This window comes from Mastigoproctus giganteus, chromosome 7 (assembly GCF_048544385.1).
Source record: "Mastigoproctus giganteus isolate SK-2022 chromosome 7, ASM4854438v1, whole genome shotgun sequence".
NCBI classification, from domain to species: Eukaryota; Metazoa; Arthropoda; class Arachnida; order Uropygi; family Thelyphonidae; genus Mastigoproctus; species Mastigoproctus giganteus.
In genome coordinates this window covers 215293987-215870702 of record NC_143581.1, presented here as the reverse complement: position 1 = coordinate 215870702, position 576716 = coordinate 215293987, and the positions used below count along the sequence as shown (strand labels likewise).

At 37.4% G+C, this 576716-nt stretch overlaps 4 protein-coding genes across 8 annotated transcripts; 2 read left to right on the top strand and 2 right to left on the bottom strand.

The window, feature by feature from the left end:
* Positions 1-29679: 29679 nt before the first annotated feature.
* On the bottom strand, positions 29680-97963 carry LOC150083676 (tRNA (guanine(9)-N(1))-methyltransferase Trmt10A). Of its 3 annotated transcripts, XM_090377433.1 has the most exons (9): positions 97901-97963; positions 95567-95737; positions 82957-83122; positions 64533-64604; positions 61048-61119; positions 53468-53614; positions 46001-46106; positions 42326-42441; positions 29680-29784 (listed from the first exon to the last, which is right to left on the bottom strand). In XM_090377433.1, the coding sequence occupies exons 2-9, from the start codon at positions 95725-95727 to the stop codon at positions 29776-29778; spliced, it is 849 nt and encodes a 282-aa protein (XP_090233559.1). In that variant the 5' UTR covers positions 95728-95737; positions 97901-97963; the 3' UTR covers positions 29680-29775. The 3 variants fall into 3 exon arrangements, 2 of the variants coding, with proteins under 2 accessions (XP_090233559.1, XP_090233560.1); XR_016547185.1 differs by lacking the exon at positions 46001-46106; XM_090377434.1 differs by lacking the exons at positions 42326-42441; positions 46001-46106 and having other exon boundaries at positions 29681-29784.
* A 77-nt stretch (positions 97964-98040) lies between these two features.
* LOC150083675 (hypoxia-inducible factor 1-alpha inhibitor-like) lies at positions 98041-188664 on the top strand. Its single transcript, XM_090377432.1, has 7 exons — positions 98041-98183; positions 122426-122673; positions 124732-124880; positions 144019-144164; positions 147275-147445; positions 168965-169072; positions 188021-188664. The coding sequence occupies exons 1-7, from the start codon at positions 98055-98057 to the stop codon at positions 188063-188065; spliced, it is 996 nt and encodes a 331-aa protein (XP_090233558.1). The 5' UTR covers positions 98041-98054; the 3' UTR covers positions 188066-188664.
* A 26741-nt stretch (positions 188665-215405) lies between these two features.
* On the bottom strand, positions 215406-219908 carry rempA (intraflagellar transport protein rempA). The gene is made up of 2 exons (XM_090378563.1): positions 217832-219908; positions 215406-217786 (listed from the first exon to the last, which is right to left on the bottom strand). Exons 1-2 carry the CDS (start codon positions 219906-219908, stop codon positions 215406-215408), a joined length of 4458 nt encoding a protein of 1485 aa, XP_090234689.1.
* Positions 219909-234460: 14552 nt separating this feature from the next.
* Positions 234461-576160, top strand: LOC150083673 (serine/threonine-protein phosphatase 2B catalytic subunit 2-like). Of its 3 annotated transcripts, none has more exons than XM_090378116.1 (13): positions 234461-234629; positions 325079-325282; positions 341246-341370; positions 354370-354481; positions 365173-365318; positions 404372-404511; positions 423551-423628; positions 434712-434806; positions 456656-456781; positions 484074-484151; positions 529243-529327; positions 555538-555635; positions 574569-576160. In XM_090378116.1, the coding sequence occupies exons 1-13, from the start codon at positions 234581-234583 to the stop codon at positions 574760-574762; spliced, it is 1530 nt and encodes a 509-aa protein (XP_090234242.1). In that variant the 5' UTR covers positions 234461-234580; the 3' UTR covers positions 574763-576160. The 3 variants fall into 3 exon arrangements, with proteins under 3 accessions (XP_090234242.1, XP_090234241.1, XP_090234240.1); XM_090378115.1 differs by having other exon boundaries at positions 484074-484169; positions 529252-529327; XM_090378114.1 differs by having other exon boundaries at positions 484074-484169.
* The last annotated feature ends 556 nt before the right edge of the window (positions 576161-576716 follow it).

The following is a 576716-nucleotide window of genomic DNA, read 5'->3' as shown; positions in this document are numbered from 1 at the left end:
ACCACGACTTTAGACAACTGAATCCTCCATATTTACTCTGATTACCTTTATTGTCGCTTCTGGAAAGTGGGTCCATTTTGCGGGTAGATACATACTTAGCGAGATTGTGGTTTCTCAGTTTAGACAAACTGTTGTCATTAACAGAAAGAATTTGTAACCATCTAGACCTATTAGTTTTACGACCCATGCAATCTTGTTGGCTTCTGTTATTTGTCCAGAATATAACACGCACCATTCCCATTAACTTAGTGACACGACAATTCTTCCTATCAGTTTGATGATGGCTGTTTCGAATTAATCTTTCTAGTGAGTCTTGAGTATCGAAAATCCAAGCGTACTGCCTGAAACAGTTCGAACAGACGCTATTGACCTTTTTTCTTTCAGAAATACTCCTATCATACCATTTTATTTAAAAAGTCATCTAGAGTCAATGGAGCCATCATGAAATCGAGCGACTAGTGATTTTATCAATAAAAATATTTACAACAGATAAGAGTTGTGATATTTATACTAATTACCATAAAATTATGGTCACTTTCTCTAATTATTTATTAAATATTTATTACTTCATATTTTAAATGTTTATATGAACAGAACTATAAATATAGGGACACTTTATATTGTATGTCCGTGTTAGAGTGGAAACAATTTTCGGTTTTGATGGTTCTGCATTAGTAATTGGAATTGACTTAGGAAAAAAATTTAAGTTAAAATTTTTCTAATGCGAATAAGTGGAAATGCAGTGTTGTGTGAATTCCTGGTGCTTCCTGAAGCCAAGATGAAGTGTTTTATATTCTGTTATTTGAAATTTATTTCCTTTGCTCTCCTGTATTATGTAATAAATGGACTCAGGTTTCTAAGTTTGGGGTGTTCAAATTAAGTGGAGTATGTAAATAGAACACTTTTATTAACGAATACCAATTAAGATTAATACCGATCTTTCATTGTCCGTAGGATATCGTCCAAGATTACAAAGAAGATATATTTTTCCATATGTCACTATTTCCAGTTGCGTGTGTTTCGAGGGATCGGCTTGGCTGTTTGCTGGATGAAAAACCCGAGTTTCCGGGAAGAAAAACCATGCAACTTGCCTGACACCGACCCAGTCTTGTTTGAAAACAGCCGAAGAAAGATTTTTCTCTTCAGTCCGGAAATAAAACAGATGCACTTGAAAAATCGAACTGGCCACAAAGGTTTACAGTGACATTATTTTAAAGATGGACATCGGTTCCTTCTTTTCTTCAGGGAAGAAGCGAATTATCATGCTGAGTAGAGCCAGTAACTGTAAGATTCTTCCTAATGCTTCGTTCATTTAACAGCTGCATGTTGAACATACGATGACGAGAACCAGATCGTGTGTTTCGATTCTTTCGATCCAAATGGTTCGTAAATCCTACAATCGATAATCACAAGAATCCTAAGGGGAAGAAAAAAATCCTGATTATTCAACCGAATCTCTGGACGAGACTACCCTTATGGAAGGACACCCGCACGAACAGAAGGGTGCACCGTGTACCTCCCCTCCTAACGGGCAAAACAACTGCCGCACTGGTGCCCCCCGCCTCATCACAAAGATTCAGTTGCACAGTCTTAACAGAGCCCGCCCTCCGTCCCTTTTCTTAAAGTTAGCAAATACTTCACCACATATTCACCTCTGAAACACCCTTCCCGATGAGCTTCCTCCATGATGGGTCCGTCGATTTCAACTACGCATGACCTTGTGTATTTTATTATTTTTATTAAAACTAAAAGCGGCACCCAGAACATAAGTTCAAATCCGCCTAACAACTCTCAACTGAGTATCTTACATCTTTCATAAAATAAATAAAACAACATTGTAAAAACATAAAATATATAAATTAATTTTAAAAAAAACGCATAAAATTTACACTAGCAACTCATCCATAACATCAAAAACAGACTTAAACTCTAAGTATTGTCCAGGTCTTCTTCTTGGTGAAACAAATCTTATTGTCCAATTTTATCTTCAGATTTGATTAATTTGGGGCAGAACTGGGTTCGCCCCCCAGAATAAGCCTCTTCCTTCGAGCATAAACTTCTTTTGCAAACTCCTGGAGTGCTGCAAGATTACTTGCTGTTTGGATTAGCTGATCCACTGCAGTTGAGGAGAATCCCTGGATGTTATCCCTCAGCTTTTCTCTGGATTCATTATACATAGCACAGTCGAAGAGTATGTGGAACCAGTTCTCCTTTGCTCCACAGAAACAAAGCTCTGACTCTGAAAGTCTAAATTGAAACAATTTCTCATTGAAGGCACCATTGTCCTGTGACTAGATAGGTTTCCATCGTGAGAGTAAACCATTTCGTAACGGCTTTTTCCATTGCAAAGGTAACATCCGGTATGAAGTTTTTCGTGACTAGTCTTGTTGGTTCTGTCCCATCGCGTCTGTCCTATATGAACTAGCTCATTATAGCAGCGCTGCTTCTCTCTTTTCACGTCCGTGTCTAAACTAAATTAAGTCGGATGCCTAGCATTGCTGCAGGAATCCTCCTCCATATTCTGTAGCATAGTCCCCTATAAACTACAAAGAGGTCCAGTGGAAGAACCCCTGCAATGACTTGTGTTGCTGCTGTGGAGACAGTTCTGCAGATCCGATGGGTGGCTAGGAGAAGTCCCCGTTGGACAGAGTTCAGCGTCTCTTTAATATTACACTTAATTTCCCGGTGAAACCACGCCCCTGCAGCGAACGTGACTATGGGGAGGAACACCGCCTTGTAGTAAAGGAGTATTGTGGGCTTGGAGAGCCCCCAGTTACTCCTGACTATTGAGGCTGAGAGTTTCTTACTTTTATGTTGAGATTCTGAAGGTGAGGGAGGAAAGTAAGTCTATGGTCAATGATGACCCCCTAGGACTCCGGTTTGGGTCAAAAGAGGTAATTGAATGCCTTGGATTTTAACTTGGGGAGGCCTTCGAAGGTCGAGTTTGGCTCCAGGAATCATTATATTGGTTTTGATTCGGAGCTTATTGGTGTGAGTCCAGTCGGCAAGGTCGTCAAGAACGTGGTTTTCAGTGGTCTCAAGGGCTCGCCGAGAGTGGCCCGAGAAGATGATGGTGAGATCGTCTGCGAATGCAATGATCTTGGTACTGTCGAAGCTGCGGCGAAGCCAGTCCTGAAGAACCAGGTTCCAGATTAGGGGGCCCAATACGGAGTCCTGTGGGCATCCTCTGTAAATTGGTCGTGTTAGTTGCCTATGTCTTGCCTGTACTGTAACGGTTCTGTCGGTGAAGTAGTTCCTGATTAACCAGTAGAGTTGTGGTGGGAAATCAGCAGAGCGCTCTCCCACCATACCCGGTCAAAGTCTCCCTCAAAGTCTATAAAGACAGCCAGTTTGTACTTGGCCTTGGAGGTTGCCAGATGCAGTATTATTGCTGAGCCAGATGCAGTATTATTTCTGACTCTCAGAAACCAATATTGCAAAGGAGAGATCAGTCCTTTGTCTTGAAATATGCTTACAATTTTTATCGGTATGAGTCGTTCCAGAATTTTACCAAGGTTGGGTAAGAGAGCAATGGGGCGGAGTGTCCGAGGTTCTGTTGGTGGTTTGTTAGGCTTCGGAATGAGTCGGAGAAGTGCAACCTTCAAGGGCTCAGGGAAGAGAGATTCTCTAAGGCAGCGGTTAAAAAGGAGAAGAAGGTGCTCTGGTTTCAGTTCGAATACCCTTTGTATGAATTCATACTCAATAATATCAATGCCAGGGCATTTATTCAGGTTGATTCTGTTCATTGCTGTCTCCAGTTCTTGAAATGTAAAAGGTTCATCGGGTGAGGTTGATGTGTAGGGTGAATTTTTCAGGCTGGTCTTCCATTGGATCGTCTGTGGGGAAAAGTTCATCAATTATGGCACTGATCGAATCGTGCCAGGTTATGGTTTTCCTGTTCGCGAATCTGTACCGAGCCAAAGACATCTGGGGTGTATGTCTTCCCCCTGGATATTTTATAATGGAGTCCCCATGGGTTAGAATTTCCTGAGTCCTTGACGAAGTCCATCCAGGTTTGTCTTTTCCTGTTGGCAACCGCTTTGGTAAAGGTGTTCTTTTTAGCGAGGTAGATGGCATGCAGTTGTTCAACGTCTTGGGGTGGCCAATTTCTGTGACGCTGGTACTCCTTACGCGCTCTGTGTGTGTGTGTGTGTGTGTGTGTGTGTGTGTGTGTGTGTGTGTGTGTGTGTGTGTGTGTGTGTGTGTGTGTGTGTGTGTGTGTGTGTGTGTGTGTGTGTGTGTGTGTGTGTGTGTGTGTGTGTGCCTCTTTCCTTAGTACAATTAACAAGTACAGGTCACGGTTGAAAAAAAGCCGTGAAATAGGGTTGAATTTGAAAGTGTCTGCAATTCTGCCCAGACACGATAGGAGGGAGTATATGATGAGAGCCTTGTCGATCAATTCGGCCCTGGAAAGATTGTGCAAGGCTCAAGGGGTAGAATTTTTTTCAGCCTGGACTGTACTTGTTAACAGGAGAGATTGCTTCTACAGGGATGGGATACACTTAAATAGAAAGGGTGCAAGAATATTTGCTGATGCTATCGAGGCAAATAGGTGGGTCGGAAAACTGCTAGCTTGGGGGGAGACAAAGACGAATAGATTAACAGTAGCCACTGGCAGAGGTGAAAGAGATTCTTGCACTGCTTCTATTGGAATGAGAAGAAGCCTGAAAAACAAGATTCAGGATATTTCAGAGACTGCTGGGAGTCATTGCGGTACAAGTAAACACATGGGTTGTGTTAGGGTAGCTAAGAATAGAAATAGGTGCATGTATACATGCGTGTACACCAATGCTAGGAGTTTAGTAAATAAATTTGATGAATTTGAGGTATTGCTCAAAACATCAAAGGCAGATATTGTTGGGATATCAGAGACTTGGTGTCACACAGATATAAGGAATGCAGAACTGGAATTTGGGGAGTACAACGTCTACAGAAAGGATAGACTGGATAGGAAGGGAGGAGGGGTTATGCTATTAGTTAAGAAATACATAAAATCCAAGGAAGTGAAGCCAGTGGACATCGCTGGACAGTGCAGTGTCGAGTCAGTTTGGTGTGACATAAGCATTGGGAGATCAAAATTGAGAGTAGGAGTGTGCTATAGGCCTAATGACTCTGATGAGTATAATGACGAGGTGGTTACTCGGCTAATATCGTGGATCTGGTTTTCGTTAAGGAGCCGATTGAAAACATCCTCAACTCCATCTTCAAGGAGCAGGTTTACCCGCAGTCACAAACACAATGTAGGCTTTGTAAAGAAAACGATGACTACGCCACTGACAACCAGGAACAGCCATTCACTCAGGAAGAGCTTCAGAGCGCTGCTGCGCAGATAAAACCTAGGAAATGCCCGGGCAAGGATATGCTTGAACCGGAAATCATTAAGCGTGTTGTGGATTTAACACCAGGACTCTTACTTCGACTTTATAACTGTTGTCTGAAACAGGGGTACTTCCCCAAGGACTGGAAAATTGCCAATACTAAATTAATCCTAAAAAATCCTAACAGAAACCCAACTCTTCCGACTTCCTATCGGCCCATTGCTTTGCTGTCGGTCTTGAGCAAGCTCTATGAAAGACTTTTATACAAGCGGATTCAACAGTACTACTTCACAGCAAACCTCGAGGCAGCAAACCAATATGGCTTCAGGCCGGGACTGTCAACGATCGAAGCCATCAGGAACCTTATAAATACTGCCAATGCATGCCAAAGTAAATACTTTCTGGTGATCGCTGTGAATTTTGCTAGGGCGTTCGACTCTCTCTGGTGGCCAAGCGTCCTTGGTAGACTCCGCAAAGCGCATGTGCCCATAAACCTTTACAATACTATCAAAGCATACCTGTCCCAAAGAAGAATTGAAGTCGTAGCGCCCTTCCAAAGAATAACAAGAAATATCCATAGAGGATGCCCGCAGGGGTCCGTTCTTGGGCCCCTGCTTTGGAATATAGTCTTCGACGACTTCCTTGACACCAACTTGGGGCAAGTAAGGTGTGAAGCCTTCGCAGATGACCTTGCACTGATGGTGGCGGCAGACTCCAGGGCCCAACTGGAGATACAGGCAAACCATGCCCTAGAGATCCTACAACAATGGGCAGAAGAAAACTTCCTACAAATTGAACCGACAAAAACAACGTCGATCCTTCTCAAAGGATCACTAAATATCAGAAGACCTCCGCAAATTAAAATAAAAGGAAAAACGATAAAGCTTACCACCCAAATGAAATATTTAGGTGTCATCCTTGACAACAATCTCTCCTTCCAACCTCATCTCAAACAACTAAGAATAAAAATTAGAAACTACTCTGCACTGGTTGCTCGTGTTACAAGGCGTGACTGGGGCCTGAAAAAGCGAACATTCTCTCTCTACTATAAGGCTACATTTATACCAGCAATCTCATATGCTGCTCCAATCTGGTTCCACAAGACAGCCATGGCCGTAAATAAAAGAATTCTTGATTCAATCCGGAGATCAATCCTTCTAACAATAACCCGCGCATGCAGGACTGTCAGTACGCATGCGCTCCAGGTGCTGGCGGGGGTTCTCCCACTGGACCTGGAGATTGTCAGGTGTGGCCTGTCATACTACCTATATAAAGGGATGCCCGTCACATTCATGGGGTACACCATCGAACCTACAAATGACAGAAAAACAGAAAATACCCGATTATTGGGGCATCTAAAACAAGAATGGCAAACCCGCTGGACAAACAGCACCAAAGGAGAAGTGACAAGGAAATTTCTTCCGGACATACACAAAGTGTACCCTAAATCACCGCCTTGGCTCCACCCAGGACCTGCACTCCACTTACCTCCTGACGGGTCACGGACCTTTCAATGAAAAACTTGCAGCCTTTCGGCTCGTGGAGGACCCACATTGTTCATGTGGGGAACGCGAGAGCTGGCAACATTTGATTCACCAATGCCCACTGTACGACGACCTACGTGGAATCCTAATCACCACACTAACTTACTTACCTCAGGACCGGGAACACCATTTCCTGGACAGCTTCGATGAATATAGTGCGCTCTCCAAATTTGCACAAGACTTATTTGCAAGAAGGAGAACACAAATTACAATCAATAATGCACGCCGTTAGCCCAGGGCTCCCTGCACATGAGCATCCAAACTGAACCAGACTATGGCCGTTATGGTGGGACATCACTCTCTCTCTCTCTCTCTCCTAGGATTGAACATCCATCGCAAATGATAGACGATCCGACACCATACATGTAGACTCCTACTAGACAATGATCTCTCTCTCTCTCTGGACGGGACTCTTTCTCCCATGTGCGACGCAATGACTGGACCACATGACCACAGCAACTCTGCTGCAGCACGTCGCCTGGCGTTCTGAACTGGGCACATTTTTCCAGTTCACTTTTAAAACCCTATCCCTAGGAGGGAAGGGGAAGAGATGGGCCTCTGTCTCATCCCCTCCCCTGCCCCCCTTTTCTCCCTGGTGGGGGCTTGCTCCACTGACACTCCTGGGATCGCCTTCTCTTTCGTTCCCATACTTCTACCTGTTCCCCCCAATCTTCAGTCTTCCCCCACTCTACCTTTACCGACCGCGACACTGCAAGCTGCTAAACTTCAATGTGAAAAATTAACCTAACCTTCATTTAAAACCTATCTCGGCCTTACCTAAACCTCTAGTCAACCCCTTTTTTTTTTTTTTACATAGGCCCTAGACACTGAAATCTCAGGAAATTAGGTGGCAGGGCCTGCCAGAGTAAATAATTGTAATATTGGTGTATCTGGTCTGCCTCCACGGGGCCAAGTGTGGGCAACGTTGGGCCTCAGTAGGGGTCCAGCGGCTAAATGACCAGATGAACAACGGTACACGACGGTACACATGTACAAAATCCATACACTTTTAAATCTCTGGCCTCAGTGTTCTGTTTCACATGACAATGTATACAGCGCGGAGATGGGGGAAAACCCCTGGTGCCGTTTGACACGAATACACTTTACACTTTACACTTTACTTTAATACCATAAAATGAGTTTCATCTAAAGGAGCCTATGTGGTCAAAGATAAGGCGAGAGTTTCAATTTCAAGAGAGGGGAATATAATAGAATGAGATACTTCTTGGGATCGATTAATTGGAGAGACTACTGTATGGTGTCGGAAACAAACATGTTGTAGGAAATGTTCAAGGGATTTATGCACGAGCCACAAACGTGTTAATAGAAGTAGTCAAATTCCATAAACGTAAGATATCAGACTGGAAGGCAGGTGAGGTTAAGAGTGTAATTGAGCAAAAGGAACAAGCATAAGAGAGTTATAGACAATTACGTTATTCCAATTTGTACGAACATTATAATAGAATATGCCACTGATGGTGTAAAACGGGATCTGATTACGAGAAAGCGCTAGCAAAGGGACCCAAAAACGGGAACAAGATTAACTTCCCAATTAGACATTTCGATGTCTAATCGGGAAGTTAATTTTGATTGAATTTCGATGATTTGGAAGTGGATTTCTCTTGCAAATCCACTTGATTATGATATCCAAAAAAATCCATATATTTTTAGATATCATTATCAAGTGCTTAGCTTATAGTGGCTTTTGTGCTCGTGACATACTTTATTCCTTAGATAAATAGATCGGTGTGACACATTCCCGCCGGCATGCCATTCATTTTGCGAGTATCTTCTTGTCCTGGTGACAGATTGGCACGAATCTGCTCTGTTAATGTACACCGACTGTTGTCTTGTTAGCTGATCGATCGTGTCTCTGAAAATAAAAGATAAAGATAGCCGAATAAGAGCTCTTTGAGCTTTTTGCATGAGCAAGCGTACGAAATTTTTATTAACACAGAATATATTTAATAATGAAAGACTATTCGACCATCTTTAATTAAAGAAAAATCCACTGAGAATGGCATTTTCTGTCATAACTGTGGATAGGGAGAATATTTCCAGTGAAGCATAAGTTTACAACGAAGTCCTAATCTAACGCACACTGGGATTCCTTCTAATCAGGGGATTTGATTTTTAGTTTGGAAGAGAGTGGGTTATACCAGAGATGACAAATTAAGGGACAGATAGTGTATAGAAACCCACCCCAGTCCCGTACTCACCAAACCCAGGATACCAAAGTTTCTGCTTTTTAAGCATTGTAAGTTTTTTTAAATTTGTGATGCATATATATATCAGCTGTGACATAATTGTTTCCAGGAATTGTTTCCTTTGGGACCGGTCCCTAATTTCAACTCTTACTTTAAAGGTAAGAGTTGGAATTAAACTGTTGAGGCAGAAAGCAGCTTTCCTTATTGTCAAAATTCTGAGATTGGTACTGATGCTTCTACTGAACAGTATGGCACGATGTATGCGTGGAGAACAATGTGCAGAAGCAGCAGAGACAGTATGGCATTAACAGTGATGGTTGCATACAGGGTGGCGCAATGCTGTGTTATTCATTTTGTAGGAACGGAGAGATTCTTTCCAGCAGAAAATGGAAGAGAGAGACTATTGCGTCACTAGTTAAAGGACAGATCACGACCACGCACAACTCGACACACTAATGAGGTTGTCCAGAAACTGCTTCAGGAAGTGAATGCGCTTCGTCCGTATAGGCTCGCCTTGCGATTGTCTCGTTTTTCGAAAACTGAAAAATGAGCGGCCAGAGTCGATCCTCACTGACAGCGAAATGAAAGAAGCAGTCATATAATGAAACAGCAACAACGAACAAAAAACCTTTATCAGCATTGCATTAAAAAAAAAAAAAAAACTGCTAAGTAAATAAATGCACCAGGCATAATACATTATGAATTTGGGGATTTACTATAGAACATCCCCCATTCTTTGTTCATAATAACAATTTACTATTATGAACAAAGAATGGGGTATATTTCACCGAATTTTCTATAGTAAATTCCCAAATTCATAATGTATTATGCCTCGTGCATTTATTTACTTAGTAAACATTACTGTGTATACCCTTTGGCGTCTCTCATATTGTGGAGTTATACTTCATAACTGGGTTGGCATGATTGCAACACCAGTGTAAGTGCCCACTCACCAATGTAAGACCAACAAGCCTTGAAGCAGTCACCAGGGAGAGCCTGATGCTGCCCGGAGTTTCCAGGAATAGGTAACAACAGTCTTCTCTACTGGGGAAGCGTTGCCTATTCGATGAGTGGTGTGAGTTGAAGGAGTTACTGTCCCTTTCATTCTTCTACACCGTTTCTTTTCTTTTTCCACTCCTATAACTTTCCATCGACTTTTTGCTTTTCTTGGTCTAATAGGGAAAAGTGGATAATAGAGTTATTATCCCACACACATACAAACAAGCCTTGAAACGGTACTGTCTGGGTCGACCATTCATTGCAATTTGCTATTATGAACAAAGAATGGGGTGTATTTCACCGAATTTCTATAATAAAAAAATATAAAATTCCGGTGTACAGATGAAATACATGTTTATAACTGATGAAACCGCATGTTTATAACTTTATTTAAAGGGTTGGGGTGTAAAATGCATTTCATCTTTAAATGAATGATTTTATATTTTTATTGAGTGCTGTGTGTTTATGGTTGTTATGTGCCAGCTGGTGCCCAATGTGGTTACAGTTTACTGTTTCCGCAAAGGATGCAAAAACTAGATTTGCAGCCTTGAAGATTTAACAAATAAAATCGAATGTCACTGGTGACTGTTTGGCGGGTTCTCCATCACCGGATGTAAAACGTTCCAGCCATAAAAGTGGAGCTGGAACCACATAAAAATGAGCAGTGAGGGAAAACGGAAAAGTTAACAGTGTATCAAATAGGAGAATTGTTTCGTATATTACACCTATAACACACTTCACCATCTTGCTTATGTTTAGAACATTCTTAGCATTTTTGGTAGTGCAGGCCCTTGAAGGCTGCAGTATTAAAAATACCTGGATTACTACAATCACTCAGGTGTTGCTGTGAAACGTTTCTAAACAAAATAAATTTATAGACCTGTAACGTCAAAGGTTGTAGCTTGGAGAGAAGGAAATGCAATTAATCCATCACTTCGTAACTAGAAAGAACTCGCGTTCGCTATAGAGCAAGCTTGCATTTTTTTTTTTTTTTTTTTTGTTATTATTTTGCTGCTCCGCCTCTTACTGTAGAAACGGAAGGTCAGACCTTTTGTAATTGGAAAAGATAAATCAATTTCGGGTTCTCTGTACACAGTATTATGAAATGATTAATGAAGTTGGGAAAATGAAGGTATTACATTCTAGATGTCAGTTAAGAACGTTCGGGAACAGAGTTATATAAAATAAAAGGGAGTAAGGAAAATAATAAAAAGAAGTACATCAAGACACACTAATTCAGACTGTATTTTATTTTGTTTGCAGAAAGGATTTTTTTTTCTAGACAATAATAATGACAGAAACATTTTTCGGAATGGTTTCACAATTACCAGGCCCCGTCATAGAGTTCAGAGGGTCGGGAATATTCGGCTCTCCTTTTTGGAACTGAGGGTCCCTTTTTATTTGGATTTGGACCATTTTCAATGGGGTGCCCGGCTGTGGTGTACCCACTACTCCTCCCTGTAAAAGAAGCGAAATCATTCAGATAAAAATGTGAAAGGAATGAAAACGTTATCGCATTTACTGTTAGTTTATCTGCAAATTCCCCCAAGAGAATTTTATCAAGTACCGTTTCTTACCACCCAATACAACAACTCTTATACAACCTAATTTTAGATGAGGCTGGAACCACATAAAAACGAGCAGCGAGCAAAAACGAAAATTAGTGGTGAAAAACAAGCAGATGAAAAAAAGAGAGGTAAAACGAAAAAAGCAGTGAGAGAATACTAAAAAGAAACCAAAAAAAAAAAAAAAGCAGGTGACAAAAGAAGAGTAAAACGGAAAGAAGCAGTGAGAAAAAACGGAAAACGGAATATTTCAGATTTCTTTAAAGAAGACAATACAAGGAAGGGCTACCTATGTCTGATTACAAAAGCTATTAACTGCATTTATAGTTAATAGCTTTTAACATGTTAATTACTGTTTAAAATTTCATATTATTCGTGTTCTGTTTGAACTCTTTGTTTTGAACATGAACAATTTTCATAAAATTGTATCTTTTCTTTTTGTCATATTCGTGTGTTGCTGGATTGCGAATAAATTCGCTTGTTTTTATGCAAATATTCTATTATTTGGATTTTGGAGATGAAATTTAAAATTTCATTATAATTTAAAAATACGTCTTTTTTTTTTTTTTTTCAGTTGGTAAATAACAAATGAAACTGGCATTTAAAAACGCATTATTTTCGGCTGATAAATTACAAATGAAACGGACATTTTAAAAAAAGGCATCCTTTTTAGGCCGATAAATTAATGATGAAAATGACATTTAAAAAGGCATGCTTTTTAGGCTGATAAATTACAGATGAAAATGACATTTAAAAAGGCATCCTTTTTCGGCTGATAATTTACAGATGAAACTGCCTTTTAAAAGGTATCCTTCTTCGGCCGATAAATTACAGATGAAACTGCCTTTTAAAAGGCATCATTTCTGGGCTGCTAAGTTAAGAATGCAATTTTTTTTGGCTCACTGTCTTATTTCCTTTCTGGACTTCACTAATATCTTAAGATTTATCCACTGTAATTTTTAATATTCACAGTTTTGCGATAGGTGGCTTGTATCGATGTATCAATATGCGATTATCTAATTGGTAGTAAGATGGCAGGTGTCACTTATACGTTTCTTTTTTGAAATGCGCATTCCTTTTTTTTCCAAGTTAAGCCGCGACACGTTCATCAATATTCAGATAAGAGAATAAGAGCAGAACTGTTTCTACATCCAGCTAGCGACAAGACGACACGCGGGAGCCACAGCTGGTGCGCACTTCTAATGTACAGAGGAGATTATGGAAGCATCAGAGAGGCGTATAATACTTCAAAGTAGCTGCAAACGGTAGGCACTGAAGATTGCATCCTTATCTTCCCTTTAGCAGCATTGAGAAAACTGCTACAGTGGAAGGCGATTTCTCATAAGGAATATGTAGAAGTTCGATAACTTTGCAAAATTTGCTACATGTCTGCGGATTATTATTACTTATCGGAAAACGTCTACACTCCCGCATTATTAATAATCAAAAATACACTGCAGACAATTGCGAAACAGTTGATTTTAGTGTGTTGTGTACCTAACGGATGGCGATACTGTGATGCAATAATCGCATGTCATCAGATGATGTATTGCACAGCGCTAGATGGCACAGTTCCTCTTGACTTTGAAATCATAGGAAGTTGTTGAGCCATTAAGCTATGTAGTTGAGTGTAGTATTGGCATTCCTGTTAGTAAATGATGCAAGGAAGCATCAGCCAAAAAAACTACCCACCACATCCATCTGTCCATTTCTCTAATTATTTGTCTAATTCTCTTAAATTTATTCAAACTATCCATTTCCACAGGACCAGGTGAAAATATGTTCCAATAGTCGCTCTCTGGCTGAAATCAGATTTTCACATCTCTCTCCTGCAACCATCCTTTTCAATTTAAATTTATGTTCCCTTATCAGCATTGTCCCACAAAAAGTAATTAACCATGCCATCAGCATCTGTTTTCGCAATTTTGTAAAGCCTTAAACACCTCAATCACGGCTCCTCGCAGGTCCTTAGTCTCCAGACGCTGAAATTTGCAGACTAAAGTCTTTCCTGGTAGGAGCACGCTTTGATTCTCTTATTCCCCTCACTAATCTCTTTGCTCTTCCCTGAACCCCTTCCAACAGATCAACATCCTTCCTGTTCTTGCGTTTCGAACAGTGCGTAGATGCACTGTCCTCAACACATCGATTCAGAAAAGACCCAGGTTCAAATTCTGTCAATGACGCAAGGAACTTTTATTGTTTTTTTTTTTTTTTTTTTTCAAACTGTGGCCGAGTTAATCAGTCTCAGGCGAAGGTTGCGTGGTTTTTCATCCAGCGAACAGTCATGCAAATACTTGACGATTTACAGACATAATACGTATATATATTTATATATATATATAATTTCTTTACTAACCAACTAACTCTTCTAACCGTTTGGCTTTCTAGCGACACTGCTCCTGCCTCCCGGTGGCGGGGTGGAAACCTGGGAGGTTAGTTCCTTTTTTCCCCGGGGGGAAAAAGGAGCTAACCATGGATGACCATGATTATCATGCACTTGAGTAGCCTAAGTACTCATTTGGTACTGTTAGCGAAGCTGACCATGAAATTGACTACGACAGTGCAAAGTCAAAAAAGGCTTCATTCTGGCATAAGGATATGCAACAACAACAGGAATGCTCATCATTCATTATCTTTCTCAACCAGACAAATCTATGAGCACTTTCTCTCTCTCTCTCTCTCTCTCTCTCTCTCTCTCTCTCTCTCTCTCTCTCTCTCTATTTCTTATACAAAAGTGCTTAGAAAATGTGGCGAGATCTCCCAAAATTGTGAGAAGACTAAGATCTGGCGACCTATTGGTTGAAACAGCGAGTCGGAAACATTTTAAGACCCTACTGAAACTAACAACGTTTGGAGGACTGCTTGTGAAGGTCATCCCACATGCAACATTGAATACATTCAAGGGGATAATCGCAGAGAGGGACCTGATAAATGTAACAGAAGATGAACTGGTCCAGGAATTGAAAAACCGAAAAGTCATACAAGCCAAACGCATTGTAATCAGGAAAGATAGAGATTTTTCTCCCCCACGCGACTCATTCTAGCATTCGGTACCCCTATCTTACCATCCAGTGTCAAAGCCGGCTATCTTAACTGCCGAGTACAACCTTATATTCAGAATTCTATAAGTTGCTACAAGTGCCAAAAATTTGGTCACTCGCAAATGGCTTGTTGAGGAGATATAGTCTACCCAAACTGTGGGTAAAAAGATTACTCAAACAGACTGCGATGCTGAAACACCACACTGTTCAAACTGCAAAGGTAAACATTCAGCCTACTCCAAATCCTGTGAACTCTGGAAAACAAGAAAAGAAAAAAAAATTCAGAAATATAGGATAGAACGAAAAGTTATTTACCGAGAGGAAAAGAAGCAAATTATGCTGAATGCACCCAAAAGCACATTTGCAGCAGCAATGCAAAAATATCAATCAATGGCAACACAAACTGAAGTCTCAGTTTCTCTCAACTATATCCATTGCAGGTTGGGCTCGATCTGTGCTCTCATCAACGAAACAGACTCCTAAGTAACAAAAGGTAGACAGAGCCAACAATACTCCAGTCACAGTTCCGCCAACTTCAACACATTGACATTCTGATGTTACAAAATTAAAAACTGATTCCGCTCCAACTAGAAAGACAAACAGTATTACTTTATAAAACATAGATATCGATAACAATGCCGACCCAGATGAACTTGGCCTAGATCTTCACGCAGAATATAACATGGACACTGGACGCCCAATCTTTCCAAGAAGAGAGAAGATGAAGCTTGATTGCTATAAACAGTCTGGGAATAAAAAATAGTCAGAATCACCCTCAAGTACGAAAATCAAATAATGCACCATATCGTACACTGGAACTGTAGAGGACTTCGCAGTAATATTGATGATATCCATGAGTTAATCAGTTCTTATCATCCTCTTAGCATCTGCTTACAAGAGACAAAATTAACACCGCATGTATCTCTCAGTTAAAAATTATGCTCTGTTTAGGCAAGACAACTGTTACAAATAATGCTCATGGAGGGGTAGCCATACTCCTTGCCTCACCAGACGCATTCCTTCACAAACCTCCATCGAAGCTGTTGCTACACGTATAGTGATTAGTATTACTTTCATACTTGTTTCTCTCTACCTACTGCTCAGTCACCTCTATACCATTCATGAACTTGATGATCTTATTCTACAGTTGCCAACACCTTTTTGTTTATTGAGTGACTTCAATGGACACCATCTATTGGGACTGACTATTATTATATTTAGGCCACCCGAATAATTAAATTCATCTGTCGTGCTGTGTCTTATGTCTGTTAATTGCGTGTGTTCTATGGTTGATTTGTCTGTTTTCTGGCCGAAAAACCCCAGTTTTCTCGGGGGGGGGGGGAAACCTTGTTATCTACCCATGAGACCGACTAACTCAGCCACGGAGTGAAAAAAGCCTGTTAAAGTTCTTCTCGTCATCGACGGGATTCGAACCCGGTGTGGGGAGGACGGTGACGATACCACTGTGCTACACGCGCAGACACCATCTATTGTGGAGTTCTCCCAATTCAGATGGATGAGGACAACTCATTGAAATGCTCACTGGTAGACAAAATCTAACTATACTAAATATTGGCTCGCCAACTTACATCCATTCCTCTACAGCAGTGGTTCCCACCGGTGTGCCGCGATCCTTTTCAAATGTGCCACGAGATTAGAAAAAATTCCATTGAGTTCAATGGCAATAACTATTTCCGTGTGCCGTTAATAATTGTATTTTAACTTAAAGTGTGACTTGAGTGACAAAAGATTGGGAACCACTGCAGTAGATCTCTTTGACCCTCTTCCCTAATATCGAGTGGACGGCTCTTGACGATCCGCTCAACAGTGATCGCTTCCCAATAATACGTAAAATTCAACAACGTTCGATAATCTCAAAAAACCACATAAAATGGAAAATTTCCAAAAAAGATTGGGAATGTACACCTCCGATATATCTTTTGATGATCAGATCATTGATAGCTGTCCTATCGACACCGTTACCGATCACATTACAAAACAAATACTGACAGCTGCATCTACTGCGATTCCACAATCACCATATGCTGGAGGATATACAGTCTCTATGGAACCTAACTAAAGGATACACGCGATATACAGACATTATCAGCTAACAGACGCGATATACAGACATTATCAGCAAAGAGCCTTAGTTGCTTTGGCACAAAATCCAACAGTATATTCTAAAAAATAGTTTTGAGAGAGACGGCGAAACCTGTGATTGGTAAATACCAAAATTCGGGACGGAAAAATATTTCAGTTTATTATGACGTTACAAATCACTGTGAAGCATTATTTAATGAAGATTTCATTAAATAATGAAATTAAATAGAGGAACTTTATTGGGCTTTTTTCACTTCGTAGCTGAGTTAGTCGGTCTTAGGCGTAGATAGCAAGGTTTTCCCCTCCAGAAACTGGGGTTTTCCATCCAGCAAAACAGACAAATCGACCATAGAACACACGCAATTAACAGACATAAGACACACACAGCTTGGCAGATGAATTTAATTATTCGGGTGGCCTAAAAAGAACAGTAATAATAGTTGTAGCATTAATAAGAATCTCAGAGTTAATGACTCCTACCCAGTATAATGGTTTGCTTCCTCTTTTATATGAAGAAAATAAAAAATTGATGTTCAGCTTTATAACGTTATTATCATTGTTAATTTCTATGGTCTACTGGAGTTGTCTAGCGCATCTTGTTTGAAAGTGGCTCTGTTTATTTCCTGACTAACGAGAAAAATCATTCTCGGGCAGTTTTTAAGCAAAACTGAAGTCGATGTCAGGCAGAATTTCATGGTTTTTTCTCCAGGAAACTCAGGTTTTTCATCCAGCGAACAGCAAGCCGTTATCAGAACACACAACTAGAAACAGTAACACACTGAAAAATATCTTTGTATTCCTGACGATAACTTACGCACAATGAAATCATAATTAGTTGTTGTCACGTATCTAACCTGTTACTGTTTAATAAAGGAAATTCCAACTGCTTATACTGAGTCTGAGTTAATAAAAATACCCATTTTCTACGCAACACGGAGAGAAAATTAAATAAATTTATAAATTGGGGAATATATTGGGGAATATAAATTGGGGACTATCGTTTCGCTCTTAGATAGTTATACAATAGTTAGTGTTCTGGGTAATACATGTAATTTGTTCATTGTTACAATGTTCATTTGAGTAGATAGGCTTGAATTGTCCATCGACTCATTCTTCTGTGTAACTGCATCATTCCGAAACCGTTCTCTTACAATCAGCTTCACGGGGTAAACGGGCCATAATATAGCATTAGGTAGCATCATTTGCGAGCATAGAAATCGTCTTTCACAGCGTTGTAGTTCTGATCCATGAGACCATCACCAGAATGTTCGTGCACTGATGGTTGATGGTTTCGTAAGTTATAAATTGCAGTTTTCTACCTTTCATATATTTCAATATTTTATGAAAATTTTCATGACATATACTGCTCTATTAATATTTAAATATTTAAATTTTGATTTCAGAGTATTGGGCTTAGCGTATGTGTGCTCAATCTGCCAATTCTTAGAGAAGATCAATATATTGTTTTCTCCAGTATTAGTTGAGTTTGAGCGGACTGAAAGTTTTATGTAAAAAATTATAATGGACTTGTTTTTCTTCTACGCGGTCTAGAAAGATCTTCCCAACCTTCTGCAACTCTGACGTTGTTCAGCATCTTTTTTTTTTTTTTTTTTTTTCTCTCATACATTCCTTGATAATTTCTCATAATGAGTTGGTTATCACCTGGAGAAAGATAAAGACTCCTTGGAGACCAATTAATCAATGTTGGTGGATTCGTCAAGTCTTTACCTATCCATTTATACAGAAAAACTTCATTTAGGAATATTGGAACAGAGATTGCTTGGTGGGGAAGTGCCCCGTTCCGCCCACGGACATGTAATCTTTCAAGCAGCAGAATGAGCCCATCTCCTTACAGGGACGGATTCTACGCAGGGATCCGTCCCTGTAATTAGGACACGGACATTTACCCCATTCCAGCCACATTTATCCCCTCCTCCCTGTCGGATACATCAAAACATGATCAGTGCTTCGAGTTCATGTAACTACTAAATACTGTGACGTTTTCGTATTCTCTGTTTTGTAAAACTCCTCCGATCCTATGTGACTTTGGAATAGTGACAGAAAATTTATTTATTCATAAAATGAAACGATGGGACATTATGGAAGCTTTTTAAAAACTTCGTGAAACTGGGCTCATTCTCCACTTATCATCTTCACCATATCCGTCTGTCTGTCCACATGTAACAACTTGATTCCCAATGTACACGTATTCACAGAATTTTATGTTTGGCTTGTCGAGCCATTCTAAATTTCATCAAAATCGGACAGCTGGAAATGCGACAATTACTTATTTCATACTCGTATTGTATAGTCGAATTCCAGTTATCGGAAATTTTTTTTAAAAATTTTATTTTATTATTATTAATTTTTTTGTTATCAATTTGTAAAATATACAATTTAAGCTTATAAATAAGCTTAGTTATTTATTATTACTATTTGTTTATTATGTTAAGGTATGGAATCTACGCATTGTTTAGCATATCTAGAAAAGAATGAAATAAACTTTTCTTTCATCGCCCTGTGCTGTTATGCAAGTTAATCACAGTCCCCAACCTTTACGTCATACGGGGAAAGTCTCGTTGCTCTCCTGTGCACCCTTTCTAACAGATCTACATCCTTCCTAAAATGAGGCCTCCAGATCTGTATGTAGTACTCAAGATTCCCTTGTACCTAACCATTGCCTTGTACAAAAGGAAAACATCCCTGGTCCCTGCTAGTAAAGTTCCTGTATATTGTTGACAAAATCCCCATGCATTACTCAGCGAACTTCGTAACTGACTGCACAATTACTCCTAAGTCTTTTTCATTTTCCATTCCCCTCGGTACAGTATTACACAGTTGGTACATTAATCTTGGAACACTGTCATCAATGTCGAACTTCACATTCCATTTCTCAGCCCATCTGACTAATTGTTTTCGATCTTATTGCAGTAGCTTACTCTGATTACTGTTATTAACCACCCTGTCAACCTTTGTATCATCTGCGAACTTAGACATTAAGCCTGATATACCTTCATCAGTATCATTAATTAATACAGAAAATAGCACTGAACCCTAGGGATTCCACTAATAACATTAGTCCATGAAGAGCAGTGTTCATTAATCACCATTATCTGTCTGCTTCAACTCGACCATCCTTTTATCCAGAGCAGCAACTTGCCCTTAATGCCACAGTGCTCCAATTTGAACCGAAGTCTATTTTGTGCAACAGTATCAAAAACTTTCCTAGAATCCAAGTAGATGATATCAAAATTATTTTTTTTTACATCCAATTCCTTTGTTACTGCATCATAATATCCGATCAGATTGGTTAGACAAGATCGCCCATTAACAAATCCATGATGTGACTGCAGCATAACTGCATTCCTGTCTAAATGGTCCTACATTACTTCTTTAACCAGATTCTCCATTATTTTCCCCGGGAACGGAAGTTAAGCTAACAGATCTCTAATTACTCAACTTAATATCTCTAATTAAGCAACCAGAGCAGAATCATCAACAGTTAAACTGGTCGATATCAAGTGAGCCAATATGATTCGACTCCTTCATTTTACTGTTAATGTAAATAAAGAAGTTAGTGCTGCTTTTCTTGGCATTCTTTGTGAGAGACCTCCCGTAATCAGCCTTAGCTTGTCTAACTTCCTTTGTGACTTAAGTACAGACTAATTTATATCTATCATAGGCCTGGTAATTTATATGCAGTCCATGCAATGTTTTCTCTGCCACAAGTCTCATCAGTTCATCTGACGTCCATTTAGGTCTGTGAGGAATGGTATTTGCTGGTATGAAAAGCATAGTAGCTTCTTTTATTACTTCCATGAATACTTCCCATTTAGAATTTGCTGTTGGTAACATCATCAGTTGATCCCACTGCACACAATTTAAAAACTGTCTGAGACCTCTGTAGTTACTCTTACGAAAACAAAAGCCTTTCCCTTGACCCTTGACAATAGTTAAGTCTTTAATTAAATTCCATAATAATACACTTTGAACGCTGCCACCTAGTGGGTCTTTTACCTGCAGATTCTTGATGCATGAAAAATCACTGCTGATAACCAGCTCAAGAGTATTGCTTCCTCTTGTTGCCCCTCTGACATGTCGCTATAGAAAACAGTCATCCAATAGGTGGTAGATGACTGTCATCAACCGGTAAAATACCATCACTTTGCTTATTGGAAGCTTGAAGTAGTGGAACCCATGTTTAGTCTCCAGAGCTAAGTTCCGGTCAACACTTCCCCATCTCTTCCTTAATGCAGTATGACTGATGACTTTTGAGGTTATGATGAACATCATGGTGAGATCTAATCTTCCTTACATTTCGAGGGTACAGCTCGAAAACGGTATTCGCAGGCCGCCTGCTAGTTAGTACACCGGACCGAACCTATTGGTAACTCTTTACCAATAGGTTCGGTCCGGAAGGAGGCTTCTGGATCAGTTAGTGTATAATCTTGCTACCTCTACTCTGCCAGATAGTGACTGGAGAGAGTCCGAGTAGTTTTGTATGCGGGAGGCATTGTCGAGGCCACGTTATGTCAAGGATCTGGGTATATTCTTACCATGTGTATGCCATATCCAAAAATTTCATTACTTCATACATCATGTCCCCCCCCCCTTCCTTACTATTGAATACACCATGAATTGTCAAAATAACAGAGTAAGCTTATCTTCGAAAAGATCTAAACCTCCTAGTTCATTTCACATACGTGGTCTCAATTCTAATCTCAACGATGGCCATTTCCACTTGCAGTCTGCCAAACCCCATGTACTTTTTATGACAGAATCTAGTTATCAGTTGATTCAACTACTGCTCATCTCAGTTGCCCAAATTATTCGCTGTATGATTCCTTTCGACTCAAAGGTGATACTTGTGCATATGTCCGTTCCGATATTCCCTGTCAGAGTCTTGGTAAATTGGAATCTCCTCTTTTCGATCTTCTCTGGCTTAAAATCTCTCTACCTCATTGTGTCAAATTCATCTCTTGTCTCTACTGTTCTTCCAACTCCACTAATCACTTGGAGCTCTTTGACTTTGTCTCTTTGCAACTTGACTTTCTCCAGTCCAACTTTCCTAACAGAGGTAATTTTCCATGATGATTTTAATGTTCACAACTCCAGCTGGCTTCAGTTTTCTAGTCACACCGACCCAACTAATCGAGATGCTGACTTTTGCAATTTATAATGACCTTGTACAGATTGTTCATTTACCTACAAGAATACTGGACAATCCCAACCATACAGCCAACACGCTTGATCTTTTTCTCACAAACAACCCTTCTAAGTACACGGTCGAGGTGAGTGGTCCTTTAGGTACCTCAGATCATAACTTGGAGATTATCTCTTCTCCAATGGAGCCTTTATCTGATGGCTATTTCCAACCTCGTATTGTTTGGCATTACAAGAATGCAAAATGGGATGACATGCGAGATTTCTTTTCTTCTTTTCCTTGGTCGGATTACTGTTTCAAAACTTCTGATGTCACCGTTTGCTCAGATTGTGTCAGTGAAATTATTCTTGTAGGAATGGAATCCTTTATTCCACACTCCACTTTAAAATCTCGTCCTTTATCGAAACCTTGGTTTTCCTATTAATGTGCTAAGGCTGTTCAAGAGAAGAACGCTGCATATCGTAATTGGCTTGTTTCCAATTCTTCAGTTTCATTTTCTGCCTACACCAAAGCTCGCAACAATTTTAAAGCAGTCATTAATCAGTCCAAACTAGATTTTGAGCAGGTTAAGAGTAGAAAACTTGCTTCTTGCCCTAATGGTAGCCGCGAATTCTGGTCTCTTGCCAAAGCTATTGGCCGCAACTTTTGTCCATCTCTGCTCCCACCTCTGTCAAACCCAGATGGTTCTGTTGTCACTTCAACCAAGGATAAAGCGGACTTGCTAGCATCCCGTTTTTCTTCCAACTCCTGTATTAATGATGTTGTTAAAACACCTCCCACCATTCCCAACATGTTCCATTCAATGCCTCCTGTGGTCTTCCGTCAAAAGGATGTCAGAAGGATTTTGACGAATCTCGATGCTAAGAAAGCTCCAGGCCCTGATGGTGATGGTATTTCTCCACTTGTTCTCAAAGCCTGTGCTCCTAAACTTACTCCTATTCTTTGCCGCCTTTTTTCACTCTTATTTCAAATGTGTTTTTCCTTCTGCTTGGAAATTTGCTCATATACAGCCAGTTCCTAAAAAGGGTGACAAGTCTCTCCCATCCAATTATCGTCCCATTGCAATTGCTTCAACTCTTTCTAAAGTAATGGAGAAATCAATTAACCGCTAACTCTTAAACTACCTAGAAACCTTCCGTCTGAACTACGATCGCCAGTATGGATTTCGTCAGTGTCGATCCATTGGTGATCGACACTGACGGTCACCAGTGGCATATGTTACCCATATATGGACAAATTCAATGAAAAGGTTTGGTGAAACACAAGCAGTTGTTCATGACATCTCAAATTTGACATCTTAAATTTGATCGTGTTTGGCATAAAGGTCTTCTAAACAAGTTTCCATCTTATGGTTTGCCAATTGTTTTTGTAATTGATTATCCAGTTTTCTCTCTGATCGCTCACTGAGGGTGATGGTAGATGGCTCTCTGTCTTCTAACTTCTCCACTAATGCTGGTGTCCCCCAAGGTTCAGTTCTTTTCCTCTTGTATATTAATGACCTTCTTCCATTGACTGTAAATCCTATCCATAGTTTTGCCGATGATAGCACATTGCATTCCACTTTCCATTTTGAGAAATATTGCCCTGCTCAGTCAGCTTCAACTTCTCGAATATCCGCTAGCAGTTCCTTAAATGCCGATCTCCAGTGGGGCAAAGATAACTTAGTTGATTTCAATCCTTCGGTATCCTTCTAAAACTCAATATATCTCGCAAAAAGGATTCTTCTGTTCCTATGCTTATCTTTGGTGACACTCCGATTTCTAGGCAAAATGATATATCTCTTTTGGGGTTACCCTAACTTCCAATCTCTCTCTTGGCACAAGCACATTATGAATATTGTTTCCTCTGCATCTAAAAAACTTGGTTTTCTCTTTCGCTCTCGGCGTTACTTTTCACTCTGTGCAAATCGCAAATCCGCCCTACCATGGAATATTGTTCCCACATCTGGGGCGGTGCCCCCAAAACCCCTCTCAGCCTTCTAGATTCAATTCAGATGAGGGCAGTTAGGTTAATTAATGATTCCTCTCTAACAGTCTCTCGACTCTCTGTCTCATAGACGCACTGTTTCTGCTGCATGCCTTTTCTACAGATACTTCCATGGGCACTGTTCTTCAGAATTGGCTTCTATAATTCCCACTCTCTCTTTCAAAACAGTCCGAACACGTGCTGCCACCAGTCAACATCCATTTACTGTCCAACTTCAAACTCACAGAACCAACTTTTCATCTTCCTCGTTTATTCATTCAACTGCCGTTTTCTGGAACAACCTTCCTTCACACGTATTTCCTGAAAATTAGTCTACAGAAGTTCAAGTCTAATGTCAACAAATATCTTCTTTCGTCTTCTCAACCTCCAACCCAAGCACTGTACTATAGGTTCTAATACCTCTCGTGTTTGGGGTTTAAATAAAAAAAAAAAAAAAAAAAACTCACAAAAATCTTATTACTGTGTGAGAGACCAACCCACAAATTCCAGTCAATATCTGGAAAGTTAAAATCCTCCATTATAAGATATTCTGATTTACTGACCCGCTTTATTTCTGTGTTGAATTTTGTTGTACTCATAACAGTTATTAGGCCTATAACACACTCCTACGCTCATTTTTGTTTTCCTAGTGCTTATTGTCAAACCAAACTGACCCAACATTGCACTGGTCATCCATGTCGATTGGTTGCACTGCGTTAGATTTAATAAGCTTCCTAACTAAGAGCATGACCTTCCGTCCTTTTTGTACACATTGTACTGTACTTTCATATTCAAATTCTGCATCTCTTATGTCTGAGTGACTCCGTGTCGTCGATATTTCCACAATATCTGCATTTGATGCAGTAATCAGTACTTCAATTTCATAAAATTTATATACTGTGCACCTAGCATAGTATACATGCAACTGTTGTTAGCCTTAGTTACCTTAACACAGCCCATGTATTTGCTTGTTTCTTGATGACCCACAGTAGGGCTTGAAATCCCCGACACTTTGCTTTTCATGGGCTGTGTCGACCGATGTTGGGCCAATCACAATAGACTTGTGATGCCACAAAAGGGATCCTTTTAACCATGTTGGCTGTTGTCCAGATACCGACACCTGCACATCTTGCCCCCACAATCATCCCACTTTCGAAGTCGGAAATCGAGGCCAACCCATTCTTCCTGGCAGACACTGAAAAACCGGTCGCCAGCCTGGCAACCCAAAGGTCGCGGGTTCGAATACCGCCTCGGGCTTGGATCAGAGTAGTGTAAAAACTTTGGGAGGTGCAAAATGATGCGCAACAACTAAAAAAAAAAAAAAAAAAAAAAAAAAAAAAAAGGAGCAGACTGAAGTACGAGTAGATAAAGATCATGCAAAATCCCATGAGCTTTTAATAGCGTCAATTAGGAGAATTTAGTATCCTGTATTGATGCATGCGCTGTAAAAGAAATAATTAATTTCACATTATCGATGAAGACAAGCGCGATTTAAAATCCGATTCTTTTGTTTTTGTTGTTTTTAAAATATTAAAAAAAAAAAAAAAAACTGTTCAGTACTTTTTCCGGCTCTTTTTGTTGGGTTAAGTGGCATCCAATCAAGTAATGCTTTTGTAACTATTGCAAGTAGCTGTGTTACTAATTTTTAATACGAATTGTCATCAATGATTCTTTTGGCCAATGTACGAAATTACACCAGTGTCATAGAATGGCTGGTGTTCATGGCATGGTGCAATGTCATGCTGAAATAAATAAATAAATAAATAAATAATAAAAAAAAAGGTCCTTCCCATACTGCTGCACTGGTGTACATGGGAAGAGTAGTGCTTGGAAAGTTCCTTGAAGTAGTGAGGTGCCCAAAATATGAACTATTTGAAGTCTTAGTTTTGATTAAAAAAAAAAAAGTAACGTACTATGTTCCAGTTCATTTAAAAGCGACTTAACAGTTCCTTTTTTAACTGAATTTGATTTCCATTTTGTAGTTTCGTTATTTTGTGTGGAATTAGTTCATATGAACTCATTCCTTCTTCCAAGGACCTTCAAATCTCCAGATAGCAACAGCTTTCAATCCTGGAAATTAAAAAAAAAAAAGAAAAAAGAGAAATAAAAAAAAAAAAGATATCGCTTTTCCGCACAAATAAATTATGGACCGCCCTGTAGTTTAAATGTTTATGCTAGAGTGCATAAACAGAAGCTTTATTAGTTATTTAAAACAAAATCGTAAAATTTTTATGATAAAATCTGACGTTAATATTTAGACAGAAAAGCATTTGAATTAACAGCTAACTTGACAGTCCACGCAGGAAAGTAAATTAACCTTTATAGTCACGTTTATTGTTTTCTGTTTGACCCACAAGTCTAAGCTTGTAACGATATTGCCTGTAAACTGTTATGAGAGTACTTTACTATTGTAAACCAGACGAAATTACCACTATTTCTTTGGTGGTAATTTAAACCATCAGCTAAGAGTATCTCAATTTAATAGCCTTCTTTTGTTATGCCCGAGAACCCATTCTAATATAAAAATCCAATTTACGGACACCAAAAAAATACTAGTATTTTATCATAAGGCATGTAATTAAATTTTTGACAAATACACTACCCTCCAAAAAGTATCCGGATCTCCACAATGACGCCACTGCTTCCACTTCAATAGCATATTGGTCCCCTTTGGCTGCCATGACTTGGGTTCGCACAATAACTAAAAAACATGCAGCTGGTATAGTCCTCTATTTCTCCTGCAGAATGGTAACCAGTTGAGCTACCAATGAGGGATGTGTTGCTCTGTCCTACACAGAGCGTTCCATGGGATATCCTGTTCAAATAAATTTGTGACTGAATGAAAGAAATGTCACATCGTTGAGAGCACGGCATCATATTCCATGAACGTTTAGTTTTATATTATTTAATTGTACTGTAATGTGTTAACTCATCTAAAAGCTGTCAATGTAAGATGAATGAGCCCTCTCCCCAAACAAAATTTCTTTGTGGGCCACTGTATGGAATTGTCCAAAATTTTAAGGTAGGCATCAGTGTTCCCGATTCCCTGCACTGTCACCAACTGTCTCAGACGATACCACGAGAAACAGCTGCGCCATAACCTAGCCTCATTTGAACATCATTCTTGGCACAGTGCACGACAGCAGCAGCAGTTGTTTTCCAGGCATCCTGTATGCTTATACCTGCCTATACTGTGGCGACTACAGTGGTCTCAGACAGTTTTTAAATTCTGTACAGTGGGATCAACTGATGATGTCACCAACAGCAAATTCTAAGTGAGAAGCATTCAAGAAACTAATCATGGAAGCTACTAGGCTTTTCATACCGATTAAGAAATATTGTTCAAGGTTTAGGCCTAAATGGATGTCAGATGAACTAATGAGACTCGTGGCAGAGAAGAAAAATGCATGGGATGCATATAAATTATCAGGTGACACAGAAACCTATGGCAGATATAAGCTACTCTGTAATCAAGTCATAAAGGAGGTTAGGCAAGCGAAGGCAGATTCACATCTGGTGAGTATGGGCTTGGTAAACCCAGGGTCCTGAGCTGGATATCATCATTCTTCTCTTTCTTGGTGATGCCTTTCTACTTCTACTTCTCTCTCTCTCTCTCTCTCTCTCTCTCTCTCAGGGTAACTTGGGAATTTTTTTTTTTGGCTAGTGCAGCATAAGCCTCAGACTTCTCAGACTTCCTTGCACCATATGGCTAATAATAATAATAATAATAATAATAATTACGAGAAATATTTGGCAAAAGATGCTAAGAAAAACAGCAAGGACTTCTTTACTTGTATAAATTCTATAATGAAGGAGATGAATCAGAATGATCCACTTGATATTAAGATTTTTAGCCCAGGTTTTAATCTACAGGGTGTCTCAAAAATATTGGTACAAACGTTTAGGGGAGGTAGGTAACATCTAAAGGAATGTGAATCGCATAGGAACCTATAACCGGAAATGTCACCGTAAGTCGGTACACGGCGCTGTTCATCAGTTCGCAATAGGGAAAATTTCTGGTTTACTCATTCAAGCAGTAGTCGCCGCATGAAGAGCATGCATCGATATACGAACTGTGAACTGGCAGACATGCACCTAGTGTATGGATTAGCAGAGGGCAATGGACGAGCTGCTCAACGAATTTATGGAGAATGCTTCCCAGACAGACATGTACCAGACCACCGTTTGTTTGCGCGTGTGCATCAAAATTTGTGTGATTATGGGTATGGGTCATTTAGAGGTAACAGGAGTAGTGCGGGCAGACCACGTTCGCGCCAACTCCCGCCATGGAAGAAAGTGTGTAGAATGTCATCCAGAATAATCCTACTACCAGCACACGTGCCGTTGCCTCTGCCTTAGAAGTGTCTCGTTGCAGTGTACAGCGTGTCTGGCACGACGATTCGTTACACCCCTTTCATCTCCAAAGGGTTCAGTTACTGCTCCCCCAAGATCATCCTGCACGTGTGGCTTTTGCGCAGTGGTTTCTCCAAGAAAGTGTTCAAGACTTGAATTTTCCAGCCTATGTTTTGTTCACGGATGAGGCTTATTTCACTCAGGAAGGCTTATTCAATCAGCACAATGCTCATGTGTGGGCTCATGACAACCCACATGGTGTATGCCCCCATGCGGCACATCGCTTCACAATAAATGTGTGGGCAGGTATGGTCAGTGACTGATTAGTCGGCCTATACCTCTTACCATCCCGAATGAACTCCGCTAAATATCGGATCTTTCTTGAACAAGTTCTACAAGGGTTACTTGACGATGTTCCAGCAAATGTGAGATGCAACATTTGGTTTCAACATGATGGGGGCCTGCCCATTATGGAAGGTGTGTTCATGACCATTTGAACAGGCGTTTTGGGCGTCAATGGATTGGCCGTGGTGGACCCTTGCCTGGCCCCCACACTCACCTGATTTATTGAGCCTTGATTTCTTTCTGTGGGGGCCCTCAAATCTATCGTGTATGAATCGCCTGTGGAGACGGAAATGGATCTCGTGGCGAGACTCATCCGCGCTGCTGCTACTGTCAAAGAAACTCCAGGTGTGTTCGACCGTGTCCGCCAATCCATGCTGCATCGGTGTCACGCATGCATCGCGTCTCATGGTGGAACCTTCGAGCATCTGTTGTAACATCATGAAATGCATCCATCTCGTACTCCATTGTTAATATTATGTCAAGTAAATGTTTGCCACTAATTACTGTCTTGTGTCATTTCTGTTTCTTGTGCCTCTGCTACTACTTTCCTGTGACGTTTCCGGTTATTGGTTCCTATGCGATTCACATTCCTTTAGATGTTACCTACCTCCCCTAAACGTTTGTACCAATATTTTTGAGACACCCTGTATAAGTGTTCATCATAACTGTAGAAAATTTATAACCCTCTCGATAATTTGATATTTTCAGGACTAAAATTCTGGTGGAGCTTTCACAATGCACCTTTTTTCATTTAATAAGTTATATATTTAAAAATATAAAATTACAACAATGGATATTTATATCTAACGAAAAAATAAAAATCTGTACATATAAAACAAATGCTTAATTATTTATTTATCACAGGTTTTTTTTTTTTAGTTATCTTCTTGTACATTTTCAGTGATTATATCTTCACTGTGGCTACTGTCCACAGTTTGTTCAACGTTCTCGATATCATTTGATTCTTCAAGTTCTACACTACACTGCTGCAACCTATCAACTTCATTAACTTCTTTTTTTTCTGTATTTGGAGTCTGTAACACACAATTTTCTGCATCCTGTGTAACTTTAATGTCCTTTTGATTTCCTATTGGCACAGCTCCTTTCCTTTGTGGAAGATTACACATAAAACTTTGCTCCCAAGTGAGACCTTCTGTTTTCCTCAATAGTATCAAGAAAACTGTAAGAAAAAGAAAATGCAGATGCCACTATTCAATGCTATTTATATTAAAAATGATACAGAAAGTGTACAAAATTTATACAATGCTAGAAGAATAAAAATTAGCAACCACAACTGTTACTATATAAAAGTATACCACACGGTCACTATTAAATAATACTTGTACTTCTTTAATAACAACACACTTGAATTGTGCTGGTTTACAATAAGCATCATGACAGTTTAGAATAAGTATCAAGACAGTTGTAGTTATGGGGTATCAGTATATCACATTTGTAAATTATCTGTCTGCAAGACTATTATAAATTATAAAAAAATAAATTATCTTTTAATAAAAAACAATATACACTCAGTGAATTGTGACCACCCCATCTGTAATAGATTATGCCAATAACTTGCAGTAGGACAGGAGCAGCAGCAGTGCATAGCACACGCTTCTTGAGTAGACCGGAGTTCAAGCCCATCTGGGCTTGAACCCCGGGAATGCAAGAACAATATCACCAATTACGGAGGATGCAGAAAAGTCAGGGAATGACCACTGCATATCCCCAGAGCAATATGGCCTTAGTTGCTAATGCTTCTAAAAACCAAATAACAAACAAACAAACAAAGCTTGCAGTATAAAATTCCAAACAGCTTTGTATGGTAGAGCAGTGCTAATTTGCATCTGGTCATGTAAGTCAAAGTGATAAAGTAGCAATTATGGTATGTAGCAAAGATAACACAGAGTTTCAAGAGGGCATTGATTATGGGAGCTCATGCATCAGGTGCTTCCATGTCGGAAATGGCAAGTCTTCTGGTCATGTAAGTCAAAGTGATAAAGTAGCAATTATGGTATATAGTAAAGATATCAGTTTCAAGAGGGCATGATTGTGGGAAGCACCTGACGCATGAGGTGCATCAGGTGCTTCCATATTGGAAATGGCAAGTCTTCCTGGTTGCTAATAACTCACTGTGGTTAAGGTGTATGAAGAATGGTATCAATTGGGCCAAACCACTTCCACCTGACAGAACTGTAAAGGATAGCACAAGGTGGATGTTCGTGGTGAGAAAAGGGTGCAGTGCATTATACAGGCTAAATGGCAGGTCATTGTGCAGCAGGTGACATCACAATACAATATGGGGAATGCAAGAACAATATCCCAGATGACGAGGCACCACGCACTCAGACACATGGGTTCCTCAGCAGATGACCCAAGAGACACCCTCTCCTCACCACTGTTCATCTACAGCAAATGCTGTGGTGCCTGACTGATGCCTTTTTGTGCCAACATGCTGACTGGTGCCTTTTTGTGTATGGCATTAGCAACATGAATTCATGGCCCCATTGTGCATGGTGTCCACTATCCAGGTAGTTGGCAATGATTGCTTAATATGGGGCATATTTTGCTGGCAAGAACTAGGACCCCTGGTGCATATGGTATGGACCAACATTTGAACTGGTGAGGTGCCTACCGGCAGCTTTTCACAGACAGAAATAGGATCTTCCAAGATGATAATGCACCATGTCATGGAGCCTGCACTGCGCACAAGTGGTTTGAGGATCACAGCAAGGATATCACCCATCTTGATTGGCTTCCAAATTCGCCTGACCTCAATCCATTTGAACACCTGTGAGATATTCTGGAATGGGAAATGAGGCATGTGGACATGCAATTGTCATCTATTCCAACACCATGGAAAGCCTTGCAAGCATGGCTTTCCATGGTGCTGAAGACATTGCTGTGGATGTCTTCAGACATCTGGTGGAGTCAATGCCTAGGCGAATAGTGGCTGCTAAATGTGCAAACAGTGGCCCAATACGGTAATAGGTGGTCACAATTCAGTGATCACTGAGTGTAATATATAATATAATACAATATTTTAATACAATTATAAAAGATAGTTGTGTGTGTTCTTCAGGTTGTCAATTTTTCAGGATGAAAAGGCTGAGTTTTCCATTCAGAATCACTCCTTGCCCATGTCTGACTCACTTGGTGGGAAAAGGAGTCCATCAGATTTTCTTCTGTTCCAGTGGGAATCAAACTAAGACTTTTCCTCTGTAGCACGGAAAAACAGCAGTTATAATATTTTGCCAGTTGCATGAGCTAAAAACAAGAGATACATAACTGAAAAAGAAACTGCAAAGGACAAATTATGCTTTTCATTTTGAGCAGGTGATCCTAAAGCAATGTCTTCCAATCTCTTTTCAGTTCCAGACTACTTTTATATTTGAAGTACACATATTGAAGGCCACAGATAACAAAAAATATTAAACTATCATGCAAATTTATTAACTATTTTTTAAATGTAATGATATGTACTAATACTTAATTCGTATATGTTAGGTTGTTTGTTATAGATATAACTGGGTCTCCCATCACTAAGGGGATTGTCATTTAGCAAAAAAAAAACTCCAACAACACATCAGTTCATACAAAATGTGACATTTGTAAATCCTAAACTGGCTCCTGGATTAAGAACTTATTTGATCTGGACCATCCCACTTAGTTAAGGGTATCTTTGGATTCCTTAAAGACAAGTGTATATACTCTGTTGTTCAGATATAGTTATCTTAGTGCTCTAAATCTGAAGTTGTCTTCATTATTTGGTTTTTAGGAGCATTAGCAACTAAGGCCATATTGCTCCGGGATATGCGGTGGTCATTCCCTAACCTTTCCGCATCTTCCATATTTAGTGGTGACGGGCTCGAACCCTGGTTTAATCAAGAAGCATGGCTACGCACTACTCCTACCCACCTGGCTACGGAAGCGCCTCTTCAATATATATGGGCCAATATTAATCCTATGGAAAACTGCTGCAGAATCTTATATGGTAGAGCAGTGCTACCATATAAGAAACCTAAAAACAAGTGTCTACTCTATTGCTCAGATTAGCCATCTTAGTACCACTGCTTAAATATAGCCATCTTATTACTTAAAATCTGAAGTCACCTTTGAGATAGATTTACGGCCCAATGTTAGTCCAACGGGAAACTTATGATGCAAAGATTTGCAGCTTCTTGACCATCCCTAGAGTAGCTGAAGCCATCTTTGGATTTGTCACAGACAAGCATGTCTGCTGTGCAAGTTTGGGGGGGGGGGGGTTGACAAACGATTGCTAAGATATAGCTGCCTTTTTGTCTCAAACTCAAAGTAGCCATCAAGATTTACAGCCCTATGTAAATAGGGCTGTAAATGAAAACCTATGGGAAAAAAATCTCATAGAAAACCTATGATGTGAAGTATGATTACTTTACTTGCCATAATGGCTTTATACTTTTATTTGTGGTGTCTTACTAATAATACTTAACTTAATATCTTAGGTGAGTTCAAGATCCAGAAATTCAACATCCTTAATACTGAACCAGTCTTCAAGATGTTCAACCCATGATATTCTATGGAGAATTCTTCTCTTTGGAGGAAACAGCTATGATACATAAGGGAGAGCAGAACCCAGATATTCAACATTTTTAATACTGAACCAGTCTTCAAGATTATCATATTCTTCCCATGACATTCTATGGGGAACTTCACTCTTTGGAGAAAACAGCTATGATACATATTTTGGTTAAAGTATTTTAAAATGGTAATGTTTCCATTATCTTTACCTAGCATGGATGACTATATAACCACTGCTTTTCAAGGATACTTTATGATTAAACTTTTACTCACTTCCAGACAAAACATTTTGAAAAGTTCAAAGGAAAACTACAGGAAGCCATTTAAATGAAGCGATATAGAAAAAAAAAATAATAATAAAATATATATACTTGGCATTCCTCAAGTATGACAAGTCAATTGCTTTCCTCTGTGACATGATCTTCTTGGAAATCTTACTGATTTACACTACTGGAGAGACCACAGGCTGGCACAGATTGATATATATGGCACAGACTGATAAAGAATGTTAAACTAACATACACGAATATAGACAGTATACCATGGCCAGAGTTGTATACATACTACTAGCAATTTCTATGTGGGTATTTCCTGCCTCCTCCTGCAGAGGCAGTTCGGGGAAACTTGTTGTTGTTATTTGGTTTTTAGGAGCATTAGCAACTAAGGCCATATTGCTCCGGGGATATGCGGTGGTCATTCCCTGACCTCTCCGCATCCTCCGTATTTTTGTGGTCACGGGCTCGAACCCTGGTCTAATCAAGAAGCGTGTGCTATGCACTGCTGCTCCTGCCCACCTGGCTATGGAGGCGCCGCAGGTCGGGGATGTCTCTGTCTTTCTTATCCTCATCTATTAGTTCTTCCCCCATCCAACTCTTTAACTATAAATCCTTCTCCTTTCTTATTGAGAGGAGCATTTTCTGATGTGGGATTCCCCCAGCTTCTTCCAACAAGTAGGCATTTGTTTGGAGATCACTGACAAAGATTTTGCTTTGGCACCATGTCAGAAATAGTAGACCTGATCCACCTTCTCGTGGTTAGAGACAGGTACTGGGGCTGGCTTTCTTTGGTTGCTACCCCTGGTAGCAGAGAGCCGGTATACAACATAACCTACGTTACACTTACAGTACCTACACAAAGTACACTGCTGTCTTTTGCTAGTTGTAACATCAGTTGCACTGCAGATGTAAGGGCACAACACACCCATAGCATGAAAACACACAAGTCCCTGTCCAAGGAGGCACATGCTCACATCCATCAAAAGAAGAGTGCCATTTCCAGAATAAATAAAATATAAAAAATAATAAATTAAATTTAAAAACAATAATTTTTTATTATTATTTTTCATTGTATTTTAAGTTTTATTTATTGAGGAGGTGATATTCCTCCTTCAATGGGTAGAATGTGCATCTCCTTTGGGCAGAGTTGTGGGTTTGTAATGCTGGGGTTGCATACTTTTTTTTTTTACTTTTATAATTTTGTTTTATTTTGAATATTAAGGTATCTTGCTATTTGGGTGGTAGAATTGATAGTATAATCCCAATAGCAGCATGAATTTTTTGCATTAGCTTGGTGGTAATTAGTATTCATTTTTATACAATATTCCAGCCTTTCAAGCTGTGATAATCAAGTTCCAGAACTTGATTATCACATTTTGTATATATAATACAAAAATATAGTTTGTCTTTTTTTTTGGTAGTTGTTGGCGCATAGGCTTCTGTGGCCATAGTGCACCTCCTAAGGTTTTTGCAGTACTTTGATCCAAGCCCGAGGCGGGAATTGAACCCGCGACCTTTGGGTTGCCAGGCAGGCACGTTACCAACCCGGTCGGCGATATAAGTTTGTCATATTCTTTTATTTGAAGACTGAATTAATGTGGATGAACATATAACTTTTATATTTTTGTAAATGACTATGTCAGCAAAAGCAAAATATCTCTAAAATTTTGTTGGTAAAATGAAAAGACATTCAACCATTTCCAAGGACCTGTGCTGAACTTTCCAGGTCAATGAATTCTTCTTGAAAATCATAATTATCATATTTGGTGCTTCACTGATGAACTAGAAACTAAAAAAGCAGAATACTGAACTTTCCAAACACTGGCAAGAGAATTAAAAACAGTAATAAAATCTGAGCTTATAAAAATTTACATGACACGCAGATAAATCCATATTATACACAGATAGATAAATCCATATTATAAGAGCTTAAAATTATCTATTAAATATTGTAGATATACCATAGATAGCTCTTAAATGAAACTACGGTAGTAGCGTAAAGGCATCATTTCAGCTGTATCTCATATTGTGATCATCCTCCACGAGTTGCCATGTATTGCACTACCGATTTAAGTTCCGTTTCATTTTAATAGTTTCATTTAAGAACTATCTATGGTATATCTACACCAATATTGAATAGATAATTTTAAGCTCTTATAATATTATGCCTCGTTGCATTTGGATTTATCTACAGTATTATCACGTACACCTTTTGGCATCTCTCATATTGTGGAATTAACTTCACAACTGGGTTGTTATGATTGCAATACCAGGTTACCTGACCACCTACTGATGAAAGGCCAACAAGCTGTGAAACAGTGCAGTCTGTGTAGTGGTGCCCACCGGAAATAAGTAACAATAATCTTCTTTATTAGTGAAGCGTTACTTATTCAAGATGGTGCAATACATGGTAACTCATTGTGTGAGATGAGCACAATATGAGATACAGTTTAAACGATGCCTTTACACTATTACCATAGTTTTGTTTACGAGCTATCTATGGTGTATCTACACCAATATTTAATATGACACACAGGTGTATAAAATACCAGAACGAAGTTATTTAAAAGGACTTACCAATTAAATTATTGTGACTGCACAATTTTTTCAGTTTCATTTAGTCATAGAATTTAACTATCAAAGGGAAATACAGTCTATAATGCTCTCCAATCTTTTGACTATTGTATCACTGCTAACATGTAATATACAGGGTGTTTCAAAAGTGATGGTCAATAATTTAAAGGTGAACTGTACAGACTACAATATGCAAAAATAGCCTAGTAAACATGGGCCCTTAAGTGAATGTGAATCGTTTTCAAGATATTGCACATTTCTAGTTGGGGTCCACCACTGACAGACAAGGTGAACTGTACAGAGTTGGAATCTACCACTGACTTGTTTGTTTAGGTTATGCTCATTCTCTCCCTTTCCCCTCTTTCAATGCTCTGAGATGCAGCAGGCATACTAGTACTTGACAAAGGATAGTCAACATGGAAAGAGGTTACAGCAACAAAGCGTATGCGGACATGCACTTCATGTGTGGTAAAGCCAACGGCAGTGCACTTGAGGCTACACATTTGTACCAAGAAGCATTTCCCTAAGGTCACTTGATTACAATGCCTCCTAGAATGTTACCGACAGGTTTAGTCTGGTGGACTATCTAGAAGCTGTCCTGCAAAAACTGTTTTAAAGTTGTACCCTCATAACATAAAGAACGATGGACCTCACCATGATGCTCATCATAACCATAGTATGCATAGTTCATATTACATGGTAGAAGAGACTGGATACCACTGGGAGGAGGGAAGAGAGTAGCTGGAGCTTTTCTCAGGGCGGCAATGGTCATTTTGGATATTTCAACATTAAGTAAAGTGATAGTAGTTCACTGGATAATAAGAATCATTTATTATCTGGTATTCACCTGTGCAATCTGGACACCTCACCTTGATTTATGTTAGTTTGCACCTGGGTGATCACCTCTAATATACTAGGCATTTACAGTACATTTGGGCTTTGGACAATTCGATATACCTAGAGTTACTAACAATTTCACCAGAATGAAGAATTGAAAAGAGAAGCTGGTGGCTGCATAACAACCGGACCTCGATAAAAAATTTGTCACACTCAAAACTCAAAAAGAGTCACTGGAATATCAGCTCTATTACTGTTTTGACTCCTAATTAGTAGCCTTGATTTCACTGCTAGAAGAACATTCAGTTGACAATGTATTCAAAACTTTTTTTCTTTACACAAAATTGTATTAGTAGCATGTAACTTATGACTTTTTGATGTTTTGTGGTAAATTTACGCATTATATATTTGTACATCCTCATATGTCATATGAAAGATGACTGCCTAATGGTGTTTTTTGTATTTGTGTTGGTTTTTATTGGAATATATGGAATTTATATACAGTTGGTTCCGGTTATTTGGGACACATTGGGACTAGTGCATTTTGGCCCGATTAAGCGGCTGCCCCAATTATGCGAAGTTTCACATAAATAGTTAAAAATACAGCTTTACGATTGATTTTCTGTGCAATCAAATCACATTACGATGGACTCATCATAGTAAAGTACTGTTCGCTATACGATATGTAGTAAGCGCCAGTCATTGTGATCACGTTTGTGAATTAAAGTTTAATTCTATTAAACAGCGATTCAAATTAGGTGAAAATAGGAGGAATATTATACACAGGCTATAAAAGTAAATATATACTGTATTAAGTACAAATTTATACTTTATTACGTTACCAATTAAAAAATTAAATGATACGTGAAAATCAGAAAAGCCCAATAAACAGGGATCTGCTAATCGTTTTTATTGTTTTATGGTTGTGACCTCCAGAAATCCGACCAAACCACATGGTATGGTTGGAGACAATCGTAGGGTAATCCTGAGTGCTGCGGTCTCCTGCGGGGCAGGAGACCGCAGCACTCAGGATTACCCTACGATTAAACGGCACGTTGTCCCAATTAAGCAAAGTAAACCTTGGCTATTTTCTCGATTGGACTCTGTTCTTTAAGATTAGTCTCAAATAAACGGCTGCCTCGATTAACCGGTGGCCCAAATAACCGGAATTCACTGTATTATACAGATACATATAACACAACTACTTGTAGTTTACTGTCACAAGCAAATCTTATTATTTTTTTTTTTGTTCTCTTTCTATGTTCTACTGTCTTTTTTAAAATAAAAGAACTTTTCATAGCAGGTAACATGAGAAAGTTGTAAAGATACAAATGGTGAAGACTTTGGAACACCTCAGAAAACAATCTTGACATTATTTACAGTAAGTTTTTCATATTGCATTGTTGTCAGTATGACCATGAAAATATTTAAATGTACTGAAATATTTTCCCTGTTACTCATTTCTGTAATCGTATTAGTTACACTTATGTTGGATCAATATGACTTGTATGCATATTTAGTGCAAAATATCAGAAAAAAATTGCACAGCTAATAAAAAAAAAGATTCTTGCATAAAATTAAGACTTTTATTTTATTTTGCGCATTTCAGTTTTAACTTGGAGTGCAGAAAAATGCCAACACAGCACACAAGCAAGTTTCAGTGTTTACCTGTTTACATTCTAAAGCATATTAGTTCATTAGTTCAGAAATTTAATAAAATAAGCATTCTAAAATATTTCTGACAAATGGCAATGGCTGAGACAAACTTAATATGCATACAATAATACTTCAAAAAATAGAAAACCTGAAGCAGATGATTGTAAGGAAGACTTACTTGAAAGGGGCCAAGAAAAACCAAAAGACAGGCAAGAATGCATTTTTGATTGTCCTTCAATGATTATATCATAAAGAGTTAGTAATCTTAACGACTATGTGACTTATAAAAATGGATCTGTGCTCTTAACATGGTAGCTTTTACAAAAAAGTACATCTCCATCAAAATATGTTATTAGTTTTAAACCTGGGTCAACAAACTACATCCTAGTTTTGCTATAAAAATAATAAACTGAAACTAGATTTTATAGTTTCAATAGCTACATCCTTCTGAAACTAGAAAATTCATTTTCGATTTATTTTTTTACAGCAAAAATAATAAATTAATTACGGCAAAAGATGACTTCAACAATATCAAACTAGCCAATACACGAGATCTGTAGGAGTGATAGGTTGCAGCTTTACCAATAGTATACAATCAGATGATAAAAATGTACTAGTAAACAAACAGCTAGTTCCTAGGACCAACTACCCTTTCAGGAAATATATGCCAAGTCCTCACAAAATGTAGGCTAAAAATATGAAGTTTGTAACTCTCAAAATGTGTTTGCTTAAAGTGTGCAAGTATAAAATGGAAAATTAGAAAGGGTAAACAAAAAAAAAAAAAAAAAAAGGAAAAGCCAGAAATACATTTTTAAAAATCTAGGTTTGAGAGATCTTATAGTCATTGAAGGGGCATGACCTAACTTGTGATAATTTTTTTATCTCCTATAATTTTGGTTAAATGCCAGGAACAGTTAGGAAAAACTAAGTCTGAATTGCCATGAAGTTTTAAAATAACAGAAAAGAAGTTATCTTTGCAATTCTATTTTACCAATAATACCATTTTCATTTCAAATGTTCCCAATCTTGTGGATTAACTCGAGACTTGAGGGAATCTTCAAAACTTTTAAGCGGGGAAGTTTTTATCAGCATGGCCTGCACTTGTAGGCAGAAGGAATTTTATTTTGTAGAGATGGTATTTATTTGAACAAAGGTGGTGCAAGGATTTTTGTCAGTATCAAATGAGGATACCTTAAGAGTTCAGGGAAACTGCTTGTTAGGGGGGAAGAAGGGTAATATAGATCTGCGTTTATCTGATGATATGGGTCAAAGTAATGCTTGCATTCATCTCAGGAATTCTGGTTTGTTGCCATAATAGCTGATGTTGGCAAGATGTTCTGAAAGTATCAACGTTTCAAATGAGCGGGATATAAAAGATAGGGAAACAAGCCTAAACTTCAAGGGGTGTGTTAGGGTAATAAACTATAGAAGAATACCTAGTCTTAACTGTGTCTACAGTAATGTTACAAGTGTTGTCATGAATCTTAACTCCTGGTTAGGAAAACTAATGCTGACATAATAGGGTTAACAGAAATGTGGTGCCACCTGGAAATTGGGGAAGTCGAGTTACCACTATGGTATGTATAATGTATTTAGGAAAGGTAGGGAAGACAAGAAGGATGGCAGTGTAATGCAACTTATCAAAAGCAACCTGAGCTCTTTTTTTGCTGAGTCTGAAATTACATCTGCCAGTACAGAATCTGTGTAGGGTGAGTTAGTTGGAAGCAAAGATATAATGAGAGTGGGAGTAAACCAAAGACCAAAAAACTGTAAAGAATATGATGAGCCTTTACATGCAAATGGCATGGGCAGCCAATTGCAAATGTTTTATTATGGGTGACTTCAGTATGCCCCAGATTTATTGGAATAAGTGGGAGGGAAACTCACCTTGGGCAAAATTTTTCTAAATGACAGGTAACCCTCATATATCCCGGTAGTTAGGTTCCTATAAAATGTCGTGTTGTGCAAAACCGTGTTGTACGGGGAAAAAAAAAAGGGGGGGGGGGTTATGTTCCAAAAGCTAACAAAAATACGCTATTTCGTTAAAAAATGTTAAAAAACTAACAAAAGTACACCATTCTAGATTTTTTGTATCTTCTGCTCTCTTTAAAAAAATCAGTAATTTGGGTTTGTTTGCTTTTGTTTGATAAATCTTTGTGAATTTCATTGTATGGAACTAAGCATTTTTGAAGCCCCCTTTTGAACTTTGGGCTCCTTTCATTGAAGAATCTGCATTTAAAAAATAAGGTTCTAATTGCTCAGCTAACTTTATGCCTTCCTGTATGCTTTTTAGTGTAAAATTTGGAAGTTTAGAATTTTCATTTGTGCTATCACCCTCTCAATTGATTTGGTTTTACCTCTGATGCCATTTCCACCAAATCTGCTTCACCAGCCTCTTTTTCTACCAGTAATTCTTGAATGTCTTCAGTAATCATATCTTTTTTTTAATTTTTTTAGGAGCATAGGCGACCTTATTCTAAGGCCATGTTATTCTGTGTATCTCGTCTATAAATTGTGTGTGTCCTGAGGTCAATTTTCTGTTTTGCTGGACGCAAGTTTTCGGGAGAAAAAACCATGCTACCCTCGCCTGAGCCCAACCAACTCAGCCATGTTGTGAAAAAGACCCATGAAAATTTATCCCCGTCATTGACGGGATTCAAACTCAGGTCTTTTCCACTCAGTTTGGGGAGGAGGGCGATTCTATCAACTGTGCTACCACAAGTAGTCATATCATCAAAACTTTCTCCTCCTACCAACGTAGCAAGTTCTGCTATTGCACCAATTCTGTTTTCTGCTGGCTCGACCATATTTCCTGAATGAATTGACTCTGGCCATACATTTTTCCATACTCATTTAATGTTGATGGTTTTACTTCTTTCAGCGTTAAAGCTATGATTCTGATACAGTTCACAATTGAGAAATGTTTCCATGCCTCCATTACTTCAATAGATTCGGAATCAATTTTTTCCAAAATCCATTGTAACGATTTTCTGATGTAATGAGTTTTAAAGGTGGATCTAATGCCTGAATGAAAGAAGTTGTATTAACCTAGTGCAACTGTACAACTAGAACATAACCTCAACATTTGGATGACTTAAATCTTTTGGATGGCCTGGTGTGCTATCCAATAGTAATAAAACTTTGAAATCTAGATTTTTCCACAAGTTCAGTAGCAGAGAACCTAACACGGGGATTTCCAAACAAAATAAAATACAGGAATTTCTCAATAATTGTTTTTGACGAGTGAGTCAACAGCGAGATTCAAAAAGAGTGAAAATGTTGAAAAATTGCATCCAACATAATAGCAGGGCTTCCCCTGCACAAAAATTCCCTGTTATGTGAGGTTTACCAAAATTCTCTAACCATGTTAGAGCGAAACCTTGTTATATAAGTACCATGTTGTGCTAGGATTGCTGCAATTTTATCAATCGTGTAAGAGCGAAACCGTGTAGAAGTACCGTGTTATACTGGGGTTGCATGTATATGATTATTATTTGTACCAGCATGTCAGAGATAATACTAGGAGTGAGAGTATTCTTGCCCTCCTTTCATTACTCATGAATCAAATGACATCACAGAGCTTAAAATACAAAAACCATTGGCAGATAGTGATCACACAGTCATCAGTTGGAAAATGAAGAAAGATGTTGCAATAGTTAAAGGTACAGGCATGCTTTTAATTTCAGAAGAGGGGACTTTGACAGTTTAAGGCACTATATGGCATCTATTAATTAGGTGGATTGTAGAGTGAGAGCAAATACACTTGAATTATGGAATACCTTAAAGCAAAAATCACAAAAGCCATGAACGGATACATACCATTAAGAAAATACTGCAGAATTCACTCCTTCTGGAAAGACTTTGGTCAGTACCTCCCTGGATGACCTGCTGATGGGTTCTACACGACATCATAGAGGTAATTCCTCCTTTTCTTTCTGATTGATATATAACATAGAACATATTGAGCCATCGCAGCTCTGATATCTATTAATTAAATAGATTTAGTAAGAATGAGAATCAGTGCTCTCCCAAACCTTTCTAGAACATCAAGGGGGGGGGGGGATGTAGTTGGGAGAGAAATTGCAGGGATGGATGTCTGGAAACCGAGTCTCTTGCCCACATGGCTCAAAAGTGTTATAGGACACATGGCATTTGTATCCAACGCCATGATGCTGTGGTTAGCAGTGTAGAGAATTCTTTATAAGTCAGATTGTTGTTGTTGTTATTTTATTTTTAGGAGCATTAGCAACTAAGGTCATATTGCTCCGGGGATATGCGGTGGTCATTCCCTGACCTCTTCGCATCCTCTGTATTTGGTGGTCACGGGCTTGAACCCCCGGTCTAATCAAGAAGTGTGTGCTATGCACTGCTGCTCCTGCCCACCTGGCTACGGAGGCGCCTTTATAAGTCAGAAAGGATGGGTAGTTCTAAAGGAGCCACGTTATAACACCCAAGAAGGGTGTCCAAAAACTGAACCTTCTTTTTATTAGGGTTAGCTCCCTGTTCCTTCTGGATGTGCAGATTGTTGAATCATCAGGTTATGACTTAGAAGCCTATTACCTGTTTTAAACTACTATTACTATTATGATAGTAATAGTAGTTTAAAACAGTTGATTGAAAAGTAATTTGGAATTAAACTGATTGTGTCCTCTATAACTGTCATAGAGGGGTGTGATGCCGAACATCTGAAGCCCTTTTAAGATCTCTAGGGCTGATCGCATCAGATCTGAGGGACATATCAGTCCTGGCCCTCCGGGGGATGTACAGCTGCTGGAGGGTTCATCAGTGAATGATGACTGTGCAATTTTACATTGAGAAAAAGCACATGCAATTAATGTTTTGTAGTTCAATAGCAAAAGTACACCATGTTTGGATGCAAAAAATAATTTTGATATCATATACTTGGCTTTCAGGAAAGCTTTTGATACTGTTGCACATGAAAGACTGCTGTACAAATTAGAGAAGTGTGGCATTAAGGGAAAGTTGCTGCTATGGATAAAGGGATGGTTGAGTGGGAGAGGACAGAGAGTGGTAATCAATAGACACTGCTCTTTGTGGACTAATGTTATTAGTAAAGTCCTCCACAGTTCGGTGTTTAGCCCATTGTTGTTTTCTGTATTTATGAATGATATTGATACGAAGGGTGCCAGAGTTGTTAATGACAGTAATGACAGCATGCTACTATTGCAACAGGATCTAGAAAAGTTGGGCAGATGGGCTGAGAAACTTACCAACTATGTGGTACTACACTCAAGGTAGTGGAGAATGAAAAGGGCCTTCGGGTAATTGTGCAGTCAGATATGAAGTTTTCTGATCAACTCATGGGGTCTTGTCAATGATATACATGAATTTTGCATGCAGGGATAAGGAGGTGATTATCCCCTTGTATAAGGCAATGGTCAGGCCACATCTTGAGTCTGGAGGCTTCATTTTAGGAAGGATGTAGAGCTACTAGAACAAGTACAGAGAAGGGTAACGAGATTAGGAACAACAGGTTGCTCTTACTAAGAATGACTTAAGTTCTGCAAATTGCAATGTCTGGAGACCAGGCACCTGCGAGGTGATCTGATTGAGATGTATAAGGTCTTGAATGGTTTGAGAAAGCTGAATGGTGATGGGATTCTTCCTCTTTTTCAGATTGTACACCTGAGGGGGCATAAATTCAAGTTGAGGAAAGACAGTTGTAGAATAGATGTGTGGAGGTTTGCCTTTAGCCAGCGGATGGTTGATTGCTGGAACAAACTTCCATCAGTCGTGGAAGTTGATAGCTTAAATAAATTCAAGGAAGAACTGGACAAACCTTTGGAGTGAATGGATGGATGAAATGGGAAAGATTTTTTCCCCCCTTTTTGGCTGATGCTATTAAAGCATGCTTTCTTGTATCATATGCCTCTACTATATGTGAGTGATTCATTGTGGAGAAAAGTGGTCAGCTGAATAAAATAAGCCAATCACAAGTGGAGGTAGATTGTGCCTTGTATGTCCACCCAAATGTGGTATCTCGACTGTGGAGAGAGGGAGGGAGAGAGAGAGAGAGAGAGAGAGAGAGAGAGAGAGAGAGAGAGAGAGAGAGAGAGAGAGAGAGAGAGATGTATATTGAAGAGCAGTACAAGGTTGTTGACCAAGAATTTTAACACCAACCTAACCATAAAAATGACATAGGGAGATTATAGTAAATTCTCTTCTGTACCTCTAGCCATCTTAGGACAAATTATCTCCAGCTGAAACATATCCTATAAACTTCATAGGATAGGGTCTGTATTCAAGGTGACCGGTGATTTGTGTCATTTTCATCACAGAGACCTTATTACAACTGGTGTCTTGAATGCATCAATTGAACTCAAGAAAAATGGTCCAGATTCAGTCTATAGTATATGATTCTCATCTGGAGAATGGTACCATAGACTGAATAGCACCGTGGAGAGAAAGGGTGGACCCAAAACAAACTAAGAAACATCAGCGAAAGGGCCATGGAAGACATGGTCTGGGTAGGCATAATGTATAATGCATGTATAGAGCTCTATATCAAGGGAAAACTGTGACTATTGAGGAGTACAGGAATGAAATCCTTGAACCCTAAGTGAGATTTTTAGGCAGGTACTTGCAGTTCTTTCTTATGAATAATTATGCTTTTCCCTCTTAGAGTGCCACTGGTGGAAGAGTGCAGAATAATGATATAAAGTGAACAGAGTGGCCACTAAGTTCTCCAGATGTAAATCCTACTGAACATGTACAGGATGCCCTAGGAAGACAAATTTCAAGTTATCATCCCTTCACCATCATATAAAGAGCTACATGAGTTATGACCTGTTCCCCTGAACTATGGAAATTGCAGTATATGGGAAATATCCATATAGATTCCAGCATTTTTATAATGTGTTTAATGCCTAACTTTTTATTATATTTTAAAATATTATAAAAGTTACAAATTAAAATTTAACTAATGAGGCATATTCGGTTCTAACTGAAGCAGAACAAAAATTCAAAGATTAATGTAAAATACCAATCAGCCCAGCTGCTACTACATTGAAGAACTTTAATAATAATCAAGTTGACACAGCAGCATTAAATTTTTATTATCTCAAGGAATTATGTAATCTCAGTATGAGTAATAAAAAAATATATACTAATTGAGAGAAATATTGCTGTTTTCACTGCAATATTTAAACATCATTCTTATAGTGGTTTCAGTAGTTAAGCAAAATGCATGGGTGACTTTATTTTCAAAATTATGAAATAACATATCTTGAATATTTTAGAAGCACCTCCTTATAGGTTTACAATCTTATTGGTTATAGTGCACCCGCATGTAAAAAATTTTAAAAAAATTAAAGTTATGATTCATTTAACTTCCATACTATTGAGGGTTTAATATATATATTTTGATTTGTAATTTACACACAAAAAACAGCAATGATCACATTTAATGGAATAAAGCTGAAGAATTGTAAAGGGATATTCAAGATGTAATTTACTGTTACAGGTTTTTAATACCTTGATCAATAGTGAGAACCTTCCTAGTTTTCATTACTAAGAAATTATCAATAGGCAACTTCGCATGAGCAATTCCCTTCTGTTCAGCCAACTTGTAGCAGATACCCTTTTAAAAAAAGTAAAATAAAAGCAAACTTCAATTAAGAGCTGAACTTTCTAGATTGAGTTTGAAAAATAAATTATAGTTTTTGACCATTATTAATCTTTTCATTCAATTTTACAAAATGAAACCATTACAAAAGATTTATAAAGATATGCATTTATTATTTATGATATAAAGGTACAAAAAAAATTCTAGCCATGATGCTGTAAAGACGGGAAAAAAAAAAAAATCAAACCAATTTTGGTTTTGATTTGATTTGGTTTGGTAGTTGTTGGCGCATCGGCTTCTGTGGCCATATTGCACCTCCCAAGGTTTTTGCAGTACTTTGATCCAAGCCCGAGGCGGGAATCGAACCCACGACCTTTGGGTTGCCGAGCAGGTACTTTACCCACTCGGCTAGCCCGGTCGGCATCCAATTTTGGAATGAAGCCAATAACAATATTAGAATGCAGAGGAACCCCCACACTTACCTTGCATATCTATTATTATATTAACTGCAGAGCCTAGGGCTGCTTTCAAACATTGACCAAGATATTAAGTAAAATGAGGAAAATGCTGAATAGACATAGTAGGTAAATTAACTTGATAGTTGTGGCACCACCAATTGTTATATAACAGTGGAGCTTCGTTTAACAAATTCCACATATTCCTTATTTCTGAAAAAAAAAAAAGTTTGGCTGCTTTTTTTTTATTTTGCTTGTTTTATACAAATGTTAGACCTTTTACTAATGTACTGTAATGCTTACAAAATGTAATTTTTTTAATGAAAAATTAAAAAGTTTTAAAATGTGTTTTTTAAACTTGTTATTTTCAATGAAACAAAACTAATTCTTCTGAAAAGGAAAAAAAAAAAAAAAAAAATTATAAGTATAAAACAAACCATTTTCCATTTGTAACCTCTTAAAACTGTTTAGTTCATTAAAATTCAGTGTTATTCAAGCACATGTATTAATGATTTATCGAAAAATACATAAATAAAGAAAAATAATAATAATAATTGAAGGCAAAGAAACCATTTCAATAATAATTAAACATAAAATGAAGAGTACCTAACTTCTGCAGCAGTGGCAATGATTTGATGAAAAACATCACGGAGCAGAAGAGAAAAAAATAATAAAATAGATAGCGGTGTCTGATCTAACAGAACAGGCACCTTCTCATATAATTCAGAATAAACAATAATGAATTGCTTTGAAAATAACTTTCTTAACTATACACAACTGTGTGTATAGTTAGGAAAGCAGCTACAGCAAAAACCCAAGGGGTCTGTAAGACCAGACACCACTACCAGGTGAAATATATTGGTCTATTTCTTTTCTCTCTGATATAATCAGTCCAAAAGATGAAAATGACATGAAGGAGCACACAAACAGAGATAGTACTAATGCACATATATATATATAGAGCTCCACAATGATAGAAATGACAAGAATGGTGGGCTAAGGTAAAGAAAGCCAACACGAAAACCATGGGAAACTTTAACCAGTCAAAAGCATTTCCCGGTACCGCAGCTTCTCCCTGCATTCTCGGTAAACAGATGGTACATGTTATCAGTAGTGGCAGTAGAAGTCAATAACAATATATTGATTAGTTTTTTTTTATTATTAAAAGCAGATTATTGGAGTTCACAAGTGGGCTGAAATTTACTTATGGGTACACCCTCCAGACTGCCTCGGTCTTAGGGTATTTATCCCCACATTCTGCTGTTTTAACCTGATATGAAAATTGCTCCTACAGATGGTGTGTGTTATTGGTAGTTGCAGTAGAAGTCGTTTTCCTATCGGGTTAAAACAGCGGGAAGAGGGGGGATAAAGACCCTAAGACAGGCAGTCTGGAGGGTGTACCTGTAAGTAAATTTCAGCCACGAAGGCATTACACTCATGGACTCCAATAATCTCCTTTTAATAATGAGAAACAACTAATCAATACATCGTTATCGACTTCTACTGCCATTATTGATAACACGCGCCATCTATTTACCCAGAATACAGGGAGAAGCTGCGGTACCGGGAAACTTGTTTGATGGCTAAAAGTCTCCCATGGGTCTCATATTGACTTTCTTTACCTTTGCCGAATTGTGTAGTTATTGTCTGATTAAAAGGCCAGCACTTTAAAAAATATATATATTCTTGGTAAGTACAACAACAATGTAATCAAGTAAACTCTTATTCAGGAAATAATATATTACAGAAGCAAATTGTAGAGATGAAATATTTGCAACAATTTATTATTCTTAAACTGCATAGTCCAGATGTAAAAACTTTTTAAGCTTTAAAGCTACTAAAATGGTACAGAGAAAGTTCTGACATAGTCATATTATTTTACAAGATATTGACAACATGAAGAATAAAGCTTAAAAATATATTTAAGGATAAATTTATTCAAAATACCAGATCTTGAAAATATGCAAAACAGGCAGGAAATATTTAACGTGTAAAACTTCTCTAAAATTCTTATTATTATAAAGGATTCTCATAAGATTTACCATGTGGTGATGTGAACAAACAACCAAGTGAGTGAGTACAAAGATCTTAGAACTAGCAATCAAAGTACAGGTCAGAATATTAAAATTAACATTCTTCATTTTGTTGTAGAATAAAGAATACTAACTATGTTTCTCCCGGAACACAACACCAATAATAGTACTGAATTTGGCAGCTGTGATAGCTTTCCTGTCATTCAACAGGAAAGCTATCACAGACAGTGAAAATAAAGAGAATCTCCCTTTTCATAATGCTGAAAAATGATTTGCATATGTATTGCCAAGCTGCACTTCACACTGAATTTTTTAATTGCAGATTACCATTTCTTGGGCTGGAATTATCTGGTTTGGATGACTAAACACTACTTCAAATACAGCTGTAAGATTCATGCTCCCTTGATATTAATATACCACCATCTTAGTAATGGTGGAAATAATGATTAGAATCTGCAGCCCTCATGCAGGTGCACCTGCATAAAGATTACAGCTATTCAAGCAATTCCTGTTGTCTTTTTCCTCAGTCTGTCTCTATCTTTGCCTGCTCTTTCTACTATTTGCCATTCCAAAAACCACTGTCTGCTAGCTGGTACATTTTCCTTTTACTGTGCACTGGTATTAATTGCCTTGCAGTATCTGCAATGTTGCAACTTAATTTATGCTACTTTTGTTAACTTAACCACATAGTTCAAAGTATTGGGACCACAGTCAAGGCTCTCAGCAACTAAGTTCACTTTTATATTTTCTATTTCATCTTTTCTTAATGAATTGCAGTATTTCTGTATGTGCTTTTCAAGTTTTAATAAAGAATTAAAAATTTTAAAACATGATATGGGTTTTATTAATTAGTTTTGTTCAATTTACTATACTTTTTTGTAATTTGAAATGTAAAATTAGTGCTTATGACACCATTATTTAAAAGCATCACTGGGAAACAAGAACGCATACTGTTTATTGTATTAAGTATAATATTATTGAAGTATCAAGTAAAGGAAAAAGGTGACTTTATTAAACACACTGCAACAAAGAAGTAGGAATGCAGGGTGAGCAGCAAAAGTAACAAGTGGCCAAAACGATGAAATAATTTTTTGTTGAGATCTCAGAATATAAAAGATCTCAGAAAGAAGAAAAAAATGAGAAATCATTCAAACTGTTCAAGACTAAAAATCCCCCAAATTCAAAAATTTGGCACATTTGACACAAATTTTCTAAAAATTTTTTTTTCCTGGGGAGAACCTTTCCTGGGGGATTTCCCTACCACTTTGTAAGTTTATATTTTACAAAAAAAAAAAAAAAAAAAAAGCCTTGTTATCACTTTTATAAAATTCCAAACAGATGTATACCAATGATACAAAAATGTATAGATGTATACAAAAAAAAAACATTTCTTGCAATCAACACTTCGGTTTATCATTATTAGCCACATAGTACAAGGAAGCCCGAGGCTTATGCTGCACCAGTCAAAAAAAAAAAAAAAAATTTCTGACTTACCCTGAGAGAGAGAGAGAGAGAGAGAGAGAGAGAGAGAGAGAGAGGGGGGGGGGGGGGGAGAGGGAGAGAGAAGTAGAAGGGAATCACCAAGAAGAGAAGAGAAGAATGATGATATCCAGCTCAGGACCCTGGGTGTGCCAAGCCCATACTCACCAAATGTGAGCCCCTGGGGTTGAATAATATTATCACTTTTTGTCTTATTGCAGTTTACACATATGCAGTGGAAGTGATTACAGATCAACCCGATTTGTTCTTTAACTCCAACATTTGCATGTTCAATTACTGCCGTTGCTTCGTATAATTCTTAGTGTCATTATTCTGTGAAAAAAAAAATATTGTATCTATACTCCTACCAATGTGACTTGTATCTATACTCAATAAAGCATTAACCTTTTTTCAATATCTTCTTTATTTTTTTTGTATAGATTTCCAAAACAATTATGAGTTTCATTTTTATTTATGACTTTCTCAAAGGAATATTGTTATTTGGTTTTTAGGAGCATTAGCAACTAAGGCCATATTGCTCGGGGGATATGCGGTGGTCATTCCCTGACCTTTCCGCATCCTCCTCAAAGGAATAGTGGACAGTCAAATTAAAGTATTTTATATTGCTTGATTTTCATGTTTTCTTTCTGTCCACTATCACTCTGCATTCAATAAACAATGCTGAATAGCTGCAATCCTGTTTCTTTGTTTATTGTTATCAATTAAGCTGTGTCTAATTACAATAGGCAGCATCCACTGTATTAATACTACTAGTTACTTCCATTTTTCAGGTTTCAAATCTGGCATATGTCATAGTGCATAAAATTTGAAATTACATATCCTCTCTCCACAGTGTAGAGACTCTTGAGAGAATATCAGGTTTCATATTCCCAGGTTTACTATACAAAAACAATAATAAATCTTACTGAAACAACTTTTTTTTTTTTGGTAGTTGTTGCCGCATCGGCTTCTGTGGCCATTGTGCACCTCCCAAGGTTTTTTGCAGTACTTTGATCCAAGCCCGAGGCGGGATTTGAACCCGCGACCTTTGGGTTGCCAGGCAGGCACTTTACCCACCCGGCTAGCCTGGGTGGCACTGAAACAACTAGGATAAGACTGTAGATCAACATTTCTCAAACTGTATTCCATGAAAAATCGTAATTAGTAATTAAAGAAATAAAATAAAATAAATTTTGCATATTTGTAGTATACACCACTTTTGTATCATTATAATTTTTAACATTTTTTCCTCCCCGATTATTAATATACTGGCATAGACTAATAATCAAATAGACAGCGGAACACTTCATTTTGGCAAGCTTTTGCATAAAGAAGTATGCATAGAGGTAATGACATCTACAAAAAAGTAGCGCTGTAGTGGTCTAATATGCAATTCATATGCAATTTAGCCTAGAGTACACGGGTTGAAGGAGAGGGGGGAAACATGCCGATATATAATAACTAAACTCACTTCCTTGTATAAATTTTTTTGATAATTATCAGTATTTTGAAATACTAATTATTATTAAAATAAATGACCAATGATTTATGGTTGAAAAAAGGAACTTTAAAATGAGAAGCAAGTACTTCTAGTAGTGCAACTGTAGTCGATGAAAATGAACACAATATTGTCACACTTCAAAGTGAGGATGAACAATCGCATTCTTTTGTTCCCAAAAATCCAAAGTGAAAAAACAGGAAGCAACTAATAAAAGACCAAAATGAACGTATGATGACAGTTATTTGAATTTTGGCTTTACATGTGTTGGAAATGAAGATGCTCCTGATGCATTGTGCATCGTATGTAGTAAAATATTAGCAAACAGTTCTTTGGCTCCAGCTAAACTTGTTTCCCAAGTGTTCGTAAATATACTGTGAGATGAAAAGTGTTCCATGACTAAAAAAGTTTGGAAAACATTGCTGTAGATGTTTTATAAACTAGTGGGAGAAGAAAAACAAGTAACCTGAAACTATAAACAAACACAGTGTAAGCACTTAAATGGTCAGGCCAAACCTTATAGTTACAAAGATGGTGGTGGGTGACATCAATGGTTCTTGCATGCAGTTTTTGTAAGAAAACCTAAAGAAAATCACAATGGAAACTACTGCAGCACAAGTTTGCTTATATTTAGAAAGCAAGAAAAAACTTCAACTTTTTAATCATTGATTAACAGTTAAAGTGGGAATATTCTTTCTGAGGGTTGCATGTCAGGTTACTCGACACCAGTAGTGGCTTTAAAAGGCGATATAAGCAAGCAAGCTTCAATTTTTAAACAGGAGTACTATATACATTATAAAAGGCATGGCACTTTGCATGATTTACCGTGAGGCCAGAAGATAAGCAAGAGTGTTATGATGAGAGTTTTCAGTATATGCATTTCTTTTAAGCTTAACAGACAATCGAATTTAGTGGACAGGCTTTGTCCCCATATAGTTTGTTAAATCAAGATTTCACTGTATATAGATGCTATTAGTTACTTTCAAGTCTATAAAACCATTAACTGCACAAAATTTTTAAATTATACATTTGCACATATTTTTGCTTGTATATTATATATAAATATTAAAACATAAACGTCTAAATAGACGTTTATGTTTTAATAATCCATTCCTGTGTTCCAGCATAAATATGCTGGAACACAGGAATGGATTATTTTAGCTAAAAAACCAAACAGCTAAAGTCAAAAATAATTGCAGCCACCCTAAGGAGAAAATTAGTACGGAATTTGTATACAAATATAGACAAAACATGCACATGTGTGTGTGTGTGTGTGTGTGTGTGTGTGTGTGTGTGTGTGTGTGTGTGTGTGTGTGTGTGTATATACATATTTTTTGGAGTGACACCTTTAGAGGTGCAGCATGTCCACCAAGAAAAAAAGTTACAAGAATGCTAATACTGGTGTTTCATGGATATTTTTGCACAATTACTCTGCAAAAATCATAAAATTTCACTACAAAAACTACTCTGGCAAAACTTTCTATGTTTAGAAACATAGAGAAATTTACAGTTCATTAACCAACAATTTTTATGGAAAGATAAGATTCTTCTGGAATTACTTGGTTAAAATTTCAAATAAATGGATGAAGTTACAACTCACCAGATTTATGAAACCAAGAATCTTAAACTAGAAATGGATAACTGGAAATAATACAGAAACCATGGTGGAGATACATAACTATTTAACAATTAAAAAGAAAATTCAAACATTAAACATATCCCATTTCTTTATTTCAGGAGTTAGGGGTACTTGGAATAAAAAAGGCTAAATGAATGACTTAAAATATTGAGAAATGCTGAATCAGAATATCAAAAAAATTTGATAGTCTCAATGGAAAGTACTGTAAATTATAGTGATATGCTATTTGGCTTTCAACTGGTGGATTCTGGTATACACTTTAGAAACTTTACCTTATGTCTATTATGATCTACCAGGCCTCCAATGATATAAACCTTGCTTTCATCCAATGTTTCTAATACATTAGGGGACTCACTTGTCAAATAAATAATACTCTCATGGTTAAATACCTCTGCATATGATGATTCCTTGAGATAGACCTAATAATAGAAAAACAGCCCTTCAACAAATGCTCAGATTTTTAAAGTACATAATACTTCTATTTATAAACTAACTAAATAATATCGGTGGAAATACACCACAGACAACTCAGATATGCCATAGACAACTCTTTGAGTTGTCTATGAGCAAATTTTTAAAAAATCATAAAAATGAAAACTTTGTACATAAATACTTTTAATTATTAATTGTTTTTATTTTGAACTGTTTGCACAATGCTAGAGTAAAATTATTACCAAAAATCAAATCTAAATAAAAAAAAATTGTAAATCGAAATCAAAAAATTATTTTTTGATGTGGTAATTTCTCTATATCAGTGTTGCATAAGCTTTTTCAGCCACAGATCCCTTTAGATTCAATTAAAATATCACTTCGTTTTATTGTTCTCAGTAGAACACTGACCAACAAAAATATTTCTAACCCGCCTCCAAAATTTGCCCTTCAAAATAAAATAAATATATGTCTGTATGAAGTCTGCTTAATACATAATCACTCATTAGCATTAGTGGAGGCATATGATGCAAGAAAGCAAGCTTATACAGCATCAGCCAAAAAAAAAAAAAAAAACACCCTTCCCATTTCACCGATCCATTCATTTCAAATGTTTGTCTAGTTCTGCCTTGAATTTATTTAAGAAATCAACCCTCCACAGCAACAGATGGATTTTGTTCCAGCAATCGACTACCTGCTGGCTAAAGTCTTGTTGTTGTTATTTGGTTTTTAGGAGCATTAGCAACTATGCGGTGGTCATTCCCTGACCTTTCCACATCCTCCGTATTTGGTGCTGGCTAAAGGCAAAGTTCCACACATCTATTGCACAACTGTATTTCCTCAGTTTGAATCTATGCCCCCTAAGGTTTGTAATCTGAGCAAGAGGAAGAATCCCATCAGCATTGAGCCTGCTCAATCCATTCAAGGCCTTATACACCTCAATCAGATTGCCTCGCAGGTGCTTAGTCTCCAGAAGCTGCAATTTGCAGAACTTAAGCCTTTTTTCATAAGAGCACCCCTTTGTTCCCTTCACCAGTCTTGTTGCCCTTCTCTGTACTCATTCTAGCAACTATACGTCCTTCCTAAAATGAGGCTTCCAGACCTGTATGCAGTACTCAAGGTTTGGCCTGACCATTTCCTTATAAAAGGGAAATCACTTCCTTATCTCTGCTTGCAAAATTCCTGTATATTCTTGACAAGACACAATGACCTACTCTGGCAGCCTGTCTGCACTGTCAGAAAACTTCATATCTGACTGCACAATTACCCCCAGGTCTCTTTCATTCTCCACTGCCCTGATTATAGTAGTAGTGGCATGTGATGCAAGGAAACAAGTGCATGAGCTTATGCAGCATCAGCCAAAGGGAAAAAAAAAAAAAAAAAAAAAAAAATCACACCATTCCCTCCAAATGCCTGTCCAGTTCCTCCTTAAATTTATTTAACTTATCAACTTCCACAACGACAGATGGAAGTTTGTTCCAGCAATTAACCACCCGCTGGCTAAAGGCAAATTTCCGCATATCTATTCTACATCTGTCCTTTCTTAATTTGAATTTATGGCCCCCTTAGGTTCGTAATCTGAACAAGTGGAAGGATCCCATCAGAATTCAGTGTGCTCAACCCATTCAAGGCCTTATACAACTCAATCAGATCACTGCGCAGGTGCCTAGTCTCCAGCCACTGCAATTTGCAGAACTTAAGCCTCTCTTGGTAAGAGGATCCATTCATTCATTCCCCTCACCAATCTTGTTGCCCTCCTCTGTACACACTCAAGCAAATTTACATCCTTCCTAAAATGAGGCCTCCACACCTGTATGCAGTACTCAATACTTGGCCTGACCATTGCCTTATACAGAGGGAAAATCACCTCCTTTTCCTTGATAGAAAAATCCCTATATATCATTGACAAAACCCCATGACCTGCCCTGGCAGCCTGTCTGCATTGCTCAGAAAACTTAATATCTGACTGCATAATTACTCCCAGGTCTTTTTCATTTTCTACCACCTTAAGTGTAGTACCACACAGTTGGTAAGTTTCTCTGGGGTTACTTCTACCCATATGCAGTACTTTGCATTTGTCAATGTTAAACTTTCAGTTGCCACTTCTCAGCCCATCTACCTAACTTTTCTAGATCCTGTTGCAGTAGCACACTGCCATTACTGTCATTAACAACCCTGCCAACCTTTGTATCATCTGCAAACTTCGACACTAAGCCTGATATATCTTCATCAATATCATTGATAAATATACAAAACAACAGAGGACCCAACACCGAACCCTGTGGGACTCCACTAATAACATTAGTCAACGAAGAGCAGCACCCATTAATTACCACCCTCTGTCTTCTCCCACTCAACCATCCTTTTATCCATTGTAGCAACTTACCCTTAACACCATTCTGCTCCAATTTGTACAATAGTCTTCCATGCGCAACAGTGTCAAAAGCTTTCCTGAAATCCAAATATATGATATAAAAATTATTTTTTGAATCCAGTTCCTTTGTAACCACATCATAATATCCTATCAAATTTGTCAGACAAGACTTTCCCTTAACAAACCCATGCTGTGTCTGAATTACTGCTGCAGTCTTGTCTAGATGATCCTGCAATGCATCTTTAACCAGTGACTCCATTATTTTACCCGGAACAGAAGTTAAACTAACTTGTCTGTAATTACTCGTGTCACCCTTCGATCCCCCCCTTTGTGAATTGGGAATACATTTGCACATCTCCAGTCTGTGGGGACCTTCCCTGAGTCCAAGGATGCTCTCATAATTATGGCTAAGGGTTTGCTTAGTTGCTTTGCCGCCTCCTTTAATATAACTGGATAGATCCCATCCACTCCAAGTGCCTTTCTTATGTTTAACTTCAACAATTTCTCCTCCACTTTGCTCTCAGTTATTACAAAATCATTTAGCTCCCTGCTAGAGTTTGATAACCTTCTGCCATTTTCAAACCTTAATAACTCCTCATGTGTGAATGTAGATGCAAAATACTCATTCAGTTTGTTTGCTATCTGAGCAGGATCATCAACAGTCGAACCATTGATATTAAGTGGACCAATAAGATTCATCCCCTTCCTTTTAGAGTTTATATAAGTAAAGAAATCCTTTTTGTTTTTCTTAGCATCTTTTGCCAAGGATTTCTCATAATCTGCCTTCGCCTGCCTAACCTCCTTTGTGACCTGATTACAGACTAGCTTATATCTGCTATAGGCTTCTGACTCGCTTGATAATTTATATGCATTCCATGTATTTTTCTTCTCTGTCACGATTCTCATTAGTTCATTTGATAACCATTTAGCCCTAAACTTTGAACAATATTTCTTAATAGGTATGAAACTTTTTGTAGCATCCTCGATTAATTCCTTGAATGCTTCCCACTTAAAATTTACTGTTGGTAACATCGTCAGTTGATCCCACTGTTTGTTGTTTGTTTGTTATTTGGTTTATAGGAGCATTAGCAACCAAGGCCATATTGCTCCGGGAATATGCGGTGGTCATTTCCTGACCTTTCCGCATCCTCCGTATTTGGTGGTGACGGGCTCGAACCCCGGTCTAATCAAGAAGCATGTACTACGCACTGCTGCTCCTTCCCACCTGGCTACGGAGGTGCCTGATCCCACTGTACAGAATTTAAAAACTGTCTGAGACCACTGTACTCACCTTTACAGAAGCAAAAACCCTTTCCTTTACCCCTGATGGTAATTATATCTTTAAGTAAATCCCACATCAGTACACTGTGATCACTGCTACCTAGTGGTTCCTTTATCTGCAAATTCTTAATACACGAATGATCACTGCTGATAGCCAGATCAAGGGTATTACTCTCTCAGGTTGCCTCTGGAACATGCTGCTACAGAAAACAATCATCCAATAAATCCACAAAAGTCTTACTAGTGTGTGAGTGACCAACCTACAAGTTCCAGACAATATCTGGGAAGTTAAAATCCCCCATTATAAGGCATTCTGATTTACAAGCCCAATCTATTTCTCTGTACAATTGTTCATTGTATTCATTCGAGTCATTAAGCCTATAACACACTCCTACTCTTATTTTTGCTTTCACAGTGCTTATGTCACACCAAACTGACTCAACAGTGCACTGTTCATCTATATCAACTGGATGCACTTCTTTTGATTTTATGTTTTTCTTAATTAACAGCATAACACCGCCTCCTTTCCTATCCTGTCTATCCTTTCTGTACACATTGTACTCCCCAAATTCCAGTTCTGCATTCCTTATATCTGTGTGACACCACGTCTCTGCTATCCCAACAATATATTGCCTTTGATGTCTTGACCAACACTTCAAATTCATTAAATTTATTTACTATACTTCTAGCATTGGTATACATGCAAGCATACATGCACCTATTTCTATTCCTAGTTACCCTGACACATCCCATATACCCACCTGTTTCACCATGACTGCCATCAGTCCCTGGAACCCCCAACACCCCTTGCTCCACGCCATTCCTTATTCTAATAGAAGTAGTGCAAGAATCACTTTCACCTCTGCCTGCAGCTACTTTTAACCTTTTAGTCTGTGAATCCCCCCCAAGCAAGCAGTTTTCCGACCCACCAAACACTGGCTCGATAGCATCAACAAATATTCTTGCACCCTTTCTATTTAAGTGTATCCCTGTAGAAGCAGTCTCTCCTGTTAACAAGCACAGACCATGCTGAAAAAATTTCTACCCCTTGAGCCTTGCACATTCCCTACAGGGCCGAATTGATTGACAAGGCTCTCATCATGTATTCCCTCCTATCGTGTCTGGGCAGAATTGCAGACACTTTCAAATTTAACCCTAACTCGCAACTTTTTTGCAATATTGACCTCTACTTGTTAAGTAAATCTGTAGATCTCCTACTCTTAATGTCATTGGTGCCAATGTGTATAACAATATCACCCTTTGTGCCCTTAAAAGATGATATATGCTTTACAACATCATCAACGTTTGCCCCTGGCACACATACCCTGGTCCTGTTCCATCCATCCTTTTTACACAATATATTCTCCATCTCCCTGACAATAGAGTCACCAACAATAACTAGTTCCTTTGAGACAAGCCATTCTGCCTTGGAGATTGCCGCTGTGTTGCTTGATGCCCAGGAGTGAGCTCTGATGTTGAATTGGGCAGCTGAGAGCTTGATGCGCCCCTCATATTAATTTCTTCAAGGGCATCTACCCTACACTTCAAGCTCTCATAGATGCCCAGTAGAACACTGAGTTGATGCCTAATTTCTAGAGACTCTCTGCACCTGGCACACACACACAAAGACATCCTGCTTGGCTAGATCATGTTCTGTTCCAGAGAGTTCGGCAAACATTTCACAATTTGCACATTTTTTAGGCAGTGATGCACTGGAGAATTGCACCCCTCAGTTCTCCCCAGAGTCACAGCACTCCTGCCACTTTGTGCCCGTTGCTTTGCTGCTCTTTAATAAGATCAATAAATTTAATTAATTAATTGTCAATTAATAAATTAACACCACATAGGTGGTACATTTCTCTGGGGGTTACTGCTACCCATATGCAGTACTTTGCATTTGTCAATGTTAAACTTCAGTTGCCACTTCTCAGCCCATCTACCTAACTTTTCCAGATCCTGTTGCAGCGGCATACTGTCATTACTGTTATTAACAACCCTGCCAACCTTTGTATCATCTGCAAACTTTGACATTAAAGCTTGATATACCTTCATCAATATCATTGATAAATATACAAAACAACAATGGACCCAACACCGAACCCTGAGGGACACCACTAATAACATTAGTCACACTAGAGCAATACCCATTGATTACCACTCTCTGTCTTCTCCCACTCAACCATCCTTTTATCCATTGTAGCAACTTGCCCTTAATGCATTCTGCTCCAATTTGTACAGTAGTCTTCCAAGTGCAGCAGTATCTAAAGTAACCTGAAATCCAAGTATTTGATATCAAAATTATTTTTTGCATCCAGTTCCTTTGTGACCACATCATAGTATCCAATCAAATTGGTCAGACAAGACTTCCCCTTGACAAACTCATGCTGTGTCTGAATTATTACTACTGCCTTGTCTAGATGAGCCTGCAATGCTTCTTTAACCATTGACTCCATTATTTTCCCTGGAACAGAAGTCAAATTAACAGGTCTGTAATTACTTGTGTCACCCTTTGATCCCCCTTTGTGAATTGGAGATACATTGCACATTTCCAGTCTGTGGGGACTTCCACCCCCCCCCCAAGTCCAAGAATGCTCTCATAATTATGGCTAAGGGTTTGCTTACTTCCTTTGCTGCCTCCTTTAATATAACTGGATAGATACCATCTACCCCAGGTGCCTTTCTTATGTTTAACTTCAACAATTTCTCCTCCACTTTTTTCTCAGTTATTATTTCATGCCTTAGCATCTAAAAATGCTAGCAAAAAAAGTCTCGGCAACTTATCTTTCTTAATTAATGTGACAGCTGAGCTTGAATCTATTTTTGTTATGTAACTCATTTGTTGTGCAATAAAGAAGCAGAAAGACCTTCTTGCAAACTCTCATGAACTTGTCTGTGGATCCCTTTGGGTGTAAAACTCTACTATCAGTTGAAAACACAATTAGAGATGGCAACATACTAGAAGATTATAAGACATTTATATTTTAATAGATGCATTATTTGAAATGACTTTGAAAATTGTAAATAAATTTACTTACTCCACTATAGCCTGCCCCAGTATAAAAATTGTAAATTTATGTACATATATCAGGAAGGATTAAGGGTTTTTAATATTACTTGATGTGTGGATGAAATATATAATGAAATAATTTATAATGAAATCTGTATATGAATATTTCTGTTTTTTTTTTTTTTAATGCTAATGGTTCAAAAAGAATATAAAGAAGTTCTTGTAAATTATCAAAACACTGGCCAAAAAATCAGGAGTGAATTCTGTTGAGCCTTGTATTATTTTAATAAAATTATCACATTTAATATGATGGGACAGGATATTTAAAATGCATAGTATTTTAAATTAAGAAAAGAAAATGGGAAGAAACTTTTTACTATGTGAAATATCACAATATTTGGTTTATTGAATCTGTAAGAATAGGCACTTCACATCCATTGTAACCTAGATTATTGGTGGCTTTCCAAACCTCTTGTGAGATTCACATCTTCAGGCCAAACATGGAGTGATCTGTGAAAGCAGTATGACCAACTTCCAACCAAATCAAATTTACAAATGTTGCAAATGAAATTAAATGTTGTTAAAATAAGCAAGAATAACATACAGACAAATAATAACCCCCCCGACAATGAGTGCCTAAGTACATTCTGACTTTTTACGGTCATAAGCTGAATGGTTCCATTTTAATGTAATTTAAATGGTATCTAATCTGATACACTATAAACTAAGAAAACTAATGATCTGTATTTCTAAGTACTTACATCCCAGTTTAGGCAACATGTGGTAGAAGCCATTCTTTCTTGTATTGGTTTTGTAAAACTTGTAATATGCATCTAATCGAATAAAAATCAATAAATTAAATTATCACAATAATAAATTTATTAATTTCTTAAAATTGAATTATTTTGTAAATCTTAAGAAGAAACTCAAAAGAATCTTAAAAAAAGGGGGGGGGGAGTTATATTAAAGTGCAAAAAATGTTGTATTAAAACTTTTTTTTTTATAGTGGTCCTAAGCATGAAAAGTTAATAGAATCTAAGAGATGAGGATTAAGAAGCCAGAATAAACATAGTGATCTTGAGCTTGTAATTCTATAGGTTATAATTGTCACAAAATGTGTACTAAAGAAAGTTGCTCCAGAGAACAGAATAGAGGGATTAAATGAAAAACAGTTGGCATAGTGAGTGTGGAGATGAGCCATTAATGGACACTAGTTAGTTGACACATGTAGTCAGACTGGTTTGGAAGAAAGAGGAATTAGTGGTTCCAACCACTAATTCCTCTTTCTTAGGGTTACTAAGAGCATAGTAAATAAATCTGAATTTATTTACAATTTTCAAAGTCATTTCAAATAATGCATCTATAAATATATGAATAAATCAGGATATCAGAAACATGGTGCCACTCAGAAATAGGGGAGGCAGAACTTGAATATGGGGAGTCCAATGTGTACAGAAAGGACAGACAGGATTTAGGTGGGAGAGGGTATTGATTGTTTGTTGTGGTCTCCAAACCACAGATCACAACAGAGAACTTAAATCTGAAGATTTCCACTGGTACAAATGCAGTAATTTCTCCCTCACACATACTGGGTAGTTTATGTGTCCTCGCCCAGTGGACCACCAACTACCCAGTTTCTAAGGTCCACAAGCTTCATAGAAAAACAAAGTTGAAAGAGTCATGACATCAAACAATCCAATTAAGATTCAGAATCCAAAAGCACACCAGCAGGTCCTTGTGCAACAGCAACAAAAGCAGAATGACAGAAACCTCCAAGAAAAAACCAGAAGTGAGAGCAATTCTCCAAGAAATAGCTATTTCCCCTAAATCTCAGTCAACTAGATTTCAGAATTCCACAAAAGAACATGACAATAGCAAACAATCAGATGCAATACCACACACACAGGAGCTCTTTATAGACACTAGAACCACCACACAAATCCAGCCAATCAGAAGACAGAACCAAAAAAATAAAAATAAATAATAATAATAATAATAATGATTAGGATTTAAGATAAAACACCATTTCTTTGTCAATCATGGTCCAGTTAGCCATGTATGAAGTATGAGTATATCAGTTTGCCAAAATAAGTTATTTATATTTTACAACAATTTAGTTTTGTTTATTTTAGGCTACTGAGGAAGAGGCGCAAACTGGAGCCCAGACCATCTACACTCTAAATTGAACTTATAATTAATACAAATTTCTAAATGATTTTTCTAAATTTCCAAATATTATTTTATATCCTAATACTATGCAAAAATTTGCTTTCAACTAGAGAATAATTGATTGTTGGAATAAACTTCAATCTGCATTGTGGAAGTGGTTAGTTTTAATAAATTTAAGGAAGGATTAGAGGGGAATGGAGAGATGAGATGGGTAGTTTTTTTTTTCTCTTATCTTTTGGCTGATACCATATAAGTTTGCTTCCTTGCATCAATTTCCACTACTAATACCAATAATAATACTAATAGGGGGTATTTTAAATCGACCTTTATTTCATCTTTTTGAATGAAAATTGTCAACTTTTTTTTTTCAAATGGTGAGAGTAAAACCATCCAGATAATTCTCAAACAGTTCTCTGAGGTGGAGGCAAGGTTAGCTAAATATCAATCCAATGTGGAAAGTTACAAAAAATAAGTAATGACAACCAGTTCAAGACCATCCTTAGGGTCGTTTCACCAGAGGCTATCCAGTTGTCATTACTGATAAGTGCTAAGCATTCAGATTACACTGCACATCAATAAGATTCTTGCAAGATTTCAAGAGGAGAATTAAAAAAGGGAATCTTTGGGGAAAACAATATGCAGTTTGCATCCCTTTAAAACCAAAGTTCTGATTACAAGAAATATTGTTTTTTCTATGTATTAGTATATTTGGGACTTCACAAAACGCACTACTGATTTATAGTCTTAGAAAACTGCTTATTGAAAACAGAGAAATTTGGAGCTAACAGACACATTTAAGAAAACACATTAACAAAAATACAGAAAGGATTTCAACACGGGAAATAGCCAAAAATCTATTTATGTTTTTTATATTTACATATCAAACACAAAGTTACAAATTGCAATAGCTAACATGCTATTTCTTTGCATATGAACTTAAAATGAACACTGGCAAGATTTTACAGATGGTAGTGTTCATTTTCAACCTGCACATGTATTTTCTCAAGCTTCTCTCTAATGTAACAGCATAATAAGAAAAAACCCTTTTTTTTTTAATTGTTTACATATTTGAAATTTTATTTTTTAATTTAAATTTTAAACCCATATTCCATCATCTGCATTACATACATACATAGGAATACCTTTCCACCCAGCATATTAGAGAAGAAAAAAAGAAACATATATGAACTGGAGCCAACAACACTAAACCTGGAATGTGGAGTCATATGCCCTTTACATATTAATCAAAATTTTACCACAAATGAATTCTTGAGAAAACTTCATTTGAGAATGAATAGGAAAGACTAAAAGTTGAATAACACAAATTAAAAATCTTTAAAAAGACTTGGAGGGGGGGAATAAACAATTAATATAACAAATAAAACACAATCCACCATGTGGGACTATTTAGTTTATTGGACGTCAAAGAATGGGATTAATTGCTGATTTATACCAACATCTCAACATACACTCACAATTAGTTAAAATAATTAACTCTTAGATAATGTTTCCAATCCACTTTGAAATTCTATCATCAGGCCAACAGTTGGAGGGACCAGTAAGTCTTTACCCAATTACAGTCATAAATCTCTTCAGCAATTGGCCTAATAACAAAATTCCAAAGGTGATTCAGAAATATCACCTAAGAGCTAATTAGTTTAACCAAATGAGTGTACTTTCTGTTGGTAAACTTTGTAGTTAACCCTTTTGATCCTATGTGATACATAATATTTCATTTTTTTATTAATTTTTAAACATTTCCACATAATGTTGTTCCTGTAAAATTTAAAGACATCCTTTTTATAAATATTTTTTTCATGTAAATATGATATTTTATAATGATGTGGCTTTTATATATCAAACAGTATACTGATTAATTCTTATAAATTCTTCAAAAGATAACAATGCAGAATATAACTCAATGCAAAAGTATAAGTATTGTTTGTATTTGCAATTTTTTTTTTTTTAATATGTGCATACAGTTAGAAAGAATTTCAACCAATATACAACTAGATCTTTGTCAAATAAATATTAGAGTTAAAATTTTCTACAAAATAAAAGCTTTAAATTAACTTACTTGAATTGGAGCTTTTGCCCTGCGATTTAGAGAATAACATCGATGTAGCTGTTTTATAGCTTTAGAGAACTCCTGTAAATATAAAAAACAAAGAGATTCTTTTATATATATGTAGAAGTAAAGAAATCTTAATAAAACCTTTCACTAATTATGTCACATTATAACAAATACCAGTAGTGGCCCATGACTGTATTTTTTTTTTTTTTTAATAAAATGAAGCTGGTATTAGTTAGTTATTTGGTTTTTAGGAGCATTAGCAACTAAGGCCATATTGCTCCGGGATATGTGGTGGTCATTTCCTGGCCTTTCCGCATCCTCCATATTTGGTGGTGACAGGCTCGAACCCCGGTCTAATCAAGAAGTGTGTGCTACGCACTGCTGCTCCTTCCCACCTGGCTACGGAGGTGCCTGAAGCTGGTATATAATTATAAATTATTTTAATTACTTGGTACTTTAATCTGCTATAAAGCAATATTATTTACATCTACAGAAAATTAAACATGCTAATATGATCCACGCAGTAATGTAATTTTGTGATTTCACACCATTTTATGTAGAATCTAAACTGATGAACAGTCAAACTTGGTTACAGCAACCTTGAAAGTAACAAAACCTCAGTTATAGCAACTGCAGGAATAACAAAAAAATATATAGTGTCATATTTAAACCAGTTAATAAATTTTTGCCATTTTATCTTGTATACAATGTCATTTCAAAATTGTATACCTATGCTGTAACATCTAATTTTCCAATGAACTGGCCAACAATATACAGGGTGTCTCAAAAATACATGGCATAACTTCAGGGATGAGTTCCTCATATGTAGACAATAAAAATATTTTATATCAACATAGTTCCGGAAATGCTTGGTTTCCGAGTTTTGAAGGTCTGTCTATGACACAACTATTCACATCACCTTATAATAATTGTTCAAAATGTCTACCTTCTGCCTGAATACAGGCCTCACTTCGATGTCTCATGGAATCGCGAAGACGATGCCAAATTCCTGACATGTTTTGTATTGTCTCACAACCTGCCACAATTCGATTGCGGAGAGTTTCCACATCAGCTACCGGAGTCGAACACACCAATGACTTTAAATGACCCCACAAGAAGAAATCTAGTGGGTTTAAATCAGTGAACATGGAGGCCAGGCAGTTGGTCCACCTCTACCTATCCACCGACCAGGAAACCTTCAATTCAGATAATTGAAGATTAGGTGGCTGAAATGTGCAGAAATGCCATCATGCATGAAGTGTGCTTGTTGACAAATGATCAGTGGCGTGTCGTCCAAGAAATCAGGCATGTTGTTTTCTAGAAAGTTTCTGTACGCCTGCCCTGTGAGTTTGTTTGGAAGTACATGGGGCCCAAATAACTTATCACCAAAAATGCTAGCCCAGATGTTGAGGTTGAACTGCTGTTGGTAATGTGATGGAAGAATTGCATGTGGGTTTTCCTCGGCCCATACATGCTGATTGTGAAAATTTTGGGTTCCGTCTCGTGTGAACTGTGCTTCATTTATGAATATCACTAAGGCAGGAAAGTGAGGAGTTGTACCACACTGCTGCAAGAACCACTGGTAGAACATTACCCGCTCAGGGTAATCTGCTGGCGACAAGGCCTGTACCCGTTACAGATGGTAAGGATATAGTTGGTGTTGTCGCAACACTCTCCAAATGGTCGGATGTTGAACAGCCAGTTGCATTGCTATTCTGCATGTGCTGATTCCAGGAGTGGCATGCACAACATCCAAAATCTCCTCCTCTACTTCAGAAGTCGTAGATCTTGGTCTTCCTCTGTCGGCAGCATGAGGTGTAAAGGTCCCATGTTCACAAAGGCGGCAATGGATACCTTCAAACGTTTTCCTGTCTGGACATCTTCGTTCTGGGAACCTTTCGTGGTACAAGCGATGAGCCTCCAGACCATTGCTGTCCGCCAAACCGTACATAAAGTGCATATCCGCTTGCTCCTGATTTGAGTACATGGTCAGAATGGAAAACCACCAGATTCTGTCAGTACCTAGTGATGAAGGAAATCACCTGCGGGAGATAAGACATTCCAGTTAATAACTCGGGAACCAAGAATTTCCGGAGCTATGTTGATAAAAAATATTTTTATTGTCTACATATGAGGAACTCATTCCTGAAGTTATGTCATGTATTTTTGAGACACCCTTTATACACTGAGCGATCACTGAATTATGACCACCTACCTAATACTTTGTAGGTCCTCCTTTTGCCTTCAATACAGCAGCTATCTGATGTGGCATTGATTCAACAAGATGTCGGAAGCATTCGGGAGGTAGGGCCAACCAAGCTGTGTGTAATGCGGCTAGCAATGCAGGTATGGAGGTGATTGGTGCATCCAGACACCTGATATGCCTTTCCATAGTGTCCCACATGTGCCCTATGGGATTGATATTGGTGGAGTTCGGAGGCCAATTGATATGCTGGAAGTCAGAACTATGTTCCTCAAACCATTCCTACACATCAAGTGCCTGATGGCTCGGCGCATTGTCATCTTGGAAGACACTATCGTTATTCAGACAAAAGTGTAACATAGCGGAGTGTACACAGTCAACAAGCAGTTGACAATAGCGGAGACCAGTGATACGTTGTTCCACATGCACCAGGGGTCCAAGTTCCTGCCAGTGAAACATGACCCATACCATACAACTGCCTCCACCGGCCTGCACTTTTGATACTATGCATGATGGATCAAGAGCCTCATGTTGTTGAAGCCAAATCCGTACACCACCATCCACAGTGTGGAGTAAATAACATGACTCATCCGACCAGCACACCTTCTTCCAGTCTTCTAATGTCCAACTTGCATGCTCTTTGCACCAGGAGAGTCTTTTACGCCGATGAACTGGGGTTAGAAGAGGATGCTGTAGGGGTCATCTGTTGGTATAGCCCATACGTGTGAGTGTGCAACTCATGGTCGTGCCAGATTTTGCTCCGGGTTGACCCATGTTGTATTGGATAGTCAACTCTTCAACAGTGCTGCGCCTGTACAAGTCGTCGAACCCGGCGCTCACCTCTAACATCAGCCTTTTGCCGACCTTTGCAGTTTTGCCGTTGGGTCATAGTTTGACCATTTTGACGCCAGTACTGGTACACTTGAACTACAGCAGCTCTTGAACACCCTACCAGTTCAGCCGTTTGGGAAATCGAGGCACCAGCTTGTCAAGCTCCCACAATCTGTCCTTCATCAAAGTCTGATAAATCCTTCCTTTTACCCATCACGCTCGGAATTTTACTATCTACTGAACTAGTGACACCTTATCTATGCTACGCAGGTTGACTAACTGCACACTCTCGTACCTCATATGGTCAACGGGTCACATTCAGTTTTCATAGGGGTGGTCATAATTGAGTGATCATTCAGTGTATTTTAGAATGTGTAAAACATATATTCAATGTCTGCTAGTGCTGTATTTTGAATATTAACCTACTGTATAGGACGTTTCAGATATGTTTTTTCCCTCCCCTAAAAATGAAAGGTGTTAGTATTGCACAAAGTTAAGATCGTGCAGATATTTTACAGAGCAAAGCTGAGATCATGCAGTAAATGATGCAGTACTGCTTGTGATAATATAGGTAACTCACTGCTTCTTATCTGGTAAGATAATCGTCACATAAAAAAGAGTATTGCTGATTTTGTGTTTGTTTGTTATTTGGTTTTTAGGAGCATTAGCAACTAAGGCCATATTGCTCCGGGGATATGCGGTGGTCATTCCCTGACCTTTCTGGATCCTCCGTATTTGGTGGTCACAGGCTCGAACCACGGTCTAATCAAGAAGCATGTGCTACGCACTGCTGCTCCTGCCCACCTGACTAAGGAGGCACCCTGATTTTGTGAAATCATATATTACTTTGTTAGACTATCAATGATACCAATTCATATTAGCAGATTCCATAGCAGTGTTAACAATTCACCTTTGCTCTTGAGTTCATTCCTCACTCTGATATGTTGGTTATTGAGAAACCAGACTACTGCAATTAATTCATGATTCGCAAGCTTTCTTCTTTGGTTAGATCTCTAATAATTTGCCATAAACATCCACTGTAATTTTTTTAACTGATTACATAACTGCTTCTCCAGCATGTTTTTCTTCGGTAAGAACAGGATGCCATTAAACTGTAACTCCTCTTCCATACTAAAAATAACCTCAGTGACAGAAATACAGAGCCCCAGTATTAACGAATATTGCAATCCCCCCCCCTCAATTAAACTACAAAGGGCACTAGGAAAGTTTTGCAATACAGCTTTGTTTATTTAATTTTTTCAAAGTAATTTCCTCTACATTCAATACACCTCTCCATCCTCCGAAACCAATCTTTAAACCAGTTCTGCCAAGTTTCACTAGGGAGTAAAGCACACTCGTTGTCCCAAGCCCGTAGAAGGTCCTCATCACTGGAAAACCGCCTCCTTTTTAGCTTCATTTTCACTTGCGGGAACAGTGCAAAGTCGCAGGGAGCAAGGTCTGGACTGTAGGGAGGGTGCTCGAGAAGTTTCAGTCCTGTCGTGGTCAAATATTCGGTGCAGGCTTTGGCCTGGTGAGCTGCAGCATTATCGTGATGGAGGTACAAGGTGTCCATTCTTGACTTTGGCCGCAGGTTCTTCATAGATCCAATGACTTTAGGCAGGCATTGTTCAGTATACCACTTAGCTGTGACTGTCTTCTGCGTGTCCAAAACGACACGTTCCACAATTCCACTCGATTTGAAAAATACAGCTATCATTTTCTTCTTTACAGATCGGGATTTTCTGACAATTACGGGTGTGTCGTCATCATCAAAGACCCAAACTTTGTTTTGAGCCTTGGTCGGCAGATCGTAATAATACAGCCAAGTCTCGTCACCTGTCACGATGTTGTTCGCATACCGAGATTGTCCCTTATCAAACTTTTTTAACATCTCCCAGCACCAAGTCACACGTCGTGTCATCTGCTCTTCAGTCAGTTGATGCGGCACCCAGAGAGAACAAAGTTTCTTCACGTGCAAATGATCTTGCAGAATCGAACGAATTGCTGGTGCATTTAGGCCCAAAGTATCCTCTATCTGTTGGTAGGTCACTCGCATGTTTTCGTCAAGCATTTTCCTCACAGCAGTAACGTTTTCCTCCGTAACTGACGTTTGTGGCCTTCCCGGCCTCTCAGAATCCTCCAGAGTGAAATTTCCCCTTTGGAATTCTCTATACCACCCGAATATCGTTGTACGATGTGGACAATCATCATCTAGTGCAAGAGTCATTTCTTCTAAGCACTGGTCTATGGTTAAACCACGCACGAAATTATACCACAAAACTGTCCTTATCTCATTTCGTGACCACGATGCCATCGCAAGCATTTTACACTCTCACTACTAATGAATAACTGAGCCCATCGACTTGGCGCGGCGGCTACTATGCACGTATGAACATATCTCAACATGCAACAACAAGCAGCTTCCTGTGATTCATTGTTGCGTCATATTGCAAAACTTTCCTAGTACCATTTGTACAATTGAATTTAACTGTAGGCAGTTAGTCAGCCTGCAAACTGAGAATGGAGATCTTTTTTCAGTGGCATTTCCATTGTTTATGTGCAGAAGTCCAAGCATATAGCATCAGACAGAGCCATATAGTTCAGATAGACTGCAAGAATGTTTGCCACCCAGTAGCTCGGTAAATGCTTTGCTAGATATGTTGCATTTTGTTGTGCCTTTGCATGGACAAGACAAGTAGAGAGTTATGTAATTATAGCATCTTTATGAAGCCAGTTTTAAATTTAAAAACAATGCCTATAATAAAAATGCAAATTAAAAAATAAGTTTAATGCAAATTACAATCAACACTTTCTTATAACATGAGCTGTCTATGATAAATACTGTGTTCGTGTGTACAGTAAAATTATTAGAATAAAGTTACATATAGGTGTGAGAAAATCATTATTAGATACAAGTGAATGCTACACTGCAAATGCTTACCATCAATATATCAACAATAGTACATTATCAACTGAGTTGATTATAAATAAACTCAGATGAAGATTCAAATGTTATGAAAATATTGTAATTAAAAAGGGCCTATTCTAATAGCAAAAATAGTCCCCTCCCCAACTTAAATGTTTAAAATGTGTGATTGTCATTAATTAACTTGTACAATTAGTCATGATTAATGAGTGAATAAAAAAAATCCTTATTTAAAAATTTTTTTTTTCTATTCTACAACATGCTCATAGCCCATACATGTTCATACAACATGCTCATTAAGTAAAAATTTTGAGTTTTATTGCTTCAAAAGATGTCTGCTTTCCAAGAAGGCAGCCTACATTTAAATTAGGATTTAACATGACTAATGACATTAATAAAATTGTAAAGAACCAAATTAAAATATACAGATTCATTAGTCAGTTCCAAAATGAAAGATGTAAAGAAATAAACTTGTTCTGCATTAGTTAGTAAAAAGTAATAATAAATAAACACATTATTTTCAAAGTCAGAAAATGTCCATCCAAATCTGACTTGAATATTACCACCTTGGAAGGTAGTTTATTCCAGTTTTCTACAATACTCTGCCCAATGGTAAAATTCATGAGATCCAGTCTTATGCTATTCCTTAACATAAAATGAATATATTTATCCCAAAGATTCCATATTTGTGTTGCCTGATCCTTGTGTCACCTATCAAGTAAGCAGATGCTACCCTTATTCATTTTATTGATTCCTTACATAGGTATACTACATGACCAAATATTTGAATGCCCCTTCACAAATACTGTATACTGTGCAAGAAGTCCTTTTTGTACTCATATTGGCTCCAACATACCAATATAACTCTTATAGGTTTGTACAATGGTACGTAAGAAGGCATTATGGGTTATGCTTAGCCTTTCAAAGTGGAATGATGGTTGAATGCTACATTAGTAACACCTTTCTGTAATTGAAATTGATTCCTCTGATTCCCCCCACCCATAAAATCCACTGTTGGCAAATGTTACAAGAGATGGTTGGTCGATTGGTTTTTTATGATGCAAAAACAACAGGGTTATATTGTGCCATGACAGACCAAAGATGGAAGACTAGGAGATGACTCAATGGGGGGGGAAGGGATCTGGATGGCTTCACAAACGTACTGAACATATTTGACTATGCAAAAAAGATGGTAGGTCATGCATGTTGTTACCTATAGGTGTGAGAAAATCATGATGGGTATGATGTTAGAGGAACACATCATGGAGAAGTTCTAAGAGGCTACAAGAACATCTGTGGGAGATGTATAACACCGGATTTGATGATAAGGTAGTTTTGCATAGATATTTTAAGGAGGGTGAGATAGTATTTCTCCCCCATTGTATAAAAGTTGGGAACTGTGATTCACTTATTTAACAATATTAGTTAAGTAAATGAATCACAGTTGTCTCACTTTTATACAAGAACATATGGGAGGAAATACTACTCTCCCCAAACTGTGCTGCTGAAATATTTATTTTAACAGAGTATGGGGGGGTTGCCAATATGCCCCCCCCCCCTATGTAAAAATCAAAAAATGATTCAATGTTCAAAGCTGCCATTTCAATATCCCTTCCAATTTCTTTACAGCAAGATACAGGAGGGATGGCAAGTTCCACTATATTATGTATAATGTATTTAGGGAAGACAGAAGGAGTGGAGGGGGGGGGCATGCTCCTTATCAAAAGCTTGTGGGCCTATATGAGAGCTTGAAGGACAGGGTGGATGCCCTCGAAGAAACTAAATTGAGGGGCCCATCAAGCTCTCAGCTGCCCACATCAATGCCAGAGCTTGCACTTGGGCATCGCGTGACACAGAGACAACCCCCAAGGCAGAATGCGCTGGTCCCGAAGGAACTAGTAGTTGTTGGTGACTCTATTGTCAGGGAAACGGGGAACATGCTTTGTAAAAAAGATAGGTGGAACAGGACCAGGGTATGTCTGCCAGGGGCAAAGGTTGATGACGTTGTAGAGCGAATATCATCTTTTAAGGGCACAAAAGGTGATATAGTTGTACACGTTGGCACTAATAATATTAAGAGCAGGAGACCGGCAGAATTACTTAACAAGTACAGGTCACTGTTGAACAAAAGCCAAGAATTAGGGTTGAATTTGAAAGTGTCTGCAATTCTGCCCAGACACGATAGGAGGGAGTATATGATGAGAGCCTTGTCGATCAATTCGGCCCTGGAAAGATTGTGCAAGGCTCAAGGGGTAGAATTTTTTTCAGCCTGGACTGTACTTGTTAACAGGAGAGATTGCTTCTACAGGGATGGGATACACTTAAATAGAAAGGGTGCAAGAATATTTGCTGATGCTATCGAGGCAGTGTTAGGTGGGTCGGAAAACTGCTAGCTTGGGGGGAGACAAAGACCAATAGATTGACAGTAGCCACTGGCAGAGGTGAAAGAGATTCTTGCACTGCTTCTATTAGAATGAGCAGAAGCCTGAAAAACAAGATGCATGGTATTTCAGAGACTGCTGGGAGCCATTGCGGTACAAGTAACCACATGGGTTGTGTTAGGGTAGCTAAGAATAGAAACAGGTGCAGGTATACTTGCGTGTACACCAATGCTAGGAGTTTAGTAAATAAATTTGATGAATTTGAGGTATTGCTCAAAACATCAAAGGCAGATATTGTTGGGATATCAGAGACGTGGTGTCACACAGATATAAGGGATGCAGAACTGCAATTCGAGGAGTACAACATCTACAGAAAGGATAGACAGGATAGGAAGGGGGGAGGGGTTATGCTATTAGTTAAGAAACACATAAAAACCAAGGAAGTGAAGCCAGTCGACATCGCTGGACAGTGCAGTGTTGAGTCAGTTTGGTGTGACATAAGCATTGGGAGATCAAAATTGAGAGTAGGAGTGTGCTATAGGCCTAATGACTCTGATGAGTATAATAAGGAACTGTAAGGGAAATAGAGTGGGCCAGTAAATCAGAGAGTCTTATAATGGGAGATTTTAATTTCCCAGATATAGACTGGAATTTGGGGGCTGGTTACTCACACACTAGCAGGGCTTTTGTGGATTTATTGGATGATTGTTTTCTACATCAGCATGTTCGGGAGGCAACTAGAGGGAGTAATACTCTTGATTTTATTATCAGCAGTGATTCTTCATGCATTAAGAATCTGCAGATAAATGAACCACTAGGTGGCAGTGATCACAGTGTGCTGAAGTGGGATTTACTCAAAGAGGTAACTACCATTAGGGGTAAAGGGAAGGGTTATTGCTTCCGTAAAGGCGACTACGATGGACTGAGACAGTATTTAAATTCTATACAGTGGGACCAACTGATGATGTTACCAACAGCAAATTCAAAATGGGAAGCATTCAAAGAACGTATCTTGGAAGCTACTAGGCTTTACATACCAACTAAGAAATATTGTTCAAGGTTTAGGCCAAAATGGATGTCAGATGAACTAATGAGGCATATGGCAGAGAAGAAAAATGCATGGGATACTTACAAATTAACACATGACACAGAAGCCTATGATAGATACAAGTTGATATGCAACCAAGTTACAAAGGAGGTCAGGCAGACGAAGGCAGATTACGAGAAATCCTTGGCAAGGGATGCAAAGAAAAACAGCAAAGAGTTCTTTACTTATGTAAACTCTAGAAGGAAGGGGATGAATCAGATTGGTCCACTTGATATTGATGGGTCAACTGTTGATGATCCTGCTCAGGTAGCTAACAAACTAAATGAATATTTTGCATCAACATTCACACATGAGGAGTTATTCAGGAAGGGGAATGCCAGAGGTGTATTCAACTCTAGCAGTAAGCTACAGAATCTTGAAATAACTGGGAGTAAAGTGGAGGAGAAACTGTTGAAGATAAACACAAGAAAGGCACCCGGGATGGATGGGATCTATCCAGTTATATTAAAGGAGGCAGCAAAGGAAGTAAGCAAACCCTTAGCCATAATTATGAGAGCTTCCTTGGACTCAGGGGAGGTATCCATAGACTGGAAATGTGCAAATGTGACCCCAATTCACAAAGGAGGATCAAAGGCTGACACAAGTAATTATAGACCTGTGAGCTTAACTTCTGTTCCAGGAAAATTAATGGAGGCACTGGTTAAGCACTGCAGGATCATTTAGACAAGACTTCAGTTATAGCTCAGACAAAGCATGGTTTTGTTAAGGGATGGTCTTGCCTGACCAATTTGATTGGATACTATGATGTAGTCACAAAAGAATTGGATGCAGGGAATAACTTTGATATTATATACTTGGATCTTAGAAAGGCTTTTGATACTGTTGCACATGGAAGACTGCTACACAAATTGGAGCAGTGTGACATTGGAGGCAAATTGCTGCTATGGATAAAGGGGTGGTTGAGGGGGAGAAGACAGAGAGTGGTAGTCAATGGACACTGCTCATCGTGGACTAATGTTATTAGTGGAGTCCCTCAGGGCTCAGTGTTGGATCCATTATTGTTTTCTGTATTTATAAATGATATTGATGATGGTATATCAAGCTTAATGTCCAAGTTTGCAGATGATACAAAGGTTGGCAGGGTTGTCAAGGACACTACTGACACTATGCTGCTGCAACAGGATCTGGAAAGGTTGAGCAGATGGGCTGAGAGGTGGCAAATGAAGTTTAACATTGACAAATGTAAAGTACTACACATGGGAAACAGCAACCCCAGAGCAACGTATCAACTCTGTGGTACTACACTGACAGTGGTAGAGAATGAAAGGGACTTGGGGGTGGTTGTGCAGGCAGATATGAAGTTCTCTGAGCAGTGCAGACGGGCTGCAAGAGTAGCTCATGGAGTATTGTCAATGATATACAGGAATTTTTCCAGCAGGGATAAGGAGGTGATTATTCCATTGTATAAGGCAATGGTCAGGCCACACCTAGAGTACTGTATACAGGTCTGGAGGCCTCATTTCAAGAAGGATGTAGAGCTGCTGGAACGAGTACAGAGAAGGGCAACGAGATTAGTGAATGGAACAAAGGGGTGCTCTTACGAAGAAAGGCTTAAGTTTTGCAAATTACAGTGTCTGGAGACTAGGCACCAGCGAGGTGATCTGATAGAGGTGTATAAAGCCTTGAATGGTTTAAGCATGCTCAATGCTGATGGGATTCTTCCTCTAGCTCAGAAAAATCACCTGAGAGGGCATAAATTCAAATTGAGGAAAGACAGATAGGATAGACGTGCGGAAATTTGCCTTTAGCCAGCGGGTGGTTGGTTGGTGGAACAGACTGCCATCCCTTGTGGTGGAGGTTGATAGCCTAAATAAGTTTAAGGCTCAGCTGGACAGGTATTTTGAACGAACAGAGGGGTGAAGTGGAAGTGGGTTTTTTTTTTTTTTTTTTTTTTTGGCTGATGCTGCATAAGCTTGCTTTCTTGCATCAAATGCCTCTACTAATGCTAATGCTAATGCTAAAGCAGCCTGAGTGCAAAAGGGGCTTTTGTTGAATCTTACGTCTGCCAGCACAGAATCTGTGTAGTGTAAGTTAATTGGAATCAAAGGTATAAGATTGTGAAGAGTATGATGAAAGTCTCTACATGCAGATGGAATGGGCAAGCAAGTGCAAATGTCTTATTATGGGTAATTTTAATCTGCTCCAAATTGATTGGAATACGTGGGAGGGAAACTCACAATGGGGAAATTTTTTTTTAACTAAACTAGATTATTATTTATGCCAGAAAATTTGAGAAAGTACTGAGGGTGAGAATATCTTGAACATCATTACACACGAATCAGATGACATCACAGAGCTTAACATACAAGAACCATTGGCAGATAGTGATCATGCAGTTGTCAATTGGAAGATGAAGAAAGATGTTGCAATAGATAATAGGTACAAGCATGGGTTATAATTTCAGAAGAGAGGACTTTGACAGTTTAAGGCACTATAAGGCATCTATTAATTGGTTGGATTGCAGTGAGGGTGAATACACTTGAATTATGGAATACCTTTCAAGCAAAAACACAGAATCCATAAATGCATTCATGTGTATGAGCTTATGCAGCATCAGCCAAAAAAAAAAAAAAAAAAAAAATCACACCATTCTCTCCAAATGCCTGTCCAGTTCCTTCTTAAATTTATTCAACCTATCAACTTCCACAACGACAGATGGAAGTTTGTTCCAGCAATTAACCACCTGCTCATCTTTTGCATTCAGCACATCTATTCTACATCTGTCCTTTCTTAATTTGAATTTATGCCCCCTTTAGGTTCATAATCTGAACAAGTGAAAGGATCCCATCAGAATTCAGCGTGCTCAACCCATTCAAGGCCTTATACAACTCAATCAGATCACTGTGCAGGTGCCTAGTCTCCAGCCACTGCAATTTGCAGAACTTATGCCTCTCTTGGTAAGAGGATCCCTTCATTCCCCTCACCAATCTTGTTGCCCTTCTCTGTACATGCTCAAGCAAATCTACCTCCTTCCTAAAATGAGGCCTCCAGACCTGTACACAGTACTCAAGGTGTGGCCTGACCATTGCCTTATACAGAGGGATAATCACCTCCTTTTCCCTGCTAGCAAAATTCCTATATATCATTGACAAAACCCCATGACCTGCCCTGGCAGCCTGTCTGCATTGCTCAGAAAACTTCATATCTGCCTGCACAATTACGCCCAGGTCTTTTCAATTTTCTACCACCTTAAGTGTAGTACCACACAATTGGTACGTTTCTCTGGGGTTACTTCTACCCATATGCAGTACTTTGCATTTGTCAAGGTTAAACTTCAGTTGCCACTTCTTAGCCCATCTGCCCAAATTATCTAGATCCTGTTGCAGTAGCACACTGCCATTACTGTCATTAACAACCCTGCCAACCTTTGTATCATCTGCAAACTTCGACATTAAGCCTGACATACCTTCATCAATATCATTGATAAATATACAAAACAACAGTGGACCCAACACCAAACCCTGTGGGACTCCACTAATAACATTAGTCCACGAAGAGCAGCACCCATTGATTACCACCTTCTGTCTTCTCCCACTTAACCATCCTTTTATCCATTGTAGCAACTTACCCTTAATACCATTCTGCTCCAATTTGTACAATAGTTTTTCATGCACAACAGTGTCAAAAGCTTTCCTGAAATCCAAATAGATGATATCAAAATTATTTTTTGAATCCAGTTCCTTTGTAACCACATCATAATATCCTATCAAATTTGTCAGACAAGACTTTCCCTTAATAAACCCATGCTGTGTCTGAATTATTGCTGCAATCTTGTCTAGATGATCCTGCAATGCATCTTTAACCAGTGACTCCATTATTTTACCAGGAACAGAAGTTAAACTAACTGGTCTCTAATTACTCGTGTCACCCTTCGATCCCCCTTTGTGAATTGTGGATACATTTGCACATCTCCAGTCCAAGGATGCTCTCATAATTATGGCCAAGGATGCTCTCATAATTATGGCCAAGGGTTTGCTTAGTTGCTTTGCCGCCTCCTTTAATATAACTGGATAGATCCCATCCACCCCAGATGCTTTTCTTATGTTTAACTTCAACAATTTCTCCTCCATTTTGCTCTCAGTTATTACAGGTTTGGTTCGTTTGGATTTTTTTGGTGCATTAGCAACTACGGCTATAATGCGCCAAGACTAGGTAATATTTAAAAAATTTTAAATTCTCAGTGACCTAATTAGTAAGGCCACCATGTCCAGATATATAATAACAAAGATATAAAAAATAAATCAATAAAGAAGTAACAATAGCATAAATTAAATACAATTAAAAACTTTTATTAATTTAAAATAGCTAAAAACAGCAGACACGTTGTCATTGTCGGATAAAATCTGACTGAGTGTATATGGCTCAGTCAGATGATCAGTTATTACAAAATCATTAAGTATCCTGCTACAATTTGATAACCTTCTGCCATTGCCAAACCTTAATAACTCCTTGTGTGTGAATGGAGATGCAAAATATTCATTCAGTTTGTTTGCTATCTGGGCAGGATCTTCAACAGTCGATCCATCCATATCAAGTGGACCAATCAGATTCATCCCCTTCCTTTTAGAGTTTATATAAGTAAAGAAATCCTTGCTGTTTGTCTTAGCATCTTTTGCCAAGCATTTCTCGTAATCTGCCTTTGCCTGCCTAACCTCCTTTGTGACCTGATTACAGACTAGCTTATATCTGCCATAGAGCAGAAAAAGATAGCATGGGACAGTTACAGAGTGATGAAAAGTACTGAAGCCAACAACTAGGCAATGATAGTACATAGATAAGGTTAGAGAGGCTAGGGCTGTGTATGAGAAAGCACTGGCTAAGAGAGCAAAGAATGCGGATAAAAAATTTTTGATATATGTGAACACAATGAAGAAGAAGAAAGCTAATCAGATCAGACGCTTGTGCACTGGGTGTGGGAAAGTCTTAGATAAACCAGCTGACATTGCAGATGAACCGAATAGGTACTTTGCATCAGTCTTTACCAACAAAAGACCCACCCTTCGTGCTGAAAAGAGGCTGTGCGAGTGAGGGCTGAGCCATATGAAATTAGTGATTTCGTAATTACAGATGACTGTTTGTTAGAAAAATTTTTAGCATAAAGGCATGTAAGGCTTCCGGATTTGATAGTATATACCTGGTAGTTTTGAGGAAAACAGCCAGAGAGTGTATTGAACCAATGAGGTAAATTGTGAGGGCATCTTTGGACTTGGGGGAAATTACTTCAGATTGGAGAAGTGTCAACACACTGCCAATACAGAAAGGCAGTTCTATGAGTGAAGTTTGTAACTACAGACTGGATAGTCTGACTTTAGTGGTAGGGAAAATCATAGAGGCAATGATTAAAAATGCAATATTTAGATAGATATGGCATTCTGAGGATCCACAACATGGTTTTGTTAAGGGAAAATCATGTTTAACTAACTTAGTAGGCTATTTTGACACAGTCACTCATGAGCTGGATGCAAGGAACAATTTCAACATTATTTGTTTGGCTTTTAGCAAAGCGTTTGACTCGGTCCTTCACGAGAGGTTACTATATAAGCTGGAATAGCTTGTGATTACTGAAAAGATTCTAATATTGCTGGGTAGCTGCAGGGCAGAAGGCATACAGCTGTGATTAATGGATATTCTTCAGATTGGTGTAGGGAGTTGGGTCCCCAAGGATCGGTACTTGGACAGCTGTTTCTCATTTTCATATGTGCCATCGACAATGGGATAGAAGGCTTGATATCAAAATTTGCAGATGATGTAAAGATTGATAGAGTCATTAATGTCAGTGCAAAGCAGCATTCCTTCAGAATAACTTGAACAGGCTTCAAGAACGGTCAGAAAAGGGGCAGCTATGTTTTAATGCAGATAAATGCCAGGTATGCAACTTGGGGAATAGCAATCCCAAAATAAATTATACACATGGTGGGATTGAATTAAAACAGATCTGGGAGTTATAATACAGGCAGATATGAAGTTTTCTGAACAGTGTAAACAATCAGCCAAGAAAGCCCATGGTGTCCTATCAATGATTAATCAAACATTATCCTGTAGAGAGAGAGGGAGGCCATAATCCCACTGTTTAAGGCACCTGTAAGACATTTGGAATTGTTCCACAGGGTACTTTCTGTTTTAACGTGTGTGTGCTTGCCAAAACGTTCTCTATGAATCACTCGGCTTCTGACAAGGCTGCACGTTAATATGTGTTTCCAGAAGACCTGGGTTTCAAATGATAATCTAGTAGTTGGATTAGGACAAAAAAATCTTGCACCCTCAAGCCCACTCAGACTTAATTAAGAGTAAGCCCGCAGCATCAAGATCGCGTTGTGATTAACTCAAAGGTTCTCCTTAAGCCCGTATAACTCCAACTCAAAATCTACTCAATAATTATATAAATTATGTGTATCAGAGAATGGTCACAAGGCTAAATGATCAACATAACAAGATTTATTAAACATATAAGTCATATACATAGGTATAATTGAACTGGTCAAAGCTTAGATTAACTGGTATGTGATTGTTAGGTAAATTAACTGAATGCAAGCATTAGCTTGCTGATAGCAGTATTACAGTTTTGTAATGTTCTTCATGTGGCTTTTCCACTAATTCTCTAACATGAATTCACAATCGCTGATGACAGTTATGTCATACAATTGTTTAATTATTTGAATAAGAATACCTCTGTCAACATAACATTTACAATTAGTATTAAAACACTTAATTGGACAATTCGTGCTTACTGTTAACTTCTAACTATAAAAAATAGATATACATTTGTCAGAATGACTTTAATGAGAAGGGAGGTCAGTGTGTGTGAATTAAAGGCAATGGGAAAATATATTTAACCTCGAGTGATTGGGTTATGTTGTTTAAAGAAAAACTCACTTACCGACAAATCGTAGTTTGTCCCCAGCACTTCTTAGTCCTTCTCTTCTATCCATTTGTACGACTCTGGGCTAACTTCTTTAACTTTCTCTCTCTGCTGACTAAATCTTCCGCTTCGCTTCTCGAATCCGCTCCTAACCTTTTCAACCTTGCAACTCCAAAACCTACCGTAAGACTGTCCAAAAAGCCCCTTTTCTTTCCCCTTTTTCATATATATACCTCTAGTTTCCCTACCTTAATTTGCCCTGACCTGTTCTGACATCACAGGTCAAAAATGCTGGGCAAAGAACTTCATTTGGGGACTGTCAACTTTGGGAATTGGCACCACTAAAAATGAAATATTGTGAGAGGAAAGGAAATCCCATGTTTGTGTAAGGCAGTTTCTTTTGTTTTAAAATCACGGACATTGAACATAAATCGATATGCTTTTATGAACGGAATTTTAGCATGACAGTCCTTGTGTTTATTAGATTTGATTTCGTAAGGGATTATGTCTCATGTTCTGATTTCTCACGCTCTTCTGTCAAAGTCGCAATCTGCTCCTTTCGTTCCTGAGCAATTAAGCATATGCGGACTGGACTGCCCATTGCTGTCGGGGTGAGGGATGACTGATGTCATTTGATTGCTCTGAACACTAAACGCGGTGTATTGTTTCCACCACAACTTCCTCCTAGGGAGGCGACTGACTGCCGTTACGAAACCGAAAGTTAAACGATGTTCATTCCGTCAGATTAATTGTATAGACGATGTAAAAAGTATAGGACGCTTTGAAGTATAAATGCTTCTTAACAACAGGTGAAAGGGATAAAAAATGATAGCATTTTTTAACACTTTAACAGAATACTGTGTTCAAGTATGGAGACCTTTTCTAAAAGTCTTTGAGCTTCTTGAAAGGGTCCAAAGATAGATAACTCGCATGATGAGATTAGTAAAAGGATACCGTGAGGGATTAGTAAAATGGATGAAGGTAAAAATTCCAGAACTATCTGCCATAACTTCAAATTACAGGGGTTGAGGTTTTCATTAGACTGTAGGAAGTTTTCTTTTAGCTAGTAAGTCATTGATTGCTGGAACAAGTTGCCCACACTAGTAGTTGAGACTGATAGTTCAAATAAATTTGAAGATAAACTGGATAGAACAGTTACATATATGAGGAGGGAAGCATACAATTTGTATTTTCTTATCTACTTTGTGGGTTGTTTTTTTCTTTGCTGCCAGTGCAGCAAAGGCCTATGACTTCCTTGCATTATATGGCAAATATTATTACTTACATAACAGTATCACAGAGTGATGAAAAAAAAGTTTATCTCATATTTTGCCAGGTATTCTATGCAATACCTGGATTCTACACTATGCCAGCAGCACACACTATTTTTTTCCCATGCTTTATCAAAGATCTGATTGAAATGTTGACTGCAGGGTAGGCAGTTTCCTCTGTGGCAGCCTAGTGACATGATACATTGTCATTTGCCCCTCAGTTAGAGAGGACTGAGTTTGATTCCTGTTGACAGCTAAAGGATTTCTAGTTCAGACTATTTCTCAGTCCTTTTCAATTGAGGCTATAGTAGCCAATCTCAGGCAGAAAGAATACAGTTTTTCCTGTGAGTTATGTTGTGTAACATTTATATCAGTCTGTGAAAACACAATTCTACAGATAACAATACATAATGGATGTGAGCAGAAAGCTCTGATGCCATTAAAATAATATTTTAAATTTGCAGGGTAGATATTTCATGTGATAATTCTTAATTTTTCTCAAAACATTTCTAAGAGTGGTGGGATACCACAATTGTCCCCATGTAATCAGTCAAACACCTTTAATTTGTCAAAAAATAACAGACTTAGAAATGTTTTATGATACTGGCTGTGTGCAGTATCATCAATAACTGAGAATAAATTTTGCAACTGTCTAGTATCAGTCAGCTGATAAAAAAGAAGTATGGGATTTAAATATCTTTTTTAAATTTTAATACCAGCTTTGATTAAGACTGGTGAAAAATTAAACAGTGAAAGGGATTCCATAAAAGATTTTTATTAAGAAGTCACCTTTTTATTATTAATCACTGTTTTGTAACTAACTGGAAAAAAAATTATCAAACACTTACAGTATCTGTCATCAGGTGATCAAATGACATGTCTACAGCAACTCTCACTTTACACTGGGAATCCTTCATTTTACAACTTTTTAATTGTTTTCTGCTAGGACCTAAATCTCTTCCTTGTTGACGAGCCTCTTCAATCTTTCTTTTGCGTTTTTCTTTTTCTCTGGCTCTGAAAATGAACTGTTTATATATCAGCAAATATAAAGTAATAAAATCGAAGAATATAAATATAAAATGTAGAAGAAATATCTAACTTGATATCATAAAGAAGGTCATCCATATAATGATTTGCTATTATATACAGTTTTCTCAAAAATATTTGGACATTAGCAATGTTGAAGAAAATGGATTTTTATTCAAGAAATTAATAACATGAACTACCTTCAGCTTGAATGACAGTACTGACCCACTGTAGAATACTTATGATCAATTCACAACAGCAGCCAATTCAAATTTGTTGCCATTCTCCTTTAGTGAAGTTTTCATCACAACATTCCAAGTGGTCTTGCCCAAATCTGACACATCTTATCCAAAATATGGTATTCAGAACAGGACTCTCAGACGGCCAGGCCACTCATGGAATTTAGTTTTTCTCAAACCAGGTGCACATAAACCTGGCTTTATGGGTGCTGGAATACAAAAGGCCCAGTTTCACAGAAATGGCAGTGTAGATACCACTAAGTTTCCCAAAATGTCAATACAGTTGAACTCAGTTAACACGACACTGGAAATAATGACAGCTCAGCTATGACATCACAATTACTTGGTTAAGAAACATCTCCATACGAACTGTGCCACTTTACCTTGGTTAAAACATCATTTCATATCTCAGCTATAACATCATTTTGAAAATGCATACCTCGACCATAACATCAGATTTTCTAGCAAACTGACTAGCAAGATGTATTTACCATATAAATTGATATAAGTTTTGAATCTTGAATAGTAGTATATTAACAGTAAAATTTGCAATAAGAACCACTGTGTTTTTAATTCAGTTATATCACAGAGAACACATTTGGAATAATGTGTTCAAGTATGGAGATCCCCCATCTGAAAAAAGATATTACGCTTCTTGAAAGGGTCCAAAGATGGGCAACTCGAATGGTTAGATCAGCAGGATGACGATCTTACGAGGAAAGACTCCAATTATGTGGGCTACAGAGCTTGGCAACCAGGCACCTCAGAGGTGACCTGATTGAGGTTTATAAGGCTCTGATAGAGATTAGTAAAATAAATGAAGGTGGAATTCTTACTGTTAGAAAGTATTCCAGAACTAGGTGTCATAAATTCAAATTACAGGTGTTGGGGTTTAGATTAGATTATAAGAAATTTTCTTTTAGACAGCAAGTCGTTGATTGCTGGAATGAGTTGCCCTTGCAGGTAGTTGAGGCTGACAGTCTGAATAAATTCAAAGGTGAACTGGATAGTTACCTGTTCAAGGAGGGAAGCATATAATTTGTATTTTCTTATCTACTTGGGGTTTTTTTGCCAATGCAGCAAGTCTGTGGTTTCCTTGCACTATATTATTATCACTATTTCAGTTTTTTCTTTCAAAAGTTTAAATTCTGATATTTTATTATGCTACACAGTAAACTGTGAAGAAAATGGTAAGTGCATGCAGCTCCCTTGTGCAGAAGGTCCCAAAACTTGAAGGAATAGGTAACAATGCTCTTACTGATGTTATGTTTGCATTGAAGTCTGTTTATATAACCATTTGAAATTCAGAAACTTTCCAAATTATAGTTTCGCTTGATCGTTATTATTAACAGGACAATTAAAATTAATATTGCCATCAAGAAGGAGACAAATTCCAAAAATTTAGGATAATCAAGTAAAGTTTTTTCATTCATATATTTGCAAGTGATATTTATAAATGGAAATGTGAACTGGTATGTTAATGCATTCAACGTCAAACCATCCTTGTTAGGGCATTAGCCATATTAAATTACATTAATCTAGAGGTTCCCAAATGTTATATCTTGCACATCCGCATTAAAATATTTCATAAATTTCATGCCCCCTTTCCAAAACAAATGCAAATAAACAGGTCCAACATAAAATTTAGCTATGACTATATATACTTTTATAAATTAAAACTTTAAAAATAATAAGTTAGGAGAAAGAAGGAAAGATAAACAGAAAGGAAAAGATAAAGAATAAGATGACCACGAACATAAGTGGCTGCATGATATCCAACAACAATTAGCATAATTAGCATTAACATTAGTAGAGGCATATGATGCAAGAAAGCAAGATTATACAGAATCAGCCAGAAAAAAAAAAAAAAAAACTTCCACTTCACCCCTCCGTTCATTCGAAATACCTGTCCAGCTGAGCCTTAAATTTATTTAGGCTATCAACTTCCACAACAAGGGATGGAAGTCTGTTCCACCAACCAACCACCCGCTGGCTAAAGGCAAATTTCCGGACATCTATCCTACATCTGTCTTTCCTCAATTTGAATTTATGCCCTCTCAGGTGATTATTCTGAGCAACAGGCGGAATCCCATCAGCATTGAGCATGCTCAAACCATTCAACGCTTTATACACCACTATCAGATCATCTTGCCGGTGCCTAGTCTACAGATACTGTAATTTGCAAAACTTAAGCCTTTCTTTGTAAGAGCAATCCATTGTTCCATTCACTAACCTTGTTGCCCTTCTCTGTACTCGTTCCAGCAGCTCTACATCCTTCTTGAAATGAGGCCTGCAGACCTGTATAGAGTACTCAAGGTGTGGCCTGACCACATCTTGAGTATTGGAGGTGATTATTCCCTTATACAAGGGAATAATCACCTCCTTATCCCTGCTAGAAACGTTCCTGTATATCATTGATAAGACACCATGAGCTATACTCTTGCAGCCCGTCTGCACTGCTCAGAGAAATTCATATCTGCCTGCACAATTACCCCCAGGTCCTTTTCATTCTCTACCACTGTCAATGTAGTACCACAGAGTTGATATGTTGCTCTGGGGTTGCTGTTTCCCATATGTAGTACTTTACATTTGTCAATGTTAAACTTCATTTGCCACCTCTCAGCCCATCTGCTCAAGATGATCTTTCATCTTGAGCTCATCTTTCCAGATCCTGATGCAGCAGCATAGCGTTAGTAGTGTCCTTAACAACCCTGCCAACCTTTGTATCGTCTGCACACTTGGACATTAAGCTTGATATACCATCATCAATATCATTTATAAATACAGAAAACAATAATGGACCCAACACTAGAAAAAAGTGGAGTCCCCTGAAGGACTCCACTAATAACATTAGTCCACGATGAGCAGTGTCCGTTGATTACCACTCTCTGTCTTCTCCCCCTCAACCACCCCTTTATCCATAGCAGCAATTTGCCTCCAATGCCACTGCTCCAATTTGTAGCAGTCTTCCATGTGCAACAGTATCAAAAGCCTTTCTAAGATCCAAGTATATAATATCAAAGTTATTCCCTGGATCCAGTTCTTTTGTGACTGCATCATAGTATCCAATCAAATTGTTCAGGCAAGACTTCCCCTTAACAAAACCATGCTGTGTCCGAGCTATAACTGAAGTCTTGTCTAGATGATCCTGCAGTGTTTCTTTAACCAGTGCCTCCATTAATTTTCCAGGAACAAAAGTTAAACTCACAGGTCTATAATTACTTGTGTCAGACTTTGATCCTCCTTTGTGAATTGGGGTCACATTTTCACATCCCCAGTCTGTGGGTACCTCCCCTGAGTCCAAGGAAGCTCTCATAATTATGGCTAAGCAAGCAAAGCAAACCCCCTTTGGGAGTAAGCAAACCCCCTTTGCTGCCTCCTTTAATATAACTGGATAGATCCCATCCACCCCAGGTGCCTTTCTTGTGTTTATCTTCAACAATTTCTCCTCCACTTTACTCTTAGTTATTACAAGATTATCTAGCCTCAAGCGTTTAGGGCATAAGCCTCAAGCTATGAAGGAGTCTAGACTATGTATAAATATAGTGCAAATGCATCAGGAATACATAGCTGTATCTGAATAAATCAGATTATTAATAAAACGGCATCGTTTTAAGTTATATCTCATATTGTAAATACCTTCACAACGAGTTGCCATGATATTGCACTACTTCGAATAAGTAACGCTTCACCTAAGGAGAAGACTAATGTTACTTATTCTCAGATGGATACCACCACCCAGACGGCACCGTTTCAGGGCTATTTGGCCCTTCTTCGGTGGGTGGGTAGGTACCCGAGTGATGCAATGATGGCAAAACAGTTATGAAGTATAACTCCACAATATGAGAGATGCCTGATGGTGTATCATGTGTTTAGACTCAAGCGTTTAGGGCATAAGTTTTATTAATAATCTGATTTATTCAGATACAGCTATGTATTCCTGATGCATTTGCACTATATTTATACATAGTCTAGACTCCTTCATAGCTTGAGGCTTATGCCCTAAACGCTTGAGTCTAAACACATGATACACCATCAGGCATCTCTCATATTGTGGAGTTATACTTCATAACTGTTTTGCCATCATTGCATCACTCGGGTACCTACCCACCCACCGAAGAAGGGCCAAATAGCCCTGAAACGGTGCCGTCTGGGTGGTGGTATCCATCTGAGAATAAGTAACATTAGTCTTCTCCTTAGGTGAAGCGTTACTTATTCGAAGTAGTGGCATCGTTAAAACGGCATCGTTTTAAGTTATATCTCATATTGTAAATACCTTCACAACGAGTTGCCATGATATTGCACTACTTCAAATAAGTAACGCTTCACCTAAGGAGAAGACTAATGTTACTTATTCTCAGATGGATACCACCACCCAGACGGCACCGTTTCAGGGCTATTTGGCCCTTCTTCGGTGGGTGGGTGGTGCAATATCATGGCAACTCGTTGTGAAGGTATTTATAATATGAGATATAACTTGAAACGATGCCGTTTTATTAATAATCTGATTTATTCAGATACAGCTATGTATTCCTGATGCATTTGCACTATATTTATACATAGTCTAGACTCCTTCATAGCTTGAGGCTTATGCCCTAAACGCTTGAGTCTAAATACATGATACACCATCAGGCATCTCTCATATTGTGGAGTTATACTTCATAACTGTTTTGCCATCATTGCATCACTCGGGTACCTACCCACCCACCGAAGAAGGGCCAAATAGCCCTGAAACGGTGCCGTCTGGGTGGTGGTATCCATCTGAGAATAAGTAACATTAGTCTTCTCCTTAGGTGAAGCGTTACTTATTCGAAGTAGTGCAATATCATGGCAACTCGTTGTGAAGGTATTTACAATATGAGATATAACTTAAAACGATGCCGTTTTATTAATAATCTGATTTATTCAGATACAGCTATGTATTCCTGATGCATTTGCACAAGATTATCTAGCTTACTGCCAGAGTTGAATACACCTCTGGCATTCCCCTCGCTGAATAACTCATGTGTGAATGTCGATGCAAAATATTCATTTAGTTTGTTAGCCACCTGAGCAGGATCATCAACAGTTGAATCATCAATATCCAGTGGACAAATCTGATTCATCCCCTTCCTTCTAGAGTTTACAGAAGTAAAGAACTCTTTGCTGTTTTTCTTTACATCACCTTGCCAAAGATTTCTCATAATCTGCCTTCGCCTGCCTAACCTCCTTTGTAACTTGGTTACAGATCAACTTATATCTATCAGAGGCTTCTGTGTCACGTGTTAATTTATATGTATCCCAAGCATGTTTCTTCTCTGCCATATGTCTCATTAGTTCATCTGACATCCATTTAAGCCTAAACCCTGAACAATATTTCTTAGTTGGTATGTAAAGCCTTGTAGCTTCCAAGATAAGTTCTTTGAATGCTTCCCATTTTGAATTTGCTCTTGGTAACATCATCAGTTGGTCCCACTGTATAGAATTTAAATACTGACTCAGACCATGGTAGTCGCCTTTACGTAAGCAAAAACCCTTCCCTTTACCCCTGATGGTAGTTACCTCTTTGAGTAAATCCCACTTCAGCACACTGGTGATCACTGCCACCTAGTGGTTCCTTTATCTGCAGATTTTTAATGCATGAAGAATCGCTACTGATAATCAGATAAAGAGTATTACTCCCTCTTGTTGCCTCCCGAACATGCTGATGTAGAAAACAATCATCCAATAAATCCACAAAAGCCTTGCTAGTGTGTGAGTGACCAACCCACAAATTCCAGTCAATATCTGGGAAATTAAAATCCCCCATTATAAGACTCTCTGATTTACTGGCCCACTCTATTTATCTGTACAGTTTCTTATTATACTCATCAGAGTCATTAGGCCTATAGCACACTCCTACTCTCAATTTTGATCTCCCAATGCTTATGCCACACCAAACTGACTCGACGCTGCACTGTCCAGCGATGTAAACTGGCTTCACTTCCTTGGATTTTATGTGTTTCTTAACTAATAGCATAACCCCTACTCCCTTCCTATTCTGTCTATCCTTTCTGTACACATTGTACTCCCCAAATTCCAGTTCTGCATTCCTTATATCTGTGTGACACCACGTCTCTGATATCACAACAATATCCACTTTTGATGCATTGAGCAATACTTCAAATTCATGAAATTTATTTACCAAACTCCTAGCATTGGTGTACACGCAAGTATACATGCAACTGTTCTTTTTCTTAGCTACCCTAACACAACCCACGTGTTTACTTGTACCGCAATGACTCCCAGCAGTCTCTGAAATATCCTGCATCTTGTTTTCCAGGCTTCTGCTCATTCCAATAGAAGCAGTGCAAGAATCACTTTCACCTCTGCCAGTGGCTACTGTTAATCTATTAGTCCTTGTATCAACCCCCCCAAGCTAGCAGTTTTCCGACCCGCCTAACACTGCCTCGGTAGCATCAGCAAATATTCTTGCACCCTTTCTATTTAAGTGTAGAACCCATCCCTGTAGAAGCAGTCCCTTCTGTTAACAAGTACAGTCCAGGTTGAAAAAAATTCTACCCCTTGAGCCTTGCACAATTTTTCCAGGGCCGAATTGATCAACAAGGCTCTCATCATATAATCCCTATATACTCCCTCCTATCGTGTCTGGGCAGAATTGCAGACACTTTCAAATTCAACCCTAATTCACGGCTTTTTTTTCAACAGTGACCTGTACTTGTTAAGTAATTCTGCTGGTCTCCTACTCTTAATATCATTAGTGCCAACGTGTACAACTGTATCACCTTTTGTGCCCTTAAAAGATGATATCCGCTCTACGTCATCAACCTTTGTCCCTGGCAGACATACCCTGGTCCTGTTCCACCTATCCTTTTTATAAAGCATGTTCCCCGTTTCCCTGACAATACAGTCACCAACAACTACTAGTTCCGGTGGGACTGGCACATTCTGCCTTGGGAGTTGCTGCTGTGTTGTGTGATGACCAAGTGCAAGCTCTGGCGTTGATGTGGTCAGCTGAGAGCTTGATGGGCCCCTCACTTTAAATCCTTCGAGGGCATCCACCCTGTCCTTCAAGCTCTCATATAGACCCATAACAACGCTGAGTTGTTGCCTGATTTCGTTACACTCCTTGCATCATGCACACACAAAGACATCCCCCATGGCAATATCATGTTCCGTACCCGATTGCTGCACAAACATCATGCAAGCAGTGCATTTTAAAAGGCTGTGATTCAGAGGGCAACTACCCCCTCAGTTCTCCTCTGAGCCACAGCACTCCCATTAGCTTGAGCCTTTTGCTTTGCTGCTCTGGTCTGAGTCATGATTTCGATTTAATTTCAATAAAATTTCAATTTCAGTACAAAATTATAACCCTAAACTTGTATCCCAACACAGTTATAATGCTATATATATTTTTCAGTATCAAATATTATCTACGAATTCTGTTTATATAACTTCTGTATCAAGTTATGTATTAATTAATTAAGTTTCGTTTGTAATCTAAGTTGTTATATGTATTTAGTTAAAAGTACAATTAAATTGACAATGAAGTTTAACAAAATTAGTAGATTTTGCTGATTAATTGACAATATTATATACTATATGATAATAACGCTATCTAGTTCGAGATATAACGTTGTATCGTATAACAACGGCGCAAATTACGAACGGTAAATCTACGGACACTTAAGTATTAATTAACTTCCAAATCTCGCTGTCTCAATTCAGAATAAACTAACGATCCTGACTAGGTCTATAAGCTACTTATAGAAAATAATTTGATGTATCAATTGGAGAATAAAGCGGCTAAATATGGCTAAAAAACTTCTCGTTCAGCACAGTGCAACTCGTAACACGTGGATATGATACTCTTACCAATACTTATGCAATTACAAGGCTGAGTAAGGAATAAATACACCAGATTAATCAGAAAGACACAAAATAATGCTATACTACTAAATTTAAATCAAAGGTTTTAGAAAAACAATAATTTCAAATCAATAAATAAGAAAATCCACTTAGCGGCTTTGAACATGTCTGGCTCCCACTAGCCTCGTCAGAAGACTAATGTATTGAAGCAATATAAAAAGAATCGAAAAATGAGCAAAGAAACAAATAATGAAGACAGAAGTGGAAATGGAAGATACATTATAGGTATACGTGTTGAAAAAAAATTTTTCAACACATATTTTTATTCCTTGTTTTGTTTATCTTATATCTATTTTTCTTTTGTGGTTGGTTTATTGTGTCATTTTAGTGATATTTCACATTTTTTGGCCTCGGTGTTATCAAGTGGGCACCAGTCTAAATTTATTATTTATTGGCTTATAAGTTTGGCTATATCTGCCCTACACTTAATATTTTTTTTTTTAATTTTCTGATACATATTCCTACAATGTATCTTTCTTATTTATTTGTTTCTTTGCTCATTTTCTTCTTTTTTTATATATTGCTTTTATAAAAAATTAATACATTTCAATACATTTAATCTCAAATACTGAAATAAAATATGCTTCAAACTTCGATTAGTGGAATGGTTTGTCCATATTTCATTAAAAAAATGCTTCATAAAAACAACACATCCACGCCTTAAAAAAAATCCAAGTATCCCACACATTAGCAAACTGCATTAATCCAAAAATGGGCTACCACAATTTAATATGGCTAATGTCCTACAGGATGGTTCAAAAAGTCAGGCTGGGGTTCCTCTTCAATCAACCCTTCCCTTTTGGCATTTTTTGCATGGGGTGAAAATAATCCTCATTGACAATTATATGTGGATATCATATGACCAGCAATGGGCTACATTTGATGTACATGCAATTTGCAGAAAACTTGGTTTGCATTTAGCAGTGAGGCTTTTGCAAACTTATAAACATTAATGCTTTATACCATTCATATAACATGGAGTGAATTATTTCAAGGAATTAGGAAGTTTGTAAAAGTTTAAAAACTATGTAATAGCTTTTGAATATTAATTATTTTCCTATTTTGACTTTATAGCCAAACATCAAAATTAAAATCCATAAAAAAAAAAAATTTTAAAATGGAATGATTTAAATAATTTGGAAAAAGCAAAAAAAAAAAATTTATAAAAATGAATGAAAAAAAATTTTAAAAACTCATCATTACTTATTTTTTTGTCTTGAAGTGGTAACCTCCACATTTATATACATATAATTGTTTGATTCAGTTTCATCAGCATCTGATTTCATATTCGTGATAATATCTTCCACTTTGTTATTTGGTTTTTAGGAGCATTAGCAACTAAGGCCGTACTGCTCCAGGGATATGCGGTGGTCATTCCACTGACCTTTCCGCATTCTCCGTATTTGGTGGTTACGGGCTTGAACCTCGGTCTAATCAAGAAGCGTGTGCACGCACTGCTGCTCCTGCCCACCTGGCTATGGAGGTGCCTTCCACTTTGTCTTGCATAAGCACACATCATCTTGAACCTTGATGAAAGGATAAATTGGCGAAGATAAAGAAAGCCTGCATGAGAAGCATGCAAAAGTTCGATGAAATTTACTGGTAAAAGTACTTTGCCATAACGGCATTTGTATTGTTGCTCGCTTGGTAAACAGACAGTGGGTGTTATCGGTCAGGAGTAGAAATTTAATCCCGTGGTAGATTGAAACCCACCTGAAGTGGAGGGGGGTGACCTGACCTGTTTTCTTTAGAATCACTGGTGGACTAGTGGATAAATTGTTTATTAATAAAAAAAAAAGGCAAAGGAAGCCCACACGAGAAGCACAGCAATTTTCGAAAAAGTTTACCGGTGAAATTACATTATGAACATTTTTTACAATGCCAGAACTTCCAATATGACTCTGTTCATAATTCAATTAGTGATTCTAAAGAAAAAAAGGTCAGGTTACCCCCCTCCCCCAACCCCACACACACTTCGGGAGGGTTTCAAGCTCCCGTGGGGTTCAACTTCTACCCCAGACCGATAACACCCACCGTCTGTTTACCGAGCGAGCACAATATAAATGCCGTTACGGCAAAGTACTTTTACCAGTAAATTTCATCGAACTTTTGCGTGCTTCTCATACAGGCTTTCTTTACCTTAGCCTATAAATTTTTTAAACTACTGTAAATATAAAAATGGCTAAAATTACATGTAAACAGAGTTGATAGATGTTCTTGTTTGGTTTTTTTTTAGGAGCATTAGCAACTAAGACCATATTGCTCCGGGATATGCGATGGTCATTCCCTGACCTTTCCGCACCCTCCGTATTTGGTGGTGACGGGCTCGAACCCCGGTCTAATCAAGAATCATGTGCTACGCACTGCTGCTCCTTCGCACCTGGCTACGGAGGCGCCAAGTTGATAGATGCCAGCATGTCTCTGTACAGTTTCAACAACTTGTTGAGAGTTTATTGAAAGAACCTTCAAAATGATGCCATCAGCATTTAGTTTACTCAATTCAATTCATTTAAAACTTAAATACTTCAATGAGATTCCCTTGCAGGTACCTAGTTTCCAAGTGTTGCAATTTGCAGGACTGAAATCGTTCTGTAGGAGTACCTTTTGTGTCCCAAAGTAATCTTATTGCTCTTCTCTGCACCCATTCCGACAGATCTGCATCCTTCCTAAAATGAGACTTCCAGACCGTATGCATTATTAAAGATTGTGGCCTAACCATTGCCTTATACAACAGGATAAGCACTTCCTTGTCTCTGCTGGCAAAATTCCTGCACATCAAGTCCAGAATGCCATGAGCTATCGCTAGCAATCCACCTGTAACAGCTTAGAGTACTTCATATCAGACTGTATAATTGCCCCTGGGCCTTTTTAATTCTCTGCTAATTTGAGTGTGGTGCCACACAACTGGTATGTTATGCTGGGATTACTGCACCAAATCCAGTACCTTATATTTATCAATGTTAAACCTCAATTTCCAATATTCAGCCCATCTAATTAATTTATTCAGGTCTTGTAGGAAAAGCCTACCCTGATTTTTGTTATCAACCTTTGTAGGAGCAAGGTTGATAGATAACAAAAGAAATATTTATTATAAAAGAAATCTTGCTGTTACTGACAAGTTGTAAAAATATGAACTTTGCTATAAAATTAAAATACAGTAAACCCTCAATTTAATGGACCCCGATATAACAGATTTCGGATTTAACGGACCGGACAAATAATAATACAGTGATGTACATATTAATCTCGACCATATTATTTTTTTAGGTTATACAAAAATTCAGTGTTATTATTAATTTTTAATTAATAATAATTACATATTTCCATTATTGTATTGTTAATTACCTACTTTTATTTTTATAATCAAATTCGGGAAATTGTTTTTCATTCTTTCTGAAAACATATTCAAATAGCTGTTTTCCCAGATTACAGATAAGAGCAGGCAGTGACTTGCAAACTGAACGTGACTCGGGACACTAAACTGCAGGTCTACCGACTCGCTTTGTTTCGGTCTCAGTCTGCCTCAAGCTATTGTGCGGTCAGGTTGTATACAGACTGTTTCTGCGATTTCTGAATTGACTTTATTTATTAAATAATTTTGCAATCCTTACATTTTAAAATGGCATCAAGTGATAGAGGAGTTAAAAGAATGTATGAACTTAAATGTGGCACAGAAATTAGAGCTAATTGAGAAATTAGAACAAGGCATCTCAGTAGCACGTGTTTGTGAAATTTACAGCATTAAAAAAACAAACTGTTTCTGATATCCGTAAATGAAAGGCCAAATTGCAACATAATTTTATATTGTTCAGTACTGTTTATTGTATTAAAGCTTTTTTTTTTTACATTAAGAACAATAAAAAATGCTCCCCCAGGTTACATTCGATTTAACGGACTTTCATCATTAACGGACACCCCTTCTACCCTATTTGTCCGTTAAATCGAGGGTTTACTGTATACAAATAAAATATATGAATAGTTAATACAGAAAAAATAAAATATGGATTAAAAATGATAAAACAAAAGAGAATAGACTATAAGCGATAAAATAATACAACACACTAGTAGCTTTCTGATTGTACTGTTATAATGTTGTGGTGCTATAATTTCATTCAACCCTACAACAGGATAGATCAATATTTTACTATTTACCTAGTCCAAGGCTAATATGTTGTAATAGCTATAGGATCCTTAGAATAACTTGCACTTCAGAACGTTATGAAGTACCCTACAGTTATTATAAAATATCAACCATTGCAAAACAAAACTGTACTAAATCCCTTACCGTCTGGCCTTTTTGTCTTGCTCCCATTTCAGTCTTTTGTTGAGCTTTTTTAGTTGACGTTTAGAAAGACATTTTGAATTATCAGTCATTAATGAGCCCAATGATAAATCAGCAACAGTACTGCTACTCTTTTCTTTAGTTACACCATCTTCAGATAACATCTTGTGCTACCTACTGAGACATAAATCAAAAATAAGTTTCTACAAGACATAGTAAGAAAAATAACACGCAATAGATTTACATTTTATAATAAAACAATGTATCATCCTCAAAAACATGTTTCTTCTTTCTTTAAAATGAGATATAGTAATTAGGATCATAACTAGTCAAAAACATTAAATTATTTTAAATGTTTTTAAACTTCTATAGTTTAACTCACTTCCAGCATATGATGAGGCATTCCCTCAAAGTTTGTATATTACACAGCAAACTGAATAATTATTTTTGCAACTAGTCAAGAAGAGGCAATTATCTTTCGTTAAGGAAATAAGTTATTAAGCCTGCACTCATTAGTGCTGAATACTATAATATTCATTGCAAAATATTCTGGGGCTCCCTGGGTTAGATAAGAACTTTGCTTGCTCTAAATGGAAAGAAATATTTTTGAATTATTTTGATGATAGAAACATTTTTTTACCTGGTGTGCTGATTAGTCAACCAAAGCAATAGAGAGTTCTTCACAATAAAAAAAAAAAAGGAGAAACTTCAGAAAATCTACCTAATGGACAACTCAAAAACCATCTTATGAAATGTGCAATCATTATGGCATTATCACAAAACAATCAAACTTAACTAACTGCTGCATAAAATACTTGCCATAAAAAGGTTTTATCTTTGGATAATAACTTAGTATTAGTATTAATAATGGCAAATGACGCAAGAAGGCAAGCTTATACAGCAGCAGCCAAAAAAAAAAAAAAAAAATCACATTTCACCTATCCATCTCCTCCAATAATGTCTAACTTCTGTCTTGAATTAGATTCTAGTTACTACAGGAAATGCCATAAAATATACGAGAATAATTTGTGATCCTTTAGGAAATTAAAGGTTGAAGTACTTAATTTCTCACTATTCTTTAGCTGGATTTGCTTTGTTGCCCTAGGCACTTGCAAGGTCATCTAAATCACCAAACAAAATGAAATTTTCACAAAACACAAGCTGTAGACTATCACAAACTTATGTTTGATGCATTATTATTTAGTTGCTACTGCATCAAAAAGCATCACACCAAACCAGTGATAAAATATGGGCACGTCAAAAAAAAAATCAAAATAAAATTGATGCAGCAGAAATGAAATGGCTAGGATTTATACAGATTAAAAAAATAAAATGGGGGAAATCAGGAAATTAACATGAAGACAATTAAGGTCATGATGCACTAGTACATTACATCTGTAAAATACACATATCCTAAGTTCATCTGGTTGCAATCAAAAGTATAGTGGAATTACCAAAATTTCAACAGAATACTTTCCCAATGAAAGATGAAATGATTTTTACTGAAAATTGCATAATATTCTAAACAGTTCATTGTAACAATGTTAATAGAAGCGGGTAAACATTAATTCAATTATGAATTCCAAATAACCTTTTACATATGACACATTAGTTTAACAGTTTTGCAGGTGGTACCGTGGAATCACATACACAATTACCAATGCACAAACAATATTGCTACCTCATTTGTTGCTAGAACTTTTCACAATACACTAATAAATAAGGTCTCAGAACTTAATAAGCCCTCATATGTAGGAATTGGAAAATTAAGCAGATAGTACTAATAGTTAACAAATGGCTTTATTTGAAAGTATGGATGGGCTGAGGCACAAGCGAGGTGGATGAATTCCACAGGCTGATTAAAGGGAAAGGCAGTGAATTTTATTTTTTTTTTAACCATGATTTCTACTTTTTTATGAGTCTGGAGCGATAACAGGTCTTCCCAAAACAGTAAAATTGCCTCAGATCGCTACTAGTCAAGAGGAAATCATTGGTAAGAAAAGCCATTGATTTTATTATCACCCCTTTATTATCATAAAACTTTATCATAACGACATACAAGAAGTGTTGTATTAATTAAGTTTTTTCCCTTCTTTTTCCCACATGTATCCATGAACATTGGTATAATACATGTTTTGTTTCACAAACACAAGAGAAAAATTTAACTGTATATCTTAAGGTGCATTTTAGTATGCATATCTTAATACATACTAAAATGCTTAGAAGTATTAAAATTCAGATTTGCACAGAAAGGAACGGAAAAAAAATAAATAAATGGATGGATGTAAAAAAAATAATAATAAATAAATGGATGGGAAAAAAATTCTAGCCTTTCACCTCATTGATAAGAACGTGCACTAACTTGTATGACTACTGGAACTAAAATCCAGTAACACAAACGGATGCAGCGCCATCTTCAATGAATCGAGACTTTTCCTTTACTTTATTATTTAAATATCCGTGGTCTACGTGAAGGAGTGAATAGAGAATCATGGCTGAGGAGTTGTCCGAAGTAAATTGCTGTGATAAATCAATGTTTCGACATTATAATTTTCCATTAACACCTATTCCTCGCTTAAGCCATTTAGATCCACAAGCTGATAGACTAATAGCAAGCATGGTAAGAAATTAAATATTTTAATAATATGAATTGCTGAAAAAATGTTTTAAGCATTTGGTATTGTTTAATTACATATGACCTCAAGTTCATTAAAAAATTTTGTGATCCCTATCGTTGCAATAAATTAAAAATTTAAAATAAGTAATCAAATTGGTTATATTTTTACGCGGGATCTAGACTTATTTAGGCGTCTATATCCCGCGTCACGGATATTTTAATTCTGTTTTAACATACAAGCAATTTTGATCTGGCATATGAGTGAATCTATTGCTAATTAAATATAATTCTCAAAAAATTTCAATCTATCGAATTAAAATTAGCTACACGCATATTATAGCACTCAAGTATGTATATGGGATGAGACTACGGTTTTTAATCATATAAAACAATGAAAACTGCTGCAGTGGCATGTACCTTATATATCGGTTGTTATCATCGTCTATCAATATCGTGAAAAATCGAATGGTGCTATCCGAATACTAAGCAACCTTGGTATGACAAAGAAACCCCAACTGTTTTAATTGTTATAACAAAAGGTATAGGGCAAACCCAGTCTATTCACCATGAGCCCCGAGGTGCAACACAGTCGTGATTTACATTGTGTACAGGTTTTTCAGATAACATGTATGATAATCTTCCCAAAAATTTTATTATCATAATATCAGAAAACATAATAAAGTTTATTATTATTTTGATTATGATTAACTATTGCCAACTTATGCAGAAATATCTTTAATGCCACAAATTCTTAATTGCCTTCAACTTAACAAATATAGTATTTTATGTGTCTCACATTGTTCATTTAAAACTGCACATCATCATGTAAAGTTATGACAAGCTTTATAAGCCTTCTTTGTTTATAGTTCACTTTTAGGCATGGAAATAATAAAGATAAAATTCCTTTTAAGTTAGGTCACATTTTATGTCAGTTAACTAATGCAATTTTTTTTTGAGTTTTTAATTATTGTTTTAATTATTATTTTAATCTATTATTGACACCATCAGAGAAAAGTGTCTAACATGGTACGGACATGTAAAACGGATGCAAGAAAACAGATATCCAAAGGCTATCCTGGAATGGATACCTCCTGGAAGAAGGAGAAGCGGAAGACCTAGGAGGACATGGATGGATGGAGTACGGGAGTGCATGACAGCCCGAGGCTTAACCGACCAAGACACCTTGAACCGCACTTTATGGCGGGAAAAAATTCCTAACAAGAAATAACTTGTAGGCTGAGGAAACCCATTGTAAATGGAAACACTTCCTCTTGAAGAGGAAGAGAGTTTTTAATTATTATTGCAATTCACAAATTGCCAGAACTGAATGACAGTGTAGTGTTTCATCACTTGTAATTAATTTGGAGAGATATTGATTTTAAATCCCATTTAAAACTGCAGGAGTCCTTAATAGCCCCTTGAATCCTACTTAATAGTGTTCCATCAACACAGAAACATACTGAGCAGGATATTTCCTGCAGAGAGCATGGTTGATGACTGATTGCTGCAGTCAAAAAATCAATGTGCCAGTAAAAGACATTTTGAAGTTCAGTAGCACTTATAATTATTGAGGTGGGAGGGACAAAAAATTAACGTGATATCATTGTTTATTGAGGATTAGACTAAAAAGCCTTTTAACACCTCTACTGTAAGAACTTAAAAAAAAACAAAAAAACTCCAGTATCAAACTGGTTGGGCTCACTCCAGAACTTATTTCATTTTGGATTATACAGTTCATTAGTGTAGTAAAGTAAAGCAAATTGATATATAATCTGATATCATCACATCACATTAGTTTACATTACAGAGAGCATACATTTGTATCCTTATGATGTGAAAGATATGTCTAGAGAAGAGAATTTACCATTATTCAGCACAACTGGAATGAATTTATCTTGATAAAATATACAGACATGTATATTTCAACTGAAGCAACCAAGCTTGCTATTACAATTTATGGGGGCCTGAGACAATCTGAAATCAGGCCTCCACTTTTGTGACTACTATAGTTCAGCATTAGTAAAGGCACATGCAAGGAAGTAAGCTTATATAGCATCAGCCAAAAAAAAAATATATATCCTAATTTCACCCATCCACTCGCTCCAAATGTTTGTCTAGTTCTGTCTTGAATCTATTTAAGCTATCAACTTCTACAACAACAGGTGGAAGCTTGTTACAGCAATCAATCACGTGCTGGCTAAAGGCAAACTTCCTCACATCTATCCTACAACTGTCTTTCCTCAATTTGAATTTATGCCCCCCCCCCCAGACGATTAATCTGGGAAAGAGGAAGAATCCCATCAGCATCAAGCATGCTCAAACCATTCAAGGCTTTATACACCTCAATCAGATCACCTCGCAGGTGCCTAGTCTGTAATTTGTAAAACTTAAGCTCTTTCTTCGTAAGAGCAACTGTTTGTTCCATTCACTAATCTTGTTGCCCTTCTCTGCACTCTCTCCAGCAGCTCTACATCCTTCCTAAAATGAGGCCTCCAGACCTAAAAAATGTAGTTTGTCAAACCCAGTTGACTCCTGCAGTATGATAGTAAAAGTCTCATCCACGTATCTTTTCCATTTACGTATGGGAAATTCCAAACCGTCAAAGATCCTGACTTCCAATTCTTCCATGGGTAAATTAGCCAAAATAGCGCTAATGGGGGAACCCATCATATAGAAGGGGAAGGAAGATCAAATACTTAATGTGCTTAACAGCTTCTACTTTCATTCAATTTACCTCGGAGGTGGAGGCAGAGGGATCCCTCTTGTTTCTTGATGTGTTGGTGATCAGAGAAGGTTGTAGGCTTAAGACTAATGTTTTTAGGAAACCCATGTGCCGGGGACAATATACCCATCATAGCTCGGCACAAGAACAGTGTAGTTAAGGCCCTAATAGATAGGGTTGGGTCCCACTGCAGTACCCCCCCCCCCCCGAGGATAAAGAGACAGAAATTATTAGTCACAGCAGACCTCAAGAAATGTGGCTATCCCCAGAGGATTTTGGATAAATTCATTAGAGGGGTAGAGTCCACGTGTAGTGACTGTGATCACTACGTGTGGACTCTACGCCCGCCCCTGTGATCACTGCATACATTCCTTACTATCCGGGCCTTACTTAACGTATTGCACGTACAGTCCGTGTGTACCAGATATGCTGTGTGCAACTTCCAGGACGGAGGTTGCACACAGTGTTATCACAAGTTAAAGACCCCATATCATCAAAGGAAGTTAGCAGTGGGGTGGTATATGAAATTAAGTGCCCGGATTGTGGGGTTTGTTATGTTGGTGAGACGGTGCGACGACTTAAAGAACGTTTGGGTGAGCACATGAGTGCTATAAGAACAGCAAATTATGCGAAGTCTGCTGTGGCGGAGCATTTTTGGGAAAAGCAGCACCAGATCTCCCCTGAAGCTGCGGTCATCACTGACCGGGCCCATGGGTTCTGGGACCGTAAATGGCTTGAGAGCCTGTGCATCGGGGCGGCTAGCAGTAACACCATCAACAGGGATAGGGGTGTCCGTGTGCATCCCCTCCTTGAAGCAGTCGTTCCTGAACGTGACGACCAGTTTTTATTGGCACACTCCTGAGCCATTTCTGGTTCCAGTACACAGGTGGAAAATTCCAACCATATTCCTGTGGAACCATGTGACGAGTGCCATGGGCCTGCTATTTAGGATGTTGTCGTACAACAGAAGCACACTGTTGAGAAAGAAGTCTGTCATCTCCGAAAGCTACAGTTTTTAGCGCTTTTATCACTATTATATTTTAATATTATTTTAACTTCCATTTTAGTCATATTTTACCGTCATTTATTGTAAATACATCTGTTTTTACCAGTTTTATTTATTGCATGTATTTTAGTTTCCAGTAAAAATTACAATTGCTGGTTGGTGTGAAGTATAATTTTTCAACATGAATTTTCCCAACCTTGTAGGCCTGTTTGGAGACAACATTTTAGAAAGGCAATATTCTTGGTCTAGTTATCAGCTGTGATTATAATTGTTTCAGACATTTTTTAATCTGTTTGTATTGGTATTAGCTGATGTTAAGAAATGTAAATTGGATCCTTGAGGCTGTGAGGTGCCTCCGTAGCCAGGTGGGCAGGAGCATCAGTGCGTAGTACATGCTTCTTGATTAGACTGGGGTTCGAGCCCGTGAGCCACCAAATACGGAGGATGCGGAAAGATCAGGGAATGACCACCGCATATCCCTAGAGCAATATGGCCTTAGTTGCTAATGCTCCTAAATAATAACAACAACAACCTTGAGGCTGTGACAGACATTCTCTCAGGTATGCCAAGCTAGGCTTACTACCCGGGAGCCTAAAACGCTGATGGAACCGATATTCTGGTGTCACTCAAGTCAGGTGGACCTAATTTTGGCAAAGTCTGGTCAGTTTGTGACAGCCAAATCCTCTGTTTGCACAGTGGTTGGACTGTTAGTAACCTTGAGTATAATCCCCATGTGTAAGTTGTGAAATATGGCACTTAGCATATTGGAGATAACTACCCAGGAGCAAACTGTAAGTAGGGGGTCGAGGTGTTGTGCCCATACCACACTTGTTACCAGGCTATACTAGGTGGTAGATGACTCTCAACAACCGGTGCAATACCACCACTTTGCTTATATATATATATACACCACAATTTTGGCTTGAAGTGGAGGAACCCTTTTTTAGTCTCCAGAGAAAAACTCTGGTAACAATGTCCATTTCCACTTATAAAGTATGCCAAATCCTATGTACTTTTTCAGACAAAATCCCAGTTATTAATTCAACCACTGCTCATCTCAGTTCTCCAAATTATTCCCTGTATGATTCCTTTTCTTTCAAAGGCACTGCTTGTGCATATGCCAGCTCTGATATTCCCTGTCAGAAACTTAGTAATTTGGAATCTCCTCTTTTTTATCTTCTCTGGCTTAAAATATCTACCACATTCTATCAAATTCCTCTGTTGCCTCTGTTGTTCACCCAACTCCACTAATCACTTGGAACTCTTTGACTTCCTCTCTTTGAAACTTGACTTTTACCAGTCCAAATTTCCTAACAATGATTTAATTTTGCTTGGTGATTTTAATGTTCACAACTCAACTGGTCGAGATGCTGAAGCTTTTGCAATTACTAATTACCTTGCACAGATTGTTCACTTACCTGCCAGAATACTAAACAGTTCTAACCACACAGCCAGCACACTTGATCTTTTTCTCACAAACAACCCTTCTAAGTGCAGTTTCCAGTTGAGTGGTCATCTAGGCAACTCAAATCACAACTTGGTGATGGTCTCTTCTCCAATAGAGCCTTACTCTTGTGGCCATTCTCAACATCATGTTGTTTGCCAGTACAAGAATGCAAAATAGGATGATCTGCAAGATTTCTTTTCCTTGGTTTGATTACTGTTTCAAATCTTCTGATGTCAATATTTGTTCAGATCATGTCAATGAAATTATTGTTGTAGGGATGAAATCCTTTATTCCACACTCCACCTTAAAATTCCATCCTTTATCTAAACCTTATTTTTCCAATAAATATTTGTCAAATTTGATATTTTTAATATCAACATAAAACATATTGAGCATTACAGCTCTGATTCATCTTTTCCAATAAATGTACTAAGGCTGTTCAAGATAAGAATGTTGCATATCACAATTGGCTTCTATCCAAATCTCCAAGTTCCTTTTCTGCTAACACCAAAGCGGGAAACAATTGTAAAGCAGTTATTAATCAGTCGAAGCTAGGTTTCAAACATGCTAAGAGTAGAAAACTTGCTTCTTGTACAAACGTTAGTCAAGTATTCTGGTCTCTTGCCAAAGCTATTGGTCGCAACTTTTTTCCATTTCTGTTCCCGCCTCTGTCAAAACCAGATGGTTCTATTTCTACTTCAGCCAAAGATAAAGCTGACCTGCTAACATCCTAATTTTCTCCCAACTCGTGCATTGATGATCTTGGTAAACCACCTCCTACCATTCCCAGTACACTCCATTCGATGCCTCCTCTGGTCTATCGTCAAAATAATGTCAGAAGGACTTTGAACAGTATTGGTGCTAAGAAAACTCATCCTGGTGATATTTCTCCACTTTTTTCTCAAAGCCTATGCTCCTGAACTTACTCCTGTTCATTGTTTCCTGTCCAAAGGTGTTTTCCCTTCTGCTTGGAAATTTGTTCATATCCAGCCAGTTCCTAAAAAGGGTCACAAATCCCTCCCATCCAATTATCATCTCATTGCACTTAATTCTACTCTTTCTAAAGTAATGGAGAAATCAATTAGCTGTCAACTGTTAGCCTATCTAAAAACCTTCCATATGATCAATGCCAATATGGATTCCATCAGTGTCAATCCACTGGTGATATTCTGGCTTACGTTACAATCTGTGGACAAATTCAGTGGAAAAAATTGAAACTCAGAGTTGCTCTTGACATTTCAAAGGCTTTTGATCATATTTGGCATAAAAATCTTCTAAATAAGCTTCCATCTTATGGTTTGTCAACTGATTTTACAATTGGGTATCCAGTTTTCTGTCTCACTGCAGGTGAGAAACTAACTTCTCCACTAATGCTGGTGTTTCCCAAGGTTCAGTTCTTTCTCCCACTCTTTTTCTCCTTTATATTATTGACCTTCTTCCATTGACTGGAAATCCTATCCATGGTACTGTTGATGATAGCACATTGCATTCCACCTTCCAGTTTGAGAAACCTTGTTTGCACAAACAGCTTCAACTTCTTGAATATCCACTACCGATTCCTTAAATGCTGATCTCCAGGTAATTCTCCAGTGGGGCAAAGATAACTTAGTTGATCTGAATCCTTCTAAAACTCAGTCCTGTCATATATTTCTCAAAAAGGATTCTTCTAATCCTATGATTTTCTTCGATAGCACTCTATTTCTAGGCAAGATCATATATCTCTATTGCTGATTACCCTTACTTCTAACCTCTTTTGGCATAAGCACATTACAAACGTTGCTTCCTCTGCATCTAAAAAACTGGGTTTTCTCTTTCACTCTTGGCATTACTTTTCTTCCAAGCGGTTGTTCACTCTGTACAAATTGCAAATCTGCCCTACCATGGAATATTGTTCCTCATCTGGGGTGATCCCCTCAAAACCTCTCATGATTCTATATTCCATTCAAAAGGGGACAGATAGATTGTAACTATCAGGAAATATACGTATTTCCTGATAGTCACAATCTGCAGAAATTTAAGTCTGATGTTAAAAATGACTCATCTCTAACAAAGTCTCTCCACTCTGTCTCATAGATGGTCTGTTTCTGCTGCATGCCTTTTATATACATACTTTCTTGGGCACTGCTCTTCTGAATTGGCTTCTATAATTCATGCTCTCTCTGTTCCATGGCAGTCCGAACATGTGTCAAGACCAGTCAATGTCCTTTTACAATCCAACTTCAAACTCAAAGAATTAGCTTTTCCTTTTCTGTATTTATTCATTCAACTTCAGTTTTGTGGAACAATCTTTCTTTGTACATATTTCCTGATAGTTACAATCTGCAGAAATTTAAGTCTGATATTAACAAGTATCTTCTTTCATCATCTCAAGCTTCAGCCCAGGCTTGGTGCTAAGTATTATAGGTTCTAATACCACTTGTGTTTTTATTTAAAAAAAAAAGGGGAAAAAAAGCCAAATGAGAAGTGTTCATAGAAGTAACCATAGAGACCACTAAGTAGTTTATATCAACTAAGAGATATATTGTTTAAGATTTAGACCAGAATGAACGTTAGATGAAATGATATTAGCGGCGGAGAAGAAAAATGCATAGGACAATTATAAATTGCTCCTTTGTATCTTCTTTTAATATAACTGGATGCATTCCATCAGCCCCAAGTGCTTTATTCACTTTTAGCTGTAGCTATTTCTGTTTCATATTACTTTCTATTACTGTGTTAGATACAGTTATGCTAACCCCATATTTTGCATCTACATTCATACATGAAGTAGTTTTTAAAGATGAGGTTAGCATAACTTTATCTAACACAGTAACAGAAAGTAATGTGAATCAGAAATAGCTACAGCTAAAAGTGAATAAAGCACTTGGGGCTGATGGAATGCATCCAGTTATATTAAAAGAAGCTACAAAAGACAGGAATGAGTTTTAGAAGAATTGGAATTAACTAATTATTTTTGTCCTATTGGAGAATTACCTGGAGATCAGAATTTAAGGAATTTGTAGTCAATATTCAAGAAATTGAGCTGTTTATGCAGGGCAAGGTTTCTCAAACTGGAAGGTGGAATGCAATGTTCTATCCATAGTTTTGATGATGATGGATATCCAGTCAATGGAAGAAGGTCATTAATGTATAAGAGGAAAGTAGTGGGAGAAAGAAGTGAACCTTGGGGAATGCCAGCATTAGTGGAGAAGTTAGAAGACAGCCATCTAACATCACCAGCAGAAACTGGATACCCAATTACAAAAACCAGTTTATAATCTGTATGGTGGAAGCTTGTTTAGAAGACCTTTATGCCAAACACAATTAAAAAGCCTTAGAAATGTCAAAAGCAACTACTTGAGTTTAATGAAACTTGGCTTTTCCATTTAATTTTGTCATAAATGGGTAACATAAGCCAGTATATTACCAGTGGATCAATATTTGCAGAATCTATATTGGTGCATATGGAAAGTTTTTAGATAGTTTAGGTGTTGTAATTTAACGGATTTCTCCATTACTTTAGAAAGAGTAGAGGTAAGTACAAAGGGATAAATAATTGGATGGGAGGGATTTGTTGCCCTTTTTAGAAACTGGCTGGATATGAACAGATTTTCAAGCAGAAGGAAAAACGCCAATGGAATAAGAAAATGGAAACAAGCGACACAGAACAGAGTAAGTTCAGGATGGAGCCCTCTTTTTATCGATTGTTCAAAATTCTTCTGAATTTTGAACAATCGATAAAATCCTTTTCATCCTTTTGATGAAAGACCACAGGAGGCATTGAGTGGAGTGTATTGGGAATGGTAGGAAGTGGTTTACCAAGATCATCAAGGTGCCTCCGTGGGCAGGAGCGGCAGTGCTTAGCACACGCTTCTTGATTAGACCAGGGTTCAAGCCCATGACCACAAAATACGGAGGATGCGGGAAGGTCAGGAAATGACCACCGCATATCCCCGGAGCAATATGGCCTTAGTTGCTAATGCTCCTGAAAACCAAATAACAACAACCAAGATCATCAATACAAGAATTAGAAGAAAAGTAGGATGCTATTTTTTATTTATTCTGGTCCCAGCCAGATTTTCTGGCAACCCCACAACTTATTTTCACTGCTGTACCACTGAATAGTGTTAATGTACAATTATCTGAAATTCCCTCATAGAGAGTCAGTTCATTCTCGGTGCAATGTCTCAAGATTTTGCGCGCCTCCGTAGCCAGGTGGGAAGCAGTGCGTAGCACACGCTTCTTGATTAGACCGGGGTTTGAGCCCGTCACCACCAAATACGGAGGATGCGGAAAGGTCAAGGAATGACCACCGCATATTCCGGAGCAATATGGCCTTAGTTGCTAATGCTCCTAAAAACCAACCCAAACAAACTCAAGATTTTAGTTTTAACTGATTGAAATTTTAACATATCATAATGCAATACCATGAAGGTAACTGACATTATGAAATCCCAACATAAGGTTGTGATGATCTTCAAGGATCCAGTTGACATATGTAGGTCCACTGTGGATTCAAAATGAGTAGAAATCCAATCCAGTAAGTAGAAGTGTAAACCAGGAATTGTAGTCACAATGAAGAAGTAAACTTTTCCTCAAACCTGAACATTCCCAACAGTACAGCAGTTAACAGTAAAGGGGAATACCTGTCTCCACATACAGTCCCTGGAACCACAATAACTCCACAGCATCGCAGGTCATCCGCTGAGGAAGCAACCACAATGCAATTCAACAGGCTTGTTGTGTTGATCTAACGCTCCACCAAAGCCCCAGTTTCTCCGATACAGGCCTGCCCAAAAAGTGTCAATGATCTCCTCAACAACTACTCTGAATTATTAGTTAGTAGAAGAGGGATCTGGAGGATATATTGTGAGATTCTTTAGAAACTGTAGTGTTCACAGGGTAGACTCCCACCTATAATCAGACTGGTACCACTCATCCATCCATCCTGTCTACCATAATAATATTCCAAAATAGGAACCATGTCCAGTCAAAAGGTAAGTTGTATGGAGATTGGGATTAAACCAAGTTGCCCACTGTTTACCACTATCATTTAGCATCGGAAAAAATTTTTTTGTTACCTTTCTTTTCACACTGTTACTCCAACATTCTTGTCACCATTTTACTAATCTTTCCCATAGCAGCTTCCTTTCCTCTTTGTAACTCACATCACAGTCTATTTCAAGTGAAAAACTGTTATATAGCAGCCCCTTTCTGAGATGATAACTCGTCGATAGAAACACCAGATGTAAATTTAGTGGTAGATGACCTGTAAAAACTTGTAGGGCATCAGTAGACACAGTTCAATAGGCCATACACATCTTCATTAGAATAGATTGCTGAATTGAAAATATCTTTTGCACACTGAATTTCTGCAAAGCAGAGCCTAACCAGATATGTGATGCATACTCCACAATTGGCAGGAAAATGCAGTCATAAAACAAGGCCAATTCTTTATCCCTGATGCCCCATTTTTCCTTGTAATTTGGGCAATCATGCCCACAAACATTCAAATTTTGCCTGCAGTGTGGATTATGAAATGCATCTGCCTGTTTAATCAGATATTTTAGAGTTTTAACTGATTGAAGACTGGTTCCCCCCCCCCCCCCCCAGCACGACCCTTGGATTTCTTGTCACTGATAAATGGCCCTTGAGGAATAAGGTTTTATTTTGTTTTGGAAACTTGAAGTCTGTGCAAATCACACCAAATCTGCAGCTCTAATAAAATAAAATTCGAATGCTCTTCCAGTTGTGATAGTGTCACCCTTCACTAACATAACCAGGTTGTCCTTGTATGCTACCATATTTACATTGATGCTGAATTTTCAGCCAGTCATTTAAGACTAGATTTCACATCATAGGCTTAAATACGGATTCTTGTGGACATCCCCCTATGAACAGTTCTGGAAACTGGTCCAGAAGCAGACTTAACAGTGATTTTCCTGTTGTTGAAGTAATCCTTCATTACCGAATAAATCTGAGGGGAGCATTTAGCCTCACTTAACACCATTAAGATGTTTTGCCAGTTTAATGTATATCAAATGCTCCCACAAAATCAATTAAGATACTTAGACAGTATTTCACATGTGATTGCTGCACTACAGTCACTAGCTGCTTAAGTGCATCATCTGTTCCTTTGCCTTGAGTGAAACTGTATTGTGCATCTGACAGGATGCTATTGTCACAGACATATCCCATTATTCTGACAGCCAACATATGTTTATAGACTTTCCCCAATCTGCAATTCGTTTCCATATTAGTATTAATATGGAAGCGAATTTTTTAGATATGGGGATACCAGAAGCATATCAAATTCCAACTGGGTACTAAATGATTTTGTAATAACTTAGAGGAAAGTGGAGGAGAAATTGTGGAAGCTAAAAGAAAATAAGGCACCTGGTGCTGATTGAATCTAACCAATTATATTAAAAGGAGGTAAGCAAACTTTTAGCCATAATCATGAGACCATCCTTGCATTTAGGGGGAAGTCCTTACAGATTGTGAGATGTGCACACACACACACACACACACACACACACACACACACACACACACACACACACACACACAGGGTGTCTCAAAAATACACGGCATAACTTCTGGAATGAGTTCCTCATACATAGACAATAAAAATATTTTATATCAACATAGTTCCGGAAATGCTTGGTTCCCGAGTTATTAACTGGAATGTCTTATCGCCTGCAGATGATTTCCTTCATCACAAGGTACTGACAGAATCTGGTGATTTTCCCTTCTGACCATGTACTCAAATCAGGAGTAAGTGGATATGCACTTTATGTACGGTTTGGCGGACAGCAGTACTCTGGAGGCTCGTCGTTTGTACCACAAAAGGTTCCCAGAACTTAAATGTCCAGACAGGAAAACGTTTTTAGCATTAGTAGAGGCATATTGATCCAAGAAAGCAAGCTTATGCAGCATTAGCCAAAAAAAAACAAATTAAAAAAAAAAAACACTGCTCGCATTTCATCCCTCTGTTCATTCCAAATACCTGTCCAGCTCAACCTTAAATTTATTTAGGCTATCAACTTCCACAACAAAGGATGGAAGTCTGTTCGACCAACCAACTACCTGCTGGCTAAAGGCAAACTTCAACACATCTATCCTACATCTGTCTTTCTCCAGTTTGAATTTATGCCCTATCAGCTGATTATTCTGAGCAAGAGGAAGAATCCCATCAGGATTGAGCATGCTCAAACCATTCAAGGCTTTATACACCTCAGTCAGATCACCTCGCAGGTGCCTAGTCTTCAGACACTGCAATTTGCAAAACTTAAACCTTTCTTTGTAAGAGCAACCCTTTGTTCCATTCAGTAATCTTGTTGCCATTCTCTGTACTCGTTCCAACAGCTCTACATCCTTCTTAAAATGAGGCTTCCTCATTTTAAGAAGGATGTAGAGCTGTGGCCTGACCATTGCCTTATACAAGGGGATAATCACCTCCTTATCCCTGCTAGAAAAATTCCTGTATATCATTGACAAGACACTATAAGCTACTCTTGTAGACCGTCTGCCCTGCTCAGAAAACGTCATATCTGCGTGCACAATTACCCCCAGGTCCTCTTCGTTCTCTACCACTGTCAGTATAGTACCACAGAGTTGATACGTCACTCTGGGGTTACTGCTTCGCATATTTAGTACTTTACATTTGTCAACGTTAAACTTCATTTGTCACCTCTCAGCCCATCTGCTCAACTTTTCTAGATCCTGTTGCAGTAGCATACTGTCATTAGTGTCGTCTACAAACTTGGACATTAAACTTGATATACCATCATCAATATCATTTATAAATACAGAAAACAATGGAACCAAAACCTGAACCCTGAGGAATTCCACTAATAACGTTTGTCCACAATGAGCAGTGTACATTGATTACCACTCTCTGTCTGCTCCCACTCAACCATCCCTTTATCCATAGCAGCAATCTGCCTCCAGTGCCACATTGCTCCAATTTGTTCAGCAGTCTTCCATGTGCAACAGAATCAAAAACCTTTCTAAGATCCAAATATATGATATCAAAATTATATCCTGCATCCAGTTCAATTGGTCAGGCAAGACTTTCCCTTAACAAAACCATGCTGTGTCCGAGCTATAACTGAAGTCTTGTCTAGATGATCTTGCAGTGCTTCTTTAACCAGTGCCTCCATTAATTTCCCTGGAACAGAAGTTAAACTAACAGGTCTATAATTACTTGTGTTGCCCTTTGATCCTCCTTTGTAAATTGGGGTCACATTTGCACATCCCCAGTCCATGGGTACTTCCCCCCCGAGTCCAAGGAAGGTCTCATAATTATGGCTAAGGGTTTGCTTAGTTGCTTTGCTGCCTCCTTTAATATAACTGGATAGATCCCATCCACACCTGGTGCCTTTTTTTATGTTTATCTTCAACAATTTTTCCTGCACTTTCCTCTCAGTTATTACAAAATCATCTAGCTCACTGCCAGAGTTTAAATCACCTCTGGCATTCCCCTCCCTGAATAACTCCTCATGTGTGAATGTAGATGCAAAATACTCATTTAGTTTATTAGCCACCTGAGCAGGATCATCAACAGTTGAACCGTCGATATCCAGTGTACCAATCTGATTCATCTCTTTCCTTCTAAAGAACTTTGTTGTTTTTTTTTTTTTTTTTTGCATCCTTTGCCAAAGATTTCTCATAATCTGCCTTTGCCTGCCTAATCTCCTTTGTGACTTCGTTACAGAGCAGCTTATATCTATCATAGGCTTCCATGTCACCCATTAATTTATAGGTATCCCATGCATTTTTCTTCTCTGCCATATGTCTCATTAGTTCATCTGACATCCATTTAGGCCTAAACCTTGGACAATATTTCTTAGTTAGTATGTAAAACCTAGTAGCTTCCAAGATTAATTCTTTGAATGCTTCCCATTTTGAATTTGCTGTTGGTAACATCATCAGTCGATCCCACCGTATAGAATTTAAATACTGTCTCAGACCACTGTAGTCGCCTTTACGAAAACAAAAACCCTTCCCTTTATTCCTGATGGTAGTTACCTCTTTGAGTAAATCCCACTTCAGCACACTGTCATCCAGGGCCGGCCCGAACAAAAGCGGGGCCCGGTGCAAAGTTGACTTGCGGGGCCTTGATACAAATTCGTACAACAAAATAATTTATGGCATTTTGATATTTATTACATTGCCAAATTAGTTTAGTAAGGATTACATGAAAATGATAAATAATTAAATTCTTTTAATAAACTTAACATTTCAATCACAAAAAAAAATCTTTAATAAATCAAATAAGAAAAAAATTTAAAAGGCCTTTTAGATGTGAATTTGCAGTACCGATATCTATATTTGAATTTTGAAATATCTTGCTCACAATATCTACTTCATTCAGTATGTCATACCAAATGACCAAACTTAATAAAAATTCAAATGAAGTAAGTTTATTTTCGATTGATCGGATTTCGTTTTCATTCACTGGTATGTTCATAAAGGTATTTCAAAGCTAGAGAAAATTGTGGTACTTGGTATCTCACACATTTCACACTTTCGAGGCGACATTCCCACCTCGTTGCTGACAGCAGTTTTGGAGTAAGATGTTTGACACGCTCTTTTAATATATCCCAGCGTATCACAGAACTTACAAAAATATTATACGTGTATATGCTTTGTAAAGTCCCAAAAAATGAATTTGCAAGAGAAGATAATTTTGAAATGTCTCCAAGAACTAAATTCAAATTATGACTTCCGCAGGGCATATACTGTGCTTTGGAATTCTTTTGCAGGATAAGTGCTTTGGTCAAACCAGTATTATTAACTTAAAATTTTCTCAGAAGAAAATTTAAGTCGACTTTTTGAATAATTTCGAATTCACTCGATCTCTCGAAGGTAGAAAGCGAAAAAGGGCCGAGAAAACCTAATCGGTGGTATACAGGGTGATTCACTACCAGTGCGACAAACTTGCAGGAGGTGTAGGGGGCACAAAGACGAATCGGAATCACATAGCATTGCAGGGTCCGAAATGCTTTCTTCATGCGGTAGAGGACGTTGAACGGGAGGTCGCGTGAACAGCGATCCCGCTGGAAGTCAGCATTTGCGAACCGTTTCTGTTGAAGAAACCAAGTAGCAAAAGTACTCCGGAGTGGATAATCCGCAGGCTCCAATGATTGGACTCGTTGCAGACGGTATGAACTCATTTGGTTTGTTGACAGTATCCTCCATACAGTGGATTGGGAAATACCCAATCGTTGGCCTATCGCTCGAGTACTCGTACTCGGATTGCCTTCTGCAAGACATAGGACATTCTCCTCATTGTCTGGCGTCCTCGTCATTCGCTCTTGATTCATGGTACCTCTCGTGAAACAACCAGTCTCACGTAACCTTCTCATCATATGATTAAAATCATATGATGAGGAGCACGCCTGTGCGGGAAACGTTCCTGGTACAAGCGCAGAGGGGCGCACCCGTCACAGTCCGCAGCTCCATACGCGAGGTGCATGTCGGCCAGTTCAACGTTTGAATACTCATCCATCCTACTGCCTCGGGAACCGGTTCGCAAATGCCGACTTCCAGCGGGATCGCTGTTCACACGACCTCTCCTTCAACGCCCTCTACTGCATGACGAAGGCATTTCGGACCCTGCAATGCTATGTGATTCCGATTCGTCTTTGTGTCCCCTACACCTCCTGCAAGTGTGTCGCACTGGTAGTGAATCACCCTGTATATAGCCTTTAGAGTACAATAATTATGCAAACGCTGGCAACATATAATCTGGCAACATACTACGTCTGAGCGACTTGTAAGGAGAGATATTTTAAATATACTTGAAAGAAAATGTTCTTTGGAGAATTCTTGGCGGGCTTTCAGATAATGTTAATAACATGATTATTGACATTTTATTTCTTATGTATATTAAAAATATGACCATTTTATGGCGATGTCGCTAGATTTTGCGACAGTATTAAAACAAAAAAAAAATGAAACCATTTTTATTTTGCAAAATCAGTCAGCGGCACGGGGCCTTGTGCGTTCGCACCCCCCCCCTCGGGCCGGCTCTGCTGTCATCACTGCCCCTAGTGGTCCCTTTATCTGCAGATCCTTAGTGCATGAAGAGTCACTATTGGTAATCAGATCAAGAGTATTACTCCCTCTAGTTGCCTCCCGAACATGCTGATGTAGAAAACAATCATCCAATAAGTCCACAAAAGCCTTGCTAGTGTGCGAGTGACCAACCCACAAATTCCAGTCAATATCTGAGAAATTAAAATCCCCCATTATAAGACTGATTTACTGGCCCACTCTATTTCCCTGTACAGTTTCTTATTCTACTCATCAGAGCCATTAGGCCTATAGCACACTCCTACTCTCAATTTTGATGTCCCAATGCTTATGTCACACCAAACTGACTCGACATTGCACTGTCCAGCGATGTCAACTGGCTTCACTTCCTTGGATTTTATGTGTTTCTTAACTAATAACATAACCCCTCCTCCCTTCCTATCCTTTCTGTACACATTGTACTCCCCAAATTCAAGTTCTGCATTCCTTATATCTGTGAATATCACTAAGGCAGGAAAGTGAGGGGTTGTCTCTGATATCCCAACAATATCTACCTTTGATGTTTTGAGCAATACCTCAAATTCATCAAATTTATTTACCAAACTCCTAGCATTGGTATACATGCACCTGTTCCTATTCTTAGCTACCCTAACACAACCCATGTTTACTTGTACTGCAATGACTCCCAGCAGTCTCTGAAATACCCTGCATCTTGTTTTCCAGGCTACTGCTCATTCCAATAGAAGCAGTGCAAGAATCACTTTCACCTCTGCCAGTGGCTACTGTTAATCTATTAGTCATCGTATCTCCCCAAACTAGCAGTTTTCCGACCCACCTAACACTGCCTCGAAGGTATCCATTGCCGCCTTTGTGAACATGGGACCTTTACACCTCCTGCTGCTGACAGAGGATGACCAAGATCTATGACTCCTGAAGTAGAGGAGGAGATTTTGGATGTTGTGCATTCCACTTCTGGAATCAGCCCAAGCAGAATAGCAGTGCAACTGGCTGTTGAATGTTCGACTATTTGGAGAGTGTTGCGAGAACACCAACTGTATCCTTACCATCTGCAATGGGTACAGGCCTTGTGATCAGCAGATTACCCCACATGAGTAATGTTCTGCCAGTGGTTCTTGCAGCAGTGTGGTATAACTCCTCACTTTCCTGCCTTAGTGATATTCACAGATGAAGCACAGTTCACATGAGACCGAATCCAAAACTTTCACAATCAGCATGAATGGGCTGAGGAAAACCCACATGCAATTCTTCCATCACATCACCAACACCGGCTCAGCCTCAACATCTGGGCAGGTGTTTTTGGTGAAAAGTTATTTTGGCCCCATGTACTTCCAAACAAACTCAGGGCTGCCGTACAGAAACTTTCTGGAAAACAACATGCCTGATTTCTTGCACGACACACCACTGATCATTCATCAACAAGCACACTTTGTGCACAATGGTGCTCCCGCACATTTCAGCCACCTAGCCCACAATTACCCGAATCAAAGATTTCCTGGTTGGTGGATAGGTAGAGGTGGGCCAACTGTCTGGCCTCCATGCTCACTGATTTAAATCCACTAGATTTCTTCTTATGGGGCCATTTAAAGTCATTGGCGTATTCGACTCCGGTAGCTGATGTGGAAACTCTCCGCAATCGACTTGTGGCAGGTTGTGAGACAATATGAAACATGCCAGGAATTTGGCATAGTCTTCGCCAGTCCATGAGACGTCAAAGTGAGGCCTGTGTTCAGGCAGAAGGTGGACATTTTGAACAATTACAATAAGGTGAATGTGAACAGTTAAGTGTCATAGACAGACCTTCAAAACTCCGAAACCAAGCATTTCCAGAACTATGTTAATATAAAATATTTTTATTGTCTACAAATGAGGAACTCATTTCTGAAGTTATGCTGTGTATTTTTGAGACACCCTATATATATATATATATATCTGATAATTAAAATAAATATGATATTTAAAATAAAAACATCAGCCAGTAGTACGGCAATAATGCAGAGCGAAACAAAACGCAAAATAATATAAAATAAACAAACAGGGAAGGGAAAGTAGAAATAATAGGACAAAAAGGTAGTCGATAATCCCCGTTATAATTTAGTCAATTAAGTCATTAAACCCAATTAATAAAAAAAGATATAAATTTAAAATAATGCCAATTATAAATAATTTAGCGGTACCCCCCTCGAAGGTACCAGTTCCAAAAGACGTGAAATATCACCAAAAAAGGGTTAAAGAAACTACCAAAAACTAAAATATCAAAATAATAGACTGACCATCATGCCCCATATCGACAGAGGACCACGAGGCTAATAATGGTCATGGAATCGCTGCATTTCAATCGTCATACAAATCATCGCAAAGGCAGAAATATCGAAGAACCAAACCAACCCTCCATTCTCCGATAGATCAACCAATGCAGAGGATTTGCATGGCGGGGCATGATGGTCAGTCATATGGGGCATGATGGTCAGTCTATTATTTTGATATTTTAGTTTTTGGTAGTTTCTTTAACCCTTTTTTGGTGATATTTCACGTCTTTTGGAACTGGTACCTTCGAGGGGGGTACCGCTAAATTATTTATAATTGGCATTATTTTAAATTTATATCTTTTTTTATTAATTGGGTTTAATGACTTAATTGACTAAATTATAACGGGGATTATCGACTACCTTTTTGTCCTATTATTTCTACTTTCCCTTCCCTGTTTGTTTATTTTATATTATTTTGCGTTTTGTTTCGCTCTGCATTATTGCCGTACTACTGGCTGATGTTTTTATTTTAAATATCATATTTATTTTAATTATCAGATATAATTAGGCATCATGTGGAGGATGTGCATTTGCTGCCTCTAATGATAGCTACATAGCCATATCTATTTATTTTTATTACTTTTGCCTAATTTTTACCTCACATAATATAAATTAGTGGCAGTAGTGGGTTGATATGCTAAATAAGCAGCGCCTGTGCCGCCATCTATTTCTTTTCTTTCTATTATATAAGCTGGTTAAGCTTGCATTATATCAGTGGTGTGGCTCTGATCTAGAGTGCTGTCTGTTCTATAGATTATTTTTCGCTGCATAAGGACCACCGCCATGCAAATCCTCTGCATTGGTTGATCTATCGGAGAATGGAGGGTTGGTTTGGTTCTTCGATATTTCTGCCTTTGCGATGATTTGTATGACGATTGAAATGCAGCGATTCCATGACCATTATTGGCCTCGTGGTCCTCTGTCGATATGGGGCATGATGGTCAGTCTATTATTTTGATATTTTAGTTTTTGGTAGTTTCTTTAACCCTTTTTTGGTGATATTTCACGTCTTTTGGAACTGGTACCTTCGAGGGGGGTACCGCTAAATTATTTATAATTGGCATTATTTTAAATTTATATCTTTTTTTATTAATTGGGTTTAATGACTTAATTGACTAAATTATAACGGGGATTATCGACTACCTTTTTGTCCTATTATTTCTACTTTCCCTTCCCTGTTTGTTTATTTTATATTATTTTGCGTTTTGTTTCGCTCTGCATTATTGCCGTACTACTGACTGATGTTTTTATTTTAAATATCATATTTATTTTAATTATCAGATATAATTAGGCATCATGTGGAGGATGTGCATTTGCTGCCTCTAATGATAGCTACATAGCCATATCTATTTATTTTTATTACTTTTGCCTAATTTTTACCTCACATAATATATATATATATATATATATACAGTCGATTCCAGTTATTTGGGACACATCGGGACTAGTACATTTTGGCCCAATTAAGCGGCTGTCCCAATTATCCAAAGTTTCACGGTACAATGGACCTCCGCTTTACAATGGGTTCTCTGTACAATCAAATCACATTACAATGGACTCATCTTGTAAAGTACCATTCACTATACGATGTGTAGTAAGCGCAGGTCATTGTGATCACATTTGTGAATTGAATTTTAATTCTATTAAACAGCGATCCTAATTAGCAAAAATAGAAGGAATATTATCCACACGCTATCAAAGTAAAGATATATTAAGCACAAATTTACCCTTTATTATCTTACCAATTAAAAAATTAAAGGATACGTGAAAATCAGAAGAATATAATCGGAATGACTGATATGTACTGTAATATGTACATACTAATTAGTTGACATTTGTGGGTGGGGGTTAAAATTTAAAACAGTAAAAAGATAAGCAATCAATAACAAAGAACACAACACACACAAATTGCAAGTAACACTATACGTGCAAGTGAGAATGGAGTAACAAGTTACAAAGCTTTAAAAATAGGGATGAAGAGAAGATTCTAAAAATTAATTTTTTTATATGATCGAAGATTCCATGGAAGTTCAAACACATTTCACCATAATAAATTCAACAGAAAAGCCCAATAAACAGATGACTGCCAATTGTTTTTATTGTTTTATGGTTGTGACCTCCAGACATCCGTCGGTACAAGGTGGTTTGGTCGGAGACAATCATAGGGTAATCTCCAGTGCTGCGGTCTCCTGCCCCGATTAAACAGCATGTTGTCCCAATTAAGCAAAGTAAACCCTGGCTATTTTCTCGATTGCATTCTGTTTTTTTTTTTTTTTTTAAGATTTGCCACAAATAAATGGCTGCCCCGATTAACCGGAATTCACTGTATATACAGTATATATATATATATACATAGTAGACTCTCAATTTTCCGGGATAGATGGTAAAAAACAAATCCCAGAGAATCGATTTCCCGGTTAATCCAAAAATACAAAAGTCCCCAACATACGTAAGAGATACGTTCTGGGACTTCTTACTTCGTCGAGTTTTACGTATTACTCGGGAATAACTAATAACATTGCTACTATATGCTATTGCTACTATATTTATTGACAAATCTGAATTCTGCAAGATACTTGTTAATGTTTGGCCATTTTCATACATCCTTATTAGTTTAATTTTCTAATCCAAATTGATGGCTTTCCTTTTCTTGGTAGATTTACTAGTAGTGCTGTCACCTATTCTCTTTGTCGGCACCATGATAATGGGCCAAATAATTTTCTGAAAAGAACTTCACGGAGTTAAGGGGGAAACACATTATCAACTCACGCGAACAAATATTTTACTAAAGCACATTTCTGGAGGTCACTGCATTTAAACAATTTGTACCTTCCAGGTTGCTGGGCTTTTCTGTTCTTGCATCTAATTATAAACGGTTAGTAAGCTTCATCTTATTGCAGTACAAATGTCTGTCCCCTTCACTGAAATCTTCAGTCATACAAAAAAAAAAAAAAAAACATAAATAAATTGTAAGAATCTTCTCTTCTTTCCTTTTTTTTTTTTTTTTTTTTGCTTGTTACTCTGACTCTCACTTGGGGTGCCTCCTAGTCAGGTGGGCAGGAGCAGCAGTGTGTAGTACACGCTTCTTGATTAGACCGGGGTTCAAGCCCATGACCACCAAATACGGAGGATGCAGAAAGGTCAGGAAATGACCATCGCATATCCCCAGAGCAATATGGCCTTAGTTGCTAATGCTCCTAAAAACCTAATAACAAACAAAGACTCTCACTTGTGCAGTTTGTGCATGCCGTGATTGTCATTATTGATTGCTTATTTTATTTTTGTTTTAAATTTTACTATCCTAAAAAAAAAAAAAAAAAATTCAACGGAAAAAAATTTACATAAATCCGTATTTGCATAAGTTGGGGACATTACTGAATCGAAAAATGTTCAGCAATCTACGTAAAAAAAATATCGCGATAGATGAAAAAACTTACCATGCACTACGCGCATGTCCAATACGATGCGTCCCTTTGTTTTTTACGATGTTGCGTATGGTTGGGTCATCAAAATTATAATGGTTCTTTAGAGATTTAACGGATGCACCGTTTTCAAACTTTGTAATAATTTCAAGTTTTAGTTTAACTGAAAACGCAACTCTTTTGCGTGGTAACCGGTAAAAATATCTCCCAGAAAAAATGGATTGATTGTACAGTCAAATTTTGTGATTCGGTGAAGGCGAGAGCATTTTCTTTCTGATTGATTTGTGCCGTCGAGGGGGGGGGGGGTCTTGGCTGAGATAGGGTGTTTGCCTCCTATCCAGCTGTTTTAAAATCGGTAATCGAGTTATATACAAAATCATACAATTTATAATCAAATGTTTACGTATCTTAACAAGAAAATGGCATTTTTTTTTATGGGATTCCTTTTGTGTTTACCCATTATTTTCGCAATTTCTAAACAAAAAATTACTATAAAAAAAATTCTGACAACAATCGACGCGATGCACTAAAACAAACTAAACATTTGATTTTTTTTTTTGTTTGTTTTTTGAGCAGTGGGTGTGAAGACAGCGGGAGTTGCAAGATAATAGTACACTAATCTCCCAATGACGACTTATAATGCCGCTTGTCGCTTATTTACGACTTGCAAAATATCTGTTTATAAATATTCTAGTTATTACTTGAATTTTTTGCTTTCTGGTTGACTTATTATTTTTTTTTTATTTGGAGTCTTGAAGTGAATAGAGAGAGAAAGAGAGAGACCTTTGTCATATATACTGTATTGATAAATGAATATCGTATATTGTATTGTATTGTATTTTGCCCGTGAAGGGATATCAATTATTATAAGTTTGGAAAACCCTGAGCTCGGGAATAATTGAATGTTGGAACAAACTTCCATCTGTTGCTGGCGCCTCTGTAGCCAGGTGGAAAGGAGCAGCAGTGCGTAGCACACGCTTCTTGATGTGGGAAGGAGCAGCAGCGCATAGCACACGCTTGGAATGACAACCGCATATCCCGGAGCAATATTTACGTGTGTTTGTTATTTGGTTTTTAGGAGCATTAGCAACTAAGGCCATATTGCTCCAGGGATATGCAGTGGTCATTCCCTGACCTTTCCGCATCCTCCATATTTGGTGGTCATGGGCTCGAACCCCAGTCTAATCAAGAAGCGTGTGCTATGCACTGCTGTTCCTGCCCACCTGGCTACGGAGGTGCCTTTACATTTGATTAATATAAAGATTAATAAATAACATTCCATGGTATCTTTGTGATTTGTATAGGGCCAGTCAGAGCTGTGCCGAGGGTTGAGGTGAATGGGGGCTCTTGCATCATGTTAAAAGCCAAAAGGGGTGCCAAAAGAAAGATTAAATAATCATCAATGTTGCCATCATTAACAGTAGGGTGCAATTTTTCATTCTTGCCTCAGGACTAAAATGGCTTGACACGGCCCTGGCGCCTCCGTAGCCAGGTGGGAAGGAGCAGTAGCGCATATTACATGCTTCTTGATTAGACCGGGGTTCGAGCCCGTCACCACCAAATACGGAAGATGTGGAAAGGTCAGGGAATGACCACCGCATATCCCGGAGCAATATGGACTTAGTTGCTAATGCTCCTAAAAACCAAAACAATAACAACAACAACACGGCCCTGGAACCAATACCTGTTTTTGAGAAGTAATGCTGAATGTGAAAGAGCATTTTGCTCTCTTTTCTTCAGTGCAGAGGACATAGTATTTATGATATGCCTGTGCCAAGAAAGGTTAAAAGACAGGGTTATCTCCAGTAAAGATGCATTTTTTTTAATAATTAACTATTGATTAATGCTACTGATCAATTATTGCCTTTTGCTATTGTGAATGTTATGTTCTGGAAGTTGTTGTTATTTGGTTTTTAGGAGCATTAGCAACTAAGGCCATATTGCTCCGGGGATATGCGGTGGTCATTCCCTGATCTTTCCACATCCTCCGTATTTGGAGGTCATGGGACCAACCCCGGTCTAATCAAGAAGCGTGTGCTACGCACTGCTGCTGCTCCTGCCCACCTGGCTACGGAGTCGCCATGTTCTGGAAGAACAGAACCTTGGAGAAGTTAGAAGCCGACCATCAGCCTTTATATGAAATAACTATATTTGTTGGTAACCAGGAGATAACTATATTTGTTGGTTCAGATTTTATTTTCTCCCCATAACATGCTTGAGCATGTATACACATAGTTTGTTGATATGATTAAAATTTGTTTTTTTTTTTTTTTTTTTTTTTGATAATTTTGACTTGCAGAAACCAGTTGTCTTGACTGACACTCATTTGGTAGCCCCAGCTTTCAAGTGGGATGTTGATTACTTGGAAGAAAATATGGGAGATGGAACATTTACAGTTTACATATCTAAGACAAATAAATTTAAGTACTATGATGATGCTAAAGCCCAGGAACATGGAATCCAGTTTTTAAGACCAACAGACCGTATTGAAATGAAATTTTCTGAATTTTCACAGAGGATGAAGTCTTGGAATCCTAATGACAGGAGGTAATTATACAAATATTTAAAATTCATTATTAAGTGTGATACTTCCAGTATTTTTACACGAGTTGATAAAATATTCATTATATAATAATTTTATTACTCATTGTATAATTAAATATAATTTAATTTGTTTTTGTTGCAAACAGTGAGTCCCCAAAGGAATTAAATATTGGAACAATGTTAAATTAAAAGCAACCACTTTAAACAGCCTACTCAACAACCACTTCATTCGGATAAATAAAGCATTTGCTTGAGGCCACAGTAAGTGCTACAGTTGTTATACTTTTTTTTTTATTAAAAAAAGCCTGAATTAGCATTTTGAGCATCACTATTTGAATTTTTTTTTTTTTTTTCCTACACACTTTGTTGTAGGATCCATGTTTGGATATTTAGTCTTGAGCCCATGCATGGATATTTTGTTGAGCCCACAATTTTTAAAACTGCCTCTGTATTCAGTTGGCCATTAGTGTATTTTTGCTTAAAGCATTGTACAGTTCATAAGCATTAGTATTGGCAACATGATGCAAGGAAGTACATTTGGACAAATAAAGCATTTGCTTGAGGCCACAGTTAAGTGCTACAGTTGTTATACTTTTTTTATTAAAAAAAAAAAAAAAAAAAAAAAAAAAAAAAAGCCTGAATTAGCATTTTTAGCATCACTATTTGAATTTTTTTTTCCTAGACATCTCACTGTAAGGTCCATGTTTGGATATTTAGTCTTGAGCCCACAATTTTGAAAACTGCCTCTGTATTCAGTAGGTCATTAGGGTATTTTTGCTTAAAACATAGTCGGTATTATTGCAAATTCAATAAGATCGAGTTTACTATTTGTTTATGATAGATTGCACTAACAGAAAAGCCCAATGAACAGGTGACTGCTAATTGTTTTTATTGTTTCATGGTTGTGACCTCCAGAAATACGACCGTACCACGTGGTTCGGTCGGAGACAATTGTAGGGTAATCTCCAGTGCTGCAGTCTCCTGCCCTGATTAAATGGCATGTTGTCCCAATTAAGCAAAGTAAACCCTGGCTATTTTCTTGATTGGGTTCTGTTTTTTTTAAGATTTGCCACAAATAAACGACTGCCCCGATTAACCGGTGGCCCAAATAACTGAAATCCACTGTACTATCTATATCCACAACACTAGATGAAAGTTTTTATTCCACTAATTGATTACTCCTAGCTGAATGCAGAATTTCTGTACATTTATTTTGTATGTATCCTTTTTAAATTTAAATTTCTTCTCAGTTATGCTTCATCTGACTAAAAATTTCTTCAGTATTTAGTTTACTTTACTCTTTTAAAGCCTTATGCACTTCATTTATATCACTATGCAGATGTCTAGTTTTCAGAGGCTGCAATTTACAGACTTCCAGTCTTTCTTAGTAAGAATATCCTTTTGTGGCCCCATCCCATCTAATCTTGTTGCTCTTCTCTGCATCCTTTCCAACAGAGCTAGTCTTTTCTGGAATGAGGTTTCCAAACCTGTATGCCGTATTATGGATATGAGCTAACTATTGCCTTATATAATGTGATAATCACCTCTTCATCCTTACCGGCAAAGTTCCTGTATATTATTGACAGAATCCATGAGCTGTTCTAGAAGTCTGTCTGCACCACTCAGAACTTAAATCATTTATTTTTTCTATTACAATGAGTTGCCTTATGCTGCACAAGTCAGTAATGCTTCTCTAAAAGAGAGAAATATAATGTTACTTATTAGTGTGTGATATAACTCTTCCCCCTCCCTCTCCAGATGGCCATTTTGGTGATTGTTTTCATCTCATCAGGGGAGGCTAGGCACCTCAAGTACAGTATCTGACAACCCAGTGATGTTATAAACATACAAGATGAGAGATGCCAAAAGGTGTAGATAGTAGTAACTTTTCCTTTATAAACAAATGAAGCTCTAGATCTTACTCTAAAAAATATGGTAAAGTTATGGTAGAATCTGTTTTTACTCGTATATCCACGAAACATATTTTTTTGGTTTGTTTTTATCTGTCAAAAATGTCACTAATAGGTTTTTTTTTTTTTTTTTTTTTTGTTTTTTTTCCAGGTTATATCTGCAACAGCCACTTAATGATACAGTAGGGAAAAAAATCACTGTTGATTTCATGGAATTCAACTGGAACTGGATTAACAAACTACAGAAACAGAATAACTGGGGACCTTTAACATCAAATTTGCTCCTGATCTCCACAGAAGGTGTGTTCTGCACAGTGAATAAGTATGTTTATACAGATTTTTCAGAAATAATACTTCCGAGTAACTTTTAACAAAGACATCTTATATGGTACACATTATAAAAATTATAGGATCTGATTTTTTAAAACAGTCTTTACTAATATCTTCCTATCATATAAGAGGTTTTAATAATCTGGTAGTTGTATTTTTAATAACTTTTTATTAACTTCTTGTCACTTGCCAAATGATATAGTTAATGTTTAAGTGTTCTTTTTATTCTCTGATATCACCCCCCACACCTAAGAAAATGTGTAATTGTTTGAAGATAATAAAGCACTCAAAACCTATATTGGTAATATTATGTTTATTTTCGGATTGGAAATATGTACATAATGGAATCAAATGTTTCATGGTATTTTCTTACCACTTCTTCAGTGGCAGTTGTCTTTGCAATATCACCATCACAAAGATTACATCGGTAACTTGATTACTGCTCTGATGCCTTCAAAAAGAATGAAATAAAGAAACACAAAGTGGTTTTAGTAATAAGCATTTTATCAGCAGCCTTATGAAAACATATGTGGCAAAAAAATAATGTAAATGCTCATAACAGTGTACTTATTAGTTTTACTTTAATGTCATGACCCACAGGATTAAATCAGATCAATTAATTTTTTTTTTTTTTGAAAATTACGGGGGGGAAAATTCAAGTGATGTATTGTTAAAAATGGCAGTTGATGTTATTTTTCTGCATGCATATAATTCTGAAAAGTTTTTTTACTTTTTTTTATCTAGACTTCATATTACTTTACACCAAGAAAAATTTACTTTACAAGAAAAACTTTTAGGAAACATTAAACTGAATTTCAACACAGTTCAGATTTTGAGCTTTGCCTTTTTTAGACACATTCACATATTTATATGCATAAGTGTCTATTGTCTTATGTCCATCTGTCTGTCCCTCTGCAAATAACAACTAGACAGTGGACAGATTTTCATGAAATTTTATATTTAGTTTTTACAAATATTTGTCAAGTCATCCAAAATGTCATTAGCAATATACAAATTAATTCTTTTTTCCATAGAGTTTGTAGCTGAAAAAGAAATTCATAGATTAAATGTAGTTGCAATGCAGTATTATTATCTTTAGACAGTCCTTGTTCACTTCACATATATTGTTATGTAAAACTCATGGATGTGATGAATGTGGTATCACTTGTGAAGAGATGGGGGAGGCAGTATAAGGTATAAGTAATAAATATTATACTATAGAGCAGGGGTGGCCAACTTAATTTGTGATGCCATCTACTTTTTTTCTTCAAAATGTGCCATGATCTACCATCTCAAGAATTTCATTGCATATGGTTTAAAAAGTTAATCAACACATATTGAAAAACGTTGTTTATAAATTTTAAAATTAAATACAATTCAGAATTCTTATTTTAAATTCACACATTTAAAATTTTAATTTATGCAAAGTTTGTGTCTTTATGTCATCTGCCAAGCTTTCAAAATCGAGGAGATACTGTGATAAGGTCAACCGTAAAAATCTTCTGTATGCAAGTCTGTAAGAGTAGAGCGATTCTTTGTTTCAAATACGAAAAGGCCGATTCACATAAATATATGGAACCAAAACAAGAATTTAAAAGTTCACTGCATTTTTTTACATTTGGGTTCTTTTCTTGGCAAACATATTTTCAAAAGTCTTCTTCTGATGATCTGACTTTTAGGAAGATATTGTTTCGCAATGTAATATAATTTCATTTTCAAGTAATATTTTCTCCATTTGAAAATTCTCAGTGACTTTTTTGCAATTTGTTTCATATCTAAGTCGACATTAAATGGATATGAAATATATTGACAATTTCTTCAATTGTTCTAAAATCACTGAATCTGGTTTCAAAATCATCCACAATTTTCTCACTATTAAATTCAGAAACAGGATATTTTTGCAAATGATCTTGCATATTTGCAAAATGATCGGATTTTTTTCCCTTTGAGATCCTTAGTCATTGTCAAAAATTGATATTTATATGCAAAAATTCTACTAATCAATGTATTGAAGTGCCTTTCTAAATTTCCTTTTTTTTTTTTTTTTTTTTTTTTTTTTAGTATAAACACAGAAGCATTGCAAATCAAACAACAGCATTTTTCTTTTATCATTACAAAAAAAAGTATTCTAGTTTCCCACTCTTGATGAAAATGATACGTTTTGCTCTTTTTCATAGTATTCATTTTAAATCAAAGGTTATTAAATTAACATAAGTACTGTCCAGTTATTAATATTAAGTAAGCTAAATAAAAATTCGACACATACACTATGCTCTCCACCATATAACTGCATGAATTTTCACTAGCGGCTGCACGGCGAAAAGAGTAGTTACGTAGTTCAATGGATTTGTAATTAGCATATGCAGTGGAGCGCATAATAATAATATTTACATTTTGACCAATCTATTTTTTATATATATTTAAAATTCATCGTGATTGACCAAAATTAAAGCCGCGATCGACTTGTTGGCCACCCCTGCAAAAGAGTTTTTTTTATTAAGTGTTTTGTAAAGTTATATTTTTATAATGATTATAATCTTAGTAATTGTTAAGTAACTATTTACTTTTTACTTCTGTTAATCACAGAAAAAAAAAATTAAATTAATTTAGGAAAAAGAATGAATGCACCTGAAATGTAATGCAATGCTTACATTACCTAACTTGTTATAGTTTTATTTTTATAATGATTATTCCATTTAAGTCTTTTTGCACTCAGATTAACGACTTATCAGAAAAATTTAACTTATTTTTTGTAATATACAAGCTGAAATGTTTTATGTTATTAGCTTATTAAAAGATAACTTATATTATTGGCATATCTGCAGAGAATAATAGTTGTAAGTTCCTGCAACACTGATATTGTAATTTTCTATTAAGTGTAGCAGAGAGTAAGTTTTCCGTGAGTATGCAGTGTAAATTAGCCAGAACACAGAGAATAAAAGAGAAGAAAAAAAATAAAATTGAAAGTACTTCATGAGTATATAATCACTACAAATGTGTATTTTGGCATTAAACATACAGTTTAGGACATTTTTTTTTTTTTTTTTTTTCTAAAATTCCTGGACAGGAAGAAATATTGGATATAAGATTAATTTTGGTTATTATATTATATGAATTAAATGTTTCTATCTAACATATATCATGTTATGAATGCCTAAATACTTCCTTCACAATTAACAAAACCCATTACGACCTTATAGGGTTGCTAGATTTGCTGACTTTCATATTTCACAAACTGGTAGAGGACGCTCATCACCTGTTGCAAAACTCCCATTTAAAGTAGCCAAAACCGTGATAAGCTTCCAGTATAAGGCTCCAGCATTTCCCATGTCTTTCACAGTGCAATGAGCCATGTCTTTTGAGGTTATGCTAAGCATCATGGTGAGACCCAACATTCCTTATGTCTTGAAGGTGCAGCTATAAAACAGTTTCTGCCAAATAGAAATCATTAAAATTGACTGGACTGAATCTATTGGTAACATAGGAGGCATACAAATAATTTTGCTGCTGTTTTACTATTTGTGACTGGATGGAGATGCTGCATAGGCAACTCTATGTTAAGGAGTTGAGTACTTTAGCATTAGCATTAGTAGAGGCATATGATGCAAGAAAGCAAGCTTATTTAGCATCAGCCAAAAAAAAAAAAAAAACACCACTCCCATTTCACCCTTCCGTTCGCTCGAAATACCTGTCCAGTTGAGCCTTAAATTTGTTTAGGCTATCAACTTCAACAACAAGTGATGGAAGTCGGTTCCACCAACCAACCACCCACTGGCCAAAGGCAAATTTCCGCACATCTATCCGACATCCGTCCTTCCTCAATTTGAATTTATGCCCTCTGAGGTGATTATTCTGAGCAAGATGAAAAATCCCATTGGCATTGAGCATGCTCAAACCATTCAAAGCCTTATACACCTCTATCAGATCACCTCACTGGTGCCTAGTCTCCAGACTCTGTAATTTGCAAAACTTAAGCCTTTCTTCGTAAGAGCAACCCTTTGTTCCATTCACTAATCTTGTTGCCCTTCTCTGTACCCGTTCCAGCAGCTCTACATCCTTCTTGAAATGAGGCCTCCAGACCTGTATACAATACTCAAGATGTGGCCTAACCATTGCCTTATACAAGGGAATAATCACCTCCTTATCCCTGCTAGAAAAATTCCTGTCTTTCATTGACAAACACCATGAGCTACTCTTGCAGCTCGTCTGCACTGCTCAGAGAACTTCATATCTGCCTGCACAATTACCCCCAGGTCCTTTTCATTCTCCACCACTGTCAGTGTAGTACCGCAGTGTTGATATGTTGCTCTGGGGTTACTGTTTCCCATATGTAGTACTTTACATTTGTCAATGTTGAACTTCATTTGCCACCTCTCAGCCCATCTGTTCAACCTTTCTAGATCCTGTTGCAGCAGTGTACTGTCATTAGTGTCATTAACAACTCTGCTGACCTTCGTATCGTCTGCAAACTTGGACATTAAGCCTGATATACCAACATCAATATCATTCATGGATACAGAAAATAACAATGGACCCAACACTGAACTCTGGGGTACTCAACTAATAACATTAGTCCACGAAGGGCGGTGTCCATTGATTACCACTCTCTGTCTTCTCCCACTCAACCATCCCTTTATCCATAGCAGCAATTTTCCTCCAATGCCACACTGCTCCAATTTGTGCAGCAGTCTTCCATGTGCAACAGTATCAAAAGCCTTTCTAAGATCCAAATATATAATATCAAAGTTATTCCCTGCATCCAGTTCTTTTGTGACTACATCATAGTATCCAATCAAATTGGTCAGGCAAGACCTTCCCTTAACAAAACCATGCTGCATCTGAGCTATAACTGAATTCTTGTCTAGATGATCCTGCAGTGCTTCTTTAACCAGTGCCTCCATTAATTTACCTGGAACAGAAGTTAAACTAACAGGTCTATAATTACTTGTGTCAGCCTTTGATCCTCCTTTGTGAATTGGGGTTACATTTGCACATCTCCAATCTATGGGACTGGACTTTGTTGTGACTACAACATATCTAACAGCCTGATGTAGCAGAGTGGTCAGGAGTGTGAGTGCAGTAGCACCTGCTCTTTGAGTGGACCGGGGTTCAAGCCCGTGACTGCTAAATATGACTAACAATTGTGTTGATGATTTATTGTAAACTTCACTGACCAAGTGCTCACTGAAATAGTACTAACACTATTTCAGTGAGCGAACAAGAACAACATATCTAAAAACTACTTCATTTTATACTACTAATTCCATCTGGACACTTTTGTTTCGGGTAAGCATATATCACAAATAAAATAACATATAAAGTTATGTGTGAAAAGAAATTAACTTCATCTCTTCTTTTCATGAAGTCATTTGTTTTAAGGAAACACATAACTTGGTCCAATCATACTCGGATTTTGTTATTTTGTAGGCACAGTAGTACTTGCATTTTCACTCTACAGCAATATTAACTTATCATTAGGAAATAAAATTTACCTACATTTAATAACTTTATTGAAATTTATAATATTTAAATATTCAGTGACATAGTAATATGTCAAAAACCTGAGTAAAAATCCTAAGAAAAGGAGCAAATTTTCTCATTAAATTTCATTCTATGAGAGTTTAATAAAATGCTAGTACTTTATGCATAGGCAAAAAAACTTGGACTGTTATGTATTTTTTTTTTTCAGCTGGATAATTTTAAACTGCAGTGAATATTGCAATAATCTTAGTACTCACAATAGAGCATCCTACGGTACCACAAGTTGCATAATATATTCTAATACTTTAAAACAAATGGCTTTGTTTTGGATAGTTTGCCATTTATTTAAGAGATAAGACATACTGATGACACAAGTAATGGACAGGTGAGATAATATAATGGCAGATTAGCTTTTCGTGATTTATTTATTTGAAAATAATGGAAAACTTGTTATATTGGAGTTTGTTCTGTTCTGAGTACTAACACTATTTCAGTATTCACAAGTTTTGTGATACTTCTGCTTTTCATTTCTTATTCGGTCCATGCTTTGCTTAGCCAGTCCAGTTATTTCAAAGTGCATTCAACTGTTTTGAAAAGAGGAATCATAGGTTTTCTTTTTTAGCTTCCTTTTCACAAAATCTCATTTCACAAGAAACAGTTTCTCCTCTGTGACTATGTTAAACTTTATTCTTAACTTTGGACATAATCAAATTTTTTTTTTTTTTTTTTGTCAGTTGTCAGTGCATTGGCTTCTGTGTCCATAATGCACCTCCCAAAGTTTTTGCATTTTTACTCTGATCCAAGCCTGAGGCGGGATTCGAACCTGCTACCTTTGGGTTGCCAGGCAGGCACTTTACCCACCTGGCTAGCCCGGTCGGCTCACTTTCAGCTAACAAAGAATTTCAATATAACAATACTACTGTACATTCTGTATTATGTTTCATCCCTTTCAATACATGTGCATGTATACCTTGCATGTACACCAGTATAGGAGTTTAGTAAATAAATTTGAATTTGTAGTGCTGGTCAAGATATCAAAGGCAGATATTGTTGGGATATTAGAGACTTGGTGCCATACAGATATAAAGAATGCAGAATTGGAATTTGGGGAGTTACAATGTGCACAGAAAGGATAGACAGGATAGGATAGGAAGGAAGAAGGGGGTTATGCTTTTAATTAAGAAACAAAATCTAAGGAAGTGCATCCAGCTGACATGGGTGGACAGTGCATGTTGAGTCAGTTTGGTGTGACATAAGCACTGGGAAAGCAAATTTGAGAATAGGCGTGTGTTATAGGCCTAATGACTCTGATAAGTACAATGAAGAACTGTACAGGGAAATAGTGTGCCAGTACATCAGATTGTCTTATAATGGGGGGTTTTAACTTCCTAGACATTGACTGGAACTTGTGGGTTGGTCACTTGCACACCAGCAAGGTTTTATGGATTTATTGTATGATTGTTTTCTACAGCAGCATGTTTGAGGCAACTAGAGGCAGTAATATTCATGTGATTATCAGTGGTAATTCTTCATTCATTAAGAATCTGCAGGTAAAGGAACCACTAGATGGCAATAATCACAGTGCTGATGTGGGATTTACTTAAAGATGTAACTATCATCGGGGGTCTCAAACAGTTTTTAAATTCTGTACAATGGGACCAACTGTTGATGTTACCAACAGCAAATTTTAAATGGGAAGCAGTCAAGGAAGTAATCTTGGAAACTGCTAGGCTTTTTGTCCCAACTAAGAAATACTATTCAAGGTTTAGGCCTAAATGGATGTCAGATGAATGAATGTAAGACTCGTGGCAGAGAAGAAAAATGTTGGCGCCTCCATAGCCAGGTGGGAAGGAGCAGCAGTGTGTAGCACACACTTCTTGATTAGACTGGGGTTCGAGCCTGTCACCACCAAATACAGAGGATGCGAAAAGGTCAGGGAATGACCACCGCATATTCCCAGAGCAGTATGACCTTAGTTGCTAATGATCCTAAAAACCAAATAACAAACAAACAAGAAAAATGCATGGGACATTTTTCTTCATCAGGTGACACAGAATACTGTGATAGATATAATCAAGTCACAAAGGAGGTTAGGCAAGCGAATGCAGATTATGAAAAACCTTTGGCAAAGGATGCAAAGACTTCTTTGCTTATGTAAACTCTAGAAGGAAGGGGCACCTCCGTAGCCAAGTGGACAGGAACAGCAGTGCGTAGCACACTCTTCTTGATTAGACTGGCCTGTGACCACCAAAAACGGAGGATGCGGAAAGGTCAGGGAATGACCACCATATATCCCCGGAGCAATATGGCCTTATTTGCTAATGCTCCTAAAAACCAAAATAACATAACATAACTAGAAGGAACGGGATGAATCAGATTGGTCCACTTGATATCAGTGGTTCGATTGTTGATGATTCTGCTCAGCTAGTTGACAAACTGAATGCGTATTTTGCATCTACATTCACACACGAAGTCTGTAGGGAAGTGGAGGCCAGAAGTTTGTCAACCTCTAGCAGGGAGCTAAATGATGTTGTAATAACTGAGAGCAAAGTGGAGGAGAAATTGTTGAAGTTAAACATAAGAAAGGCACCTGGAGTGGATGGGATCTATCCAGTTATATTCATGATGGCACCAAAGGAAGTAAGCAAACCCTTAACCATGATTATGAGGGCATCTTTGAACTCGGGGGAAGTCTCCATGGACTGGAAATATGCAAATGTGTCCCCAATTCACAAAGGGGAATCAGAGGGTGACACGAATAATTACAGACCTGTTAGTTTAACTTCTGTTCCTGGGGAAAATTAGTGGAGTTAGTGGTTGAAGAAGCTCTACAGGATTATCTAGGCAAGACTGCAATTATAGTTCAGACACAGCATGAGTTTGTAAAGGGAAGTCTTGTCTGACAAATTTGATTGGATGCTATGATGTAGTCACAAAGGAACTAGATGCAAAAAATAATTTTTATATCATATACTTGGATTTTAGGAAACTTTTCATACTGTTGCACATGGAAGACAACTGTACAAATTGGAGCAGTATGGCATTAAGGGTAAGTTGCTGCTGTGGATAAAGGGATGGTTTAGTGGGAGAAGACAGAATGGTAATCAATGGACACTGCTTTTTGTGTACTAATGTTATTAGTGGGGTTCCCAGAGTTCAGTGTTGGGCTCCTTTTTTTCTGTATTTATCAGTGATATTGATGAAGGTATATTGAGGTTAATGTCCAAGTTTGCAGATGATACAAAGGTTGGCAGGGTTGTTAATAACAGTACACTACTGCAACAGGATCTAGAAAAGTTGAGCAGATGGACTGAGAGATGGCAACTGAAGTTTAACATTGACAAATGTAAATATACTGCATATGGGTAGCAGTAACCCCAGAATGTACAAACTGTGTGGTACTACACTCAGGGTAGTGGAGAATGAAATGGACCTGGGGGTAATTGTGCAGCAGATATGAAGTTTTCTAAGCAATGCAGACAGGCTGCAAGAGTAGCTCATAGTGTATTCTGCCTATGCTAAAACTCACATTAATTGTAAATAAGTTATTAATAAATCCAAACCATATCAGAACTTCAAGAACAGAAAATTTAGTGTTCTTATCCAGATGGTAGTTGAACAACTTTTGTCCATCCATACTTCCACTACATCTTGATGGTTCAGTTGCATCAAAAAATAAAGCTGGCACATTAGCAGCTTAATTTTCTCAAAACTCTTACATTGATGAACTATGTATATCTCCTCCTACCATACTGAAAATATTCCAATCAGTACCTCTCTTCATTTTCCAGCATCAGGAGATTAGAAGAATGCTGAATAATTTTGATGCCAACAAGTGTCTAGGTTGTAATGGCATTTTGCCATTTGTTCTTGAAATCTGTGTTCAGAGTTAACTGCTATTTTGTGTTACCTTTTTAGACTCTTTTATTCCACTGGTATATATTTTTTTTTTCTGCTTGGTAACTTGCTTGTATCTAGCCAGTTCCTGAGAAGGATAACAAATTCTTTCCTTCCGGATATCATAAACAGTGCTAATTCCATCCTTCCAGAGTAATAGAGATATCCATCAACACTTACCATCTTGAAACCTTATATCTGATTAAGAATTGCCAATATGAATTTCTTTATTGCTCCTAGGATTTATTTTACTTATCTATGAACAAATTCCATGTAAAAGTTTGGAGAAACTGAGTTGTTCTCAACATTTATAAGGTTTAGGATTATATTTCATAAAGAGCTTCTTTTTTTTTTTTTTCTTTTTCTTTTTTTCTGAACTCTTCCTGTATGTGAAGGCTGATGGCTCTGACTAAATTCTCATCTAATGTTGGAATTCCCTAAGTTTTGTTCTTTTACTTACCTTTTTTATTTTGCATATTATTGACCTCATTGAATGAAACCTAGTCTGCAGTATTTGGCTTTTCTTTTTTTCCCCTCAGGAAGAGACAAACTAAAATGATATAGTAACTTTGATATGCTGAAGCTGAAAATAGCAGCGATTTTATATTTTGACATTTTGTTAATTTTTATTGAATTATTGTGAAAAGACCAGTAATAACTGGCAATTTAATTGCAAAAACAAATGGCAGATCATAAGGGAGCAACTTTTTTAGAAGGCTAATATACCAAATGTGATTGAAAGCCAGAGAAATGTTGAGAGCAATTACTTAATTTGTTCCATTCTTTTCCATATGGAATTTTATCCAAAGGTGAGTAATGATTGCCAATAAGGATAAGGATCATGTTGAGCAATACAACAAAATCCATATTGGTGATTGCTAATCAGTTTGAAAGTTTCAAGGTAGTGCAAGAATGGGTGATTGATGGACTACTTCCTTACTTTGGAAAGAGTTGAAGTAAGTGGAATGGGACAATAATTGTAATGAAGGAATTTGTTACCTTTTTAGGAATTGGCTGGATATAAGGAAATTTTCATTTTGGGGAACAACAATGAAATAAGTGTTTTAAAAAGGCAACACAAAATGGGTTAACTTTGGAACACAACTTTTAAGGGCAAGTGGAAAAATACCATCAGTACCAGAAGATTTCTTGTCATACAGATCAGGATTCATCTTTGTTAGAAATTTAAGGAATTTCTTTGAATGGAAGGTTTTCTGTATTGTAGGAGAAGATTTACCAAGATCATCAGTGAATTTGAGGAAACGTAATGTGCTATACAGCATCTTTAGATGAAATTAGAATAGAATCATTAGGATATAACAGGAAGGAAGTGTGGATAAACAAAAGTTACAGCCAATGGCTTTTGGTAAAAGTTTGGTAAAAGATGAGAAGACTTGGTTACCATTTGGGCAAAGCACAATTTTTCTACTCTTAGCTTTTTCAAACTTTCCTTTGGATTAACTTCTTTATAACTGTTACAAGCATTGGTATGGGCAGAAAATGAAGTTGCAGATTTGTATACTAGCCAATTGCACATTTAGGACAAAATGAGGAATAAAGGATTTCATCCCTACAAGAATAATTTCAGTGACATAATGTGAGCAAACATTAGGATCAGGAACTAAGGGAAATAAAAATATAAACCATGAAGATCAATCGATTTCACACTAATTCCAACCAATTAGGCTGAGAAATAAGTAGGATGGAGGCCCCATTTGGGAGGAGACCACGATGTTGCAATGTGAAGCCTAGACAACAGCACACAATTGTATGTACAGCAGGTAAATAAACAAGTTGTAAAAGGTCATTAGTAATAGAAAAAGCCTCATCTCTACTGGTATTATGAGCATTAGAATCATCAGGAAAGATTACTTCCTCATTAGGAAGTTAGAATGGGGAAAGATGAATTTGAAAAGGAGAAAGTCAGTTCCTAAAGGATTTTTTTTGAGGCTTACTCCCACTGTAATATTCCTTGACAGAATGAGGTAAAGAGATTTTGAGCCAGAGGTTGATCAAAAAGGAGATTCCAGATAAGGGAGCCTCTAACAAGGAATATCAGCATGAATGTAACCACAACTGCTACCACCTTTAAAAGTTGAAGTAATCACATAGCTAATAATTAGACAAATGAGATGAGTGGTGATTGAGGCAACCATTAATTGAGATTATAAATAAAAAAAAACATCATTAAAGTTATCTTCTCTTCTTTGCCACAGAAAGAAGAGGATATTTCCATGATTACTATCCATTGACTTTTAATTATGCCATGAACACTACTTCAAAGTGAACTTATTATACTGGATCAATAGACTCCACAATACAGAAATGTTTGAACAAGTATGGAAATATCAGAAATCCACAAGGGTCGTTCAGAAGTAACTCTTGCAAAGTTGGGACCTCTGGGTCCAGTTGTTGGTGGATAGCATGTGCACTTCTACTTTATTTCACATTTGCAATAACTGTCGCAGATGTTGTGGTATTCCTAGCAACTGTGCTCACTTGTACAGTGTTGTGTACAAGTGAGCACAGTTGCTAACGGATGGCCATGGAAACCTTATGGATCCCAAGGTCATCTATGCTGACGCCATGCTGTTCATTGTTCCTAGCAGGCATGGTGTGGGATGCTGACACTGGCCATCTGACTAACTCATCTTGTCCAAATTCAAGCAGGACAGTCAACCTTACTACCATCATTATTTGGATGGGACCTCTGTCCCGCAAATGACTTAACACCGTTTTGGACCTTCCTGATTTAGACTCTTCACTAACTCTGACAATATGCATCTCTGCTGATCCAGCGGCTAAATGGACGGGAGCCCTGAAACTTGCTCCCAAGTCTGACTGCACTGAAAGTACATCCCTATCTTTGACTTACCAGACTGGAACAGAATCCCAGTAGAGACCCCTACTAGCGACACAGTCCAGTGATAACCACACACCTGACGACCAGACTTGAAAGCTCTGAACTTGTAATGACCAGTATACATCGGACGGGACACACAATATATAGTCCCAAATGTGACCACAAGAACTGACATCAGAGTCACCAGAGTCCGACAACTAGGACAGGACGGGACCTTTGTCCCAGGTGTGACACAACCACCAGCAACAGCTCAGCTGTTGTCATTGGGCCTTCCTAGCCACACCCCCTTGTGTGGTCCTTTGCCTCCACTCCCCAGGCTAGAGGGGGAGGTTACCCTTGGTCTCCTTCCCCTTGCCACCCCTCTTTTCCCTCTGGTGGGGCATGGCCTGCTCCACTGAATTGGAGGTCATCTTCTCTATGGACCCCCGTATCTCTCTCTCTTTTCCCCTCAGCCTTTAATCTTTCCCCTCTCTAATTTACATCTAAAAGCGTCTGAATCATCTCTAAATTGCTAGTCCTACACCCAAAAACTTAACATCAAATTGCATAACTAGTACTATGGCTGACTCCCAGCTATAGGTTTTTTTTTTTTAATTTTTATTTTAGGTCTTAGCCACTGAAATCTCAGGAAATTAGGTGGCAGGACCTGCCAGCGAAAATAACTGTAATACTGGTGTACCTGGTCTGCCTCGATGGGGCAGAGTGTGAACAATGTTGAATTCCATTAGGGGCTCAGCCACTAAATAACCAATGGTACACGACACTGCACATATACAAAATCCATACACCTTTAAATCTCTGGCATTGACAGTGTTCTGTTTCACACCCACAGTCATATACTACGCAGAGATGGGGAACCCCTGGTGCCATTTGACTCTGAACACACTCTACTGTACAGTGTTTGTTCATAACTCATGAAATCAAAAGAACTTAGCATTGTTTACAGTGCTAAGTAATTTACAATGAATGTCACAAGACATTAATATTCTGAGAGCTGCTTTTTGGAATTGCTTCTACCTAATCAGTTTTGTGATCCCAAACCACAGCTTCCACTAGGGGATGACAGGGGTGACCCCAGCTGTGAATAAAGCAATCTGTGGTACATAGCATTATAAAGTTTGTAATGAGCATTTGTTTTCAAGGTTGGCTATTGGCATAGAATCACCTTGTCTCAACTTATTCTCACTCTTTCTTTTTCCTTTTAAGGTGACTAATTTGAATCTAATTACTCTTAGTCATAGCATGGATTTGTTAAGAGAAATCTAGCCTGACCAATCTGATTGGATACTATGACACAGTAATAGAGGAACTGGGTGCAAAAAATTAACATCATATATTTAGATTACAGAAAATCTTGATACTGTTGTGCATAAAAGACTGCTGCTATACAAATTGGAGCAGTGTGGCATTAGAGCTATGGATAAAGGGGTGGTTGAGTGAGAGAAGAGAGTAGGTATTATTAATGGGCACTGCTCTTCTCTTTGACTAATGTTATTAGAGGAGTCCTCCAGAGTTCAGTGCTGTGCCCATTGTTGTTTTCTATATTTATTAATAATATAGAAGACATATCAGGCTTAATGCCTCAGTTTGCAGATGAAGATTAGCAGGGTGGTTAATGGCAGTAATCAGGGTGTGCTGTTGTGGAATTTGAAACAGCAATTGAAGTTGATTATTGAGAAATGCAATGTAATTCATAAGGAGAACATAAATCCTAGATAGGATTTATGATAGGAAATCCTACACAGGAAACATACCAACTGTGTTCTACCACGCTCAGGAAAGTGGAGAATGCAAAAGACCTAGGGATAATTGTGCAGTCAGATAAGAAGTTCTCTGAGCAGTGCAAACAGGCTGCCACAGGCAGCTTACGGGATTTTGTCGATGTATATAGCAATTTTTGCTAGCTAGGATAATGAGGTGATTATCCCATTGTATAAGGCAGTGGTCAGGCTATGTCTTGAATACTGCATACAGGTCTAGCATTAGTAGAGGCATATGATGCAAGAAAGCAAGCTTATGCAGCATCAGCCAAAAAAAAACACTTCCACTTCACCCCTCTGTTCATTCGATATACCTGTCCAGTTGATCCTTAAATTTACTTAGACTATCAACTTCCACAACAAGGGATGGAAGTCTGTTCCACCAACCAACTACCCGTGCCAAAAGGCAAATTTCCGTACATCTATCCTACATCTGTCTTTCCTCAATTTGAATTTATGCCCTCTCAGGTGATTATTCTGAACAAGAGGAAGAATCCCATCAGCATTGAGCATGCTCAAACCATTCAAGGCTTTATACACCTCTATCAGATCACCTCGCTGGTGCCTAGTCTCCAGACACTGTAATTTACAAAACTTAAGCCTTTCTTCATAAGAGTACCCCTTTGTTCCATTCACTAATCTTGTTGCCCTCCTCTGTACGCGTTCCAGCAGTTCTACATCCTTCTTGAAATGAGGCCTCCAGACCAATAAACAGTACTCTAGGTGTTGCCTGACCATTTCCTTATACAAGGGAATAATCACCTCCTTATCCCTGCTAGAAAAATTACTGTATATCATTGACAATACACCATGAGCTACTCTTGTAGCTCGTCTGCACTGCTCAGAGAACTTCATATCTGCCTGCACAATTACCCCCAGGTCCTTTTCATTCTCTACCACTGTCAGTGTAGTACCACAGAGTTGATACGTTGCTCTGGGGTTGCTGTTTCCCATATGTAGTACTTTACATTTGTCAGTGTTAAACTTCATTTGCCACCTCTCAGCCCATCTGCTCAACCTTTCCAGATCCTGTTGCAGCAGCATAGTGTCAGTAGTGTCCTTGACAACCCTGCCAACCTTTGTATCGTCTGCAAATTTGGATATTAAGCTTGATATACCACCATCAATATCATTTATAAATACAGAAAACAATAATAGACCCAACACTAGAAAAAAGTGGAGTCCCTCAGGGGACTCCACTAATAACATTAGTCCAAGATGAGCAGTGTCCATTGATTACCACTCTCTGTCTTCTCCCCCTCAACCACCCCATTATCCATAGCGGCAATTTGCCTCCAATGCCACTGCTCCAATTTGTAGCAGTCTTCCATGTGCAACAGTATCAAAAGCCTTTCTAAGATCCAAGTATATAATATAAAAGTTATTCCCTGCATCCAGTTCTTTTGTGAATGCATCATAGTATCCAATTAAATTGATCAGGCAAGACTTCCCCTTAACAAAACCATGCTGTGTCCGAGCTATAACTGAAGTCTTGTTTGGATGATCCTGCAGTGCTTCTTTAACCAGTGTCTCCATTAATTTTCCTGGAACAGAAGTTAAACTCACAGGTCTATAATTACTTGTGTCAGCCTTTGATCCTCCTTTGTGAATTGGGGTCACATTTGCACATCTCCAGTCTGTGGGTACCTCCCCTGAGTCCAAGGAAGCTCTCATAATTATGGCTAAAGGTTTGCTGCCTCCTTTAATATAACTGGATAGATCCCATCCACCCCAGGTGCCTTTATTGTGTTTATCTTCAACAATTTCTCCTCCACTTTACTCTCAGTTATTACAAGATTCTCTAGCTTACTGCCAGAGTTGAATACACCTCTGGCATTCTCCTCGCTGAATAACTCATGTGTGAATGTTGATGCAAAATATTCATTTAGTTTGTAACTACCTGAGCAGAATCATCAACAGTTGACCCATCGATATCAAGTGGACCAATCTGATTCATCTCCTTCCTTCTAGAGTTTACATAAGTAAAGAACTCTTTGCATCCCTTGCCAAAGATTTCTCGTAATCTGCTTTCACCTGCCTAACCTCCTTTGTAACTTGGTTACAGATCAACTTGTGTCTCTCATGGGCTTCTGTGTCACGTGTTAATTTGTATGTATCCCGTGCATTTTTCTTCTCTGCCATATGTCTCATTAGTTCATCTGACATCCATTTAGGGCTAAACCTTGAATAATATTTCTTAGTTGGTATGTAAAGCCTAGTAGCTTCCAAGATAAGTTCTTTGAACACTTCCCATTTTGAATTTGCTGTTCGTAACATCATCAGTTGGTCCCACTGTATAGAATTTATATACTGTCTCAGACCATCGTAGTCGCCTTTACAAAAGCAATAACCCTTCCCTTTACTCCTAATGGTAGTTACCTCTTTGAGTAACTCCCACTTCAGCACACTGTGATCACTGCCACCTAGTGGTTCCTTTATCTGCAGATTCTTAATGCATGAAGAATCTTTAGCACTTTAGCCCAGTCAATATCTGGGAAATTAAAATCCCCTATTATAAGACTCTCTGATTTACTGGCCCACTCTTATTTCCCTGTACAGTTTCTTATTATACTCATCAGAGTCATTAGGCCTATAGCACACTCCTACTCTCAATTTTGATCTCCCAATGCTTATGTCACACCAAACTGACTTGACACTGCACTGTCCAGCGATATTGACTGGCTTCACTTCCTTGGATTTTATGTGTTTCTTAACTAACAGCATAACCCCTCCTCCCTTCCTATCCTGTCTATCCCTTTTGTAGACGTTGTACTCCCCAAATTCACCTTATATCTTACTCCCCAAATTCACCTTATATCTGTGTGACACCATGTCTCTGATATCCCAACAATATCTGCCTTTGATGCTTTGAGCAATACCTCAAATTCATCCAATTTATTTACCAAACTCCTAGCATTGGTGTACACGCAAGTATACATGCACCTGTTCTTTTTCTTAGCTAACCTAACACAACCCATGTGTTTACTTGTACTGCAATGACTCCCAGCAGTCTCTGAAATATCCTGCATCTTGTTTTTCCGATTTCTGCTCATTCCAATAGAAGCAGTGCAAGAATTACTTTCACCTCTGCAAGTGGCTACTGTTAATCTATTAGTCTTTGTATCCCCCCAAGCTAGCAGTTTTCCAACCCACCTAACACTGCCTCGATAGCATCAGTAAATATTCTTGTACCCTTTCTATTTAAGTGTATCCCATCCCTGTAGAAGCAGTCCCTTCTGTTAACAAGTACAGTCCAGGCTGAAAAAAATTCTTCCCCTTGAGCCTTGCACAATCTTTCCAGGGCCGAATTGATCGACAAGGCTCTCATCATATACTCCCTCCTGTCGTGTATGGGCAGAATTGCAGACACTTTCAAATTCAACCCTAATTCATGGCTTTTTTTCAAAAGTGACCTGTACTTGTTAAGTAATTCTGCCGGTCTCCTACTCTTGATATCATTAGTGCCACCATGTACAACTATATCACCTTTTGTGCCCTTAAAAGATGATATCCGCTCTACAATGTCATCTACCTTTGCCCCTGGCAGACATACCCTGGTCCTGTTCCATCTATCCTTTTTATAAAGCATGTTCCCAGTTTCCCTGACAATAGTCACCAACAACTACTAGTTCCTGTGGGACCAGCGCATTCTGCCTTGAGGGTTGCCGCTGTGTTGCGTGATGACCAAGTGCAAGCTCTGGCGTTGATGTGGGCAGCTGAGAGCTTGATGGGCCCCTCATTTAGTTCCTTCGAGGGCATCCACCCTGTCCTTCAAGCTCTCATATAGGCCCATAACAACGCTGAGTTGTTGCCTGATTTCGTTACACTCCTTGCATCGCACGCACACAAAGACATCCCCAATGGCAATATCATGTCCCATACCTGATTGCTCCACAACATCATGCAAGCAGGTCTAGAGGCCTCATTTTAGGAAGGCTGTGAATCTGTTGGAACAAGTACAGAGGAAAGCAGTGAGATAAGAGAGAAGAACAAAAAGGATAACTTTAGCTTCAGTTCTGTAAACTAGTGCCTGGAGACTAGTCACCTGCGAAGAATCTGATTGAGGTGCTTATGGGTTTGAATGGATTAAGTAAGCTCAATGCTGATAGAATTATTCCTCTTGCTGAGAGCACACATTAAAGGGCATAATTTCAAACTGAAGACGGATGGTTGCAGGGTAGATGCTCAGAAATTTGCCTTCTGTCAGTGGGTCAGAAGGCAGTCAATTGTTGGAACAAACTCCCATCCAGTGTTGTGGAGGTGGGTAGTTTGCATAAATTTAAGGAAGAACCAGACAAATTGTTAGAGGGATGGACAGGTGATTTGGGAAGTTTTTTTTTTTTTTGGCTGATGCTGTATAAACTTGCTTTCTTGCATTTGCCACTGTTAATACCAATACTAATGTGTAGCAGTTGGAGTAGCATACTTTTATATTGTGCATTGGAGGTGACAAACAAAGTGGATAATGATCTTGTTCAAAACCTGTAGCAAATGTTCTATATAATCTGTTGGTAATATTCAAAATGTCTGGAATCACGTTCCTGAGATACTCAAGTTATATGCTCTATAAGGAATTTCTTTACGATTATTCTGAACATTGAAAGCAGGTGTTATAAGGTCACTTGTCCAACTTGACAGTAAGTTTAATTGTTATTGCTTTGACTCAGAAAGTTTGGGGACTACTGCTGTAGTAGGCTGAAATATATTTTGACTGGAGTTGCAGAAGTCTTGACATTTTAAGCAACATGTCAGAAAGTTTTTCTTTTTATATTTTTGTGTCTAGTAACCCATATAAAGTATATAATAACCCATGTGTGAAATAAGTTAATAAATATAGTATTTATTCCAAATACAAGCAAATGAGTTAAGCTCAGGCTGAAACATACTGATTTAAATAATTTTTTAAATTCAATGCAGTGGAAGTTAACACCCTGGGGAATCTTTTAATTATGATTAAAATGACTAAATTAAGGTAAAACACTTATTTTCTTTGATTTAAATTTTAATTATTTTTTATATAATAGTTTTAAGTGATATTGATTCCTTTTGAAACTTAGGTAATTAAAATTGTTATATTGGAATTAAAGCTTATAAATTTCTGTTATAGGTAACATAACTCCCGTACATTATGATGAGCAGCAAAATTTCTTTGCTCAGGTTCGTGGATATAAACGATTTATTTTATTTCCTCCAGAACAGTATGATTGTCTTTATCCCCATCCTGTATGGCATCCTCATGATAGACAAAGCCAGGTATGTCTCTTTCTCTCTGCCTCTATATAGTAATGCATATCAGGTGTATAATCATAATAAACATGAAAGTAGTGACCACATAAATTGCATCACCACATTTTTTTATTCACATATTGTGCTAGTGGATGTGGAATTAAAGTTGAAAAAGATAAGAGGGAAAGAGGAAGATGGAACATGGAAATAGAATAAGAACAACAAGAATTAGAGAGGAGAAATTAAGGGAATGACTAACATTGAAAAGGAATGATCAGATGTATAAATGACAATATACAGAATATTAATAAGGTGCCTAGTTTCCAAGAGGAAATAGGATATAGGCAGGATTAAGACATGGGTGACAGAGGACATGATAAGAGAAATGTAGGAAAGATGGAAACGAAAAAATACTAAAAATGAAGATCGCAGGATGAGGTATAAAGAGATTAACATTATGATTAGATGAGTAACAGATAAAGCAAAAGGGGAATGATGGAATGGATTTTGTAGGGAATTAGATGTATTAGGAAGAGAATGCAGTTTAATTTATGAAAAAGTACGGAATAAAAGTACAGAGAAAATCGGAAGAGGTCAGGGTGTTATAGAGGGAAAAAATGGTAAAGTATTAAGAAAACGAGAGGAGTTGGGGGGGGGGGGAAATAGTTAAAGGTGTTATGGGTCCAATGAGCAGCAGAAAAAGGGTTATTTTGATAATGTAGAAATAATGGATCAAGACAGCTTGGAGCCCAGTTATAATGAAGCAAGAGATTGTGTGGCATTAAAGGAAATGAAGGGAAATGGGCTTATGGGAATTAACAGAATTATATATGCAGAACTATGAGCAGGGGGAATGAACAAAAGATTTTAGGACTACAGTAATGATACCAGTAGAAAATAAGTCAAAAGCAAGAATTATATAGGTTAGTATTATGGCGCAAGGAAGCCTAAGGCTTATCTTATGCTGCACCAATGGGGGAAAAAAGAAGAAAAAGGTATAATAATAATAAATTAAATTAAATAAATAATTAATAACTAATAAAATAAATGGAGATAGACAACCTATGCATTTCCCTCCTCCCACATGTAACTTCCAACTAACTTCGAATTTCTCCAATAACCATGAAAATTTCACCCTCGTTCATTTTACATTTGCCTCTCAGAGCCTTAAACACCTTAATCAAGTCTCCTCTAAGGTGCCTAGTTTCCAAGCTGTGCATTGCTAATCTATTAATATATGAGCAAGGGAAAGGGACAAAAGATTTTAAGACTACAGTAATGATACCAGTAGAAAATAAAAGTCAAGCAATGGTCCGTAAAGATTTTAGACCTATGAGTTTGGTACTGCATGCAGCCAAGATAATGTATGTTTTATAGATTTGGAGAAGGTGTGTGTGTGTGTGTGAGAAATGATTAAAGAGGCATTTGATAAAGGAAGTATAAATGAAGCAGAATTGTGTGGGCTGAAGATGGGAGAAAGGTTATTGACAGTGTTAATTTACAGATGATATGGCACTGATAGCAGAAATTGGTTAACAGACTACTGGAAAGTTGTGATAAGAATAAATAGTGAGAAGACCGATTATGAGAGTGGGAAGAGAAAGGTGCATGTTAAATAATGAAATAGGAGGGTGGCTCACTCCTAGCAAAGGGCAGCAGAGAAATAAAAATAGCAGTGGATAAAAAGCTTTTGAAAAGCAAAGAAGAATATATGATAGATTAGGAATTGGTTTACGGATCAGATTGGTACAATGTCTAATATTGAATGTGGGGCTTTATAGAGCAGAGACATGGATATTGAGAATAGAAGGTATGGAAGAGGTTAGAAAAAATAAGATGGGCTGATAAAACGAGAAATGTGGATTTAAGAAGGATGGGTGGAAAGAGATGTCTGACTGAAATAATCAGAAGATAAATTGGATTGGGCATGTTTTGAGGTGAGGAATCGATGAAAGATGTGTGGAGAGAAAAGTTGGGACGCCCATAGGGAGATTGAAGAAAACTATAATTGAATGGAGGGGGGGGGGATGTTATATATGAAAGCTGAAAACAGGAGGATATGACAAAGTGGTTGTTGAGTTAGGTGCTTGGCAGAACAGTGAGTTACAGAGCAGATGTGCATCAGTTCTCTGTCAGATTATGCAAAAGCATTAAAGGAAAATTGAGTTAAAGTTATGATATTCAAATTTTCCTTTTTCCCTTAATTATTTTTAAGTGTAGTAATAGATAAAGGTTGGGGATATGCAGATTAATAGTTCAATAGCAGCCACAAGCATAGATGAAATTGATTCTTGCACTGCTTATATTGGAACATGCCGCATCCTGAAAAGCAAGGTACAGGATGTTACAAGGCCTGCTAGGTGTCTTCATGGGACAAGCAATATATGGACTGTGTTAGGGTTACTAAGATCAAAAACAGGTGCACATATAGTACTTGCTTGTGTACATGGTAACCTAATCCCAGACTGATCCTTGGGAACTCCACTTCTTATTTTGGCCCAGTCTGAAGAGTAACCATTAATCACAACCCTTTGCCTCTTACCATGCAGCAACCCTGCATTCCATCTAAGGACTTTTTTTTTTGTGTTTCTTATGTGTTCTGGCTTATGCAGGATTGAGTCAAATACTTTGCTAAAATGCAAGTAAACAATGTCAAAATTATTTCCTAATTTCTATATCCAGCTCATGAATGACTGTCAAAACAGCTAACCAAGTTGGTCAAATTTGGTTTTCCATTAGTAAAAACCATGCCATTGTTCCTTCAGAATTATTTTCTTTCTAAAGGAACCTGTGCTACATTCTTAATCGTTGATTCCGTGTTTTTCTCCTTTCATTGTAGTGTGACTGACTTGTTGGCAGTTACGCACTTCATTCTTAGAATCACCTTTATCTACTGACAATACATTAACACTTCTCCAGTTCAAGGGAAATAACTCAATCCAGTCATTTTATTGTGAACACTTTCCATAACTGTGCTGCATAGAATAATTTGTCGATCGTTCGCCTATATTCCAAATTCAACTAGTTTTGAATGACAAGTTATATTACTATTAGTAGTAGTATTATCTTGTCTATATATTTTTTAACTTTATTAGAGCTTCATGGCCTTATTACAAATAAATTTAAAATGATTTCAGGTTGACTTTGATTATCCAGATCTTGTAAAGTATCCTAAATTTCAGGAAGTAAGAGGTCAAGAAGCTATTTTAGGACCTGGTGATGTACTTTATTTGCCTATGTATTGGTGGCACCATGTTGAATCCCAGCTTAAAACTGACTATGTGGTGTCTGTCAATTTTTGGTATAAAGTAAGTTTGACATTTGTGTGTTATTTTTAAGTTATTTGTTTAATATTTGGAGTTTAATAATTATGTAAGTTATTTATACTGATTTCTTACCTACATACAGGAGTAATTACAATTTGCAGTTCATTTTGTATCCTCATAAGCCAAAACATGACCACCTACATAATAGCATGTTGGGCCGCCTTTTGCTATAATAACTCCTTGAATCGGGCATAGCATCAACTCTATAAGACTGTGGAAGGTATTCTCAGGTATCCTGGACCAGTCGGCAGGACATCCTAGAGTTTGGCAATGAAGTGAAGCACTGGTGAATGCTGTGTTCTACTGCATCCCACAAAGGTTTGGTGGGATTGATGTCTGGAATTTGGCAGCCAGGGGAGCACATGAAATGCTTGGGCATGATCATTGAACCATTTCTACATATTGCAGTCCTTGTGATGTGGGGCATTTGTCTTGTTGAAAGAGCCAGTGCCATCTGAATACACAGCTACCATGTAAGGTAAAACTTGGTCCAAAACCATGCTGAGGTGAGAACTGGCAGTGAGGGTGTTCAATGGGGATGAGGGGACCCATTCCCTCCCCCAAACCATGATACCACTGCCACTAGTCTGTTTTGATCCAACAGTGCAGTATAGTTGAAGCTATTCATCTGCTTACTGTAGAATACACACCCATCCATTGGCATGATGGGGCTAGAACCTTGATTGATCAGGCCAAATGACTCTTTTACAGTTGTCCAATGTCAAGGAATGGTGTTCCCTTACCTCCTGCAGGCAGAGGTGTCAATGATGGTTGGTAAACATGAACAGATCACTTACTCTATAGGCTCTATCTGAAAGAGCATCTGTTGTATGCTGTGCTCAGAAACATTTCTCTGTGCGTCTTGGTTGTAATCTGTCATTAATTGAGGGATTATGAGCTTTCTGTTTTCTTGGATAACATGTGCCAACTGCCATTCACCTCTACCACCAACCAGTAGTGGTCTCTCAACCCCAGCACATTGGGTGGTTGTGTGTTGCTCTTCAGACCGTTCCTGCCACACCTTTGCTGCAGTTGCCCTCAAACAGCAGAAAATGCCAGAAGATGCTGGCTCCTGGCTTCCTAGTGCCACAAAACATTCCCTGTTCAAACTCAGTCAGGTCCTTCCCTTTCCTCATTGCACAGGCTTCATATTGACAAACTGACAGGCACTACATATGCTTATCTGGTCGGTGACATAGATGCTGTGGGATGCATCCACTTGTGGAGACAGGAGTGGTTATAATGCTTTGGCTCATGAGTGTATGTACTATCAGAGAGCCTGTTAAAATCAATAGGTAGTAAAGAGGTTCCCCATTTGTGCAGTTTTTGTTTTCACTGCTTGGAGAACTTCATGTTTAAATGTATTCCAACTCCTAATCTCTTTCTTCCTCTACTGTTTTTAATTCAATCCTACCAAATATGTAAGTTATTTCTCTACACGTGTCATTATATTTTTCTGCATTAAAGCTTTTGCTATTCTCGCAGTTAAATTTCCATTTTTAACTGTTGAAAGTAAAGTAGTAAACTTACATTTTGGTATATAGTTCCAAAACAGGTATTATTTACTGCTATTTCATTACATAATGTGTTTTTTTTTTTTTTTTTTATTTTTTTTTTTATAGAATTCTTTAAGTTAATGCTATATAATGAAATGCAAGTTCATTTCTTTACCTTTAGTTATGAAACACTGAGACACTTCTTTTTGTCTCCAAGTGCCAGGTATTCAGGGACCACTTTGAATTTAAGTGATCAGTTGGCATTTCTTTCATAAGTAATAATTGTAGATAATCTGTAAGATTGCTAACAGGAAGTTTCCTGCTTGCATGTAAAATCCAATGTTAGCTATACACTAATCAAGGAGGAAAGGTGCCGTCTTCCCCTTTTGTTTTTAACTAACTCTTTCCCACCCCAATTTGCCTTACTGTCTCCTTGTAGCAGAGGGAGAGCTCTCACTCTTAAGGATAAAATGTGCACTGCCAGGCATACTACATATAGACAGTTAAACAGTCGGCCTAAACTGGTTGCAGACACAAAGACTCCAGTTTTATCTCAATAAAAAGATCGAAAACACAAGTAAAAGATTCAGAAATGAGCAGAGTCCTCTAAAGCAGTCTGTCTTATATTAAGCAATCTACTGGTTGAAACAAAGAACAGCCAATCTGAAAGATTACACAAAGTTGTAACCATTAGTGACTTCTTATCCTCCTGCTACCTTAATGAGTCTTCCTCGATGTCTTGGTTGAAGAAATCCAACATGAACTACAAGATGGAGTAATTTGAGCCAAATGAATCATGATCAGATGAGGTGGAACACTCATCCCTGCAAGAACCATAATTATCTCAACTGTTGTCTTTGACTTTATATGCATAAATATGGACACTCACAAGCAGCAGGCAGATGAATAGCTATCTATACTGCATGTGATTCCAGACAATGCTTGAAGCATACTGCCTGTTCTCAAAAGTGTGAACAGTGTGGTCTAGTTCTAACAAACTAAGGACTAAGGACTAGTTCTAAGGACTAATAGATTAACAGTAGCCACTGGCAGAGGTGGAAGTGATTCTTGCACTGCTTCTATTCAAATGAGCAGAAGTCTGAAAAACAAGATGCAGGATATTAGTGGTAGTCATTGCGTTACAAGTAAACACATGGGTTGTGTTAGGGTAGCTAAGAATAGAAACAGGTGCATGTATACCTGCGTGTACACCAATGCTAGGAGTTTGGTAAATAAATTTGATGAATTTGAGGTATTGCTCAAAACATCAAAGGCAGATATTGTTGGGATATCAGAGACGTGGTGTCACACAGATATAAGTAATGCGGAACTGGAATTTGGGGAATACAATGTATATAGAAAGGATAGACAGGACAGGAGGGGAGGAGGGGTTATGCTATTAATTAAGAAACACATAAAGTCAAAGGAAGTGAAGCCAGTTGACATCGATGGACAGGGCAGTGTCGAGTCAGTTTGGTGTGACATAAGCATAGGGAAATCAAAATTGAGAGTAGGAGTGTGCTATAGGCCTAATGACTCTGATGAGTATAATAATATATTGTACAGGGAAATAGAGTGGGCCAGTAAATCAGAGAGTCTTATAATGGGGGATTTTAATTTCCCAGATATTGACTGGAATTTGTGGGTTGGTCACTCGCACACTAGCAAGGCTTTTGTGGATTTATTGGATGATTGTTTTCTACATCAGCATGTTCGTGAGGCAACAAGAGGGAGCAATACTCTTGATCTGATTATCAGTAGTGATTCTTCATGCATTAAGAACCTGCAGATAAATGAACCACTAGGTGGCAGTGATCACAGTGTGTTGAAGTGGGATTTACTCAAGGAGGTAACTACCATCAGAGGTAAAGGGAAGGGTTTTTGTTTTCGTAAAGGCGACTATGATGGTCTGAGACAGTATTTAAATTTTATACAGTGGGACCAACTGATGATGTTACCAACAGCAAACTCAAAATGGGAAGCATTCAAGGAACTAATCTTGGTGGCTACCAGGCTTTACATACCAACTAAGAAATATTGTTCAAGGTTTAGGCCTAAATGGTTGTCAGATGGACTAATGAGACATGTGGCAGAGAAGAAAAATGCATGGGATACATACAAATTAATGGGTGACATGGAAGCCTATGATAGATATAAGTTGGTCTATAACCAAGTCACAAAGGAGATTATGCAGGCAAAGGCAGACTACGAAAAATCCTTGGCAAAGGATGCAAAGAAAAACAGAAAGGAGTTCTTTACATACTTGAACTCGAGAAGGAAAGGGATGAATCAGATTGGTCCACTGGATATTGATGGTTCAACAGTTGAGGATCCTGCTCAGGTGGCTAACAATCTAAACGAGTATTTTGCATCTACATTCACGCATGAAGAGTTATTCAGGAAGGAGAATGATGTAGGTAAAGTAAACATTGGCAGTGAGCTGGATGATTTTGTAATAACTGAGAGGAAAGTGGAGGAGAGATTGTTGAGGATAAACATAAAAAAGGCACCTGGGGTGGATGGGATCTATCCAGTTATATTAAAGGAGGCAGCAAAGGAAGTATGCAAACCCCTAGCCATTATTATGAGAGCTTCTTTGGACTCAGGGGAGGTACCCATAGACTGGAGATGTGCAAATGTAACCCCAATTCACAAAGGAGGATCAAAGGCTGACACAAGTAATTATAGACCTGTTAGTTTAACTTCTGTTCCAGGTAAATTAATGGAGGCACTGGTTAAAGAAGCACTGCAGGATCATCTAGACAAGAATTCAGTTATAGCTCAGACGCAGCATGGTTTTGTTAAGGGCAGGTCTTGCCTGACCAATTTGATTGGATACTATGATGTAGTCACAAAAGAACTGGATGCAGGGAATAACTTTGATATTATATATTTGGATCTTAGAAAGGCTTTTGATACTGTTGCACATGGAAGACTGCTGCACAAATTGGAGCAGTGTGGCATTGGAGGCAAATTGCTGCTATGGATAAGGGGATGGTTGAGTGGCAGAAGACAGAGAGTGGTAATCAATGGACACTGCTCAACGTGGACTAATGTTATTAGTGGAGTTCCTCAAGGTTCAGTGTTGGGTCCATTGTTGTTTTCGGTGTTTATGAATGATATTGATGATGGGATATCAAGTTTAATGTCTAAGTTTGCAGATGATACAAAGGTTGGCAGGGTCGTTAAGGACACTACTGACGCTATGCTGCTGCAACAGGATCTGGAAAGGCTGAACAGATGGGCTGAGAGGTGGCAAATGAAGTTTAACATTGACAAATGTAAAGTACTACATATGGGTAACAGTAACCCCAGAGCAATGTATCAACTCTGCGGTACTACACTGACAGTGGTGGAGAATGAAAAGGACCTGGGGGTAATTGTGCAGGCAGATATGAAGTTCTCTGAGCAGTGCAGACGAGCTGCAAGAGTAGCTCATGGTGTCTTGTCAATGATATACAGGAATTTTTCTAGCAGGGATAAGGAGGTGATTATTCCCTTGTATAAGGCAATGGTTAGGCCACATCTTGAGTACTGTATACAGGTCTGGAGGCCTCATTTCAAGAAGGATGTAGAGCTGCTGGAACGGGTACAGAGAAGGGCAACAAGATTAGTAAATGGAACAAAGGGTTGCTCTTACGAAGAAAGGCTTAAGTTTTGCAAATTATAGAGTCTGGAGACTAGGCACCGGCGAGGTGATCTGATAGAGGTGTATAAGGCTTTGAATGGTTTGAGCATGCTCAATGCCAGTGGGATTCTTCATCTTTCTCAGAATAATCACCTCAGAGGGCATAAATTCAAATTGAGGAAGGACGGATGTCGGATAGATGTGCGGAAATTTGCCTTTGGCCAGCGGGTGGTTGGTTGGTGGAACTGACTTCCATCACTTGTTGTTGAAGTTGATAGCCTAAACAAATTTAAAGCTCAACTGGACAGGTATTTCGAACGAACGGAGGGGTGAAATGGGAGAGGGTTTTTTTTTTTTTTTTTTTGGCTGATGCTGAATAAGCTTGCTTTCTTGCATCATATGCCTCTACTAATGCTTAATGCTAATGCTAAACCCACCTGTGTGAAAGTTGCACAGCAGGAGATAACAACATTGATCCAAAAGTTCAATCTGGTCAACTCTCAGATTCATTTCAAACTAATCCCATTATAAAGTAATCTTGCAGTAATAGCAATTCATATTGTGATCATCTTTCTTAACAATAGCCTCTGTCTACTTGCCTCCAAATCAGAGAATCACCTATTAAAAGAAACATAAAGTTGGCCAACTACCCTCATCCTTCTGTGTTATGGGAGATTTTTGTGGTTATCACAGCCTGTGGGGAAGCCCATACTTAGAATTTAGATTGAAGAAGGAAGTTGAGAAGCTATTCATATAGACATTCGATCACGCACTACTAAATAATGGAATGCATGCTTTTTGTCTCTTGTCTTGTCTGTGTTTCCTGTTTGCCTGCTTACAGGGTCTGTCACCACTATAGACCTCCATTTTCTTTCCTCTCATTTTCTGGACACTGCATAACAACCTACCAAATGATGATTGATATTCCAACTAGATGTGATATAGAAGAAATCGCAAAACTTAAATTTGATACTGCCATCTTGAAGAAATAAAAAAACTTGTTATATTTGACAAACAAATAATTGTACTTACTTTCCTAGACAAAAGGTGCATTAGAGCTAATGATACAACTGAAAAATCCAAGAGGGCATGCCCCCTGAGGGTATACCTGTTTTTTTTTACGGGGGGGGGGGGGGGAAGCTTGTTGTTTTCATGAAGCACTTTTTTAACAAAATATGGACAAACCATCTGACTAATCCAGATACGAAGCATTTTTTATTTATTTCTATTATTTGTTTTTTATTTCTTTGAGATTATATGTATTGAAGTATATATTAATTTATAAGTGTATTCATAGCTAAATTTTCACTTTTTCTGGAACTTGGGGGGGAGGCACATGAAATTTATGAAAAGTTAAGGGGGCTCAAGGTATAAAAGTTTGGGAACCTCCGAACTGTACCAGTTTTCCACAAGATTCCTACACAACTGAAACTGTGATGGAATAATGAAGAGAACTATATAAAACATGGAATAACTTTTGCAGATATCCTACTACAGACACCTGGATCCATTATATCTGCATGCACCCAGAAAACATGACATAAAATCAATAAAACAAATTGCAGATATCCTAATTCTGCTCCACCTATCCAAAATTGCAATTAACAGTCTTAATTTCTACTTTTCTCATAATGAATTACCCACCCAACATTTTCCTGTTGTCCTTTTTGAAATGAAATGAAGTACAGCCAGCTTAGGTGAATTCATTATATGTAATGTCTCTTCAAGTTATGATAACCCAACTTGAGGATAAATTGCTCTCCAAGTTACTCCTCTTCTATAACAGGATATGTAATCGGAAATGTGTTTCCCAGTAAATAGCATCATTCAGTAGTGGTTGCCTTCTTAAAACCAGGAAAGATCATACTAGTATTGCTGCATAGCCCAGCTGTTTGGGGGAAAACTGTGGAAAAGATGGTTAGTATGCACTTAATATGGTAACTTGATACTCACAGCTTGCAAAGCCTGGAATGTACTTTTTTAAAGGTGGGTCGGATTTGTATCTAATTATGGTATGCGCTGATATAGGGAAAGCATTTAATGAAGCATGGTGCTATGGAATAGTTTGATCTTCATGAATTCAAACTAAGAAGGCACTCTCAAAGTTTATTCAGAAAAATTGCAGCTGTTCCACTGCAACCTTTCAAGTCTTCATACAGATCATCCTTTCTCAACTGTTTCTAGGAAGAGGGGAGTTTCACAGGCTTCACTTACCAAAAAAAAAAAATCAAACTCCATAACATTTTATGCCATATCCTCTTATCATTCCCAAAAAAATGCACCTGTTATCATTCTCTTGTCTCAGTTGTTTACAAAATGTAAACAATTGAGTGACATCTGTAAGGTGTGCCTAACACAGTCAGTACATAGGCTTGAAAACAATGGATTCTGATTCAGCACTGAAAACACTCACATTTTGTAGAAAATGAAATCTACATCCGAACAGGAATTAAAACCAGGTGACCAGATAATTCCCATTGCACTGAGCAATTATTTTCTTGGAATTATATTAACTAATCTTCCTAGAGCATGCAAAATATCTCAGAATGAACCATAAAAAACTAAACATTCTAAATGTAACATTCTTGCACAGTGAAGGAAACAACAAATGCAGCAGGTGCCCTCATGAAAAGAACATACATACAAAGTGGGGAGCTGACCAGTATACTCTTTTACTTTTATACCAATCCCTAATATGATCCTGACTTAACTATGATGCTCCAGTCACTCTGCAAAGCACAAGTATCTTGTGATGTTAAGACTGTGCACCATAATCACTGCATGTAGAAGCTTGTGAACTGCCACTAAATCATGAATGTTTATTGAACCATGCTGCTGGTTGTCTAGAAAATCATCTGGTATGGGAAGACTTGTGTCCCAAAAGTACAGAAATTGCCCAACAATCAATTATCCAGTTAGCAAATGCCATCAAGAATGGACAGTTGTTGGGCATCCGAATTATAGCAAAATAGCTATTACCCCTACTGTTTCAGATTCATCTTGAAATATTGCCCCTTTAACTAGTGATGTTTATTTCAAAAACAAGGAAAGGATATCCTCCTTCAGTAACATTCAACAGTTAAATGCAGCCTATGTGACTGAGTTTTGCATTACAGTAATCCCTTCTGGATTGTGGGTTTGCCAACTGCAAATTTGAAAAAATGCAGTTTTATATTTGTATACTAAAATTTTACAATCTGTGTGTGTTTGTTTTAATATATATGTAGTTTAGTCTAGTCTTATCAAACAAAAGAATACAATTCTAATTGTGCTATCTCAAGAAGATTATAAGAACAGGTCTGATGGGTACTGCAGAATTAAATGATTTGTTTTCACTCTACCTCATTGGTTCCTAAATTTTTGTCACTCAAGTCACACTTGTAATTAAAAGACAGTATACTCATGGCACACCTGAAGAGTGTTTACAGTTGGATCCAGTGGAGTTTTCTTAATCTTGTGACATACCATATTGCAGGGACCCAGTTTGGAATCCACTTCAGGCTACCTCCCACCAATGATGCACTTGTAAGTATGGCAGGCCCTCATTATAACGCGGTTCGCTCTACCCTGTTCTTATATTATAACCCATATCTCACTCTAACACTGTCACAACTCATAACATTCTTTTACCAGCATACAGATTAAATTTTTGGCATGTTTGACAAAAACGTTTCATCTGATGTAGTTGATAGCTTGAAAATGAATAGCAAATCAGCATTAAAAAGTTTCCCACGCTTACTTGCGAAATTTTCCCATGCTCAGTGAAATTTTCCACGCTAATTTAATTGCAGTATGGTGGCTTGTTACGTACATCCGAAATAAACATTTTAAAAAATGATAAAGTATATTGCTTGTAATATTTGCGTTATATGCATTTATCCAAAGTCTAGTCATCACTCAGTATGGTGTTAGGTAATGGACAGTTTACTCAAACATTGTATAATAATTAATGCAATGCAGTTACATTTTCGAAGATTAATAATGGCAGATAAGAATTAAAAAGCAGTGATGTCTGGATGCGGTACGAAACCTGCTAAGGTAAGAAAAGGACGAATTTGAAAATTAAATTATACGTTTTGAAGCGAATTGATTCCGTTCAACAACAAATAGATGTGTACACTCAGTCAGGACTGGCAGATTCAACTGTAAGAACAGTATAAAAAATAAAAATTAATTTTAGCAGTGGGAAAGACAGCTGTTCCACTGCAAACAACTAAATTGGTTATGGCTAGGCTGGCTATTATAACTGAAATGGAGAGACCTCTAAATAATTTTATTGAAGATAATATCCAACGCACAATTCCGTTAAGTTAAATATTATTAAATAAAAAACGATTAGCCTATATGATAATCTGAAGAAAGCTCACCTGAAAAAAAAAAAAAAAAAAAATTGTGGAACCATTTGAAGCTAGTAAGGACTGGTTCGATAGATTTAAAATTCAGGGAGAAGCTGTAAGTGCAGATCAAGGAGCTGAAACTTTCAAAAAAGAACTTCTTAAAATTATTGAAGAGAGGTGTTATACTTAAGTTTTTAACATAGATGAAACATGACTTTTTTGGAAATGAATGCCTAAAAGAAGTTTCATATCAAAAAAAGGGAGAAAACATGCGCGGCTTCAAAGTGGTGAAGGATCGGTTGACTTTATTGTTCAGTGGTAATGCTGTGAGGGAATGTTAAAGTAAAACCCCTTTTATTTTACTAGGAAGAGGGCCAAAGTACAACCCAATATCAACCAAAGACACAAACTCGACAGCCCGGGGCCATCGGATTAATAAATTCATGATTTTGATTGGCATTTTAAGTTTAATTTTGTTATGTAATGTAGTTACTTACCACATAAACAGGTCCCTGAGGTTGTCACAGACATTCTCTCAGATATACCAGAGAAGCTGTACTTGCTACTTGGGAGTCTAATATGCTGATGGAACTGATATTCGGGTGACACACAAGTCAAGGGGACCCAGTTTCGGCGAAGTCCGGAAGGTCTGTGACAGCCAAATCCTCTGCTTGTACCTTCACGATGGTGGGACTGTTAGTAATCCTGGGTATAACCCCCCCCATGCACAAGCACACTGTGGGTGACCACCCAAGTGTGGACCAACGTAAGCAGGGGTCGAGGTGTGCCACCCACACCACATGGAGGAATGCCGCCCTTCTGTGCTACCAGGCAATACTAGGTTGTAGATGACTCTCATCAACTGGTGCAATACCACCACTTTGCTTATTGGAGACTTGAAGTGATGGAACCCATGTTTAGTGTCCAGAGCTAAGTTCCGGTCAACCCTTCCCCATCTCTTCCATTATGCAGTATGACTGATGACTTTTGAGGTTATGATGGACATCATGGTGAGATCCAATTGTTCTTACATTTCAAGGGTACAGCTCTAAAACGGTGTTTGCAGGCTAGCCGCTAGTTAGTACACTGGACTGAACCTATTGGTAACTCTTTAGGAGGCTTCCGGATCAGCTAGTGTATAATCTTGCTACCTCTACTCTTCGAGATAGTGACTGGAGGAAGTCCGGGTAGTGTGCACGCGGGGGACATTGTAGAGGGCCACGTTATGTCAAGGATCCTGGTATATTCTTACTATGTGTATGCCATATCCAAAAATGTCATTACTTCATACAACATGTCCCAGGTGCCTCCATAGCCAGGTGGGAAGGAGCAGCAGTGCGTAGCACTTCTTGATTAGACCGGGGTTCGAGCCTATCACCACCAAATACAGAGGATACAGAAAGGTCAGGGAATGACCACCGCATATCCCGGAGCAATATGGCCTTAGTTGCTAATGTTCCTAAAAACCAAATAACAAACAAACAAACAACAACAACATGTCCCCCCTCCCCACTTTTTCTTACTATTGAATACACCATGAATTGTCAAACTAATAGGGTAAGCTTATCTGCAAAAAGATCTAAACCTCCCAAACATTTCCTAGTTCATTTCACAAATATATGTGGCCTGAATTCTAATCTCAGCGATGTCCATTTCCACTTGCAGTCTGCCAAACCCCATGTACTTTTTCTGACAGAATCTCAGTTATCGATTGATCCGACCACTGCTCATCTCAGTTGCCCAAATTATTCGCTGTGATTCCTTTCGCCTCAAAGGTGGTCCTTGTGCATATGTCCATTCCGATATTCCCTGACCGAGATTGGTAATATGAAATCTCCTCTTTTCGATCTTCTCTGGCTTAAAATCTCTCTACCTTATTCTGTGAAATTCATCTGTTGTCTCTATCGTTCTCCCACTTGGAGCTTTTGACTTTCTCCAGTCCAACTTTCCTAACAGTGAGGTAATTTTCTTTGGTGATTTTAATGTACACAATTCCAGCTGGCTTTCGTTTTCTAGTCACACCGACCCAGCTGGTTGAGATGCTTGAGGCTTTTACAATTACTAGTTCTAGTTCAACTTCTGGAATATCGGCTACCAATTTCTTAAATGCCGATCTCCAGGTAATTCTCCAGTGGGACAAAGACAACTTAGTTGATTTCAATCCTTCTAAAACTTCCAGGTGCCGTCTGACACGAATCCCAGATGCTATGACACGAACATACCTTGTCTCGCAATCTCGCAAAAAGGATTCTTCTGCTCTTATGCTTATCTTTGGTGACACTCCGATTTCTAGGCAAAATGATATATCTCTTTTGGCGATTACCCTGACTTCCAATCTCTCTCTTGGCAGAAGCACATTACAAATATTGCTTCCTCTGCATCTAAAAAACTTGGTTTTTTTTCTTTTGCTCTCAGTGTTACTTTTCTTCCAAACAGCTATTCACTCGGTACAAATCACAAATCTGTCCTACCATGGAATATTGTTCCCACATCTGGGGCGGTGCCCCCAAAACCTCTCAAGCTTCTAGATTCCATTCAGAAGAGGGCAGTTAGATTAATTAATGACTCCTCTTTGAGTCTCTCCACTTGCTGTCTCATAGATGTACTGTTTCTGCTACATGCCTTTCTACAGGAGGATGCAGAAAGGTTAAGGAATGACCAACGCATATCCCCAGAGCAATATGGCCTTAGTTGCTAATGGCTCCTAAAAACCAAATAGCAGCAACCTTTTCTACAGATTCTTCTATGGGCACTGTTCTTCTGAATTGACTTCTATAATTCCCGCTCTCTCTCTTTCAAACCAGTCCGAACACATGTCGCCACCAGCTAATGTTTATTTACTATAAAACTTCAAACTCACAGAACCAACTTTTCATGTTCCTCGTTTATTCATTCAACTGCCGTTTTCTAGAACAACCTTCCTTCATACGTATTTCCTGAAAATTACAGTCTACAGAAGTTCAAGTCTAATGTCAACAAATATCTTCTCTCGTCCTCTCAACCCCGAACCCAAGCACAGTACTAAGTACTGTAGGTTTTAATACCTCTCGTGTTTGGGGTTTTCATAAAAAAAAAAGTATGTAATGGAGAATATTTTATATGTACAGATTTTTAATGTTAAATATTTTGACTGACAGTTGCTGTCTTTTCACTACTGTTCATTATTTGTGAGTCACGTTCATATAGACCGCGACTCACAAATACATATGTTACATTAAGGGAATACATGGCTCGCTGAGCGCTGATTCACTTAGTGCTCCGCTTTTCCAGAATGGATTATTAGCATTATGTGGGGGTCACCTGTATAATTAATATCACCCTCCAAAAAGTATCTGTACACCTCTTTTACAGTTACAGAATCTTCCCAGATAAATAATCAGTATATAAGGAAAGTGTGAACCACACACATTAGTTGTTCTCATTGTGGTACCTAGAGCTGAGATGACTGATTTTTAAGAATGATGTTATTGTCAGATGTCACTTTCCTCATCAATTCATGAAATTGTGACCGCCTACACCACTATCCAGAGTTAACTGTTGGTGTTCTTATCATGAAATGGAAGCTCACTGCACTTAATCAGAGGATTAGGTTGTGACAAATGCAAAAAAAAAAAAAAAAACCAGCAAGCTTATAGAGCATCAGCAAAAAAATAAATAATAAATAAAAATAAATAAAACTACCTGTCTGTCTAATTTGCATAGTGCTCCCTTAAATTTATTCAAACTATTAAACTTGTTCCAACAATTTAATTACTCTCTGGCTGAAAACAAATTTCTACACATCTATCCTACAACTATCCTTCCTCAGTTTAAATTTATATTCCCTTATATGTGTTGTCTGAGAAGAGGAATAATGCCATCAATGTTTAACTTAACTCAATCCATTCAAAACCTTAAACGCCTCAACCAGATCTCATAGGTGCCTAGTTTCCAGATGCTACAATTTCAGAATTGAAGCCTTTCTTGGTAAGAGTACCATTTTGTTACCCTCATTAATCTTGCTACTCTTCTCTGCATACATTTCAACACATACAAATCCTTCCAAAATGAGGATTCCAGAGTTGTGTGTAGTATTTAAGATTAATTGCCTCTTTATCCCTGCTATCATAAATCCTGGATATTATTGGCAGAACCTCATAAGCTGTGCTAGTAGTCTGTCTACACTGTTCAGAGAACTTCATATCTGAAGTCAATGCCTGAACTGCTAACAACCCCCCCCCCCAGTTCATTCTCCACTACCATAAATGTGGCACCACACAGTTGGTATGTTATTCTGGGATTACTGAGACCTATATGCAATACCTTGCATTTCTCAATGTTAAACTTCAATTGCCACTTCTCAGCCCATCTGCCTGATTGTTCTAGATCTTGTTGCATTAGTACCCAGAGATTCTTAGCAGAGGGTGCTAAGAATCTCTGGGTACGACCAGGCTGCCATGCACGGAAATTGAACTTGGCCTGTTATAACGTACGATCACTCATCGGTGAAGACAGGATATTAGAGCTGGAAAAGGAATTAGAAAATGTGAATTGGAATATCATCGGTTTGGCTGAAACAAGAAGAAGAAATGAATCACTTATAAGTTTATCAAGTGGAAATCTGCTGTACACCAATGGAAACAGTGAAAGGAGTGAAGGTGGAGTTGGGTTTCTGGTCCATAAAGATTTTAAAAACAACATTTTGGAATTCAAAAGTACATCACCAAGGGTGTCAAGACTAATACTCAAGATTTCTAAGAGGTACAAGCTAAAGATTATAATGATTTATGCACCAACATCGAGCCATGATGATGATGAGGAGGTTGAAGAAATGTACACTGAAATTGAGAGTCTTCTAGATGAGCAGAAAACCCACTACACTATTATTATGGGGGACTTCAATGCTAAGGTTGGAAAAAGGCAAAACAGCGCAGAAAGAGGAACTATAGGAAATTTTGGAATTGGTGAAAGAAATAAAAGAGGTGAAAGACTTGTGGAATTTGCAGAATCTCAAGGAATGTCAGTAATGAACACTTTTTTCAAGAAAAGGGTGAACAGAAAGTGGACATGGAAGAGTCCAAATGGATTAACAACTAATGAAATCGACTTCATCCTCACTAACAGAAGATATATTGTGAATGATGTTACCGTCCTGAATAAGGTAAATGTTGGAAGTGATCACAGAATGGTAAGATGTACACTTGATATAGATGTAGGAAAGGAAAGGAAAAAACTGACTCGAGTAAATAATACAAAGGTCTTTGAAATAACAGAGGAGGAGAAAAAGCAGTATGTACTGGAACTGAAGAACAAGTTTGAGCTTCTGCAGACTGCTCAGGACCAAGATATCGACGAGGAATATTACAACTTTCTGAAAGTGATAAAGCCCAAGAAACCTATAGGGAAACAGAAATCCAAAGAAGAAAAAATTAGTCAAGAAACACTTGTCATGATGAACCAAAGACGACAAATGAAGAGCAAGAAAAATACTGACAGGGAGAAAATTGAGTATACTGAGTTATGCAAAGCCATTAGAAAGAGACTCAGAGAGGACATAAGAAGATTTAACACAAGAAAAGTAGAACAAGCATTAAGGGAAAACAAAGGATTTAAATCAGCAGCCATGAGCAGTAATACAGAAAGACAAATGATACTGAAACTGAAGAATAGCGATGGTGTACTTATAAACAGCAGAGAAGGCATAATTCAAATAGCAGAAGACTACTATAGAGAATTATACAAGGAGCGAGGGAATGATACCAGCAGTGGGGAAGATGGATTGCAAAGTAGCAACACATACGACATACCCGATATTCTTCCTGATGAGGTAGAACATGCATTGAAGAAAATGAAGAATCGGAAAGCCCCGGGGGAAGATGAAGTTACTGTAGAGTTGTTAAAATTGGGAGGAAGAGACATAACACAAAAACTGGCAAGGCTCTTCACAAAGTGCATTAGAAAAGGTGTGATGCCTAAGCAGTGGAATAATGCAATCATAGTTTTGCTGCATAAGAAAGGAGATAAATCAGAAATTGGAAATTATAGACCAATTAGCTTGTTATCCCATATCTACAAGTTGTTCACAAGGGTCATTACTAACAGATTAGAAAGAATACTTGATGAGAATCAACCGAAAGAGCAAGCTGGCTTTAGGACAGGATTCTCAACTATGGATCACCTTCACGTAATATCACAGCTAATGGAGAAAGCAAATGAATATAAAACACCATTATGCCTGGCATTTGTGGATTATGAAAAGGCATTTGACTCCATACAGCATAAGGCAACGTTTGGGGCACTGGAAAGACAAGGCATAGATACTCCATATATTATGATTTTGAAGAAAATATATGACAGTGCTACATCCTTTATTAGACTAGACAAAGACAGTAGGAAATTTAAAATCGAGAAAGGAGTTCGACAAGGAGACACAATATCTCCGAAGCTGTTTACTGCTGCCCTTGAGGAAGCTTTCAGAAGATTAGACTGGTCGCAGAAAGGAGTCAATGTGAATGGAGAGTACCTAAACCATTTACGATTTGCAGATGACATTGTGGTCATAAGCCACGATCCCAAAGAATTAGAGGAAAATCTTAATCAGTTATGCACAGTTAGTAAGGATTTTGGACTAAAGATGAATATGGCTAAAACAAAAGTAATGATGAACAAGTATGCCACAGAAAGGGAAATAATGATTGAAGGAGCAGTAATTGAAAAGGTGGAGTCATATACTTATCTGGGACAAGTTATTAGCTGTAATAATGATAGATGGCTGGAAGTCAAGAGAAGAATAAATTTTGGATGGATAGCATTCAGGAAATATAGTCACATACTGAAGAGCAATATCCCAGTTTGTCTGAAACGTAAAATAATGAATCAATGTATACTCCCCACCATGACTTATGGAAGTGAAACTTGGGCACTCACCAAAAGAATGGAAGAGAAGCTAAGAACTACACAGCGAAGAATGGAACGAATTATATTGGGAATCACACTGTTAGATAAGAAGAGAAACACATGGATTAGGCAGCAAACTCAAGTAAAGGACATTCTTATCAAAACTAAAGAACTAAAATGGTCTTGGGCAGGACACATAGCTAGAAGACATGATGACAGATGGACTAAGAAAATAACAGAATGGTACCCAAGAGGAGCTAGAAGAAAACCTGGAAGACAAAGGCGGAGATGGATAGATGAAATTCATGAGTTTTTGAGTAGTAAATGGATGGCCAGTGCTCAAAACAGAAGGAACTGGAAAGTTGCTGGAGAGGCCTTCATCCTGCAGTGGATTGAAAATGGCTGATGATGATTACTGTCATTAACCACCCTAATATGCCTTCATTAATATATTAATAAATATTGAAAACAATATGCCCAGCACTGAACCCTGGAAGACTACACTAATAATGTTAGTCTGTGAAGTGCAGCATCCAGTGATATAATCAGTCTTCTGTCACTCAACCATCCATTTGGTCATAGCAGTAACTTGCCCTTAACTCCCACTGCTCCAATTTACTTAGCGGTCTTTTTTGCAACAATATCAAAAGCTCTTCTGAAATCTAAGCATATATGATGTCAATTATTTTTTGCATCTAGTTCCTTTGTTACTGCATTATAGTGTCCAATCTGATTGGTAAGGCAAGATCTTTCCATAACAAATCTGTGACTGCTGTTTAACTGCACTCCTGTCTAGATGACCCTGCATTACCTCTTTAACCAGTGATTATTTTCTATGGAATGTAAATCATGCTAAGAGATTTGTAATTACTTATGTCACTCTTTGATCCCCTTTGTGAATTTGGGACCCATTTGCACATCTCCAGTTCATAAGGACCTCTCCTGAATCGAAGAATGCTCTCTTAAGCATGGCCAAAGGTTTGTTTACCCTTTTTTGCTGTCTACCTTAATATAATTGGATAGATCCCATCTACCTGAGGTGCCTTTTTTACATTTATCTTTGATTTCCCTTCCATTTTCCTTTCAGTCAGTTATCACAAAATCATTCAGCTCCCTGTTAGAATCTGATACACTACAGGCAATTCCCATCTCAAAAAAATTTCTTATGTGAATGTAAATGCAAAATATCTATTCAGTTTGTCAGCAACCTGAGCAAGATTATCAACAGTTATGCCATTATATAGTAAACCAATATGATTTGTTCCTTTCTTTCCAGTGTTTATATAAGTAAAGAACTTGTTGCTACTTTTCTTTACATTTTTTGACAGAGACTTCTCATAATGTGTCTTATCTTGCCTAAGTCACTTTGTGACTTGATTATAGACTAGTTTATATCTACTGTAGGCTTCTGTATCTCCTGATAATTTATATGCATCTCATCCATTTTTCTTTTCTGCCACTGTCTCATTGGCTTCTGACATCCATTTAGGCCTAAACCTTGAACAATATCTCTTAGTTGGTATAAAAAGTCTTGTACCTCCTTGAATGCTTCCCATTTAGAATTTGCTGTTGGTAACATCATCAGTTTGTTTCACTGAATAGATTTTAAAAACTGAGGCCATTATAGTTACCTTTACAAGAGCCCTTCGCTTTGCTCTTGATAGTAGTTACATCTTTAAGTAAATCCCACCTAAGTACAGTATGATCACTTCCTCCTAATGTTTCTTTTATATGCAGGTTCTCGATACATGAAGAGTTACTGCTGATAATCAGATCATAGGTATTGCTTTCTCTCATTGCCTCTCTGACATGCTAGCATATAAAACAGTCATCCAATAAATCCACAAGTTTTGTACTGTGTGAATGACCAACCCACTAATTCCAGTCAATATTTCTAAAGTTAAAATCTCCTATCATGAGATAATGTAAACTTGATAGCATATATGTATTATTATATTTAGGTATATATTAGCTTAGTGTAGTATTGTCAAATTAAATTAAATTTAAATGGAAATCATGCTCCACACTAGAGCAGCAAAGGAATGAGCTGATAATAGGGGGGGTGCTATGGCTAGGGGAGAACCGAAGGGGATGATTTTTCTATGAAATATAATGTAACAAAATGTGCTATTTGTGCAATGTTTGCGGACTTTCTGGAACAGGACATGATTACAACCAGTAGGGATGTTTTTGTGTGTTCAGTGCAGAGAGTGTAAAGAAATTAGGTGCCAAATCAGCATTCTGATGGGCACTTATGAGAGCTTGAAGAGTAGAGTAGATGCCCTTGAAGAAATTAGAAAGGGGGGGGTCTCTCAGCTACCCAACTCAATGCCAGAGCTCGCACTTGTGCATTAGGCAACACAGCAGCAATCCCAAGGCAGAATGTGTTAGTCCCACAGGAGGTAGTTATTGTTGGGGAAATGGGAAATATATTGTGCAAGAAGGATAGGTGGAATAGGACCAGGGTATGTCTACCAGGGGCAAAAGTAGATGACAGTGTAGAGCAGATATCATCTTTTAAGGGTTCAAAAGATGATCACTAATGATATTAAGAGTAGGAGATTGAGGACTTATTTAACAAGTACAGGACAATTGTTGGGGAAAAGTTGCAAGTTAGGATTGAATTTGAAAGTGGCTGCAATTCTACCCATGCACACAATAGGGAATGTGTGTCAAGAACTTTGTAAATCAATAAAGCATAAGTGAACCAAACTTAAGTTGGTATGGGCATATAGAAAAGATGGGAGAAACAAAATTAGCTAACCTGATATTTGAAGCAAAAGCGAATAGTAATAGGCCCAGAGACAGACTGAGAGGGTGATGGAGCACAATGGTATCAAGCAAACATTAGAGAACTTACTGTAACTAGAGAAAAAATAAAAAGATAGCAAGGAAGAAAATAGGAATGTAAAACTCATGGCATGGAGAGACTGTTTGTACTAACATAGTGACCCTATATCTATTGAGCACAACAGATTTAAATGATAATACCAATACAAGCGCTCTACTATTAAGTCTTATACGGGGTCAATTTCTATACTGCTTGAATGAAAGATGGTAACAAAGACGAAATCCATCAATTTATGTTTGTATATATGTGCTTGTGTGCGCACACACAAATGCATATGCATTTGTTTTATTTATGTGCTCAGAAGTTTAGTGATTTAAAAGATAATTTTACATAAAGAATTACCTGATACAATGAAATTGTTTATCAGGAGTATAGCCTTAACAATCATTAATATGCTGTTCATCCACTAGTGTTATGTATAAAAAAAAAGCATGGGAAAGTGTAGTAAACGTAATTCAATTTGCCTTTCTATTTCTGTCAGTCCATCTGAAATGGGTTGTAATTCTGCACATGGTTGTTGCAAAATGAAGTGTATACTCAGAAAAGTCAGTACTTTATAAATTGTTAATAATTTTCCATGTAGGTATGTAAGGTACATTTTGAGATGAAGCCATGAAAGTGGTAGATCTAGCTGTATTATATTCCTATACAAGATGCCATCAATAGCATATATTTCATTATCGTATTGGGGTAAGGTAAAGAAAGCCAACATGAGAACGACAAGAAACGTCGGATAACTTACGCGGAAAATTAGTTTCCCAACACCAGACTCTAGCACTGCTCGCTTGGTAAACAGACGGTAGGTGTTATCGGTCTGGAGCCAAAATCGAGAAGAATATATTGATTGACAGATAGGCGTGGCAAACGATGAAATGATTGGTGTTAGACACGATAGAGGACAAGCTACCATGTAGTCATTGGTTGGCATTATAATGTGTATGAGTAAAGAACAGTACATAATAGTTTTATAATGAATGGTAAACAGGTAATAGTAGTGATGAATCTTTTAAAGATGGAAGAAATTTGTAAGGAAAATAAAACGTTGGTTGATTTTTTGATGAAAACTAAATTAATAAAAGTTTCGTTCTGTTCATTTTTATGTTCTTCATTATGTTTTTTCTCATTATTAAAAGCAGATTTTTGGAGTTCATGAGTGTTTTCACTATACTGTTGATTTAGGTTTGGTTACAAAAAAAAGGAAAAGGTTTCTTTATTTTTCATTATATTTCGTGACCTAACCTTAAACGTTAGGTTAGGAAATAATATAAGAAAAGAAAGATTCTATATATATATAGTGAATAGGTGTTGATTGACGTTATGATATGTGTGTATCCGCACGAGTGTCTTTAAAAATAAAAAGTACAGTAATAAAAAAAAATAATATTTTGTTAAACAATTTATGCGCTAGTCCACATAATTCTAAAGAAAAAAGATTAGGTTACCCCCTCCATTTCGGGAGGGGTTCAAGCTCCCATGTGATTCAAGTGGAGGTAACCTGACCGTTTTTCACCATTAGGGCATATTATTGAACAAGAAAATAAAATAGTCATAAAAAAATTTATTTTTTTATGAATGTATTTCTAAATATGACTGTGATTCTAATGAAAAAAAGTTAGGTTACCCCCTCCACTTTGGAAGGGGTTCAAGCTCCCATGGGATTCAAATGGAGGTAGCCTGACCTTTTTTACCATTATGGAAAGTGTTCATTAGGGCAAGTTACCATTAGTGCTTCTGAGTGCTACTAAAATAATACTATATATATTGTTGTTGACCGCACAACCCGATGTTCTTGTGTGTTGTGTTCGCACACCAATCAGCTCATCAGTTGCCATGCCTACCTGTCAATCAATATATCCTTCTCAAATTTGCTCCAGACCGATAACACCAACTGTCTGTTTACCGAGCGAGCAGTGCTAGAGTGCTGTATCGGGAAACTAATTTTTCCGCATAAGTTATCAGACGTTTCTTGTCGTTCTCGTGTTGGCTTTCTTTACCTTCGCCTCATATTTTTTATTGCAACAAAGATTACCATTATAATGAATGAATGGAGATTACAGGTGAGTATACAACAGATTTTCTGTTTTATTTAATTTTTATATAATTTTTAATGTATAATTTGGCATAATGCTATATCAAGGATCCATTGAAATGAATACTTTTCTGATTTTTTTTCATTTCTTGTTATAGTGGAAATTTGCTTTATTTAAATAGTTGATTTTTTTAACTGAAAATTTAATACTTATTAGTTGATAATGAAAGAAAAGATTTTTTTTTAATGAATTACTAAGTTAAACTACTTTTCTTATATTTTAGTCAGGTTCTACAGGTAAAATAAAATATCCTCTTTTGGGACATCAGAAAATGGCTATCATGAGAAACATAGAAAAGATGCTTGTTGAAGCCCTTAGAGATGTCAATGAGGTATACAAAATTTCTGTTTAAAGAATCAATAATTGAAGTGTTCTACAGAGTGGCATACGTTGAATGTAGTATTTTTTTAATAGTCCCTAAAACACAAAAAATTATTTACATATTACATTAAATGTTTTATTTATATATACAGGGTGTTTCAGTTAAACGTTTCAGAACTTCTAAGAGGGGTAGGGTACATCCTGACAACTCGAAATCATATAGCAATGTGGGGTCGGAAATGCTTTCCTGAAGCGGTGTTGTACACAGAAGCACCATAAAGAAAAGAGACCGTAAGTGAGAAATCGTTTTAATAATACATGAAAAGAAGCAAAAGGTACATGGATTAAAGTAAGTGTTCGAAGTTTCTTCCACGGGCTACAATGCACGCCTCACATCTCAGACGTATGGACATCCGAACATTCTGGAATACTCCAGGCGAATTTCGAATTTCTTCGGCAGCTACTGCGATTCTTGCAACCAGCTCCTCAGCATTATCAACAGGGGTGTCATAAACTAGCGATTTCATATGACCCCAGAAATAAAAATCAAGACATGATAGGTCGGGTGACCGAGCAGGCCAACGCACGGGACCACCACGTCCGATCCACTGTTGACCAAATGTAACATCCAGGTAGTTACGAACATCTCCGCTATAATGGGCAGGGGCTCCATCGTGTTGGAACCACATTGTGTGTTGCGTCGATGCAGAAATCTGTTCATCTCTCAAAAGTTGTGGCAATACTTGCTGCAGAAAGATCAAGTAGATAGGTCCGGTTAGACGACACGGTAACAGGTAAGGTCCGATGAGGTGATCTCCCATAATACCGGCCCATACATTGACCGAAAATCGAATCTGTGCTGCACGACGTCGTATTGCATGCGGGTTCTCGACCGCCCAGATATGGTCGTTATGCGTGTTGAAAATTCCTTCCCTTGTGAAGGATGCCTCATCTTCAGCAGGAAAAAGGGGATTTGTAGCACATTTTCCAAGGTACCACTGTGCGAAAGCAATACGAGGTGCATAATCCTCCTGTTGCTGTGTCTGGACACGCTGCCTGGAGTATTCCAGAATGTTCGGATGTCCATGGGTCGGAGATGTGAGGCGTGCATTGTAGCCCGTGGAAGAAACTTCGAACACTTACTTTAATCCATGTACCTTTTGCTTCTTTTCATGTATTATTAAAACGATTTCTCACTTACGGTCTCTTTTCTTTATGGTGCTTCTGTGTACAACACCGCTTCAGGAAAGCATTTCCGACCCCACATTGCTATATGATTTCGAGTTGTCAGGATGTACCCTGACAACTCGAAACGTTTCAGAACTTAGAAGTTCTGAAACGTTTAACTGAAACACCCTGTATGTATATATATATATATATATATATATATATACACACACACACACACACACACACACACACACACACACACACACACACACACACCGGGTGGTTATAAAATAAATTTCCCTATTCAGGAGACCCTAGTATCAAAACGGTTAGAGATAGCACTGTGAAAATCGGTGGGTATGTCATTTAGGGTATGGGGAAGTGATTTGTAGAAGCAAAAAATTTTGTTCAAATTTCAGCCACCAGGGGAGAAATTGGCACTTAACCTAGGATTAAATTTTAATATCAGAACTTAGAAATCTACAAATATTGTTCTACGTGCTTTTTTCCTTCACTTGAGATAACATTCTGAAAACGAAGGACTGCGTGCGACACAGTTTCGTGTAGCATCTTATTGGGGATGTTGGCTACGTGCTGTTTAATGCTTGCTTTCAAATCAACAAGCGTCTGTATGCTGCCATGGTAAACTCTGTCTTTCAGGTATCCCCATAGCCAGAAATCACAGGGATTGAAATCTGATGATTGGGCTGGCCAAAACTGCAGAAAGTCTCTAGAAATGATGCAATCTTTTACAAATGTTGAATGGAGCAGTTCCTGCACTTGTCAGTGGAGTGAGGGAACTGCTCACTCCATTGGGGAGGGGCACCATCTTGCATGAACACTGCGGTCTCCAAGCATTGCCTTTCTTGCAGAGCGGGAACAGTGTGATCTCTTAGAAGAGCGCAGTACTGTGCACTAGTTACCATACACCTTATGGTCCCATGAGGTGTAGACTCTTCAAAGAAAAATGGTCTGATTATAAACTTTGCTGTGAATCCACACGATACTGCAACGTATGGACTTTGTAGTGGTCTTTCATGCACAGCAGATGGATGAGAAGTTCCCCATATTTGGCAGTTTTGTGCATTTACAGTGCCATGAAGAGTGAAATGTGCCTCATCAGACCATAAGATCATTTGAGCCCATGCATCGTCAAGTTCCATACGAGCCAGAAATCGTAGAGCAAAGTCTATTCGTTGTTGCTGATCACAAGACTAGTTCTTGCACTATGACGTGAATCTTGTACAGGAACCAGCCTAAAATTATTCGAAGCACTTTATGTACAGTAGACCAAGGAAGGTTCAAGTCTCTTGACACACCTCTGGCACTACTGACTGGTAGTGTTTCGCATTCTGACCATTGCAACCGCCACTTCATCCACTACCTCCATTTTGATACATGGTTGTCCCCTGCCTGCAATTACACCTAACTCCCCATCACTTCAAATTTCTTTATTAGTTTTCGAAACCCCACTGATGCAAAGGTTTCCGATATTCAGTAGTGCTGCATTAGTGTTACTATTATTCTGGTAGAACAGTTTTACTAAAAGAACACGTTCCTTTTTTTTTTTTGGAAGAGCCATAATGGTTATTGACGGTGGCGTTGGCCTTTCTGATTTTTTATCTAACAGGATGTCGTTTGCGTAAGCAGTGTCTTGAAGTAAATGACAACTTTTATATAGCAGGTAAATGAACCACTAGGTGGCAGTGATCACAGTGTGCTGAAGTGGGATTTACTTAAAGAGGTAACTACCATTAGGAGTAAAGGGAAGGGTTATTGCTTTTGTAAAGGCGACTACAATGGACTGAGACAGTATTTAAATTCTATACAATGGGAATAACTGATGATGTTACCAACAGCAAATTCAAAATGGGAAGCATTCAAAGAATTTATCTTGGCTTTACATACCAGCTAAGAAATATTGTTCAAGGATTAGGCCTAAGTGGATGTCAGATGAACTAATGGGACATATGGCAGAGAAGAAAAATGCATGGGATACATACAAATTAATACGTGACACAGAAGCCTATGATAGATACAAGTTGATCTGTAATGAAGTTACAAAGGAGGTTAGGCAGGCGAAGGCAGATTACGAGAAATCTTTGGCAAGGGATGCAAAGAAAAACAGCAAAGAGTTCTTTACTTATGTAAACTCTACAAGGAATGGGATGAATCAGATTGGTCCACTTGATATCGATGGCTCAACTGTTGATGATCCTGCTCAGGTAGCTAACAAACTGAATGAATATTTTGCATCGACATTCACACATGAGGAGTTATTCAGCGAGGGGAATGCCAGAAGTGTATTCAACTCTGGCAGTAAGCTAGAGAATCTTGTAATAACTGAGAGTAAAGTGGAGGAGAAATTGTTGAAGATAAATACAAGAAAGGCACCTGGGGGTGGATGGGATCTATCCAGTTATATTAAAGGAGGCAGCAAAGGAAGTAAGCAAACCCTTAGCCATAATTATGAGAGCTTCCTTGGACTCGGGGGAAGTACCCATGGACTGGAGATGTGCAAATGTGACCCCAATTCACAAAGGAGGGTCAAAGGGCGACAAAAGTAATTATAGACCTGTTAGTTTAACTTCTGTTCCTGGAAAATTAATGGAGGCACTGGCTAAAGAAGCACTGCAGGATCATCTAGACAAGACTTCAGTTATAGCTCAGACACAGCATGGTTTTGCTAAGGGGAAGTCTTGCCTGACCAATTTGATTGGATACTATGGTGCAGTCACAAAAGAACTGGATGCAGGGAATAACTTTGATATTATATACTTGGATCTTAGAAAGGCTTTTGATACTGTTGCACATGGAAGACTGCTGCACAAATTGGAGCAGTGTGGCATTGGAGGCAAATTGCTGCTATGGATAAAGGGGTGGTTGAGGGGAAGAAGACAGAGAGTGGTAATCAATGGACACTGCTCATCGTGGACTAATGTTATTAGTGGAGTCCCTCAGGGTTCAGTATTGGGTCCATTATTGTTTTCTGTATTTATAAATGATATTGATGATGGTAGATCAAGCTTAATGTCCAAGTTTGCAGACGATACGAAGGTTGGCAGGGTTGTCAAGGACACTACTGACACTATGCTACTGCAACAGGATCTGGAAAGGTTGAGCAGATGGGGCTGAGAGGTGGCAAATGAAGTTTAACATTGACAAATGTAAAGTACTACATATGGGAAACGGCAACCCCAGAGCAACGTATCAACTCTGTGGGTACTACACTGACAGGGGTAGAGAATGAAAGGGACCTGGGGGTGGTTGTGCAGGCAGATATGAAGTTTTCTGAGCAGTGCAGACGGGCTGCAAGAGTAGCTCATGCTGTATTGTCGATGATATATAGGATTTTTCTAGCAGGGATAAGGAAGTGATTATTCCCTTGTATAAGGCAATGGTCAGGCCATACCTAGAGTACTGTATACAGGTCTGGAGGCCTCATTTCAAGAAGGATGTAGAGATGCTGGAACGAGCACAGAGAAGGGCAACAAGATTAGTGAATGGAACAAAGGGGTGCTCTTACGAAGAAAGGCTTAAGTTTTGCAAATTATAGTGTCTGGGGACTAGGCACCAGCGAGGGTGATCTGATAGAGGTGTATAAAGCCTTGAATGGTTTGAGCATGCTCAGTGCTGATGGGATTCTTCCTCTTGCTCAGAATAATCACCTGAGAGGGCATAAATTCAAATTGAGAAAAGACAGATGTAGGATAGATGTGAATAGACTTCCATCCCTTGTCGTGGAAGTTGATAGCCTAAATAAGTTTAAGGCTCAGCTGGACAGGTATTTCGAACGAACAGAGGGGTGAAGTGGAAGTGGTTATTTATTATTATTTTATTTTTTTTTAATTTAATTTTATTTATTTTTTTATTTTTTTGGCTGATGCTGCATAAGCTTGCTTTCTTGCATCAAATACCTCTACTAATGCTAATGCTAATATGTTCAGCACTGTTTTTCCCCTGGTGGCAGAAATTTGAGCTAAATTTTTTCTTCTTCTACAAATCACTTCTCCGTACCCTAAATGACATGCCACCGATTTTCACAGCGCTAATTCTGTTTTGACACTAGGGTCTCCTGAATAAGGAAATTTATTTAACCATCTGGGGTAAATATATATATATATTATTATTATTATTAGCTACATGGTGCAAGGAAACCTGAGAGAGAGAGAGAGAGAGAGGAGAGAGAGAGAGAGAGAGAGAGAGAGAGAGAGAGAGAGAGAGAGAGAGAGAGAGAGAGAGAGAGAGAGAGAGAGAGAGAGAGAGAGAATCGCCAAGAAAGAGAAGAATTATGATATCCAGCTCAGAACCCTGGGTGTGCCAAGCCCATGCTCTCCAGATGTTGAGTGCCTGGGGTATATATATACATATGAGGCGATCAAAGTCACACAGCCCGAAATTTAGGTGATGTGTATTTGCTTCAAAATAGCATCAGAAGGATATTACATAATAGTTGCCAGTTGCACTGTCATGCTATTTAGTACTTATGTTATTCACACCAGGAGCAAAAGTCTTTGCACTGGTGCAGAGACTTTTAACAATAGCAAGACTGGTGGAAATGCAAGTGAAACTGCAGACTGCAGGAAACAGTTAAATAGTTGAAACCACCTGCTTGACCAATATTAAAGTGGATAAAATGATGGAGAAGTTGCTGCAGTTTCCTTTGAAAAGTTTCAGGATGGTTGGAGGGAAGTGCACACAAAGCTGCGAAACAGTTACACTTCTGCCCATATCATGTTCTCTTGATTCAAGAGCTTAAGAAGCTGGATCAAAAAAATGCCTAACTTAACTGTATGTAATTGGTTTCATTCATTTATTAATGAACGTGAAATAAGCTTGATACAGGATTTCCCCAGCTCCATTGATGAAGTTTGGGTTTCATATTGGTATGCAAGTAACGAAAACACTAAGATTTGATCATGAACCCACATGCATTTACATGAAAAGCTTTTGCACTTGCAAAGAAATATGTTATGCTGTGTGTGTGGGTCCATTTTCTTTGAGACTACAGTGAATAGTGCAATATACCAAGTATTTACACAGCATTTTTATGCCACATGTCTGCTGAAACCACATCCTTTCTGTAAGTTCTTCTGTGAGCATCTAAATTTCAAGTGAATAAGGTGGCTAATCAGTGGCATTCTGGCAACTAATCCATCTTCCAGGGAATGTTTTATCAAAAACTTTGGCAACGATTAGTTATTGCATATTAGTATTGCATGATATTAGCATAGTGAGGGAGGCTCTCATCCTGCATGAAAAATCCATCTTTTAGATTAACTTTAGATCTAATAACTGAAGCCACATAATTTTTTTTTTTCTAACCTGTCCAAGTAACTTTCTCATGTGACCATATGCACAAAAAAAAAAAAAAAAGTTCTGATCCAACACCTCCAGACCAAACTTTGGTCCATAGAGTTATTTCTGGTGCAATTACTTGATTCTCTTAAGATAGGCATATAAAATTAGTGGCCTGTAGGCAGCATGCCACCCTCAAATATTAATCATGCCCCTTCCAAATGTTGTTAACTTATTAATATATTTTCTTTCAGTAATGCTATACTAGTGCTGTGTGAAAATTAATGAGCATCTTCTTCGTGACTCTTTCGGAGAGTTCTCCATGTTTCCCTTTGTTCTACTCTGAAATGTATGAAGACACAACTAAATTAAGTTTGCCTGACCTTGAAAGCACAATTACCTTAATATCAAATTTGTGCACAATTATGCGAATAATCTTTCTTGTGAGCTCAGTTTCCCCAACAGTTTTGTTAAATCAACAAGTAGACTTTACAGAAGTGGCACAATTCTCAAATTTTGTGTACTACTTTGACTATTTGGAATTTTTTTCTTTGTTGTTAGTCTAGATATAAAACATTGTTATTAGATAAAGAAAAACAAATGAACAGACTATCAGTATGCTAAATTTATAATGTACAAGTTAGTGCATTTGCATCATTTCTGTACATAGGCAACTTCATAAGTAGTTATAAATTGGCATCATTAAGTATATCTCCTGTGGTGAAGCGTTATTTATTTGAGGTAGTGCAATATCATGGCAACTCATGAAGGTATTGACAATATGAGATATACTTAATGATGCCAATTTATAAATACTTATGTAGTTGGCTATGTACAGAAATGATGCAAATGCACTAACTTTTACATTAGTTAAACTATTCACATAACCTGAGGCTTTAGCCCTAAACTATACCATAAGTTAAATATATAAATATTTGTTTTAAATGTTTACATTTTTAAGCTTAAGCATGATTTTTGACTTTTGTCAAAATTATTTAGATAAGACTAGAAATACCCATTCTTCTAAGTCACCTCGATTACCAGATGTTTAAATTACAGCTTCAGTTCAGGGAAACATACTCTTTCCAAGTTTCTTGCAGTTATTAAATATTATCATAATTCATTTCTCATATACAATAATGAGAAATACTAAGGTCAGCAAGGCCATCACTCAGTTTCTCTGATGATAACCAACATGGCTATAGCTCATCAAAATTGACTGGAAACTATGGGTTAAAACATTTAGCATTTTGAATGTGCTTATTTAATTGACTTTATGTGAAAAGTGCATTAGTTCATCCTGTTCTGTATCATTGCATTTATTTTCTGTTTGAGAGGTCTTTACCCCCCCCCCACCACCACCACCAATCATAATGGGGCATAGAGTAAATGAACTTTCAATGGACACTTTATGTCCGTACTGGCTCTTGTTCCTTTAAGAGGCACCTCTTAAAATTATTTTATGGGTTTAATATATTTGTAAATTAAAACAAATTAACATGTAATTAAATCAAATAGCATTGATTTATCTATTAAATTTCTTAAGTAATAAATCACTCTAAATTGAACTTAAGTTTTATAGGCACATTGTTGGCAAATGGGAATTTTTTTTTAAGAGAACTTAAAAAAAAATTAACATATGCCTAAACCTGCTTAATTTGAAGTTCATGTTCAAGGTTGAGGCTTTACTGTTAATTTTCTTAATTGCATATACTCTAGTTCTTTATTTAGTTCTTTATTTCAATACCCAAAGGAAAGAGCATTGCATTTTGTGAAGGTTGTTATATTCAAATTAAAATTACATAAGAGAAAGTGCTCATTTTGTGTTAAAGAAACAACTTCATGTAATATGAGCTTATAAAAAGTTTGCTCAACTCAAATTAAAAATATACAAAAATCCAGACAGGTTTCTGTTGGAACATTCTACCAACTATCCTCAGTGAAACTTAGATTACTGAAGAAACAAGTTCAAGTAGAACTAGAAATGATGGGATTGATATTTATTACTTAAAGCGGTCCCAGCCAACCAATGGTAACACCGCTGTCAGTTACACATAATTTAGCAGTACTCTTATATGCTCCCTCTCCTGTTTGTTCAAGTACAGGGAGGGAAAAAAAAACTGCCATGACCAAAAAAGATTGATATGAACAAATTGAAAAATAATCAAATTACATAAAAAATAAAATATACATATAATTAAATTTCAGACAAAGTCCAAACTTCATTGGAAAGATCTGCATCTGTTCAGTCTGTTGGAAAGCCAGGAGCAGAGAGCAGAAATGCCAGCACAAGGAGCTGGAGTTGCAGTGGATATAGCAGACTCAAGCCTCCACGATTTCACAGAACTTTAGGTAATTGAGCACAAGGAGCTGGAGTTGCAGTGGATATAGCAGACTCGAGCCTCCACGATTTCACAGAATTCTAGGTAATTCGGCATATACCATTACCGCAATACAAATCCATGGCTTCCAGATGCAGAAGAGTCTTCTGCCTAAGAAATATTGCAGTTGGAAAGCCAAGAAGTTCTGTTTATCAACTAGAATTTTCTCGCAGCCTTCTGCCATAAGATTGAGATTACTAACCTGAGATACCAATTCAATTCGTAGATCGTAGTACTCCTCACAGTTGTACATAATATATTCCCATGATTCTCTTTCGTCACAATGGCAACTAGATCTTCCATTAATTCCTAAATCATGCAACTTTGCATTAATCGAACCATGACCAGTTAATAAGAACATAGCTTGTAAGTTTGGGGCAAACCATTTGAATTTTATCTAGGCTGCATTTCTTAAATCTGGGAGAAAAAAATTTTGTGTAATCTGCCCTTTATCACAAATACTCCAACACTCTTGCCAAAGCATCCCAGATTCTAGTCCTTTCCTTCCTGGGATCTGCCAAAATGTCCACCCATATATTCAGAAAAGAACAGGGAATGCCACAAGTAAGCCAATGCACAATACAATAAATGCAGATCAATAGGCAATTTTCCAGTCACAATCTGCAAAGCTGGGGTCGCCACAGTTCTGCATGCCATGCACATCCTAAGGAGCGTTACTCTTTGAGTGGAACTGAGCTTTCTAGTAAATACTTTTCCACTTACATGTTCAAACCAAATTGGTGCACCATACGTTACCATGGGATAAATACACATTCATATAGCAAGTTCAGCGCCTTACCTTTTTATTCCCCAGCCAACTCGAGTGATTATCCCAATAAATTTCCTCACCTTTTCCGATAGGTAAGTAACATGTGAGTTGAAAGTCAAAGATCCATCAAACATAATGCCTAGATATTGCCTTGCCGATTTTAGGTTCGACCCATTCATTCTAACAACCGGGGGTCTTCTACTCGAAAATTGATCCTTAAAGACCATTGTCCTTGTTTTGGTTCCTGATACAGTCAGTTTATGTAACCTATACCAGTTATTAAGTTCAAACAAAACCTGATGTGACCTGGTTTCTAGTTGCATTGTGTATTTCCTTCAATAAGCAACACAAGATCATTGACATATGCCACCATCTCTGTATGCTCGAAGTCCCTACGCAACCAGTCCTCCAAAACGAGGTTCCACATTAGTGGTCCAAAAACCGATCCTTGTGGGCATTGTTGTACCTCTATTGTACATATAATCTATTGTACCTCTCGTACAATAGAATCAACCGACGACTTAACAGTCACTGTACGGTGCGTGAAATAGACCTTTACCACCCTAAAGATCTTAGCTGAACAGCCTGCAAGTCTCAACATCATAAGAATGCTGCTCCATTGAATTGAGTCAAAAGCTCCCTCAAAGTCAATAGATTCCAAGGACATACTTACTGTTAGAGCCTAATATATAGTTTTGCAATGCCTGAAATGCATCTTCTGTTCCACGACCTGGAGTAAAACCATATTGTCTGCCAGACCAGCCTAAGTTTTTTTCAGTATAGTCAATAATCCGTCTCGCCAGCATCCTTTCAAACACCTTTCCTAATCCAGGGAGGAGGACGATAGGTCAATAAGATCGTGGATCATTCTTTGGCCTAGATGTTCCCTTCGGTATCAGGTTTAATAGGGCATCCTTCCATGATGATGGAAAGGCCCCATCACGCAGGCAGCTATTAAAAGCTTCAAGGAGGATCCCTGGTATCAGTCGATGAGCCCGTTTAATGACCTCTCCTTCAGTGAGGTCCATCCCTGGGCATTTATTGTTCCTTATGCATTGTACTGCATCACAGAGTTCAATCAGGCTAAAGGGATCCTCGTCATGTACCCCAGAGTAAGCATGATTGAGCCTTTTCATCGACATCTGTTCCTCATCGTCTTGCTCAGAGATAGTATCTCCAATCAGATGATCCAAAATCGCAGACATACTTTCTCTCCAACTCGTACTTTCCTGGTCAACACCTCCAATAGAGTATGCTGTATCTCCATTATATATTTTAGCCTTGCCAGTACATAGCTTATATACAATTCCCCATGGGTTCTCATTGCCCACTGTTCTAACCAACATTCTCCAGGCAGTTAATTTTGATTTAGATATCATACGCACGTATGCACTCCGTATCCTCTGATACTCTACTTTAAGTACGTTAACTTCCATGTACCTGATGTATAAATTAATGTCTGTTGAGTGATGACAATGCATGCAACATAGATAGAATGATGCAAGATCTGACTCTACCCCTATGCACATCACCTGTGAGGAGCACAATGAATTTATAACAGTAACAACTATATCCTTATTAAACACTACAATTGCAGCTCTTAAGTCTGGTTCATCTGCACAGAGTACACTTGCTGAAAGTGGATATTCCGTAGGTCAGCCTTTCACTAAGTATGGTTCCTATATGCACGCTATATCAATATTCTCTCTGCTGCACACTAGTCTAATTTCATCAGCCACTGATTTTGATCTCTGAACATTAATCTGTAGTATATGTAGGTTACCATTCGATTTTGCATTGTACTGATTAAGAATTTTTATCAGCATCTGCCATTAACGTTATCAAATTGCCGTGCTCTTTCTTTGACCAGCTTAAGTGCATTCAAGTGTTCTGGACACTGTTTACTCCTTACAGAATGATTTGCAGCTCGGTTTTTTTTGCCTTACAATTGGAACAGATCAGTTGTTCTCGCTGATGAATACAGAATGTGTAGGAGTGTCCTATACCTGCACATCGATTGCAGACAGAGTCTGTGTGATAATATGTTCTGGCTGTATGACCAAATCCCTGACAATTGTAGCACAAAGTAACTAAATGAAAGTCATTGGCTTCATGTCGTATAAGTTCAATGAAAATCCTACCATGCAGTAACAAATGACTTCTAATATGCCTTGATACCTGGAGGACCCAATTATTTCTTGTTTTTGCTTTATTAATACTACAAAAATGGACAGATATCTCCATCTTCACTTCCTCCCTAGAGATGTTCATATTTAGTAAATTTTTGTTGTATAAGTCTTCTAACAGGTCTTCCTTGTTGATCGTCTTTTCCACATCATACAATATTATTTTTCGCCCTGGCTCTTTTGGAGTTGAGAGAATCGCGCCCAATCGTTTAATGCTCTCGCATTCCTTTACCTCTTGTAGCTCCTTTTCTGTTTGCATCTCCAATACCACACCATTGTCCCTAATCTTCCGAAGCCTCCTTATCCTAATTTTCTTTAAGCTGCTTTTAAACTCTTTAGTTACTGCTAAACGCACCTCATCACTATTTTTCAATCTTGATCCCTCGGCTGCTTTCACTATCAGAACATGTCCTCCTGTCCCATCCAATGATGAGGAAGATAGGCACACCTGACTTTCATTTCTGCCCTTAGTTTTCCCTCGATGTTCACCTGATTCTGAGGTGTTCTATGCTTGGTTACCTTACTATATAGTTCTCTTACCATATCAATATCTTTATTTTTCAGTCCAATTTTTTGTTTGTATTCCTCCAATTTCACTTCCAAGGATGTAATGTTATCCTTTAGGCATTTATTTTCTGCTCCCAACAAGGAAGCATTAAACAGTTCCTTAGTAAGCCAGTCTTCCTTGATCTGGATCTCTCTCAGTTGTTTCTCATTCACATCTAGTACTCTCTCTAAGCCAGTGACTTTCTCCTTTAGATTTTCATTTTCAATGCCAGCATCATGTAGAGCACTTTCAAGTGTGTGCCATCTTGAAAGTACTCCATTTACAATCCGCAGACCAACACCTTTTTTCTCCTGAAAAAGAAATTTCTCCAGGTCCTTGTGCAGGCAGAGAGAAAGCTCACTAAATGCTTTAAAAGACATTTTCTCAGCTAAATCTACAGGTTCCCTCGCACGATCCAGGTAAAAATCCCCTTGATCTAGCATACTCTCTGTTCCATCGCATGGAGACAAATCAAGGGAAACAGTTGGTGTGCATTTCATCAACTTCTCCAAATTCCTATTTGCCTTGGCTAAGTCAAGATCCTTCTAAACATTGTGCATAGTATTTTTTTCAAATTGTTACTTACTTTGGAATGTTGTACACGTTTACCTTTGGCACTTTTCCTAGGCTGAGGGGATCTACTGCATGACGACGTAGCCATGCCCCTTGAACTGTCATCCATTCAGTTGGATCTATTTCGGAGCCTAACTGCTCTAAAACAGCCAGGAGACTACTTCTGGAAGATAATGGAGTAACCATCCCTAAGTCATCACCAGTCATCTGCAAACCTTTACTTCTGCTTTCCTCTTCAGTATCTAGTTTAGTTAATGTTCCATCAGTTTTATTCTTAACGTTCTTTGGCCTACCCTTTTCAGAACTTCTTTGCATTGTTCCAGCAGATATTGCATCTGTTATTTTCTTATGACTCGCCACAGACATGTAGATTTCACTGTATTCATCCTCTCCATTATCAACTTCCTCATCCCCAAATCCAGTCACATCTCTTTCGCTATTTATAACTCCACTAATTTCTCCAAGATTATTCAATTTGCCTAAACAGATTGCATCTAGAACAACCTTGCCATTTGAAGATCCTAGGCAATTGTTACTTCCCTTCACTATGTCTTGATTATTCCCTGCTGTGTGTGAGAGAGCAAAACTCATTCACCAATGTCCCATTGACATCAAAAATCACACTCTTTTCCACCCAACAATATTTTGTCCTTTGTTTCCATAACTACTGTATTTTCCCGTGTTTTCATATCTTCAACTAAACCCATACATCTGTCCCCTAACTTATCATCCAAATGTCTTTCTCTAATCTTACCTTTGTCCTTTGCGCCTTCTGGCTGAACCCTTAGCCATTATTATCCTTTGGTGAGAATCCGCAAATGTAAACTTTGAGCAAAGTAAACGGTAGTAAGACCATTCTCATTAATTAAGGTCTTCCAGTCTCTAAACATCAGGATTTTAAATTATAGCCAGTTAAAATTTAAGTATTTATGCTATGCTGTAGCATAGATAAAAAATCAACTGACTGTTAGAACGAAGAACGTTCCAACTGTCAAAATAACCTAATGTCTTTAAGTAGTTAGAAATGATGGGAGGAAACATAAATGGGGCTGATAATTGAAATGTTAATGAGAAATTATTATTTTTTTTTTCTGCAAATCTGGCTAATTTTCAGAGGGAGCCAAGTGTTTTAGACTCCACTTCCAGGATCACAGATGCACATCAGGATTACAAGATATCTGGCATTTGCAGCTGTAGGAAGCTATTTTACTGTCACATGTGCTGAAAGGGATTGTCTGTTCTTGGCCAGAGCTGGTTGTGCTCACTTTATGCTGCAGTGTCCCAGGTCAAAGAAGAGCCAGAATGATGGTTGTGTGATAGGGGGATGCAGTTGATATTTATAGGGAAGGAGCAGGAAACACTAAATAGAGAATGCTTCCATATATTATCTCCCTTTACCAGCCTGTATCTGTGGTGTGGATAGGAAAGGTCTAAGATGTAGCCATCTCTGATGCTGTGTTCTATCATTTCTGAGGTTGTACAGATGAAGTGGATGGAATGATTCTGCTTCTTCAAACATTTATGAACCCCTCTCCTGTAAAATTCTCCAGTTGATTATTGTATACTGTCCCTCTAGTATTCTCAACAGGGACTCAAGGAAATTAAGTTGTTTCAATCTTTATCAACTTGATTATATTCACATACAGTGTGCTATGACCATTCTGGTGGTTCTTCTTAGTTCTCCTTTTTCTTGTTCCTTTAGTTGTATATAAGTTCCACTAGAATAATTGACAAGATTCCAATAAAAAAAAAAAAATGTGCTTGGGTTTATGTATGTTTGTAATATGAGTAAACTTAAATTGTTGATCATATCAAGAGAGATTCTTCTGTCTGTATTTTGATATCTGCATATAAATACAAAGGGTACTAGGAAAGTTTTGCAATATGACGCAACAATGAATCACAGGAAGCTGCTTGTTGCTGCATGTTGAGACATGTTCATACGTGCATAGTAGCCGCCGCGCCAAGTCGATGGGCTCAGTTATTCATTAGTAGTGAGAGTGTAAAATGCTTGCGATGGCATCGTGGTCACGAAATGAGATAAGGACAGTTTTGCGGTATAATTTCGTGCGTGGTTTAACCATAGACCAGTGCTTAGAAGAAATGACTCTTGCACTAGATGATGATTGTCCACATCGTACAACGATATTCAGGTGGTATAGAGAATTCCAAAGGGGAAATTTCACTCTGGAGGATTCTGAGAGGCCGGGAAGGCCACGAACGTCAGTTACGGAGGAAAACGTTACTGCTGTGAGGAAAATGCTTGACGAAAACAGGCGAGTGACCTACCAACAGATACTTTGGGCCATACTTTGGGCCTAAATGCACCAGCAATTCGTTCGATTCTGCAAGATCATTTGCACGTGAAGAAACTTTGTTCTCTCTGGGTGCCGCATCAACTGACTGAAGAGCAGATGACACGACGTGTGACTTGGTGCCGGGAGATGTTAAAAAAGTTTGATAAGGGACAATCTCGGTATGTGAACAACATCGTGACAGGTGACGAGACTTGGCTGTACTATTACGATCTGCCGACCAAGGCTCAAAACAAAGTTTGGGTCTTTGATGATGACGACACACCCGTAATTGTCAGAAAATCCCGATCTGTAAAGAAGAAAATGATAGCTGTATTTTTCAAATCGAGTGGAATTGTGGAACGTGTCGTTTTGGACACGCAGAAGACAGTCACAGCTAAGTGGTATACTGAACAATGCCTGCCTAAAGTCATTGGATCTATGAAGAACCTGCGGCCAAAGTCAAGAATGGACACCTGGTACCTCCATCACGATAATGCTGCAGCTCACCGCGCCAAAGCCTGCACCGAATATTTGACCACGACAGGACTGAAACGTCTTGAGCACCCTCCCTACAGTCCAGACCTTGCTCCCTGCGACTTTGCACTGTTCCCGCATGTGAAAATGAAGCTAAAAGGGAGGCGGTTTTCCAGTGATGAGGACCTTCTACGGGCTTGGGACAACGAGTGTGCTTTACTCCCTAGTGAAACTTGGCAGAACTGGTTTAAAGATTGGTTTCGGAGGATGGAGAGGTGTATTGAATGTAGAGGAAATTACTTTGAAAAAATTAAATAAACAAAGCTGTATTGCAAAACTTTCCTAGTACCCTTTTTAGATGCATATTCAAACAAGCAGCTTTTAACACATTCACTGTCCTTCATACACTGAATTCAACAATTGTGAGCATCAGTCTCTTCTAGATTGAGAACTTTCCACATAGATGAGAAATTCCCTGATGAGTGGCATAAAGCAGGCAACAAACACGTCTTGGTTTGCAGATACAAAGGTTGGCAGGGTGGTTGACAACAGTCATCAGGATGGGCTACTGCAACAAGATCTATGAAATTTGAGTCGATGGGCTGAGAAATGGTAGTTGAAGTTTAACATTGACAAATACAAGGTACTGCATATAAGTAGCAGTAACCCCAGAATAACATTTCTTATTCCAAAGGTGTTTTTCCTTCTTGGAAATTTGCTCATATCCAGCCAGTTCCTAAAAAGGGTGACAAATCCCTCCCATGCAGTTATCGTCCCATTGCAATTACTTCTACTCTTTCTAGAGTAATGGAGAAATCAATTAACCGCCAACTCTTAAACTACCTAGAAACCTTCCGTCTGATCAACGATTGCCAGTATGGATTCCATCTGTGTCGATCCACTGGTGATATTCTGGCTTATGTTACCCATTTATGGACTGATTCAATGGAAAGGTTCGGTGAAACACAAGTAGTTGCTCATGACATCTCAAAAGCTTTCGATCGTGTTTGGCATAAAGGTCTTCTAAACAAACTTCCATCTTATGGTTTTCCAACTGTTTATCCAGTTTTCTCTCTGATCGCTCACTGAGGGTGATGGTAGATGGCTCTGTCTTCTAACTTTTCCACTAATGCTGGTATCCCCCAAGGTTCAGTTCTTTCTCCCACTCTACCTCTTGTATATTAATGACCTTCTTCCATTGACTGGAAATGCTATCCATAATTTTGCCGATGATAGCACTTTGCATTCCACTTTCCATTTTGAGAAACCTTGCCCTGCTCAATCAGTTTCAACTTCTCGAAAATCTGCTACCAATTCCTTAAATGCCGATCTTCAGGTAATTCCCCAGTGGGACAAAGACAATTTAGTTGATTTTAATCCTTCTAAAACTCAGTCTTGTCTTATATCTCGCAAAAAGGATTCTTCTGCTCCTATGCTTATCTTTGGTGACACTCTGATTTCTAGGCAAAATGATATATCTCTTTTGGGGATTACCCTGACTTTTAATCTATCTTGGCACAAGCACATTAGAAATATTGCTTCCTCTGCATCTAAAAAACTTGGTTTTCTCTTTCGCTCTCAGCTTTACTTTTCTTCCAAACAGCTGCTCACTCTGTATAAATCGCAAATCCGCCCTACCATGGAATATTGTTCTCACATTTGGGGTGGTGCCCCCAAAACCTCTCTCAGGCTTCTTGATTCCATTCAGAAGAGGGCAGTTAGGTTAATTAATGATCATCTCTAACAGTCTCTCCACTTGCTGTCTCATAGACGTACATCAACATCCATTTACTGTCCAACTTCAAACTCACAGAACCAACTTTTCAACTATGTTAAAAGATCCGTGCCCATCTGATACATCTTCTGTTACAAGAACCTTGCTGATATTTATTTTTATTACAATCATAAGAAATTGCCTTTAACTATTTCCCTTTAAGCAGCCTGTCCTTTCATATGTGAATTCTCCCAGTTCAATTTTCCTCAAGGGATGTGATGCCATTGAGTTTCAACAAGTAGACAGCATTTTTGTGTATTCATGTTTGAGTTTTGTTTAATGGTATACTGATTGATGTAGCTGGAAGGGCATTTCACATATTCAGAAATCTTGTCAAAGTGGCTTAGTAAGTTTCCATGTTTCCCAGCTTGTTCCAGTTGTGTCAATTACAGATAAAGTGCCATATTAGTATTAGTATAGCTATATAGTGCAAGGAAGCCACAGGCTTTTGCTGCACCAGCCAAAAAAAAAAAAAAAAGAAAATACAAATTATGCACTTCCCTCCTGATTGTAGGTAACTATTCATTTGACCTTTGAATTTCTTCAAACTGTCAGGTCAGCCTCAACTACTTGTGGAGGCAACTTGTTCCAGTAATCAACTCTCTGGCTAAAAGAAAACTTCCTACAATCTAATCTGAACCTCATTCCCTGTCATTTGAATTTATGGCCCCTAGTCTGGAATTCTTTATAACAGTAAAAGTTCTGCCTTCATTCATTTTACTGACCCCTCTCAGAGCCTTATAAACCTCAATCAGGTCCCCTCTAAGGTGCTTGGTTGCCCAGCACTGTAGCCCACATAATCACTCTTTCCTAATAGTCGCCCATTTGCTGATCTCACCATGCGAATTGCCTGTCTTTTGACCCTTTCCTTCATATTAGAAAATCAGAATTTTGTATTTGGAAATATAGCTCTCATTTCTTTGATTGTGTATAAAAGACAAGCCAGGTAGATAGATCATAGTGGGAGGAACTTAAGGAGCTTAAACCCCCCCATATTTCTTAATGTTGTTGTTATCAATTTTAAATTTTGAATAAAATTTGGATAAAATTATACCAAGTTTGCAATTACATAACTTATGAAAGACTGCAATGCTATCTCCACCTTGGTCGTTTCTTCAAAAAATTCATTTGGTTTACTTTTCAATCGTTACAATTATTTTTTCCGGTTCTTTTCTTTTCCCGTTCACAACATATACCGCTCCCAGGGTACACCGTATTTTCATTAGTTTATTTCTATGCATAAACATCTACTTACTGTATTTTATACTAATAATATTTTATATATATATATATATATAACCTTTTTAGTATCTTGCTTAAAAACATACAGCCTTTGGTATTTACCATTGTTCTAAAGGATGATGAAAGATTCTGAAGATATTTATATTAAATATTGTTAATATACAAAAATGGTTAGGTATGTAACAGTAATTTGCCATGATCAGCTTTATATATTATTATTTTTTTATTTATTTATTCCTGGTTATAGGTTGGACCACTTCTGCGAGCCATGGTATTAGGACGTTACACATGAAGTACAATGCAATTACCATCACCGTTTCCTGGAATTAAACTATTAAAATGTCCCACCTGACTTGTGATAGGAACTGGGAATAGTGTGTCCAAATGGAAATTATCCAATTATGCAGCAAAATTGTTTAGAAAAAGTACAGATCAAATTGAAACCTGTAATCATGGGATAAAAACTGATCACATCAAAGTTATACATGCTTGCTGTTAAAAATTAAAAATTTTAAGGGAAAGGAAAAAAGTGTATCTGGTTGTTTGGGCCTTTTGTTTTGTTGGAGCAGTTACTAGTTTTAAAGTTGAACTGATTATCCTTAAACTTAAGATGTAAATATGGAAAAATTTTACTGTTAATCATGTCTTAGGCAAATTTAAATTACGCAGTTTAGAAGAGAACATGACATGCCTCAAAGCTGGTAAGTGTTTCCAACAAAATGTGCCCTAGTTACCTTTCATAGAGCAACTTTTCCAGTCTATTTTTTATACAAACATCTATAATTCTGACAAGCGAACTTCAGCCGGACTGCGAGATGAGTCAGAAATGTATTTAAATATATTGCTCTGTATATATATATTTACTGTTGTTATTAAAGATATTCCTTGATCTTTTTTTGTTATGGAACATCATTATCACAAACTATGGCAGTAGAGTGAAATGTCGAAATAAATTTTAAACATATCTGAACAGCCCATTACCCATTGCTTAGTTTATTATAGATTTTAATATAATTAAAATTTTGAACATAACAGATTAAAATTTGTGTACTTAATTAAATTTTCCCAAATTACTTATTTCCTGGCTGTATTATTGGTGCAGCAGTATGTCATGTTTTACTCCACCTCTACCCTGAGGACCTCTAGCCTGAATACATTTTCTTCCCACCATCAGAGTCAATATTTTGTTGTATACTTTTAACTAAAAAAAAAAAAAAAATTACATGAATATCATAATTATCAGTGAAATATGATTGGAGGAAATGTAGAACATTGTGTCACTTTATTTAATATACCACTATCAGTATATTACCTGCTAGTTGACATCACATCAAAGTTAATTCAGATCTTGCAATCTTGAAAGTTTCTTGTGGAGTTTCATGGAACTTGTTTAGCATTGTTATTGCATTAATGCTACAGGATAGGTATGTTAGAATGCTCTCTAGTTGCCACACTGAGTGCTCCTGACTGGATACACAAGAAACATGATAAAACCAACTTGCATAAGTTGGTTTTATCATGTTGCCCCTACCTTAGTAGTAGTGGAAAATGATGTAAGGCAAGCTTATATAGCACCAGCAAAAAAAAAAAAAAAAAACTTACATCACTTGCCTGGAAATTATCTGAAATAGCTTATTCCAACAATCAACCACGCTCTGTTTCCATACATCTATCTATCTATCCTGCAACCATCCTTCCTCAACTTAAATTTATGATCCCTCGTGTGTAGTCTCAGAAAAAGGAAGAATGCCATTCACATTCAGCTTACTCAATCCATTCAAGGCCTTAAACACTTCAATCAAATCACCCCACAGGTGCCTAGTCTGCAGATGCTGAAATTTGCAGCATCTGCAGACTAGGTAAGACCACCCTTTTGTTCCCGTCACCAATCTGGTTACCCTTCTCTGCACCCATTCCAGCAGATCTAAATCCTTCCTAAAGTGAGGACTCTAGCCCAGTATACAATACTCTAGATGCAGACTAACCATGGCCTTGTACAAAAGGATAATCAACCTTATCCCTACCAGCAAAGTTTCTGTATATCATTGACAAAACCCCATGATCTGTCCTGGCAAGCACGTCTGTGTTACTCAGAATTTCATATATGACTGCACAATTACCCCCACGTCTTTCATTTTCTGGTAATCTGAGTTTACTGCTACCTATATGACGTACTTTACATTTGCCAATGTTATACTTCAACTGCCATTTCTCAGCCCATCGACCTAATTTTTCTAATCCAGAATCTAAAAATCTGTATTGATCTTGCTGGCTGAAGACAAACTTCGGTATGATCTATCCTGCAACCATCCTTCCTCAACTTAAATTTAAGTCCTCTCATGCGTATAGTCTCAGCAAGAGAAAGAATGCCATTCACATTTCAACTTTTATCACTGGTTTTATTCACACATAGCAGTATATATTCATTCAAATACTAAACCCATGTCAGAAGACAGAGTACATTTGTCAACAATTGTCTCTAATAATACTACAATCCTATTGTAATACTGTCATTCCTAGTGGCACTTTTATTGAATCTTTTTTTTTTTTTTTTTTTCAGAAATGTTTGTCTATCTTTGCTGCCCTATTCACATGAGCTCTTATATGGATCTAAGTACTCATACTTGTTCTTTGGTAATGTATGAACTATTGTCAGCTGTTTACAAAAAATTATATCCAACAACAACACAAACTGATTAAAATTAAATATGCTATGGGAATAAGAAAGTATCTGCCACAGAATCAGATTGGTAAATACCCCAACACTTAATTAAAAGTATCCCTCACCAATCATAGCTACTGCCAAGTTTTCATGAATTGACCACCCTACCAACTTTTGTATTGTAGCCCGATATACCTTCATCGATATCATTAATATTGAATAAATATTTCAATAAATATTGAAAACAATAATAGGCCCAGCACTGAAACCATTAGTCCAAGAAGATGTAGCAAGTGTTTTATTTGCAAAATATCAAAAGCCTACCTGAAATCCAACAATATGATAAAATTATTTTTTGCATCTTTTCTTGGTCACTGCATCATAGTAACCTACCAGATTGTTTAGACAAGATCACCCCTTCACATAAATCCATGTTGTGACTGCAATATAATTGCATTCTTGTCCAGGTGGTCCTGCATTACTTCTTTAACCAGTGACTCCATTATTTTCCTTGGAACAGATTTTAAGATGACAGGTCTGTAATTACCCGTCACCTTTTGATCCTCCTCTATGAATTGGGGATACATTTGCAAATCTACAGTCCTAACAATAATAGGCCCAGCAATGAACCCATTAGTCCACGAAGAGCATTGCCCATTGATAGTTACTCAGTCTTCTTCCACTTATCCATATCCACTTCTTCCCTTTATCCATAGCTGTAACTTATGCCACACTGCTCCAATTTGTACAGCAGTCTTTTGTGTAGACAGTGTCAAAAGCTTTACTGAAACCTTTTGACATGGCAAATGACACAAGGAAAAAGCTTATAGAGAATCATCCAGAAAAAAAAAAATAAAAACATTACCCAACCTTCTAATAATGTCTAATTTTTCCTTAAATTTATTTAAGCTACCCACTTCCACACCATTTGGTCATTTGTTCCAAAGATGCCAAAATTATTTGCATTCAGTTCCTTCATTACTGCATTATAGTAGCTAACTAGATCGGTCAAACAGGATCCCCCTCCCCTTAACAAACTGCTGTGATTTCCACATAATTCCAATCCAGTTAAGATGATCCTGCAATAATTCTTTAACCATTTTCTGACTCTCATTTTACTTGGAACAGAAGTCAAGCTTACAGGTCTATAATTGCTCATGTTGATCCCTCTTTGTGAATAGGAGACACATTTGCACACCTCCAATCTATAGGAACCTCCCTATCCAAAGATGCTCTCAAAATTATGGCCAAGAGTTCGCCTACTTCTTTCAATATAAATGAATAATGTGGCATCTTTGGAGTTTTCAGCCCCAAAACCTGCAAATGCACATGAACTTTTAAAGGCATGATAAACCACGCGAACCAGTGTGATATGACCGAAACAATTAACACGTGAAAAATGAAGTACAGGAACTCCCCGACTTAAGTAATACTTGACTTGTGGAAATTCAACTTTACGTAAGTTTTTTCGGGCCAGTGGAAACTTATTTTGCATCCTGTAGGAATAAATGGAGGTATCGTGAAAATATAATGTGAACACATTAGGTGTTTTTTTTTTTGTAATTTGTTCCAAGTCCTTGGAAGTTGAAAATTTCGCTATAGAACTAAGCTATTTATCTCTCTAAAACGTCATTTATAAATGGAAATTGCACTATTCTTTCATCGTTATCATATCTTCCCGTTATAAGAACCAATTTTGAATGCCTTTGTGATATTTTTCTAAAGGACGTTTCTGGAGATCACGACCAAAAAAACAATATGCACTTTCTGGTTTATTGGGCTTTTCTGTAGTGCATCTGATTATAAACGGGTAGTAAACTCGATCTTATTGCATTTGCGATACCAATAACTGCAGTTGTGTGGGTTTTTACACTATTATGGTGGAATGTGTTCCCCTTAAACTGAAATTTTCAGAAACTTCTCTTCATTCCTATTTGCGTATTACAATGATGAAAGGAAAGCGACCAATGGAAAGTGCAAGTGGTGGTAGTGCCAGGAAACGAAACAAAATTGATTTAGAAATGAAAATGAAGTACGAAGCAGGACAGTGCACGTATAAAAGAACATGCCAAAGGATCAACGCACTTAAGATCAACAGTGATCATAAAACAGTGTTCAGGTGCTATATCGAAGATGGAACAGCTGTTAATAATATGGATGGAAAATCAGATTCAGAAGTGAGTGCCCCTGAGTCTAGCAAGCAAAAGAAACAAGTATTTGTAAAGATATTAAGGATAAGTATGGCGAACCCCAACCCAAGTTCATGGCAAACAGTAGGTGGTTTAATAAGTTCAAACATCACGCTGGTTTCCAAAACATTAAAGTGTGTGGTGAAGTTGCCAGTGCTGATTCTGCAGCTGCAGAGAAATTTTGTGATGCGTTGGAAAAAATGATTGGCGAAGGTGGCTATTCAACGCAGCGAATTTTTAACGCTGACGAAACTGCTCTGTATTGGAAAAAAATCCTGGATCAAACATACATTGCCAAAGAGGAAAATACAATGTCAGGTTTCAATGTGTCAAAAGATAGGGCCATGCTCCTGTTTGGGGCTAATGCAGCGGGAGATTACAGATTAAAACCACTGCTTGCGTACCATTCTGGAAATCCTCTTGCATTTTAGGGCATCAATAAAGCCACCCTATCCGTGCATTTCCGATCAAACCAGAGAACATGGATAACAATATCTCATTGAGGATTGGTTTAAGTGCTGCGTCATTCCAGCGGTTGAAAAATGTTGTAATGACAGCGACATTCCTTTCAAGATTTTGCTTCTATTAGATAATGCTCCTGAACATTCTACGCACCTAGATAATTTCAATTCAGACGTGTAAAGGGCGGCACCTGGAACATTCGTTCAGCTCCGCCTCGTGTCTCTATGAACAGAATCGACTGTAAAGGGTCAGAAATGTGTTGGTGTAGGTTTCTGTGTAGTGTTCTGTTCTGGCCGCTTGGCTACCCAGAAGCAGTCACCTGGACAGATGATTCTGGGTACTTGTCCACACCTCGGGAAGGCAGGCCAGTCCCAGTATATCACGTACTATCTCAAAAGAGACTCTGACCCACCTAGTGTTGCCAGGATCCTCTGGGGGCCCATCCCAGAGGGACAACAGCAAAAAAAACAACACAAACATCCACCCATGGTGTAGGTTTTGAGAGGGAATAAAAAGAAAAGAAAAAAAAAAGGGGGAAAGGGAAAAATAAAACAATAATAATATGCCTGAAAAGGTCAGTAGGTTGATCTTTGAATGGTGCTTGAGGTTATGTTGCTACTGCATTAGTTGTAAGCCTATCTTTCCTTCTGGCAAAGACAGCAGCTGCAAAAGCCTGGAATGCAGACAAGTGATGTGGGGTCAGAACAAGTTGGTCGACTTGATTTATGCTGAAGGATGGGACTTCATTTCGCAGCTCCTTCCTGTCTTCATAGCAGGCACATTTGTAGAGATGTTGCCAGTTTTCTTTTGCTCCACAGAAACAGGTCAGTATTTAACAGGCATAGTTGGTGGAGTTTTTCATTAAGGGGCCCATGCCCAGTAATAAGATACGATGTTTCCAGACTAATTGTAAACCATGAGTTAACCTTCTTCGACATCACAAAGGAGACATCCAGTAGGAAATTTCTGGTTACAGTGCCAGCAAGTGAATTGTCCCACCTTGTTTGCCAGACATTTATTAGCTTGCTAAAGCATTGATATTCTCCCTTTTATTGTCATCATTCAGCAATAGGTCTATATCCCTGATGGAGACAGGTATTCCTTTCTTGAGCTTGAAACATAATCCTCTAAATATTACATAATGGTCTAATTGCAGAGTCCCTGCAATAACCTGGATTGCCACAGTGGACACTGTTCAGCAGATGCAATGTGTTGCTAGTAGCATTGTTCTCTGGATTGAGTTGAGTTTTTTGCTTCATTTTGATGGTTACCACTCTGTGGAACCAAGCTCCGGCCATGAATGAGATTATGGAAAGGAATACCACTTTATAGTAGAGGAGCAGGGTCTGCCTGGACAGGCCCCACTCATTTCTTGAATTTCTAATGATGGAGGCTGTAAACTTCCTGGTTTTTTCATGGTGTTGTAGATGAGGTAGGAATGATAACCTGTGGTCTATGATCACACCCAAGCCTGCACAACTGGGGGGGGGGGGATACCATTAATTTTGACCTGGGGGCCTTCTTATGTCAAGTTTAGTTTTGAAAATCATCATCTTTGTTTTGGTGGGATTAATCTGAAGTTTGTTGGTTGCTACCCAGGAGGTGAGGCTAACAGACTTTCTGCACTCTCAGTTTAAGGACAGATCTTGAATGACCTGAGATGAGTCAAATCATCGGCAAATGCAATGACTTTAGTATGTTCAAATTTGCGTAGCCAGTTTTGAAGCACCATATTCCAGACCAGGGATCCCAGAACCAACCCCTGTGGACACCTCCGGTAAATAGGCCTGTGGATATTTAGAATTTACAATGCTCAATTGCTCTGAAAAGTAGCTTCGGATTAGCTAATAGATATTGTAAGGGCATTCTGCCAATCTGAGGCATTCCAGGGCACTTTCCCACCACACATTGTCGAAGGCCCCCCAAACTCAATTAACAAGGCCATTTTGTACTTGTAATTGGACATCTCCAGGTCAGAGAGTGCCTCCTCACAAGACCTATTTGGAGTAAATCCATATTGTGCAGGCAAGATCAGATTCCGAGAAAGAAACAGATTTGTAATGCGCAGAGCTATTAACCATTCTAGGATTTTTCCCAAATTGGCCAGAAGTGCTATGGGTCTGAAGGATCTTGGCTCTGTAATTGGTTTATTGGGCTTGACGATGAGACGGAGTAGTGCAGTCTTCCAGATTTGTGGGAAAAAAGAGTGTGAGAGAGAGATTTGTTGTATAACAGTAGCAGGAGCGCAAGTTTAATTTTATGTACTGTAATGATGAAAGCATATTCCACCATGTCTAGTCCTGGGCATTTTTTGATGTTAATCTTAAGAACTACTTCAAGTTCCTGTTTTGTGAATGGGTCAGCTTACACTGGCATTTGGTATTTTTCATTGTCTCCTCTGATTGTACTGTGTTCTGGAAGGTCTTCCAGGAGGTTATCATCAGGAAAGTTTGTTGAGAATGGCATTGAGTCAGCCCAGTTAGAGGTTTCCTGCTGACCAGATTTGATGGTCTCAAAGATGTCAGTTGCAAGAGTCTTGTCTCATGCTAACTTGTATAATAACCCCCATGGATTTGCATTACCTGATTCATTTACAAAGTTGGACCAGGTCTTTCTTTTTGCTATTTCCCTGGTATATGTATTTTTCTTATTTATGTAGTCTCAATAGAGCTGGGTGCATCAGAAGCTGGCCAATCTCTGTGGATCTGATATTGTTTTTGTGCTCTGTGGACATCTCTCCTTAGATTGGTCAATTCCGTTGTCCACCAAGCACAGGGTCTTGTGCAAACTCTTTTCTTACTTGCCGACCTGTAGGATGCCTTGGCAATTTGGATGGTATCTGCCAGTTCTTCAGGTGAAAGCAGTGTGAGATGGGAAATCTGATTCCGGAAAGTCTTGTTTAATGGATTCTTCAAATGTTGCCCAATCTACTTTTTTCATGAAGAATCAGACAAAGCCAGGCTGTTGTTCGCAGAGAGGGACTGGCAGTTGGTTATCAGTAATGTGGAAATATATGACCCGTGGTCACTAAGTGTCCAGTTCTGTATGGGTGTTCGGAGATCATTGGTAGTAATGGTTACATCAATATTTGACTGTCCTATCGAATTGCAATATGTCCTTGCAATATAAGCAGCAGTCCTTGGGGATCAGAAACTGGGCTGTACCAGAAATGGGACTTCACATTAACGTCAGCCGTAACGAGGATGTTCTTTGAGCCTAAAAAGTCCAATGTATGGTCAAGATAGTTTAGGGATTCCTCAAACTGTCCAGAAGGCAGACAGTAGAGGGATATTAAGTAGGACATTGAGTGGTGCCTGATTTGGATGCAGGTTGCAAACCTCATGCAAAGCCCATGAACCACCAGGACATCCAGTTTCTCATTTAGAACAATTATACAAGTTTTTGGATCTGTATTGGTTGGTTGTATGATTCTTGCTTAGGTTGAGTACCCTGTGATTTTATGGATATTGCTAGGAGGGATTTTGGTTGCATATGGCTCCTGAATTGCAATAATATCAATCTTATCTTCAGCTGCTTTTCAGATTTCATCCACCACCACACGTGATCATTGTCCATTAATTTTCATGACCCTAAGTGTTTGGGATATTTTGTTTAGATGGTTGACTGGTGAGCTGAATATCTGGAGTTTGATAGTCAGCCAACTGGGGACTAGGACAGGGGGTTTCAGCCATATGCGGTCCTAAGTTGTGACAGTTCTAGTGCTTTTTGGTGTTCCGGGCAGGCTGCATCTCTAACAGTGATTATGGTCACGTCGTTTTCTTTTGCAATTAATGCAGCTGGGCTGCTCATGAACGCAAGTCATATTTCTACCACCAAACACAACTTCACTCATCCAACCTAGGGATTAGGGTGTTATTTCGAATTTAAAAGCATACTATTTACACACACTATTTACATTGTTTTGCTCAGGCATTGTCTGCAGTAGACGATGAGAAAAATTTTATGTTAAGAGACTTTTGGAAATCTTACAATATTTACCATGCCATCTTAAACATTAATAAGGCCTGGGCAGAAATTACTAAAAGTTGTTTAAATGGCACATGGAAGAAAATATGCCCATGGCATGAAGGATTTGAAAAAGACAAATCATATGAAGTGGTTACAGATAACATTGTAAAGGTTGCAGAGCCACTTCAGTCGGAGGTTGATGCCAAAGATGTGGAGGAGTTAATAGAGGAAGAGAAGGAATTATCTAACAAAGAACTTACTGACTTGCAGGCAGCAATAGTGAAAGAAGAAAATGCTGATGAAGCTTGAGGTGAACCAAATGAGGAGCCAAGACACTTCACCAAAGATGGCAATGGCATTTCATGAAATTGCATCGGCAATGGCGAGGTTTGAGAAGATGGATCGAACTGACAGCGAACGATTCTTAAAAGTTAACAGAGGAGTGAATGATATGCTCACTTGCTACGAAGAAATCTATGATGAAAAGAAAAAAGGCACCATCCAGTCATCCATTATATTCTTTCGTAAGGTTGAGTGGCCGACCCCTTCTAAATCTCCACCTCCACAGCGGTGTACTCATCAGCTGAAGACATTGATTCTGGCAACAATGCTCGAGAGGCAAAACTTAGCGACTCCTCTCTTTTTTGTAATTTTAAATTTTTTTTAAATTGCACGCTTTTGTAATTTTTCTTGCACATGAGATAAAAAATTGAATAAATAAATAATTCTATTTACATGTTCATTGAACATTTTTTTGATTCAATCAATTCAGCGAGCACAGTTGCGAGTGCTGCACAAGCATTGGAGAAATTCTGACTTACATAGAATTCCATACGCAACCCTTACGTAAGTTGGGTAGTTCCTGTACCACCATAATAAATTTCTTTTTCCTCCAGAATTTTTTTTGTAAATTTTAAGAATATAGGATACAAAGATGTGTGCAAGTGTCTGCAATTATATATTGTCTTGCTGTTTGGGCCTATTGTTGGGGTTGGGGGACAAAAAAAATTGTCCAGTTTCCCAATGCACAATAATACTTTTTTTTTTTTTTTTTTTTACTTGCACTGTGTGGTGCACAGTTTTGTAAGTTTTTTTTAAAGCATTGATGATGCAAAACCAGAATAACTTAATTTTATTTGTATGATACAAACAAAATACTTATTTTACATACATGATGCTGCAAAATGTGTGGACGGAATGTGTATGGCTGAAACATTAGCCAGTGAATATATAAATATACATATATACATAGCAAATAAAATATTTACAAATATTCTAGTCAACATTTTTCAGCTTTGATAGAACAGCTAATAAAAGTATTATAATACTGCAAATAAAACAGTTTTAAACTAGTACAAGTGAATTATTGTCAAAAAAAAGTGTTTCAAGCAAATATTTTACATTTGCTATTGTCAACATTATGATGTATAAATAGTATTCAAATTGAATGTTCATAAACTATTTCAGCTGAACTTCCACCTGAATTAAGATCAACCACATTCATAAAAATAGAAATCTGATAAATCAGTTTAAAAACCATACTTCTGTTTAGCAATTGTAATATATATTATAATACAAAAACTGGTTAATTAATTAGTTAACATTTTACAGGGCTTTTTTAACATTTTATAAAGATATGAATGAGTTTGTTATCAAGCTATGCAAAATAACAGCTACAAAATAAAATACTTATCTGATTCATGTTTAGACAATTTTGTCAAAAATTTATTTATGGTAAATCAAAAATAGTGCTTTATACATGCAAATCTCATTTATTTTGATATTTCAAGTATAATGAGAAAATTGCAACCCCTGAAGTTTTTTTTTAACTGAGAGTTGTGTTACTCTACATATGCAGTCAACCAACAATGGAAAGAGGTTATCACAGCAATGCAGTTTTTTTTTGGGTTGCAGAATGTTTGCTGCTCACTTCAATGCTTTTCTTGTTCCTTTACAAGAACAAGACAAGTGTAGAATTATGAATATAGTTTAGTTTTAATTTAAAAACAGTAACCATAATAACAATTATAGGTAATAATTTTCCAAACTGTTTCAAAAATCAAATTGCAAGCTCCAATTTTATATACCACAAGTCACTGCTCACTGAGCTGGCAAAAGTCTATGCCATATACACAACAGGCTTTTGCCAATTCATCTACAATAATATTTTGTAGCTCTCATATGCCTAAAACTTTTTCTCTAAATTTACTTCAGTTTTGTTAATGAGGATTATTTATTAATGAAGCAGTAACATTTTACTGTTACTGCTTTATTTAAAGCAGTAATTACTGTAGTAATAAAGTAATTATTACAGTAATAGAGCAGTAATTACTATTAGCAGTAACAATAAAATTTAAAGAGCAAAAATTTAATTTCTCTTTCACAAATAACAAGAAATTCAAAACACAATCTAATAAAAATAACAGATGGCATATCACATTAATATATGTTATCAGTACCACAAACTGGCATTCTTTCTAAAGCTACATTCTCTCTGCTACAAAAAAAAAAAAAAATGGCAGTACAGAACAAGTACAATAACCTATCTTATCTGATTCATTACAAAAAATTCAAATTGGATTAGAAACTGCAAACTGCACCACACATGCAAAAAACTGTTTTCCAAACTCTGACAAATGAGAATGTCTGTGAATCACAATGCAGTGAATGTAGGGTACGTAAGACCCACATGAAAATACCTACCTACACACACACATGAACAACACACCAAACAAAACCCTACCAAGACACTACTGCAATTTTAAAATGTCAAAATTCAAAGCACAAATCAGCCTTACAGACAGTGGGACAAAAAAGTTATATAACACATATACACTCACACTTTTCAAAATTCTCTTCACATAAACCTCTCTGTTTAATTTAATTTAAAGTTCATTATATAAAAACTCTATCCCCAAAAGTGATGACCCACCATCATCACCACCAAAAATTATCACCAGGGAAGTACTAATATTATCACATGGCATGTCCGTCGACATTTTTAACCTTGGTTGATTAATAACAGGCCAGCATCCTAATTCAAAATAGGTTTCTGCCTGAAAGAATTTGGCAGTTTCACCTAATCTTTAGCCAATCTTTTGATTTAACTAATTTTATAAGTACTACTTTCTGTAAAAGTAAAAACTATATACCTTCATAGATTGCTTGTGATCATTCACCATAAATTTACTATAATTCTCTGTTGGTAACCTATAAACAAGCTGTGGAATAATACAAATCTTCAATATTTTTAAATATATATCACTGTACATGTTTTATGGATAGTATATTGAAATGAAATAATTAACAAATCCAAAAAAAAAAAAAAAAAACTAACTCACCCTCTTTAACCCATGGTCCAAGGGCATCTAACTCAGTATTTAGTTAATTTCTTAAAAAAGTCTAACAAGGAACAGAAAATGAATCACAATTTGCTTATCAATTAGTAGCAAGTACATCCAAATACTCTCAAGTGGAGAAAATTTCTAACACCTTTTGAAACAATAATCAAGTATCCCATGTTAATGGCAGGTAAACCAACAGTTTTATTAGAATAATACAAAATAACAACAGTAAAATTAATTTTAAAAACCTATTTTTATATTTTACAAGTAAACAATGGCTTGACTAATTAATGCATATTGATCACAGCCAATCCATATTCTCTATGATGGTAAACACAATTCTAAGTGCAGCATGGATTGAGTACTTAGATCATACAAAACAGTCTCAACAGATAAATTTATTTTCATCTCCATTGAAAAAGAAAGAATCAAGACTTTGCATAAGAGACTGCAAAAGATAAAGTAATCTCGAAATAAAAAACAATGAAATATCACTTATATATAAAAACTGGAAAATTCCATAATGCAATGAAATCCCATTACAACAAATAGTTTTAATGAAAATTTCAATATAATGAAAGTATTTCCAATCCCTTATTATTAGTGCTTTGTTAAGTCTCACTTGAACAAAACAGTTTTTAGGAAAAATTCAGCAGAACAATTTATTTTCCAAGTCCACATACATCTAAATTGTATTACTTTACAACAAAAGAAAAACTTTATATGAAAATTATAAATGACAACATACCCCATATTGCAAATACAACCATGGCAGCAGTTGTTTGAACAAAACAAATACAAATTTCTGAGATGCAGTAAAAGAAACAGTATCACACCCTGTACCAAGTTTTCCACAATTCTGATTGCACTCAACAAATTGTGTGTGGCGATGTGGTCTATAAATTGATGAAATGCAGATATGATATGAAAAGTAGAAGGGGAACATAAGTTTCATGTTTTGAATCCTTTCACCCTATAAAAATTAACATAACTAGTTCACTCTCATTTTTGGATAAAAAAAAAAACAGAATTAATAATTGAATTTAATTTAGCACAATCTGAATTCACACATTTCCAATTTCACTTTAAATTAAAACTTCCGTATTAAGGCACACTAGAAAAGTTAAACATTAAACATAAAAATCAATTACTGGTATTAATATGTGAAAAGTAGAAATAAATATATCTACCATACCATATTTCTAAAGAGGCAGTTTGTTAAAATTGTATGATACGTTATAAGTTTAAAAATAAAAAATTTTACTTTTGTAGTAGTACATAAAATAAGTGGAAACTGCTACTTCTATATAGAAAACTTGAAAATCCAGCATCCTTGGGGATTGAGTACCAGATTTAAAAATTTTTTTTTAGAGACATACAAAACTACTTTTTTGTTTTGAAGAAGCAAATTTCAATGAATATTAAATTCTGACAACTTAACTTATTTACATCTGTAAACATTTATAATCACTTACAAATGTAAATAAAAGTTCAATTTGTTAAATGTAAACAAATGACAAACAGTCGCAGTAAATGTCATGTTTTTTTTTTTAACCCCAATTTGAAATTATTTCACATTTGAAGATAAAAATAAATAAATAAAAATAACCATTCTTCTTAAAGATTATAATGAGGTAAGCAGTCTTTATCAATTTACATGACACTTTGATTTTAATAATGTACTGTGCCAATATATTTCTAGCATATAATAAAAAAAGGGTTGCTAAGTTTAATTTTTACTGTCATAACTTGTTAGCAGCTGACAAGCCGTGTGACCCTTTCAATTTCAAAAACAACAGTTAACATCATTTAACTGCAGTTTATGGCAGAAATTTAACCACAGATTTAATGAAGTATAATTTTTCTAGGTACATCCACACTGAGCATTTTTGATCTCTCTTCACCCTCGGCTGTTCTAAAGTGATGTAAAACTGGTCATCGGCTCATGAAAGCAATGCATAGTTTATATTGCTGTAATTTGTAAAAGCAGTTTATGCTAGGTTATGAAGCTTACTGAATAAGCAAGAGTGCTGAAAGAGAGAAATGTCTTCCTTTTTTATCATTGATTTTTAAAGATGTGCAATTATACATATGAGTACCTGACTGCTTTCTTAATATTTCTGGATTGTAAAATGACTATTTTATTTATTTTTTTTTTATTGTTTTTTTTTTTTTTTTTTTTTTTTTGTAAAACGTGCCAGGATTGTAAAGTGCCAGATTTTACAGAAGTTATTTCAACATAACTTATTTAAACAAGTAATGATTCTTTTGAAAAAATTTTCAACAATATTCACCTCTAAGAAGTTCATTCTAACAGGATTTTATTACAGTTTGTGTTCAGATATGTGAAATAAAATATATATTAAATTTTATGAAATTAAAAGGAAAGCAATTAAGAACATACAGGTCTTTCACTAACATCAATCCACACTTGTGTCACTACCAAATTAAAAAAATAATAATAATAAATAAAAGTTTTTACTTTGGCATGACCAAACAGGTTAGAAGGGTTTAGAACTAAGGTTTCAACCATAGTTAACTTAAATGCAGGTATTACTGCACTTGCCTAGTGTGACCACTTGGCTATGTTATGTTATTGTTTATAACAGTCTAAATGACTTTTTTAATTATATCTCACCAAACAGCACAACATTGCAAAATAAAAATAAAATGTATAAACATAAAAATCATTAAAAAGAAAGCAAGCTATGATGAATACACAAAAATAATTTTTTTTTAAAAAGCTTTTAAAATACACTTACAGCATGTTGCGAACTCAGTTCTACATACAAATATCAATCTATTTTCCAACACTTCATCTTTTTAAAGGATCATAAATGAGCCTTTTTTAAAGATGAAATAAATCAGAACTTGAGCCTGACTTTCCTTTTAAGGAAAGTCAGTGCTCAAGTGGCAGATGTTGCTAAAAAACAGCAGAAAAGCCACTATTTCAGCAGTGAGGACAAAACTTATTATCAAAGTAACTATAACAAGCCCTGTTACATACTTTATGATTGGCAGTTAATTACATATGTTATTTGTGTTCACAACTATATAAAGTTACATAACAAGGACCTTGGATGAAAAATATAATCCCTTATTGTTTCTATAGGAAAATTAGTTTCAATTTAAGGCACCTTTTTTAAGAATGAAACCTGCCAATGGTCTAAGGGCCACCTGTATTGTGCATAAAATTTATCTCTGTGCCACACATTTTCTGATGCCATAGCTCACAAAAATGGATTTTAAATCCAAGACCAATTAATAAATAAAAAAATTATTAAAAACTTTTTTGTGTTCAGAAGTAGAGCAACTATGGGAGAATACTACCATTTTTGGAGTGGAGTTGATAAGAGTGAAAGGGCAAGAGCAGGAGTTTCTATTGCTGTTAAAAAGAAATTGAGACACAACATCAAAAACTGGCAATTTATTAATGAAAGAATGATCTCATTGGAACTGAAAATATACGGGAGAGAAATATGCATTTTGGGAATATATGCCCCGACTAATGACACCGCCGATACCTTGAAGGATGAATTTTGGGAGGATCTGAGAGAACTAATAGAAAAAATTCCTAAGAACAAAGAGATATTTCTAATGGGAGATTTCAATGCAAGAGTAGGAACTGAACAAAATAGCAAAGTTATTGGAAGATTTGGAGAGAAAGAGAGGAATGACAATGGAGATAGACTGATAGACTATGCATTCTTTGTGAACAGTTCGACTTGAGAATAAACAACACATTTTTCCAACACAAGGATATCCATAAATATACTTGGTCACAGAAGACAAGACAAATTAGATCAGTTATAGATTACATTATTTCAAAACATTCAGGGACATATGTATTGAAAGATGTCAGAGTTTATAGAGGAGCTGAATGTGGATCTGACCATTTTCTTGTTAAAACAACACTGAGGTGGAACTGGATTAAGAAAATGTGTGGACAACCAACAATGCAGGGAAGGAGAAATGCTACAAGTGGATCAATTTAACATTGACCTACTCCAGGACGACAGCATTAGAAACAACTTCACCCAAGAATGGATGCTGCAATTAACATAGAGATAAAAGGTAATACTGAAGAAATCTACGAATATTTAAAAAATACTGTTAAAAAAATAGCTCATGAAATCCTAGGCAAAAAGAAGAGCCAAGGACCAAAAAAGACCTGGATTACAGAGAAAGTAAGAGCTGCTGTAGAGGAAAAGAAACTTGCATATCAGAAATGGCTGGGTGATAGGAATGATGCATATAGGAACATTTATGTTGAAAAAAAGAAAATAGCCAATCGGTTGGTAGTAGAAGCGAAAAATGAAGAATGGGAAAGGAAATGCGCAACTATTAATAGCAAATTGGGCTTCAAGCAATCAGCGGAATCATGGAAGGTCCTTAAAGACTTGAGAAAACAGAATAAACACAATGCTGGTTTGCAATTAATACCTTTGAAAGACTGGACTGAGTACTATGAAGGACTTTTAAAAGAAGGCCGGGAAGGGTTCAAGATGGAGGATTTTGGTGTAGAAGACTCGGGCTTAAAAGTTTCTGTTAGGGAAGTGGAACTCCTGCTAAAGGAAGGAAGGAATGGCAAATCACCTGGACCTGGAGGAGGTTACACGGAACTTCTGAAATATGGAGGAAGAGGAATGGCTGTTCTGATACAAAAACTGTTAAATAGTATACTGAGAGGAGAAGAAATACCGAAAGAAATGATAACAGGATATATTACATCAATTTATAAGAAGGGAGATCGGAAAAGCTGTTCAAATTACAGAGGAATATGCGTCCTGAACCCGCTGTTAAAGATCCTTGGAAAATGGATCAGGAACCATTTAGAAGCCCGAATCGAGGTATCAGAAGAACAAAGTGGTTTTTCAGCTGGGAGGTCATGTATAGATCATATCTCAACAGTACGACAGATCCTTGAAAAATGCCAATCAAAAGGAAAAAAAATCTTTATGATTTTCATTGACCTTAAAAAGGCATATGACAGTGTTCCAAGAAAACTATTATGGGAAGCACTGAAAGAGGCAAATATTGATGGACAACTGATTAACATTATTAAGACAATTTACAGGAATAATAGATGCAGAATTAAAGTGGGATCAGCTTTGTCACCTGAATTCCACACTTCAAAAGGCTTATTACAAGGTTGTTGCATGTCACTAACACTTTTAAAAATTTATATTGACATCCCTAAGATCCTGGTCAAAAAAATGTAATAAAATGGGATTGCCGATTAATAAGAACACCTATACTCACAATTTACTTTTTGCAGATGATCAGGTGGTGATAGCACAAGACTTAGAAGATGCAAAGTATGCATGTCGTCAATTGTTTGAGGAATATAAACAATGGGGTCTAAAAATCAATTTTAGCAAGACTGAAATGTTGTCTTCAGGGCCAGGACACGTTCTAAATATTGCAGGTTTTAAAATCAAACAAGTCGATAAATTCAAATATTTGGGATCAATCTTACAAAGTAATGGATCATCCCAAGCAGAGATCAATAAGAGAATTACAGATGGCAGAAAGGCTATCGGCATGTTAAACTCTGTTCTGTGGAGCAAAAATATCCTAAATAAAACAAAGAAACTTATATTTCAAACGATTGTACAAAGTCTTCTATTGTATGGAGTGGAAACCTGGACATTGAATAGGCGAGCGGAAAACAAATTGCTCTCCACAGAAATGGATTTTTGGAGACGCTCAGCAGGAACTTCTAGAAGAGACAGAAAACGGAATGAAGACATAAGGGAAAAAATGGAAGTGAAAAAGACTATTATTGACACCATCAAAGAAAAGGGTCTAACATGGTATGGACATGTAAAACGGATGCAAGAAAACAGATATCCAAAGGCTATCCTGGAATGGATACCTCCTGGAAGAAGGAAAAGAGGAAGACCTAGGAGGACATGGATGGATGGAGTATGGGAGTGCATGACAGCCCGAGGCTTAACCGACCAAGACACCTTGAACCGCACTTTATGGCGGGGAAAAAATTCCTAACAAGAAATAACTTGTAGGCTGAGGAAACCCATTGTAAATGGAAACACTCCTCTTGAAGAAGAAGTAGAGCAACTACTTGTATTACAATAAAAATTATTTTTCACAATAAATAGTAGTAAGCATATTTCTTTTTATATTTAGATAACTCATGCCACACAAAAAAAAAAAAAAAAAAAAAAAATTCTGTATATATTAAAAATACAAAAATATTTTAAACAGGAAAACGATATTGCTATCATTTTCATGTTAAAAACCATTAAAGACAAAGACATGGAGTAAGAAACTGCCAGCTGTAGAAGAAAGCTCTTTGGTTTATTAAATTATTAGTTTCAGAAAATTTTAAATGTTCACACAGAACAAATTAATGTAAGGCAACCATAAAACTATATCTTGCATTTTAATTATATAACTATTCATGACTAAATAACATTGTTTTTTTTTTTTAATCCCTATAATTATCAATAACTAACTGTATAATATATAGATAACATTTTAAAAAATTTTTCTTCAAGCAGAGACCAGTTGTGAATTTACAGGCTGGATTACCCATATACAGGGTTTTTGATTATGCTTTCCCCAAGGGTCCATTTTTCCAACTAAATTGCCTCACCCACATCCTTGGAAATTATCTCCCACCATATGATTTGGAGGGGGGATATGCTTGTTTGTTTTTTGGTTTTTTAGGAGCATTAGCAACTAAGGCCATATTGCTCCGGGAATATGCGGTGGTCATTCCCTGACCTTTCCGCACCTCCGTATTTGGTGGTGACGGGCTTGAACCCCGGTCTAATCAAGAAGCGTGTGCTATGCACTGTTGCTCCTTCCCACCTGGCTACGGAGGCGCCAAGGGGGGATATGCACAGCAACGGTGCACACCCAGTGTATTCATGTACATCTTATGTCATTATAAATATTGCAATGATTACAGAAACAGGGACAATGGCTTGATTTGATTTTTACTATTGCATAGGCAACTTTGGCCATGATGCCCCAGTGGACGATGGTTTTTTCCTGAAAGTCAAAACTGAATGTTGTGCACTACTGCCTCACTAGATAAAATAAGGGACACTGTTGGAAGAGACCAGAGGTGCTGCAAAAAACATGAGACTGTGCCTCAACAATACTATACAATGTACCAATGCAAACCATGGTTCAAGTAGTATGGGTGCCTAAGATTTGGGCAATCCACTCCATAATTAGAACCTTATCCACCTAGATCATCACTACTTTGGGTCACTGAAATGATATCTGCTGGGAAAGAAAGCTGTACCTGATAAAGATTTTACATAAGCAATGACAACCTCCAGCATTTGCTTGATTTTTTCACAGGGGGTATCCATGCAAAAATCCACCAGTGGGACAATGCCTGAACTATGGCAGCAGTTATGTAGAAAAATAATATTATGATACTTCTACCCTATGTGCAATACTATATTCAATAAATGAACTGACACAGAATTTATGTATGTTATTTTCCAAGCACAATTAATTGTCAAAAGACTGCAAAGAAGAAGAAAGGAAACAAGCTACTTAGAAAAACAAAATATGCTGAATTGTGAAAGGCATGGTGAATCTATTATGAAATCAATTTAACAAATAAAATTGGCAATGACATGGGGGAAAAATGAAAATTAATTGCTGTTGTTGTTGTTATTTGGTTTTTAGGAGCATTAGCAACTAAGGTCATATTGCTCCGGGGATATGCGGTGGTCATTCCCTGACCTTTCCGCATCCTCTGTATTTGGTAGGCACGGGCTCGAACCCGGTCTAACCAAGAAGTGTGTGCTACGCACTGCTGCTCCTGCCCACCTGGCTACGGAGGCACCAAAAATTAATTGCATATGAATGATATTTCATTCATGCTCCACAGACGGGTATTATAGCTAACCGAGAAATATAACAATGATTACATTATTATATGCTTCACATATGCTGGTTATTTCACTGCATTTGAAATATAATTAGTGGACTGTACTTTGAACATCTCTTATATTTTGAGATACCGCAGAGATATTCAAATTTTGATTAGATATTCAGACACTAGTAATGTTAAACATGGATTTTTATTAACAAATTAACATTTGGGGGGAATCTTTGGCTTGATTAACAGCATTGATCCTCCACAGGTCACCTTCACCTGCAGTATCCAAAGCAAGCTATATTGGCCTTGCTTCATCTGGAATTTAATACATTTGCTGCCAGCTTGACCTGCAACCTTAATGAACCAAATTAAAAATCATGGGATTGGAAAGGACAGATATTTTTGGGCTTGCTTTCTTCTCATTATGGCTTAATTAATCAGCCACTGATGAAGGTTGCTTGGAAACAATCCCTGTTTTTCTTCTGACAAATCAGAAGAAAGTGGTTCTTAAAAGTTAGGTGGTTTTTCATCCAAGTGGGTTAAAAACATCTTCACACATATGCATCAACTAGTAGCAAATGTGCTAATCTTATCTCCAAAAGATTCTATATGATTTATAACAAGACTGAAACAACCAGGCCAATTACAGATCCTTACTTTCTTCAAGAATGGCTTTATGGAAGGGAGCATTACTGTGCTGGTATATGAACAGCCCAGATCATTACATTTCATTATTAATCAAATGATAATATACCATGCAGCATTTAAGATTTTCAGCACTATAACTAATGATATCAGTCTGAACCACAAGCAGCAGCCCCACATCATAATGCTTCCTCCTCCAAACTTCATTATTAGGATAATATACTACAGTAGATAGCATTCTCCAAATCAACACAACTTTCAGACTAATGATAATTTGCTCCCCACATGGGAGTATCCATCCCCACCATTACTGGACTGGCACCAACAAGCAAAACAGAGAGATCAGCTCTAACTTCTAGAGGTACATAAAGCCTTTCTTCTTCTTGAAAAGACAGCAGTCACAAATTATGAGAAAGCGTGGATAAACTTCAGACTCAGCTAACAGTTTTTCCAAACTCCACTCAGAGAAGAAATTAAAATTTGTAGAGATAACCATAAGTCTGCATAATTCATACAATATAGGATATGTGATGCAGTTCCCTCTTTTCAGCATAGATATCCATAATTATCCTGTAAACTCAACTGAGTTAATTTATGGAGTGTTCCCATACAGCCATGACTCGTGTATATCAAATGGATGAACCAACCAATAGTTCCCTGCAGTCCAGCAAAGCACTGTCAACCAAACAGGCAAAGGGAAGATCCAATATGCTGTCCAGCAGAACAGATGTGCCACAGTGGAGCAACTGACTAACCAATATGGCACACGGGTGATACATGGCCCATTTAAATGTCAAACATGCATTAAATACTAGTATTGTTAGGATACTGCCCCTGCTGATGACCAATACAAACAAATGTGCCTATAGTGGGTACAGAAGTGGAGACAGCAGATGAATAGAAATGGGCTGCCTAGTCTGATAAATCACGTTTCCAACTGCATGAGTGTTTTTAATGCAAAGCTACCTCAGCATATAAAATTTAACAACAGTGATGATATATTATAATAGCACCAATAAAAACTATTTATACTGGAAAAAAGAGAATAAACTTTTTGCTATATTGAAAACTAAGAATAAGTAGTCACTTTTTCCCCCACCCCTTATTGGTAACTAATACTCCTCAACAGCTTGCATATTGTGTTATTTGAATGAACAATATCTAACCATCATACCACAGATTTGCAATTAATACAAATATACATTTTGGAATTTTCAAAACAGTTGCATAAGTGGGGCTTTTATTTATAAAGAATTTAATTTATTTGAGTATTTCATTTTGATAATTCAGTAAAGCACAATTACTTTATTTGATTTATTTGTATTACCAGCAAAACTTAATTTTTTTCCTTAAATATTAAGGATATCATTTTGAAAATATATATCTTTTAAAATTACTTAATTTTGCATGAAAATAAAGTAATCCAACAATCAAAAATTATATATTTATACAATTCCATTTCCCAAAGGCTTAAAAAGTGGATCACTGGACTCCATATATACTCTTCTTCCACTTTTTCTAATTTAATCAATACTGAGTTAGTTAACCTTGGCAGAGAGTTTTCCCCTCAGACATAATTACATGAACATACATACTCATATACTGTATATATTTGATATGGCACTAAATGTGGAAAGTTAGGCACAAACACAATAGTGAATTTGATTATTTTGTTATCTACAATACATATAAGACCTCTGATAAGGCCACCAAATATCACAAAAGATGCAGGTATTTACAGATTTTAATATGGGATTGTAGGCATACATCTACTGCACCCAATGGTATAACACTGGCATAATTATAGTATTGCTGACTTGCAAAGTATTTATGAGATATGAGCAGAGTTTATGTTATGCTGATAATGACTGCCAGTTTGCTGATTGGTTATCAGGCTATAAAATATGACTTACAAAAATGCTAAAAAAATTTAAAACAAAATTATTATTATTGATATTATCAAAGTTTATTTAGAAAATAATTATAAATATATTCAAGAAATGAAAATTAAAGAGAGAACACAAGCAAATCCACAAAGCTTTCCTTTTCTCTGTTAAACTATGTTATACATATTCTTGTTTACATTCTGTCATGATCACCAGGTCAGGAGTTTACTAAACCAAGAATACAATTGTTAATTGTATCTGGTAGTCACAGGCTTGAACTATGGTCCACTCAAAGAGCATGTGTTACTGCACTCTTGCTCCTGACCATTTAGCTATGTCAGGCCTGTCAAGCATACTTTTTTGGAAATATCTTGCTCTTGAGAGTAAGACTGCCTGTCATCCTTGAATATATCTAAAGTATAAAAATTCACTTTTACCAACAAAGGATAGATAAAATAGCAAAAGTTTAGATCCAGTATGTTATTGTTATTTGTTATTTGGTTTTTTTTAGGAGCATTAGCAACTAAGGCCATATTGCTCCGGGATATGCGGTGGTCATTCCCTGACCTCTCCGCATCCTTCGTATTTGGTGGTGACGGGCTCGAACCCCGGTCTAATCAATAAGTGTGTGCTACGCACTGCTGCTCCTTCCCACCTGGCTACGGAGGCGCCAGATCCAGTATGGGCAGAGACATCAGTACTTGTGAGCACTGATTGGTTTCTCTACCAAAACTGCTTGGCAATATTTTTTTTTCATGCTAAAGCAACTAAGGTTACGGGACATCTGCATATAATGGCTGCTATGGTCAATTTGTCCATTTTGCTGGAGGAAAACTATGCAACTCTTGTCTAAGTCCAAGTAACTTGGCCATAGTGTGAAAAAAAAAAGCCTATAAAAATTCCTCCTATCTTGGATTTGAACTCATGTAGTGGGATATGGTGCAGTGTGGAAGGATGATGATTGTAACTATTGTGCTACTGCAAGTAGCACAGTGTCACCTTGCATGGTAAGGAGACAATACTAAACTTACATTGAGAAAACACCATAAAAAAGATATTCATTGCTCTTTGTGCAATGAACAGTTTGTTTTGACAAAATATGAGAGAAAGCACTCAGTATTTCTATGGAATTGCAACAGATATAAAATAACAATAGCAATTTTAAAAGGAAGGTCATCCAAATTGATGAAGCTTTACTTGTGATGGCTAAATATCACCAAAGTTATGCTCAAAAAAAGGAAACTGCAGTTATTTGAAGGCCATAATTTGAACAGAAAAGCAGGTTTTAAATTTGGTAAAAAAAAAAAAGAAGCAACACAATTTGAAAATTGTACATATTTCTACATTCAGTTTTCAAATTATTTTAAGTACTGAAATATAATTCTTATTACTTCTGTCAAAAAAACCAAGGTGTGAGCAACATTACAAGTATTATTAGTAAAGTAATAGCAGATAGGCAACAGTAATATCTGATGGACGGCCTGCATATAAAAATACTGCTCAATGGAACGTAACTCTTGTTTAACATCCAATATAAGACATACTTCGTATTAATGAATTGCTACCATACAAATATTCTAATTGTGGGGTAATAAAACCATATAACAATAGTTCTGGATCCTCCCAAGTGAATGATATTTATGTGGGGCTGTAGTGGTCTCTCATTTTAAATACCAGAGAATGGAAGATTCTCTAGTGTGCACATGGAGAACTGAATACTCTTCCATTCTCCACGTGCACAAATTGGTGATCGAGGGTCATTCTCTAGACATTTCTACCCTCAATACTCATGAAAGAAAAAGGAGAAATGCATGTGGCAGAAATTTATCACTGTAATGGTCACTGTGTGAAAACTCCCATTTTATCCAATGTATTTTTAATTGACATGGTTTTATTATCCTGCAATAAAAAAATTCATACACAGCAATTTTTCCATTTGAAATGGACCTAAGGTTTGTATCTGCACACCTCCAGTAAATCACCAACAGAACTTTACTGGTTTTAAAAATGAAATGTACACAAACATTATCAAATATTAGTACTATTAAATCAGTAATAAAACAGGTAAATGAACATATGCTTCTCAGCTACTGAGATAAAAATCATGTACAGAAAAAGAAACAAAAAACCCTCTGACTTGGCATATACAACTCCTACTTCAACACACTGCCAATATCTGTCAATAGTTTCTTTATTTGTCAAATAAAATTTTTGGTATGATCCAATGTTTCTTTAATTTTTGGAAGTTCAAAGAAAGAATCTGATTTCCTATTACCTTGATAATAAATTTAAAAATGCTTTGTTTTGGTTCGCTAATTTGACTAGTCAGTTTATTAAGGAATTTAAGTTAAGCTAGCTTACTTACCACAATTAGGTTGGGTTATCAGAGGTTACTTAAATCTCAAATTAATTTAAGGTACAGTAACCTAAAACATTAGGTCAGATTATGAAAGAATCAAAGTGAGGATATGCAATTGGCACAGAGCTTTCCAAACTGGATGTCATGATACTCCAAGGTATCACTAAATTTTGTCATTATCTCTGCATTACTTTCACTCTGATTTTCTTCTTTCACTGCATATATTGATGTAACTGATTAAAATACAACTATTAAATAATACATTAAATATTTATCACCTTTATTTCTTCACGTGATGCTTCACACTCAGTAGCTGGTGAATTCTGGATGTTCTTTCTCTTTGAAGAGTAATAGCTTACATGATCAATTTTAGATGGTTTTGGTTAACCTTGTGCTTAGTACTGCACATTTTCCCTTTCTCTTCTATTGTTGATATTTTTTTTTGGTTAAAAACAAAGCATCAACTTAAGGAACAAAAATGGTGGGGTGTTGAAAATTAAAATTCTGGGTGGAATGTATCAAATTATCTTAGGCACATATGCAGTGTCAGTGTCAAAAAAATTTGGAATGCATTGCATTTTTATAAAATGTCTACTCACTTAAAGCGGACAAACTGCAAAAGCTGAAATTGCAAATTAATCAACACACCAATGACATTACTCAGATGTTTCTGCTCACTGCCAGATGTATGTTATCTTAAGTCTAAAAGTTTTCTGATAAAATCATAAGTTAACTGTAAGTTAATGGCTCTGACTGTAACATGTACAGCCTAACCAATCAACACCCTTCAGGAGCTGTGAATGCAATCTACACTCTACCCATATATCATATATATCAGAGAAATGCCTCATACTACAATCATGCATAAACAAGTGAGATATCTATACAAAGTATAAAGCATTTATTGCTATTAAAAAGAAAGAAAAAAAAAATCACCCTATCCTGAATAAATAGTTGGTCCCTTGGCAGAAAACAAAGCCAAAATAATTTATATTTCAACAATTTTTTTTTTTTTTATTTATATATTTTATATTTCACCCATAAGTGCAATATACTAACTTTAAACATTGTCTTTTCTAGCATTTATCTTATTCATAATGATTGTGTTTCCAACCATCCTTTGTTTTAAGTAGTTTTGTGAAAAAAATTATAAGAAAAGCAAAAATCTAAAAAATAGCTACTAAAACACAAATATTTTGGTTAGCTCCAACTTCATCCCACCAGCAATGTTGTTGTTTTGGTTTTTAGGAGCATTAGCAACTAAAGCCATATTGCTCTGGGGATATGCGGTGGTCATTCCCTGACCTTTCCGCATCCTCCGTATTTGGTGGTCACGGGCTCAAACCCCAGTCTAATCAAGAAGCATGTGCTACACACTGCTTCTCCTGCCCACCTGGCTGCAGAGGCACCCCACCAGCAATAAGTGATTTCATAACCAGAAAAGGGAATGCAGGAAAATACACTCTAAGTAGGCTTGTGCTCTTGATAAGTTTTAAAAACTTTTGGGAACCTACCTTGCAAGAATGTGCTCATAATGTATTAAAATAGGAGCCTATTCTAACAGGTTAAGTTTTAGTGCTGGCCACGGACCAGTGGTTAGCATATGAATAGATAAAAGTTGCATGGCTTTACCATGCAACTGTTTTTTATGTTGAATTGCTGTGGGAGAGGATGAAGCCAGGCAGCAACCTTCCCCACCCTTTGGGCACACCACTGCTCTATAGCCATATCAAATATACAATGCTAATGATATGAGATTTCAGCTATTCTCAAATGTTTTGAAACCGTGAATACAGAATTCTTTGTAAAAGTCTGTGACTGGGAATTCTGTTGCTTAATTCAGTCCAAAACAGAGCAAATGTTAAAAGTCTAGGAATATGTAACTGATTTCTGTAGTTATTTCATTCTTACCATTCCTAGACCCTATCAATGAAAAAAAAAAAAAAGAAAGAAAATTATAGTCATTATCATTACAACTTATACTATGTACACATATACTTTTCAAGTTACCACCCTCTAGTTTTTAAATACTATTTGGTTACAATGGATGAAGTGAGGTCATCATGTTCCATATGTCTGTCTGCAGAACTTTTGTTTTCAAAATGGTGCCCAAATACTATCCAAAAACAAAAATAAATTTGCAACTTGGAAAGTTTCTTAATTACCAAAACTTCAATTAAAATTAAAACATACAAATTCTTTGGCTGGAATGATCTTATTCGCATCACAATAGCTTAAAATTGCTATCAATATCCATTTTCAACTTCTAAATAGTCTTCTTCAACTTCATTGTCTGATACTTCTTCACCATCTGCAGGTAAATTATTATTCTTGAGTCCCAGGAATGGTGCTGGACCTGTGGGATGAATGTCTAATGCTTTGTAGATTGCTTTTATATCTTCAACTTTAATGTAATATGATAAATTAACTCCAGATAACTTATTCTGCATTTCTTCTAGGATATTGTATGCATCTTTGAAGTTCTGTTGTCGAATACAGTGCTCCACCATAAAGGCATACACATCCCCTTTCCGAACAGCAATTTCCACATTCTCTGCCTGTAGTAATTCTTTGCACTGTTTCATTGCCTCTTCTGGGCTAGTTTCATATAAACGATGAATTTGAACAAACTGCTTAACTAATTCCATTTTTATTCTAAGATGTTCCATTTTCTCTCCTAACTGTGCAGCTCTACTACCAGTGCTCTGTGCTTTCGCTATACATTTAAATGCCTCGTTAAGAGCTCCAAGTGCTTTCTCATAATTTTGATATTCATCAATCTCTACCTGTGCACAAGCATCATAAAAACCTGCTAACAAGTCTAAAGCTTTACCTTTGGTATAAAAATTAATAATGTGTTTCATAATTTCTGGTTCCTGTTTCCAGTCTAATGACTGTAGATAATTGGCAGCCATAACATAGATTTCTCGCTGCCTTGAGACACCAGCAAAAAATATTATTTTTTCCGTGTCACCTGACTTCAACAGTGCTTTCATAGCTTGTATCCTGTTTCCCGCCTGAGTAAATTTCTTTGCTGAAAGATGATAATTTTCCTGCAGCATGCAACATTCACCAATCTTTTCTAATATTCTTGTTCTCAAATGGGTATCTCCTTGGTCTTTATCTATGGTTAGTTTCTCAGCAAGCTCATCTGTGATTAGAACATTATGTTCCACGCAGAGATCTAATGCTTCCACGTATTTTTTGGCAACTGCCAAAAGATCGACAGCCTTCTCAAACTGCCCATTTTCCATAAAGAACTGAGCACAACGATGGAGTAGTTGAGGATCAGTATGTTCACCAAGGTCACTGGCAATCAGTTGAAGGGCACCAAACTCACGTGTTTTAAAGGCAAGCTCTACAGCTTTAGTAAGATAGCCTGCTTTATGGTAAAGCATAACTGCTTTATCTTGATATCCAGGTTTTTCCTCATAATAGTAAGCAACATCTGCCATTTCCTGTGGTCCACTCATTAATGCAAGATTCAAAAGTTGATCTTCTAAACCATGTTCTTTTGAAATACGAATAGCATTATTGTATGCATGAGCCCTAGTAAAAAAATGAATTGCTTCTTTTATACTGTCCTGATTCTCAAACTGTCTTCCTAAATGAAAACATGCAGCTTTATCCCCAGTTTCATTTGCTATTTCTGCTGCTTTATCAAAATTATTACAATAGCAATACACTCTGACAAGTGAATAATAGTCTTCAGCAGATTCGTAAAACTGAAGTGCTGTTTCCATCTCCCCAACACTTTCAAGGTATTGTGCCCACCATCGATGCATGGTATGATCCTTACTTTTCAAAATATAGGCCTCCAAAGCTCTGGGCTCCTCAAAGAGCATTCTTGGAACCTCAAAATGATGAGTTTCAGATTTTTCATACATAGGAATTGCAGCAGAAAGATCACCTTTGGCTTCCAAATGACAAGCATAATTATAATAGGTACTACGAAGATGTATTCTATCATGGGTTTCTGCAACTTCAATAGCCTTTTCCCACTGTCCACTATCCTGATAAAGTTTATTTAAAAGATCATATCTATTACAACTTTTCAATAAGCATTCTGCATCATCAAGCATTCCAAGCTGAACAGCAAGAACTGCCACCCTTGCATCTAGTTCTGGTTCATCTGAATACCGACGCAATGCCTGTGCCCCACGAGCATGACCCATTTTACCTAAACACACACTTGCAACATCAAGGCGTTTTGTTTTAACACACATTCGAGCCATATTTTCCCACACAGATTCACTCTTTATTACTTTAATTGCTTTGAAAGCTTCATCCATGTTGCCAATAGTCAAGTAAAAACTAAAACTCAAAATCGCATCTCGCACAGTTTTATCACACTTCTCCAGTCCAACAAAATCTCTCATAGTTTTATGAATTACTGAAAGTGGTGTTGCTTTCTCTAATTGCTTTTCTTTTGCATTATTTTCACCATCCTCTACCTGCTTATCAGAAATTTTATCAGAGCTAGGAAGTGAAGCCTTCTGTAAAATATATATGTAAGGCACGTGAACTCCGAGTAAATGGTTTTCACTATCTAATGGAAAATTATCTTGAACCAATAATCCTTGTTCTGCAGTTGCATATAAAAATGTTATTAAGATTTGAGACTTTTCTTTAGTTTTATTAACTAATGTATCTTGTTTCTTTTGAATGGCACCAAATTTTCTACTCTGAGCTTGTGATTTTACATTTAAGTTAGGCAATAATTTAGCTTCACACACAATTAATCGAGGATCATCACTTACCCACTGGTGAGATATTGGATAGCGCCCAGATACTGCTTGCGCCATTTCAGCATGAGCTTTGTGGGTAGGTGAAGCAAGTACACTTCCTGAGTCTTCAACACTTGCATTTTCCTCATATCCATTCTCAAAATCAAAAGAAAATATGGAATCTGTTTCTACATCCCAAACAAAAAGACTTGAATCAAACTCTTCTTGTGATTTCATTTTTCTAATTACTAAAATACTAACTTTATTACCTTTATGGTTGCACTTAACAGATGAAATATAACCATTATCTTTCAATATGGCTTCTAAATGTTTTGGGCCAGCATGGGGCTTAGCTTCCCTTCTACTTATATCCCATAACTTAACATAACCATTACTCGTTCCACTCACCAGATAATCAGCACTTAAATCCATACAAACTGGTGTTCCTTCTTCATCAATAAATCCAAGTGTCTGCTTTGTTGTACCCTGGAATGTACGTGCTTCTATCCTATTATTTTCTAAAAGATATACACTCTGTTCACGAATTGCCACTACCTGAGACTCAGTGCTAAATGAGCCCACTAAAGTAGCTTTTCTATCATTAGAATTAATCTCATAAAATAGTAGTCTCTTCACACCCATGACAGCAACATGATCTTTGCTCACAAAAATACCTTTAATATGCACTTCTGTTTGTAACTGAATAACAGTTCCTAACTCCAGTAATTCAATTGTTAACTGTCGAGCAGACACTTGTAATACTGCTACTTGTTCATTGAAACTAAAACACATTTTCTGTTCTGATAAAATATAAATATCCATAGCAGTAATTACCCCAAGCAGTTTCATATTAAAACCCCAGTTCAACAATCTGATTGATCCATGAACATTAATAACAGACTGTACCTGCCATCTTTCATCCTCTGATTGATTAAACTCTGTAACATCATTCCGCCATGTAACAATACGACCATGACTTGTACCAGCAGCTAATACGTTATTTTTTGACTGATATGCCACACATGTCAATATTTCTGACTGTTCTGTGATATTTACATCTTCAAGAGAAAGGATACTATTTTGTCCATTATCAATGTTCCATAACCTTACAATTTTTTCCCCAGTGCACACAGCTAAAGTTGCATCTCCTGCCCAAATTACAGTTACCTCTGAAGTGCTACCACCCATTTTTATCTTTGAAAATTCTGTCAGAATCCCATCTTCACCAATTTGATATTGTGCAATTACAAGTGCTTCAGTAACTACAATGAGCATATCTCGCTTCGAATAATATAATAACCAACGTACCGCTGATTCCATCTGAAGTACATCAGTACAGCTCCCATTATCACTGACATGAAATACCATTCCAGAAATTGAACCAATAAAAAATTCATGTACTTCTGTATGTGCAAGGGAAACTGGAAACTTACTCTGCACACTGCTACCAGGTGGTGTCCATCCTGAAAATAAATTCAATGCCTTTTCATCTCCACTAACAGCAGCCTTGGCTAACCTGCTGATTTCCTCTTCTTTTTCCAATTCTAAATGATTTCTAAAAACAATATCAGTAAGTGAATCTTTCAGATCATGATGGAATATAGGTGATAGAGAACCTTTTGAATCAACTTTCCAGCTAACACAAATTCCTTCCACATCAGCAGTAATTAGCCAGTTACCACTCTGACTCCAACATAATATTGAAACCACTTGCTTATGATTACTTTGTATAATCTGCAACTCTCTATCGCTATCATTCCACACATGAAGATCACCATTCTCTGAGCCTATTGCTAGAGTTTTTCGTATGGGATTCCACTCTAGTGTTGTTATCTGAACACCAGATTTTGGTAGGAAATCTGCTTTAACTGGTAAACCATCATCTCGGTACAAATTCAAAATACCACCTCTTTCTTCGTCATATGATGCTACCGCTAACAGTGGATGCAATTTGTGTAAGACAATTAAAGTCTTGAGGGCAGAACTTTTATCTTCGATTTTCTGATCAATATAAACTGCCATTATACTAGTGGTAATTATGTTATCATTTCAACACTGGCTGAAAAGAGATATTTTTCATTAGCCTTTATTTTTGAATGGTAGGGTAGGAACAATAATAATTCAGATTTGATTTATTTCACACTGTGGTCGACTAAAAAATCTGAAATAAAGTACTGTTTTGGGCAATATATCTGGACTGAATCCGGCTCACAGTTTTAACATTCCCTAATGAAGGGAGATCTTCGATATGACAATACTCCATTGCTTTAAACATTGCAAACTAAAACCGGCATCAAAATGGAAGTACACACATGCAACTTATAAACGCGTATATAATTAAATTCAACCAAACAATATTCTATACACACAATACGAAATTATCATTTCGCATCCAAACCAACAAAAATATGTACAAACCGACTGGACTGTCACCATAAAACACGCCATCTGCTGTACAGCAAAATAAAATTCTTTCAAAAAAAGATTTTAGGGCTGAAATTTTCAGATATTTACGTCAGTCACGGTATATTAACTAGACAAGTTAGTGCAAAGCAAAATTTCAATTCGCAGTAAATCACAGAATTAGGTGAAACGACACCGTTTTTGTTAAATCTTTTGTAACAAATCTTGTTCGTCTCTTCGGTGACAACTCCCCCCACCCCCCGGGTGAGCTCCCTCTCGCATTTTCATTAATTATTGTTTTCGTGATGGTTGTAATTTTATGTACGCATATTTTCGCATTTTTCAGAAGTCTTGATGTAGGAACACTCAATGTGATCGAAACCATTCGAACACATATAAAAAGGGCTTTTAATATAAAAACTTAAAACATAGGAGGACCACCTTTGCCTGTATGATAACCTTAATTTACTTGGAAATGCTCTTTACCAAGTCCCAGTAAGCTTGTTGAAATTCATCTCCATACCTCCAACAAAGCAATTCCCATACTGTGGCGGACAAAAACACTGAATCACTTGTAAATTTTGCAAATAATGTGCTTTGCGCTGATTGTGAGTTGCAGAAATGTTCGAAATGCATTTGTTAGATGGGATATGCAGTAATCATTGTGAATGAAATCCAATAAAAAGACTCCACCTGATATACCTAATTGCCATAAATATCTTCCCAAAGGGTAAAATGGGCAATTAATGGAAATATGAGAAATCGTGGAAATGGCAATCATGACAACCAAACATACATTTTATTGCATTCACGTGTACAAACTGAAATGACAAGATAACGTAACAGTAAACTGTAAATCAACAAAATAATTACATCCTTGCAAAGATATGGCATAGAGTTAATCAACTTCTGGATATACGGTGGCCCAATTTCGTGGTACTACACCTTTACAATGCTCTCCTGCAGTTCAATCTTACTTATTGGCTTTTTCTGAGCAATTTTAGACGACATTTTACAATCAATTTTCAATATGGCTTGCTGTTGGGGCCAATCCAATAGTGTATGCCAATTTCTGAGGTATGATTGCACCTTACGGGAGAAAAATTAGGGATAACATTGGCAAAAGTATGTTTTAAGCTTTGTGAGACAATCAGACAAACTCATCATTAAATCTAAATAGCATAAAACTTGTCAATTTTGCTGTGTGGCAAGTTGCCGAGTCGTGTTTAAAAATACAGTTTTTGACGTCTGTGTGCTGATCCCTAATAACGGATTTCAGGCACTCCTCCAAGATAACAGGTTTTTGCATTCACCATACCGTTAATAAATTTAATTCGCCCCACCCCTTTGCTTGTTATGTATCCCCAAACCATCTGACCAGTGGGGAACATTACAGTCGGTCTTATGCAGTCAGGATGGTATGCCTCTGATTTTCGTCTTCTGATATATCGCTTTCCATCCGAGCTATGCAGGTCGAATTTCGATTCGTCAGAAAAGATGACGATGTCCCATTGCTTTTGTAGTAGTAGTAGTAGTAGTAGTGGCACGTGATGCCAGAAAGAAAGTGCATGAGCATTTGCACCATCAGCCAAAAAAGAAAAAAAAAAAATCCCATCATTCCGTCCATATGCCTGCCCAGTTCCTCCTTAAATATTTAACCTACCAACTTCCACAACGGTAGATGGAAGTTTGTTCCAGCAATTCCCACCCGCTGGCTAAAGGTAAATTTCCGCACATCATCTATTCTACATCTGTCTTTTTTTAATTTTAATTTATGCCCCCTTAGATTCGTAATCTGAACAAGTGGAAGGATCCCATCAGAATTCAGCGTGCTCAACCCATTCAAGGCCTTATACACCTCAATCAGATCACCGCGCAGGTGCCTTGTCTCTAGCCACTGCAATTTGCAAAACTTAAGCCTCTCCTGGTAACAGGATCCCTTCATTCCCCTCACCAATCTTGTTGCGCTTCTCCGTACACGCTCAAGCAAATTTACAACCTTCCTAAAATGAGGCTTGCAGATTTGTACGCAGAACTCAAGGCGTGGCCTGACCATTGCCTTATACAGAGGGACAATCACCTTTTTCCTATTAGCAAAATTCCTATATATCATTGACAAAACCCCATGACCTGCCCTGGCAGCCTGTTTGTATTGCTCAGAAAACTTCATATCTGACTGCACAATTACTCCCAGGTCTTTTTCATTTTCTATCACCATAAGTGTAGTACAACACAGTTGGAATGTTTCTCTGGGATTACTTCTACCCATGTGCAGTACTTTGCATTTGTCAAGGTTAGACTTCAGTTGCCACTTCAGTTAAACTTCAGATGGGCTAAGAGCCCATCTGCCCAAATTATCTAGAGCCTGTTGCAGTAGCACACTGCCATTACTGTCATTAACAACACTGCCAAGCTTTGTATCATCTGCAAACTTCAACACTAAGCCTGATGAACCTTCATCATATCATTGATAAATATACAAACAACAGAGGACCCAATACCGAACCCTGTGGGACTCCACTAATAACATTAGTCCACGAAGAGCAGCACCCATTAATTACAACTCTCTGTCTTCTCCCACTGAACCATCCTTTTATCCACTGTAGCAACTTACCCTTAATACCATTCTTCTCCAATTTGTGCAATAGTCTTCCATTCGCAACAGTGCCCAAAGCTTTCCTGAAATCCAAGTATATGATATCAAAATTATTTTTTGCATCCAGTTCCTTTGTAACCGCATCATAATATCCTATCAAATTTGTCAGACAAGACTTTCCTTTAACAAACCCATGCTGTGTCTGAATTATTGTTGCAGTCTTGCCTAGATGAACCAGCAATGCATCTTTAACCAGTGACTCCATTATTTTACCCGGAACAGAAGTTAAACTAACTGGTCTGTAATTACTCGTGTCACCCTTCGATCTTCCTTTGTGAACTGGAGATACATTTGCACGTCTCTAGTCCGTGGACCTCCCCTGAGTCCAAGGATGCTCTCATAATTATGGGTAAGGGTTTGCTTAGTTGCTTTTCCGCCTCCTTTAATATAACTGGATAGATACCATCCATCCCAGATGCCTTTCTTATGTTTAACTTCAACAATTTCGCCTCCACTTTGCTCTCAGTTATCACAAAATCATTAAGCATCCTGCTACAATTTGATATCTTTCAAGCATTTTCAAACCTTAATAACTCCTCATGTGTGAATGTAGATGCGAAATACTCATTCAGGTTGTTTGCTATCTGAGCAGGATCATCAAGAGTCGAACCACTGATATCAAGTGGACAAATCAGATTCATCCCCTTTCTTTTAGAGTTTATATAAGTAAAGAAATCCTTCCTGTTTTTCTTAGCATCCTTTGCCAAATATTTTTCGTAATTTGACTTCGCCTGCTTGCCCTCCTTTGTGACCTGATTACAGACCAGCTTATATCTGCCATAGGTTTCTGAGTAGCTTGATAATTTATATGCATCCCATGCATTTTTTTTCTCTGTCACGAGTCTCATTAGTTCATTTCATAACCATTTAGGCCGAAACCTTGAACAATATTTCTTAATAGGTATGAAACTTTTAGTACCTTCCACGATTAATTCCTTGAATGCTTCCCACTTAGAATTTATTGTTATTAAAATCGTCAGTTGATCACATTGAACAGAATTTAAAAACTGTTTGAGACCACAGTACTCACCTTTATGGAAGCAAAAACCCTTTCCTTTATCCCTGATGGTAATTATATCTTTAATTAAATCCCACATCAGTACACTGTGATCACTGCCACCTAGTACTTCCTTTATCTGCAAATTCTTAATACACGAATGATCACTGCTGATAACCGGATCAAGAGTATTACCCTCTCTCGTTGCCTCTCGAACATGCTGCTGCAGAAAACAATCATCCAATAAATCCCCAAAAGTCTTTCTAGTGTGTGAGTGACCAATCCACAAGTTCAAGTCAATATCTGGGAAGTTAAAATCCCCCATTATAAGACATTGTGATTTACTAGCCCACTCTATTTCTCTGTAGAATTGTTCATTGTACTCTTTCGAGTCATTAGGCCTATAACACAGTTCTACTCTTATTTTTTCTTTCACAGTACTTATGTCAAACCAAACTGACTCAACAGTGCACTGTTCATCTATATCAACTGGATGCACTTCTTTTGATTTTATGTTTTTCTTAATTGACAGCATAACACCGCCTCCCTTCCTATCCTGTCTATGCTTTCTATACACATTGTACTTCCCAAATTCCAATTCTTCATTCCTAATATCAGTGTGACACAACGTCTTTGATATCCCAACAACATCCGCCTTTGATTTCTTGACCAACACTTCAAATTCATCAAATTTATTTACTATACTTCTAGAATTGGTATACATGCATGCACCTATTCCTATTCTGAGTTAACCTGACACATCCCATATGCCGACCGGGCTAGCCGAGTGGGTAAAGTACCTACCCGGCAACCCAAAGGTCGCGGGTTCGATTCCCGCCTCGGGCTTGGATCAAAGTACTGCAAAAACCTTGGGAGGTGCAATATGGCCACAGAAGCCGATGCGCCAACAACTACCAAATCAAAAAAAAAAAAAAAAAAAAAAACATCCCATATACCCCTGTTTCACGATGACTGCCATCAGTCATTGAATCCCCCAGCACCCGTCGCTCCAGCTCGTTACTTATTTTAACAGAAGTTTCAAGAATCGCCTTCACCTCTGGCTGCGGCTACTTTTAACCTTTAGTCTGTGAACCCCCCCCCCCCCAAGCTATCAGTTTTCCGACCCACCTAACACTACCTCGATAGCATCAGCAAACATTCATGCACCCTTTCTATTTAAGTGTATCCCATTCCTGTAGAAGTAGTCTCTCCTATTAACAAGCACAGACCACGCTGAAAAAAATTCTATGCCTTGGACCTTGCACATTCCTTCCAGGGCCGAATTGATTGACAAGGCTCTCATCACGTACTCCCTTCTATAGTGTCTGGGCAGAATTGCAGACACTTTCAAATGTAACCCTAACTCACGACTATTTTGCAATATTGACCTGTATTTGTTAAGTTAATCTGCAGATCTCCTACTCTTAATGTCATTGGTGCCAAAGATGATATATGCTTTTTATAATATAAAGATGATATAAACGTTGATAACCTCATCAACGTTTGCCCCTGGCAGACATACCCTGGTCCTGTTCCATCTATCCTTTTTACACAATATACTCCCCGTCTCCCTGACAATAGAGTCACCAACAATAATTAGTTCTTTTGAGACCAGCGCATTCTGCCTTGGAGATTGCCGCTGTGTTGCCTGATGCCCAGGGGTGAGCTCTGGCGTTGAGAGCTTGATGTGCCTCTCATATTAATTTCTTCTCGGGCATCTACCCTACACCTCAAGCTCTCATAGGCGCCCAGTAGAACGCTGAGTTGATGCCCAATTTCTAGACACTCTCTGCACCTGGCACACACACAGATTCTCCTCGGCTAGATCATGTTCTGTTCCAGAGAGTTCGGCAAACATTTCACAAGTTGCACATTTTTTTAGGCTGTGATGCGTTGTGTTGCCTTATGCCCAGGAGTGAGGTCTGGCGTTGAGTTGGGCAGCTGAGAGCTTGATGTGCCCCTCCTATTAATTTCTTCGAGGGCATCTACCGTACACCTCAAGCTCTCGTAGGCGCCCAGTAGAACGCTGAGTTGATGCTCAATTTCTAGACACTCTCTGCACCTGGCACACACAGAGAGAGATCCTCCTTGGCTAGATCATGTTCTGTTCCAGAGAGTTCGGCAAACATTTCACAAGTTGCAAATTTTTTTAGGCTGTGATGCGTTGTAGAATCGCCCCCCTTTCTTGCATCGTATGCCTCTACTAATACTAATACTATAAAATTTACTCTACAAATTAACTCTTCGATACTCGCGAGAGGTTGACTCCAGTTTTTTTTTTTTTTACATGGCTGTACTTTCTTGGTGAAAAAATTTCCAGAAACACTGTTTCTAGTACCTTTCTAGGAAACTGAGCAGAACTTATTTGTTTATTCTATTTATGAATGGAATTTCGAGGAGGAGATAATGTGCCTAGGAAGATGGTGCAGCTTACTCTTTGCCCTAGGTCTTTTCTAATTAATTTTTAATGTATAAATTAAAAATTCTTATTAGCTTTTTATTAGCTGTGATTATGTAAATTTCGTTGTAAATAATTATAATTGTATTACTTTTGTTGTTAATTATCATTATTATATGAATGATTGTACGAACAAAATCAGGGAATCATTTACACTTTTGGAGACCCTAGGCGCAACACAATTATTAGGCCCCAAAAGGTCAGGACAAAGTAAAAAAAAAATTGCTTCAAACGTTTATTTCAGTTAATCAAATTCATAAATATATTTTTTTAATTTATTGAAAATAAAAGTCGACATTTCTATAAAAACTCATTTAAAAAAAAACAACACAGCATTGGTATATATGTATTAAAAATAAAATATTATACATACAAATTTGTACATAAGTATATATGTATTAAATAAAAAAAAACATAACCAAGAGTTTTTTTTTTTTTTTTTCTGGCTTTGGTCTTAGTAAATATATCTATAATATCATCATAAGTAATTGAGTCCATTGCATCTGATTCAATGAATAATAACGATAGGTCACTTGTTTTATTTTGGTGCAAGTTGCTTCTTAAATAATTTTTAATTCGTTTCAACCCGAAAATGAGCGTTCAGCACTTGCGTTTGAAATAGGCCTAGTCAAAAATATTTTTAAAATAGTTTTTACGTTCGGGAAGGTAGATCTTAACCCGTCGTTTATAAATTGGTACATATTTTTAATTGAAAAAATTTTCTTCTTTCATCATTATTAAAAATTGCTTAACCTCGTCAAAAAATTTTCCTAGTCAATATCAGTCCTATAATTTTGTAAAATTTTGTTAATACTAGTCATGATCTTCTTTCTTTAAAAATATGTCAAACTTATCTAATATGTCTAAATAGCTTCGTCCTTTCGTTAATTTCCAAAGTTAGCGTATCGCAAATTACATTAAAAGTATTAAAAAAGAAATTTGCTTTTCCATGTAATACAGGGTTATTCAAAATGAAGTCCGGGGTTTCAAACAATTCCTGTACACATATGAGCAGACATAGGAAGAAAGAAAGAAATATTTCCAGAATGCAAGTATAATAATGAATTTTTTTTTACATAACTCATAAATGTTCAATATGAGAGCCTTTACTGAAATCGCACATTCTGCTTATTCACTTTCCCCGACAAATGGAAGGTCGATTCATCAGAAAAAATCACTCTGTCAGCAAAATGGCGTTGCACAACGGTAACAGATTTACTTGCATGAAACTTCAACACAGTAAAAGCTTTCTCATTACATTCTGAAGCCATGTGGCAACAGAGCAGAACTTGCGTCACAGGCAAACGAACGACTGCACGGCGGTATGCGTCCAACGCCATCTGGTGGTTAGCCGTGCAGCATACCGAACATCGCGAGCGTGGGAACGAAACTTGAGATATTATGCGTTCTTTCGAGATGGCTACAAATGATTATGACACATGCGCTTTCCCAAAGAAACCCCGGACTACATTTTGAATAGCCCTGTATAACGTCATCGTCGGATTGCGAAGCTTCATCACACATTTTTTTCAGTTTTTTTTCCATTCTTTTCTTCCTATCTTTAAATTGTGTCTCCTCTGTTAATAAATTCGCTTCTTCATTTAGAGCAGCAAAAGTATTTCTTATGTCTAAAATAAAACCAACTAAAGACTAAAAAATTATTAGCTATTAGCAAATCCATATCCGGATCTTGTAGAGATTTACTAGTCGCATTTATTCGTTGTAAAATTTTGTCTTGCACAATTGTTAAAATAGTTGTTTCTAAATTGTCAAAATTTTCAGCCAGTCATGAGCTCTCTAATTTAGAAATAGGTTTTTCATAAGGAGAAATGGATAGTTCAATTAATGCCTCCTTAATTTGTTTATATCCACGTTTCAATGCCAATATAGCGCCAACTCTTGCGGACCACTTCGTTTCACTTAGCCTTTTAACTGTAAAAGATTTTTTTCTAAATATTTAAGGAGTGTGCCCCATCTTGTTGTTGAAGATGAAAAGCAATTATATACATTTTGAACAAAACAAAAATATTTCACTACTTGCGGACAAGATTCCGCGGCATAGTTGCCAATTAAATTTAAAGAATAACTAAAGCATGGTATGTAATGTGCAGAGGAACTATGTTTTTTCAGCCTAGCTTGTAAATCTGTATTCTAAACCTTTCATATTGGTAGCGTTATCATAGCTTTACCCTCTGCACATTTTTATATCCAAAGATAATTCTTCTAATTTTTTTAATACTACCTCTTCTAAATATAATGAATTATGTTGTGTAATACTGATGAATCCAATAAATGTTTCTGTAATATCAGAATTTGCTGTAACGAACCTAATTATAATAGCTAGTTGGTCAATATGGGCAACGTCTGGTGTTGAGTCGAGTATTATTGAAAAATAAGCAGCTTCCTTATTTCTGATATTAATATTTCTCTTGATTTATTAGCTATTAACTCTATGAATTCATCAAAAATGTGGTAAGAAAGATAATTTGATCTGCCAGAACCACAGTTGGCGTATATTTTAATGTGATGTTTTAAAAAATCATCAAATTCACTTAAATAATAAGTTATTGAATGAGAATAAGTTACAGAATGAGAAAAAATATCATTTGTATTGCCTCTAAACGATAGTTCCAATTTACTCAGTAACTGAACGGTAGCTATTATTCTTTTTAAAACCTCTCTGCAATAATTTTCTTCAGATTGTATTTGTTTCATCAATTCAGAATCAATATGATTATTTGAAGAACTTGACTTTCTTTTGCGATATGTACACATATCGGAAAAGGGGGATCGAAGTGTGACACGAGTAATTACAGACAAGTTAGATTAACTTCTGTTCCGGGTAAAATAATGGAGTCACTGCAAGACCTGCAGCAATAATTCAGACACAGCATGGGTTTATTAAGGGTAAGTCTTGTCTGACAAATTTGATTGGCTATTATGATGTGGTTACAAAGGAACTGGATGCAAAAAATTTCAGTTCCTTTCAGGAAAGCTTTTGACACTGTTGGAGCAGAATGGTATTAAGGGTAAGTTGCTACAATGGATAAAAGGATGGTTGAGTGGGAGAAGACAGAGGGTGGTAATCAATGGGTGCTGCTCTTCGTGGACTGATGTTATTAGTGGAGTTCCACAGGGTTCGGTGTTGGGTCCATTGTTGTTTTGTATATTTATTTTGTATATTTTATATATATTTATTTTGTATATTTATACCTTCATCAATGATATTGATGAAGGTATAAATATATATAAAATATATTTATATACCTTCATCAATGATATTGATGAAGGTATATCAGGCTTAGTGTCGACATTTGCAGATGATACAATGGTTGGAAGGGTTGTTAATGACAGTGTGCTACTACAACAGGATCTAGAAAATTTGGGCAGATGTGCTGAGAAGTGGCAACTGAAGTTTAACATTGGCAAATGCAATGAGTAGAAGTAACCCCAGAGAAACGTACCAACTGTGTGGTACTACACTTAAGGTGGTAGAAAATGAAAAAGACCTGGGAGTAATTGTGCAGTCAGATATGTAATTTTTTGAGCAATGCAGACAGGCTGCCAGGGCAGGTCAGGGGGTTTTGTCAATGATTTACAGGAATTTTGCTAGCAGGGAAAAGGAGGTGATTATCCCTCTTTATAAGGCAATGGTCAGGCCACGCCTTGAGTACTGCGTACAGGTCTGGAGGCCTCATTTTAGGAAGAATGTAGATTTGCCTGAGCGTGTACAGAAAAGGGCAACAAGATTGGTGAGGGGAATGAAGGGATCCTCTTACCAGGAGAGGCTTAAGTGCTGCAAATTGCAGTGGCTGGAGACTAGGCACCTGCGCGGTGATCTGATTGAGGTTTATAAGGCCTTGAATGGGTTGAGCATGCTGAATTCTGATAGGATTCTTCAACTTGTTCAAATTACGAAACTAAGGGGGCATAAATTCAAATTGAGGAAAGACGGATGTTGAATAGATGTGCGGAAATTTGCCTTTAGCCAGCGGGTGGTTAATTGCTGGAACAAGCTTACATCTGTCGTTGTGGAGGTTGATAGGTTGAATAAATTTAAGGAGGGGCTGGGCGAACATTTGGAGGGAAATGTTTTGTAATTTTTTTTTTTTTTTTTTTTTTTTTTGGCTGATGCTGCATAAGCTCATACACTTGCTTTCTTGCATCACATGCCACTATTACTACTACTACTACGTCGCTTGTATGTGCTCAGTAGAACGCTCGTGATCACATAAGGTTTGCGTTATATTTCTGCAATCATTAAAACCCTTAATTAAGTTTTTAGTTGGCTTAGAAAACAATTTGCAAACAAAACAGTAAATTGATTTGCTCGCTTCTTAAAAAAATTAGCCACTCTCGGTTCTCCTTTGTACCATTCGTCTTTTTACAGTAAAAATGTGATTCATTTACATTTCTGATATATTCTATTGCATTCTGTGTATTATTATTTTTTTTAATTTTCGATTTTACCAACGTTCTGTGTCATATTTATTAAAATATGCTCGATAAATTTTTCATCAATACTAATTGGCCACACGGCTATATATCAGTAGGATAAGAGATAATTTGCTTTCTGGGAAGTACAGACACCCACTGAAAATTTTCTTCAAAATTCTGTTGATTTGTTTCATTTACTTCTATTACTTTTTCTATGTTGTGCACATTATTTTGATTTTCAGTTTCGTCTCCTGATACTGATAACAATGTTTCACTTTCATTTCGAGTAATTTGAGGTACATCTTCAGTTCTATGAAATTTTTCTTTTTCAGAAGGACGTAAGAAAAACAAAATTGCCCCTTTTGACTATTTAGTTGTTTTGTCCTTTCCCTGACGTTTTCTTTTATTAGCTCCGGATTTAAACTTTCTTGGCATCGTTAAGAGTGTTATACTATTAAAAGCGAAATAAATATTTATTAAAAATAATTTGTATAATGAGTACTAAATTCTTGAGTTTTAGATCTATATTTATTTCTTTATATGTTACATATAATTACTTTTACATATATTACTATTACATACAATTTTAAAGAAATAAGTATAGATCTAAAAACTCAAGAATTTAGTACTCACTATAAAAATTACACGAAAAGATCATGAAGCCAATTCAAATTAAAAATAATTACGTTAAAAGCTACAAAATATAAAAAGAGAAAAAATATATTTTTCTGTACAAAAAAAATCTTAGTTTTGTTAAAATAACAATAATAAATTTATTGAAAAATATATTCTTACTGACTCTAACAGCTACTTTAACCATATAATTAGGTATATGTACTCGTATACTGCTATACAAATACTGACTAAATACTAATGGTAACTAAACTCTGAGTCGTTACGCGTGCGTACGAACGACGGTTAACTTCGATTGGTTACGGCCATACGATAAAACAATATTTGAAATTGAGGCGGGATGCCTCACAAATTTTTCAGGGACTCTAGTTTTTATATTATGAATTTAATATTTAAAAATAAGTATTTTATTTTGCAACTATAACTAGACTGTTTTTTATATAGTTATTTGTGAGGAGTTAGATTTTAAAGTGAGGTCCCGTGGAGAGTGAGGCCCCCTCCAGCTTGCGCCTTATTGTAAATGCGGCCCTGAGCAAAATATATAATTATTTTTGAGGGTGTGCCAATTGCGATGGGCACTCGAGCGCCACATTCCCTAGAAAAATTGTATATCATTTTGAAAATCTCAAAACCACCAGAAAATTATTGGAACTATTACTACAGAAACTATTTGTTCACAAAGAATAATCTTATAATGTTCACAAACATATTCCAGTTGCAAATGCATGCATAGACTTTCTATTTATACTACTGGACGACCGCATAAGGTCAGAAGAGTTCACAAGGTAGAGAAAATACGAAAACATTCTACCGTATAAATAGTCACGTGGCATGAACCACGCTCAGTCAAAGCGCGTGGACCTATGCACCCTCGCGCTTGGCTACGGAGGCCTAAAATAATTTTCTGTTTTATTATTATTATTATTAGCTATATGGTGCAAGGAAGCGTGATGCTTATGCTGCACCAGCCAAAAAAAAAAAAAAAATTCCCGAGTTACCCTGAGTAAGAGAGAGAGAGAAGTAGAAGGGAATCACCAAGAAAGAGAAGAATGATGATATCCAGCTCAGGACCCTGGTGTGCCAAAGATCATACTCACCAGGCGTGCCAAAGCCCATACCCCCAGAGTATAAATTCAACCCTGGGGTCGAATTTATACTCTGGGGAACAACAACATGGTCGGTTGAATTCACAAGATAGAGAGCGTTATGCCAATAGAAGTGTGTGCGTGTTCGCGGACCGATTCTATACCTTTTGTCCTGACGAGCTTACTGTTTTGTGAAATATTTTCCATTTCGAGCATATTATTCCACTCCAGTAGGATAATGCTCCACTTTACAAAGCACATCGTTCATTAGTGATTTCAGGAACACGAGAGTGACTTTACCATACTTCATTGGCCTGCTTAACCACTGGATTTTAATCCAATTGACTATCTTCGGGAACCTCACGGGCTCACATCTAGTGAGTATGGGCTTGGCACACCCAGGGTCTTCAGCTGGATTTCATCATTCGTCTTTTTCTTGGTGATTCCCTTCTACTTCTCTCTCTCTCTCTCTTGGGGTTATTCAGAATTTTTTTTGGCTGGTGCAGCATAAGCCTCAAGCATAAGCCTTGCACCATATGGCTAATAATAATAAGGCGAAACTAGCTGGTCGTCGAGTGATCCGACGCTGTGTAATCCGATAGAGCTGTGAGAGGCGTTCTAGTGCGCTTGAGCCAGTTCGTATGGAATGCTTTGGGCACCTCATGGGGTCCATACGCTGATAATGTGAGCTTGCTCTGAGGGCTGAGGCCGTCTTGGGTAGCACAGTTGGTAGGATTGCCATTCTGCCCCACATCAAATGGAAAAGATCTGAGTCCTGATGATGACGGAAGGAATTTTTATGGGTCTTTTTCACAACCTGAGTTGGTCTCAAGCGAGGGTAGAATGTTTTTTTTTTTTTTCTTTCCCGGAAACTCAAGTTTTTAGTACAACAAACAGAAAATCGGCCTCAGAACACACGTAATTTACAGACAATATACACGGAGCAATATGACCTTAGTCGCTGATGTTCCTAAAACCCTGCTACTGCTTCTACTACTACTCTGAGGGCTGAAAAAGGTGCTACTCCTATTAGGTTGGTGTGGCTAATAACCTGGATGCTTAGTACATGTTTATTATTATTATTATTATTAGTTATATGGTGCAAGGAACCCAGAGGCTTATGCTGCACCGGGCAAAAAAAAAAAAAAAAAAAAAATTCTGAATTACCCTGAGAGAGAGAGAGGGAGGGGAATCACCAAGAAAGAGAAGAATGATGATATCCAGCTCAGGACCATGGGTGTGCCAAGCCCATACTCACCAGATGTGGTATTTGTTTTACATGCTATTAATACTTTGTTATATGTAGCAGTAGAGTATGTGTCCGAAAATCATCCAGACTGAACATGGAAAGCATGCAATTTACAGATATGATGTACCGAAACTCCTGCTCATGCAACTGCCCCTCTAATAATTTTAATATATATATTTTTTCGTCCCCCCCTCCTTCTGCGTATCTTATACAACTCTTTATGAGGTAGTTGATATATATCAGCAGCGCATTATTAATTGTTTATTAATTAAATTATTGGTAATTTTGAATTCGTTATTGCCATATTTAGTTTTTTGGTTTTAATATAAGATGTTATTAAAATATTTTTACGACACAAGCTTTTTTCCTTGCATAATTTTAATTTTTGTAGTGTTACATGTAGTTTCCTTCCAAAACTAGAAACACTGGTTTAGCGGTAGTTAAATGAATATAAAAAACGGGTACCGTACTCTCGATTTTGTTCATTATTCCTGCTGTTTAGGTATTTCCTAACAGATGCTGAAAGGAAAAGATGAACACCCCCAATCGATGACACTGTTTCATATCCTTCGAGGTTATCTCAGACTTCAGGCATGGCAGTCACGATTGGATTAAAGGTTCTGCGCGTAAAATCATGCGCAATGCAGAATGCTAGGAGAAATTTGTTTACGCCATTTGTGGTTTTCGTGGTGTTGTATTACATCCGCTTTGATCTGCGTTTAGAAATATTTCATCAGTGGATGTGTCTTATAAAATAAATAACTAAGACTAAAAAAATGTCTGCGAATAATACAAAAGTGTCAACGACGGATCGTGTCGTCAAAAGTAAGTTCCTCCATGTTAGGTATGGTGGCTGCTAAAGTATCATAGCAATATCAAGCTATCAGAATCGCCATCTTTATGGTGACGGTTAAGTGATATTAGCGCGTAATCTAAAGTTTATTTTATTAAAAGCTGTAAGATAAATTAAATCAGAAGTCTAAAAGGCAGTGGATTGTATAATGATACCCAGCGGACCACCCGGAGGCAGCATCTTTTGAAGGAGAAGGTGGATGCAAACATCCCTTGAAACGCCGCCCTTAAGCCTAATTAAAAATCAGCTGTTTGCTCATTCCATTATTCACTATACATGTTTCAGCTTCTTGGTGGTATTATATGGAAACCTGGTTTTCGGTTTTGATTTCTTCATCGTTCGAGTAGTTATATGTGAAACCTTGATACATAAACAAACAAACCTATTTTTGAAAATTGACATTTAAGCGGGCATTTAAACATCTTTATGATATTTACAAATATAAGTTACAGTGACTAGATCGTTAAATGAATATAAATGGTAGGAATCAAACATTAGAAATACAAGTGACTAAAGTTTCATTTTTAATGTAATTTTTTCGTGCTTGTGAGAATATGCTTTGGTAAATATTACTTTGGCAGCATTGCTTCACGTTAGGTTAGAAATCGAAGAGCAAACAATGTAGCAATTTATTTACATATCTCAGTATAACACCTTAAGCAAGTAATGCTGTTTTTTTTTTTTTTTTTTTCCTTCATGTTTTTGGGAATATTCTTTATTAAAATATTAAACGTTGCGGAATTTCCTCATGTTAGAAATCGAAAAGCAATGAATGCGGATATGTACAACAATGGAAACATTTATTACCAGTCTCAGTATAACTCCATAACAGTACGTGGGATGTTGGCTGATATAAATAATTATCTATTAGAGTAGCGTAGCTCATTTTAAAGATTTATGAATGACCAGTGACTTTATGAATGAAGAAACTAAATCTTTCCGGTATTATCACTTATTATCCCTTCCATGCAGAGGTGTCCAACTCATTTTTGGCTACGGACCGAAATTGGTTAAAATGCCAAGGGCCCCCAGTACAGTTCCTTACGCACTTTTCGAAATAAAATTTAATTTTTGTTATCAGTGTTTATATTTATAGTTTCATTTTTTTTACATTTAATAATTAAAGATGAAAATTCAACAGGTGTATTACACTGATAACATTCATAAGAATGTTATTATAGGTTATATTTTTGTGATATTCTAGTTTTAAACTATGGGATGCATAACACTTAGGACTTCCTACTCCCTTGCCCACACTGGAAAGAATTACCTGAATAATAATCATCATTCACATTGAATAAGACTTTAAAATATGTTTAGAGCATAATGTTTGCAATTACCAAATTATAATTACATCATTATATGAAAATCTTTCATCATTGATCATTATTTGATACATCACATTGCGAGCACTAAAGTGCTTTACATAAATCTCATTGCAAAACGTATCCCTTTTGTAATTTATTTTGGCATTATTACTACTAATAATGATTATTTTCTATTAGTTTGGTATGTTATTTTAACTTATTTTACATTATGAGTATTATTAATCTAACTTTCTAATGTGCTGTAAATGCTCACATTAGTTCCATTTACAGTTCAAGCTGATTACTTGCTAAAGTAATTTTGTTTTGTTTTTAGTATATATACAAATGTTGATATTTACTTTGGACAGTTTAATTTTATTTTAGTTCAAGAATTACCACAATATATTTTTCCAATAATATTTTTTGTTTATAGCTCAGGCTCAAATGAATTCTTTTCTCTTTGAAGAATTTTACTTGTTAGATGTGTCATGTAGTCTGATTTTAATGCTCTTAATTTTTCTACAGGTTTATTATTATTTATTTATATTTACAAGGCTAGATTTTATAGTTCCAGTAGATCTGATTAAGTATGCAGATATTTAATTAGATGTGTTGAAATTCTAAAAAGGTTCTTTTGCAATATTCTGAAATTTTTCTAGTTCTGGGTTATAATCAGTTATTATTCTTTATCACTTATTTTTAAGTATGCCCTTAATAATTGAGTCATTTATGCCAAGTGTTTTTAAACTGACAGTTTGCAAATCTTCTATTACCATGTGCCTGCCTACCAGCCTGATGAAGTTCTAAGTGTGGTGACTAGATTTATGATATATCTTTAGTTGAGGAACCTGCAAATAAATATATACATATTCCGTTATTTATTCTATTTTTTTGTTGTAGTGATAAATAACTAACTAAATAACTCTTTAAAGAGTTATTTATTTTTCTACTTATAAAATTTTTGACTACTTTATTTAAAATGACAATCTTCAAAACATAAGTTTTATAATGATAATTTAGCATCCATGTGTTTTTATAGGATAAGCTATGAATAGAATCATATATAACTAAGAATAACAGCAGTTATAAAAAATATCACAAGGCATATCCATATTTGGATATACTTCATAGTCTTTGTTTAAAAATAAATAAAGCTTTGTTTCCAGTCTTGAAAAAAAAATGGAAACAGTGGATTTTTAATTATTTTTATTAAAATAATGAATAATTCGATAGTAGGAAAGCTTTGAAAGTAATAATTCATAATTAGTGTCAAGAGATCTTCCTGAAACTTGTAAATAGTCGATTTGTAACGTTATGCATGATCAACAAATGACAAAACTGTAATATCAGGAAACATAAGACCGACTGGGCTAGCCAGGTGGGTAAAGTGCCTGCCTGGCAACTCAAAGGTCATGGGTTCGAATCCCACCTTGGGCTTGGATCAGAGTAAAATACAAAAACCTTTGGAAGGTGCATTATGGCCACAGAAGCCGATGCGCTAACAAAAAAAAAAAAAAAAAAAAAAAGGAAACATAAGTTCCTTCCTGTCTTCTGGAGCAGTTTATGGTATCATGCTTGGAAATTGCATTCATATAGAATCTAATTTCTTCTGAAATATAAACTGTAATATATAGTATAATTCATTTCCAATATGTTAAAAATATAAACGGATTTACATTTTATAATTATAGTAATTAGATTATTACTAGTTTATTAAAATTTAACCCAGTTGGAAAATTGTCACGTTAAGTTTCTTTTAAATGTGACATTTTAACGTAATGTTTATTTAGGTTCAATGAGGTTATTTTTGCATAAGTAAGGCATTCTTTTAAATATAGTTTATTATCAATCATTATGGTTATTATTATGGCAATGCGTACTGCAGAATAAATATTAAATATAGATTAATATTGATTTTAATGTGGATTACCACCCTTTAATTTTTTTGTGGGATTTGGCCAGTGGATTTTACAGGTTTATTAAAGTTCAACACTTGCATTGACTTTTTCTTAAGATCACAGAATAAAAATTTATATTTTAATAAATATGTACATCCTTTCTTTGGCTAAGATTCGTTATTCTTTTATACCTTGATTCAGCCAACACAAACATTTAGTGCAACATTGAGAACTCTGCAATTGTGTGTATCAATATTTCATGTCAATTGGGTTTTCCTCCTGCATAAAAAAATCTGGAAAAATTCTGTTTTATTTACTGTATGAATCTTTTTAATATGAACGGCTGTCATGCAAGAAAATTCTCAAACTGATTTTGATCTCCAAATTGTAATTACAAGGTAAGTGAAATATATATGCTTTTTAATTGAGTTGAATGACTTGCTGATATGCATGTACTGTTGTGCACAAGCTAAATAGATTAGAAACATTTAATCTATTAATAAATGTGAGCTGCCTCAGCATTTTCCTTCGGTTTTTCTACAAACCTTCAAGGTGCTTGAGAATTCCTGTAGAAATTTCATACAAAGAAATTTTATGATGTTCAAAACCCAAAATTTAAGCTATGAGTTGAAAAATTGTCAGAATTATTTTAAAAATTATAGTTTTTCAATTCAAAGTTTTAAGAAATATTGATAAACTTGATGGTTCCTAAATCCAAATAGTAGTGATATGTTTGAGAGCCTGCAGCTAAATAAAGGTTGAGAACAACTGTGTTAGGATATCAGATCAGTCCCTTACAGTAGCATTTTCACAGGTAAAGTTTAAACCCATTTATGTAAGCATTTTACATTGCCAGATCATTCTGTTTGGATTTGAATACATGTATATTTCTCTATATTAAGTGCATTGTTTCCATGCCAATTTACTGTTCAGATTCATTTACAGTGAAAAAAAAAAATTTTGAGTTCTGTCAATAATTCAGTCTCCCTCTGTTATATAGTGTTCATGAAGAAAAAATTATATAACCAGTTTCGTGGAGAAAGACATGCGGGATTAAAAAAACATTTCATCTAGTTTCAGTAAAAACTGTATTTTTTCCTGAAAAAAATTTGTGAGGTGCGGTCTTTTTTAATCTGTTATTTGAATTATTTGACTTGATATTTCCACTATGAACACATTACTCACATTTTCTACAAACTTTCAGAGCATAGGGATATGTTTTTCTATAAGTGTGTTGTATATTTTTATCCTTTGATCTTAACATAAAGTCAGTGTAAGTTATCAAATTGTTAATCCAGCAGCAGTTATGCAGAACCAGACAAGTGTCTGACTTAGTTTTTATTTCTGGAAAAAGTTTTTGGTATTTTTAATTCTGCTATGCAGTATACCAGTATTTATTTATTTTTTCTTTATAAAGCTTTGAGAGCCTGTGTGTAATTTTTTTAATTACACACAGGCAAATAATTAATAAAAAAATTTAATATTTAAAAAATTCTGTGTTTTTTACACATTTAAAAAAAACAAAAAAACCTTTAATTCTGCTGAAAAAGAAAAAAACAAAGTTAAGTCAAAATATAAACATGGAACTAATAAGTCACTTCCATTTTCTAATTCAGAAACTGCTAAGAGTGAAAAGTTTAATATGTGCACTTATGTATGTACACATATGTGTTCTTTATGAGATGTTTTGAAGGCAAAACTAGCACATTAAAGCAAAAGGCAAATAGTTGCATGGGATGTGATTGGTTATTGAAATTTTTAACTCCAAGTAAACAATTTTTCATTTCCATAACATCTCAAATACAAGTTTGACTGTGTTTAGGAAGGTAGAAAAAAATTCAGATTTTAAATCATTAATTAACAATTAATGCACAACGGATATTTTAAAAGGTTACTTTCATGACTGGCACTATGTTAATTAAACTAACCTCTTGTAAAATCCACTGTAAAAGACTCACAAGGTGGTTTAATTGTATAATAGTAAATTATTTTTGTTTACCCATTTATCTATAACCAATTAGTAAGTAAAAATATTTTTTGCATATCTGCATTGTCTTTACAAATAACATTTACTATAGTATTACAAGGAGATATTTCACTGAAATAGTTGAAATCAAATAAAATTTGTACAATCTATTGCATGATTTTTGACTGTGGGGATCGTTCTTCTCTGACTGAAGCTGAATACTTGGCACTGATAGTATTATACTATGTAAGGCAAACACAGCCTTGCTGTAGGTGTTAAAGGCATACATAATGGTTGTGTGTAAATGGAAGTTTTACACCTATTCACTATTTGGATACTTGTGTAGGAAAAATACATTATTTATAATTTCGCATGTTTGCTAATAGAGGCCACCCTGTTAGAAGCTAATAGTAAACTAATAATTGTAATAATAGTCTGTAAATTGCATAAGCCCAAGCCTTTGTAGAGAGTACTTGGCCTTGGTATTTAGTCAAAGCAGAATGATTGAAAATCAAATGTAGTAAGTGCACAAACATTTATATTCAATAAATGAAAATAATTACCAAGTTCAATTATAAAATATAGACTATATAAATGTAATTCTCTTATAAAAAATGCTGGATGTATAGGGTGTTTTTAAATTACACATGCAAAATTGTAGGGGTAGTTCTGTGGGACAAATTGGCTAAAAAAAATGTTCATATGCTTATTTGATTCTGAACAGTTATAGCACTATGGCTGTTTGAATTTTAAAAAATGGCTTTAGAGTGTTGAATGGTAAAAAAAAAAGTTACAAACTACGAATAAGTAGACAATTGTATGAATAAACTATTGACTATTATGGATAAACATTCTACTTATTTTTTATTTTGTTATTGTTATTTTTCATTATTCAAAACTATAGTCTTTTTATAAAATTCAAATAGTCATAGCCCTTTAACCGTGTAGACACGTTTTTAGCATTGTCATTAGTAGAAGCATATGATGCAAGAAAGCAAGCTTATTTAGCATCAACAAAAAAAAAAAAAAAAAAAAACCCTTCCTATTTCACCCATCCATTCACTCTAAACGTTTGTATAGTTCTGCCTTGAACTTATTTAAGCTGTCAACTTCTACAATGACAGATGGAAGTTTGTTCCAGCAATCAACCACCCGCTCGCTGAAGACAAACTTCTGCACATCTATTCTACAAGTGTATTTTCTCAATTTGAATTTATGTCCCCTCAGAGAATTAATCTGGGCAAGAGGAAGAATCCTATCAGCATTGAGCATGCTCAAACCATTTAAGGCCTTATACACTTCATTCGGATCACCTTGCAGGTGATCTGATTGAATTTGCAAAACTTAAGCTTTTCTTTGTAAGAGCAACCCTTTGTTCCATTCACTAATCTTGTTTCCCTTCTCTATACTCGTTCCAGCAACTCTACATCCTTCCTAAAATGCGGCCTCCAGACCTGCATACAGTACTCAAGGTGTGGCCTGACCATTGCCTTATACAAGGGGATAATCACATCCTTTTCCCTGCTAGAAAAGTTCCTGTATATCATTGACAAAGCACCTTTTGCAGACTGTCTGCACTGCTCAGAAAACTTCATATCAGTCTGCACAATTACCCCAGGTCCTTTTCATTCTCTACCACTCTCAGTGTAGTTCCACACATTTGATATGTTACTCTGGGATTACTATTACCCATATGCAGTACAGGAATACCTCGCATAGTGCGGATAATTCGTGCCAAAAAAATACCATGCTATGCGAAACCTTGATGATCGAGGTATTATTAGTATGTATTTTAATGTAATGCGTTCTAACAATTTGATTATATGGGTCGAGTTGCAAAAATATGTAGGTGTTTGTTTACTATAAATTGATGCACACGAAGTTCTTGCAAAAAAAGAAACTAAAATGAAAAATACTAGTAAGTACAGTAGAAATGATTTTTATTGCAGTATGTACATACCAAAAGAATATAAGTGAAGTGTGTACCGTATTTTTATTTTGAAAAATAACTGATCAGCTTAGTTTGCACAGTTTTTTCTTCTTTTTATCTGCATACATCTCTTTATAATATCGAATGTCATTTTGCAACGCCTGCCTTACTTTCATACCTCGTTCGATGTTTGGATCTAGAAGAACACTCAGCACCATTACATTTCTTCTTTCCACTCATATTTGTGTATAAAGGTGTAACGTTTTTAAAAATTAATCTTTAATAAAAATACACAGCAAAAATTATTTGTACAGCTTACGCACAATCAACAACCTCACCACTCGAAATCTAGTGTTTACTAATGTATGGATGCTAGCAGAGTCCGTATATAATGGGAGTTTCGACAACAGTCAGAATGGCCTTGAATCCATAATGCATTGGCCTATGTGCTGGTATTATAATACATACATACATACATATCAAATGTATTGGTACGTAATGCAGTTAATTTTTTTTCAAATTGTAAACCGAGGTATAGCAAAACCCACGCTGTTCGAAACTGCGCTGTGTGAGGTATTCCTGTACTTTACTTTTGTCAATGTTAAACTTCAGTTGCCACCTCTCAGCCCATCTGCTCTAGATCCTGTTAGAATAGTGTACTGTCATTTGTGTTGGCAACCCTGCCAACACAAAGGTGTTGTTGTTGTTGTTGCTGCTTTGGTTTTATTGGCGCATTAGCGACTAAGGCTATAATGTGCCCCCAACACAAAGGTTGGCAGGGTTGCCAACCTTTGTGTCGTCTGCAAATTTAGACATTAAGCCCGATATACCTTTTTTCAATATCATTAATGAATACAGAAAACAACAATGGACCCAACACTGAACCCTAGAGGACTACACTAATAACAATTGTTCAGAAAGAGTAGTGTCCATTGATTACCACTCTCTGTCTTCTCCCATTCAACTGTCCCTTTATCCATAGCAGCAATTTGCCTCCAATGCCACACTGCTCCGATTTGTGCAGCAGTCTTCCATGTGCAACAGAATCAAAAGCCTTCTTAAGATCCAAGGATATGATATCAGAATTATTCTTTGCATCCATTCCTTTGTGACCACATCGTAGTATCCAATCAGATTGGTCAGACAAGACTTCCCCTTAACAGACCCATGCTGTGTCTGAACTATAACTGAAGTCTTGTCTAGATGATCCTGCAGTGCTTCTTTAACCAGTGTCTCCATTAATTTCTTCGGAACAGAAGTTAAACTAACAGGTCTGTAATTACTTATGTCGCCCTTTGATTCTCCTTTATGAATTCGGGTCACATTTTCACATCTCCAGTCCATGGGAATCTCCCCTGAGTCCAAGGAAGCTATCATAATTTTGGATGAGGGTTTGCTTACTTCCTTTGCTGCCTCCTTTAATATAACTAGACAGATCCCAGGTGCCTGTCTTACGTTTAACCTCAAAAATTTCTCCTCCATTTTGCCTTCAGTTATAAGAAAATCATTTAGTTGACAGACTTAGAGTTTAATAAACCTCTGGCATTCCCCTCCCTGAATGTGTAAATTCCTCATGTGTAAACTCCTCATGTGTAAATGTAGATGCAAAATACCCATTCAGTTTGTTAGCTACTTGAGCAGGATCATCAACACTTGAACCATCAATATCAAGTGGACCAATCTGATTCTTCCCTTTCCTTCTTGAGTTTACATAAATAAAGAACTCTGCTGTTTTTCTTTGCATCCTTTTGCCAAAGATTTCTCGTAATCTGCCTTTTCCTGCCTAACATCCTTTGTGATTTCATTACAGATCACCTTTTATCTACTATGGGCTTCTGTGTCACCTGTTAATTTATATATATCCCATGCATTTTTGTTCTTTGCCACTTGTCTCATTAGTTCACCTGACATCCATTTAGGCCTAAACCTTGAACAGTATTTCTTAGTTGGTATGAAAAGCCTAGTAGCTTCCAAGATTAATTCTTTGAATGCTTCCCATTTTGAATTTGCTTTTGGTAACATCATCAGTTGGGCCCGCTGTATAGAATTTAAATACCGTCTCAGACTACCATAGTCACCTTTACGAAAGCAAAAATCCTTCCCTTTATCCCTGATAGTAGTTATCTCCTTGAGTAAATTCCACTTCAGCACACTGATCACTGCCACCTAGTGGTTCCTTTATCTGCAGATTCTTAATGCATGAAGAATCACTACTGATAATCAGATCAACGCCTCCGTAGCCAGGTGGGCAGGATCAGCAGTGTGTTGCACACACTTCTTGATTAGACTGGGGTTCGAGCCTGTGACCACCAAATATAGAGGATGTGGAAAGGTCAGGGAATGACCACAGCATATCCCCGGAGCAATATGGCCTTAGTTGCTAATGCTCCTAAAAAAACCAAATAACAAATAATAACGATAATCAGATCAAGAATATTATTCCCTCTGTTTGCCTCTCGAACATGCTGCTGTAGAAAACAACCCCAGGGGCTCGCATCTGGTGAGTATAGACTTGGCAAACCCAGGGTCCTGAGCTGGATATCATCATTCTTCTCTTTCTTGGTGATTCCCCACTACTTCTCTCTCTCAGGGTAACTCGGTATTTTTTAATTTTTTATTTTTTTTTTGGCAGGTGCAGCATAAGCCCCAGGCTTCCTTGCAGCATATGGATAATAATAATAATAAGGGGCGCTATGGCCCAGTGATTACGACACTGGAATACCAGCCTGATGGACCCGGGTTCGAGTACCACCTTGGCGGAAGCGAACACGGTTCCATCTTGCTGGGAGACTGGTATAATAATAATATTAATAAAAAATTAATAAAATAAATAAACATCATAAAAGTTGCTCCAAGGGACCTATCTACCCCAAGGTCGAAGTGGCGGCTAAGGCAGATTGTTGCACCATCTGGCGTCACTTGTGAGAACTACCACTGGACATAAGCCGAAGCTAAACAGGTCCACCTGCAATAATGGATGATGTCACAGAGAAATATTAATCATACTGCATCGAGTGTGGCGAAGGATAAAGTAACTCGCGTTCAGGCCTTAGGCAGAGGGGTTGGTTCGAAAAATCGGAGACTGTCTTCCGAGGAAGATAGTGGAGCGAGTGGTGCTGTCCCCCCGTATGGCTACCACAAGAGAAGAGCAAGACCATCCAGCCCCACCAACTGGAAGTGCTTTCTGCGCAACTGCACTAGTGACCACCCAGGAAGGGAGAAAATGCCAATGCATGAAGTGGAGCAATAGTGAAATCATAGTAACCTTATAATACCGTAATAAATCTGACTAAAAAATGAATAGCAAATGCTTAGAAAACGGTACTCATCTTGTATAAATCTGCAATCATTTTTTTGGTAGATGGTGGTTAAATTTTAGTTGGAAGAAGCATTAAAAAGAACTAAGGCGGGGAATGGGGTGAAAATATTTTAGAGGTTTGGCACCACCAGTCTTCTCTCTTTTATTTCATTTATGTCTTTTAACCTCTTTATGACAACCAAGGATTGTAGATCTGCATTTCTACTTCCTTGCATTCATTTTAAAATCTGTTTAAAATATTTTCATCCTATTCCCCGCCTTAGTTCTTTTTAATGCTTCTTCCAACCTAAATTTAACCACCATCTACCAAAAAAATTATTGCAGATTTATACAAGGTGAGTACAGTTTTCTAAGCATTTGCTATTCATTTTTTAGTATGAAGTGGAGCATGGAAATGAATACGTACATCGTGCAAGCATAGTATGAAATAACAAAACTGGAGACTGATATGACAACTTACAGGGTGAGACTATATACCAAGTGGCTGGAACGATTCCCGGATATTCCCGGAACGATTGACGTTGTAGAGCGAATATCATCTTTTAAGGGCACAAAAGGTGATATAGTTGTACACGTTGGCACTAATAATATTAAGAGTAGGAGACCGGCAGAATTACTTAACAAGTACAGGTCACTGTTGAACAAAAGCCGAGAATTAGGGTTGAATTTGAAAGTGTCTGCAATTCTGCCCAGACACGATAGGAGGGAGTATATGATGAGAGCCTTGTCGATCAATTCGGCCCTGGAAAGATTGTGCAAGGCTCATGGGGTAGAATTTTTTTCAGCCTGGACTGTACTTGTTAACAACAGGAGAGATTGCTTCTACAGGGGTGGGATACACTTAAATAGAAAGGGTGCAAGAATATTTGCTGATGCTATCGAGGCAGTGTTAGGTGGGTCGGAAAACTGCTAGCTTGGGGGGAGACAAAGACCAATAGATTGACAGTAGCCACTGGCAGAGGTGAAAGAGATTCTTGCACTGCTTCTATTAGAATGAGCAGAAGGCTGAAAAACAAGATGCATGATATTTCAGACTGCTGGGAGCCATTGCGGTACAAGTAAACAATTTCCCAGATATTGACTGGAATTTGGGGGCTGGTCACTCACACACTAGCAGGGCTTTTGTGGATTTATTGGATGATTGTTTTCTACATCAGCATGTTCGGGAGGCAACTAGAGGGAGTAATACTCTTGATTTGATTATCAGCAGTGATTCTTCATGCATTAAGAATCTGCAGATAAATGAACCACTAGGTGGCAGTGATCACAGTGTGCTGAAGTGGGATTTACTCAAAGAGGTAACTACCATCAGGGGTAAAGGGAAGGGTTATTGCTCCCGTAAAGGCGACTACAATGGACTGAGACAGTATTTAAATTCTATACAGTGGGACCAACTGATGATGTTAACAACAGCAAATTCAAAATGGGAAGCATTCAAAGAACTTATCTTGGAAGCCACTAGGCTTTACATACCAACTAAGAAATATTAGCATTAGCATTAGCATTAGTAGAGGCATTTGATGCAAGAAAGCAAGCTTATGCAGCATCAGCCAAAAAAAAAAAAAAAAACCACTTCCACTTCACCCCTCTGTTCGTTCAAAATACCTGTCCAGCTGAGCCTTAAACTTATTTAGGCTATCAACCTCCACCACAAGGGATGGAAGTCTGTTCCACCAACCAACCACCCGCTGGCTAAAGGCAAATTTCCGCACGTCTATCCTACATCTGTCTTTCCTCAATTTGAATTTATGCCCTCTCAGGTGATTTTTCTGAGCTAGAGGAAGAATCCCATCAGCATTGAGCATGCTTAAACCATTCAAGGCTTTATACACCTCTATCAGATCACCTCGCTGGTGCCTAGTCTCCAGACACTGTAATTTGCAAAACTTAAGCCTTTCTTCGTAAGAGCACCCCTTTGTTCCATTCACTAATCTTGTTGCCCTTCTCTGTACTCGTTCCAGCAGCTCTACATCCTTCTTGAAATGAGGCCTCCAGACCTGTATACAGTACTCTAGGTGTGGCCTGACCATCGCCTTATACAATGGAATAATCACCTCCTTATCCCTGCTGGAAAAATTCCTGTATATCATTGACAATACTCCATGAGCTACTCTTGCAGCCCGTCTGCACTGCTCAGAGAACTTCATATCTGCCTGCACAACCACCCCCAAGTCCCTTTCATTCTCTACCACTGTCAGTGTAGTACCACAGAGTTGATACGTTGCTCTGGGGTTGCTGTTTCCCATGTGTAGTACTTTACATTTGTCAATGTTAAACTTCATTTGCCACCTCTCAGCCCATCTGCTCAACCTTTCCAGATCCTGTTGCAGCAGCATAGTGTCAGTAGTGTCCTTGACAACCCTGCCAACCTTTGTATCGTCTGCAAACTTGGACATTAAGCCCGATATACCATCATCAATATCATTTATAAATACAGAAAACAATAATGGACCCAACACTGAGCCCTGAGGGACTCCACTAATAACATCAGTCCACGATGAGCAGTGTCCATTGATTACCACTCTCTGTCTTCTCCCCCTCAACCACCCCTTTATCCATAGCAGCAATTTGCCTCCAATGTCACACTGCTCCAATTTGTGTAGTAGTCTTCCATGTGCAACAGTATCAAAAGCCTTTCTAAGATCAAAGTATATAATATCAAAGTTATTCCCTGCATCCAGTTCTTTTGTGACTGCATCATAGTATCCAATCAAGTTGGTCAGGCAAGACTTCCCCTTAACAAAACCATGCTGTGTCTGAGCTATAACTGAAGTCTTGTCTAAATGATCCTGCAGTGCTTCTTTAACCAGTGCCTCCATTAATTTTCCTGGAACAGACGTTAAGCTCACAGGTCTATAATTACTTGTGTCAGCCTTTGATCCTCCTTTGTGAATTGGGGTCACATTTGCACATTTCCAGTCTATGGGTACTTCCCCTGAGTCCAAGGAAGCTCTCATAATTATGGCTAAGGGTTTGCTTACTTCCTTTGCTGCCTCCTTTAATATAACTGGATAGATCCCATCCACCCCGGGTGCCTTTCTTGTGTTTATCTTCAACAGTTTCTCCTCCACTTTACTCCCAGTTATTTCAAGATTCTGTAGCTTACTGCTAGAGTTGAATACACCTCTGGCATTCCCCTCGCTGAATAACTCCTCATGTGTGAATGTCGATGCAAAATATTCATTTAGTTTGTTAACTACCTGAGCAGGATCATCAACACTTGACCCATCAATATCAAGTGGACCAATCTGATTCATCCCCTTCCTTCTAGAGTTTACATAAGTAAAGAACTCTTTGCTGTTTTTCTTTGCATCCCTTGCCAAGGATTTCTCGTAATCTGCCTAACCTCCTTGGTAACTTGGTTGCATATCAACTTGTATCTATCATAGGCTTCTGTGTCATGTGTTAATTTGTATGTATCCCATGCATTTTTCTTCTCTGCCATATGCCTCATTAGTTCATCTGACATCCATTTTGGCCTAAACCTTGAACAATATTTCTTAGTTGGTATGTAAAGCCTAGTAGCTTCCAAGATAAGTTCTTTGAATGCTTCCCATTTTGAATTTGCTGTTGGTAACATCATCAGTTGGTCCCACTGTATAGAATTTAAATACTGTCTCAGTCCATCGTAGTCGCCTTTACGGAAGCAATAACCCTTCCCTTTACCCCTAATGGTAGTTACCTCTTTGAGTAAATCCCACTTCAGCACACTGTGATGACTGCCACCTAGTGGTTCATTTATCTGCAAATTCTTAATGCATGAAGAATCACTGCTGATAATCAAATCAAGAGTATTACTCCCTCTAGTTGCCTCCCGAACAAATATTGTTCAAGTTTTAGGCCAAAATGGATGTCAGATGAACTAATGAGGCATATGGCAGAGAAGAAAAATGCATGGGATACTTACAAATTAACACATGACACAGAAGCCTATGATAGATACAAGTTGATATGCAACCAAGTTACAAAGGAGGTTAGGCAGGCGAAGGCAGATTACGAGAAATCCTTGGCAAGGGATGCAAAGAAAAACAGCAAAGAGTTCTTTACTTATGTAAACTCTAGAAGGAAGGGGATGAATCAGATTGGTCCACTTGATATTGATGGGTCAACTGTTGATGATCCTGCTCAGGTAGCTAACAAACTAAATGAATATTTTGCATCGACATTCACACATGAGGAGTTATTCAGCGTGGGGAATGCCAGAGGTATATTCAACTCTAGCAGTAAGCTACAGAATCTTGAAATAACTGGGAGTAAAGTGGAGGAGAAACTGTTGAAGATAAACACAAGAAAGGCACCCGGGGTGGATGGGATCTATCCAGTTATATTAAAGGAGGCAGCAAAGGAAGTAAGCAAACCCTTAGCCATAATTATGAGAGCTTCCTTGGACTCAGGGGAGGTACCCATAGACTGGAAATGTGCAAATGTGACCCCAATTCACAAAGGAGGATCAAAGGCTGACACAAGTAATTATAGACCTGTGAGCTTAACTTATGTTCCAGGAAAATTAATGGAGGCACTGGTTAAAGAAGCAGTGCAGGATCATTTAGACAAGACTTCATTTATAGCTCGGACACAGCATGGTTTTGTTAAGGGGAAGTCTTGCCTGACCAACTTGATTGGATACTATGATGCAGTCACAAAAGAACTGGATGCAGGGAATAACTTTGATATTATATACTTTGATCTTAGAAAGGCTTTTGATACTGTTGCACATGGAAGACTGCTACACAAATTGGAGCAGTGTGACATTGGAGGCAAATTGCCGCTATGGATAAAGGGGTGGGACTCCACTAATGTTATTAGTGGAGTCCCTCAGGGCTCAGTGTTGGGTCCATTATTGTTTTCTGTATTTATAAATGATATTGATGATGGTATATCAAGCTTAATGTCCAAGTTTGCAGACGATACAAAGGTTGGCAGGGTTGTCAAGGACACTACTGACACTATGCTGCTGCAACAGGATCTGGAAAGGTTGAGCAGATGGGCTGAGAGGTGGCAAATGAAGTTTAATATTGATAAATGTAAAGTACTACACATGGGGAAACAGCAACCCCAGAGCAACGTATCAACTCTGTGGTACTACACTGACAATGGTAGAGAATGAAAGGGACTTGGGGGTGGTTGTGCAGGCAGATATGAAGTTCTCTGAGTAGTGCAGACAGGCTGCAAGAGTAGCTCATGGAGTATTGTCAATGATATACAGGAATTTTTCCAGCAGGGATAAGGAGGTGATTATTCCCGTGTATAAGGCAATGGTCAGGCCACACCTAGAGTACTGTATACAGGTCTGGAGGCCTCATTTCAAGAAGGATGTAGAGCTGCTGGAACGAGTACAGAGAAGGGCAACAAGATTAGTGAATGGAACAAAGGGGTGCTCCTACGAAGAAAGGCTTAAGTTTTGCAAATTAGTGTCTGGGGACTAGGCACCAGTGAGGTGATCTGATAGAGGTGTATAAAGCCTTGAATGGTTTGAGCATGCTCAATGCTGATGGGATTCTTCCTCTAGCTCAGAAAAATCACCTGAGAGGGCATAAATTCAAATTGAGGAAAGACAGATGTAGGATAGACGTGCGGAAATTTGCCTTTAGCCAGCGGGTGGTTGGTTGGTGGAACAGACTTCCATCCATTGTAGTGGAGGTTGATAGCCTAAATAAGTTTAAGGCTCAGCTGGACAGGTATTTTGAACGAACAGAGGGGTGAAGTCGAAGTGGTTTTTTTTTTTTCTTTTTTTTTGGCTGATGCTGCATAAGCTTGCTTTCTTGCATCAAATGCCTCTACTAATGCTAATGCTATTCAGGTCACCGAACAGCGGTCCAGGGAAGGACCATTGTCACGAAGAACCCAATAGCCCCTGTAATCTTGGAAAAAATCAAGCACGACATGAGCATTCAACGGATAAAGAATATGGAACCAGAGGAGGAAGAACATACCCCTGTCAAACCAGAGGCAGAAGAGCAGGAGGAAATACAACTCGCAGCAGCTGAAGTGGAAACAGACGAAGTCGTGATATTCAGAATAAAGGATGAGTGGAAGGAGGCCTTAACAGAATTTGAAGGAATGGACTGCACAAAGACTCATGTGATACCGAAGCAGAGGCTGAATAGGACCTTGTGGAGAATCACAGACCACCTGAATTGGCACATAATACCGCATTACTTCGACAGCAATGGTGCAGCACTGGAGGCCATCCACACAGCCATGTATGGTGCTGCGGTAGCAGCCACGAGGATTAGTAGAAGAGAAGCAAGAGACCAGCAGCAGAAGAACCGAAAACAGAAGGAACCACCAGCTTGGGAAAGAAGACTTCAGCAGAAGTTAGAAAAATTAAGAGTCAAGATAGTCCAATTGACCCAGTACCAACGGGACAATAGGAGTAAGAAATTAATTGGAAAAGTGAAGAGCATCCTCAAGAGAGACAGCATCCATAGCAAATATGAGACAAAAATCAGAGAATAGAAGAGTACTTGGACACATTGAAGCAGAACCTCCTTACACTCAGCAAGAGACTACGCCGATACAAAGAGAGCTCTAAGAGAAAAATAAACACCCGAATCTTCGAGGAAGACCAAAGAGGTTTCTATAGGAATCTCGGAGAAGATGCGAAATAAGGGAATGGATCACCCGAGAAGAAGACGATTGAGGATTTTGGAAACATATGGACCAGGGAAGTAAAACATAACAGCTGAGCCACCTGGATAGAACTAGAACGCAAGAAAACCAAGGACGTACAAGAAATGAGAGGATGGAAGATTCGGGAAGAAGAAGTAAAACAGACGATCAAGAACTCTCACAACTGACGAACTCCAGGAATAGATAACGTCCACAACTACTGGTACAAGAAGCTCACTTGCATACACACGCACCTGGCAGAGCGGTTCACCCAAATGATAAGGCACCCAGAGACAATCCCGAAGTTTCTCACTCAAGGAATCACATATCTGAAGCCTAAAGATGAAGATACAAGAAAACCGGCAAAATATAGGCCAATTACCTGCCTCCCAACAATGTACAAGATCCTGACCAGCTGCATAACCAGGAAGATAACAGACCACTTGGAGAGCCAGAGCATATTGGCCGAACAGTAGAAAGGATGCAAGCGGCTGAGCAAAGGGTGCAAGGAGCAATTAACCATAGATGCTGCGGTTATGGAGCAAGCATACAAGAAGTGCCTCAACATGTACGCAGCCTACATCAATTACCACAAGGCCTTCGAATCTGTGCCTCATAGCTGGCTAATAGAGGCACTGAAAATCTACAATGTCAATCCGATAGTGACAAACTTCCTAGGAGAAATGATGGCGAAATGGAGTACCACCATTAAGGTCGAAAACATCGCAACCAGGCCAATCCCCATCAGGAGAGGAATCTTTCAGGGAGATGCCCTGAGCCCATTGTGGTTCTGTCTAGCATTTAACCCGCTATCTACCATGCTCAACAGTAGCAAGTACAGATATAACCTCAAAGAAGGAAGGAAGATCCTGTATACCCTCACCCACCTGATGTATATGGATGACATCAAGCTCTACGCAGGAACTGAGAAGCACCTTCAGCAACTACTCCAGATTACCGAAGAATTCAGCAAGGATATTAGGATGGAATTTGGTCTAGACAAAAGCAAGACCCACAGATTGCGTCAGGGAAAATTAGTCAACCGAAACTACCAGCTGCAGCGTGGTAAAGAGATCAAAGCCATGGCAGAGGGAGAGGCCTACAAATACTTGGGGATGATGCAGGCTCAGCAGTTACAGCGCAAGGAAATTAAGGCCTGCCTGACCAAAAAATACCATCAGAGACTCAGAAGCCTGCTGAAAGCAAAGCTGAATGGAGGGAACACAGTTAAAGCCATAAACACTTATGCAGTCCCAGTGCTAACATACTCCTTCGGGGTCATAGATTGGACTAACACCGAGCTGGAGGATGAGAAAGACAAGGACAATAATGACTAAGAGCCGCCAACACCACTCAAGATCTTCAGTGTACAGACTGACAATTGCCCGGGAAGGAGGAGGAAGGGGCCTGATAGACCTCATTGAGCAACAGAAGACAGCGATAGTTAACCTGAAGGATTATTTCCAGAAACACATACAGCAGCACTCCACCAGGCCGTAAGAAAGATAGACAAGCAGAATACCCCACTGAACCTAAGCGAGGAGTCTCCCCCCCCCCCCCCCCAGCCAGGACGTACAAACAAAACTAGAAAGATGGGCAGAGAAGACACTACAATGATCTCCATCAGGGTCACATAGATAAAATTGCTTCCAATGCATGGCTCACGAGCGGGATGCTCTTCCCCGAGACTGAACGATTCATGCTCGCCCTCCAAGACCAGGTAATCAACACCATGAACTATAGAAAATACATCGCCAAGGAGCCCGGCGTGTTAGATGACACGTGTTGGCAATACCATCTGGCCTCAGAAATGATCCAACACATCACCGCGGGATGCAAGGTGATCACCCAGACTGAGTACTGACCAGACTGACCAGGTAGCCAGGATAATACATCAGAAGCTAGCGAGGAAATACCAGTTGATCGAAGAAAGTGTACCGTACTACAAGTACGAACCTCAGGCACTACTAGAGACCCCAACCCACAAACTGTACTGGGGCCGTGCCATAATAACAGATAGGACAATCCCGCACAACAAATACCGGACATGACCCTTGTGGACAAGATGGAAAAGGCTACCTATCTGATTGACATAGCGGTACCCAACACTGGCAACCTGCAGAAAACCCATGGGAAAAAAATCAGGAAGTACACGAACCTAAGACAGATCAAAGAGATGTGGCATAGGCAACAAGTAACGACCATCCCGATCATCGTGTCAACTACAGGTATGGTGCCAAAAAACCCTACAAAACCGCCTAGCAGCAATAGGTCTCCCAGCGAACACCTACAAGGAACTCCAGAAAGTCGTAATCCTGAACACCTGTAGGATTGTCAGAGAGTTCCTTGACCAACAGTAACATCAGACATAACAACAACCACCCTGTGTACTTGGTAGCAATACCCGTCACGAGGTGGAACCCTCAATCAGGGAGAAATAATATAAGAGCAGCAATAATAATAAAAATAAAACAAGCATCCAATAAATCCACAAAAGTCTTGCTAGTATGCAAGTGACCAATCCACAAGTCCCAGTCAATATCTGTGAAGTTAAAATACCCCATTATAAGACAATCTGATTTACTGGCTCACTCTATTTCTCCGTACAGTTGTTCATTATACTCATCAGAGTCATTAGGCCTATAACACACTCCTACTTTCAATTTTGCTTTCCCAGTACTTGTGTCACACCACACTGATGAATATAATCTGAAAAGTGTGCAGTACAGTTCTGTAGTAAGGTTCTTTAACAGTCATGTGACATGGCACAATACATTGGTAAACCATTCTTTGAATGTCAAAAAAAAAAGAGATAGCCATTGCCCTTCCTGCATAAGGCACAACTTGTGATTTTTTCAGTGTTAGAGATAAAATAAACTTCAAAAAAGAGCTCTGCTGCATACTCTGGTTCAAATTGATGAAGCCATGTCTCGTCTGCTGTTATCACCTTGTGCAGAACCTCACCATCTTCAGCAACCATTCATTGTAGCTCCTGACAGATTTCCATGCAAATTTGTTGTTTCTTAGGTGTGAATAGTCTTGTCACCCAGCATGCACAAACATGTCATATATGGTCATGGATAATACCGTGCATGCTTCCTGCTGATATTCTCAATATCCTTGCCAGTTGCCTTACTGTTATATGCTGATATTCTCTCATGATTACAGAAGCAGTGTTTATGGTTTCTGTGGTTGGATTGCCTTGGTGCATAATAGCCGTTGTTGCTAATGCGCCAGAAAAATCTTAAACCATACTATACCAAACCAAACCAAACAACGCAGTGGTTGGAACTCCAGGACAATTTTTGTGATTGAATCACATCCATCTTTAAATTTTCCAAACCACCTCGAGTTGTGCTGCTATATGGAAGTGTAGAGCGGAAACAAAATATTAGAGCAGCATACTCCTATGTCATGACCATTGTTACGTAGGCAAATCTGAACAGGTGTAAACTTGACTGACTGCCAAGGTCATACCATGTGCATTAGTCAGCTGTGTGCTTGCTTTGTGATTTAAGTTCAGGTTTACTTAATATTGAAAGTAAAAAAAAAAAAGAAAAAAAAAGTGATTTGTAAAATTGTTACTGAATTGGATATCTTTTGCAGTTTTATTATTAAATTTATTTATCAGTCCAAGGTGGTTGTTTAACTTTATATAACGTCAATTTTTTTTATAAATAATATTTTCATTAATGCATTAACTTTACTTTTTAAAATTATTCTTAAGTACAACTGCCATTAGTTACTGTTGGTTTCTTTAAGTTAAGTTTCCAAATGTCAAGGATTTTATTGAACTGTATTTTCAGTTGTATTTAACCTAAGAGCTTTACAGATACAAATAAGTGTTCTTAGCCTGCTATAAGCTTATCAGTTCTTTATTACCTGGAACATTTGGTTAGTTGAGCTACTGAAATTGCTTAATACTTCATCCAATACTCTGAAAAAATTATCCAATATTCTATTAACATATGATTAGTGTAATTCCTTGTTCCAGTGTGTCTGACCTAAACTTGTTAAGACTGTTCTAATTATTTTTTTGATGCAGGTCACTTGCTAACTTAATCATATCATGTATGTTAATGCCCAAGTGTGACCTTATTTGATGAACTGCTCAGGGTTGTTGAATGTCATATTAATATTTCTAATAGTGATCTATTGTGTTATTCTTCTTCTTGTATGGAATCATTTTTCTAAATTGTAGTTCACGGCTAATATTTTTAGGTAGCAATCAAGGACACAAAGTCCGAACTGTGAATATTATTGATGTCAAATCACCCAGCAACATTTCCTGTGCTATTTTGTCATCCACATATGTGATATTTCTTTTAATTTTGCTATAGTAGGTTTAACTTTTAAAGAATTCTACTGTCACTAATTCCATTTGATAATGTGTATAATAAATAATTTTAATTTATTATTTTCCTCTATCATGCAAATTTGTTTCCTCTTAAAACGCTAATTGTCTAGGAATAAGTTTGGAAGATATATCATATTATTAACCATATTTTTGAAAACATAAATGTTCATTCATTTAACACAGTGGTATGTGTGTGGGCATTGGAGTTCATCCAGTGCTGAGATGAGGGTACAGGGAATGAGCAGCTACCTCAAGTGCAAGGTTGGAAGTGGTACAAAAAATTAAGGTATTTAATGGTGCAATTGCATGTGATACGGTTAGTTAGGAAAAGGTGGAGGCATTCACTGTTGATAGTTGGTTTGAGCACAGAAGAGTACACTTCTTCATTCTGTGTGCAGAAATACCTCAGTCTTGCAAACCCTGCATATTTTTTTACACAGAAATAATAGTCCTAGCTTGCTGGGTTCTTATTTGTTTTAATAAGCATAAAATATGTTTTTATGCTCTCCCAGTGGAGAGAAACTTGGTGTCGAGTTATGGCATTTTTCAAAGAGCCATTTCATTCATCTAGCCAATAAGGCAAGCAACTATCCAACTATACACAGAAATTTGGTGAGCTATTTGTTTAGTATTGCAGTAGTCTCTTACCAGTGACACTTGCAAGCCAGTGGTTCCCACAAAGAGTGAATAGCATGAGGTATTCTGGGACAAATTCTTTTTACATTGGTTTATTTATAGTACTGCCTTCCTGAAGATGTTTCTTGAAAATTGAGATAGATTTTTCTAACAAAGGATTTGGGGGGTGGTTACTGAAAAAATTATTTTAAAAAATAGCTATTTACAGTTACGAACATAGCATTTTATTTTTTACAATACTGTTAATCAGTTAAAAAAAATATATATTAAAAAACATTCATGAACTTGTGCATTATAAACACCTTGTTGTTTTTAGCATTTTATAAAAAAAAAATAACTACTGTTATGAATATGATAATTTATTTTCATAAGGCATGTAACTAATCGCTCAGAAAAAATTAAATGAGAAATATTGAAACATATATTACTAAAATCTATCAGAACTTATAAAACGAGTTAATTGATGTATGCAGTGTGTTATATTTTGGGTACATTACTAATAATACATATCTATTTAAAAAAATATATTAAGAACCAAGAGCATTGTTTCTGCTCATCTGCTATATATAAACCCATTTATTTTTCCTGGTAGTGCACCGCAACAAAAATCACATTCAGTGCTTCAACTACAATATATAGTATATGGATAACCTTTGTGATACGTATGAAAAAAAAAAAAATAATAATTGCTGGATTTCTGTTGGTTTGAATTTAGTGAAATTTGGGAGTGTTCAACAAATCATCCTAAATTATGCTTCTTATCAAAAGCAGCCTGAGCACAAAAAGAGCTTTTGCTGAGCCAGAAGTTATGTCTGCCAGCTTAGAACTCTCTCTCTCTCTCTCTCTCTCTCTCTCTCTCTGTGTGTGTGTGTGTGTGTGTGTGTGTGTGTGTGTGTGTGTGTGTGTGTGTGTGTGTGTGTGTGTGTGTGTGTGTGTGTGTGGTATGAGTTAGTTGGAAGCAAAGATATAATGAAAATGCGAGTAATCTACAGACCAGAGAATTGTGAAGAGTATGATGAGTCTCTACATGCAGCTGGAATGGGCAAAGCAAGGGTGAATGTCTTTTTTATGGGTGACTTCTATCCACCCCTAATTGATTGGCATAGGTGGGAGGCAAATTCACCACAGGGAACAAAATTTTTAAATAAACTAGATATAATTATTATTTGTATCCACACATTAGAGAAAATACTAATGGGTAAGAATATTCCAGACCTCATCATTACTCATGAATCAGATGACATCATTGAACTTACAGTACAGCAACCATTTACATGTAGTGATCACTGTTGTTAGTTGAAAGATATGTCAGTAGTTAAAAGTAAAGGTGTGGGTTTTAATTTCAGAAAAGGGAACTATGACAATTTAAGGTACTACATTGCATCTATTAATTTGGAAAATTACAGAAGGAGGCAAATATATTAGAATTATGGAATATCTTTAAAGCAATAATCATAGAAGCCATGAACATGTGTATATACCATTAAGAAAATATAGCATGAGGAGGAGGATGATGAAATCAATGAATATGGAACTGGCCAGTCTAATACATAAGACTAATACATTAACTAGAGTTGCAGGCAGAGATAAGTGATTCTTGCCCTACTTCTATTAGAATATTCAGCAAGCTAGAAAGCAAGATGTCAGGGATTTCAAATATGTGGGCTGTGTTAGAGTAAGAATAGGTGCATGTATATTTACACATACACTAATGCTAGGAGCATAGAAAATAAATTTGACAAATTTGAAGTACTGATTAAGTCGTCGAATGCAGACAGTGTGTGGGAATCAAAGAAGTGGTGCCACTGAGGCATAAGGGATGCATAATTTAAATATGGAGAGTACAGAAAGGACAGATAGGATAGGAGGGAGGGGTTATGCTCTTAATTAAGAAACATTAAATCGAAGGCAGTGCATCTATTCGACTTGGCTGACCAGTGCAATGTTGAGTCAATTTGGTTTGACACATGCACTGGGAAAACAAAAATGAGAGTAGGAGTTGTTAGGAGTGAGGAGTTATGCCCCTAATTAAGAAACATATTAAATCAAAGGCAGTGCATCCATTTGACGTGGCTGACCAGTGCATTGTTGAGTCAGTTTGGTTTGACATTTTTTTTTTTTTTTTTCCTGTTTATACTCCAGGATGACCACACAGTCAGAGGAGTTCACAAGGTAGAGAGAATACAAGAAACAGCACTGTATTCAGTAGTCACGGGCTTGAACCCAGGTCACTCAAGGTGCGTGTACTTATGCACCTGTGTGCTTGACCACTTGGCTACGGCGGCCTATGTACTGGGAAAACAAAAATTAGAGTAGGAGTGTGTTATAGGCCTAATGACAGTGCTGAGTAAACAAACATACAAAGAAATACAATGGGCCAGTAAATCAGAATGTCTTATAATGGGGGATTTTAACTTTCCGGATATTGACTGGAACTTGTGGGTTGGTTGGTCACTCACACACACTCGCAAGACTTTTGTGGATTTATTGGTTGACTGTGAATTCTCTAACATGCTGCTGTTTTCTACAGCAGCATATTAGAGAAGCAACAGTAGGAAGCAATAGCCTTGATCTGATTATCAGCACTCTTCACGGATTAAGAACTGCTGATGTGGGACTTACTGAAAGACAATTACTATCAAGGACTTTTGCTTCTGTAAGTGCGACTACAGTGGCACTGAGACAGTTTTTAAATTCCATACAGTAGAATCTTCTGATGATATTGCCAGCAGCGAATACTAAATGGAAAGCATTCAGGGAAGTAATCATAGAAGCTACTATGCTTTTCATACTAAGAAATACCATTCTAGGTTTAGACCTAAATGGATGTCAGATGAACTTATTAATAATTAATAACTTATTAATGATTATATTAATAACAGAATTAAGGGATTGAATCACATTGGTCCACTTTACAATGATGGTGTAACTGTTGATGAGCCTACCCAGGTTGCTGACAAACTGAATAGGTATTTTGCATCTATACAGTGAAACTTCTCCTAACGGATACCTCTCTTTAACGGACATTTTCAAATTCCCCAACTCCTCTATTGGTCTTAACGTGTTTTCAGCTTCTGTATAGCGGACATTCTCTGTAACGGATGCGGACAGGCAATCTGCACTGTTTCGTTTAGATTAGCACTTAATTTGATCTCCCCGTAACGGATAGCGGGCGAGCTCACAGCCCTTTTTCTAGAAACGTTTCTTCCACTTATTGCCTCAATTGTGTGTTTATTTTCTATTTCCGATTCTCTGAATTTTATCAAGGTTTACGTCGTGGTTCTAAACCCTTTTTCAAGAATTTTAAGGCATGTGTAAAACTTCTGATGAATTCGGTGTGTGCTGGGGGGGGGGGATTTTGTCGGCTTTCATCTTTTGAGTTTCACTTTTCAGTTTTGTTCAGTGTCATGTGAAGTGCACAATGTCTTCTCGTAAACATTTAACTTTAAAAGATAAAGTCGTACTCATTAATGCGTATGATCGGCAAAAAAATGTGTTCGCAATCTCGCTGCAAAATTCAAAATTGGGAAGACGCAGGTAAGCGACATCCTAAAGAAGAAAAATTAACTGCTCAAACAATTTTGGCAACACGTAAATGATCAGGTTCAAAAATCATTCCCGAAAACTGTTGGACTTCAAATTGACATAGTGAGTATGAGTGGTTTTATCGTGCACGTGCTAAAAAAATTCCCGTTAATGGGCCTATTATTAGGGAAAAGGCTTTGGAGGTTGCAAAATCTATGGGAGTAAATGAGTTCAAAGCTTTTGTGGGATGGCTAGACAAGTTCAAAACTCGGCATAAAATTTCTTAGAAAACCGTAAGTGGTGAAGGTGGATCTGTTGATACTGGGGTTGTAACAGAGTGGACCGTCAAATTGGAAGATTTATGTCGTGATTTTGAAGCTAAGAATATTTACAACTGTGACAAAACGGTTGTTTTTTAAAGCTCTTCCTGAAAAAACAATGAGGCTAAAAAACGAAAAGTGCCAGGGCGGAAAAATTTCTAAGGAACGCTTGACTGTACTATTGTGTACAAATATGCTGGGAGACTTTGAACAACCTCTTGTTATAGGAAAACCATAAAATCCTCGTTGTTTCAAGGGCATAAAGTTGAATCTTTTGAATGTTGACTGGAAGTCTAATAAAAACGCGTGGATGACACGAGATATCATGAGCGAATGGATGAGTCACTTTAACCAAAACATGATTCGTCAAAACAGAAAAATTATTCTTTTCATGGATAATGCTGCATCTCACCCGCACATTGAATTGTATCATTCAAATCGTTTTTCTGCCACCAAACACATCTGCAGTGTCAGCCCTTGGATCAAGGGATAATAAAAAATTTTAAACTTCACTACAGAAAATGTGTTTTAAGACATCTCATTGCAAACATGAACGATGTAACATATGCGAGTGACCTTGCAAAGAAACTCAGCATCCTAGATGCGATTCATTGGATTTCCTCTTCAGTAAACGCAATTAGAAAACAAACTGTCGTGAACTGTTTTGTAAAGTCTGGCTTCTCAAACGCAAAAATTGAAGTTGTGAACAGCAATGTGGAGCACCAGGAAGAACAAAACTTCAACATCTATTGATAATATACAATACTTCCGCTACAAGTGACCCTGGCTACAAAGATATAGACTTGAACCTCACTACAGAAGATGGTGCTCTAGATATCAACGACATTATCATTGATATTTTTCAAGAAGTTCCTCATGAGGATGAAGAAATGGAAGCAGGTCATTCTGTCGAACATATTAACGACAATCCACCGATGAAAATAGAAGAGGCGCTCATACAAATCAATCGTTAAAAAATGTTTTTTGCCGCTGAAGAAGATACTGAAGGACTTTCGATGGTTTCTTCACTCCAAACAAATGTTGAAAACAAAATTATCAGCCGGAAGAAGGTGCAGAAGAAAATAAGTGATTACTGTATGTATTTTTCTTAAGATAAAGTCATAATATGCATAGCACAATTGTATGTATATTATTTACAAAAATATTGTTCAAAATCTGTATATATTTTAATTTAATTTTACATTAAACGTTTAACGATTTTTCTTTCTTTCGTTTTTTTTTTTTCTCCTTCAGACTTCTTGTTAGCGGACACTTCTCTCTAACGGACACATTCTCGTTCCCCATGGCTGTCCGTTAAAGGGAAGTTTCACTGTATTCACTCACAAGAAATTTATTGAGGGGAATTCCAGAATTTCATCAGAATGTAACCGAGAGCTAAATGATTTTGTGATATTTGAGAGGTTAAATGGAATGAAAATTGTTGGAGCCAAACATAAAGGAATGTGGATTAGACTAGATCTATCCAATTATATTAAGGGAGGTAAGCAAATACTCAGCCATAATTATGAGAACATCTTTGGATTCATTGGACTGGAGACGTGCTTATGTATGCCTATTCACAAAGAGGGGAATTAAGGGTGATATGAGTAATTACACACTTATTAGCTTAACTTCTGTTTTGGGAAAATAATGGAGTCACCGGTTAAAGAAGTTTTAAAGGACCATCTATACAGGAGTGCGGTTACGCTGTAATCACAGCATGGATTTTTTTTTAAGGGGTGATCTTGTCTGACCAATTTGAATGGATACTATGATGCAATAATAACAGAGGAAGCAGATGCAAAAAATTATTTTGATATCATGTACTTGGATTTCAGAAAAGCTTTTGATACTGTTGCACACAAAAGACCACCGTACAAATTGGAGCAGTGTAGCATTAACGGAAAGTTACTGCTATGAATAAAAGGATAATTGAGTGGGAGAAGACAGAGTGGTAATCAATGGACCCTGCGCTTCCTGGACTAATGTTATTAGTGGAGTCCCTGAGGATTCAGTGCTGGGCCCATTATTGTTTTATATATTTATTAATAATATTGATGAAGGTATATCAGGTGTAATGTCCAAGTTTACAGATGATACTAAGTTTGGCAGGGTGGTTAATGACAGTAATCAAGGTAAGCTGCTGCAGTAAGATCTAAGCAAATTAGTCTGATGAGCTAAGAAATGGCAGTTGAATTTTAACATTAGTTAATGCAAGTTACTGCATATAGGTAGCAGTAATTCTTAATGTACTAACAGTGTGGTACTAGACTCAGAGCAGTGAAAAATTCAAAATACCTGGGGGTAACTGTGCAGTCAGATGTGAAGTTCTCTGAGCAGTGCAGACAGATTGCTGAAACAACTCATGGAATTTTGTCAATGATATACAGGAAGTTTGCTATCTGGGACAAGGAAGTGATTATCCCATTGAATAAGGCAATGGTTAAGCTGCATTTTGAGTACTGCATACAGGTCTGGAGGGACCTCACTTTAGGAAGGATGTAGATCTCATAAAAAGAAGGCAATAAGATTAGTGAAGGGATTGAAAGGTTTATCTTACCAAGACAGTCTTTTTTTTTTTTTTGCAAATTGAAGCATTTAGAGACTAGGTACACATGAGATGATCTTATTGAGGCATTTAAGGCTTTGAATGGACTGTGAGCAAGCCCAATGCTGATGGCATTCTTCCTCTTGCTCAGACTATACACGCTTCTTCTTCTTCTTTGTCTTCGCCTTTTCCCACGTTATATGGGGTCGGCATTCAATGTTCCCAATTCACACTTTACATCCTCTCCTCCTCCTCCTTTAGTTGGATTAACTTCTTAACCGGAACACACTTTTTTTTTTTGCTGATGCTTTAGAAGCTCGGTTCCCTGCATCATATGCCACATAATAATAATGATTTTTATTATTATAATTATAACAGAGCAGAAAAAGTAGCATGAGAAAGTTACAGAATGACGAAAATACTAGTGCCTACAACTGCTATAAGTGGATCTGTAATAATACCAGAGATAAGATTAGGAAAGCCAAGACCAAGTATGAGAAACCACTGGCTAAGTGAGCAAAGAATTGGGACCAGCAGTTTTTCATGTATGTGAATACAAAGAAGAAAATGAATCAGATTGGATACCTTGTGTACTGGGTGTGGGAAAGTCTTAGATAACTCAGCTGACATTACTGATGAATTGAATAGGTACTTTTCATTGTTTTTTTGCTGAGGAATTACTGTGCAAGTGAGGCTGAAATTTGTGATTTCCAAATTAGTTGATTGTTTATTTAAAAAACTGTCTAGCCTAAAAAACTCAGTAATTTTGAGGGAGGCAGCCAGAGAGTGTATTGAACCATTTAGGTTAATTATGAGGGCATCATTGGACTCGGGATGATTACTTTGGATTGGAAAAGTGCCAACATATTGCTAGTACAATAAAGGATGTGCTAAGAGTGAAATTGGTAACTACAGACTGGTTAGTCTGATTCATTGGTAGGAAAAGTCTTGGAGGCAATGATTAAGAGTGCAATCCAGGGCCATTTAGATAAAAATTGTATTTTCTGAAGGCCATACAACATGGTTTTTTTAAGGGCACATTTATTCATGAGCCAGATGCAGGGAATAATTTCGACATTATTTGGATTTTAGCAAGACATTTAATTCAGTCTCTCATGAGTGGTTACTGTATAAGCTGGCACATGTTGTGATTACTGGAAAGATTCTAAGATGGATCACAACTTGGCTGCAGGGCAGAAGGTTGTAATTAATGGATATTCTTCAGACTGGTATAATGTCAGAAGTGGGATCCTTCAAGGATCAGTTCTTGGGCCACTGTTTCTGATTTTCATAACATCAACAAAGGGATACAGGAAGTGATGCCAAAATTGTAGACTATGTAAAGATTAGGTGAGTAGTTAATGATGTGCCAAGAAACACTCCTTCGGGATGTTTTCAGTGTACCTGCAGGTCCTTTTTTGACCCATTCTTGGCTTCAAGGATGGATAGAAAAGTTGCAGCTATGTCTTAATGCAGCAAAATCTTGCACTTAGAGAAAGCAACCCTCAAAATAATTTATTCACATAGTGGGACTGAATTAAAAAGAGTAGAGAAAGAAAGGAATTGAGGAGTTATATGATTCGGGCAGATATGAAGTTTTACGAGCAGGGTAAACAGGTGGCCAGGAAAGTCCAAGTTGTCCTGTAGATGATTTATCAGTCAGTATACTATAGAGATAGGAAGGTCATAATCCCACTATATAAGACAATTGTAAGACAGGATTTGGAATACTGTGTTGAAGTATGGATTCCTCATCTGAAAAAAGACAGGCTTTTGAAGAGGTCCAAAAATGAGCAACTTGCATAGTGAGATCGAAAAAGGTCAACAATACAAGGAAAGACTTCGATTATATGGGCTACAGAGCCTGGCAACTAGGCACCTTAGAGGGGACCTAATTGTGGTCTGTAAGATTTTGAGAGGGATTAATAAAATGAATGAAGGTAGAATTTTCATTGTTATAAAGAATTCCAGAACTAAGGGCCATAAATTCAAATTACAGTGGTGGAGGTTTAGACTAAATTGTAGATACAAAATTGCATGAAAATCCATTCACTGGGAGTTGTGTTATGTGCTTACGAATGGGCAAAGAAATAATAATTGTCGGATTTCTGTTGGTCCAATTTTAATTAAATTTGGAATGGCTTGACGGTTCTTTCTAAAAGGTCCAATAGAATTTCATTTAAATCCTTGCAGTGGGAGTAGAGGTATTATTCAAGGATAGAAACAAAAAAATAAATAAATAAAAAATAATTGCCACATTTCTGTCATTTTGATTTAATGAAATTTGGAACAGCTTGACCAGGTTTTTTTGAAAGGCCTAAATATAAAATTTTGTGAAAATCTGTCCACTGGAAGTCGTTACGTGTATTCGGATGGATGGGCAGGCAGGCAGACAGACAGAGACTGACTTGGTAAAGACAGTAGGTGCATTCCGCGTATATGCTAAAGTGGCCAAAAGTGGATTAGACAGGCTATAATAATAAGTGTTTAACCAGTCTGAACTCCCCATGTGCTTAATGAAGGTATAGTTTGAAATAATTCGAAAGGTATAGTTTTTTTTCTGTACTGGTTGTGTTATAGTGATTCTGAACTGTCAGTGTGCAACTCACTCAAACAGCCACTTATGTGTGCAATTTTTTTTTTTTTTTCTTCTTTTGTAATTGCTGACAATATGAAAGTGATATTTTATTTTTAGATTTTGTATAGCAACATTGACAAAAAAATTTTTCAGAATATTCAGAAATGTGGGCTATAAATGTTTAAACCATCCAGGCTCACCCTGTACCCATCTGCCTAATTTTCATTATTACAATAAGGTTAATATCGTATTCTTTAATTCATCCATTATTTTGTATGAACTTTTGCTATTCTGATAATCACTTGAAATCATTACTGTATATTGATTTAACAACCACATTATTTTTACTGCTTTTGGAATACAGTATTACATATTAATTGCTCTTTATTAGCATTAACATTGTTTTTAGAAACACAATTTACAAGTGATTTTATTAATGCTCCATAAGCCAATTTCTGCTATTATAAATTATTTCCTTTTGTTATTATGAGACATAACCAGGATATTATTTAGATCAGCATTTCCTAAATTGAGGTCCACTGACCCGTGGGGATCCGTAGGCCAGTTTCAGGGGATCCGCGAAACATTCAGAAGATATCAAGTAATGTGTGTTTATTTTCCTAAAAATATACTGGTAGATTCACAATGAGTTTCGTTATAAAGAGAGAGAACATTACTTATTTTCGATAGATTAGTATGTACACAAGTCGCTTTCCTAACAGAGCATGTTCAATCTCCCACCACTAGCGTGCGTTTACGCTAATTATGCACATATGAATCGTTGATGTGGCAGCTAATAAAAAACAGCTGGCAAATTTGTTCTGTGACTTGCAGACTGAAGCGAACCTTTGGCGCAGCACGTTAGGTAAATGCTGACCTTTTATGACCATGTGCATTATTTAATGCACCCTTTAAAGTTACTTCATAATAATTTTAAATAGGAATGATTGAAACGTAGAACTGATTTGAGAGTACAAGTTATTACCATTGAGCCAAATATTTTAGAATTGGTTTCTTTAAAACAGCATCATCCTTGTCATTAATTTAATTTACAGTATACAAAAAATACGTATGAATATTAAAATATTTAGTTGAAGTGTTAATTTTATTTTTTATATATGTAATTTATTTAATTAATTTATTATTAATTTTTAAATTTTTAATTATGTACATAATTAAAATTCTGTGTATAGCAAATTGATGATAAATAAAGTTATTATATATCTATGTAAAAATAAGAAAGTCGTTTCACATGTAAAACTTTGAATTTTCTTTTCAGAAAACCCAGTATTCATATATGCATACACACACGCACAAATACGTATATATGTAGGGGTCCCCAATTTTTTTTTTTTTTTTTTTTTTTGAAGGTCCGTAGATCTTAGTAGTTTGGGAACTGCTGATTTAGATAATTTGTAACAGTTACTTTAAAATCATTATTTCAATATACAGTCGAACTTGGTTATAACGAGCATGAAAATAACAAGATCACGGCTGTAACGAGCAAAAAGCCATAATGATTTGAATTAATGTGCATTTCCATACAATTGCTCACTGTTATAACGAGCGTACTACATGGATATGTCGAACAAATTTTGGTAACTATGCAAACAATTCTTAATTGCTTGGGTGATCGAAAAAGCCCAATTCTTCAAATAGACAAAGAAAAGGGCCACTTAACTTTATGACCACCTGCATTGGATTGTGGCCAGTTTATTAGCATTAGCATTAGTAGAGGCATATGATGCAAGAAAGCAAGCTTATTCAGCATCAGCCAAAAAAAAAAAAAAAAAAAAAAACACAACCACTACTCCCATTTCACCCCTCAATTCGTTCGAAATACCTGTCCAGCTGAGCCTTAAATTTGTTTAGGCTATCAACTTCAACAACAAGCGATGGAAGTCTATTCCACAAACCAACTGCCCGCTGGCTAAAGGCGAATTTCCGCACATCTATCCGACATCCGTCCTTCCTCAATTTGAATTTATGCCCTCTCAGGTGATTATTCTGAGCAAGAGGAAGAATCCCATCGGCATTGAGCATGCTCAAGCCATTCAAAGCCTTGTACACCTCTATCAGATCACCTCGGCAATGCCTAGTCTCCAGGCTCTGTAATTTGCAAAACTTAAGCCTTTCTTCGTAAGAGCAACCCTTTGTTCCATTCACTAATCTTGTTGCCCTTCTCTGTACTCGTTCCATCAGCTCTACATCCTTCTTGAAATGGGGCCTCCAGACCTGTATACAGTACTCAAGGTGTGGCCTGACCAATGCCTTATACAAGGGAATAATCACATCCCTGTCCCTGCTAGAAGGGAGCTAGGGAGCTATACAATAGTGCATTGGCATTCCGCTTGTCGCATTACCCTATTTACAGATTGTCTTGTATTCACTGAACCATAAATTTATTTCGGGACTTCTAAGAATTTTCTAAACAGGACTTCAAAGAACATTGTATGCATTTCATGACTTCTAAGAATTTTGTATGCATTTCAGGCTTCTAAGAACTTTGAATGCCTTACTGTCATTTTAAAGTAAAATCAGTTAGAAACAAACCCTTCCTTTGGAAACATGTCTACTAACAAAAGAAAGTGTCTCTTGATTTGCAAAAAATGTTGAAGTGTGTAGAAAGTTTTCTTTGTCCTCTTCAAGTGTATTGACATTGTGGAAGAATAAAGATGTTTACATATTGGCATCGGAAAAGAACATAACCAGAAAAAAAAAAAAAAAAAATTTTAAGAGTGCGAGGTTACAAACGTTGATGAAGGTGATGTGGTGAACCATTGCTTCAGTGGTTCACCACATCACCTTCATCAACGTTTGTAATGGTTCACCCTCGTGTGGTGAACCATTGCTTCAATAGTTCACCACACAAAGAAGTGCTGGATTTTCAATAGACAGTTTGATCTTGAAGGCTCAAGCGGAAAAATTTGCTAAACAATTTGGACACCACGATTTTGTATGTAACAACGGTTGGCTGGATTGATTTAAAAACTAACATAACATTGTTTATGCAAAAATTAGTGGAGAATCTTGATCTTCAGATCCAATAATGGAAGATGAATGGATTGACCATGTTTGGACAGAAATTAGGAAAGATTTCAAAGATTTCCTGACAATACATTTAATTTCAAAGGGGAAAAATGTGTTGATGGAAAAAAATCAAAGGCTTGCTTTACGGTACTTGTATGCGCAAATATGGCAGGAACTGATTAAAAAAAAACTTTTGTTATCGGAAAATTGTTAAAACCTCGTTTCAAAAATGTAAGGAAACTTACCTTTTTGAAACAACGTAAGTTTTAACAATTAAAAAAACGTAAGGAAATTTTGTCGGTCCCTTGATGCTCATTATAATCAAGTTCGACTGTATTATAATTTTACAAGTTACTGATATTTTATCTTAATAAAAAATATTTTCCTTTCTTTAAAACAGTGTCAATATCAATATTTCACTCACATGCCAGCACATGCGTTTGATTGGACAATGGCTCAAATCCATGTGAATTGCTAAATACGATTAGCAATTGTATTCATTGTCAAAATAATTAATTGTAAACTCATATGATCTAGTGGTCATGCTGGAGTATAAACAAGAATATCTTTTTTAGTATAACTGGCCATATTTTGCCTTCTTTTGAGAATCTCTCTCCCACACTCTTACACACATACACGCACAGCTGAACTCCTCTATACGGCGCCTCCGTAGCCAGGTGGGCAGGAGCAGCAGTGCGTAGCACACACTTCTTGATTAGACCTGGGTTCAAGCCCGTGATACGGATACGGAGGATCCGGTAAGGTCAGGGAATGACCACCGCATATTCCCGGAGCAATATGGTTTTAGTTGCTAATGCTCCTAAAAAACAAACAAAGAAACTCCTCTATACTGTTTCCCACCTGCAAATTTATTTCAGTCCTCAATCATAAAGGTCATTGCCAAGTACCTAGCAGTGAATCTACTGCTGCCATCCCATCTTGTAATGAGTCCTGTCTGATTTCTTCACTTCTTTTTTTACATTCTCATGTAAATAGAACTCTTTCTTCCTGTTCTTAGCATTCTCTGTGTTCAACTTTTGTCTATCTGATTCCATCAGTTTTATTACAAGTATGCTTATAATTGTTATATGAAAGTGTCTGGTGATATTCTGAAATTATACTGTGCTGTTTTCTTTTCTCCAGTTAAACTTTTCAACTCTCTTGTCATCCGTTTTTGCATCTTTCTTTTGCAGTACCTCACCACTGGAGTGAATGTGTTAGTGGCTTCCAGAATAAATCCCTTAAACTGTTCCCATAATGTATTAATATCCCATCGCATATAGCAGGCATTCAAGTTAAGAGAAATAAAGAAACACCTCAATCTTCTATAGTTCCCCCCACTTGAAATTGAAGCTCTCATCTATATATTGTGGTCACTATCTGCTGTATTTTTGACCACTTATATCTAATGTAAAATGCTCAACTAATGATTACTGTAGGGCTGACTGAAACATCTGCAGATAAATGGAAAAGAATTTCATTATGGTGACTACAGTGTGTACAAGAGAAACAGAAAGGGACAAAGGTGAGGGGAGTGGCATATTTTGTATGAAAAATATGATCCTATTTGATGTATTTTTGGTAGTTTGCGATTTCCAGTCTATGAGAAATAAGTTAGTTACCCATAATGAGGTAATCATGATTGCTTATTCATCTTGTTTAAAGAGATTAATTTTTTATCATAATCTGCAGTCATTTGATGTGTAACCCATCTTGTTTCTCCTGTTATCTTTCCTTTACCACTAGTGCTCTTGTACCACATAGACTCAACTTACTCCTAGACTCAATCAGATTCTGGACATTGTTTGGTTATCTTCCATCAGTTTTTGATAAGGAGCATACCACTCCCTTCCCCCTGTTCCATCTTGTTTCTCCTGTACACCCTGTTGTCACCATAATGAAAAATTTCCATTCCTCTCTAGATAGTATCACATTTCAGTCAGTCCTGTAATATCAGTGGTAATTGAGCTGATGCTCAAATTTCTTTATATTAGTTGCAATACTCATTGCATTATTATATAGACAGGTTACATTTTTGTATTGATTACCATTACTACTTTGATACTTTACATTGATTACCTTACAGCTATTTAAACAAGCTTTTTCTTGTGCCTACTGGTGATAAGCATGTATTGCCTTATCTTTTTATATTAATATAGTGATTTGAAGTTGCACAAAACTCTCGTTGCACGTTACTCTCGGGGAGGGTGAAAGTGTAACCTTGATCCATACTGCTAACTTGAATCTTTCCAGCAACTCTCCCAACCATTCCAATTAATGGTTACTGATCAAGATATGCTGATTCTCCCTTCCCCCAAACGGAATCTGTTACAAAATCATTAACAAGATTGAAGGAAGGAACTGAAATAATAATAATAGTATGCACTATGTAAATTATCTATGGATCATTTTTCTTCTCCATGATCACTATGAGTGATATAATGATCTCAGAGAACTGTCTGACCGAAAAATTACTGAGATGGCTGGTAGATGGTGTGCATCCAATTGTTTTGGGAAAGTCAGCATGTTAGTGCATCAAACCAATTTGAATATTATTAAGATCATCATTAGATTCTGGGATTATTGCCTTTAACTGAAAAACTATAGGGGATCCATTTTAAACTAGACAATTCCTCTAGTTCTGATAAATTCAAATTTGATATGCAGTGATACTGGATTAAGTTCTAGAGTAATATCTGTTTTTGTCAGTTGTGACAGTTATTATTTAACCTTTTTTTCCCATATTTTATTTATTATATTATCCTCTGGTTTTAATTTATTACTTTAATAATAGTTTGCTTTTTTAGTTAAAGGATAGTTTTGTATTTTATTGTTAACCCCTGGTCAGTGTGCCACGATGGACTGTTGCAACATGCAGTTTGCTACATGTATACCACTTTTGAATAAAAATATTCTTGCACGCGCGCACACACTCACACATTTAGAAAATGCAAATATCTTGGTGGCAGTCTGCTAACAAATAATATGAAAAGAACTAAAATTACAATGAATATGATTGCATTTGATATAAGAGTAAGCAGATATTTACAGAGATGGATATTGAGTTAAGGAAGAGGTTAGTTAAATGTTTTTATGGAGTGTCATGCTTTATGAGGTGAGATATGGATGCTAAGGAAGGTGCATATTAGAACTGTAACATTTCAGTTGTGTGTTGGAGGATACTGGAAAGGGTGAAATGTATAGATAGGATTAGAAATGAGGAAGTATTGATGGGAGTAGAAAACATAGGCCGACCGGGCTAGTCGGGTGGGTAAAGTGCCTGCCTGGCAACCCAAAGGTCATGGGTTCGAATCCCACCTCAAGTTTTGATCAGAGTAGAAAATGCAAAAACTTTGGGAAGTGCATTATGGCCACTGAAGCCAATGTGCCAACAATTCTAACAAAAAAAAAAAAAAAAAGAAAGAAAACATATGTGTTAAAGGTTACAAGGGGGGGGGGGTGAAGAAAAATTGAATCAGATATGTACTGCAGGGAGAGTTTAAGAGATATTAGCATTAGCATTAGTAGAGGCATATGATGCAAGAAAGCAAGCTTATTCAGCATCAGCCAAAAAAAAAAAAAAAAAAACCCTCTCCCATTTCACCCCTCCGTTCGAAATACCTGTCCAGTTGAGCTTTAAATTTGTTTAGGCTATCAACTTCAACAACAATTGATGGAAGTCGGTTCCACCAACCAACCACCCGCTGGCCAAAGGCAAATTTCCGCACATCTATCCGACATCCGTCCTTCCTCAATTTGAATTTATGCCCTCTGAGGTGATTATTCTGAGAAAGATGAAGAATCCCATTGGCATTGAGCATGCTCAAACCATTCAAAGCCTTATACACCTCTATCAGATCACCTCGCCGGTGCCTAGTCTCCAGACTCTGTAATTTGCAAAACTTAAGCCTTTCTTCGTAAGAGCAACCCTTTGTTCCATTTACTAATCTTGTTGCCCTTCTCTGTACCCGTTCCAGCAGCTCTATCCTTCTTGAAATGAGGCCTCCAGACCTGTATACAGTACTCAAGATGTGGCCTAACCATTGCCTTATACAAGGGAATAATCACCTCCTTATCCCTGCTAGAAAAATTCCTGTATATCATTGACAAGACACCATGAGCTACTCTTGCAGCTCGTCTGCACTGCTCAGAGAACTTCATATCTGCCTGCACAATTACCCCCAGGTCCTTTTCATTCTCCACCACTGTCAGTGTAGTACCGCAGAGTTGATGCATTGCTCTGGGGTTACTGTTACCCATATGTAGTACTTTACATTTGTCAATGTTAAACTTCATTTGCCACCTCTCAGCCCATCTGTTCAACCTTTCCAGATCCTGTTGCAGCAGCATAGCGTCAGTAGTGTCCTTAACGACCCTGCCAACCTTTGTATCATCTGCAAACTTAGACATTAAACTTGATATCCCATCATCAATATCATTCATAAACACCGAAAACAACAATGGACCCAACACTGTACCTTGAGGAACTCCACTAATAACATTAGTCCATGTTGAGCAGTGTCCATTGATTACCACTCTCTGTCTTCTGCCACTCAACCATCCCCTTATCCATAGCAGCAATTTGCCTCCAATGCCACACTGCTCCAATTTGTGCAGCAGTCTTCCATGTGCAACAGTATCAAAAGCCTTTCTAAGATCCAAATATATAATATCAAAGTTATTCCCTGCATCCAGTTCTTTTGTGACTACATCATAGTATCCAATCAAATTGGTCAGGCAAGACCTGCCCTTAACAAAACCATGCTGCGTCTGAGCTATAACTGAATTCTTGTCTAGATGATCCTGCAGTGCTTCTTTAACCAATGCCTCCATTAATTTACCTGGAACAGAAGTTAAACTAACAGGTCTATAATTACTTGTGTCAGCCTTTGATCCTCCTTTGTGAATTGGGGTTACATTTGCACATCTCCAGTCTATGGGTACCTCCCCTGAGTCCAAAGAAGCTCTCATAACTATGGTTAGGGGTTTGCATACTTCCTTTGCTGCCTCCTTTAATATAACTGGATAGATCCCATCCACCCCAGGTGCCTTTTTTATGTTTATCCTTAACAATCTCTCCTCCACTTTCCTCTCAGTTATTACAAAATCATCCAGCTCACTGCCAATGTTTACTTTACCTACATCATTCTCCTTCCTGAATAACTCCTCATGCGTGAATGTAGATGCAAAATACTCGTTTAGATTGTTAGCCACCTGAGCAGGATCCTCAACTGTTGAACCATCAATATCCAGTGGACCAATCTGATTCATCCCTTTCCTTCTCGAGTTCAAGTATGTAAAGAACTCCTTTCTGTTTTTCTTTGCATCCTTTGCCAAGGATTTTTCGTAGTCTGCCTTTGCCTGCCTAATCTCCTTTGTGACTTGCTTACAGACCAACTTATATCTATCATAGGCTTCCATGTCACCCATTAATTTGTATGTATCCCATGCATTTTTCTTCTCTGCCACATGTCTCATTAGTCCATCTGACATCCATTTAGGCCTAAACCTTGAACAATATTTCTTAGTTGGTATGTAAAGCCTGGTAGCCACCAAGATTAGTTCCTTGAATGCTTCCCATTTTGAGTTTGCTGTTGGTAACATCATCAGTTGGTCCCACAAAGATTAATTGAAAAGAAAGTGGGGAGGCTAATGAGTATTGTGGGCCGAAAGTGGGGAGCTAGAAACAGGATGGTGGCGATGTAGTAGTCATTGAAAATGATGCAAGAAAGCAAGCTTATATAGCATCAGCCAAAAAAAAAAAAAACACAGTTCACCCATCTGTACCCTCCAAGAATTTGTCTAGTTCTTTCTTGAATTTATTCAACCTATCCACTTCCACAACAACAGATGTTCCAACAATCAGTCACCCAGTGGCTTGAAGGCAAACTTTCACACATCTATCCTGCAACCATCCTTCCTCAACCTAAATTTATGCCCCTTCATGTGTAATCTCAGCAAGTGGAAGAATACCTTAACATTCAAGTTACTCAATCCATTCAAGGATTTAAACACCTCAATCAGATCTCTCTCTCTCTGCAAATGCCTGTTCTTGAGATGCTGCAGTTTGCCAAACTGAAGCCTTTCTAGGTAAGAGCACCCTTTTGTTCCCTTCACCAATCTCATTACCCCTCTCTGCATCTGTTAGTTTGAAGAAATTCAAAAGTTAACTGGATAGTTATCTATATGAGGAGCGAAGTGCATAATTTGTATCTACTTTTTATTTGTAAAAAGTAGATAAGAAAAGTAATGTAAATTTGTTTTAGCTGATGTCTTGAGGATACTCTGTGTATTTTAGCTAGTATGCTTTATACTCACTGCACACTTTCATGAGCTGCATGCAGCCCATGGACTGGACCACCAGTTGAATAGTCCTCATATAAGTTAATGACCATTAATATTTGAGAACTAACTTTGTGACTGTGTTATAACTTTAGTAGTAAATCAAGGTAGTGAATATTAAAACATTGATAAATGCAAGATACAAGGCATTTAGGTAGTAGTAATCTTAGAATGATATACCCATACCTAGGGCTTACAATACTGGTCAAAATCTTAATACTTGTATTTTGGTATTTTTAATTTATGATACCGGTATTCCAAAAACAAACATTTTTCTCAATAAAGTTTGATGACAATTAGGTGCAATAAAGTAAGGAAAAAGCAAGCACTGTAATTACTTGGATTCATGTTTTAAATAAACTTTTATTGTAATAATAAATATTCTGAAAAAAATCATTAAAAATAGTTATTCTAAAAACAAAAAAATACATACTCTTACTGCAAAATTTAGTTATGTTTTAGCATCCACACTACCTGTCTGAATAAAGTGAGCTCTTAAGAAACATAAGCAATCAATAGTATGATCATTTGAAATGGATCTAATTTTGGTACATATTTGATTAGCGGCAGAAAATGCCCTTTCGGATTCTATGCTAGATGGTACTATTGCATTGAAATAATCGTAGATGGTCTCAGTCCATATTTTCTAGGCTTTGAACTTTTTTGCGGAAATAGTTAAAAGTATTTCATTAATTTCCGACTCAAGTTTATCTTTTAAAATCTCATTTGAGTCAGGCAATTTCTTATATTGGAAAGAATTTGTGGTACACTGATTGGTTCCATATTGGTCTTCCAAGGTTGAATTATGTTCATCATTTTCTGAAGGAGAAAGAAGTTTTATTAAGCAAAGTATAATTTTCACTATAGTATCTTTACTGAGTCTGGGAGAGAGCAAAGAGTAGGGACAAGGAATAAAGAAGAGAGCAAAGCATGCAGTTAAGGAATTCTTCCCATATATAAATGCAAAGAAGAGAAGGACAAATCAAATTAGACTCATATGTAATTGCGTTGGATAGTATTAGATACCCCAACCGATGTTGCAGATGAACTCAACAGGTATTTTGCATCGATATTTACAGAAAAAAAAAAAACCCTTTATGTCAATGAGATATTATGGTAGTGAAGTTGAAAAAAATTTAATTAATGATGTTGAAATTTCAAATGATTATTTATATGAAAAAACTTGCGTACCTCCAGGCAAGTACGGCTCCTGTGGTTAATGGCATATACCCTATGATCTTAAAGGAGGCGCGGCAAGTGAGTGCATTGAACCATTAAGGCTAATGGTTCAATGCACTCACTATTATGAAAGCATTACTGGACAGGAGAAATTCCGTTGGATTGGAACATAAAGGCGGTTTTAGGAGTGTAATGGGAAATTACCAACTGGCCAGTCTAACTTCAGTAGTAGGGAAAATCATGGAGGCAATGATCAAGGGTGGAATTCAGGATCATTTAGATGGAAATGGAATTCTGTAGGATACACAGCATGGTTTTGTAAAGGGAAAATCATGTTTAACAAATCTGCTTAGCCATTTTGACAGGGTCACTCGTGAGCTGGATTTAGGGAATAATTTTGACATTGTTTATTTAGATTTCAGCAAAGCATTTGACTCAGTCCCACATGAGCGGTTACTTTATAAGCTGGAACAGGCTGGAATCATAGGGAAATCCTTAGATGGATAGAGGATGGCTTGAGAGCACCAGGCAGAGGGTTGTGATAAATGGTTATTCCTCAGACTGGGTTAATATAAGAAGTGGGGTTCCCCAAGGATCGGTATTGGGACCACTATTGTGTTTGATTATCTTAAAAGACATCCAAGAAGGGATAGAGGGCATGATGTCTAAACTTGCAGATGATGTAAAGATCAGTAGAGTAGTTAATGATCACCGCCAATCAGAGTGACCTAGATAGACTTCCAGGATGGTCAGAAAAGTGGCAGCTATGCTTTAATTCAGCAAAATGCAAGGTCTTACACCTGGGGAACAGCAACCCCAAAATAACTTATACACTTGGTGGAGTTGAACTAAAGTCAGTAGTGGAGGAACGGGACTTGTGAGTTACGATACGGTCAGACATGAAGTTGTCCGAGAATTGTGGACAGGTTACAATGTTGCATGGTGTTCTATTGACAATTTATCGAACATTTGCTAGTAGAGATAAGGACATCATAATCCCATTATATAAGGCTAGACCACATTTGGAATATTGTGTTCAAGTATGGAGACCACACCTAAAAGAAAGACATCAAGCTTCTTGAAAATGTACAAAAGAGGGAGCTCGCTTGATGAGATCGACAAAAGGCAACAATATGAGGAAAGGCTCCTGACCAGAAAAATCAATGGGGGGGGGAATTTAGACTGGATTGCAGTGAGTTTTATTTCAGCCAGTGAGTTAGAAATTACTGGAATAAGTTACCTACATGGGTGGTTGGGGAAATTCAAAGGTTAGTTGGATGGGAGGAGGGAAATGAATAGGTTGTCTATTTGCTTTTCTTTTATTATTTATTAATTATTTATTTTATTTAATTTTATTATTATTATTTTTCTCCCCCCCCCTGGTGCAGCATAAGCCTTAAGTTTCCTTGCACCATATGGCGATTACTAATACTAATTTTGCAAGTACTGAAGAACGTGTATATTATAGAAAGTTGTATGCCTCTGTGAAATACGGAGTTTCAGTGCTGTATCCAGTTCTCTAGCTACAGAATTTTGACTGCCAAGAGTTTCATCATAAATTTTATGGCAGCATCTGCAGTTAAAAGATTTGCTTCTTTGCTGCATAGCGCATCTTTTGCTAACTTTATAGGCATTAATGTAGATATAGCCACAGATAATCAATTAAATTCATCCTCACAGAAATATACTTGAATCTAAATCAATTAAAGCTTTCTGCACACAATATCTCAACTAAAAAAAGCTTTTAAGCATGGACAATAAACTTTTCCAATGTGTCCTGGCATCTAATTGCATGACAATTTATTTGTTATATTCTGCTGCAGTATACTTCTGTAAATGTTTATCATTTTTTTTTTTTTTTTTTTTTTTATTCAACTTAATGAAAAACCAGAATGGTTTTCCAGTGAAGTCACAACACACGAGTTGGAAATAATTTAAATAGTGAAAAGATGTTTGCAGGATAGATGAAATTTACTTGCAGTCAGCAGGTATTTGATTGTTAGAACAAACTTCCATCTGGTGCTGTGGAAGTGGGTTGTTTGAATAAATTTAAGGAGGAACTAGACAAATTATTAGATGGGTCAGACAGATGGTGTTAGAAAGTGATAATGACTGAAATTGTATGAAAACTAGTTTTGGGCTCCATTGAACATCTTTCTTACACACAGAATCAGCAGTTGAATACAGATTTTCAATATGTAAAAATTTAGCGATAAAAATTTAGTCACTGACTTTCTCATATGACATATTGCCATTGTGTTTTCATTTAATCCAAGTTGCTTTAATTTCCTCTTTCACCATTCATTGTGTCTCTTTAGTTCTCCCTTCCCACATTCTCTTGTATGTTCATCCTTCAAAATTGTTTCCCTCATTGTAGTCTTCCCCCCCTTCCCCTCACTCTTATTAACTTCTGTGTCTTCTCTTTCTAGACTTTTTTGCCACCTCTAAAATACTTGCCCACACTTACCCAGTAGCAAGGTGAGATCTGAACTTCACTGTTATGGCAACTAAACTACAGCATTCATTTAACAAAAGACAAAGTTCCATCCTGTAATAAAAGATCATCTGCAAGCATATGATAATTATGAAGTGAACTGAGTTTTTAATTCTTTTTTTTTTTTTTTTTTTTACTTGCCCTTTATGATGTGTGACTAAAATATATTTTATAAATTGAGTGTGATGACTTCTATTTTTGTACTTATACTGTTTGTATATAAATTAATATAATAAAGCTGTTGCTATTTTATCATAGTACATTTATTCAAAATTTTTCATGTTATTTTAATTTCTTCTCAATTATAATTTTGACTAATCACTAAGTTTATGATTAAAAATCCATATTGACAAATCATTTTAATATTTTTGTATAACACATTTTTCTTTTGGCTGCCATGTTATGGTTTGTTGCTGACTGGTGAATGATAATGACATAACCATCACCAGTAATTTATGACTTATTTTCTTTATAACTTGCCAAAATTCACGGTTCCTCCATCTCCCTCAGTCTGTTCAGATTTACCAAATAATGAATGATTTATTAGTGGGGCCACATACTATTAGTATTGTCTGCTTGCTAACTTCATAGAATAAGAACTTTAAGTTAGCATTTTGATAAAAACTCAATATGAGTTGAGATCAGGATATTAAAAAATATTACTAGTCTTCTATATAGATTTCAATTTCACCTACATTGTTTTCTTTCATATAAAATTTTTATTACGAAAGAAAACACTTTTTTCCATTATTCTGTGGTTAAATACCTTAGCTTGTGTGTAATTTTCTTGAGAAATATTTCATATTGGTGTATAAGTTAGAATGTGAACTGCTTATTATTGATACATGTCTGACAGGTGGAATAGGCTTATACTACTACCATGTACTTGTGCAACAGTTATACATCCTTGGTGGCTGTTCCAGTTTTTCACTCCTTGGTCTGGTTCTCTTCTCTGATTAAGTATTTTGTTCCAGTTGTGCAATAAACTCTCAAATGTTTCTTAAAGTTTAATTTTTTTTAACAGTGAAATGCAATTAATTGCAATGTATATGTATGAGTTATTCTTTTATGATGTTTTATTTAAGCAGTAATGCTCTCATGTAATTCATTTCTTCTTTCTTCATATAATTAATGTAAAACACATTCACGTCATGAACTGATTATGAATGGCATGACCTCATTTGAGAAGTAAAGATAGACTGACGTGCTGGTCTGTTTAAAATACTTTGAATAAATAGAATATTTTATGCTAATTATATGATGCCTGTTGACTCTTCATTATTAACAGTTCATTAGGTACCTACCAGTGATATAGTTACCCGTTTAGAGGAAATATCTAAACATTAAAATTTATTTAAAGTATCAGAATGTGACAGATGAATATTACAAAGATCTTAGAAAGCATTTCTTTTGCCAGGCTATTCTGATAACTTATTTTATGATGAGAAAAGTGAAATACTTTTGAATATCAACACAGACAAGCAGAAGGCCAGGGTGGGGAGACTTATTTTTATATTTATTAAAAGTTTGTCTTCTACTCTGATTGTTGAGCACAGTTTCTGTCAGCTGACTGTTCTGAAGAATTGTTCTGGTAAATGTTTCTGAATAGAGTGAATTAATTTAAAACAGCCGCTGCTTTTAGAGAAGGGACTTCTGAAGAAAGTTTTTGTATTAACTGCTTTAAATAATGCATCCATATTATTTCAAAATCACATGAATGTAATTACTGTTAATAAGTGGTTGATGAAAGTAATTTCATCAGAACCAAAATGAAACAGTATATCATTAAAATGTACATGACATTGTGTATGCAGAAGAATTATCTTGACCTGTTGCATTAGCAACATAAAAATGGGAAGCATGTATGTGTTGGGGGGGGGAGAAGACTGGCATTACTTGTAACTAGGATTGCCAACTAGCTGCTTGACCCTCCCCTTTATATTAAATATTAATTCATTGTCAGTTGTGCACATGTAATCACCTACAAGATATTGCAACTTTGTAGCACGTTTCTGCTTTGATCAGTAAAGGCTGAGTTTTTAAGAGAGAAATGTTGCAAAAAAATTGCTCAAATCATTGTAAGTCACTGTAGAGTTAGTTGGTGGGGGATGGAATTAGAGAAGTAAACAGCTTCAGTTCTTTGATGTCATCCCCCTCACCCAGCCTAGTTTACATGCTATTTTCAGGGCTGCAACTCCAATTTGTGATATTTTTTTTGAATTCCTGAAATTACTCATTTAAAATTAGACAAATTAAGTTAAATATATAATATTTAATTTGATAATAAAAGTCGTTTCCTGAAGTAGGGATTTTAGGCCTTGCAGTGAATGATGGTTTAATTTGGTGATACATGTTTTTGAAAAGCTGACCGTCCAAAGATATTTGAGAATATATGTTATAAATGTTAAGAGTTAGTATTATGATTACATATTTAGTATATATATATATATATATATAAAGTAGTTTTTGCTTTACCCAGAGTTATGCCAGATTTTGCATTTGGCTTGTTTCTGGTATCTGATCCATATGGATCACAGAATTTTGTGTAGGTTAGTCAAAAATAAGGTTCCAGTTTAATATTTGGTGATTAGTTTATTTAATCATAAATTTCCTTCCTTTTTATATCTCTCATTTATGTTGCTCTGTTCAGTTTTCCTGTCAAAAGAATGCAATTAACAAAATGAATCAAGGAATAGTTTATTGGAGTAAAAAAAATGCCTACAATTGGATCATCATGTTTAACACGTGAAACTTTATCTATTGTTGCTACTGGATCAGTTATAGTTTGCTTGCAATATCCTGATGTATGATGTCAATTAGTTAGTCATTTGCACAAATATATTGATTACTTAATTTCATATCTAAAAATTAACTTGTTAATTCTAGTTAATATCATATGGTATTATTGCAGCAGACAATACATTAAAATATACTAGATTAGGAAAGTGCTAAAAATTAAACCTAATAACACAGTAGCTTTTATCAGCTGTACAAGAAAGAGAGACAGGGAGAAGGAAAGGAATAGCAGATGGAATAAAAGTGAAGAGAAGGAAGAGTGGAAATGGAAGAGAAGTCAGAAGCAGGAATAAAAGGAAAAGAAGCAATTTCAGACTGTCCCAAGGTTAGAATGACCTTTGGGTAATTTGCAAATTAATAGAAAGATGGTAGAGGGAGAAAAGACTGGGAGGGATGATGTCCATCCATCCTTGCAGCATCAGAGATTCACAGGTGAGATATATATATATATATACATCACAACTGTGCTATGTGTGCAGGTGGATTCCAACTAGCAGTGGGTCTTGGAATCTGTGCACCATCAATAACCTCTTGCTAAACAATGTTCAAGTTATGTTCCTACTGCTAGTAGTGCACAGCTGTCACTGATTGGGAAAAATCAGCATTCTCAATGATGGTAATATGGTCTTTTAACCATTGTGTGTGTGTGTGGGGGGGGGTGAAACAACGTATTTAGAAATCTTTATTGCAATAATAATAATAATGGTAATACAATGGATACATTGCAATAAGCCCTTCACGGCCACAAGGCCAGGGATTAGTTTCACTTAGTTTTCTGAAATTTTCTATAAGGATTGAGAATGATCCTGCCTTTCCTTGAATGGTGGGGAGGGTAGACCTGCACGTAACTTCACTGTATCATAAACCACGTGTGCAGCCAGTTATGTAATTTCCAGATTGTATCATGTTTTCTCACATTATAATAATATTATTTTTACACTAATGAACAGGTTGTGGTCATGCTGTCTGTCGGAAGCTGAAATATATGAAAAAATATGAGGAGTCAGAGAAGTGCTCCAGAAATGTTGACTTTCAAGAACAAGCTTTAAACTACTGGGACTTGTTTTTAACCCAGAAGCATACAAATACTGATGTATTGCCGCTTCCACCCTCCTTTAGTCTGGACTTAGCCCAGACATCCTGTATTGTTTGTAAATTGCCGTATGCCTTCTCTTTAGTTTTTAACCTTTAACCTGTTGTCTGAGAACTTTTTTTGAGTACAACATACTAATCCTTTTGTCTGTATAAAAACCTGGGCTTAGCACACTTTAACCTTAGATGTGTTTTCTTTAGTTAAAGGATATCCTCATATTTTGATGTTAACCCCAGTGAGGATGACAACCACTTATGTGACAGCATTGAACAAAATGTTACCTTCAGTGTAATAACATGTTATAAAATAGCAGCAGATATGTACACATTTGCTGTCTGATATTCTTTGCAAATAAAATTGTCACCCAGATTTTTTTTTTTTTTTTTTTTTGACAGTCTTAAATTTTGAGTGGTAGCGTTAATGCCTGTTCATTTATTACTGTGCAAATTCCTGGCAGAGAGCTGCATACTAATATACTGCCATTTAAACATCTCTATACCATCAATGCAAAAAAAAAAAGTGATGATGTGAGCTATATTTGCTATATATTAACTTTGCCCAATAAGTGTTAACTATGCACTACTGGAAAGAGAGAAAGAGCTATGACTTCTTGCCAAATAATGTTCATATTATTAGTGATGCACAAGATTTTAAGACTTATCACTGGTTGGAATCTGCCCAAATATACAGTTCTAGACATACTCTTGTGGTATGTGTACATGCCATCTTTGATTCTCTGGTGGTGTGTGAGAGATAATCCCTAACCACCAAATGTATTTGTAACCAAGTCATAGGCAAAGGCATTATCTTTGGCAAAGGATGCAAAGAAAAACAGCAAAGATTCTTTACTTATGTAAACTCTAGAAGGAAGGGGATGAATCAGATTGGTCCACTTGATATCGATGGTTCAACTGCTCAGGTAGCTAAAAAACTAAATCATTATTTTTCATCTACATTCACATATGAGGAGTTATTCAGGGAGGGGAATGCCAGAGGTGTATTAAACTCTGGCAGTAAGCTATAATAATCTTGTAATAACTGAGAGTAAAGTGGAGGAGAAATTGTTGAAGATAAACATAAGAAAGGCATCTGGGGTGGATGGAATCTATCCAGTTATATTAAAGGAGGCAGCAAAGGAAGTAAGCAAACCATTAGCCATAATTTTGAGAGCTTCCTTGGACTCAGGGGTGGTACCCCTGGATGGGAGATGTGCAGATGTGACCCCCAATCCACAAAGGAGGATCAAAGGGAGACAAGTAATTACAGACCTGTTAGTTTAACTTCTGTTCCAGGGAAATTAATGGAGGCACTGGTTAAAGAAGCATTGCAGGATCATCCAGACAAGACTTCAGCTATAGCTCAGACACAGCATGGGTTTGTTAAGGGGAAGTCTTGTCTGACCAATTTGATTGGATACTATGATATAGTCACAAAGGAACTGGACGCAGAGAATAATTTTGATATTATATATTTGGAGCTTAGAAAGGCTTTTGATACTGTTGCACATGGAAGACTGCTTCACATATTGGAGTAGTGTGGCATTGGAGGAAAATTGCTGCTATGGATAAAGGGATGGTTGAGTGGGAGAAGACAGAGAGTGGTAATCAATGGACACCGCCCTTCGTGGACTAATGTTATTAGTTGAGTACCCCAGAGTTCAGTGTTGGGTCCATTGTTATTTTCTGTATCCATGAATGATATTGATGTTGGTATATCAGGCTTAATGTCCAAGTTTGCAGACGATACGAAGGTCAGCAGAGTTGTTAATGACACTAATGACAGTACACTGCTGCAACAGGATCTAGAAAAGTTGAGCAGACGGGCTGAGAGGTGGCAACTGAAGTTTAACAGTGACAAATGTAAAGTACTGCATATGGGAAGCAGTAACCCCAGAGTAACATATCAACTGTGTGGTACTACACTGACAGTGGTAGAGAGTGAAAAGGACATGGGGGTAATTGTGCTGGCAGATATTAAGTTTTCTGAGCAGTGCAGATGATCTGCAAGAGCAGCTCATGGTGTCTTGTCAATGATATAAAGGAATTTTTCTAGCAGGGAAAAGGAGGTGATTGTCCTTCTGTATAAGGCAATGGTCAGGCCACACCTTGAGTATTGTATATAGGTCTGGAGGCCTCATTTTAAGAAGGATGTAGAGCTGTTTGAACGAGTACAGAGAAGGGCAACAAGATTAGTGAATGGAACAAAGGGTTGCTGTTACGAAGAAAGGTTAAAGTTTTGTAAAATTTCAGTGTCTGGAAACTAGGCACCTGCGAGGTGATCTGATTGAGGTGGATAAAGCTTTGAATGGTTTGGCATGCTCAGTGCTGATGGAATTCTTCCTCTTGCTCAGAATAATCGCCTGAGAGAGCATAAATTCAAATTGGGGAAAGACAGTTGTAGGATAGATGTGCGGAAGTTTGCCTTTAGCCAGTGGGTGGTTGATTGCTGGAACAAACTTCCATCTGTCGTAGAAGTTGATAGCTTAAACAGATTCAAGGCAGAACTAGACAAACATTTGGAGAGCGAGTGGATGGGTAAAATGAGAAGGGTGTGTGTGTTTTTTTTTTTTTTTTTAGCTGATGCTATATTAGCTTGCTCTCTTGCATCATGTGCCCTTGCTAATGCTAATGGAAATACTTGCTCGGTAATTTACCATTGCTTCAAGTGATGGGAAATGATTGGAATATAGATATATAAGAAGGGAAAATGGCCAGAGGATCTTATGATTGCTGTTATTCTACTAGAGGAGGAGGAGAAGAGATGATGAATGCACTCAAATGTAAGGATTTTAGAAACATTAGTTTGGTGTTACATGTAACCAGAGGTAACGAACAAAAGATTGAGGGAAAGCATGGAAGAAATGATAGAAGGAACGGTATGGGTTCCCAATGATAGAAGGAACAGTATGAAAAGGAAAGGATGGTCACCTCAATAGGAATAATGAGAATTTTGATTGAAAGAAATATAGAGATATTAATAAGAATATTTGTTTCTTTTGGAAATTTGGAAAAAGAATTTGATAGGGTAAATTGGCAAAAGTTGGAGATATAAAGGATATCGGAATTGAATGTTGATAGAGGAACTGTACTGGTGTTAAAGGATACTGTTGAGAATGGGTATAGATAATATAGGGAAAATGGAAATAGGTAGGGGTGAGACAAGGATGATGTCTCTCTCCAACATTGTTGAAGATGTGTGTCTATAGAAGTAACTGTCAGAGAAGTAATGGGGATGGTAGGAGAGTGTAAAGATAAGAATAAAATTGTACAGAACAGTTCTGTCCAGTCTGTGGTCACAAGAGCGGTCCAACTTGTATGGCTGTGTAAATATTGCTGGCAATGTGTAATGGACGGATGTCGACCTCAGGATCAAATATACAGACAAAGAAAACTCCATGATCATCAGCCAAGACAGCCACAGTCACCATCCATGACCCATTGACCTAATATGCTCAGTCATTTGTTGTAAGGTCCATGCACCAATCCATTATATGTGTTGTGCAATTGAAAAATCCTCCTAATTGCTTTTAGATCGAAGTTTGACTGGACAGTTTCTGTAGTTATCATAAATTCAGGTTTGGTGTGCAGTTATAACTTATTTAGTGCTAAAGACTATGTATCTGTCAGCCACAAGAGTTATTTAACTTTTTTTTTTTTTTGCTGTATTATATTGTATTCCCTCAATTTAATTTGTTATTATAGATTGTATTTTACTGTATGTTTTCTTTTAGTTAAAGAATACTTTATTATTTATTATTATTAGCCATATGGTGCAAAGGAGCCTGAGGCTTGTGCTGCACTAGCCAAAAAAAAAAAAAAAAAAAAAATTTGCAAGTTACCCTGAGAGAGAGAGAGAGAGAGAGAGAGAGAGACAAAAGTAGTAGTGAATCACCAAGAAAGAGAATCCTTGTGTTTTAATGTTAAACTCTGGAGTGTTCATGAGGAGTTGTAACAACATATAATTTGCTATATGTATGCAATAAAAGCTTTGTTATCTAGCATATAGATAAATGGAAAACACTGGTAACTGGAATATTTATATTTTAAAACAGTTGTCACCAATTATAGTACTTTTCATTGCAGGCCAGATCCTCCTGTTTTTTTTTTTAATGAAAACACCAAACACAAAAGGTATTAGAATCCGTAGTACTTAGTACTGTGTATGAATTGAAGGCTGAGAAGACAGAAGATACTTGTTGATGTTAGACTTGAATTTCAGTAGATTGTAATTTTCAGGAAATAAAACTTAAGATATGTTGTTTCAGAAAACAGAAGTAGCAAGGATAGAGTAAAAAGGAGAAAAGTTGGTTCCATGAATTTGGAGTTGGACAGTGAATGGATGTTAACTGTGTGTGACATGTATATGGACTGTTTTGGAAGTGGGGGGATGGAATTATAGAGAGTGGATAGACTTCATTAATTAACCTGACTGCTCTCTTTTGAATGAGTCAAGAACCTTTAGAGAAGTTTTGGAGCCATTCCAGATGTGGCAACAGTATTACATGGCAGGGTGGATTTGAGATTTGTGCAGACTGAGTAGTTCATAAGAAAAGGAACACCAAAAGAGAAATTTTTTTTTTAATGTGGAGGGAAGCAGTATTTGTGATGTGCTTATGCCGAGAGATATTAGAAGTCTGGCTAATCCCTAATAGAGTTATATGATCTTGTCTATAAATCTGAGTGTTGTGGAAGATAAGCATAAAAGCAGTCGACTCCTTTTTGTGAGAAATAAGACAGGACTTAGTTTTAGAAAATGATTAAAGTTAACTAAGTTTATTTTGCTCCACTGGAGAATTACACAGAGATCAACATTTAAGGAATTGGTAGTGGATTTTGAGAGGTTGAGGTTGTTTTGTAGGGCAATGTTTCTGAAACTGGAAGGTGAAATGTAATATACTATCATCAGCAAAACTGTGCATAGGAAGAACTGAATCTTGGGGAACTAGCATTAACAGAGAAGTAAGATAGAGTTCTGTTCTACCATTATCTGTAGTAAATGATCAGAGAGAAAATTGGATACCCAGTTGCAGAAACAGTTGGCAGAAAGATGGCAGCTTATTTTGAAGGTCTTTATCTAAATGTGATCAAAAACCCTGGAAATGTCAAGGGCAACTGCTTGAGTTTTACCAAATTTTTCCATTGAATTTGTCCAAAGATGAGTAACATGAGCCAGTATATTACAGGAGGCCGCAAAGAAAGTAAGCAAACACTTAGCCATAATTATGAGAGCATCCTTGACTCAGGGAAAGTCCCCACTGACTGGAGATGTGCAAATGTATCCCCAATTCACAAAGAGGGATCAAAAAGTGATGTGAGTAATTACAGACCTGTTTGTTGAACCCCAGGGGCTCACATCTGGTGAGTATGGGCTTGGCAGACCCAGGGTCCTGAGCTGGATATCATCATTCTTCTCTTTCTTGGTGATTCCTTTCTACTTCTCTCTCTCTTGGGATACGGGAAGTTTTTTTTTTTTTTTTTTTTGGCTGGTGCAGCATAAGCCTCAGGCTTCCCTGCACCGTATGGCTAATAATAATAATAATAAACTTATGTTCCAGGGAAAATATTGGAGTCACTGGTTAAAAAAGCATTGCAGGATCATCTAGACAAGATTGCAGTTATGGTTCAGACATAGCATGGGTTTGTTAAGGGGAGGGTCTTGTCTGACCAATTTGATTGGATACTACGATGTGGTCACAAAGGAACTAGATGCAAAAAATAATTTTGATATCATATACTTGAATTTCAGTAAAGTTTCTGATACTGTTGCACATGGAAGACTGCTGTACAAATTGAAGCAGTATGACATTAAGGGCAAGTTGCTGCTATGTAGAAAGGGATGGTTGAATGTGAGATGCCAGAGAGTGATAATTAGTGGACACTGCTCTTTGTGGACTAATATTATTAGTGGAGTCCCGCAGCATTTGGTGTTGGGCCCATTGTTGTTTTCTATATTTATCAGTGATATTGATGAAGGTATATCAGGCTTAATGTCAGAGTTTGCAGAGGATACAAAGATTGGTATGGTTGTTAAAGACAGTAATAACAGTTTGCTGCTGCAACTGAAGTTTTATCATTGACAAATGATAGAGTGGAGTAGCAGTAACCCCAGAGTAACATACCAACTGTGTGATACTATGCTCAGGGTAGTGGAGAATGAAAAATACCTGTGGGTAATTGTGCAGTTAGATATGAAGTTTTTAGAGAAGTGCAGACAGGCTGCCAGAACAACTCATGGGGTCTTGTCAATGATATATAGGAATTTTACTAGCAGGGATAAGGAGATGATTATCCCTTTGTATAAGGAAATGGACAGGCCACACCTTGAGTACTGCATACAGTTCTGGAGGCCTCATTTTAATAAGGTTATAGAGCTGCTGGAATGAGAACAGAGAAGGGAGTGAGATTAGTGAGGGGAACAAACAGTTTCTTGAGACGTTATGCAATGATAAATACATGGGCCTTGCACTCGACCAAACTGAGAGGCACATTTCTATTCCTTTGGTGTTCAATCCAAACAGAAAGAGCCACTTTTCACTCATTTCTGAAACTCACACTGACATTGTCACTAGCAAAGACTCAAGCCAACTAAGGGGTCGTTCAAGTATTAAAGCACACTGCTTCTGAGAATTTGAGTTGAAAGATATATAACGAAAACTATATTGTAATAAAAAAGTAGGTACAATGTAGAGAGGCTAAATTTTGACTTGTTGTGAAAGTGCCACAAAACAGCTGTTTCTGATAAACAAGTCGCTTAGAATGAAATCGATGACACTATAAATTCAATCATGCTAAAGAAACTACATACTATGTAATAAGGTAGCATGGCTGAGTCATATACACTATGCTATTGCAAATCTTGGGCCATGTACAGCATGATCTACGTCGCACAGAATTCTACCGTGCAAGTGCAAATCTGCATGCTGGAGGCTGCTCTTGGCGGGGGGGGGGATCACCTGTATATGATATCAAAATTATTTTTTGCATATGCTTCCTTTGTTATTACTATATCACAGTATCCAATCAAATTGGTTAGACAAGATCACCCCTTAACAAATCCATGCAGTGCAGGGTAACTGCCTCCTGTCAAGATGGTCCTACATTACTTCTTTAACCAGTGACTCCTTTATTTTTCCTAAAACAGAAGTTAAGCTAACAGGTGTGTAATTATTCATATCACCTTTTGATTCTCCTTTGTGAATTGGTGATACATTCACATATCTCCAGTCCACAGGGACCTTCCATGAATCCAAGGATGCTCTCATAATTATTACTAACAGTTTGCTTACTTCCTTTGCTGCCTCTCTTAATATAATTGGATAGATCCCATCCACCTTAGGTGCCTTTCTGATGTTTAACTTCAACAATTTCTCTTCCACTTTTCTCTCCGTTATTACAAAATCATTTACTTTCCTATTAGAGTTTGATGAACTTCTGCCCTCCCCTTTCCTGAATAATTCTTCATGTGTGAATGTAGATAGAAAATATCCAATCGGTTTGTCAGCAGCCTGAAGACAGTCATTGATTAAACCATTGATATCAAGTTGACCAGTATTGTTCATCTCCTTCCTTCTAGTGTTTACTTAAGTGTAGAAGTCTTTGCTGTTTTCTTGCATCCTTTGCCAAAGATTTCTTGTAATCTGCCTTTGCTTTCCTAACCTCCTTTGTGTCTTGATTGCAGACTAATTTATGTCTACTATAGACTTCTATATCATATGATAACTTATACTTTTTCCCATTCATTTTGCTGTCTGCCATGAGTTTCATTAGTTCATCTGACATCCATTTAGATCTAAACCTTGAACAGCATTTCTTGGTTGGTATGAAAATTCTAGTAGCTTCTAAAATTACTTCCCCGAATGCTTCCCATTTAGAATTTGCTGTTGGTAACATCGTCACTTGGTCCCACTGCATAGAATTTAAAATCTGTCTGAGATCATTCTGGTCTCCCTTATAAAAGCTGAATCCTACAATAGTATGCTGTGAACACTGCTCAGTGCTTTTATCTGTAGATTCTTAATGCATGAAGAATCATTGCTGATAGTCAGATCAAGAGTGTTGCTTTTTTTTTCTTGTTGCCTGTCTAACATGCTGCTGTGAAAAATAGTCATCCAGTAAATCTAGTCTTACTAGTGTGTGTGACCAACCACAAATTCCACTTGAAAAGTATTTGGAAAAGTTAAAATCCCCATTATAAGACATTCTGATTTACAGGCCCGCTCTCTCTCTCTCTCTATATATATTTCTTTATTGTTTGTTATATGCACCACAGTTTTTAGGACTTTAATACACTTCTACCCTCATTTTCCCTGTGTGTATGTCACACTAAACTGACTCAACATTGGCCTTCACTTTCATTCATTTTACTCTCTTTCTCTCTCTCTCACACACACACACTCAGACACTTACAAACTTCAATGAGATCCTTCTCTGAAGCATCTAGTTACCAACCACTTAAGCTGACATATTAAGAATCCTCATGGCACTCTTTATCCAGTCTCACCAGGGGCACTGTACCTGTTACCCATCTTAACAGGTGCATTGCCCATTTTTGGACCCATTCAAGGGACTTGTGTTTTTTAGGTGCAATCTCCAATTATGATACAGTATTCCATGTATCATGATACAGTCTTGCAATTTGCTTTTAAAGTGGAATTTTACCTCATTCTATATTTCTACAAAAAAATGTTCTATAAAACATTCATAGGACACCATGGGCCTCTTGCCCCCCTTACCTCCTCTCTGCACTTTAGGGAGACGTTGTCTCCAGTATCATAACTCCCACATCTCTTTCTTAATTCAATGGCAAGTTTGTTAAGATATTTGGGGGGTTGCTGTTTCTCAGATGAAAAATAAAAGTTTTCTCGCATTTTGCTTGCAACCTGCATCTAGATTGTGTCCTGAAAAAGTGGGTCTTGGCATTGAGCATATTAAACATGCTCCCAATCATGACAACATGCGTTTTATTCCTTTATCAATGTATAAAGGTATTAATACCTTTATAATTTATCAATGTATCAATCTCATGAATAACCAATTAATGACAGCCTTCTACCTTCTGTCCTATAGCCACTCAACAGTCTATCTAAGGAACTTACCCTTGACCCTAACATTTTCCACCTTATACAGTAACTTCTCATGTGGGACTGAATCAAATGCTTTGCTAAAATCTAAATAAACAATGCTGAAATTATTCCCTATATCCAGCTCATGAGTGACTCTGAAAACAGCTAACCAGTTTAGTTAAACAAGATTTACCCTTTACAAAATTGTGCTGTGTTTACTTCAGGTATCATTTCTGTCTGTATGCTTCTGTATTGCATTCTTGATCATTCCCATGATTTTTCCTTAGTTAAGTCAGTCGAACTGGTGTGTGTAGTTACTTGCTTTACTCATAGAATTGGCAATATGTTCACCTTTCTCCAGTCTAAAAGAATTCTCTTGGAGTCCCATGATGCCTTATCATACTTTTTATGCAAGGCTGCAGGTCAGGATAAAAGCTGTGCTTCTCATATACATTGCGTTTCATGGTCATTTGTTGAGAGGATGGCTACAGGGTTTGCATTTATGGGTGTGGACAGAGCTGAGGGACCATGTAAGTGATTGCTGTCTCTGTTAAACTTGTACATTTGGATTTTCCTCAAAGTCCAAACATTTCAACTTTTACTATGCTTAGAATGTTACTTTTTGAACAAAGGTCAATAAAATTTTATTGATTCGAATCATGGAATGAAAAAACTTTCTAAGAGGTGGAATATTTGAACAGTACAAGCTCATCAAGAATGAATGTAGTATCATTGAGGATGGTGCAAGATTGGGAGACCTTGCCTCTCAATGAATGATGAACTTTTCTTCTGCACAGCAAGCATTATTTTGGCCAATTGTCAAATAAAAATTAAGTTGGAATGTCATATGATGGTTGCTACCATCATATCTGGTATTTTGAACATGAAAAAAAATTATGTAACTTCCCAAATTTTTAACAAAAGATCAAATGGAAATAGGAGTTTAACTTTCAAAAAATAATTACCGTATTTGTCGGCTTATAAAGACGCACTTTTTTTCCTTATAAATATCTTAAAAAATCAGCCTGCATCTTAGAAGATGAAAGTGGCAATACTGTGCATGAGCAAAACCAAGAAGTATGTGAATGGGTGCTGAAGTCATGGCATGATGTTAAGACTGAAATTGTGGTCAAGTCCTTTAAAAATGTAGTATAAGTAATGCAATGGATGGCACTGAAGATCATTTATTGTATGAGAGTGACAGTTATACTAGTGAAGAGAATAATGAAGATTATGATGATGTTGAGGATAATGATGATCAAGTCAGAAATGAATCTGAAGTTGAATAATACTAAAATAATAAGAGTAATAATCCTGTACCTTTCTTTATTGGCTATTGGGTTTTATTATTGAATTTTAAATTTCCATTGTATTAATAATAATTTTTTTTCAAAAGATTTTTCTTAAATTTACTGTTCCAAAATTAGGGTGCATCTTCCACGCTACAGTGTCTTATAAGCTGTTATCGTCTTATAAGACACTGCAGTGTGGAAGATGTAGTTGAAATTTTGTGATCTTGATCCATAATTGCTAAAAATAGTAATGATTGGAGGCAAAATACATACAGCATGTCCTTACATACATACTTCCTACTTACAGACTTACATATTATATATTACTTACATACTTCATACAGCATGTCCCCCCCCCCCACTTTTTCTTACTATTGAATACACCATGAATTGTCAAACTAACAGAGTAAGCTTATCTGTGAAAAGATCTAAACCTGCCAAACACTTTCTAGTTCATTTCACAAATATACGTGGTCTCAGTTCTAATCTCAACGATGTCCACTTCCACTTCCAGTCTTCCAAACATCATGTACTTTTTCTGACAGGATCTCAGTTATCGGTTGATTTAACTACTGCTCATCTCAGTTGCCCAAATTATTCGCTGTATGATTCCTTTCGCCTCAAAGATGGTACTTGTGCATATGTACGTTCCAATATTCACTGTCAGAAACTTGGTAATTTGGAATCTCCTCTTTTCGATCTACTCTGGCTTAAAATCTCTCTACCTCATTCTGTCAAATAAATCTGTTGTCTCTACTGTTCTCCCAGTTCCACTAATCACTTGGAGCTCTTTGACTTCCTCTCTTTGCAACTTTACTTTCTCTAGTCCAACTTTCCTAACAGTGAGGTAATTTTCCTTGGTGATTTTAATGTTCCCAACTCTGGCTGGCTTCCATTTTCTAGTCACACCGACCCATCTCTGGTCGAGATGCTGAGACTTTTGCAATTACTAATGACCTTGCACAGATTGTTTATTTACCTATCAGAATACCGGTAGAATACCAGAGTACTGGACAATCCTAACCATACAGCCAACACTCTTGATCTTTTTCTCACAAATGACCCTTCTAAGTACACGGTCGAAGTGAGTGGTCCTTTAGGTACCTCAGATCACAACTTGATTGTCTCTTCTCCAATGGAGCCTTTATTTTCTGGCTATTCCCTCATGTTGTTTTTTATTACTAGAATGCAAAATGGGATGATCTGTGAGATTTCTTTTCCTTAGCCAGATTACTGTTTCAAAACTCTGCTGATGTCAACGTTTGCTCAGATCGTGTCAGTGAAATTATTCTTGTAGGAATGGAATCTTTTGTTCCACACTCCACTTTAAAATCTCGCCCTTTATCTAAACCTTGGTTTTCCAATAAATGTGCTATGGCTGTTCAAGAGAAGAATGTTGCATGTCGTAATTGGCTTGTTTCCAATTCTTCAGTTTCATTTTCTGCCTACACCAAAGCTCTCAACAATTGTAAAGCAGTTGTTAATCATTCCAAACTAGATTTTTAACAGGCTAAGAGTAGAAAACTTGCTTCTTGCCCTAATGGTAGCTGAGCATTCTGGTTTCTTGCCAAAGCTATTGGCTGCAACTTTTGCCCATCTCTGCTCTCACCTCTGTCAAAACCAGATGGTTCTGTTGTCACTTCAGCCAAGGATAAAGCTGACCTGCTAGCATCCCATTTTTCTTCCAATTCATATTAATGATCTTGGTAAAACACCTCCCACCATTCCCAACATGCTCCATTGAATGCCTCCTGTGGTCTTCCGTCAAAAGGATGTCAGAAGGATTTTGACAAATCTTGATTCTAAGAAAGCTCCAGGTCCTGATGGTATTTCTCCATGTGTTCTCAAAACCAGTGCTTCTGAACTTAGTCCTGTTCTTTACCACCTTTTTTCACTTTCTTACTCCAAAGGTGTTTTTCCTTCTGCTTGGAAATTTGCTCATATCCAGCCAGTTCCTAAAAAGGGTGACAAATCCCTCCCATCCAAGTATCATCTCATTGCAATTACTTCTACTCTTTTGAAAGTAATGGAGAAATCAATTAACAGCCAACTCTTAAACTACTTAGAAACCTTCCATCTGATCAACGATCGCCAGTATGGATTCTGTCAATGTCGATCCACTGGTGATATTCTGGCTTATGTTACCCATTTATGAACAGATTCAATGGAAAAGTTTTGTGAAACACAAGCAGTTTCTCTTGACACTTCAAAGGCTTTCAGTCATGTTTGGCATAAACGTATTCTAAACAAGCTTCCATCTTATGGTTTGCCAGCTGTTTTTTTGTAATTGGTTATCTAGTTTTCTCTCTGATCGGTCACTGAGGGTGATGGCTCTCTGTCCTGTAACTTCTCCACTAATGCTGGTGTCCCCCAAGGTTCAGTTCTTTCCCCCACTCTCTTTCTCTTGTATATTAATGGCTTTTTTCCATTGAATGGAAATCCTATCCATGGTTTTGTCAATGATAGCATATTGCATTCCACTTTCCATTCCGAGAAGCCTTGCCCTGCTCAATCAGCTTCAACTTCTCGAATATCTTGCTACCAATTCCTAAAATGCGATCTCCAGGTAATTCTCCAGTGGGGCAAAGACAACTTAGTTGATTTCAATCCTTCTAAAACTCAGTCTTGTCTTATATCTTGCAAAAAGGATTCTTCTGCTCTTTTGTTTATATTTGGTGACAGTTCAATTTATATCTCTTTTGGGGATTACTCTGACTTCTAATCTCTCTTGGCACAAGCACATTACATATATTGCCTCCTCTGCATCTAAAAAAACTTGTTTTTTTTTTTGCTCTCGGCGTTTATTTTTCTTCCAAACAGCTGCTCACTCTGTACAAATCGCAAATCTGCCCTACCGTGGAATATTGTTCCCAGATCTGGTGCCATGCCTCCAAAACCTCTCTCAAGATTTTAGATCCCATTCAGAAGAGGGCAGTTAGGTTAATTAATGACTCATCTCCAACAGAGTCTCCCCACTCGCTGTCTCATAGATGTACTGTTTCTGCTGCATGCCTTTTCTACAGATACTTCCCTGGACACTGTTCTTCTGAATTGGCTTCTATAATTCCCGCTCTCTCTTTCAAAACAGTGAACATGTGCCGCCAACTTCAAACTCACAGAACCAACTTTACATATTCAACATTTATTCATTCAACTGCCGTTTTCTGGGACAGCCCTCCTTCATATGTATTTCCTGAAAATTACAGTCTACAGAAATTCAAATCTAACGTCAACAACTATTTTCTTTCGTCTTCCCAATCTCTGAGCCAAGCACGATACTGAGTACTACAGGTTCTAATACCTCATGTTTGGGGTTTTCATAAAAAAAAAAAAAAAAAAAAAAAATGTGTTATGCTATCTTTACAATCTGTAGAAAAAGCATCAGTCCTGTGAATGGAAGTCTTCCATGTCCTCTGGGAAGGAAAATAATTTGCATTAATGGGTCTAATGACAAAGTTATGCCAGAATTATTTGTTTACTGTAAAGTTATAATTCATTGAGTTAGCATTAGCATTAGTAGAGGCATATGATGCAAGAAAGCAAGCTTATTCAGCATCAGCCAAAAAAAAAAAAAAAAAAAAAAAAAAACACACACACCACTCCCATTTCACCCCTCCGTTCGTTCGAAATACCTATCCAGTTGAGCTTTAAATTTGTTTAGGCTATCAACTTCAACAACAAGTGATGGAAGTCGGTTCCACCAACCAACCAACCACCCGCTGGCCAAAGGCAAATTTCCGCACATCTATCCGACATCCGTCCTTCCTCAATTTGAATTTATGCCCTCTGAGGTGATTATTCTGAGCAAGATGAAGAATCCCATTGGCATTGAGCATGCTCAAACCATTCAAAGCCTTATACACCTCTATCAGATCACCTCGCCGGTGCCTAGTCTCCAGACTCTGTAATTTGCAAAACTTAAGCCTTTCTTCGTAAGAGCAACCCCTTGTTCCATTCACTAATCTTGTTGCCCTTCTCTGTACCCGTTCCAGCAGCTCTACATCCTTCTTGAAATGAGGCCTCCAGACCTGTATACAGTACTCAAGATGTGGCCTAACCATTGCCTTATACAAGGGAATAATCACCTCCTTATCCCTGCTAGAAAAATTCCTGTATATCATTGACAAGACACCGTGAGCTACTCTTGCAGCTCGTCTGCACTGCTCGGAGAACTTCATATCTGCCTGCACAATTACCCCCAGGTCCTTTTCATTCTCCACCACTGTCAGTGTAGTACCGCAGAGTTGATACGTTGCTCTGGGGTTACTGTTTCCCATATGTAGTACTTTACATTTGTCAATGTTAAACTTCATTAGCCACCTCTCAGCCCATCTGTTCAACCTTTCCAGATCCTGTTGCAGCAGCATAGCGTCAGTAGTGTCCTTAACAACTCTGCCAACCTTTGTATCATCTGCAAACTTGGACATTAAACTTGATATCCAATCATCAATATCATTCATAAACACCGAAAACAACAACGGACCCAACACTGAACCCTGAGGAACTCCACTAATAACATTAGTCCACGTTGAGCAGTGTCCATTGATTACCACTCTGTCTTCTGCCACTCAACCATCCCCTTATCCATAGCAGCAATTTGCCTCCAATGCCACACTGCTCCAATTTGTGCAGCAGTCTTCCATGTGCAACAGTATCAAAAGCCTTTCTAAGATCCAAATATATAATATCAAAGTTATTAGCATTAGTAGAGGCATTTGATGCAAGAAAGCAAGCTTATGCAGCATCAGCCAAAAAAAAAAAAAAAAAAAGTAACATAAATAAATAAAAATAACCACTTCCACTTCACCCCTCTGTTCGTTCGAAATACCTGTCCAGCTGAGCCTTAAACTTATTTAGGCTATCAACTTCCACGACAAGGGATGGAAGTCTGTTCCACCCACCAACCACCCGCTGGCTAAAGGCAAATTTCCGCACATCTATCCTACATCTGTCTTTCCTCAATTTGAATATATGCACTCTCAGGTGATTTTTCTGAGCTAGAGGAAGAATCCCATCAGCATTGAGCATGCTCAAACCATTCAAGGCTTTGTACACCTCTATCAGATCACCCCGCTGGTGCCTAGTTTCCAGACACTGTAATTTGCAAAACTTAAGCCTTTCTTCGTAAGAGAACCCCTTTGTCCCATTCACCAATCTAGTTGCCCTTCTCTGTACTCGTTCCAGCAGCTCCACATCCTTCCTGAAATGAGGCCTCCAGGCCTGTATACAGTACTCTAGGTGTGGCCTGACCATTGCCTTATACAAGGGAATAATCACCTCCTTATCCCTGCTAGAAAAATTCCTATATATCATTGACAATACACCATGAGCTACTCTTGCAGCTCGTCTGCACTGCTCAGAGAACTTCATATCTGCCTGCACCACCACCCCCAGGTCCCTTTCATTCTCTACCACTGTCAGTGTAGTACCACAGAGTTGATACGTTGCTCTGGGGTTGCTGTTTCCCATATGTAGTACTTTACATTTGTCAATGTTAAACTTCATTTGCCACCTCGAAGCCCATCTGCTCAACCTTTCCAAATCCTGTTGCAGCAGCATAGTGTCAGTAGTGTCCTTGACAACCCTGCCAACCTTCGTATCGTCTGCAAACTTGGACATTAAGCCTGATATACCATCATCAATATCATTTATAAATACAGAAAACAATAAAGGCCCCAATACTGAACCCTGAGGGACTCCACTAATAACATTAGTCCACGATGAGCAGTGTCCATTGATTACCACTCTCTGTCTTCTCCCCCTCAACCACCCCTATATTTATACTAAGAGTTTATACTAAGAGGTCATAAACTGCTAATGAGGCATGTATTTGGAAATCAGTAAGAACTTCAGAGATAAAATTGGAAGGAAGAGACCTATTTGTGGGCAAGAAAAAATTGGAAAGTACTCTTATGATGATGCTTGTGCTCTTCATATGGCAATAATTTTTGAATACTTTTTTAATTAAACACTCAGAAACTACCTTACAGTATCCTTTTTGTTCATCTGACCTTGTGCCATGTGATTTATATTTTTTCCCTAACTAAAGATCTCATTAAAAGGGATGACACTATTCCACTGAAGCAGAAGTTAATGGCAACTACAATAAACGCAATTAAGAACTTTCAAAAAAAAAAAAAAAGAAAAGAAACATTGAATAAGCAATTCTGCGATTACGTAACTGATGGAAAAAATTCTCAAATAGCTATGGTCGTTATTTCAAAAAATTCAATGCATAATCTGGAAATAGATTTTGTTGAAATTAAAATCCATACTTGAAACTTTTTGATCTTATTTTGTATAATGGAAGCTTGCCCATCTATCCTAGACAATACATACTGTTTGTATGAAAGAATTCATACAAACAGTATGCATGAGAAGGCATCTGCATATTTTGAAAATATTCAGATGCCTCTAAAGAAGTATTGACTATGATATAGATTTGTGGAATATTTGTGGTGACTTGAGGTTGATAAATTTGTGGGATGTAGCTTGGCTACATAAAATATCACTGCTTTTTGTGTGAGTGAGACAGCCAAGCAAGTGATATTAAATGAAATTTTGTAAATCCTGGATAAAACTTTATCAAAATAATATAAAATCTCAGTAAAATGAATCAATAGAAGGTAAACCATAAAATAAACTGCCTACAGACTCCTCTCAAGTAGGTTGTGCACTTTGTCAGCCAAAAATTGGAGCAATATGGCATTAAGGCCAAGTTGCTACAATGGATAAAAGGATGGTTGAGTGGGAGAAGACAGAGAGTGGTAATCAATAGACACTGCTCTTCTTGAACTAATGTTGTTAGTGGTGTCCCCCAGAGTTCGGCGTTGGGCCCATTGTTGTTTTGTATATTTATTGATGAAGGTATATGAAGCTTAATGTCGAAGTTTCAAGATGATACCAAGGTTGGCAGGATTGTTAATGACAGTAATGACAGTATGTTACTGCAAAAGGATCTAGAAAAATTGAGCAGATGGGCTGAGAGGTGAAGTTTAACATTGACAAATGCAAATTACTGTATATATGGGTAGCAGTAACCCTAGAGTAACATACCAACTGTGTGGTACTACACTCTGGGTAGTGGGGAATGAAAAAGACCCGTGTGGGTAATTGTACAGTTAGATATGAAGTTTTTAAAGCAGTGCAGACAGGCTACCAGAACAGCTCATGGGGTCTTGTCAGTGATATATAGGAATTTTGCTAGCAGGGATAAGGAGGTGATTATCCCTTTGGATAAGGCAATGGACAAGCCACACCTTGAGTACTGCATACGGGTCTGGAGGCCTCATTTTAGGAAAGATGTTGAGCTACTAGAACGAGTACAGAGAGGGTGCTGACTCTCTTTACAAATTCCAGCTGTGAATTACAGGCTCCAAAAACACAATGTGTTTACTGTTTTATTTACTTAATTGTTATATTAATTGTTTAATCTTGATCAAATTATATTGAAATGAAAACATTACCATCACAAACCTTCCAAAGGACAAAATTTTGCCAGTTTGGTTCTTTTGTGTTTTTTGTGATGATGCATTTTAGGATTAAATCACTGGAGAAGTGGAGGAGAAAACATCTTCAAAATGTATGATTGTTATACTGTATTAATAATAAATGGATTCTAAATCCTACAGAGTGAAATGCTTTCATATCAAATAATTGCATGGCCAATTGAATCATAATTCCCAAGTCTTTTGTTTCGTTAGTCATTTAGGCTCACGTGTGGTGAGTATGGGCTTGACATACCCAGTGTCCTGAGCTGGATATCATCATTCTTCTCTTTCTTGGTGATTTTCTTCTACTTCTGACTCTTGTTCTCTCTCTCTCTCTCTCCATTCAGAAATTTTTTTTTTGCCTGGTGAAGCATAAGCCTCAGGCTTCCTTGCACCATATAGCTAATAATAATAACTCCAATTTCCCCTTCCCAGCTATTAAGTAACTCCTGAATTTGTGAATTTGATGCAAAACAGCAGTGGCACAATACTGACTTTGAGGGATTCCACTTTCTATATTGGCCCACCCTGCAGAATGTCCATTTATGAATACACTGTCTTCTATCTCTTAGCCAGCCCTTGATCTAACACAGAAGTTGAACAGTAATTCTAATTTGCTTCAGTTTATATAATAATCTTTCATGGGAAATTGTATGAACAGCTTTATTGAAGTTATGGTAAATAATGTTATAACTGTTTCTTCCATCCAGCTTTTTTTGACTTAGTCATAATAATTAACTGGATTGGTCAGGTAAGACATTCCCTTCATAACATTTGTAACACCTGTCATGAACCCATAACGTTCTTATTGAAGTGGTTTTGTATTATATCCTTTACCACAGACTCCATCTTTCCTACCACTGAAGCTAAACTTGGTGGTCTATAGTTGCCCATTGAGTCCTTCATGCATCTTTTGTGGATTGGGGAGACAGCACTTCTGCAGTCCAGAGGATCATTCCAAACCCTAATGATCTCATTAACATTCCTAGTGGGATGATGCACTCGCAACTTTTTTTATTATAACAACATGTACACCTACTCATGGATCCTTTCCTCAGTTTCAGTAGTTCAGACCTTACTACCAGATCTCCATTGCTAGACTTTTCTGAAATTGATATATCATTTAATTTAGACCTGTCACTGTTTCCCCATATTTCAAATGGTATTTCAACTCCAAAGATAGTACAAAGTACATATTCAACTCATCTGCTACTTCTGTTGGCCTCTCAATGACTTTCCCTCTTCAATAAAATAAGGTTTCTGTCTCTTTTACTCTCCTCTTTTATGTATTTGTCTAAAAAAAGAACCAATCTCCATTTTTAGCTCTCTCTGTTAGTGATTTCTTGTATTCAGCTGTTGCCTCTTTTACTCCATCATTGGTTTTGCTCTGTATATTCTTTTAATACTCACATAAATTAGTATCTTTCAGTAGTCTGTAACTAACTATTCCATGCTGTTTTTCTTTTTCTCAGTGAAACCTTTAATCTCTCTTGTCATCCACTTGTGCATCTTTCTTTTGGTAGGAGAATTACAGACCTGAATTTTTTCACTGTAGAACGTTTCCATTGCTAGCAGAAAGGGGGACAAATTTTTTTTTCACCTATGCAAATGCAAAGAAGAAATGAACAAATCAAATTGGCCCCTTATGTAACCTGTCTGTAAAAGTCATTGATGACCCAGCTGATAAGTTGAATGAGTACTTTGCATTGATCTTTCCTGGTGAAGGTTTCTTCGTGGCAAGAAGAAACTGTGCTAATAAACCCGAACTCTACACTTTCCAGTTTTTTTAAGTCCTTTAAATACTTTCCATAATGAACTAGTATCCAACACTATATAGTTGTCTCTCGAGTTAATAGAGCCAAAGAAATACCTCTATATACTGTAGCCCCCTTATTTGAAATTGAAGCCCTCACCTCTTCCTTTGGCAACAGAGATCTTGTTGGATACTAACCATTTTATGACATTGTGGTCACTGCCTGCTATTGCTTCCTGCTGTTATGTTTTTAATGCAGTTTTCATCCTCAACAAGAACTAAGTTGAGATATTAGAGCCCCTTCTTCTTTCTGTGACCTGTGGGAATAAATAACAATCATCCATATGACCAGTGGTGAGCTATAGTGGGCTCATGAGAGCCCATTGTTATTTTTTTTTTGAAAATTTGTAATTCCATTGTTGAGACGATCATTTATTTTACAAATGAAATCCTGAATGCAATTATTGAGTATCCAGAGCCGAAATTAAGTTGGGGCGAACAGGGCCCCATTCCCAGCATTCTAATGATGCAATAGATCAGTTATGTATTTTAAAATTGCTTCATTTTTGATTTAATTACAGTCGGACCTCTGTTTAACGAACTTCTTTATAGCGAATTTTTTTTGATTCCCCTTTGTAATTAAATTTAAATAGTTTCCATTGAAAGAAGAAAATTTCCATGTAACGAACGGATCAGGAGAGACAACTGTGTATGCATTGTTCTCACCTCTGGCCTTTAGGCAATTTAGGTAATTAGAAAGTGTGAATTAAGGGTGAAAGGGATTACCATTTCACAATGTTAGTGGTGTCCGTAAAACTTCTGCAGTCGCATACTGAGAAGTCGCACTAGTCAATATGCTTTCCATAGCCAGTCAGAGGATTAAGAAGATTTTCAACATGGATTATAGCCTCTGGTCAACCTGTGTTGTGGTTTCCCTTTACTCTGACAAATGGCATATGTTTTTCAGAGAAGTGAGTGATCCTTGCCTTCCAGTAAATTTTTCCTGTCTGTGTTTACATGGTCACAGTATTATTATTATTATTAGCCATATGGTGCAAGGAAGCCAGATATGGCTTATGCTGCACCGGGCAAAAAAAAAAAAAAAATCTGAATTACCCTGAGAGAGAGAGAGAGAGAGAGAGGGGGGGGGGGAATCACCAAGAAAGAGAAGAATGATGATATCCAACTCAGGATCCTGGGTGTGCCAAGCCCATACTCTCCAGATGTGATCCCCTGGGGTAGTTGCATATCAGTGTGATTCCGACATTTTGCACTGTATTCAAAGAATTAGTGAGAGTTGCAACATAGAGGGGGGGGGGATTAAGGCAACTAAGATATTATATAAACTTTATGAAGGTGAAATGTTGGCAGATTTTGAAACTTTGTCGAGCCTTTCACTGTGTAGAAAATGTTCTAATATATAATGGCATACAGGCAATAATTAAAAAAAAAAAAAAAAAAAAACTATCACCAATATCCAAAAAACTAGTGCAAATTAAGTGTGATTACTAAAAACTTGGTGTGGAGACTATAAAGATTGGTCGTGTGTTCGGGCCACGATGAGCAGCTTGTAGCTTGCAGATGGCAATTGTGGGTTAGAGGAATTATCCGGCTTTGTGGAAACATTTTGAATCAGAAGTTAAATATTCCAAATTATTAAATCAACTTTTAAATTTTGAATTCCTTAACCATTTATAACCTATGATCAACATCTTGCAGGAGCTCTCTTACCTTTCAGGAACTTTACAGAATCACAATGGTAAGAGCATATAAATTAATTATTCGAACTATCAATGCTATTGCTAATTTGAATTCTGAAAATTTGAATTGAAAAATTCTGAATGAAATTATGAAGCTAAAATTGAGAGCATGTTGAAGTTGAAAGAATTCAAAAGAATCAAAATTGAAAGTAAAAAAAAAAATTACATCGTGACAAGTTATTAAATGCATTGTTTTATCCTTAAAGGATAAGTTATTAATGCAACAGGGTGATTTTAAATGAAATAAAGAAAATAATGATACCATTAAAAAAATTTTTAAACATATGCTACCCGAAATCGTGGAATATGAAAGAACTTTCGTCTCGGTTACAAGACGGTGAAAACCGAATAAGAAATTTAAGTTTTCTGATAAAATATGGAATAAAAATTAATGATTTTAGAGATTTTGTCGTAGACAGTTTATCTTTAAAATCGAGTGAAATTCCCTTTCAATTAAGAATTACTTAAATATCTTTAAAACCAGAGAGAGAGAGAGAGAGAGAGAGATAATCTTTATTGCCCTTCACGATTCATTGCGATTAGCAGTGCTTGGAGCTGAGTGAGCTTTCAGCGTAATGAATAATATTGTGACAATTAAACACGCTGCAGATTATGATGACCATACATCTAAATGGAAAACCATTGCTTCAGTTTAATCCGGATCGTTACGTCAAATCATTCCTCTGTAATCATCGCTCAGCTATTGAGCAAAGCAGAAGATCGACAACAAATATATAGATGACAATAAAGAAGTAAATTCTGTATGGCAATTTTAAGAATAAATTTTTGTTGAATATTTGTGAAATTATTTTTTTCATGTAATCTGCAATTTTTTCTGTACTTTTTCTAGAAAGTTTGTTTTTTTATGTAATATTTGTTTTTATATTGTGGAATGCTTTGTGATAGTTTTTATGTTATTTGTAGTAGTAGAAGTAGTAGTGGCATGTGATCCAAGAAAGCAAGTGTATGAGCTTATGCAGCATCAACCAAAAAAAAATTTACAAAACAATTCCCTCTAAATGTTTGTCCAGTTCCTCCTTAAATTTATTTAACCCATCAATTTCCACAACGTCAGATGGAAGTAGTTTGTTCGAGCAATTCAACACCCGCTGGCTAAAGACAAATTTCCGCACATCTATTCTACTTCTGTCTTTCCTCTATTTGAATTTATGTCCCCTTAGGTTTGCGTAATCTGAACAATTGGAAGAATCCCATCAGAATTCAGTGTGCTCAATCCATTCAAGGCCTTATACACCTCAATCAGATCACCTTGCAGGTGCCTAGTCTCCAGCTGCTGCAATTTGCAGAACTCAAGCCTCTCTTAGAAAGAGGATCCCTTCATTCCCCCTCACCAATCTTGTTGCCCTTCTCTGTACACACTCAAGCAAATCTACATCCTTTATTAAATGAGGCCAGCGGACCTGTATGCAGTACTCAAGGTGTGACCTGACCATTGCCTTATACAGAAGGACAATCACCTCCTTTTCCCTGCTAGAAAAATTCCTTTATATCATTGACAAGACATCATGAGCTGCTCTTGCAGATCATCTGCACTGCTCAGAAAACTTCATATCTGCCAGCACAATTACCCCCATGTCCTTTTCCCTCTCTACCACTGTCAGTGTAGTACCACACAGTTGATATGTTACTCTGGGGATACTGCTTCCCAATTGCAGTACTTTACATTTGTCAATGTTAAACTTCAGTTGCCACCTCTCAGCCCGTCTGCTCAACTTTTCTAGATCCTGTTGCAGCAGTGTACTGTCATTAGTGTCATTAACAACTCTGCTGACCTTCGTATCGTCTGCAACCTTGGATATTAAGCCTGATATACCAACATCAGTATCATTCATGGATACAGAAAATAACAATGGACCCAACACTGAACTCTGGGGTACTGCACTAATAACATTAGTCCACGAAGAGCAGTGTCCATTGATTACCACTCCCTGTCTTCTCCCACTCAACCATCCCTTTATCCATAGCAGCAATTTTCCTCCAATGCCACACTGCTCCAATTTGTGCAGCAGTCTTCCATGTGCAACAGTATCAAAAGCCTTTCTAAGCTCGAGCAATTCAACACCCGCTGGCTAAAGACAAATTTCCGCACATCTATTCTACTTCTGTCTTTCCTCAATTTGAATTTATGTCCCCTTAGGTTTGCGTAATCTGAACAATTGGAAGAATCCCATCAGAATTCAGCGTGCTCAATCCATTCAAGGCCTTATACACCTCAATCAGATCACCTTGCAGGTGCCAAGTCTCCAGCTGCTGCAATTTGCAGAACTCAAGCCTCTCTTAGAAAGAGGATCCCTTCATTCTCCCTCAACAATTTTTGTTGCCCTTCTCTGTACACGCTCAAGCAAATCTACATCCTTCCTAAAATGAGGCCACCGGACCTGTACGCAGTACTCAAGGTGTGGCCTGACCATTGCCTTATACAGAAGAACAATCACCTCCTTTTCCCTGCTAGAAAAATTCCTTTATATCATTGACAAGACACCATGAGCTGCTCTTGCAGATCATCTGCACTGCTCAGAAAACTTCATATCTGCCAGCACAATTACCCCCATGTCCTTTTCACTCTCTACCACTGTCAGTGTAGTACCACACAGTTGATACGTTACTCTGGGGTTACTGCTTCCCATATGCAGTACTTTACATTTGTCAATGTTAAACTTCAGTTGCCACATCTCAGCCCGTCTGCTCAACTTTTCTAGATCCTGTTGCAGCAGTGTACTGTCATTAGTGTCATTAACAACTCTGCTGACCTTCGTATCGTCTGCAAACTTGGACATTAAGCCTGATATACCAACATCAATATCCTTCATGGATACAGAAAATAACAATGAACCCAACACTGAACTCTGGGGTACTCCACTAATAACATTAGTCCACGAAGAGCGGTGTCCATTGATTACCACTCCCTGTCTTCTTCCACTCAACCATGCCTTTATCCATAGCAGCAATTTTCCTCCAATGCCACACTGCTCCAATTTGTGCAACAGTCTTCCATGTGCAACAGTATCAAAAGCCTTTCTAACTCCAAATATATAATATCAAAATTTTTCTTTGCGTCCCGTTCCTTTGTGACTATATCATAGTATCCAATCAAATTGGTCAGACAAGACTTCCCCTTAACAAACCCATGCTGTGTCCGAGCTGTAACTGAAGTCTTGTCTGGATGATCCTGCAATGCTTCTTTAACCAGTGCCTCCATTAATTTCCCTGGAACAGAAGTTAAACTAACAGGTCTGTAATTACCTGTGCCTCCCTTTGATCCTCCTTTGTGGATTGGGGTCGCATTTGCACATCTCCAGTCCATGGGTACCACCCCTGAGTCCAAGGAAGCTCTCAAAATTATGGCTAATGGTTTGCTTACTTCCTTTGCTGCCTCCTTTAATATAACTGGATAGATTCCATCCACCCCAGATGCCTTTCTTATGTTTATCTTCAACAATTTCTCCTCCACTTTACTCTCAGTTATTACAAGATTATTATAGCTTACTGCCAGAGTTTAATACACCTCTGGCATTCCCCTCCCTGAATAACTCCTCATGCGTGAAAGTAGAAGCAAAATAATGATTTAGTTTTTTAGCTACCTGAGCAGTTGAACCATCGATATCAAGTGGACCAATCTGATTCATCCCCTTCCTTCTAGAGTTTACATAAGTAAAGAATCTTTGCTGTTTTTCTTTGCATCCTTTGCCAAAGGTAATGCCTTTGCCTATGACTTGGTTACAAATACATTTGGTGGTTAGGGATTATCTCTCACACACCACCAGAGATTCAAAGATGGTATGTACACATACCACAGGAGTATGTCTAGAGCTGTATATTTGGCCAGATTCCAACCAGTGATAAGTCTTAAAATCTTGTGCATTACTAATAATATGAACATTATTTGGCAAGAACTCATGTCTCTTTCTCTCTTTCCAGTAGTGCATAGTTAATACTTCTTGGGTAAAGTTAATATTTAGCAAATATAGCTCACATCATCACTTTTTATTTTTTTTTTTTTTACGACCGTACCACGTAGTTCGGTCGGATTTCTGGAGGTCACAACCATAAAACAATTAGCAGTCACCTGTTTATTGGGCTTTTCTGTTAGTGCAATCTATCATAAACGGATAGTAAACTCGATCTTATTGAATTTGCGATAATACTGACAGCTGGAATTCTGTGGGTTATTATGGTAAAATGTGTTTACGCTTCCATGGAATCTTCAATCATATAAAAAAAATAATTTTCAGAATCTTCTCTTCATTCCTATTTTTAAAGCTTTGTAACTGGTTACTCCGTTCTCACTTGCGCATATTGTGTTATTTGCAATTTGTGTGTGCTGTGTTTTTTGTTATTAATTGCTTATCGTTTTACTGTTTTAAATTTTAACCCCGCCCACAAATATCAGTTACAGAAATGTCAACTGGTTTAGTCAGTATGTACATATTACAGTACGTATTAATTATTCCAATTATCACGTATATTTTTCCGATTTTCACGTATCATTTAATTTTTTAATTGTTAAGCTAACAAACGGTAAATTTGTGCTTAATATATCTTTATTTTATAGCCTGTGGATAATATTCCTCCTATTTTCGCTAATTAGAATTGCTGTTTAATAGAATTAAAATTCGATTCACAAAACGTGGTCACAGTGACCGGCGCTTACTACACATCGTATAGTGAACGGTACTTTACTATGGTGAGTTTGTCATAACTTGATTTGATTGTACACTGAACCAATTGTGGGGGGGGGGGGTTACATCGTATTTTTAACTATTTACGTGAAACTTCGGATAATTGGGGCAGCCGCTTAATCGGGCCAAAATGCACTAGTCCCGATGTGTCCAAAATAACCGGAATTGACTGTATATATATTTATATATTGTGTTCTTAATGAAGGTTATGATAATGATATCTAGCCAATTTTACAATGTTAGGAGTTAGCTGTCCCCCCCCCCCGTACAATCACGGGTCGTTATGCCTTAGAAAAGCTATACCGGCCCTTGTCCAGGGTATAGCAACCCAATTTTATTAACATACCTCTTGTAACCTCCAACACATGTAATATATAAACACATCAATTCATATATATTGGTTCCTTCTGACGTCAGAAGCAAACCCCCTCCCCCCACAAGCACAAATATAAACCCACCCATGACTTTCAAAACACTCGGATCGACACAGGATGTATTGCCTACAGCAATTTCATCATCGCACCATAATATACAAAAGGTGCAACTGCACAGTATAACCTTATCAACAGTATAACTGCACAGTATAACCTTATTACCAGTATAACCTTATCAACATATAAAACAACCGGAAAGCAGGAATTTACCCCCTTTTCAGTCTGACCACCACAGTACAAGACGGAAGTAAGAACCTTTCTCATTTATTCTGATACATACCCATTGGGCTTTGTCTAACCTATCCCAGTTTGCTATTTCAGACAATACGATGGCAAAATTTAAAATTAAAAATTTATGTAAATTAAACTAAACATATTATCAATTTAAATTTAATACTATCACTTAAAAATTTATAACTGGCAAAACTGGTATGGGGGACAACAGAAACGGGTAGGTATGAGACATTCTTTTAGTCTGGCTGTCGTTCTGCTCAAAGCCCCCGATGAATTAGAGATTGATGGCCATGTCATGGAATGTTATTGCAATTTACTTTGTTCATTTGTATTTTTCTTTATTTGCATTTATATTTTTATTTTTATTGTTATTTTCATCATTTAGCATCGTATTAATTTTAATACCATTACATTTATATAACGTTTATATAAATTTATTTAGGCTTTATTTAGGTTTATTTAGGCCTCCCAGGCTAGTTTACATTTGCTAGCTTGGTAACCTGATCCATATACACCAAATTGCCTACAGACTACAGGCCTCTGGGGTTGGGAATGTTCATACTCATATTATGGTGTCATACACCAGCCGTATTAAAATTATGGTTTTGTACTGTTTAAAATATTGAAATGATGACTAGATAGAACAAATAAAGTTTAATCGAATAAATAATTCGATTAAACTTTATGAATATATGAACATATGAATGCAATAAGGACCGCCGATTATGGAAAGTCTGCTGTGTGGCAGAACATTTCTGGGTGGAACACCATCAAATCTCCCCAGACGTAGCTGTTATCGTCGACAGGGTGCATAGATTTTGGGACCACAAGTAGCTCGAGAGCTTGTGAATCTGTTCCTCTGGGAACAGTACTATTAATAGAGACAAGGGAATATGTATTCATTCCCTCTTTGAGGCGGTGATCCATGGATGTGATGAACGGTTCCGCCTGGCATGCTCCCGAGCCATTTCCGGTTCCAGTACACATGAGGAGAATACTGCCCGTGAGCCTGCTGATATTTAAGGATGTGCTGTACGATAAAACCTTACTGTTGAAAAAGGAGGCAGATGCCTTTGAAAGCTATGGTATATTTTTAGCGCTTTTATCATCTAGTATTTTAATTTCATTGTTTTATTTTAAATATATTTTATTGTAAATAGTATCCTGAAGTTTAATATTATATTTGATACATTGTAATTATTTATTCGATTAAACTTTATTTGTTCTATCTAGTCATTTCAATATTTTAAATAGTACAAAACCATAATTTTAATATGTTTGGTGTATGACACCTTAAAATGAGTATTAAATAAAATCGATCAGTATATATATATATCTATATATATATATAAAATAATGATATTAATCACGCATAATAATATATTTTTGATTATGTGTTCATGGACTAATTTGCCTGTTGTGTGAACTGAAAAACATGATTAACATTACAGAAGGAAACCATACACCCTCTACCTGCCTGAGATTGTTTAACTACAGCCTCGAATGAAGAGGACTTTAGAAATTCCTACAGTCATTGATGGGAATTGAAATCGGACCCTTCCTAACAAGTGACAGATGGCAGTGTGTCATGCCAACTAGGCTGCCCTGTACATAAACAACGAACAGGACATTGTAAGGGGGGGGGGGGAGAAGAATATAATGCTCTTGGTTAAGAAGTCATAGACTATAAGACAATACGCCCATTTCACATGGATTTACTGTCCATGTGTGAACAGCATAACGTTGAGTCAAAATTAGTGTGACATAAGGACTGCAAAAACAAAAATGAGAGTAGGAGCATGTTATAGGCCAAATGACTGTGAGAGTATGATAAACAATTACCCAGACAATTAGTTGGCCAGTACATTAAAATGCCAGAGATGGCAGATTTTAGCTATCCAGATATTGATTGTAACTTGTGAGTTGCAGTCACACAGGAGAATATTTCTGGTTTTATTGGATGACTGGTTTCTATATCAACATGTTAGAGAGGTAACAAATGAAAGCAATACTCTTGATGCGATTATCAGTTGTGACTCTTCATGCATTAAGAATCTCCAGATAAAGGAACCACTAGTTGGTGGAAATCATAATATGGTATATTGATGTGGGATTTACTTAAAGATATAGCTACTGTCAAGGGAAAAATGGAAAGGATTTTGCTTTAAATTATTTAGTGTAGAACCAACTGAAGTTGTTAGCAGCTGCAAATTCTAAATGGGAAAGGTTCAGAGTAGTAATTATAGAAGTTGCTACTAAGCTTTTTATACCGGGTGACATGTTGTTCAAAGTTTAAAGCCAAATGATTTTCAAATGAACTGATGAGACTGGTGGCAGAGAAAAAAAAATGCATGGAATAATTATATAGTATGAATCAGAGCTGTAATACTCAATATGTTCTACGTTGATAATAATATTAGTAAATTAATAAGAGGAGTTTACCTCAATATAGTACGTGGAACACTTCTGTATGACACCCTCCAGAAATTAAAACGGAAAAAACGAAAAAATCGACAACTTACCGGTACATTGAAGTAAAATATAAATAATTAAAGTAAAATATAAATAATTAAATAATCAATTTAACACAATTCAAAATCAATTCAAAACAATTAAAATTCAAATTAACGCAATTAAAAGAATCTAACGAAAATATTCAAAACGATTTTCCTTCCTTACTGGAAAAAATGGAATAATTATAAAATTATCAGGGAGACACAGAAGTTTGGAGTAAGTATAAACTAGTCTGCCATCAAATTACTAAGGGAGTTAAGCAAGCTAAGACAGATTACAAGAAATATTTGGCTGAAAATGTGAAGAAAATTAGCAAGTAATTCTTTGCTTATGTTAACACTATAAGGAAAGGATGAACTACATTGATCCACTGGATATGAATGGCATAACAGTAGGTGATCCTATTCATTTTTCTGGCAAACTGAATAAATATTCTGCCTGTATATTCATGCACAAAGAAGTCTTTAGTGGTGGCGACACCAGAGGTATACCTAATTGTAATTGGGAGATAAATGATTCTGTTATATCTGAGAGGAAAGTGGAAAAGTAATTGTTGGAGATAAAAGTAAATAAAGCATCTGTGGCTGATGGAATGTATTCAGTTATATTAAAAGCAGCAGCTAAAGAGGTAAGTAAATCTTTAGCCATAATTATGAGAGTATCCTTGAATTAGGGTATGTTTGTACGGGTGGTACAAACATACCCTGACGGTACAAATATGAAGTGAGTAATTACAAACGTAAGGTTAAATTTTGGTTAAAATACTGTAGTCGGTGGTTAAAGAAATAATGTGGGCTCATGTATAGCAATAAGTTATATGGCAATCAGCATGGATATCTTGAGGTGAGATCTTGTCTGATCACTCTAACAACTATGGCATAGTCACAAAGGAACTGGATATAAAAATAATTTTACATCATACACTTAAGTTTGATATTGTACTGCTTTACAAATTGGAGGCATATTAAGTTTAATGTTTGAGTTTGCTGATGATATGGTGGTTAATGACAATAATCAGGGTATACTACTCCAACAAGACCTGGATAAATAAGATAGATGGGCTGAGAAGTGGCAGTTGAGGTTTAACATTGATAAATATAAGGTATACTGCACTTACTTAGCAGTAATCCCAAAATAACATACTAGTTGGGTGGTACCACACTCAAGGTGGACAGGAAAAAAAGTCTAGAAATAATAGTAGAGCCCAACATGACGTTCTCTGGGCAGTGAGTTAGGACAGCCCTTTTAGAACCTGTTTGGGTTCTTCAGTGATGTACGGATTTTTTCCAGCAGAGATAAGGAGGTGATTATTTTGTTGTTGATGTTGTAGAAGACTCTTATCAAGAGAGACTTGAATTATGTAAATTGCAGAATCTGGAGACTAGTCACCTTAGGAGACCTTGTTTAAGTGGATTGTGTAAACTAAATGTATCATTACTCCAATTTATACGATGCACTTGGGGAGGGGGGAGAGATATAAATTTGAAATGAAAAAGGATGGCTACAGAGCAGATGTGCAAAAATTTGCTCTCAGCCAGATTTATTGTTGGAAGAAAATTTAATCTGGTGTTGCCGAAGTGGGCAGTTTAAATAAACTTAAGGAAAGATTAGACAAGACATTAGAAGAGATGGACATATGATATGGGTAGTTATTTTTTATTTTATTTATTTTTTGTTGATATTATATAAGCTTACTTCCTTAAATCATTTTCTAATGCTAATGTGGTCATGGAGGAGTACTTTATTTTAATGCGCCATCCATATTTAAGCTTGGAAAATGCAGGAAATGTGTTCGCAGTGACCTTTTAGTGTTGTGAACAGTTAGCCCTCCAGTATATCATCAACAGCTTTCTCCTCATATGCATTTAGCATTGGATTTCAGGTAGATCTGGTTAACACCTTACAACATCTTTATGTAGACAGTATATGTAGGCCTCTTCATACATTATATTATATAAGCTTACTTCCTTACATCATTTTCTAGTGCTAATGTGGTCATGGAGGAGTATTTTATTTTAATTCGCCATCCGTATTTCAGATTGGAATATGCAGGAAATGTGTTCGCAGTGACCTTTTAGTGTTGTGAACAGTTATCCCTCCAGTATATCATCAACAGCTTTCTCCTCGTATGCATTTAGCATTGAACTTCAGGTAGATCTCGTTAACATCTTTATGTAGACAGTATATGTAAGCCTCTTCATACAGCCCATGCTATTGCCTTAGACAGTGGCGGACAGAAAAACTACATCACTTATGAATTTTGCAAATAATGTGTTTTGTACTGTATTGTGGGTTGCAGAAATGTTTGAAATGCATTTGTTAGATGGGATATACAGTATATCCCGTGAATGAAATCCAATAAGAAGACTCCACCTGATATACCTAATTCCCATAAATATCTTCCCAAAGGGTTTTCTTCTTTATCTTCGCCTTCTTCCCACGTTTATATGGGGTCAGCATTTCTGTCCTTAATTCTTTTCCTCCATTCCTCCTTATCCTGGGCTTCCTCTCTCTCTCTTGGTTGCCTCTGTAGCCAGGTGGGCAGGAGCAGCAGTGCGTAGCACACGCTTCTTGATTAGACCGGGGTTTGAGCCCGTGCCCACCGAATGACCACCACATATCCCCGGAGCAATATGGCCTTAGTTGCTAATGCTCCTAAAAACCAAATAAACAAACAAACAAGCTTCCTCTCTCTTTTAAATCCTCTGCCACCTTGTCCTTCCATCTCAGCTTAGGTCTCTTCCTCTTCCCCATCGCCTCCAACTTTTCACACCTCTTCCCCACATACACCTCACTTCTTCGTTCCACATGTCCAAGCCACCTCAACCTAGATTCCTGCATTTTTTTACTCAGAGGCCCCCACCTTAACCGTACCTCTGATGTAGCCATTTCTTATCCTGTCCTTCCTCGTCACACCACACATCTGTATTAACATCCTCATCTGTGCCACTTCCATCTTCTTCTCCTGGGCCCTTGTAATCGCCTATGTCTCAGCAGCGTACATCATCTATCCACAGTTTTATACACTCTTCCCTTCATTCTACAATTTACTTTCTTATCACACAACACCCCACTCATCTTTCTCAAGTTCACCTATCCACATTGCACTCTATGCTGTATTTCTGCACTCGATCCTCCATCCCTCGCAACTTTCGATCCCAGATACTTAAATTTCGAAACTGATGGTAGCTTTTCCTCCTGCAGTTTTATAGAACTCTCATCTTCTCCATTCAATACCATATATTCTGTCTTTGTTCTACTTATCCTCATGCCTCTCTCTCTTCCAACGCTTTCCTCCATTCCTCCAATTTCTTCTCTACCTTTCCTTGGGATGGTTCGCACAGTATGATATCATCTGCAAACAGCATACTCTATGGTGCTCTACTCTTCACTTCTCTCACCAACACATCCATTACCAGATCAAACAGATATGGGCTAAGAGCTGATCCCTGGTGCAGTCCAACTTATACAGAGGAACCCCTCAATCATACCTACACTGCTCTTAACCTGAGTCACCGCTCCCTCATACATATCCTTCAAAAGCCTTACGTACTTTTCTGATGCACCCTTCTCCCTCATGCATCTCCATACCTCTTGTCTGGGCACTCTGTGATATGCTTTTTCCAGGTCTATGAACACCATGTGCAACTCTACTTGCATCTCCCTGTATCTTTCCATCACCTGCCTTAAAGCAAAGACCACATCTGTTGTTCCTCTTCCCGGCATGAAACCAAACTGTTCCTCTCCTATTTCCACCTCCTGCCTTATTCTTCCTTCCACAATTCTTTCCCAGATCTTCATCGAATGAGACATTAACTTTATTCCCCTGTAATTCTCACATTCCTGCATATCACCCTTTCCTTTATAGATTGGCACGAGTATACTTTGCCTCCACTCATCGGGTATCTTCTCCTGCTGCCACAGTTTTTCCATAAAGTCCCATAGGATATTGATCCCTTCTTCTCCCAGACTTCTCCATACCTCTACTGGTATCTGATCAACACCTACTGCTTTCCCCCTCTTCATTTTTCTGAGTGCGCTTTCCACTTCTTTCCTGCTTATGCCTTCCACTACTCCATTCGTCTCTCCATCCTCGCATAATGCTCTTGGGGGGTTTTCCTCATTTAATAACTTCTTAAAATAGTCTTTCCACCTTTCCTTAACCTTCTCCTGGTCCTGTATAACCACTCCCCTCTTATCTTTTATCTGTTTTATTGATGAGAAGTCTGATGTCTTGTCTCTCACTTTGGCTATTCTCATCAATTGCCTATCTCCATCTTTCCTTTCCAGTTCCCCATAGGCCATGTCCACTGCCCTTGCCTTTGCTATTGCCACAGCCCTTTTTTGCTAATTTATATGCTTCTCTGTCTTCCTGGCTATCCTTTATCTTCCCAAAGGGTAAAATGTGTAAATTAATAGAATATGAGAAATCATGCAAATGGCAATCATGACAACCAAATTTACATTTTATTGCATTTACGTGTACAGACCGAAATGACAAGTTATCATAACAATATTATATACTGTAAATCAGTATATAATACTGTTATGTTATGTAATGTAAATCAGCAAAATAAGTCCTCAATATTTTGTTGTTCCTCCTCAAGCTGCAATTACAGCCTTGCAATGATATGGCATAGAGTTAATCAACTTCTGGATATACGGTTGCCCAATTTTGTGGTACCACACCCTCACAATGCTCTCCTGCAGCTGAAACTTACTTGTTGGCTCCTTCTGAGCAATTTTAGATGACATTGTGTGCCAGCAATTTTTAATAGGGTTCAAATCTTCACTGTTGCCGGGCCAGTTCAACACTGTAATGCCAGCATTTCTGAGGTATGACTGCACCTTAAGGGAGAAAAACGAGGGAAAACATTGATGTAAGTATGTTTTAAGCTTTGTGAGATAAGAAGACAAACTCATCATTAAATCTAAATAGCATAAAACTTACTAATTTGCTGTGTGGTAAGGTGCCGAGTCCTGTTGAAAAATGCAGTTTTGGACGTCTGTGTGGTGATCCCTAATAACCAGATTCAGGCACTCCTCCAAGATAGCATTATAGGTTTCTGCATTCACTGTTCCGTTAATAAACTTAATTCACCCCACCCCTTTGCTTGTTATGCATCCCCAGATCATCTAACCGGCAGGGAACTTTAGTCGGTGCCATGTAGTTAGGATGGTATGCCTCCGATTTTCATCTTCTGACACATAGCTTCCCATCCGAGTTATGAAGGTTGAATTTTGATTCATCAGAAAAGATGACAGTATCCCATTGCTCTTTTGCCATGAAACTTGTGTTTTAGCCCAAGCTAAAACACAAGTTTCATGGCATTCTTCCTCATTTGTTGGGTCAGCAAAGGCTTCTTCTTGGGCCGATAGGCATATGGACTACATTCCGAAAGTCATCTTTGGACAGTTTGTGCTCTTGTTTCAACGCTAGAAGCCATCTCAAAGTCCAGTTTTAGATCAGGAACATAGCATGGCAATTACGGAGGCATAGCCGTTTCAAATATCGATCTTGGGAAGGTGTAATCACTCTCTTACGGCCTGATCCAGATCTTCTCTTCACATCACCGGTTTCACGCTTTAATTTCAGCACCCGGGATACTGTTGACTAGTGGCAGCCTATTTTATCAGCGATAGCATGTGTAGAAAGCCTTTCCTGGGGTAGGGCAACAGCTGCACTTTTTTTTCTTTGAGTCAACTGAACATATGGAGCTATGCTTACACTTCCTTGGCACCTCCGTTGTCAGGTGGGCAGGAGCAGCAGTGTGTAGCACACGCTTCTTGATTAGACCAGGGTTCGAGCCCGTGACCACCAAATACGGAGGATGTGGAAAGGTCAGGGAATGACCACCGCATATCCCCAGAGCAATATGGCCTTAGTCGCTAATGCTCCTAAAAACCAAATAACAACAACAGCAACTTACACCTCCACAAAACAGGATACTAATGAGTGTGTATACACTTCCAATGCCATATTTATAGAAACGGTTGTTTCAACACCTTTTAATTACTGTCTAATGCAATGGAAGCGTTATCTGATGCAATACCTTTGCTTTGCGACAAACAAAATGGCTGTAATCAAACAATATCTTATACGTTTCACTACAAATGTTACTTTTTTTAAGGTGGTGCAGTTTTTTTGTCTGATACTGTCGTTAGAACGTTCTATATAAAGTCTTGTCTCCTCGTAGTGTACCTGCGGGGGGGGGGGGGAGTGGCTAGTTAAAGAAATTACCAAGATCAGAGCTGTTCTTGCATGGTGTGGCTTTGTAGAATGGCATGTAAAAAATTTACTACTTATTAGAGTTAAGAAATGTGTGACATAAACACTGGGAAAGGGAAAACGAGAGTGGGAGTATGTTATAGGCCTAATGACTCTGATAAGTATAACGAACAGTTGTGCAGAGAAATAGAGTGGGCCAGTAAATCAGAATGTCTAGTAATGGGGGATTTTAACTTTCAAGATGTTGACTGAAACTTGTGGATTGGTCACTCGCACACTATAACAAGACTTTTGTGGATTTATTGGAGGATTGTTTTCTATAGCAACATGTTTCAGGGGCAACCAGAAGGAGTAACACTCTTGATCTGATTATCAACAGTGATTATTCATGCATTAAGAATTTGAAGATAAACTATGTGACAGTGATCACAGTGTACTGATGTGGAATTTATTAAAGATGTAACTTCAAGGATAAAGGGAAGGGTTTTTGTTTTCGAAAAGGTGACTACAGTGGGATCAACTGATGATGTTACCAATGGTGAATTCTAAATGGGAAGCCTTCAGGGACTTAATCTTGGAGGCTACTAGGCTTTTCATACCAACTAAGAAATACTGTTCAGGGTTCAGGCCTAAATGGATGTCAGATGGATTAATGAGGCTCGTGGCAGAGAAGAAAAATGCATCGGATGCATATAAATTATAAGGCAACATAGAAGCCTACAGCAGATATAAAGTAGTTTGTAATCAAGTCACAAATTAGGTTCAGCAGGCAAAGGCAGATTATGAGAAATCTTTGGCAAAGGATGTAAAGAAGAATAGCAAAGAATTCTTTACTTATGTAAACTCTAGAAGGAAGGAGATGAATCAGATTGGTCCACTTAATATAGATGGTTCGACTATTAATGATCCTTCTCAAGTGGCTGATAAACTGAATGAGTATTTTGCATCTACATTCACACATGAGGAGTTATTTAAGGAGAGGAATGTCAGAAGTTTATCAAACTAACAGGAAGCTAAGTGATTTTGTAATAACTGAGAGCAAAGTGGAGGAGAAATTAAACATAAAACATAAACGTAAAAATTGAAGTTAAACATAAAAAAGGCACCTGGGGCAGATGAAACCTATCTGGTTGTATTGAAGGAGGCTGCAAATGAAGTAAGCAAACCCTTAGCCATAATTATGGGAGCATCCTTAGAGTCAGGGGAGGTTTCCATTTGCTGGAGATGTGCAAATGTGTCCCAAATTCACAAACGGGGTATAAATAATTATAGACCTGTTAGTCTGTTCCGGGGAAAATAATGGAGTCGCTGGTTAAAAAGGTGAAACAGGATCACCTAGACAAGACTGCAGTAATAGTTCAGGCACAGCATGGGTTTGTGAAGGGGAAGTCTTGTCTGACCAGTTTGATTGGATACTACGATGTGATCACAAAGCAACTGGGTGCTAAAAATAATTTTGATATCATATACTTGGATTTCAGGAAAGATTTTGATACTGTTGCACATGAAAGACTGCTGTTCAAATTGGTGCGGTATGGCATTAAGGGCATGGTGCTGCAATGGATAAAGGGATGGTTGAATGGGAGACGGCAGAGAGTGCTAATAAATGGACACTGCTCTACGTGGACTAATGTTACTAGTGGAGTCCCCCAGGGTTGGGTGCTAGACCCATTGTTGTTTTGTGTATTTATCAATGATATCAGTGAAGGTATACCAGGCTTAATGTCCAAGTCTGCAGATGATAGAAAGGTTGGCAGGGTTGTTGATGACAGTAAAAACAGTATGCTACTGGAACAGGATCTAGAAAAGTTGGGCAGATGGGATGAGAAGTGGCAACTGAAGTTTAACATAAGGAAAAATGGCAACTGAAGTTTTAATTTCTAAATATAAGGTTTTGTTCCTAGGGTACAGAAGCCCAGGAGTTATTTATAAGATGGGGAAAGTGGAATTAAAAGTAGTTCAAGTTAGCATTAGCAGAGGCATACAATTACAATGCAAGAAAGCAAGCTTCTGCAGCATCAGCCAACCCCCCCCCCCCAAATTTCACTCATTTATTCATTCCAGATGCTTGTCCAGCTCAGCCTTAAATTTATTTAAGCTCTTAACTTCCACTACAAGAGATGGAAGACTGTTCCAGAAATCAGCTACCCGCTGGCTAAAAGAAAATTTCCGCACATCTGTTCTACAACTGTCTTTCCTTAGTCAATGTCCCTTAGGTTCTTAATCTGAGCAAGAGAAAGAATCCAATCAGCACTGAGCTTGCTCAACCTGTTCAAGGTCTTATACACCTCAGTCAGATATCCTTGCATGTGCCTAGTCTCCAGGTGCTGCAGTTTGCAGAACTTAAGCCTCTCTTGGTAAAAGCATCCCTTTGTTTCTCTCACCAATCTTGCTGCTCTTCTTTGTACTCGTTCTAGCAACTCTACATCCTTCCTAAAATGAGGCCTCCAGACCTGTATGCGGTATTCAAGGTGTCATTCATTACCTTGTATAACAAGATAATCACCTCCTTGTCCCTTCTAGAAAAATTCGTATATATCATTGATAAGACTCAATGACCTGTTCTGGCAGCCCGGCTGCACTGCTCGCTGAGCAGTGCAGCCGGGCTGCCAGAACAGGTCATTTCTCATGGGTTATTGCTACCCATGAGAAATCTACCAAGAAATCTGTGTGGTGCTATACTCAGGGAAGTGGAGAATGAAAAAGACCTGGGGTAATTGTGCAGTCAGACGTGAAAGAGTAGATAGATGCAAAATTTTTCATGCAGCATAAACAGTTGGTTAGGAAGGCACATGATATCTTGTTTGTGATATCTAAGACCTTCACAGCTAGGGAAAAGGATGTCATTATCCATTTATATAATATTGTATTAGTAGATGAAATGCACAAGGCCATTATTTACACCGATATTATATAATATGAATATGAGACTGCATTTAGAAAATTGTGTTCAAGTCTGAAGGCCATACTAGAAGAAAGACAAAGATAGAGCTTCTATAAAGAGTTCAGAGAAAGACAACAAGGTTAGTAAGGGATGCAATTCGATGTCCATATGAAGAATGATTTAGAAAGTGTAGAGTGCAATGCTTGGCAACTAGGCATCTTGTGGGGGTGATGTGATAGAGCTGTATAAATTCCTGAGGAGAATCAGTAAAATGAAGGAGGAGGAGGTATATTTTCTCTAGTAGAGGAGAGAGAAGAACCAGGTGACATAAATACAAAATACTGTGTGGCACAGAAGGCTGGATTTTGTGAAGTTTACTTTTGGGTGATAAATTGTAGATCATTGGACTAAATTTCCTGCCATGGTATTCAAAGCAAAGAGTTTGATAAGATACTTCAAAGCAAAATTGGATTGACAATTGAATTGACAATTGGATTGACAAGGTGTAAATGATAAGAGGTTTCCCCCCCCCCCTTTTTTTTACAGATACAGAAAAGGTCTCCCTTCTTGCATCATATAGTCATCATAATACTAAAGTTTCATTCAGCACCAGCTTGTTTAAAACACTTTATTTAATGAGTTTTCCTAACTGTCATTAGCTTTTTAATAATAGCAAGACTCATTATGTAGTTCAAGAATGGCCTCTTAGGGAGAGCTTAGTTCCAGTTTAGAAAGATGTGTTGCAACAGAATTATAAACAAAGTTTTTGTCTCCCTCCACGTTAAATTAGATCAGATGAAAAAATTGGTAAATTTCTTGAATAAGGATGTAATGATAGAATTTTGTATTTATAGTGTGAGAATCAAGGAATAAGGAAATGAAAATTAGAGGATATTGTGGGTTTTTTTTTTTTTTTTTTTTGCCCACAAGTTAGAAAACATAAGTTAGTCACATTGGACCCAGTTGAAAAAGAATGCATCATTTTAAAATGGCCACCAATTTCCTAGGCATCATTAAAGAAGAAAATTATGGTAATATTGTTCAAGAAGTGCTAGATACCTTCAGCTTTCTGCTGCTAGTGTGGTATTTGAGAGTGACCAGTTTTATAAATATTTCTTTTAATTTTTTTACATTCCATGTAAAAATAATCTCATATTTATGTAAATGAGATCAATATTACAATACATATTTATGTATTGTAATATTGATCTCATTTATGTATTGCAGTAGTACATATGTAAATGAGATCAAATTCCCCCATGTATTTGTGAGATGTCAGTCTGTGAGATGTGTCACCTTGAAAAGTAAGCTAAATGTTAATGGCATTCTTTCTCTTCCTGAGACTACATGCGTGATGGGACATAAATTAAAGTTGAGGCAGGATAGGTGTGCGGAAGTTTGCTTTCGGTCAGCGGATGATTGATTGTTGGAATAGGCTACCATCTGTTGTTGTGGAAGTGGATGGTTTGAATAAATTCAGGGAAGAACTAGACAAATTCTTGAAGGGTAGGGATAGGTGAAGTGTGTGGGTTTTTTTGGCTGATGCTATATAAGCTTGCTTGCTTTCTTGCATTATTTGCCACTATTAATAATATGAAAGTTCTGAAAAGTATGATAAAAATTTTATTTGTTTCTCGTTTATTTTGATTCGATATTTTTTAATTGAGGTTAGCAAATCATTATTAATAGAATGCTATTTTCAATTCAGCAAAAAGAAATTTTTTATAATAAAAAAAAGAGGAGCATTTCACAGATGTCACATAACCTTCTTTGTTAAATTTGAGGGCTCAAGTGATGGAAGGTTAAAAAAACAAATGTTCTGTAATGTCCTTAAGTGTCAGTGATGGAGTGCCTTGGAGAAATTCTTGAATGGTCAGCGTTAGAGTAGAGAGGCATAATCGAATGATTAATAATTGATTATGAAATCTACAACAATGGCCTACAATAATTGATTATGACAATTTCATAATCAATTATATGCAGATTTGTTGATTATGAAATTGACTACAGCGACTGAATGAAATTGTTTACCGAGTAGTAGTACCACTTTCTCCTAAGTTTCAATAATCAGATTGAATCTCTCCACTGAATTTTTTTTTTCTTGTCGATTCCATAATAACCTAATTTTTGTATAACCAATTAGGAAAATACCATAATCGATTAATTTGATTATTGGCCATAATTGATTGTTTCAATTATGGATTGTTCCAATACCCTGAAGCCCACTTTTCTGTTGTTTTCTCTGAACAGCATTTTGCTATCACTGTAGGACTGTTTTTTTAATATTCTTGTCTCACTGTGTGGTCATGCAAAACAGATTCTTAATGAATAAAGCCCTGTGAGTCAAAAAATATGATTAAGCATGATCTTCACATTGGATCAAGATTGTCTTGCTTTTTTGGGCTTGGGAGAAGATGACCAGCACACCATGTCTACTGATGCTGCACAAGCTTATGCCATTCATGTATAATAATGTAATAGTAATGTACAGCCACTCCCCAGCTTACATAATATTCGACTTACAGAAATTCAATTTTATGCAAGTTTTTGCTGGCCAGTGCAAACTTAAAAAAATCGTGGAAACGTATTTTGCATCCTGTAGGAATAAATAGGGGTATCATGAAAATATTGTAATGTGAACCCAATAACACATTGGTTTTTTTTATATTTGGTAATTGGTTCCAAGGATCCAGAAGCTGAAATTTTCGCTATATAACTAAGCTATTTATCTCTCTGAAAGGTTATTTTTATAATGGAAATTGCACTACACTTTCATCGTTATGACATGTTCCATTATAAGAATCAATTTTGAACGATCAATGAGTTTTAAAACATAGATCTGGTGGTCATTACCATAAAACAATTTGCACTTTCTGGTTTATTGGGCTTTTCTGTTAGTGCAGTCTAATATAAATGGGTAGTAAACTCGATCTTATTGCATTTGCGATAATACCGATAATTGGAATTCTATGGGTTTTTATGTTACAGTATTATGGTGAAGTGAGTTCCCCTTCACTGAAATCTTTAATCATATAAAAAACATAAATAAATTTTCAGAATCTTCTCTTCATTTCTATTTACTTATTACAATGGTGAAGGGAAAGTGCTGGCAGTGCTAGGAAACAAAACAAAATTGATTTAGAAATGAAGATTATTAATTAAGAAGTATTCATACTTCTTAATTAATCATCTTCATTTCTAAATCAATTTTGTTTTGTCCTGCTGAAGCAGGACAAAGTTTGTCATCTGTTGCACGGAATTAGGTCTCGCTGCTTCAACAGTGAATACTATTTTAAGGTACAGTGCATGTATAAAAGAACATGTTAAAGGATCAACACATTTAATATCCACAGTGATCACAAAACAGCATTCAGGTACTATATCAAAGGTGGAAAAGCTATTAATAATATGGATGGAAAATCAAATTCAGAAGCAAGTGCCCCTGAGTCCAATGGCCATTCAAGCAAAAGCAAGAAGTATTTATGAAGATATTAAGGATAAGTACGGCGAACCCCAAGCCAAGTTTGTGGCAGTCAGTGGGTGGTTTAATAGGTTCATCACTCAAAGCATTCCAAAACATTAAAGTATGCAGTGAAGTTGCCAGTGCCAATTCTGCAGCTGCAGAGAAATTTTGTGATGTGTCGGGAAAAAAAACCCTTCTCCACAGCCTTCAACTTCCGCAGCGGTGTGCTAATAAGCACACCGCTGCGGAAGGTAAAACTTGCTGACGTTATGCATGTCTCCTCTCTCTTTTTTGTAATTTTATAATTTTATACACTATTGTAATTTTTCCTACACATGAAATAAAAAAATTGAATAATTCTATTTACATGTTTGTCGAACATTTATTTTTTGCTTCTATCAAATTTGTGAGAGCTGCATAAGCATTTAGGGAAATTCCAACTTACGTTGAGTTTTGCGGAACACAATCCTTACGTAAGTCGGGTAGTGGCTGTATAAGTTTATCCTTCAATTCTTTTTTGTGTATCTTGTGTTATGTTGAACCATCATACCATGTTAAATGGTGTATAATTCATTTCAAAAGAAAAAAAGAATATTGATATTCTTATAATGTAGAAGTAGTAAGTTGCTTGTTATTTTATTTGATACTTAAAGATTTCATATTTTTTCTTCCTTTAGGTGTTCCATTTCCGCCTAGTCATAAATTAACAATAAGTGAAGTGTTTGATTCCAAAGTAGGAAAACCACGAACTGATGTTCTTAAACAGCATTTTATTCTTGAAGGCAGGATAGAAGAATCAGCAGCATTGCGAATTATAAATGAAGGTGCTGCTTTATTAAGGCAAGAAAAAACAATGATTGACATAGAAGCTCCTGTAACAGGTAACCCTGTCTGGTTTTTTTTTTTTTTTTTGTTATAGCAGTTACTTCATTAAGAACTTGCCCACCCCTTTCCCCTGCTTTTTGCAATAATATACAGCTATAGGTTCAGAACACTTCAGTAGGGCAGATATCAATGTGTCCTGCTAAAGTGTTCTGAACTAACAAAAATAGCATTGTTATCTGCATGAGGATGTTGCAGTATAGAGTGTAAATTACTCCATTTCTTTTGATTTATAAGAGTTGTTCAAATGAAACATACTTTGGAATATATGATGTACATGAAATGAGTGATAGTACCTGCAGAACAATAAATAACCAGATTTAAAAAATGTAATTTTTCAGTGTAAAATGTGAACCACTTGTTCACACTATACACTAAAAAATTACATCTAAAAATACTACAATAAAAATGCAAAAATTACATGCAGAGGGTAAATAACTAGTTTCTCACCCTCAGCATTGCTATCATAGTGAGGAACAGCATATGCTGCATGTGGGTTTCTTCTTGGAATATCAGGTGAGGGTCATGAGGAAGGTGAGAATTTCCTCTAGGAAATGCTCACCTTCTTATTAACTGATTAATGATGCCAAGAAATGTAATGGCAGAATTTTGCAAGCATGCAAGGTAATGACGATCTTTGGATTTGAAAATAATGACGAAAAGTACAAATTTGAAAATATAAATTATACTACGAAAAATGACTCTGTAGGTTTCTCTGAGTTGTTCCCCCAGATATTGGAGAGGATAATGATGAAGAACAGCATAAAGTGTTGTTAAGGATCTTATTAAGGATGAGGCTCCTGGATTACATTTCTTGAAGCATAAGTAGTAAAACTTTATAAACTTTGACCTGTTGTGCTTCTTGATCTGTATAATTCCTTTTATGAGAAGCCATATTCCCCCACATCTGTAAATCAGGACCATTGAAAATACTTTTGAGAAAGCCCTTATACATCCTCAGGTAGTCCAAGTTTGTTATTGGCTATTGCCAGATCTATGAATGATTGTTTTTATCAATTGGTTTATGATTGTATATAATAGCATGGTCTAATTTGTAATATAATTAATATAGTCTAATTTGGTGAAACAAATTTATCCTCTGTTAGGTAAAATGGTCATATTGTTAGTGGACTGCAAAGATGCTTTTGATTCATTGTAGTGAGGTGGAATTCTAATTCTCTTTAGTGTTCCGCCTTGCCACAGTGAAGAAAAATCACATTTGAAGTCCACAAACAACCTGAGAACATACTGATCCAGAAGCCCTCATAGATACCACAGTGCATATAAGCACTATCCTCTCCACACTAGGTAGAAAATGCCCAGGTTCGAATCCCATCAGTGATGTGAGGAATTTTTATGGGCTCTTTTCACAACATGGCTGAGTGGTTAGTTTTTGACAAGACTTGCACGATTTTCTCTCTTGGAAACTCAGTTAAATACGACCACAGGCAAATTGACCACAGAACACTTGCAGAGTACAGACATAAATATGGCACAGTATGGTCTAATTTGCCGACACACCTAAAATCCTTTAATAACAACAACTGACCTGAAACTCAATCAGTTGTCCAGGAAATCTGTGTTTAAGAGCTATTCCAGTGATAGAAAAATTTTATGTTAGAACCACACATATATAGAACAAGTGAGATATATTGAGCTTGGTTGTTCTCAAGAGTCTGTCCTGAGGTTGTGTGCTTGAAATGAACATCAACCTGACTAAAGATTTTTCATGGGCTAACTCGGTCACTCATGCAGATGATTTGGTGATATAGTGTATGGTAACTCTAGAGCTGAAATTGAGAATATGGCTTACATATTGCTAAAGGTACACATGAAGTAAAAAGTATAAGTTGGTTTTCACTTAAAAAGCCTGTATGTGCTACCCAAGGGCAGCCTGATCATGAATTGATTTTAGTAAGGTTCCAAGAGGTCTCCCTGAAGTATATTTCTAATGTGAGATACTCGAGTTGTACTTAGACGAGTGATTTCTTTACAGAACATCTTAAGTTCTTAAAAAATAAGATTAAGCTCTTCTGTGCCATAGTCAGAAGAATTATTTGGATGGATTTGGGAATGAAAGGATGCTTATTTGTCCCCATCTTTACCAGTGCTTCTGGTTCTTGGTTTTTGAAAGCTAGTAATTCCATTTTAAAGAAACATTTGTTTGCAACCCAGAGATTTGTTCTTCGAAGTGCAATCCAAACTTTTCACACTTTCAAAGGATGCATTACATGCAATTGCAGGGAGATTTCCTGCAAACCTTTTTATTATTAGGTTTGCTTTACTTTATTTATGATTGAATATAATAGCATGGTCTAATTTGTAATATAATTAGTATAGTCTAATTTGGTGAAACAAATTTATCCTCCATTAGGTAAAATAGTTCCAAGAAAGGGAAATCAGAGGATGATGTCATATGTATGGTAATATGATATTTGATGACTTTTTGAGTCGTTACAACCTCATGTTTGTGGACTGCAATTGATGTTTTTGATTCATTGTGGTGTGGTGGAATTCTAATTCTCTTTAGTGTTCCGCCTTACCACAGTGAAGAAAAATCACCTTTAAAGTTGACAAACAACCTGAGAACATACTGATCCAGAAGCCCTCATAGGTAGCAGCTGATGTCGTGAGCATTAGGTTTTGCTCAGGTGAAAATATTATATTCTCTCAATATTATGAATGAACATGAGAGAATAACAAAAATAATTGTTTTGAATTTGCCAATTTTTTTTTTTTTTTTTTTTTTTATCATATGATGTGAGCAATACACGAAGGAACCAGTTTTTTCCTGCTTCCTTCAGGTATCTTGGCTGTGAGATCCAACCAGATAGTACAGCACCATCATGATATCCAAGCCCAATGCGGGAATCGAACCCGCAACCTTTGGGTTGCCGGGCAGTAACTTTACACACCCGGCTAGCCTGGTCGGCAATTTGCCAATACAGTTGTACAGTGGAGACCCCTTACACATTTGTAAAGTATTACGAGACCTACAGATTCATCCCTGATGTTTGAATTATAAATAATAAAATTGCAACCTTGGTTGCAATTCGGGTTTACAGGCAACCTTTCTTTTTACTGGGCATGGCCTAGCACTCAGACTGTTTCAGCTTGGCCTGTCTGCAAGTGGCCTATATACCTGTGAGTTAGCCATTCATATAATATTGGAATGTAATAATTATCTGGACATTTATGGAAAGAACAACTTGTTGTCTGACAAAATGGGGTTTTTCTATTCTACTTTGCAATAAGTATGCAGTGTTTTATATGTTTTAATAAGTTTGTGTTTAATACAAGAATATGTGATAAATTCGAAACCCAACTTCCAAGTGGCAGGGATGGTAATACACTGGGATAGATGGGAACAGTTTCTAAGTTGAAAAATGGGCTAAGCGATTTGGCCTTCATTTTGTGGTGTTGTTAATTTATGGTAATTAATGGAGGTGCTGGTTAAAGAAGCACTGCAGAACCATCTAGGAAAGACTTCAGTTATAGTTTGGACACAACATGGGTTTGTTAAGGGGAAGTCTTGTCTGACCAATTTGATTGGATACTATGATATGGTCACAAAGGAACTGATTGCAAAGAATAATTTTAATATCATATGCATACTTGGATCTTAGGAAAGCTTTTGATACTGTTGCACATGAAGACTGATGTACAAATTGGAGTAGTATGGCATTAAGAGTAGGTTGCTGCTATGGATAAACGAATGGTTGAGTAAGAGAAGACAAGGAGTGGTATTCAATGGACACTACTCTTTGTGGTCTAATGTTATTAGTGGAGTTCCCCAGGGTCCATTGTTGTTTTCTGTATTCATTAATGATATTGATGAAGGTATATCAGGCTTAATGTCTAAGTTTGCAGACAATACGAAGGTTGGTAGGTTTGTTAATGACACTAATCACAGTTTGCTACTGCAACAGGATCTAGAAAGGTTGAGCAGATGGGCTGAGAGGTGGCAACTGAAGTTTATCATTTACAAATGTAATGTACTGTGTATGGGTAGCAGTAGTCCCAGAGTAACAGTATCAACTGTGTGGTACTACACTGAGGATGGTAGAGAATGAAAAGGACCTGGGGGGTAATTGTGCAATCAGGTTTGAAGTTTGCTGAGCAGTGAAGATGGTCTACAAGAGTAGCTCATGGTGTCTTGTCAATGATATACAGGAATTTTTCTAGCAGGGATAAGGAGGTGATTATCCCCTTGTGTCAGGTCACACCTTGAGTACTGTATACAGATCTCGAGGCCTCATTTTAGGAAGGATGTAGAGCCTGGAGCGAGTGCAGAGAAGGGCAACAAGATTAGTGAATAGAACAAAGGGTTACTCTTACGAAGAAAGGCTTAAATTTTGCAAATTAGTGTCTGGAGACTAGGCACCTGCGAGGTGATCTGATTGAGGTGTTTAAGGCCTTGAATGGTTTGAGCAAGCTCAGTGCTGATGGGATTCTTCCTCTTTCCCAGATTAATTGCCTGAGGGGGACATAAATTCAAATTGAGGAAAGACAGTTGTAGAATAGATGTGCGGAAATTTGCATTTAGCTAGTGGGTGGTTGATTGCTGGAACAAACTTCCATCTGTTGTAGAAGTTGACAGCTTAAATAAATTCAAGGCAGAACTAGATATCCATTTGGAGCAAATGGATGGGTGTAATGGGAAGGGGTTTTTTTTTTTTTTTTTTGGCTGATGCTGTATAAGCTTACTTTCTTGCATCATATGCCTCTACTAATGCTAATTTCAGTTGCTTTACTATTCTGTTTTTAAGAGTATTATAATTGAAGATTTATTTTGATTAAAAAATAAAATATATAACTTATATATATTAACGGAATAGGAGAATGGAATGGTCTTCTTCTGAAGACCATTCCATTCTCCTATTCCGTTAATATATATAAGTTATATATTTTATTTTTTAATCAAAATAAATCTTCAATTATAATACTCTTAAAAACAGAATTGTGTGTATTTGCTTACTTTTTCTTAAAAATATTAATAGAAAAACAAAGGGAGCAAAATATAAAAATGTATATTACAATGCACTGAAACAGCATGAAATATAGCAGAATAACTGCATTTAGTTTTATTTGAAATTGTTTTCAATTTTTGGAATGGTTGATATCGTCTTATTTTACTTTATATTAGTTATTGTTGCACACATTTACCCAGAGAATTTAAGGAATAAGTTTATATGATTCAATGGCCTCAGTTTCGATGGAGTGTTCATGGGAAGATTTAAAGTTGAGGATAACCGCAGTTTTCATGTGTTTGCTGTGTACAGATCTGATGATTCCATCATCCCTCTCTGGTTAATATGTAATTGAGAAAAGCCAGTTTATTGTTAGATTCTACCTTCATTTTAGAGATGATCTGGGATATTGTTGGTTAAACCATTTGAAAAAATTTTTATAATTCTTCTCCCATATCTCCATATGACTAGTGTATCTTTGATGTATCTGACACCATATTCCTGGTATCTATATTCATCCATCATATTCATCTCATATAAGCACTGTGTATTTCAGTGTTTCAGTTTTGTTTTAAATGAAAATAAATGCTCAACTACATTAGCTTTTTTGCCCCCTCCATATTCATAATTTGGCTTTCTGTTCACTGGATGACTTTTTCATCATTCCTATCTCTAGAGGCTAGTTCAATAAATCATAGAACAATAGCCTGTAAAGATATGAGGTCATAATCCCACTGTAAGGCAATTGTAAGAATGCACTTGGAATATTGTGTCCAGATCTGGAGACCACACCTAAAAAGAAGACATTGAGCTTCTTGAAAGGGTCCAAAGACAGGCATCCCACATGGTGAGATCGGAAAAAGGGCAACTGTATAAGATGAGATTTCAGTTATGTGGGATACAGAGCTTGGCAACTAGGCACCTCAGAGGGGATTTAATCTAAGTCTATAAGGCTCTCAGAGGGGATAGTAAAATGAATTAAGGTGAAATTTTCACTATTATAAATGATTCTAGAACTAGGAGGTAAATTCAAATTACAGGTTTATACTGGTTTTCAGAATTTTTTTAGCCTTCATATTGTTGATTACTGGAACAGGTTACTTGTGCAGGTAGTTTAGCTGACAACTTGGAGAAATTCAAAGGTGAACTGGATAAGGTATAAGGTATGTTAGTGTCTAACGGCTCCTGGGATTTCTCCCATCTCCGCGGGTGTACATTGTGTCGGGGCCAGAGATTTGAAGTGTGTGGGGGTCATGTGCTGTATATTGTGTTGTGCCCTTTGTTCCTCCGGTCTATTAGCCGCCGAGCCCCTAGTGGGACCCGACGTTACCACACCATGCCACGGGGAGGCTGACCGGGTGTACCACTGTAGCTAGAGTACTCTGGCGGGTCCTGCCACCTACTTTCCTGGGATTTCAGTGGCTAGGACCAGATTTGAGAATGAGATGATCGCTGTTTCTTGAGCAACGGTTGTAATTTTAACAGCGTAGGGTTGTTTGCTGATAACTTGTTCTAGGGCCAAATAGGTCGGGCAGTAATTTTGATGTTTTTAGATTTAGACCTGTGGGGAATGCGTGTGTGTGTGTGTGTATATATAAATATATGTATATACACACACACGCGCACACATATATATATATAAATATAAACTAAATTAAAAAAAAAAAACGTTGTGCAAGAGAAAAGTAAAAAAAAGGAGGAAGGCAGAAGACTGGAGGGTAGGAAACAGAAGAAAGGGGCCAATAGGGAAGATGGCCCCTGATGACAGTGTGGCATGCCCAGTGCCTCACCAGAGAGAGGAGTGGGGTGGCGGGTGGACGAAAACCACCACCCCACAAAAAAAAAAAAAAAAAAAAATCATTCTGTAAGAGAAAAATAGGGGGGGGGGGAGTAAAAGAACAGATGGCAGGAAACAGAAGAAAGAAGCCGAAAAAAAAAAAAAAAAAAAAAAATGAGAGAGAGATATACTCCGCAAGTTCAGGGTAGGTACAGCTAGCACGGCCAGTCAGTTGGAGCCGACAACTTGCTGGAAATCCAGCAGTGTGAATGCTGCTATGGTGGATGGGTCATGTTCAGTAAGGTCTAGTTCAGGTCCGTCATTGGGACTCCATTTGGTGAGTCTGTGTCACATCCAGACTGAAGGCTGGTCCAGTAGGCCATCAGAACGAACAGTGGGGGTGGTCAAAACCGGGAGTCCAAGATTGATGGTCAAGTCCAGGGATCGATGCTAGGCCTCTTCTTGATGAGATGTGTCACATCTGGTCGAGAGAAGTTTGTCCAGAAATCAATGATGAGGAATTTGTCAAGGTATGTGCGGACCTTGTCTTTTATTGCACTGCTGGTCAAGTCTTGTGCAAGTTGGTCCAAGGCTTTAGCATCCATGGCTCAATGATGCGTAGCAACAATTGGCAGTCATGGTTGTTATGACCTATTGATTCGGATACTAAGGTGGTGGTAGCGCTTTCTGCCTGGTAAATAAGTCTCTCGATAAGTTTCTTCATTCTGTAGGGTGAGGTGTTCTTGATTTTGGTAGTTGAAGTGTAGGTTTGTTATTAGGATCCTCCTGAAGTCCTCGTAGATTTCACAGCTGTGGGCAAGGTGCTCCCACGTCTGATCCTCTCCACAGTGGCAGCGGAGTGAGTCTGAAATTCTGAAGTCATGTAGTTTTTTCTGGAAGGAGCCATGTCCAGTGAGGAGGTAGGTAGCATAGAGTCCTGGTGAAAACCAGACAGGTGTGAGGGGGTAGGAGGCCCTGACATCAGGGAGGAATCTTTTGGTGACAGCGCCTATAGTTGATGTCTGCCATCTTTCTTGCCAGGTGTCTGTTAGATGTTCATTAAGTCTCTTCTTTTCAGCGTTTCTATTATTTGCTGGGTCAGTGGTGAAACCTGCACAAGTAACTGCTCCTCCTTTGGCTATTTGGTAGAGCAACCCATGACGAACAATCTCCAGGTCCAGTGGAAGAGATCCAGTGAGGACCTGGAGTGCATGGGTGCTGACAGTGCGACAGGCACGCGAGGACAGAAGGAGAAGAGAGCGCTGGATAGTTCCTAGGCGCGATCTGTTTACTACGGTATTGGCCTTCTTGTACCAGACTCCAGAAGCATAGGTGATAATCGGGATGAAAACTGCCTTATAGAAGAGTGACAGCGTTCTCTTCTTTAAGCCCCAGTCCTTCCGGGCAACTCTTGAGACTTGGGCAGCATACTTCCTGATCTTAATCCTGAGTTGGTCTAGATGAGGAGTGAAGGAAAGGTTTTTGTCTAAGATCAAACCTAGATATTTAAGCTCTGTTTTTAGTTTTACTGTAACACCATTGACCTTGATTTGGGGTGGTCTTCTCAAATCAAGGGTGCCTTTTAGTAGGATCAAATTGGTTTTCTCTGGGGAGATCTTTAGGTTGTTATGCTCTGCCCAAGCTTGAAGGGTGGAGATGGCCTGGTTGTCAGTTGCTTCTAGTTGGGTTCTGTTATTGGCAGAAAAGAGCATGACCAGGTCATCTGCATAGGCCTGGGTTTGTACATTGTTGAGTTTGGTGTTCAGGAAATCATCCAGCACCAGATTCCAGAGGAGAGGCCCCAGGACAGATCCCTGAGGGCATCTCCTGAAGACTGGTCTGGAGACACTGCAGTGGGGAGCAGACACGACAACTCGCCGATCCTGTAGATAGGTCTTGATGCATCTATATAAGTTTTCTGGGACATGTGCTCTTCGGAGCCTGCCCAGGACGCTGGGCCACCAGAGGGAATCGAAGACACCAGCAAAGTCAAAGGAGATTAGTAGAAAGTATTTGGAGTTGCAGTTGGTAGCAGCTTCAATGATTGTTTCCAGTGCATCAATCGTGGAGCGTCCTTTCCGGAAACCGTACTGCTTAGGTGAGGAGAGACCAGCATCATTGTAGTGGGCTTCTATTCTATGGGAGATCATCCGTTCGAGAAGTTTGCTGAAGACTGGCAGCAGTGCAATGGGCCGGTAAGATTGTGACAGATCATGTGGTTTGGTTGCATTCTTCAATATAAGTCTAAGGATTGCAGTCCTCCATTGTGTGGGGAAGAATTGTATTGTAGTGGGAATAAGTTCAATGGCCTTCTGGACGATTTCTGGATCGAGCATGTCTCTGCCCGGAGCCTTCTTGTTTCTGATTCTAGATGCAGCTAAGTTGAGCTCGGTTGTGGTGAATGGTTCTTCAATTGCAGTTGTGTGATATGTTTCATTTTCCGTGCAGAGCTGTAGCTGTTCCGGTGTGTGTGTGGGTCAGCAGGCTGCTGGAATGTAGCGTCTAGAATATTATTGATAGTATCTTGCCACGATCTGGTGTACAGTCCGTTCGGTAATTTTGTGGTTGATACGACCTCGCCTCTGGGGAGCTTGTTAGTGGTCACTTTGTACACAATCCCCCAGGGATCGGCGTTCCCTTCAGTGCTTACCAGGGCTTCCCATGAGTGCCTTTTGTGCTGTTTTCTTGTTGTGGTATACTGGTTCCTGGTCACTCGATATTGCTGCAGTAAAGCCTCTGTTTCTTCTGGAGGCCATGTTCTTCTTGCATGTTGATAGCGTTTTCGTCGGTAAATGACTTCGCGTCTAAGAGTCTGGAGTTCAGGTGACCACCAGGGGACAGCACCAGGTGTGAATCTCTTCTTTTTGATAGCCTTGTTTGCAGCATTACTGACAAGCTGTGTAATTGCGCATTGATGCTGGTCTGGGCTGAGGCCGCTAGGATTGAAGTGGCTGGCTGCACTGGTCAATTCCTCCTTAAAAAGGTTCCAGTCAGCCTTATTCAGGGCATATCTTCTTTGTTGAGTTCGGTTGGTTGGTTGAGTGACTAGTGAACAGTGTAGTTGGAAGGTTAGCACCCTGTGGTCAGAGGTGGTCCAGTCCTCACGGACTGTCCAGGAAGCAAGGTGCTGAGCAATGGAGCTTGAGGCTAAGGTGATATCTATTGTAGCTTCCCACAGGGTACTGGAGAAAGTTGGCAGGCAGTTAGGTTTGTTTAGAATGACCAGGTTGCTGTTAGACAAGTAGTCCTCAAGACGTTGGCCATTTCTATTTCCTCTGTGATTTTGAGTTCGGCTGTGCCAGGCTGGGGACGTGCAGTTAACATCAGCCCCTATAATGAGTTTTGCATTTGGCATTTGTAGCTGGATGGTCTGTGGATATCGGGTGGCAGGAAGAATATCTTCCCCCGGTCGACAGTGTATCGAAACTAAGTAGAATTGCCCCAGTGGTGAAATTACATGGGCGCACACAGCCCAGCTAGTACACAGATCAGTGATTTTGGTGACAGTCAGTTCGGGATTGTGAACGACGATCGTGGCCCAGGGTGTGTCACCATCAACCTGGACAACTTTAAATCTCAAGGGGTAGCCTTTTACCTCCTTGTTGTGAGGCGGGAATCACATTGTTGTTATTTGGTTTTTAGGAGCATTAGCAACTAAGGCCATATTGCACCTGGGATATGCAGTGGTCATTCCCTGAACTTTCCGCATCTTCCATATTTGGTGGTCAGGAACCACATAAATAGTGTAAATTTTCTTATCTACTTTTTTATATACAGTCGCTTGAAAGTCAATACAGTCAATTGTTCGCTTGAAAAAATTCATTAAACAGAAATTTCATTGTAAAGGAATATGACCTTTCCAACAATGAAAAATACTGTAATTCAACATTCAGAAATATAGTAAAAGATGAGACATAAATCAGAAATAAGTGGGAGTGAATAAATTTTCTAACATTCTACAACAGTTAATTTATTAATACATACATATTAAGAAATTGCTACTTACATGATGCACACAATATATAAATACACTTTTAAGAATTATTTTTTTAATATTTGGTTATTTTTTGTTGTACAATCTATTTTATTGTATGTCATTCATAAAAAATGTTCTCCTTTCATTAAACACCCAAATATATTTTCTTCACACTGAAAGCCTTGGTGCAAAGTTTCACATGCTGCCAACATTTCATGTTTGGCAGGTTTAATATTTTCCTTATTGCCTTTGTTGCCCTCATTTTCATCCAACTAATCATCGATATTGTCACTAGTTCTTCGAATACTTTCCAAAATGTTAGTCGCTCGGATATTCAGCTACTCTGACATCATTATCAACTCCTAAAAAATTCATCAAGAACAATTTCTCACTGATCAAACCTCTGGCTTGTTCTTCCCAAGATTGCTCAGTATCTTGTAGTACACTGGTATGCAAAATTTAAGGACCAACACTATTTCTGAAGGATACAACCACAAAATCAAACGAAACAGCCTGTGGCGATTTGCATAACTGTGGCCATTCAGTAGAAAGCTGGTGCACATGCAAAAATATGAATCGTGATGAGAGGGCTCACATAAACAGATGGAGCAATATGGCCTTAGTTGCTAATGCTCCTAAAAACCAAACAACAAACAAACAGATAAAAGCAGCAGTTCAGCAGTTATATGCAAATTACCGAATGGTGAGCACGATTGTTACAGATATTCGATTGGTTTCGTACAGTGCTACAGACAACGAAATGGCCAGTAGACAACATCTGGATAACTACCCATGGTTGAATAATTGGGAAGCTCGAGAAAGGTTGAAGTGCGAAGAGTGTGGCTGCAGAGTTCAGTATCACCCATAGCATCGTCTCACGTGCGTGGTCGGCCTTTAGAATGACAGGTACAGCTGTTTGGAGGTCATCCACGAAAACAATGCCCAATGATGACTGCTATATACTCCTACAGGCCAAGAGGGACCAACACTAGACAGTGGGATCCATTGCAAACCAGCTGCACAGGACGCAGGATATCGTGGTTTACTGTGGCCAGGCGACTCCACAAAGGTGAACTGTTTGTCCGACGGCCAGTATGCTGTGTCCCTTTAACATCTGCCCATGGGAGACCCCATTTACAGCAGTGCATTGAACACAAGGACTGGACAGCAGCGCAAGAGTACCTTACTGGACAGTAAGGTACTCTTTACTAATGAGAGTAGATTCATTCTCAGCAGCAATTCTGGACGTTAGCTAATCTGGTGAGAGGTTGGCACACGGTCACCCTGCAAACATCACTGAAAGGGATCGATATGGTGGTCAAGGTGTTCTTGTCTGGGGAGGCGTTATCTTGGATTGACGTACACAACTCCAGACACTGGAAGGCGGTACTGTACTGAGGTAATCCTTCCCCATGTGCATCTGTTCCGAGGTGCCATTGGCCCCGAGTTTGTGTTTATGGATGATAACACCACACCCCATCGTACTGCAGCTGTTGATATGCTTTTGGAAAGTGAGGACATTGTTCGTATGGATTGGCCTGCCCGTTCAACCGATCTAAATCCCATTGAACACATATGTGATGCTCTGGGGAGATGCCTAGTGGCATGTCCACACCCACCAGAAAATGTTCACCAGTTGAAGATGGCGCTGGCAGAGGAATGGACAATATTACCGCAAGAACTTATCAGTAACATTGTTCTAAATATGGACAGGCAGTGGCAAAGCCATTAGGGGTGGCCATATCTCCTACTGAGGACCACCTCTTTCCCTTTGTTCCATCTTTGGCAGTGATACATCTGTATCATGGCAGCCAGTGCTGTGTTGCCATTTTTGAATAAAGTTCCTCTGTATTGTTTTGTTTCCGTTGTTGTTTCCTTCATCATTTCTGTACCTCGCGAGGTTCCTTTGGTATGCTTTTCCCATATCCACGCCACCCTGGATATGGGAAAAGAGAAGCTACAGGTGAAAACCTGAATTGTCCTTAAGTTTTGCACACCAGTGTAGTTCATCGCTGTTAACTGGCATTTTAGCCTGCTTTTGCGAAACGGTTCTTAATCATTGTCTCCATCACATCTTGACTCCACACTTTTGCCAACTCTGATATGCACATCCACAAATCTATAAGTTGGTTGGTTTCTATTCTCAGTATGATTTTTTTCAGTATGTGCCTTTGGTAGTACATTTTCAAATTCTTGATAATGCCTTTGTCTGTTGGCTGCAGTTTAGACCGAGGTATTCGGAGGGAAGAAAACAAGCTTCACACTCATAAGTTTTGAAATTACTCAGTGATGGTGAGCAGAGCAGTTATCATCAATCAACAGGATTTTTCTGTTTTCTTTTGTCATTTTTCTATCGAAATTTAAAATCCACTGTTCAGAAATTTCACTTATCATCCAAGATTTTTTGTTGTAATTGTAGTTCTACTCTAACGACCTTACTCCTTCGAAACGTCGGGATTGTTTACTTTTGCCCATTACCAAAAGCATCAGTTTTTCATTACCAGCCATATTTGCACCAACCAAGGCTGTAATTCTCTCCTTACTATTTTTAACTCCTAAACATTTATCACCTTTAAAAGTCAGTGTCTTGTTCAGCAGACATTTAAAAAATAGATCTGTTTCATCAAAGTTGAATATGTCTTTGGGCTTGTAGTCCTCCATAATTTTTTTCAAAATTGTTTGTTTCCAATGGGTATAGTCTTCTTTGATTACATCTCCACTTTCACTAGAAATAACTTTTTCGAGTAAGCCATGGTGCTTTTTAAATGTGTCCAGCCAACCAGAACTGGCTTGGAATGTTTTATGCCCCAAAAAAGATGCATACCTTATAGCCTTTTCTTTTATTAATGGCCCTGATATCGACATGTTTTGGTTTGACACACTACTGGTAGGGATACCAAATTTTAAAACGATTTCTTTTTTTTTTTTTAATGCCCCGTTCTACACTATTAAGCACTTCCATTTTTTCCCCTGTACTTGAGGATTTTCACTTAGAAATTGTAAGGTTGTTTGCACAGTAACTAAAACAAGGGTGATTTAGGCACCACCTATACCTACTACCATGTAAACAGAGACAGGTGAAATTTAGTGAAAGTGTGAATGACTCATTTCTGTGAAACAACAGATGAATTTCCGGGATAAAGGAAAATCAGTCTCCTAATCCTCTAATAGGGTGCTTGCAGTAGAAAACAGGTTGACCAGTTCAGAGCCAATGTCTGTGTCAGGAATATGCCTTAATCTTTGTCAGTGGCTGCTGTCGACACATAAATATCAGTTGACCACTGCAACTTCTCGAGGGCGCCTCCGTAGCCAGGTGGGAAGGAGCAGCAGTGCGTAGCACATGCTTCTTGATTAGACCGGGGTTCGAGCCCGTCACCACCAAATACGGAGTATGCGGAAAGGTCAAGGAATGACCACCGCATATCCCGGAGCAATATGGCCTTAGTTGCTAATGCTCCTAAAAACCAAATAACAAACAAACAACAAGCAACTTCTCGATACAAGAAAGGCGGCTGTATAGGTTTTGTGGGCACCACTAAATTGTGGAATGGTTTAGGTTTTAATTCATGCTTTCTACAGCATCAGCTATATTGCCTAAATATCAGAGGAGCAAACAATGCGTACCCAGGTCTCTCAAAGTCAGTTTGTTATATGGAAATTTTCTTTGTTATACTGAAACTATTTTCAATGTAAGGGGGAAATCAAAAAAAATTTGCTATATGGAAGTTCTGTTAAAGAGAGGTTCAACTGTATTTTCTTTTGTTATTTTTTATCTTTATTTTTATTCCTTCACTATTATTGTTGTTTTATTTATATATATATATATATATATATTTTTTTTTTTTTTTTTTTTGCCGGCACAGAAAAAAACCTCTGTCCTCCTTCCACTGTGTGACTAATAGTTCAATAATAGCAATACATGCATTTACTTTCAGAAAATGCATAGTGACTGGTATGTTTGATGTCCCCAATAGTAATCCAAGCAGTAATCCATTAAAATATCTGTAAATTTTATTTTTATCAGGCTGTAAATAGAGTTCCACAGATTCATCTATGATTCCATTGGCGGCTATCTTGTTTCAAGATGAAGTTAGAAAGAGAACACCAGAGAAAATGTACCTAACAGATTTATCCCTTACCTCACCTCACCAAAAAAGAATAATTTTGGTCAGGATCAGACTCAAGGGGCCCCAATGTGTGTAGTAAATTAGGTTTTGATCATCATATAAATATATGATGGTCCAACTTTGGACATTTTATTGGAAAAATGTGTGTTAAGTGGTTAACTGATAAGGTCTGATTCTATGATAGAGAATCATACATGGTGGGTAAAAACAACCAACTTTGGTGAAAAGTAGGATTTTATACATGAATTGCATGGCCAACACAATTTACCACGTTATCATGTGGCATAGTGTCTATCATGGACTTGTTCGGGCTGTAATTTTTTATGGAGTTTTATCAACCAAATGTCAAGATACCAAAGTGGAACATTTAGAACTACTTGGTTAGGTGTAGTTTCAGTGGTGGTGGTGGGGGGGGTCCTCTTTTCATTTTTTTTTATTTGTGTGCATGTGTGTGTCGGAATATTCCAACAAAGTGTTCTGAGATAAGTGGATTGTCCATTGTTTGTAAATTTCACCTATCCCTGTTCTCTGGCCATTCTGGAGTAAAAATCTGTAATGTGACTGTTCATTAAACAAAGTTTCCCTCAGGTATTGCCACACAACTGAGGAACTGAAAGAAGCTATTTGAGATTCATTTGGTACTCTCACTCCAGCAGTGCTCTGTTGATTCTTACTCACTTCACATAGGGTTTCATAATTTTTTGATATGAAAATGACTGGATATACAGAATATAGGTTAGTAACTATTGTTAGTGACTTTTTTCTTCTCTTCATATGCATTTATCACATTTAATTTGGAGGTGGGGGAGGTAACAGGACTGTTTGAATGCTCTGTACAATTCAGTTGCAAATATGTCTGTGTAGATTTAATTTCTGGAAATGAATTTTCATAATATCAAAATACTGATATTCCATGTTTAAAAAAAAAGATTACCGAAAACTTGGCATCACAATATATATTAATTTAAAAATATGAATTTTTGTAAGAATTACTGAACTATTTAATTATAACATGTGTTGAACTGTTTTATGGTTAAAAACTGTGTTTTTGATTATTATTGTATTTTACTATTATTTAAATATAATAAAGGTTCATATTTGCTATATTGCAGTATGTGGAGATATACATGGCCAGTTTTATGATTTAATGAAACTGTTTGAAGTAGGAGGCCCTCCTGCATCCACAAAATATTTATTTCTTGGAGATTATGTAGACAGAGGATATTTTAGCATAGAGGTAGGCGTTTATTTTCTTAGATTAGATGTGAAATGTTTTTTGGTTTCAAAAATTTCAGAAAAACCATAAAATTAAATGAAAGGTTTACTTCAATGGAATTTAATGGCAAATTCATTTTACTTTCAGATTTCAGCCATTTGTTTTTCTAATTCCTGTATGTGTTATGTTTCAAATAGACCTAAATTTAATCCTATTGGCTCATTCAAAGATGCTATTAGGTGCCACTCATATTTAGCACAAACAACAACATACTGTGAATGTAATTTTATGGATCCTGTTTCATTTTATTAATTCAACAGTGGTGGCATCTGTTTTTTGTGATTCTGTTTTGTGCACTTATAGCATTAGCATTATATAGCAATAGCATTAGTATTAGCAGTGGCAAATGATAGAAGAAAGCAAGATTATACAGCATCAGACAAAAAAAAAAAAAAAAAAATACACCTCCAGTTTCACCTATTCATACCCTCCAATAGTTTGTCTAGTTCAGGAGTGGGCACGCATGAGGTCAATGAGAGCCGCATTCCGGTTTTTCATATATTATAAAGAGCCACACCATAGTTACATAGTAATAAATACACAAATTCAAATTTAATTAATATGATTACATATTCTACACAAGTCTTAAGTGCTATGTAAAATTTATACATATATAAGAAAATATAATTAAGAGAAAGAAAATACAAAATAATTATTTCAAAATTTTAATAATAAAAATGCATTAATAAAAAGTATAACATTTAACGAAGACCTTTGGTCAAATCTTTGAAATTTGCCGTAAAATTTGTTAAAACTGTTCGCAGCAATTCTGTGAGATGATGATTGGTCAACTGTGAACGATATTTCGATTTCACGAACTTCATTGTGGAGTACAAAGATTCACAGCAATATGTTGTACAAAAAATTGAAATTAGATGGCAAGCAGCTTTCTTTAAATGTGGATATTTTGATTCTGGCACGAGTTGTCAAAATTCAATTATAGAAGTAGATTTGTGCTGCATTTGTAATGCCTGGTCCTCTTTCATCTCTAATAACTCCAATTCCCCAGCCGCTTTTTCAACAAGTATTATTTAAGAAATTGGAAATCCATCTTCAGTAATATCACAAATAAATGGGTTCACAAAATATGCAAATGTAGATTTTAAACTTTTCAAATCTTCAAACCTATGTTTGAAATCTGCTTGCAATTCTTCCAATTTTTCTTTGTATTCGTCTAACTTTTCTTCTTTGATATTAATTATATTTGCTTTTATCGTGGAAAAATGATTAAATATTTTGTTCTTCAGATTGTACACAAAAAGCTGAAATTTAGCTTCAAAACTAAATACAGTTTGTGACAAATCAATAATAATTTTTTCCTTTCCTTGTAAAGCCAAATTAAGTGTTTGCAAATGTACTATAATGTCTGTAAGGAACATTAAGTCAGAAAGCCAAGTTTCATTTTCTAATTCTGGGTATTTTTTTCCTTTTTCTTTTGTAAATGTTATGATAGGATTTAGGAGTTCCACAAAACGGCTCAAAATATTGTAAGTTGACAGCCATCTTACAACACACCATAGGGATAAATCACTGGGCAATTCATCTGTTTCGTCATTCACTCGCAACTCTTCTAAAAAGTTCTTAAATTGACGATGTGTTTTGGCGTTTGTTCTAATTAAATTCACAATCTGCAAAACAATCTTCCACACATTTTCATATTTGACGTACTTCGCTATGAGATGCTCGTGGTGAATTATGCAATGAAGAGGTAAGAAACGTGGAATTTTAGGATCGTTGTTTAAAAGACCAATGAGACCTTGGTTTTTCCTTATCATTGCAGGCACTCCGTCAGTTGCAACACTTACAAGTTTATCACGAGGCAATTCAAACCTGTTCATTACTTCATCAAGCACATTTCTAACATCGATACCACGAGTTGTTTCGATAAGAGCTACTAGGTCTAACATTTCTTCCTTCACATTTACATCTGCAGATACATAGCAGACAAAAACAGCCAATTGTCGAACATCCTGAATGTCTGTCTGTAGACTCGTCGAGAGCTAAACTAAATGGTGTACAATTTTTCAAATCACACATCAAACTGTTTTCAACATTTTTACTAATTGCACCAATACGACGCTCAGTTGTACGGCGTGACATAGGAACCTGTGCGATCAATTTATGCAGTTTTGTATTATCTGGATCCAAAATTTTAACCACTTCCAAGTTTCTTTTAATAAATTCTCCTTCTCCATATGGACATTTGGCACGAACAATATTCCAAGCTATCAAAAAACTAGCTTTGTTTGCTCTGTCATCTTTGCGACTAAAAGAAGACAAGAGTCCTTGTTGCTTATGAAGACCAGATTGCAAGGACTTAAAGTTTCTCTGTTCGCAATTTTTAATTGAGTGGATATTGAGTTGAAAAGTGCAGATGACGTACTTCGTAATGTCGACGTAAATTGCTTACTTTATAGTTTGCAATTGTAACTTTACAAATAAGACACAATGACTTTCCATTATTGTCAATAAAAGCAAAATTTTCTACCCATTCTTCTTGAAAGATTCTATTTTTTTTGTTAGTATTTTCGTTTTTTGATATTTTCTGAGGTCATATTATCAAAAAATTTAAATAAATTTAATTCCAAAGTCTGAAATTGAAAAAAAATAATTAAATTAATTTACAGCGCTGAAAAATGACACTCCGTAAACAAGTTTAAATTACTTTAAATTTACACTGCTGATGGCACCAGCAGTGTAAATGCGCGTGGATTTATTTATAATCAAAATAAAAATAGCAAAATATCTAGACATAAAAAAAAAAATAAATAAACACAACATAAAATTCGTGTAACAAAATATTAGTTACTTAGTTAATTTAACAAGATTCAGTGAAAAAAGTTCTGAAATAATAAAAAAAAAAAACGGATTTAAATTTTCAATGGGAGCGGCACTTAACTCAACGAAGAGCCGCATGCGGCTCTAAGAGCTGCATTTGCCCACCATTGGTCTAGTTTATCCTTCAGTTTATTTAAACTATCAACTTCCTCAACAACAGATGGAAGTTTGTTCCAACAATCAGCCACTCGTTGACTAAAAGCAAACTTTCACCCATCTATTCTGCAACCATCCTTCCTCAGTTTGAATTTGTGCCCCCTCATGTGTATGGTCTAAGCAAGAGGAAGAATCCCATCAGCATTAAGCTTGTTCAATCGATTCAAACACCTCAATCAGATCACCCAGATGCCTAGTCTTCAGACACTACAACTTGCAGAACTAAAGCCTTTCTTGTAAGATCACCCCTTTGTTCCGCTCCACTCGCCAATCTCGTTGCCTTATCTGTACTCATTCCAGAAGCTCCACATCCTTCCTAAAATGAGGCCTCCAGATCTGTATGCAATACTCAAGATGTTTCTTGACCATTGGCTTACACAATGGGATAATCACCTCTTTATCCCAGCTAGAAAAATTCCTGTATATCAAGCCTTTAGCCAATGATTGACAAAACCCATGAGTTGTCCTGGTAGCCTGTCTGCATTGCTCAGAGAACTTCATATCCACCTGCACAATTACCCCCAGGTCTTTCTCATTTTCCACTACCCTGAATGTAGTACCGCACAGTTGGTACGTTACTCCGCGGTTACTGCTACCCATATGCAGTACCCTGCATTTGTCAACATTAAACTTCAATTGCCATTTCTTATCCCATCTGACCAATTTTTCTAGATCTCATTGCACTAGCATACAATCCTTATTTCATTAACCACCCTATCAACTTTTGTATCATCTGCAAACTTGGATATTAAGTCTAGTATGCTTTCATCAGTATCATTGATAATACTTAGCTAGTTTTTAAAGATTATACTTACCTAGTTTTTCTAAAATGTTTTTAAAATTAACTCTTTTAATTATTCTATAAAAATATCAGTTACTTGCCACCCAACTGGAGATTGACTTGTTTTCTGTAAGTACTGTTTTCTTCAAGAGAATCAGTTGTTAGATGCCCAATTCTGAATTTAAAAAAATATTCCATTTTATATGTGGTAAAAGTGTTTTTTCTTCTTGTATAATGTTTTACAAATTGTTCATTGTTGATTTTTATTTTTGCTGTTATGAAAATGTCAAGGTCTATTGCATTACTTCATATACAAACAGTGACAGGTCACAAAAAGCAAGACCAAGCAAATGACTCAAGAAGCTAACTTATGATGCATCAGCCAAAAAATAAAAGTCTATCACAATTTGCTTATCATAAAAAAAGTAATCTCACTTTGTTTTGAACTTTAGTATTAGCAATATGGTGTGAGGAAGCCTTAAGCTTTCGTTGCACCAGCTAATAAAAGAAAAGAAATAAAACTAACTACCTGTTTGACTCCCTCCTCACACAGGTATTCATCCAGCTCACCTTTTAATTTCCTAAAAAATTTTACTTTTGCCTAAGCTGTCAGCCTCACCTACCCATCATCATCATCAGCCATTTTCAGTCCACTGCAGGATGAAGGCCTCTCCAGCAACTTTCCAGTTCTTTCTGTTTTGTGCCATCCATTTATCATCCACAACTCGTGAATTTCATCTGACCAACTCCGTTGTTGTTTTCCAGGTTTTCTTAAATTCTTTATTGAACCACGGGGGTGGTTCAATAAAGAATTGCCCTCACCTTCTTCCACATATTGCAGAGTCATATTTTGTGTGTAGCATCTTATATATCTCTGTACTAAAGGTGTAAAATTTCAGCCCTGTGTCTTAATTTGTTTTTCTCTTACAGAGCTGAATGTGTGACGAAGTAGCATCATGGACAAAGTTGAAGCCAGAGCTGTAATCCGGTATCTGTTCTTGAAGGGGAAACAGTCATCTCCTCATCTCCATGAGGAGATGACTGTTGTATATAAGGATGAAGCCCCATCCTATGGCGCCTCCGTAGCCAGGTGGGAAGGAGCAGCAGTGCGTAGCACACGCTTCTTGATTAGACCAGGGTTCGAGCCCGTCACCACCAAATACGGAGGATGCGGAAAGGTCAGGGAATGACCACCGCATATTCCCGGAGCAATATGGCCTTAGTTGCTAATGCTCCTAAAAACCAAATAACAAACAAACAAACAAACCCCATCCTATGGCATTGTGAAGCACTGGCATAGACAGTTTAGGTGTGGTCGGACATCGGTAGAATCTGAGCCTATTCCAGGTAGTCCCCATGCAGCCATTGATGACAGCACAATCAGAAAAGTGGAGTCATTAATCATGGAAGATTGACTCCTCAAGGGCAGCAGTAATTCCTCAAGGGCAGCAGTAAACAACTTTGGAGATATTGTGTCTCCTTGTCGAACTCCTTTTTCAATTTTAAATTTGCTACTGTCTTTGTCTAATCTAATAAAGGAGGTTGCATTCTCATATTTTCTTCAAAATCATAATATATGGGGTATCTGTGCCTTGTCTTTCCAGTGCCCAAAACATTGCCTTATGCTAAATGGAGTCAAATGCCTTTTCATAATCCACAAATGCCAGGCATAATGGTGTTTTTTTATTCATTTGCTTTCTCCATTTGCTCTGGTATTACATGAAGGTGATCCATAGTTGAGAATGCTGTCCTAAAGCCAGCTTGCTCTTTCGGTTGATTATCTTCAAATATTTTTTCTAATCTGTTAGTAATGACCCTTGTGAACAACTTGTAGATATGGGATAACAAGTAATTGGTCTATAATTTCCAATTTTGTGATTTATCTCCTTTCTTATACAGCAAAACTATGATTGTATTATTCCACTTCTTGAGCGTCACGCCTCTTTTAATGCATTTTGTGAAGTCTTGCAAGTTTCTGTGTCATGTCTCTTCCTCCCAACTCTACAATAACTTCATCTTCCCCTGGGGCCTTTCTGATTCCTCGTTTTATTCAATGCATGTTCTACCTTATCAGGAAGAATATCGGGTATGTCATATGTGTTATTATTTGTGATCCATCTTCCCCACTGCTGGCATCATTCCCTCGCTCCTTGTATAATTCTCTAATAATAGTCTTCTGCTGTTTGAATTATTCTTTCTGTGCTATTTATAAGTACACCATATTATATGTATAATTCTCTAATAATAGTCTTCTGCTGTTTGAATTATTCTTTCTGTGCTATTTATAAGTACACCATTACTATTCTTCAGTTTCAGTATCATTTGTCTTTCTGTATTACTGCTCATAGCTGCTGATTTAAGTCCTTTGTTTTCCCTTAATGCTTGTTCTACTTTTTTTGTATTAAATCTTCTTATGTCCTCTCTGAGTCTCTTTCTAATGGCTTTGCATAACTCAGTATACTCAATTTTATCCTTGTCTATGTTTATCTTGTTCTTCATTTGTCATCTTTAGTTCATCGTGACAAGTGTTTCTTGACTAATTTTTTCTTCTTTGGATTTCTTTTTACCTATAGGTTTCTTGGGCTTTATCACTTTCAGAAAGTTGTAATATTCCTCGTCGATATCTTGATCCTGAGCAGTCTGCAGAAGCTCAAACTTGTTCTTAAGTTCCAGTACATACTGCTTTTTCTCCTCTTCTGTTATCTCAAAGACCTTCAAGTCCGTTTTTTCCTTTCTTTTCTTACATCTATATCAAGACAAATTGGGATATATCAATAGTATCATCTTACCATTCTGTGATCACTTCCAACATTTACCTTGTTCGGGATGGTAACATCATTCACAATATATCTTCTGTTTCTGAGGATTACTACTGCTTAATACTACTTTATCTCCTCTTCTGTTATCTCAAAGACCTTCGTATTATTTACTCAAGTCACTTTTTTCCTTTCTTTTCTTACATCTATATCAAATGTGCATCTTACCATTCTGTGATTACTTCCAATGTTTACCTTGTTCAGGATGGTAACATCATTCACGATATATCTTCTGTTAGTGAGGATGAAGTCGATTTCAATAGTTGTTAATCCATTTGGGCTCTTCCATGTCCACTTTCTGTTCACCCTTTTCTTGAAAAAAGTGTTCATTACTGACATTCCTCGAGATTCTGCAAATTCCACAAGTCTTTCACGTCTTTCATTTCCCTTTCCAATATCCAAAATTTCCTATAGTTCCCCTTTCTGCGCTGTTTTGTCTCTTTCCAACCTTAGCATTGAAGTCCCCCATAATGATAGTGTAGTGGGTTTTCTGCTCATCTAGAAGACTCAATTTTGGTGTACATTTCTTCAACCTCTTCATCATCATGACTCGATGTTGATTCATAAATTATTATAACCTTTAGCTTGTACCTCTTAGAAATTCTGAGCAGTAGTCTTTGACACCCTTGGTAATGTATTTTTGAATTCCCAAAATGTTTTTTATATCTTTATGGACCAGAAAGCCAACTCCACTTCGCTCCTTTCACTGTTTTCATTGATGTACAGCAGATTTCCATTTGATAAACTTATAAGTGATTCATTTCTTCTTCTTGTTTCAGCCACACCGATGATATTCCAATTCACATTTTCTAATTCCTTTTCCAGCTATAATATCCTATCTTCACCAAAGAGTGATCTTACATTGTAACAGGTCAGTTCAGTTTCCGTGCATAGCAGCCTGGTCATACCCAGAGATTCTTAGCTCCCTCTGCTTTCAAGCTGATCCTCTCGCTGCCGTAAGAAGGGGAGTGAAAGCCGCTGGGGACTGAGGGCCATTTGTTTCGTCGTGCTGTCATGTGCTGGAGGGTTTGGTCTTTTCCTCATTTCCATTGACCATTCATCTTGAAGAGAACCACTGTACACATTTGTTGCCACCTAAGTGACATAACAGGGCTTACCATCGAGAAGGTGTGCATGAGTGGATTTTTTTTTTGGGAGGCAAACCAACTTGACTTCTCCTAAATCTTCTGAAATAGAAAGATATTGGATCCATCAGTGTTTTAGACTGAGTGTCTGATAACACACAGAATGCCTGTTCTCCGCTAAGCCCCTACCTATCCATGGAGGCAACTTATTCTAGTAATTACCAGCTTACTGGTTAAAAGAAAACCTCTGCAATACAGTCTAAACTTCTTCCCCATAATTTGAATTTATGGCTCCATACTTCTGGAATCATTTATAATGGTGAAGAGTTTACCTTCATTCAATGTACTTTCACCTCTAAGATTTCTATATACTAAGCTCTCTAACCCACATATTTAAAGTCTTTGTTTATATGGATGTCCCTTTGCCAATCCTGTTAGACATGTTGCCCTTCTTTGGGTCCTTCCAAGAAGCTTGGTCTTTTTGGGTGGTCTCCATACATGAATACAGTATTCTAAGTACGAATCCTCCCTATCTCTACAAAGAAATGTTCAGTAAATCATCAGCAGGACACCATGGGCTTTCCTTGCTGCCTGTTTACAGTGCTCAGAGAATATGACTGTCTTATATCTCAAATTCCTTTCTTCCTCTAATGTTTTTAGTTCTATTCCTCAAGTGTAAGACCTTGTATTTTGCTGCATTAAAACATAGCTGTAACTTTTCCGACCTTCCCTTAAAGTCTATCTAAGTTGTCCTGAAGAAGCTCTGCTTGGCACCAATCATTAACTACTCTACCAGTCTTTGTCATTACAGTAAACCCTCACTATTCTGGAGTAATTAGGGGATTAGAGATAATCTGGATTAGTGAAGCAAAAGATAGCCCTTAAAGACAAAAAAAAAAAAAAAACCTAGAACACAAATAATTGGAAATTTAATGATATAGGCAGAGCTGATGAAAATAAATGTAAAAAAATCACTGTAGAGTCTTTATTTAAAAACTATAAAAAGAGAATACATTTATCCATCATCAGAAGGATAAATGTTTTGTCTTTTTACACATTTATAAGATGGAGCTGGTGTCACACGCCAATGCCATTTCATCACTGCTGTGAATACCACTGAAATTCAGCTTCTTCCAGAAACACTTCTTTTGGTTTTTTTTTTAATGTAAAATGTCCATCTATTTGATAGACTGCTTTTATCACTCCCCAGATCGAATTTTAAAGGAAATGCCTTTATAGATTCTTTTTGTTTTTTAATATCTGGCTACAGCTTGTTGGCCAATACCAAATTCTTCAGCAATTTTTTTTATTTCCAGGAACACCATTTTCAATTTGTTCTGTCACTTTGAGCTTGTTATTGATAATTAAAGTAAAATGTTTACTTTTTATTTCATCTTTAATTCTTTAGAACCATAATTATATAAAATATGTTAACTTATGTATATACGTATAAAGAAGTATGCAAATGAAGCGATATAAGCAATAGCATTAATCAGACTCAGAGTCAACAGCGATACTGAAAAACACGCAACTCAATGTAATGTATGTTCCATCTCTTTCTGCGCAGTCAATCAGTGAGCAGTGAGAGTTACTCATCTGCCTTCCTAAATCCCATGTCTTTCAAAGCACTCAGCTCTGAACAGAATTTTTCATATTTTGATCTGGATTAACTGTAACCGGATTAGCGAGGATTTACTGTATCTCCAGATTTTGACATCACACTCTCTATCCCTTCATTGATGTCATTTAAGAAAACCAAAAACAAAAATGGTTTCAGTACCAATCTTTGAAGAACTCCACTGCTTACATTAGTCCAATATGAAGAGTATCCATTAATTGCAGCCCTCTGTCCCCTGCAGCCATCCATTGATCCATCTAAGGATTTTCCCTGTGATTCCAACAAGTTCCAGCTTATACAGTAACCTTTCATGCAGTACTGAGCCAAATGTTTTGCTAAAATCAAACTTTGCTGGACATTCTATGTTAACTACCTTGGAAGGCATCTTATTCCAGTGATCAACAGTATGTATCTAAACTTCATGAAGTGTTATCTTTTGCTTCCCAAATTTTATATTTGTGCTCTTGTTCTAGTTTCCCTTTCCGAGGCACCTCCGTAGCCAGGTGGGAAGGAGCAGCAGTGCGTAGCACACTCTTCTTGATTAGACCGGGGTTCGAGCCCGTCACCACCAAATACGGAGAATGCGGAAAGGTCAGGGAATGACCACCGCATATCCCGGAACAATATGGCCTTAGTTGCTAATGCTTCTAAAAACCAAATAACAAACAAATAAAAGTTTCCCTTTCCAGCACAAATATACCATTCTCATTCATTTTGCTCATTCCTCTAATGCTCTTAGACACCTAAGGTGTTTAGTCTCCAGACTCTGAATTTTGTTTGTTATTTTCTTCTCTTGAAGTTTTATGTTTCTTTAAGTGAAGCTGTCATACCTAAATATAATATACTAAATGTGGTCTCACCATCATTTTATAAAGAGGAATAATGACATCCTTCTCCCTACTAGAATAAGATTCTATAGACAAGCTGAGCCTTTCTGGGTGCCTGCTTATTCTGCAAAGAAACCTTTATTGGCTTGTATCATAGTTCTTCTGTTGATGCTTTTTTGTATTTGAAGTAATTCAACAGGCCTTGATATTTTTGTAACTATAAAAAATAATGATAAAGTTGACTTACTAATCTCTTATTTTGTATCAATATTCTTTATGTATCATCCCCTACCGTACCAAATACACTTCATGCAATCTTGTGGTTTTTTGGCAGAAGATTAGAAGAAGAATTCTGAACAATCTTCTTCTGAACAAACGCCAAGAGAGCTCTAGGTTCTGATGGCATTTCTCCACGTTTTATCACAACCTGTGCTCCTGAGCTTGCTTCTGTTCTTTGTCTCCTTTTTATACTTTCTATTTCCATTGGTGTCTTTCTCCTGGAAATTTTCTCATATCCAGCCAGTTCCTAAAAAAGGGAAACAAATTACTCCCTTCCAGTTAACTTTCTATTGCACTCACCTACTCCCAGCCGACCGGGCTAGCCAGGTGAGTAAATGCCTGCCTGGCAACCCAAAGGTCACGGGTTCGAATCCCGCCTCAGGTTTGGATCAGAATAAAAATGCAAAAACTTTGGGAGGTGCATTATGGCCACAGAAGCTGATGCGCCAACAACTAACAAAAAAAAAAAAATCTATTCCCAAAATAATTGAGAAATCCATCAATTGCCAACTCTTACACCGTCATATTTACCATAAAAGTCTTTTAAATAGTGGCTCTCATCTTATTGGCCCAACTGTTTTTTGCAATTGGTACCCATTTTTCTCTCTGACCACTCACTGCTAGTGATGATAGGTGACTCTGTCTTCTAACTTCTCAACTAATACTGGTATTTACCAAGGTTCAATTCTTTCTCCCACTCTTTCCATCTTAGCATTAGCAAAGGCACATGATGCAAGAAAGCAAGCTTATATAGCATCAGCTAAAAAAAAAAAATAATAAATAAATAATAATAAAAAACCCTTATTTCACCCATCCACTCACTCCAAATGTTTGTCTTGTTCTGCCTTGAATCTATTTAAGCTATCAACTTCTACAACGACAGATGGAAGTTTTTTCCAGCAATCAACCACCCGCTGGCTAAAGGAGCAAGAGGAAGAATCCCATCAGCATTGAGCATGCTCAGCCATTCAAGGCTTTATACACCCTCAATCAGATCACCTCGCAGGTGCCTAGTCTCCAGACATTGTAATTTTCAAAGTTTAAGCCTTTCTTCATGAGAGCAACCCTTTGTTCCATTCACTAATCTTGTTGCTCTTCTCTGTACTCATTCCAACAGCTCTACATCCTTAAAATAAGGCCTCCAGACCTGTATACAGTACTCAAGGTGTGGCCTGACCATTGCCTTATACAAGGGGATAATCACCTTCTCCTTATCCCTGCTAGAAAAATTCCTGTATATCATTGACGAGACACCATGAGCTACTCCTGCAGACCGTCTGCACTGTTCAGAAAACTTCATATCAGCCTGCACAATTACTCCCTCTATCTTTTTAATCTTCTCAATTAACAAAGTTCTTCCACAGACTGGAAATCTTATTCATAGTTTTGCTGATGGTAGCATACTACATTCCACTTTCCAGTTTGAGAAATCTTTCCATACCCAAATTGCTTCTGAAATACCCACAACCAATTCCTTAAATTTTCCATTTTCTCCAGGCAATTATCCAATGGGACAAAGAAAACTTAGTTAACTTCACTCCTTTAAAACTTAGTCCTTTTATTTCTCAAAAAAAAAAAAAAAAAGTACCATCTGTGCTTATCTTGATATCTGAACAGGCTTTTGGTTAGTTTTAAAATTTTAAAATTTTCATTTATTCTCTACAGGCTGAGATCAGGTGCATTTGCAGATTCATTACGACTGCATACGTATTGATTTATTAAGGGCAGTCCAATTTTCAGTGCCACTATTCACAATGGGCCGTGTACTTTTGTGGTAACATACAAGCTTGAACTCATAGCATCTTTATTTGTGGTAACCACACGTGTTAACCACTGGACCATGGCTGGCCTCTAGTTTTTTGCCCTTCATTCTATTGTCCTACTCTGCACTGGTTAATTCATTTCATATGTTTTGCTTGTACCTTATCTACCAGTGTATCCATGTATATTTTTTTAATCAGATATGATAAGATTTTTATCTGTCGCATCACTTTAATCTGTGTTTGGATAACGAATACTCTACTATATAACTGATTCATATAAGATGGCCTCTTTGCTGCTACTCAATGTCAAAAACAGTTAAAGGAACACACACATGCATGCACACTCTACACATCTGGTAAAATTAAAAAAAAAAAAAAAAAAAATGCAGGTGGTTTTATGTTATTGATGAGGCAATGCTTCAAAAGATTAAATAAATATATTCATTGTATAATGAAAATAAAACACCCAAGAGCAAGAAACAATTAAAAAGACAAAACTACTATTAAAATACGAGGATGAACCAATGAAAGACTTGGAACAAACTAATGAATTAAGGAAACATTTTGAAGGCTTGGCAAACACAGATCAGTTTTGTTGTGCCAGTTTCTAGCATTGGATGTGTGTGCATGCATGTGAATATGCACTGCTTATACAGCTAAAGTTTTGTTACTTTAGTATCTTTGAAAATAGATTAGCAAATGTATTAATCAGTTTAAAAGCATACTTTACATTTGAAATATAAAATACTTTACATTTTTTAAGAATTATACATCTGTATTTTTTTTCTATCTCTTAGTGTGTTCTCTATCTGTGGGCACTGAAAATTTGCTTTCCAACAACATTGTTTTTATTACGAGGCAACCATGAGTGTAGGCACCTAACTGAATACTTTACATTTAAGACAGAATGTAAGTATATAAACCCCCAATATTTATTTAAATTAAGTTTAATTAAAATAACTTTAAAACATCCTGCTAGACAATACAAACAGACAAAAGTTAAAATATAGATGACAAAAGTAATAGTTTATAAAATAATTGGTACAAGTCAATGAAATCTGGTATGGAAGTACATTTTATTATGACACAGCACCATGGGCAGATTTATGGGTAAAGCATGTCATTTCTGAAATATGCAGATTTGCTCATGCATAGTTGAAAACGAGTATCCAAGTGTAGATGGTTGTGTTGACCTTAATGGGGATGAGGGTACGTTTACCTCCCACTGCCAGGAATCACTCAATGTTTTCTAACGGCATTAATTCAGGACTCTTAATCACACTGAAACTCATTTTTACAGAAGAGCAGTTCGTAACACATGTAAAGTTCTAATGGAAGGGGAGGGGAAAGTTAGTGTTGGCAACTTAAAATTGGTCTATCAAGAGCATCCTATACACTAGTGAACAAAAAGTGTTTGGCTGACTTTACTCATTTGAGTTACTACATAAAAGTTATGAATCACTCCAAAATAAATGATTGTTCAGAAAGGTAGGAGTGGCTAATTTAATTGAATACCTGAAATTTGAGTCATTGAAAGTCCAAGAGATTCAGTATCCAACTTTTTGAGGAAAATAGCAAGTAACTTTATATAAGTGAATTGCTACAACAAAAAAAGGAAGAAAAGAAAAGAAATAGGAAAAAGTATGTATTGCACATTTAGGTATTACGTAAATAATAGGTATACTGTTGACTCACTCTTCACACCTAGTAAAGGGCTCATTGAATGAAAATTTTATGAAATTTAGTTGTTTCTGATGTATAGGCAATTAAAGCCTATACAACCAAATGTAGGCACCTCCATAGCCAGGTGGGAAGGAGCTGCAGTGCGTAGCACACGCTTCTTGATTAGACCGGGGTTCGAGCCTGTCACCACCAAATACGGAGCATGCGGAAAGGTCAGGTAATGACCACTGCACTGGAGCAATATGGCCTTGGTTGCTAATGCTCCTAAAAACCAAATAACAACAACAACCAAATGTATAGGCAATTAAAGCAGCATTCCTTAGAATTCTGTTCATTCTGCAAACAAACCCACTGAATAATTGTTTGATTGTTTAGGATAACACCAGAATGATTGGCCAGTAATCTATTTCAGTCAACTGCATCCATCCTTACCATCACAAACCTCTATATACTACTTTCAGATATGAGCTGAGCCTTGCACTCGGTGCATGCATACTGTTTGTTTGTGCCCTTGGGAATTTAGTTTGGTATTTTCAAGGGTAGATCCAGCCTTCATGTTTTTTTTTTTTTTTTTTTGTGGGGGCGGGGTGAGATTATAAGTATAGGAAAATAAAACAGCCAAAAATGTATTCATAAATAGTTTTAATAATTACAGTTAAATCAGTTGTAATTATATTATTACAATTACAATTTAATATTTTTATTAATTAATTGGGAATAGTGCATAATTTTTCATTGTCTCTCCCCTTCTTCTAAGGATTAGCTCTTACACATTCCATGATTCCATATTTTTTCAATTTTTTTTAGATTTGAATCAAGAAACATCACTCTCTCAGCTTATGAATTTGAATGCACATTTATTTTATTAGTTTTTTTTATTATTCGCATAGTACAAGAAAAATCTCAGTGTTTTATTTCTTCGTGCATGCAATTAATGCATGGAAAAATAAAAACAAAACACTGTAATGAAACTGCATATTAAATTATGAAGATATCACAAAATAGAATATGCAAACAGTAAGTACAGTTCAGTGAGAAACTAAAGAACACAATAAAAAGTCCTATAAAAATTTTTAAAACAAGACTTAAGCATTTTTTTATATTCATAATACCAGTGACATATCCCACATCTTAAGGCCACAAAATATAATACTCACCCTGCTTTTGTGTAGTTGGGGATTGCAGGATTACATTTCTCCTCTCTCTGACTGCGATATGGCAATCCTGCAGTAGTCTGTATGTTTTTTGACTGTGAGGAGTAGAAACCCTGCTCCCTCCTCCTGAGATCAGCTGAATACAGGTTTGATTGAAGAGGACTTTAGAAATTCCTCCAGCCTTTGATGGGAATTGAACCCCAAAAAGTTAAACACTGCAAAGTATCCTGTTGACTAGGCTGCCGCAGGGGCTCTAATCTGAATGCACCTCTGATTAAGAAACATGATTTAAAATGCATTGTTACTTCTCAACCTGTTATACTCGCAATAATTCCTCTTTTGAGAAAATTCTTCAACTTGGAACTGAAGTTGCAACCATGCAAAACCTGCTTTGGACTGTTTTCTTTCACCAGTTTAGTAGATTATTGTGCCTTGACAAAAGGGGCTGTTATAATACAATTCTAATGTAGCAGTGCTGTATGCTCCAGGAATTTCTGTTTGAATAAGTTGCCACAGTAGAATCAAATATCTGCCACAAATATAGTTAGCATTATTTGTATTAGCATTAGTTGAGGCATATGATACAAGAAAGCAAGCTTATAAAGCATCAGCCAAAAAAAAAAAAAAAAAAAAAAACCTTCCCATTTCACCCATCTGGTCAAATGTTTGTCTAGTTCAGCCTTTAAACTTATTTAAGCTATCAACTTCCACAACAACAGATGGAAGTATTCCAGCAATCAACTACCCGCTGGCTAAAGGCAAACTCCCACACATCTATTCTACAACTGTCTTTCCTCAATTTGAATCTATGCCCCCTCAGGTTCTTAATCTCAGCAAGTGGAAGTATCCCATCAGCATTAAGCCTGCTCAAACCATTCAAGGCCTTGTACACCTCAATCAGATTACCTCGTAGGTGCCTGGTCTCCAGATGCTGCAACTTACTGAATTTAAGCCTCTCTAAGAGAACCCCTTTGTTCCTCTCACCAATCTTGTTGCCCTTCTCTGTACTCATTCTCTACATCCTTTCTAAAATGTCTTCAGACCTGTATGCAGTACTCAAGGTGTGGTGTGACCATTGCCTTATACAAAGGTATAATTACCTCCATGACCTGCTCTGGCAACTCATCTGCACTGCTCAGAGAACTTCATATCCGACTGCACAATTATCCCCAGGTCTTTTTCATTCTCCACCTCGCTGAGTGTAGTACCACACAGTTGGTATGTTTCTCTTGGGTTACTGCTACCCATATGCAGTACTTTGCATTTTTAAATGTTAAACTTCATTTGCCACCTCTCAGCCCATCTACCTAACTTTTGTAGATCCTGTTGCAGTAGCATACTACTGCCGACCGGGCTAGCGGGTGGGTAAAGTGCCTGCCTGGCAACCCAAAGGTCACGGGTTCGAATCCCACCTCAGGCTTGGATCAAAGTACTGCAAAACCTTGGGAGGTGCATTATGGCCACAGAAGCCGATGCGCCAACAACTACCAAAAAAAAAAAAAAAAAAGTAGCACACTGTCTTTACTATCATTAAAAAACCTGCCAAACTTTGTATTATCTGCAATACTTGGACATTAAGTCTGATATACCTTCATTGATATCATTAATAAATTCTCTCTCTCTCTCTCTCTCTCTCTCTCTCTCTCTACCCCCCCTCCCTCCCTCTTCCCATTCTTTACTCCTTCATTGGAAATTATGTTTAGAACCTCAAGTGGTTATTCCAGGACACCTCCTCACTCTGAAAGTCCTAACTTCATACATGCATTGCACATTGTCTGCCTAAACCAGGGGGCGGCAACCTTTTTTAAGTAAAGAGCCATTTTTGATCTAATTTTAAAAAAGAGAGAATCCAAAGAGCCACACCTCAGCTCAAGCTGGGGGGGGGGATTTTTTAAGAAATGGAATTGAGTGGGAAGGCGTTTTATTAAAAATAGATATTTTTTGATACTGATACTGATGTTTTTTCAGTATTAATATATTTATTAATACTGAAAAAGCGTAAGAAACATCCAGTCAGGTATGAATTAATGTGACTTTTGCGAGTCTCTCAACATCAGGCAAGTATGCCATAATTTTCATCTTTAAACATGCTGAGACTCGCATTGTTCAGACAGTTTGTTGATTTATTTTTAATGTAGTTCGTGGTCGAAAATATTTGCCCGCAGAAATACGTCAAACAAAAAATTGAGAGAAATCCAAACGAAAATATTTTCAAATTTATATACTTGTCCAGTAAGCTACTCCACGCGTTGAACACAATTTGGTCTTGCTTTTTAAACTCATTTATCACTGTCCATTTGTGTAGAATTGCAAGGGCAGCCTTTTGCCTCTCCAAATCCTCAATTTCAGTTTTAAGGCATTTAGTCTTGCACTCCACATGTCCTTGATTTTTAAGTCCTCCAACTCCATTTCAAATTGTGCTTCATGCAGGCTAAAAGTTAAAGAGCCACAGTTACATGTTCAAAGAGCCACGTGTGGCTTGCAAGCCGCAGGTTGCTGATCCCTGGCCTAGACCATGGCCCGTCTCCTCCGTAGCAGTATACATCTTCTTTGATAGTATAGTAGTTTCACCACTTGCCTTTCATTTAGAGAGATCTCAGTTTGAATTCTAAAAGGCCTTTCAGTTGGTGCTGTGGTTATGTGATCTTAAGTGGAAGGAGTTGAGTTCCAACCTTGAATTATTGTTTTTTTTTTTTTTTTTTAGCATACAGATTTGCTCGTGAACACATTGGACTCTGTGTATTATGTTTGTACTATGTACAGACATAACACACAGGGTCCAGTGTCTCCTTAGATGCTGATTCACTATATAAATAATAACAACAGCTAACAGCTATCAGCATAGCAGTACCTTTCCCATATGGTTATAAGTTGTTTGTATCTCTCTCTCTCTCTCACACACATGAAGATATGTTGACAATCAAAGTGAATATGGACTCATTAGTGAAATTACATTGGTAATGTAATGTTCACTAATGTAGTATTACCGTATGTTACTGTTGCTCTTTTTGATTTGTTAATGTAGCAACAGCAATTGAAATAAGCTCTTTTCTATAATTAGGTGAGAGAGATAAATCATTGGTTGTCTTGTGTACATACCTTTCTCCCACAGCTTATGGGATACAGTTTAGTGGGAAATATTCCACCTTGGGACATCCACAGACTGAAGAGTTATTTATTTAATTTCCTCATGTCACCTAAACTTGAGATCAAATATCAGTCATCTTTCAGAGTTGTGACCCTCAGTTGACCTTGTACAGCTCTTTGGGATATTTCTGCTGTTTTCTGAAACTGTCTTCACAGTTTGATATTACATTTGGTTGGACAACAGGAACTGCCACCTGTGATTGGCCTGTTTCTATCCTGCAGGCTGCTTTCTACTGCAGTGAATCATTTATCCATTGTCTGTGTTGTTTGTTTGTTATTTGGTTTTTAGGAGCATTAGCAACTAAGGTCATATTGCTCCAGGGATATGCGGTAGTCATTCCCTGACTTTTCCGCATCCTCTGTATTTGGTGGTCACGGGCTCGAACCCCGGTCTAATCAAGAAGCGTGTGCTACGCACTGCTGCTCCTGCCCACCTGGCTACGGAGGCGCAATTGTCTATGTGCCAGGGAACATGAAAAAAATTCGTATCTGCTCAGTATCTGTGCACAGTTAAACTGAGTCACATGCAGTCAGAACACTAAACTACCCTTATTTTCATATCAGAATGGTGTGCTTGTTTGCATTGGTTCAATACTTTGATTTACAGAGGGTAAAAGTTTAAATATCTGTGAATCTTTAATTCACAGTTCACTAATATGGATTAGAGATTATTTATATTTTCCATGAGTGTTATTAATATGCACTGAGTGATCGCTGAATTATGAAAACCTACCTAATACTTTGTAGGTCCTCCCTTTGCCTTCAGTACAGCAGCTATCCGATGTGGCATTGATTCAACAAGATGTCGGAAGCATTTGGGAGGTATGGCCAACCAAGCTGTGTGTAATGCAGTCAGCAATGCATGTATAGAGGTGATTGGTGTATCCAGTTGCCTGATATGTCTTTCCATAGTGTCCTACAAGTGCTCTGTGGGATTGATATCAGTGGAGTTCAGAGGCCAATCCATATGCTGGAAGTCAAGTCATAACTGGTTCCTCAAACCGTTCCTGCACAACAATTGCCCGATGGCTCAGCACATTGTCATCTTGGAAGACATCATTGCCATTCAGGAAAAAGTGTAACATAGTGGGGTGTATACAGTCAGCAAGCAGTTGACAATAGCAGAGACTACTGATATGTTGTTCCACATGCACCAGGGGTCCAATTCCTGCCAGTGAAACATACCCCACACCATACAACTGTCTTTACCGGCCTGCACTTTTGATACCATGCATGATGAATCAAGAGCCTCATGTTGTTGATGCCAAATCCGTACACAACCATCCATGGTATGGAGTAAATAATGTGGTTCAACTGACCAGCATACCTTCTTCCAGTCTTCTAATGTCCAACTTGCATGCTCTTTGCACCAGGTGAGTCTTTTACACCAATGAACCTTGGTTAGGAGAGGATGCAATAGGGGGTCATCTGCTGGTATAGCCCATACATACGAGTGTGTGACGCATGGTCATGCCAGGCATTGTTCCGGGTTGGCCCATGTTATATTGGGTAGTCAACTCTTCAACAGTGCTGCGCCTGTTCGCCTGTATGAGTCGTTGGACCCGGCGCTCACTTCTAACATCAACGTTTCGCTGACCTTTGCAGTTTTGCCATGGGGTCATTGTTTGACCATTTTGACGCCAGTCCTGGAACACTTTAACTACTGCGGCTGTCGAACACCCCACCAGTTCAGCCATTTGGGAAATCAAGGCACTAGCTCGTCAAGCACCCACAATCTGTCCTTTATCAAAGTCCGATAAATCCTTCCTTTTACCCATCACGCTTGGAATTTTACTACCTACTGAACTAGTGACACCTTATCTATGCTACATAGGTCGACTAACTCCGCACTCTCGTGCCTCACATGGTCAACGGGTCATATTCATAGGGGTAGTCATAATTCAGTGATCACTCAGTGTATATTATGTAGTTAAATGTACGTACCTCAGAAGTCTGTGAGCAGGCGAGAGGATTTTCTGCTTGTAATTTCTTTAGATATCAATAATATAAAACACATTCTATATACACAAAAATAGCTTAATTTCTTTGGTTAAAAATAATTTTGTATTAATAATAAAAGAATTTTGCACTTTATATTAAAACTAGTAACATTTATTCTTCATTTTTTTGCCATATATGGTCTACAACAGTACTGACAACAAAGACTTAAGAGCTATGGGTTTGCTGTGTGCTACTCTGGCTTAGAGATGTTTTTATCTTAATCTCATCCATGATAGAAATGCATTAACTGTATTGTATGTTATCGTCCTAGTCAAGAGTCCTTGATGTTGTTGTTGTTGTCTTTGTTAGGAGGGTAGGTGGAGTGAGGTGGCTTTCTAACTACTATTAGCCTACTGTTTCATTTCTTATCTTGTAGTATTAATTTTTTTTGAGCTTGCTGCTAAATGGGTTAGTGATTGCTGTATTTGAAAAAAAATATTGTTATATACCCAAGCCCCTGAATTTTCTGGACACCAGAATTGGTAAACAAAAAAAAAAGGGGAAAAAAAAGTTGACTCCTACAGGTATCTTTGCACTTACTACAGAAATGGGAAGGATCCTGATAAAAGTAGCATTAAGACCATCAGTAAAAATCAAGATACTCAAATCCGCTGGTCTTCTGTGAATGTCGTAATTTCACCACTGGTTACTCATTTGGAGAGGTCTGTTTGAATCCAAGATATTGGAGGAATTCTTAAATTCCTTAATCAGTGCTGCTATTAGCTGATATCAAGTGGAGGGAGTAGGGTCTCCTACTCCTTCCTACATGGATAAGTTTTCCTATTCCCTCCTAGGTTTCCCTGTGTGAATTATTCTGTTTTTCAGCTTGCATAACATGCAAATTACCTCCCCCCCACACACACATGCCTGTACAGATAATACACATGGTACAAGGTGACCTTGATGCTAATGTGCTATATAAATAATAATAATAAGAAGAAACAAGTTAACTCAGTGTGGCTGAATGTATTTAAAGATTAAATTTTCAAAGAATGCCCAAACTCATAAAGGCTCCCTCCATTCTTGTTAGTAGTGGAGACAGCAAAGCTATTATTCAGTTGACTCCTTTCCACCCTGAAAGAGATGAGGTATGGCCTCAGGACAGAGGTCATGGTGGCAGACTGGACAGAGGAGCATGGAGCATGCCTTTAGCCTGCCATACACAACTCAATACATTTAGACAAGTTCATCGTTTACTTAGAATAAAACGTTAATTTCATTTCATTGTTGACAAATATAATTCCTTTTGTAAAAATGTAATGTTTCTACATGTAATCATTTTGAAAGTCAGAATGCATAACTTGCCTACAAATGTTTTTATGACTTATCCAAGTTAGAATGTTGTTTCCTTTAAGACTCATTAGGGCCAGCCATGGTCCAATGGTTAGCATGCACAGTCACAAGTAAGGAGATTGCAGATTCAAGCCTACATGCTGCCACAAAAAATGCTTGGCCCATTGTGATTGGTGCTGAAAATTGAAAATCCATCTATATATACATCTATAAATTCATTGCACTTGCATTATATATGCAAGTGCAATGAATTTGTAAATTCTTCTGGCCTTGACCATTTAGAGAATAAACAAGAATTTATTTAAAAAATGCAGCCAGCAGTTTCCATCCACTCACAGTCCAGTTTCAGATTCATCAAATTAATTTTTCTTCTCCTTTATTACCTCTGTTTCCATTTTTGGAACAACCTGTCTTTTTTTTTTTTTTTTTTTTTTTTTGTCTGTCACCCTAAGCACAAAAGGCATTAAGGTCTGTAGTTCTCAGGCACACTACATAGGTTGGAAGTGGAGAAGACAAGACACTTACTGACATTAAACTTGAATTTCTGAAAAGGAAAGTATAAAATCCTGTTCTAAAGACTTGAAACAGGTAAGTGTGTTGACTGAGACTGATTAGCACCAGATTTTCCCTGTCGACTGTTTGCAGTGTAGAGGAAGTTTCCAAGAAAAGAAATAAAAGGGATAAATGAGAAAGAAGAAAAGTGTGGTGAGTTTGTAGTTGAACTGTGAATGGATATCAACTATGCACTTGGATTGACTTGGGAAGAGAGGTGGAATAACAAAAGTTGTCATTTCCTGATGCATACACATTTTATATAATATCCTGATGCCTATCTGTTCTATAGAACAGATAGGCATCAGGAACAGAAACATCTGTATGATAGGAGTGGAGTGAGTTTGTAAATGAGACACCATTAAGTAACCTCACTGCCCTCTTTTGGACAGAGTATAGCACTTTGAGAGGAGTTCTGGAGGCACCAAAGATGTTGGAATAATATTCTATGGTAGTGTGGATTTGTGAATAGGGAGTCCAGTAGTGATATAGAAGAAATGTAACTCTGAAAGCAAAAGAGAAAATCTAGTTTATTCCATCCAGAGAAGCAATATTTGTGATGGCAAACGCTTAAATAATACTTTGGAGCATCCATAAAGTTTGGATTTGTCTGAAGGAAAATTTAAAGTTTCCTCCATATCACCAAATATAAATGCACTATTACTATAAGTGAATATTTTCTAAAAGCATTTGGTGAAACTGGGGGAGCAAAGGTGCTCCAGCTCCAAAACAGTTTTGGAGAAGAATTCAACCTCGTTAAACCTCTTATTAGGGAGCTTTGTGTGTGTGTGTGTGTGCGTACGTGCTTTCCGCAGCGAGTTTCCAATGAGGGTGGGCTTCAGGGCCGGATTTAAACTTGCTGTGGCCCTAAGCTATAACATGTATGAGGCTCTCCGCTCTTACCTGTGACAATATTAAAAAAAGAGGATTTTTTAAGATGGAGCGAGGCCCTTGTAATGTGAGGCCCTAAGCTGTAGCTTGTTTAGCTTATTTTTAAATCTGACCCTGGTGGGCTTCATGACAATGGACACATTATTGAATGTACTGGGAATGACCTTGGAAAAAACATAATTCAATGTATTCCCAGGGTCTGCACTTGAAAAAACTAGAGCTATGTACATACTCATGAAAAGGTAAAGGTCATAAATATCATTAATGAAATCTAGAATGAAGTTTCCTCCATATGGACAAATGGTGTCTGGAAAATAACTATAACCAGAATGTTGTGGTTACCTCAAAGGATTTGAAGAAACTGCAAAGCAAATCTGAACTGATATTGTGCAAGTACACAAATAGTTGGACATTGTGAAATTAGAGAAAGATGGTTTTGAAGAATTCATTCGGGTGGATAAATTGAAACCAGAAGGGGATAAAGACGAAGTACTACTCCTTCATTAAGATATCTTAAAGTAGAAGACCCATGAATCATTTTTCAAGAATTTAGAGTAAATAAATGAGATCATCCAAAAAAAATATGCAGCCCTCCCTGAACAAAGTGGTAAATTGTAAAGCATTCTAATCAAATGTTATTAGACAAATTTTTGACCCTCAAGATAAAGGTCTGAGCTCTGAGGAGACAGTTTTATTAAATGTTTCAGTATGCTGCCAGTGATCTAAATATTGTATTTGAAAAGACTCTAGAGTATAAATAATACCATATTTATGGTACCTACCAGTAACTGCTTAAATAATAATAGCAATGGTCTAGTTATAAATGTTCTATTTATTTACTTCATGAAATAATCAGAAAATTATTATTATTTTTTAAAGGTAAAATTAAATATTCAGAAAGAGTATATGATGCTTGTATGGAGGCATTTGATTGTTTGCCATTAGCTGCTTTGATGAATCAACAGTTCCTTTGTGTACATGGCGGCCTTTCTCCAGAAATTCATAATTTAGATGACATCAAAAAGGTGACTAGTATTTAACATAATTTTAAACTTATTTAAAGCATGCTTTCATGAGAATACTTTTACTGAAATTAAAAAAAAATTTTTTTTTTCTTTTTTTACGTAATTTCACACATTTTTATTTTTAGTGACTTTTATTATAGTTTCATTTTTATAGGGAAAGATGAAAGATTTTATTTATGTTAGTTTTTCTAAATCAATAAATTTTTGTTGTGTGTGTGTGTGTGTGTGTGATGCGATGCAATACTAATATATATATATATATATATATATATATATATATATATATATATATATTAGTATTGCATGTTTGCAATTTGTTGGCAACAAAACTTTGAAAAAATTTTCCTACATGCTGTAAGCAATTTTAACTTAAAGCAGTTATGGGAGTAATATGATCCTTATGCTCAATAGCAAGTTAAAAGACCAACATTTAAGGGTTTTTAAAACACAGGACTTGAAATTATAGCCTTCAAAAGCACAATTATTTTTGCTTATATTAGCACTATTTTTAAAGGTATTACTGTATGATTACTGTACACGTCATCTAAAACTACTGAACATTTAGTTATTTTTTATAAAATCAGAATTACTGGAGATTTAATTAAAGCGAACTCATTCAGGTATATCAGACTTTCTGTAATGTATAAATTATGTGAAATTTACAGGTTAGAGTTTAACATTGGTAGAACAAATTAAACATACAAAAAAAATTCATAAACAAAAGTAGTAAGGAAATATCTCAACAAATGGCAGTGTCTGACTATCAGTGCCATAAAATCAAACAGAATTTTTTAGTGCCTGTAGTTTTGTACATATGGTAGTAGATGGTGTTATCACTTGCTATCCTTGAATATCTTGGGCAGTTGCATTGCCTGAATTGTTAAAACAGTCATAAAGCAACATATAATGCCTATTAATTCCTTAAATATTTGAACTCTGAAACTTTCTGAGTCTGAAATAATTATAGGTAATGTAGTACTGATCAGGCTAAGAACAATCTTTTCTGAACTTTAGACTGAATTTATACATGTACAAATAAAAAGTGTAAAAATTCATTGTTTTAAGGAAACCTGAATGGAATTCATCATTGTTTTAGTGCAGAGTTGGAAAAGCCAAAAATGTTGACATAAGATGATAGTGTAAAAGCGGAAATTATGGTCTCAAAGTTTCTAGAATTTTACAGTGTTTTTAAAGTATAAAACAAAAAATTAAATAAATAATATTTACATGCTAATTAATTGCACAGACAATTATATTGAGACCTCTAATAAAAAAGTTCATATTTGTCACACATACATAGAGCTTCACATGAAGGATTAGCCAGATCCAGAAATGGCAGTCAAGATGGTGATGCAGCTATTGGAGGTAGTTATTGCAAGAAAGACATAGGCAGGGTTCACATACTTGACTTTGAAAGGTAGGTTTGGAGCCTTCATTTGGGTCAGAATAATGAAATTCTGCACTGTTTTCATAGCAGATTGATGCAGCCTACTATGTAAAAGATCTTGGTTTAGCTGGCCAATATCCATTTTTGACTATCTATACTATAAAGAAAGTTCCTTCATGAGATGATCTATGTGCACTGAGTTATCTAAAGATAACTCAGCAACTGGATATATGGCATAAAACTATGCTAACCTACTTTTGACATATGAATGCAGTTGTGAATTTTTGTTATGTTATTTTTATTTATTTATTTATTTATTTTTTTTTTATTATTAAGATGTGTAGAAACAGAAAACCATGAAATTTTATTTGTAATAAAGTCATATTTAAATTTTATTAGATGTGCATATTATGTTATATTTCAGAAATTTCCATTCTTACTTAAGAAATAAAAAAGCATTTCGGCCGAACTGATTGAGTACACCTCACAGTACCTTTTTTAAAAGTTAAACCATATTTGAATTATGCAAATTCAGTTTGATTAAAACAAGCTTGCTTGCAACTTAAAAATTTCGAGGTACACTACCATGTTTTGAAATATACTATTTAATATGTTCACAAAATAGTATTCATTTCTGCTAAGAAAGTAGGCTAGTTAAGATAAATTATCACTTTTTATAGAAATACCATATTTGTTTATAGCACATTCTAAGCTTTATTTAAAAGAAAAAAATTGTTCTTTGTTGCTGCAGAAGTTGTAATGGTCAAGTTACTAGAGTGATTCCCATTCCCAGATTGGTGCATTGTTCTTTGATATGGTTTAAAAAAGAAAAAAAAAAGGTGCTTGCTTGATGAATAATGTAAAGCTTTCTCTGATAGATAACCCTTCTTGAAGGCCAGGTGTAGAGTTTGGAACAGTCTTCATTACTCAGACTGTGACTTTGATGTTACACAACAATGAAACTCAAAAATAAAAATCTGATATGTGAAAAAAGGCATAGTAACACAGCATAGTAAGCCGTGCTAAATATACATCACTGCTTGGTAAATGATCTTTACTGGTTACTTAATTTGGTTGTCAAATGCGGGAGTGCAGTTGCACATTTCAGCTGAACTGTGGCTTGTGTGATTGCTAAATATGGTTAATGATTGTATTCCTTTTAAAATGATTAGTTGTAAACTTCTCTGATCTGTATAGTCTTGTTGGAGTATAAGCAGAACTTTATTACTTTTATTAATTTTGCCCTATGTATATATCAGATCACAACTTGGTAATTAGCATTAGCAAAGGCACATGATGCAAGAAAGCAAGCTTATAAAGCATCAGCCAAAAAAAAAAAAAAAAAACCACCCTTATTTCACCCGTCTACTCACTCCAAATGTTTGTCAAGTTCTGCCTTGAATCAATTTAAGCTATAAACTTCTACAACAACAGATGGAAGTTTGTTCCAGCAATCAACCACCTGCTGGCTAAAGGCAAACTTCCGCACATCTATCCTACAACTCTTTCCTCAATTTGAATTTATGCCCTCTCAGGTGATTATTCTGAGCAAGAGGAAGAATCCCATCGGCATTGAACATGCTCAAACCGTTCAAGGCTTTATACACCTCAGTCAGATCACCTCGCAGGTGCCTAGTCTCCAGACACTGTAATTTGAAAAACTTAAGCCTTTCTTCGTAAGAGCAACCCCTTGTTCCATTCACTAATCTTGTTGCCCTTCTCTGTATGTGTTCCAACAGCTCTGCATCGTTCCTAAAATGAGGCCTCCAGACCTATACAGCACTCAAGGTGTGGCCTGACCATTGCCTTATACAAGGGGATAAATCACCTCCTTATCCCTGCTAGAAAAATTCCTGTATATCATTGACAAGACACCATGAGCTACTCTTGCAGACCGTCTGTACTGCTCAGAAAACTCCATATCTGCCTGCACAATTACCCCAGGTCCTTTTCATTCCCTACCACTGTCAGTGTAGTACCACAGAGTTGATACGTTACTCTTCCTTTGCCACCTCCTTTAATATAACTGGATAGATTCCATCCACCCCATGTGCCTTTCTTATGTTTATCTTCAACACTTTCTCCTTCACTTTACTCTCAGTTATTACAAGATTATCTAGCTCACTACCAGAGTTTAACTCACCTCTGGCATTCCCCTCCCTGAATAACTCATGGGTGAATGTAGATGCAAAATACTCATTTAGTTTGTTAGCCACCTGAGCAGGATCATCAACAGTTGAATCATCAATATCCAGTGGACCAATCTGATTCATCCCCATCCTTCTAGAGTTTACATAAGAACTCTTTGCTGTTTTTCTTTGCATCCCTTGCCAAAGATTTCTCGTAATCTGCCTTTGCCTGCCTAACCTCCTTTGTAACTTGGTTACAGATCAACTTATATCTATCATAGGCCTCTGTGTCACGTGTTAATTTATATGTATCCCATGCATTTTTCTTCTCTGCCATATGTCTCATTAGTTCATCTGATATCCATTTAGGCCTAAACTTTGAACAATATTTCTTAGTTGGTATGAAAAGCCTAATAGCTTCCAAGATTAATTCTTTGAATGCTTCCCATTTTGAATTTGCTGTTGGTAACATCATCAGTTGGTCCCACTGTATAGAATTTAAATACTGTCTTAGACAGTGGCATAGCTACCCTTTTTTGGGCCCAGAGGCAAAGAACACATTCGGGTCCCTACTTAATTAATGAAAATTGCAAAAACAGGAGTAAAAAATATAAACACGAGAAGATTAAAAAAAATTGAAACCATCATAATTCCTCCTCTGCCTTCTGTAAACACTTAATAAATATAATGAATACATTTTTGAAGGTACTGTATAAATGATGTATTAAAAAATAAATATCGAATTTATATCAAACCCTATTTTTTATTATTGTAAAACAAAACCCAATAGCTAATTACAGATTAAGATCAACAGAAATATATACAAAATGATCGGTGAAAAAAATTTACTGTATATCTATGAAGTGAATAAAGCTAACTAGGTAGTAAGCAATCTTTATTCACATTAACAAAAATTCAAGCCTTAAGTAAATGAATAATATCTATATAAATAATAAGATTTTAATTAAAATATGCATGAACATAAAACCTCAGTAACAATAATAAATATATACATGACATGTATTACATGCAGATATAAATGACAAAAAAACCAAAAAAAAAAAAAACCCCATAAAATATACAGAAATGTAAATAAACACTGCAGGGAAAAAAATATACATACACACATATGGAGTAATTTTAAAACAAATTACTCCATATGTGTGTAAAATTTTTGGAGTAATTTTAAAACAAATCATTGTAATAAGTAACCAACTGTATATGTTAAATCTAGTCTATATACACAAAAAAAGTTTTATAACAAATATTTTAAACTGTAATGAAAATTTTGTCTCCTAGCCTTTTTAGTCGAAAAAATATCTATAATCTCGTTGAAATCGACAGAATTCGCTACACCGTGTTCTATGCTTAAGACGGACAAATCGCTAAGTCGATCTTGGCCTATTGTGTTCCTTATATATGTTTTAATTTGTTTTAATTTTGAAAAACTCCTTTCAGCACCAGCCACAGTAACCAGTAAGGTCAAGAATATAAAACATGCCGTTATAACGTCTGTAACAAATGCAGATAACGACATGTTTTTAATTAAAATAAGGTTGCACAAGTCCCGAATTGAATTAATTTTTGAAATTTCTTGTCCTAAAGATGATCTTAAATTTAATAGCTGCTGTGGAAAGTAATCAGAAATATCTTTATTGTATCGGTTTTGAAATTCTACAGCCACTTGTTGCAGAGCTTCATTGCTAAAAAATGAGTGTTTCTGGTTTCAAAATTTTGAAACTCTCTACAACATTTTTTGTATTAAGAAATCTAGATTTTAATCGATGTATCACAATATCTATTGTTGCATAGTATATATCAACTTTAAACCGTCTTTCAGAATCTTGAAGTCGTTCGTCTTGAGCTAAATCTTCAAACATTTTTTTAACTTTCCTATTGCATTTGTTACTAAAATTTAAATTTATTCCCCAAGATCTTGCTAAAGAAAATGCAAAACTTTTACTTTCTTCATAATTATCTCTTAGCAAAACCATAGAATTTAAAGATGCCTCTAAATTCAACTTTGAAGTTAAATTAATTGATTCCAATATTTTGTAATTTAATACCAAAAGGAAAACAAATTCACGTTTCCTTTTTTTTTTTTTTTTTTTGCAAGCCAATTATTGCCTGGCATATTTCGTCTTTTTTTTAGACTCTAATATTATTTTTGTTAACATTTTTAGGACATCTGTAAATCTATAGTGCAATGCTAGTAAACAATCAAATCTTGATGACCAATGCGTTGGACACAATTTCTTTAGAGTAATTGCTGATATAGCGCTATCATTTGCATCTACATTCTGTTTCTGATTCAATAGATCCCATCGTACAATACTATCCACAAAAAATGAGTAAATATTTTCAATTATGTCATAAAATAAAGGCACGTGAGCTACTTTTTTCTCAGCATCATTAATTACTAAGATTAAGTTATGTGCCGCGCAATGAACATAGTAGGCATTTGGAACTTTTTGTAATATTCTTGATTGCACACCGCTATATGCCCCACTCATTGTTGCGGCACCATCATATCCTTGACCTCGGCAGTTCTGTAAATCTAGCTCTTTGGATTCTATATAGTAAATAATGTCACTTTCAATTTTGCTAGCTGATTGATCTTTTATACTATAAAACCCCAAAAATCGCTCATATATAATGATTTCTGATGGTATATCATTTTCTGTTTTCACAGTAACATTACGAAATATTTGACTCATCTGATCAGTTTTTGTGACATCCTGGGTAGTGTCCATGATTACGGAGAAAAACGGTGCAGACTTTATTTCATCAATAATAACATTTTTGACTTTCTGAGATAAAAGACAAATAATTTCATTTTCAATAGTTGGACTCAAATATGTTGACCGGTAATTACGTTTTGAAATTAATTCCTTTAATATGGGATCATAGTTTGATAGAAGCTCAATTATAGACAAAAATTCCACTTTTTATATTTTTATCATTCAGATTTTCTCAGTGACCTCTGAATGCCATGCTGCAACTGCTTAATACTAATGTAACATGAATAATGTGTTTCAAAACTTGTCTCCAGAAAATTTTTTCTTTAGTTATACTGGTTACTAAATCAGCATCAATTGTTTTATTTGTGCACCAAAGATTGTATGTTATACAAGCAGAAATGTGAACAGAGGAAGCTTTGTGTCTTTTAATTTTATTAGATAAATTTTTCCAGTCAGATATGCTGTTTATCCAAGATTTTTTTTAAATCTTAGAGCGATCTCCAAATAACCAACATGGTTCACAATACATAAAATCTGATTTTTGAGAATAACATAGCCATGTAACTTGTACTTTAAGACCAGCTTTTGTTGTTTTACTGTAATAAAATTCAGAAAATGACCTCAATTGTACAATAATCGGAAAGGGACCTTTAGGTTGGCATGGACCTGAAGCTATTATCATACGTTTGTCAGCATCAGAAATATTTTCTGAAAAATTTGCAGTCTGTTGAATACTGTTGCGAAATAACTGAGGGATCTAATCTTGAACCTTCGTAAACAAATGAGTTTGTTTCTTGACTTACTGCTTAATTTTCCATAACTTGATGGTCTTGATCATCATTTGTTCTTGCCAGATCCAGTGAAGTAGGGCAATCTTCACTCAGTTCAGCTGGTACATTACGTGGACTGGCTTGTGGTTGTCATTGGAAAAAATTATCTATCTTCTGCATTTTGTTTAATTTTTCGGTGGTTTCCTTACTTTTTTTCGTTTTTCTGCACCGCTAAGCTATTTATATACATGGCCAGACATCTGCAATTTATGGAGTCAAGTAAAAAAAGAACGATAACTGTAAAAGTATGCATGTTTTACCATAAGTTTCAGCCGTATTATTTTATTTTTAACACTAAGAATAAAACACTTTATTGAAAATTCGGTAACCCTCTCAGAACGAAACCACTGCAAAAAATTATTTGACGCCCCTTTAATAAAAAATTAATTAAATTTTTGTTCTATAAATAAAAATGGTTTAACAACCCCCCCATTTAAAAAAAAATAAAAAATTACGACTAAAATTTTTACGATCGCCCGGTATCTCCTGGGTTCACCGAAAATTCAAATGAATAAAATAGATATTGTTATTTTTGATACACATACTGTGTTATAGTGAAACTAGGGTAAATAATTACTATTTCAATAGTACCTACATGGTGTATCAAATTACATTGACCAAGTGATCTTTAAATATATAAATTATAGGGAAAAAAATGAACATTAGATTTTTTAAGTAGGTATGTGAAACTTCACGCATAAATTGATTAAAATGGCCGGTTGCACCAATGTAACTTAATTTTTAAGTGTTCCTTAAATTGACAATATTGTATCGAAACGGAAAATGAGTTATTGAGTGTTGAGTCAATTTTGATGTGCAGTTTTTTGTTTAAGTCTAGCTTAAAATTTAAGTCTCAACTGAGCATAAAAATAATAACTTACCCTGGTAAGCGTGAGGTGTTTTGAAAACAGCTTCAAAAGGGTGAATAATAATAATTGAAATCATATAAGATAAGATTCAATAGCATCACTAAAGCCTATTTGGTTTAAAGTGTGACGTAGCTTGGTATAGGGTGCAAATTCGACGGCTTGTGATTGGTGCAGATGGGAGGCAGATGCAGACTGTCCTAATGTTTATATTTATGTTAACCATTGTTGACACTGATCAATCTGACTTATGTCCTTTGCTTACTGCACACGATTTATGGTTATGACATATTGATCTTCTTTCCTGAATACGAGTATCTGTTTATGTCCGCCCCTAAGCTCTAATTTTTAACCATAACTTGAAAGTTGACCTCCCCCCTGAAAAAAAAAAACTAATAATTTCTATAATTTCTACTCAATTTACAAAATTGAAACTTTCAATATACATAAACAGAAGTATATTCTTTGATTTCCTACCTTTAAATTGCAGCAAAAACTATTAAATCACTTGAGCTTATGTCATTAGCGTTACCAAGGTGATCCAAGGAGAAAATAAAAATGTAAACAACTTTTGTGGAAAACAAACAGTTGAGCATCATTACTTGTGAACACTATTTTGCATGGCTCTCTCACAACAGTTTGCTTTACTGCTTTTCGTAATTGTTGTACAAAAGAATTGCAACAAATTGTTTTTGAAAAACAAAAATATCTTCTATCCTTTCAATCAAGGAAATCCATCTACAGTATTGGAAGCCATACTGGAAACGGAAGGGTGAAAAAAAAAAAAAAAACTGTCGTAAAATTGATCACCACAATGCACATTTCATAAAAAAAAAAAGTTCGCTTTATTGTAATTGTTTTTAGAGGACTAAATCGGAAAAGCAGTTTCATGGATGTATATTTGATTTTCTTATGAATTTTCAAGAAAATATTTCTATTCATAGTTGCGTTATAAACTTCGAAAACTGATGTCGAAGGAACTTTGCATGCATCTCACCTGGTGTGCAAACAAAAAAAAAAAAAATATATATATATATATATATATATATATGCTACGAGTAACGGATTGTTTTCACAATCCGTTACTCATAGTGACGGATTGGAAAATTGTAATTGTTACTGAATACTTTGATATTTCCTTAATATGCATTTGATACAATCAAAAAATTTCAAGAGAAAAATTTAATTTTCATTATCACACACATGCCGGAAAAATTCACCATAAAGTGTCATATGTTTGGATGCCTGAATTTCATTTTGAGCTGCAAATGTAATTTCACTTCTCTTGTGCTGACAGAGTAGCTGTTTGCCGAATGAAGGAAAACAGGGTTCATTTTCCTAAAATTTCCAGTTCCTTTCATTCACTTGGGGGAAAAACTCCTTAGGGAAGGGAGTTCACCCTTTCTAGTCCGACGCTAGGGGGAGGGAGGGAGGGAGGGAGAGAGAGAGAGAGAGAGAGAGAGAGAGAGAGAGAGAAATAAAAATACCCTTTTGGTGGGGGGAGATGGCCAGGAGGTTGTCAAAGCTCCAGAGCTCTTAACTTTCATCAGAGATGCTGAAATTCTAATAAGTCAGTTTCATCGCGGATTCGGAAGTTCTAATGTCTATTTCTTTATTGCATTCAGTTTCACAACAGATGCTAAAAGTTTTAATAAGTCAGCTTCATCCTAGCATTAAGCTGCGGCTCCCTAGACCAGGCCAGCTCCTCTCTCACCCTATATGTTTTATTTATTTTTTCTTTATTTTATTTATTATTTATTTATTTATTTTTTTGCTTGTGTTGTTGTTCTAGCAATCCATCCTGGATTGGGGCTTCTCTGGGCCAGGATAGTCCTTTTCCTCTTTTCTCCTTCCCTCTCTTCATCTTATACAAGTTTTTCTTTCCTTCCTGGGAAACTTGTTCCCCAGGGAGGAGGGCACCGATCGCTGCTTTCAGGTAGCCAAAAGGCCAAAACACAACATCACACTACAGAGCACACACATAAACTCACAAACACAGTTTTTCTTTCCTGTCACTTTCTCCCGTGCGGGATGATTTTTTTTTCTCTCACTCTCTCTCTTGCCTTCCTTTTCGTCTGTCTTCATCCAGCATGGGATATTTCTATATGCTATGTGAAATGAATTTTTTTTTTTTTTTTTTATTTTATTTTACATGACACACACTGGCCTTACCTTAACAGAATCTGTAAAAACTGAACAGAGCAATGAAGCGGAGATGAACTTTTGTTCTAGGAGCCACCCATACAAAAACACATAAATAAAAAAAATTAGCATTATAGCTCTAAGTCAGCTTCATCCTAGGATGCAGAAGTACTAATAAGTCCGATTTTGGTCTGGTGCGAATTTGAATGCAAATGACTACGGTTACTTTCTTTCGAGTGACCACATGTTTTCGTCTTGTACAGATGTTTTATTGTGGATACTTCCTTCCGCTACTAATGATTTTACTGGAAGGAAGTATCCACAATAAAACATCCTTCCAGTATAACCACTACTAATGATTTTACTCGAAGGATGTTTTATTGTGGATACTTCCTTCCAGTAAAATCATTACTAGTGGTGCTTTATTGTACTAAAGTAATTCGTTATGTTGGGGGCAACGGTTTTTGCTCCTAATTGATGTAACACTTTCGAATTTTCGCAAAGTGGATCATCTGAACACAATGTAAATTAGAAGGACAGTAAAAGAGTTGATAATTGGTGCCATTGGTGGGCAGCATTCCGACAAACAAATTTTCTGTTTATACTCCGGGACGACCCCGGTCAGAGGAGATCCCAAAATAGAGAGAGAATACAAGAAACCGCACTGTGTTTAGCAGTCACAGATTGATTGTGTGAAATTACACAATCTACCAAAAACCCACAGTAAAACAAGAGAAGTGATGGGGAGAAAAACTATTTTTCAGCAGGGTTTTTCTTTTTATTACAGCTCAGAACAACATATGACCGTGGATTTATTTGGCTTCTGTACTAAAACTGAATTTCTCCCTTTGCGATGACATCAAAGCGTAACAAGCAAATATTTTCTAATGATACTTTTTGAGCAGCCGTTAGTGCAATCTGTTAGCTTTGTATTGTTAGAAATCTTGCAGTATTGTGAAGAAGACGCCTTTCAAGAAACAACCGTTATTCATAGCGGATTTTCTTGAAATTTTGTTAGAAGATCAAATATATATCCAAGGAAACTGCTGTTCCAATATTGTTCCCTAAAAACAATTACAATAAAGCAAACTTTTTTTTGATCAAATGCGCATTGCAGTGTTATCAGTTTTACACCAGTTTTTCCCATTTCCAGTGTGGCTTCCAGTAGATGAATTTACTTAATTTTCTGTTAAATACCTTTCCTATTTGTTTTCCACACACAAACACATAACTAAGGAGGTCACAAATTAATATGAAAACAATTAAATAAAATTAGCCAAAGACGCCGGGCCCCTAAACAGCCTGGGCAATTGCCTTGCCTGCCTACATGGTAGCTACGCCACTGGTCTCAGAGCACCGTAGTCGTCTTTATGAAAGCAAAAACCCTTCCCTTTACCCTTAATGGTATGGTAGTTACCTCTTTGAGTAAATCCCACTTCAGTGCACTGTGATCACTGCCACCTTGTGGCTCCTTTATCTGCAGATTCTTTAATGCACGAAAAATCACTACTGATAATCAGATCAAGAGTATTACTCCCTCTAGTTGCCTCCCGAACATGCTGCTGTAGAAAACAATCATCCAGTAAATCCACAAAAGCCTTGCTAGTGTGTAAGTGACCAACCCACAAATTCCGATCAATCTCTGGGAAATTAAATTCCCCCCATTATAAGACACTCTGATTTACTGGCCCAATGTATTTCTCTGCACAATTGCTCATTATACTCATCAGATTCATTAGGCCTATAACACACTTACTCTTATTTTTCCTTTCCCAGTGCTTATGTCACACCAAAGAGACTCAACATTGCATTGTCCACCAACATCAATTGGATGCACTTCCTTAATGGTAATGGTCTCTTCTCTAGTGGAGCTTCCTTCCCTTAGCTGTTGCCCTTGTCACTTGGCATTACAGCAGTTCCAAGTGAGATGACTGCACTATGTCTCTTCTGTTTCTCTTTTCCCTGACTACTGTCTTAAGTCTCCTAATCATAATGCTTGCCCAAATCATGTCGGTGAAATTATTTTTGTATTTATGAAATTTATTCCCCATTCCACCCCGAACTATAGTTTTTCCAAACATTCTGTGTCATCACTTCCATCTCTTTTCAAAGCCATTGGATACAACTTATCTAGCCATACTTTCACCTCTGTTATGTTGTGAGGGTTTTTTCATCTTCATGTGAAGATAAAGGTGGCTTATTAGTATACCTATCTCCTAATTCCAAAATTTAGTCATTTTGTAATTTCTTATTGGAATATATGGGCTATAAGAATATATATTTTAAACAAAAGAAAAACAGCATTAAACAAAGATTTGTATGTGTTTTCTGATGATTTGCTGATAAAAACAAAGGACATAAAGTCCATACAAACTATAGTCACAAACTTTCTTTGTAAATTGCCAAACAACAAAATCCTTTACTTTATATTTCTGGCTTGATAATGAGTTTCTTGGAGGCAACTTCTGGCTACAGTGCATGCTTTTAATTGTAAACCTTTAATGAAATGTGTTCCTATCTGTGCATCTTCATCTCTTGCCTCACAGCATTAATTAAAAACCTTGAAGCAAATAGCAGTAATGTTCTTTGTTTTCAGTCACACACTCACTTTCTCCCTTTATTTTTCAACAGAAATATTGAAAGAATTCTGAATATTTAGAGTGGCAAGAAGTCAAAATCATCAGGTCCTGATGGAATTTCTCCATTTCTTCTTAAAACCTTTGTTTTATTTACCTTCTTTTTTATGTTCCCTTTTTGTACTATTTATTCCACTGAAGCATCACTGCTCCTGCATGGAAATATGTTTATATCCAATCAATTGTTGCAAAGGGTGACAAATATTTCCTTTTCAATTTATCACCCTATTGAAATTATTTCAACCATTTCCAAAGTAATGAAGAAATCCATCAACCACCAACTGTTACACTATTTTTTAACCTTCCATCTGATTAGCATTACTAATGACAAATGATGCAAGAAATCAAGCTTATACAGCATCGACCAAAAAAAAAATCTTTCTAAAAACCAGATGGAAGTTTGTTCCAACAATCAACTACATGCTGGTTGAAAATAAATTTCCACACATCTATCCTTCCTGCAACCACCCTTCCTCAATTTGAATTTATGTCTGCTCATGTGTATTCTGAGCCAGAGGAAGGATTCCATTAAGCAAGAATCACATTATCATGGGATGATGTGATTCTTGCAATAATCATATATGCAGTGGGAGGACACTGCATATATGATTTGATCATATAATCATATATACACTGCATATATGATTTGAAGCCAAGGGATAAGTATTAGGAAGGGTATAACCTGCATACATAACCTCCTGAGTATAATGCCCATGTGCAAACACACTGTGGGTGACTATCCAGGTGTGAACCAACGTAAGCAATGGAGGAATGCCGCCCCTCTCTGTTACCAGTCAATACTCGGTGGTAGATAACTCTCGTCAACCAGTGCAATACCACCACTTTGTTTATTGGAGGTTTGAAGTGGTGGAACCCATGTTTAGTCTCCAGAGCTAAGTTCCGGTCAACCCTTCCCCATCTCTTTCATCATGCAGTATGATTGATGAAGGTTATGATGAACACCATGGCGAGGTTATGATGAACACCATGGGGAGATCCAAACTTCCTTACATTTCAAGGGTACAGCTCTAAAACGGTGTTCGCAGGTTGGCCGCTAGTTACTACATCGGACCGAACCTATTGGTAACTCTCTAGGAGGCTTCTAGATCAGCTGGTGTATAATCTTGCTACCTCTACTCTGCCAGATAGTGACTGGAGGGAGTCCGAGTGGTGTGTATGCAGTGGTGGGGGCATTGTCGAGGCCAGGCTATGTTAAGGATCGAGGTATATTCTTACCATGTGTATGCCATATCCAAAAATTTCATTACTTCATACAGCATTCCCCCCCCCCCCCCACACACACTTTTTCTTTACTACTGAATACACCATGAATTGTCAAACTAATAGAGCAAACCTATCTGCGAAAAGATCTAAACATCCCAAACACTTCGTAATATACGTGGTCTCAGTTCTAATCTGAATAATGTATTTTTTCTGACAGAATCTCAGTTATCGGTTGATTCAACAACTGCTCACCTCAGTTGCCTAAATTATTTGCTCTATGATTCCTTTTGCCTCAAAGTTGGTACTTGTCCGTTCTGATATTCCATATCAGGGACTTGGTAATTTGGAATCTTCTCTGGCTTAAAATCTCTTTACCACATTCTGTCAAATTCATCTGTTGCCTCTATCGTTCTCCAAATTCCACTAATCACTTGGAACTCTTTGACTTCCTCTCTTTGAAACTTCATTTTCTCCAGTCCAACTTTCCTAACAATGAGGTAATTTTGCTCGGTGATTTTAATGTTCACAACTCAAGCTGGCTTCCATTTTCTAGTTACACAGACCCAGCTGGTCGAGATGCTGAGGATTTTGCAATTGCTAATGACCTTGCATTGGATACATACCAGAATACCGGACAATCCTAACCATACAGCCAACATCCTTGATCTTTTTTATCTCAAAAACAACCCTTCTAAGTACATGGTCAAAGTGAGTGGTTCTTTAGGCACCTCAGATCATAACTTGATGATTGTCTCTTCTCCAGTGGAGCCTTTATCTCATGGCTATTCCAAACCTCGTGTTGTTTGGCATTACAAGAATGCAAAATGGGATGACCTGTGAGATTTCTTCTTTTCCTTGGTTGGATTACTGTTTCAAAACTTCTGATGTCAATGTTTGCTCAGATCGTGTCAGTGAAAGTATTCTTGTAGGAATGGAAACCTTTATTCCACACTCCACTTTAAAATCTTATCCTTTATCTAAATCTTGGTTTTCCAATAAATGTGCTAAGGCTGTTCAGGAGAAGAATGCTGCATATTGTAATTGGCTTGTTTCCGATTCTTCAGTTTCATTTTCTGTATACACCAAAACTCGCAACAATTGTAATGTCAAAATCAGTCCAAACTAGATTTTGAACAGGCTAAGAGTAGAAAACTTACTTCTTTCCCTAATTGATATCCGAGCATTCTGGTCTCTTGCCAGAGCTATTTGTCACAACTTTTGCCCATCTCTGCTCCCACCTCTGTCAAAACCAGATGGTTCTATTTTTGCTTCAGTCAAGGATGAAGCTGACCTGCTAGCATCCCATTTTTCTTCCAACTCATGTTTTAATGATCTTGGTAAAACACCTCCCACCATTCCCAACGTGCTCCATTCAATGCCTCCTGTGGTCTTCCATCAAAAGGATGTCAGAAGGATTTTGACGAATCTTTATGCTAAGAAAGCTCCAGGTCCCGATGGTATTTTTTTAAATAAATATCTTTTATTGCAGGCAGTGATTGGATACATGCTTGCCTGATGCAATGTTACCCACAACAGCGACAATGCTAGGGGTTAGATTTTGGTGTAGCTATATTATCTTCAGCCATCTTTCTTCTGGGTAAAGTCTTGTTGAACCTTTATTATAGGCATGTTCACAAGTCCAGTTCTCAACCCCATATTACAAAATTCCAACACATACCCGAAATGAGTAACGTTAATCAACCGCTATGCTTAACGGAAGAGTCATATTTCAAAAGTTTGGTGAAACACAAGCAGTTGCTCCTGACACTCAAAGGTTTTTGATCGTGTTTGGCATAAAGGTCTTCTTAACATGCTTCCATCTTGTGGTTTGTCAACTGTTTTTTCCACTTTTTCCACTTTTTTCCATTCTCCACTTTTTTCCATTTCTCCACTTTTTCTCAAAACCTCTGCTCCCGAACTTACTCCTGTTCTTTGCCACCTTTTTTCATTTTCTTATTCCAAAGGTGTTTTTCTTTGTGCTTGAAAATTTGCTCATATCCAGCCAGTTCCTAAATAGGGTGACAAATCCCTCCCATCCAATTATCATCCCATTGCAATTACTTCTACTCTTTCTAAGGTAGTGGAGAAATCAGTTAACTGCCAACTCTTAAACTATCTTGAAACCTTCCATCTGATCAACTATCGCCAGTATGGATTCCGTAGGTGTCGATCCACTGGTGATATTTTGGCTTATGTTACTCATTTATGGATAAATTCAATGGAAAAGTTTGGTGAAACACAAGCAGTTGCTCCTGACACTCAAAGGTTTTTGATCGTGTTTGGCATAAAGGTCTTCTTAACATGCTTCCATCTTGTGGTTTGTCAACTGTTTTTTTGCAATTGGTTATCCAGTTTTCTCTCTGACCTCACTGATGGTGATGGTAGATGGTTCTCTGTCTTCTAACTTCTCCACTAATGCTGGTTCCCCAAGGTTCAGTTCTTTCCCCCATTCATTTCCTCTTATATATTAATGATCTTCTTCCATTGAATGGAAATCCTATCCGTAGTTTTGTCGATGATAGTACGTTGCATTCCACTTTCCAGTTCGAGAATCCTTGCCCTGCTCAATCAACTTCAACTTCTTGAATATCTGCTACCAATTCCTAAAATGCTGATCTCCACGTAATTCTCCAGTAGGGCAAAGATAGCTTAGTTGATTTCAATTCTTCTAAAACTCAGTCCTGTCTTATATCTCGCAAAACGGATTCTTCTGCCCCTATCTTTGGTGACACTCCGATTTCTAGGCAAGATGATATATCTCTTTTGAGGATTACCCTGACTTCTAATCTCTCTTGGCACAAGCACATTAGGCGCCTCTGTAGCCAGGTGGGAAGGAGTAGCAGTGCATAGCACACGCTTCTTGATTAGACCGGGGTTCGAGCCCGTCACCACCAAATACGGAGGATGCGGAAAGGTCAGGGAATGACCACCGCATATCCCGAAGCAATATGGTCTTAGTTGCTAATGCTCCTAAATAACAAACAACAACAACAAGCACATTACAAATATTCCTTCCTCTGCATCGAAAAAACTTGATTTTCTCTTTCTCTTTTGGCATTACTCTTCTTCCAAACAGCTGTTCACTCTGTACAAATCGCAAATCTGCCGTACCATGGAATATTGTTCCTACATCTTGGGCGGAGCCCCCAAAACCTCTCTCTCTCTCAGGCTTATAGATTCCATTCAGAAGAAGGCAATTAGATTAAATAATGACTCAGCTCTAACAAAGAAGGCCTCCATAGCCGAGTGGTCAGGAGCAGGAGTGCAGTAGCACACACTCTTTGAGTAGACCGGGGTTCAAGTCCCTGACTGCTGCTGATCTGCCAACCCGCAATGGACCAACGTGGCAGATTATGGTCCATTTCTCTTAGCATGAATTGTTGATGAGGCTTCCATCCTGCAGTGGGTTGATAATGGCTGCACTTTACCTTTTTTTTTTTTTAATCCTCTAACAGAGTCGCTCCACTCTCTGTCTCATAGAAGTACTGTTTCTACTCCATGCCTTTTCTACAGATACTTCCATGGGCACTGTTCTTCTGAATTGGCTTCGCAAAATAGCAAGCCATGGTAGTGGAGTAACAGTACATGCAATTGCAAAGAGTGTGCTCGGTATATTCATGTGCACTTTGCATCAATGCAAATATAGTAGCAGTAATAGAAACATGGACAGGTATTGAAGTGTAAAGCATTATTTGATTTTTGCATGCCAAAGACAATGTACCCACAAATTCACTATAAATTTGTTATCAATAATGCAAGATGATGGTCATCAAGATGAGCATAAAGCAGAGGACCACATTGTTCATGTCAAAGCATTTATCCACAAGTACAGACCTAAAAATGCAACAGATTGTAACCGAACTCTTCTAAAGATGATTTGTAGGGATAGCTGCATTTGCTCCTGTTTTTTATTGCATTCGGTAAACCATGAATTATAATAGCTTTAAATGTTGTAGTCTTTTATATAGGTAATGAATGTGAGGTAATTCAGTTCGGCATTGTCTTGGTAGAAATAACCTTAGTTTATTCCCAGAATAACTACTGCCTTAAACTGCTATAATATTTTATAGCAGTTACTTTTAGGGTCATTAATAAAACTAATTAATTAATAAGCAGCATAAAGCTTATTAATAAATTAAATTAAGTTACCCTATTATATTGTGTCAGTTATAAATGGTACTTTAATAAGAGATCTACAATTTTCGAATTGAAGAAGCAGCATAAAGCTCCATAATGTATACAAAACTAGCCTCCTTTACTCTAATTCTTTGCATTGAAGCTTTAGAGAACAGACTAAAATTTAAATTTAAATTTGAAATTAATACAGAAGACAAATTGAAATTATAATTAATAAACTAAAAACATCCCCATTAGAGAAAGAGGTGCAGCCTTTTCTTGGTTTTAAGTTAGTCAAGGTTATATCACACAACTGTTAATTGTCAATAGCTGAGTAATTGTTAAAACACTATATGATAGCATGACCTTAAAGAAACAATGAGGTCTGGAAGTATAATGGCACTTTCTGAACTGTGCAGTTTGTTATCATTTGGGCTAAAATGAAAAAAAAAAAAAAAAAGTGTCTAGAAGAATAGAAGAAATAAGGAAATGCCACATTTGAACACGTACAAAGTAGTTATATCTAATTGTTTTAAATAATATGTTTAATAACAAATGCCACATTAACAATTCAAAGAGTCATATTGTTTAACATATTTAAATCATTTTGTTGAGCAATATTGCAGTGTAGTTTGGTTTATAATCTTTTAGAAATTGAAATAATATTAATTTTTAACATTATCAAAATTTGATTTTTGATTCAAATCACCATTAAAAATATAACTGTAATTATGCTTGAAGGGAAATTTCTATTAAGGTAAGATGTAAAATCAGTGTATTAGGCATAATAACAGTTTTACTTGACACTAAATAAGACAAACAATATTATTCATTCCTGTGTAGTGTAAAATTGTAATTAAGAGATAATGTAGCTATGAAGGAAACACTAATTAAACACCACATGAAATTAAGTATTGTTTAATTTGAGTTGCAGATTACATATGAGTAGGCCTTAGGCCTTGCTTCTAACCACAATTTACCTATCTATTAAAAGGCCAAGTTTCTGAATTTATATTGAATTCTAAATTTTCAACAGCCAGAAAATGGCATAGAATACTGGAGCTTGATTGCTCACTCGACTAACTTGTTAACAAAGTTAATAAATGTATATCCATACACTGGTATTCTATGTTGGTTCTCAACTTGATGACATCAGTGTAGAACCTAGAAACATTTGTCTTTTGATAATTAAATAAACTGCAATGGGAAGCAAGATGTACTCACATATAATCTCTGACTTTCTAATTAACACAGTTTGTTTAAACTTAATTTCATGTGGTTTAATTACTGTTTCTCTCCCCTCACATATGCATTATTTCTAGATGAATAAGTTAAAATGACCTTTTTACAAAACCATTTTTTTTTTTTGCCCACTAAAACAAGATTCTAATTTGAAATATGTTGACTAACTTATATTGATATTAGTACTTTGGATAACTTGTAACTGCTGAACTAATTGGCCATGCTGTTGAAAAATGGTAAATGTGTTATCGTGATGAGACAGTCTATTTTAAGATATGGCATTTGTTAAATTCTTGAGATGTTGCTCTTTTGTGAAGGCGCCTCTGTAGCCAGGTGGGCAGGAGCAGCAGTGTGTAGCACACGCTTCTTGATTAGACCGGGGTTCGAGCCCGTCACCACCAAATATGGAGGATGCAGAAAGGTCAGGGAATGACCACCACATATTCCCGGAGCAATATGGCCTTAGTTGCTAATGCTCATAAAAACCAAATAAACAAACAAGCTCTTTTGTGAGAGAATTTTAGTATGTAACCTGGTTTGTGATTAAGATCTTCTGTTTCTATGCTGCACTTAAGGGTGATTTTGCATTCATGGCTCCATGAATGCAAATGGCAGACAAACTTTTCAGACGAACTGTGGCCTAGAGAATCTTGCCTGTCGCAATAATCTGGAAATGTTGCTTGTGTGAAGAAACTGATTTTGAAGTACAGTTGAGGACATCTGTGCAGAGAGATCTTTCTTATGGAACAGCTCTGCATTCATAAGATTTAGAGGTGTTAAAGTTGTGTGCTTCTGTGGAAGTTGATGCTGAGAAAAAGCATGTTTGATTGGATACATACTGTGACATGTCATATAGTATTTCCAGTGTGCAGGGCAGTCATTATATGAGTCATTTGTCCCTTTTCACAATGCAGGGACAAAAGGCAATCCAAATAATTGAAACATGTCTCCACAACCAAAAAATTTCAGATAGCTGAATTAGCTAACAAGATGATTTATGTGATTTTTAGGATCAGGAAGGGTTGATCCTACAACATGCTGTTCCAAAAGGTATTACAATAACTGGTTAATATTACCAAAACCAGCTTTTGTTTCAGGTTGTGTAGACCCTTTCCCATCTGGCAACAGGCAATCTTATTTTGCATCAATACAATGCACTGCCTCACAAGGTCAGTATTGTCATGGAATTTCTGTGTGATGTGGGAAATTGAAACACTTCCACATTTGGAGAGCTGGAATTTCTCCAGAACCAGATCTGTCTTTGTTGGACTTCTGGCTATATAACAAACAGAAAGATGCTCTGCATGGAACAACAGTATACCAGTGAGCACAACACACACCTCCCAAAGGATTCTCACTTTACATGGGGTTTTATAACTTCACGGTTCATAAGAACTATGCTTAGACATGGCAGCTGTGTATGGACAGGAGGGGGACTACATAGAAAAGAGAATGAATTAGACAAGCCTCATACTGTGTAACAATTTTACAAGAAATAAGCAGGTTATTTCTGGACTGCATCTCGTACATCTTTTTTTTTTGTTACACTGAAAGTGTTCTCATTAACAATAAAATAGAGGTTATTTGCAAATTAACTTGAAAAAAAAATTTTTTTTATTCCAAAATAGAAAGCAGTTTCCACCTTCATAGATTCAAATATAAAAGGGGAAAAGAATTTTCTGAACTGGTAATCTTACATCATCAGAAATGTTCCATTTGCATAAATGATCAGGCAATCTTTTACAATTTATTTATGGGACTGACAACACATATTTGAGTTATATTTGTGACTTAAGTTTTTTTTTTTTTTTTTTGATTTGGTAGTTATTGGCGCATCGGCTTCTGTGGCCATATTGCACCTCCCAAGGTTTTTGCAGTACTTTGATCCAAGCCCGAGGCGGGAATCGAACCCGCGACCTTTGGGTTGCCGGGCAGGTACTTTACCCACTCGGCTAGCCCGGTCGGCTGACTTAAGTTTAGCTGACTCTATACATCATTCTATTACTATTGAATTTGATATCATAAGACTGAGAAATATTTGTATAAATGTAGTAAGTTTTTAATATTGGATATTTTGGTAGAATTATTTAATTGAGCTCTTGAAATTGATGTCATGTCACTCAGTTGGGTGCTATATCACAAAGTATCCAAAGTTAAAATCTTAGGATCACTAGTAACAAATGCTTCAGTGTTGGTAATAAGGAAAAAAGAAAGGCATGTTTGATGTATTAAAATGGATAAGTGGTCTACTGAACTCACAATTAAATTTATGAAATATATTTTTTCCATAGTATTAGGGATTTAGAGGTTGGGGCAGCTATGAATATGATAACAAATTTAGATCAGTAATGTAGGATAAAAACTAGTAATGTAGGACTATACTGGAAAAAAAGTGAGATGTCAGTTATAATCATATAAGAATTCTTGCAGCAACTGGCTAAATACTAATTAAATAAAACTTTATTAAATAAATAAGCAGAATATACCTGTAAAAATATAGATACGAGCATTAAAAATGATGAAATACAAAGCAAGAAGCTTTCAACAATGTCTCCTCAACTTCAGAAAATAGTAAGGTGCACGCATATTTAAATAGCTAGGTAAGCATGTGCCTACAGACACATGTTTAGGCATGATCAGTGTGCACCTTGAATGATATTGGGGGGTGGGGGTAAAAAGATAGTCAAAAAATATTCTTCATGAAGAAGTAAGATGATGCAGAATATCTGAATTATAAGGAATTTTCCATAACTGATTATGCTGGGAAATTGTTGCTTCCGCAGCATATTAATATTGGGAACTACCACATGTATATGGAGCATTTCTAACCATAAGCAAATTAGGCCATACCTTACAAATCTGCACTTCAGTTCTTCCTGTGGAAAATTAAGTTTCTGATGATTTACACATTCAATTTCACCTTGGCTGGAGAAAGTTGTTCTGTTCCTCTCTGCAGAAAGAATGGGTACTGTAGAATTGCAAATACAAGGGGATTTCTATGGAGCTGTTCTGAGTGGTTTTTATATCAATTGTCAAAGATGTGGAGCCACTTATTGTGAGCCAGTTTGTACAAGGTTGCTCTTCTGAGTCTGTTCCCTTGCCAGTACAGGCAACACCCTGGGTAAGTCCTGCCCAAGTGGCTAGGATCTTTTCTTTCCATGTTGTATGTTTAAGATATACCTTATATTTCATTCCCATTTAGGTCATCATCATGACATAAACAGATAAAATTCATCTCATGAAAGGCTTTTCTGTAGTGTTATATATCACGTAAACCCCTCATCAAGAATAATCCTATATCAAAATTTAAAAATAATTCCACTAGAAAACAACTGGGTTTCATAAACAAGTACTTCACGTTTGTATAGTATTCACTAGTTGGTTACAGCACTTGTGTTTCTTATTTAACATATGAGGTGTGGCAGTAAAGTTCCCAGACTGGTGCAATAAAAGGAACACAAAGTGAAGGGGCCCAAAAATGATTTTATTTTTATTCAAAGTAATCACCACCTAGTTGAATGCATTTATAACACCATTCTAAAAGTTTCTGAAAAGAGTCAACAAAGGCATCCAAAGAGATGATGTTCAGTTTGGTGGTTACGTTTTCTTTGTGCCCTCAACATCCTGAAATCTCTTTCCTCTGAGTACAGTTTTTACCTTGGGAAAGAGGAAGAAGTCCATCAGTGCTAGATTGCAAAAGTATGGTGGATGGTTGATCTGCACAATGCCATGTTTTATCAGAAATGTCTTCATAACAAGTGCAGAATGGGTGGATGCATTGTCGTGCAACAAGAATCAGCCTTTCTCTTGAAATTGCAGCCTCACCTGTGAAATGCTCTTCAGTGGTCTTTGAGGTACCTGCATTTAGAATATAGCATTGACTCTCCCCCACTCAGGTAAAAATTTCTTGTGAATTACACCTTGTCAAAAAATTTGATCAGTGTCGCCTTGATCCTAGACTTCTCTAAACAAAACGTTTTGGGTCTCTGTGATGATTTCGAAGTCCACTGCATGCTCTGATGCTTCTTCTCTGGGTTGTACTGGAACACCCAACATTCACCTCCAGTGACAATACAGTTGAGGAAATTAGGATTGGCTTGACAAGTCTGATTGAAGTAAGTCTGTTGCTTCTGCTCATCTCTGAGGCTGTGTGGCAAAAATTTTACACAGACCTTCCTTTTCCATAAATCTTCATGCAGAATTTGATAAATTTTCTCCTTATTTATATCCAACTCATCGTCCATCATTCTGAGGGTCAAATGATGATCTTTTACCAGAATTTCCTGAACTTTTGTAACTCTGTGACGTAGCCCAGTGGTCAGGAGCGAGAGTGCATAGCACGCGTTCCTTGAGTGGACCGGGGTTCAAGCCCGTGACTACTAAATACGATAAATATTTGTATTGACGATTTATTGTAAACTCTACTGACTTGGTTGTCGTGCCGGAGTATAAACAGAAAATTTATTTTTTATTTATTTATTTCAAGAAGTTGACTGATGCCCACTTCTTGGGTCATTGTGAACATCCTTGTGTCTTTCTGTCTTTGAACTGCTTATACAATTCAGAACAATGGTATGACTTAATGTTTCATTACCATGAACAGTTTGTAATATTTCATACATTTCTGTTGTGGATTTTTCCAGTTTAAAGCAAAATTTGATATTTGTTGTGTCATTGCAAAATTGTGACATGGTATGTTAATGCTACTAATGAAACTAGTTGTTACTTGTAGCCTGTCAGCTTACTGAGCAGTCTCTGTACCACCATCTGTTGTAGGAAGTTTGAACCACAACATACCACTTCCATTTATTTTTACTCATTAAACATGACTGTAACAACACCAGTCTGAGAACTTTATTGCCACACCTTATATGTTGTCGTATGTAACAAGTTGTTAGATTGTATCTACTGTGTATTATTTCCAATATCCTGAAAGAGGCCTCTGAGGTCGGTAAAACACATGTATAAAAATATATATAAATTCATACACCGACCATTGAATAAAATTTAAAATTTAATATGACTACAATCTTTACACAAAAATATTTACAATAAACTATTGCGGAATGCTAAAAACTGTAATAAAAGATCATTTACAATAAAATTTGCTAAAATATAAAACATTAAAAGCGCTAAAAACCTGAAGCTTTCGGGAGCGTCAGCTCCCTTCTTCAACAGTGATATGACTTCCTGCAACATCTCCTTAAGTAGCAGGCTCACGGTACCTCCACACGTGGTATTTCTCCATGTGGTTCAATCGGCACATGGTCAGAACTGGAAGCAGAAATGTCTCGGGAACGTGGCAAAGAAAATCGTTCATCCGACCTTAATATAATTGTTTCAAAGATAGGATTAATACGTATACCTCTATCTCTATTGATGGTATTCCTACTGGATGAACTAATCCGTAAACCCTCGAGCCATTTACTCTCCCAGTATCCATGTGCACGATCCAAAATAATAGCGTCCTCCGGGGAGATTTGATGCTGCTTCTCCCAAAAATGTTCGGCCACAGCAGACTTGTTGTATTCAGCGGTTCTTATGGCACTTAAATGTTCCCCCAGATGATCCCTGAGCCGTCGTTTTGTTTCCCCCACATAACACTCCCCACAATCCGGGCATTCTATTCTATAAACCACTCCACTACTAAGATCTTTTGGTATGCGGTCTTTGACCTGAGACACAGCTGTGCACAGCCTCCGCCCAGGAAGCTGTACACAGCGTGTCCCATAATCCCGTAAAATTCTTGCCAGATGTTCAGTAAGGCCCGGATAGTAGGGGATGTATGCGGTGGCTACCGGAACAAACGACTCCCTACGTTCTGACACTCCTCTACTATATCTATCCAGGATCCTCTGGGGGTATCCGCACTTTCTAAGTTCTGCCATGACACGATTAATTTCTTTTTCTTTATCCTCAGAAGTGGTACAGTGTGATCTTACTCTGTCAAATAAAGCTTTTGCTACACTATTCTTATATTGTCCAGCTTGTGCTGAATTGAAATGGGTGTATTGACCTCTACACATGGGTTTTTTAAAAACTGACGTCTTAAGTCTAAAACCCACCCTGGAGATCAATACATCCAAAAATGACAGGGTACCACCCGTTTCCACCTCTGAGGTGAATTGTATAAATTGGGAGAAGCTATTAAGCCAGCAAACGGCATCATCCTCCCTCCCCTTCTGGACCCGGGCAAAGGTATCATCAACATATCTTCTCCAATTCCTAATAGGAAACGAACACCCACTAAAAACCCTACTTTCCAACTCCTCCATGGCCAAATTGGCCACGGTGGCACTAATGGGTGAACCCATGGCAGTACCGCGAACCTGCTTATACATAGTTCCTTGAAACAACATGGTAGTACTAGCTAGATATAATTCTACCCCGGTGCAAATGTCTTCCACACCGAGAAGTGATCTATTACCAAGGGAGGCATCCCTGGTCAATGCCATTTTTACACAATATACTGCATTACTAATAGGAATACATGTAAATAAAGATATAACGTCAAAAGAGATCATGCTCTCATCATCATTTATAGTCAAATTCCCCACAAAATTCACAAACTCTCTACTGTCTTTAACAACATATTCGGACTGCCCCACTATGGGTGCAATTAATTTAGCCAAGTACCCTGATAGCGCATAGGAAGGACTCCCTATAAATGAAACTATAGGTCTCAAGGGCACTTCTGCCTTATGAATTTTTGGCAGTCCATAGAATCGCGGGAGTTGACTACCTGTAGTGTGTAATGACCAGTAAGTCTCCTTGGAAATCTTCTCCGTATTCAACCAGGATTGTACCAGTTTATTGACTCGCCGTTACAGCCCCACCAACGGGTTCCTCTGGATCACCTTATAAGTATTATTATCTTGCAGAAGATCCAATGCCTTCTTATTATAATCTTCTGTATTCAGGACCACCGTTGATCTCCCTTTGTCCGCTGGTAAAACAACTATTCCTTTGTCTCTTCTCAATTCCTCTAGAGCTCTCTTTTGACTAAGGCTGAGATTTGGGGGTGCCTTCCTCACCTGACTCAACACTGCAGCTGACTTCACCCGGATTTCATTAGCTAAAGGCTCAGGAAACTTATTAATGGCCCGTTCAATACCCATTGCTATCTCCACAATGGGGGGTTTCGAAGACACCAGAGTGAACTTGGGGCCTAAACTAAGGACTGCCTCCTGTTCTTTCGTGAGCTGTCTATTACTCAAATTATGTATAAAATGGGTGCTATTATCATATCGCTGTACCACATTTTCACTCACCAACCTATTAAACTTCATAATTTGTCTTTGTCTATATGACTCTGCTACCCTAACAACTTTATCCGAGACTAACCTTCTAATAAGAACTAGGTGTCTAGAAGAAACATTGCTACCAATAGTAGTGGAGTGGTTTATAGAATAGAATGCCCGGATTGTGGGGAGTGTTATGTGGGGGAAACAAAACGACGGCTCAGGGATCGTCTGGGGGAACATTTAAGTGCCATAAGAACCGCTGAATACAAGAAGTCTGCTGTGGCCGAACATTTTTGGGAGAAGCAGCATCAAATCTCCCCGGAGGACGCTATTATTTTGGATCGTGCACATGGATACTGGGAGCGTAAATGGCTCGAGGGTTTACGGATTAGTTCATCCAGTAGGAATACCATCAGTAGAGATAGAGGTATACGTATTAATCCTATCTTTGAAACAATTATATTAAGGTCGGATGAACGATTTTCTTTGCCACGTTCCCGAGACATTTCCGCTTCCAGTTCTGACCATGTGCCGATTGAACCACGTGGAGAAATACCACGTGTGGAGGTACCGTGAGCCTGCTACTTAAGGAGATGTTGCAGGAAGTCGTATCACTGTTGAAGAAGGGAGCTGACGCTCCCAAAAGCTTCAGGTTTTTAGCACTTTTAATGTTTTATATTTTAGCAAATTTTATTGTAAATGATCTTCTATTACAGTTTTTAGCATTCCACCATAGTTTATTGTAAATATTTTTGTGTAAAGATTGTAGTCATATTAAATTTTAAATTTTATTCAATGGTCGGTGTATGAATTTATATATATTTTTAGACGTGTATTATTTAGTATATCTTATTTATGTATCACATCCTGTTTAGATTGAACATCAGTTTGTAGTATTTTCACTTTCAGAATTTGTGGCTATTATTAGAACTATTATTAATTTCTGTATTACTGTTTAGTATGCTTGATTTATGTACCATGTCTGCTTTTGAGTTTATGAGAGAAGTTCCAAAAGTAATGGGCATGGTGCTGCATGACTGTTTAGTAATTGATTCATGCTGGAACCGAATGTGCCATCTCACCTGTTTCAAAACTTTGAATCTTCTAATATCTTCTATTTTTATTTTTTTGTGTCTCTGCTCCATTAAGTACCACATTACATACCAAACATCATGCCAATCTTTTCCTTAAATCAATTCCTATTTCAATGTAATCTTCCTTGTTTCTCAAAAGCTTTTTTTTACCCATTGCTGTTCTTATTCTTATTTCTCTGGTGTACTTTGCTTCCACCATTAGGCTTCCCAAATACCTATACTCAACTTACCTGTTCTGTTCTCTCTCTCTTTCTCTCTTTCTCTCTCTCTCTCTCTCTCTCTCTCTCTCTCTCTCTCTCTCTCTCTCCCCCCCCCTCCCACTCCTCCTATTTCAATATTAACTTGCACCTCTATCTTGCCATTCTTGTTACCTTTGTCTTTACAATGTTTATTCTCACGAGACTTTCCTTTATGTTACAATTTGTCTTTAGCCTATTAACCAATTTCTCTAATGTCAATTGTGAAATTTGTATTTTTCCATAAACTGCATTTTATACTAAGAATAAAAAGAACACTGCTCTTAATGAATTCTAAATGATTTATTGAATTGCAGTTGCCACTTTTTTTGCACATAGTTCTGAGTAATAAACAAAAGTTAATAATAAACATCAGTTTAAAAAAAAAAGAAAAAAGAATTAGCAAAAGGAAAGTAAGGGGGTGGGAGAATACTGTATGTGTTTGCTTGAATTCTTTTTTCTTTTTTTTTAGACTGAGAAAGAAGTGCACAAGATGCATTCACCTAGGAGTGACTTGGTGGTAGCTACAAAAGTAGAGGAAGACTGTGATTGGTGCAAGTCAGATGTTTGTGGGAGCTGTATACGCTCAACAGTAATAATTTTCTGGAGTCAGACCAATTGCAATACCATCATGGCCTCAAGAGAAAGCAGCATTTTGCTGATTGACACTGGCTTGTCTGTTTCAAAAAAGAAAAGTCAGACAGCACAACACTAACCTTTCTTTGGTGTACTCATCATGAGAGATAAAGGAGGGTGGCTGTTTACATCAACACACCATATTCACATTATTCTGTACAGGTAGCCATCATTTTTCACTGGTCTGATTTGCAATAGTGCTGATCACTAACCACAATACTATTTTTTTTTTTTTTTTTTTTTGCAATTTTTTTATAAATTGAAAGTTTAAAATTGTCAGTTAAAATTTATCGGCATCATACTGTGCTATGTATCATTCACTGTTCACGTGATTTAGGACAATCTGAGCTGATCAGCAATTAGCGAATCCGTATCAGAGACGAGAAAGATTTCCACCCTCAAAATAGCCACTTATGGATGTGGGTGGTAAAGGTCCATGCAGTGAAGTATTCAGTTGGTTGTTCTTTATGCTATTTACATGTGTTGGAAATTTATTATGCTAACATTTTTATTTATTGTGCTATTAATAAATAAAATAATAATAACAGTGATATCCATGTGCAGTTTTTGCCAATCGTGTTATAGTTTTTAATTTAATAAAATAAAGAGACGCCATGTCTGGTAAAAGAAGTTCATCGAATCATAGTGCAATATTTGGAGGATGGAATCTGGTGAAAGCCACCCTGATGTGTGTAGGGCTATGAATATGCCTCCATCGACTATTACTACAATTATGAAGAATGCTAATAAAAAAAAACAAAAAAAAAAAAAAAAAAAAACAATCAATGTAAAGTGGTAGGTAAAATTTTTGGTGCCTGGAACCTAACCCTGTGATTTCTGATTTGACTCCATTATATAAAGGGTTCCATTTACTCCTGTCCTCTCAGGAAACTAACCTCGGCATAAATCGAGGGCTACCTGTATTTATTTACAAACATCTCCCAGCATCATGGATGGATTAGCTAAGGACTTGACCCTGAAGGCACTGAATCTTTATAGTCCTCTAACTTTACTGGGTCAGAAACATTCTCCACCTGAACAGTTATCTGCTAGAGTTTGGCACCCCACCCTCATATCAGGGAAACTTCAAGACCTCTACCATTTCACATTTCCGTACCAACTAGCAGTGGGGGAATCCAACTTAAAAATAGCGAAACAGCACAACATAAATGTATATTTTACAGGCAACCACAAGCTTTACCAGATACTGGGAACATCTGACATACTCTGCTCCCCTTGGGAGTGTGTGTGGTTCTGTCTACCAAGTACCAAGTGAATTGTCAGTGTGGTAAATGCTACATTGGGCAATTTTCCCGATGTAGCATTTATTCTTGGCACCTACATACCTGAACATTTTGAGACGGCTTGGTTGGGGCAAGGACAGAGTGACAAATTTCACTGTATCTGCATGAACGGTACCTTCAACCTTAAGAATCCTAAGGATCCTCCAGGTTTTACATAATTGTTGCCAGAGAGAGCTCATAGAAGTCCTGGTCCATTCAACACAGCACAGGTACCAACATCAACAGAAACATTGGTGGTTCACAATCCCCTCTCTTTTGGTTTTCCCTCTTCTATAACCTCAGATGCCACTGTAGGAAATGCCTCTGACCCCATTTTCTTCAGATCCTTCACATCATTTCCCTTCCCTCTTCTCTCCTCCTTCCACATCCAGAGTAACTTCTTGCTAGACAGCTAACAGCTGGCCAGCTGAACCAAGGACTGTCCATTTAATCCCTAGTCATCCTTCATAGATCACTGCATATTTAAAAAAGACAAGCCAGAGTCAATTCTCTTAAGGCTGTGATAATGTTTCACATATTTCTGACTTCCATAATTCCATATGTCTGACTCCAGGAAATAGTTACTATTGAGAGTATACAGCACCCACAGATGTCCAACTGCCAATCACAGTCTTCCTCTCTCTTTGTACCCACCATCAAGTCACTCTATGGAGGTAAATATGTCCTGTGCTCTTCCTTCCCAGTGTAAAAACTTCCAAAATCTGCTGTTGAAGGCTGTAAAACTTCAGTTCAAATATACAATATTTTCACCAACCCCTGTATATCTTTTTGTTATTTCTTCCTCGTGTTTTATATAATGTTTATTTGTTATTATTTAGTCTGTATGCAAAAAAGCAACAACTGCTGTTTAAGAAATCATATTTCAGGTAGAATAGCATTCTTTCATTCTTAGTATATTATGTTCATTATGTTCCTATATTATATTCAGACTGCATTTGTTTTTTATTTCTCTCCTGAGGGACAGGATCATACTCATTAATATCTGAAACTGGGGTATAACCAGGTATAGTATATTGAGGTTGCACTGTATTTCAAATTAAGCAATTTCGAATTGGTAAAGTGCTGCTCCTTGGTGCTTGGTACATGTGATGCTCCTTTTATTTGAAATGAAATGAAATAAAAGTTTATGAATGAGATTTCATTTGTTCATGACCAAATTCCATAAGTTAGTCCCATTATACAAGCAACTGCACTTATATATAAAGCATTCCATATGGTTTATGCATAAAAAATTACATCTAAATGTAATTTTTTTGCATTTAAAAAGACAATTTTGATATAAAAAATTCAGTATTCATAGATATGGCAGTGCTCACTGTAGTGTTAAAATAAAGAATGGTATCTAGTAGTCAATAATTTTGAATTATTTCTTGCCTATTTTTAAGTTATAAAATTACATAATTTATGTTAAAATAAAGAATAGTATCGAGTAGGCAATACAGTGGGGCCTCGACTTCCAATGACATCGATATCCGATATTCTCAGGAACCGATTTACCTTCCACATGATCTTTTATTTTAAGGACCGATATTTGCAGGAACTGATGGCTTTCCGATATAGCTGAAACAATGCATTGGTGGAAATTTTCAGATGCGTGACACGCAGAACATCATTTGTATGATTATAGGCGCCTCCGTAGCCAGGTGAGCAGGAGCAGCAGTGCATAGCACATGCTTCTTGATTAGACCGGGGTTCGAGCCCATGCCCACCAAATACAGAGGATGTGGAAAGGTCAGGGAATGATCACCGCATATCCCTGGAGCAATATGGCCTTAGTTGCTAATGCTCATAAAAAACAAAACAACAAACAAAGTACGATTATTCTCAACCAATTAGCATATTTGTTCAACACAACATTCCTATGTGTTACAGTACTTCAAACAATTTCTTTACCTTCTGTTTGATGTGCTTGTCCAATGTGTAAGCAGAGTGTATTTTTGTTAATTATACGAAACCGGCCTCTTCTGGAAGCGAATGCCCAGGAGAATGTTCATCACTAAGGGTGAGGCTAGTTTACCTAGACATAAGCCTGTGGAAGATAGGTTCACTCTCCCGTTGAGTGCCAATATCTCTGGAGATTTTAAGCTGAAGCCCTTTGCTGGTGTATCACTCTAACATCACCAGAGTATTTAAAAAAAAAAAAAAAAATCAGCAAAGGCATGCTGGGAGTGTTTTGGCACAGCAATAAGAAGGGCTGGTTTATAAGATATGTCTTCAATGAATGGCTGCTTGAAGTTTTTTGTCCTTCAGTGAAGAGTTATCTTGAGAAAAATAAGCTTCCTACGAAGGCACTGCTCCTGCTGGCTAATGCGTCAGGCCATGATTCTGACCTTGTCTAATCTCTTGAGGCACAATTTCACTTTGTGCGAGTCAAATTTTTGCCACCCATTACCACTCCTGTTCTTCAACCAGTGGATCAGCAAGTGATTGCAAACTTCAAGAAAATGTTTGCGAGTTGCTTTGCAGCAATCTCTGTTGAAATTTCTCTCACCCTCAAAGATTTTTGGAGGTCAAAGTATAACATACTGGACTGTGTGAGGCTAATCGTAAGTTCTTGGAATGATGCTTCTACCAGAAACATCAAAGGCAGATATTGTTGGGATTTCAGAGACATGGTGTCACACAGATATAAGGAATGCAGAACTGGAATTTGGGGAGTACAATGTCTACAGAAAGGATAGACAGGATAGGAAGGGAGGAGGGGTTATGCTATTAGTTAAGAAATACATAAAATCCAAGGAAGTGAAGCCAGTGGACATCGCTGGACAGTGCAGTGTCGAGTCAGTTTGGTGTGACATAAGCATTGGGAGATCAAAATTGAGAGTAGGAGTGTGCTATAGACCTAATGACTCTGATGAGTATAATAAGAAACTGTACAGGGAAATAGAGTGGGCCAGTAAATCAGAGAGTCTTATAATGGGAGATTTTAATTTCCCAGATATTGACTGGAATTTGGGGGCTGGTAACTCACACACTAGCAAGGCTTTTGTGGATTTATTGGATGATTGTTTTCTACATCAGCATGTTCGGGAGGCAACTAGAGGGAGTAATACTCTTGATTTGATTATCAGTAGTGATTCTTCATGCATTAAGAATCTGCAGATAAATGAACCACTAGGTGGCAGTGATCACAGTGTGCTGAAGTGGGATGTACTCAAAGAGGTAACTACCATTAGGGGTAAAGGGAAGGGTTATTGCTTTCGTAAAGGCACTACGATGGACTGATGCAGTATTTAAATTCTATACAGTGGGACCAACTGATGATGTTACCAACAGCAAATTCAAAATGGGAAGCATTCAAAGAACTTATCTTGGAAGCTACTAGGCTTTACATACCAACTAAGAAATATTGCTCAAGATTTAGGCCTAAATGGATGTCAGATGAACTAATGAGACATATGGCAGAGAAGAAAAATGCATGGGATACATACAAATTAACACACAGAAGCCTCTGATAGATACAAGTTGATCTGTAACCAAGTTACAAAGGAGGTTAGGCAGGCGAAAGCAGATTACGAGAAATATTTGGCAATTGATGCAAAGAAAAACAGCAAAGAGTTCTTTACTTATGTAAACTCTAGAAGAAAGGGGATGAATCAGATTGGTCCACTTGATATCAATGGGTCAGCTGTTGATGATCCTGCTCAGGTAGCTAGCAAACTAAATGAATATTTTGCATCGACATTCACACATGAGGAGTTATTCAGCGAGGGGAATGCCAGAGGTATATTCAACTCTGGCAGTAAGCTAGAGAATCTTGTAATAACTGAGAGTAAAGTAGAGGAGAAATTGTTGCAGATAAACACAAGAAAGGAACCTGGGGTGGATGGGATCTTTCCAGTTATATTAAAGGAGGCAGCAAAAGAAGTAAGCAAACCCTTAGCCATAATTATGAGAGCTTCCTTGGACTCAGGGGAGGTACCCATGGACTGAAGATGTGCAAATGTGATTCCAATTCACAAAGGAGGATCAAAGGCTGACACAAGTAATTATAGACCTGTGAGTTTAACTTCTGTTCCCGGAAAATTAATGGAGGCACTGGTTAAAGAAGCACTGCAGGATAATCTAGACAAGACTTCAGTTATAGCTTGGACACAGCATGGTTTTGTTAAGGGGAAGTCTTGCCTGACCAATTTGATTGGATACTATGATGCAGTCACAAAAGAACTGGATGCAGGGAATAACTTTGATATTATATACTTGGATCTTAGAAAGGCTTTTGATACTGTTGCACACGGAAGACTGCTGCACAAATTGGAGCAGTATGGAATTGGAGGCAAAATGCTGCTATGGATAAAGGGGTGGTTGAGGGGGAGAAGACAGAGAGTGGTAATCAATGGACACTGCTCATCGTGGACTAATGTTATTAGTGGAGTCCCTCAGCGTTCAGTATTGGGTCCATTATTGTTTTCTGTATTTATAAATGATATTGATGATGGTATATCAAGCTTAATGTCCAAGTTTGCAGATGATACAAAGGTTGGCAGGGTTGTCAAGGACACTACTGACACTATGCTGCTGCAACAGGATCTGGAAAGGTTGAGCAGATGGGCTGAGAGGTGGCAAATTTAGTTTAACATTGACAAATGTAAAGTACTACATATGGGGAAACAGCAACCCCAGGGCAATGTATCAACTCTGTGGTACTACTTGACAGTGGTAGAGAATGAAAGGGACCTGGGGGTGGTTGTGCAGGCAGATATGAAGTTCTCTGAGCAGTGCAGACGGGATGCAAGAGTAGCTCATGGTGTATTGTCAATGATATATAGGAATTTTTCTAGCAGGGATAAGGAGGTCATTATTCCCTTGTAGAAGGCAATGGTCAGGCCACACCTAGAGTACTGTATACAGGCCTGGAGGCCTCATTTCAAGAAGGATGTAGAGCTGCTGGAACGAGTACAGAGACGGGCAACAAGATTAGTGAATGGAACAAGGGTGCTCTTACGAAGAAAGGCTTAAGTTCTGCAAATTACAGTGTCTGGAGACTAGGCACCAGCGAGGTGATGTGATAGAGGTGTATAAAGCCTTGAATGGTTTGAGCATGCTCAATGCTGATGGGATTCTTCCTCTTGCTCAGAATAATCACCTGAGAGGGCATAAATTCAAATTGAGGAAAGACAGATGTAGGATAGACGTGTGGAAATTTGCCTTTAGCCAGAGGGTGGTTGGTTGGTGGAACAGACTTCCATCCCTTGTCGTGGAAGTTGATAGCCTAAATAAGTTTAAGGCTCAGCTGGACAGGTATTTCTAATGAACAGAGGGGTAAAGTGGGTTTTTTTTTTGTTTTTTTTTTTTCAGCTGATGCTGCATAAGCTTGCTTTCTTGTATCAAATGCCTCTACTAATGCTAATTCAGCCTGGAAAAACATCTGACCTTTAATTATCCATAACTTTGACTGATTTGAAGATGATGGCAATTTGACAAATGATATTGTCACTCTTGGTAAATCAGTGGGTCTGGAGGATGTAGAGGACCTTATTGACACTCATGGGCATGAGCTACAAGAGTTTGAGAAAATTATGAAGAGTGGCACTCGAGAGGAAGAAGACCCCCAAAAGTGTAGGTTGAAGACTGTCATTTCTTGTTGGGAGCATTTAAGAGAAGTGGTAAAAAAAAAAACGCTCCGACATTGAAAACACTGAACTCATGATGTGCAAAATGGAAACAAAATCATTTCTTACTTCAGGAAGCTATAAAAATGTCATCAGAAACAGTCCACTTTGGACAGTTTCTTTGGCAGTAGCAGCAAAAGACTAAAGACTGAAAAGGCACCTGACGTCTGATCTAATTCCTCCACCACCACCACGTCACTATTGATTTCATCAGCCCTACACTTCAAGTCTAAGGTAAATTCTAATTTAAAAAAAAAATTTTTTTTCATTATTTTAAGATGTTTTATAACTATTTATTAAATAATCTTTATAAAACACTCAGTTTTAATGTAAAAATCTTGAGTGTATAAGTTCAATCCGGCAAACTTATACATTTGACACTTTTTCTACCCCGTATAACATGTAAGAAATACCTATTTTATATGTAGTTGGGGTAGCCTGCCAAGAGTTTAGAACGAATTACAAGAAATTAATGTATTGTTGGTTTCAACTTACAATATTTTCAATATACAGTGGGTTTTGTGGAACCAATTACCATCAGATATTGGGGGCCCCACTGTAGTTTTGAATTATTTCTTGCCTATTTTTAGGTTATAAAATTACATAATTTATACAAGGGCTTTGTTCACTCAATTGTATGAAATTGATGCCTCTGTCTACTGGTTTAGGCCAGTAAAGGATTGGGACGTTGAGAAATGAAAGTCTTTATTATTCAGAGTGAGAACTCTATGCCAAACTTTTTGCTTTCTATGAGAAAATTGTTTCCATCAGCATATATTACCTTTCAAAAACAAAGAACTTCAAGTTGATGCAAATTTTTGTAATGTAGAATATTTGTAGAAGAATAAGAGAATTTACCTCAATTTGATATGTAGAACACTTCTGTATGATACTCTACAGAAATTAAAACGAATAAAAGATTAACGAAAAATGATTACAGTAAAAAATCAATTGAACACAATTCAAAATTAATTAAAATTCAAAAAAATAATTTAAAAAAATTAATTAAAAATCAATTAAAGTTTAACGTAAATTTTGAAAAACTATTTTTCTTGCTTGATAAAAGTGAATTTGGTCCTGCGATAACATATACGAGGAAAGATTTGTAACCTGTTGATATGAAGGTACATTACATGTTGGGCGAGGGAGTGTTTGAGCACTAGCTGATGCATTCTGATTGTATGATAGCATGTTGTACACCTGTGGGGGGATTGGCAACAAACCCATATGTGCTTGGCCAAAAGCTCACGAGCATGTGTTTGAACTCGTATGAACCTGTCTTAATACCTGTGATAATGTATTCCATTTGTTAGTGTGCCTGTTTTTTATTTCTGTGGCCTGTGCTTCAAGTTGCAAAGCTATGGAGGTCTTCAATACAGACCAATCTTTTGGATGTGGATAATTTTTTAATTTGTTGCGAAGTTTCCCAACCTGGGAAAGGTATTTTTGTTTATTAGAATACCGAGATTTTAAGACAAGTTTTAACTACATTACGTGATGTGGCAAGTGCTAGTTGCTTTATGCCCGAAATTTTATGATTTAAATTGACTCTGGCAAAAAAAATATTTGAATTTTTAATTAAATTTTTTTGTAAAAGAATAAGAGTGACGGAATAAGATCTCCGATATTGGGCCTGAGCTGCCTAATATCGGAGATCTATCTCTCAACGATTGGACTTACGCATTTGATGCTTTTTCTACCCCGTATCACATACTACGGGAGGTATTTAGATGATGTTCAAGTCATTACCGATAGTAGCACTATTGAGACATTTTACTTTCATTTAATAATATTCATTCTAGACTCAAATTTACATTGGAGAGGGAGAATACGGATGCTAAGTCATTAAATTTTCTAAATTTCACGCTCTCAGGATGCAAATAAAATCCAATTTAACATCTATCATAAACCTACAAACACCGGTATGCTTCTGCATTATAACAGCTATCACCCGTTCACCTACAAAAGATCGATTATTTGTAATCAATTTCTCAATGCTTATGAATATTCAACGATGGAATCTTCTTTGGGCTCAGAAATACAAATATTAACTAACAGATTCTTAAACAGGGGTTACCCACTTGCTACTGTAGACAGAATTAGGGTACAAGTTAAGGATAGAATACAAAAAAAAAAAAAAATACACCAAACAACAATAGTAATATCAAAAAATACTTTATTTCTGTCCCATACGTTGAACAGTGGCACAACAGAAGTAACAGATTCTTTAAAGATACTGAATTTAAAATTGTAGCTAGGCCAATACGGAAATTACACACTATACTGAACCATCACTCAGTCCTTTCCTCATTTGCAACACAAATAAATGACCTAGTATACATTTCTTGCTGTGATTGCGCTCGTCTTATCAGGGTTCTACACGGTTTCCTCTGAATTTTTGTGTTAATTATTATGCAACCTCAGTTCATGCTTCTCATTCAGCAGTGTCAGAATTAGCCTTTCCTGCCGTTAATGAAAAACAGTGTCCAATGTAATTATACGAAACTATTAATTGCAGAAACCATTGAAATTAAATTACATGAGAATTCTGTTAACGTTCGCCGGCCACATCTAATCTCCGACTCATCCTTTATGTGCATGCGTGAAGACAAATAATCCCTATTTAAGTTCCATACTCACCCCTATTCGGTAATTTTCATTCCTGTAATCACAACATACATTTGAAAAGCATCGTCGGCTTCAGGAAGCAAAATTGTTTTGCAGTTTTTTTCGTTAAATTATTTTTACTTAATTTTTAATTGTGTTAAATTTAATTGTGTTCATTTGATTTTTAATTATTTCTTACTGTAATGTAAGATTTTAGATTTTTTTTAATTGTTTGCGTTTTAATTTCTGGAGAGTATCATATAGAAGTGTTTTACGTATCATATTGAGGTAAATTTCTCTTATTCTTCTACAAACATTGATATCAACATAGAACGTATTGAGCACCATAGCTTTGTTATATACTATCAAATAATATAGAGTGAACAGTTTGGCATTCCAGAGAAAAAGAATTTGAATAAATTCATTTTTATCTTTCACTGGAACTGAGAAGTAGCAGTGTAATGTTGATGTGCACATATTAGCAGAAAATGAAGCTTCCTCCCTTTGTCACTTTTTTTTTTCACTAAGGAAAATTTTCAGCTAGAATTATTGTATTGGCACAAGAAAAGAATCAGAAAGGTGATAAATTGGCTGATGTATGTGTGGATTCTGATGGCTTCTGGGATAGCTACTAACATTTTTGGATAATAATGAAGTGGCCCTCTGAAGGGATGGTGGGGGGAACTGCTTAAACATCTGAGAATGAAGACAGCAACAAAAATAATATTGATCAAAATGCAGTCATAAAAGCCACTTCTGTTTTTGTGAAATCATGGGAAAAAGACAATCTTATGTAGGAATTATTTTTATTGGTCGTTCGTGTGATCACTCTGCTCTAAAATTCTTTCGGGAAAATTCAGATAAAAAGGGACATCACCTGCACATATTTATAATGTAATGAAATGTTTTGTGTTCATAGACCTTAATTTCAAGGTAGCTATAATCAGTGTATTTTTCTGTTTGTACTGTTTCCTCCTTAGTGATTCTTTTGCTTTTATGTTGACTAGTTGGACAGATTTAAAGAACCTCCAGCATTTGGTCCAATGTGTGACTTGCTGTGGTCAGATCCTCTGGAAGATTTTGGTACAGAGAAAAATGCCGAACACTTTAGTCATAATAGTGTTAGAGGTTGCTCATATTTTTACAGGTGAGTTTGTTAATGCTTTCATATATTTAATAACATATTTGAAATGTACATAGTCATAAATATTCTGTATATGAAGTTTTTGGTAAAATTAAAAGCTGTTTAATAACAATTTATATTTTAAAATTGTAATCACCCGATTTCAATATTTGCAAAAAAGTTGAGAGTTAGGATTGAATTTGAAAGTGTCTGCAATTCTGCCAAGACACAATGGGAGGGAGTATATGTTGAGAACCTTATCAATCAATTTGGCCCTGGAGAGAATGTGCAAGGCTCATGGGGTAAAATTTTTCTCAGCATAGACTGTGCTTGTTAACAGGAAAGACTGCTTGTACAGGGATGGCTTACACTTAAATAATCTGTATAGGTGGGTCAGAAAACTGCTAGCTTGGGGGAAGATATACAGACTAATAGCTTAACTAGAGTAGCAGACAGAGGTAAAAGTGATTCTTACATTGCTACTATTGGTACATGCAGCAGCGAGGAGAGCAAGGTGTCTGGGATTTCAGGCTCTGCTCTGGGTCCTCATGGAAAAAATGAATACGTGGGCTGGGTTAGGGTAACTAAGAGTAAGAATATGTGCATGTATACTTGTATGTACACTAATGCTAGGAGCATTGTAAATAAATTTGATGAATTTGAAATACTGATTAAGTCGTCAAATGCAGACATTGTCAGAATAGCGGAGACATGGCATCACTCAGACATAAGTAATGCTGAATTTGAATATGGGAAGTACAGTGCATACAGTAAGGACAGACAGGACAGGACAGGAAAGGTGGAGGGAATCCTGCCTCAGGCTTGGATCAGAGTAGTGCAAAAACCTTGGGCAGTGCATTATGGCCACAGAAGCCGATGTGCCAACAACTAACAAAAAAAAAAAAAAAAGGTGGAGGGATTATGCTTTTAGATAATATGAATATTAAATCTAAGGCAGTGCATCCAGTTGTTGACTCAGTTTGGTGTGATATAAGCATGGTAAAAACAAAATTGAGAGTAGGAATGTGTTATAGGAAAATAAAGTGGGCCAACAAATCAGAATTTGTCATAATTAAGAATGACTGCATGTATTAAGAATCTGCGAGTAAAAGCCACTGGGTGCCAGCGATCACATTGTACTAATGTGGAATTTAATTATTATTATTATTGTTGTTGCTCTTATATTATTTCTCCCTGATTGGGGGATTCCACTCCATGATGGGTACTGCTTCCAAGTACACAGGGTGGTTGTAATGTCTGGTGTTACTATCGGTCGAGGAAATCTCTGACTATCCTACAGGTGTTCAGGATTGCGACTTTCTGGAGTTCCTTGTAGGTGTTCTCTGGGAGACCTATTGCTGCTAGGCTGCTATGTAGAGTCTTAGGTACCATACCATACCGGTGGTTGACATGATGATTGGGATCGTTGATACTTCTTGCATATGCCACATCTCCTTTATCTCATGTCTCAGGTTCGTGTACTTCCTAATTTTTTCCTCATGGGTTTTCTGGACATTGCTAATGTTCGGCACCGCTTTGTCAATCAGATAGGTAGGTAGCCTTTTCCATCTTGTCCACAAGGGTTATGTCCGGTCTGTTGTGCGAGATGGTCTTATCAGTTATTATGGCACGGTCCCAGTACAGCTTGTGGGTTCAGGTCTCTAGTACTGCCTGGGGTTCATACTTGTAGTATGGTACACTTTCTTTGGACAACTGGTATTTCCTCGCTAGCTTCTGATGTATTATCCTGGCTACCTGGTTGTGTCTATGAATGTACTCAGTCTTGGTGATCACCTTGCACTCCGCGGTGATATGTTGGATCATTTCTGAGCCCAGGTGGCATCGTCGACATGTGTCATCTGACATTCCGGGCTCCTTTGCAGTGTATTTTCTATAGTGTCTGGTGTTGATTACCTGTTCTTGGATGGCGAGCATGAATCCTTCAGTCTCGGGGAAGAGTGTCCCGCTTGTGAGCCATGCATTGTAAGCAGTGTTATCGATGTGATCTTGATGGAGGTCATTGTAGTGTCTGCCATGGAATGTCCTCTTTGTCCATCTTTCTAACTTTTTTTCTTGTACTGTCTGGGTGGGAAGGATTTCCTCGCTTAGGTTGAGTGGGGTATACCACTTATCTATCTTCCTTATGGCCTGGTGGAATGGTGCTGTGTTGTTCTCGAAGTAATCCTTCATAATTATTAATTATTATTATTATTATTATTAGCCATATAGTACAAGGAAGCCTGAGGCTTATTCTGCACCAGCCAAAAAAAAATTCCTAAGCTACCCTGAGAGAGAGAGAGAGAGAGAGAGAGAGAGAGAGAGAAAAGTAGAAAGGAATCACCAAGAAAGAGAAGAATGATGACATCCAGCTCAGAACCCTGGGTGTGCCAAGCCCATACTCACCAAATGTGAGTCCTTGGTGTGGTAAAGACATAACTACTTTCAAGGTTAATGGGAAAGGGTTTTGCTTTTGTAACGGTGACTACAGAAGTCTGAGATAGTTTTGAAATGTGTGTGGTGGGTCAATTAATGATGTTACCAACAGCAAATTCTAAATGAGAAGTAATCAGATAAGCTACTAGGCTTTTCATACCAACAAAGAAATACTGCTTGAGGCTTAGATCTAATTGGATGTCAGATGAACTATTGAGACATGTGGCAGAGAAGAAAAGTGCATGAGATGCATATAAATTATATGCATCCCATGCAGAAGCCTATGGTAGATATAAATTAGTCTGTAATCAAGTCACAAAGGAGGTTATCCGTAGCCAGGTGGGCAGGAGCAGCACTGAGTAACACATGCTTTTTGATTAGACCAGGGTTCGAGCCTGTGACCACCAAATACGGAGGATGCAGAAAGGTCAGGGAATGACCTTTCTGCATCCTCCGTATTTGGACGCTACTAGGCTTTACATATCTTGGAAGCTACTAGGCTTTACATACCAACTAAGAAATATTGTTCAAGGTTTAGGCCAAAATGGATGTTAGATGAACTAATGAGGCATATGGTAGAGAAGAAAAATGCATGGGATACTTTCAAATTAACACATGACACAGAAGCCTATGATAGATACAAGTTGATATGCAACCAAGTTACAAAGGAGGTTAGGCAGGCGAAGGCAGATTACGAGAAATCCTTGGCAAGGGATGCAAAGAAAAACATCAAAGAGTTCTTTACTTATATAAACTCTAGAAGGAAGGGGATGAATCAGATTGGTCCACTTGATATTGATGGGTCAACTGTTGATGATCCTGCTCAGGTAGCTAACAAACTAAATGAATATTTTGCATCGACATTCACACATGAGGAGTTATTCAGCAAGGGGAATGCCAGAGGTGTATTCAACTCTAGCAGTAAGCTACAGAATCTTGAAATAACTGGGAGTAAAGTGGAGGAGAAACTGTTGAAGATAAACACAAGAAAGGCACCCGGGGTGGATGGGATCTATCCAGTTATATTAAAGGAGGCAGCAAAGGAAGTAAGCAAACCCTTAGCCATAATTATGAGAGCTTCCTTGAACTCAGGGGAGGTACCCATAGACTGGAAATGTGCAAATGTGACCCCAATTCACAAAGGAGGATCAAAGGCTGACACAAGTAATTATAGACCTGTGAGCTTAACTTCTGTTCCAGGAAAATTAATGGAGGCACTGGTTAAAGAAGCACTGCAGGATCATTTAGACAAGACTTCAGTTATAGCTCAGACACAGCACGGTTTTGTTAAGGGGAAGTCTTGCCTGACCAACTTGATTGGATACTATGATGCAGTCACAAAAGAACTGGATGCAGGGAATAACTTTGATATTATATACTTGAATCTTAGAAAGGCTTTTGATACTGTTGCACATGGAAGACTGCTACACAAATTGGAGCAGTGTGACATTGGAGGCAAATTGCTGCTATGGATAAAGGGGTGGTTGAGGGAGAGAAGACAGAGAGTGGTAATCAATGGACACTGCTCATTGTGGACTAATGTTATTAGTGGAGTCCCTCAGGGCTCAGTATTGGGTCCATTATTGTTTTCTGTATTTATAAATGATATTGATGATGGTATATCAAGCTTAATGTCCAAGTTTGCAGACGATACAAAGGTTGGCAGGTTGTCAAGGACACTACTGACACTATGCTGCTGCAACAGGATCTGGAAAGGTTGAGCAGATGGGCTGAGAGGTGGCAAATGAAGTTTAACATTGACAAATGTAAAGTACTACACATGGGAAACAGCAACCCCAGAGCAACGTATCAACTCTGTGGTATTACACTGACAGTGGTAGAGAATGAAAGGCACTTGGGAGTGGTTGTGCAGGCAGATATGAAGTTCTCTGAGCAGTGCAGACGGGCTGCAAGAGTAGCTCATGGAGTATTGTCAATGATATACAGGAATTTTTCCAGCAGGGATAAGGAGGTGATTATTCCATTGTATAAGGCAATGGTCAGGCCACACCTAGAGTACTGTATACAGATCTGGAGGCCTCATTTCAAGAAGGATGTAGAGCTGCTGGAGCGAGTACAGAGAAGGGCAACAAGATTAGTGAATGGAACAAACGGGTGCTCTTATGAAGAAAGGCTTAAGTTTTGCAAATTACAGTGTCTGGAGACTAGGCACCAGCGAGGTGATCTGATAGAGGTGTATAAAGTCTTGAATGGTTTGAGCATGCTCAATGCTGATGGGATTCTTCCTCTAGCTCAGAATAATCACCTGAGAGGGCATAAATTCAAATTGAGGAAAGACAGATGTAGGATAGACGTGCAGAAATTTGCCTTTAGCCAGCGGGTGGTTGGTTGGTGGAACAGACTTCCATCCCTTGTAGTGGAGGTTGATAGCCTAAATAAGTTTAAGGCTCAGCTGGACAGGTATTTTGAACGAACAGAGGGGTGAAGTGGAAGTGGTTTTTTTTTTTTTTTTTTTTTTTGGCTGATGCTGCATAAGCTTGCTTTCTTGCATCAAATGCCTCTACTAATACTAATATGCAGCATCTGTATGGTTTAGACCACCACATATCCCCTCCCCCCCAGAGCAATGTGGCCTTAGTTGCTAATGCTCCTAAATAACAACTGAAGAAGTGCACATATATCCCCAATTCATAAACACAGATCAAATGGCAACATGACTAATTACAGTCCTGTTGCTTAAAATCTGTTCCACAGAAAATAAAGGAGTCACTAATTAAAGAAGTAATGCAGGACCATCTGGACAAGAATACACTTATTCTGCAATCACAGCATGGATTTGTCAAGGGACAAGCTTGTCTAACCAGTCTGATAGGTTACTATGATGCAGTGACCAAGGAAGTTAGCATTAGTATATGTTTCAAGAAAGCAAGCTTATATACAGCATCAGCCAAAAAAAAAAAAAAAAAACTTCCCATTTCACCTATCCATTTGCTCCAAACGTTTATCCATTTCTTCCTTGAATTTATTTAAGCTATAATCTTCCTATGTATAAGTATAGTGTGAAAGCATCAATAATACATAGTCAAATCTGAATGAACAGAATTTTAGCAAAGCGGCATTGTTTTAAGTTATATCTCACATTGTGAATACTTCACAACGAGTTGTCATGATATTGCACTAATTAGAATAAGTAACGCTTCACCTGAGGAGAAGACTAATGTTACTTATTCTCAGATGGATACCACCACCCAGACAGCACCGTTTCAGGGCTATTTTGTAACAATTTGTGTGGGATAATAACTCTACTATCCAGTTGTCCCTATTAGAAAAGCAAAAAGGTAGAGGGAAAGTAATAGTAGGAGTGGAAGAGGAAAAGAAATGGTGTAGAAAAATGAAAGGGACAGTAACTCCTTCAACTCACACCACTCAAAAACTTCTTCGGTGGGTTTACCCAAATGATGCAATGATGGCAAAACAGTTATGAAGTATAACTCCACAATATGAGAGATGCCTGATGGTGTATGATGTATTTAGACTATAAAGCGTTTAGGGCGTAAGCCTCAAGCTATGGAAAAGTCTAGACTATGTATAAGTATAGTGCGAAAGCATCAATAATACATAGCCAAATCTGAATGAACAGAATATTAGCAAAGCGGCATCGTTTTAAGTTATATCTCATATTGTGAATACTTCACAATGAGTTGTCATGATATTGCACTAATTAGAATAAGTAACGCTTCACCTGAGAAGAAGACTAATGTTACTTATTCTCAGATGGATATCACCACCACCCAGACGGTACCGTTTCAGGGCTATTTGGCCCTTCTTCTGGGGTGGGTAGGTACCCGAGTGATGCATTGATGGCAAAACAGTTATGAAGTATAACTCCACAATATGTACCTACCCACCTACTGAAGAAGGGCCAAATAGCCCTAAAACGGTGCTGTTGTTGTTGTTTTGGTTTTTAGGAGCATTAGCAACTAAGGCCATATTGCTCCGGGATATGCGGTGGTCATTCCCTGACCTTTCCACATTCTCCGTATTTGGTGGTGACGGGCTCGAACCCCGGTCTAATCAAGAAGCGTGTGCTACGCACTGCTGCTCCTTCCCACCTGGCTACGGAGGCGCCTAAAACGGTGCCATCTGGGTGGTGCTATCCATCTGAGAATAAGTAACATTAGTCTTCTCCTCAGGTGAAGTGTTACTTATTCAAAGTAGTGCAATGTCATGGCAACTCGTTGAGAAGGTATTCACAATATGAGATATACCGTATTTTCCGGCTTATAAGACGCACGGGCATACAAGACGCACCCTAGTTTTGGCCACATATTTTGGAAAAAATAATAATCCTTCTATTATCCTTCGATACTGTTTACTGTGAAACTAAGAAGCGATCTTTTACCGACTGATGTGAACAAATATGGCCACATGGCGTGATACGGGACGTAAAAATTAAATACGGTAATATATTTTTCTCAAAATAATGGTATACGCTTGGGGAAATGTTCAACCAGTAATGAAATGTTTGTTTCTGAAAAAAGCTGATAGAAGTAACGTAACAGAAATTCTTACTCACCCTAAGACAAATACAGGTGTCGCTTTGTAAAAGACAGTTGGAATTGAAAAAATCCCGATCCAGCCTAATTAGCCCACCATACCATAAAAGTACGAGATCATAGAGGAATACCATAAAAGCGCGAGATCATATTATAGAGGAAGCAAACATGTGGGAAAATGAAACAAGTTTTTACTTACGTCTGATTGTGAGATTCATATCACGCAGATTTCAGCAAATTTTCCACGAAAAAAAGATTACTGGTATGTATTGTTGCCATAGATTGTAACCACTGATAATTGTTAAAAATATATTTCAAACAGATAAATCTTAAGTAAAATTGATGTGAAATTCAAAGTAAAGTTTTCAGAACTCAGTTTACTGGCAGTGCGTCATTGAAAATGCATTACCGGTAGTCTTTGGGCCTAATCTGACATTGACCATATAAGACGCAGGGTGATTTTCCAAGTATTTCTTCGCGCAAAAAACCGTGTCTTATAAGCCGGAAAATATGGTAACTTAAAACGAAGCCGCTTTGCTAATATTCTGTTCATTCAGATTTGGCTATGTATTATTGATGCTTTCGCACTATACTGATACATAGTCTAGACTTTTCCATAGCTTGAAGCTTACGCCCTAAATGCTTTATAGTCTAAATACATCATACACCATCAGGTATCTCTTATATTGTGGAGTTATACTTCATAACTGTTTTCCCATTATTGCATCACTCAAGTACCTACCCACCCACCGAAGAAGGGCCAAATAACCCTGAAATTATACTTTCTGGGTGGTGGTGGTGGTGGTATCCATCTGAGAATAAGTAACATTAGTCTTCTCCTCAGGTGAAGCGTTACTTATTCAAAGTAGTGCAATATCATGGCAACTCGTTGTGAAGGTATTCACAATATGAGATATAACTTGAAACGATGTCGCTTTGCTAATATTCTGTTCATTTAGATTTGTCTATGTATTATTGATGCTTTTGCGCTATACTTATACATAGTCGTCTAGACTTTTCCATAGCTTGAAGCTTACACCCTAAACGCTTTATAGCTATCAACTTCCACAACGACAGATGGAAGATTGTTCCAGCAATCAACTACCCGCTGGCTAAAGGCAAATTTCTGCACATCTCTTCGACAACTGTCTTTCCTCGATTTCAGTTTCTGCCCCCCTCGAGTTTGTAATCTCAGCAAGAGAAAGAATCCCATCAGCATTGAGCATGCTCAATCCATTCAAGGCTTTATACACCTCAATCAGATCACCTCTCAGGAGCCTGGTCTCCAGATGTGGCAATTTGTAGAACTTGAGCCTTTCTTCGTAAGAGCACCTCTTTGTTCCCCCTCACCAGTCTTGTTGCCCTTCTCTGTACTCTTTCTAGCAACTCTACTTCCTTCCTGAAATGAGACCTCCAGACCCTTGTGCAGTACTTAAGGTGTGGCCTGACCATTTCCTTATACAAGGGGATAATCATCTCCTTATCCCTGCTAGCAAAACTTCTGTATATTATTGACAAGACCCCATTGCCTACTCTGGCAGCCTGACTGCACAGTTACCCCCTAGGTCCCATTCATTCTGCACTACCCTGAGTGTAAAACCACACAGTTGGTATATTTCTCTGGGGTTACTGCTACCCATATGCAGTACTTTGCACTTGTCAATGTTAAACTTGAGTTGCCTCTTCTCATCCCATCTGCCCAACTTTTTTAGATCCTGTTGCAGTTAAATACTGTCATTAATAACCCCACCAGGGTTATTAATGACATTAAACCTAATATACCACCATCAATATCATTGATAAATACACAAAACAACAATGGACCCAACACCGAACCCTGTGGGACTCCACTAATAACATTAGTCCATGAAGAGCAGTGTCCATTGATTACCACTCTATCTTCTCCCACTCAACCATCCTTTTATCTGTTGTAGCAACTTGCCCTTAATGCCATACTTCTCCAATTTATACAGTAGTCTTCCATGTACTACAGTATCAAAAGCTTCCCTGAAATCCAAGTATATGATATCAAAATTAATTTTTTGCATCCAATTCCTTTGTGACCACGTCATAGTATCCAATCAAATTGATCAGACAAGACTTCCCCTTAATAAACCCATGTTGCATCTGAATTATTACTGCAGTCTTGTCTGGATGATCCTGCAATGCTTCTGTAACCAGTGACTCCATTATTTTCCATGGAGCAGAAGTTGAACTAACAGGTCTGTAATTACTCGTGTCACCTTTTTATTCCCCTTTGTGAATTGGGGAAACATTTGCACATCTCCAGTCCATAAAAACTACCCATGAATCCAAGGATTCCCTCATAATCATGGCCAAGTGTCTGCTGCTTGAACGAACAGAGAGGTGAAGTGGAAGTGGTTTTTTTTTTTTTTTTTTTTTTTGGCTGATGCTGCATATGGTATTCATGATGGTATTCAATGAAAGTGCATCACCTAGGAATTTCACATTTTAACCCTTTTTATGATGGTATGTTACATTAATGACTACAATCACAAATAGAAATATAAACAAAAGATATTTATTAATAGTTAAGGCAAAGCTAAGTAATATTTGACAGGTGCTCTCAAAATATTCCAAAATGAGCATTTGAAACCTTTATACAACAGTTTTTGTAAACACGACAGTTATGGCTGGAATGTTATCAGAAGCATTTAGTTTGCTTCAGTTTATTGTTTTAAATGGAAAACAAAATGAAAAGTTCACCAGGTGCAAACTAATATTTAGTTGAACCGCCTCTGGCCTTGATGACAGCAGCACACCGTCGAGGCATAGACAAGATCAATTTCTGAAGATAAATAGTTCATGGTTCCAAGCCCGAATTATGGTTTCCTGAAGTTCATGAAAGGTCTTTGGTTTCTTTCTGGCAACTGCAGATTCCACACAATGCTACCAGTTCTCTATAGGATTGAGGTCTGGGCTGTTTCCTGGCCAGTTAGAGTTGCAATGGACTTTTCTTCCAACCATTTTTTCACCTGTAACAAAGTTAAACACATTACTGTCAAGCTTCTAATGCAGAAATGAAGCTAAAGTAAGTACAGAAGTGCCTACCTACACTTTTCGCCCAATGACAAGGAGCAGAGTCATCCTGAAAGATGAAGTTACTTGGCTGGTTGAAATGGTCTCTAATGGTTGGCAGCAATTTGCCTTCCAATATAGCCAGGTGACCTACTCCACGATATGTAATGCACCCGCATATCATTTGGCTGGTAGGGAATTTCGCTGTAGATGCCATACAGTCTGGATGGTATTCTTCACATCTACAGCGAATCATTTGTCTCCCATCAGAGCCATGCAGGTTGAATTTCTTCTTATCTGAGAAGATAACCATCTTCCACTGCTCGGGGTCTATTTGACATGCTCCTTACATGAAATTAATCAGGCCTTTTTCATTTTATGTGTGTTATTTATTTTTTTGGTTTTTTTTTTAGGAGCATTAGCAACTAAGGCCATATTGCTCCGGGATATGCGGTGGTCATTCCCTGACCTTTCCGCATCCTCCATATTTAGTGGTGACGGGCTCGAACCCCGGTCTAATCAAGAAGCGTGTGCTACGCACTGCTGCTCCTTCCCACCTGGCTATGGAGGCGCCTTATTTTATGTGTGAGGAGGGGCTTCTTCTTAGGATGATGGGCTACAAGTCCATATTGCTCCGGGATATGCGGTGGTCATTCCTTGACCTTTCCGCATCCTCCATATTTAGTGGTGACGGGCTCGAACCCCGGTCTAATCAAGAAGCGTGTGCTACGCACTGCTGCTCCTTCCCACCTGGCTATGGAGGCGCCTTATTTTATGTGTGAGGAGGGGCTTCTTCTTCTTAGGATGATGGGCTACAAGTCCATTTTTTAAGAGGCATCTTCTGACTGTTACTGCACTTGCTACCACTCCTGTATGTACTTCCCATTCTCTTTTCCGCTCAGACGAAGAAACTTTACGGTTTTTAAGCTATAAGCGCTTTAAAATGTGGTCCTGTTTTGGCGTAGAGACTCATTTGCATCCGGTTCCTGTCAGCAGAACCAGTATTCTTGAGTTTGGAGAGAAATCTATTCACTGCTGGCGATTACAAGACACTCTATAAGCAATATGACAGGAAGAACATCCTTCCTCACATGAAGCAACAATAGCACTCTTTCTTCGTGGTGTCAACTGCACGTAACTTTCCATCCTGACACATGCAAGGAATGGCTGCAACTCTTGCAGATCCTTGAGATCATCAGGCGCCTCCGTAGCCAGGTGGGAAGGAGCAGCAGTGCGTAGCACACGCTTCTTGATTAAACCGGGGTACGAGCCCGTCACCACCAAATACGGAGGATGCGGAAAGGTCAGGGAATGACCACCGTATATCCCGGAGCAATATGGCCTTAGTTGCTAATGCTCCTTAAAAAATAAAAAAAAAAAAATCAATCCTTGAGATCAAATTCTACATTAAAATCTTTGTGACTAAATTACAACATTTTAATGTAGAATTTGAGAATTGTCTTTGGTTTCCAGTCTGTTTATTGCTGGTTGGTTGGTTTAGTTTTGGGTGGGTGGATGGATGTGCATCGGCTACGCTTTGCTCTTCCTTCTTTTCAGTGAGTGGATAATGGGAACTGAATACAAGATTTGTTTTTAGAAAATTGGGTTAAATTAACAATATTTTAAATGGATTATATCACGTTTTTAACTTGGACCTTTTACATAATGTATTAACCGGATCAATTGGATGTGAGCGTTGGATTGAAGAATTTTCCTACAAAAAGATATGAGAAGTTCTCTTATGTTTAACAATTCTTAAATGATGTAGCATTGTAGTGCCTATGAGTATTTAGTTTATTTCATTGAGACATTGTTTTGCAAGAAACAAACACTGCATTCCATGAAATGTTATAAATGAACATAAGTAGCAATTTAGATATTGTAATTCCTCTACATATGTGAAGAAGCTTTTAGGGATGGAATAACCTAATTTTGACTGGGAAGTAAATGAATTTGTAATAATGGAAAGTGGAAGAGAAATTGTTGAAGCTGAAAGTAAATAAACCGCCTGGCTATAATCTATCCAGTTATATTCTGAAGATAACTGGGATTTTCTGAAGTAAGCAGCAAGGGGCAGTAAGCAAACGTTTGGCATAATTAAGAAAGCACACATGGATTCAAGAGAGGTCCCTATGGACTATAAATGTGCAAATGTATCCTCAATTCACAATGGGGGGGAATCTGAGGGAGAAATGAGTAATTACAGATGCCTAATCTTCACTTTTGTTCCAGGGAAAATGATGGCGTTCCTGCTTAAAGAAGCAATGCAGTACCATCTAGATGGGAATACAGTTATACAGCAATCACAGCATGGAATTGTTTAAGGATGATCTTGTCCTGCCAGTCTGATTGCATACTATGATGCTGTAAGACAGGAACTGATTGCAAAAATTAATTTTGACATCACATACTTCGATTTCAGAAAATATGTATATATATAAAAAATTTTTGCTAGCAGAGACAAGGAGGTGATTGTGGATTTGATGCAAAGAAGAAGAGTGAAGATCCTATGCCTACATGAGACTAGGTGGAGGGGAAATAAAGCAAAAGAGCTCGGTGAAGGGTATAAGTTGTTCTTTAGAGGAGTGGATGAAGGAGGAAGAAATGGAGTAGGTATGGTAGTTGATAAGGAGTTAAAAGATGGAGTGTGTGAGGTTAACAGAAGGAGTGATAGGAATATGAGCATCAAGCTGGAAGTGGGTGGACACTTGACCACGATAGTATGTGCGTATGCCCCACAAGTAGGATGCGGGGAAGAAGAAAAGGACAGTTTTTGGATGGAAATGGATCAAGTGGTCATGTCATGGCAATACCTGAGAATGAGAGGATGATCATTGGGGCGATCTAAATGGTAATTTAGGAAGAGGCAAGAGAGAGGAAGGAAGAGTGTATGGGGTGGAGTATTGGGGAGAGGATAGTAGAACACGCAGTGGCATTCGACCTGGCGATAGTTAACACCTACTTCGAAAAGAAAGAAAGCCGGCTGATAACATACAGGAGTGGGGAAAGGACAAGCCAGATTGACTATATCATGTGCGTAGGGGGCATCTAAAGGAAATGAGGAACAGCAAGGTGATAAATGGAGAAAGTGTGTCTGCACAACATAGATTGCTTGTGGCCGATTGGGAGGTTGCAGTGGACAAAAGTAGGAAATATTCAGGACAGAGGGAGAAAAGGATAAAGTGATGGAGATTGAAAGAGAAGGGTTTGAGGAAGGAGTTCAGGGAAAAGGTGCTAAAAGGAATAAAGTTACCGGAAGATGTGCAAGAGTGGTGGAAAACAAATAGTTGTTTCTTAAGGAAAGTTAGTGAAGTTGTTGGGGAAAACATCATCAGGAAAGGGGACGCCGGAGGGAAAGGAGACTTGGTGGTGGAATGAGGAAGTGCAATCGGTGATAAAACAAAAGAAGGAGATGAAGAAAAGATGGGATGTAACAGGTAGCCAATAAGATAAAGCAGCATATACAATAGCAAATAAGGAGGCAAAAAGGGCTGTGGCAATAGCAAAGGCAAGGGGCAGTGGACGAGGCCTATGGGGAACTGGAAAGGAAAGAGGGAGATAGACAACTGATGAGAATAGCCAAAGCGAGAAATAAGGCATCGAAGGACTTCTCATCAATAAAACAGATAAAAGATGAGAGGGGAGTGGTTATACAGGACCCGGAGAAGGTTAAGGAAAGGTGGAAAGACTATTTTAAGAAGCTATTAAATGAGGAAAACCCAAGAGCACTATGCGAGGATGGAGAGATGAATGTGAGAGTAGTGGAAGGCATAAGCAGGAAAGAAGTGGAAAGTGCACTCAGAAAAATGAAGAGAAGGAAAGCAGTAGGTGCTGATCAGATACCTGTAGAGGTATGGAGTAGTCTGGAAGAAGAAGGGATCGATATCCTATGGGACTTGATGGAAAAACTGTGGCAGCAGGAGAGGATACCCGATGAGTGGAGGGAAAGTATACTTGTGCCAGTCTTTAAATGATGTGCAGGAATGTGGGAACTACAGGGGAATAAAGTTAATGTCTCATTCGATGAAGATCTGGGAAAAAATTGTGGAAGGAAGGTTAAGGCAGGAGGTGGAAATAGGAGAGGAACAGTTTGGTTTCATGCCGGGAAGAGGAGCAACAGATGCAGTCTTTGCTCTAAGGCAGGTGATGGAAAGATACAGGGAGATGCAAGTAGAGTTGCACATGGAGTTTATAGACCTGGAAAAGCATATGATAGAGTGCACCAGACAAGAGGTATGGAGATGTATGAGCGAGAAGGGTACATCGGAAAAGTACGTAAGGATATGTACGAGGGAGCGGTGACTCAGGTTAAGAGCAGTCTAGGTATGACTGAGGGGTTCTCTGTATAAGTTGGACTGCACCAGGGATCAGCTCTTAGCCCATATCTGTTTGATCTGGTAATGGATGTGTTGGTGAGAGAAGTGAAGAGTAGAGCACCATGGAGTATGCTGTTCGCAGATGATATTGTACTGTGCGAATCATCCCAAGGAAAAGCAGAGAAGAAATTGGAGGAATGGAGGAAAGCGTTGGAAGATCGAGGCATGAGGATAAGTAGAACAAAGACAAAATATGTGGTATTGAATGGAGAAGTTGAGAGTTCTATAAAACTGCAGGAGGAAAAGCTACCATCAGTTTCGAAATTTATGTACCTGGGATCGAACGTTGAGAGGGGATTGAGTGCAGAAATACAGCACAGAGTGCAGTGTGGATGGTTGAACTGGAGAAAGATGAGTGGGGTGCTGTGTGATAAGAAAGTTAATTGTAGAATGAAGGGAAGAGTGTATAAAACTGTGGTTAGACCCACATTGATGTAAGGTGCTGAGACATGGGCGATTACAAGGGCCCAGGAAAAGAAGATGGAAATGGCGGAGGTGAGGATACTAAGATGGATGTGTGGTGTGATGAGGAAGGACAGGTTAAGAAATGACTACATTAGAGGTACAGTTAAGGTGGGCCTCTGAGTAAAAAAAATACAGGAATCTAGGTTGAGGTGGCTTGGTCATGTGGAACAAAGAAGTGAGGAGTATGTAGGGAAGAGGTGTGAAAAGCTGGAGGTGATAGGGAAGAGGGGGAGACCTAAGCTGAGATGGGACAAGGTGGCAGAGGATTTGAAAGAGAGAGAGGAAGCCCTGGTTAGAAAGGAATGGAGGAAGAGAATTAAGGAAGGGAATGCCGATCCCATATGAACGTGGGAAGAAGGCGAGGACAAAGAAGAAGAAGACAGGGAGGTGATCATCCCTTTGTATAAGACAATGGTCAGGCCACACCTTGAATGCTGCGTACAGATCTGGAAATGTCATTTTAGGAAGGTTGTAGAGTTGCTAGAACGAGTACAGAGAAGGGCAACAAGATTAGTGAGAGGAACAAAGGGGTGTGCTTACAAAGAAAGGCTTAAGTTCTACAAGTTGCAGCATCTGGAGACTAGGCACCTGCGATGTGGCCTCAATCAGGTGTATAAGGCCTTGAATGGTTTGAGCAGGCTCAATGCTGACAGGATACCTCCGCTTGCTCAGATTAAGAACCTGAAGGGGCATAGATTCAAATTGAGGAAAGACAGTTGTAGAATAGATGTGCATCATATGCCTTAACCAGGATGTAGTTGATTGTTGGAACAGACTTTGTTCTATCTTTGTTATATTTAAGCTATCAACTTTTGGAAGGTGATAGCTTAAATAAATTCGAGGCCGAACTAGACAAACATTTGGAGGGACTGGATGGGTGAAATGGGAAGGGTTTTTTTTTTTTTTTTTTTTGGGTGATGCTGTATTAGCTTGCTTTCTTGCATCATATGCCTCAACTAATGCTAATGTATACTGTGTGAGCCTGCATCATTTGCCACTACAGATTCTAATTCAACTAAAGAAGGAAATCCAAATGGAGATATTGAAGGTGCCTGAAGGTACCATAAAAGAAATGATCTTTCTTTTATGGTTCATCATTTCATTACTTGTTCATCATTTCATTAAAACTTATTTTTGCTGCAGGAGAAATGTCATTTTGAGCAATATATATAGCCATATAAATTGTTGTCCCACATAACTTCGTTATTATGTTTTCCTATGTAGGTGAATATGTTTATGCCAAAACATTTCCATTAAGTTACTGACTACTCTGTATTATCATCTTAAGAATATTAAAAATATGTTCTTTACTGTGGTCAGAAATTATCATATAATAGAAGCTCTCTTATCCGATGTGATTGGGTCAGTTGATTAAAAAGTCAGTTCTAGTGGGGAATCATTAAAAAAAATCAGTCAACTTCTGTGTGCCAGGCACTCAGGATGATGGGTCCATAGTCACGAATGGTCGTTAGTGTAGTATCTCAAATAGAGATCTTTGTGGTAACTGAAAAAAGTTTCTAGTACCTTGGCTTGGCCTAAAACTGAGGAACTAACGAAAACGCCTATTTGAGTCTTTCCAGTTGTAAATGTCAAGGGTGGGAGAAGCGACTCTGACTTCTTCCTGGAGAAGCGATTAAAGTCTTGGGGGAGAAGCGACTGGCAGGTGAGGGCTGCACAGGTGCCTCCCACCATCGCCGCCTCAATGCTGACTCTCTGAGTACCTCCTTGCTGGACAACTCCAGCTTTGAAAATAGTTAAAAAATACTTCTTCGTCGTCGCAAAATTTATAAATGACCTTTATAGAATTATTAACTAACTATTTAGCAACCTTTTTGTCACCAAAAGGAGAGTTACTTAGTACAAAGAAGCACATTATCGAAGTGTAATAAAAAATTGTTTTTTTTTTTTAATTTTAACACAAAAAGTAAATGATAGATTTCAGTCAGAATAGTTTTCCCTTGATAAGCATCGAATAACGCATAGTCAATGTGATTTTTAAATTTTTAGCTCCATTAGCAATGGAAATAGGGAGGGAACACGAAAATTACTCACATTTTCCTGTCTGACGCCGCCATTTTTAATTTTAAAATTATATTTTAAACCTTGTTGAGCTCTTTTCAACTATGTATAATAAGCTATAGGTTGTCGACAACATTTTTGTCAACAATGATCAATATGGCGTTATGTTGGCCCACATGATGTACAAACCCATGCAAAATTTCAAGTTAATAGGTTGAGTGGTTCCAGGGATACAATGCTGTGACTGACGAACAGACAGACAGACAGACAGACAAATGAGTGACATTATAAGGTTCCTTCGTTAGACTACGGACCCTAAAAAGAAGTTTATACTCTGCCACAACCAGCAGGTCAGAGAAGTTTACAATAAAGCATAAATACAGTTGTTAATTGTATTTAGCAGTTACACGCTTGAACCACAGTCCACTCAAAGAACCTGTGTTACTGCACTCTCACTCCTGACCACTCAGCTACATCAGACCAGTATACGTGTACCTTAAGAATTTTATTTTCGCCTAAAACATGTGTACATTCATTTACATAAAATCAGTAATTTTTGTCTGTTTATATTATGTAATGTGGTGTTTAGCAGTCCTTCCACACTTTTTTTTGTTTTTTTTAATAAACATCACATCATTGGCTGCTGGATCAGGCTGTTCTTCAATATAATGTAAATCTGTATCTACGGTGTTTTTGGCAACTGGAAGAGAAATTTTTGGACCTGAATTTAATTCACTCTCTTTTTCATATTTAGATCTGTATATATGTCATGGTGTGTATGATTTCTGCATTGCCATAATTTCATTGTCCAGCAAATCAATAACAATTTGTTGGAAAACATTGAGTCCATTTTTGTATGTCTTCTTACTGTATGAGTTTTGGAATCCTCAATTTTCCTGAAATCAATTAATGAACTGTGTTCTTCATTATATTCTTGTAGTTCAGGACTTTCATTAACTTTGTCAACCTTGGAGTCAGTTTTCTTCAAAATTTAGTAAACATTAAACTTGGAATTTCATTCCATGCTAATGCTGTATTGTAAACATGTCTTTGGTGACTTTTAATAATTCTGTAAGACCTATATTCGTGAACTCCTTGATCCATCCATAGGCTGGATCAAGGATATTACATTCAGTTGTAAAAAAGTGGACCTTAACTTTCTTTACAGAAGGTACAAATTCATGAAATGCTATAAAACAAGTCTTTGATTAATGCAGAATCCATCCATGCTAATTTTGTATTTTGAAAAGCACTAAATGTCAGTTTGTGGGTTCCATTTGTATTACTTCAGTTGGCTGTCATGGTTCTTTCTCATTGGATATTTTGTATTCTGGTGCTGCAGGCTCTGCTTTCTTTTTAGACCTGTTTCATCCATATTGTGCAGTTGTTCTCTGATCAATTTTTTTTGCTCTGTTGATAAATGACCTTATGTTTTCTGTAAATTTTTGAGTGGCAGACTCATTAGTGAGTGGATAATCTCTCCCCACTAATACTCAATACATGAATACCATGACATTTTTTTAATGCCTAAGCATCCATCACGCTGCTGTAAAACTTTCTGCACTGTTGATCTCTTGACATTGAGGCCAAGATTTTTTCTTTGATGCTGCTTTTAGTATGAGTCCTCTGATTGGAGTTCCATGTTTTTCAGTTACAAACCACTGCCATAATACATTGTCATCTAGCACTAAATTTTGTTTCTTGATGAACAGTATTGATAAAGTGGTGCAAGAACTTACAACCCTTGTGAAACAAACCAATTGCAAAATCCTTCTTGATTTTTTGATTTTTTTAGAAATTCTCTTTTATCAAATCCTTCCAGATCATCCAACTTCATTTTCATAGAAACAACTCTCATTTTTTCTTCACCATATTTCATTAATTTACTTAATATTTCATTGAATTGTGCATTATAGTTACAATGAAATGAGTTTATTGGTGCAAACGTGGTTTGGAACAAACGCAACTGACCTGACAAGGAGCATACAACTCAGCAGGTGGGCGTAGTTTAATGTAGTGTACTATATTATATTAGCCACAAAGTACTGGATCAGTGCCCACAGCACACTTCAGTGTGCTGTGAACATCAGACAGTATGTTTTTAAGAGGAATGATTGTGCATCAGTTAATCAGTGAGTCGGTTAAGCAGAGTTTGGGGCTTCTACTGTAATTTCAAATTCAAAAACAAAAAATTCATTATTTATTTTCTTACAGCTATGCAGCATGTTGTGAATTCTTACAACAAAACAGTCTACTTTCCATAATTAGAGCTCATGAGGCCCAGGATGCAGGGTGAGTGCTAAGTTTTTTAAATTAATTTTTTTATTTATTCAGGAATGCTTACTTATTGTGTGTTGAAAAATAAGGTTGATGGATTTAAAGACTTTAATTTGGAGTGCTTTGTTTAGATAGTACACCAAAACCAGAAAAACTTAAAAATTAAAATGTCTGTTAGAATTACATTAGTGCAATCCAGTCTTCCTACATTTGAGTCTATAATTCTTCCCCCTGAATTATGCCCACTGGTTTTTGCAGCATTTTAAATGATGAAAATTTCACCTCCATTCATTTTATTATTTAAAATTTGTTGTATCCCTCTCCCAACCCAATATCTGATTATCAACCTCTGTAGCCCACATATTTGAAATTTCATAATTTTGAAAAGTAGGAGGACTTTCTCATGCCCCCTTGTGTTTTTTATGGGCAGAAAGACTTTAAAACTGCCATAGAAATGCTGTGAACATTAAGATCATTGCATTTACTAAGCATTTTAAATAAATTTGAAAGGACCAAGATTAGCACAAGCCTTTTCAATTTTCCTCATTCTTTAAATATTTCAAATGTTTTGTCCTTGTCTTCTAAAGACGGTTGTAGAACCAGTCTGTCAAACATCAACCAATTTGACCAAGTACACTGCATGCATTGCCACAGTTTTCTCCCTCATATATATCATACAGACTATATATAAAAGATATGCATTCATCTTTTAATTGGCATCTAATATTTTTAAAAATTTTTATGATGCTTAAACTGTTGTTTTTAGTATCATTGTATAAAAGCTACCCATTTGGAAATTTTAATTTAAATGAATATTAAAAAATAATATAGTGAAATAAAAATTGATCATTGAATGTAAACAACCTGTATTAGAGAGCAAAAATTTTGATATTTTGATCAATCTTTTGTTTAATAGTTAGCCGGATGTTTGCTTCTCTTTTTTTTAATATATGAACATGAAGGTAATTTATTTTATAGATTTTTGTTTTATGATACAGGGATAATCTGGGTTTTTTTTCTTTTTTCCCTCTGAATGAATCAAATTTATAGTTCTTTGTTGGTGTAAGTCTTGAGTTTGGTCAGGTCAAGGTGAAGTGCAATTTTCAATAAAGGAAAATTTATATGCTTGTTTTAAGTAATGAGCAAGTGGAGATTTATTCATATCTTTATTTGATATTTACTTTCATTATATAGAAGGAAATGAAAAACAATAAAATATTATGACAGCAATTATTGAACTCCCTCCTCAGTTATTAGAATGTAATGTTATTCTAGTTTGTTTATCACCATCTCATAATCCATATTCGCAGTTAAATGCAGAAGCCAGTTTGGTCCATGAGCTTTGTTTTAGACATTCTCCCATTGATGATAGCTAATGTTGCCACTTGGGAGACTAAAATGCTGATAGAGCTAATAACAGCATGGCCCTACATACTAAGCATATATATATATTAGTGTTTTTTTTTTAAACTAGTGATGGTAGCACTGCACCTGATAGGTGTAGTTCCAAAATCATGAGCTCATACACCACCCTTTAAATAATGATTAAAAATCTGAAATGGTTTCTGAAGTGATTTTTATGGTTTTTGCAGATTAATTAAATGCATGTGCCTGTCAGGTGTAGTATCCCTGTCTTTTCAACTATTTGACACAGGGCTTGATAGGCATTGACATTACAAAATCTCAAATTATGTATTTCTTTGGAGTTCAAGGTACTTCTTTTTCCCTAGTTATATAAACATCTATAGTCTCACATGAATTATTTTTGAAAGGTTTGCTATTGTTTTTGCATGAATAAAAATAACATAAAATGCAATATTCACTAAAGATCTCTACTGCTCTACAGGAAGCAAGATAAATATATACATTTCAAACTTGCTGAGCTTTGCAGTGCACCAAATTTTTAAAATATTCAAAAAAAGAAGTGAATAGCTGTAGTGTAGTGTTGTAGTGTAGTGTGTGTGTGTAGCAAGAAAAAAAAAAATAAGGAAAGAAAATGAAGGAGATATAAGATAACTAATAAAATATGCATGATAAGAAATAATTACAAAATTCACAAAATAAGGATGTTGCCACACAATTTACAAAACCGGCCTCTCATCAGGTTTCAACTAGACTACTTCCCCATTTTTCTATCTTCTTATTTCTATTTTTTTACCTTTATTTCCAATTTCTTGCTATTCCATTGAACATATATATTAATTATAAAAATATATGAAAAAAAAAAAGAGTAGCATACAAGATGTGCAGTAATTGAGTGAAAGTACATTTATGGAAAACACAACAAAAACAGCACATGCAAAGCTGTAGACTTAACTCCGTTGGAATACATATTTAAAAAGTAATGGTATTGAAGAAATAAAACTAGAAATACATCGTATGAGGATGGAAATCTAGAGACTGTGAAAATTAATTAAATTTAGAAAACTATAAGAACAAACATTAACCAAGAACAATTTAGAATCAAATTATAAAGCTTCTGAAGACTAGTTTAAAATAAATTATAGCGTGAAATACCACATATCAGTGGAGAACTACATGCCAAATGTTACGAGAATCCCAATAAGTAGAAACAGAAATGGCAAAGAAATTAAATTGATTACCAGAGCAAAAGAAAAATAATAATATCACCCAACATGGCTAAACTAAAATAAATTAATTAAAATTTTGCCAGTTACAGAGATGTTGGAACCATAAGAACCATTCGAGTAAGCCGAGGTCTCAACTGTGAAATGTTACACATAAAATTAACAGAAAATGAAAAAATGTTGGTCATTACTCACTCAAATAAATGCTGAAGCTACTTATTTGAATTGCTGCATTATTATTCCACCAAGAAAAGAAAGAGGCCATAACATTAAACAAACCAAGAACTCACAGCAACATGTACTAAAAAGGTGGAAACTTCCATCCTCTTACTATTTATCTTTATAGTTTTATTCATTTGGTACTATTACTTTTTATATACACTGTGCAGCCACTTTATTAAGTACACCCCTGCTGTGCACACAAATGGTTTTACCCACAACATTGCAAGTCACATGACCACAGTTGTGGATATAAATGCAGTAGAACAACCTTTCTACTATCAGTTAAGCATACAAACCGTAGCAAGAATGGGAAAAAGGAGTGATCTGACGGATTTCGAATGTGGCATGATAGTAGGTGCAAAACGTGCTGGACAAAGCTTCTCTAAATTAGCAGTTCTCCTGAACTTTTCATGCACCACAGTTTCAAGGGTGTATCGAGAATGGTGCAACAAACAGAAAACATCCTCTCAATGGCACTCCTGTGGAAGAAAATCTCTTGTTGATGAGAGAGCTCAGAGGAGGATGGCTAGAATTGTGCAAGCAAACAGACAGGCTACAATGTCACACATCACACCTTGGTGTGCAGAACAAAATATCACATCGGACCACTAGTCAAACTTTGTCGCGAATGGGCTACAACAGCTGACGGCCACATCATGTACCTTTGTTATCAATGAAGAACAAGAGAGCACGCCTCCTGTGGGCCCAGCAACACCAGCACTGGACTATTGAGGATTGGAAATCAGTTGCTTGGCCTGATGAATCGAAGTTCCTGGTGCATCATGTTGATGGAAGGCTCAGAATTTGGTGAAAACAACGTGAATCCATGGACCCATCATGTCTGATGACTACTTTGCAAGGTGGTGGGGTCAGTGTTATTGTGTGGGGAATGTTTTCTTGGCGCACATTGGGTCCATTGATACCCATAGATTCATGTCTGAATGTCACATCATACCTAAACATCGTTGCTGACCAAAGTGCATCTGTTCGTGCTGACAGTTTATCCTCAGTCAGATGGTTAATTCCAGCAGGATAATGCGCCGGTGCACAAAGCCCGAATCACTATGGAATGGTTCCAGGAATGTGACAATGACTTATTCGCTGCAGTGACCCACTCAGTTCGTGGATCTCAATCCTATTGAACATCTTTGGCATGAGCTGGAAAGGGCTGTTCGCTGCAGGCCTACACCTCTGTCAAATCTCAAGGAACTGCATGACACACTCATGTGTGCATGGTACTCCATTCCTGCACGTTTTCAGCATCTTGTTCAATTCATGCCTAGATGAATTCACACTGTTTTTGAAGGCTAAAGAAGGCTCAACATGCTACTAGATAGGTAATAAAGATACCTAATAAAGTGGCAGCACAGTGTATATATTAAGTAAAAGTATTTGTACACATAATATGCAGAAATATATGTGCATGCAAACATTTGAAATTTTGTGTGCCTAACAGTCTTTTCAGCTGGAAAATGAATGAGACTAATAGACATGTTTTTAAAATGTTCTTTTTTTTTTTTTTTTTTTTTTTTTTTTGATTTTTTGAAAATAAAATGTGCAAAAATATGTACAGCATTTTTTAAATAATTAATTAAGAAAATTAAATATTTTATAATATATTTTATTTTTTTATTAAAAAGAAGTTTGTGCACCTGTCAGGTGCAGCACTTCCATCACCATATTTTTCTACACTTTGTGATGTTGCTACCACTAGGTTAAATTTATAGTGATTCCACAAAACTGTTGAATTTGTAATATGAAATGCACAAGTTTATTGCATTGAAATTTTAACAAAGTCCAGTCATTCTGTGATGGATCTGCTTGCACCTTTTTTGGTGGACCGTTAGTAACCCTGGATATATCATCCCCATGTGTGTGCAAGGTCTAAAAATAATATTATTTGTATTCTTTAGGTGACCTTCCAGGTGTGAGCCAACATAAGCAGGGTGGTGGTGTGGTATGCACCATGCAAGGGAATGGCTGAACTTCTGTGAAAATAAACAATACATGTTTTAGATGACTTAGGTTGCTTAGGGTTCCTTACTGAGCTCTTGCGTGTTATATTACTGTTTATAAATATAATGGATTCTGCAAAAATATTAGGTTTTTAAAAAGATTCTGTGGCCTGAAAATGGCTGTAAACAACTGAGCTAGTTCAAATCTTGCTGCCTTTACTCTGTAAGATATGACTCAGTGGAGTAAGTAGTGCATATACAGTATCACTAATGTGGCTACACTGTTAAGCATTTAGGTATATGTATTGTACTGTGAGTTTAAAAATATTCTTTAATTCATATCTGTTCCCCCCCCCCCCTGCCAACTTCATCTACTTCAGTGCATCATGAATAGGCAGACTAATGAAATAAAAATTTACTGCAGAAAAAGGTGTTATTACCATATATGGGTTGGTGTCCCCAAAACTTCTCTTAAACTTCAGCTCCATCAGAAAGGGAACATTTGGGTTAATTAATGATCCCTCATTTAATAGGGATCATTAATAGTGACTAGAAATAGTCACTATTTCTTATCACTCAGACATTCCTTTTATACACATTTCCATGCGCACTGCTCTTCTAAATTACCATTCTTTTTGCCATTTCCTTTTTCCAGAGATATCCAAACATGTGCATGAATTAGTCAACATCTGTTCACAGTTCAGCTCTAGACATTCTCACAGTTCTTTCCGCAACAACTTGGGGAGCAGATCAATATACACTTCTCAAACTTTATCAATCTATAGTTTGTGCCAAACTAAATTATGGAGCAGCTGTTTATGACTCGGCAAAACCAAGTGCTTTGAAATGGTTAGATCCCATACACCATAGTGCACTCCGTATAGCACTCGGAGCTTTTCAAACTTCACCTATACAAAGCCTTTATGCAGAAGCCCATGAACCTTCATTAGAGCTTAGACGACAGAACTTGTTATTACACTATGCCGTCAAGATAAAATCTATCAGTGATCATCCAAATAGAGATTTTCTGTTTTCATTGGAAAAACATATACCAAGCCCATCCACGGATGAATCGACCTGTCAACATCCATCTGAAAGATTTACTACTAAGACAAGAGCTTGATTATGACAATGTAGCTACTGCAATTGCACAGACCATTCCACCATGGTGCATAGTTCAACCCATATATGATATGTATTTTCAAACTTGGGGGAAAAACACTATCAAAAAAAAACTACCAGCAGTTATATGCAGCATACAAAGAACAATATCCACATCACACTTTCATATATACAGATGGGTCTAAATCAGAGACTTGTGTAGGAGCTGCAATTCATTTTGAGGATCGTACCTTCATCCAACAACTCCCAAAAGAATGCAGTATTTTTACTGCCGAGTTACAAATTACAAGCCATTGCAATGGCTATAAACCAAATCAAACATAAACGGATAGCAAACAGCATTATTTTCACAGACTCGCTTAGCTCTGTTACTGCCTTGCAGAACACAAATACCAAAGGACACCCAATCCTACAACATATCCAATTTTCAGCATCAGAACTATTACAAAGAAATCACAATATCAGATTCTGCTGGATTCCAGGCCACACAGGAATAACTGGAAACAAAAGAGCAGACAAAGCAGCAAAAGAAGCTTCCACCTCTGATTATTCCTTTCACATAATGCCATATACAGATTACAAGTCCTTGATCCACCAAAGCAGTATAAAACAATGGGAAGAACACTGGCTAGATCAGACTAACAACAAACTTCGTCTAATTAAAGAAACACTTCGACCATTGCCTACTAGCTTCCGATCAAATAGACAGGAAGAAGTGATCCTCGCTCGATTGTGAATCGGTCATACACATACGACTCACTCTTACCTACTCGACCCCCCTCAATGCCAAAACTTCAAGTTCCACTGACTATACATCACTTCATGGTGAACTGTCTAAAATTTCATAGAGAACGTCAAAGAGCCTTTCAATCAATAATGAATAAACAAAACAACCTAATGCTTAAAACAATTTTAGATGACCGGTCAAATATTACTGAAGTTTTCTCCTTCCTTAAATTAACTGGATACTTTCAAAACATAAAAAATTAATAGTATACCATTTATAGAGAAGCTACACAAATATATATAGCAGCATCTTGGTTCTTCCATAAATGACAAGGAAAATTAAAAAATGCTGATATACGAAACTCTCCTACCTAGGTTAGGCACATTAAAGTCTAAGCTGCTCTTGCGCTAATAGCTTTAAAATAACAACAACAACAACAACTCTAGACTGCTGATATAACTTTTCCTCTTCCATACCCTCTACTTCTGTTCTTTTGAACAGCCCTCCTTATGTAAATAATTTTTGCCCTTCATGAGAGTATAGTGGTTTCACCACTGGTCAGTTCTTTGGAGAGGTCTAGGTTTGAGTCCAATCACAGAATGGATGGAAGCATTTTTAAAGGCCTCTTCAAGCAGATCTTTAGTTAGGCAGGAGGGGGAAAGAAGAGTTATTTTCAGCCTCTGCATTATTCTCACTTTTTCATTGTGGAAATTGTCCCACAAACACAAACTCGTACAGATATAATACTGGTACAAATATATGACCGAAGTTGCTGATGCACCAGAAAATGAACAGTAACCTTATTAATCTTAAGTATTTTCAGAAATTTAATGCCAGCACCAGTGAAGACCTTCTGTATTTTCATTCTTGAAACTACACACAGTACTAGAGCACTGCAGGTTCCATTATCTTTTTTGTTTGAAATTTTCATTGTAAAAAAATGTTAAAAACTCAGCATTTTCAACTTTGTATTATAATAAATTTAACCTGTCAGTGGTAGCAAAAACAGTGGCAGGTTATTTGAAAATTAATACTTAAATATTCAAATACTTAAGCTTTCATTAAAAAAATTTCAATTTTAAAACAAACTGTGTATTACCTTTAATTTTTGAAAAATAAAACAAGAAAAATTAATTTTGCTGAAAATTAGCAAAAACATATTAGATGTAAAATAGAAGCATCAGTCTCTTAGTCACTTCCATTTTCCAGTTTAAAAGACCCGTTAAATTGTGTGAAATTTCAAACACATGCTTGCCTGCTTATTATGTATATAAACATTTTAAAAAATTTTAAAAAGCATGTTATATACATAATGAGGAGGCTAGTCTTGCTTTCATTTAACAATACAGTACAAGATAATCATATAGAAAAACCAAACTACTGTATGAAGCATTTCTGTTATCTTTTATGATCACCAAAAGAACCTTTTGTTGAAATTCTATACTTAAATCATGACTAGTTATTAAATAAGGAATTTTGTTTTTATGAAGAAACTAAGCAATACTACCTCTGTCTCCAGGTTTATTTGAAATTTGATTTGAAACTATCTATCTTGCTTTCCACAGTGTTATAGCCATTTGGAGAGAATATCAGGTTTCATTTTCCTGTCTTTATTCTGTGAAAACAATAATAAATCTTTCAGAAACAAGCAGAGTAATATTGTAGCTGTTTATTGAACTGATGGGAGAAGAAAAATAAGTAACTGAAACTTTAATAAACACAGAATCAGCTATTCTCTGGTCAGGTTATTCTTCAAGCAAAAAGGCAAATAGTTGTAAAGACAGAGGTGTCTCCCCTCACAGGTTCTTGCATGCAATTTCTCTACCAAAAATGTAAGAAAAATCACTTCAGAAACTATTACAATAAAAGATTTTTTGAAGATATTTAAGAAGGTAGAAAAAATTCCAGATTTATAATCATTGATTAATGCTTAATTCGGGAACATTGCTTTTAGGGATCACCTGTCAGGTGACCTGCCACTACCCCTGGATTAAAGCTCTCTAGAGGAGATGTTATAAAAAGAAATTCAGGGGCTGATTTTGTATCCTGAAATTGTAGTGTCAACTTGTCACAACATGTTCAGTGACTCAATTAAACATAATAACATATGAATCACTTGTTTAACTGTTGACCAGTCTAATTAGTGTCCATTGAATAGAAGGTTTTTTATATAAAGGTAAAATTACTATTTACTCCAGAGAAACAGGAACAAATAAGCTGTAGGTATAATTCTTTAATATAATCGTTAATAAAAGCAAAAAACAAAAACAAATTAAAAAAGAAGCTTTTGAGTCTGAGACTCTTCGTCACCTGTATATAGACGTTATTACGAAAACAAAGAATGCCCTGTAATGGTCATGTGAGGCAAACAAAGCATGGCACGAGTGCACGCAACAATCACTAGTTGGAGCTAGACATTTGTAGTTGTGACTGCAAAGCGTGTACATGAGGTGTGTGCCAACGTTCATCACACTGGAGGATAACTGCCTCCATAAAAGGATGAATACGTGCTCCTTTTTTGTAATTAAAAGCACCATGGCAGCCTGTAACGGGGGGGGGGTCAGCATTTTTACTCTCAAGAAGAGGGATCGCAGTTTTCTGCCAGATAGTTGTAAACATTTTATCCAGTGAGGTGGGTGCAAAGGATTTTAGAGAGCCGTTGCAATACACCAGGGTAATAGGAGATAGAGGCGGTCAAGATCATGTTATCATTGTGGGGGCCCCTAGGGTGTGCTGCAAGCTCACAGGCCTACAGATCACATTTGTCTAGGGCACTGGTATGGTAGCTACATTTGGACAGATCTGTTTTTATTCTCATAACTTCATCGTGGCTTTTGTCCGCGGAACTGGAATGGGTCCAGGCGTGGGCAAATTGGGCACATGCGGTACTGAGAAGTTGGCTATGGGCATGTGCCGATCTATAGTTGGTGAATTGGCCAGCACACATTGGTTTACATTGGACCGAGGTTCTTAAATGTGTGCCCTCACGCCGCACTAGAATAATCAATGTATACATCACAGACCACTTCAAAAGCAATCCATCCGAATAACCAGTAAACTTCTTTTTCCAAATATTTTTTCAGTCCCTGAGCTATTTGATTACACCTAATGTTTTTTGACTTACGGATTTTGTAATACAGTAAAATTCTGATTTAACATAATATATTGGGGTAAGGCAAGTCTGCTAAATCTGATCGTTCATTAAACTTCATGAAAAATGTATATATTCACTAAAGCTGCTAGAATGCTATGAAAAAGTGCTGTGCTCTAAAATTAAAACAGCAAATGTAATTCTGCATTTAAAGCACTTATTAGGCATATGGAGAAGAAACTTTTGAAATTTTGCCGTGTTAAGTAGTAGAATGAAAGCTCTCACTGAAGCTTATTCAGAATATGAAGGGCTCTTCAGTGTCCTTTGCTGGAGATTGAGATGTTGCCCTACCTATATCTGACATGTTATACAGGCTGATAGAAGGTGATTAGAAAAATCCTGGTTCCCTTGTACTCTCTACAATGTGAATCTTATAAAGGATGCAGCATACATGAATTTAGTATTGCTTAGTTTCTTCATAAAAACAAAATTCCTTATTTAAATATAGAATTTCAACAAAAGGTTGTTTTGGTGATCATAAAAGATAACAGAAATGCTTCATACTGTACTTTGGTTTTTCTATCTGATTATCTTGTACTGTATTGTTAAATGAAAGCAAGACTGGCCTCCTAATTATATCTGATTTAACTGATGCTAAGTGTCTCAGTGAGGCATTTACGTTCACTGTTCAGTGGAACATCTATTATTTCTGAAGTCCATTAAATTGAGGGCTGTTAAATCAAGGGCTTACTGTTATGTCAATAGTAGGACATGTCTTTTTTTTTTTCTCTCTTTTAATGGCATTGGTCTCATGTACAGTCACCCGGAATTGCCTTATTATTATTGTACTCACACAGATAAACAGCACTTTCTACCAAGAAGTATTATTGTTATTTATTTCTCTAAGATGTAATAAATTTGACATCTGATAATTATTTTGATGAAATTACTATCTCATCAGCAATTTCATGGAACATCAGTGCAAACTTGGCATAATTGTTGATGGTGAGATGCAGCATGAAAGATGTTAACTGGAATTTATTAATTAATATATAGTATTAATGCAGTTAATGATATTAACTGCATTAATACTATATTTATACATTTTACTAGACTTTAAACTTTTTAAAAATATATTTTTAAAATTTTTAAATTTTTTTAAAAATTAACATTTAAAAAAAATTTAAATGAAATTGGCTAAATGCCATTTATGATTACCAGATCATAATAATTAGGATTTTTTTTTTTTTTTTTTTTTTTTTTTTAAATCCTACACATGGCATTTTTGTATATATAGTGTTTTTCTATAAAATTATCTTTTTTTTAAAAAAAGTATTTTGAAATGTGTATTTCTTTTCTTTCTAATTATTATTTTTTATTTTTTTATTTTCAGTTATCGCATGTACAGAAAGAGTCAGACAACTGGTTTTCCTTCCCTTATAACAATCTTTTCTGCTCCAAATTATCTTGATGTATATAATAACAAAGGTAAGTAAAATTCTCAGTATGTTATAATTTGCTGTTTTCTTTTAATAAAAGATTCAATATGATGTGAATCTTATTTTTTTAAAATTAATCCTAAACTGACTTAATTTTAAAAAGGTTGCCATAAAATTTTCTTAATGTTTTGCTTATCACAATGTCCATAAATGGTTCAATATTTAAAAAAGCCTCAAAATAAATTTCTTGAAAGTCTCTTAATCAAATTAAATTCATTCCTCTAATTGTTTTACAATTTTTTAAGTTTGTGTGTCAGGATCGTTGCTATGTCACTTCCCACTCATTTTAAGTGTTGATTCAAATCCTGTCAATGATGTGAGGCATTTTTACATAAAGCTAGTTAGCCACCCTTGGGCAGTGTTGCAGAGATTTTTTAACTTTAGCATTTTTCCTGAGTTTTTCCTTTTTTATTATTATTGTTTTTTTTTCTGAAACACTTAAGCTAACCTTTGAAAACATTTACCTTATTGAGTTTGCATCAACAGTCTAAAATGTCATATAGCAGATATCATCTTTTAAGGGCACAAAAGGTGATATTATTGTACATGTTGGAACTAATGACATTAAGAGTAAGAGATCTGTAGATTTACTCAAAAGTACAGGTCAATGTTAAAAAAAAGTCGCGATTTAGGGTTGAATGTGAAAGAGTCTGCAATTCTGCCCAGACATGATAGGAGAGAGTATATGATAAGTGCCTTGTTGATCAATTCGGCCCTGGAGAGATTCTGCAAGGCTCAAGGGGTAGAATTTTTTGTCTGCCTGGTCTGTGCTTGTTGACAGGAGAGACTGCTTCTACGGGGATGGGGTACATTTAAATATAAAGGGTGCAAAAACGTTTGCTGATGCTATCGAGGCAGTGTTAGATAGGTCGGAAAACTGCTAGCTTGGACTGATACACAGACTGAAAGCTTAACAGTGGCCACAGGCAGAGGGAAAAGTGATTCTTGCACTGCTTCTATTAGAATGAGCAACGGAATGGAAAGCAAGGCAAAAAATTCCCAAAACTGTTGGGAGACATAGTGGAACAAATAAATACATGGGCTGTATTAGGGTAACTAAGAATAGAAACAGGTGCATGTATACTTGCATGTACACCAATGCTAGGAGTATAGTTAATAAATTTGTGTCACACAGATATAAGCAGTGCAGAATTGGAATTTGGGGAGTACAATGTGTGCAGAAAGGATAGACAGGACAGGACAAGAAGGGAGGAGGGGTTATGCTGTTAGTTAAGAAACACATAAAATATAAGGAAGTGCATCCATTTGATGTTGGTGCACAATGCAATGTTGAGTCTGTTTGGTGTGACATAAGTGCTGGGAAAGGAAAAATGAGAGTAGGTGTGTGTTATAGGCCTAATAAATCTGATGAGTTAAAAAAGTTAACTGCAGCCATTATCAACCCACTGCAGGATGGAAGCCTCCTCAACAATTCATGCTGAGGGAAATGGACCATAATCTGCCACGCTGGTCCAGTGCGGGTTGGCAGATCGACCGTATATAGCAGTCAGGGGCTTGAACCCCGGTCTACTCAAAGAGCATGTGCTACTGCACTCCCACTCCTGACCACTTGGCTACGGAGGCCGCTGAGTATAATGAGCAATTGTGCAGAGAAATAGAGTGGACCAGTAAATCAGAATGTCTTATAATGGGGGATTTTAACTTTCCAGATATTGACTGGAACTTATGGGTTGGTCACTCGCACACTGGCATGATTTTTTTGGATATATTGAATGACTGTTTTCTACAGCAGCACGTCCGAGAGGCAACCAGAGGTAGTAATACTCTTGATCTGATTATCAGCAGTGATTATTCATGCATTAAGAATTTGCAGATAAAGGAACCACTGGGTGACAGTGATCACAATGAACTGATATGGAAATTAATTAAAGATGTAACTACCATCAAGGCTAAAAGCTTTTGCTTTCATAAAGGTGACTACAGGGGTCTCAGACAGTTGTTAAATTCTGTACAGTGGGATCAACTGATGATGTTACCAACATTTGAATTCTAAATGGGAAGCCTTCAGTGCGTTAATCTTGGAGGCTACTAGGCTTTTCATTCCAAATAAGAAATACTGTTCAAGGTTCAGACCTAAATGGATGTGAGATTAATTAATGAGGTTCGTAACAGAGAAGAATAATTTATGGGATGCATATAAATTATCAGGTGACACAGAAGCCTGTGACAGATATAAGCTAGTCTGTAATCAAGTCAAAAAGGAGGTTAGGCAGGCGAAGGCAGATTATAAGAAATCTTTGGCAAAGGATGCAGAGAAAAACAGCAAAGAATTCTTTACTTATGTAAACTCTATAAGGAAAGGGATGAATCAGATTGGACCACTTAACATAGATGGGCTGACTGTTGATGGTCTTGCTCAATAAGCTGATAAACTGAATGAGTATTTTGCATCTACATTCACACATGAGGAATTATTCAATGAGGGGAATGCCAGAAGTTTATCAAACTCTAACAGGGAGCTAAGTGATTTTGTGATAACTGAGAGCAAAGTGGAGGAGAAATTGTTGAAGTTAAACATAAAGAAGGCACCTGGGGGTGGATGGGATTTGTCCAGTTAAGGGGGTTCAAAAGGTGACACAAGTAACTATAGACCTGTTAGTTTAACTTTTGTTCCGGGAAAATAATGGAGTCACCTGTTAAAGAAGTATTGTAGGATCATCTAGACAAGACTGCAGTAATAGTTAAGACACAGCATGGGTTTGTTAAAGGTAGGTCTTGTCTAACCAATTTGATGGGATACTATGATGCAGTCACAAAGTAACAGAATGTCAAAAATAATTTTTATATCATATACTTGGATTTCAGGAAAGATTTTGATACTGTTTCACTGTACAAATTGGAGAGGTATTGCATTAAGGGTAAGTTGCTACAATAGATAAAGGAATGGTTGAGTGGGAGACGACAGAGCATGGTAATCAATGGACACTGCTCTCCATTGACAAATGTTATTAGTGGAGTTCCCCAGGGTTTGGTGTTGGGGCCATTGTTGTTTTATATATTTATCAATGATATTGATGAGGGTATATCAGGTTTAATGTTCAAGTTTGCAGATGATACAAAGGTTGGAAGGGTTGTTAACGACAGTAAAGACAGTATACTACTCCAACTGGATCTAGATAAGTTGGTCAAATGGGCAAAGAAGTGGCAACTGAAGTTTAACATTGACAAATGCAAAGTACTGCAGATGGGTAGCAATAACCAAGAGAAACATACCAACTGTGTGGGTACTACACTCAGGGAAGTGGAAAGTGAAAAAGACTTGGGGGTAATTGTGCAGTCAAATATGAAGTTTGCTGATCAGTGCAGACGGGCTACCAAGGCAGGTCATTGGAGTCTTGTCAATGATATGTATGAATTTTGCTAGCAAGGACAGGGAGGCGATTATCCCTTTGTACAAGACAATGGTCAGATCACACCTAGAGTACTATGTACAGGACTGGAGGCCTCATTTTAGGAAGGATGTAGAAGTTCCTAGAACGAGTACAAAGAAGGGCAACAAGATTGGTGAGGTGAACGAAGGGATGCTCTTACGAAGAAAGGCTTAAGTTCTGCAAATTGCAGCACCTACGAGGTGATCTGATTGAGGTGTATAAGGCCTTGAATGGGTTTAGCAAGCTGAATGCTGATGGGATTCTTTCTCTTTCTGCTCAGATTAAGAACCTGAGAGGGCATAGATTCAAATTGAGGAAAGACAGTGGTAGAATAGATGTGCAGAAATTTGCCTTTAGCCAGTGGGTGGTTGATTGGTGGAACAGACTTCCATCTTTTGTTGTGGAAGTTGATAGCCTAAATAAATTTAAGGCTGAGTTGGACAGGTATTTGGAACAAATGGAGGGATGAAATGGGAGTGTGTGTGTTTTTTTTTTTTTTTTTTTTTTTGTGTGATGCTGCATAAGCTTGCTTTCTTGCATCATATGCCTCTGTTAATGCTAATGTTAAATAGCCCAGACATCAGAAATAAGACACTAGCTGCTTTTTCATTTGCATATAACAACCTTGCTCTGGCTCAATAAATTTTTTATTTGATAAAATTTGATATTTGAGATGTTTTTTTTTTTTTTTTTTTTTCCTCAATAAATTTTATCAAAAAAAAAATCCACACTGTCAGTTTGGACTACCACTTCATGGAGAACTACTATTTATGAATAGGTGCACTATAGCCCCAAAAGCTTATGTGCCTTTAAACCTCCATAACACACACACTATTTATGAGATGTATACTGGTGTTCAAAGAAAGTGCATCACCTAGGAATTTCACATTTCTAACCCTTTTTTCATGAAAATTAATGACTAGCATTACAAATAGAAATATAAACAAAAGATGTTTATTAATATATAAGGCAAAGCTAAGTAATATTTGACAGGTGCTCTCAAAATATTCCAAAATGAGCATTTGCAACCTTTATACAACAGTTTTGGTAAACACGACAATTATGGCTGAAATGTTATAAGAAGCCTTCAGATTGCTTCAGTTTATCATTTTAAATGGAAAAACAAAATGAAAAGTTAACCAGATGCAAATTAATATATTGTTGTTGAACTGCCTCTGGCCTTGATGACAGCAGCACAACGTCGAGGCATAGACAAGATCAATTTCTGAAGATAAATAGTTCATGGTTCCATGCACGAGTTATGGCTTCCTGAAGTTCTTGAAAGGTCTTTAGTTTCTTTCTGGCAACTGCAGATTCCAAACAATGCCAACAGTTCTCTATAGGATTCAGGTCCGGGCTGTTTCCTTGCCAGCTAACAGTTGTAATGGACCGTTCTTCCAGCCATTTTTTCACCTGTAACAAATGTAAACACAATACTGTCAAACCTCTAACACAGAAATGAAGCTAAAGTAACTATAGAAGTGCCTACTTACACTTTTTTTTTCCCGATGGCAAAGAGCAGTAGTCGTCCTGAAAGATGCAGTTACTTGGCAGGTTGAAATGGTGTCTAATGGTTGGCAGCAATTTGCCTTTCAATATAGCCAGGTATCCATTGATATTTATGGAACCTTTTATAAACTGCAGGTGATCTACTCTGCAATACAAAATGAACCCCCATATCAATTGGCTGGTAGGGAATTTCAGTGTAGACAACAATCAGTCTGGATGGTATTCTTCACCACTTCTACGGCGAATCGTTTGTCTCCCATCATAGCCATGCAGGTTGAATTTCTTCTCATCCTAGAAAATAACTTGACTTCCACTGCTTGGGGTTCCATTTGACATGCTCCTTACACCAAATTAATTGGGCCTTCATTTTTTGTGTGAGGAGGGACTTCTTCTTAGGGCAACGGGCTACAAGTGCATTTTTGCAGAGACATCTTCTGACTGTTACTGCACGAGAAGTTCTTTAGCCATATTTAGCCGCTTGATTGAATATTTTTTTACATCGAATTATTTCTGTGAGTAGCTTATAGACCTAGTAAGGATCGTTAGTTTATTCTGAATTGAGACAGCGAGATTTGAAAGTTAATTAATACTTAAGTGTCCGTAGATTTACCGTTCGTAACTTTCCCGCCTCTGTGATACGATAGTTATATACCCTACTAGATAGCGTTAGTTGAACTTCGTTAGCAGTTAAATTGTACTTTTAAATAAATATATATAACGACTTAGATTACAAACGTAACATAATTAATTATATTTAACATAATTAATAACATAACATAATTAATTATAATTAATTAATAAATTAATAGAATCATGACTCAGAGCAGCAAAGCAAAAGGCTCAAGCTAATGGAAGTGCTGTGGCTCAGAGCAGAACTGAGGGGGGGCAGTTGTCCTCTGACTCACAGCCTTATAAAATGCACTGTTTGCTTGATGTTTGCAGAGCAATCGGGTACGGGACATGATACTGCCATGGGGGATGTCTTTGTGTGTGCGCGATGCAAGGAGTGTATTGATATCAGGCAACAACTCAGCGTTCTTGTGGGCCTATATGAGAGCTTGAAGGACAGGGTGGATGCCGTCGAAGAAACTAAATTGAGGGGCCCATCAAGCTCTCAGCTGCCCACATCAACGCCAGAGCTTGCACTTGGGCATCACGTGACACAGAGGCAACCCCCAAGGCAGAATGCGCTGGTCCCGAAGGAACTAGTAGTTGTTGGTGACTCTATAGTCAGGGAAACGGGGAACATGCTTTGTAAAAAGGATAGGTGGAACAGGACCAGGGTATGTCTGCCAGGGGCAAAGGTTGATGACGTTGTAGAGCGAATGTCATCTTTTAAGGGCACAAAAGGTGATATAGTTGTACACGTTGGCGCTAATGATATTAAGAGTAGGAGACCGGCAGAATTACTTAACAAGTACAGGTCACTGTTGAACAAAAGCCGAGAATTAGGGTTGAATTTGAAAGTGTCTGCAATTCTGCCCAGACACGATAGGAGGGAGTATATGATGAGAGCCGTGTCGATCAATTCGGCCCTGGAAAGATTGTGCAAGGCTCAAGGGGTAGAATTTTTTCAGCCTGGACTGTACTTGTTAACAGGAGAGATTGCTTCTACAGGGATGGGATACACTTAAATAGAAAGGGTGCAAGAATATTTGCTGATGCTATCGAGGCAGTGTTAGGTGGGTCGGAAAACTGCTAGCTTGGGGGGAGACAAAGACCAATAGATTGACAGTAGCCACTCGCAGAGGTAAAAGAGATTCTTGCACTGCTTCTATTAGAATGAGCAGAAGCCTGAAAAACAAGATGCATGATATTTCAGAGACTGCTGGGAGCCATTGCGGTACAAGTAAACACATGGGTTGTGTTAGGGTAGCTAAGAATAGAAACAGGTGCAGGTATACTTGCGTGTACACCAATGCTAGGAGTTTAGTAAATAAATTTGATGAATTTGAGGTATTGCTCAAAACATCAAAGGCAGATATTGTTGGGATATCAGAGACGTGGTGTATCACACAGATATAAGGGATGCAGAACTGCAATTTGGGGAGTACAACGTCTACAGAAAGGATAGACAGGATAGGAAGGGGGGAGGGGTTATTCTATTAGTTAAGAAACACATAATAACCAAGGAAGTGAAGCCAGTCGACATCGCTGGACAGTGCAGTGTTGAGTCAGTTTGGTGTGACATAAGCATTGGGAGATCAAAATTGAGAGTAGTAGTGTGCTATAGGCCTAATGACTCTGATGAGTATAATAAGAAACTGTACAGGGAAATAGAGTGGGCCAGTAAATCAGAGAGTCTTATAATGGGAGATTTTAATTTCCCAGATATTGACTGGAATTTGGGGGCTGGTCACTCACACACTAGCAGGGCTTTTGTGGATTTATTGGATGATTGTTTTCTACATCAGCATGTTCAGGAGGCAACTAGAGGGAGTAATACTCTTGATCTGATTATCAGTAGTGATTCTTCATGCATTAAGAATCTGCAGATAAAGGAACCACTAGGTGGCAGTGATCACAGTGTGCTGAAGTGGGATTTACTCAAAGAGGTAACTACCATCAGGGGTAAAGGGAAGGGTTATTGCTTCCGTAAAGGTGACTACGATGGATTGAGACAGTATTTAAATTCTATACAGTGGGACCAACTGATGATGTTACCAACAGCAAATTCAAAATGGGAAGCATTCAAAGAACTTATCTTGGAAGCTACTAGGCTTTACATACCAACTAAGAAATATTGTTCAAGGTTTAGGCCAAAATGGATGTCAGATGAACTAATGAGGCATATGGCAGAGAAGAAAAATGCATGGGATACTTACAAATTAACACATGACACAGAAGCCTATGATAGATACAAGTTGATATGCAACCAAGTTACAAAGGAGGTTAGGCAGGCGAAGGCAGATTATGAGAAATCCTTGGCAAGGGATGCAAAGAAAAACAGCAAAGAGTTCTTTACTTATGTAAACTCTAGAAGGAAGGGGATGAATCAGATTGGTCCACTTGATATTGATGGGTCAACTGTTGATGATCCTGCTGGAGCAGTGTGACATTGGAGGCAAATTGCTGCTATGGATAAAGGGGTGGTTGAGGGGGAGAAGACAGAGAGTGGTAATCAATGGACACTGCTCATCGTGGACTAATGTTATTAGTGGAGTCCCTCAGGGCTCAGTGTTGGGTCCATTATTGTTTTCTGTATTTATAAATGATATTGATGATGGTATATCAAGCTTAATGTCCAAGTTTGCAGATGATACAAAGGTTGGCAGGGTTGTCAAGGACACTACTGACACTATGCTGCTGCAACAGGATCTGGAAAGGTTGAGCAGATGTGCTGAGAGGTGGCAAATGAAGTTTAACATTGACAAATGTAAAGTACTACACATGGGAAACAGCAACCCCAGAGCAACATATCAACTCTGTGGTACTACACTGACAGTGGTAGAGAATGAAAGGGACTTGGGGGTGGTTGTGCAGGCAGATATGAAGTTCTCTGAGCAGTGCAGACGGGCTGCAAGAGTAGCTCATGGAGTATTGTCAACGATATACAGGAATTTTTCCAGCAGGGATAAGGAGGTGATTATTCCATTGTATAATGCAATGGTCAGGCCACACCTAGAGTACTGTATACAGGTCTGGAGGCCTCATTTCAAGAAGAATGTAGAGCTGCTGGAACGAGTACAGAGAAGGGCAACAAGATTAGTGAATGGAACAAAGGGGTGCTCTTACGAAGAGAGGCTTAAGTTTTGCAAATTACAGTGTCTGGAGACTAGGCACCAGCGAGGTGATCTGATAGAGGTGTATAAAGCCTTGAATGGTTTAAGCATGCTCAATGCTGATGGGATTCTTCCTCTAGCTCAGAAAAATCACCTGAGAGGGCATAAATTCAAATTGAGGAAAGACAGATCTAGGATAGACGTGCGGAAATTTGCCTTTAGCCAGCGGGTGGTTGGTTGGTGGAACAGACTTCCATCCCTTGTGGTGGAGGTTGATAGCCTAAATAAGTTTAAGGCTCAGCTGGACAGGTATTTTGAACGAACAGAGGGGTGAAGTGGAAGTGGGTTTTTTTTTTTTTTTTTTTTGGCTGATGCTGCATAAGCTTGCTTTCTTGCATCAAATGCCTCTTCTAATGCTAATGCTGCTCAGGTAGCTAACAAACTAAATGAATATTTTGCATCGACATTCACACATGAGGAGTTATTCAGCAAGGGGAATGCCAGAGATGTATTCATCTCTAGCAGTAAGCTACAGAATCTTGAAATAACAGAGTAAAGTGGAGGAGAAATTGTTGAAGATAAACACAAGAAAGGCACCCGGGGTGGATGGAATCTATCCAGTTATATTAAAGGAGGCAGCAAAGGAAGTAAGCAAACCCTTAGCCATAATTATGAGAGCTTCCTTGGACTCAGGGGAGGTACCCATAGACTGTAAATGTGCAAATGTGACCCCAATTCACAAAGGAGGATCAAAGGCTGACACAAGTAATTATAGACCTGTGAGCTTAACTTCTGTTCCAGGAAAATTAATGGAGGCACTGGTTAAAGAAGCACTGCAGGATCATTTAGACAAGACTTCAGTTAAAGCTCGGACACAGCATGGTTTTGTCAAGGGGAAGTCTTGCCTGACCAATTTGATTGGATACTATGATGCAGTCACAAAAGAACTGGATGCAGGGAACAGCTTTGATATTATATACTTGAATCTTAGAAAGGCTTTTGATACTGTTGCACATGGAAGACTGCTACACAAATTGGAGCAGTGTGACATTGGAGGCAAATTGCTCCTATGGATAAAGGGGTGGTTGATGGGGAGAAGACAGAGAGTGGTAATCAATGGACACTGCTCATCGTGGACTAATGTTATTAGTGGAGTCCCCCAGGGCTCAGTGTTGGGTCCATTATTGTTTTCTGTATTTATAAATGATATGGATGATGGTATATCAAGCTTAATGTCCAAGTTTGCAGACGATACAAAGGTTGGCAGGGTTGTCAAGGACACTACTGACACTATGCTGCTGCAACAGGATCTGGAAAGGTTGAGCAGATGGGCTGAGAGGTGGCAAATGAAGTTTAACATTGACAAATGTAAAGTACTACACATGGGAAACAGCAACCCCAGAGCAACGTATCAACTCTGTGGTAGAGAATGAAAGTGGTAGAGAATGAAAGCGACTTGGGGTGGTTGTGCAGGCAGATATGAAGTTCTCTGAGCAGTGCAGACGGGCTGCAAGAGTAGCTCATGGAGTATTGTCAATGATATACAGGAATTTTTCCATCAGGGATAAGGAGGTGATTATTCCCTTGTATAAGGCAATGGTCAGGCCACACCTTGAGTACTGTATACAGGTCTGGAGGCCTCATTTCAAGAAGGATGTAGAGCTGCTGGAACGAGTACAGAGAAGGACAACAAGATTAGTGAATGGAACCAAGGGGTGCTCTTACGAAGAAAGGCTTAAGTTTTGCAAGGAGACTAGGCACCAGCGAGGTGATCTGATAGAGATGTATAAAGCCTTGAATGGTTTGAGCATGCTCAATGCTGATGGGATTCTTCCTCTAACTCAGAATAATCACCTGAGAGGGCATAAATTCAAATTGAGGAAAGACAGATGTAGGTATAGACGTGCGGAAATTTGCCTTTAGCCAGCGGGTGGTGGGTTGGTGGAACAGACTTCCGTCCTTTATAGTGAAGGTTGATAGCCTAAATAAGTTTAAGGCTCAGCTGGACAGGTATTTTGAACTAACAGAGGGGTGAAGTGAAAATGGGTTTTTTTTTTTTTTTTTGGCTGATGCTACATAAGCTTGCTTTCTTGCATCAAATGCCTCTACTAATGCTAATGCTAACTTGCTACTACTCCTGTATGTTCTTCCCATTCTCTTTTCAGCTCAGACAAAGAATCTTTACACTGTTTTTAAGGCATAACTGCTTCAAAACATGGTCCTGTTTTGACGTAGTGACTCGTTTGCATCTTGTTCCTTTTTTCCTTTCAGTAGAACCAGTATTCTTGAGTTTGGAAAGAAATCTACTCACTGTCGACTGATTACAAGATACTCTATAAGCAGTATGAGTGGAAGCACATCCTTCCTCACTTAAAGCAACAATAGCACTCTTTCTTCATGGTGTCAACTGCACATAACTTGCCATCCTGACACAAGCAAGGAATGACTGCAACTCTTGCAGAGCGAGCTTATTTAGCTGAAAGTAACAGCTGATGTAATATTACACCATCACCTACGCGTGTTAATCTTATCTGATGCAATCTGCAAGAAATATTGCCCTATACTTGCATTATTCAGACGACAATTACAATTTTAATGGGTAATGCACTTTCTTTGATCACCAGTGTAGTTTATTGCACTCTTGTCTCAAGCAATCCTGCCCTATCCCGTTCCTAGCTGTAAAAGATTTTTTCAACCCCCTATGAGCATAATCTGAAATTGGTTATGTCAGTTGGGTCCAGCAAACTTTTCATTTTCCTGACAAATTCCAAAAGTTGCTAATTTTCCTTACTTAGATTTGGTATGGTCCTCCACTCTCCTTTAATTGAAAATTGAGTATGATTCTCTTTAAGATATAAAAGAATCCCAGTTGATGAAGCCACAATTGAGATTATTCAGTAGCAACTTGATTATCTATCTATGTTCAACTTTATACGACAGATTGTCACCTTATCGTTCCCATTTCTAAAATCACCAGACTTGGGCATCCCCAACTTTCAAATTTCTGTCTCTCATATCTAATATTGCTCTCCCTTCCATGATTTTCTAGGGCATCATTATCTTTTCTTCCCTTGTGATATCCATACATATAGAATTTTAGGGTATCCCTCTTCATTCATACACAGAGGTTGTCCAAACCATCTCAACCTCCTATTTTCAACTCTGTAATATCTTCATCTGCATGCAAACATCTAATTTCCTCATTCCTAACCCTCTCAAGCTTGGAAGCTCTAGCATTTCAACAAAGATAATCCTCTCTAGGGCCCTAAGCTTCTTTTTGTCACCCTCTTTCAGTGTCCACACCTCACATCGTTAGCATAGTACCAATTCCACTAATGACTGTCTGATATGTTTTTTGTTCTAAGGGAGATATTGTTGTATTGAGGGCACAAAGAATCTTCCTACTTTGATGAATTTGTGTGCTAACTTCCTCAGTCCTTCCTTAATTATAATACAGCCTAGATACTCGAAGTAGTCAACAGGTTTTAGATGTATAAATTTGCGTAACTTCTAATTCATCTAGATGCGCCGCTGTGCTTAGGAATTCTGTTTTTGTGAAATTGATATTGAGGCCCCATTGGTTATATGCAAAATGCAGTTTTCTTAACATGTATTCCAAATCATAAGCTTTTTGTGCTATGATGACCTGACCATCGGCACAGTCCACAACAGCTCTTTTTCCATTCTTGCAAAGCACATTCCTAGAAAACATTAAACAATAAAGGTAATAAGCTACATCCTTGCCTAGCAGAGAAAAGGATGTGATTATTCCCTTGTATAAGGGAATGTATAAGGCAGTGGTCAGACCTTACCTTGAGTACTGTTATACAGATCTGGAGGCCACATTTTAGGAAGGATGTAGAGTTGCTAGAATGAGTACAAAGAAGGGAAACAAGATTGGGGGGGGGGGACAAAGGGGTGCTCTTACCAAAGTTCTGCAAATTGCAGCACCTGGAGAGTAGGCACCTGTGAGGCGATCTGATTGAGGTGTATAAGGCCTTTAATGGGTTGAGTAAGCTGAATGCTGATGGGATTCTTCCTCTTGCTCAGATTAAGAACCTGAGGGGCCACAGATCCAAATTGAGGAAAGACAGTTGTAGAATAAATGTGTGGAAATTTGCCTTTAGCCAGTGGGTAGTTGATTGGTGGAACAGACTTCCATCTTTTGTTGTGGAAGTTGATTACCTAAATAAATTTAAGGCTGAGCTGGACAAGCATTTGAAACGAATGGAGGGGTGAAATGGGTTTTTTTTTTTTTTTTTTTGGCTGATTCTGCATAAGCTTGCTTTTTTGCATTGTATGCCTCTACTAATGCTAATGTTATTATCATATAATTCCGTAATTAGTTCAACAAGTTCTGGATCAATTGACATCAGTTGTAGGGCTTTCCATAATTCCTTTCTTGGAATTGATTCCATAATTCAATAATTCCTTTCCTGCCTATTTCCTTTTTTATAAATGGCTCTAAATAGCTAAATAGTAATATATAGCTAATTTTCCATTCCTTCATTGTTTCTCTTAGCTGTACACATTTGTTGAACAGCTGTACAGTGAGATCAATTAAACTTGGTGGTCCATATTTAATAAGTTCAATCGCTATGTTCCCAGGGCCTGAAGATTTTTTGTTCTTTGTTAACTTTGTGCAGTCTAGTACATCAGTTCTGCTATAACACAGTACATGTGTTCATAAAAATCTTCACATTATGGTATTTTGCACATTAAAAACAACAGCGCTTATAATGAATCTTGGGAAGGTTTATTTTTTAAAATATGTAATCTTGAATTTTTCTTTGAATCATGCAAGATTTTTTTTTTTCATGGCGAGGTCTCTCATCCTCTTTAATAGCAATATCTCCGTAGAACTGCATTTAGGTAGTTGCTCACACCATGCCATTGCAGTTTCTAGCCAGGGAAGGCCTCCACGTGAGTGGACTCTCTTCTTCATCAGAATCACCTTGGTTAAAGTCAGCATATTCTTCATTCTGGACTAATGCAGCAATTTCATCTTAGGTTAAAGTATAATAACCAGGATCATCAGAAACGTTGTTTAACCATGCCTCTGCATCATCTTGCCTGAAATAAAGTTACAATCTCACTTATGTCTTCATTCAAATCTTGCACATGTGTGACCGTCTCTTTGGCAGCACCCCAAAGTTTATGCCATGCCTTTTCAGATTTCTCTCCGACAACATGTTCCAGGCATCTGCTAACATAGCAACAATCCTTGAGCTTCTTTGAAAACTCAACCATGCTCTCTTCATCTCCCTATAGTAGCAGCAAGCGATGCAAGACTTGTTTTTTGTACATTTTATTAGTTTTTCTATAACACCTTGATCCATTGGCTGCAGTAGGGCTGTAACATTTGGTGGTTAAAAGCCTGACAATGAAGTTCTTGTCAATTGAATTCATTTTTTCAAGCGGAGGGTGGGATGGTGCATTATCAATAATAAACAAAACTTTAACAGCTTTACCCTCATTTTTTCAATGCTTCTTCACACTTTGAATAAAATTTTGGGTAAACCAATCCAAAGGAATTCATCCAATCATTTTTTTGTCCTTTATATCGTACTGGTAGGCACTTTACACCTTTTAAAGCATCTTGAATTTCCCGATCACCAACAATGGTAAAACATGCTGTCCACTTGCATTTGCACATACCATAACTGCAACACGCTGTTTGTTAACTTTGAAACAAGGAGCAGCCATTTACGAGGGAGTGACTTCCAATTAAGACCAGTTTCATCTGCATTGTAAACGTCATCCTTGGAAAACCTTTTTCCTCTGCCATTTTCAGAAAAGACTTTAAAAGCTTATGCTTCTGGGACATCACCTGATAAAGCTTCTCCTTGAATTTCAAGTTCCCTTATACCGTGGCAAGATTTGAAATTTTTCAGCCATCCTGCTGTATGTACTCTCTTTAAATTCAGATGGGCTTTTAAAATTTTGATTCAATTATAATGCCTTTTCACGTAACAGAGGTCCAGAAATAGGTTTGCCTTGATTTCTCTTTTGTAGAAACCATAAATAAACAGCATCTTCTAATTTCTCATCGCTAGCTTTTTTTCATAAATTTCCTTTTTTTAGAGCCATGTTCATTGTCTAACTTTGAAGTAAACTTCAAAATTTAATTTTTTCTGTTCTTTATGTCAGATATGGTTGCGTTACCAACTTTAACGTTAGCAAGAGATACACCGGTTTCACCCTTTTCCAGTATATTAATCTTGTCTTCTATTGACAACGCATTGCGGTTTCTTTTGCCTATAGATGCCGTTATTAACACAAAGGAGCAGCAGTATTAAAATTAAAAAGCAAAATGACACATTTCACTTTGAAATAGCCACAAACAAAAACTCGAACATTGAGTGATTAGAATCAAAATGCCTGAAATAACCTCACACTGTAGTGGCTCACAGCAGACTGAGTGAAAGCTTACTGCCCCCCCTCCCCACCATACTCTGGCGCTCACAGCGGACAAGGGTACAACAGACAATGACGCAACAAGGTCACAGGAGACTATCCTGCGTCCACACAGTAGCTAAAGCCAACATTTGATTTTTAACTCCTGTAATGACAAATTAAGACTATTTCTATACTATACCTTCAAATAAATACAGTAATCGGAAACAAATGTATCAAGCGGCAGGAGTAATATTTCAGCATGACAACCAGTGCACTAAAAGGAGATACTGTAATTGGGTGGGGGGGGGGAGTGAGGTGGTTCGGATAATCTGCGTTCTACTGTAGGGCAGGGTTTTTTTGCATTACCTTTCAAAATATCCTGTCGGCACCCCTGAATAATTTAGTAAATGGGAACTATGGCTCTCACACATTTGACATTTTTTAAGCTTCGTAAACTTGTATGTATTGCTGCGCATCTCACTACATTTAGCTCGATGCTAGGTTTTGCATTCACTCTGTGTTGCTTGTAGATGAAATCGCACATGAGCCGACGCGAAAATCACATTCTACTCGTATTGTTCCCTAATATATCAGTCGTGTTGGAGCAGATTCGCATTGCTAAAATTCATGTTATAGCAGAACTGTGACTGTACTTGATGTTTTGTAATTTCTGTCTTTGCTTTATCCACTGGTGGCAGGAGTAATATTTTCTGATATTGTGTATCAGGTAATTATGTTCTGATATTGAGATTATCTTTTGTTAAGGAGGTTATTATAATGACTTTCCCTTGTTGGCATATCAATAAAGTTTATATTTGATTGAGATTCATTTGTTTTCATCTTTCTCAAGCTCTGCCAAGCTTCAGATGATTGCGTTCCTCCTAACAAGCTGTCAATTTCCTGGCATCTTTTCTCCCATGCCGCATTCTTGGATTCAGCAGTTTTCTGTTTAACTGCTCTGTTACACCTTTTGCTCTCTTCTCTATTTTCCTGATTTCTATTCATTTACCATTTGTTATAGGTTCTTTTGTTTTCTTTCACCAACCCAGCTAACTCCTCGTTCCACAAATACTGTTGTTTATATTTGTTATCCATTTGGCCTAGTGCTTTGTTAGCTGCCTTATGTATGGCAGTTTTAATTTTGTGAGACAGATGGTACTGAAAGCTTCTCTGGTAAAGATCTTAAATGCTGTTTGAGATAGTAGTTTCACTTTATAGGTAATATTTTCCTGCATTACCCTATTGTCATGAATTATAGTATTAGGTCTCATTTGACGCTTCTGGTATTTTGAAATATATATCTGCAATCACCATTACCTGGTGATTGCAGATATATTTTTCAATGATCTGAACCACAGTTGGTACCTCTCATTACCCATTACCCTGCTATCTTTTATTGTCCAGTCTAACTTCTGGAAAAAAATTATATGGTCTATGATCAATTTCTGTTGGAGGGATGGTTGCTCCCATGTATATCTATGGATATTTTTGTGTTGAAAAAAAAAAAGGTGTTAAGAATTTTTAGATGGTGCTGTTTGCAGAGATTGATAAGCCTCTCACCATTGTCATTCACCTCCTCACCAAAGCGTCCCACTTCGTCATCATTTTTTTTTTTTTTTTTATCCTACCCGTCCATTTAGATCTCCTGTCAAAACTATTTGTTGATTCTTCTCAAAATCCAGTTGTTCATAAAGCATATGGTAAAACTTGCCCTTTTCAACATCAGGCGCATCATCTACAGGTGCATGTATGCCCAACAAAACCACTTCCTGGCCATGTATGTTGATAATGATTTTGATGCATCTTTCATTAATTTAATCATAGTGCTTAACAAATCCTTCTAGTCTCTTACCCACTAAAACACCTGCTTTGGCTCTTGATTTTTCAACTCCACTCTAGTAATGAGCATAATCTCCAATCTGTTCATTTCCTTTTCCTTTTTTCTTTGTTTTGGTCATAACAAGTATATCAAGGTGCATCTCTTTAGCTTCTTCAACTATCTGTTGTGTCTTATGTGAGCTTCTGCAAACATTCCATGTACCAATATAAACTTCTTTTTTCCGTGCATAGGTCATTTTCCTTTAAGCCCATCTGGCTTCTTTGTAACAATGGTATTTTTAGTGGTAAAGTGTTTTTCCAAGTGCTGGCTCGATGCCTCAACCTGAGAGACCAGGGATTTGAGTTGAGGTTACCTTCTAGTCTTTGCTGATTCAACAGCTCTTCTTTCAAGACAGCAAGTTGGCAGTGCATATAAGGCAGCGTTTCCTCTCTTTGACACAGAGATGTCATTGAGTTATTATGGCATTTAAAAAAGAATGAACCTGCCACAGTTCATCCCTCCACACTCTGTTATCTCCCTGCTGCCTCAGTCCGGGACTGCTTATTGGTTATTCGCTGCTAACCCACCTACTATAGCCATTCGCTATCTGCCACCTGTGATCCGTCTGGTAGCTGAGGCTTACCCCAAGAACTTGATTAACTAAAAATTATTCTTCTTGACAAATTTAATTGTTTAATATTTCCTCAATCTAGCAGAGCTTTCCAGTACTTAAGATTTAACAAAAACAGGCACACTAACAAGTACTACCTTAAATGCGTTTTTACATATATATATATGATAACAAAGATTGGAGGTATTGGAGATACTTGTTGATGTAGGACTTGAATTTCTATAGATTATAATTTTCATAAAATACATAAGAAGGAAGCCTATTCCAGGAAAAAGAAGTAGGAGGAATAAATGAGAAAGAGAAAAAAATTTGTTCTGTGAGTTCAGTATTAAATTGTGAATGAATGCTAAGTAGTTAATATATGCATCATGAATTAACCTGATTGCTGTCTTTTGGATAGGGTCCAAGAGTATAAGTGAACTTTTTAGGGAACCTCCTCAGGTGTGTGAATTACAAGAATGAGTTGTTGTCCTGAAACTCTCCATTTTTTTCCATGTGCGTGTGTGTGCACGCTAGAACAACAAAACACTTTTAATCCAGTGATTGTGATGGGCTGCCTCACTGGTGCCCTTCAAAACTAATGTTCCCATATTAATTAAAATGATTAAAATTCTGAAATATTTTCTTACAGTTTTTGTAAAGAAATTGGGTATGAGAACCTATTATGGATTTTGAACGAAGCATGGTATGATACTGGACAAGTGCCAATGCTTTGTTTGTTTAACATGTCAGGTTACTTGTTTTTCTCTCGTCCACTAGATCTATAAACATCTACAATCTTACCCTAGTCCTTTTTGAAAGATTTATTATTATTTTCACAGCATAAAGGTGGTAACACAAAACTCTGTATTGTCTCAAAATGGCTGTTACTCTGCAGGAAGGAACATACACAGTTTACAGTTTTGCATGCTACAAAGGGTACCAAATTTGAGATAAAGTTTGAAGTGACCCCGAAAATAGAAGGAATTAATAGTATCGAATGTACATAATGTTTTTTAATAATATTTATTTACATAATAAGCAGAATATATGTGCATTTGTTGTTTGAAATTTCATGCATTTAATGGGGGGGGGGGTTATTTAAGAGTGGAAGAGACTAAGAAACTGATTGTTTTTATTTTATATCTAATACAATTTTAGCAAAATTAATGGTTTTTTTTTTTTTTTTTATTTTGCTTTATCTGAAAATAAATGGTGTAAAGCACACTTCATGTTTTAAAAATTTTAATATTTTTCATATTAACAATAAGCATCAATCCATTAAGGAAAAATGAAATATGGTCAGTGTTCAAGCAGAATTTAAAAAATCCAAAATCTTTCCCAAATTTAAAAAGAAAATGGGCACTTTTTCAGGTGCCTGCCACTGTCTTTGCTACCAATGTGGCACTAACACTGCCGGGTTAATGGCAGATGGTGGGAACAATACTTTCCCTTATACGTATCTGTAGGCGCCTCTGTAGCCAGGTGGGCAGGAGCAGCAGTGCGTAGCACACGCTTCTTGATTAGACCGGGGTTCGAGCCCGTGACCACAGAATGCGGAAAGGTCAGGGAATGACCACTGCATATTCCCGGAGCAATATGGCCTTAGTTGCTAATGCTCCTAAAAAAAAAACAAATAACAATACATATCTGTACCTTCCATTCACACACTTTAGAAGCAGTCAAAGGTGGTATCAGGCTATCATGCCAAGTGCAGAACAGTATAGTATCATCAAATTTCTGTTAAAGGAGAAAGAAACCAAGTGAAGCAAATGTATAATTGGTTCATCTAGTTTTCCAAAAACTGTGAAGAAGTTAACAACTTAACTTCATGCTCATGTGCAACTGACAGCTGTCATGAATAATTGTTGTATCAGAGCCAATTTTGGAAAACAGGCAAATTATAGTGCGTGATAATTGCATTGACAGGGTGCATAAGCATCAAGAGTGTGGAGCCAGTTATTCATGGACTTGTTCAAGAAAGTGTGCACATGTTGGACCTCAAAAATGCTGATATTCAGCAAGAAGAAATGTGTTGCTGTCAAACATTTGAACTGGAGGGAAATGTATTTCTGGAGGAAAGAATGACTTGTGGTGAGACACAGGTATACTACTGCATTACAGAATCAGAGAGGTCCATGTGGGGTGCCATCACAAAGAATCCTCACTATCCAGAAAATTCATGACATAGCTTTCAGCTGGCAAGATCATTGTGCACATCTTTTTGGGATTCAGAAGGGTTGATTGATTAAATTGCTTTAATGCAATTTAATTGAATCAATTAAATTGCATTAAATGCTTAGATCTTAATAAATATAGCATGCAACAGTTAATGCTCAATATTTAGCAGCTTGTTTCTCATGATGTACATACAGCAAGAAAAGGCCTGTGAAACTGTCTAAGGGAATCATTCTGCTGAATGGTAATGCGTGTCCACATATAGTTAATTTGACAGTGATTGCATCGGCAACTTTTAAGAGAAATCACAAATAATGATTTTCTTAAGGTTGTCCCCATTAAGGTTGCAATGAAAATTTGTTTAAGCTCATCTTGCTACTGGAGTGCTGCATTACTGAGTAATTTTTCCACAGTAGATTCAATTCTCAAAGCCATTTCAGTGACTATAAATTCCTTCAGCCATTATGTATGGAGCTGCTGTATTGTCCATTGTGGTTACTTATGGGTATATTTAACATTAACTTTTACAAATGAAGTTAACAGCCTTATCACAAGTATCTAAGTTGTTTAATTGATATTTAAGAGTACTGTGCATTAAATGCTGTTACAAGAACTTATACTACGATCTCATTAACAACTTTTATTACTTGTGACTGTGGTGTTTATGACAGAAATATACTGGGTATCTATAAATTATTCACTGGATTATGAAGCTCGATTAAAATTTTATTGTAATAGGTATCTTAAAATGGTTTGCTGTGGTTATCAAAACAACTCAGTGAGTTTTTTTCTCATGCAGTTGGCAACCTTGATCCCAGCAAGCATTGCAACAGTACAGCTTACCTCCTCCTTTCTGGTTCAGTGTGCTACACCAAAGAGGAACAGCACACTGCACAGGTAAACACATTGTATCTGCAGATAAGAAAATTCAGGAAGTGCTTACCCAAAGCTGTACAAAATTGGTCCACCAAGCTAGCCTGCAGTTGCAAATACTACAAGCAACAATGCACAGGGTAGCAAGGTTCATAAGAGATTGAAAGTTTATGCTTAAAAAGTTCAAATCATCCAGGAAATTAAGCCTCACAACAAGCGGCATTAGAGGAATTTGCTGTTCTCTTTCTCAGCTGTATAGACAAAGTTGAGCAATTTCTGGAAAATGTTGTTTTCAGTGATGAAGTGACATTCCACCTGCATGGTAAAGTTAATAGACACAATTGTCTCATGTGGGGATCTGAAAATCTCCACTCAGTTTGAACACGAGCATGATAGCCCCAAAGTAAACATGTAGTGCACTTTGACCTTCAACCAGATGACAGGGCCATTTTTGCCTCTACAAAAACACCAAACTCTGCAAATTACCTAGATATGCAAATTGTGTGCAGCACCTCAGTATGCTGGAAGATATGCAGCCATGCATGTGTTCTATCAGCAAGATGGGGCACCATCACACTGCAGCTTACATGTCCGTGATTTCTTCAATAAAAAATTTCCTAACTAATGGATCGGCAAGGACGAGCCCATTCCATGTCCTTCCTCATTATTCAGATATCACACCTATGGATTTCTTTGTATGGGGTTGCATAAAGGACAAGGTGTATGCAAAAAAAGTTAACATCACAGAGTTAATAGACGAGATTAAACAGGCAGTACCTTCCACTTCTCACGAAATGCTTCAAAACACTTGAAATGAAATTGGCTTCTGACTTGATATCCTATGTGCTACCAAAGATGCCCATGTGGAGGGCTACTGAAGTAGTTGTATGATAAGAAATTCTTTGAGTTGCTTTATTAAGTACAACAAACCATTTTACAATACCTATTACAATAAAATTTTAATCAAGCTTCATAATCAGGGGAAAAATTTATAGACACCTTGTATATCACAATGATATATATTTCTGTATTCCTAATTTGTAATCTTGTTGATTAAACATTTTATATTCTGAAAACAGTGTTTGTATGAAATATTATTTATATAATACATAGCTCAAAATTTCATTACGTGAAGAAATTACTATTGCTGATGAAATTTCAAGTGAGGGCTTTGCATTTTCTAAATTAAAAATCCTGCTTTTAAACTTAATGAAGTGCAGTGTCAAGGATTTGGTAATTTTTCCCATATTATTATTTTGTATTAGCATTGGTATCTTTAATTTTTTTTTCTGAGTTTCACTGATTATTCTCTTTTATGTGCTTAACCTTTATATAGCTGCAGTCTTGAAATATGAAAATAACGTTATGAATATTCGCCAGTTCAATTGTTCTCCTCATCCTTATTGGTTACCCAATTTTATGGATGTCTTTACATGGTCACTACCATTTGTGGGAGAGAAAGGTGAGTTCTGTTCTGTTCTTTGACTCTATTTGATTTCATTCTCTTTTTGCTGTAGGTTCATAATTGTATAAAATATACGGGCAGTAATAGTAAGTTAAATATATGAAAATATCTCTACACTTATTTTTCGACACATTCTCTGTTACAGTCCAATAAACTTGTAACAGTAGGAAGTAGTCGCATTGTGTTGTTGTGAAAGTAAGTGTTATCTTGTTCATGTAGCCATTGATGCAAGAATCAAAGCAAAGATTCAAAACAGTGCCACTGTAAAACATCCTTAAGGGACCTAAACAGATAAGTCATTGGGACTAAGACCTGTGCCATTTGCAAGATTAGGAAGAATAGTCCTTCCCATCTTTGCAGTAGCTTCCATTTTTGATTACTGTTGTAGCCCAGCATTATTGTGCTGTGATAATAGCATCTAGTATCAGTGCTGACTTAAGGGGACAGCTACATGGGCCTTGATCCATAACCTCACTTCAGAAGACTGGACCTTAAAATTTATTTGGAGAAATAAAACTGACTGAAGTCAAAATTGAAATAACACAGACTGAATTATTGAACGAGCTTGACTTTTTTGAATTAATTACTGGGTTTGAAATTATTTTATGTTCTTTATTTTTACTGTCATCAACTTATGTGTTTGCACCAGACAGAGCAGCTAAGGCTGTGAAGCATGAGTATATTGTGTCTGTAAATTGTGCATTTTCTGTGGTCAGTTGAATCTTTGGTTGGTTGAGAGACTCAAGTTACTTGGTGGGAGGAAACTGTTTATGTAATGCAGCCCTTGCCAAGACTAATTGACTTGGCATTAGTAACTTTAACTTGAATTTTTTCCCTAAATATACTTAAAAATTACTTATTTGGTTTTGTGCATTGGATTTTTAATAAAGGTATGATACAAAACCTTCAGTTTACTTTATATTCTTATTTATTTTCTTTAATTTTCCACATTTATAAATCAGACTAACTAGCAGTTATAAATAAAATTAAGTCAAAACTCAAATGAACATGGGCTGTGAATTATTGAACCAGCTTGAATTTTCACAACTGTTTTTGCAAGGTTGCAACTGTTTAGTTTTTTTATTAGTTTATTACCTGAACTAAAAAAAAACTAAACTAAAACTCTTCATGAGTTGGGAGTGCTACTCTTAACCAAAATGTATGAGCAGTTATTTTTATTATATCTTTAAAAAATGTTTTTTTTTTTGTTTTTTTTCCATAAACACTATTTTTGGCAATCTGCCATAAATTTACATTAAAATATTTGGGTGCTTTAAGAATAGCATTCATGTACTAATTTTTACTCATTTTATTATTTTTTAGTATTAACTTTCTTTTTTTTTAAGTTAATTTTCATTTGGCATTTAATCAGTGGATAAATCAACTTGCGGTTGGGTCACCCACTGATCCACATGCCTTGGGTTACTGGACCATTGCCAAAAATAGTTTTTTTTTTGGGGGGGGGGGGGGAATCATTCTGTCTTTGAATTTACTGAAATAATTTGGTACTAACTTAAGAGTTAAAGGGCATAATAGCACACAGTAAGGAAATAGCAGTCACTGCTGCAGGGCTTTCTTGCAACAGCCTAGTTTGGATGCAAGTAAACTCACCAGGTCAGATCAAGTAACACTTGTGTAACCTTTCTGTTTATACAAAAACCCCTAAAAAAGGGTTCGCCAGTTTCACTTAAGCAAAATGTATGGCCATTTTTGCCCCCCCCCCCCCACGGTATAACTTGAATTCTGTTAGTATATATATCCTCTTTGTTAAAAAATTTTGCTATGTCTTTAAAATTATAAGCTCTTTCAGCAGTTATTTTTATTATATCTTAATAAATTACTTTATTCCCGCATAAAGCATTATTTGCTGTTTCAGGTTTTACAAAATGATTTATATTTAACAAAACTGATCATTAGTTCCAAATAGTGTTAATTTAAAAGATTTGTTGACTTGATTTAGTACTTATGTTTTTAAATTGAAGAACATTATCAAAAGTGGAATGTATAGTTGTGTCAAACCTGTTCATCATGAATGACAGAAATAGACGATTCAATCCATGCAAATTGATTAATGGCAGTCAGTTTGATTAATACCTCATTTGGCTTTGTTTATTTATTTATTTGTTTTGTTTTTTTGTGTTATTGTGATATCTATGGAAAAACTACAGTAGCATTTCATCAGGAATGATCTCCACCTAACAGTTTTTTCAGAGGAAGTGTTTTTTGGTAGAGCATAATTGATGAGAGAGAAAGATCCAAAGTTGAACATTCATTCTTGTTCCTCTTACAAACTAAAAAAAAGTTCACCTGTTTCCTTTTATATGCACCTACGTGGAAGATTGTAATGCTCTTGAATTAGAGCCATCCAATGCTTTAACCATCAGTTAACCTGTAAGTAGCTCTGATGGTTACTCCTTTTTCCCAGAAGATAATAATCAGTGTGCAGGGCATATCTCAGAATGATGGTCGGCAATTACAGGTAATTATACTATCAAGCCATATCTGTTTCCTCTTTCCGCTGATTATTTAACAAATTAAATACACCAAAGGGTAAAGTCCCATAGGTGTATGGTAGCACATCTAGCTACAGTGGTGGACAAAAAACTGCATCACTTTAAAAAAAAGTAACATTTGTAGTGAAACGTATAAGATATTGTTTGTCGCAAAGCAAAACTATTACATCAGATAACACTTCTATTGCATCAGACAGTAATTGCAAGGTATTGCATCAGGCGTTTCTATAAATACGGTGTTGGAAGGGTATACATGCGCATTAGTATCCTGTTTTGTAGAGGTTTAAGCATGGCTCCATATGTTCAGTTGACACCAAGAAAAAAAAAGTGTAGCTGTTGCTCTGTCCTAGAAAGGGCTTTCTATGTGCTATCACTGGTAAAATTGGCTGTCAACAGTATCCCAGGTGCTGAAATTAGCATTAGTAGAGGCATATGATGCAAGAAAGCAAACTTATGCAGCATCAGCCAAAAAAAAACAAAAAAAAACTTCCACTTCACCCCTCCGTTCATTCAAAATACCTGTCCGGCTGAGCCTTAAATTTATTTAGGCTATCAACTTCCACAACAAGGGATGGAAGTCTGTTCCACCAACCAACTACCTGCTGGCTAAAGGCAAATTTCCGCACATCTGTCTTTCCTCAATTTGAATTTATGCCCTCTCAGGTGATTATTCTGAGCAAGAGGAAGAATCCCATCAGCATTGAGCATGCTCAAACCATTCAAGGCTTTATACACCTCTATCAGATCACCTCGTCGGTGCCTACTCTCCAGACACTTTAATTTGCAAAACTTAAGCCTTTCTTCATAAGAGCAACCCTTTGTTCCATTCACTAATCTTGTTGCCCTTCTCTGTACTCATTCCAGCAGCTCTACATCCTTCTTGAAATGAGGCCTCCAGACCTGTATACAGTACTCAAGGTGTGGCCTGACCATTGCCTTATACAAGGGAATAATCACCTCCTTATCCCTGCTAGAAAAATTCCCGTGTATCATTGACAAGACACCATGAGCTACTCTTGCAGCATGTCTGCACTGCTCAGAGAACTTCATCTCTGCCTGCACAATTACCCCCAGGTCCTTTTCATTCTCTACCACTGTCAGTGTAGTACCACAGAGTTGATATGTTGCTCTGGGGTTGCTGTTTCCCATATGTAGTACTTTTCATTTGTCAATGTTAAGCTCCATTTGCCACCCCTCAGCCCATCTGCTCAACCTTTCCAGAACCTGTTGCAGCAGCATAGCGTCAGTAGTGTCCTTAACAACCCTGCGAACCTTTGCATCATCTGCAAACTTGAACATTAAGCTTGATATACCATCAATATTATTTATAAATACAGAAAACAATAATGGACCCAACACTGAAACCTGAGGAACTCCACTAATAACATTAGTCCCCGATGAGCAATGTCCATTGATTACCACTCTGTCTTCTCCCCCTCAACCACCCCTTTATCCATAGCAGCAATTTGTGCAGCAGTCTCCCATGTGCAACAGTAATAAAGCCTTTCTAAGATCCAAGTATATAATATCAAAGTTATTCCCTGCATCCAGTTCTTTTGTGACTGCATCATAGTATCCAATCAAATTGGTCAAGCAAGACTTCCCCTTAACAAAACCATGCTGTGTCCAAGCTATAACTGAAGTCTTGTCTAGATGATCCTGCAGTGCTTCTTTAACCAGTGGCTCCATTAATTTTCCTGGAACAGAAGTTAAACTCACAGGTCTATGATTACTGATGTCAGCCTTTGATCCTCCTTTGTGAATTGGGGTCACATTTGCACATCTCCAGACTATGGGTACCTCCCCTGAGTCCAAGGAAGCTCTCATAGTTATGGCAAGGGTTTGCTTACTTCCTTTGCTCCCTCCTTTAATATAATTGGATAGATCCCGTCCACCCCAGGCGCCTTTCTTGTGTTTATCTTCAACAATTTCTCCTCTACTTTACTCTCAGTTATTATAAGATTATCTGCCTTACTGCCAGAGTTGAATACACCTCTGGCATTCCCCTCTCTGAATTACTCCTCATGTGTGAATGTCAATGCAAAATATTCATTTAGTTTGTTAGCTACCTGAGCAGGATTCTCAATAGTTCAACCATCGATATCGAGTGGACCAATCTGTCCCCATCCTTCTAGAGTTTACATAAGAACTCTTTGCTGTTTTTCTTTGCATCCCTTGCCAAAGATTTCTCGTAATCTGCCTTTGCCTGCCTAACCTCCTTTGTAACTTGGTTACAGATCAACTTATATCTATCATAGGCTTCTGTGTCACATGTTAATTTATATATATCCCATGCATTTTTCTTCTCTGCCATATGTCTCATTAGTTCATGTGACATCCATTTAGGCCTAAACCTTGAACAATATTTCTTAGTTGGTATGTAAAGCCTAGTAGCTTCCAAGATAAGTTCTTTGAATGCTTCCCATTTTGAATTTGCTGTTGGTAACATCATCAGTTGGTCCCAGTGTATAGTATTTAAATACTGTCTCAGACCATCGTAGTCGCCTTTACGAAAGCAATAACCCTTCCCTTTACCCCTGATGGTAGTTACCTCTTTGAGTAAATCTCACTTCAGCACACTGTGATCACTGCCACCTAGTGGTTCCTTTATCTGCAGATTCTTAATGCATGAAGAATCACTACTGATAATCAAATCAAGAGTATTACTCCCTCTAGTTGCCTCCCGAACATGCTGATGTAGAAAACAATCATCCAATAAATCCACAAAAGCCTTGCTAGTGTGTGTGACCAACCCACAAATTCCAGTAAATATCTGGGAAATTAAAATCCCCCATTATAAGACTCTCTGATGTACTGGCTCACTCTATTTCCCTGTACAGTTTCTTTTTATACTCATCAGAGTCATTAGGCCTATAGCACACTCCTGCTCTCAATTTTGATCTCCCAATGCTTATGTCACACTAAACTGACTCGACACTACACTGTCCAGCGATGTCGACTGGCTTCACTTCCTTGGATTTTATGTGTTTCTTAACTAATAGCATAACCCCTCCTCCTCCCTTCCTATCCTTTCTGTAGATGTTGTACTTTTTTTTTTTTTTTTATGTGAACCCCAAACATGAGAGGTATTAGAACCTGTAGTACTTAGTACTGTGCTTGGGTTGGAGGTTGAGAAGACGAAAGAAGATATTTGTTGACATTGGACTTGAACTTCTGTAGATTGTAATTTTCAGGAAATACGTATTTCCAGAAAACGGCAGTTGAATGAATAAATGAGGAAGATAAAATGTTGGTTCTGTGGGTTTGAAGTTGGACAGTAAATGGATGTTGGCTGATGGCGGCACGTGTTCGGACTGTTTTGAAAGAGAGAGCGGGAATTATAGAAGCCATTTTAGAAGAACAGTGCCCATGGAGGTATTTGTAGAAGAGGCATGCAGCAGAAATAGTATGTCTATGAGAAAGCGAGTGGAGAGACTCTGTTAGAGATGAATCATTAATTAACCTAACTGCCCTCTTTTGAATGGAATCAAGAAGCCTGAGAGAGGTTTTGGGGGCACCACCCCAGATGTGGGAACATATTCCACGGCAGGGCGGATTTGCGATTTATACAGAGTGAGCAGCTGTTTGGAAGAAAAGTAACGCCAAGAGTGAAAGAGAAAACCAAGTTTTTTAGATGCAGAGGAAGCAATATTTGTAATGTGCTTGTGCCAAGAGAGATTAGAAGTCAGGGTAATCTCCAAAAGAGATATATCATTTTGCCTAGAAATTGGAGTGTCACTAAAGATAAGCATAGGAGCAGAAGAATCCCTTTTGCGAGATATAAGACAAGACTTAGTTTTAGAAGGGTTGAAATCACTAAGTTGTCTTTGCCCCACTGAAGAATTACCTGAAGATCGGCATTTAAGGAATTGGTAGCAGATTTTCGAGAAGTTGAAGCTGATTGAGCAGGACAAGGTTTCTCAAAATTGAAAGTGGAATGCAATGTGCTATCATCGGCAAAACTAAGGATAGGATTTCCAGTCAATGGAAGAAGGTCATTAATATACAAGAGGAAAAGAGTGGAGGAAAGAACTGAACCTTGAGGGACACCGGCATTAGTGGAGAAGTTAGAAGACAGAGAGCCATCTACCATCACAATCAGCGAGCAATCAGAGAGAAAACTGGATAACCAATTACAAAAACAGTTGGCAAACCATAAGATGGAAGCTTGTTTAGAAGACCTTTATGCCAAACACGATCGAACGCCTTTGAGATGTCAAGAGCAACTACTTGTGTTTCATTGACCCTTTCCATTGAATTAGTCCATAAACGGGCAACATAAGCTAGAATATCACCAGTAGATCGACACTGAATCCATACTGGTGATCCTTGATCAGACGGAGGGTTTCTAGGTAGTTTAAAAGTTGGCGGTTAATTGATTTCTCCATTACTTTAGAAAGAGTAGAAGTAATTGCAATGGGACGATAATTGGATGGGAGGGATTTGTCACCCTTTTTAGGAACTGGCTGGATATGAGCAAATTTCCAAGCAGAAGGAAAAACACCTTTGGAATAAGAAAGTGAAAAAAAAGGCGGCAAAGAATAGGAGTAAGTTCAGGAGCACAGGTTTTGAGAACAAGTGGAGAAATACCATCAGGACCTGGAGCTTTCTTAGCATCATGATTCATCAAAATCCTTCTGATATCCTTTTGACGGAAGACCACAGGAGGCATTGAATGGAGCATGTTGGGAATGGTGAGAGGTGTTTTACCAAGATCATTAATACATGAGCTGGAAGAAAAATGGGATGCTAGCAGGTCAGCTTTATCCTTGGCTGAAGTGGCAACAGAACCATCTGGTTTGGAACAGTGGTGGGAGCAAAGATAGGCAAAAGTTGCAGCCGATAGCTTTGGCAAGAGACCAGAATGCTCGACAACCATTAGGGCAAGAAGCAAGTTTTCTACTCTTAGCCTGTTCAAACTCTAGTTTGGACTGATCAATAACTGCTTTACAATTGTTGCGAGCTTTGGTGTAGGCAGAAAATGAAACTGAAGAATTAGAAACAAGCCAATTACGATATGCAACATTCTTTTCTTGGACAGCCTTAGCACATTTATTGGAAAACCAAGGTTTAGATAAAGGACGAGATTTTAAAGTGGAGTGTGGGATAAGGGATTCCATTCCTGCAAGAATAATTTCACTGACACGATCTGAGCAAACGTTGACATCAGAAGTTTTGAAACAGTAATCCGACCAAGGAAAAAAAGAAAAGAAGTCTTGCAGGTCATCCCATTTTGCATTCTTGTAATGCCAAACAAGACGTGGTTGGGAATAGCCATGAGATAAAGGTTCCATTGGAGTAGAGACAATCACCAAGTTGTGATCTGAAGTGCCTAAAGGACCTCTCACTTCGACCGTGTACTTAGAAGGGTTGTTGAAAAAGAGAAAAAGATCAAGCGTATTGGCTGTATGATTAGGATTGTCCGGTATTCTTGTAGGTAAATGAACAATCTGTGCTAGGTCATTAGTAATTGCAAAAGCCTCAGCATCTCGACCTGCTGGGTCGGTGTGACTAGAAAACAGAAGCCAGCTGGAGTTGTGAACATTAAAATCACCAAGGAAAATTATTTCACTGTTAGGAAAGTTGGACTGGAGAAATTCAAGTTGCAAAGAGAGGAAGTCAAAGAGCTCCAAGTGATTAGTGGAGTTGGGAGAACGGTAGAGACAACAGATGAATTTGACACAATGAGGTAGAGAGATTTTAAACCAGAGAAGATGAAAGAGAGGAGATTCCAAATTGCCAAGTCTCTGACAGGGAATATCAGAACGGACATATGCACAAGTACCACCTTTTGAGGCAAAAAGAATCATACAGCGAATAATTAGGGCATCTGAGATGAGCAGTAGTCGAATCAACCGATAACAGAGATTCTGTCAGAAAAAGTACACGGGGTTTGGCAGACTGCAAGTGGAAATGGACATCGTTGAGATTAGAATTGAGACCGCGTATATTTGTGAAATGAATTAGGAAGTGCTTGGGAGGTTTAGATCTTTTCGCAGATAAGTGTGCTCTATTAGTTTGACAATTCATGGTGTATTCAAAGGTAAGAAAAAGTGGGTGGGACATGCTGTGTGAAGTAATGAAATTTTTGGATATGGCATACACGTGGTAAGAATATACACAGATCCTTGACATAACGTAGCCTCGACATTGCTCCCCGCATACACACTACTCGGACTTCCTCCAGTCACTATCTAGCAGAGTAGAGATAGCAAGATTATACACTAGCTGATCCGGAAGCCTCCTAGAGAGTTACCAATAGGTTCGGTCCAGTGTACTAACTAGCGGCCGGCCGGCCTGCGAACACCGTTTTAGAGCTGTACCCTCGAAATGTAAGGAATATTGGATCTCGCCACGACGTTCATCATAACCTCAAAAGTCATCAATCATACTGCATGATGGAAGAGATAGGGAAGGATTGACCGGAACTTAGCTCGAGAGACTAAACATGGGTTTCACCACTTCAAGCCTCCAATAAGCAAAGTGGTGGTATTTCACCGGTTGATGAGAGTCATCTACCACCTAGTACTGCCTGGTAACATAGAAGGTCGGCGTTCCTCCATGTGGTGTTGGCGCCACACCTCGACCCCTGCTTACATTGGTTCACACCTGGGTGGTCACCCACCATGTACTTGTGCATGGAGGTTATACCCAGGATTACTAAAGTCCCACCATCGTGAAGGTGCAAGCAGAGGATTTGGCTGTCACAGACCTTCCGGACTTCGCCAAAATTAGGTCCACTTGACTTGAGTGTCACCCGAATATCAGTTCTATCAGCATTTTAGACTCCCGGGTAGCAAGTACAGCTTCTCTGGCATATCTGAGAGAATGTCTGTGACAACCTCAAGGACCAAATTCCACCCAAATTCCAGTTCTGCGTTCCTTATATCTGTGTGACACCACGTCTCTGATATCCCAACAATATCTGCCTTTGATGTTTTGAGCAATACCTCAAATTCATCAAATTTATTTACCAAACTCCTAGCATTGGTGTACACGCAAGTATACATGCACCTGTTCCTATTCTTAGCTACCCTAACACAACCCATGAGTTTACTTGTACTGCAATGATACCCAGCAGTCTCTGAAATATCCTGCATCTTGTTTTCCAGGCTTCTGCTCATTCCAATAGAACCAGTGCAAGAATCACTTTCACCTCTGCCAGTGGCTACTGTTAATGTATTAGTCTTTGTATCCGCCAAAGATAGCAGTTTTCCAACCCACCTAACACTGCCTCAATAGCATCAGCAAATATTCTTGCATCCTTTCTATTTAAGTGTATCCCATTCCTGTAGAAGCAGTCTCTCCTGTTAACAAGTACAGACCAGGCTGAAAAAAATTCTACCCCTTAAATTAAAGCGTGAAACCAGTAATGTGAAGAGAAGACCTGGATCAGGCCGTAAGAGAGTGACTACGCCTTCTCAAGATCGATATTTGAAACGGCTATGCCTTCATAATCGTCATGCTAGTGCTCCTGATCTAAAACTGGACTTTGAGATGGCCTCTGGTGTTGAAACAAGTGCATGAACTCTCCAGACTGCTTTCGGAATGTGGTCTGCATGCCTATTGGCCCCAAAAAAGAAGCCTTTGTTGACTCAACAAATGAGGCAAAAGTGACTTGCTACTTGCTTGGGCTAAAACTCATGTGTCATGGACAAAAGAGAAATGGCATATCTAAATAGCATAAAATTTACTAATTTTGCTGTGTGTTTAGGTGCTGAGTCCTGTTGAAAAATGCAGTTTTGGACATCTCTGTGGTGATCCCTAATAACGGGTTTCAGCCACTCCTCCAAGATAGCAGTGTAGGTTTCTGCATTCGCTGTTCCGTTAATAAACTTAATTTGACCCCGCTTTGCTTGTTATGCATCCCCAGACCATCTGACAGGCGGGGAACATTACAGTTGGTGTTATGCAGTCAGGATGGTGTGCCTCCGATTTTTGTCTTCTGACCTATCGCTTCCCACCCTGTCTGCATAACTAACACCAACTGTAATGTTCCCCGCCAGTCAGATGGTCTGGGGATGCATAACAAGCAAAGGGGAGACAAATTAAGTTTATTAACGGAATGGAGAATGCAGAAACCTACACTGCTATCTTGGAGGAGTGGCTGAAACCCGTTATTAGGGATCACCACACAATGTCCAAAACTGCATTTTTCAACAGGACTCAGCACCTTGTCACACAGCAAAATTAGTAAATTTTATGCTATTTAGATAGAATGTGAGTTTGTCTTCTTGTCTCACAAGGCTTAAAACATACATCAGTGTTTTCCCTCGTTTGTTTTTCTCCCTTAAGGTGCAGCATGTCATACCTCAGAAAGCTGGCAATACAGTGTTGGACTGGCCTGGGTACAGTCCATATTTGAACCCTATTGAAAATTTCTGGTAATAATGTCATCTAAAATTGCTCATAAGAAGCCAACGAATAAGATTCAGCTGCAGGAGAGCATTGTAAGGGTATGGTACCACAAAATTGGGCAACTGTGTCACCAGAAGTTGATTAACTGTATGCCATATCGTTGCAAGGCTGTAATTGCAGCTTGAGGAGGAACAACAAAATATTGAGGACTTATTTTGCTTATTTACAGTACATAATACTATTGCTTTTTGTTGTGCTGTCATGTGCTGGAGCTAAGAGAAAACCTAGAAGACAACAACGGAGATGGACAGATGAAATTAATGAGTTTGTGGGTAGTAAATGGATGGCCATTGCACAAAATAGAAGGAACTGGAAAGTTGCTGGAGAGGCCTTCATCCTGCAGTGGATTGAAAATGGCTGATGATGATGAATACTATTACGTTAACTTGGGATTTCATTTTGTACATGTAAATGCAATAAAACGTATGTGTGTGGTTGTCATGATTGCCATTTGCATGATTTCTCATATTTCCATTAATTAAGCGTTTTACCCTTTTGGAAGATATTTATGGCAATTAGGTATATTAGGTGGAGTCTTTTTATTGGATTTCATTCACAAAGATATATATCCCATCTAACAAATGCATTTCGAACATTTCTGCAACCCACAATCCAGGCAAAACACATTATTTGCAACATTCACAAGTGATGCAGTTTTTTTGTCTGCCACTGAATATTAAAAAAAGGTAGCATATTAGTATATCAGATCATTAGTCACATTAAAGAGATCATCAACATTCTTTAGTATGATCAGCTTGAAATGTTTCTGTATTGACTTCAAATGTTTCCACAGTCCATAAGGAAGGGCCATAAGAGGTCATGGAAACTATAGGCTGGCGAATTTGACTTTTATGGTGGGCAAGATCATGGAGACTTTAGTTATTGACTTTAAATAAAATGGAATTTTAAAGGGATTGTAGCATGGTTTCATGAATAAGTCCTATCTGACAAATATAGTTAACTTTGGTCCTTGAGGTTGTCACAGACATTCTCTCAGATATGCCAGACAAGCTGTACTTGCTACCTGGGAGTCTAAAACCTGGAATTAATATTCAGGTGACACTCAAGTCAAGTGGACCCATTTGCGGCAAAGTCCGGACGGTCAGTCACAGCCAAATCGTCTGCTTGCACCATCATGATGGTGGGACTTAGTAATCCTGAGTATAAGGTTACTAACAGCCCCATGCACAAGCACAATGTGGGTGACTACCCAGGTAGTCATCAACATAAGCAGGGGTTGAGGTGTGGTGCCCAAACCACATGGAGGGATGCTGCCCCTATGTGTTACCAGGCAGTACTAGGTGGTAGATGACTCTCATCAACCGGTGCAATTCCACCACATTGCTTATTGGAGTTTTGAAGTGGTGAAACCCAGCTTTAGTCTCCAGAGCTAAGTTCCGGTCAATCCTTCCCCATCTCTTCCATCATGCAGTATGACTGATGACTTTTGAGGTTATGATGGTCTTCCTTACATTTTGAGGGTACAGCTCTAAAACAGTGTTTGTAGGCCAGCCGCTAGTTAGCACATTGGGCCGAACCTATTGGTAACTCTTTAGGAGACTTCCAGATCAGCTTGTGTATAATCTTGATACCTCTACTCTGCCAGATAGTGACTGGAGGGAGTCTGGGTAGTGTGTATTGGGGGGGGGCCATTGTTGAGGCCACGTTATGTCAAGGATCTGGGTATATTCTTACCCTGTGTATGCCATATCCAAAAATTTCATTACTTCATACAGAATGTTCCCAGGTGCCTCCATAGCCAGGTGGGAAGGAGCAGCAGTGCGTAACACCCGCTTCTTGATTAGACAGAGGTTCGATCCCGTCACCACCAAATACGGAGGATGCGGAAAGGTCAGGGAACGACCACCGCATATTCCCAGAGCAATATGGCTTAGTTGCTAATGCTCCTAAAAACCAAATAACAAATAAACAAACAAACAGCATGTTTCCCCCCCCCCCCACTTTATCTTACTATTGAATACATCATGAATTGTCAAACTAATAGATAAGCTTATCTGCGAAAATATCTAAACCTCCTAAACATTTCCTAGTTCATTTCACAAATATACGTGGTCTCAATTCTAATCTCAGCGTTGTCCATTTCCACTTGCAGTCTTATTTGCCCAAATTATTCGCTGTATGATTTCTTTTGCCTCGAATGTGGTACTTGTGCATATGTCCATTCCAATATTCTCTGTCAGACATTTGGTAATTTGGAATCTCCTCTTTTCGATATTCTCTAACTTAAAATCTCTCTACTTCATTCTACAAAATTCATTGGTTGTCTCTACTGTTCTCCCAACTCCACTAATCACTTGGAGCTCTTCGACTTCCTCTCTTTGCAACTTCACTTTCTCCAGTCCAACTTTCCTAAGAGTGAGGTAAATTTCCTTGGTGATTTTAATGTTCACAACTCCAGCTGGCTTCTGTTTTCTAGTCACACCAACCCTGCTGGTCGAGATGCTGAGGCTTTTGCAATTACTAATGACCTTGCACAGATTGTTTATTTATCTACAAGAATACTGGACAATCCCAACCATACAGCCAACCCGCTTGATCTGTTTCTCACAAACAACCCTTCTAAGTACATGGTTGAAGTGAGTGGTCCTTTAGGCACATCAGATCACAACTTGGTGATAGTCTCTTCTCCAATGGAGCCTTTATCTGATGGCTATTCCCAACCTTGTGTTGTATAGCATTACAAGAATGGAAAATGGGATGACCTGTGAAATTTCTTTTCTTTTCCTTGGTCAGACTACTGTTTCAAAACTTCTGATGTCAACATTTGGTCAGATCGTGTCAGTGAAATTATTCTTGCAGGAATGGAATCCTTTATCCCACTCTCGACTTTAAAATCTCGTCCTCTATATAAACCTTTGGTTTTCCAATAAATGTGCTAAGGCTGTTCAAGAGAAGAATGATGCATATCGTAATTGGCTTGTTTCCAATTCTTCAGTTTCATTTTCTGTCTACACCAAAGTTTGCAACAATTGTAAAGCAGTTTTAATCAGTCCAAACTAGATTTTGAACAGACTAAGAGTAGAAACTTCCTTCTTGCCTGAGCATTCTGGTCTTTTGCCAAAGCTATTGGCTGCAACTTTTGCCCATCTCTGCTCCCACCTCTGTCAAAACCAGATGGTTCTGGTTTTGACCAAGGATAAAGCTGATCTGCTAGCATCCCATTTTTCTAACTGGTGTATTAATGATCTTGGTAAACGCTCCCACCATTCCCAACATGCTCCATTCAATGCCTCCTGTGCTCTTCCGTCAAAAGGGTGTCAGAAGGATTTTGACAAATCTTGATGCTAAGTAAGCTCCAGGTCCTGATGGTATTTCTCCACTTGTTCTCAAAACCTGCGCTCCTGAACTTACTCCTGTTCTTTGCTGCCTTTTTTCACTTTCTTATTCCAAAGGTGTTTTTCCTTGTGCTTGAAAATTTGCTCATATCCAGCCAGTTCCTAAAAAGGGTGACAAATCCCTCCCATCCAATTATCATCCCATTGCAATTACTTCTACTCTTTCTAAAGTAATGGAGAAATCAATTAACTGCCAACTCTTAAACTACCTAGAAACCTTCCATTTGAACTACGATCGCCAGTATGGAATCGGTGTCGATCCACTGGTGATATTCTGGCTTATATTACCCATTTATGGACATATTCAGTGGAAAAGTTCGGTGAAACACAAGCAGTTGCTCATGACATCTCAAGGGCTTTTGATCGTTTTGGCATAAAGGTCTTCTAAACAAGCTTCCATCTTAAGGTTATCAAGTTTTCTCTCTGATCGCTCTTTGTCTTCTAACTTCTCCACTAATGCTGGTGTAGCCCCCAAAGGTTCAGTTCTTTTCCCCACTTTTTCCTCTTTTATATTAATGACCTTCTTCCATTGACTAGAAATCCTATCCATAGTTTTGCTGCCTCTGTAGCCAGGTGGGCAGGAGCAGCAGTGCGTAGCACACGCTTCTTGATTAGACCGGGGTTCGAGCCCATGACCACCAAATACGGAGGATGCGAAAGGTCAGGGAATGACCACCGCATATCCCCGGAGCAATATGGCCTTAGTTGCTAATGCTCCTAAAAACCAAATAACAATAACAACAATAGTTTTGCTGATGATAGCACATTCCATTCCACTTTGATGAGAAACCTTGCCCTGCTCAATCAGCTTCAACGTCTCGAATATTCGCTACCAATTCCTAAAATGCCAATCTCCAGGTAATTCTCCAGTGGGGCAAAGACAACTTAGTTGATTTCAATCCTTGTAAAACTCAGTCTCGTCTTATATCTCGCAAAAAGGATTCTTCTGCTCCTATTCTTATCTTTGGTGATACTCCGATTTCCAGGCAAGTTGATATATCTCTTTTGGGGTTACCCTGACTTCTAATTCTCTCTTGGCACAAGCACATTACAAATATTGCTTCCTCTGCATCTAAAATGTGCAGACGTTGCTCCTTAAAGCTCTTCAGACAGAGAAGTTTTTCCTGATTTATTTTCTGCTTTATTAGTTTAAATTGTCATATTAACTTATTTTCTAGAGTAGCTTTATATTCCTAGTTACGATACTTAGTTTAAAGTTTAACTTAGACAGAGATTTTGTAGATATTACTTAGTATCGGTAACGGTATCAAATCCACGTGTCGCAAATTGAACGAGAAGTCTTTTTTTTTTTTTAACCAAATTTAGTCGATTTATTAACCAATTGTTATATCAAATTATCTTCTATAAGTAGATTATAGACCTAGTCAGGTCTATAGAATAAATCCTTAGTTTATTCTAAATTGAGATAGCGAGATTTGGAAGCTAATCAATACTTACGAGTCCGTAGAAATACCGTTCGTGAATTCCCGCCATTTTTACACGATAGCATAAGCTTAGTGTAGTATAGTGCATAATATAATATTGTCAATTAATCAGTAAATCTATTAATCTTGATAAACTTTATTGTCAGTTAAATTGTATTTTTAACTCTATAAATATATATAACGACTTAATCGTAACAAATAATTAATACATAACTATAGTGGTAAACGTGATACGGAAGTTGTATAAAGGGAACTCGTAGAAAACACTAGATACCGAAAAATATATATATATAACATAACTGTTTTGGGATATAACTTAAGGATTTAATTTTTGTTTTGAATTTTATTGAATTAAATCGGAATCGTGACTCTGACCAGAGCAGCAAAGCAAAAGGCTCAAGCTAATGGGAGTGCTGTGGTTCAGGGGAGAACTGAGGGGGGCAGTTGCCCTCTGAATCACAGTCTATTAAAATGCACTGTTTGCTTGATGTTTGCGGAGCAGTCGGGTACGGGACTGATACTGCCAAGGGGGATGTCTTTCTGTGTGCACGATGTAAGGAGTGCAAGGAAATCAGGCGACAACTCAGCGTTGTTATGGGCCTTTATGAGAGCTTGAAGGACAGGGTGGATGCCCTCGAAGGAAATAAATTGAGGGCCCATCAAGCTCTCAGCTGCCCACATCAACGCCAGAGCTTGCACTTGGTCATCAGGCAACACAGAAGCAGCCCCCTAGGCAGAATGCACTGGTCCCACAGGAACTAATAGTTGTTGGTGACTCTATTGTCAGGGAAACGGGGAACATGCTTTGTAAAAAGGATAGGTGGAATAGGACCAGGGTATGTCTGCCAGGGGCAAAGGTTGACGACGTTGTAGAGCGGATATCATCTTTTAAGGGCACAAAAGGTGATATAGTTGTACACGTTGGCACCAATGATATTAAGAGTAGGAGACCGGCGAATTACTTAGCAAGTACAGATCACTGTTGAAAAAAAGCCGTGAATTAGGGTTGAACTTGAAAGTGTCTGCAATTCTGCCCAGACACGATAGGAGGGAGTATATGATGAGAGCCTTGTCGATCAATTCGGCCCTGGAGGGATTGTGCAAGGCTCAAGGGGTAGAATTTTTTTCAGCCTGGACTGTACTTGTTAACAGGAGAGATTGCTTCTACAGGGATGGGATACACTTAAATAGAAAGGGTGCAAGAATTTTTGCTGATGCTGTCGAGGCAGTGTTAGGTGGGTCGGAAAACTGCTAGTTGGGGGGGGTGATACAAGGACTAATAGATTAACAGTAGCCACTGGCAGAGGTGGAAGTGATTCTTGCACTGCTTCTATTGAAATGAGCAGAAGTCTGAAAAACAAGATGCAGGATATTTCAGAGACTGCTGGTAGTCATTGCGGTACAAGTAAACACATGGGTTGTGTTAGGGTAGCTAAGAATAGAAACAGGTGCATGTATACCTGCGTGTACACCAATGCTAGGAGTTTGGTAAATAAATTTGATGAATTTGAGGTATTGCTCAAAACATCAAAGGCAGATATTGTTGGGATATCAGAGACGCGGTGTCACACAGATATAAGTAATGCGGAACTGGAATTTGGGGAATACAATGTGTATAGAAAGGATAGACAGGACAGGAGGGGAGGAGGGGTTATGCTATTAATTAAGAAACACAAAGTCCAAGGAAGTGAAGCCAGTCGACATCGATGGACAGGGCAGTGTCGAGTCAGTTTGGTGTGACATAAGCATAGGGAAATCAAAATTGAGAGTAGGAGTGTGCTATAGGCCTAATGACTCTGATGAGTATAATAAGATATTGTACAGGGAAATAGAGTGGGCCAGTAAATCAGAGAGTCTTATAATGGGGGATTTTAATTTCCTAGATATTGACTGGAATTTGTGGGTTGGTCACTCGCACACTAGCAAGGCTTTTGTGGATTTATTGGATGATTGTTTTCTACATCAGCATGTTCGTGAGGCAACAAGAGGGAGCAATACTCTTGATCTGATTATCAGTAGTGATTCTTCATGCATTAAGAACCTGCAGATAAATGAACCACTAGGTGGCAGTGATCACAGTGTGTTGAAGTGGGATTTACTCAAGGAGGTAACTACCATCAGAGGTAAAGGGAAGGGTTTTTGTTTTCGTAAAGGAGACTATGATGGTCTGAGGCAGTATTTAAATTCTGTACAGTGGGACCAACTGATGATGTTACCAACAGCAAACTCAAAATGGGAAGCATTCAAGGAACTAATCTTGGAGGCTACCAGGCTTTACATACCAACTAAGAAATATTGTTCAAGGTTTAGGCCTAAATGGTTGTCAGATGAACTAATGAGACATCTGGCAGAGAAGAAAAATGCATGGGATACATACAAATTAATGGGTGACATGGAAGCCTATGATAGATATAAGTTGGTCTGTAACCAAGTCACAAAGGAGATTAGGCAGGCAAAGGCAGACTACGAAAAATCCTTGGCAAAGGATGCAAAGAAAAACAGAAAAGAGTTCTTTACATACTTGAACTTGAGAAGGAAAGGGATGAATCAGATTGGTCCACTGGATATTGATGGTTCAACAGTTGAGGAACCTGCTCAGGTGGCTAACAATCTAAACGAGTATTTTGCATCTACATTCACGCATGAGGAGTTATTCAGGAAGGAGAATGATGTAGGTAAAGTAAACATTGGCAGTGAGCTGGATGATTTTGTAATAACTGAGAGGAAAGTGGAGGAGAGATTGTTGAGGATAAACATAAAAAAGGCACCTGGGGTGGATGGGATCTATCCAGTTATATTAAAGGAGGCAGCAAAGGAAGTATGCAAACCCCTAGCCATAATTATGAGAGCTTCTTTGGACTCAGGGGAGGTACCCATAGACTGGAGATATGCAAATGTAACCCCAATTCACAAAGGAGGATCAAAGGCTGACACAAGTAATTATAGACCTGTTAGTTTAACTTCTGTTCCAGGTAAATTAATGGAGGCACTGGTTAAAGAAGCACTGCAGGATCATCTAGACAAGAATTCCGTTATAGCTCAGACGCAGAATGGTTTTGTTAAGGGCAGGTCTTGCCTGACCAATTTGATTGGATACTATGATGTAGTCACAAAAGAACTGGATGCAGGGAATAACTTTGATATTATATATTTGGATCTTAGAAAGGCTTTCGATACTGTTGCACATGGAAGACTGCTGCACAAATTGGAGCAGTGTGGCATTGGAGGCAAATTGCTGCTATGGATAAGGGGATGGTTGAGTGGCAGAAGACAGAGAGTGGTAATCAATGGACACTGCTCAACGTGGACGAATGTTATTAGTGGAGTTCCTCAAGGTTCAGTGTTGGGTCCGTTGTTGTTTTCGGTGTTTATGAATGATATTGATGATGGGATATCAAGTTTAATGTCCAAGTTTGCAGATGATACAAAGGTTGGCAGGGTCGTTAAATACACTACTGACGCTATGCTGCTGCAACAGGATCTGGAAAGGTTGAACAGATGGGCTGAGAGGTGGCAAATGAAGTTTAACATTGACAAATGTAAAGGTACTACATATGGGATACAGTAACCCCAGAGCAACGTATCAACTCTGCGGTACTACACTGACAGTGGTGGAGAATGAAAAGGACCTGGGGGTAGTTGTGCAGCAGATATGAAGTTCTGTGAGCAGTGCAGATGAGCTGCAAGAGTAGCTCATGGTGTCTTGTCAATGATATACAGGAATTTTTCTAGCAGGGATAAGGAGGTGATTATTCCCTTGTATAAGGCAATGGTTAGGCCACATCTTGAGTACTGTATACAGGTCTGGTGGCCTCATTTTAAGAAGGATGTAGAGCTGCTGGAACGGGTACAGAGAAGGGCAACAAGATTAGTAAATGGAACAAAGGGTTGCTCTTACGAAGAAAGGCTTAAGTTTTGCAAATTACAGAGTCTGGAGACTAGGCACCGGCGAGGTGATCTGATAGAGGTGTATAAGGCTTTGAATGGTTTGAGCATGCTCAATGCCAATGGGATTCTTCATCTTGCGCAGAATAATCACCTCAGAGGGCATAAATTCAAATTGAGGAAGGACGGATGTCGGATAGATGTGCGGAAATTTGCCTTTGGCCAGCGGGTGGTTGGTTGGTGGAACCGACTTCCATCACTTGTTGTTGAAGTTGATAGCCTAAACAAATTTAAAGCTCAACTGGACAGGTATTTCGAACGAACGGAGGGGTGAAATGGGAGTGGGTTTTTTTTTTTTTTTTTGGCTGATGCTGAATAAGCTTGCTTTCTTGCATCATATGCCTCTACTAATGCTAATGCTAAAGCTAAAAAACTTGGCTTTCTCTTTCGCTCTCGGCGTAACGTTTCTTTCAAACAGATGTGTACAGAGTGAACAGATCGCAGATCCGCTCTACTATGGAATATTGTTCCCACATGTGGGACGGTGCCCCAAAACCTCTCTCAGGCTTCTCGAATCCATTCAGAAGAAGGCAGTTAGATTAATTAATGACTCATCTCTAACAGAGTCTCTCCACTCGCTGTCTCATAGACATACTGTTTCTGCTACATGCCTCTTTTACGGATACTTCCACGGGCACTGTTCTTTTGAATTGGCTTCTATAATTCCCACTCTCTCTTTTTAAAACAGTCCGAACACATGCCGCCACCAGCCAACATCCATTTACTGTCCAACTTCAAACTCACAGAACCAACTTTTCAACTTCCTCATTTATAATTCAACTGCCGTTTTCTGGAACAACCTTCCTTCATACGTATTTCCTGAAAATTACATTCTACAGAAGTTCAAGTCTAATGTTAACAAATATCTTCTCTCGTCTTCTCAACCTCCAACCCAAGCACAATACTACTAAGTACTATAGGTTTAATGAAAACCCCGAACACCGCTCGTATTTGGAGTTTTCATTAAAAAAAAAAAAAAAAAAAAACCCTGCTGTGGTGAGGTCATGAAACAATTATTATTATTAGCCATATGGTCTTATGTTGCACCAGCCAAAAAAAAGGGGGGAAAAATTCCCTGAGTTATCCTGAGAGAGAGTCGGAATTAGAAAGGAATCACCAATAGTAGTAGTAGTGGTAGTAGTAGTAGTGGCATATGATGCAAGAAAGCAAGTGTATGAGCTTATGCAGCATCAGCCAAAAAAAAAAAAAAAATCACATCATTCACTCCAAATGCCTGTTCAGTTCCTCCATAAATTTATTCAACCTATCAACTTCCACAACGACAGATGGAAGTTTGTTCCAGCAATTAACCACCCGCTGGCTAAAGGCAAATTTCCGCACATCTATTCTACCTCCGTCCTTCCTCAATTTAAATTTATGCCTCCTTAGGTTCGTAATCTGAACAAGTGAAAGAATCCCATCAGAATTCAGCGTGCTCAACCCATTCAAGGCCTTATACACCTCAATCAGATCACCTCGCAGGTGCCTAGTCTCCAGCTGCTGCAATTTGCAGAACTTAAGCCTCTCTTGGTAAGAGGATCCCTTCATTCCCGTCACCAATCTTGTTTCCCTTCTTTGTACACGCTCAAGCAAATCTACATCTTTCCTAAAATGAGGCCTCCAGACCTGCACGCAATACTCAAGGCGTGGCCTGACCATTGCCTTATACAGAGGGACAATCACCTCCTTTTCCCTGGTAACAAAATTCCTGTATATCATTGACAACACCCCATGACCTGCCCTGGCAACCTGTTTTCATTGCTCAGAAAACTTCATATCTGACTGCACAATTACTCCCAGGTCTTTTTCATTTTCTACCACCTTAAGTGTAGCACCACTCAGTTGGTACGTTTCTCTGGGGTTACTTCTACCCATATGCAGTACTTTGCATTTGTCAATGTTAAACTTCAGTTGCCACTTCTTAGCCCATCTGCCCAAATTATCTAGATCCTTCTGCAGTAGCACACTGCCATTACTGTCATTAACAACTGTGTCATTAACACAGCAGTGCAGACGGGCTGCAAGAGTAGCTCATGGAGTATTGTCAATGATATACAGGAATTTTTCCAGCAGGGATAAGGAGGTGATTATTCCATTGTATAAGGCAATGGTCAGGCCACACCTAGAGTACTGTATACAGGTCTGGAGGCCTCATTTGAAGGATGTAGAGCTGCTGGAACGAGTACAGAGAAGGGCAACAAGATTAGTGAATGGAACAAAGGGGTGCTCTTACGAAGAGAGGCTTAAGTTTTGCAAATTACAGTGTCTGGAGACTAGGCACCAGCGAGGTGATCTGATAGAGGTGTATAAAGCCTTGAATGGTTTAAGCATGCTCAATGCCGATGGGATTCTTCCTCTAGCTCAGAAAAATCACCTGAGAGGGCATGAATTCAAATTGAGGAAAGACAGATGTAGGATAGACGTGCGGAAATTTGCCTTTACCCAGCGGGTGGTTGGTTGGTGGAACAGACTTCCATCCCTTGTGGTGGAGGTTGATAGCCTAAATAAGTTTAAGGCTCAGCTGGACAGGTATTTTGAACGAACAGAGGGGTGAAGTGGAAGTGGGTTTTTTTTTTTTTTTGGCTGATGCTGCATAAGCTTGCGTTCTTGCATCAAATGCCTCTACTAATGCTAATGCTAAACAACCCTGCCAACCTTTGTATCATCTGCAAACTTCGACATTAAGCCTGATATACCTTCATCAATATCATTGATAAATATACAAAACAACAGTGGACCCAACACCAAACCCTGTAGGACTCTACTAATAACATTAGTCCACGAAGAGCAGTACCCATTGATTACCACCCTGTCTTCTCCTACTTAATCATCCTTTTATCCATTGTAGCAACTTACCCTTAATACCATTCTGCTCTAATTTGTACAATAGTCAATAAAGAGAAGAATGATGATATCCAGCTCAGGACCCTGGGCCGCCCATACTCACCGGATGTGGGCCCCAGTTGGAGGGGGAGGAAACCAACTGTGATATATATCCTTCATGAAGCTTTCAATATGTTCCACTTGAGGAGTTATTGAACAAACTGGGATCACTAAAAAGATCTTTAGATGGATTACATGACTGGGTGGACAGGTGCTGGAACTTATTTATTATTTTTTTTAATTTTTTTCTAAACTTCCTTAAGAAAGAAATTCTGGTGTAATACAAACCAGGAGCAGAAGGAGTTAAAAATGATTTAAAAAAACTTACAATTCTGATGCAACCTAATATGAAATTTACTCTGCAGTGTAAGAAGGCAGCCAGAAAGGTGCATGATGTCCTATTAATAACTTATTGGACCTTTGCAAGTAAGCAGAAGGAGGCCATTATTCCTTTATATAAGGTAATATTGAGACTACACTTTGAATGTTGTATTCAACTCTGGAAACTGCACTTTAATAAAGGACAGAATTCTTAGAGGGACTTAAAAAAAGGGCAACCAGATATTGATTGAGGAGCACTAATCATCCATGAGGGAAAGTTTACGAGTGGGTTATAAACTTGACAACTAAAGCCTGACGACCAATCTTATTGAGAAGAGGAGCCTGAATGAACGAGGGACTAACTAATGGAATGAATAAAATAAATGTGGGAGGTATATTCTCGCTGATAGGAGAGACAAAAACTGGGGGTGGGAATAGATATAATATCTTATGGTATAACAGATTTTACAGGCACAAAAAAAGTCTTTGCATTGTTTGGCCATACTAATACTAGTGCTTTTCCAGAATTATAGTTCCACAAGAATGGGCATATTGAGATATGATGATGAGTATATGATGAGAGCCTTGTTGATCAATTTGGCCCTGGAAAGATTGTACAAGGCTCAAGGGGTAGAATTTTTTCTGCCTGGTCTGTACTTGTTAACAGGAGAGACTGCTTCTACAGGAATGGGATACACTTAAATAGAAAGGATGCAAGAATATTTGCTGATGCTATTGAGGCAGTGTTAGGTGGGTCGGAAAACTGCTAGCTTGGGGGGATACAAGGACTAATAGATTAACGGTAGCCACTGACAGAGGTGAAAGTGATTCTTGCACTGCTTCTATTGGAATGAGCAGATGCCTGGAAAACAAGATGCAGGATGTTTCAGAGACTGCTGGGAGTCATTGCGGTACAAGTAAACACATGGGTTGTGTTGTGTTAGGGTAGCTAAGAATAGGAACAGGTGCATGTATACTTGCGTGTACAATAATGTTAGGAGTTTGGTAAATAAATTTGATGAATTTGAGGTATTGCTAAAAGCATCAAAGGCGGATATAGTTGGGATATCAGAGACGTGGTGTCACACAGATATAAGGAATGCAGAACTGGAATTTGGGGAGTACAAAGTCTACAGAAAGGAGAGGAAGGGAGCACTGGTTATGCTATTAGTTAAGAAACACATAAAATCCAAGAAGTGAAGCCAGTTTGCATCACTGGACAGTGCAGCGTCGAGTCAGTTTGGTGTGACATAAGCATTGGGAGATCAAAATTGAGAGTAGGAGTGTGCTATAGGCCTAATAATTCTGATGAGTATAATAAGAAAATGTACAGGAAAATAGAGTGGGCCAGTAAATCAAAGAGTCTTATAATGGGGGATTTTAATTTCCCAGATATTGACTAGAATTTGTGGGTTGGTCACTCACACACTAGCAAGGCTTTTGTGGATTTATTGGATGATTGTTTTCTACATCAGCATGTTCAGGAGGCAACTAGAGGGAGTAATACTCTTGATCTGATTATCAGTAGTGATTCTTCATGCATTAAGAATCTGCAGATAAAGGAACCACTAGGTGGCAGTGATCACAGTGTGCTGAAGTGGGATTTACTCAAAGAGGTAACTACCATCAGGGGTAAAGGGAAGGGTTATTGCTTTCGTAAAGGCGACTACGATGGTCTGAGACAGTATTTAAATTCTATACAGTGGGACCAACTGATGATGTTACCAACAGCAAATTCAAAATGGGAAGCATTCAAAGAACTTATCTTGGAGGCTACTAGGCTTTACATACAACTAAGAAATATTGTTATGGATGTCAGATGAACTAATGAGACACATGGCAGAGAAGAAAAATGCATGGGATACATATAAATTAACACATGACACAGAAGCCTATGATAGATATAAGCTGGTCTCTAACCAAGTCACAAAGGAGGTTAGGCAGGCAAAGGCAGATTATGAGAAATCTTTGGCAAAGGATGCAAAGAAAAACAGCAAAGAGTTCTTTACTTATGTAAACTCTAGAAGGAAGGGGATGAATCAGATTGGTCCACTTGATATCAATGGTTCAACTGTTGGTGATCCTGCTCAGGTATCTAACAAACTAAATGAATATTTTGCATCGACATTCACACATGAGGAGTTATTCAGTGAGGGGAATGCCAGAGGTGTATTCAACTCTGGCAGTAAGCTAGATAATCTTGTAATAACTGAGAGTAAAGTGGAGGAGAAATTGGAGATAAACACAAGAAAGGCACCTGGTGTGGATGGTATCTATCTAGTTATATTAAAGGAGGCAGCAAAGGAAGTAAGCAGACCCTTAGCCATAATTATGAGAGCTTCCTTGGACTCAGGAGAGGTACCCATAGACTGGATGTGCAAATGTGACCCCAATTCACAAAGGAGGATCAAAGGCTGACACAAAATAATTATAGACCTGTGAGTTTAACCTGTGAGATATACAGATGAAATTCATAAGTTGGTGGGTAGTAAATGGATGGCCATTGCACAAAACAGAAAGAACTGCAAAGTTGCTTGAGAGGCCTTCATCCTGCAGTGGATTGAAAATGGCCGATGATGATGATGTAGTAGTAGTAGTATTCAAAAACTGCTTTAATTATGTATTATTAAGTAAAATTATGTTCCTTGAGGTAATTTTAAAATTTTGAAAACTCTGCTAAATTGTAAAACCTTAGGACTTACTATCTCTTAATTCAAATCTTGTTCTTGGTGATATTTTCTGTAAATGTATGTGTTAATATTTTATTATGAACTTATCAATTGTTTATTAATTATTAGTTTGTCTTTTAATTCTTGAATTTTATTATGCACTGGGCAAAACCTTTTTGATATATATATATATATATATATATACACAATTGCATCTCAAACTTTTTAATAAAAGACGTTGGGAGAATAGATCTTGTTCAGTCCAGTTTAACTGAACCAAACAGCCTGTTTGTTTCAGTTAATGATAAACTTGCCAGGAATATACCCCTTTTATTAACTGAGCCATCTATATAACAAAGTGATCATTTAGCTAATTACATTGAGTAACCACTTTACGAGGTACATCTATCTATCAGTGATTAGATTCCCTTTATCCCCCAGAACAGCCAGGATTTGTTATGGCATTGTCTCAGTGAGGTGCTGAAAAGCATGCCACAGGGATTCTGGGCTATGTTTGACTTATTTGTCTCCCACAGTTTTTTTCAAATTGGGTGGATCTCAAACCTCATATGATCAGTTGGATTGGGATCTGGTTACTTGAGAGGCTACTGCAGTAGGCTGATTTCACTTTCATGTTCTTGGAACCATTTCTGTACATTTCTGACCATGGGACCCGAAGCCATAAAGGGATGCACTGCTTAGAAACTCTTTTCAAATAACCTGTGGTATCAAACTGTTGCTCCACTGGTATTAAAGGGCTCAGTTTACGCCATGAAAATATCCCCCAACACCATAACACCTATGTTGTTGACACACCTAGAAAAATGAGTCCATGGGCTTGTGTTGTTTTCACCATATTCTGTCCTCCCATCAGTGTGAAACCTTATGAACTGGGATTTGTTAGACCAATGTCTTTTTTCCAGTCTTTCACTGTGCAGTGTTGGTGTTTCTGAGCCCACTGCAGCCATATACCTGGAAAAATGAGTCCATGGGCTTGTGTTGTTTTCACCATATTCTGTCCTCCCATCAGTGTGAAACCTTATTATGAACTGGGATTTGTTAGACCAATGTCTTTTTTCCAGTCTTTCACTGTGCAGTGTTGGTGTTTCTGAGCCCACTGCAGCCATATTATTTATTTATTTATTATTATTTTTTTTTTTTCCCTGAGAGGAGTGGAACCTAGTTTGGTCCCTTTGATAAGGGACTAAACTGGGTTCCACTTATAATTATACTTTCTGAAATGCCTCTTTGATTAACACTGTTGTACTGGACTGTTATTTGAATGACTAGACTGGACCAGACCCTTTCTGTTAACCTGCACAAGTCTTGTCAGATTCTGTTGGTTTCTCACATCAGTGAGCTGTTGGACCAATCTCAATACACATACTGGCATGTCTAACATCAACTACCATGCCACATTCAAAGTCGTCTAAATTGTCATCTTGCTCATTCTCACACTGAATTGCACACAGTATCCCTACATATTTTCCCGCTGCTTTATAAGGCATGATACAAACACATGATGCTGTTACCAAAGAAGTGCTCTCTTTCATGAAAAAGGGTAAATGTGCCTAATAAAGTGGCTACTCAGTGTATGTTATAGGGATTCAAATAGCATGAATACTTGATCTCATACAAAAAAAAGTTTTGATGTTTTTGTTGTACATTTTATCTATATAACAATTTTCAAAATTAAATGCTTATGGGTTTTAATCCTCCCCCCCCCCTTTTTTTTTCAGTTACTGAAATGCTAGTGAATGTTCTTAATATCTGCTCAGATGATGAGCTTATGTCCGAAGGAGATGACACTTTTGAAGGTGATGACGCATTTGAAGGTGTTTATAAATATTGGATACTTATATGTAGTGACTTTTCCTTTATTCAGTAGGCTACATTATTACTAAAACAGTTTTCTATTAATGTAATAATATTTAAGTGTACAGTAATGTGCTGATAATTTCCTTTTTAGTTTTGTACCTTACTCTGTAGGAATATAAAACTGTGTTTTAGAACATTATCAAGTTTTTTAAGAATTGCAAACTGTATGTGATAACTTTGTTTGCTAGAATTTCTCTTATAAAATTTATTTTCTTAATGACAGGTGGTAAAATATTATGGCCATTGCCTTGTTATACCAACAGAAATTAGTTATGGAATGAAGAGAAGCAAGGATTGATAGTGCTTTAATTTTTGATGAGCACTTAACTTTTATATACCATACTGTTTTGATTTATTATAATTAATTTTCTGTTTTGATGCACTACAGACTGATAATTTCATGTAAATATTACATATTATTAATCTAGCAGAAACAGATAATTTAATAAATGGCTGAACAGTTAGTTGTGTACGTTTACATATGCTTTTAGATCACTAACGTGACAGTTCTTTATAAAGAATAAATAATAATAAAAAAATCAAATATTGTCCCATCTACAATCTCTCCCCCCCCCCTTCTAAAAAAAAAAAAAAAAAAACTTCCCACCTCTCTCTAATAATTTACCTAAGATGAAAGTTTGTTCCAACAATCAACTACCCTTTGACTGGGGGGACACTTTTCTACATATCTATCCTGCAACTATCCTTCCTCAATATGTGTGTTATTTGAGCAAGAGTAGGAAGCCATCAATGGTTAGCTTACTCAATCCATTCAAAGCCCACAGGTGAAAATCAGATTGAGGTGCTTAATTATAACGTCTGAAAACTAGGTGCATAGTTTCCAAGCTGCAATTTGCAAAACCAAAATCTTGGTAAGAGTACCCATTTATTCTCCCCCCCCACTAATCTCATTGCTTTTCTCTGCACCCTTTCCAACAGATCCACATCCTTCCAAAAATGAGGCTTCCAGTAACTGTGTGCAATACTCAAAATGGGCCTAACAAATGCCTTATAAAGCAGAATAATTTCCTGCTTATCCCAGCTGGCAAAATTCCTGTATATATCATTCATAAAACCCTATGAGCAGTCCTATTAATCCATCTGCACTCAGAGAACATGATTACCCCCAGGTCTTCTTTTGTTATCTACTACCTTGAGTGTGCTACCACACGGTTGGTATTTTAATATGATAATTCATATGACGCCAAATGATGCAGGCTTACACAGTATACAGCATCACCCAAAAAAAAAAAAAAAAAACTTCCCATTTCACCCATCCAGTCCCTACAAATGTTTGTCTAGTTCAGCCTGAAATTTATTTAAGTTATCAACTTTCACAACAACAGATGGAAGTCTGTTCCAGCAATCAACTGCATGCTGGCTAAAGGCAAACTTACACACATGTATTCTACAACTCTTTTCTCAGTCAGGTTCTTATTCTGAGCAATCAGAAGTATCTCGTCAGCATTGAGCCTGCTCAAACCATTCAAGGCCTTATACACCTCAATCAGATTACCTCGCAAGTGCCTAGTCTCCAGATGCTGCAACTTGCAGAACTTAAGCCTTTCTTCCTAAGCACGTCCCTTTGTTCCTCTCACCAATCTTGTTACCCTTCTCTATACTCATTCTAGCAACTCTACATCCTTCCTAAAATGAGACCTCCAGGCCTGACCATTGCCTTATACAAAGGGATAATCACCTTGTGTCTGCTAGAAAAAATCTTTATATATCATTGACAAAACTCCATGACCTGCTCTGGCAGCCCATCTGCACTGCACTTCATATCTGCCTGCACAATTACCCCCAGGTCTTTTTCATTCTCCATCTCCCTAAGTGTAGTACCACACAGTTGGTATGTTTCTCTTGGGTTACTACGACCCATATGAAGTACTTGCATTTGTCAATATTAAACTTCAGTTGCCACTTCTCAGACCATCTGCCTAACTTTACTAGATCCTGTTGCAGTAGCATACTCTCTTTACTGTCATTAACAAGCCTGATATAACGTCATTGATATAATTGATAAATACACAAAACAATAGTGGGCTCAGCAACAAACCCTGGGGAATCCTACTAATAACATTAGTCCACATAGAGCAGTGTCCATTTATTACTACTCTCTGCTGTCTCCCACCCATCCCTTTATCCATTGCAGCAACTTGCCCTTAAAATGCCATACCGCTCCAATTTGTACAGCAGTCTTCCCTGTGCAATGGTATCAAAAGCTTTCCTGAAATCCAAGTATATGATACCAAAATTAATTTTTGCCTCCAGTTCCTTTGTGACCACATCATAGTATCCAATCAAATTGTCAGACAAGACTTCCCCTTAACAAACCCATGCTGTATCTGAACTATTACTTCAGTCTTGGTAGTAGAAGATGGTGAATATCCTTCAGATTTCATCTTCATGTTGATGAAACGGGCCTTTATTGGAAAAATTTGCCCTCGAGAACCTTCATTGCCCATGAATAAAAGTTCGCTCCTGGGTTTAAAGCATCAAAAGACATGCTGACACTTTTGATGGGAGAAAATGTGAGCCAAATTTAAAATTGAAGCTAGCAGTAGTAGTAGTGGCATGTGATGCAAGAAAGCAAATGTATGAGCTTATGCAGCATCAGCCAAAAAAAAAAAAATCACACCATTCCCTCCAAATGCCTGTCCAGTTCCTCCTTAAATCAACTTCCACAACGACAGATGGAAGTTTGTTCCAGCAATTAACCACCCGCTGGCTAAAGGCAAATTTCCGCACATCTATTCTACACCTGTCTTTTCTTAATTTGAATTTATGCCCCCTTAGGTTCGTAATCTGAACAAGTGGAAGGATCCCATCAGAATTCAGCGTGCTCAACCCATTCAAGGCCTTATATACCTCAATCAGATCACCGCGCAGATGCCTAGTCTCCAGCCACTGCAATTTGCAGAACTTAAGCCTCTCTTGGTAAGAGGATCCCTTCATTCCCCTCACCAATATTGTCTGACTGCACAATTACTCCCAGGTCTTTTTCATTTTCTACCACCTTAAGTGTAGTACCACACAGTTGGTACGTTTCTCTGGGGTTACTTCTACCCATATGCAGTACTTTGCATTTGTCAAGGTTAAACTTCAGTTGCCACTTCTTAACCCATCTGCCCAAATTATCTAGATCCTGTTGCAGTAGCACACTGCCATTACTGTCATTAACAACCCTGCCAACCTTTGTATCATCTGTAAACTTCGACATTAAGCCTGATATACCTTCATCAATATCATTGATAAATATACAAAACAACAGTGGTGTTTTTAAGTTTCTAAGTGGTGTTTATATACCACTTAGAAACACCATCTGTTATGAAAATCTTAAACAAAACCATGATGCCTGTGTACTGGAAGTCAAACAAGAAGGGTTGGGTGACACAGGCTGTCTTCTTGGATTCGTACACCAACTGTTTTTGCCCTACTGTTCTCAAATTCTTTAATAACAAAAATTTACCAACCAAGGCAATTCTTCTTTTGGACAATGCTGCTGGACATCCTACAAATCTTGGATGAAGTCAGAATGCCTCTTAAAGTTAATGTTGTTTACATGCCCCCTAATATAACATTAGTTTTGCAAACCAGGATGGCTATTACCCAAGGGGTAATAGCCACCTTTAAAGCTTATTACCTATGGCAAACATTTACAGAAATGGTAAAGCTTTGGATATATCCAACATTACCTTCAGAGAATATTGGCGGTTGTTTGATGTCTTAAAGGGCATCAACCACATTAACACAGCCTTGTAACGAGTCACTGTCAATTGTCTAAATGGACTGTGGCATAAACATCTCCCAGATTTCATACATGACTTCAGAGAATTCGAGCAACAGCAGAATGTTGTAGAAGACATCAGCAAGATCACACAAGAGGCAGTGTTAGAAGAAGGTACAGTTGAAGATGTAACTGAGCTCTTGAAAGTCACGCAGAGACTCTTTCAAATGAAGACCTTGAAGAGTTAGCTTCGGAACTTAGCCAACAGAAGGAGAAAGAAGAAAACTTTCCTCTAAAATTTATGAAGACTAGTGATCTACAGTGGATTCTTGCAAGTGTAGAGTCCCTCACTAATGAGCTCTGTGACATTGATCACGACTGGGAGAGGAGTGCCACAGTTAAAGGGGGTGTCATATCAATGCTGAGCCCTTATTTTGAAATTCTTAAAGAAAGGAGGAAGAAATCCAGGTAATCAACACTTGATCCTTTCTTCAAACAAAAGGCAATCTTCTCAACCAGCATCAACAGATCATCAAGGCCTAACACAAGATGAGTCATCTATGACGCTACTAAAGCATTGACTCAAATCGATAAAATGCCTTTATTATAATACACATACCCACTGTATAAACCGTATATTAAAATAAAATTAAAATGAAATACGATGGTATATAACAAGAATAAAATGCGATAAAATATAAAATTGAAAGCACTAAAGAGATGTTTAAAAGTACTTTAACATCTTTTTAGCACTTTCAATTTTATATTTTATCACATTTTATTCTTGTTATATACCATCTTGTTATATACCATCTAAAGAGATGTTTAAAAGTACTTTAACATCTTTTTAGCACTTTCAATTTTATATTTTATCGCATTTTATTCTTGTTATATACCATCTTATTTTATTTTAATTTTATTTTAATATACAGTTTATACAGTGAGTATGTGTATTTTTGTTTAATAAAGGCATTTTATCAATTTGAGTCAAGTGTTTTAGTAGCATCATAGATGAATCGTAGAGTTCCTGACTCCAGAGGCCTCTTCAATGACCTGCAACCAGGACCTTCAAAAGCCAACTAAAAATTTGGCATTGCGCCACTGTCAAAATGTTTTATATATGTATTAATTTATTTTTTATTTACATGTACATACGATTATATTTATGTAGGTTAAAAATAAAATAATTTTTTAATTAAAACAGTTTATTTCTGAGCTTCAAATACTCCAATATTGAAAAGGGGTAGGTAAAATTTTTGGTGCCCAGAACCTAACCCTGTGATTTCCACCATTGACTTGACTCCATGATATAAAGGGTTCCATTTGCTCCTGCCCCCCCCCCCCCCAGGAATCTAACCCTGACGTAAATCAAGGGCTACCTGTAGTTGTTCATAATCTTTTTACAGTCATTTTGCCTATAACACACTCCTCTCGTTTTAGTTTTCCCAGTACAGATCTAAAATTCATTGGCCGCCCCCATCAATTTGGGTGAAGTGCATTAGATTCTATGTGCTTCTTAATCAAGAACATCATTCCTTCCTCCAACTCTTATGTTTATCCTTTCTGTACATTATAAAAATACAAGAAAGTGTCAAAATTAAGCACAGTTTATTTAAATTCCTCTTCCTCTTTTTAAAAGTAAATGAAGATTTAAGTTTTTACTTCAGTATGTGGTCCTTGAGGCTGTCGCACACATTCCCTCAGATATACCAGACAAGCTGCGCTTGCTACCTGGAAGTCTAAAATGCTGATGGAACTGATATTCAGGTGACACTCAAATCAAGTGGACCCAATTTCAGTGAAGTCTGGATGGTCTGTGACAGCCAAATCCTCTGCTTGCACCTTCAAGATGGTGGGATTGTTAGTAATCTTGGGTGTAACCCTCATGCGCAAGCACGCTGTGGGTGACCACCCAGATGTGAACCAACGTAAAAACAGGGGTCGAGGTGTGGTGCCCACACCACATGGAGGAATGCTGCCCCTCTGTGTTACCAGCCAATACTAGGTGGTAGATGACTCTCATCAACCGGTGCAATACCACCACTTTGCTTATTGGAGGCTTGACGTGGTGGAACCCATGTTTAGTCTCCAGAGCTAAGTTCTGGTCAACCCTTCCTCACATCTTCCACATGCAGTATGATTGATGTCTTATGAGGTTATGATGAACACCATGGCAAGATCCAAACTTCCTTACATTTCGAGGGTACAGCTCTAAAACGGTGTTCGCAGGCTAGCCGCTAGTTAGTACACCGACCGAACCTATCGGTAACTCTCTAGGAGGCTTCCAGATCAGCTAGTATTTAATCTTGCTACCTCTACTCTGCCAGGATAGTGACTGAGTCCAAGTAGCGTGTATGTGGGGGACATTTTCGAGGCATTTATTTTGTCTAGGATGTGGGTATATTCTTACCATGTGTGCGCCATATCCAAAAATGTCATTACTTCATACAGCATGTCCCCCCCCTCCCACACACACACACACTTTTTCTTACTATTGAATACAGCATAAATTGTCAAACTAATAGAGCAAACTTATTTGCGTAAAGGTCTAAACCTCCGAAACACTTCCTAGTTCATTTCACAAATATACGTGGTCTCGGTTATAATCTCAGTGATGTCCATTTCCACATACAGTCTGTCAAACGGCATGTACTTTTTTTGACAGAATCTCAGATAATGGTTGATTCAACCACTACTCATCTCAGTTGCCCAAATTATTCACTTATTCGTTGTTGTCCAAATTATTCATTGTAAAGCAGTTATTAATCAGTCCAAACTAGAATTTGAACAGGCTAAGAGTAGAAAACTTGCTTCTTGCCCTAATGGCAGCCAAGCATTCTGGGCTCTTGCCAAAGCTATTGGCTATAACTTTTGTCCATCTTTCCTCCCACCTCTGTCAAAACTAGATAGTTCTATTGTCAGTTTATCCAAGGATAAAGCTGACCTGCTAGCATCCCATTTTTCTTCCAACTTTTGTATTAATAATCTTGGTAAAACACCTCCCACTGTTACACTCCACTCAGTCCCTCCTGTGGTCCTTCTTCAAAAGGATGTCAGAAGGATTTTGATGAATCTTGATGCTAAGAAAGCTCCAGGTCCTGATGATATTTCTTCACTTGTTTTCAAAACCTGTGCTCCTGATCTTACTCCTGTTTTTTGCTGCCTTTTTTCCTTCTGCTTGGAAATTTGCTCGTACCAGCCAGTTCCTAAAATGGGTGATTTGTTACCCTTTTTGGGAACTGGCTGGATATGAGCAAATTATCGTCCCATTGCAATTACCTCTACTCTTTCTAAAGTAATGGAGAAATCAATGAACCACCAACTCTTAAACTGTCTAGAAACCTTCCATCTGATCAATGATCGGATGGAAGGATCGTTCACTGGTGATATTCTGGCTTATGTTATTCATTCATTTATTCTGGCTTATTTTATTCATTTTCTATTCATCAATAGAAAAGTTTGGTGAAACACAGGCAGTTGCTGTTGACATCTCAAAGGCTTTCGATCGTGTTTGGCAAAAAGTCTTCTAAACAAGCTTTCATCTTATGGTTTGCCAGCTGTTTTTTGTAATTGGATATCCAGTTTTCTCTCTCACCGCTCATTTGAGGGTGATGGTAGATGGCTCTCTGTCTTCTAACTTCTCCACTAAGGCTGGTGTCCCCCAAGTTTCAGTTCTTTCCCCCACTCTTTTTCTCTTGTTTATTAATGACCTTCTATTGATCGGAAATCCTATCCATAGTTTTGCTTATGATAGCATATTGCGTTCCACTTTCCAGTTTGAGAAACCTCACCATGCTCAATCAGCATCAACTTCTCAAATATCTGCTATCAACTCCTTAAATACTGATATCCAGGTATGCGATGGAAGCAGCGAGGAGTTACCCTGCCGGCGTAGGGTAGTTCCTTAGCAGTACCTTGAAAGTTCAAGTAACGCGAGTGTCATGGTGTCAATTCTCCAGTGGGGCAAAGACAACTTAGTTGATTTCAATCCTTCTAAAACTCACTCCTGTCTTATATCTCGCAAAAAGGATTCTTCTGCTCCTATGCTTATCTTTGGTGACACTCTGATTTCTAGGCAAGATGATATATCTCTTTTGGGGATTACCCTGACTTCTAATCTCTCTTGGCACAAGCACATTACAAATATTGCTTCCTCTGCATCTAAAAAACTTGGTTTTCTTTCGCTTTCTGCATTACTTTACTTCCAAATAGCTGTTCACTCTGTACAAATCGCAAATCCATCCTACCGTGGAATGTTGTTCCCACATCGTGGGCGGTGCCCCGAAAACCTCTCTCAGGCTTCTAGATTCCATTCAGAAGATGACAGTTAGGTTAATTAATGACTCATCTCTAACAGAGTTCATTCTGTCTCATAGATGTTCTGCTGCATGCCTTTTCTATAGATACTTCCATGGGCACTGTTCTTGTGAATTGGCTTCTATAATTCCCGCTCTCTCTTTCAAAACAGTCCGAACACGTGCTGCCACCAGCCAACATCCATTTACTGTCCAACTTCAAACTCACAGAACCAACTTTTTATCTTCCTCGTTTATTCATTCAACTGCCATTTCCTGGAACAACCTTCCTTTATACATATTTTCTGAAAATTACAGTCTACAGAAGTTCAGGTCTAATGTCAACAATTATCTTCTTTTGTTTTCTCAACCTCCAACCCATGCACGGTACTAAGTACTATAGATTCTAATACCTCTCGTGTTTGGGGTTTTCATAAAAAATAAATAAAATTTTTTTTGAAGCTGCTTTATATGTGAGGAAACAACAAATCTTAAAGTTTAATTGATTAATTATTAAGTTTACAGAATCACAATTCATTTTTATATGAATACATTTTTCTTAAATAAAGTTTTCTGTATTCTTTGTTTTGCGATACCTAATCTACATTAAGATCAAGGTTATTCTTTAGCCATACTACAGAGCTTGGTGAGTAATGATCATATTTTACCAGTCTACTCAGTTTCTCAGTTAACTTGGGTTAGTTCTGGAGATGGGCTGGTGGAACTCTAATTTCAGCAAAACCCCAAATGCTGACATGGTCTCATTTTCCTGTTTGTTTCAGCATAAAGTTAAGATTACTGTGAAATGGTGTGCAAGTTGAGAGGATGAAATTCCTCAAGAAGCTGTGGTCTGGACAAAGTGGTAGAAGACTGGGCATGTTTCCTGGCCCATTGTGAAGGGTCTTAGTTTCTGTAGAAAATAAACATTTCAGATTAGAGACAGCAGATTCTGGTATTAAACTACTTGCCTTGTATATATTTCAAATTCACCCCTTGTGTTAAATTAACACTTGATTGGCATAATGATACAGCTTGTTTGCAACTAAATTCAACTTAATTAAAATAAAATTTTAAATTAAATTTTTTAGTCCTAATTTAAAACTAAAAGGTAGAAAGTAAACTACAATAATTTTCTTATTTAAACAGCACATTTTTATCATACACTAAAACATAAGCTGTTAAGATTAAGTAAGAAAAGTATTTCATTATAAAAGTTGTATGGTTTTGACATTAAGGATGATTATCGTTAATATACTGTCTAACTTTTATTTGTACAGATATTTTTATAAATTATTTTTTTTTATTTTTTTTTTTTGCTTAATAAGGAGTGGCCATAATATTTTACTAACATTTGTTTTAAGACACTTTTTTTTAGATACACCATAACCATAACTATATTCTGAAATAAAAGTGATTTTTTTTTTTTTTTTTTTTTTTTATATCTGAAAAATTATTAAAATGTTACTTTAGAAACATTTGCATATAATTTTTCATATTTAGTTTTAGAAAATTGCTCTACAGTTTTTAACATGTATATTGTTGTTTTACTTAATTGTGTACCTTTTTACTAATTTTTAAATTATTTTGAAGTGTTTGGGCAACTGGCATTTTATTATTGTTTACAAGTTTTTCACCTAATTATCTGTGTTCCATTATCGTATCATTTTACTGTAGTGCAGCAGTTCCCAAACGGTGGTTTGCGAACCCCTGGAGGTTCGCACTAAAAATTCTGTAATGGCGTCTGATTAGATTTACATAGGTATATTTTTGTAAACTACAAAATACAGGCAGTCCCCATATAACACGGTACTTCTACAACATTGTTTTGCTCTAACATGATAGATAAATTGTGGCAATCCTCGCACAACATGTTACTTATATAACACGGTTTTGCTCTAACATGGTTTGAGAATTTCGGTAAACCTCACATAACAGGGCATTTTTGAGCTTTTGTGTGGGGGAAACCCTGCTGTTATATTGGATGTAATTTTTCAACATTTCCACTCTTTTTGAATCCCCGCTGTTCACTCGCTAGTCAAAACAAAAATTATTGAGAAATCCCTGTATTTTATTTTGTTGGTAAATCCCGATGTTATGTTCTGTGCTATTTAACTTGTGGGAAAATCTAGATTTCAAAAGTTTTATTACTATTGGATAGCACACACACCAGGCCATCTAAAAGATTTAAGTCATCCAAACGTTGAAGTTACATTCCTACCACCACAGTTGTACTGGGTTAATACAACTTCTTTCATTCACCATAAGGTCAGGGCATTATATCCACCTTTAAAACTCATTACATCAGAAAATCGTTACAATGGATTTTGGAAAAAATTGATTCCGAATCTATTGAAGTAATTAGTATTAGTAATGGCCACGTAGTGCAAGAAAGCCTATGGCTTATGCTGCACCAGCAAAAAAAAAAAAAAAAAAATGGAGGCATAGAAACATTTCTCAGTTGTGGACTGCATCAGAATCATAGCTTTATCGCTGAAAGAAGTAAAACTGACAATGTTAAATGCATTTGGAAAAATGTATGGTCAGAGTCAGTTCATTCAGGAAATATGGTCGAACAGGAAGAAAATGGAATCAGTGTGGTAGTAGAACTTGCTACGTTGGTAGGAGGGGAAGGTTTTGATGATATGACTACTGAAGCCCTCGGTGGGTAGCACAGTTGATAGAATCGCCTGCCACTCCACTCAAGACCTGAGTTCAAATCCCGCTGATGACGGGAGTAATTTTTATGGATATTTTTCACAACATGGCTGAGTTATTCGGATGAGGGTAGCATGTTTTTTTCACATTGACTCCTTTCTGCGACCAGTCTAATCTTCTGAAAGCTTCCTCAAGGGCAGCAGTAAACAGCTTCGGAGATATTGTGTCTCCTTGTTGAACTCCTTTCTCGATTTTAAATTTGCTACTGTCTTTGTCTAGTCTAATAAAGGAGGTAGCACTCTCATATATTTTCTTCAAAATCATAATATATGGGGTATCTATGCCTTGTCATTCCAGTGCCCGAAACAATGCCTTATGTTGTATGGAGTCAAATGCCTTTTCATAATCCACAAATGCCAGGCATAATGGTGTTTTATATTCATTTGCTTTCTCCATTAGCTGTGATATTATGTGAAGGTGATCCATAGTTGAGAATGCTGTCCTAAAGCCAGCTTGCTCTTTCGGTTGATTCTCATCATGTATTCTTTCTAATCTGTTAGTAATGACCCTTGTGAACAACTTGTAGATGTGGGATAACAAGCTAATTGGTCTATAATTTCCCATTTCTGATTTATCTCCTTTCTTATGCAGCAAAACTATGATTGCATTATTCCACTGCTTAGGCATCACACCTTTTCTAATGCAATTTGTGAAGAGCCTTGCCAGTTTTTGTGTTATGTCTCTTCCTCTCAATTTTAACAACTCTACAGTAACTTAATCTTCCCCTGGTACCTATGTATAGGTACTTAATAATAATCTTACATTATTATGCATTATCACTTATAAACATGTAGTACTGGAAATATTTTATAATAAAAATTATTATACGATTTCAGAGAATATAGGCTTAGGGTTTGAGATAAAATTATTATGTTGAAAGGGGTTCGCGATAAAAATATTATGTTGAAAGGGGTTCGTGAGGTTAAAAAGGCTGGGAACCGCTGATGTAATGGATAGATCCAATTACTGCACTCTTTTACCTTACATAGTTACAATAGAAGTCAGTCCTTTTTTTGGTGCTCTGTAAACTGATTCTTCTGACAAAATGATATCTGATGAAAGTGGGAACTGTTGGCAAAGCAAACCATTTTCATATTGTATAGATGTAATTGGCAGAATTGGATCTGAAAACAATCCACACTTCATATTCATCCACAACATTTTGTGTGCTCTGTTAAATATTTATTTCTCAAATAAATCCTAATTCCTTTGAATGACTATATATTTATGATGTCATCAAGTGAACTTCTTTACTAGCCACAGAAAGCATGAGTTTTGTGTACATTAGCATAATTTTAGATTTCTTTTCCATCTCTCAGATCAGATGAAAGTTGATTTGTAATAAGCTGACTTATGTTAACTGAGTAGATACAGGGTCATATGATACCAACTGGTATATAATGTATGAAAGCATAGGAAAATTAAACTAAAATTTTATGCAGAAACAGAATTGGAGAGTTGTGTAAATAAACACTTTCTCTTTGACTGCATTAGCAAGAATTAAATACCATAAGGTAGCCTGTGGTGTTTTATAAACTTGTTTTTTTTTGTTTTTTTTTTTAAATGTGAAATTTTTAGGTTTCAACTAAAGTATATTATACAGCAATGTTAAAAGACTGATATCTGTGAAGAAAGAGGAAGAAAAATTGTTGAAGAAAAAAATATAAAAAATTTTTTCCTCTCTGTTCAGGTGAAAGTTGACATTTGTAATAAGCTGACATATGTTAACTGAGTAGGTACAAGGTCATATGATATGAACTGATATATAATGTATGAAGCAAATAAAGTACCTGGGGCTGGTGTAATCTAGGTAAGCAAACCTTTAGCCATAATTATGAGAGCATAATTATGGCCAGAGGTTTGCATTGAAGAAGCCCACCACGGAGTGGAGATGTGAAAATGACTCTTCTATTCACAAAGGGGGACCAAAGGGCAAAGTGAGGGATTTCAGACCTTTAAGCTTGACTCAAATATAATGTTCCAGAAAATATAATGGAGTCAGTGGTTAAAGAAGTATTTACAGGATCATGACAAGAATGCAGTTATACATCAATCACAACATGGATTTGTTAAGGACATAACTTGTTGCCAATCTGCAATTAGCTATAATGATGCAGTAACAAAGGAACTGAATGTAAAAAATAATTTTGACATCATATACAGGTAGCCCTCGTTTTGTACTGATCTATTTAGGCCAATTCCCAATAGTGCCAGTCACTAACCACAAGGCCATGAATATTTATTTTTGAATTTTTTTTATAAATTGAAAGTTTAAAATCGTCAAACAAAATTTAGCAGCATTGTATAATATGTATCATGCCTGTTCATGTGATCAAGGACAATCTGAGCCAATCACAGATAATACAACATGAGTTTTGCAACCCACTGACCAGGGGGTAATAGCCTTTTAAAACTTATTACCTACAGAAAACATTTGCAGAAATGGTAAAAGCTTTAAATGTGTCCAACATTACCATCAGAGAATATTGGCAGTCGTTTGATGTCCTAAAGGGCCTCAACCACATTAACATAGCTTGGCAAGAGGTGACTGTCATTGTCTAAATAGAGTGTGGCGTAAACGTCTCCCAGATTTCATGCATGACTTCAGAGGGTTCGAGCCACAACAGAATGTTGTAGAAGACATCAGCAGGATCACACAAGAGGCAGGGTTAGAAGAAGTTACAGTTGAAGATGTAACTGATCTCTTGAAAAGTCATGCAAAGACTTTCAAATGGAGACCTTGAAGAGTTAGCTTCAGAACTTAGCCAACAGCAGGAGGAAGAGAAAGAATAAGACTTTCCTCTAAAAATTATGAAGACCAGTGCTCTACAATGGATTCTTGCAAGTGTAGAATCCCTCACTAAAGAGCTCTGTGACATTGATTACAACTGGGAGAGGAGTGCACAGTTAAAAGGAGTGTCATATCAATGCTGAGCCTTATTTTGAAATTCTTAAAGAAAGGAGAAAGAAATCCAGGTAATCAACACTTGCTTCTTTCTTCAAAAAAGGACATCTTCTCAACCAGGGCTGTCAACAGAAGATCCTCATCCAGGACCTTCAAATGCCAACTAAAACTTTGGCATTATGACACTGTCAAACTGTTTTAGGTAATTTATTTTTTATTTATTATATGTACCTGTATTTATGTAAGTTAAAAATAAAACACTTTTTTTTTTTTTTTTAATTCAAAAGTTTGTCTGAGTGTTAAATACTCCAGTATTGAAAAGGGTAAAATTTCTGGTGCCCAAAACCTAACCCTGTGATTTCCCATTGACTCCATTATATAAAGGATTCCATTTTTGCCTACCCCCCCCCTCAGGAACCTACCCTGGTGTAAATCAAGGGCTACCTGTATTTTGATTTTATTAAAGCTTTTGAAACTCTTTCATGTTAAGGAGACTGCTTTATAAATTGGAGCATTATGGCATTAGGGACACATTACAGTTATGGATAAAAGAATGGCCTAGTGGCAGAAGACAGGAATCACTACATACTACTGCAACAGGGCCTTGAAAAATTAGACAGATGGGCTGAGAAGTGGCAGTTGAGGTTTAACATTGATAAATGCATCAATGACTTAGTAATCTCAGAATAACATCATTTGGATGATGTCATGCCTAGGGTGGTGGAGAATGGAAGAGGCCTATGAGTAATTGTACACTTTGATATGAAGTTCACCAGACAGTCTGCTGGGATGGCTTATAGGGTTCTGTAAATGATATACAGGAATTTTGCTGGCAAGGACAGGGAGGTGATTATTCCTATTGCATATGGAAAAGGTTAAGATGCATCTTGAGTATTGCATACAAGTCTTGAAGAAAGATATGGATGGATCAGAACAGGTACAGAAAAGAGTAACAAGGTTGCAGGATAGATGTGCAAAAATTTGCTTTCAGCCAGTGAGTATTTGATTGTTGGAAGAAACTTCCATCTGGTTTTTTCAAAATAGTAGCTTGAATAAATTTAAGGAAGGAATCAACAGATTATTAGAAGAATGGAGGGACAGATGAGTTGGGTGGGTGGGTTTTTTTTTTTTTTTTTTGCTCTGCTGATGCTGTAAGCTTGCTTCCTTGCATCATTTACCACTATTGTTACTAAGACTGCATTTATGCTGAAATACAAAGAGAATAAAAAGTTCCATAACCAAATTTTATTTAAAGAAATTATATTTTCAGATGTGTTAGCCATTTACACATCTTTTCCATCAGTTAAATTGCAAAAACGTTTCTTAAAAGTCTTTTTTTTTTTTGAAAGTTCATAACATACATACATATACTGGATTATATTTATTATATTACAGTTTTAAGATTTGGAACATATAATTTCATTTGTAAAACAAAGGAATAAATTTAGTAAAGGTATTTAGTTGAAGTAGCATTAAGAACCACATTTTTAATTCATAAAATTAAGAATATTGTTCTTAATTTTATGACTTATGTGGGTTAAATTTACATTATTTTATTTATTTTTTTCCCCCTTCCTTAACGTCTCTTCTCTATTGTCTTGATGACCTTTACCAAGAATTTCATAAAAGTAGTCCAAATCAAAATGTAAGAAGAAGTGATCCTTTAAACTCATATTACACTCCAACTTTTGAAATTTAATTGTATTTTCAGTAATGACATAATGTCAAAATATGAAAGGGTCGAATTTTATTCCTTTATTTTGAAATTTAAATCTGACTTGTTCTTCAAGAAGTTATGAATAATATAAAAATATTTTAAATCCAAGATATGTTTGTCTTTCAACTTGGTTTATTTTTTCTTCATACCATTCTTCCCATTTTAACTTCCTTATCTGAGACCCAACCTTTGTGTGACCTCTCAAAGGGCACTGACTTTTATATATGACCGGTATTTGGCGCATTATAGCCTCGGTTGCTGATGCGCCAATAAAACCCAAATCAAATCAAAGGGCACTGAGAATTTGCTGCAAATATACTTGAAGCAGTTCTAATACAATGCATTCACAAGCTGCTTAATTAAGGCCAGTTTTATGTGAAGTGGGAATAAACAACACTAGTTGAGTAACAATTTCAGAAATTCTATATTACACATTTATCAGACCTTAGTTTATTTACAAAATTACAGATATTATACAGTGTCTGAATGGCTATAGCTTTTCCTTCTGGTATGGATGACTTGCTTTGCTATCCCATTCACACACAAAACATGGAATTTTTTTCTGTAACCAGACTGTTGACCAAGCAGCATGCAGTCTGCTCATGCTCATTATGCTGAACCTTTTCAAGACGTTTGACTATTAGCAATTTCAAAAGAAGCCTAAAATGCCTCCAGAAGTTGCAGGAGCATCAGAATTGGTATATATAGTGTCAAGGAGAATACTTGGAAGGAGATCCATCTGAATATCTAGTAAGCTTTATCAGTTTCCAAATATTAGTTCAGCCCCCAAAACTTTTAACCACAGCTTGTATTTTAGACTTACAGGTTTTGTAATATAGTAAAGTCTTGAACCAAAAGGGGGTATGGCTAGTCTGTAAGAGGTCTGTTAAATCCAATTGTTCATTAAACTTAAAAAAAGTATATTTGCATGTATATATATTTATAATAAAGTGCTGTATTGTGAAATAAAAAAACATGAAATGGTGTAATACTGTATTTTTCTGCACTTACCAGCTGTATGGAGCAAAAAAGCTTGAAATTTTGCATTGCTGTATAGCTCTGATCGAAGCTTATTCAGAGTACAAAAAGCTCTTGAGTATTCTAACTGAAGATTCAGATGAATCCCTACTGGTGTCTGATATGCTTGGTAAGCTGATAGAAGATGATAATGAGTGAGGATATCCCAGCTCCTTGGCACTTTTCTTTATTGTGAAAACAATTTAACTGGGACAAATGCATTTACATCACTGGGTCCATAAGGATGAGAAGCCTAGTTCAAAAGATCTGCCTGTTATTTCCCAAGTACATTAAATTTAGTTCTGATACAGCAAGTGTTTACTTAATATTAAAAATTGTATTGAAAAAAAAAAAGCAAAGGCAGGTTAATCAGTAGAATGGTATAAGCCATTTTTGGTACTTATCTGATGTGGGTTACAGAAATTGTAATTGTTTTAATTTTCACTGCGGTGTTTCTTATCAGCATTTGAAAAATCATTATGATCCATCCAGTTTTCTTTTTTCATTATTCTTTTGCTTCTAATTACTCTGAGCTAATGAAATATAGATAAATCCTGGTGTCTGACTAAGAAATTCTTAGACTTAGTTCTCATTTTCATTTTGAAGTTTCTGATAAAAGTTCCAATAAGTGATTACTTAGCAAACTGCTGTTTGTGAGGAAATGCATTTCTTGATCACTGCTTTACATTGGAACTTTGATAAAGTAATTGTATGAAACTTTTTTGCTTTTATTCTTCTTTAGGTTAATTTTACTTTTATTGTACTGTACAAAGACATATATTTACTGTATATTTCCAGGTACTATGCATTATAAAAAAAAAACAGCGCTATGAAATTAAGTTCAGAAAATTCAGAAAATTATAAGCTCTAGTAAGAATCGGTGCCTGGGGTTGCCATATTTGAAAGGATTGACTATAATTACTAATTCATTGAAGCTGCTTTGATAGGAATTTGTTACTTTCTGCTGCCAGCTTATTTTTCACTACCTTAAGAGTCAATATTTTATGCTTTAATACTGATTCATTACTTTATGCTAGCAAAGACAAAATTTGTTCATGTTTTGAACTTCATCTACATGGGTGTATATGAAATGTGCTTACTTTTATTTAAAATTACACATGATATGATGCCCTCTTTGAAAAAGCTAGTTCTTATCTTAAGAAAGCTGCTGTGGTTTAGAATGCATATTTATATACAAATTGATTACAAAATTTTTTCTAGTGTTTACAGTTATAAAGGGCAGAAACCCAAGTCTGTATATAGAAGGAGTATCTCAAGATAGTATTATAATGCCATCGTGGATCATAGCAAATCCAGGTTGTGCGTATTGACTGTCAGGGTTGCAATATCTCCAGTGACAGTTTTCAGTTAGTTTTAGGATTAATCTTGATGGCTAAAAGATAATATGCTAAAGGATAATATGCATAAATGATAAGTCTGTAGATTTAAGAATCAGAGAAACAGGTTGTAAACAAGTAATAATAAGAACAATTACATATAACTGAACACCATTGTAGTGTGTCCACTTTTTTTCCCCTTCTTTAAAAAAATGAATAAATAAATAAATAAAAAAAGGCAAAATGCTGTGTCCATTTTGAGTTTTGCAGATGGTAAAAGGGGCAAAGTTCATAATAGATTCAGTTTTGACTCTCGTTATTTGATGTGCGTTAGGATTTTTTAGATTAAAAGTACATTTTAATTGCTTTGATGAATGAAGTTACATCACAATCAGCAAGAGTAAAATATTTATGAGATTAAGAAATAGTTTCTTAGTCTTATAAATATTTTATTATTTAGTATGAGACAATAATTGAGACTAAGAAATAGTTTCTATATAGTTACAAAAAATGTCTCTGGTAAGGAGCTGCCCTGAGATACAGTCCTAGAATTAGATTTACAGTTCTTCACCTTACAAGGTGAAGATCTAAGCAATTCAGTGTTCATGAAAGAAAGTTCTGTATAAGTTAGAAAAATGCACAGTGTAATATCTGAAAATATAAACTTTTTGGTTTTTTATTATTGGAAAAATACAGATGGATATATAGATGATTTAATCCTAAACACAGTTATGGTCTTCCTGAAAAATTTTAGGAAAAACTATGAACTTCAGTACATTTATAGAATATTATCTCTAAGTATAGTAAATGAGAATTATGAGAGAGAGTGCGTATTGAAAGATTGATAAACTACTTTATGGCTTTCCTTCTTGGGCTATCGTGCTTTTAATTTATACATTTTAAAAACTGATAAATTAGAACATTGTTTTTATAGAAGACATTATTGCCAAAATTGAAATTTTGCTTTATTAGGGTAGTTACAGTTGACATACAATGATTAGTTATTTGTTATTGTAGGTTGTAATGGAGCTTTAGTTATATCATAAAGTATGGCCCTGTAAACATTAATTCCTTGAATTAATTTAAAATTAAACTTTTTAAATCTAAAATTAAACTTTTTAAATCTAAAATTTAAATCTTTTTAAAGGTTTTTTTTACCATGAAGTTATAATTTATTTTGTTAACCTTCTTACCTTGTTATACATGATAGTTGCTTAAATATGCAGTATATGAAGGGCGATTGAAAAGTTTTTAGATTGGCCAAAATGATAACATGTTAGTTACAACTAAATTTTTTCCCAGATGTTTCTAGAAATTTCTTTAGCAACCTGACTGGATGCAATAAAAAATATATATATATAAATATTATTATTATTTTATTATTTTTTTTCCCTGAATTAAGTTGCTGACATATTTATAAGTAGAAAGGCTAAAACCTTTATACTTATAAATTATTACATCGCACAGGAACAGATCAGAGTTGCTGATCAATTCAAAGACGCATTACCATGTGATGTACTCTTAACCCATCTGCTCATATAAATACCACTGTTCCTAAAGCTTTACACCTTCCTCAACTTTCGAGGAAGATGTATTGAGGTTACTATTTTTGATCCTTTTAAGCAACTACAGGGTTGTTAAAATTAAAGTATCCCTATGTAGAGGGCTCTGGAGTGAGTTCTAAGGCTTGTATTGAAGAGAAATTTGGACAACAGGTACAATAAAGAATGCACTCACCATTTATTGGAAAAAAATTTTGTTATAAAATTTGTCGCTATATGGCACTGTGGCAATAGAAATCACTTGAACAGTGCTACAATTGTTCAATATGCCCTCCATTTTGGTCAACAACAGTTTCCATTCAAAAAACAGCATTTTCTACAGCAGAACGTATATCAACTGGAATAGCCAGCACGTGACGTCTAATGTTGTCCTTCAGATCTGCTAGAGTTTGATATCCTTCCCGATACACCTGGTTCTTCCAAAAACCCCACAACCAGAAGTCGCATGGGGTGTGATCGGGGTGGCCAAGATGTCTTACAATGGCTGATGACCCATTTGTCTGTAAAGCAATCTTTGGACACAACGGTGGATGTGGGGTGGCACACCATCTTGGATGAATATGGTATCCTGAAGGCACCCACATTGTTGCAGCTCTGGTATTGCGAAATTTGCCAATATTTCATAATATCGCTGTCCAGTGATGGAACAGGTACAGGATCCCGTCAGTGTTACCTGTTCAAAAAAATGTGGCCATAAATCCACACCACACTGTCACTTTTGGAGAATGCAACAGGACCTCTTGGATAACTCAAGGGTTTTCTGTTGCCCAAATGCGAAAGTTGTGCGTATTCACTTGTCCATTTAAGCAGAAGTGGGCTTCATCACTCCAAAGGATGTTCCATGGCCAAGTGATATTCACTGTCATTCGCGCCAGAAACTGAAGTGCGTATGTGAAACGAATATTTGCATCACCATGCTTTAGCTGCTGTAGCATGTGAATCTTGTTGTTATTTGTTGTTATTTGGTTTTTAGGTGCATTAGCAACTAAGGCCATATTGCTCTGGGGATATGCGGTGGTCATTCCCTGACCTTTCCGCATCCTCCGTATTTGGTGGGCACGGGCTCGAACCCCGGTCTAATCAAGAAGCGTGTGCTACGCACTGCTGCTCCTGCCCACCTGTCTACAGAGGCGCCTGTGCATCATGTAAGGATAGTACCGCAACACCTGACGCATTAATAGCCTTACAGTGGAATGCGGCATGTCCACTTCACGAGAAACAGCTGGCACACTTGCGCTCCCACATGGAGATTGACTTGATAAATCCACGACAGCTGTAGCCACATCTTCAACATGAGAGGAGTCCACTCGTTTTCGACCTCTACCTGGTTGAACACCAAGATCTCCTGTCACTTCAAATTTTGCAGACAGCACAAACAGTCATAGGTCCACGCCTTATGCACTTCTGACGGCAGAATTCTCTGATAGCCGCAGCTGCATTGTTGCTACAGCTTCACTAATAGTGCCTTTTTCTGCAACGTTGTTGGCACTACAGCAGCAATGCCAACGTTGTTGGCATTGCTGCTGTAGTGCAGGCAAACATCTACTGTATGATTTTGAAGAGACTGCTTTGCTTTTATACAGTACAGTAGAGTACAGCTGAATAGTGGCGCTGTGGCAATAACTTACGATTCTGTAAATAACGTAAGTTATTTGCATAATCGTAACTAAGATAGTTACTTGCCATACAGTGACAAATTTTATAACAAATTTTTTTTTTCCAATAAATGGCAAGTGCATTCTTTTATTGTACCTGTTGTCCAAATTTCTCTTCAGTATGAGCCTTAGAACTCACTCCAGAGCTCTCTACATAGGAATACTTTAATTTTAACAACCCTATACTTTTACTTGTAGGCGTCTCCGTAGCCAGGTGGGCAGGAGCAGCAGTGCGTAGCACACGCTTCTTGATTAGACCAGGGTTCGTTCCCTGAATGACCACCGCACGGGGACATGCGGTGGTCATTCAGGGAATGACCACCGCATGTCCCCGGAACAATATGGCGGTAGTTGCTAATGCTCCTAAAAACCAAACAACAACAACTTGTACTTGTTATTGATTTTTGTACCATTATTTGGTCTCTTTTCTGGCAGTATCTCTCAGTCCTATTTTGAATGTATTCAAATCAGATTTATTCATTTCCTTTGTTTCAAGAAACACACAGTTTCATTGCAGTTTACAAAGCTCAGTGCCACAGTTTTTTTTATTTAATTCAATTTTATTTTATTAAATAACAATTTTATAACTTAGTACATCATTTTATTGAACCTCCTGTTCTCCTAACTCTTTTGTGGCATGTTCCTTATGCAGATTATTTCCTCTTCATTACATGCTTCTTTGGGAACCTGACTCTTGATACAATATAATATTTTTTCCCCCCTAAATTAAGTTACTGATCTATTGTTTTTTATATGAAATCTAATAGAGACTATTTGGCTCTCGATTTTTTGCATTATTATACATATTTCATTATATTTTGTTTAAAGCTGCAAATCATCTTATATTGTACATTCATATTAAATTCTTTATTTTGTGCAATATTTTTGCATACAAGTAAATTAGTTTATCATTGTAATGTATGCTATACCAAACTAACCAAAATTCATCTATGTGGTGATAAAATGTATTCTTCTGAATTATTTTCTGTTTATTTCAAATCATAGGAAAGTGATGCATCAAGTAAGGTCATTTGTGTTTTTCAGAAAATGAAAAACACAGATCACTCATTTGCATCAAGTTCCATTTCAAACTAGGTAGAACTGCTACAGAAACCTACATCTTGCTTTTAGAGAGGAAATGTGGGGCAAAGTTCAGACATTTGGGTGGTTTTAAAAGTTCAAAAGTGGAATAACTTATGTAGAGTTGTTGGAGTATGACTTCTGTAGAGGGAGAGAACTCCATTCAGGACATCTATCAACTATGATAGAAATATGGTAAGAAAAAAGAACATGTTCAAAAAACACAGACCTCTCACTGTCAAATTTGGCAAATGAGACATGTGACAGATTGCTATCAAATTCATGCCTTGTCTGCTGACTGTCAAACAAAAGCAGTGTCTTTCTAAAGCTATCAGAGGTGATGAAACATGGATCTATTGGTATGAATGTGAAACGTCTTCACAATGGGAGAGTCTAAAATCACTGCTTCCAAAGAAGTCTAAGTTCATTCCAATATAAAGAGTATGCTGATTGTGTTTTTCAATCTTACTTGAATTGTTCATAATTTCAATCCATAGGGACAAGCTGTAAATCAGTATTTCTATAAAGATGTTTTGGAGTATCGGTGGGTGATGAATGTACAGTGAAAATTTTGCAAGAAATAGAGCACAAAAGCTTTCCATTACAATATTTCTGCTCTGTCCACCTTGTATTTCTTGGCAAAAACTATGTGATTATTGTTCCTCTGTACCTTTCTCCTCAGATTTAGCATCACATGACTTATGTAGCCAGGTGGGCAGGAGCAGCAGTGCGTAGCACACGCTTCTTGATTAGACTGGGGTTCGAGCCCATGCCCACCAAATACGGAGGATGCATAAAGGTCAGGGAATGACCACCGCATATCCCCGGAGCAATATGGCCTTAGTTGCTAATGCTCCTAAAAAAAACAAATAACAACAACACGACTTATTTTTCTCCAAAACTGAAGTTTGTACTGAATCTTACTTGAATTGTTCAATCTTATTGGATTTGCTATATCAGATTGATTAAGTATAAATAAAAACATAACAGTCTGGAAATTTTTGATCACACTTTTTATGTTCCAATTGGACTATCATCAAATGCTATAAAGAAATTCATTGTTTATCCCATTTGTTAATTTTATATTCACTTGTACACTTTTAGAATCGTAAGTCAAGATTTCATGGACAGCATATAATCCTTGCTATAATTTGTTTCATTATGCCTGTTAATGGGAGATTGCTTACATTTTATCTTCCTTTGAAAATTATTTATAGGCACAGTTGCAAAATTGTTACTTTTTTTTGTGCAATGCAAAATTCAGGGATACATGCAACTCAAGAATTTGTCAGATTTTATCTCTGGTTGTATAAAAGTGTGTATTAAAACCTTATTTTATTATAATTATAAAATCATTATTATTAATGTACCACAAAAACTGCATAGTGAATTTTGCAGAACTATTTTCTTTATAATTCAATATATATTATAAAAGTTGATGTAGAACTTGCCATCTCTCATGTGTATTATTTGAATATAAACATTTTATTATTTGAATATAAACAATGCAAGGCAAACAGTTGTTTGCCTTGCATTGTTGCTGAAAAAAAATTGAAATATCAACTGTGAAATTTCTAATTGTACCTTAAGCACTGCATAACCCTGATCTATCACCATAGTAGGTTTGCATTTTTTATTTCATTTGGATGGTGTTCCTGCCTCTAGAGATAAATTATATTATTGCATACAGATTACACTGACATATCTAGTTAGGTCTAAATAGTGTTTAAGTATTTCATTTCTAAATAATACTTGGTTGAACATTAAATATTTGATCACATTAAGAAAGAAAATGTTTTTTGTAAATAAATCAGAGATTACAAATACACAAAGTTGCATTCCAAATAAAGGTGGTATATCAAGGTCCCACTTATCTCAGTGTTTAAATTCAAGTCAGGTTTGAAACATTCGGAAAACAATATTGCTTTATCACAGATGAACCTTAATTTTTGTAATCTGATGCTATCTTTTTTCTTTCCACTCTTTTCACTATTACAATGAAATGTAAGTCCATTTTTATAATTTAACTGTTTGTGTTGTTGTAGTAGTAGCAGTAGTAATAGATATGCAGTTGCATAGAGCATGTGTATTGTGGTGATGTTACTGATGGAGAAATTTTCATGTAAAGAATGAAATTATTTTTGTTACACATAATTTTTATTTGAGTAAAACTGCTAACATAGAGATTAATATATTAAAAAGGTAGTCATAATGTTATAACTCTTAATAGTTTTCATTTAAATATGTTATCCTCTTATTGTCCAATTTTTTTAACTACTCAAATAGCTACATATTTCATTATTACATTGGCCATAATAGAAAGTTACAGATGAACTATAGTTGGATATGAAGATTTTTAATGTGTTTTAATAATTTAAATATTTCTGCTATAAGATCCAGAATTTTCACTCATCATACTAGTAGTGATGTATTTACAAAGGGAAGAGTGCCTGAAAAGTCCTATTCTCCATTTAGCTTGGGTAAGGTAAATCTTTAAGTAAATTCCTCCAGGCATCTGTAATTGAGTTTCTGTTCCTATTTTCAGATAAAATGGAAATCTCTCTTCAAACTACAGCATGGCAAACCAATGCTGTAGTTTGAAGCATTTAGCAAAACTGAAAAAAATCAATAGTTAGTACAATGATTATTTTTAGATTAGGGAGTTTAGCATCTCCCAGATTTTAAGGAAATTATACCCACAATTGTTAAGTCCTAGGTTTGTTCTTGGACATTGTTCCAGTGACAGTAGCTGAGGTCACTACTTGGACATCTAAAATATGGATGAGGAGCTAATATACATGTCTGACTTGAGACAATTGTAATGAACTTCGACAAAGTCAGTTGTTCTCTGCTTGCATCTCCAGGCTGCTAAGACAAATATCCCTCATTTGTGCACAGTCCATAATAATATAAATTCCTAGTGTATTGGAGGTGACCATCCAGGTGTGAACTAACATGAGCAGGAAGTCAAAGTGGGATATCTGCCGAGGGGTGGCCAAGTGATAGTAATACTGGGTGGCAGTTGGCTGTTATCCCCACACATTCCAATAGCATCACTTTGCATAATGGAAAGTGACCAAAACATCAGAAGAGAGTTCTAGCCTTTTCCCATCCCTTTGATCATGCATTATGAATTGTCATTTGAGTTTGTGATGGGCATCATGGCAAGACTAACATTCCTTACATTACAGGGTGCAACTTTAAAACAGTTTTTGAAAGCCAGCTACTGGTGTTGGTAATTCTTTATTGTGCTAGCAATGAATGAAGGAAGCCTGAGGAGTGCATGTTACTGCATCCACGTCAGTTCATGATGAGTCGAATTAGATGAGTTGAAAGTTTGTTCACTTCGTGCATTATTCACTTCTAACTTTTACTCATCAATGTATCATGAATAGTCAAATTAATGGAATCCCCATATTCTTATTGCCTTTTGTTCAAAATCACTATACTTTGTTTTCTAAAATTTGTATGCTCTCTCTCTGTTGTTGTTATCCCAACTTGAAATATTACCCAGGCTAATTTTCTTAACAGTGAGATAATTTTATTTGGCATTTTTCATGTTCATAACTCCAAGTGGCTTCAGTTTCATAGTTATAGTGATTCTGAGGCTTTTGCCATTATTAATAACCTTATGCAACTTACTCATTTACCTGCTTAGAATACCAGAATATCCTAATCACAAAACTGATGCTCTTGATTGTTTCCTCACTAGCAGTCTTTCAACATACATATTTAGCTATCTTTAGAGGGTAATGAATATTAACTGTGTTCTGTTAGCTTTGCAATAGTCTCTTTTCCATTAAAGCCTTGGTCCCATGGCCATTCTCAGCCTCATATCAGCTGGAATTACAACAATGCCAAATGTTCCCATTTGGTATCTCAAATGAGCTGCATGATTTCTGTTCCTATTTTCTTTTATTGGATTACTGTTTAAATCTAATGATAATGATGCTCAGATCATGTCACATTAAATTATTCGTGTAAGGATGAAATCCCTTTTTTCCCTCCTCATTCCATCGTAAACTCTTGCTCTTTTTCTGAGCCACAATTTTCCAAAAAATGTGTTCTGGCTGTTAAGGATAAGAATAAAGTATATTACAATACATCAAAATCTGCACTTTGTTTTCATCTACTTAAAGTTCTGAGCAGTTGTAACCAAAAATATTTACAAACAAGTCTTAGAATAAGAAACTGGCTTCTTGTTCAGATGTTAGTCAAGCCTTCTTGGTCTCTTGCTAGTCATTGGCAATAACTTCTGTCCATCTATGCTTTCATTTCTGTTAAAGGCAAAAACATGGATGAGAAACCTGAATATCCTTCTTTTCTTGACTTAACGAGATTAGAAGAATTCTGAACAGTCTTTAATCTTAAGAATTTAATTAATTTTTTTTTTTTTATTTCCAAAAATTTTTGGCTTGAAAATTTGTGCTTAATCAAGTATCTGAATCATGTATATTCTTCAATAAGTTGCCCTTTTTCCTTACAGAAAAGGAGGCCAGCTTATTAAAAATAAGTCTACTTGTAATTAAATTATTTCTGCCCTTTTAAAAGTTTACATTGTGACATTTTACTGCACTGCACAGTACACTGCAAAGAAAGCAATAAACATATACAGTACTCCCTCCTGTAGGTTGCAAAACAAACCTACCATAGGTGATGACATAGCATCACTCTTAGCAATGCTATATGTGCTATATGCATACCTAAGAAGCTTAGATTACGTAACTGAACCATCCCTGTCTGTTTATTATATAGCGCTTTTTTTTTTCTCTCTGTAAAAACAGTGCCGCAATGTGCAAGCAGATTTGCTATAAGAAATTGACAATCTCTTGAAAATATACTTTTCAAGAATTAGAAAAGTAAACTGAAATATAATTCTCAACATTCCCAATGTAATTCTCAATTCATCTTCATCAGACGAAATCATCTGATGAAGATGAACAAGTTCTTGGGTTTTGAAAGGTGATGCATAATTGTATAAAAATATATATATACAGCAGGCCCTCGTTATAACGCGGTTCGCTACGCTGATCCGCTGTAACAATGTTCTTGTATTATAACTATAACGCTGTCGCAAATCACTATAATGCTCTTTTACAGATTGCATTTTTGGCATATTTAATGAAATCGTTTCATTTGATGGAGTCGACAGCTTGAAAATGAATAGCAAAACAGAATTAAAGCATTTCCCACGCCGGCTTGAGAAATTTTCCCACACTCTGTGAAATTTTCTCGCACACTAATTTAATTGCAGTACAGTGGCTTGTTACGTAGTTCCGAGATCAACATTTTAAAAAATTATCAAGTATATTGCTTGTAATATTTGTGTTATATGCATTTATCCGAAGTCTAGTCATCACTCAGTACAGTTTTAGACATATTGCATAACGGACAGTTTACTCGAGCATTGTATCATAATTAATCCAACCAACGCAGTTACATTTTCAATGAGTTAATAATGGCTGGGCGCAGTACAAAGACTATAAATGTAAGAAAAAGACTGAATTTGAAAATTAAATTGGTCATTTTGAAGATGTGTGCCATAATTTAGGACTGGCAAGTTAAACTGTAAGAACAATTATAAAAAATAAAAGAATTAATTTTAGCAGTGGGAAAGACAGCTGTTCCACTGCAAGCAACTAGGACTAGGCCAGCTATTAGGATTGAAATGGGGAGACTAACTAATTTTATTGAAGATAATATCCAATGCAGAATTCAGTTAAATATTATAAAAGAGAGAGAAGGAGATTAGCCTATATGATGATCTGAAGAAAACTCACCCAAAAAAAAAAAAAAAAAAAAAATGGAACCATTTAAAACTAGTAAGGGCTGGTCGAATAGATTTAAAATCTAGGGAGAAGCCGAAACTTTCAAAAAAGAACTTGTTAAAATTATTGAAGAGGGGTATTATGTATTATACTTCTCAACAAGTTTTTAACATAGATGAAGCAGGACTTTTTGGAAACGAATGCCTAAAAAAAGTTTCATATTGAAAGAAGAAAAAAAAACACGGCAGGTTTCAAAGCGGCGAAGGATTGGTTGACTTTAATAACCATAATTTAGGACTGTTGGTTGGTAATGCTGCGGAGAATTTAAAATTAAAACCCCTTTTAGTTTACCAGGAAGAGAGCCAAAGTACAACACAAAATCAATGCATTTTTGATGATTAAATTCATGATTTTAATTGGAATTTTAAGTTTAATTCTGATACGTAAGTAGTTACCACATAATTATATACATATGTAATGCGGAATATTTTTATGTACAAATTTTAATATTAAATATTTTTACCAACATTTGTGCATCTTTTCACTACCATTTATTATTGATTAGGAAATATCCTATGGCACCGACTGCAACTCACAAATACATATGTTACCTTGTAGGAATGCGGTGCTCGCTTAGCGCGGATTCACTTAGCGCAGATTCACTTAGCGCTCTGTTTTTCCAGAATGAATTATCAGCGTTAAGCGGGGGTTACCTGTAATAAATTATAAATAGACTGTTATTAATTCATGTCTTTCTGACCCTAACTGCATGCCTTTATTTTAATTCAAGTTTACGATTTGAGGTCAGTATATAAGTTGACTTTAAAATGTAGACAGTTTTTTAGGGCTTCAGAGGTCAACTTATACTATGGAATATACAGTCATTTTCTACCATTGACTGTTCCCTATACTACTCTCAAGGGATAAAATGTATTTTTTTTTTTTTTTTTTTTTTTATTTCCAAAAATAGTTCACAGACTTAAAATCTTAGCTGTTGATGGAATTTCTATTTTTCATGTTATTTAATATGTTGTCCATTTGGAGAGTTAAGTTTCATGATTAGTTTATCAGATATTCTTTTCTCTTTATTATCTTAAAGCAACATTCAGTAATATACATGAATGTAACTTTTTTTCTCTTGATCTTCTCTTTAAAGATTTCTGTGAAAATCTCTTCTTAACTGGTAGTGTTGAGTATAATGCAGAATAGGTGGCTAATAGTCAGAATTGATAGATGTTGTACATCAGGATTATGAAATGCCTCTGTGCATCTTCTGAAAACATGCACAAAGGTTAAGTATTACAGTTGTCTGCTGCCTATAGGGTGAAACAAATTCACAGGTTACTTTTGATAATTCTGTTATTCTTCAACTTTGTTAACTTGTTTATTTCAAATTACAAAAGATGGAGGCAAAAAAAATTGAGGAAAGGCAGGTTTGGTTCATGTACATGATATCTTGAATTCATCCATAATGAATACGTGATCCATGCTAGATCATGGAACTACTAACTAAAAATGTCAATTGTTGAACTCTGGTAGGGATTTTAGGCTGTTCGACAAATGAGGCTCAAGAAATCAGCATAAAAGTTGGCCAGAGAGGCTGGACTGCTTAATCATTAAGACTGTCCATATACTTAAATGAGACGCTTTCTTTGCAGGTAATGTCCATCAAAAAACCACGATAAATATTTTAATACATATCACATTACAAATGCTACACCAGGTCCTTGTTTGCATGTACAGTGGGTATGGACAAGGATTACAAATTTGCCTTTCTAAAATTGCTAATGTCATGTTATAAGATGAGTCTCTAATCCAGTGTCTTTAACATTTGCACAGACAATAAAAGAAGCATTTTACATCAGTAAATTGAGTAATGTTGTATTAAACAGAAATGAAAGGAGAAACATAGGGGAAATTGTGCAATAGGCTTTTCACCAATAAGATTCCACAAGGAATAGATGAGCGTGGGTGGATCGTGTGAATATTGGCTGAGAATGCTGGACACTGGATTAGAGGCTCATCTTACGACATGATGTCAGTAGTTTGGGAAAGGTAAGTGTATACTCACTCATTGTACATATGAACAAAGACATGAGATTTTTATAAGATTTGTAATGTGATACTTATATTATTAAAATATTTTTTATAATGTGTGAGTATTGTAATACTTTCATTCTTAATGAACTTCTTAATATTCACAAGCAAGTGCACATTATTAAAGTTTCAAATTTCATTTCTAAGTTGGATTGTGTACAACACTTTTGTTTTTATCTGACAATTCTTTTTTTGCAGTGCTGAATGAAATGAAGTGTTACAATGGATAAAGTGAAATACAGATCAGTGATTTGGTTCCTCTTTCTGCAAGGAAAACACTCAAAACCATCCACAAAGAAATGGTTGCTGTTGATGGAGAAGACTGTCCAGGTTACAGTATTGTTGCACATTGGTATAAACAGTTCAAATGTGGAAGAACCTCAGTTCATAATGAAGAAATCCCAGGATGCCCAACTACTGCTGTAGCAGAAAAGAGTTGAAAATACTGAGGCATTAATCCTGGAAGATTGTATTAGCATCAAAGAACTAGCTGCAGAGCTCCAAATTAGTGTAGAGTTTGCGGAAAACATCATCCATCAACAGTTGCATATGAGTAAAGTGTCTGCTAGATGGGTTCTAGACTTCTGACCCCTTACTTGAAGGAGGAAAGGACATGATGTGCATGTGAAATGTTGCCAGTGCATCAGGAAAGGCGCCTCCATAGCCAGGTGGGCAGAAGCAATAGTGCGTAGCATACGCTTCTTGATTAGACCGGAGTTCGAGCCTGTGACCACCAAATATGGAGGATGCAGAAAGGTCAGGGAGTGACCACCACATATCCCCGGAGCAATATGGCCTTAGTTGCTAATGCTCCTAAAAACCAAAACAACAACAACAACAACAGCATCAGGAAAACCAAGAGGAGTTTTTTTTTGTCACAACTGGTCACCATGGATGAAACTTGGATCCATCACAATGATCCCGAAACTAAACAAATATCAAAACAATGGAAGCATGCAGAATCACTGCCCCCCACCAAAGAGGCAGAGATGCAACCAAGTGCTGGCAAGATGGTGCTGCCAGTTTTATTTTGGGATTAGCATGGTGTAATACTAAAAAATTATCTTCAAAAGGGCTGTACTGTGGTGGCGAAGTATTATTCCAACCTCCTCATAAACCTGCGTGCCACTATAAGAGAAAAAATATGTCGGAAAGCTGTCAAAAGGTGTGTGCCTGCTCCATGATAATGCACCTGTGCATTCCGCAGCCTTGCACTATCAGATTTCTTCCTCTTTCCTGCCCTGAAGTCCTTTCTTTGAAGAAAACACTTTGCTATTGATGTTTGACGAGGCGATTTCTGTTGCCAAATTGTGGTTTGAAGAAAAGGCAGAGGACTTCTACAAAACTGGCCTGCAGAAGTGTATTGAGAGATGGAAAAAATGTGTCATTATGTCTGGTGGCTAAGTTTTAAAAGTCTAATATGTGGTGTTTGTTTCAACCTTCTGTTACAACTACTTCTGGGTGGGCCCTGGGTGCCAAGCTTTTCCATGGCCAAGCAATTTCTGAGCTCTATAAAGCAATCTCAAGCATCACTCTTTTCTTTAAGTTTAAAGTTAGTTTCTCTTAAGTTCTTCAAAAATCACAGTAGACTTCATCTTACAAGTAAGTCAGGAAAGAAAAGACACCTTTTCTTTTATTTTATTAGAGTTACTAACCCAACTAACCTAACAAACACTTGACCATTTGTGGCATTACTCCTGCCTCCCCATGGTGGGGCCAAAAGGAGTATAAAATGGACAAAAAAGCATTTCCTCCATTTTGATCCATGGAAATCATTTACCAACACGGACCAACTGATCATGACTTATCAAAATAAAAGATAAAAAAAAGAGAGAAATCCATGTCAACAAGATCACCCAACCTTTCTCCTTATACATTCACTGTCAGATTTCCCTGTGAGCAAATCATCCCCATTTCTAATTCAGAAATGCTTGGAAAATGTTGCAGGATCACCGAAGATGGTAAAACGATTACAGTCAGGAGACCTGCTGGTAGAAACAGTGAAATCAAAACAATCAGAAACATTAATAAAACTGACCACATTTGGTGGAATTCCTGTGAAAATAACACTTCATGCCACTCTGAATACTTCCAAAGGAGTTATAGCAGAGTGGGACCTCATGAACATCTCTAAAGAAGAAATTGTACAAGGATTGGTCGACCAAAGAGTCATACAAGAAAAGAGAATATTAATCTGGAAAGATGGAGAATTAATGCTTACACAGAGCATAATACTCACTTTCAATACCACAAATTTACCAACAATTAAAGAGGGTATTTAACTTGTCATGTATGTCCATATATACTGAACCTCATTAGGTGCTATTAGTGTCAGAATCCAATTAGGTGTTATATCAGAAGTATGGACACTCCCAGATATCATGCTGTGGCACTATGATATGTCCAAATGGTGGTTCAACAGAACACTCCCAAACTGACTGCAGTGTAACCTCTTTTACCTGTCCCAATTGCAAAGGTAATCATCTGGCATATTCAAAAAATTATGGAAAGTGGGAGAAAAAATACAAAACAGAAAACAAAGTAACATATCAGGAAACCAAAAAAGCACATCATGCAGTTTACACCGAAATGCACATATGCACAAACAGTCCAACAGAATCATTCTATTGCTACTCAGACCAACTTTTCAGTCTCTCCAAACACTTCACTTGCCAGTTGGGCCAGGTCTGTGCTTAATACTAAGCTGCAACCTGCCAAATCCCGCCAGAACAAGGAATAAATATTTCAGTTCCACCTGATATGCCTGCAACTACTAAAAATACAGACAAATCAGTACCAACAGACCATGTCCAGACCAAGAAACAATCCCCTATACATATGGATGTTGACAACAAGACTGACCCAGAGGAAATTATATTAGAACTCAATGCAGAAGAATACATGGACACAGAGTGACTGGTTTCCTCAGGAACTGCAGGGGCATGCAAACTAGTACTGACGACTTATATGACCTGATCAATAAATACAATCCAGTGAGTGCTTGTCTGCAAGAAAGCAATTTAACATCACAATCAAAAACTTCACAACACAACGTACAGAAAAAACAGGAATACTACAAAATCTGCACATGGAGTGGTGGCAATTTTAGTTAACTCTAAAATCCCCTCTCAACTTATATCACTACAGACTGACTTAGAAGCCGTTGCTGTGCATGTTGCTCTTGCCATAACACTAACTCTCATCTCACTATACCTTCCCAAACAGTCCCTTCATGCTAAAAGAACTAGAAGATCTTACAGCACAATGCCAACACCCTTCTGTTTCTTTGTGGATTTCAATGGGCATTACCCATTGTGGGGATCTTCCTATATGAATCAAAGAGGACATCCGATTGAGAGAGCGAACAACAGTTAACCTTACTAAATATTGGCCATCACACTTATTTACATCTTCCCACCAGATACACCTGAACAATTGATCTGCCCGTCTGTTCTCCCATACTGTTTTCCAGTAATAAACGGTGAATCCTAAATGATCCGTACAACAGTGGTCAATTTCCAATTATATGCAGAATTCAAACAAAACAATCTCACTGTCCAAATTACAGGGTAAAATGGAAGTTCTCAAAAGCAAATTGGGCAAAATACTCAGTCACTGTCCCTTTTGATGATCAATTTATTTAAACAGGACTGATAGATGAAGTCACTGAGCACATTACCACACAGATTTTGGCATCAGCATCTGAAGAAATTCCTCAGTCCTTTGCAGACCAACACAGACATGCAAAACACTAGTGGAATGAGGCTTGTAACAACGCCAAAAAGGAAAAAAATAAAGCCTGGAATCTATTTCGTAGGTTTTCCACAACTGTCAACCTCATGTTATATAAAAACAAAAGACAAGAGTATGAACAAATCAGAAGAAAAACCAAAAAAGACTCCTCTGTAAAATTTGGCAGTACCATCACAAAGAACACCAGCAGTTGGCTAATATGGAAGAAAATACAACAATTAAATAATAAATGTTGTCTTTTCTGCTCCAGTCTTGATTAAGAATGGACGAGAACTGTCCTCCTAAGGAAATAGGTTGGAGAGACTTTCAGTCAAATATCAGCAGTATCTGCATATGACAATTCTTTCCTGAAAATAAAAACCTTGGTAGAAAGACATCAATTTTAATACCACTCAATCTCTTCCGTATAATCAGCCTTTTGTCTTAACTGAACTCCAAGGAGCTCTGAATAGAACAGCAAACAGTGCAGCAGGACCAGATGGAATCTATTATATAATGCTCAAACATAAAATTAAATCTATTATTAGTATTTTGTCAGATATTTCTTGAATGTATTTATCCTTTCTCATGGCATCACTCTGTAATTCTTGCTTTCCCAAGATCAGTCACTTCCACAAAACTACCAACCAATTTCTCTCACTAGAAGTCTGGGTAAAACACTAGAAAATATGATACACAGCGGACTAAAATGGATCTTTGAAAGTAAAATGCTGTTAAATAGCAACCAATACAGTTCCAACAAAACAGATCCTGCTTGGACCTTATGATAAGAGCTGAACCAATATTCACAATTCATATGTTAAAAATGAGTGTCTAGTAATGGTCAGCCTAGATATTGAAAAGGCTTTTGATACCACATGGAGGTATGGCATTCTTCGAGAGTGCTATTCCCTAGGGTTGAGAGGGCACTTACCGCAATTCATTCTGAATTTTCTTCTTTATACTCCAACACGACCACCAGGTCATTGGAGTGTACAATAAATCATCAATACAAATGTTAATTGTATTTAGCAGTCACAGGCTTGAACCCCAGTCTACTCAAAGAGTGCGTGCTACTGCACTCTCACTCCTGACCACTTGGCTATGTCAGGTTTTTCTGAAGTGCAGAACACCTTTCGAGCTTGTCACCAGAATGTACTTTCACAATATTTTATCTATGAAGAAGTGCCCCAGGGATCCATACTTAGTGCCACCCTCTTTGCAATTAGGCTAAACACCATGACGCAGAATATTCCCAAAACTGTAGAAATATATTTGTATGCCTACAATCTTGCCATATCATGCCATTCACCAAACATTTATATAATTTAGAGACAGTTACAACTTTCCACAAAAAAGTTAGAGACATGGACCCTACAAAATGGTTATTGCTTGTCAGAACAAAAGACTTTTGCCATTCATTTCTGTTAAAAGTGCAAATCACATCCAGAGCCTGAACTTAAATTAAGAAACCGACCAATCCCTCTTGCCAGCAATATCTGTTTTTTAGGTTTAACATTAGATACGAAACTCAATTTTGCCATACATATAACTTATCTTAGAGCCCCCTTCTTGAAAAAGTTCGGTATACCAGGAACCATCTCTGCCACAGCATGGGGTGCAGATAGGTACATCCTCCTGCATTTGTATTGTTCTCTCATCAGGTCTTGTCTAGACTATGGTGCAATCATCTAGGACTCAGCTAGGAAAACTGTACTTACAGGACTAAATACCATACAGCACAGTGCTCTTCACACTCTTCTTAGAGCCTTTCGAACGTCCCCAGTTCAAAGTCTATATATAGAGAAAAACGAACCTCCACTTCACCTCAGAAAGAAAATGTTACTCCTCACTTATGCAGCCAGGCATAAAAGCCTTCCAGATCATCTCAGTTAATTGCTACTCTTCAATCCTGAATGGATAACATTCTATAACACTAAACCCATTAAAAATAGACCCAATTGTATTAGACTACAACAGTTGATGCATTGCTAGACTGTGCATTTTGAAAACGTGCTTAAAGAAACTAAAATACCTGCTCCGACCTAATCCACAAACCCACCTTACTGTGACATCTATTTCCAACAATGGGGGAAAAGTCCCAGGAAAACTGTAACATTGAACAATTGCATGAAGGGCATGCTTCTAGCAGTATGCAGAGCTGTATAATATATACTGATGGCTCAAAATCAGATGCCGCTGTAGGTACTGCAGCAGTCTTTCCCTCATTCACAGTATCTATCTCTCCCAGCTGAATGTAGCAGTTATAATGCAGAACTGTATGCAATCCAGCTAGCTATAGACAATATCAATATCTCTCTCAACACCAATAATTTAATATATACAGACTCTATGAGTGTGCTGTCTGCAATAAGTAATAAATTCTTAACACCACATCCCATAGTAAAAGAAATCTGGTCTCATCTAAATTATTTGCAGAATAGGACATACTGTAAGCTTCTGTTGGATTCCAGGGCATTCTGGAATTGCAAGTAACGAAAAAGCAGACCAGGCAGTCAAACGGCAGCGCACCTCCATCTTACTAAGTACCCTATATAGATTTCCTAACATGTGTAGAGGCCAGTGGTTAAACATTTGAAAGATGCATATGAACAATAATTTATTTGAAATGAAACATGAACCACAATTATAGAACTCTAGCTTCGGGCAAAACAGGCACGAAGAGGTAATACTGACAAGATTATGCCTGGAGTATGCACTCCTGGCCCACCTGTTCCTGCTCATGGGCGATGCCCCTTCCCAATTGGTCATCATAACTTACAGTTCGACATATCCTCTTAGGCTGTTCATATTACTCCCACATCAGAAATACTACTTTCTGCCCACTGACACATATGCAAGAACCCTTATCACTATCCCATCTATTGAAGAACAGTGCTAATCTGAATGAGTTCTTTGTTTTATCTTAAACAAACCAGACTATATGAACATTTCTAAGTCAAATAAAGCAAATTTCCAGCACCTTTCCAAATGTTAGAATAGGTACATTTTGGCCCAAGTTGCCCTTGTGCCACTAAACATCTACACCACCACCACCACCACTTCTGGCTGAATACAAATCTTTTTTAAACCCCCTTGTATACAGCATATTTTTGAAGAGGCAAATAATTTTACCGTACAATGTATGCCATATATTTATTGTACTTTTCACATACTCTACATTACTTTTCTCAAGGAAAAAATTACAATACTCTATACAATGATTTTGGTGTCTTTTTATCACTATCTCACCACCTGAAATCCAGAAACTTCCAAGATCCATCAAGGATCAGAAATTTTCAAAAACTCTCAAATCCTCACCATGGTTGTCTGATTTTGAAGTTTTGATTGTGAGTCTAACAATGATTTAAAATTAATGCACAGTATTTTCTCCCAACCACCCACCTGAATGAGTTCTATCAAACTCATTCAGGTGGGTGGTTGGGAGAGAAGAATCCACCCACTTGCCCACATATCTAGAATGACATCCATGATCCTCTCCCAGATGAACAATTTCTAAATACAATTATAGAAGATTTGGTCATGTTATGCCGGGCCATGCTACTTTCTTCAGTGTGTGTGTGCGTACGTGCACATGTAAAATGTCTGATTTTACCAAATCACTGGTTCACTAGCAAATCCAATCTGATTTTTATGTCAAACTTCAGAGATGACATAATAACATAATTTGCTGGTTTTGTCTGAATTGATGCCAATTTAATTCACATAATAAAAAAATTTAATCTTAAAAACATTAATTTGTTAAAATGCTGTTTAACCTCAATATACTGTAGATAAAATTTATCATCACTATTTCAAATAAACAAAGGTTTGTACAGTATTAGAATAAGAGACGCACACATCATCTTCACAACAAATTGCTTAAATAGTACTGGTTAATATTAAAATGACATTTAGACAGTAACAGTATATTATTAAATATGACAGGTTATAGCCAAAAAATATTAATTTCTCACTACGTTCATGAGTTACCTCACTGTTCATTTTATTTGCTAACTGATTATATGATGCAATGTGGAGTATTTAATTAGACGCCATTTACAAATTACTGTAACAAAAGGAGTGGGAAGTGCATAGATGTCACATAATGTTTTCTCATTAAAAATGTGATTTGGGTGGAATATTTTATAGATTAATGGGACAGGATGTTAATGCTGCTTAAAAACACTTATGGAGACTGAAAAGCTAATTCTTGTATTTCTTTTAAATATATTTTCACTGTCGTGTTATGATGGGTTATGTACTAGTAAAATTATCATCCAAATCTATTACATCAAGTTGTTGTATAGGTTAATTTGATAGTAGAAATTGGTCCTTTTGACTATCAGCCTTAGGTGCCTCCGTAGCCAGGTGGGAAGGAGCAGCAGTGCGTAGCACACGCTTCTTGATTAGACCAGTGTTCAAGCCCGTCACCACCAAATACGGAGGATGCGGAAAGGTCAGGGAATGACCACCGCATATTCCCGGAGCAATATGGCCTTAGTTGCTAATGCTCCTAAAAACCAAATAACTAACAAACAGACCATCAGCCTTCCATTCGCTATTTTCCTCCATACTGTCCTGTTTCTTGTTAGGTCCTTAGCCTCAGTCAGAGTAAGCCCCGTGTAGCCCTAGGTCCCTGAGACTTGTCACAGACATTCTTCCAGGTATGACAAGTAAGGCTACTTGGGAGTCTGAAAACACTGACTGACAATGAAATTAAGCAAATAATGAAATTATTTGCTTAATTTCATTGTCAAGACATGGCAGGTCAGCATGTTCTGATAGTCAGTGAGATCCATAAATTATTTATAAGCTTGGATAGTTCTAAGCAAGTCTTCGTTATCATTGAAATGGATCCATTCTGGAAGAAAATGTCCAACAGAGCTTTCATCATGAAGAAGAGCTCACTAGATAGCCTCTATGGATCAGCTTACTCTTCTTAATTGTATATGGAATTTCAAGTTGAATTCAGCACTTGTTTACCACTCAGAACCGAAGTACTTTGAAAGGCTTTTCAAATCTCTTGGGTTCTGAGTGATGAACACATTTGATAACCCAAGCCTCCATGTTTGACTTCCAACCAACAGGAAGCAAAGCTTCTAAATCACAGGCTTGGGTTATTGAGGCCTTATTCTAAGAGTGATTATGCTATCATGACTTTGTAAGGAAAATTGTAGCACACTCTTAGAATAAAGCCTCAATAACTCAATGATCAGCAGTCTTGGTAGAGAAGACATTGCTGATCATTGACAATGCTTCAGGTCACCCAAAAAACTTTGATTAGATGATTTACTGATAGGTTTGTAGAAGTGGAATAGTGACAGTATGTCTTATTTTTTTCAGTTCTTGTTGAATAGTCTCATCTTTCCTCCAGTGCAACATCAACCTTACAGCCCATAGAGTAAAATGCAATTGCTAATTTTAAGTGATCACATTATTGTCACCACATACTATATGATCACATTCATCAAATGCATTGGAGGCTACCAATGCATAAAACAAGCCTACTTTAAGGGAGTTTTAGGAAGGCTTCATTGTCGTGTTGAATACAGTTAGAAACAGTGTAGTCACCTGTGATGAAGTAGTTCTCTCTCTCTGTGTGAATGTTACATGGAAACACCAAAAAAAAAAATTACACTGCACATCGAAAAGCTTTTAACATTCAAGACCACATCGAAAAGCTTTTAACATTCAAGACCTGGTTTAGTTAAGTGAATTCAAAACTGCAGAGGAGTCACCTACTGAAGAGATGGAGAAGGAAAAACTAAGAATTTCATCAATGATGGATTGCTTTGAGAGTCAGTGAAGCAGTTTTTAGATAAGAACCTGAATGCAGAGATCTTCAAATGCCTTTAGAGTATTTTCTTTCTCTCTCTCTCTCTCTCTAGGAGAAATTTGTTGCCACAAGGAGGTACTGAATGCAATGAAGAAGTCTAAGATGAAATCAACACTAGATACTTCTTTGCTGAAAGATCAATAATGCCTCCAAGGGCCCACATCATCTGGGTTTCTAGCTGGGGGGCAGAAAACGGTTCAGCATCAAGGAGAAATAAATTAATATAAATTGTATGTTTAAATCATTAAATGTATTGTTAATCCTTTGCAGTCCAGAATTATTTTCACTGTCTTTCCCATTCAGTCCAGCTCTAGAATCCAATTATTAACTTTAACATTTGGGTTACATGAACTAATATATAGAGTGTCTCAAAAATACAAAGCATAACTTCAGGAATGAGTTCCTCATATGTAGACAATAAAAATATTTTATATCAACATAGTTCCGGAGTTATTAACCAGAATGTACGCCTGCCCTGTGAGTTTGTTTGGAAGTACATGGGGCCAAAATAACTTATCACCAAAAACACCCGCCGAGACGTTGAGGCTGAACCACTGTTGGTGATGTGAATGAAGAATTGCATGTGGGTTTTCCTCGGCCCATACATGCTGATTGTGAAAGTTTTGGATTCCGTCTTGTGTGAACTGTGCTTCATTTTGAATATCACTAAGGCAAGAAAGTGAGGAGTTGTACCACACTGCTGCAAGAACCACTGGCAGAACATTACTCGCTCAGGGTAATCTGCTGGTGACAAGGCCTGTACGCGTTGCAGATGGTAAGGATACAGTTGGTGTTCTCGCAACATTCTCCAAATAGTCGAATAGTCAGTTGCATTGCTATTCTGTGTGTGCTGATTCCAGGAGTGACATGCACAACATCCAAAATCTCCTCCTGTGCTTCAGGAGTCGTAGATCTTGGTCGTCCTATGTTGGCAGCACGAGGTGTAAAGGTCCCATGTTCACAAAGGCGGTGATGGATACCTTCAAATGTTTTCCTGTCTGGACAGCTTCATTCTGGGAACCTTTCATGGTACAAAAGACAAGCCTTCAGAGCATTGCTGTCCGCCAAACCATACATAAAGTGCATATCCGCTTGCTCCTGATTTGAGTACATGGTTGGAATGGAAAACCACCAGATTCTGTCAGTACCTTTTGATGTAGCCCCAGGAAGCTAATCTTGGGGACTGACTAAGTGATTTATCAGAAGCGTAATTAGCAAATTTTGATTAAAATTTCTTTATTGATTTGTTGCTTATTGAGTTTTCCGTTGCACGACGTGCACTGATTAGCTGCCCTACGTTCACGACGTCTGGGGTGAGCGGCTAGGGGTTTATTCCCCTGGCCGGCCAAACGGGTACTGAGTGATAGAGCGGAGAGAATTTTGTTTAAAAATTTATTTAGTTGAGTTGGTCTTAAAGACCTTGTATAAAGTTCAATTGTAAATAGTTGGCAAATTTAGCCTTTTAATATGTCTAGTAAACAGTCGAGCACTGGCTCTCTTTCCAAGAAAAAAGCAGAGATGATGTTGGAAGAAGAGAGTGATCTTGAGAGTGAAGAATCCGAGACTCAGGAAGAAATGGAAGATGTAGATCTTGAAGAAGCAAGTGGAAGAACTGATAGTACTGTGGAATCTCGTGATATAGGTGGTAAAAGGAAAAAGCAGGATAGATGGACACCAGAAAAGAAACTAGAGATGATTCATAATATGAAAAAGTTGTTAAATTCTATGGCAAGCAGTTCGGAACAAAGACCAATGGTAACAGGTTTGGAAAAAGTTGCAGAGGCACGAGGGAGATTGAGGGCTCTCCTACTGCAAAGGGAACATCGAGTTACAGGCAATGTGGCAACTAAGATAATGAACATCTGGGATGATCTAGAGATGATTATAGTAAAGATGGAAATAGATATACATGTTTTAAAAGCTGAAAAGAGAGACATTCAAAAGGAGCAAAAAAGGGATTATGCTACTGTATTAAAAGAAAAGTGTGTTAAACCAAAAGTGGTAGTTATTACTACGAAGAATAGTGAACATAAGTGTAGTGAAGATATCAAAGAAGATCTGATAAAAAAAGTAAGACCAGAGTTACAGAAAATCAGGGTACAAAACTTAAGAACTGCACGGGATAACAAGATCATCCTTGAAGCAGAATCAGAGAAGGACATAGACTTGCTCAAAGATTGTCCAAAGTTTAAAGAACTGAAACTGTGCGTGGAAAAAGTAAAGAAGCAAGATCCCAAGATTCTGATCTTTGATGTGGAATTAGATATAAATAAAGAAGAGTTAAAAGAACAATTGTGGATAAAGAACTTGAAGGATTATGGCGTGGACCAAAGTGTATTTCAAGAAAGCTTTAACGTAATATCAGTAAATAAAGCAAAGAATAAGAAACTAAACAATTGGATATTGCAGATAGCAGGTCCCGTCCATAAACAGCTAATTAGCAAAGGGAAAGTGTTCATAAATTGGTCTGCTTGCCGAGTTCGTGACATTGTAATGGTGACACAATGTTACAGATGTATGGCCTTTGGCCATATAGCCAAGTTCTGCAAAATGAGAGCGAGCTGCGGATTCTGTTCTATTGAAGGCCATTCATATAAAGATTGTGCTAATAAAGAAAGACCACCTTGTTGCATAAACTGCAAACGTAGGAAGATAACAGCAGAGCATACTGCAGTAGACCATACTTGCCCTGAGTATGAAAAGGCTATGTCCCTAAGCCGAAGAAGAACTGATTATGATTGAAACAGTGCTGCACTTGGAAAGAGACCCAGTGTGAGACTACAGTTTTAAGGTTTTTAAAGAGTTAAGCTGAATTTTACCGCCAAACGTGTAGAGGTCTTCCTCCTCGAGGAAGGGGCGGAAACTGTGGTCACACAGGATATTCACTTATTTCTGTGTGACCACAGGCTAAAGACCAATTTTAAGAATCCTTTAATCAACAGAAATGCTTAGAACAATTTTGGCAGAGTAACAACTAAAGTGATGATAAGTCACATAAATATAAATGTATTACAAAAGTTTAAAGACTCTGGCGCAGATAGGCAATTGCCTGGGTGGCGCATTGAAGGTTCTGTTGCTTAAATGGAGTACCTTTTGATGAAGGGAATCACCTGCGGGAGATAAGACATTCCAGTTAATAACTCGGGAATCAAGAATTTCCGGAACTATGTTGATATAAAATATTTTTATTATCTACATATGAGGAACTCATTCCTGAAGTTATGCTATGTATTTTTGAGACACCCTGTATAAAACTTCATCGTGAAACATCTTATAAATCCTTAAAGATTTTAAAAATTTCAAGAAATATCACATTGTACACTATACAATGTTGCAACTCTTGAAACTCAAACTGCTGCTTTTTTTTTTTTTGAAACTTTCAAAATACTACAATCCGGGTTTTCTTGAGACTATCTCACAATAACAAACAGTTTCTTTTCTACTTCTAACATTTTTGTCACTACATATCGATAGTCTTTCTTCTTATTTGGATTCTCGTATGTCATCACAAGATTAGGATAGATATTCCATCTGTCTTCTGCATCTGAACTTGATAGCCATTTTCTAGAATGAATGGACATCTGCAGCTAGCTGAACAAGCAACCTCTTTCAAAACTGCTTGTGATGAATGACCTTTCGAGATGGATTTGCACCTTGAAACTGTTTGCAACTGATACTTCCAAAAGCCAGAAAAATAACTTTCTCCACCATCTCAACGAAAAACTGTTTCATAGTACGTTTTGTAGTATGAATCAGTTTTTGAATGAGATGATCCTTAAGATGAAAGTTGAGCCTGATCTTATCAAGTTAATAGGCTTTCCAAAATATGGCATAATTGCTGACATAACCTGTTTTTAGTCAGCTAAATAAATAAATAAAGCCCCACTTTTGTTGGCTTTTGAGGGTTAGCATTTCATTGAATGCAATAATTCTTCCAAGAACAAAATATTCATGAACAATATTTTTTACTTAGATCCCTTTGAATTCCTTTTGTCTCATTTTGTTGGTGAGAAGAGATACAGTGTACAAAATACATTCTTGAAAAATGGAATTCTGTGTGCTCATTCTTCAATGATTTCTTTATATTTGTTTTTTTATTTAGTCCCATGTTAACAAAAAAAAAAAAAAAACCTTCATTCAAATTCTGATTCAGAAAGTTTAACAACTTCTCAGTTGCTTCATTGGAAAGTCTGTTACAAGATTTTTGCACCATGTCTAAATACTTCTAATACCAGAGCATAAGATACTCTGACTTCTAAAATGAAAAACAACTGCTGTTAACAGTTGAATGTAAATGTTAGTCTAATTTTTCACATTGTTCATATGAAATATAATTGGCAATTCCAACTATTTTGGTTATCATGATATCATACAGGAATTGAAATTTTGCAATGCTGCAGCAGCCACGACATCAGATTGCAAAGAGTTCAACAGTCTACTGTTGTTTACTTAACTTAAAAATGAGTTTATTGCTTAAATGTGACTTCCCTGAAATCAGTTATTTTTATAATATGTGGGCCTGTTGCTTTATATCCGTCACCATTTTAGGGTACAAATTAATGACGGGTATATAAGGGTCCACTCACTATATATATTTCCTATACTCTCTCCCAAGCTGCATAGCTGGTGGGTCATTGGTTTTATATCTCTGCCCCAATGCAGTGATATTGATCATTACAGTAACTTTGTGAAAGGATTTAAAATTATCTGAATATACTGAGTGATGTGCTCTGGTTTTAACTTCTACTTTAACTTCTCTGGTTTTTGATAGCTTGGGTGGAAATAATTGCCATGATCAATCTTCATTTTTCTGTTTCATAATAATTCCATGGAGTGGACTTTGGTTGATAAATCATAGGATCAGTTTCACAGATACTCTTCCAGCTCAGCCAGCACTGTGTTGTACACCATGATCAGACTCACTTCTTATTGTTTGACATGATTTACCTCTGTATCTTTCATAATGCTTATGTGGCAGCATAACTACAAAAATTTGCATGATATATGCTGCTTGCAAATTAGAATCATATGTTAGGGGATGTCTAAATACTTTCTGCAGGGCAGTATATTATAAAAGAAGGAGGGATGAAATTGAATCCCTATTGAAGAAAACCGGTACCAGCTTAATAGGCAGGCTGTGAAAATTAAATCACATAGGTCTTTCCTTGATGCAGGTGGCCATAATTGAGAGATGGTCAGAAATAGTTAGATGAGGATGAGCTCATCTGGGTTCTAATATCAAGAAAGAATCTGATTTCAGTTTTATAGCAAATCAAGCTTTCAGAATTTTTATAGTGCTAACACTAAATACATAAATATAAATTTCTACTCACTGCTTATATTGATATTAATAGCTTTTTACTGGATAGTTTTGACAACATTCATTACACTGGATATAGTGAATGGAAATGTAAAACATTGAAATTTGTATGGAATTACTCTCTGTGCATATGCTGATTAATTGATTTTAATTTACTAATACGTAATTTGGCATGATTTACTAGGAATTTAAATGTTACTAAGAATTTTAAGAATTACTAAGTAAAAAGTGTATACCTAAACATGAATCTCATCTTTACAGGTGGAGCAGCAAGTGCACGCAAAGAAGTAATTAGGAACAAAATTAGAGCTATTGGAAAGATGGCCCGTGTATTTTCAGTTCTCAGGTTGGTTTAATGACCATTTTTATATTGCTAATAATTTAAAATTGGGTATTGATGGGATATTATTGAAAAAATATTTTTTGAAATAACAATACAGATTTGTACTACTTGTGTAAATTCAGATACGGTGGGAGAGGTTTAGACTGGATTGCAGGAAGTTTTCTTTTAGCCACACCCCCATCTGGCAAAGCAAAAGCCTAGGAATACCTTGTGTCACACAGCTAATACTGTATAATTTTTTTTAATATACAGTATGAATACAAAAGTCCAACTGGGGTGGGGGGGGATACAAAAAAAACTTCCGGAACAGCCATTACACAATAAACTCTAGTTGTGCAATTGGGTGAAAACATTGATGTTTGTCTTGCTCCTTAGCACATTAAATTCACATAATACCACTTCCCAAAGGAAGGAGCTGATATTAATCAATCTTAGTGTGATATTGGACAGTCCATTGATAAGAGTAATTATAACTAAACTCCGTGAAAATGAACAACTTTTAAATTTCTTTATGTGATTAACTTTTATCTATATATTGCCAAGTCACTCCCACATTAACAAATAACTGACTTACAATGATCATGCATGCAAACAAAACTCATAAGATAAACAGTAAAGCCGACCGGGCTAGCCGAGTGGGTAAAGTACCTGCCCGGCAACCCAAAGGTCGCGGGTTCGATTCCCGCCTCGGGCTTGGATCAAAGTACTGCAAAAACCTTGGGAGGTGCAATATGGCCACAGAAGCCGATGCGCCAATAACTACCAAATCAAAAAAAAAAAAAAAATAAACAGTAAATTGTTTTCACAAATGAACAGTATTCACATATTTATTTTTTCTCTGATCAATTGCAAAAGGATAAGTTTGTTGTATTGATGTTGAATAAGAAACTGATTACAACATGCTCTCTGGGTAACAAATTTTCCACTATCCTAACAAAATCCAGACAATTGATTGGACTATCATTCTTCATTATATTCCTTTAAAGCAGTAAAACAATGTTGTTTAGTGCCCAACCTATGAGTTCTTTTGTACTGTGCAATACTGTACGTTTGTTGCAAACTGCACCTCGCAAGGTACAGACCACAGTGATAGCAAGCAAAGAATTATCATTTTTAACTTCACAGCCACTAGACTTACCTGTCAAATAGCGACTGAGTTTGTTGAGCCCATTTCATAAGTATCTAAACTGTTCCACTTTCATCTTTTTTTCCATATCTATCTTTTAAGACACAGCAGCTTTTTACTAGCTTGATTTTCACTTGGTACTTTTTAACTGGCCTCAGATAGTAGTAGGTTTTCTAATTGGAAACTTATTTTCATCACACAAATAAAAAACACAGTACTTTAGCATAGTAAGTTTGCAAACAATACACAGAGTATTGTCTGTTGTGTATCTATTGTCTGTTATGTAACATTATGTACCTATCTGTTTATTTTTTGGATATAACCTTTGACTGTTATATTGCAAGTTTTTTTTTTTTTTTTTTTTTTTTCATGTTTTGCAGTATAATCAGCTCTTAGCTCCTTTTCGTATGAGTTAATCAATTTTTCTGTATGGTGTTATTGTCACTCTTCTGCTTATAAAGAGAACTAGAATATACTTTCACTGCAACCTCACAGCTGGGGAAGAAGGGGGACATCTGTATGTGTTTAACTTCCAAACACAGGTTGGCTTAACTTGCACCTACATAACATGCCAATTAAGTTGATGTTTGAATTTCCTCATGCTGTTGGTCTCAACTACCCATGGAAGTAACTTATTCCAGTAATTAACAACCTGCAAGCTAAAAGAAAACAATCCGGTTTAAAATTCTTCCCCAGTAATTTGAATTTATGGATCCTAGTTCTAGTATCATTTATAACAATCAGAATTTCACCTTTATTCATTTTACTATCTCCTCTTAGAACCTTATAGACCACACTAAGATCCTCACCTGTAAAGTATTAGTTACCAAGCTGTGCATCATACATATTTGAAGTCTGTCTTCATACAAGCACCAGTTTGCCAATCTCTCTAAGTATGCTGTCCATCTTTGGATTTTTTCAAGAACCTTCATGTTGTTTTTTTAGGCATGGTTGGGGAAGGGGAGACACACAGTATTCCTAATGCAGCCTCACCATTGCTTTATACATTTCTTTATTGGAATTGTGACTGCCCTATCTCTACAAGTGAATGTTTAATAAATCATTGATGGAACACCATTGGTATATGATCAGGACATAGAGAACCATCTGGGTCATAACCTCCAAAATCTCTCTCTATCCTCCTCTATTGTCTTTAATTTAACTTCTTCTGGCATGTATGTAAGTTTTATGTGAAAGAAATGTAAAACCTTGCATTTTTTTAGCATTGAAACATAGTTGCCACTTTTCTGACTGTCCTTGAAATTCATCCAAGTTGTTCTGAGGGAACTCTGCCCAGTACTGAACATTAAACACACTCCCACTCTTAATATCATGGCGCCTCCGTAGCCAGGTGGGAAGGAGCAGCAGTGCGTAGCACATGCTTCTTGATTAGACCGGGGTTCGAGCCCGTCACCACCAAATACATAGCATGCGGAAAGATCAGGGAATGACCACCGCACCGGAGCAATATGGCCTTAGTTGCTAATGCTCCTAAAAACCAAATAACAACAACAACTTAATATCATCTGCAGATTTTCACATCATGCCCTGCCAGTGTCATTTAAGGAAATTAGAAACATTTTTACCTTTCGTGTGGAACTATTACACACAATTACCTTTTGTGTGGAACTAAAAAAAAAAAAAAAGTAAATTGCAGCCATTATCAACCCACTGCAGGATGGAAGCCTCCTCAACAATTCATGCTGAGGGAAAATGGACCATAATCTGCCACGCTGGTCCAGTGCGGGTTGGCAGATCGACCGTATTCAGCAGTCAGGGGCTTGAACCCCGGTCTACTCAAAGAGCGTGTGCCACTGCACTCCCACTCCTGACCACTCGGCTATGGAGGCCTTTTTTTTGTGTGGAACTATTACACATCAAGTTTGTAGGCTTCGGTACTTTTCGTTGCTCCATAACTCTCCCGTGCCATCCTTTACTACTCTGTTAAATTGGCCAACTCCTTATTCGTTCTTCAATCTTGGTATCCTCTCATGCTGTGTTTTTTAATGTTAAATATGCATTGTAGCTTTTGTGGTTTAAAGATATTCCATTATTTAAAGGTATTACATAATTCCTCTTCCATCTGCCCAGTTAATAGAGGCCACATAGCATCTTAAGGGCTTAGAGGGGAACATACATTCTGTATGTTATCAGAAACTCAGTCTAAAACATTGATGGATCCAATATCTTTCTATTTTAGAAGATTTAAGAGAAGTCTGGTTGGCCTGCCTCTCTAAAATCCACTCACGAACACCTCGTTGGTAAGCCCTGTTACGTCACTTTGTTTTCAACGAACATATAGAGTGGTTCTTTTCAAGATGCCTGGTCAGCATGAAGAGGAAAAGACCAAACCCTCCAACACTTTATTAAATATGACAACACGACAAAAACAAATTGCTTTCACTCTCCTTCTTAAGGCAGCAAGGGGATCAGAGTGGAAGCAGAGGGTGAAGAATCTCTGGGTACGACCAGACTGCCATGCACGGAAATTGAACTTGGCCTGTTACAATGTAAGATTGCTCATCAGTGAAAATAGGATTTTAGAGCTGGAAAAGGAATTAGAAAATGCGAATTGGAATATCATCAGCTTGCCTGAAACAAGAAGAATAAAAGAATCATAAGTTTATCAAGTGTAAATGTGCTGTATACCACTGGAAACAGTGAAAAAGAGTAAAGGTGGAGTTGGCTTTGTGGTTCATAAAGATATTTAAAACATTTTGGAATTCAAAAGTACATCACCAAGGGTGTTAAGACTACTACTCAGGATTTCTAAGAGGTATAAACTAAAGGCATATAATGATATATGCACCAATATCGAGCCATGATGATGATGAAGAGTTTGAAGAAATGTACACAGCAATTTAGAGACTTCTAGATGAACAGAAAACTCACTACGCCATCATTATGGGGGACCTCAATGCTAAGGTTGGAAAGAGACAAAACAGCGCAGAAAGGGGAACTATAGGAAATTTTGGATATAAGAAAGGAAAATGAAAGAAGTGAAAGATTTGTGGAATTTGCAGAATCTCAAGGAATGTCAGTAATGGGGAACACTTTGTTTTCAAGAAAAGGGTGAACAGAAAGTGGAACATGGAAGAGCCCAAATGGATTAACAACTAATGAAATTGACTTCATCTTCACTAACAGAAGATATATTGTGAATGATGCTACTGTCCTGAACAAGGTAAATGTTGGAAGTGGTCACAGAAGAATGGTAAAATGCATACTTGATATAAATATAAGAAAAGAAAGGGAAAAACTGACTCGAGTAAATAATATGGTCTTTGAGATAACAGAAGAGAAAAGGTAGTATGTACTGGAACTTTGGAACAAGTTTTAGCTTCTGCAGACCTTTCGGGACAAGGAATAAAACAACTTTCTGAAAGTGATAAAGCCCAAAAAAATCGATAGGTAAAAATAAGTCCAAAGAAGAAAAAAATTAGTCAAGAAACACTTGTCGTGATGAACTGAAGATGATAAATGAAGAGCAAGATAAACACTGACAAGGACAAAATTGAGTGTACTTAGTTATGTGCATTATAGCCAAAGTAGCTTATGCGCCATCAAACCCCCATATCAACAACAACTTAGTTATGCAAAGCCATTAGAAAGAGACTCAGAGTGGACTTAAGAGGATTTAACATAAGAAAAGTAGAACAAGCATTAAGGGAAAACAAAGGACTTAAAATCAGTAGTCATGAGCAGTAACACAGAAAGACAAATGATACTGAATCTGAAGAATAGTGATGGTGTGCTTATAATTAACAGAGAAGGCATAATTCAAATAGCAGAAGACTACTATAAAGTATTATATAAGGAGCAAGGAAATAATGCCAGCAGTGGGGAAGATGGATCACAAATTAGCAATACATACTACATAACCGATATCCTTCCTGATTAGGTGGAACATGCATTGAAGATTATGAAAAATCAAGAAGCCCCAGGTGAAGATGAAGTTACTGTAGAGTTGTTAAAATTAGGAGGAAGTGACATGACAGAAACTGGCAAGACTCTTCACAAAATACATTAGGAAAGGTGTGACCCCTAAGGAGTGAAATAATGTAATCGTAATTTTGCTGCATAAGAAAGGAGAAAATCAGAAATTGGAAATTATAGACCAATTAGCTTGTTGTCCCACATCTACAAGTTATTCACAAGGGTCATTACTAACAAATTAGAAAAAATACTTGATGAGAATCAGTCAAAAGAACAAACTAGCTTTAGGACAAGATTCTCAACTATTGATCACCTTTGTGTAATATCACAGCTAATGAAGAAAGAATGAATATAAAATGCCATTATGCCTGGCATTTGACTCCATAAAGCATGAGGCATTGTTTCGGGCACTGGAAGGACAAGGCACAGATACCCCATATATTATGATTTTGAAGAAAATATAGAAATTGACTCCTTTCTGGTTGCAGAGAGGAGTCAATGCAAATGGAGAGTACCTAAACCATTTCAGATTTGCAGATTACATTGTGATTATAAGCCATGATCCCAAAGAATTAGAGGAAAGTCTTAATCAGTTATGCAGACTTTATTAAGGATTTTCAACTAAAGATGAATACAGTTAAAACAAAAGTAATGAAGAACAAATATGCCACAGGAACGGATATAATCATTGAAGCAGCAGAAATTGAAAAGGTGGATTCATATACTTATCTTGGATAAGTCATTAACTGTAATAATGATAAATGGCTGGAAGTCAAGAGAAGAATAAATTTCGGATGGATAGCGATCAGTAAATATAGTTGCATACTGAGGAGCAATATCCCAATTTTGAAATGTAAAATAATGAACCAATGTATACTCTCCATCATGACTTATGGAAGTAAAACTTGGGCACTCACCAAAAGAACGGAAGAGAAGCTGAAAACTGCACAACAAAGAATGGAACAAATTATATTAGGAATCAGACTTTTGGATAAGAAGAGAAGAGAAATGCATCGATTAGCCAGCAAACTCAAGTAAAGGACATTCTTATCAAAACTAAAGAACTGAAATTGACTTGGGCAGGACACATATCTTGAAGACATGATGACAGATGGATGTAACAGAATGGTACCCAAGCGGAACTAAAAGAAAACCTGAAAGACAACTATCCAATTCCTTCTGTTTTGTGAAATGGCCACAAACCTGTAGCCATTTCACAAAACAGAAGGAACTGGATAGTTGCTGGAGAGGTATTCATCCGATATTGAATTGAAAATGGCTGATGATGACATCTTAAACTGTCATAGTCTCCTTTCCTGAAATTAAAACCCATGCCTTTATCATTAACTGTGATCAATCCCCACAGTATTACTGCCTTTTCTTTTCCATTTCCTGTTATCTTTTTCCAATATTCATCTGATCTGGATGTCACTTGGCACCCATTAGGAAAGGTCTAGTTTCAAGTTCTGTCACCCAGTTTTAAATTATCCCATCTGAAGTGAAGCTGTGAGTTCACCACCCTCCCTTGCAAACTGGCCCTGGACACATGAAGCCACAGACTTTCACAGAGGTACAGAAGGCAATGGGAAACCACTTCATATAGCATGTATAAACACTGAAGGTTAAGGATCTGCTTATGGGCAAATACTTGTCGTCATCATCATTATTCATCATTTGTCCTTCTAAACCAGGCTTTTGGGAACCACTTTGGTTCCCAAAGTGGGCAATATTTACCACTAGGGGAGGGGGGGGTTACCTGTGGAGGACTAAGAGGCAAGAGAACAGAATGGGGTGCACTAGAGGAGGTTGGTCCATCATTGAATGTTGATCGCTTATTTACGATTCAGTAAATAAGCGATCAACATTCAACATTTCTCGCTTTGTATTTAATTACTGCTCTTATTGCTTTTATAGCTATTTCCTTTGGTCACTTTGTTTATAGTTACAATTTGGAGTTGTCACAAAATAGCCAATTATTGGTAATGGCTATTGACTTTTCTTATAAATTAGTTACCGTATAATTGTGGTAATAGTAATAGAAGCATGTGGTGCAAGAAAGCAAGCATATGAGCTTATGTAAAAAAAAAAAATTCACACAACCATTCCCTCTAAATGTTTGTCCAGTTCTTCCTTGAATTTATTTAAGCTATCAACTTCCGCAGCAACAGATGGGAAGTTTGTTCCAGCAATTAACCACCAGCTGGCTAAAGGCAAATTTCCGCACATCTATTCTACAACTGTCTTTCCTCAATTTGAATTTATGCCCCTTTAGGTTCGTAATCTGAGCAAGTGGAAGAATCCCATCAGTAGTCTCCAGCCACTGCAATTTGCAGAACTTAAGCCTCTCTTGGTAAGAGGATCCCTTCATTCCCCTCACCAAACTTGTTGCCCTTCTCTGTACACGCTCAAGCAAATCTACATCCTTCCTAAAATGAGGCCTCCAGACCTGTACGCAGTACTCAAGGCTTGGCCTGACCATTGCCTTATACAGAGGGACAATCACCTCCTTTTCCCTGCTAGCAAAATTCTTATATATCATTGACAAAACCCCATGACCTGCCCTGGCAGCCTGTCTGCATTGCTCATATCTGACTGCACAATTACTCCCACATCTTTTTCATTTTCTACCACCTTAAGTGTAGTACCACATGGTTGGTACGTTTTTCTGGGGTTACTTCTACCCATATGCAGTACTTTGCATTTGTCAAGGTTAAACTTCAGTTGCCACTTCTTAGCCCATCTGCCCAAATTATCTAGATCCTGCTGCAGTAGCACACTGCCATTACTGTCATTAACAACCCTGCCAAACTTTGTATCATCTGCAAACTTCGACACTAAGCCTGATATACCTTCATCAATATCATTGATAAATATACAGAACAACAGTGGGCCCAACACCGAACCCTGTGGAACTCCACTAATAACATTAGTCCAAGAAGAGCCATGCCCATTGATTACCACCCTCTCTCTTCTCCCACTCAGCCACCCTTTTATCCATTGTAGCAACTTACCCTTAATACCATTCTGCTCCATTCTGCGCAACAGTGTCAAAAGCTTTCCTGAAATCCAAGTATATGATATCAAAATTATTTTTTGCATCCAGTTCTTTTGTAACCACATCATGGTATCCAATCAAATCTGTCAGACAAGACTTTCCCTTAATAAACTCATGCTGTGTCTGAATTATTGCTATAATCTTGTCTAGATGACCTTGCAATGCATCTTTAACCAGTGACTCCACTATTTTACCTGGAACAGAAGTTAAACTAACTACTGGTCAGTAATTACTCATGTCAGCAACAAAAACTTTCCCACTGCTTTGGCAGCTATAGGAAAGTATTCCCTTGAATATCAGAACACCTTTATTTGCTTTCAAATCAATGCAAAAAAATTCAGTTCAAAGAAGAATTGGAGAGTGTGGATAATAATCTTCTTGTGTGAAATGCAGGTATCGATTTATCCAACAAACTTAAAATAGGAAACAAACCAGTTTTCGGTTTTCTGAATGTTATGTATACAACCCATATACTTTAGTTGACTATACTTTAGCATCTTGGATGAAAGTGGAAATTATAAACAAAATTTTTTGTAGCTGTGTTTGAATATCTTAATTCATACACCTGTGCCTGTTTAATATACTAACATATCGCATTAAACAGCCGAGCATTACATAATTAAGAAGGTATGAGTAACAAATATAGCTATAATAAACACCTGGGAAAAGCTTTCAATGCAGAACAAATGACATTGTCCACAGATGTTGTAGTCATCCTTCTTTAGAAAGCAGTAAGGATTTAACTAATATAGAGATTAATATTATTAAAGATTCATTTTCAAAACGGATAAATGCACAGAATGATGTCTAACTGTGTTCCTGATAGAATTTAAGTTCAAAATTATGGATCAAAACACTTCCCTCCAATGCTAACAGTTTAGTGAAGGCCACCTTTTCAGTCAATAGCTATTATTAAAGACCAGCGAGAAGGAAGTACAAAGAAACATCACAGATGTCGCTTAGGTTGATAATGACAGACTAATTGCAGCACACATTTCACCGTGTTTTTATTTGCAGTGAAGGTATGGTTGTTCATATGCAAATGCAATTTTTTATGAAATAAAAAAATAAATAATAATTAAATAAATAAATTTGGTTGATTGTGGACTTCATTTGGTGCTCAGTAGACTTTCTATCATTAGTAAAACCATGTTTTACTAATGATAGAAAGTCTACTGAGATATGTTTACATATGGCAGTTAAAAGTGCTGGTTGCTAAAAATAAACATATAGATCAAAGCTATGAATGGAGTTTTCCAAAGTGTTAAGTTAAATATTGTTTAATATAATCAAATTGAGAGAACCAATTCGTCAGTACTATTAAGAGGACAAATTTTGCATCAGATTGAAATGGCGCGGTTTTGCAAAAAAAAAAAATAATTAAGTAAATAAATAATGATAATAATAACTAGGGGCCTCTGTCCCCTGCTCACTCACCCACCAACCCCAGCCAATATCAAATATAAAAAAAAAAAAAGTCTTAACCTGCTCGGCATCATTACTGAAGCTGCTTTGGAAAGAGTTTCCTTCACATGATCAACCGGTTTGCTTACACCTGCCACTTGAGTAGCTTCTTTAAAAGTCTCATACACTACTCCTTTCACAGTTCTCATGTCTTCGAAACACCTTAGATGTTTCGCTTCACGTAACAGTAATTTCAAATGAAACCTCTCAACATCTTGCAGTGAGACACTATTCAACCAAGTGACTACTTTACACATATTTTTGTATCAGCGTCATTTATTTCCCATTTTGTCCCACGTAAAATGTAGAGGTATGACGGAGTAAGTCAAATCTTCTATACCCCTCTCGTAATTATACTATTATATTAACATTATAATGTGCTGATTGAAATCTAATCAGGAAATCATCTGTGTAATTATTTACATGCACATTTTAGTAACGTAATTGCCCTGCCCACTTGTACACGTCACCCGCATCACTCTTCTCCCATTGGCTCGAATAAATATCACTAGGAGGGAAACTTTTTTAATGTATAGCGAGATAATAATAAAAATATGTATATATGTTTGGATTTTGCATCATTTCAGTTTTTGGAAGCTGAATTTGGACATTCTACCTGTAATAATTAAATTTCCATATATCTCAATACTGCCAACAAGACCATAACAGTTTATATATTGTGACTATTTACATATTGGATTAAGGGCACTCAAATTTTAGTTGCTACAGTTCATAGTGTCTCATGCATATTTTTTATTGGATGGTAGCATATGGCATTTAACTGCAAACTCTTTACTTGTGGCCCTGCATGCTAACCACAGGACCATGGCCAGTCCACTAAACTGGCCTATATCAGTACAGTGATTTCTTCTTGATCTGCTTTGAGATGTGAGATTTTTGTTAATAGCTACTGTACATTACAAGTTCAGTTAGAGAAATAAGATCCTTGGTTTTAGTGTTTGTAGCTATAGAAAAGCCAGTGATTTGTTCAGCTCTGTTTTGGTGAGTGGAATGAAGACTTTGAGAACTCTGGGATCTCAATAGTGCTTTCACTATGGCTTCTTCTCGTAGGCCAAGGAACTCAAATTTTAACCTGACATCAAAGTCTTTGATGATTGGCTGAGTAACCACTGATGGATTCTTGTGGATATTTTCATTCCATATCATTGGCAAGTGAATTCTAAGGACATGGATATGTCAGAATTCACTTGCTGATGAAGTGATGATAGAGCTTTCAGAGAAAGCTAGCAACCCTGTCTTGAACTGTGTGAATATTTTTCATATTCACTTTTAATGAGATTAACTGATTGATCTTAGCAAAAAAAAAACAAAAAAAAACTATGATATGGTCCAGCTTTAAAGTGAATGTGTAGTCTGTTATTTTCATATTTTGTTATTTATTACAGATCAGATAAAATAAGGTTACCAGAACCAATTAAAAATATGTATAATAATAATAAATTAAAAATATGTATAATAATAATAAATTTTTGAAAAGCTAAAAATTAATAAATGGTTGAAAATGTTTAGAAAAAATTTAGTGAACAAAACAATGAAAGAATTTAGTGGTGGGCAGGGATGAAATTGGAAGACTGTCTAAAAGGCCTAAATTAGTTGAAAAACAGTCTCTTGCCAGGTTAATTCATTAACCTACCAACTGAAAATTGCGACCAACACCTGGGGTTCTACTTAAACGGCTGCACTTGGAGGGGACTATCTGAAAACTGTTAGAAGCTATTACAAGGTATAATGAACTGCAAACTATCCCCCCCTGCTTGGAAAAGTTTAAAAAAAACACCAATTCACGATATACAAAATCTTGGTGACTGCCAAACTCATGGCAGTTCAATGACCATTTCATTTAGTGATTAAAGTGATTTATCTGAATAAACTGCTTTAATCAATAAATCAAATAGCAATAAAAAAACAAGTGAGCATATTCTTCCTGCCATCTCCTGTTATGATTACCATTTTGTTGAATTTCTTTGATTTCCTCCAGTTTTATTTATCTTATTGATTTTGTTTACATCATACCATTTGCTTCTTGTTTATATGTAAGCTAGTTATCTAACATTTCATTTCTGTTCAAACAGATTTTATTGATTTATTTGTTATGATCTTGCACCTTCACAATGGTGGGACTGTTAGTAACCCTAGGTATAACCCCCATGTCCAAGTCCTGAAATATGGCACCTAGCACACTGTGGGTGACCACCCAGGTGCGAATCAACATAAGTAGAGGTTGAGTTGTTGTGCCCACACCCCATGGAGCAATACTGCCCCTCTGTGTTACCAAGCAATACTAGGTGGTAGATGACTCTCATCAACTGGTGCAATACCACCACTATGCTTATTGGAGGCTTAAAGTGGTGGAATCCATGTTTAGTCTACAGAGTAATGCTACGGTAAACCCTCCCCCATCTCTTCCATCATGCAGTATGATTGATGTCTTTTGAGGTTATGGTGGACATCATGGTGAGATCTAATCTTCCTTACTTTCGAGGATACGGCTCTAAAATGGGATTCGTAGGCCGGCTGCTAGTTAACACACCAGACCGAACCTATTGGTAACGCTCTACGAGGCTTCTGGATCAGCTAATATCTACTCTGCCAGAAGGGAATCTAAATAGTGTGTATGTGGGGGCATTGTCAAGGTCACATTATATCAAGGAGCTCTTACCATGTGAAGAAATTAGGCTCCAACTCAGCTTAAAATGGGATCCCATTGAGCTCTCGGCTGTCCGGCTCAATGCCGCTGGTCCCAGAGAAGCTAGTTATTGTTGCTGACTCAGTTGTCTGGTAAACAGGAAATGTATTGTGCAACAAGGATAGGTGGAAGAGGACCAGGTTATTTTGCCAGAGGCAAAGGTTAATGACATTGTAGATCTTTTAAGGGCACAAAAGGTGATTTCATTGTACACATTGGCACTAATGACATTAAGTTATTATTATTAGCCATATGGTACAAAGAAGCCTGAGGCTTGTACTGCACCAGCCAAAAAAAAAAAAAAAAAAAAAATTTCCCGAGTTACCCTGAGAGAGAGAGAAAGAGAAGTAGAAAGGAATCACCAAGAAAGAGAAGAATGATGATATCCAGCTCAGGACCCTGGATTTTCCAAGCCCATACTCACCAGATGTGAGCCCCTGGGGTTGTGTAGGAGATCTGCGGATTTACTTAACAAGCACAAGTCAGTTTTGAAAAAAAAAAAAAAGTCACGAATTACGGTTAAATTTGAAAGTGTCTGCAATTCTGCCCAGACACAATAGGAGGGAGTATATGATGAGAGCCTTTTCAATCAATTCAGCCCTGGAGAGATTATGCAATGCTCGTGAAGTAGAATTTTTCTCAGTGTGGTCTATGCTTGTTAACAGGAGAGATTGCTACTACAGGAATGGGATACACTTAAATAGAAAGGGTGCAAGAATATTTGCTGGTGCTATCAAGGCAATGTTAGGTGGGTCGGAAAATTGCTAGCTTGGGGGATTCACAGACTAATAGATTAACACTAGCCACAGGCAGAGGTGAAAGCGATTCTTGCACTGCTTCTATTGGAATGAGCAGCAGCCTAGAAATCAAGTTGCTGGGATTTCAAGAACTGCTGGGAGTCATGAAACAAGTAAATTCATGGGTTGTGTTTGAGTAAGTAACAGTAAGAACAGGTACATGTATACTTGCATGTACACCAATGCTAGGATTATAGTAAATAAATTTGATGAATTTGAAGTGCTGGTCAAATCATAAAGGTGGATATTGTTGGGATATCAGTGACGTGGTATCACACAGATATAAGGAATGCAGAATTGGAATTAGGGGAGTACAATGTGTACAGAAAGGATAGACAGGATATCAAGGGAGGAGGGGGTTATGCTGTTAGTTAAGAAACATGCAAAATCTAAGGAAGTGCATCCAGTTGACATGGATGGACAGTGTAATGTTGAGTCAGTTTGGTGCGACATAAGCACTGGGAAAGCAAAAATGAGGATAGGAGTTTGTTATAGGCCTAATGACTGAAGAGTATAATGAACAATTATACAGAGAAAAAGAATGAGCCAGTAAATCAGAATGTCTTATAATGGGGGATTTTAACTTCCCAGATAGTGACTGGGACTTGTGGGTTGGCCACTTGCATGCTAGTAAGATTTTGTGGATTTATTGGAGGATTGTTTTCTACAGCAACATGTTCAAGGGGTAACCACAGAGGGGTAATACTCTTGATCTCATTATCAGCAGTGATTATTCATATATTAAGAATTTACAGATAAAGGAACCACTAGGTGGCAGTGATCACAGTGTACTGATGTGGGATATACTTAAAGATTTAACTACCATCAGGGATAAAGGAAAGGTTTTTGCTTTCGTAAAAATGACTACAGTGGTCTCGGAGATTTTTTTTTAAATTCTATACAGTGGGAACAACTGATGATGTTGCCAACAGCAAATTCTAAATAGGAAGCATTCAGTGAAGTAATCGTGGAAGCTACTATGCTTTTTGTTCCATCTAAGAAATACTATTCAGCATTTAGACCCAAATGGATGTCAGATGAACTAATGAGACATGTGGCAGAGAAGAAAGATGCATGGGATGCATATAAATTATCAGGCGACTCAGAAGCCTATGGTAGATATAAGCTAGTCTGTAATCAAGTTACGAAGGAGGTCAGGCAAGCGAAGGCAGATTATGAGAAATCTTTGGCAAAGGATGCAAAGAAAAACAGCAAAAAAGACTTTACTTATATATACTCTAAAAGAAAGGGCATGAATCAGATTAGTCCACTTGATATCAATGGTTTGACTGTAGATGATCATTCTCAGATAGATGCCAAACTAAATGAGCATTTTCATCTACATTCACACATGAGGAATTATTTGAGGAGAGGAATGCCAGATGTTTATCAAACTCTAATAGGGAGTTAAATGATTTTATAATAACTGAGAGCAAAGTGGTGGAAAAATTGTTGAAGTTAAACATGACAAAGGCACCTGGGGTGGGTGGGATCTATCCAGCTATACTAAAGGAGGTGACAAAGGAAGTAAGCAAACCCTTAGCAATAATTATGAGCGCATCATTGGACTCAGGGGAGGTCCCCACAGACTGGGGACCTCCCCTCAATTCACAAAGGAGGACAAAGGGTGACACAAGTAATTACAGACCTGTTAGTTTGACTTCTGTTACAGGGAAAATAATGGAGCCACTGGTTAAAGAAGCATTAAAGGATCATCTACACAAGACTGCAGTAATAATTCAGACACAGCATGGGTTTGTTAAGGGGTAGTTTTGTCTGACCAATTTGATTGGATACTATAACATGGTTACAAAGGAACTGGATGTAAAAAATAATTTTGGTATCATATACTTGGATTTCAGAAAAGCTTTTGATACTGTTGCACATTGAAGACTACTGTATAAATTGGAGCAGTGTGGCATTAAGAGCAAGTTGCTAAAATAGATAAAAGGATGGTTAAGTGGGAGATGACAGAGTCGTAATCAGTGAACACCGCTTTTTGTGGACTAATGTTATTAGTGGTGTCCTCCCAGGTTTGGTGTTGGGCCCATCGTTGTTTTGTATATATTTATCAATGATATTGATGAAAGTATATGAAACGTAATGTCAAAGTTTGCAGATGATACAAAGTTTGGCAGGTTTGGTAATGACTGTATCCTGCTGCAACAGGATCTGGAAAAGTTGGGCAGATGGGTGGAGAAGTGGCAGCTGAAGTTTAACATTGACAAATGCAAAGTACTGCATATGGGTAGCAGTAACCCCAGAAAAATGTACCAACTGGGTTGTGTTTCACTGGGTAGTGGAGAATGAAAGAGACCTGTGGGTAATTGTGCAGTCAGATATGAAGTTTCCTGAGCAGTACAGACAGGCTGCCAGAGCAGGTCGTGGAGTCTTGTCAATGATATACAGGAATTTTGCTAGCACTGATAAGGAGGTGATTATCCCCTTGTATAAGGCAATGGTCAGGCCACATCTTGAGAACTGCTTACACGTCTGGAAGCCTCATTTTAGGAAGGATGTTAAGTTAAGGATGTTCCACTTTAAGTTCTGCAAATTACAGCATCTGGAGACTAGGCGCCTGAGAGGTGATCTGATTGAGGTGTAAAAGGCCTTGAATGGATTGAGCAGGCTGAGTGCTGATGGAATTCTTCCTCTTGCTCAGATTGCAAACCTGAACAAGAGAAGAGGGTATAAAGTGAAATTGAGTAAAGTCAGTTATCGAATAGATGTATGGAAATTTACCTTTAGCCAGCGGGTAGTTGATCTCCGGAACAAACTTCCATCTGTTGTTGTGGAAGTTGATACCTTAAATAAATTCAAGGAAGAAGTAGACAAACTTTTGGAGCAAATGGATGGGTGAAATGGAAAGGTTATGGGGTTTTTTTTTTTTTTTTTTTTGCTGTTGCTGTATAAGCTTGCTTTCTTGTATCATATGTCTCTACTAATGCTAATATGTACCCCATATCCAAAAATTTCAGTACTTCATACCGCATGTCCGCCTCCCCTTTTACTTACTACTTATTACATCATGAATTGTCAGACTAATAAAGCAAACCTATCTGTGAAAGGATCTAAACCTCCCAAACACTTCCTCATTCATTAGGCAAATATACGTGGTCTCAGTTCTACTCTCAATGATGTCCATTCCACTTAGCCTGCAAAACTGCACATACTTTTTCTGACTGAATCTCAGTTATCGGTTGATTCAATCACCGCTCATCTCAGTTGTCCGAATTGTTTGTTCTATGATTCCTTTCACTTCAAAGGTTGTACTTGTGCATATGTCCATTCTGATATTCCCTGTCACAGACTTGGTAATTTGGAATCTCCACTTTTCTATTTTCTCTGGCTTAAAATCTCTTTACCACATTCTGTCAAATTCATCTGTTGCCTCTATCATTCTCCAAACTCCACTAATCACTTGGAACTCTTTGACTTCCTCTCTTTGAAACTTCATTTTCTTCAGTCCAACTTTCCTAACAATGAGGTAATTTTCCTCGGTGATTTTAATATTCACAACTCAAGCTGGCTTCCATTTTCTAGTCACACAGACCCAGCTGGTCAAGATGCTGGGGCTTTTGCAATTGCTAATGACCTCGCACAGGTTGTTCATTTACATACCAGAATACCGGACAATCCTAACCATACAGCCAAAACACGCTTGATCTTTTTCTTACAAACAACCCTTCTAAGTATATGGTCAAAGTGAGTGGTTCTTTAGGCACCTCAGATCATAACTTGATGATTGTTTCTTCTCCAGTGGAGCCTTTATCTCATGGCTATTCCAAACCTCGTGTTGTTTGGCATTACAAGAATGCAAAATGGGATGACCTGTGAGATTTCTTCTTTTCCTTGGTTGGATTACTGTTTCAAAACTTCTGATGTCGGTGTTTGCTCAGGTCGTGTCAGTGAAAGTATTCTTGTAGGAATGGAAACCTTTATTCCACACTCCACTTTAAAATCTCATCCTTTATCTAAATCTTGGTTTTCCAATAAATGTGCTAAAGCTGTTCAGGAGAAGAATGCTGCATATTGTAATTGGCTTGTTTCCAATTCTTCAGTTTCATTTTCTGTATAAACCAAAACTTCCAACAATTGTAATGTCAAAATCAGTCCAAACTAGATTTTGAACAGGCTAAGAGTAGAAAACTTACTTCTTCCCCTAATGATATCCGAGCATTCTGGTCTCTTGCCACAGCTATTGGCCACAACTTTTGCCCATCTCTGCTCCCACTTCTGTCAAAACCAGATGGTTCTATTTTTGCTTCAGCCAAGGATGAAGCTGACCTACTAGCATCCCATTTTTCTTCCAACTAATGTTTTAATGATCTTGGTGAAACACCTCCCACCATTCTCAACATGCTCCTTTCAATGCCTTCATTGATCTTCCATCAAAAGGATGTCAGAAGGATTTTGACAAATCTTGATGCTATGGAAGCTCCAGGTCCTGATGGCATTTCTCCACTTGTTCTCAAAACCTGTGCTCCAGAACTCACTCCTGTTCTTTGCCATCTTTTTTCACTTTCTTACAACCAACCATACAACCAACACACTTGATCTTTTTCTCACAAACAACCCTTCCAAGTACATGGTCAAGGTGAGTGGTCCTCTAGGCACCTCAAATCACAACTTGGTTATGGTCTCTTCTCCAATGGAGGCCATTCTCAATCTCGTGTTGTTTGGCATTACAAGAATGCAAAATTGGTATAATCTTCAGTATTTCTTTTCTTCTTTTCCTTGGTTGGATTAATGTTTCAAAACTTCTAATGTCGTGATTTGCTCAGATCGTGTTGAATTATTCTTGCAGGGACAGAATCCTTTATTCCGCACACCACCTTAAAATCTTGCCCTTCATCTAAACCTTGGTTTTCCAATAAATGTGCTGTGGCTGTTCAATCGCATATCGTAATTAGTTCATATCCAAATCTCGAGGTTTGTATTCTGCCTACACCAAAGTTCGCAACAATTGTAAAGCAGTTATTAATCAGTCCAAACTAGATTTCGAACAGGCCAAGAGTAGAAATCTTGCTTCTTTGTCCAAATGGTAGCCAAGCATTCTGGTTACTTTCCAAAGCTATTGGCCACAACTTTTACACATCTCTGTCTAAACCACATTGTTCTGTTGCCACTTCAGCCAAGGATAAAGCTGACCAACTAGCGTCCTATTTTTCTTCCAACTCATGTATTAATGATCTTGGTAAAGAACCTCCCTTCATTCCTGGTATGTTCCATTCAATGCCTCCTGTGGTCTTTCGTCAAAAGGATGTCAGAAGAATTTTGAACAATCTTGATGCTAAGAAAGATCCAGATCCTGATGGTATTTCTTCACTTGTTCTCAAAACCTATGCTCCAGAACTGACTCCTTTTCTGTGTCACCTTTTTTCACTTTCTTATTCCAGAGGTGTTTTTGCTTCTGCTTGGAAATTTGCTCATATCCAGCCAGTTCATAAAAAGGGTGACAAATCCCTCCCATCCAGTTATTGTCCCATTGCAATCACCTCTACTCTTTCCAAAGTAATGGAGAAAATTATTAACTGCCAACTCTTAAACTACTTAGAAACTTTTCATCTGATCAATAATTGCCAGTATGGATTCCATCAGTGTTGCTCCCCTGGTGATATTCTGGCTTACGTTACCCATCTTTGAACAAATTCAATGGAAAAGTTGGTGAAACTTGAGCAGTTGCTCTTGACATTTCAAAAGCTTTTGATTATGTTTGGCATAAAGGTCTTCTAAATAAGCTTCCATCTTACGGTTTGCTAGCTGTTTTTTGTAATTGGGTATGCAGTTTTCTCTCTGACTGCTAACTGCAAGTGATGGTAGATGGCTGTCTTCTAACTTCTCCACTGGCGCCTCCGTAGCCAGGTGGGCAGGAGCGGCAGTGGTAGCACATGCTTCTTGATTAGACCGGGGTTCGAGCCCGTGACCACCAAATACGGAGGATGCCGAAAGGTCATGGAATGACCACCGCATATCTCTGGAGCAATATGGCCTTAGTTGCTAATGCTCCCAAAAACCAAATAACAAACAAACAACAACAAACAACTTCTCCACTAATGCTGATGTTCCCCAAGGTTTAGTTCTTTCTCCCACTCTTTTCCTCTTATGTATTAATGACCTTCTTCCATTGACTGGAAATCCTATCCCCAGTTTTGCTGATGATAGCACATTGAATTTAACTCCAGGGGCTCACACCTGGTGAGTATGAGCTTGGCACACCCAGGGTCTTGAGCTGGATATCATCATTCTTCTCTTTCTTGGTGATTCCCTTCTGCTTCTCTCTCTCTCTCTTTCTCTCTTTTTAGCTGGTGCAGCAAAAGCCCCAGGTTTCCTTGCACCATATGGCTAACGATGATAATAATAATAATAATAATTCCACCTTCCAGTTTGAGAAACCCTGCCCTGCTCAGACAACCTAAACTTCTCGAATATCCACTACCGATTCCTTAAATGCTGATCTCCGGGTAATTCTCCAATGTTGAAATGATAACTTAGTTGGTTTCAATCCTTCTAAAACTCACTCCTGTCTTATAGGTTGCAAAAAGGATTCTTCTGCTCCTATGCTTTGATGACACTCCGATTTCTAGGCAAGATGATGTATCTCCATTGGGAGATATATCATCTTCTAATCTCTCTTGGCATAAGCACATTTCAAATATTGCTTCCTCTGCATCTAAAGAACTGGGTTTTCCCTTTTGCTCTCGGCATTAGTTTTCTTCCAAACAGCTATTCGCTCTGTACAAATCTCAAATCTGCCCTACCACAGAATATTGTTCCCACATCTGTGACAATGCTCCCAAAACCTCTCTCAGGCTTCTAGATTCCATTGAAAAGAGGGCAGTTAGATTAAGTAAATGACTCATCTCTAACAGAGTCTCTCCACTCTCTGTCTCATAGATGTTCTGTTTCTGCTGCATGCCTTTTCTATAGATACTTCCATGGGCACTGTTCTTCTGAATTGGCTTCTATAATTCCCACTCTCCCCCCCCCCCGCTCTCTCTCTCTCTCTCTCTCTCTCTCTCTCTCTCTTCCAAAGCAGTCTGAACCCATGCCACAACCAGTCAACATCCTTTCACTGTCCAACTTGAAACTCATAGAGCCTACTTTTCTTCCTCCTCGTTTATTCCTTCAATTTCCATTTTCTGGAACAACCTTCCTTCATACGTATTTCCTGAAAATTACAATTTACAGAAGCTCAATTCTAATGTCAACAAGTATCTTCTTTCATCTTTTCACCCTCCAACCCATTCATGGTATTAAGTACTATAGATTCTAATACCTCTCGTGTTTGGGGTTTTCATTATAAAAAAAATTTACATGGCAGAGAGTTCGCAGTCATTAAAATGCTATGAGTGCAGTGTTCCCAGAATGGCTTTCCCTTGAAACAATGGGACACCACTTGCCATCGTTTCTTTTTTCTTTTTCTCTTCCACTTCTCTTCTCTAGGATTTAATGTTTTACTTAGAATATCTTTTTAGATAATGGTTTGAAGCATTTTAATCCAGCAGTTTTGAGATAACTTTTGTTTTAATTCAGAGCCAAAATCCAGGTGTATTATGATTTGTGGTAGTGTTCTTAGTATTTGATTTGTTTTTCTAATGGCAGCTGTTAAGTAAATCCCCCTGGACAGATGATATGAATTCAGGGAGTTCTTCAGTTATTGAATTACTCTGGTTAAAAGGGTGTGTCTTCCAACAAAAACTTTGGCTTACGAAATCGAGTTAAAAGCTCCAGGACGTAAAATGCAAAAGCAAAGATTGACAGTTTTTTTGCTGTGCAAATGCTGCTGGGTCTCATTCTTTAAAACTCTGCGTAATTGGAATGGCAAAAAAACTAAGGGCTTTCTCGACTATTGTAATATCAAATTTACCTATCGATTACTACAACAATAAGTCAGCCTGAATGGACAGGGAGATATTTTCCAGCATCTGGCATCAGTGGGCTTGCCATAGAAAGCTGTCCTGCTATCAGATAACGCACCAAGTCATCCTAATGAAGAAATTCTAAAATCAGACAATGGAAATATGTTTGTCAAATATTTACCTCCCAATGTGACAGCTTTAATACAACCTATGGATCAAGGTGTCATCCAACAAATGAAAGCAGTTTATCACAGAAATTTATCTCTCAAGTTAGTGGAAGAAAATGATTGTGATTTATTGACATTTTGGAAAAACCTGACTGTATTAGATGCTATTTATGAAGTTTCAGCAGCATGGAATTCAACAAAAAGCATAACCTTAAAGAGGTCTTGGCATAAAATTTAACAGGGAAGCGATGAAGAAATCTTGGGATTTGACAAAAACTGCGAAGATCTGGTACCAGAAATGTTACGAAATTTGAAAAAATTGAGGGGTGCAGGGATGTCGATGAGCAATCAATTCATGATTGGCTTAATTCTGACAAAGATTTAGCTGACCATGAAGTACAGAGTAAAATTTCCGGCATCCCCCCCCCCCCATACTTCTCCTTCAACCCATGCACTGTACTGAGTACTATAGGTTTTGATGCCTTTCGTGTTTGGGGTTTTCATAAAAAAAAAAAAAAAACTAAATGATGAAGAAATTTTATATAAAGTAATGGCTACTACACCACCACTAAATAATGATGGTGAACCTGAAGAAGAGAAAGAAGAGTTAATATTGTCACAAAAAATCAGCCATAGTGTTGCTTTAAGCCATGCAGAAGCACTTCTTGACTACCTGGAGCAGCAAGACAATAGTGTTCTATCGGAAAAACTGGTTTTAAGAAATATTCGAAGCGACATTCGTCAAAAGGTTGCAAAAGTCAAAAAACAATCTTCAGTACTTTCTTATTTCTCTAAGTGAACTGATTTTCGCTGATCTCTTTCTATTTTTTGTAAAATTAAAATTTAATTTTAAAACAAAACATGTTTTTAAGATATCAATAGACTTTTTAAGTTAAAACCAAACTTGTAAAAAATATTGTGAAAATTATTGTGCACCACCATCGGCAGACTTTGGTGCCCGACGCAAGCATACATCATTACCTGTAGATATGTTTTTATACCTATGCAAGCATTGTATTGGACACGAGAGTAATGCAAGATAAGTTTTTTATCCATCGGCATTTTTTTTACGGTAAGTTCCTGAACGTTTTTCGATATTTTTGGATTAACGAGGAAATCAATTATCCAGAATTTTATTTTTACCATCTATACCGGAAAATCGAGAGTCTACTGTATATATATATATATATAGGTGGGATGTAGCATATTTGGAAACCATGCTATTTTAAATTATGAAAGTTAAGTGTTATGAGCATTTCATATGTTATCTTGGGTGTAGCAAAGGATTTTGGGCTTGTTTCTCTTGTTTCTGGGCAATAAGCAGTTGTCTTCTGGAAGGGATCATTCCTATGTATTTTGAGATAATTATATCCATTATAATTTGGGCGACTGATCCAACTTACAAGAGCTTTCTATTGATGATGTACTTTGATAAAGTTAATTTTGTTTTAACAGTTTTTGTTTTTTTTTTCTTGATAAATTTTTCTATTTTATTCAAATTTTAATCTCTAGAATGAACATTGATGTCAACTGCTATCTATATTTATGAATATTTCATTTTCACTTTTAAAAATAGGGTCAACAGGTTCTTTTTAAAAAAAATGATAATAAAAACTTGGAACAGAATTCATAAGTATTAAGTTGAACCCTATACCACTCTCTGCTGAGTCATGTATTCCTTCAGTTGACATTGTATTTAATTTTGAATTGTCTTCTTTTCAGAAAGTCAGCAATTCAAGCATAATTTTTCATCAATCTTGATCTTGCTTTTTATTCCATCTAATTTTTAATTAATTATGTTCATCATCATCATCAGCCATTTTCAATCCACTGCAGGATGAAGGCCTCTCCAGCAACTTTCCAGTTCCTTCTGTTTTGAGCACTGGCCATCCATTTACTACTCAAAAACTCATGAATTTCATCTATCCATCTCCGCCTTTGTCTTCCAGGTTTTCTTCTAGCTCCTCTTGGGTACCATTCTGTTATTTTCTTAGTCCATCTGTCATCATGTCTTCGAGCTATGTGTCCTGCCCAAGACCATTTTAGTTCTTTAGTTTTGATAAGAATGTCCTTTACTTGAGTTTGCTGCCTAATCCACGTGTTTCTCTTCTTATCTAACAGTCTGATTCCCAATATAATTCGTTACATTCTTCGTTGTGTAGGTTCTTAGCTTCTCTTCCATTCTTTTGGTGAGTGCCCAAGTTTCACTTCCATAAATTGGTGGGGAGTATACATTTATTCATTATTTTACGTTTCAGACAAACTGGGATATTGCTCTTCAGTATGTGACTATATTTCCTGAATGCTATCCATCCAAAATTTATTCTTCTCGTGACTTCCAGCCATTTATCATTATTACAGCTAATAACTTGTCCCAGATAAGTATATGACTCCACCTTTTCAATTACTGCTCCTTCAATCATTATTTCCCTTTCCGTGTTCATCATTACTTTTGTTTTAGCCATATTCATCTTTAGTCCAAAATCCTTGCTAACTGTGCATAACTGATTAAGATTTTCCTCTAATTCTTTGGGATCGTGGCTTATGACCACAATGTCATCTGCAAATCGTAAATGGTTTAGGTACTCTCCGTTCACATTGACTCCTTTCTGCGACCAGTCTAATCTTCTGAAAGCTTCCTCAAGGGCAGCAGTAAACAGCTTCGGAGATATTGTGTCTCCTTGTCGAACTCCTTTCTCGATTTTAAATTTCCTACTGTCTTTGTCTAGTCTAATAAAGGATGTAGCACTCTCATATATTTTCTTCAAAATCATAATATATGGAGTATCTATGCCTTGTCTTTCCAGTGCCCGAAACATTGCCTTATGCTGTATGGAGTCAAATGCCTTTTCATAATCCACAAATGCCAGGCATAATGGTGTTTTATATTCATTTGCTTTCTCCATTAGCTGTGATATTACGTGAAGGTGATCCATAGTTGAGAATCCTGTCCTAAAGCCAGCTTGCTCTTTCGGTTGATTCTCATCAAGTATTCTTTCTAATCTGTTAGTAATGACCCTTGTGAACAACTTGTAGATGTGGGATAACAAGCTAATTGGTCTATAATTTCCAGTTTCTGATTTATCTCCTTTCTTATGCAGCAAAACTATGATTGCATTATTCCACTGCTTAGGCATCACACCTTTTCTAATGCACTTTGTGAAGAGCCTTGCCAGTTTTTGTGTTATGTCTCTTCCTCCCAATTTTAACAACTCTACAGTAACTTCATCTTCCCCCTGGGCTTTCCGATTCTTCATTTTCTTCAATGCATGTTCTACCTCATCAGGAAGAATATCGGGTATGTCGTATGTGTTGCTACTTTGCAATCCATCTTCCCCACTGCTGGTATCATTCCCTCGCTCCTTGTATAATTCTCTATAGTAGTCTTCTGCTATTTGAATTATGCCTTCTCTGCTGTTTATAAGTACACCATCGCTATTCTTCAGTTTCAGTATCATTTGTCTTTCTGTATTACTTCTCATGGCTGCTGATTTAAATCCTTTGTTTTCCCTTAATGATTGTTCTACTTTTCTTGTGTTAAATCTTCTTATGTCCTCTCTGAGTCTCTTTCTAATGGCTTTGCATAACTCAGTATACTCAATTTTCTCCCTGTCAGTGTTTTTCTTGCTCTTCATTTGTCGTCTTTGGTTCATCATGACAAGTGTTTCTTGACTAATTTTTTCTTCTTTGGATTTCTGTTTCCCTATAGGTTTCTTGGGCTTTATCACTTTCAAAAAGTTGTAATATTCCTCGTCGATATCTTGGTCCTCAGCAGTCTGCAGAAGCTCATACTTGTTCTTAAGTTCCAGTACATACTGCTTTTTCTCCTCTTCTGTTATCTCAAAGACCTTTGTATTATTTACTCGAGTCAGTTTTTTCCTTTCCTTTCCTACATCTATATCAAGTGTACATCTTACCATTCTGTGATCACTTCCAACATTTACCTTATTCAGGACGGTAACATCAGTCACAATATATCTTCTGTTAGTGAGGATGAAGTCAATTTCATTAGTTGTTAATCCATTTGGACTCTTCCATGTCCACTTTCTGTTCACCCTTTTCTTGAAAAAAGTATTCATTACTGACATTCCTTGAGATTCTGCAAATTCCACAAGTCTTTCACCTCTTTTATTTCTTTCACCAATTCCAAAATTTCCTATAGTTCCTCTTTCTGCACTGTTTAGCCTTTTTCCAACCTTAGCATTGAAGTCCCCCATAATAATAGTGTAGTGGGTTTTCTGCTCATCTAGAAGACTCTCAATTTTGGCGTACATTTCTTCAACCTCTTCATCATCATGGCTCGATGTTGGTGCATAAATCATTATAATCTTTAGCTTGTACCTCTTAGAAATCTTGAGTATTAGTCTTGACACCCTTGGTGATGTACTTTTGAATTCCAAAATGTTGTTTTTAAAATCTTTATGGACCAGAAACCCAACTCCACCTTCACTCCTTTCACTGTTTCCATTGGTGTACAGCAGATTTCCACTTGATAAACTTATAAGTGATTCATTTCTTCTTCTTGTTTCAGCCAAACCGATGATATTCCAATTCACATTTTCTAATTCCTTTTCCAGCTCTAATATCCTGTCTTCACCGATGAGTGATCGTACGTTATAACAGGCCAAGTTCAATTTCCGTGCATGGCAGCCTGGTCGTACCCAGAGATTCTTAGCACCCTCTGCTTCCACTCTGATCCTCTCGCTGCCGTAAGAGGGAGAGTGAAAGCTGCTGGGGACTGAGGGCCATTTGTGTTGTTGTGCTCTCATTGTTGGAGGGTTTGGTCTTTTCCTCTTCACGCTGACCAGGCGTCTTGAAGAGAACCACTCTACACGTTCGTTGCCACCTAAGTGACGTAACAGGGCTTACCATCGAGAAGGTGTGCATGAGTGGATTTTAGGGAAGCAGGCCAACCGGACTTCTCCTAAATCTTCTGTAATAGAGAGATATTGGATCCATCAGTGTTTTAGGCTGAGTGTCTGATAACACCCAGGATACCTGTTCCCCTCTAAGCCCCTTTTTTATTAGTTTTTTGTTTTTTGTTTTTGTTTTGTTACTTTTTTGTTTTTGTTAGTAATTATGTTACTGTTTTTTAACAGAGAAGAAAGTGAAAGTGTTCTTCAGCTAAAAGGACTAACACCAACGGGTACTCTACCTCTTGGAGCACTTTCAGAAGGACGAGCATCTCTTCATAATGGTAAATATAAACTTTCTTTTAGAATATGTACTGTTATCTATACGTGCTGCCAATGTGTATTAAGGCTAAGGAAATTGGTCTGTCAGTTTGGTATGTATACTTTAAAATAAATGACAAACTGCATTTTTATTACCAATTGCCTGAAAAGCATATGTCTTATTGTAAAAGGTCACAAAAAAAAAACTAGCAGAATTACAACTTTGGTAGTTGATGGGGGGTGAAATGTGAAGAAATTCTCTACATAAATTGGTGTAATATAAAGGTCAAACTTAAGTATATTCCTTCAGTAGATAATCCCAGAAAGGAAACTGTGCATTCCATGTTTGTCATAATGACTAGTTTCACTTGTCCTGCAGTAAACATTGGAGAGTAAGTTTGCCATGTTGTGAGATGTGTACATTTGAAGAATGTGCTGACATATTCTTTGAATGCAAAGAGCATATAGCCATAGTGAGATTATGCAGCAATGTGCGTCAAACCTGTGAATACTGCTGAGTGTCAGTCATTTACTCTTCAAGAAGTGAAATGTAATTCTAGCCACTATATCATTCATGGCTATTTATATGCATTGCAAATGCAGCTAGTTATGGAAAGGTTTTTCAGCTGTACAGTTGTGAAAGTTACAAAGTCAGGCAGGAATATACTTCATAAAAAAATACAAGCAATGAAAATTTTTTTCTTCATGTAGTGACAGACTAGACCAAACAGTATGTCTTATGATAAAAATCCTACCCTTCTACTTGTTCAATCTCTCAGACCGCTTTAGAAGACATTATCCAGCACAGTCATTCCAGGTATAATTTTTGTAATGGTTGCATTACATCTGAAATCAAGCTACAATCTGGTGCATGAGACCTGAGTTTGTGACAGATGTAAAAGAAAGAACTCTTCTAGGAAAGATAAGAGTTGCTCCCCCCCCTCCCACTTCATTAGACACAAACCAGTTCCTGAAGCACACAATCTAATGACACATCCTCACCTCATATGAGGACTGCATTTTGTCTTGTGATGACACAAATGCCCAGCCCTTGATAATCAGAATCAGCTGGAGGCAGGGAATTAGCATGGAAGCACAAACTATGCAGATTAGCATTAGTAGAGGCATATGATGCAAGAAAGCAAGCTTATTCAGCATCAGCCAAAAAAAAACAACCACTACTCCCATTTCACCCCTCCGTCCGTTCGAAATACCTGTCCAGCTGAGCCTTAAATTTGTTTAGGCTATCAACTTCAACAACAAGCGATGGGCGTCTATTCCACAAACCAACTGCCGGCTGGCTAAAGGCAAATTTCCGCACATCTATCCGACATCCGTCCTTCCTCAATTTGAATTTATGCCCTCTCAGGTGATTATTCTGAGCAAGAGGAAGAATCCCATCGGCATTGAGCATGCTCAAGCCATTCAAAGCCTTATACACCTCTATCAGATCACCTCGCCGATGCTTAGTCTCCAGGCTCTGTAATTTGCAAAACTTAAGCCTTTCTTCGTAAGAGCAACCCTTTGTTCCATTCACTAATCTTGTTGCCCTTCTCTGTACTCGTTCCAGCAGCTCTACATCCTTCTTGAAATGAGGCCTCCAGACCTGTATACAGTACTCAAGGTGTGGCCTGACCAATGCCTTATACAAGGGAATAATCACATCCCTGTCCCTGCTAGAAAAATTCCTGTATATCATTGACAAGACATCATGAGCTACTCTTGCAGCTCATCTGCACTGCTCAGAGAACTTCATATCTGCCTGCACAATTACCCCCAGGTCCTTTTCATTCTCTACCACTGTCAGCGTAGTACCACAGAGTTGATACGTTGATCTGGGGTTACTGTTTCCCGTATGTAGTACTTTACATTTGTCAATGTTAAACTTCATTTGCCACCTCTCAGCCCATCTGCTCAACCTTTCCAGATCCTGTTGCAGCAGCATAGTATCAGTAGTGTCCTTAACAACCCTGCCAACTTTGGTATCGTCTGCAAACTTGGACATTAAGCCTGATACACCATCATCAATATCATTTATAAATACAGAAAACAACAATGGACCCAACACTGAACCCTGAGGAACTCCACTAATAACATTAGTCCACGTTGAGCAGTGTCCATTGATTACCACTCTGTCTTCTGCCACTCAACCATCCCTTTATCCATAGCAGCAATTTACCTCCAATGCCACACTTCTCCAATTTGTGCAGCAGTCTTCCATGCGCAACAGTATCAAAAACCTTTCTAAGATCCAAATATATAATATCAAAGTTATTCCCTGCATCCAGTTCTTTTCTGACTACATCATAGTATCCAATCAAATTGGTCAGACAAGACCTGCCCTTAAAAAACCATGCTGTGTCTGAGCTATAACTGAATTCTTGTCCAGATGATCCTGCAGTGCTTCTTTAACCAGTGCCTCCATTAATTTTCCTGGAACCGAAGTTAAACTAACAGGTCTATAATTACTTGTGTCAGCCTTTGATCCTCCTTTGTGAATTGAGGTTACATTTGCACATCTCCAGTCCATGGGTACCTCCCCTGAGTCCAAATTATGGCTCTCATAATTATGGCTAGGGGTTTGCTTACTTCCTTTGCTGCCTCCTTTAATATAACTGGATAGATCCCATCCACCCCGGGTGCCTTTTTTATGTTTATCCTCAACAATTTCTCCTCCACTTTCCTCTCAGTTATTAGAAAATAATCTAGCTCACTGCCAATGTTTACTTCACCTACGACATTCCCCTTCCTGAATAACTCCTCATGTGTGAATGTAGATGCAAAATACTCGTTTAGATTGTTAGCCACCTGAGCTGGATCCTCAACTGTTGAACCATCAACATCCAGTGGACCAATCTGATTCATCCCTTTCCTTCTTGAGTTTAAATAGGTAAAGAACTCTTTTCTGTTTTTCTTTGCGTCCTTTGCCAAGGATTTCTCATAATCTGCCTTTGCCTGCCTAATCTCCTTTGTGACTTGGTTACAGACCAACTTATATCTATCATAGGCTTCCATGTCACCCATTAATTTGTATGTATCCCATGCATTTTTCTTCTCTGCCATATGTCTCATTAGTTCATCTGACAACCATTTAGGCCTGAACCTTGAACAATATTTCTTGGTTGGTATGTAAAGCCTGGTAGCTTCCAAGATTAGTTCCTTGAATGCTTCCCATTTTGAATTTGCTGTTGGTAACATCATCAGTTAGTCCCACTGTATAGAATTTAATACTGTCTCAGACCATCATAGTCGCCTTTTCCGAAAGCAAAAACCCTTCCCTTTACCTCTGATGGTAGTTACCTCCTTGAGTAAATCCCACTTCAGCACACTGTGATCACTGCCACCCAGTGGTTCCTTTATCTGCAGATTCCTAATGCATGAAGAATCACTACTGATAATCAGATCAAGAGTATTACTCCCTCTAGTTGCCTCCCGAACATGCTGGTGTAGAAAACAATCATCCAATAAATCCACAAAAGCCTTGCTAGTGTGTGAGTGACCAACCCACAAATTCCAGTCAATATCTGGGAAATTAAATCCCCCATTATAAGACTCTCTGATTTACTGGCCCATTCTATTTCCCTGTACAGTATCTTATTATACTCATCAGAGTCATTAGGCCTATAGCACACTCCTACTCTCAGTTTTGATTTACCTATGCTTATTCTTACCTATGCTTAGATGGAGAAATGAATGGCCAAATAGCAACATTTGGCCATTCAATGAACAGTTATTTGTAGCAAAACAAGACCATGAATCATCACTAGCTGAAGGCACTGAGCAATGTCAAGTGGCATATCAGAGCCTTTCTGCAGAATTGGTGGACTCTTCACATTGCAAGTTTTTGCTCTAACCAGTGTGCTAAGAAAAAAAAAAAAATAAATAAATAAATAATAATAATAACATCAATGTCATAAAGTGAATTTTTTGGCCTTTAGAACAAACTACTCTGGGTGCAGATTGCAAAAATTAAAGATGCAATGTTTTGCATTTTTATGGATCTATCCAGTGTGATGAATTAAAGCGTATAACCAACAAACCTTAACTAACTTTATACTCCTGGGTGATGCTTTAGAAATAACAGGACATCAAGAGACATATAGGTGACTCTATTGTCAGGTAAATGGAGAACATATTGTGCAAAAAGGATAGAGGGAACAGGACCAGGGTATGTCTACCAAGGGGCAAAGATTGATGACGTAGAGTCTTTTAAGGACACAAAGGGTGATATTGTTGTACACGTTGGCAATAATGATATTGAGAGTAGAAGACCGACAGAATTACCTAAAAAGTACAAGTCAATGCTGAAAAAAAGCTGTGAGTTAGGGTTGAATTGGAAAGTGTCTGCAATTCTGCCGAGACACAATAGGAGGAAGTATATGACGAGAACCTTGTAGATCAATTCGGCATGGGAGAGATTGTGCAAGGCTCAAGGGGTAGAATTTTTCTCAGCCTGGTCTGTGCTTGTTGACAGGAGAGACTGCTTCTACAGGGATGGGGTACACTTAAATAGAAAGGGTGCAAGAATATTTGCTGATGATATCGAGACAGTGTTAGGCGGGTCGGAAAACGGCTAGGTTGGGGGTATACACGGACTACTAGATTAACAGTGGCCGCTGCCAGAGGTGAAAGTGATTCTTGCATTGCTTCTATTGCAGGACTGCTTGGAGTCATTGCGAAACAAGTAAATACATGGGCTGTGTTAGGATAGCTAAGAATGGGAACAGGTGCATGTATACTTGCATGTACACAAATAATAGGAGTTTGGTAAATAAATATGATGAATTGGAGATGCTGGTCAAAACAGCAAAGGCAGATATTGTTGGGATGTCAGAGATGTGGTGTCACACAGATATAAGGGATGAAGAAATGGAATTTGGGAAATACAATGTGTACAGGAAGGATAGATAGGATACGAAGGGAGGAGGGGTTATGCTATTAGTTAAGAAACACATAAAATCCAAGGAAGTAAAGCCAGTCGACATGGACATGGCTGGACAGTGCAGTGTCGAGTCAGTTTGGTATGACATCAGAGTGTCTTATAATGGAGGATTTTAATTTCCCAGATATTGACTGGAATTTGTGTGTTGGTCACTCACACACTGGCAAGGTTTTTGTGGATTTATTGGATGATTGTTTTCTACAGCAGCATGTTCGGGAGGCAACTAGAGGGAGTAATACTCTTGATCTGATTATCAGTAGGATAGATAATCAGACACGATAGAAGGGAGAATATGATGAGAGACTTGTCAATCAATTCGGCTCTGGAGAGATTGTGCAAGGCTCAAGGGGTAGAATTTTTCCCAGCCTGGTCTGTGCTTGTTAACAGGAGAGACTGCTTCTACAGGGATGGGATACACTTAAATAGAAAGAGTGCAAGAATATTTGCTGATGCTATCGAGGCACAGTTAGGTGGGTCGGAAAACTGTTAGCTTGAGGGGATACATGGACTAATAGATTAACAGTAGCTGCTGGCAGAGGTAAAAGTGATTCTTGCACTACTTCTATTGAAATGCAATTGAGCAGCAGCCTGGAAAGCAAGGCAATGGGGATTTCGAAGACTGCTGAGAGTCATAGTGGAACAAGTATATACACGGGCTGTGTTAGGGTAACTAAGAGTTTGTTTGTTGTTTGTTTATTTGGTTTTTAGGAGCATTAGTAACTAATGCCATATTGCTCCAGAGATATGCGGTGGTCATTCCCTGACCTTTTCGCATCCTCCATATTTGGTGTTCACGGGCTCGAACCCTGGTCTAATCAAGAAGCGTGTGCTACGCATTGCTGCTCCTGCGTAAGAGTAGAAACAGGTGCATGTATACTTGCATGTACACCAATGCTAGAAGTATAGTTAATAAATTCGATGAGCTTGAAGTGCTAGTCAAGACATCAAAGGCAGATATTGTTGGGATATCAGAGACATGGTGTCACACAGACATAAGCAGTGCAGAACTGGAATTTGGGGAGTACAATGTGTACAGAAAGGATAGACCGGACAGAAAGGGAGGAGGGGTTATGCTGTTAGTTAAGAAACACAAAATCTAAGGAAGCACATCCAGTTGATGTTGTGGACAATGCAATGTTGAGTCTGTTTGGTGTGACATAAGCACTGGGAAAGGAAAAATGAGAGTAGATGTGTGTTATAGGCCAAATGAATCTGATGAGTATAATGAGCAATTGTGCAGAAAAATAGAGTGGGTCAGTAAATCAGAGTGTCTTATAATGGGGGATTTTAATTTCCCAGAGATTGAGTGGAATTTGTGGGTTGGTCACTCACACACTAGCAAGGCTTTTGTGGATTTATTGGATGATTGTTTTCTACAGCTGCATGTTCGGGAGGCAGCTAGAGGGAGTAATACGCTTGATCTGATTATCAGTAGTGAATCTTCATGCATCAGGTGCACTATGGCCCCAGCAGCTTATGCGCCATTAAACCTCCATAACACACATACACACACACACACACACACTTCATGGATCAAGAATCTGCAGATAAAGGAACCACTAGGTGGCAGTGATCACAGTGTGCTGAAGTGGGATTTACTCAAAGAAGTAACTACCATCAAGGGGAAAGGGAAGGGTTTTTGCTTTCGTAAAGGTGACTGCGGTGCTCTGAGACAGTATTTAAATTCTATACGGTGGGACCAACTGATTTTGTTACCAACAGCAAATTCAAAATGGGAAGCATTCAAAGAATTAATCTTGGAAGCTACTAGGCTTTTCATACCAACAAAGAAAAATTGTACAAGATTTAGGCCTAAATAGATGTCAGATGAACTAATTAGACATGTGACAGAGAAGAAAAATGTATGGGATACCAGTGTATTCCATGTGATTCCAGTGTTGGCATTCGAGGCGAGCGGACGCACTTTGTCAGGGCTCCTCAGTTAAGTTTATTACTGTTGGTTAGTGCTTTTAAATATTTGATTCATTTAGATATTGTTGTATTATTTTGTTATAGGTTTTCCTGTAACAGTTTGATTTTAATAAAATTATAGATATAATTTTTTACGATATAAAATTATAGATATAATGGCGATTTACAGGTGAGTCATGATTTAATCTGTTGTGGAACCTGTGGAATGTTTTCCAAGGTCGACTTGGTGAATCCTACTCACCTGGGGATTCTTTTCTTTGTGATCGATGTAAGGAGTGCCCTGATGGAACAATTTGAGTCCTGAAAAAAACGGGTGCTTGTCCTCGAGAATAATGCATCTGGGAGCTCATCAGGGGCTCAAGACTCCAGCAATCTACCAAGTGATGCACACCCAATTCGGGCCTCAAAACAGAAAAACCAAGTTCAAATTACTCTGGTTAAAAAGTACATTGTTTTATTAGGAGACTCCATTGTCAGGGAAACGGGGAATATTTTTTGTAATAAGGATAGGTGAAGTAGAACCAGGGTATGTCTGCTGGGAGCAACTATTAATGATGTCACCAACAGATTGTCAGATTTTAAGGGGGGTAAAGAGAATATTATTTTTCACATGGGGACTAATGATATTAAATGTACGTGATCTGACGATTTGTTGGAAAAATACAGGACCAAGCTGAGGAAATGCCGTGAGCTAGGCCACAATGTCTATGTGTCTGCAATTCTGCCCAGACATGATAGGAGGGATTATATGTTAAAAGCCTTGTGGGTTAACTGAAGACTTGAAGGACTCTGCAAGGCTTTAGGGGGGGAAATTTCTATCAGCATGGCCTATGCTTGTAGGTAGAAGGAATTTGTTTTGTAGAGATGAAATATACTTAAACAAAGGTGGTGCAAACGTTTTTGCCAGTATTATTGAGGATACCTTAAAGATTCAGGGGAAACTGCTAGTTGGGGGGGGCGATGTGGGTAATACTGACACGTGTTTATCTGATAATATTGGTCAAAGTAACTCTTGCACATACCTTAAGAGTTCTTATCTGTTACCCCAGCTGGACGTATTATCTAGATGTTCTGGGGGCAGAAACGTTTCACATGAGTGGGTAGCTAATGCCAGGGAAGAGAGCCCAAAAAACTTCAAGGGTTGTGTTAGGGTTGTTAAATATACAAGAACAGTAAGTCTTAATTGTTTGTATAGTAATGTTAGAAGTGTCGTCAATAAAATGAGCGAATTCGAACTGCTGGTTAAAACAAGTAATGCGGACATAATAGGGCTTACGGAGACGTGGTGCCACCCGAAAATTGGGGATGATGAGTTTCAGTACGGCTTGTATAATGTATTTAGGAAGGATAGGGTAGATAAAAGGGGTGGTGGGGTAATTCTTCTTATCAGAAGCAGCCTGAGTGCGACGATAGCTTTCCCGGATTCAGACGTTTCACATGCTAGTATAGAATCTGTATGGTGTGAGATAGTTGGAAGCAAAGGTATAATGCGAGTAGGAGTAATCTACAGACCAGGTGATTGTGAAGATTATGACGGAAGCTTCTACATGCAAATGGAATGGGCAAGTAAGTGTCAATGTCTTATGGGTGATTTCAATTTGCTTCTAATTGATTGGAGAAAATGGGAAGGAAACTCGACAAGGGGAACAAAATTTTTAAATCAACTAGATGACTGTTATTTGTATCAACATGTCAGGGAAAGTACTAGAGAAAAGAATATCCTAGACCTCATCATCACCCATGAACCAGATAACATAATAAGGTTGACAGTAGAGGAACCAGTAGCAGGAGGTGATCACGGAGTTCTACAGTGGATGATGATGAGAGAGGTAGCAGCAGTAAAAGGCAAAAGAATGGGTTTTAATTTCAGAAAAGGAAATTATGATGCCTTAAGGTACTACATGGCCTCTATTAACTGGGTAGATATCACGCAGAGAATGAACACATTTGAACTGTGGTATGCTTTTAAAACATTAATCACAGATGCCTTGAATGCGTATATACCATAAAAAAAAATACTCCACAAGGAGGGTTCCAAGTTGGATGAACAGTGAAGTTGCCACATTACTTGAGCAGAAAAAGGTGGCATGGAAGGTTACAGAGCAATAAAAAGTACTGAAGCCTATAACAGCTACAAGATGAGCTGTAATAGAGCCACAGAAAAGGTTCGACAGGCAAAGGCAGTTTATGAGAAATCACTAGCAAACAGAGCAAAGAGGGGGGATAAAGAATTCTTCACATATATAAATGCCAAGAAGAGCAGGACAAACCAGATCGGACCTTTACATATGGGAAAGGCAATATTATTAAATACACCAGCTGCTGTTGCAGATGAACTCAACAGTTATTTTGCATCGATATTTACAAATGAAAACCTTTTGTGGCAATGGGAAATTGTGGGAGCGAAGTTGAAAAATATGTAATTAATGATATTGAAATTTCGCAAGATTATTTAATGAAAAAACTTTCGAGCCTACAGGCCAGTAAGGCTCCTGGAGTTGATGGAATATACCCCATAATATTAAGGGAGGTGGCAAGTGAGTGCATTGAACCATTGAGGCTAATTATGTAAGCATCACTAGACTCTGGGGAGATTCCCTTGGATTGGAAAAGTGCCAATGTACATAAGGGTGGCTCTAAAAGTGAAGTGGGAAATTATCGACCCGTCAGTCTGACTTCAGTGGTAGGGAAAATCATGGAGGCAATGATCAAGGGTGGAATTCAGGATCATTTGGATCGAATTGAAATTCTCAAGGATACTCAGCATGGTTTTGTAAGGGGAAAATCATGTTTAACAAATCTGGTTCGCTATTTCAAAAGGGTCACTCACGAGCTGGATTTAGGGAATAATTTCAACATTGTTTATTTAGATTTCAGCAAAACTTTTGACTCAGTCCCACATGAGTGGTTGCTTTATAAGCTGGAACAGGTTGGAATCACTGGGAAAATCCTTAGATGGATAGCAGGATGGCTTCAGGGCAGGAGGCAGAGGGTTGTAATAAATGGCTATTCCTCAGATTGGGTTGATGTAAGAAGTGGGGTTCCCCAAGGATCAATATTAGAACTACTGTTGTTTTTAATTTTCATGAAAGCCATCGATGAAGGAATAGAGGGTGTGATGTCTAAATTTGCAGATGATGTTAAAATTGGTAGAGTGGTTAATGATCACTGTCAAGCTGAGCTTCTTCAGAGAGACCTAGATAGACTTCAGGAATGGTCAGAAAAATGGCAGTTATGCTTTAATTCAACAAAGTGTAAGGTATTACACCTGGGAAACAGTAATAACAAAATAACTTATTCACTTGGTGGAGTTCAACTAAACCCAGTTCTGGAGGAAAGGGACTTGGGTGTTACGATATGGTCAGACATAAAATTCTCTGAGCATTGTAAACAGGTTGCAAGAAAGGCCCATGGTGTCCTATTGATGATCTATCGAACTTTTGCAAGTAGAGATAGGGATATGATGATCCAATTATATAAGGCTTTTGTTAGACCACACTTGGAATACTGTGTTCAAGTATGGAGACCGCACCTAAAGAAAGATATCGAGCTTCTTGAAAGGGTGCAGAGACGGGTCACTCGCCTGGTGAGATCGGCAAAAGGGCGTCCTTATGAAGAAAGACTTCGAATATATGTGGGTTGCAGAGTTTGGAAACTAGACGTCTTAGAGGAGATTTGATTGAGGTGTTTAAGGCACTAAGAGGCATCAGTAAAATGAATGAGGACGAAATTTTCAAGATTATAAATGATGCTAGAACTAGGGGACATAAATTCAAGTTACAGGGGGGAAATGTTTAAATTGGACTGCAGGAAGTTTTATTTTAGCCAGCGAGTTATAAATTACTAGAATAAGTCGCCTACGTGGGTGGTAGAGGCTGACAGTTTGGGGAAATTCAGAGGTCATCTGGATAGTACCTTCGGGTGAGGGAAGCACATAGGATGATAGGTTTAATTTCCTTTTCTTTTATTAATTATTATTATTTATTTATTTTATTTTATTTTTTATCATTGTTTTGTTCGGGTTTTTTTTTTTTTTTTTTGGCTGGTGCAGCATAAGCCATAGGCTTTCTTGCACCATGCAGCCATTACTAATACTAATACTAATATAAATTAACATGTGACACAGAAGCCTATGATAGACATAAGCTGGTCTGTAACCAAGTTACAAAGGAGGTTAGACAGGCGAAGGCAGATTATGAGAAATCTTTGGCAAAGGATGCAAAGAAAAACAGCAAAGAGTTCTTTACTTATGTAAACACTAGAAGGAAAGCTATGAATCAGATTGGTCCACTTGATATCGATGGGCCAACTGTTGATGATCCTGCTCAGGTAACTAACAAACTAAATGAATATTTTGCATCTACATTCACACATGAGGAGTTATTCAGGGAGGGGAATGCCAGAGGTGTATTCAACTCTGGCAGTAAGCTAGATAATCTTGTAATAACTGAGAGTAAAGTGGAGGAGAAATTGTTGAAGATAAACATAAGAAAGGCACCTGGGGTGGATGATATCTATCCAGTTATATTAAAGGGGATGGCAAAGGAAGTAAGCAAACCCTTAGCCATAATTATGAGAGCTTCCCTGGACTAGGGGAGATGTGCAAATGTGACCCCAATCCACAAAGGGTGACACAGGTAATTACAGACCTGTTAGTTTAGCTTCTGTTCCAGGGAAATTAATGAAGGCACTGGTTAAAGAAGCATTGCAGAGAGGCATTAAGGAGAAGTCTTGTCTGACTAATTTGATTGGATACTATGATGTAGTCACAAAGGAACTGGATGCAGAGAATAACTTTGATATCATATGTTTGGATCTTAGAAAGGCCTTTGATACTGTTGCAAAAATTGGAGCAGTGTGGCATTGGAGGCAAATTGCTGCTGTGGATAAAGGGATTGTTGAGTGGGAGAAGACAGAGAGTGGTAATCAATGGGCACTGCTCATCATGGACTAATGTTATTAGTGGAGTCCCTCAGGGTTCATTGTTGTGTCCATTGTTGTTTTCTGTATTTATAAATGATATTGGGATTGGAGATTGTAAAGCACGCTGAATGTCCAGGTTTGCAGACGATACGACGGTTGGCAGGGTTGTTAATGACTCTAATGACAGTACACTGCTGCAACAGGATCAAGAAAAGTTGAGCAGATGGGCTGAGAGGTGGCAAATTTTAAGCAGATGGGCTGAGAGGCCTGAGTTGAGCAGATGGGCTGAGAGGCCTCATTTTAAGAAAGATATATATAGCTGTTGGAACGAATACAGAGAAGGGCAACAAGATTAGTGAACAGAACAAAGGGTTGCTCTTATGAAGAAAGGCTTAAGTTTTGCAAATTTCAGTGTCTGGAGACTAGGCACCTGCTAGGTGATCTGATTGAAGTGTATAAAGCCTTAAATGGTTTGAGCATGCTCAGTGGTGATGGGATTCTTCCTCTTGCTCAGAATAATCGCCTGAGAGGGCATAAGTTAAAATTGAGGAAAGACGGTTGTAGGATAGATATGCAGAAGTTTGCCTTTAGCCAGCGGGTGGTTGATTGCTGGAACAAACTTCCATCTGTCATAGAAGTTGATACCTTAAATAGATTCAAGGCAGAATTTGACAAACATTTGGAGCAAGGGGATGGGTGAAATAAGGTTTTTTTTTTTTTGGCTGATGCTATATAAGCTTTCTTTCTTGCATCATGTGCCCTTGCTAATGCTAATACTAATATAACTAGGATTGCTAGTTAGATGTATCCTAATAACTGTAACGCCCATAAAGGACTTTCAGGAAGAGAAACATGGAACCGTTGGCCAATAACCCTGCCACACAGTGCACTGATCTCCATTCATAAGGTAATTCCATTATTTTCTCAGTTCCAAGGAAAATAATGGAGTCAGTGGTTAAAGAAGTAATGCCTCTAGACTATCTAGACAGGATTGCATTTGTACTGCAATCACAACATAGATTTGTTAAGGAGTGATCCTATTGGTTGTTTGATTTTTAAGAGCATTAGCAACTAAGGCCATATTGCTCTGGGATATGCAGTGGTCATTCCCTGACCTTTCCGTATCCTCCGTATTTGGTGGTGACGGGCTCGAACCCCGGTCTAATCAAGAAGCATGTGCTACGCACTGCTGCTCCTTCCCACCTTGCTACGGAGGCGCCGAGAGTGATCCTATCTGACCAAACTAATTGGATACTATCACATAGTAACAGAGGATCTGGATTGAAAAAATAATTTTAAGGTCGTCATTGAATACAGAAAAGCTTTTGATACTGCCCCATATGAAAGACTGCTGCACAGATTTCAGCAGTGTAGCATTGAGGACAAGCATCTGTCGATGGTTGAGTTGGAGAAGGCAAAGAGTGGTTATCAGTGGACAGTACTGGGTCCATTGTTGTTTTCAATATTTATTAATGATATTGAAAAGTATATCAGGCTTAATGTCTAAGTATGCAGATGATACAAAGGTTGGCAGGGTAGTCAATGATAATAATCAGCTTATGCTACTGCAACGAGATCTAGAAAAATTAGGCATGTGGGAATTAAAGTGGCAATTAAGGTTTAACATTGACAAATGCAAGGTGCTGCATATGGGTAACAGTAATCCCAGATTAATGTACCAGCTTATGATACCACACTGAAGGTGATAGAGAATGAAAAAGACCTGTGTTAATTGTGCACTTACATATAAAGTTCTCTGAGCAGTGTAAATGAGATATGAAGACCACTCATGGGGATTTTTCAGTGATATATAGAGGAATTTGCCAGCAGGAATTAGGAGGTAATTATTCTCCTGTATAAGGCAGTGCTTTACCCACATCTTGCATACTGCATGGCATGGCTGGAAGCCTCGGTGTAGGAAGGATGTGGACCTGTTGGAATGTATATAGGGAAGAGCAACAATGGTGGGGGAACTAATGGGCACTCTTACCAAAAAGGAATTCAGTTCTGAAAATTGCAGCATTTAGAAACTAGGCACCTACATGGAGATCCAATTGAGATGTTTAAGGTTCTGGATGGATTGAGTGAGCTAAATGTTGATGAGAGCATCTTTAACGTAGCTCAAACAACACAAATTTAATGTAGCACAAATTAAAATTTAGGAAAAATGGTTACAGGATAGATGCATGGAAATTTGTTTTCAGCCAAAGGGTAGTTGGACTGTTGGAACAGATTGGCATTTGTAAGTGGGTGATGTGAGAGGGTTTTATTTTATTTTATTTATTTTTTTTTTCTGCTGATGCTTTTTTTGCTTCGAATCATTTGCTAATACAATCAAACTTGGTTATAACAAGCATGGAAATAACGAACAAAAAACCATAATGATTTTAATTTACACGTATTCCCATACAATCGCCCACTGTTATAACGAGCGTACTACACCGAACAAATTTTGGTAACTAAGTAAACATTCTTAATTGCTCGGGTAGTTGGAAAAACTTGGAATAGATGAAAATGAAAATGATGACTTAGCTTTATGACACCTGCATCGGATTAGCAACCAGTTTATGACCTTGTCCTCCGGGAGCAGGGGCTATACAGTAGTGCATTGGCGTTCCTCTTGTCATATTGCCCTATTTACAGATTGTCTTGTATTCACTGAACCATAAATTTATTTCAGTACTTCTAGGAATGTTGTATGCATTTCAGGCTTCTAAGAACTTTGTATGCAGATCAGTTTATCATTTTAAAGTAAAATCAGTTAGAAACGAACCCTTCCTTCAGAAACATGTATACTAACAAAAGAAAGTGTCTCTCAATTCGCGAAAAAGTCAAAATTATTCGTGAGTTAGAACATGGTGCAAAAAATGTTGAAAGTGTATCGATATTGTGGAAGAATAAAGATGTTTATATATTGGCACTGGAAAAGAACATAACCGAAAAAAAAATTTAGAAAGTGCGAGGTTACAAACATTGAGGAAGCATTGCTTCAGTGTTTCACCATGCAAAGAAGTGCTGGATTTTCAATAGATGGTCCGATCTTGAAAGCTCAAGCAGAAAAATTTGCTAAACAATTTGGACGCGACGATTTTGTGTGTGTAACAATGGTTGGCTGGATCGATTTAAAAACCTAATGCATCCTTTATGCAAAAATTAGTAGAGAATCTCAGTCTACAGATCCAATAATGGCAAATGAATGGATTGACCGTGTTTGGGCAGAAATCTGAGAATTAAAATTGAGAAAGGAGTTCGACAAGGAGACACAATATCTCTGAAGTTGTTTACTGCTGCCATTGAAGAAGCTTTCAGAAGATTAGACTGGTCGCAGAAAGGAATCAATGGGAATGGAGAGTACCTAAACCATTCACGATTTGCAGATGATATTGTGGTCATAAGCCACGATCCCAAAGAATTAGAGGAAAATCTTCTTAATCAGTTATGCACAGTTAGTAAGGATTTTGAACTAAAGATGAATATGGCTAAAACAAAAGTAATGATGAACAAGTATGCCACAGAAAGGGATATAATTATTGAAGGAGCAGTAATTGAAAAGGTGGAGCCATGTACTTATCTGGGACAAGTCATTAGCTGTAATAATGATAAATGGCTGGAAGTCAAGAGAAGAATAAATTTTGGGTGGATAGCATTCAGGAAATATAGTCACATACTGCGGAGCATTATCCCAATTTGTCTGAAACATAAAGTAATGAACCAATGTATACTCCCCACCCTGACTTATGGAAGTGAAACTTCAGCACTCACCAAAAGAATGGAAGAGAAGCTGAGAACTACACAGCAAAGAATGGAAGGAATTATATTAGGAATCAGACTGTTAGATAAGAAGGGAAACACATAGATTAAGCAGCAAACTCAAATAAAGGACATTCTTATCAAAACTAAAGAACTAAAGTGGTCCTGGGCAGGACATATAGCTCGAAGACATGATGACAGATGGACTAAAAAAATAACAGAATGGTACCCAAGAGGAGCTAGAAGAAAACTTGGAAGATAACGACGGAGATGGATAGATGAAATTCATGAGTTTGTGGGTAGTAAATGGATGGTCATTGCACAAAACAGAAGGAACTGGAGGCCTTCATCCTGCAGTGGATTGAAAATGGCTGATGGTGTGATGGTCAGAAATCAGGAAATGACGAAGACATCTACAGCAGTTGTGCTACTGCAACTGGATCTAGAAAACTTGGGCAGATGGGCTGAGAAGTGGCAACTGAAGTTTGACATTGACAAATGCCAAGTACTGCATATGGGTAGCAGTAACCCCAGAGGAACGTACCAACTGTGTGGTACTATGTTTACGGTGGTAGAAAATGAAAAAGACCTGTGAGTCAGATATGAAGTTTTCTGAGCAATGCACAGACTGCCAGAGCCGGTCATGGGGTATTGTCAATGATATACAGAAATTTTGCTAGCAGGGAAATGGAGATGAATATTCCTTTGTGTAAGGCAACGGTCAGGCCACGCCTTGAGTACTGCATACAGCTCTAGAGGCCTCATTTTAAGAAGGATGCAGAGTTGCTTGAGTGTGTACTGGAAAGGGCAACAAGATTGGTGAGGGGAACGAAGGGGTTTCTCTTACCAAGAAAGGCTTAAATTCTGCAAATTGCAGTGGCTGGAGACTAGGTGTAAATGTTAATGAGAGCATTTTTAATGTAGCTCAAACAACGCATAAGGGAGGCACAAATTTAAATTCAAGAAAAATGGTTACGGGATAGATGCATGGAAATTTGCTTGTATAAGGCTTTGAATGGGTTGAGCACACTGAATTCTGATGGGATTCTTCTACTTGCTCAGATTATGAACCTGAGGGGGTATAAATTCAAAATAAGGAAAGACAGTTGTAAAATAGACATGCGGAAATTTGCCTTTAGCCTGCGAGTGGTTAAAAGGGGAAAAATGTGTTGGTGGTAAAAAAATCAAAGGCTCGCTTGACGGTGCTTGTATGCGCAAATATGACAGGAACTGACAAAAAAAAACTGTTTGTTATCGGAAATTCGTTAAAACGTAACAAACTTCCTGTGGATTACACTGCAAACAAGAAAGCTTGGATGAATTTGGATATTTTTCGGCAATATGTAAATGATTGGAATAAATAGCTATTCAAAAAGAAGAAATATATTTTATTGTTAGTTGATAACTGCCCTGCACATTCTCAGATTCAAAATTTGTCCAACATTAAGCTAGTGTTTCTGCCTCCTAATGTGACATCAATTTTACAACCAATGGACATGGGTGTTATCAAGAGTTTGAAAGGATTTTATAAAAGATTTCTAGTTCTACATCTGATCAGTCAAAGAGAACAGAAACTTACCAAGTCTATATCGATATTGGATGCTATAAATTTATTGAATGATGCGTGGAACAACATTACTTCGACAAGCTTTTCGAATTGCTTCAAGAAATTGAAATTAAATTCAAATGAAATTTCAATTGTAGATCAAGAAGATAGAAACAAAGAAAACAACTTACCATTATCCGAATGGTTGCTACGTAACAACATTGTAGGTTTTAATACAGATAACATTGATAAATTTGTACGCGTCGATGACAACTTATTAACGTTGTAGATACTGTGCTCAACAAAGACAATAACAACGATGGTAAAGACAATGATTGTGATGATATGATGACAATTGAAAGTGAATCAAAATCAGTGCCTACAAGCTCAAGGTGCAATGGACACATTAGTCAATTTTTTTGAAGGAACTGAGTCAAGTAATGAGACTTTTACTGCATTGAGTGTTTTAAGGAGAAACTTAAGAAATATCAAAGTGAAATCTTTAAAACAAGCATCAATTTTAAGATTCATAAATAAAGACTAATTGAAATCGTGTTTATTATTAAATAGTATTATTTTTAATTAGAGAGAAATAAATTGTTTAGTATAAGTGTATGATTTTAAAATTGCAGACACTGTATATAAAGTGCTTAGCATCACATTAGTCTAATTGCAGACACATAAATTGTGTTTAATATTAAGTGTATTGCAGTTTATACAAGCATATTAATACAAAAATATGTATGTACTTATATTATTATTATTTTTTTCTCTCTAATATTTGTTTTTTGAATCTATCTTTTTATCAGGTTTTTGAGAATTTAAAAAAAATAGGAGGTAGATTTAACTCATCACTGATATAAAGTGTTCATTGTTTAACAGTCCCAGTGGTTTCCCCATCTCTGCTATCACTGATATAGCGAGTAACGGTTATAATGAGGAAATTTTGTCAGTCCCTTGATGCTCGTTAGAACCAAGCTCAACTGTATACTTGAAGAGCTTGTATTAAAGATCCATTGAAACTGTGACGATTCATTTCTATCTATCTTTATGACTCGGGAGGTAATAATTTTATTAATATAATGATTAACCAACCAGAATGGTTTTACTAAATTTTTGATGAGTTGGAACAGTATTACTGATGTGCTTCATAACTATACCGGGTTTCTGTCAAAAGTCTGCAAGCAAAGAGAACCCAAAAAAAAATACTGTATATGTAGCTTTCCAGTTATTTTTCCATAGATAATGTATGCTTCACAAAAGATGGAATCTTGGCCACATAATCTTTTCACTTAAGGAAAGTAACCCCCCCCCCCTCCCACACACACACACACACACACACACACACACACACACACACACACACACACACACACACACACACACACACACACACACACACACACACACAAAGCATTTCACATAACATTTTGGCAGTAGTTCCTCATTAGTTAGTGTGAGTGAGCCATCTCCTGGTCTTCTAGGAAGTTTTATCCTTGTGTATGTTTCTAGTATCTATCACAGCACAACTGTGTGTAAAGTGATGTTGGTCAATTTACACATACTGTAATGTATTGTTTTGATGTTGAAAATGTGAAAATAGCATGATCAACAGTCTATACCTCATGTTCAGTATCCCATTGCATCATTCCAACTACGTATGTTAGACCTATGTGACTCAGATTTGTCATCTTAGGCAAACCTGCAAAAGATTGTACTTAGTAAAGTGTAATGTATGATGGAATATATTTTTTTAAATTTTAGGCATAATATTTAGAATATATACATGCATGTGTGCATGTAGGCACATGTAATGTGAAAAATAAGTAATTTTTATTTATTTATTTTATTATTTTTTTAAAGCTCTTGCAGGATTTTCTCCTCATCATAAGATTACCAGCTTTGAGGAAGCAAAAGGTCTGGATAAGATCAATGAGCGCATGCCTCCCAGAAAAGATGCTCCACTTCATCCTTCACAAGCCGCTACTACTGAAGATGGATCTCAGCAGTCTCACTGTGGTGGAACCCAACACAATGCCACCCCAAACAATTCCTGAGGCCTATTTTCATTCAACTGATAGTGTGTGTGTGCATAAGGTGGGAGGGAAAGAGGCACTGCTATCATGCCTGTGCTTCCCACCTGTGGTGGCTGAAACATGGTGGTGTGTTAAGGATCACACTGCTCTCCTGTGTTGCAAGACTTCCCTTTGGTTTCAACCTAGTCCGCATGGAGTGTCTAATTGCAGAACTAGTTCTGGTGACAATCATGTCTATCATACTTGAGAGGCCTGTTCACAAGAGGTAAAGGACACTCACTGGGTAGCAGGACTGGGTATAGTTAATTCTCATCTTTTAGAACATTCCCTTCGTTCTCCTTGCCAAGTTTCCCATGGCAGTTGCCAGCCAGGGAGGGCGTGTGTGATCTTTGCTGTATATTTGTAACCATGCTTTTGTCTGGGCACTATGGACAGTTGCTTGGAATTATCTTATGGTTCACTTTCCACTCTTGTAAAACAGAGTGCACCCACTGATAAGTCATTTCCTAATCCATGGATTGTTTTGCTGTATTGTTGCGATTCATCCCTTCTCCCGTTTGCATAAGGTTCTCAAAGTTTTCACACGTGTATAACTATTGTATAGATAACTGGTAGTGCTTTTGACTTGTGACACCTTCAGCATTTACTCAGTCAAAATGCAACTGAAATTCTTAATTTTTATCTCACCCTCTTTTTCCTCCCTTGCTGTCTGTTCCTGTTCAGTTCCTCCATTATCTCTTAAGTGCACATTCCCTTTATCCCTGCCCAGGCTATTCAGTTCCCTTCTTAATACACATTCCTATCCCTATCTTTCTCTCTTGTACAGATTGTTATAATATTTGTCAAAGGCCTTAAATCCTTTAGGCTTGTTAGAATTTGGATATTCATAATCATGCCTAATGTCCCAGTTATACTATGGCAGAGATTAACTGTAACATAAACATGTGAGGAGACTTCAGGAAATGACCCACTAGTCAGGGAAGAATCCCAAATCAGCCATGGCTGAAACACAGATAAGAAATAAAATATAACATATGCACTTGATGTGTGATGTCTATTTTTTCTTTTTTCATTCTTATTACTCTGTACAAAGATTTTTCCTCTCACCGAGCCACAGAATGTAACTCTGCCTTTCAGGGTTATATAGATGTGACTCTGTGGTATCGTCATTTAACATTTAAATGTAAAATTTTTCTCTTTACTTTTTTATGAGTATGCAGTTTAACTGGCTTTCCCTGACCAAACTCCCATGTTCTTGATTGATGTGCAGCTAGAAGTTTTGCTGACAGACTACCAAGCTTCTTTGCTTCATTGTCTGAATGTAATAGCAATTTAAGTGATCTTTCGTTATATGTACACACCTCAAGAATTTTCATAACTGTATTTTAATCTTGATCTCTTTATCTTATATATGTGCATGTGTGTGTGTGTGTGTGAGTATATAAATGCACACATACACACAAACACACATATATATATATATATAGATATATTTATGTGAGTGTTTCAATGTGCATGTGCAAACACACACACACACACACGCGCTTGCGCGCGCAATCAAAAGATATCATTTCATTTATACAGAAGCTTGGTTGTCAGTTAGCTAAACAACTGTTTCCACATTTTCTCTTTGAAGAGTTTTACAGCCTGAATGCTTCAGGAATTTTTCTCGTGTGTTGTGCACTTGTTGTAAATGATGACAGCGTACTATTGTAAACAATTTGCGTGTTAAATAAAACTCAGAATAAGGTGTGTTGCTTGTTTTTCCACAAAAGTCATCCTTATAACAGGTATATTTTTGTTATTCCTTTTCATTTTAAGTGCAAATTTTTTCCATGAATTTTTTATTCATGCAGTGACAATAAAAGTAACTTTTAGTATTATCTTTTGCATCCTTACAATGAACTAAAAATTTATATTCCCTTTAACTATTCAGTAGGTAGATGCCCAGTATATTCTATGAAATTTCTTGATT

Bases quoted from the DNA above. Each gene is read 5' to 3' on its own strand.
- LOC150083676 (XM_090377433.1), bottom strand. From the start codon at position 95,727: ATGTTATCTGAAGATGGTGTAACTAAAGAAAAGAGTAGCAGTACTGTT. The intron at 83,123-95,566 runs GTAAGGGATTTA...GTTCATTTTCAG, and splicing joins CAAGACAAAAAGGCCAGACG to AGCCAGAGAAAAAGAAAAAC. The intron at 64,605-82,956 runs GTAAGTGTTTGA...TTATATTTACAG, and splicing joins ATCACCTGATGACAGATACT to GAGTTCTCTAAAGCTATAAA.
- LOC150083675 (XM_090377432.1), top strand. From the start codon at position 98,055: ATGGCTGAGGAGTTGTCCGAAGTAAATTGCTGTGATAAATCAATGTTT. The intron at 122,674-124,731 runs GTAATTATACAA...TTTTTTTTCCAG, and splicing joins TGGAATCCTAATGACAGGAG to GTTATATCTGCAACAGCCAC. The intron at 147,446-168,964 runs GTAAGTTTGACA...CTTATATTTTAG, and splicing joins CTGTCAATTTTTGGTATAAA to TCAGGTTCTACAGGTAAAAT.
- rempA (XM_090378563.1), bottom strand. From the start codon at position 219,908: ATGGCAGTTTATATTGATCAGAAAATCGAAGATAAAAGTTCTGCCCTC. The intron at 217,787-217,831 runs GTGCCATTCAAA...ATAAAACTAAAG, and splicing joins AGCTCAGAGTAGAAAATTTG to AAAAGTCTCAAATCTTAATA.
- LOC150083673 (XM_090378114.1), top strand. From the start codon at position 234,581: ATGTCTGCGAATAATACAAAAGTGTCAACGACGGATCGTGTCGTCAAA. The intron at 234,630-325,078 runs GTAAGTTCCTCC...TTCTTCCTTTAG, and splicing joins GACGGATCGTGTCGTCAAAA to GTGTTCCATTTCCGCCTAGT. The intron at 341,371-354,369 runs GTAGGCGTTTAT...TCTATCTCTTAG, and splicing joins GAGGATATTTTAGCATAGAG to TGTGTTCTCTATCTGTGGGC.